The sequence below is a fragment of the Peromyscus leucopus genome, chromosome 10 (assembly GCF_004664715.2).
Source record: "Peromyscus leucopus breed LL Stock chromosome 10, UCI_PerLeu_2.1, whole genome shotgun sequence".
Lineage (NCBI taxonomy): Eukaryota > Metazoa > Chordata > Mammalia > Rodentia > Cricetidae > Peromyscus > Peromyscus leucopus.
This window is the reverse complement of record NC_051071.1, coordinates 32921416-33441529: the sequence shown is the minus strand read 5'-3', so window position 1 is coordinate 33441529 and position 520114 is coordinate 32921416. Positions and strand designations below refer to the sequence as shown.

Below are 520114 nucleotides of genomic sequence, written 5' to 3'. Positions count from 1 at the left end.
ATTTCTCAGTGCTTATCGCGTCTCAGAATAGCAACACTGTCATCATGAACTGAGCACTTCCTTTCAGAAGTTTCCCTGCTGGCTGGGAGAGTGGCTCTTTGGTCCTAGGGTATCTCACACCAGGAGTGAAACAGTTACATTACAAATACTTGCATTTCTTTTTCCTTTTGTGAATCTGACACAAGACACAGTGAAATTCACCTGCTTTCACTTTATTTTTTGTTAGTAGTAATTGCCCTTTTGAAGCTTAATTTTGTTTTAAAATCATATAAATTATTTGCTTAGTTCCAAAGTTGAATCCATGAAAAGAAGTTACAAAAACAGTTCCCCAGGGGTAACCATTTTCTTTTAATTTGTGGCTTATTCTTCATCATTTGATTCTTATGAATGTGAGTAGGTATGTGCTGCATTCATGCACCTTTACTTTAAAATAGCACACAATTCACATCACACATCGAGGTGAATGCAGGAAAAATTTGCATCTCTATAGCTTATTGAGTCTAAATCATATCTTGACTTTCTTTTGTTTAATTGTGCATTGGGGTCTAGCCAAAATATTCTTATTAGAAAACTAATTGTTGCCAGACATAGTGGCTGATGCCCATTTAATCCACTACTTGGAGACAGCAGAAACAAGAGGGATGCCCTGAGTTCAACATCAATCTAGGCTACAGAGTGAAGTCTTGTCATAAAAGAGAGAAAGAGGGTGGGGCAGGTAAAGAAAAAAAAGGAGAATAAAAGAAAAGGAAACTGTGGTGGTTTAGATGAGAAATGTCCCTCATGGGCTCAGATGTTCGATCACTTGGTCCCCAGTTGGTGGTGCTGTTTGGGGTGGTGATAAAGCCTTGCAGGAGGAAGAACGCCATTGCCTTGCTCCAACTCCAGTTCACTCTCTACTTTTTGTGTGTGGTTGGAGATAGGAGCTCTCAGCTTCCTGCCTCTGTAGCTGTACAAGCAGCTTGCCTCTATCCTCCCGGCCATGATGAACTCTTGACTCTCTATTGCCTTAAGCCAACAAAAACTCTTTCTTCCATAAATTGCTCTTGACCATGGTATTTTATCACCACAACAGAAAGCAACCAATACACTAATGGTTAAATTTACACAAAGGTATTGCCTTTTTAAAATCAAATGAATCATGTCTTTCTTTATGTGTTCTATCTGGCTCTTGTTTTAATATATGAAAACAATTGGATTTTACTGGTTTGTGTTACAATCTGTGTTTTGCTAATTTTTTAATGATTTCTTTTTCATCTCTCTTATGTTTCTAGATGTATGATTTTTTTTTTTTTTTTTTTTTTTGTGAGATAAGGTCTCACTATGTATCTCTGGTTGGCCTGGAATTTGCTATGCATACCAAGACAACATTCAACTCAACAGAGATATACCTACCTCTGCATCTTTGGTGCTAGAATTAAAAGTGCATGTCTCCATGCCCAGCTACATGCATAACTTCTTATCTTCTAAAAATTTTGTGTGCCATATATATTGTATACATAATATGTATAGTGCTTGTGGGGGAGTGTGTGTGTAGGGGTGCCTGAATGCAGAGGCTAAGGAAGACACCTGATGCCTCCATCCTGCTTTGTGAGACATGATCTCTCCTTCTGAACCCGAAATTGATCATTTCAGCTAGGCTGGCTGGCCAACAAACTCCTGGGATATGCTTGTCCTAAAGAATCAACCTTCCTCCATGTTAGGCATAAAAGCCATTTTATAGTAAAAATTTATAAATATATAGTGTTTTTAGTAATAGTAGTATTTTTAGTAGATACTATTAATTTTAGTAAATAGGTAGTAAACACACACACACATATACAAACTAGGTTTATTCATGTTTATTATTAAACCTCTATTTCTCTATGTCCCATCTGTAACCTTAACTACAAATGGTTCTGTACTGCATGTTTCAGGAATTACTATCATGTTTTTGTTTCAAAAAGTGTTTTATAATCATCTTGCAGTCCTGTTCCTGCTTTTGCTTCAAAAGGTCATATGACTACCTTGTTAGGACCACCTGTTGTTATGACTGCCCATTGTTATGACTACCTTGTTAATGCCCACCTTACAACCATGTCTTTGTGTCAGGAGCCTGTGTAGGACTAACTTGTTATGCTTATGTTCTGCTCCTGTAACCCCACCTATTTTGCCCACCAAATCCCCCATTTGGAAACCCCCTACTCCTGAACTATACAAGCCTTGTTTTTCTCACATCCAATGATGAACTTCTTGAACCTTGTCTCTGGGGAACAGAGACTAATAATCCCAAAGATGGGAGGAGAAAGACCACCAACCCAAATAATCATGCTCAAATTCATTAAAGTAAGCAATTAATTAAACAAGCTTTTTTATTCATGTACATGCACTGCCTTCCCTAAAGGCAGGATTCAAGAGGTTCAGCAAGGTATGACCACATGTGCTTTTCTATGCATAATGGAGATTTGAACTCAGTTCCTTTTGCTTTCACTGTAAGAGTTCTTACTCACTGAACCACCTCTTCAACCCTAATATTTTATTTTAGAAGTGAATTTTACTTTCCTCCAGCCATTCTTGTGTTTGGGGTTGCTTTTTCTTGCTTAATTTTGCATTCCAAAACAAGGTTAATAAATAAAACTAATTTAATCATTATGTTGGTTTGGAAATGGTAGACATAATTCTTCTTAGTCCTGACTTCAGTATGAAAGTGTCTGGCTTTGTTCTCAATATTATATGCTCATTTTTACGTATGTGCAGCCAATATATATTTCTTGTTTTAATAGAAATTCTAATAGAATTCTTACTTTAATCAATTTCTTTTTACATATATAAATATATGTATATTATAATTTCAAATAATCATGGTTTTTCTCTTTGGACCTATTCCTATAATCAATTTTATGGACCCAACTCCTCATATTTCAGTGGCTTTACATTCCTAAAACAAACACATATGGTTGTAGTCATATTTATTTCATTTATATAAATATAATATAAATTTATTAATTCATTTAATGTATTATTAGATTTCATCTACTAATATTTTATTAAAGATTTTTGCCTAAGTTTGTGTTAGTATGAATGGTCTATACTCCTCTATTTTAGTACAATTTTATCAACTTACATTCAATTTATAAAATGTACTTAGCACCGTTACTTCTTTTTTACACTGAATCCTAAATATCACTGGTGTTGGAAAACATGTTTTGGTTAAGAAGCCCTTCTGCCGCTCTATTTAACCAAGGCTGTCTGACCACCAGAAGACAGATAACGGCCCAATTCAAGGCATGAGGCTTTGACTCTGAGGGAAGTTTGAAGCTGCATATGACTGTGTGTCAGGGTCTTAGAGCTATTTTTCATTTCAGAAAATTGGATAACACATAGCAGGTGCTAAAAAATGTTGGATATTATGACCAAATGACAAAAGGAGCAGGAGTCTGCAGAAAACCATGAATCCTAAATCAAAATCAGCATGGGAGGTTTGGCAACGGGATGAAATATTTGAAACTGGGACTCGCCCTGGCAACTCCTGGGTGCACGGTGATGGCTTTTATAGACTCCCTAGTGGTTAATTGCTGTTAGCCATTTGTGTGCAGAAGTAGAGAAGAAAGACATGAAATGAACTGACACTGAGGGTACTTACTAAGTGTGGAAGTAAGTGCTGAGGGATCCTCTTTCTCAGTCCTCTCTAATCCAAAAACTGAAAAGCCTATCATGTTGGTGATTACTATCGGTGTTTCCAGCTGAAGCAATGATTACCCAGGGTAGAAGACTTTCTAGAAGACTAGGTGCCTAATTCATAAGATTCAGAACTGACAGAGAAGATACCAAGGGGAAACCAGGAGTATTCTAACTGTCATGAAAGGGATCGTTTTCCCTTCTGGGGTTATTTCCTTGAGTAGTATATTATAGAAAATAGAAACTTAGTGTGGGGGCACATGGATACTAACCTAGCATTAGGAAAGTGGATCAGGAGAATCAGGAGTTTGGGGCTAGACTGAAGAATATGAGCTATTCTCTCAAAATACCACACATGCCCCTTTGAAAAAAAAATGAAAGTTAGAAAACAGAAAAAAAATAAAATAATTGGAAAACTCTGTATTTTCAGTAAATAAGTATATCCAAATGTATATTCCCCAAGTATTATAGCCATGTTCATTCATATACAATATATATGTGAGGAAATGCATTATATTTATATATATGTATAATATTTTGGCAAGAGTGGGTTAAAAGCTATATAAAATATGGACTTCTGGTTAACTTCTTAAAACTTAATGCATATATATAAAAGATTTTATTTTTTAATTATGTACGTATGAATATATCTGTGTATGGATATACACTGCCCTTGGAGGCCAGTAGAGGGCATTGGATCCTCCCTGGAGCTGGAGTTACAAATGGTTGTGAGTGTCCAAAATAGGTGCTGAGAACCAGAGCTCAGGTCCTCTGTAAGAACACTACATGCTTTTAACTGCTTAGCTACATCTCCTGTCCTATATAAATTTAATGACAGAATTTTCCTCCAGCAAAGGAGAATGTGGGTCCATTTGCTGTGGGCTTTGGTGGCTGACCTTGGTTCTTCTCTAGATTCCTCGAAAGTTATCTATGATTTCACAAGGAAGGACCAGTGAAAGAATTGAGGAAGGATAGCTAGAGTAGTGCCTACTAAATATAGGTGATCAATAAACACTTGCTAATTGAGTTGAAGACTGATGAGTTCTGCTATTGAAACCAAATGCGATTATTTCGCCCTTTTATCAGTTTATGAAGGAATGAATGCAGAATCCTGGGGACAGGGCTATTGCTGAGGAAAGATGGTGACGTTGTCAGTACTTCTGCTTGTGAGACGATAAGGGAGTTCAGAAGTTCTTGTGTGATGAAGTGTGTTTTCGTGGCCTCTGGGTTTCTCTTCAGCTCCAAATCTTATTCAGGGAACACTCTTATAGTAGAAAACCCAGCAAGGGGCGTAAGAGTGCAAGTTCCGAATGGAAAAATATACAGAAGAGCAATTAACATGAAAGGCACTTAATTGCTTTCAGAGAAAGACCAATTATTACAGATGCCTAACTGAGAAACTATTGAAACTATGTGTCATAAGTTATTTTGTGTGTGTGGTAGTGGAAATCAAAGAGAGGGTCTCACACATCCTATACAGCACCCAACAGCTGTATGTCTCCAGCTCCCACATCAATTTTTTTAGATATTAACAAATTACGTTTCAAACCATCACAATCCTTGAACTTGTTTTTTTTTTTTTTTTTCATTTTAATGTGTATCTATACACATGCCATGGCTCACTTGTGAAAAGCAAAGGGCAACTTGCAAGAGTTGGTTCTCTCCTTCCACCATGTGGGTTCCAGGATAAACTCAAGTGCTCAGGTTGGTGGCAAGTGCCTCTACCCACTGTGCCATCTTGCCAGTTTTTCTTGAAAATTGTTCTTCGGTGATAACAGCAGCTTTCCCCCTCTTTCTGGTCAATATCAAATCTTCATGTTATTGAATACAGTAAGAAAGATAATTCATATTGACTTTAATATTCTTGGTCACCACTCTTGAATGCCTTTTCATACTCGCATTGGCTGTACTGTGTCAACCGTCTGCTTATGCGTTAGGTATCTACTGGATGCTTTTTGTATGGATTTGTGAAACTAAACATAAGGGTATCATCTATCTTCTGTCAGTTAGTTTGCAAGAATTTTTGCCAACATTCCACTTGCCTTTTAACTTAGTTGACTGTGTTTTATACACTCAGAAGCTAGACTATGGAGTCCTGGAGGAAAGAATTCAGAGAGGGGAAAAAAAAACAAGATCAGGAGGGCTGAAATCAAATGAAAGTGGGAACATTATAAGAAAAAAAAAAAAAGACTGAAGCGTTTACAGAAGTTAGCAACATCCACATGGCCTCCTTGAGCCGCCAGGTGAATAGTTGGGTTTTACTCTAAGTTAAGGAAAACAATTCAGGGTTTTAAACAAGGGTACTCTGAGGTGATAGTTACAATTTCTACTCTTGTGCCTGTCCTTCCTGAATCAGCCACCAGAGACAGAGGTGATGGGGCAAGGCAAGCACTTCCCTTTTTGTTCCCCCTCCCCTGGTGTCCTTTGCAGTAGAAAAGCTTGCTTCAGGAAGGGAAAATGTCCAGAAGGGAAATGGACTGTCTCTGATTAAAGAAAAGTAGCAGTGACTTTAACAAAATGATGGCTCCAATTAGATTCCTATAGGTAGATAGATTCCAGAGATTATTCCTGTAGCAACTGAAGAATTTTTCAAAAGAACATGTCCTGTGAATTAATCAGTAGGTGTTCAGGCAGACCTCACATGTAACAGGGCATCTGGAGAACTCTCCGTCTGTGCATGGCCTAGGCACCGGAGAGATGGATATTTTATCAGTACTTCCATGGTAACAGAAGATGCTAGCCTCCAACCAGTTTAGAAGAGACTAGCATGGACCAGATTATAGGAAATCTACCTGATAGGCAGCCTGGATGCTGTGGGACATCTTATAATTAATAATACTTGACTTCAAACCTCTTCTGTCATTGGTTTGGTGGGCAAAGCACCAATAAAAGATAACATCCAAAGAGATTCTAAAATGCTTAATGGTCTGAGGCCTGATGTTCATAGTTCAGAGAGCTACCAAGTGAACAACCAGTTCAGGGACAGCCCTTCTACTACAATGCTTGGATATGCATACCACTGTTTGCCATGGTGACTGTCTTGGCTGAAAGTGACCTGTAGCACACTGTGTAGCATCAAAGATGGTAGAATAATACAAGGGGGTTCCAGTTGTGGCTTAGCCACTTCCTAGGTGACCTTGGACAAGTGACTTAACCCTATCTGAGCCATGAAAGTGCTCACTTCCTGAATAAAGGAGTTAATACATGCAACCTTTGACATGGCTCAAGTACACACTAAAACTGTCAAATGGGAATTAGTCCTATAGTGAATGCTCACTTTGACAGAGAGGGTCCCTTTGTCCCTTTTCATATATGTTCAAGATCCTGTTTGTTTTTACTAATTTTTATCATTTAATCCCCAGTGTGCAGCCACATTCTAAATATGATAATGGGTACATCACTCCCTGCTGGGCCACATTGTGACCTACAGCATCATATAATGTCCTTCTCCTTTACTTCTCCCTATACCTCCCAAAGCAGGGAACCTCTGGCCACCACATCTGATGCACTAAACACTGTAACCTGGAACTGCAAGAATGATTCAGCTTTATCATTATCTTAATTCTCTCTTAAAGAACCATTAATTTAGGTTCCAGTAGATAAAAAGGTTGTCAGTTTGGTGGCAGGTGCCTTTACCTAGGGGACCATCTCACTTGACTAAAACGTTTGTTTTTAAAACTAGAAACATCATTGCAACAAAACTCATATATAGCGAAATGAGTTGGATGAATACCTTAGATTTGAATGTGGTAGGAGTTGAAACTAAGGGGCCAGTGTGGAGACCTCAATGGTAGAAGAATCAAGGCTTCAGCATCGGGGGCTGGGGAGAGCTTCATCCTCTCAAGAGGAAGCCAGGTAAGATCTGGGTCACTGACCATGCTGACTACTGAAGCTTGGTGCGTTGTGGAACCCTGTGACAATACTGGGGTCATTTGCATTGTTAACAAAAGAGGTGTTGCAATATTTAACTTGTCTTAGGATATATATGGCTATAATAAACATTGCAAAAGCAAAATGAGTGCTGCCTACTGGCTGAGTCAGGAGAGGTGACCCACTCACATCTTAAAGTAAACGTGGATGACAATCCCAAGTTTTACTTTAAATGGAGAAATTTCCAAATGAGTACTTTCCTGTAAAACATTGTTACTCATTTTTATGCCAAATACACACACACACACACACACACACACACACACACACACACACACACACACAAATATGTACATATAGGCTATGTGTTTCTGAAATGCAGAACTGTTTGAATGTGCCAGTTCCTATTTCAGCCATTTGGTTGCACACTGAAACATATTTTACCTTTTCACAAAGCAGCATGGGAATTCATCAATAGTGTGTGTTAGTATCATGACATAATTATAATCAGGCTTGAAAACTACCTGTCTGCACTACTGTCCCCCTGTCCTTGACCGGCCATGTGGAGCAGGAGGCAGATGACAAGTGAGACTTTTCACAGAAATCTATTACCTGGAGACCCAGAGAAAACTAATAGCAGGATGGGATGTTGTCAGGTGACTTCCAGGACAGGCTGTGGGAGAGGTGGTCTTTTTGTTCCAGTCAGCGTTATAACTGTTTGCAGGAGGCCCATTTACCTTAAAGAAGGAGTGTTAGCTCTCTGTTACTGTGGCAAATTACCTGCGACAATCAACTTTTAATGAAAAAAACTTAATTGGGGCTCATAGTTGTAGATGGCTCTATGCAGGGTTGGTTAGGCTTAATGCCTCTGGGTATGTGATGGGGTGGCTCATTATGATATGGAGTAAAGTTGAAGAATAGCTGGTTACCACATAGCTGTGACACATCACAAAGAGGAAGAAGAGAGATAGAGTCTCCAAGTACCCTTCAAAAGCATGCCTGAATGAACTAACAATGTCCCAGGACCACCTCCCAGAGATCCCACTGTATCTCAATAACACCACAGGCTGGAACCCAAGAATTCAGTACTGGGCCATTAGGAGCCATTCCACATCAAGACCTCTCACTATGGATTAGTGTCTTCCCAAACACCTTCATGTACACACCTAGAGTAATGCTTGGTCAGATATCCCAGGAACCATTGCAAAAACCCACTTCTAGAGAGCATCCATGGGGGACAATGCTGTCAGCCCAGTTGCCTTCACAGACTTCACTCTACACATTGGGTTCAGCATCGATGCAGACACAAACAATGCAGCTTGGGCAATGGGATGAATTCCTCAAAGAAAATACATTTGCATTTACTGAATTTAGGGATATGACTCAAGACGAGGATAAGACTGTCGTTCCCTCCCCCCCTTAGTTTGCAGCAGATGCACTTGCTTCTGCTTCCTCCAAGTGTACAAGTTATTGGACAACTGAAAAGTAAGGTCAAACAAAATATGAAGCTAGAGGATTCGCCTCAGGATTCTGGGCTGTCGGAAATGTAACTCTGGAATCATTGTACACTTGAGGGGCATTTTAGAAGGATGTTCAGGAACCAATAATGAGACGTAATAAGTTGGTAACAATAGCATTTGGTTCAACAACTGCAGTTATCACATTCCTTTGCACACATAGTAGGGCCTCAAACAATTAGAATGAATTATTTATAATGAAAGTAACTGATAAATGTGGGGGTGGGGTGGGGAGTCACTAGGCTCCCTGTTTGGTGAATTCAGGGCCAGAATCTCTGACTTGAACAGACCAAGGGGTCTTACTATGACAAACACTTTTCATCGTCATCTCCATACAACCTAGAATCACCCAAGAAGAGAGCTTTGGTGAGGAATTATATACACCAGGCTGGCCACTGGGAATATCTATGGAGGGTTGTATCAATTTTTGTAATTCAGATAGGAAGACCCACTTTAACATGGTGGATACCTTCTAGATAACACCCAGTCCTCTCAACTATGAAAAGTTTTGAAATAAATTGAACATAGGTCCTAATTTTTCTTTCGTTTTGTTTTGTTTTTGAGTTGAGCAATGAACCCAGGGCCTTGTACTTAGTGGGCAAGTACACTGAGCTAAATCCCTAATCCTGGTTTTTAAATTACTTTATCCCTATATTAAATCATGAATTATCAAAATAGTAAAGACTTTAAGAACCCATTATCACTAAATGTTAATTGACAATTTTAGTAAAATTGGTCCCAATTTGGGTCATTAATAAGGACTGGGGATATAGTTCAGTTTTTAGAGTGGTTTCTAATCATACAGGATGCCCTGGATTTGAGGTCCAGCACCTCATAACACTTGGCATGCGGTGGAGTGCCATTAACCTGTAATTCCAGCACTTGAGAGGCAGAGACAAAAGATCAAGAGTTCAAGGTCATCTTCAGTTACACAGTAAGTTTGATCCCAGCCTGGGATACATGAGACCCTATCTCAAAACATACAAAAAACTAAAATTATGTGATTAAATAAATCAATAAAATGACAGTTTATGTTTTTCTAATTGTTTAAAAATCACTTTTAGGGACTATTTAGAGTTCAAACCTAATGAAAAAAATACATTCTTTACTCAATTTGTTTTTCTAATAAAGGCACATGATCAAAAGATTTTATACCCCATTTCTTTTAAGTGCAATTTCAAAAAGTTGCCAACTTTTTATTTCTTCTCCTTTGGAGAATATTTATTATTCATTGTTATTTGTTACTGTGTCTCCGTCACTAAAGCGAAGACCACTTCAATACTAAAATGATAGAAAGAAAATCATGTCAGAATAAAATACAATCCTTCAAGTGGAATTCATTTGGCTTTACTTAAAACATATGTTAGTAGCCCTCACATTTTGCTATGGAGGGAATTTTGACAGCGTGCCATTGTTATGGGTTGAGTTACTTCCCTGCACAAAGGCGATGGTAAAGACTTAAACCCAGAGTATGACTTTGCTTGAAAGTCGGGCCATTGCTTGTGTGATTCTTTAAATTTAAATTTGATTACACGGGAACTGGGGAGGCTCCTAACTTAGGACATCTTGTAAGAACACAATATGAAGAACTGCAGAAATGGCTCAGCAGTTAAGAGTACTCTTTCCTAGGACCAGAGTTTGATTCCCAGTACCCACACCAGGTAGCACACATTCACCTGTAACTTTGGCTCCAGGGGATCTGATACCCTTTTCCCTGACTCCTTGGGCATTCACATGCATGTACACACACACACACACACACACAGAGAGAGAGAGAGAGAGAGAGAGAGAGAGAGAGAGAGAGAGAGAGAGAGAGAGAGAGAAATAATTTTAAAATATTTGAAAGTAAACTGATCTATGTATATACATTGGGAAAGAAAACTATAACTAAAATCACATCCAAAGAACACATCGGGCACTGCAGGCTGGGAGAGAGGCATGGAGAGGAGCTTCCTCAGAGCCCTGAGAAGCACCAGTCCAGTCACAGCCTTCATTTGGAACCCCAGAGCTCCAGAACTGTGAGATAATGAATACTGTTGATTTGAAGCCATGGAGTCTGTGGCACTTTGCCATAGCAACCCTGGGAAACCAATTCATCCATAAGCGGGGATGTTTCTGGGATCTGTGTTAGTGTTCTATTGTAGAAACTTTATGCTGATCATTTATGTCATTGACCTTGAAAGGATTCTGGGCACAAATGAGGCAGCTCAGGACTGAACTTAAATTAGATTATCTTGACGATATTCAGGTTCTAAAGCAGGGTGCCTAGAAGAGGAAGGGGATGGTCAGTCAGTAGACAAGTGCAAAGCAATATCAGAAACCCTACCATAAAGGGAAGAGACAGGCCACAGGTTAAAGACATGGTGAAGGAGGAGATTCTCTATGATTGGGTCATGATGCAAACTGTTGAACTGACTTGTGAATTAAACAATTGCTTATCAAGATTCTGTTAGACTAAAGAGAACTCCAAAATGTAATTTTTCTAGCTTTTTGAAAATTTTACATATGCTATATTTACATGATTTTTATACCTCTTTCCAGCTCCTCCCACATTTCCCCAACTTCCTCTCAAATCCATGATCTATTATTTTTTCTTATTATTGTTACATATATGCACATAACCTACTGAATCTATTTAGTGTTGATCTATGTATGTACATATGTTTAGACTGACTACTTTGGATCAGGTAACCTATCAAGTTATGGGTTCTCCCTCTCTCAGCAGCCATTACTGCCTGTAGCTCTTCATTTGGGGGTGGAGCATTGTGAAATTTTCTCCTTCCACAATGGTATTTTGACTGGTATTGCCATATGCAGGTCTTGTTTAGGAAACCACAGTGTTGACATTTTATGCATGCATCTTGCCTGTCATGTCTAGAGGACACTATCTGGTAGAGGGGAGCCTGGTCTTCTTATTCTACAGTATTTCTGCCCTTTCTTAACAGATTTTCCTTGAGCATTAGATGTAGGAATTATATTGTAGATGTGTACATATAGTTTAGATGAATTTATGCCATATATGCCAAACACACACACACACACACACGCGCGCGCGTGCGCGCACACACACACACACACACACACACACACACACAGAGAGAGAGAGAGAGAGAGAGAGAGAGAGAGAGAGAGAGAGAGAGAATTTAGATGAAATTATGCCATGAATGTTATATGTGTATTTTTAAGAAAACTTATAAAATGTTTTCCTATGGCTTTTTTCAGACATCCTTAATATTATTCATCCTTCTTCCCTCCCTCTCATTTTGCATTGATCTCCTTTTCCTTCCCCCGACTAATCCCCCCTTTCCACTGTTCCCCTTATTATCATCTGTATCCTGCTATTTCCCTCTCTGTAGCTCTTCCCCATCTCCCTTTTTTACCTCCCTGGTTTGAGTTTACTACAGGTTATATATTCCCACCTAGTGTTTCAGAGCTCAGGTCCACAGATAAGTGAGACCCCACGGTGTTTGCCTTTCTAGGCCTGGGTTCCCTCAACTAGGTGTAATATTTTCTAGTCCCATCCACTTACCCGCACATTTCGTGATTTCATTCTTCTTTGCAGCTCAATAGAATTATGCATATATGCCACATTTTCATTACCCATTCAGCAGTTGAGTGATATTAGGTTGTTTCCATTGTCTAGCTGCTGTGAAAAGAGAGGCAACAAACATGACTGAACTGTTTCTCTATAGTAGCATATCAAGTCCTCAGAGCGTACGCCCTAGAGTGATATCACTGGGTCATACAGTAGATCTACTTTTACTTTTTTGAGAATTCTCCACGCTTATTTCCATGGTGGCTGCACCAGTTTGTAATGCCAACAACAGTGAATGAGGGTCCCCCTTTTTCCCACATCCTTGCCAACATTTGTTTTAAGGATCAATTTAAGTTACTGAGAGAAGATTCCATTATATAAATAGAGCTAGAAAAGTAGGCGGGAGGGCTCCTTTAGAGTGACGATGAGCTACTGTGGCAACAGAACTACTTTCCTCTCTGTGAGTGTATGTACCAGTGTTTTCCACTAAAATACATCTGACAGTTTCCTGATTTAAGTCAGTTACCAGGGTATATGACATTTTATTCTTTATTTTTAAAAGTTACTCTCATAATTATAGATACCTGTCAAATTGAAAAAATAATTGGTAATGCTTTTCAAAATTCAGAAGATTGCTTCTAACCTTTAGAACGTACCATTCTTCATATATAGGTTCTTTTCCATGGTAGCCATGAAAACAAGCCTCTCCCATCTCTGAATGGCAGAAGATTTAGTAGCTAAAGACTCCAGCAGCTCTCTGATGCCCTGATGCCCACCATTCCTTCAGTACCAAGATGTCATCTAATGAGCTGCTCCAGCCAGTGGTTGACAGAGGAGGGAAGCTGGGAAGGAGATTCCTGATGAAAGATACAACTCCACTGACAAGCAGCTCTCGTGTGAGTACATGCTATTGGACTTCCAGAATGTTCCTAGAACCGCACTTTGGACTAAGGCCTTCTCTCCCTTGGCAGGACCCATACAGATCTGTAAAATGGTTAGGTAGCTCTGCTAGGGTCCTCCTGCCACTCTCTTTTCCTTCCTCAGGCACTTTCTCGGACAAGACTCTGACATCACTCATACTATTTTCTTGTCTTTCTCATAGGACCCAGAGAAGGTATAGCTAATGGAATGATGGAGAGACAAAGTTGAAGACTTGCAATAAGTGCTCATAATAGTACTAGTCAAAAGAGCAAAGACCCGGGAATTTCCTAAACCTCCAACTATAAAGAGATGGTTAATTCATTCAGAGTATCACATAAACTCTATTATAGTGTGGTTGTTTAAAATTTATGTTTTCAAAAATTAATGAAAAAGTAAGTGGATGATAATGTTGAGTAAAGCAGATGTAATACTATGTGTATTTTATTACCTTCATAATTCATATTAGCATAGGTATGCATAAACAGTTCCTAGAAAGAAATAGGTTAACATATTAGTACGTTTTAAGACTCAATGAATAATTAAAAAGTTACTACAACAGCTCTCTAATTGGACTTAAGACCTACTCAACAAGAAGGAAGCCATGTTTGATACTGGAAAACTCAGCTAGTGAAGTCATGGATATTGGAGGAGAACCTACATCTATTTAACTAAACAAGCACAACTCCCAACCACAATCTAAACAGTTGTCCTTATACAAAGTGTAGTCTTCACACATCATCAAGAACACTTTTCCTTGTAACAGACAGAAACCACTACAGAAAGCAGCACCCAAAAAAATGAAGTGTTGTGGAGCCCAGTCCCAGTGGCTACATCTACAAAATACTCTCATACCTAAGGCCCAGGAAACATTGTAGAAAAGGTGGTGGAAAGATTATAAGAGCCAGAAGATCTCTGTGTTATAAGATAATGTCTCATAGTAATGTCAGAAGTTATACCCATAAGTTCTCACCAACAAGGCTGCCTAAACATGAGCTGAACAAGGACAACAATGGACACATCATATCAAATGGGGCTCATTAGGCCTCAACTCTACACAAGGAATGATAGACAACTAAAGGCTGCTGAAAGCAGAAAAAATAGTCTTCCCCAAGGAAGAGCACACCAATTGGTTATCCAATACCAAATGGTCAGCCTTGAAAACATACATACAAGTGACATTACATAGACTGAGCAGATTATATTCATGAATATATACATATATGCATATACATTTATGCATATAATAACAGTTAATGAAAAAGAGGCAATAAATTTGAAAGTGAACAAGGAGAGGTATATGGAAGGTCTGGAGGGAGGAAATGGAAGAAGAAAATGTTACATTATATTATCTCAAAAATATATTGAATTTATTTCTTTGTGGAGGGGGTTGCCACAGCATTCGTGTGGAAGTAAGAAAATTAGAGTTGGCTCTCTCTCACCACCTAGGGTCCCAAGGATCAAATTTAGGTTGCTAAACTTTGCAGCAAATGCCTTCACACACTGAGTTATCTCACCAGACCCCCAAATGACTGATTTTAATCACTTCTTCATTCCTATAAATTTTCAAAACAACCTTTGAGGTCTTCTGTAATTATAATTACAATTAAAAAGTTTTACAATTTAAAAATAGGGATTGTGTCTGTAGTTTCATAAAGGCATGTATAAAGCATATGATGAATGCATCTGTGAGATGTTTCTATCTGAGTTTTGTGGGGTTGCTTGCTCATTTCTTTCTTGTATCATTTGTCTTGTGTTTGTGTAACTCTCTCAGGAAGGACATAGTCAATAAAAGAGTAATACTTTCAACCTGAAATGATTCAGAGTCTACTGACTGCCATTGGAAGCCTTCCCAGGGAATGACATAAATCCCTGTACCTCTGAAGCCCTAAACTTTTGTTCTGATTACTCCATTTCCCACTGATCATCACCTGATAGGCACATGGACTACCACTGAGCTCCTTGAGGGCTTTGTCTTTTGTCTCTCTCAATGATGAGTTCTTGAGTGTTGCCTGGATCAATGCATTGAATCATCTATCAATAATTCATCATTTTAAAATATTTTCAGCTGAAGGTATTGTCCTAGTTAGTTTCTGTTGTCAACTTAATACAACATAGAGTCAAGTGGGAGAAGGGAACTTTTGTTGAAGAACTGCCTCCATTCAGTGAGCCTGTGGGCATGTCAGAGAATGTCTTGACTGATACTTGTTGTAGGAAGACCTAGTCCATTGGGGGTGGTACCAACCCTAGGCAAATAGGCCTGCACTATATAAGAATAGCAGTTAAGCACGAGGCGAAGAGCAAAGCAGTAAGCAGCGTCTCTCCATGGTTTCTGTTCCAGCTTACCGCCTCGAGTTCCTTCAGTGATTTCCCTCAAAAGAGCATTGTCACCTGAAAGTGTAGGCCAAACAAACTCTTTCCTACCTGAGTTGCTTTTGGCCATGGTGTTCATCGAGCAAATTAATATTGCTGTCGAAATAGTATAATTATTAATAATAGTGTGTTCATACCATTCCTGTTCATAATAGAAATATGTAGGTAGTCTTACCTACTTTACTTCTTCACTTTATTTCTTCCAGTGTCATGGACTGATCTTTAGGACTTTGTGCATGCTAGGTGAGTACTCTACGATTGAGCTATATCCCCAGCCACCTCTTTGACTTCTTACTGCAGATGTGCACACAGGAAAGAATCTTACAAAAAGTGAACTATTCAGGACAATTATTCTTAACTCTCTGGTTTCATGGTTGGATCTGGTACTTAGTGCTACCTTCTCTCAGTATCAAATCTGCATTGGTTTTGCCTTCAGTAAGCACCTTAGCTGTTTGTGTATGTGTACATGGTGAGGTAACCTGGTAATTTACTCTGGAAGCATCCTGCTTATCAGTAATCCCACCTGGATTCAATTACTGAGCATAGTCACTGCTCATCTAGGGAATCTCTTGCATTCCCAGACCCCCATCCTTGCTTCTATGGAAAAACAGCCCAATTTGTCCTTGTTTTTCAGGATCAATCACTCCAGTTCACACAGGATATCTCTCTTTACTGTGTTTTCAAAAGCATAAGGAGAACCAAGTAGCAGGGGGAAGCTTTAATTTCCAGCTCAATGGAATCATTGTGTTTCCCAGAAGAAGTATTTCTCCTATGGAGCTAAAATCACTAGGGCAGTAGAGTACAAAGGTGTAGGAACTGGAAACAAATACATTGCTCATGGGTCACTGGGGGTAAAATGGATGCTGATACTCTCAGGTTTTACAATTTGATTCTTAGATATGTGATTCCTGTGTTCTGGGATTCACTGTATACTGTGTAGATTTGGAGTATATACAGATTTATTGAGAATCTTATTCCATTCCTGCAAGATATTGTCACCCAGCTGGTACTGTATCTGAGTTGTCAGAGGCCAATCAACCATTCTGTCAGGCCATCTGTTTCTGGATAGTAGAAAACAGGGCAAGAATCATGGATTCCATGTGCATAGGTCGACTGGCACAGATTTTTTTGTCTGTGATGTGTGTTTCTTAATGATAAAAAAAAATGTTGTGTGTGCTATCATGATGTTGAATAAGGCATGTTAGAAGTCTGTGGATGAGAATTCTGACAGCAGCATTGCATTCTGTATAGCAAATTCATATGCAAAGAAATTAAAATAAGAACAAAACATTGTCCATTTCTTCCATGATGGGAGTGGTCCAATGCAATCAGCATTCCATCAAATAGTTGAATTCAACCTCCAGGGGGTATTATCCATCTGAAGACTCACTGTTGATTTCTGCTGCAGGTAGATTGGGTACTCAACAGCATTTCCAACCAGGTTGACTCTGTTGAGTACAAGGCCATTCTGTTGATGTCAGGAGTAAACTCTGTCCTCAGGTCTAGAACTATTTCCTTCATGATCTCATTGAGAAATGACAGGGTAGCCTGGGGAAGGAAAATCCTTGACAGTCAGCGAATGGGTCCTTCCATCCACTCTCTCCTGCTCAGGTCATCCTTTGGTGAGCATGGCCACAAGAAAAGTATCTTCATTGTTTTGTCTATTTGGAGAAGTCAATCCACAGATTTCTTCTCCAGGTTCCCTTGTTAAGTGTTTTCTAGCCATGTTCCTTCCAAATCCCTGGTCATCTACCCAAATAATTTGCTGCAGCCCATGAATTAGCACATAATCACACAGCTAGCCATCTCTTCTTGCAGGCAAAGTGAAAAACCAGATGCACTGCTTAAAGTTTTACCCTCTGGAAGGATCTCCCTTTACCGCTGTCTTTCAGGGATGGAGCAGAAATGTTGCCCACATTCATTGGCACCTGCATACCATGGAGATCCATTTTAAAACATAACCTAACTTTGCTTCTTTTTTGTCGACTGATTGTAGGGGCTCAGCATGAGAACATGGGTAAAATCTAGGGTGAAAAAAGATAGTGTAACAAAAGTGAGGACCATTGGGCAGTTGGCTTTCTCTGATTAAGTTCTTTCTCTTAAATTTACATGTGATAATGCCATGTTTTATGGGGAACAGTGTTATATTTCAATGAATGTATGCAATGTGTAATGACAAAAAATCTGGGTAACTAGTTTCCTTAAGATTTCTTTATGTCTAGATGTCTGGAGACTGAGTTTCTTTCTTCTAGTCTATCATGAATAGGGAAGATTATTCATAAACTATAGTCCTGTGCTAAGCAGCAGAACCATAGAACTTATCACTCTTTTCTATTTTCATATCTGAACATTGTTTTATCTCCCTTTCTGTTTTCTCCTTCCTACTCTTTAGGAATTATGTCTACTCTCAAATTTTGAGATGGAATTATTTTTGCTTTCATAAATGAAAGAGAACTTAGAGTATTTATCTTTATGTGCCTAGCTTTTTCACTTAACACAATGTCTTCTATTCCCACCCCTTCCTCTTTTAAAAAATGTAACTTTTTAAAATGTAACCTTTGGAGTCTGTTCAGACCCAACCATGTATATACAACTATTTTTAATGACTGAGTGTTGCTGTGTATGCCTTCATTTTGCCTTGACAGGTCAAGCATTTGGTTGATGATGGGGAGCTCAGCTTTCGTGGTAACTTAGCAATTCAAGGTCTAACTTGTGTTAAGGCCCAGTAGAAGGCCAAAAACTGCTCCTCAAAAAGAGTAAATATCTGTAGATGGTGAAAGGCCTTGCTCTCAAATTCAAAGGCTTTGTGCTGCTGACTCACCTGTAGGGGTCAGCCTAGGACCCAAACGATATCACTACTCTAGCCTGTTTTCTGTTGCTCTGATAAAACACTCTGACCATGAGCTACTTAAGAAAGGCAAGAGTTTATTTCACTTTACAGGTCACAGTCTATTATTGACAGAAGTGACATCAGGAACTTAAGGCAGGAACTGAAGCAAAAAGAGCAGAGGAATGCTAGTGACTGGCTTATTTAATGGCTATGTTCATACAGCATTTTTATACATCACAGGACCACCTGCCTAGGGATGGTACTGCCTACAATGGGCTATGTCTGCCTACATCAATTATCAACCAAGATACTACCCCACAGAAATCCCCATAGGTCAATCCGATGGAGGCAATTCTTAATTGAGTTCTCTCTTCACTAAGGTGACTGAGTTGTATCAAATCGACAGTAAGAACTGCCAGTGCAGTTCAAGGTAGGCCTGGTATTTCTATCTTGCTTCTTGTGCACCAGTGTTTGGTACATGTTTCAAACAAACAAGTGAACAAAACCTTTCTGCCTCCTAATCTGCAGCATTTAGTGTGGAACCTTGCTTGAAAGGCCTGTATCGATAAACTTATGTTTCTTCCATATAATTCCACCTCATTTCTATACATCCTACATAGGCTCCCTTGATTTCTCTGATTTTGTAAATTAGAAAATGCAAGCACTTCTTCAGGAACATAATGCAACCCTTAATGGGTTGTCATTTGTACTTCCTCTTTGTAGGTCAGATGAGACATGAGTGCAATGATAGGGTGGTGGGTGGGTCCTGAGGAGACTAAACATTGTCTGTTTGGCATCAGCCTCAGGGAGGCCATTGCAGGTCTCTCAGGCAATATAGTGTTAATCCCCACAATCTGCTTTACTCTGAGGGCTGGAGAGATGGCTCAGAGGTTAAGAGCACTGGCTTTTCTTTCAGAGGAACTGAGTTCAATTCCCAGTACCCACATGGTGGCTCACAACCATCTATAATGAGATCTGATGCTTCCTTCTGGCCTGCAGACATACATGCAGGCAGACCACTGTATACATAATGAATAAATAAGTTTTAAAAAATCAATTTTACTCTGTCTTTCTGTTCAAATTCTAATCTCCAGAAGGACCCTCATGGGCACATCCAGAATAATGTTGACTAACCATCTTTGTATGTGACTCAGTCAAACTGACACACAAAATGAATGATCACAGACTAGGAAGGTAGTTTTATCAGTAAGTGCTTGTCACACAAGCATGAAAAACACAGTGCCTCATCCTAGTACCCATATAAAAAGTCTAGGACAGAACAGCATGCCTGTAATCCCTGCGCTAAGGAGGAAGATACAAGAGGATCTCTGAGGCTGGCTTGACAAGCAGAGCAGCTGAATAAGCCAACCCAGTTTTGTAGTGAGACCATTCTCTCAAAAATAAGGTGGAGGGGCTGGGAGAGATGGCTCAGGTGTTAAGAGTACTCCCTGCTCTTGAAGAGGACCTGAGTCTGGTCCCCAGCAACCATATGAGATGGTCTATAACCTCCTGTAACTCCAGCTCCAGGAGATTCAGTACACTCTCACTCTTCTGGATTCCACAGGAGCCCACACTCACATATGCACATGCCCCAACACAGACACACATATATACACATACTTAAAAAGTAGTTTAAAATGTGGAGAGCAGTTGAGGGAATGTCTGATATTCACCCCTGATTTCCACCTGCACCTACACATGTGTGTGTGTGCACATCTACACGGACATGAAAATACACTCATACACATTCATCATCACAGTCACCAGCACCTGCCTAGTACCTGGTGCACCATGATGCAGCAAAAGGTTGAGGAACTGAACTGAGCAGGCAAGCTACTGTGGATGTAAGTATGGATTTATTTGGAAATGAGCTTGTATCCGATAACATATTGCTCAGCATGCCATACATATTGAATTGCTTGCTAGATATCAATAAATTCATCTCAACTTAGTTTGGCATGTGGTGCTAAGTAGGAGACACCTTGTGAGTGTTTCTACCTAGAAGGCTAAGAGATTCTTGTCCAGTGAAAGAATCAAAGAAAAAGTTGTGTTCTGAATCAGAGATCAAGGAAAACCTACATAAGAAGGAAAAAAGAAAGAAGGAAAAGGAAACAAGCAAAAAAGGAGTGTGTGTGTCCTGTGCTAAAGGACGAACACCAGATACTTGTCCTAGAACTAAGAATTGTGAAAGCACAGAAGACAGACACACCATTTCATGTCCACACATGGTACTGGCTTCTGCCACCTCATAGCTGGGTGTCTTGACTGGACATTTCCCCACAGAAGGGAGATGTACTGTGAAGTCTTTCTGCTCAATGTGTGCAGCTGAGATATCCAGGTGCATTTAACATTTGCTTTGTACTGCTAAGCATTGGGCCAGTTTCCTTCAGAAGTATGTATCATATTTACCAATAGTTGAGACTGAAATACAAATTAAAGGCTGGTGGCAAGTTAGTGAGGCAACTGATTCGCAAGGCCATTTGGCAGCACAAAGCAAATGCTTTGCCTTGGCCTACCCACTGCTTGAAAATGATATTGCTTTCAGGATTCTGTTATGGGTACATGTAGATGCACAAAATGATATAAGAGTATTCACTCCAGGGTTACTCGAATTGGGGGAAAAAATGGAAACATCGAGAGGAGGGGACAGTTAAGGCAGTGAAGGTCTGTTTGTGACGGTCATTCCCACATCGCTTAAAAACGATGACTATGTTAAGGACAGACCACTCAGAACACAAATTTGTCAAAAGCAAGAAGTGGCCAGATGAAAGCAGTGGATAAATGACTTGTCCCCAGCACACAGTCATGACAGTAAGTGCCGTTTTCAGGAACAGAGCAGTGTCTCCCCTACCTCAGTCATTCGGCTCTTCAAAGGCAATGACAGGCGCCAACCTGGTCAGTTCTGGGAAGTGGACCATTACGTACGGTTATTTTTCAAAATACATTGTTTGATCTTGGATTAAGATAGGACTGCTATGAAGGAAACACACACACACACACACACACACACACACACACACACACACACACACTTCTTCAGGTGTCAGTCTGAATAATAAAGTCAGTTCCCAGCAGGCATCAGCACAAGGGCTCCTTCATTCAAAACTTGTCCAGTTCCAAGTTTGTTCTTGGTGGGATCTGGGAAACTGCACAGAGCATTATTATTCCGGGGCACATAGGATGTCTTCAGAAGCCTGAAGTCTTTCTGTGTAGCTCTGTAACAGTGCAAGGGACCCAGGAAGTGCGTGCCTGGGGCAGGTGGAGGGAATGGGAGCAGCTAAAAGTGAGGCCAGGCTATCTCCTGTGACCAGGTAGGACTTCCAGGGGAGTGGTCAAGGACATCACAAGAAAACCCACAGAAACAACTAACCTGACTCACAGGAACTTCCAGAGCTTAGACTGACAGCCAGGAAGCCTGCATGGGACTAGTCTAGGCCCTCTACATATGAGTGACAGTTATGAAGCTTGGTTTACTTTTGGGACTCCTAGCAGATGGAGCAGGGGCTGTTCCTAACACTTTAGTTGGTTCTTGGGAACCTATTCCTCATACTGGATTGCCTTGCCAAGTCTTAATACAAATCCTACCTCAACTTGATATGCCATGCTTTGTTGATACCCATGGGAGGCCTGCCCCTTTCTGAACAGAAACAGAAGAGGAGTGGATTGGGAGGGGCAGAGGGGAGGTGTGGGGAAGAAATGGGAGGAGAGGAGGGATGGGAAACTGCTGTCCGGATGTAAAATAAATAAATAAATTTAATTAATTAAAAAAAAAGAAAGAAAAGAGCATAGAAGTTTAAGAAAAAAGTGAGGCCAGGTAAAACAGAGCACAGGTAAAAGACCACACAATATGATGCTCAAGCTTATGTGTTAGAACGAAACTGGTAATGAATGGTCAGAGATGTGGAGATTTACTCAATTGTGAAATACTATCTACTGCATTCCATACAAGGACATGCATGAGTGTGCTGTTGGGGGGGTTTGAGTATCAGTTTGAGGGAAGAGAATCTACAACATTTAATTACATACACATAACCTACTTTCATGGATCTTACCTATGTGAGGACCATAGATCGTGCATGCTAGCCCTTCATGCACATCTAACTCCGCAGACTGTTAGGAGGATCCCAAGATACAATTTCACTTACGGTCTCAGACTTTACATTTGTATGGCATCTAGTAGGCAGACAGCAAAAGGTTTTTCTTAAAAGAAAAGTTCGTTAGTGTGTGTACTTACGCGTGGGTGGGCATGTCCCACAGCAAGCATGTGGATGGAGGTCAGAGAACGATTAGTAGAGTTGGTCTTCTCCTCTCCTTCAGGTCATCAGCTTGGTAGCAGGAGTCTTTGCCCATTGAGCCATCTCACCTGCCCTGCTGCTCTTATTGTTATTATTGTGCCCTTATTATTGTAGGACTAGACAATAAATAGGCAGAGTCTCAGGAACTACCTCCGGCTACGCTGCTTTGGGCTGTGAGCCTCTTAGTGCCTGGACTTCAGATTTTGCATGGACCTTCTTTCTTTTAGTAAAGTACCACGCTTTGGGTAGCTTGTTTCTTCAGAAATATGTTCTCTTGGGATGTCCTGCTGCGGCAGGGCTCCTCTGACACTCCAGGGCAGAGGTCTTCCATGGCTTTCCCTGAATTTGGTTGGGTTCCGGCAGTCCCTAGAACCCCTCAGCTAGGAGTAGCCTCACGTTAATCCTGCCTCCATCCTTCTTGCTGCATTTCTTTTTTGCACATGGACAGCAGTCATTAGATTGAGCATCCAACCTAATCCAGTGCGAACTCCTCATAGCAACATACGCACAGGCCTTTTTTATGAAGACACTCACATTCATGGGTAATGGATATAAAGTGTCTGCGTGTGGGCGAGTTGTGATTCACCTCATACTCACTTCTGTGGAAGAGGACTTGCCATTTCTGTAGGACTGTGGACATAGGAAGGCCTGGTCTGTTTTGGGCTAGAAGAGTACACATGTGACCTAGGACTGGCCACACCCTCAGCCATGGAGACTGGCTTAGATGAAGGCTATGTTGACACTAGTCAGTGAGATACCAAGCTAAGGCTTTTGTTGTAATCTACAATGAAAACCTTTCTTTCTGTGACAATCCTAGCTGTGCCCACAGTTACTGAAAGGAGAGAGGCTGCCAAGGAATAGAAAGGTCAATGATACAGCCACAGGGTCAAAGACTCTGGAACATAGTTTGGAACCCTGGATCCTCCTGTACCTGAATCCATGTGCTTATGATTTTTTTTTTCAATTATGTTAGCAAATCTTTTTACTTCTTTGTGTGTGGGACATTTAGAGCAGGATTTCTTTTACTTATAAGCAAGAGTTTTGAGTGAAACCCTGTCTTTATTCTTTTGCTACATGCTTTCTTCTCTTATGAATACGATGTGTTGTACAGCTGATAACCATGTACTTGAACAGGCCCGTTCCCTAGCAGCTCACAATTGAATGTGCGTACAAACACAGGCTGTGGGCTGTCTTGATTGACAGCAAGAAATAGAAAGGAGTCAGCCTGCCCTAGTTTACTTCTCATTCCACCCATTATTACCTGTGTAACCTCAGGCAGGTCCCCTGACCTGTCTGTGGTGATGTTTCCTAATCTTGAAAATAGAAACAGTAACTCTCTTTTTTCTTATGGGATCTTTGTAAGGATTCTGTGAGTTAATATTTATAAAGTGTGTTAGAAAAGTCTGACACTTCACAACAACTACTTATCACTATGGACCAGAAATGATTAATCGTGAGTTCTGCATTAAATGAACACTCCTATCTGTATTTTACAAAGAGATGGACTAAAGGTAACAGCAGGGACCTGACTTAACCTAATTAACACAGCAAAGAAGGGACAATACTAGTTCAAGAATGGAGAGGCTTAGGCACTGGCCATATGGTCCTCCATAGGTCAGAGAGGATTACAGAAGTCTCAGCAGCAGCTCTGCGATCTTTTGGGATCCTAAAGGATTCCCCATGGCAAACAGTGCTCCAGGGAAAGGGCTTCTGGACAGAGACCTTTTTGGAAATTTTTAATTTAACGTATGTGTGTTTAATATATGTATATAGGCACACACTATAGCACATGTACGGAAGATAGAGGACGACTTTGTGGAATCAATTCTCTCCTCCACTTTACATGGATTCCTGGGCTTTAACAAACTCATGTTGATAGGCTTACATATTAATCGCTTTTACCTAGCTTCCCACTCTCTTTATGACTCTTTTGAACTTTTTACTTATTTATTTATTTACTTACTACTTTGTGTGTGTGGGTGAACATGTGTCATGGTGTTCATGTGGAGATTAGAGGACAATTTACAGAAATGATCCTCTCCTTCCAACATGTGTGGCAATATTGTGTTCCCCAAAATATTGTGTACCCTGATAAACTTATCTAGGGTCAGAGAACAGAACAGCCACTAGATACAGAGGCCAGAAAATGGTGGCACACAAACCTTTAATCCTAGCATTCTACAGGCAGAAATCTGCCTGGATCTCTGTGAGTTCAAGGCCACGCTGGAAACAGCCAGGTGTGGTAACAAGAGCCTTTAATCCTAGGAAATGATGGCAAAAAGCAGAAAGGTATTTAAGGCGTGAGGATGAAGAACTAGAGGCTGGTTAAGCTTTTAGGCTTTTAGCAGTCATTCAGCTGAGATTCATTCTGGATGAGGACTCAGAGGCATCCAGTCTGAGGAAACAGGATCAGCTGAGGAATTGGCGAGGTGAGGTGGCTGTGGCTTGTTCTGCTTCTCTGATCTTCCAGCATTCACCCCAATACCTGGCACCGGGTTCGATTTATTAATAAGACCTTTTAAGATTTGTGCTGCAAACATGCATGGTTGAAGGACTGAACTAAGCCCCTCAGTAGGGCTTAAGACCCTGCAATAGGCAGCCCATCCACTGAGTTATCTCCTTAGGCCCGGGAAACTTTCAAGTTATCAAATTTGCTGCCATTCCTTTTTTTTTTCCTTTTTTTTTTTTTGTTCAGTCTATAACATCACACCTGACTTGTAATAAGAACCCAATGAATCTATTCTTCACAAATAAGTAAATAATTAAATAAGAGATTTTATACATCCTTGCTATATGATAGCCTGGCCCTGGATTAGGGTTGTCATTTGTTAGGTCAGCTTCTACATTTTCATTCAACTTTCAACCATTTAATGCACAAAAATATCCTGAGCATCCACACATGCCAAGCCTCATGTTGAACTTTAAGGGCACTTAGAGTATAAAGCCAACCCATCATGGGCCCATGTGGGACCTTCAGTCCACATGGCAGTGAACAAGAGCAAGGACAGATGTGAATACAATGAGTAACAATGTAGATATAGATAGGGTATGATGGAATGTGGATGAGTTATTAAGATAATTTGGCCATGGATGGCCTCTCCAAAGGGTAAATATCCTTAGTTGAGAAGAGATTAACACTTCAGAAATTTGCCTAGGTTGTGACACTTTGCACAGCTTTGGTGCAGGGGAGAGGGACTTGGATCTGTCTCAGCTGAGTGTGCCAGGCTCTGCTGACTCCCCATGGGAGACCTTGATTTGGAAAATGTAGGGATGGAGGGCTTGGGGGGGGGGACACTGGAGGATGTGGAGAGAGAAGAGGGGGGAATCTGTGGTTAGTATGTAAAGTGAATAGAAAATTCTTAATAAAAAAAATGAAAAAAAAAAGATTTCAGAAAATCTAGTCCATACCATAACCCAAGAACAGATTGATGATTTTAAAGTCTAGAGCAAAGAGTTTGATATATCCCAAACATGAAGTGGCAGAAGTATTGTGGGAAGTGGATGGGATGGGGGCGGCCCTGATGTGGCTGGAAAGGTAGGGAAAGGACAGATGTTATGGAGTCAGAGGCCCAACTAGCATACTCTTTCAAGTTATAAAGGAGAGGCACATTACAGATGTTCCACCTGTCGAAGGACAACTCTGTGTTGAATGGTCCAGGCTCTGGGCTATGGACTACCGATTCTTCAAAACTGAGCCATCTTCACTGAGGATGGCCTTCTACAGTGTTTGTTAGATTTTATTTTTATTTTTTGTGAGGAAAACATTAGAGAGCAGTAGTGACCGCCATAGAGAATCCAAATGCTTCTTCAGCTTCAGGACTGAGAGAGCTCCAAGCTCTTTGACTGTGACCTAGCAACACCCTCCTCAAGTTCCAGGTAGACTGTGCATTTCCAAGGACTGCATAGCAACCAGGGATGCTTTGCAAAAATTACTTTTAGGGTCTATAGCGCCAATGAGCCTTTTAACAGGTATCATCCAGAAGCAATGAGGAAACCCTTAAAGCCTCTATTTCATGCTCTGCAAGGGGATTTTAGTTTCTTTTCTTGATGAAATACTTTAAAAAAAAAAAAAAGCAAAAAGGCAACACAATAAATAAACAAAATCCCCAAAAAACAACTTAATGAAGATTGGTTTGCTTGGATTATAAGATAAATGCTTACATTCCTTCATGTCAGAGAAATCATAGTAGCTAGAATATAAGTTGGCTGACTGCATTGTACCTACAGCCAAGAAGGAGAGAGCGATGAATGCTGGGCTTAGGGCCTGTTCTCCTTTGACTCAGTCCAGGAATCCAACCCATGAGATGGTACCATCCAGTTTGGAGTGAATCTTTCCTTTCTACCTAATCTTTTTGGAAACACCCTCATAGACACATCCAGAAGTGTTTCCATAGTGATTGTAAACATGTGGAGCTGAGGATTAAGATTCCTTACCACAGAGAAGTTTTTGACGCATGCTGGGGATTCTGTTGGTGGATAAAATCAACTCCACAACCAGCTCAGTTCTTGAGTCTGTCTGAATTTAATCTACCCTCCATCTATAAATCAAGTTGCTTGAGAAAAATAATGGCATTGTCATTCCGGATTGTGTTGATTCGTTTAATAGCCAACTTGAGGGATTGCCTATGTCAAGTTGGCCTTTGGCATATTTGTTGAGGGGTTGACTTGATTGTCCCAATTGCTATGGGAATATCCACCCTAAATGTGAGCAGCACGTTCTGGTAGCTGGCAAAAGGAATGCTCCCCATCCTGACATCATCTTGACCTTCACTCTTGCTAATACATTCATCCACTCCATTGTTGCGGTTTCTGTTTCATTTACTGATAGGAAAATCAGCTTCTTTGGGCTTCTAGCCGAGACTGAAGACTAGTAGCTCTCCAGGAATACTCCAGGCCTCTATCTATAGACTGGGACTTCTGAGGCATGTAGCCTTACAGAATGAACAACTGCCAAGTTCTCCATCTCTCTCTGGTATGAGACAGCCATTGCTGGAGTGCCTGGACCATACTGTGGAAGTCAGTTTAACAAGGCTCCCTTTAGTAGATAATACTGCACTACTTCTGTTGGAGAACATTGACATACATGGATTATTCAGCACTTAAGTAACAATGTGCAAATCTCCTTCAATGGCATGGATGCTATTCTAACATTGGCTTCATCTCTCTCTCTCTCTCTCTCTCTCTCTCTCTCTCTCTCTCTCTCTCTCTCATCATTAGAGTATTGTTTTTATAACTTACATGCTGAGAGTTTCATAACTGAGTACTCTATTTATAACATTTCCTTGTCCCCCCTCTATTCCCACTCCCCTACCTCCCTCTCTAATTCATGATAACTTAGGATTAGATTCACCTCTTCACGGTTTCCACTTCTTCCCAGTTTCCTCTCATCTTTGATGTCAAGCATGCTTATTTGCATGGTGTCTCTTCTGCTTGCTATGATACTTCTTAGCTTTTCTGCTTTGTCCCCATGAAAGATCCTCAAGGAGGTACTTCCATTGTGACACCTTCCTTGATTTGTGTAGTTGGATGGATTCCTACTTGCTCTCATTTATAAACCTGAAGATGCATGTCATATGATGACTTTGGTGTTTTCTGTCCCATCTCTATAGCTGATGACCATTTCTCACTCCAGCCTGTTCTCTGAGCTCCATGCTGTTAATTTATCTTGATTTCTGTTATTAGTTCATTCTTGTAAACTCTTCTAATAAAATATTAATGACTACAATCATATAATGAATGCCAGATACAGTTACAATCGACTTACATTCATCAGTTTATATCATCTTGGTAAGAACTATAGAATTGTTATTGGTGCCATTTTACAGACAAAAACACTGAATCATAGAGAAATTAGGGGCTGCAGTCACACAGCTGAATGTAGGTGCCATGATTCAAGGATGTCTGGTGAAACTCCAATGTTTGTCCTTGAAAACTATTCCTGCCTACTTTTCCCCTGTAAAGATCCCAGACTTGAGAAATAAAACCTCCATGACCCCCTGGGCTTGCTGCTGGCACCCTGTTTAGTCATTAGAAAGCAGAGATTGTGTTTATAGTTCTTTCCCTTCCCACATAGTTCTGCTGCACCTTGCATGTACCAGGTAGCGTGTTGAGTTAAAGGCAGACTAAAGGTGTAAGGCCCCAGGCACAGGTCAGGAAGGGCAGAGAGGGAGCCCTGAAGAAGGGTGAGAAAATTAGCTTTCTGAAGAGCGCCGAGTAGAAGGAACTGGCAAAGCTGTCAATGAACAGTGGAAACACAAGTCAAGGAGGAAGTTGGGACCTTGGATGGTGAAGACCCTGGGGGAATGGAAGGCAGGGAAGATCCAGCTGCCATGAAGCCAGGGGCAGGGCGAAGAGCTTTCAGACATGTTGGTTTTCCATGGGAAGATGAAGATGAGAACTGGACTTGGTGAAATTCTTCACTTTTGAAGCTGCAGGGAAATATTTCCGTGGAAGGCAAAACAAGCATTCTGTGCACTAAATGTACACAATTTGTTTTAGCTTAGGTTCTGAGCTGAAGGAGCTAGGTGACTGCTTAGGGCACCTAGAATATCTGTGGGAGGATGTTTAGAATTTAGGCAATGCTCAAAATGTAAAGTAATATGTAAATAAGCATTACTTAATTGCTGTGGGCGTACAACAGTCACCTGGCCTTCTACTTGGGCATGCTTTGTTGGTAGAGAGACATCACCATGTTGAATTTTCCTATTTTCACTAAAGGGTTGATAAGCACTTTATTTCCTCTACTTGTGGGTCAGACAGAGCAGACTCAAAGTTGGTTCCTCTTGAAGCAGGCAAGGAAAGGACAAGGCAAAGGCAACCAGGAAGCAGATGTTTCAGAGTCAGCATGCAGCAGGGGCTGGAGACTGTGGACAATGAGGTGGGCAGGAAGGGCTAGACCAGACTTCAAGAGAAGGATCCAGAATGGTAAAGGGGAGCTGTGGAGAGCTGAGGGTGTACAGGATGAAGAATAAAGTCTAGGACAAGAGCCTCTTTATCCCTCTGCTTGTCTCCCCATTTCATTAGTCCATACCTCTTAAGCTCCGTCAATGGCCACTGGGTGCTCTCAGGATGAGGAAATGCTCAAGACCAAACAGGCAAAGGGTGTGTGAACCTTGTCTCTAATACTTTTCTCACTGCATGCTCTTGCAGAACTTTCTTAGTTTCCTGCAGCCTCAGTTTTCATATCTGTAATATGGGGACAGTAATCAAATCAACCCCATAGACTGATTGTGAAAATAACTGAGAATATTCTACTCGTAATCCAAGTTCTGAGTCTTCAGCACATAATCTGGTTGGAATACATTCTAACAATTGGTAGCAAGTGTCACTTTTCCTGTGGAAGTCCTCAGAGTGGAGAAGAAAGAAGAAACACAGCTGACCCAAAGGAAGATTTTTTTTTTTTTTTGATTTCTCATTGTTTGGTTTTTCAAGGCTTTCTCTGTGTAGCCCAGGATGTCCTGTAACGCCCTCTGTAGACCAGGCTGACCTTGAACTAAGAGATCTCTGCTGCCTCTCAAGTTCTGGGATTAAAAGCCTGAGCCACCATGCTCAGTTAATCTCCATTTTAATTTATTTCCTTCCCAGCATGTGCTACAACTTGAAATGATGCTCCCATTGTTGACCAGTTCTTCTCTGAGGTGTCTCCCTTATAGTCACTAGAAAGGGTAGCCTTTCTGCTCTGCCAGCTTCAGCCTGCCTGTGTTCTTTAGCCCCTAAGCTAGAAACAAGTACCCCATGATGATAACTGTGCTTGAGCACACAGGCAAAGGTTCTGATGGATCCTTAGCAGTAATCTTATGAGCTATGAACTATCCCTGTACTCACAGCAGAGGTGATAACTGAGGTAGATTTTGGAGCTCTCCTTATCCATTGTGAAAAGATAGCTGAATAACTAATGATGAATTAGAAAAGGTTAATAGATGGGACCAGTGAGTTGGTTTAGTAGGTAGGTAAAGGCACTGACCTCAGTAACCTTGAGAGATGTGCTTTTGATCCCTAGGATCTATGTAAATGTGGGAGGAGAAAGCTGGCTCCACAAAGTTGTCCTCTGACATATTTCCATATGCACCCCCCTCCCAACATACCGTAATAGTAAATACATTTTAAAAGGCTAATGCAGAAGGAAGTAATTTAACTGAGTAGAATGAGAAATGGATATTTGCAGGTAAAGAAGGGACAAAAACATAAATGTGTCACATATGAAGGAAAGATTATTTCCTTGAAAAGGATAAAAGATCTCAAATACATCGGCCTTAGTGCCATCTTCCTTGGAACTCCTGGGCCAGGAGAGCGAAGTGGAGGAAGAAGCGAATTTGCTCAGGCTGAAGCGCGAGAGGAGAAAGAGGAGGCAGGGGTCCAAGTAAACAGGGCTTGTGCACCGCGAGGCTGGAGGAGCCGAAGCAAGGGATGCTGAAGGCTGGGACTTCGGTGCAAGTTGCTGGACTGTGTGCTACTATCGCTACAAGTCTGATGGACCTGGAACATCACCATCGGCTTGCAGAGACCACCTGAGAGACTTTGTGTTCATTACAACCAAAACAGTTCCTCCGGCTCTCTGCCCTGGACTTATGGCATTCTGGACTAGTTCCGATCTCACTTGAGGCCAAGTGTAACTGGTGTACAATAAACTATCTTTCTCGCTGTCTCAGCTGAAGAATAAAAAAAAAAAAAGAAAACTCAAATAAATAAGTCATAATGGACAAATGAATGAATGAGTGAGAATGAATGAATGAATGGGAACTCAAGGTCTTCTCCAGCCCCAAATGCCAGGGTAGCATGAATATAGAGAACCTGGATATTTTTCTACTGGCAATGAGATGCTAAAAGCAAGAGCACTGGATATGGGCAATGTCTGTTTTCTGATTGGAGGAAGGATGGACTGCAAGCAAAAAGATGACTATAAATCTGTGAGCAGGAGACCAGTTTGAGGTCTCTTAAAGGTACAAGGCTGCAAATCCATAGAAGAGGAGCACATCTTGGAAAGTTGTATGTGGAGTTTTTAGATACAAATAGCAAATATTCCCAGTGAAAGCTGGGAGTGCTTTGCAACAACAACCCAGAGCAAAGTTTGCTCGAATCAGAGCACAGCTCTCCTTCTGGATGGGATTTGACCACTGCTGGACTGTACACACCTGCTTAGGAGCTCCTTTGAGCCTCATCCTGAGATGAAGAGGCAAACACAAACTCAGGCAGGCTCTGAGCTCTAGGAATGTCTTTACTGGGGGAATTTATGCACAACGAACCGTTGGCTTTTGCAATGGCCACCATACTGAAACATAAATCACGCCAAATTTGTTTAAAATCTCTTCTTTAGGAGGTCCTGTGTTTTGACAAACCTTGCAGCAAATTTGGCCCAGCTTTTGGATTTGTAATGAAACTTGAAACCCAGCATGCTGGCCTGCCTTGGGGTCTCCAGACACATGTTCTGAGCAGCCTGAGAGTAATACCTCGCCTAATCCCATCCTGGCAAGTGAAGCGAGTGTGCTGGGTTACACTGCTGGAAGTTTGGGGAGGACTCAGCAAACGTCTCTTGTAGGTGGGAGACAAGACTGACAAGATAGCAATTTGGAGACATTTTTTCCTGGGGTAAATTAACAACACCTATTCCCCTGTTGGCTAGTGACTCTAAAATACCCCAAGCCATGACTGGGGTGAAAGTTAATTAATCTGATTATTAAAAAGAAGAAATGTCTCATTTGCATACATTTGCATTCAGGTCTTTCTTGCATTTTTCTTGCCTTTTGATGGTCTTTGTCCCCCCTCCCCCCTTAATACCACTGACTTAGCTAGGTACGAACTCTGTGCATTTCTATTTTTTGTACCTGGGCTTTGTTTAAGTGTCATATATCAGGTTAACCCTAGAGCCAGCACAAGTGGGTCTTTTCTAGATCCCCCAACTCTTTTAGCTAATCTCTCCTCCCATGGGCTATCTGGGGTTTCCTCCATTTGTTCTATACCACAATTAAGATTCACAGACTTGGCCATTCTTGGGAGGCAAAGCCCTCATCCCCATAAGAGTTGGGCATGTTACTTGGGGGACAATACATTCAACCGGAAATTTCTTACTCAACTGAATTTTCCATGGTCATTTTTGTAGGAAGTTTTCTCCTTTGCTTTTTCTATCTTACTGGCAGTCTGCTTTTTTGGAATTTTTTTTTTTTCTTGTAGAAATAAAAGCCCATTGCCTCTTGGATGGATTTTAGATGGCCCCACATTCAGGTCGGGGTGATACTGTTTTTTTCCTAAGATTGTGCAGGTAACCTAAATGTAGGTCTCCTTAAAACCACCTTTAAAAGGGCTTGACTAAGCTTTGGGAGGACAGCAAGGGGGCTGGGCATATGGATAGTTTGGAAGGGGGGAGGGGAATGCTAAGACACAGCTGGCTATCTGAGGTACCGCAGGTACAGCCAAAACTCTGTAGGGAGGTGAGAGGCCAGAGGAATCTTCTTCCCAAGGGAGTGAATCACCAGCCCAACTCAGAGGGACCAGAGTGCCAGGGTTGCTGTGTTTGAGAGTCATCCTATTTCTGATACATTACCACAGTGTGGCTTGTCAGGGGCGAGAGGCTCAGGCAGTGGATGAACCCACCTCCATGCTAACAAGCTTAGCAATCAGACTGTGCAAGGTCTTGGCTAGAGGGAAAAAAATTAAAACTCAGCCTTAGACCTCTTGTCAGACTATGAGGAGAATTATATTTTTGAACTAGTCTACAGTGTGGACAGGAAATGACCTCTTCACCAACTGCTTCTTTAAAAACAAGCAGTGTGCCTCTAGCTATCCAGCTTTCTCTCTCTCTCTCTCTCTCTCTCTCTCTCTCTCTCTCTCTCTCTCTCTCTCTCTCTCTCTCAACTCCCTCTCCCCCTTCTCCCTCCTCCTTTCCTCCTTCCTTTCCTCCCTTCCTCCCTCCCAACCTCCAACCTCCGCTCTCTCCCTCTCTGAGCTCCAGCGCTCCCTCCCCTCCCGCGCTCCCTCCCTCCCTCCCTCCTCGCTCCCTCTCCTCTCTCGCTATAGAGGGCTCCCACAGCACTTCCCAGCCAGTGTGTTCAGCCTGCCTGCCTGCCTGCCTCTGTGTGTGTGTGAGCGTGTGTGCGTGCGTCTACTTTGTACTGTGAAGAACACAGCCCATGTGCTCTGCATGGACGTTCCTGATACTCTGTTAAGCTTGATTTTCGACAAGCAGGCAAGATGTCCAGCACACCACATGACCCCTTCTATTCTTCTCCTTTCGGCCCATTTTATAGGAGACATACACCATACATGGTACAGCCAGAGTACCGAATCTATGAGATGAACAAGAGACTGCAGTCTCGCACAGAGGTAAGTTCTTCAACCTTGGCGTGTGTTTGTGGATTTTTTTAAAAAAAAACTGTGCATGGGCTTTTCCTGGGGTTCTTGGCTGAATTCTATGGGAAGTGTCCCAGCAGCTACTACCATGTAGGTGGAAATAAGCGCACGAGTTTGAATGCCGGGTTTCCAGGGACAGTAACTCTTGGAGCCGGGGACAGTTTCTGCCGGAATCTTAGAATCTGGAAATAGACAAACCAGCACTTGGTTCACATGCAGGGGTCTCTAGAAATGCAGGTTGTCTAGAACTCTGATGTTTATAGGCTTAGAGATGGTCCTGTTTGTTGAGATATAAATTGCAAAAGATTTGTGAATGTTTGCATCTCGCTGTGTGTGTCTGTGTAATATAATATATACATATAATTGCAAATTCCAAAGGAAGTCTGTTTTGACCTGCACTTACTTTTTCAAAGTGACTAAAATTGAGGTAAAAGGGACAAGAGAGGAGCCCTGCCTACTTCTCAGAACTCCCTGGAGGTGGGGTGGGACACACACACACACACACACACACACACACACACACACACACACACACACACACGTTTGCCTGTTTCTGTGTTAAATTCAGAAACAGGTTGATTAAGACAGTTCTATGCTTTTCTCTCTGACGGTTGTGCCTCCCAAAGACTCTACCTTGGGACAGGAGCTGGTTCTCCATTCAAGCCAGCAACAGTTTCAGGCATTTGTGATCTCCTGAGAGAGGGAGACAGAGCCTCCCAGGCAGTGGGCCAGTCCAGGACTTCTTCAGAACTTTCCCAATGCAAAACTCCAGACTTCTTGCTCACAATTTAAATATTTAATTTTTCTCTGGGCTGGTTGAGGGGCAAAGGGTGCTGCCTTGTGCTCATCTGCCTGTAAGTTGGGACTCGGTGTTGGTGTTTATTGTAGGTGTGTCAAAGTCTCTTGAGGAAGTAGAAGTCTGGGAATTGAGTTTTCTCTGCAGAGTCCAAACACCCAGAAGAATCATGCCCCAGAGGTGTTGGGGGAATAGCTTTGGTAGGTATTTAGATTGAAGGTTGACTTTTAACTCTGGGAAAGGGTTCAAATAAGTTTATATGATAAAATAAAACACACTTGCTTTGAATTGTCTGCGGAGCCATAGAGAATTCCTGATGTTTAATGTATTGAATAGGGCTAACAAGATGTGACCTGCTTTCTGATTGGCTAACTGCTGGACAAGAGCTTGTGTTTTTTTAAAAGCCTGGTTGTCTTTATCACTGTTATTTTCTTTATATGTTAATGCACCATGGATGTTAAATATAATTGCTGGCACTGTGACTCTTTCTAGAAGCCAGAAGCTCCTGTACAGTGTAAACTCTTATGTTTAGCATGCCGAGTTCTTGGCAGTAAACAGGATTTTGTGTGTGTGTGTGTGTGTGTGTGTGTGCCTTTAGTGTGTTGCTTTGTATGTGTGTTACAGTTTGTATCTTCAATTTCCATCTTTGTAGCAGTGTGTTGGAATCTTCGGTCCCTGTCTAAGCTATCTGTTGGCAAAGGCTGCTTTCAGAATTGGGAGAATTGGGAATGTCTTACAATTGAGGCACCCAGTAATTGCAATAAAACTTGGATTAAGAAAGAACAACTTTTTGCTAAGTATGATTATTTCTAAAAAAAAAAAAAATTGAAGAGACTGTAGGCCATGATCGCTTAATTCTTGAACACAGGATTTAAAGAGAGCCTGTGTCCAGTTGACTTAGAAAGTTGTTGAGGCCTTGTGGAAAGTGTCTTTCATCCTCCTGTGGGTGAAGCATGGTAGCTATTCTTACTTCTGAGTGCCTCTGAACCCTCCCACAGCCCGAGTAGCTAGCTTTGAGCTGGAGACCTCCCTTCCACACTGGTCTCCATACAAATCCCTAAGATGGAAGATGTTTCATGTTTGAGATGTTTGGAAAGTGAGCCATTAGTAGAATGCTTTCCCAAAATGATGCATTAATCTTTCTTGAGAGCTAAACCCAGGAACTTCCAACTTTTGAATTACAGACTATGACTCTGAAAGATTTTGCTCTTAGTAGAGCTGAAGAACTGGGAAAGGCAAGCTTGCTTTGACAAATCTTTGAATTTTTAATTCATCCTGACAACAATGTGCTGCAAACTATTTTTCAGTGTGTTCTGGAACTAACCTCCATACATGTACCCTCTTATTAAGTCTTTTTAAAGTAATTATCCACAGAATTACATTGACACCTTGTCTCAGTACAAGAAATTTGTTTTCCTATCATATAAAAAAGAATAATAATCATTAATTGCTTCTAATATATATGTCTATCTAAGTATTCACATTAAATATTAAAATTTGATAATAATATGTAGTTAGAGAAAAAATAACTTTGCATAAAAAAGCTACAGATAGCTTTACCAATGGTGGTTATTTATAATTCAGTTGTCCTGCAACCTAAAGAGGAACTGGTTATAGTCACACATACTGCTAGAATGACTTGTCTGCTCACACACAAATTAAATAGATTGTTGAGTGATCACTTTTTGAATTTAGCCAGTACATACAATCATTAGCATCTCCTCTCACACTGTCTCTTGCCTCTCTCAATCTTATACGCATGGTACAGTACTATTTTATTAGCTCCTGATCTCTCTCTCTCTCTCTCTCTCTCTCTCTCTCTCTCTCTTTCTTTCTCAACTTTGTATTCTCTTTTGAACATGTACTTAGCACTCTATTAAAGTTGAGGGGAAGAAAAAGGAAATGAACTGGTGATAAACTAGTACAGAATCCTGACATTGTTCATTCCCCCTTGAGTTATTGACCCCAGAATATTCGCCTATTCGCCTGTGGACATTTCAGACACTGGGTAGTATTGGTTTAAAGAGCATTGGGTTGAGAGTTGATCCTACTTCGAGCTTGTTCCTGTCACTTAGTAACTAGCTGGCCTGGAGTCTGGATTTCCCTGCCATTTCCCTTCAATTTGAAAACTCAAAATGGTTATGCCTTAATCTGAGAAAGTCTTAAGAAACAGAGTGAAGCCTGCAGACGTCGTGTTCTGTGAGTGGTGTTTAGCTCAAACTTACAAAAAGTAGTGAAAGAATCAGCTCTTCCTGTAGAAAACTTGAAAGCCTGAGTCCTGCCAGGCTTGTAGAGCTGGCGCCGCTGGGATAGCAAGCCACTGCTGGACTAAGTAGGTCTTCAATTAACATTTGCTGACTAGCAACCTGGGCTTCCTGGAGATAAAAGAGCGGGTAGAGAGAACTCCAGAAGCTTGTCATTGAAATTACAATGACAGCTCTGTATCTGTGAGGGGCCCCGGACCCCCTGAGGAGCTATAGTTGCTGTGGGCATCTGTCTCTGCAAGGCCTCACCTCATCTCCCCCATGTTTATTCTATTATCATGGGGTCATTTAGCTCCCTAATCTTTGTGGTCAAGCAAAAGTTTAAGAAATTGGACCTAACCTCTTTGGGAGGGAATGCGAGCTCATTACAATGTAAACAACAAGTGCTCACATCTATTTTACCTGTGGATGCCTATGCTAGGAAATAAAATCTCTTGGCCACACTAACATCTTAGGAGATTTGGATAAACGTGGGAAGTCCCCGCCCCACCGCCACCCGTCAAGTTGCCTCACTCTAAAACTAAATTAAGAGAAACTTTGAGCTCTGTGTCACTGTTTTTCATGAGCAGCCGAGAAAGGGTTACATTTTCTGTTTAGCACTCTGCCATACATTGACCCCCATGTCTTTCAAAATCCATTTATTTGAATGGTTACACTGTGCAAATTTCTTTTGGAACAACACGACTGCAGAGTTATATAGTTTAACGTGGTGCAGAGACTCCAATCAGATAGGACATTAAAAATATCTCCTAAAGACTTCAGGATTCATTCTGTGAAAAGCCACAACAAAAACAAAAACAGCCATTAAAAAAAAAAATCCTGAAGTCTACACTGTGAAAGGAAAATATAGGTGTGCTGTCGAGGCTCCTAGTGAATATGAATTGGAGTAGAGACTTGGCTAACATTGGATTATTGCAGAATGTAAGTCAGTTCATCGCGCTGACTTACACAATGCCTTGTTACTGTAGGTAAGTTTTCAACGTCTTGTTCCTTCAATGCCAATGGCCAAAACTGTTTCCATTACAAAGAAGGTGTTTTGAACTCTTTTTTTTTTCATGTTGTCACTGCACGGATCTTATCCTTATGTTGTTGTTGTTGTTTTTTTTAAATCAACATCATACATCCTATTGCAAATGAGAAAACTGTGACTACAATGGAAAGCAGCTCATAAGAGGATTTTATTATAATTATAGTGTTTAGTTTTACAGGATTTAATATGAAGGCTTCCAAATGTTTGAAGACCTTGACATTCAAATCTACTATTTTTCACTCTTCCTCAGCTCAGCTCTAGGACTCCCTAGGGATTGGTGAGAGGGGAGGGGGGCATGCTTTGCCCTCTTTTATTTCAGCTACATTGGTATATACTTAGACACAGGGTTCCAGGTCGGAGGACCATGTTTATTCACAGAAAAGCTCAGTACCCTTGATGATTCTGATGGAACCTGGTCACCACAAGATTAGCTACTTTGGGTGGGTAGAAAAGAAGAAAACTGTTTAAATACTTGGGTGATCTCTCCTCCTAGGAACTCAGAGGGAAAATTTGCCAGTACCCTGAGCTATATTGTATGAAAGGTTTTCAATGTTTAGTAACAAAAGGGGACTGCCCACATTTTCTGAAGGAGGTTGCTGAGGGGTTGAGGAGGGACTGGTATTGGTGAGATCAGCCATTTTGAAAATGTTAAATGAAACCAACAGTGCAGTTTTTAAAATACGAACTTCCAAACTCCTTATTTTTCAAGCCACCTACATGGCCTCAAAACACAAACCACAGGGCTAGTTCCTTCTCCTGAGGGCCCCCACCCCACCCCACCCCATTTTCTTACTACAGGAACTGTTTTTAATTAAAAATTGCTGCAAACTAACTATTTGTAGGGAGCCAAGAAGAAGAAGAAGAAAATCTTTCTACTCCAGTCGACACAGATTCTTATCAGGTGAAATCAACACACATTTATGAAGCAGGCTTTAAACATGATGTAGATATTTGAGCACTTACTTTTTTGTGTTTTCAGAAAGAAATTAACTTAAATTGTGTGGAGAATGTTGCTGTAAGTCTCCTTTTATTGCAATCATCCCTATTAACTTATTTTTCAGAAGGAGGACAGAGCACCCCTTTGGGGAGTAAGCAAACAAAACATAAACCAAACAGCTACAACATCCCCTTTTTGTAGCTATGACATTTTCTTTTTGTTTTGCTTTTTATTTGTTTGAAACTAGAGTTTTGTTTTTGTTGTTGTTGCTTTGTTTTTCTTTTAAGACAGGGCTTCTCCGTGTAGCCTTGACTGTCCTGGAACTCACTCTGTAGACCAGGCTGGCCTCGAACTCAGAGATCCAACTGCCTCTGCCTCTGGATGCTGGTATCAAAGGCATGCACCATCATCACCTAGCGTTATTTTTTTTTTTTAATGTAAATTCTGGCAGCATCCATCAGAACATAGGCAAATCTGAATACTCAAAATTCAGTTATTCCTTCAAAGAATTCCCATATTTCAGACAGTGACAACATCAGGCTCTGGAAACACAGAGAGAATTGAGACTTTTTCTACCCTTTAGAAGCTTGTGACTGGGAGATGGAAGGAGACTTAGAGATGTACCAGCATTGTGAGGCACCATAATGGATTTGTAGGAACATGTCATGGGTGTCTATGGGCAGAAAGGGACATCCTGAAAGAAAGCTGGAAGGATTATTATTGTCATTTGTGGTGTGTTTACCCTGCTGGGGACAGTCCTTGGTGAGGTAGGTGCTAACTGCTCTATTTCCACTGAGAAGTAAACTGGGTGTTTAAACCATTTGTGTTAGGTGACCCAGGTGACTGCGCTCAGCTTCAGAGTTCCTTCCTCTCTGCCACAGCACCTCTAGAAATAAGATCTACCAGCAGGAGTCTCATTTCAGCTGCACAAACTTTTTAATGCCAATATTTTATCCCAGGATGTGTTGACTTACAGAGGTGGCTTAGGGAGTAGCTACTACATATGACATACATGACTCTGATATGAAGAACAAGATTCTAGGAAACTATCTGAAAGGTCAGGAATGGAAAATATACCTTTGTTATTGAGAAAGACTCTGAATCATATGCCCTATAGAAAAATACTTGACGAGTTCATTGTACCAGAAGGGTCTCTGAAACTGTATGGACACTCAGTAGTTTTATTTTTTATATATTTTTTTTTTTTACTTGAAATGTATCTACTTTTCTCTCTAGTGGTTGATGGTTAATGCTGATATTTGGGTTGTCTTTTTTGTTTGTACATTGTGCTTTTGGGGACAGTGTCTTAATGTGTAGCTCTGAGTGGCCTGCTACTCATTATGTAGAGTTGGGTTGACCTTGAACTTGGATCTGTTTTCCTGTTTCAGCTTCCTGAGTGCTGAGATTACAGGCATGCCCCACCAGGCCCCACTCTGGGTTAATTTAAACAGTAGAAGAATGAGAAAAGACAGGATTCCAGTTTTGATGGTTTCTCAGCTGGCAAGAGGAGCCAATATATGTATTAGGAGATTAAATTGGAATTCAAATTTGGCATAGAAAGGGCTTCCTTTGCAGATAATCAGTTCCGAATAGGAGAGGAATAAGAGCAACAACTCCTATGTTTGAGTTTCTTTTTATACTATCCAACCCATTCCAAAACTGTAGCCAGGGTGTCTCCTGCTAATGTCTATAGTTCTCTGGGGGAGAAGAGGTTTCCTTCCCAAGCTTGCAGCCCACTCTGGCCACCATAGAGACCACAGTCTGCACAGATGCCTGCCTCTGACTGGAGATAAGATAGATCTCCTCCTTTGATCCTCTCCTGTGCCTGGCATGCATGCATACTGGTTCTCCCTTAAGAGATAAGGCTGCATAAGTCCCCACAGGAACATCCTAGAATCTTGAGGGGCTGGACCTTCCGACTTCTCACATTTACACAGGCAGGTAGAGCTCTGTTCTGGCTGTGCCTACCTTGGCTGCCCACATCCTCCTAGGGGATCTGCAGCAACAGCCTGCATTTTATTACCCCATGACATTCCATCCTCCTCCTTTGAAGTGTCAGCCTTCCAATTAAAAAGAGAAAGCAGAGGATTAGAGAGTGGACAGACCCTTCTGAAGGCTGGTCTTCCTTGCCCTGGTGATGTCATGGTCTCCATGGCCACTTTTCTAGAGTCAGATAGCCTGTGTTTCCGGCTGGCTTCCACTCCAGCATACAATCCCTTCTTCATACAAAGCCCAGGTGCTATATTTGGTGTTTCCCCCCTCAGCCATCAGAGGCTTCTGAGAGCCTACTCCAGCTTTAAGACCAACCTCTCCATTCCCTTCCTTGTCCAGAGGGCCTGCTCTTTGATCTGTTAATTTGACAGTTGCTCAGGGTCTCATCTCAGCCTTTGCCCTTTGCTGGGGACTCAGCCACCACCAGCCTCCTCTAGAATAACACATCATTATGGGAAACCTAATCTAGGTTAGAATTCGCCAGTGTCCTGGTCTTCTTTACAGGAGATCAGTTTTGTATCACAAACAAACAAACAAACAAACACACGAACAGGAAGGGCAAAAGTCTCAGTGTATAGGACCTCTGATGATTAACTCAAGTGTCGCCTTCCCAGAGAGGTGTTCCTCAATTTCCCTCAAGATAGGGTCATTCTGGTCACTCTCCCTCTCACACGTTCTCTTGGTTTGCTTCACAGGAATCTTTGTAAGCAGGTATTTGCTGCTGCTTTGCTTCTGCCTCCTCTTCTTTATCATCTTCATAGTTTTATTCATTCTTTGGGAATTTCACATAATGTCTTTTGATCATATCCAATTCCTACTCTCTTCTCAACTCCTCCCACATCCATCTCCTCATTCCCCCCCCCCCTCAACTCCTGTTCCCACACTTAAACAAACCAAAAAAATGCAATCAAATTTGTGCTGATTTCATACTCCGAGGTATGAGGTTATCCAATGGATTGGTCCATCTACAGGGATACTGGTGTCTTCTTTGCATCCTCAATTTTTGCCTGTCATGAAGAGTATAAGAAGCTCTGTGAGGGCAGGGACATAGTTGTCCTGTTAGTCATCTTGCCTGTCCCCTCTGCATGTGGATGACATGTTGATGAAGGAAATTACATTGTTTTGCTACTGTTTAGGGTGACACGGCATTTGCCCATACTCTTACACAATTCGGTTGCCTGCAGTTCCAGTTGGAGACAACTCTGTGAGGCCTATCAACCAGGGAGACATTGCCGCCTGTAGAACATGACAATCTGAGAAAAGAGATCTGTCTCTGTGAGCCTGGGTGGTGTGAATCTGTCGTGAATCTTCTGACATCTGATTAAAAATAATGTTAGTGATCCTAGAGGTCTTACTTGATATGTCCGTGACTTTCTCCCAATCTCCCCCTCCCCCTCTCTTCCTCACCCTTTCTTCCTCACTTATGATCTTCCCCCCTCCTCCACTCTCCCTCTCCTCCCTCTTCCACTCTCCTCCCCTCCTTCCCCCCTTCCCCCCTCTTTCTATCTCCTTTTCTCCTCCTCTCTCAGGATCTGTCTAAGACCCATAGAGATTGCTTTTCCTACATCATTTTGCATTTGTAGAACTTTCTTCGAGGGCCACCAAAGAACTTACCTGAAGTGATTTGCACAACAGAAAATATGGATGATCACATCAGTTTATGGTGTTGTGATCTATATTAACACTATATTTGCTAACATATATATATATATATATGGTGTGTGTTTAGTGGGGATGCTTATCCTAGTCATAGTGGCGTTCAGCATTTTTGTATATGTGTAGCTTATGGTGAGGACAGCATAATAGATGAAGACGACAATGATGATGATGATAATTATTATTTTTATTTTGCCACCAGACCTTTTCCCATTTCTTGGAAAAGAGAGACTCCAACATCAATATTGCTTACAATGAAACAGATTCAGCCCCAAGCCTTGTGTCTATCTCCTACTTGGTGTGAAATCGTGGGGAAATTCCATAACTTTTCTGGGTTGTGGTTTCTTAGACTGACTTGTACACTACGAATGACAGATGTTTGTAACATGCCTCCTATGGAATAGGTGTTCAATAGAACTATGGTGATTGCAGTGACGTACCTGTTCTCTGCTCTTTCAGGAAGTTCAGTGCTGTGAGCAGTGCAAAATTCAGCTTCCTATCCTCACCTAACTTAGTGAACAGAACCTACTGTGACATCCCCCACCGCGTGTTTTTTGGTGCCCTCTATGTATGTAATTTTTCTCTTAGGGCTCTTCCTGATTGCATAGTAATGATGACACAGTAACAATCTACTGTCATGTGACAAAGTCATGAAGAGTGATGACTTGATACGGTGCCCATATCTCCCCCGAGCCCTGGATCATGATTATCCCTTAGAATAGCCATGGCTAAGTATTAAATGTTATATGAGATCATGTGCACTCCATCCCATTGGGAAAAGATTGTGGTTGGGGTTCACTTCATCTAAGAACTCAGTGGGGACAACTGAACATTGATGTGATCCTTTTCACCACTGCCTATGTGGGGCTGTCTAAGCAGCAATGCCAAGAGAGGGCTGGGGAGCCCAGTTCTGCTGGCCTCGATGGACCATTTCTTCTGAACAGGAACACCTCCCAGTATGCAGCCTATGCTGGCTACTCAAAGGAGCTAGGTCAGTACTAGGTGTCCAGAGGCACCCCTGTGTGTCTAGAATGATAATTGCTTTCCCACTAAATCATGTTCACAGTAGACATGCACATGGTACTTCAGGGATGCACCAAGCTGCTCTGTGCAGTCTCCATCTGGACAGAGGGATCAGGTTCTCTGTACTCATGGCACCTGTCCCTGCTTTCCTTTAAATCACAGCATCGTGCTTACCTGTCCCCTAGATTTCACAGTGGAGTCTCCTCAACTGTTTATAGTGAAGTCTACATGACATATATTTTCCAATACTTCATTCATCAGGCACTTGTGATTTTTTATTAAAGTTCTGTGTTAATAAATAACTGTTCATACTTTCTGTAAATATATATTGCCTAGTTAGAATATATCAAATTATTTGTAGATTACATTCTTTCGGTCTCTCTCTCTCAGTCTCTCTGTCTCTGTCTCTGTCTCTGTCTCTCTCTTGCTTGTTCACTCTCTAGAGGGGACAGATATTGTTAAAATTTCCTTGCCAATGTAGGTCACTTATTAGGACTCATGAGGATTGTATTGTGATACTGAAAAGTTGTATAGACAAGCAAAAGCTAAACCAATAAACCAGGCAGACCACTTGGCAGCACACAAAAGAAAGCATCCATTCTTCTGCCTTCTCATCTTAACCATGATTAACTTGCAGTTGGCCGGAACTTCTTACTAAGGACTGGAGTGAAGCAATTGTATATATTACCGGCGTTTAAAGGCTCTGATTTGGCAAAAACTATCGTTTTCAAGTTAGTGAATCTTGGGCTTTCTGAACCGGAATAGTTGTTAGAGGTTGTCTACTCCAAGCTTCTGATTCTGAAGTCCAGACATAGGTAGGGTTTCCCTGACGGTTTTGAGGTCAACTGAGAAGCCCTATCAGGTTTTGCAAGACCTCACCCTAGAAACTAGAATTGTCCTGCACTGAGCCTCTTGCCAGCCCCCAGTGTGTCCTGGGATCTCACAAAACCCTGGACTCACCAAGCTTCTTTTCTCTCTTTTTCTAGCTTTCCAAACACCTCAAAAGTAGTTGTGCCCCATAATATGAAGCTGTTGATGCTAAAACATGGACAAATAAGTCTCTGTGTTTTAATCTAAGATTATTTTCTTTGCCAATTTATTTTAAATGTCATTGCATGCACTTTCAAATATGTACTTTTAGATGTGAAAAGCATCCGTACGTTGTCATTGTAAAGTATTTGTAAAATACAACTATGATGATATAGTAAATACATACCCTTTTTAATTTTACCATGCAAAGATTGCTGCTAACATTTTGGCTGTTGGATTTAAAGCATCCATACATAGTCATACATATACAATTTTACTTGCTTGTGAACACATTTGAGTATTCTTTTCTTCTTTAACTTTTGTGTTAGATGTTTTGTTGATTTGTGTATATATACAGATGAATTTGTACCACACGCGCCTGTGGAGGTCAGAGGACAAATGGAGGCAGCCAGCTCTCTTTCCACCATGTGGGTCATGGGGATCGAACTCAGGTTGTCAAGCTTGCTATCAGGCATGTTTACCTGCTGAGCCATCTCACAGGCCATGAGCATCTTTTTGACTCCAACTCTTTTAGGTAAAATAATGAACATTTTTTTACCTTGTCTTTAAACTTCTAAGATGTAATTCTAGTTGTCTGAATTATTCAGGCTTCTGTTTATTGTGTTTTATAATTAAAAACACAGGGACACATGTGTACACACACACACACACACACACAATTATTTGGTCCCTTTTACTGTAGTTTGTATTCAATTAGTTCGATATTCATAGCAATCAGCATTCTCCCCAGCAATATGAAGGAATGCAAGTGTAAAGGAATTAGCTGGAAGCTGTGATTTCCAGTACCATTTAATGCTAGCCAGAGACCCTGAACCCAGGGGTTTGGTCCTTTTTAAGGCTGACTTCCCCTCCCCATTTGTGGACGGATGCTATTTCCCCCCTGCATTTCTTTCTTTTGTATTATTTCTAAGTGAAGAGGCAGACAGCCTCACACAAAGGTCCGTAAATCAAAAGACTTTCGCACGATTCATTGGAAAGAGGGAGCTGAAATTAATGTTAAGAGTCAGTGTTGATCTAGAACTGGCTAGTCTGGGTGTAGTGCGTTAATTTATGATTCTGTTTGAAGGACATCTTTTTGATTCAAGGAGAAAGAGTTGCTTCCAAATTGGGCTATGTCAGGAGGTGTATGCAGTGCTGTTTTATTGTCCTCACAGGATCGAAGGGATCCTTGGGGTCAGGTACTAGCTTATTCATGCTCCTGTTCCTCCCCACAGCAATTGATATTGGCTGTGTCCAATGCCAACCATTTTTTAAAGGCACATTTCACAGGGGCTACCATTTTGTAATTAGTTTCTGAATTATCACTGTTTTCCTGTAGGCAATATGTATGCTGTAAAGCAGCCTCAAGCTTTGTGTATCTACGACACGGAAATGGTCAGTTGTATCACACCTACCGTGGCGTTTGCATTAAGTACTTAACTTCTGAAGCCATGCCAATTTATTTCTTTGTTTAGTGGTTGAACAACCTAAGGTAAGTTAATGTAACCTCTCTTTGTCTTGATTGTCCTCGTGGGTAATAGTTAGTGATGGTAGAACTATGCCTCCAGGTTATGAAGACTGTCTGAGATAAATTTTACAAAGTATTTAGCACAACTCTTGTATCACAAAGAACATTAGCTACACTTACTGTAGTTTTCCATTTGATAGATATGCTACATATTCTCAGTGTGCTGCTCCTGGGCCAGAGATGGAGAGGGCAGTGTTCCTGTTTCATAGGAACTTAGCAGGGACACAGTAATTGTTTATCAAGAAGGAAGTTCTTGAAGGACGCAAGGGAATTTGCCAATTCAGAAAGGATGTTTCAGAGGGTGCCTTAGGTAGAAGGAACAGCAAATGCAAGGAAATTGACCCTTGAAAGGTGATGTTATGTTTGAAGAGTGGAGCTTTGGGCATAGTAGGGCTTAGGGTGTAAGTGTGTGTGTGTGTGTGTGTGTGTGTGTGTGTGTGTGTGTGTGTGTGTGTGGCAGGTGGGTTGTTGAAAGTGGTAAGAACTGATTCTGGGTAGAAAGTCAAGGGTAGAGTATAGAAGTGTTGGCATGCCCACCCAGGGCTGTTGCTGCTCTTTATGCTTTAGAAATGATAAGACGGGCTTCACTAGTAAAAGTGCAAGCAGAGCTCTGGCACTATGACTTTCCTTTGCTGTGACTTGGTTTTCCCTTCTGTAAAAGGGGCTATCAGTCATCTCCACTCTACAAGGTTGTTTTAGGACATTGCAGGAGAAAAGACCTTTTTGGTTTTTCAGCCAAACTCTGGCACATAATACGAAATCAGTCAGCACTGGCTTCTGCTGTTGGACAAAGGGAATAAATGAAGGTGTGTGGGGTCCAGAGAAAAACAATTTGCTCTATCTTCACTCAAGGTCACTGTGGTTTCTTGTGGAAAAAGGTCTCCTGTCTGTCTTGTCTCTTCCTTCAGAGGAGGGCTTTGGTGGATGGAGAGATGCACAAAAGAAAAATTCTACACATTTGCTGGCTGACTGTGCTATTTTTAGCCTTGTGTGTCTGAGGCAAAGGATAAATTTTCATGGTATTTTTTTTTTAAGATACAAAATTACTGTTGGCCATGGTTATATAATTTGTCCCGTGATGCACTGTCTTTGTGTACCACTGAGGTCCCCACTGTAGGGAAAGGAACTTCCCGCAGCTATTTTGGAGACGAGGTCCAGACTTTCCAGCCCTGCATCTTCTTCCTTATGGTAGAATTAGGACCTTTGGAGAGAAACAAGCAGGACTTGATATGGATTCTGGGGATACTTCCTCAGCTGGCAGCCAGAATGATCCAAGGACCCTGCAGTGATGTGACACTGAGTCAAGGGAGGAGAGAAACGTAGCACGCTGAGCCCGGCCACACTCAGGGGATGAACTTGAGTGCCTGTGACTCACTCTCCAAGAGAAGAACATCCCTAGTGCTGGGTGAAACAATGTAGGCAGATGACCAGGCTCAGTCTCAACAGTGTCCACTCCCTCCTTACAGGATCTTCCTTGTAAATTGCAGGCTTGCAGCCCTTGGTTCACTTGGGGATTGTCTTGAAGCTTTCTCATCCCTTCCTCTGCGTCTTAACCTAAGCTGGTGGCGGCTTTGGAAAGGCCTCTCCCTTTCCTTTGCCTGTTTCCTCCTCTGATGCCCCTGGATTAGACCTGACAGAGACTCTAAGGTTCTCGCTTCCACCCTGGAGTCTATGATGGCCCTGAGGTTGGTTTCTGTTTTGAATTTGCTGCATTGAATATGACATCAAGGTCCACAGCATGCCTTCAAGTTCCTCAGGGCCTCCTCTGCCTGTTTTTCTCCCACCTTCTTGGGTGAGAGCATCCTGCTGAGTCACAGTATGTGGAGGCTTGCTTTTCTGCCCAAACAGGCTGGAGCCGGAAGATCAAATGCACCATGCACACTGTCTTAGAACCCATGTCTAGAGGAAGGCCCAGAGATTGCTTTTTTCTGTCATCATGGAAGCAGTGCAAATGCACAGTGTTCTACAGTTATGGAGTTCAGGGGGTCCTCTAGACCATCAGATTTTTCAGAGAGGTTAAAATTCATCTGAACCGGGACTGGAAAATAAGCTTAAGTAGTGTTAGTTTATTCTGCAAAGACTGCTAATGTCTGTTGGCTAAGTGCATTAAACTGCTTTGAAATGATCTCTTATGAGTGCTGTTTTAGACACTGCTTGCTGGGAGGGTGATTTAAACCTATTTTTCCTGGACTCACAACTTTGCATTTATCTGTTGAAAAAATACTGTATTTGAAACAAATAAACATGAAAATATAGTTTATTATATTTCCAGGCGTTTGTCTGAAAGAAAAATATGTCAAGCGGTTTATAGTTAGAAACTGAAATCTCTACTTTAGTTCACTCCATTGTATTTATCAGGAACTCAACCCTATATAATATTACCCACTCTCTGGAGCCTTCATTGAAGGGATACCAGATACTTTGGGTATAATGAGAGGATGGGGGTGGGTGGGCAAAGAGTGAATGGGGAATGGTTTCTAGCCCCAATTCTACATTTCCTGTGATTTTTTTCTTTTCTTTTTTCTTTTTTTATGGAGGCAGGAGAAAGGCAGAGAAGAAAGGACTCTGCTGTTAGTTTTATTATGGCTTTGGTTTTAAAACCATTTAAGAAGTAGCAGTCTCAGTGGCACCCTGTGGTGTCTGGGATTGAACTGCACTGGTTTATTCATTCATCAGTAGCTGCTGTGTTTTCTTTATTATGTGCTCAAGGATGAAGGACCACAGGGAAGGCCTGTCCTCAGGATGCTCTCAGCCTAGAAGGGAAGACAGCTAGCTAGGCATCTAGCTATGATAAGGGGCCATGAGGGGTTTGCTGAAGCAGCATTGGGCTACTGAGACATTAAAAAACACACTCATCTGAAATTCTTTTTCATGTCATCAATTGTGATCTAAATATGTAATCTAGGGCACTGTTTACTTGCTGATGATGCTGTATATCTGATGATGTTTAGAGTAATGGAGCTCCTTAAGCAGCTACAAGGAGGGAGGTAGAGGCAGGAAGCATCAATGTCCTCCTAATCATGGCTATAACCAGATTCCTTAACCCATTGGAATCTAAACCTGGAGTGAGGGAGAGGAAAAGGGCTGTTCTTCTAAGTCTGCTTGAAAGCTAAGATGTTTCAAAATTAATCCCTTTTATTTACCTGGCCATGAGAAATTGTCTGTGAATAGGTAGAAAATTTAATCCTTAACAAGACGTTGACCATAGCCCATAGCGATTTTGTGAAGTTTCCAGCTTATTACATAGTGAATTAAAAAAAAAAATCCAAATCCCTCTCCCTTGCCTGTGGTGTATAGCTAGATGACGCTGAGAGAAATCAGGAAAAAGTAGGTTGTCCAAAGCTTTGAATGGCTAGGAGTCTATAAAACTGAGGCAGGGGATTAGCCGAGGAAAACACAAGGACAATGACAATGATTTGTTGAGTACCGGCTGTGTGCCCAGTCCTGTGCCCAGGTGCTGTTGCATTGTTGACTCTACTGAACCATATGCCTTAGATGATCCCCACCTCTCAGACCATAAAACCAAGACTGAATGGGACTGTGCCATCATGCCAGGGTTTCAGAGACAGCAAGATCTTCTGTTCCATGGCTTGATCCAGACTGCCCAAGTCCAGAGAAGAACCTTATGGCTCAACTCCATTACCTTCTAGGTCAGTGGTTCTCATCCTTCCTAATGCTGCAGCCTTTTGATACAATTTTTCATGTTGTGGTGACCCCCAACCACAAAATTATTTTCATTGCTACTTCATAACTGTAATTTTGTTATTGTTATGAGTCACATTGCTAGTACCTGTGTTTTCCAATGGTCTTAGGCAACCCCTGTGAAGGGGTTATTTGACCCCCCAAAGGGGTCTTGATCCACAGGTTGAGAACCACTGTTCTAGACAATGCCACCTTCATAGATGAAGAAATTAAAGCCTGAAGAGATCGAATGTTTCTCAGGGGCTCTCATCCTCCACCAGGAGCCTACCAAGTATACCTTGAGAAATCCATTGTGAGGGCCACACCTCTGTATATTTCTTGAGCTCAAGGACTGTATATGTGTCGTTCATACAGAATCCATGGTTAGGGGCAAACAAAACAAAAGAATCCAGAATATTCTAGATGGAATGATGACTACCAGTGGAGAAGCAGGCTCTGATGTGTAAAGACAGTGGGAACTCAGTGGTGTCCATGCAAACAGGCCCAATGTCTGTCTTTTGTGTAAGATAGAGAGATCCATCTGTGTGAGTTCTGTGAAGAGTTCCCTGAGAGTGAGCCAGCAGCCTTTCTGTGTGTGGGACTTGATGCTTGGTCTTCTGTTCTTCCTGGCCAGCGTTAGTTCCTTTGGCTTCATAGAGAGTTCTGGATTTCAGGCCCTTTCTTCTATCCCCTTGGCCTGCTGCCATTTACAGTACAGAAACTATCCAGCGGTGCAGGAGACTGCTTGTTATTTAATTCAGTAACTCAGTAAACACAGGACCTGGAGTCTAATTGATGCTTATCACATTTTGACTGAAATCACGAAGGATTTTAAGGGTGGTGGCATCTTTTGTCACTAGAATTTAGGGCATATAGGAATGAATTGTGATCCTGTGCCATGGAGATTGATGGAAATGGTCCTAGAGGGATGGTAGGATTTAGAATTGTTGGGAAGAAAAGCATGCTGGTCAGAGGGAACAGAGGCCCAAGATGCCACTGGACACACAGGTCTGGGTAAGGTTTAGTGGTGTTTGGCTGACCTCTGTACATGGGAGTCTACAGACACGAAGATTACTCTGTGCTTGAAGGCGATGCTGCCATGGTGGCCCATGCTTGGGCTCTGTGTGATCCAGTCTTCTACTGCTAGAACAAAATGTCTGAGATAAAGATAAAAAGCTCATTGGGTTCCTTGTTTAGAAGTCTTAGTCTGAGGTCATGAGGACCCATTGCTTTAAGACCCCTGGTAGGGTTCTGGAAGGCAACAGTCAGAAGCATATGTGGGGTGAGCAGCTTGCTTCATGGCAGGGTAGCAAAAAAGGAAGATGAAGGGGTCAGAGTCCTATGATTCCATTCAAAGATACATGCCCAATGACCCAAAAGCCTCTCACTAGGCCCCATGTCCTACAGGCCCTATCTCCAAATAGCATCCTCCTGGAGCAAAGCACCAATACTGGGAGTTGGGGAGATAGTCACATTTGAAGTTTTGCCTGTATCATGTTCAGAGATTGCAGTGTGAATGGAAATTGGTGCAGATGTTAATGTGGCTCCAAGTTTCTAGGAAGATGCCCTTCTCTTTACTAGGACTCTTAGTGATCAGTGGGATAATCACTGAAAAAGAGTTTAGAAGCTGTGGGGTTACATAGTTGTAGGATAGCTGGCTGGAGAGCCCAAGCATGGGGTACAATGGCATCAGCACCTTCAAGCATAGAATAATCTTCACATTTGTAGACTCCTATGTACAGAAGCCCGCCAAACACCACTAAACCTGTCCAAGACGTGTGTGTCCAGTGACATCTTGAGCCTTTGTTCTCTCCAGCTAGCATGCTCTTCTTCTCAACTAATCTAGATCTTTTACAGATGTGAAGTTTTATAAAGAACCAATGAGGACTGATAGGATACACAGTAGGGAAAGCCCTTCCCATGCAAGCCTGATGACTTGGGGTCAGCCTCTGGAACCCACATGAAAAGCCAAAACTGGTGGCATGCATCTGCATTCCTAGCAGCCCTTGGTGGGATAAGAGGAAGAGACAGGGGAATTGCCTGGATGCTTCCTGGCCAACTACTCTAAGGTACACAGCATGAAAGAAACATAGAAGGAGAAAGATTCTGCCTCTACAAAGGGTGGGCGGGGGGGTGGGTGGGTGAAGAAGACAACTGGAAGTTGTCCTCTGGCCTCCACCAGCATGCACACACATGTATGCCCAGGCTAACCAAATAAGCAAATAAACATACTTTTGAAAAAGAACACATAAGACTTAAGCAGACAAATGTGATGTAAGGTATGAAGGTGGCATTCTGAAAGAGAAGGGACGAGTGTTAAGGTCCTATGGTAGGAGGTCCAGCCATCTCTGTCTAGTTCAGACAGCAAAGATGATCTGCAGGAAGCAATGAGAAGCTGAAGATATGGTTGTGGTCAGGCCATGTTTGACTGGACAGACAGGGTTATGGGTTCAGATTGTTATTTTTCTTGAATTCCATGCTCTGGATCTATGTCCTCCTTTTGCTGAAGGTGTGAGGGAGGGTTCACAATTGGAACACCACTTTATACACATCTCTCTGGCTGCTGTATAAAGAATTGTTTGGCAGAATTTAAAAGCAGATGAAGAAAGTCAAGCTGGAAAAAGATGTTAGCTTGCCCAGGTAGAGATGACAGTGAACTCCATAAGCAATGGACTGGCCATGGCGGGTGTTGGAGACTGTGTACTCAAATGTTGCTGGGATAAGGAAAGAAGAGGTTTTCCAGGTTTCATGACCATCTGTTCTTGTCAGCAGCAGGTGCCAGTGACTTCAAGCCTCAAGCAGCTTTTGGTTTAATCATGGACACTCCACCTACTTCCTAGGGTCTGCTTGAAATGGCCATAACAGCACACCAGAAGGCCTGCCCACTCTTAAACTCCTGGGTCCTCTCTGCCTCTGCTGAGCTACCTGATGCATTGTTACCCATCCCCTTGCTCTTCCTTGTTCCTGCTTTGCTTTACCTTAGCTGACATCTTCATCATGTACCAGTTTGTTCTTGTTTTTTTGTAAAGCAGATAAAACATTCACTCTCTTCACCATTTTTAGAGACTCATTATGTCTCATGAGTTATCAGTGGCCCTATTCTCTAGTACTTCTTGTGGTTGAAAAGCTCTCATGATTCTCTTAAGCCCACTGCCACTTTGTTAGCCGGTGTTGCTTTTCTCTAGACGTCTTAAGTGTGGCATTAGAGTTTTCTTTCATCCACTATTGTCATCTTCAGATACAATAGTAGATACTTTACTATTCCAAGATTGCTAAGCAGTGTCTGGCACAATGGAGAGACTCAACAAATGTTGGATAAATCTGTCCCTCTCATTAGATGCATAGACTTTTATGTTATCACTTAGAATGTTCTTATGTATGTTTTTCTGTTTTCTATATACTTATATGTATGCATGGGGTTATCTGAATCAGGGCTCTTCACAAAAGACTCCCCAAATCACTGATTTTTTTTTTTAATGGATCTATGATGATGACACACATTTTTATCTTTGCATATCAGTTCAGGAAGCTCCTAATGATGTAGCTACTTTTAATAAGTTGGTGAATGAGGACCAGCAAGATGGTTCAGCAAGTAAAGGCACTTGTTACTAAACCTGATGAACTGAGTTCAATTCCTAAGGCCCACAATGTGGAAGGAGAGGGCTGGATCCCATAAGTTGTCCTCTGCCTTCCATAAGTATGTCAAGGCATGTGCTCCCCTTCTCCGTGGAAAATAAAATAACTTAAAAGAAATATCTGCAACAAATGTTGGCAGATAACTTTAGACGGTTTGCTCACTGGGTCCCTCTCAATTTCTGTGTCTCAGTAAGCCCAGAATAGAAAAGAGTATATGGCAGTTACAGAGTGTGTGTGTTTATCTCATGCACAGGAAACTGTGCTAGAGTCTAAAGATGCAAAGACAACTGGACCCAGGAATGAAGATGAGGAAGAGGTTGATTTGCAAGGAGCCACCGAAAGCTTAGCAGAAAGCCCAGGGATCACTCTGGGTTGGAAGTAGTCCCCAAAGTGTGGCCTTGTGCTTTCTTTCACCAAGTCTGGCTTGTTTCTCTCACCAGTTCTTTGTTAAATATAAAGGGAAACAACAGCGTTGAAGGTATTTTAAATGAATAAAAGCACTCTACTAATTCCACATTGAGAAACAGTCACTGACTCAATGGCTAAAAAAGCTGATACAATGGATAGAATGTTCATTTAATGAAAGGAGCTTTCTGAGGATCAATAGAAATAGTTGTTTCTGGAAATAGTCTGTTGTTTGCTGATTACCATTAGTTAGGATTGGTCTAATGCCTTTCCCTCTAATACACCTAGAGATTTGTGATGGAATTAGCTATGCAAATTGAATTCTTAAAAAAAAAAGCTCTACAAACCTGTATGCTATATTTATAAACTTTACATTGTACTAAAGTCAGCAAATGTCACAGAATTAAAATCAGTAAATGCAAAAGTGGAGGTTTCCATAGCAACTGTAACTAGCCCATATTGCATGTAAAATGGAATGTACATTAGGATTTACATTTAATCGTCTATTAGTAGGGGGAAAAATGTCCCATATAAAACAGGTGCAATGTGGATTTGTTAGCATGGCTTTACCAACATTTTATCTTTTAAACTTTAGGTTTCATCTTCCAAAACTCCTGTGTATATTCAAAGTTTAGGCTTCTTCAAGGAAGATGAAGTAGGGCAAACATTAGGGACAGTGTTGGGGTGGATGCATCTATCCCCAGACTTCTCTTCAGTACTCTACCACTGTCATGTAAGATAACAGTCACCTTGATAGATTTCAGGGAACAACATAGACCCAGATGCTAATTGTTTATGAAATTCACACTTAGGGTACATAAGAGCCATGTCAGTGTGGGCATAGTCACTTTATCAAAATGTTCAGTCCATCGAAAATGTGGTACTGAAAGGTGATTTGGGGACACTGCATTGCTTGTGCAAGGAACCCTGGAGTCCCAGATGTGGGTAGAGCCCCCGTCCACCAATGTTTTGCCTCTGGTGTCCCTGTTGAGGTTTTGTGTCTTGTGCAGATGTATCTGTTGCCTAAGACTGAAGGGTCTAATAACCTACCCTGGCTTCTTAGAATCAACAGGCTAGGGGCTGAAGAGGAGGATGTTGAGTCTCCAGCAGACCTTCTGAATCAGAGAGTTTAGAGAAAAGCCAAGTAATAGCAAAGAATATTAAAGTTTGTGAGGACAAAAAAAAAGAGAAGAACTTTGGTTTTACTTTAAATTGTTTTAAAAAATCAATCAACCACACTTTTGCATGAATCTCTGTGGGAACAATGGCGTTAATGTGCTGTATGCTGCTTTCTTGGGGCAAGCATCATTTTTAAAGGCTCTGATTTTGACTTGTTATGCCTGGGAAGGCCAGTCCTGCCTGTTTGCTGGCTCCTTAGAGCCACCCCTCCCTTCTGGTGCAGGCTTCTGAGTCATCCATAGCAATACTGTTCTTCCTCCTCTAGTTCAGTCCATATCAGATGACTGTATATAAAGCCTCTGCAACTGGACAGAATTTTCCATTATAAAATTGGAAGAAATTCTGCTAGTGACTAAATATATGATTCATGCAAAAATGTGGTTGATTTTTAAAAATAATTTAAAGTAAAGTCAACCCTAAGCTCTTTTTTTTTTATCCTCAGAGATTTTAATATTCTTTGCTATTACTTGGCTTCACTCTAAACTCTCTGATTCAGAAGGTCTGCAGGAGACTCTCAGACCTGCTTATTATCTAGTAACTGTGACAATTAAAATTGGTCTGATGTCAATCAATTCATTTTTATAGAGTATTAGGAATAGAATGACATTATCTGGTTACACATAGATCAACATGCTGATAGGCCAGAAGCTATGTCCTGATCCCTACCCCTTAAATGGACTGTATTTAATGAGTTCCTGGTAGTAAGTCTTTCCACATCATCTTCAGCTGTTCTAAGCTTGGCCCACTTCCCTTTTCAGTGGCTATTTGCTGGCAACTTTAAATGTGCTTGCTTTCTGGTCTATAGCTTTCATTGTTTATTTGTCCCTGTCTGGTAGCCATGGTGGTCTGTCTCACCAGCTTGCTTTTGGTTGTTCTTGATACCTTTTCTTACCACATAGAATTTTTGCTTTAAACTCTGAAAGAACCATTTTAGACTTTGCCAGACATGTTTGTTTGTTTGTTTTTTGTTATTGTTTTTTCAAAACAGGGTTTCTCTGTGTAGTTTTGGTGCCTGTCCTGGATCTCACTCTGTAGACCAGGCTGGCCTTGAACTCACAGAGATCTGCCTGCCTCTGCCTCCCCAGTTCTGGTATTAAAGGTGGTGCCACCACCACCCAGCTTTAGTCACATTTTTTGTCCAGTGCCATTCTTATGTATCCATACACATGACTATACATGAAACAAGTTGATTAAGCATCCCCAAGATTTATCATTAGCAGAATTATTTTCTGAATCAGACTTATCCAGAATTTTCCAAAAAGTATAACTTGTGTGCCATCACAAGTGTTGATGAGATACTATTTTTCAAGTAACCTATGGATGATTCTGGGCCATGAGCAGGTCCTGCTTTATACAGTCCTTTGGTTCATATTCAGTTCTGTCTTTGGGAATGTATCTTGCTGAATGCACATTCTCTCTGCCTCCTAACCTTAACTATTTAATTTTGAGAAGCCAAAAAGTGGTCCATCTCTGCTTCCCACTTTTCCCCAAGTTACTTATTCCTGTTAGGCAAATTTTGATACTTCAGTTTTTTAACATTTGCGTATGCGTAATGACCATGACATCTGGGCAGAGAAGGTAGATCAAATGTGATTGTAAAGAATACATTGAGCCATCAGACTGATATAGGGGAAAGTGCATCTTCGAAGTAGCAAAATTATACATGGGCATTTTACAGAGCTTTGCAGTCTTATCACTTTTCTTTCCTAAAATGAATTCTAAGCATTTTTCCTAAGTGTAAAATCTGGACTACAAAATCTGAATGCTTTTCAGCCTATATATTACCATGATATGTATAATCAATATCTTTTGGTATTGCCATACATTTTTATCATAAATGTTTTTCTTCAAAGATCTTGGTTTTTCATGGCTCTATCTGATTTATGGAAGGAGCTGATGTTTTATGATATTCTCACTGCTTATAATTGTCAAAAGTAAAAATCCCCCCAGTGTTTTATCTAATGGACCTTAACCATATGTAATATGTCCATACAAGAGAATCAATAACTAAGAACAGATTTTGGTACTCACTGCAGTGTGGATGAGCATCCCAAGCATGCTAATCAAAGATGCCTACCCCCAAAGGCTACATGTTAGATATTCCTGTGTTAAAAAAAAACAATAAAGATTAAAAATGAAAAATACTGTGAAGAAAAAGAAAATGAAGTCAGGGACTAGAGCTACGATAGCTGTGACTTTAAGTAATGGTGTCAGAGATACCCTCTTTGGCTACATGACATTTGAACTGTGACACATGTCAACTTGAGAAGGGTTACCTCTAATATGCTGATATATGATGTTCAACAGCCAGATCTTAAAAAAAAAAAGTGCATTGATATGCATACTTAAGTTTACTGTATGGATTTTACTGATAGAAAAATGCAATTTACAGCTTAGGAATAATAAGGAAATCCACAGTACTCTTTATTAAAAATGTTGTGTAGCCAGGAAATTCTCCCCATATTGCTCCCATTGATGTTTGCTAAACTTCAGTAGTCATAGCTAAATACTAATTTTAATTGATTAATACTCATAGATGTGACAGGGATACCGGCTGACAGTTTCTCTCACATTAATGAGCAAGGAAAAAAAAACTAAAGCTGCAGAGGTGAATTTCTGAACCCCATTCATTCATCAATGACAAGAGTTACTGTTTTTCTGCAGTAGTTTATAGTTTCCAAATATCAGAAGAATATTCCATCAAGTTTTCAGCTCTTCATAGTTAATGGCTCATAATACAACACATTTTTTCTACTTAATCTGCATTATTAACATTGTTTATTACATACATTCTTAAACCCAGACAATCAACATAACAAGATCTAAGCCCTTGGTTGCAACTGATACCAATTTCTGTGGTATAAACACAGGTGCATCTTGATTTCTGATTGAGCTATATCCCCACAAATCTATCATCAGTTGATATATACTAGAAAGAGAAAACATGCTTAATATGACTAAACTTCAGCACATCACAATGTGACCACACATTATACTTCTGGTGGTCTCAGGCCTGACTCAAAGCTGCATCTCACTGCCACCACCAGGCATCACAAGAGTATGGAATTGTATCCTGCAAGCCTCTAAGAAGATCTGAATTCAAATCCCACCTATAATTTCTCTTAAATGCATACTGTTTTCATATCATCATAAAGCTGAAACATCTTAAGTCAAGAAGTCATTATTTGGGGACCATCTATATTCTTACAAAGGCCAGCTCAAGCTACCAATCTGATTAAACAGAATATGGAATTGGGAAAGAGATATACACAGTTAAAGAATATTTTCACCATAGGTGCAGCAGACACAGATAACCACAAGAGTACTTGTAATAAAATGTAACAACACACCTGGGGAATTTTGACTGCTTATTACTTTTGTTTTCAACATAATTTGCCAATTGGCAACTGCCTCACAAATACCCTGACGTTTAACAATGTGAGAGCTGATGGGAGAGAGTTCCACCTGGAGTCTGAGGCTGATTGTGACCAGTAAATAGTTTGGCACTTTCTCCCTGGCGTCTTTGATCATTCTCCATTGCGAATGTTGAGGGGAACTCTTCTATCTCAGGCTCTGAATGTGTAAAATGATCTAGAAAGTCAAGGTGATGATCCAAAAGCATCACTGTGTGTTCCTTGTGTCTGTCTGTTTGCAGCCTTTCCTAAGGTTGTAAATCTGACCACAACAGGCAGACATTTGCGGGAAGAGCACCACCAGCACAGGAAACAGTTCGTGAAGGCCTCAGATGGGACTGCAAGGAGTCAGTGGACTGAGCACAGGGGCTGTCAGACAATGAGTAGTCTTTGCATGTGGTAGAGTGATAGGAGGGAGCGTGGCAACTCCAGATGAGGCCACCCCTATTCACCTGCTCTCCTTTCAGCAGAATTCAAATCTGCTGAGACCCAAATCAATTTTGTGATGTTTAAAAAGCCACTTGCCCTCTTGGGCATCACTTTTCTGTAAGATATGGAAGTTGGATGGACCTGATGTTTCAGTTTCCAGTTCCGACAACCTTGGAGTCTTAGTACCATTTCAAATCTTTTTGTGTCATGGATGCAGGAGCTCTGCTACCTGTGGACTCTGTCTCCATGTCTCACCCATAGCTTTTCTTCTGTTTCCTTTATACTAGAAAGGCACTGACCCCTCTGTCAGACGTAGTGAGTTCCCAGAGTCTTTGATATCTCCCAGCTTCATCTCTGAGTTGAGTGGTCCTCTCTGCCAGGAGTGGATACAAAACTCCATGTCCTGCTTTGTCCTAGAAAGCATCCGTGGAGAGTAAGGAACAGCCATGTTCACTTCCAGGGTTGTTGCTAGCTGACACCCCAACACTGTCACCCACTCACACTGGTTTGTCTCAGTCACTCTGAGCAAACTAGTCCCAGGAACGGAGATGCATGTCTTAGGAAAGGCTGCAAACAGACAGACAACGAGAGCACACAGTGGTGCCTTGGATCGCCACCTTGACTTTCTAGATGATGTACACATTGAGAACTTGAGATAGAGGAGTCCACCTCAACATTCACAATGGAGAATGATCAATGATGGCCATGGAGAAAATGCCAACTATTTTACCAGTCACAATCAGCTTCAGACTCCAGGTTTGTCCTTTGTGATGTAGGAAATTCCTAATTTAATAAAAAACATAATTTTCAGAAGCACCTGTACTCTAGTGGTTAAGAATTCAGGCCCTCATACCAGACTGCTTGACCCAGGGCAACCACTCCTCAGTCTAGTCACCTGAGTGAAGAGGAATTGGTTTCTACATTTTGAAACAGGGTGACATTTTGTCCAGGCCCTCTTGGAATCTGATGAACCAGTAATACTATTGGATGGCGCTCATTGGCATGGTGGTCAGAAGTTCCACCATACCTGTGATTTCCTTTTCTCTTGGACCACACTTCTTTCTGAAGAATGTTGTGTGTGTGTGTGTGTGTGTGTGTGTGTGTGTGTGTGTGTGCCTGTATGTGTGTATATGAAGCTACCTCCAGTTCAAAACAGTCAGCATAACAAGTCTACCTTTCCCATATATTCAGGCATTTGTGAACTATTGTTCAAAATTTTTATATTGATTTATTTTCAGTTTTAAACTATTGTTCTGTTTGTGTGTTTGGGGGAAGTTATTTAAACACTCTAGGTCTTAGCTCCTTTGCCCGATGTCAGGGATGATAATAGTAGCAACCATGGAAATAACTATGCCTACCTAATAGCGTGACTCAGAACTAAAAGAAGCAACTTTGCTGAGGCAGAGAGGCACTTATGACAAATGGGAGCAGCAGCTGTGTGATTCAGTATGATCAGTGATGTCATTATCATTGCCATCATCAATAATATCACTGTCTTCAACATCATCACCTCCATAACCATCACCCCTCCTAGCATCACCTGTTTCTTTGTCATGAAGATCAATCTCATCATTGTGTTACATGGTCTTATCGTTGCTATGCCAAATGCCTGAGAAAAACAAGAGAGGAAAGGATTTATCTGGACTTAAAATTTCACAAGTTTCAATCCACAGTCACTTGGCCATTTGCTATAGGTCTATGTTGAGATAAAGCGTCATAGCACAGTGGGTATAGTGATCTTTCCCTGCCTACCTATAATGGATAGGAGTCAGGGAAGATTAGCAGAAAGACATCAGGACCCAGGTACATCTCCAGCCTGAAGAGATGGCTCAGTAGTTAAGAGCTCTTGCTGCTCTTACATAAGACCTCAGTTCAGTTCCAAGAGCCCACATTGGGTGACTCACAACAGCTTATAACTCTAGTTCCATGGAATGAGACACCCTTTTCTGGCCTCTGCAAGGCACCTTCACAGACAAGGTGCACATTAACTCATGCAGGTACACACACACACATCACACACACACACACACACACACACACACACACACACACCCTCATAAATAAAAATTACTAAATCTAAAAAAAATCCATTTCCTCTAATAAGTTCCCTCTTATCTAAATTCTGAATCATCAGTGGGTTAAATTTTATTAGCCCAGAGCACACATGATCTAATCATCTCAGTAGATGTGCCCAGATATGTTTTACTAATTTCCTAGGAATCTGAATGTAGTCAGATTGGCAAGTAAAATTAACCATGTATTGGTTTTGCTTTGGTGGAAGACTCTGCCATCTTGCTTTGGTACCAGAGTTGGGTCATTTCCTGAAGAGACCTAGATATTGAGCCGGCCTGGCTGTGGTAAGAGTCTGTATAGATAGTAGTATTTGCTCTGCATTTTAATCAGTAAAATTTACTCAGTTAGCATGTATTGATTTGAATTCCAGCATCTTAAATGGTGCCCCTAAAACTTGAGAATCTGATTTTGAAACAATTAGTGCTTTTGAATAATGACAAATTATCACTGTTAAGATGCCCTCAGTACAGAGGTTTGTTCTTGGTAATGTATTAAAACTTGGAGATTCCAGTCAAATATGTTGTGTTTACGGGGTCTCAAATTAACCCGAAATGAAATGAGTATTACCCTGAAGAGAGAATTAGATAAGATAGCCAGTTAAGATTCAGTCAAATCATTAATATAAATAGTTTAGTGTGGCTAACAGAAAAGTGGAAAATCCATGTACCTTAGGGGACCTTAGCATGACAATCTTTCTTCATTTTGATATTTTGAGTGATAGCAAGTGGATTTCACTTCAGGTGACAACCCCAAGAAACACTAGTGGATTGTTCTTCAAGCTGTCAGAACTAGACAAGAATAGAATGCTGTCACTGGTTACTGATATCTGTCCTGTGCATAGGAATGCCCAAGGCAGGTGTTCTATCTTAGGACTACATTGTTTTAAAATGTCTTACAGCTATCTGATTACTGATTACGGTACCATCCTTCCACAAACACCTTGAAATCTTAATGCTACCAGCTTCTTCGGCATGTGAGTTACTAGTGCTTATTTTTCTATTTCCAGAGGTAGTGATTTCTATCTCTCCCCAGTAATCCCTCTTTCCCTAGAAAACACAGCACCTCTGTGTATGCCACCTGCTTTACTGGCTGCTCCCCTAGTTTCCTTAGTTCCATGCTGTCATGAAAGAACAAGTCTTTGTTTTGCTTATGAATCTGTGATTAGCTAGGACTTTGCGGGTATCGCTCAGTGATCGTGGAGGTTTTCAAAGTGGAATTAGATGAATTAGATGGGATGAAAGCTTGCTTACTCCTATGACTGGCAATGAACACTAGCCATTGGCAGCTTCTGACCTGGGTTGCCTGTTGTCCAGAACACCTGCACAACTCCTCTTTGGGCTCTGATCTTCCTCACAGCATGGTGGCTCTGTTCCAACCATTCATCAAGAGGCCATGTTGCCTCTTACAGCCTTAGGTATCACCTCTTTTAAAAAAAAAATACATATTATATTTTATTTATTTGGTCAGGGAAAGGTGGGTGGGGGGTTGTTTGTGAGTGAAGTCAGAGGACAGCTTGCATTTGTACTTGCATTAGTCAGGATCAGTGGCCAGTGCCTTTACCTGCTGATCTATCTCAGCCCTCAGGTGTCACATCTGTTAGCTTTGGTTTGGCGAGGCAGTTAAAAAAATTTCACCCAGACACTGGAAGATAGAACAGATTCACACTGTTCCATAGGAATGTCCAGATTGCCAGGTCAGAAAAGCAAATGTGGTAATTTGCATATTAGTGTGACCATCTCTGGAAAAGTTGACTTATGCCACTATATAAACCACATTCATTTCTGCTTCAAGTATTTCAGGGCTGATTGATGATTGAAACAAGAACACAAATGACCACCCTGGTGTTGTCACTGAAACATGAGAGACTTAGCATATTGTACTATTGGGTCATCAGTGAAGACTCATTTTTTTCCACCCCCAGTTCCCTTTGTGCCTTTCTCTTTGATTATACTTTGATTTCTCCTGCCTGGGAAAGCAGGAGCCTGAAGTTAAGTTCTGCTTCTTTCTGTCTCTCCATTGGCTGACCTTGAGCATGTCCTTGAGTAATTCACTCCTCATTGAGGCTTGACTTTCTTCATCTGACAAATGAGAATATCAGATAACAGTTTCCTGTTACCTTCTAATCCGTTACAAAATCCTTTGATTTAATTGATCATGTCTTTCACATTTATTTTCAGTGTTAAGTGTATTCTTAATATTAATAAAATAAGAGGAAGTAGTGTACAGGGCTTTGAAAAGCAAAGAACTGTTATAATTCCATTCTCAAATTTATTATTTTTTTGCTTTAATCATATACTTCTCATTGAGGTTGCAAGTGAAAGCGGCTTTTTGTCCTACATTTTAAAAATGTATGTATGCGTGCATGTGCGCGTGCGCGCGTGTATGTGTGTGTGTGTGTGTGTGTGTGTGTGTGTGCGCGTGTGCGCGCGCGCGCGCAGTGTACACATGTATATGCATGCATATTTGCACACATATGGCCACAATGTAGGTATGGGCACACATGTGTGTGGGTGCACATGCATATCTATGCATGTACATATGGAGGCTCAAGGTATAGTTAGGGTCTTCAGTTGCTTTTCATCTTATTCATGGAGGCATGATCCCTCTGTTAAACCTGGAACTTGTCCATAAGGCTGGTTTAGCAAGCCAGTTTACTTAAGGATTCCACTTTTGCTTTCTGTTTCCTAGAATTGCAAGTGGGCTTCCTCGGCCATCCAGAATTTTTAGAGATGCTGGAGTTCCAAACCACAGTCCTTGTGCTTGTGTGGCAAGGGCTTTACCCACCGAATCATCTCCTCGGGCCCTGTCACCGCCATTTTTATGACCCTACACGTGAACCATGTGTCTGTCCTGTTTGTTTTCTAGATTGATGCCTTTCGAGCTACTGATCACTTTCAAATGGTACTTAGGAGCAAATCTACATAATCGACTTCCCTTTCCCCAGGTCTCCAGCCCTTATCAGACAGTAGATACCATGTTGGGCTAGAGCAGTTGCTGTACTTCCATGCAGAGATAAGGCCTTTGAAGAAGAATTAAATGGTTTGGAGAGGGACTGGACTGGGGAGCTGATTTAGGAAGCCTGTCAGAGGGAACAGTGGAACAGAGACATACAGTTAGGCAAGGTATCTCACAGAGGCCTGCCAAAGAATGCCTCAGCTGGAGAAAGCAGTGAACACAAAGGCGGTGTGAGTCTGGAGTATCCATGGGTCAGTGGGAAGGCTAGCATGAATGAAAGAAAGAACAGAAAATCTTACCCCTGGGCTCTGGGAAATGATTATCCCTTCTCTTCTTTTTCCAACATGAAACTGGATCATGCCCACAGTGCCTGGTGGAGTGGAGACTGAACGTTCTCTTGTCCACTTTGTTTCTGGTATGAGGTGAGGTTGGGTTAGTTCAAAAAGTGTAAAATGGAGATTATCTCCCTTCCATTGAGAGGACTGTGGCTCCATGTGTGAGGGCATGCATCCCAGGTGAAAATCCCTTCTTGTGAAGGCTGTGACTTCTCACAGGAGCAGCCTGGGGATACTCTTGGTTGTGGTCCTGGACCTGCCATCAGACAAACCCTGAGTCCCTGTGATTCAGGTCAACTACAGAAGGAGTTCTGAGAGTATATCTGGGACCCAGGAAGTATGCAAGGATTTTCAGCCTCTGAGGGTGGAAGGAGACAGCTTCTGAGTTCTGATACTCTCGGAGTCACAGAGACATCTCAAGGCAACCGAGTGAAGCCTGAGCATGGGCCACTGTTGGAGAGGTGTCTAAAGTTCCTTGGACTTGTCTGGCTCATAAATTCTTTTGCATTTATTCCTGGTGCCTTGGGAGAGGTCTTTAACACTCTAGTGGTAACAGGCTCAGTGCAGCCTTTAATATTTACTTAAAATACGACCTGTATAGATCATCTGGCACCAAGAAAGGTAGAGATCTAAAGTTTCATTTTGGATGTGTAAGAGAAGTCCACGCAACCTGCTTTGTTTAATGGAGTCCTTATTATCACATGTGAAGGCAGAGCTGGATTTTGATAGAATGAGTCACTCTGATTTCCCCCTGTGTTTGTTCTCCAGCTTGCCTATTACAGAATTTACCTGGCATTTTCAGTATGTCTGTCCAGCAGACTTGTAAAATGGAAAAAAGAGTAAAGTGGATTTGCCAGGTTAGAGCAGCTACTACAAGAAAAACCTTCAAATCCAATTTACCTGGCATTTTCAGTATGTCTGTCCAGCAGACTTGTAAAATGGAAAAAAGAGTAAAGTGGATTTGCCAGGTTAGAGCAGCTACTACAAGAAAAACCTTCAAATCCTGCTGCCCCAGTGACAACCCAGGCTCCTTTCCCTCTTCTTCTTACTTACTGTATACGAGCTGTTGGGACCAGATCCTGGCAGTGCAAGAGTTGTGTTCTTGATACCTTGGCCCAGGGAAACCTTGGCCTTGGTATCCATACAACCTGAAAGGCATGTGAAGGGGAATGTAAGAGGGCTTCGAAGGGGTATCCATTGCATTCACCTCCTACTAGACAGAACACAGTCACATGTGCCTCCAGGCAGAAGACATGGACAGTGCCATCTAGAAGCAGCTGTGAAGTTAGACAGATATCAGCTATGCACAAAGTAGTTGACTCCCCAGTTGCTTCAGGAAGTGATGGGTGTGGGAGGCAATTAGCAAAAAAGGCCCATTCCCTAGGCCGCACCAAGAGTTAGAAAACCAGACAAAGAAGAGGATAGTCTGCTCTTTGCCCAAGCCCGCAGCCTTGGCCTTCCATGCACCGTGTTTATGGATCTGCAGCGGAGTGAGTCCAGGGTAAAAGGAGATTGAAGCAAGCATGACAAATGCTGCTCTCATTCTGCCTTTGCTACCTTTGGCACCTTTTCAAAGAGGAATTAAATTAATACCTTGTTGATTTGTAACTCTTGCCCTTTAAGCATGTAAGCACTCCTCACGCTGGATGTCAGCCTCATTAGTCAATACATCAATACTCTTAAGGAGTCTGCTCACTTTGCTAATAAAAGCCAAGGCTTGCTTGCTTTTCTCCTCATCTGTCCTTGGCTGGCAGAGCCAGGACCTTCTGTGACCAGGCTCATGTAGGCAGCCCCGGAAGCACCGGTGGTGGATATAGTTTTGCTGGGCTGTCAGTGGCCTTCTGTGAGCTCTTCCCTTTCCATGTCCTTTTCCTTTTCCTGATGACCAACCTTCGTAGGGCTTGGCATCTTTCTGCACCTTACACAAAGAATATCCAATTTGCTGGACGTCAGGGGCCAGGAGATGGTGGCTTTGTGCCCATTTCTTTTATCGTTGGCTTAATAATTCCAATTTCCTTATATTCCCGTGGGAAACTGGAAGTCTTTCAGAAACCACTGATGGATACAAACAGTGTGGGTTGCTGATAGGGCTGTTTGGAGAGAATTCACAAGGGCCGGAGCCGGAGCCAGTGGGCTCTTGGATTCACACAAGATAGGCTGTTTCTATAGTTACAGTGGGATCAACCTTAGATTCCAAATATTTAGGGGAGAAATCTAAAAGCCAAAAATGGAAAAAATAGAGCATTACTCAGGACTCATTAAAATCTTGAAGGAGTTTTTAGTTCTATTTCCATCTAACAAATATGTGAAGATATTCTAGCCCAAGGAGTGAATCTGTTCTTATAAACAATTTCCTTGGACTGGTACAAATGGAAAGTTGAAAGAAGTTGTCACTAGGCACTTACTTTGTAGCAGCCTCTTCACATCCTTTCTTTCTTACAGCAACTTTGCACGGAGTACCACTTGCCATCTCACAGAGGTGGAAGTTGAAGTCTAATGTGATGGGGTAACTTGACCAAAGTCAAGGCTTGGACCAGCTGATCAGAGAGTCAATTTAGTTCTCTACTTGTTCTTCCATGCATCAGAATGTCCACAGTCTAGCCCTACCTGTCACTAGAAGAAGGCTGTTAGAAGCCAGTGGACTCCTGGAAGACAAGAGAAGCAGCCTGAGCTAGGCTTTGACTTTCAGGAGAGTGGAAGGGCCAATGTCCCTCCTGTATTGTGTATCTTTGCTCACATGTGGGTAGGGGACACTTGGTACTTTGACTATGTTATGACTAGAGGAAAAGCTTCTTTCTAGATGCTATAGAATATACTAGATATATAAGATATACTAGATATATAGGATATACTAGAAGGATAGATAAGTAGAAGCCAGAGATGATGTTAAACATCAGACAATATATAGGACAGTCCTTCAGCAGTGAATTAGCCCACTCAGTGTCTACGGTACTGAGGTGGAAGGACCTGACTTCAGTGACTAATTGTCTCATTGACTGGGTCCTGACTGACAGCCAGTTCCCATATTCTTTTTTCATGTCTGTTATACCTTTGTGCAGTATACCTGATTTTCTTCATCTGTACAAGTGATGAAATAAGAATAGAAACAATGTAGAGGTAGGAGGTAAATTTTTATGAACATTCCAGTGATTGCATTTCATGCATATATTCTTTATAGGTTCATTGTCTAACAGGGGTATGCTCTTCACATCTTAACAAAGTCACTTGCTTTGCAGAAAGGCTTTTTCTTAACCCTGCCTGTGGTAGTAGGCGAAATAATCCTTGTGTAAAAGCCTACTAGAAAATAACTTAAAGTTTATTTTTTCAAACTGTAATGATGCTGCTTTGTCATCCAGTTTTTTTTCATTGGGCAGATATGGATTTGTGAGGTCATGAACTATACGATAGCACTAAGGCCACTGTGTCGATGGATATGGTATAAATTGCTCAACACTGACTTAGTCCTTAGATGTGGATAGCTGTCCATGTGACTTCAGCATCATCAATGTCTTACTGAACAGTCTGTCACAGAGTGTATGCTCATTGAATGAGATCATCATAGGACATTGCAGAAGAATCACAGAGCTTGTGGCTACTTTTGTTCTGCTCTTCTCTGCTTTCCTGGAAGAACTAACAACGGAGATGTTGAGTTGCCTATGATGCACAGCTGATGGGGTGGCAGCCTTAGGCCTTGGTTATGAGTGTGGATGTTTCAGAACAGACCAACACATCATACTGGGCTTGTGCATTCAGAGAGGAGAAAGTGCCATTTCCTGCCATTTGGCCAGATGCATGAATTAGACAGAGACTTCTGAATGTCACCCAGATAATCAGACAGCCAATGAGCTGAGCCATGGAAGCCACTACAGTGTTGCTACTATTACCTAGAAGACCAGGGCTCTGGATAGGGCTGAACGTGTTTCTGTGATGCATTTCTTAGAGGTCTCCATAGGATGAAATGCTTTAAGGGGTTATAGAGAACTAGCAGGAAGTGTTTGTGAAGCTGAGAGGGAAGAATCCTTACCAGAGCACCAAAAATCTATCCATTTTTTTTCTCGGTGTTTACCTCAGCAGAAGTACACAGTGAGGAAGGGACTGTGTCTTTAGAGAACTACATTCTGGTGCATTCTATATGTTTGAAGTTAAGTCTGGGCAGGCTTTTGGGTCCCATCTTTACTAATTTCTGAGAAGATTCCTCCTCTGTCCAATGAGATAAGAACTTGTCAGGAAATTAGAGACAAACAAAAAATGTTTTTGAAATGTTGTATTAAATAGTTTGCATAGCACCTAACAAGTTCAAAGACCTCAGATAATGTCAGTTGGGCTACTGTTTTATTATCAATATCTCTGGTATTTCATTATTAATTGTATAGCCCTGGCTGTCCTGGAACTCACTCTGTAGACCAGGCTGGCCTCAAACTCAGAGACCCACCTGCCTCTGCCTCCTGAGTGTACCACCGCCACCTGGCCAACATTTTGTTGTTGTTTTTAACTATAGTGATTAAACAAAGTTCCATTTGATTTCAAGCTGTAGCAGTTGGCTGGTCACACAGCAATAAGCAAAATATTTTTAAAATAATCATGTGTTACACAAATAAAACAAAGGGTAGCTGTTAAATTTGCCCCAGAAGTAGTTTTACAATTAGCAAAATCATTTAATGGATTCAGTAGAAACGTATCCTTAAGAATATGCAGTAATGTGCAATAACACAGAAAGAACCGCACATTGACGCAGTTTATGTAGTTCAATAAATACTATATCAGATCCAGGATGGAAAGAGGATGTTGCCGAAATAATTGTGATGTGATAGCTTTAAAAAAATAACAGCAACAATAGGCCAGTGTGCAGGCCAGCAGGAAGCTACAACAATACCCCCACCTTTTTCCTGTACCTTGCCTGAGTTCCTTCAGGCGACACAGATAACCGACAGGCGATAACGTCCAGGGCTGGCTTTGGTGCCCACAGAAAATAGAAGAATTAGTGTCAAACTGTTATCTGATCAGAAAGTGGACACAGCAAACGCCCTTCCCAAGCTGTGTTTAAGGAGAGTCCCTTGTGGGCACAAAGTCCTCTTTCCACCTGAGTTGTTCCCCCAACTACTCAGAGGAGGTTCCTTTTGTGCATCCATTTTGGGGTCAATTCTTGCTTGACATGCAGTGCATTATGGGAGCAGTACACATAACACATTAGTATTTGTAGATAGCAAGTTTGAGAGCACCAAACTTTGTACAAGCTTTGTCCTTCCTTATATATGCTTACTTTTTTATCCAATGAAGCCCAAAAGGCAAGTCCTATCCTTGACTGAACTCTGCAACCTGCCATAGAACCTAGAACTTGAGCAAGTAGCTTACCCTCCCACCTCAGTGCCTCAGTTTCCTCATTTGTACATGAGGTATATTGATCTTACGCTATCTCTTGGACTGTTATGAGGCTTTCAAGAAAACATGCTGGACAAGTGTTTAACCAGCCACACATGGGGTACTGTTTGCTATGTATCAGTACTCCAGAGCAATTTTCATGAGTAGCAATATTGAGAGACTGATGAACTAAGGCTGTATCAATGTATTTATTGAACAGCTCCATCCTGAATATCATTTTAGTCAGAGTGAAAAGAGATGATAAACATGCAACAAACACAAGGTGTGTGAGAAGTGACAGGAGGCATGTTTGAGTATAGGAAGATAGAGATTGTGTGTGTGTGTGTGTGTGTGATTTCCTTATTTAGTGATGTCAGAAGAAACCTCACTTGTGAGGGGATATTTGACCAGAGAGATCAGAAAATGAGTGTGACCAACATTTCAGTGTTCTGGCAGGGAGAAGAGCTATGCAAAAGCTTCACAGGTGGTGGAAATGTCTTTGTCATGGGGAATTGCAAGGACTCTGGTGTAACTGGAGCAGAGGGAGTCATGTCAGCTTGCTCTGGACACCTCTGGGAAGACATTGTAGGTCAGCAAAAGTGACTTCAAATAACATTAGTTTGGAGTCTGAAAGGGAGCAGTAAAGGTGGAACTGGCCGAGAGATCCTTGAACTGAGTAAAAATGTAAAATTACTGCCTGTTACTTCCCAATCCAGAAGTATCTTCTAATCTACATGGATAGAAGACAAAGCAAAGAAACACTAAGAAAGACCTCCTACTTTGCAAGTTCTACAGCATATGTTACCTTGGCACACATCCTTGAAGAGCCACAGACAGCTCCAATGGTAATGTGCTATGATATTAAAAAGAGGAAGGACCATCATAGACCTACACAGTCAATAAAAGCTTTAAAGAGGGATGTCTGGAAATTTGGTATAGGCAAAGATGAAAGCTGTAGTTCATTGTGGGGCATCTTTACAAAGAAATCCACCAATTCAAATGTAGAGTTTAGTGTCTCTAAAAATTTGTGTCATTTCTAGGATTTGTGCTACAAAAAATGATGCTACAGGGAATGTTCTGTTGTATGACTGTGGTTGAGCTACTCAACCTCTCTGACTTCAATTTTTTCATCTATAAAGAAAAGAAACCAGTGGTATTCACCATACAGGACCAAGGAGGAAGTGGATTAATGCAGGTAGTGATCAGAACACTGGACAGATGTGAGCATTTCTTCAGAGCCGAGTTACCCAGCTACACAACTGGAGAGTTGTTAGGCTCCAAGGCAAGTTAGTTGTGTCAAGTTGACTAAGAAGAGAACAAGGTTCTCCAAAGATGATGTGTTTGAGATTGAGCACCACACCCCAGAGCACCATGCTAAACAGAGACTCAAGGAGCCAAGGGGTTTTAAAGGTCAAAGGGCCAAAGGCCAAGGGAGACACATTCCTTGGCTACAAGATTGGACCATTGGTTGCTGGGCAGATGTCCTCCAGGGTTTTTGAGTAAGGTAACAGTTGCCTTTGTGCAAGTTTGTGTTTCTGGCTGCATCTCTTGGAGTAAATCTTGTTATTAGACATGTGTGCATGGTATCTCACCTTCACAGCCTTCTAGCTTTTTATTGATTGATTGATTGATTGATTGACTTATTTACTTACTTATTTTACATCAACATAATGAGTCCATTTTAGTTTTTTGGGTTTTTTTTTTTTTTGTAAGTCCATTTTGATTCACAAAATATATACAATTTAAATATGGACAAGCTTTTGCTGGAACATAGCCATGCCAGTGCATTTATACCTCCACTGTGACTTTTACAGTGTTCCAGTGGCAGAACTGAGTCATTACAGAATGACCCTGTAGAAGGCAAGATCTAAGTTATAGCAGTGGCCCCTTACTCAAGGGGGAGTGAGTACTTGAGTCTTGGATAGTACTAAACCCAAATTTTAATTTGTAAATTAGACAAAGCAAGAGATTGATAATAGTAAGTAGTAATAAATAGAGTGATTATAACTACAAAATTGTCAATACCCCACCCTATGCTTTGGGGTCACTATTCATAAAATTAGGGCCACTTAAACACAAGCACTGTGATATTGTGGTACTAGATCTGATAAATGAAAGGGTTACTATTAAATGATAAATGATCAGGAAGCATATACAGGGGGATACATTGTACAAAGAAATGATTTATGTCCTAGCCATGACTGGACGAGATCTTGTCACTACACTACTCAGAATAGTACACAATTCAATCTTCAACTGGACTGGGATATTGCTTGGTTAGTAGAGTACTTCCCTAGCATGCACAATGCCCTAGGTTTTGATCCTCAACACCACATAAACAGTGCATCATGGCCTATGCCTGTAATCCCAGCACCCAGGCACTTAAGAGGTGGAGAATGGAGGATTAGTTGAAGGTCATTATCCTCAACTACATAGATGTTCAAGGCCAGCCTGGACTACTTGAGACTCTATCTGAGCATGCGCACGCACGGCGCACTCATTTCTAGAAATTTCTATTTAATATGTTTGCATTGTGATTGATCATAGGAAACTGAACCTACAGAAGTCAAGCCATGAATGTAGAAATACTGTGTTCAGCGTAGCTCAGTGGTAGACCTTGTGTGTAGTGTGTGTGAGTGTGAGTTCCTGGAGTCAATCACTACCAACCCTGTTTCCCCCTGCAAAAAACCACAGCTTCGTTTTACTTCAAAGTGACTAAACCAAAGCGACATTCTCTTCAGCATTTGAAGCAGGAGTCCCATGTGTTGTCATCAAGGCTTGTTATTGTTAATTTGAAAAAGTTTATCCAAGCTGATGAATCAAAAAATGTTTTCTAAATTTAACTTCCATTTATTAAACCATAATTCCAACGCTTCTGCCATCAGGACACCACAACATTTCCTTTTAAAGGTTTGAGGACCCAAAGGCCTGTTGTTTGAGATTGTTTTGCTTGTGTGAACATAACGTTAACATTTTTTAGTGGGAAATAGATGGATTCACATATTAATTTCTATGTTCAATCTGTTGCCATGCTGTTTTTTGGGGAAAAATAGACATGTGGTTGGAAAGGGTGGAAACATACCAACAGTCCCTTGAGGTAATTACAAACATTCACCTTTGCTCCTGCACCAACTCTATCAATAGTTCCTTTAAGGTTGGGTTCAGGATGGAATCTGAAAATACATCAGTTAGGTCTTTGTGCTGTATTAGTAAAGTTCGTTATTCTGTCTCACACTTTAAACAGCTATTTTATCCACTTATGAATCTGTAATATCATGCACTGGTTATTTGGAAAACAGAAGTTCACCGAGTTTTGCATATTTCCCAAATTTGACACATTTCATTATGCAACAGCAAAAATTAAAAAAAAAAAATCACGTTCATTAGCCTCACTATGGATCTCATTAGAAAAGTCTTTAAGAACTGGGAAGCTGTCATGTTCCGAGAAGGAGATGGGAATTTTCTATAATGTAACTTTCTCAAAGTTCAAAGTCCACCATTGGCAAGAAACCCCTTGGGTGTTTTCCTTGCTGTGTTTGGCTTGCATATTCACTTGAGAGGTGTTCATAGTCACTGTGGGTGACTATGGTGACTGTAGCTCACTGGTTATTCTTTCAACTCAAACAATAGCACATGAAATGAGCTGCTGCCTGGCTTAGGAGCTTTTCAGTTCCTCCTAAGGACAGTCTCCACTTTTTTTTCCCCTCAGAGAATATTAAAAATGCATATGCTCAAGTAGAGACGCAGTACAATTTGTAATTTTTACTGCTTCATTAAGCAATTGTTTGGGACTCAAAGCACACGGCAGCCGTGAGAAAACAACCAGTCCCGTGCAGTGTGAGACCAACACCGTCGTTCGGTTAAATCTCCCCAGCTTTCCCACCATTGCTGTGTGTCAGCAATACAAATGTCAACACGGGAAAAAGGCAAATGGTGCAGATCTTGGTGAAAGCAGTTTTGCGCTCCTGTGTCCTCCGAAATCGTCTAGACACTCATGTGCTAAGTGTATCAGGGTTCCTTTTCCTCTGTCTCCTTGCTAACATTTAGCATACTTTGACATTTTTCTAATAGCCATCATAACAAGTGTGCTGGTATCTCCGAGGAGTTTTGATTCATCCTGATGCCTGGTGATGCTAATCAACTTTTTGAGTATCTGTTGATAATTTTTATGTCTTCCTGGAGGAATGTCTTTGCAGACCCTTCACCCATTTTTGGGGGGGTGGGGTGGGTAACTTTTTATCGATTCTTTGTGGATTTCACAACAGGCTTCCCGATCCCACTCATCTCTCCATCCTCTAGCCTACTTTACCTACATTTGTGACCCCCCTACAAACAAAACAAAATTTAAAAGTATAGCCCCGAAGCAAAGCAAACAAACAAAACAAAACAAGAAAAAAGAAAAAGAAAAAGAAACTCTCAGCATGGAGGCTGTAGTATGGCCCAGTGAGTTACACAGTATATCTCTTAGTCCATACATCTTTTCTTCTAAGTGTTCATTGTAATGGATTGTTGGTCTGGTTCAAGGCCTCTGGCTTCTGCTTCCCTGTGGATACTGGACCCTCATTGGGACTCCTCCTGGATATCCTGTTGTTATTCGGTGTCAAGGAGATCCTGTAGCATTGGATGTGAAGATCTGGCTCCTTCACACACTCCAACAATTCACAGAAGAGATGGATGTTGGAGTGGGCTAATGATAGCTCTGGTTCTGGGCCTGGGTGGTAGCTGGGTTGGTCAGCCCACCAGCTCTCCCTCATCGTCACCACCAGGGTGAGCTCTCCAGCACTGCCCAAGCTAGCTCACCCAATGCAGTAGGCAACAAGGAACAGGGCCACCAGTTCTGTGCCCATGCCCTTGGGTTGGCTCATCTGCACTCACACTACCTGGGTCAGCTCTACTGTTTTGTTCAGGTCTTTGTCCCTTTTTAAAGCTAAGCTGTTTGCTTTTTCTATTACTGGCCTGTATATTTTCTTTACAGTTGTATGTTAGCCACTCATCAGACACATAGTTTACAGATACCATTTTCTCAATCCATAGGCTTCCATTTCATTTTGTTGCATTAGAAATTAAAATGAATAACTAGAGGAATTATAGTAATGCATATTATTAATGCTTATTGCTCCCTATGCAAGGAAACATCTATTCCATTTGCAATAGAATAAAAGGGTAATACTTGCAGAGCTTAAAAAATATTGATACTGAGGAAAGAGGGCTTTCTTTGCTTGCTTACGACTTAGGAGCTGTGTCTACTGCTACAGAAACGGAGATGTGGGCACAAATTTTCCCGAAAGATAGAATGATCTTTCCTTGTACCATTTTCTAAATTCTGGCCAATGAGTATAAACCAATGATATTTACAGGAAATCCAGGATATAGTAACCACTGTTTCTTTAAATGTTTGGATGGCTAATTTGATTTAGATAATCCTGACTGACTTTCACTTGGTTATATTTATGCGAAGAAAATAAAGGTTTTGGCCTCAGAGGAACCAGTAAAGGAATTTAAAACAAATGTTACTCTTATATAGAAAAGTGAGTTCATAAAACCCTAAGAATAGTAGTGTCAGATTAAGAAAAGCTAGCCCAAGCTAATTTCAAAGTATTTTCTTCTGGAGTTATGCATAGTTATTTTTCCCCATAGATCCCCATAATAGTAGAATATGTAATCGGAAGTGATGGTGGACATTCATTTAGCGTCTTTTGTCCAGATGTTTCTCGAGATATTTATGAATGGATCTTTCTACGTGTAGCCATTCTTAGCTCAGCCTATGTGTGTGTGACAGTTCCTCATGTCAGCAATGCATTTCAGTGTGTGTGAGGGGGAAGAAGGAGCCATCCTGTTTACCCTCTCTTGTGCCGTGTGACATGCAGGGCTGAGGCAGCACTTCCTTCCTCGCCAGTCATAGCTAGAGCACAGGATGCCATTGTGATTTTAGTCTAAATGCCTTGGTGTTGTAAGGGTGGGATGAGGAAACCAGAATGTGCCTAGGGTGTTCTGGGGGCCGGGGACACTGTGCCTTTTGTATGTTTCTGTTCATTGCACCTCCGTAAGAACCCATCATGATGAGGCAGACTGCTGTCAGCGCCATATTAATAGCTAAGAAATGAATCTTGCTAGAGATCACAAAGCTAGAACATGCCATGATCATGATTGCTCTTGACTGTCTGTGACATCAGAACTCAATCTGCCTTGAAGTTTCTTTCACATTAGCCACAGTCACAACCCTGTAGGCAGAACATTGCCCAGAAGTCTCTTTCTTTTGCTAGCACTCTGTGAAGTTCCTGCCCACCTGGCGGCTGGCTTCCTTCTCCTTGATACTGGTGGTCCATGGTCTCACTGTTTGGGCTACTATACTTTAGTTGCTCCTGAATCTCAGATAATGCCTTATCCCTTCCTTGACCCCAAACCCAGCAAAGACACTGTTTCCATCTCCCAGTCTTTCTAAGCCAGTGCTTTCTAAGGATCACCTCCTTTCTCTTAAGCCAGCCTGAGGCCATGTCTGCTTGTACTCTGAATCTGCCTTTGAGGCTACTCACCCACATGCCAAACAGAATGATACTTGTCACGTCTGTCTTTGACCTGTGAATTCTTGTCACTAAAGAGAAAGCAGATCTCCTGGGTTTTATGGCTGTTGTCCTGGATATTTTTATTTGACCAGTTTTGTTGTTCTTGACTTTCTGCTCTTTCCTGTTCTCCCTCTTGTCAGTCTGCCTTGTGATAGATCTGGTTCACAGCTGCTTGTGAGACCCATTGACTTCTGACGGCTTTCCTGCTCAGATTGTCCTGATAGCTTGAAATTCAGGGTGGTAGGGGTATTTATGCCATAGAAATTGGCAAAGGTTAAAAATTAGTTCTGATAACCCCCAAAGCAAGTGGTTGCTAACTGTTTATCAGTACCATTCTGCTTCGCTGTACCCTGATATGTTTGGGATTTTCTAGAGGAATCATTCTGAATGAGTTTTACATTCAGTTGCTGTATTCCTCCCAAATATTTGCACCTCCTCATAACACCTAAACACAAGCGCACAGGTACCTTCTCACTGCTTGTCTATGCCATTCCTCCCAGTATCTGTCTTCAGGTCTGAAGCCACTTCAGTGCCAATGTATAGATGGCTTCTGAAAATTATACTTTAGTGCAGAGCTGATATCACAGACTTCCAAGTCCTAAACTAGACCCATTGCATTTTTTATTACTGTGATAAAACACTGTGATAAAGGCTATTTATAGATAGAAGAGTAATTTTGGGGTTATAGATCCATGGGATTGGGGTCCATAATGATATTGGTAACATGACATTAGATGGTGGACATGGAGGATGGAGCTGGAAACTGAGAGCTGAGGGCTCGTATCTTGAACCACTAACAGGGAGCAGAGAGAGCAAATTCAAATAGGACAAGTCTTTAAACTGTCAAAACTCACCCTCAGTGACATACTACCTCCAACAAAGCCACACCTCCTAAGCCTCCTCAAATTGGGTCCCCAACTGGAAACTAGGCATTCAAATGTGAGAGACTGTGGGGGGACATTTATTATCCAAACAACCACACCCATCATCTTGTTTTCTTTCTCTAACCCCTATTTCTGTGAATGGTTCCATCATCCACCTTCTACCTAATCCAGAATTTGGGATGAGCCCTGGACCCTGAGCCACGCTAGCCGCAATAAGACATCATTAAAAAAGCTTACATAGGCTGGTCCCCCAGATGGCAGCATGAAGGAGATGGGTGTCGGGGATGATTCTTTGGTTTTCTTTTTGGTTCTTAGAATGTTAAAATTTCTACACTGGCATTCCCAGAGTCTTTATGGTAAGGAAAGGGAAGAAGTAACTTCTGATAAATCATGTATCTTTTATCTAAAGTGCCAAGCTTTTTCAAGAGTTCTTCTACACATTCACGTACTGAATCTCATAGGTATTTCTGTGTGGTAGACAGAAACTGTAATTTTTCTTTTCTTCTTTCTTTCATGCCAGGAGAAAATGAGCCTCACTCAACTTAAGTTGCTTATCCAAGTACACTTATCAAGTAGGCAGGGTAAGAAATAGGACCTGGTGAGGCACATGTTTCAAAGCATCTGGTCATTTCATCAGTCTTGGGGGCCTCTGGCTTGGTATGTGCATGTGGAGGGAACATAGCCAACTGAGCATCTTCAAAGAGATCCACAGAAACCTTACCTTATGCAGGAGCTCCAGAGGCCCAGACTTAACAAACAGTATCTCTAGCATCAAGTTTACCCACTACAGACCCATGGAGCCTGCTTCCTAGTGATATAGCCAATGGATAGACAGATTCAAAACTCATTAGCATTTTTTGAAATTTTAGGTAGAAGGGACTTCACTTTCTTGGAGACCATTGCTAAAGGCATGGACGGTTTCCACAGGTGGTCTTTACTTAAATCATTGGCCTGCATGCAGATGTTCACTCTATGACTAATGGGTGCAGGAAAAGGGGTCACTAGTCAGGCCAGGAGCCTGGTGGCAGGTTCATTTAGAGGAGAAAAGATCTCTTCCATGGATGATAGGGGATAGGAAGGAAGCACGGGCAAGATCTTTCCAATACCCACCCTTCAAACAATGAGCTGTTTTTGGACAAAAATAGTCATGTCATGAAGTGTCCTTTGAAGCTTCATCCTTTGCTGTGGTGTTCCTACTTGGGGAGCTGATATTTAAACAAAGACTGGAAATGGTGGAGAAATAACAGGCAGAAGCCAGTGGTAAGAGGAGAGTGGAGAGAGAGAGAGAGAGAGAGAGAGAGAGAGAGAGAGAGAGAGAGAGAGAGAGAGAGAACAAGGAAACAGATTTCAATGTGCAGTTAGGGAGTTTATTATGGTGTCCTGAGAAAAGTTGTTTTTTTTTTTAATTATTTTAATGTGTGTGTGTGTGCTTGCACGCACGCCATGTGTATGTACATGCTCATAGAGGTTGAATATTCTGGTACTGAGTCACAGGGGTTAGGAGCCATTTCATGTGGATGGTGGGAACCTAAGTCAGATCCTCTAGGAGAGCGGCAAGTGCACTTAATGGCCAAGCCACCTCTCCGGCACCACTGAAAAGCTTTTGCAAAGCATCCAAGCAGGGAATGGTATAACCTAATTTACCGGGTGGATACATCTTTCTGTTGACAGTGCAGGGGACAAATTACAGGAAAGAGAATGGTAGTTTAGGAACCCCTTCTGTGGCCTTGGACTAGGTGATGATGTCGAGGATGGCAGGATGAATCTGAGATGTAGCTGGCGGTGTTTGGTGAAGGAGAGAGGAGATTCAAGCATCTGTCTTCAGCCACAGTGTGAATGTTGGTGTGATCTACTGAGATGGAGGAGAGAGAAAGGATAGTGAGGAAATAGCTTCTCTTTGGTTCTCCTTCCATAGACTTGTAGCCTCTGCTTGACTCCTCTCTAAGCAGGTTACCTAGGCACTGTTGGATACCCCTAAAGCTGGAGAGTTCTTCCAGATAAAAGCCTGGGCTCTGCCTTCCTGCAATGTCCATCCATGTGGACATTATTTCTCTGGAAACACATGGATTACATCCACTGTTTTCTCAGGCACTTGTGCCAAACATCTGAATACCCAAGATGTTTGGAATTGCTTTAAAACATTGAAATTTTAAATAAGCTTGGATAGAATGCCATTAATTAGATCATAATATATACACACGGGCTTTTCTACACTGAGTTTGGAACCTCTGTACTATGTAGCCTTATTTTGGTTGCGAGCCTAGCCTTGAACAGCTGAGCCATTGCTCCAGCCCTTATGCAGCCTTATTTTAACATACTTAATTTACGACTTCTATACAAGGCCTTTCGTGTAGTTCTCCTTCCTGATTTTCACTGTTATACAAGTTTTTTTTATAGAGTTTAAAAGACAGGAACAAATGCGTGGATTTAAAAAGCAGACAGATCTCAGCATTTCACTGCCCAGAGACATCAACAACTAAGTATTTGGCTTAGAACCTTTTGGTTTTCCTTCTCTCACTTTTTTTTTTTTTTTTTTTTTTGCCTTATAAGTTACGGTACTTGTAATATACATTTATTGCTTCATCTTATCACCTGCACTTTAACATATGTTTACAGAACATTACCTTAAAGGGATTCTACAGAACATTTTGCATAATTATCAACACTTGTTGAGTATTCTTTCAGTCAGTAAGATGATAGTTCCTCTCCAGAAGTTCAGTGACTTAATACTTGATGTAACATTCCGAACACTGTGATTAATGTCTTTGGTGATAAGAATTCTTTCCATAATTTGGTCAGTGTGCTTAAGGGGGCTACAAGCTGGAAGTGTGAATATTTCAAAGGGTTTTAGCACAAAGTATGGGTACCAGGAAGCTTTTCGCAGCCCTGGGCAGCTGGTCCATTAGAATAAATGGGAAGGCCAGTGGCTGCACCCTAGTCTCTGCTAAGTGGTGTCATTGGTTGCTGCTGATATTCTCCTCCACACTCAGGCTTTGCCAGGGGGAGAAATAAACATCTTTGTTTGGCTTTATATTTGTGAGTCACTAAATCTCTTCTTCAATTTATCTGCTTTTGCACTTACCTCTTTATCTTGTTTTTAAGATGCCCCCTGCCCTTCATACCCTTGTTCCCTCTCCTTCCATACTATGACATCAGGCATAGAAGTTTTTCTCATACCTTGGGAACCAACCGACTAGAACCTTAGCTCTTTACGTTTTGGGCATGTGGCACATTGAAAATCAAAGCTGCAACACGTCCTACAGAGGAGATGGATTCAAATAGGTAAAGTTTTCCTCCAATGTCGTGCACACAATCACCAAAGGAGAGTGTTGTTTGTACACATCTGAGGGATTCACACTGACAGACATCCATATGGGGACAGAGCCATGAGTGACCTTGGTATCAAGAATCCACAGAAGCTCTTGAAATAAAGGATCAGTTTGATGGCAAGGGATATTTGCCGAGTCACCTGCACTGTCCTTGCAGTTGATTTGGCTTTGCGATCTTCATACAAAGGAGGACTTCATTTCCATGTAAACGACAGGGTGGAATTAATGAGGAGATGTGGGGAGTTTATGTCTTGCAATTGAAACATCTCCTCTAGCTCCTTTCCACCGGGCTTACAGGACTGCTTTTGTATATTTTTAACATACAAATGCACCCCAAATTTGCATAGTCAGTGTTTTTATAGCTCTAGAAATACTTCCCTACCATCACAGGAAAGGAACAAAACATCCTTCAAAGGCCTGATTTCCATGCATTTAGGCCATAAAATACAGGAAGGTTCAGACCCATTGCCAATGAGTCAAACACAACTAGTTCTTAGAGTTCAAGCATTTGCAATCTGTGGCACTGGGAAGGAGAGGAATGCACTTTGTCCTCTTTTTAGAAAACAGGTGGCTACTGAGCTCACAGATGAGTGCTCAGTGTTTTAAACTATTGACTGGGTAGCACACTGAGTGTGTCAGGGAGTACGAATAATGGCAAGAACGGGCCAAAGTCTTAGGTCGTGTGGTGTATAGAGAAAGAGAGAGGAAAAACAAACAAACAAACAAACAAAAAATAAAACAAACAAAAAACTCCCGAGTGAACATGCAACCAGATCTGGCCCTAAAATTCAACCTTGCATTTTATCATTTCTTCTTATGAAAATTATTTGAATTCTCTGACAGTCTCCTCATTGAGGTTTCCATAGTTGAGGATTCTTAAGAACCTGGCCCAAAAATTGATGAATAGATGAGCTATTGTAGATGAACCAGCCAGCAGAGTGCTGGAGACACAGTGAGTATTCATAAGCCCCTATGCTATTGTCATTGATACTACTATATTGGTGCTAATGGGTATTGGTATAACTGTTGCCATTATAGATTATAGTTGGAAGAAAAACAATGGATTTGAGACAATAAATGTTACATAAAAATCGTAAGTGACTATTGCCTTTGTTATCTGAAATTACCAGAAAATGCCACACCTGTACTGAAGGTTTTTTAAAATTGATTAGAATTTCATGATCTTAGAGTTGTCTGTTGAGGATCCAGAGCCAAAATTACCTGTGTTAGGCTGCAGCACTACACTTAGTCATAGAAGAAGGTGGGGCTTATGGCACCCCTACTCTACTCAGGGCAGCTTAATGACAGTTCAGCACTTCTAGACCGTAGGAAGCCATTGTTATCAGTGATGTAGCCACTGATGTGCTGCTCTTACTCCAGGGGGATAGTGTCACATTCATGCCATTATAAGGGGCCCTGGTTAAACCAAGTGGGTCACAGAGCACAAACAAAAACAAAGAGACACGATGCACTTGATGGGCAGAAGGCTTGATAGATAAGGGAGGAAGGAGGATATGGAGTGGGGTTGAGGGAGGAATGTAACCAGAATGTATGATGTACATGTATGAAATTGTCAGAGTACATTTAAAAATATTATCTGTGCTAACTTCGCTCCCCTTGATAGCCATTAATCTCCCACCTCTGTATCTGTATTCTTTCAGTTATCAGGTAAACCTTTTTGAATGCATTAACATAGCATATCATTAGCTTCTATCAGTTCCAAAGCTAAGACTATGATTAGCTAAAAACTAAAACCATTGGGAGAGATTTTCCCACCTTGCTGCAACCTGCTTACCTGGTAGCCTCCTCACCAACAGATTTGGTAAAGGCCTCAACTTATGACTTTCTTTTGTCCTTTGAGTATAAACGTACATGTGGAACTTTTTCATTGAACAACTTCCATATGGAACCTGTCATTTGGGCCCAAATCCATGATGCTATACCATGGTTATTCATATTTAGCTCAGCATAAACTATCTCTTATTCTCTTTGGAGTAAGAGCTGTGTTTTATATTGGCATTTTGGTCTATACTCCTGTACTGGAACCCAACAGGGCAGAATAAACATCAGAATGGAGCCAATCACACTAAAACTCCATACCAGGAAGCTGAAATAGCTGAGTACTTGGCCTTCTGCGATAGGGAGAGAAACGAGATAAATGGTTAGATTTCCCAAGTGAGATATTTTCAACAGGCAAAATAATGACATTCCCTCTGTCTTCCATCCCTACACCATTTAATCCTTATTAAAAGTGTCTAGCAGTGATCCAGTGTTAGCCAATCAGTAGCTGCCTTTTATTGTATGTCTCCATCTTACAAGGAAAACACCTTAACAGATCAAATCTGCTCCTTGCAATTTTATTTCTACTTTATTTAGTCTTCATCTGCCTATAAAACCAGCCTTTTCTGTTGGGCCTAGTGGAACATACATCCTATTCCTTGGAATGACTTAGTTAACCATCTTAAGATGGAAACTAAAGCCAATTAAGATCTTTAAACTAGCATGTTATTTTGTTTGAGGAAGCCTTAGATTTTATGTGATGTATATAATAAAAGATATCTGCAACCATAACACAGAAGTCTTCTGTACTGTTATCACTGCTTCTTTGTGAAGAAAGCTGATACTGAGAGGCTGAAACCAGCCCCCGATGCTCACAGGAAATGGACTGACCATCAAAATTTTTCATGAACAAGCTAAGGATCAGCTTGATCAAACTTGATCACACTCAGGACAGCTGTGGTGATGGCTCAGGAACAGCTCAGTGTGCACCTGGGGAGCATGAGATCTGCTCAAACCCTGGCATCTTACTTCTGTCCTGCAAGACCCAGGACCTTCAGGAGACTTAGAACAAAGACTGCCAACCTTATTCAGTCCTTACTCCCCAGCTGCACCATCTGGAAGTTGAGACCTTGCCCCACCCACCCAGATCTCTAACCCAGGTCTGGGTTGAAACACTCATTCTTTGCATCTCAGCTGTTGACTCCTAAGAGCCAGAGTGAACTTTCCCCCAGTGGGCCATAGATTCTGTAGTATCTGCTTAGGAGTGTTTACTCTTGGCCTGCCATTAGCAGAAACACACGATGATGTAGTCTTCCTTCTTGTGTTTTTAAACCACAGACCACATTCTATTTGCTTTGAAAGTTTAATACTGAAGCAAGCCTGGAATCAAATGGATGCAGGCAGAAAGAACCATTAGGTGGTGTAGGTTAGGGGAAAGTGGTGTTCTGAAAGGTAGGCTAATGCTGTAAGGAAATCCAACAGTGGGAGTGGGAAAGGAGCACTTTGAATAACAGCTTAAAATAGGGTGGGGACTGGGGAATAGGTTGGGAAAAGGTGTGGGAAGTATTTTCTTGAATCCAGACTCAATCGTTACTATTTCTTGAAAATTAAACATATCTGCACCTCAAGGACTTAGAGAATTAGAGGCTTGGCTGAGGATGTCATTGAGTGGTAGAGTGTTTGTCTTGAGGGTGGCAGAGGCTTAGCAGGAAAATAACTGAAAGGGGCTTAGTATTTTTGTTATGGAGGAGGCTCCGAGGAGGTACAGAGTGGTTCACTGTTGCTTTTTGGAGTTGTAGAAAGTATAATAAAGTGTTGATGAAAAGATGGTTTTGACGGACCATGATTTTTAATGACAGGACATTATCACAAAAGAATTAGAAATGAAGCACTGTGGGAAATTGGGGGAAGTGAACCAGCCCCTTTTCTCTTCTGGACCTGTCACTTGATGTAGCACTGATCACTCTCAATAGGAAAACAAAGTTGTTTTTTTTTTTGTAAAAAAAAAAAAAATGCACACAATAACGTGACATCACTCTTATGCCATTAGATAACAACTGAAATAAAGGAAGGATAGTGTGGAAGGATAATAGGCTATATTTTTAAGCAGACAGACATAGTTCCTGACCTTAAGAAGTATATGCAGAGAAAATGTCTTCTCAGGATATATAATGCAGTGTATGGACAACCTAGACTCTCAAAAACATTTATTCTAATGTTGTTATTGGCACTGAAATTGGGAAAAAACTCCGTGCTTTAAAAACTCAGGAAATGAAGCCCGGTGGTGGTGGCACACACCTCAAGTCCCAACACCTGTGAGGCAGAGTTTGAGGTGAGCCTAGTTCACAAAGTAAGTTCTGGGACAGCCAGGGCTTCACAGAGAAATCCTCTCTCAAAAACCAAACAACAACAAAGTGTAAACACCATCATCAACAACAAAAACCCCAGGAAATGGCTACTGATATCATAAAATGAATATAGACATTGAACAAAGTATTTGTGAGGAGAGTGTGTATGCTGTTCTAAGTTGTTGTTTAAATGTGAAATGTCCCCTAAAGGCTTATGTTTTTGAATACTTGGTCCCCAGATAGGGGTGGACTTTGTAGTTTCTTAGCCTGTCTACTGTTTCTTGACTGATGAAACAATGGAAGCAGGTGCCTCATGTTTCTTCCTCGACCCCTTCCCTGCCATAATAAAGGGCCCCTTCAGATTGAAGGGAAAGAAGCCCTGCCTTCTACAAGCTGCTGTTGCCCAGGATTTTGTCAGAGCAAAGAGAAAGGCGACCTAACTAAACATTAGTGGACTGCACATTTTTGTATTAATTCATTGCTGTGAGGCTAGCAATGAGGAAGGGGAAAGAAAACCACTGCGGGATAGTGATAGCTATGCAATGGGTAGATGGCTAGGTGACTGACTGTATAGATAGATAATAATGATAGATAGATGATTGATAGGTAGACAGATGATAGATATATAAATAATAGATAGATGATTGATAGGTAGATGGTAGATTTATAGATGAGTGATGCATAGAGACATAGATAGATGATAAATAGATAAATGATAGCTGGAAATAACAGAGAGATGACAGGTATATTAGATATATTAAATAGACAGATAAATAGATACATTGATAGATGATAGATAGACAGACAGATAGATAGATAGATGATAGATTATGACTGTGTGGTGAGATCATGGTGCGCCTTACTTTTTCCTTTGCAATATTTCCTTCTCAGTCTGAGTCTAACAAAAAATTTCCTTCTCAGTAGACTTACTTTTGATTAGGCTCTGTGATAATACCCATCTCCTCATGCGATCCTTATCATACCATATTAGGGGTGAAGACAACAGAGCAACCGTTGTGGTGCACAGCTTGGATTCAAGGGTGGAAATTTCTGTTCCAGAGCCCCTCATTTCTTTGCCACATTGAGCCTTTAGAGGGTTCGATGATCTAGCTTTAAAAGCAGGAATACAAAGCAGAGATCTCCAGGGCTAGGAGCTTATGCCTTGTTCTTTAGCTGGAGGTCTTTGTGAGAGCCACCATCATGGCTTCTATGGAAAGAACACTTGTGAATTCTAGATTTTGATCTAGAGGTCAACCATGCACATTTAAAATATTTTCCAAAGTGTGTACTTTCAATCATTTTCCAGTACAACTTTTGAACAATGTGAGTATAAATTAGCTGGCCTGTGCATATTTTAAACAACTGTCTAGACCATGGAGTTTTTTTAATTGCTAGAAACTGCAAAATAAGATCTATTTTTTCAATTTGTTTCCTCTGCTGAACTGGATTGGCCTTGCTTTTTCTCTTCTTTCTTCTTTGACATTCTTAGTTGCATTTGTTGTATAGTTTTCTTGACTTTTCCTGTCATCCAATAAGTCCCACGAGGTCAGGAAATCATATTTTATATTTGGGAGGAGGTATTTGTCAGGCAAGGCTTAGGTTCCTACCCAGCAATTGGGATTTGGGGCTTGGGCTCTTCTATTCTATTTTATATCTGTTGACTATAGGTCAAAAATTACACATGGAGTAGAATTATAAAGCTGACTTAGAAGCATTTGGAAATATTATAGTTAAACTATGCTCACCAAAGCCATGGAAATAGACAAGTCCCCCAAAGGTGCCCAGCAATGGACTTTTATAGACAAGAGTACTGGAATTCTGCTTTGGTCCTCATGGCCTCTTGGAGAAGCCAGGGGAAAGGCTTTGGGTTCTAAGACTTTATGATGCTGTAGGTTGCATCTTAGCAGTTGACATTTGATTGGAAAGTGGTCTATTTAAAATGTCATCTAGTTTTCTTTTGTAGAGGCCCATTTGAAAATGGGAAGTTGGGCCCTGTGACCCACTGGCTTCCTTCTGTTTTGAAGTTTTTGTTGTTGCTTGAGTCGAGGGTAAATGCAAAGCTTAATTTTCAGCACAACTGATATTTGTGGAGGACTTTAGAATTTACAAAACATTTATCACACACCCCATCTTGTCTTAAGGAAGGGTAAAGAGGAGAAAGTCTCCATTCAGTCTAGGTGAGAATACATAATACATAACACATCTCAGTTTTTTTTTTTTTTCTACTTGGGTTAGTTGTGTTTGAGATGAAAAGTAATGTTCTCATTCAAAGGTAGCTGTGTGAGAATTAGAATCTTATTCACATGTGACAACTTCTCCAGGATTCACAAACACCTGTTAAGACGGTATCCACATGATAGATAATGACATTCAATGAGTTGTTTCACCAGGTGGGAGGATTTGAATAAGCCATGTCATCATCTAATTTAAATATGTGCTTTTTCCACTTCAGATATTCAAGAGAAAATCCTGATTGTTCTGTGAATCCACTTGTATTTCCTGTGTGCTAAAACAGACCTCAGAGCACTAACTGTGTTAGCATGCTTTCCCTGGAAACGCAAGTCTGTTCAGAAATGTCAGGGCTAGCTATGGTCATGCCTGCCCTGAATTTTAAAAACTGTAATAACCGAATCTTTTTCTGCAGGGGCTAAAAAAAAAAAAAAAAAAGTATTCTATAATTTTCCTTAGAGACTTGGGTAGATAAGGCCGGGCATATGTGGTGTACCCAATCAAAACACAATTTCACAGGTTCTGAGTTTGCATGAGATTCAGACTATCTCCTGGATCCTGGGTTTGAGTGTGCATGCACAAACAGGGAAATGCTGCTCTGACCAAGTCAATACCCTCAGATGCTCCACTGATCCAGGCTGTGTTACTGGTGCCCATCTTTTCCTAGTAGAGCCCCCTCCCTGGAACCAGCATCTGAGAACAGGGAAGCACCAGATGCCGCCATTGGAGAAGGGGGTCCCTGGTCACACTCCGGCAAGGTGAAGCATTCACCCACCTTGCCACGATCTATTGCTTTCTTATACACAGTGTTCTTTACACTGGCACTGTAATGCACTCTGTAGTCTTGGTGAATTGGGTTCTTTGCTGAGACTGAGATAGGCTAAATAAGTTAGGTCACGAAATATGTTGACACAGGACAGAGGCAGGATTTAAACATAAGTGTGTTGGACCTGAGGGTCCATCTATGCTTTAACCACTGTACTGTTCTTGGGCCACATAGTCCCAGATACCCTCAGTGTTGTAAGTGAATTACAAAAGCTACAGGGTGGGTGTGGCTTCCTCCCCCTCCCCACCTCCAGTGCTGAACTTCTCTGTTGTTTACCATGGCTTCCCAAATACAGGTTCAGTGGCTAGGCACAATGAGACTGAAAGTATTGCTATCATTCATATTTCTATCTAATTGTGTGCTTAGTTTTTGTTCGTTTGTTTATTTGGAGGGGGCAGTGTCTCACATAGTCCAAGCTGGCCTTGAGTTCACTATGTGGCCAAGAACAACCCTCAACCTTTGGTCTTCCTGCCTCCCTTGACCAAATGCTGGAATTGCAGGCATGTGCCACCATTGCTGACTGCGTCTACTTGTCTTCAGGCTCACTTGTAAAGATTTACATCGTTGTGATCATAGCACATATGCATAAGTTCATGTCCTACATTGTCATTTAAGGTCCTTTCCATGTGACCTTCTCCTGACCTAGGTGTCAGGTTTATTTCTAGTCTGGACAACTTGCATCCTGTTTGGCTCTGCTGGATTTTGAGGTTGAGTTCCTCAACTCCCAGATCCTCAGTTATTCATCTGGTAAGTGATTGCATGACTTTCTTTCTGAAGTGTGTGTGTATGTGTGTGTGTGTGTGTGTGTGTGTGTGTGTGTGTGTGTGTGTGTGTGTGTTTCACAGACCTGTTTATAAGGAGCTGGGATCATATCCAGATGGAGGTGCTTCCTTGCCTGTTTATTGAGGGTATAAACACCTCATCATTTAATTAAGGAAACACATGTGATCTCATAGCATTGTTCCTGGCACATACAAAGCTAAAACTTTGAACAACCCATCTTTTTAGTTTAAGATTTCTTACATGGCTGGGTTGGTGTGGACCTGTGTTCTAAATTAACTAGCAGCTCACCTCTGTCCACAACTAATCATGATACATAGCTTAACTTCAATTGTGAGCCATTCATTACCTTGGGAAAATGAATTAGCTTTCTCAGCCTCAGTTTCCTCATACATAGTGAAACTAATTCCCTCCAAAGTAGGTCACAATTCTGCTTACATCGGAGTTCGTACATCAAGTGCTGGAACACAAGATGCTCAGAAACACTTTGCCCCCTGCTTGTGTGAAATTCCAAGTCCCCTGTTGGCATGGAGTGTTTGCAGTCCCTTCGTGGCGGGACACACACGGGAAAGGTGATATTGATTGTGAGAATTTCTAAGCAACACAGAGCAAAACCCACCTTCCCTTCGATGCAGGGAAGAGGGCTGGAAAGGAGAGGGAAAAGCTCCTCCAGAGGTGCAGGCGCCGAGAGGCGCTTTTAGAGGAAACTCTTCCAAGACGCATGAAGTATGCTTTCACTATTTATTTTTCACTCCACATGAAAGGCTGAATCATTTACTAGCATTAATGGAAAACAGATTAATGTCCTTTTGCCCACACTGGAGCTGTGTGCTTTGCCGGGCAGGGAGACAGGTTTATAATCTCAGGGTGCTCTGGTCAGTCTATAGCAAGGTGCTTCCCCTGGTGTCTTCCTCAGGTGACAATGAACTTCAGGTGTTCTTTGGGTATACAACAAGAAGTGTGCCACGGCTCCAACAAGAGCTCCTGAACCTTCCTCCAAAGCCCTTCACTGTAGTTTTCACAAAAGTGGGTCTTTGTCTTTAAAGGCCAAAAGGAAGCCATAAGTTTGCTTGTGCAATGAAGTTTAAAAGTGGTTTTTTCCAGATGTAGAACTACGCAGTGTCAATATGGCTCAGTGCGCATGTAGAGAGACTTGAGCTGGAGCCTAGCAGAGTGGTGATGATAAGTTTGAGAGTCTGCATCTGCTGCTGGCTTATCTCCATTTCTATTTTCTTCTAATAAGAGAGAGGGTCAGCCTCTCCCAGCATTGGAGATGGAATGTGCCTCTCCCTACAAAGTTTAGATCCTGTATTTCCAAGTCAGAAAAATGCCGTGTTGGGAGAATGAATGTAGTCTGAGAAGATACCAAAGTATTTTAGCTGTTCATGTGACAAGACTGTGCTTTTCCTTAAAGGAAAATTGAGTCCAACTTCCGTGATTGGACTTCCTCTGTATCTAGACATGCTGAGATGCCCTGCAAGTAAGAAGCCTTCTTCCTACCTTCTAAGGTCTCCCCATCTCTCCTACACATTTTCCGTTTTCCAGAAAGTATGCACATATACTAAGATGAGCCAATATAATAAACATTGGAAGTTGAAAGGAGAACTACACATGTTTGCCTAATGTACCACCCCAAAGTGTGGTGGCTTGGAATAAGAGCTGTTTTATTTGCTCATAATCCTGTGCCTTACCACCTTTCTTTGTCCTGAGTCAAGTAACCTTTTTGTTCTTGTCAAATGTCACTTAGATGGCTGCTATATTTGAGGCTGGATGAGGGTATTAACCTCAGGGACATGGCCAACTCTTGGTATTACATGTTTGTTGAGTCACATGTCTCCATCAACCTAGCCCACATAAAAGTAGAATTCTAGGAAAGCAATACTAGCTTACAAATGACTTTCAAGTCTCTACGTTAATCTTGTTTTCTAATATTCTATAGACCAAAACAAGTCATGTAGTCAAACCCTTAGTGCACACAGAGAAAGACTGTGCTGAGGCATGGATAAAGAAGATGTCTAGGGGGCAATTACTTTATCAGTCAAACACAGGCTTTGACTTGAATAAAAACAATTAGCATTTATTTTAGTTTGTGTGTGCATATGATTAAAACCTAATATCTTGCCCATGCTAGGCAAGTGCTCACCATTGAGCAGAACTCCTAGCCCTTCGTTGAATTTCTTTAGGACACACTATGTGCTTAGTATAGGGCTTGGTACTTCACATGTATATCATTTTATTAACTATGCATGATAGGTCCCCAAGGTGGGTATTAGTATTTCAAATATTCTGAAGTTACTTGAATTGCTTAAATTCATACTGGGAGTAAATGGCCAAGGTTTTCAGACAAAACTGAAGAAATCCAGAGACCTGTTCTCTTCCCTGCCTTGCTACAGGTCTGAACTAGAAACCCTTTAGGAAATACAAGGTGGTGTGTGGAATTGAACTGGGCAGGCTACGGTTACATAACAGCTTTGACTATAAAAGATTGATCATCATAAGGCTAGCAGCCCAGTGAGTTCTTGAGATTTTAATTGGACATTCCTACAGAAGTGAAAGCATCTAAACTTCAGCTATAAAAAGTGATACACACACACACACACACACACACACACACACACACACACACACTGCTTGATTATTTACCTTTTATGAGCTGGAGTGACATCATTCTCCAAATGGAGCTCTTGTCCTAAGGATGTAACAATTCATGCACTAAACTCTTAGCATAGCATGGGCGCCTAGGAGGAACTCAGTGAAAGGCCTGAATGGCTCCGAGGGGAGTATGGCAAAAGGGAAGTTATTTCAGACAATGAGAACAATCTCTTTTTAAGTGAAGAAGAGGGGAGGTCTGAACATAGGGAAGACCCTTGGCTTCCATGTAAGCACTGAGAATGGCCTGTTTATGACAACGGTCAGGCAAAATAATGGCCAGCTTTGAAGGGCTTTGATACCCAGATCAAGGAAGGAGTAAACTTGGCAAGTAAAAATTCTGTGAATACGTTTTTTAAGACTCTCAGAATTTTTTTTTTTAATGGAGATTTAAGAGATCCAAGTGGGCCTTCTCCACTGTACTACATTTTTTCTATGGTCTCATTTCTTCCTCTCATTATTTTTGGTTTCATAACAGGAAATGTTGATTTCTTGTTGCAAGACTGGTTTAAAAAAGTTGGTGCTTACCCTTTTTTTTTTTTTTTTCAATTGGATAGTCAGCATGTCAGACTCAGGGTGGGGAAGGGTAAAATTTTGGCGGAAAAAAAAAAATAAAACAACCAACCAGGACCCAAACTCAATTACTTGAGGGGTGGGGAACTCACTGGATCAAAAAGTCTCTCCAAAAAGTAAAGACCAACTCAGTACTCATATTCCCCCCATCCAACTCCATTTAGGGAAGGAGGTAATTGAAAAAACTTCTGAGAGGATTCCAAAAAGGAAATGCTGGATGCAGGAGATTGGGTAGGTTTGGGCAGCCAGTGTGGTTGATTAATTCTGAAGCTGTGTGGTTGATAGCCCTTCAGTCACAGATTTCAAGTCTCAAGCAGCGTGGGCTTGGGGGGTAGGCAAGAGAGGTGGGAGGGGACAGAAGACACAAGTAATGAGGCTGGTGGCTGCCCTTTTCTCTTTCCTCTCTCTCTCAGGATCCTTTAAGGGGCCGGCCCCTGGGAGCCTGACCATAGTCCAATGAGGATATGGTCAACACAAACGGGACTTGGTGTTTTGTTTTGTTTTCTTTTGTTTGGGGGGAGGGGAGGGAGGGTGGACCTGGGAAGAATTTTTATGTGATTGGGCTCCCCTGTATGAAATTCCCAAATAATTAATAAAAACATGTTGGGGGAAAAATTTTAAATCAAATGAAATTACATTTTCCCTTCTGGCTTGAGTCTGAAATGTCCTTTATGTCCTTTACTGCTCCATGTTTTGTGGGGTTTTTTTTGGGGGGGGTGTTGGAGTTTCAAGACAAGGTTTCTTTGTGTAGCTTTGCACCTTTCCTTTCACTCTGTAGACCAGGCTGGCCTTGAACTCACAAAGATCCGCCTGCCTCTGCCTCCTGAATGCTGGGATGAAAGGCGTGTGCCACCTCCACCCGGCTACTACCCTATGTTTTAAGCATCCCATTTTATTGCACTATTTTGAAGGCTGTGTAACTGTCTTAGTTACTGTTCTATTCCTGTGAACAGACACCATGACCAGGACAATTTATAGAAGAAAGCATTTAATTAGGGCTTGCTTAGCAGTTTCAGAGGGTTACTCCATGATCATCACAGCAGGGGATATGGCGTCAGACCGGCAGGCATGGTGCTGGAGCAGTAGCTGAGAACTGACATCTGATCCACAGTAGGAGATGGCATGGGCTTTTGAAACCTCAAAGCCCACTCACTCCCAGAGACACACCTCCTCTAACAAGGCCACACCTCCTAATCCTCCTCAACGGTCCACCAAAAGGGAATCAAACTATCAAATACGTGAGCCTATGGGAGTCATTCTCATTCAAACCACTATATAAGCCTCTCAGAGATGAGGCCTAGCTAGCAGAAGCAGATAACTAGAGGTGTACCTTTGAAGGATATGTCTGGTTTTCAGAGCTCTTTGCTCTCTGGTCTGTACCATGTGAATTCACTGTATCCTCAAGCTTCTGTCCATCACTCCTTAATGAACTCTTATCATAATGAACTCAAATATCTCTGAAATTGTGAACCAAAGTAAACCTTCCTTCCTCTAACTCATTTCCGTCAGGTATTGGGCCATAGTAATGTGAAACTGGCAGCACCCTCAATTGATCGATTCTCCTGGTGAATTTTCACATGGTGTACTGGAGCTGGATCTCAAGTACCCACTGTGGACACCTCTTTTGCACTCTCTGCTAATATTGGCAGCTTAGCCTCGGCCCCAGTAGATGTATTTATACCACAGAAGTCAGGAAACACTGTACACCAGGGTTCTCTTCTTCACTGTCCATGAATGCCCCAATGGTAAACACTTCCCAGTGCATGGCTATATAATACAGATAACCTGTGCGACAATCAGGAGAACAGACGTTTAATGGAGCTTGGAGGAAGGGTTCCATCTTTGAAAAATAAGTCTATCTTTTTAATCACCCCGAATCAAAATATCGCACCTAAAGTATGACTAAAACTTTGAGAACAGGCAAGCCCATCTTTAATGGCAGTTGGGATTGGCTTGGCAAGAAGCCCGAGAAAATTTTCTAGAAAATGCTCGTGTTTTGACAAGTGTAATGGCAATGTGAGGATACACGCATTTCAAAACTCAAACTGTAAACTGATTTCTAAACCTTTCATACCACATAAGCAAGGCCTTCACTTAAAATACCAGTGCTCATATTCTAGAAAGTAGATGCCCAAAACAAGCCATCTCTCCCATTTTCTTTGTAGGATTCGAGGCAAGCAACTGGAATCAATCAGTGGGTATTTAGGTTGTATATGCAGCATATACCAGTTGGGTGACCTGGGAAAGTTGGTTTTCTGATTTGAGGAATGGTCTTCATATAATCCCTGATTGCTTCAGCTAATATTTGCGTGCACCAGTGACTGTGTTAGTAGATGTTAGAAATGAAGTAGTGAACAAGATAAGCCCTTCTCTCTTCTATCTGGTATGGAAGGGGTCATATTCCTGTACCAGTAAGGACATTAAAGGTTAGACAGGCTTCTGCTATAATGCAGAACCCATACTGTGTGAAGACATCTACCTGCACTCTGGGTCAGTCATGTTGTGCAGGTGTGATGCCATAGTCATACCTATTAGGATGTTTCTCAAGAACCTAGACATCTTTGGCCAACTCATTTACATATTTCAGACTTAGCATATTTGCTGCCCCTAGGAAGTTTATTGATTCATACAGTAACTATTAAAATTTTAGTTATTAGTATATAGGGGAGTATGCATGTGGGCATGTATGTCACAACATGTGTGTGGATGTCAGGGGACAACATTGTGAAGTTTATTCTCTCCTTCCTTTTTGTATAGACTCGAATACAGAACTCTAGGTTTCCCTAGCAAGCACCTTTATTTGCTGAGGCCTCTCACTAACACCATATGACCTTTATTTATTATTTGTTCAATTAATGTGAACCAACTGTTGAGGCAAGCTCCGGAAGTCAGCCAGCCTCCCCTCACAGAGGAGACAGAATTTTAAGTAAATGAACAAATATGTGCTAGAGTGTCAGGAAGAAAGAAATGGCATAATGGAAAGCCCATCAAAGTAAGGAGCCACATTTTAGAGAAGATGTCCAGGGAGGACCATTTTAGAAGGGGACAGCTGAGCAGATAGATGTCTTCATTCCTGAGTGAGGAATGTGTGAGTAAGAGACTCAGGGGATGTGGGTGTAGCAAATGGGACATGGGAGGAGTTGGAAGGAAGGTCCACAAGAGGAGGCTGGTGGGGGCATAGGTACTAGGGAGCCGCGAAAGACTTGAGTGAGAAGATGAGGAAGAGTGGTAGAAAGTGTGTGTGAGGGGGGGTGACAAGGTGACACCATTAGTATTAAAGGGTTCATTGCAAGTAAAGTCATCAGACACTGACAGGTGCCCAGGGAGCACACATGCAGGGAATGACTAAAAGTTAAAGGAAAATCATTGTGCAATTCTGGTCTGTGCACTGTCATATTGGTGCCTATTTCTCATTGACACCGATGATGAGAAGTGAATGGTTTTCAGCTATAAAACTGTCTCAAATAATAACAATGGTAATAATAATGCTAAGTTATAAGAAAGGTTCCATCTTCCATTGACTAGGTAGAAACCTTGTATGATTTCTAGGGAATTTTCTGAAATGTCTCATTGCCTAAGCATCATATAGATTTAACTTTTCTGATTACAATTCACAGAGCATATTTGGTTATTTCTTTTCAGATTGCTGTGCCTTGAAATTAATATAAATGTATGTTTTTCTCCCTCAAATATATATTATCCAACAGCAGATCATTGGAAGCAGAAAGGACTCAGACCTGGTTTTCCTATCACTATTTCAGTCTCATTTTGAGTAAAGCAGGGATGTCAATGAACTTCTGTGATGATGCATGCTGTACTTGTCTTAGTTACTGTTCTCTTGCTGTGACCAAAGGCCTTATAAGAAACAACCTGATGGAAGGCATGATGGTAGGGGAATCTCAAAGCTGCTGTTCAAAAGTGTGAACCTGCTTGCTCACATCTGGGCAGACCAGGGTGTAGAAAGAGGGAGAAATGCTAGTGTTCAGCTCTCCTTTTCTGTCCTTAATCCAGTCTTGGCCTCCAGTCCAGTGGATAGTACCACCTACACTCAGAGTGGTTCTTCTATCAGGGAATGCCCGTGCAGACACACCTGGAGGTAATGGCACTCTACTCTAATGCCTTAGATGGTTTTTCTTCCTTCCTTTCTTCTTCTTCTCCTCATCTTCCATTTTGTTCCTTCTCCTCTTCTTCCGCACGTGTGCAGTTAAATATGAACATGTGTGCATTCATATGGAAACCAGAGGATTATTTGGGGTGTTGTTCCTTGGGTACCACTGTGCACTTTTTTTTTTCCTTTTTAACCCACCACTTTAAGTGATGGTAGCTGGCCAGAGCACCCCAGTGATCTGACTGTCTCTACCTCCCAGCACTCGAATTACAAACTCATGCCACCATGTCCTGGCTTTTTAAAATATCAACTGTGGGGACTGAACTCGGGTTCCCAGGCTTGTACCACTGACAGAACTGAACTGAGATGTCCTCCCAGTCCCCCCAAATGGCTCTTAGTCCTTTCGGGTTAAAGATGAAGATTAACTCATAGAATTCAATGGACAGTGAAAATTTACGAGTCTCTGAATTTGCAGTTGTTTTCCAAGCCGTTGATATGCTCTGAAGGTTTGTTCTCCAGGATGGTAGTGTGTCCCACCTCATGTCTGGCTGACCCCTGTGCATTCATCTCATCATTTATCAGCAATGCTGTTGCTGCTTACTGGGGTCTGATGATCACGGAGAGTAGCCTTCCCCAGAGCACTGATGGTAGAGTGTTAAAATGCAGCTCCCAAACTCAATCTACACACTGATCTCTATTCTAATCACTTCCGAGGCTTAGGCTGTATAATTTTACTTCATTATAAAATTGGGAGTTACACTGCAAATGCAGAGCTAGTGTCACTATGCTTGACATATACAAAATTCACAAATAGGCGCTCTAAAGAAGCTGGACCGTGAAAGGCCCGGTTTGAGGACTCTGATGTGACTCCTTTATATTAGTGTCATCCTAAAAGGTAAAAATAGAATGCTACCATATAAGGAGGTCAAAGCTATTCCACTTCCCCTATAATTTCATCAGTGTGTCCTACCCTGTGTCTCATTAGTGTGTCTCCATAGTCAAATTCTAGCTGCTCCAACCCTGCCAATTATGAGCCAGACCAGTGATCATGGTCAAATCACTTGACCCGTCACTACATCAGCTTTACTTTCCATGCAGTCTGTGGTTACTTTAATACCACCATCTTGAGGTTACTATGACTAAAGGACATGGAATGTCTAACGATCTCTCTGCACTACCCAGAGCATATCAAACATTAATTACTGTCCCAATATTTATTGTTTGTATTATCCGTTGACAACCAGGACTGGGTTCAGCTGTGAGTAACAGACTACTAACCTTCCGAGCAAATTGACATTTCATTATGAAACCTGTTGAGAATGTCCATAGACGGGACTCCAAGGGGATCACCAGGCTAAGGAAGACAGAAGGTTCTATCTGAGTGCTCCAGTCTCAATACATGAGTTCTGCCCTAGAGATGGAGATAGTAGTCCAAGCTTGGGTCAAACCTGTGTTATTATACGTCCAAATTGAATGTGAGCAAAAGCAGTATGCGCGTGTATGAAGAGTGGTCAATATCTGGGACCAATCAGTATACATGTACACTGTATTTACTGACTTCCCACTTGCTAAAACCTGGACATGTGGTCATTCTTATCTTCAAGGAGAATGGAATAGACAGTGTGTGTGTGTGTGTGTGTGTGCGTTTGCGTGCCTGCTCCTGTACTCAACTAAAATTTGAGAGCTCAGTACTGGTAAAGAAGAGGAGAGAAGCAACTTTGACTGTCATATTTGTCAGCGCCAAGGCTATGCTGTTTTGTGAACTTGGCTCAGCCACTTGGGCTTCTCTGTGATTTTATTTTTCCATCTCACACTGTTTAGGAAGGGACCCTGGTTGTGCTGAATCCAACTCTTCCCACATCCACTATGGTGGATTGAATAAGAATGGCACCCATATACTCACATATTTGAATGCTTAGTCACAAGGGAGTGGCACTATTTGAAAGAATTAGAAGGATTAGGAGGTGTGGCCTTGTTGAAGTAGGTATGGCCTTGTTGGAGGAAGTTTGACACTGGGGTTGGGCTGTAAGGTTTCAAAAGTCCATGCCAAGCCCAGCCTCTCTCTCTCTCTCTCTCTCTCTCTCTCTCTCTCTCTCTCTCTCTCTCTCTCTCTCTCTCTCTGTCTCTCTCTCTCTCTGTCTCTCTCTCTCTGTCTCTCTCTCTGTCTCTCTCTCTGTCTCTCTGTCTCTCTCTCTCTCTCTCTCTCTCTCTCTCTCTCTCTCTCTCTCTGCCTGTGGACTAGAATGAAGCTCTTAGGTTCTCCTCCAGTGCTTGCCTGCATGCCGCCATGTTTCCTGACATGATGATAATGAACTTAATATCTGTACTGTACAGAAAAGTCTTTAATGATGAGACCCCTCCTTTTCAACTTTAATGATGAGGCCCTTCCTTTTCTCTTCTTTCTAATCACCCAGAATTCTTCAGTGGCAGGGGAGTGGGTGGGTGGAGAAGTGAGCCACTGGTTGGGTAAGGACTGCATCTAATCCTGTGTATGCCGAACAGAGATGATTCTGTGGGATCAGACAAAAATGTCACCTGATCCGAGAGGTCCAATGTTGACTCACAGTCAGGGTTAATCCATTTGGTCCATGAAAGGAATATCCAATTAACCTGTGCTGACCTCAGGCTTATGATGGCTTTGGCTTTCCATGGCTACAGGATTTAAGACAAGGGTTTCTGGTGGTTTCCTAGAAAGGAAGAACCTAGAGGCCATGGTTGCTTCCTGTGAAGGGCATGCAGATCTCCTGGAAAGTACCAGCAGCTTTCCTTAGAGAGGACTGGTAGCTTCTCTCCTTCCTATTGCTGGGCACCCAAGCATTCAATAAGCATTTAATTAGTGGGGCTGAAGAAATATGGAACCTGAAGTTAGACTGCCCTGGATGTGATCCTGGCTCTATTGAATCTCAGATATTGCTTTCAGCAGTTTGTCCCCAGCCCCAACCACACCCATCCCCCACTGCAAGGTTGTTTTTTCTTTGTTATGTGTACACACCATGGATGGAAGGAAACACTTTTTCTTTAACAGTGCAGGGCAAGGACTCGGGGGTGGTTCTATTGGCAAAATGCTTGCTGTGTAAGCGTGAGGACCCCAGTTCAGATCCCAACATCCATGGGAAAGATTGGGTGCACACCAGCATGTGCCTATAATCCCAGCAACAATACGGTCTCTGGGACAGGCAGACTCTTGAAGCTTCTGGGCCAGCCAGACTAACCAAATCAGTGAGCTTCGGGCCTAGCAAGGACCCTTTCACGAAAACTGAAGGTGGAGAGCAATGAGGAAAAATACTTAATGTTGACTTCTAATCTTCTAACACACACTTACACACATGCTCTCTCTCTCTCTCTCTCTCTGTCTCTCTTTCACACACACACACACACACACACACACACACACACACACACACACACCACAGCACAACACAGGACTAATATTGAGGAAGAAGGAAGTGCTGGAGAATTTTGATAAAAGCAACCTGCAGATGGAATCAGTCTTAGAGTTGAGCCAGGGCACACAGATCTCACAGGGCATAACAGTTTTACGTTTTCCTTTGAATGATGAAAGTCACTGGAGAGATTAGAAGAGAGTAGGGACAATCTACAAATGTACATTTGTACAAGTTTGTTCTGGCAGTGGGGCAGAAAAGACTAGAAACAGAAGAATTAGGCAGTCGCATGAATGACAGCTGCAATTTCTGGGACCTGCAAGAAGGTTTGGACAACCAGTCAAGGGGTGGGGCTTGTCTTAGTCAGTGTTCTATTGCTGTGAAAAGACACCATGACAAAGGAAAGTCTTACAAAACAAAAGATTTAACTGGAGGCTTGATTGGAGCCCTCAGATCAGGTGACATTTTTACCTCTGGTCCCACAGAATCATCTCTGTTCGGCATACACAGGATTAGATGCGGTCTTTTCCCAGCCAGTGGCTCACTTCTCCACCCACCCACTCCCCTGCCACTGGTGATTTCCACGCAGTGGAGACGTTTAACTTCAGGGGAGCATTTGTTTGGCAGAGTCTGAGTTCCTTTGGAATAGTGTGTAAGATACTGTCTCCGCACACATGTATGTATATGGACCCATTTTTCTAGAGAAAAGATAATATGCCAAACTTTCATTTTCCAAAATGGCAAGGACTACTGGTAATAAAAAGCCTTTTCAAATCATTTATTTAGCACAGAATATACACACTGTGTTACATCATCTCCTTTTAATTCTCAAAACAACTCTGTGAGTTAGTATATTACCATGGCAATTTCACAGTTGAAAAGCCGAGGTCAGCGTCATTTAATTACTTCCCAACATCACACATAGATTTTAACCATGAGAATAATATTTCTAGTGCAACTCTATTATACCCCCAAGAATCAGAGTGCTTTCAATATTAACTTATTTTTATCAAAACACATATAGACATGATTTTAAAAAATTAAATGGTGCTTTTTTTAAAAGAAAGAGGTTTTTCTTCCTCTGCCTCCTGAGCCATTTATTTTGTTTGTTTCTACCCTTTGTCTATTTGTGTTTATCTCTTGTGCTGCTTTGAAAACTTAGCACAAATTGAGGAATCCTTGAGCTCCCAGGAATCCATAATCAAGAGGTGCTCAGCATAAGCGTGTGTGCTTCAAAGCTGGTCCATACAAGTGGTGATTTCTGCCGTCCATGGCTAGGTGGTCAACTAGCATTGTCTTTCACCGGAGTGACCTACACGGCAGTTTGTAGAGCTTCTTTTTCCCATATCCTTTTGAACTATCTTAACAAGAACTTTCCAGCTCCTGGCTTCGTGTGCATGAGATTTTCTATGCTCAGGAGGCAGTTGGGGTTCTAGGGAGGAAGGAGGAAGTGGGCGGGAGCCCTGGCATGGAGAGACTCAGTCATTGGAGCTTCAGGTCTCAAGCACTGTCACTGGCCACTTTCTCAAGTTCTGAGCCCTTCTCGGTTCCTGTCGGGAATTGGCTGGCTACATGTTGGTGTCCTTGTCTTTGGGCTGAAGAAGTCCTGTTCTTTCCCCATTCAACAACAGTGTCCGTATGTCTCTGTTGGGTTTCCATCTTCCAAAATTCAGTTAAGGATTTCACTCACTGAATCTCTTCTGTTCCCTTGGATTCTTTAAGTTGCACCTTTTCTGTGACGTCCCTGTCCTTTCAGATGGGATTTTAATGGTACAAGTGAGCTAGGAAATACGGCTCCATGGGTAGAGTGCTTACCTAGCATGCATGGAGCCCTGGCTTCAATTCCTTGTACCACATAAAACTGCGCATGGTTACCTCAGTATGTGGGAGCTGAAAATAGGAGGATGTTCAAAGTCATCCTGTGCCTCCCAGAGAGGGAGGTTATAGATGACAGTTGGAAGAAGAGACCCTTCCTACCCTGAGTGTGCAGACAGGCACAGATTTGAAAGGGAGTGGGGGTGGGGGCATGGACCTCTCTATCAGAGTGTGAGCAAATCCCTGACAATAGAGAAGAGAGGGGACAGGAAAGACACTGAATTCACCAGCCTGGCTTCTTCAGTAAAGGAAGTATGGACGTGCAAATCCGGCAAGACGGTAGGCAGATAAGGGCTTTGACTGGAAGTTTGGATACCACACTGTCTCCAGATGATGCAAAAGAAAGTCATACCAACAGAAGATGGAAACACTGGGAGCACTGAGGTGGAACTCCTGGAAAGAGGGGACTGGGGACAGGGAACTGAGGGAGACATCCTGGAGACAGGGGAGGAAGTGAAAGTTTGAGATAGGATCCAAGTGAAATTGCTCAGTGAAGTAGTTGGTGGAGCAAGAGAAATATCCCAGAAGAAACAGGGAACACAAAACCTGTCAGCAACTCAAGAGGGGAGAACAGCTGTGCCTGTCCCTGGGTGGCAGTAGATCACAGCGTGGAAAATCACCAAAGGGTCTCTCCAGATGTGGCCCGACCAGGACATGTCATTTGGCCAGGACCCAAATGCTGACAGCTTTAGGACTTCTGCATGACTCTCTGTGCACCTGTGAAACTCTCTTTCCCCCACTGCCTACTGTCAAGGCCTGGACATATGTACCGAAGCTTGAAACAAGAAAAGCAAGACAATGCTGATTTTTCAGTTCAGACAAAAATGTAAATACTCAACTGCAAGCAGATCATTTTTGTGATCCACTCACATCCCAGATATGTGTACATGCGTATGAGAATGTTTAATTTTTTTTCTACAAATAAGGCCCCTTTGACATTGATTTGCATTTGACATTTTTTCCCCCAAGATTTCTTTCACTTATCTGTATGTGGTGTATGTGTGTGCGTGTGTGTGGGTATGTGCATATACATGAAGGTGCCTATGGAAGCATTGGATCTGCCTGGTGTTGAAGCCATAGGCAGTTGTGAGCCACCCAACACAGGTCCTGGAAACCAAACTGAGATCAGCAAAGCAGTGTGCACTGCTAACCACTGAGCCATCTCGCCAGCCTACCCTGGGCAACAAATCTAATGAACTGAATTTGAATGTCTTTGGTAGATATACCTAGCATCACTTTGTTGAAGAAAATGGATTCTCCCTTTCCCAGCAGCTGTCAACTGAAAACAGCTTCTTGGTTAGGGATAGGAAATTGTGCCCACTTCCCGTCTCCATACTGGCATTTTGTCTGGTTTGAACCTGTGCAGGTTTTATTCACGCTGTTACAGTCTCTGTGAGTTCATACATGTGCCAGTCCTGTTGTGACTGAAAAACACTGTTTCCTTGGAGTCATCCACCACCTCCGGCTCTTAGAATCTTTCCATCTCTTCTTCTGCATAGATCCTTGAGCACTTTTGTTTTTTGGTTGTTGTTTGCTAGATTTTTGTTTGTCTTTCCAAGGATGGGAGGATAATTCTGATTATATTTTAGAGCAACTTCTAAATGGCATCTTTTATATGCATCTCCATACTAATTTCCCTCACCTTTCTTAATTCCAGCTTCTGTTTAATAATCTTACCCTGCAGCCAGCTGTTCTGACTTACCTCAAATGCAGCCACCAGCCACCAGTTGCCTACATGGGCAGCCTCTCCTGAGGGATAGCAGGGCCTGCTGGGAGAGAGCTGAGGAACATAACTGATCTGGACCCTTGCGTTTTGGTGCTGGTGGCTGTGGGAAGTCTTTTTGTCTTCTGAACATTCCTTAAAGTATGGCAGAGGGCAAGGATAAATAGCAAGTGAGAAATCCCAAACAATTTCTGTGTGTCTGTTTTGTGCTTCCTTCAGGCTCCAGAATCTTATAGGGAATCTCCCACTCCATTCCTGTGTCTGAACCATGATTATGATTGAACCTCTGCACCAATCAAGCCTGGTTCAGGATTTAATCAACCTTGAATTCCCCACCTTGTCGTTGCTGTTCAGATGGTAGTCTTGATGCCTCTCTAGACTCTACCCACTTGCATTGAAAACTCCATTACTTTTGCCCTCCTCTGCCCCTCCCCTCTCCCCTACCTTCTCTCCACTTCCCTTTTCCTCTCCCCTTTACCCCTCACCTTTCTTATCTTTCTGCTTTCTTGGCTTCTTTCTTTCTTGGTCCAAAATGTTTCAATATGTTGAATATAGCATATTTTTTGGGCATTCTGAGAAAAATGACTAATATAATAAATTATAAATCAAAATTGTAGGCTTAGGAAGCTAATTTGCCCTTTTCACAGTGAATAGGAGGCACTAAGGCTTAGCAGTAGTTAGAAATACACATTGATGCATTCTGTCTTGCAGAACCCTGGGGCAGGAGGAGCCTTGCTCAGCAGAGTGAGGCAGAGGGAATTTCCATGCACCAGAGAGACAATGTCTTTTGCATAACAATCTAATTCTTCTGTTTACTGGTGAATATTCATATTGTGGGGGGAGAAGTTTCTGTATTTATGAATTTGTGGAAATGAGAAATGCAGATGAGCCTCTGGGAAGGAGAATATTGACTTCATTGTTGGACATGCCCAGCAGCTTGGAAGCCCAACTTTATTTTTGTTCTTTGGCTTTTGCTTACCCTGTAGTAAAGGCCACCTGCAAGGTTGGGGATAGGCAACTACGGCAGCTGAATATGCTCAGATGTGTTTCAGTTCTGGGATGAATGTCTAATTTAAAAAGCAGTCTTTTAAATTATCCTCTGAATGTTGTTATAGATTTTAAAGATTTTATGCTTCTTTTAAAATTATATGTATTTATCTACGACTATGTGTGAGTATGTGCACAGAAGTGTAAGTATCTGAAGAGATCAGAAGAAGGCATCAGACCCTCTAGAGCTTGAGATGAGGCCTATGAACCTAGCTTAGGTCCTCCACAAGAGCAATACAAGCTCTTAACCACTGAGCCATCTCTCTAGCCTCTATTGTTTTTTGACCTTAATGTTAGAGTTATCTATAACTATCTCTATCTTCTATCTACATATTTATATATTTAATCTATAATGCAGGTTATAATCTATAACTAATTATAGATTATATTATCTAGATTATGTATAGAGAGATTATATAGTTATATTTATTATCTAGATTAGGTAGACTGATAGAATATTAGAGTTAAATCATTATTAGTGATATTAATTATTTGCATATACATGAGATTATATGTGGTGATCTATACTGTATACATGCATGTGATTTCACATATGGAGTGCTTTTTATAAGTGATTAATAACCATTTGGGATGCTATAGTTATATTTAGACATTTTAGAGAAAATGGAAAAGTAATTGCTATTTATTAAACGTATGGGAATTGGTTACCTGTATCTAGCACCTCATATATTGTTTACTTCCCATGATGACCCCTGAATGTAGATGTGAGATGACTGAGCACTGAGGGTGAAATCTATTGCCTAGAATTGTCCAGCACAGGGCTGTATTCAGGCTTTCTGTTATACTTGAGAGGTTCTTTGGTTTGGTTTTGTTTTTCAAGACGAGGTTTCACTGTGTAGCCTTGACTGTCCTGGAACTCACTCTGTAGACAATGCCAGCCCTGAACTCATAGATAACCACCTGCCTCTGCCTCCTGAGTGCTGGAATTAAAGGCATATGCTACTACCTTGCCTTTTTTTTAATTCTGGGGTTGAGTCCAGGATTTTTGCATATGACAGAGTAGCAATCTGCCAAGAAACTTCATCCTTACCTCTTTACTTTTTTTTTGGGGGGGGGAGTGTTGCTATACAGATAAGTCTCAAACTGTGATCCTCTTGCCTCAGACTCCTCACTCGCTGGGGTTACAGGCTTGCTGTACCAAGGTCCCTCTTACTGACTGCTTTGACTGCAACAACCATTATTACCCTGAGCTCAGTAAAGAAAAAATAGCAATCAATTCATTCATAACACACCTTCATTCCCAGCCACTTAAAATAATCAATATTTTATGTGCTTGGAAAGTATCAATGAATACACAGACCAATGACTAAGCACCATCCCAAGGCAAACTAGATATTGTAGTGATGTTGCTTTACACGTGATGAATTTTGGTCCTGCCTCTCACTATGGATACAGAATCAAACCCAAAGCACACTCCATCTTTGAATCCTACAAAAAGGAGGGCTTCTATTCACCCCCAAATCTTGCAAGTGTTTTTGGGTAGCATGAATTTATTCACAGACTCGTGTGAGTCACAGATTGGATGTGGTTAATAGATGTTCTTGCTTCTGTGTTTTCCTTTTGAATGCAAGAGCAGACATTTTGTATCTCATGCTCTGGGCCACTAATCTAAATAACCGTATTTCTGTCCCCAGGTTACAATTTTTGCTATTATCTCTTTTTAGTTTATCTCCTCACTTGGTAAATGGCCTAAGCATCTTTAAACATATAAGCCATGGTGAGGAGTCATATTTAAGAAAAACAACTTTTTTTATTCTATGTCCTTAAAAAGTCTCACTATACTGTAAAATGTGTATCTACTTGTTTTCTGTAGTGTCATTCCTGAATCATCTGCCAGTTAAGTTGCACATCCTTCAAAGAATTTCACTACAGCCACCTCTTCCAGGAAGTCTGCCTTCTCTGAACTTCCTATCTGCAGTCAGGAGCACAACATTCACTTCTCTGTCATCCCGTATACCCCCCAACACACGGCACTTACCACATGTGGAGAGCCACTTCTGTACCAATAGTACCTATGACACCAAGATAGGATGGTTTCCTTATTTTCTCTCTCCTCCATGTCGCCTAAGCAAACAGAAATGCTCACTGTTTCATTTACTTTTTTTCCGAGTGCCCAGATTCACTCCTAGACATAGTTGGCACCCAGATGTCATTCACTCTCTTAAATAAAACTCCTGCTGGCCTTACATGCACAGATGAGTACCTGTGCTGTGAATAGATGCCTCAGAAACTCGATGAGTGAAGAACACATAAACTTGGCCATAGAATATGTGGACAGCGGAAGGAAAGGTGACCCACAGACTTTGGGGCTCTGACCAAACTGAGACTACACAGGTTTAGAAAGGTTTGTACTCCGCCTCTTGAATAGAGAAACTTCATACTGTCAGGTGTAACAAAAATTGTGGTGGTTATACTTAGTGTCGTGTGTATTTAATGAGACGATACTGGGATAGATGCTAGTATCCGGTATCACTGAATATTTGTCAATCATTGTGCACAGCTTACCTGAGTTTTGCAAAGCATGGACTCAACTTGCATGTGTATTATCTCATTCATTCAGCCCAGTAGCCCAGCACGTTACTTACTGTCCTCATGGCCAGGACAAAATGTCTGACAAAGTAACTCGAAGAATGCAGGTGATTTGTTTGGTTGGTTTTTGGCTCACGGTTCCGGGGTACAGTCCCTCCTGGTGGCAGGAGCTTGAGGCAGTTGGTAGCATTGCATTTGAAGTGGGAGAGCAGAGAGAGGTGAGTGCCGGTGCCTGATGTTTTCTCATGTTAGTTCAGTCTGGGAGCACAGCCCCTGGAATGGTGCTCCCTGTGGTTAGGGTGGGTCTTCTGGCCTCAATTAACCCAATCTAGAAATTCTCTCAAAGATGCGTCCAGAGGTTTATCTCCTGGGTGATTCTCAATCTTGTCAAGTAGACCATATTACCGATCCCACCTAGGAAATAACTTGGTTAATGCATGTACCTAGGTTGAGCACGGTACACTAAGTATTCCATATCTAAAAGCTAACTACGTTCAATTCAGACCATTCTGCTTTACAGGAAAGCACTCCTGGACACACACATGTACAGTTCAATCACACACAAGTATAAATACAATCAATACAATCTCTCCACTTATTCTGAGGTCATCTTTCATTTGTGTCTAAAATCAAGGGAGAATAGCATTCCTTTCCTCAGAAGGATATCCCAGAGCAGTGAGAGGCAGGGCCGTCCTTTCTACTCACTGAAATATACCTTTATTTCCAAATACGCTCGTCCCTGTGGAACTAGAGCATGGCGGCATCACTTCGCAGTCACTCATGTTGTGCTGCGCCGTGTTTAAAAATAGATGTAAATAGTTAACACTCCTTTGAAAAGGAATCAAATCCTTGCTTATAGCCTTTATCAAGCAGCTGGTTCTTGTAAGCATGTTCCCGGTCTGTGTGCAAACATTACTTTTAAGTGATCAGCTGGCATAATTAGGTAAGATTGTACACTAGAAGCACAATTCAGTTTTCTCTTCATCTCGGCTGGGAGAAGAAACAAACATCAGGAATGATGATAGGACAGGAAGTTCGGCAGCAGAGGCTTGCTCGGCAGCTGCGATACCTTGCTAATCAGCAGAGAGGCTTATTTATTTATTTGTTTTTCTTGTTTAGTTCAAAGGTGTGGCTCTGTGGAGTCCCAGTCAGAGAGGTAATTATGAAGACTGGTGCAGGCTTCATCTCTGCTCTGGATAGTAGCTCCCTGTATCTATGTTTCTAGGTTTGACTTTCTATCTAGGTGGTTTGTATTTAATCTTCCTTCTTTCCTTCTTTCTTTCTTTCCTTCTTTCTTTGCTTCCTTCCTTCCTTCTTTCCTTCCTTCCTTCCTTCCTGCCTTCCTTCCTTCCTCCCCTCCCTTCATTCTTTCCTTTCTTCCTTTTATCTTATTGTGTTTTTAAAACTCTCCTCTTATTGAAGACTTAAATCAGTTCAAGAAAAATGAATTTAAGACCTGGCTGGGGACAGATGTGGGGGCTATGATTTCAGGGAGATGTTGATGAAGAAGCAAGATGGTAAACAATAAAACAATCCCTGAAAAAAGCTTGCTTATGCATAAAAAAAAGACACCCCCATGCTTACCAGCATTGACCATTGGGCTGGTCACTAACCCTTGCCTCCCATTTCTGATCTGTAAAATGAAGGCTGGGGAATAGTCCCTACCAGACATTTTGTCCACTTGCATGTATCACACTTGGTGGCAATTGGCAGAGACATTGGAAGGATGGTGGTGATGGTACTGAATGGAGTGTGGTTCTCACCTAGTGGAGCTCAGTTGTTCAGGAAGACTCCAAGGAGGGCTTGGATTAAATGGATTGAGTCCTGGTAGGCAGTGCACATCTCCAGAGCTGTTTGCAAGGCCGCTAGATTGACAGGCTATGATATTGGCCATCCCTGACACCATTAGCTGTGTAACCCAGAGAAAAACATCATTATCTGTATGATTGGGCAGCTGTGAAGATGCAATGAGCTAGCATATGTGACATGTGTTGGTTATGGCCTGGCATATAGCATGTATTCAAAAATTCTGGTTATTAATACATGAGCATAGATGAGACCGAACCAACATGATATAGAAGGTACGTGGAGACAAAGCTCCTGAGGAGACTTTTTTTTTATTCTTCTCTTGTACATTGCATCCTGACTACAGTTTCCACTCTTTCCAGTCTTCCCCCTCATTTACCTTTCCCCCCAGATCCACTCCTCTTCTGTTTCCCTTCAGAAAAACACAGGCCTTTCAGGGATATCAACCTAACACACCATGACGAGTTACAACACTAGGCACAAACCCTCGTATCAAGGCTGGATGAGGCAACCCAGTAGGTGAAAAGGGTCCCAAGAGGAGGCAAAGGAATCAGAGACATACCCACTCCCATTGTTAGGAATCCCACAAGAATGTCCAGCTACACAACCATAATGTATATTCGGAGGACCTAGCTTAGACCCATAGTGGTGATTGTCACTTGACTCTCTGTGAGCACTTGTGAGCCCTGCTTCATTGATTCTGTGGCCTGTGTTCTCATATTTGTCCTCAACCCCTCTGGCTTATGCAATCCTTCCTTCCCTTCTTCTGCTGGGGTTCCCCTGGCTCTGCCTAGTGTTTGGCTGTGGGTCTCCATATCTGCTCCCATCAGATGCCGGATGATGCCTTGAGAGAAAATATTTAAAATGAGACCTAAAAGAAAGTTCTAGAAGGTCTTGAAGATGTATCTCACTTAAAGTACTCTCCCAGTAACCATCTGATTTGCTTTGTCTCTGGATCTGATATAAATGCTCCCCCTGAATTTTTGTTGTTTGTTTTTCTATAAGTGGATGTGCAAAGTTCACAGCCAACAGACTACGCTCCATGTACTTTAACCAATGTAACCTGCCTCCCTCAGATCAGTGACATCTCTTGTAAACTAATCATGAGTATTCAGGACACAGCAGCTCAGCTGTGCATGGACAGGTACACTCTATCCAGTTTAACCTTCCTTGTAGTACTATTCAGTGTTCCTTTGATGCTTTCTCTACAATGAGACCTCATAGTCATCAGCTACAAAGAATCCCAGCTAAGCTTCGTGTGATCTCTCTGGGGCCAACACCAACTTTTCTGAAAGCACATTGGCTGTTTCTCAGGTGAAAAACATGACCAGGAACATGCCAAGCTGAGAGAACTGATCTGAACTACAGAATTCTTTCCTCGCAGCTCACTTGGCATTTCATTATTTAGTCACAGAGGCCACAACTTCTACTGAGAAAATGAGACTCAGAGAACTTGGGTGTTTTGCCCAAGGTTTTCCCTTAGGAATTCTGGTCTGTTTTTCTTTTCTTTCTTGTGTTCATGCTGAGGATGGGATATAGCCTAATGCATGTTATGCAAGTAATCTACCACAGCGTGACACTCTCTTTGGGCCACATATTTTTAAATGTTAAAATTGTTTCCACTTTTTAGGCACCAAGGGTAAAGTTCAAATATTCCACATGAAAGACCAATGGCTTTAAAGACTGCAGTCTCTTTTTAGCTCTTTTGGAAAAGGGGTGAAAAAAAAAAGAAAGAAAGAAAAAGGAGATAAAAACAGCCCTCATGATATGGGAACATTTTCCTGAACCCCTCAGAATAACTAAATCTAACCCCTCTGCCATAATTAACCCGAACCTTCAATGTCTTCAGAAATGACCTGAACTCCACAATGCCTATGGTGGAGTGGAAACCCAGGAAGGTGCAGAGAAAGTAAAGTGTTTTGGATGACATCTCCCATTTTTCACTTTCTCTACCGACAAAAGTGTGACTTTTCCTTTTACAGCTGTAAAGCACTTGATGATTAGTGTGCACACTGAAAATCATCTTATGGAGATAAAGAAGTGAAAACAAATGCCTGTAAATATTTAGCATGTGACAAGATCACTGCAGATGGGAATTCTGCATTGGGAAAAATCAAGCTCAAGGTGGAAATGGACTGAAATCCCTTTACTAACCAATGAAAAAAATTTTTTACTAAAACATTTTGATCTGTAACTTAAATAACAAAATGTAAGGGCTGGAGAGATGGTTCAGTAAGCAAAGTGCCTGCTATACAAACTTAAGGACCCGAGTTTAGATCCCTAGCCCCATGTAGTAAAACTACTGCAGGTGCACAGGTCTGCAACTCTAGGATTTGGAGGCGAGAGGAGGATTCCAGCACTGGGTGGCAAACCAGGCTAGCCAATCAGTGAGTGCTGGGCTCATTTCAAAAAGATAAGGTGGAGCAGTGGTAGAAGATTCCTCAAGTAGACCTTTGGTTTCCATATGCATGTGCACACACACACACACACACACACACACACACACACACACACACACACACGAATACATATACACTCTACTCACAGGTCAAAAAACATAAAGAGCAGCACTATCCAGAAATTTGGGTACATATCATGTGGAAAAAACCCCATAAATTTACTTCAATTCTCCCTTTCCTTAACATTTTACACCAGAAGGAAGAGGAGCAAGCTGTTAAATGAAGGAAACACAATTCACAAGGACAGGAACGCCAGGGATGTGAAAGTCCCCATTCTGTATCTTCCCACTGCTGGTCAGAATAGGCCAGCCTGTTTCCTCTGGAGGTCTCTGCCCTCCAGGCTCCCCACAGAAAAGCTCAGCCTGCAAGTTTGCACAGGCTGACTCCTTCCTGCCATTCAGATCTCAGCTCAAATGTCACTTCCTCAGAGGTTCCCTTGACCTGTGCCACTGGAGTCACCGCTGACTGCTTTTCCCCTTGTGGCACTTATCACAATGCACAGCAGTCTCATTCCCTTGTTTGTTTGCTTGTCCTTCTTCCTCTCCAGCTAAACCGTAAACTCCAGGGAACCTCGTCTAGTTCACCACGCTAAGTAGGCAGCCAAGAAATATTTTTGAATTAATGAATTATTAAAACTTGCTTTTAGGGCTGGAGATAAAACTCAGTGGTAGAGTACTTGTCTAGTACGTGATACACTAAGTTCAGCACACACACACACACACACACACACACACACACACACACACACACACACGCACGCACACCTGCTTTTATTCATTACTATCATCATTATTATAGTTTTAGAAAAATTCTCTTATGGTCAATAATTATGCCTGATACAACATAATCAATAGTCATTTCCTTCAGGTCTCATATGGCCCAGACTAGGCTTGAAATCTATGTGTAGTTAAAGATGAGTGGCCTTGAACCCTTGAGCCCTGTGCCTCCATCTATACCGTTCTGAGATAACAGACTTGTGCCTTAATTCCTGGCCTTCTGAAAAGTGGTTTTAAAAGGCTATAGGGCCTCTATGACTGAACAAAAATCACAATCAGAAAACCTTAAAAACGATATAAGACAGTATGTGGTTACTTCATTTCTAATATTTTGAGGACATAATACATTTTCCCCAAAGGTTCATTTTTGAATTTTATTCTTTATTTGCTATTCATTTAAGTACTAATTTCTAAACATTTAGGGAATTGATGCCCTTTTTACATAAGATACCTCTGCATTTAGAGGATAAAGATGTAGATCTTCTTGGGGTTGAGGACGCAGCTTAGTTGGTAAAGGGCTTGCTGGCATGCATGAAGTACTGGGCTCTGTCTCCAGCAACGCCTAAAACTGAGCATGGTGCAACAGCCCTACAGTCCCAGCACTTGGGAGGCGGAGTCAAGATCAGCAGAAGGTCAGACTCCTTCTCAGCAGGTTATAGCTACAGAGGGAGTTGAAATCAGCCTGAACTGCATGAGACTTAGGGGTTATAGCTGGTAGGGAGGAAGTGGGGGGAAAGTCTTTCTGTTGGCTGAATGTGTACACATATATGTATCTCTCTCTCTCTCCATGTATAATGATGGAATTCTGCAAAATTTCCCCAATGCAAAGGGAACTCTAGGTTCCCTCACCACATCTAGTCCCCAAATTTATCCTGTGTCCCTAAATCACCTCTTTAGTTTTGCAGACGTTGTCCTCTGGATTCATTTCTCATTGATAGAATAGTGATCACATTTGTATTTTAAGATATGCTCTTGACAATTAATTTCTAGACATCATTACATTTAACAAAATAAGAATTGCTCATGTTACATGTCAAATTGAAAGAACAGCCACAACGCTGTCGAGGCAATAAACTTTCATTTTAAAAAATACTACTTCAAATGAATACAGAATGCCTGAACTGAGTTGAGTTGTGGGGGCATTTTCAGGCTGATTCTTTTCCCCTGAAGGCAGGAAGTTGAGGGTCAAGGAAGGTTTTCATTTGACCAAATTTATTTGTCAGTGTCAAATGTTTCCCATGATAGAATAAGAGCCTATGAGCTAATAATTAGGCAGGATACAACATAAGAGTCCTTTTCTTCTGGATCATGATTAAAGAACTGTTTTGTATGAACTTGCTGCAGAAGTCACTCTCCATCTACCAATCACATCTCTTCAGCTTGAGAAATATACACAGATAAAGTTGCCCTACCTAGTGACTTTCAGACTTTTATTTCTGCTATGATACTTACTTGTGAAGATATGCATTCTATGACACTCTTTATAAAGGCAGACATGCATGTGCACGTGAAAATGTACTGAGACCACATCTGAGATGAAGGAGTCACAGAAAGTGCTCCCCTTCTTCATGGGATGGACTCCACTGGCTCGCTTGTACTGCTCTGTTTCAAAATGTCAATCATGTCTTTGCAAATTGATTTCTAGACACAGTTTGAAGAACACTAATCTGGCCCCAGTTGCAAAGCAGGTGTCCAAGGGGGAGAGAGAGGGAGAGAGAGAGAGAGAGAGAGAGAGAGAGAGAGAGAGAGAGAGAGAGAGAGAGAGAGAGAACGAGAACTTGGCCTGGCCTGGGCTTGAATCCTTCCTGTTGCTCAGGTCTCAGCTCACATTTCCTTTCTTCAGAGATTCCTTCTCTGTGCCACTGTGGCCATCATGGTTTACTAGATTAACCATGAGTCACCAGGGGCCCATGTTAAGGGGGAGTAACTGTCTTGGAACTGCATGTGCTGATTAAATTAGTGTTACCTGTCTTCTGATCAATCCTCTATAAAATCAGAAGGAGACACTATAGTTTAGTCAAATAGAAAAAAAAAATTGTACAGGCTTCTTCTTAGGATTGATCACAACTTCTCCCGTGGAAAAGTCCCCTCACTCCTCCCAGCTTTGGTTTCTCATTGTCCATGGAGGGGCTTTCTTCCTTGCAAAGTGAGCATGGCCCAGTCGTGCGACCCCATCCTGGAGACAAGGGTCAAAATGCCCCACAGAATTTGAGATTCTGGTTCTTCTACCTTACTTTCTTTTTAAATTTTATTTTTAGTTAGTTCTTTAATTTTTATGTATTCGTATGTGTTTTTGCCTGGATGAGTTTATGTGCACCACGTGCATGCAAGGCATTCTTAAGATCAGATCCCTTGGAACAGTTGGTTGTGAATGCTGGTAACCTATAGCACAAATCTTAAAAGGTCTTATTAATAAAATCAAACATGGAGCCAGATATTGGGGTGAATGCTGGAAGATCAGAGAAGCAAACAAGCCACAGCTTCCTCACCTCGCCAATTCCTCAGCTGATTCTATTTCCTCAGACTGGAAGCTTCTGAGGCCTCATCACAATGGATCTCAGCTGAACTGCTACTCAAAAGCCTAAAAGCTTAACCAGGCTAGTTCCTAGTCCTCATGCCTTATATACCTTTCTGCTTCCTGCCATCACTTCCTTGGATTAAAGGCATGTGCCATCATGCCTGGCTGTTTCCAGTCTGGCTTTGAACTTACAGAGATCCAGACAGATCTCCGCCTTCAGAATGCTAGGATTAAAGGTGTGTGTGCCACCATTTTCTAGCCTCTATATCTAGTGGCTGTTCTGTTCTCTGACCCCAGATAAGTTTATTGGGGTGCAAAATATTTTGGGAAACACAATATTACCACAGGAACCAAACCTAAATACTCTGCAAGAGAAAAGTGGGTGTTATTAACCACTGAGGCCTGGCTCTATCTCAGAGTCTCTCAACCTGTGGGTCGGAACCCCTTGGCAGCTGCATATCAGATATTTACCTTACAATTCATGACAGTAGCAACATTATAGTTATGAAGCAGCAACAAAATAATTTTATGGTTGGGGGGTCACCACAACAAGAGGAACTGTATTAAAGGGTCTCAGCATTAGAAAGGTAGAGAGCCACTGTTCTAGCCTCTCTACCTTCATGTCTAAAAAAATAGCATCAACAATGCTAACTTTAACAACAACAACAACACACACACACACACCAAAATGAGTAGGACTCTTGGGTCCAGCAAGATGGCTCAGCGGGTTAAGGGCCTTGCCTCCAAGCCTGACCACCAGAGTTCAGTCTCTGGGACCCACATGGTGGAAGGAGATAATGAACTCTTACAAGTTGTTCTCTGCCTTCCGCACCAGAGCCATGACACTCGGACTTCGGCACACATACGCATACACACATGCCCCACCCCAAATAAGTAAATAAATGTAAGAAAAACAAGACAAAAGAAAAATAAGACCCTGTATCATGACTCTGCTACCTTCCTGAGGCTGTCATTCTCTGCAGTGCTTGATGTGGCAGAGAAGATGTGCACAGATTCCTGAGCAGTCATCCCACTTAGAGCAAGGTCTGCTTCCTTGTTTGTGTTCTGCTGGCCTGTCACTGCATGGACCATGAAGCTACTGCAAAAGGACACAGTTATCAGCCGCAGACCTGACCTTGCTTCCCTGTCAAGTTGGCTTATGCAGAGGCCCCAGGACTCTGCAGACAGAGAGAAGGTCTCAGTGGAGACCAGCCTTCCAGCTGTTCCCCATAGCAGTGAGATGTGAGTAAAGCTCACGGTGGTCAGCTGAACACTGGGATGCTTGGTAGAGCAGAAGCTCAGCATCAAGCCTCTGACACAGTCACAGAGCATGGCTGTCCCTTGTGGTGACATGTTCTGGGGAAGTTTTAAAACGAAACAGCCGAACGTCAGAGCCCTTTGATTGCTACACAGAGTTCGTGTAAGCAGATACCTAGAGGCAAAGTAGAAACCCAGATGAAAACCACTTCAGTTGATCCTTTGGCTAGTTGGTTAATCTCTTTGTGGTTTCTCCACTACAAGGAAAAGGGAATGATGATAAACATTACCACTTCTAGGATTTTAAAAAGCCGGTATCAGTGCAGGCATATGGAGAGTACTTGGAGTGGGACTTTGCGTGTAGATGGAGCTCGGGGTTGCAATTATATGGTAAGGAAATATATAGTTTTGTTTATGGACATAAATTATAAGCCCGGGGACTAATATTGGGTACAGCGCTTCACCTTGCATCATCTGGTCACTTCAAATCAGCCTTGCAAAATTAGCTTGAATTGGAATAGCCCCACAGGTCCTAAAAGACACAAAGAAAGCAAGGACAGAGAGACATGGCATTTGCTGGAATGGCATTTAGAGTGGAATGGCCACTCTCCTTTAACACTGTGATTAGCGATACAAGCAGGAGGTTGAGTAGCACATTAATCATATCCGTGGCATTCAATCATATAGGAGACAGGGGACAACAAGGATTGCATCTCTCTATCAGGAAAGAGTAGGTAGGTGAACCAAGAAGGAAATGAAATCATAAGATTAAAAGCAGTCAATTTCAAGATTTAGATTAGAGCCTTGAGTATGCCAATCCTCCTCCACCATAAAAAATTTTAAAGCCTTTTATTTGGATCAACATTTACTGAGAATTTGTTACATGCTCAAAAATGGGTACCCCTCCAGACAAATAGGCTTGTACCTCCTTAAATAGAGAACACAATCTTGTTGGCAATATACACTGACAACAAGCCATATAGACTTGGGTTACAAGAATTGGCATAATTTCAAGGCATAGATTTTAAACAACTGAGGTAGTTAATTTTACTACTAAGCATAATGTACATAACAATGACTGTGTGGATAACAAAAATGCAAGGTAGAAAAAGAATGTTGAGATTACATATATAAGAAGAAACCCTCACAAACTCTACTTACATATTGGGTATATATTTGGACATATTTGTGTATGTGTGTGCATGTGCATGTGTGAGCACAGGTGTCCATGGAATCCAGAAGGGGACATCAGATCCCCTCAAGATGGAGTTAAAGGTGGTTGTGAACCATCCAACTCGAGTGTTGGGAACCAAACTGTCATCCTGTAGCAAAGCAGTGAGTGTTTGTAACTGCTGACCCATCTCTCCAGCTGCATATTTTGTGTATTCAAAACCCATGTTTGATTGCTCTGTTTTGCTACGAAGGTCAAAAATGGAAGCTCATGAAGAATGTGAGCTAAATGTCATGCCATAACTAAAAAATCATGATCTATGTTAAAGGCATTTTTTGAAGTTGAGAAAAATGAGTGAGTTGATATCTGAAGTATGTGTGCATATGATGTGTTAGCATGTAAAATGTATTAATATTATTATTATCTCTATGTGGGACAGCCATGTGCCTAGTCATTGGAAGTAAGATTTAAATATCAAACATTAGAAAATGATTTTATTCTTTTATTTTTATTAAAGGAAGATAAAACAATTCAATAGCTACAGGCTCATGGTTCTTCTAAGGGTTTTTAGCCCAACATGGGCAATAATAATTTATCAAATAATTATGCCAAATAATAATCACAGTGTTGTCATGTTATAAAGAAAAAGTGAAGGGACCTATGAGATCGGTAACTGGAATCTACTATTGAGAACTTATGAAATGGGTTCTTTCCTGCTGTAGTGATCTTGGTGTAATTCTTGAAGAATGAGTTACAGAGGCAAGAAGAGAACAATGGGAAAGGCGGAGACTCTCTACTGTACAAACTGAGCGATAAGTGAATCTGACAAAGCAGTCCATTGAAAAAGTGGCAGTTCCATTGGAAAGCGTATTAGATTTCTATAGAGGCCATATAACCTTAGAAATGTTTTGAATTTATTCTATCTAGCTTCCTATAAGACCTCGGAGTATTCCATTGATGTTTGGTGAATGGTGTAAGGCTGAGTGAAGGTCGGAATTCACAGAGGCTCCCCTGTGTCCTGCCCTTCCCCTCCATTCTCCATCCCATGCTAATGTCACTCATCACAGCAGCAGTGTGAAGGAGAGTTTGCAATCTCAAGTGAGAGGACTGACCAGCACGGCGGTCTTAACTCTCAGCTGGAACATCCTCTTCTAAACCCAGGAGGATTTTACACAGCCATTCTGATAATAAACCTCATGACTGCAGTGAAAATGCTACTGTGTTTTGCAAAACTACAGGCACTTATTAAAGTGCATGCTCTCCAGCTCTGTGAGAATTGTCGGGGCTGATATGAACACAGGCTGAATAGCCTATTTATGTGACTGAAATATATAGAGGATAGTTCTTCAAATTCTCTTCCATTAATTGAGCATTACCTCCTCAAGTTAATTTGCTTTTGCTATTGGAGAAAGCCTTGGATCTTCATGTCAGCATTAGAGTCTGTGAGTTTTGAAAAGATGGGTTGCAACTGTGCTCATTTTTCAGGACCCAAGGAGTGCCCACGTTTTATCTCGTGCTCATCATATCACTTGAACTCTGGATGGTAGCATTTCATTGTATCTTTAAAAAAAAATTATTAAGTGCTTACTGTTTTTGTTTTGTTTTGTTTCCACCCTGATTATATTGAAAACTAAGGAAGAACTCACAGCAGTGCTGCATCAGCTTGGGCTTCTGCAAAGCTGAAAAGACCATGCAAGTTAAGGCAATTGGAGGGCTTCAGGAGGTGCGTGAGAACAAGCAGGGAAGTTGAGGCTGGAGGGAATTAAAGGAGAGCTGTTAGCTGAGAAATGACACTCCACCCCATCTCATTGGAATGCAGACACTGGACGGAAGCCGCTCCTCCTCCCAAGCTGGTTCTTGCTAGTTAAGATTCAAAGTGATTAAAGAAAGAGTTCTGCTATCTGAGTCTCTGCATCAAGATTAGTCTATCAGTGTAGGCCACCCAGAGACAGTAAAGAGCTGAAAGGGTAGCCCACAAGTTCCCTCTTCCAAAGTATCTTGGTAGACCCTCCCACCCCCCTCGCACCTTCTATGTAGCAAGTAATGTTTTTGAAGGAAAATCAAGGTGGTCTTGGGAAGGTGAAATCAATGTGGGTAGTCAATGGAATAATAAAATAAAATAGCACAAGCCAAAAAAAGTGTACATAGAAATTCATTGAAAATAGAAAGAAATTGAATCTTCTTGGTCTCTCACTTGCCAATGACCTTATGTGTATCACTTATTCTGTTTGGCCTTCCATTCTCTCAATTACTCAACTTGACAACTTCATGTTTTTACATTTATTTATTTATTTACTCATTTATTTATTTATTTATTTATTTATTTATTTATTTATTTATTTATTTATTCAGTGTATGTGTGTGTCTTACAGGATATTTGTCAAGGTCAGAGGACAACTTGCTGCAGTCAGTTGTCCCTTGCCATGGGGACTCCAGGGATTGAATTCAGGTCATCAGGATTGACAATAAGTGCCTGTACCTGTTGCGCCATGTCAATGATTCTGCTCACTTTAAGTTCTAGGCCCCACGAGGAGGTGGGAAAGCTTGCTGAGGATAGCACACATAACTAGCCTTTGGAAATAACAGGTTCTGGGTCAATCTAGAGTGCTATGTTCATGATGAGTTCAGAGTAGTCTTTTGTAGGTGTTGGGTGATTTAAAGGACCTCTGTGCACATGTTTGAAGCATGCTTGAAAGGCTCCTCCTTCCTTTGAGTGTTGAGATTCTAGAGGAAATAGGAAGGAAGCTTACTTATATCATAGTGTGTCTTGATGGTAACCATCATCATTTTGGGAATCATTTACTGAGTGTTCTCTGTGCACTGGGCTCTCTTCTAAGCCTCTTTCTAGATATAACTGGTTTAATCCTTACAGTCACCCTGCATCTTAATTGCTACATGCATTTCTATCATATACATAAGTAAACTGAGATACACACATGCATCAGAAATGCCTGTCATTAAAAACATTCTCCATGTTCTATACTTCACCATTTCCTTTTATACTGAGATTTTATTGATTGAGGATCAGAGAACAAACATTTTGTTGTTATTGTTGTTTGTTTGTTTTTTGGTTTTGATTTCCTTGGGCAGCCCTGGCTTCCTGGAATTCACTCTGTAGACCAGACTGGCCTTGAACTCAGAGATCTGCCTGCCTCTACTTCCTGAGTGCTGGGATTAAAGGCAGGCACTACCATTCACAGCTCTCATACAAAATTCTTGACTCACATTGAAAATCTTAAGACTATGTATTGTGTTCCTTTTTAATACAATTAACCCAGGACCAGTTCATTATTGGAGTGCACCTTCAATCTTAGAGACAGATTTTCCTTAAGAGGGCCCATTGATGATATTTAAACAATCGTTTTTGCTCCTTTACTTTCTTGCAAAGTTATCAAGATTAATGAAGAAATGTTGGCACAATATTTGAAAGAAAGCTTCTGGTAAATACAATTATGGTACTACATTTTCATAATAATGGGATACACTATTTTTATCCTCTTATTCTCTTTAATTAATCATTCCAAACCTAGCTTGCAATAAACTTATTTTCCTAAGCTAGTATTCAGAGCAGTTGTTACTTCTTTAATTGAAACGGAAATCTATTTATACAGTATTTGTATTTACTGTTATCTAATTATCTATCACAGCTATTGATTCCAATGTCAAGTTTTACTCTTGTTTTCTTCTTGAAGGTTAGTGCTGTAGGTGTGCAAGAGATTAAACCCTGGAGCTACAGAGATGGCTCCTTTGGTGAGGCAAAGTGCCTGCTAAACAAGCACGAGGACCTGAGTTCGAACCCCAGCACCCATACATAGGCTGGACCTGGCAGTATATGCTTGTAAGCCCATCACTGGGGAGCAGAAACACGAGCATCCATAGAGTTTACTAGTCATCCAGACTAGCTGAATCAGTGAGTACCAGGTCCCAGTAAGATATTCGGTTTCAGCAGGGCGGCGGTAGCACACGCCTTTAATCCCAGTACTCATGAAGCAGAGCCAGGTGGATCTCCATGGGTTCAAGGCCAGCCTGGTCTACAGAGCGAGATCCAGGACAGGCACCAAAACTACACAGAGAAATCCTGTCTTGAAAAAAAAAAACAAACAAACAAACAAAAATGATATTCTGTTTCAAAACAAAAATAAACTTGGCTAACTCCTGAAAAAACACACAGGATGCAGTATGTATACACACACACACACACACACACACACACACACACACACACACACGATCATGCACTCCCACCTCCAAAATGATTAAACATTGCATCAAAGAAGAAAGGACTTCCCTAGAAGGTGGAAGATCTGATGGGATATTTGGGAGAACAAACCAAGCAATCCTGTGTTAAAAAGCTAGCTAACTACCATGGTAAAGATAATGCAGTCTTTCCTATGTTAAGAGTGAAAAGAACTGAGAGGAAAGGAAGTGATCTGGAAAGAATTTCCCCTTGATATCTTGTCACTCACCCAAATGGCTGGTGATAATTGAACATTGGAAGCATTTGTAAGATCAGACAGAATGTCACTTCCGAGAGAAGCCACATCTCTGACAACGGAATGTCAGTCACAGTCTCCAGATACCCAGGCTAGGTGCTTTGCTGATGTCAACGTGCTAAACCTCAATTATCAGAAAAGATGGTGAGAAGTTATAAAAGATGGGGCTGGAAGCCTTCATCCAGAGGACAGAGCTTAAGGTGGCTTGTAGTAATTCCAAAGTTCTCTGTTAGCAAGAAAAAGATGGAGGTGTGATGGGGCAGGCCTCAGGAGGAAAATAATTCCTAAAAGTATTTAGAGCGGCTTCCAGAAGCCTGTGGAGAACCTCGCTTAATTTTATTAACTAAGAGAGTGACATCTTTGTGTCTCTATAGTGTGGCTTCCAATTTTAAGATGTTTTCAAAGATAAGTGAACGCATGCGTGCTCTCCTTTATTCTTCCTAGCCACATTTAGAAACTGGTTTTTATAGTTTCCCTCCCCAGCTGAGAACAGAAGGCTTTATGGAAACATTAGACACGGCTAACAGGTTGATATGTCCCTACTGTGATAAGAACTCACAGTTATTCTGCTAACTTCATCTAGAATGCTTAGGAGGAGAGACAATAAGCATTTATGCAAGAATAGAGGGTAGCCAAATGTGACATAATGCCAGATTATAACAGATTTTGAATGATCATTGTATAAAACCCGTTCTGGCACACACCCTTTATCTAAAGATTTATTTCAGATTTAATGAATACTCCATTGAGACTAATAGAATAGCCAATAACAATATTTGGATGTTCTATTAAAACAATATAGTGGGTTGATCTAAAGGGTGGTCCACTGGGTGGAGAGAACCCCAATCAATCTTTTCAAAAACATTAACTGGACAGCTGTGGTGAGGCACTTTCCTTGGTGGTTGGATGTGGATCAACCATGAAACATAATCATGGACCACACTTGCCTCCTGGTTAGTGCTCAGTAAATGTTTGCAGACTGAAGGGGGCGGGGGAAGGAACTCACAAATTCTGGAAGATTGTGACTTTCTTATAACAGATGCACGTGCCATGGTGAATTTGCTAAGTCATTTCACCAAATCCGTGTGCTAACAGGTTCTTTTTGTACTAACAATGGATTGATGGGAACAGGTAGGGTGGGTTCTCACTTCTAAAAGTGACGGGACTGGAATTTGAGCCTCAATTCAACTCTTGTTTGGGGAAGGCAGTAGCGTTCATGAGCTGCTTGGACCTTCTATTGTAAGGTTCCTAGAATGTATGCCAAGCTTTATTATCTCTGTCTCTTCCCCTCTCCGCCCACCCCCTCTTTCCTTTCCTGTGCTGAGGATCAAGCCCAGAACCTCTTTCACACTAGGCAAACACTCTACCACTAAAGTCATTCATCCATGTCAATGTTTATCATCCTGTCAAATATGATGCATAACCACTCAACTTATCTTTTCCTCAACTTTAAGCAATACATGTACAGTTGGAAAACAGAGCTTTAGCCATCCCATAGTAGGTAAACAGACAAATGTATCCACTCATTATAGATAAGGGGGGACTTGTTAATATAAGGAGTGATTGGAGAGCCTGAGTTGTAGCACCCCCGGGGTGCTGTGACTTGGAAGACCTCTTCTAGGAAGAGACATTTGTGGTCAGCTTTCCTGTAGGAGATTCCTGTCAGTGTGTCCTGGAGCTAGGTGCTGGCCTTGCACAGTGCCCTCTCTCTTCATCATGGTGACAGTTGACAACAAGGAAGAGTTAAGTGCCCCGGGCTGGGCTCCTCTCTGCATCTTTCCTACAAGGCTGCCCCATAAGCTACAGACTAAGAACAGCAGGGAGAACAGCCTCTGCCAGCGCTCCAGGTCTAACGGATGTCCAGCAGCTCATTTAGATCATGAACTGTTTGTCAATACTGACAATTAGTGGGCTAAAGATTGCATTGACCACATGACAAGAATCAATATGGGCAGTACTTGTTAGTTATTTACCGCCAAGTGTATTAAAGCCCGTAGATTTCTTATAAATCCTTCAAGCCATCCTGCTATGATCCTCTTGACAACACACATCGACACATCAGTAAATCCTTTTGACAAGGATGATCTGTGAAAATCAATACCAGTTTATCAGCCTTTCCCATATAGTCTTTTATTTATTTATTTATTTATTGGGGGTACAGGCCATCAGAGGTTTAAGATCATTTCCCAAAGCCAAGAACCACCATAGCTTAGGTAGAGGACATGCAGCCACGGAGCCTGGCAGCTGTGACCCTGCTTAATTAAAGTGGTTTGCTCAAAGAACCTGTGCAAATCCCAGGGGAAGGGAGAGATCCACTCCCTGAAGTGGAGGACAAGGGAAGGCACTTTAAATGGGGAGTGAAGCCCTGAAGTCAGGAGTCACTGTGCCCACCGTGCCTGCTCTCTATTTCACTCATCTTTGCCTCTGAGAAAGTTTTCCTTCCCTTTCCAGGCCAGTAAGCACTCTCTTCCTGGACCTGCTGAGCAGTGGAGCTTATGTGTGCATGTGTGTCTGTGTGTCTGAGTGTGTGTTAGACAGATGTCTTCATTCCTGAACCTGTTGAGCAGTGGAGCGTGTGTGTGGTGTGTGGTATGTGTGGTGTGTGTGTGTGTGTGTGTGTGTGTGCGCTCGCGTGTTTAGTTTTAAGCTATGTTCATCTATGAGAAACTCATGTGTTAGAATGAGTTGTAATGACATGGCCTATTATAGTGTCCATTTCTGCCATGCAAGGCTTGGTCAGCCTGTTTGTTCCTGAACACTGGATGATTTTCCTCCACAGGATACTTAGGGTTCCTCCCATTTGTAGCACTACTGTGGGCTAGGATCTCAGTGAGCTTAGACTTTCAGCCCAGGGAAGGAGGTAGGGAAGGAGGGAGAAGGTATGTGAGGAAGCCTGACTTGGAAATAAATATACACATATATTGAAGGCCTCCGTTCTTCCGTTGACAACTTGGCCCAGGGCCTTAAAATGCAAGATCTTTCCAACTCCATCTCTGTAGGTGGACAACCTTATCCAAGTGGCAATCCCCTTTTGCTATGAGGGACACAGTTGTCCACCTGAGAAGCAGACACCTGGCTGTAGGTGCCGTGAGGACCTGCTCCAGACTGCAGCACAAGGCGCACAGAGGGCAGATATGGAAGCTGGCATGGTTGTGGGGCAGAGTGGCTAGTGAATGAGTAGACAGTCCCCACGCCCCAGGCTAGCCCAATGTGTCTGTGCTGCACAATGTGTCCAGGTTTTTTTCTTCCTACTAACCCCCCCCCCCCCCCAGTAAGCCACATCATGTTGAAAACCTTTGTTTCTTCGGACTTCAGGAACCTCTGCTTTTAGTACAAACATTGTCTTACATCCTCCCCACAAGCCTGCTTCATCCCTCCCACAAAACCCATTTTCAATAGCAGTTAAAAAATCTTAAGGGCAAGGGGCAAGCAGTCTTGTAGACCCAAAGCTGCAGGATCCCCACAACACAGGGCAACAACAGGATATCCAAGAGGAGCTCCAGTGAGGACCCAGCACTGATAGTGCAGCAGAAATCAGAGGCCTCGAACCAGACCAACGACTCTTTGCAATGAACACTTGCAAGTAAAATATATAGATAAAAGGATTGAGCCCAGGACACACTGTGTCACATTACAGCTTCCACGACGAGACTGAATTTTCCTTTTTTTTTTCCTCTTAAATTTTATTTTATTTTATTTTATTTTGGTGAGGGGAGAGGAGGGTACAAGGGCAGAGGGTGGATGCAAAGGGATGGGAAACGAATAGGGATCAAGATGTATGATGTGAAAGACACAAAGAATAAATAAAAAGAAAGTTAAAAAGGGGGTGGCGGGAGATAAAAGGGTTTATAATGACCTCCTTTTTGTTCTCTGAGGAGAAAAATAGTTGCCTAGGAGGAGGTGGCTGCTCTCCACTGGGGGCTCCAGGCTTCACTTGGGTCCTCAATAAAATCTGCTCAAGGCCGTTTTCATCTCCAGGGGTCTACGATAGCTTCCTTTCCTCAAACTCTTACAGAGGTCTTCACTCAACAGCATCTGTGTTCTGCTGAAACGAATAAAATCCTATGTGTCACTCTCTTGGGGAGTGCCGTCTAGAGTCACATTTGAGATCCAGAGACAAGGAGAATTGTGGCTGGCATTTTACTGTAATTAACGATTCCAGAATTTTGTCAGCTTTTCTGACTTTTCTTTCTTTTCCTATTTTTCTCTCTTTTTTTTGCCTCTTTTTAATGACTCCATGCAGCACACCGATTGTTTAAAAGTGTGTGTGTATGTGTGTGTGTGAATTAATGTTCCCGTGCTTGCTTGTCTTCAGCCGAGAGTCTTCTGACACAGAATGAGATGGCAAAATACTTTGTAAACAGACCAACTTCATCTTTTGTATGTGAATTTAAATTTTTAAATTCAGACAGAAAAGATTCCCCTTGACAAGAGATACATTTTCCATGCAGTCTCTAAGGCAATGGTTCTCAACCTTCTTAATGCTGCGACCCAAATAACACTGTCCCTCATGTTATGAGGACCCCCAACCATAAAATTATTTTCAATACTACTTCATAACTGTAATTTTGCTGTTTTATGAATCATCATGTAAATGTGTGTTTTCTGATGGTCCTAGGCGACCTCTGTGAAAAGGTCCTGTAATTCCCAAAGGGGTCTTGACCCATAGGTTGAGAGCCACTGCTCTAGGGATTTAGTGTTTAGAAGTCTCCGGCTGTTTCTCCTGCATCATACGTGACAGATAGGTGGATAGCTAGTTAGGAGAAAACAAGGAAATCAAGACAGGGCACAGGGAAGAGGATGGTGATGGCAGGTCCCTTAGCTACCTCAGTCCTCCACACACAAGATTTACAGACTATCAGTGGTGGGGTGGGGGTGGCAGCAGCTTGTTTCTCTGTCCAGCTCACTTGGGCCCGAGAATCACAGCAAAGTCTAGTTGGAGTTTTCTGTGGTGTAGCAAATGAAGTAGTTCATTAGCTATAAGCATCCCATAATCATTCCTGATTTGCCGATAGCTGCTATTCCTCAGGGACCTGTATCGCTAGGCAAGGCTGCCACTGAAGTAAGAAGAAAGGGAGGTACAGAGGAAAGAAAAGGTGAGGGAAGGCAGGCTTCCTGTGCCCAAGGGGCGGCTCTGTAGGACACAGAGATCAGAGTGTGTCTCATTGTGTTCTACCCTGGGCTTTAGGCTATTTTTAGCATCTAGTCTTACTCCTGGTTAGAAGGATGACTTCAGTTATTACCCATGATTAATTAAAGCCATATGGCTCTTAAAATATTCTATGTGTGGCTATAATAATGATAATTATAACACCATAACTGTTTACATTTTTCAGTGAAAGATCACATTCTACTTTAACCTTGCAAAATACACAAGACAGGAATTTACAGCCCATTCTTTTGATGGGGTAAGGAAATTATACACACATGTTAGGCTTATATTCCAGGAGTAAAGACTTTAAAAAATGATGCTACAACCACAAGTCAGAGGGACTTGTCAATCTAGTTCCAGGATGGACCTGATCCAGGTCCTAAAATAATATTGTAAAAACCCATCCATGGTTTTTGCCAGCAATGAAACCTGAAATATAAAAATACTAATAAATTTCAGCCTTCAGTAATGCAAAAAGAAAAAAAGTTACCAATAGCTAACTTCTGCACAGTATTTTACTAACACTTTTCATTCCTTTAGTGAACATGCACAGAAATGCCACAAGAAAGGTCCAACATTGACATGATTTTACAGAGGAGAGCATGGGGAGAGGAAGCAGCCTTCATTTAATAGCACAGTCGGGAACACAAGGAGGCACTGGGAAGGCAGCTCAGCCTGTCTGTCTGTCTCTCTGTCTGTCTGTCCGCAGAGTCCAGGCTCCCAAGCTCTGTGTGATAGATGCCCGTATAGCATCAAACACTTCCAAAGTTTACTCGCAGGTTTCCAAAGTGTTCTGTGGTCTTGAGGACTGAAGGTACAGATTCAAGATTCATAGGTATCTGTCCTGAGTCCTAATGAGTTCCCACAGAAGTTTTCCCCCTTTAGTACCTGAAGGTGATTGGTCCTATGCCCTTCTCATTGATACCAGAATGAGAGGATGCTCACATCCCTTATATACTGTGTCATAGTATTTGCATATAACCTAGGCATATCTTTCCAAATGCACCTCGAGATTACTAACAATACTGAAGAAAATGTGTATACTGTGAAGGTTGTTTTGTACAGTTTTGTTTAGGGAACAGACACACAAAATACAAGTCTGTACATGTTGAATACAGATGTATTTGCTCCCAAATATTTTTGAGCCACAATTGAGAGAATTTCACCAATGAGAACTCACAGATAACACTGACACCATGTAGAGACAAGATCACCATGGCAGCTTCTCTGCCACTGGCTGCCCTTTAAAGAGCGGAGCTTCCTCACTGTCCAGGTCCAGCTAGCTGTTCATGTTACATAGAACTCAATCCAGCCCAATGGACATTTATTTGCTATTCATGTGCCTCTGAGCTGGGCACATGGTGAGGATAAAGATGAAGGCGCTCTGATCATTGTCCTCAAGGAGATCACAGTCTCAAGGGGAGGAAGGGACAAATGATCAGGTCATTGCAAGGTTCTCAGTGGGTACATTATTGCATTGCTCTGATGAGCCCAGGGAAGAGAGGGACGGTAGAGATCCGTATGTAGAATAATCAGGAGCCAAGACAAAACAGATGTGGGCTGAAGTCACCTTTGGGTCAACTGGCACCTTGGAGATGTGGGGAAAGTTCCATTTCTTCACAGTGGCTTAGTTTGGAGTCCTGGAGAATGAAGAGGAGAGTACCACTTCTATCACACTTGGCAATTTCACGAGCCATCTCCCTATGAAACCTATCACAGAGTACGGGGTTGGTAAATGTAATGATAACAATAATAACCATCCTGACAGCTTCCTGGGGGCCGTGAGACTTCATGACAGCGTCATGGCAAGTTGTCAGACAAAGAAGAGGGGCTGAGTGCCTGAGTGCTGAGGGCCAAAAACTCTCCCACCACAAACCAGCAAAGGCGAAATCACAGAACAATTCCCTCCCTGGCACAGTCCCCAGAACACAGGCTGGCAACTGAGTACCTTCCTGTTCCCTCCGCTGGCTTTTCCCACTGTATGTTTCCACAAACAGCCAGAGGAATCATTTTTCCGTGCAGCAATTGCCACCCTGGTATCCTTCACACTGAGAGCGGCTCCCAATTGCCTCTTGAATCAGCTTGCATCAAACTGATCACAAGTTTCAAACCTCCATGCCCCAAACAGACTATCTCCTATCTCAGCTCTTTCCCTGACCTGAATCTTTCGTTTACTCCCATCAAGGTCTGGAGTCTGCATATTGTTCTCTCCCCGCTCCCTCCAGGGAAAGCTGAACTCTTCATAAGCATTTGATCAAGTTTTCAGTGTGTGTGTGTGTGTGTGTGTGTGTGTGTGTGTGTGTGTGAAGATGTAGTAAAGCTGGTGAGCAAAAATCGTGACTCCAAGCTAAGGACTCTGGCCAACATACACGATTGCTGATAGATAGATGAATTTTATTGTTCTACCTGCATTAAAAAAAAAATATTAGCCTGGAGCGTTGATGAACTGGACCACACCCATCAATACAGTGGTGTCTTAGCCCTAATGTAACGATAACTGCCCATTGGGGGATAATTAGGGTTAAATGAAGGCAATAGCGTGGCTCTCTTGTGTCTCTATCTCTCTTTCACTCCCCGCCCCCCTTTCTGCTAATGATCACATGGGTGACACTGTGGGGACACAGGAGGAGAGCCACACTAGCAGTGACTGTGCTGGTGCCCAGCTTGGACTTCAGCCTCCAGCACTGTGAGAGGACACACTGGTTGCCTAAGCCAGAGTACTACCCAGTCTGCGGGGCCCTTTTCTGTGTGTCCTTAGCTGACAGGTGCTTAGTTTTATAGCTTCTAATTAATATAAAAACCAACCGAACAACCAAACAACCAAACAACAACAACAAAAAAAAAAACCAGTAAATGAGAAAAATCCAGAAAATTCCAGATTCTCTTCTCCAACCACCACCTGGAGGTAAGAGGAAGACGCCCTCCCCACCGAAAGCTTCACTGCACCGCAGGCCTCACTATTCCCTATTATACCCCACAGCTATCCACAGCAGGCCGTGTCTTCTGCAAGGAAAGTATAGGCATGAAGTTTTTAGTGTTGGTGTACAGCCGTCTTTTCTGCATGGAGACTGTACCTTCATTGATCACAAACCACTACCTGTATTGTGTGAACCAAGTACAACAGCTATGTCACGTTAGGAATCCCTCGACTCTGTGTCAACAGTGGGTACATAGAGCAGCTTCAGAGGCTTAATCCCACTTGTCATTTTGCATTTTGTTTACCTGGGAAGAATGCTTTACAAATGTCTGTTTCTGTCTGTTTGTCTTTGTTCCATCTTTTCTTTCTGTATATGTGTATACTTACATACATACATACATACATACACACATGTGTATATATATATATATATACACACACACTCACATATACATACACACATATGTTATATAAAATCTCATTGTAGAAAATTTATATCCATATATTCTTAATTTACACATTTGAATAGGCCAGTTAGCAAACCATCTTCAAAACTCAATCAGTAATAATATTCTAAGACTATACAATTGAATAATATAATCAATCAATTCCTCTGACTCCCATACCTTCAACAGTAGTTCTTAAAGGGAGAAGCCCAGGGATTCTGTTTTTTTTTTTTTTTTTCTTAAAATTCAGCCTATTTGGCATGTAACTCAGAATAAAAGTATATCCTACATACTATATACTGTTTTGCAAGAAGTCTAAAAACAAACAGCAAATGTAGTAGCCCCTTCTCTATAACTGTATTAACTACCTGAGACTGAGTAATATGAGAAAATAGCTTTATTTAGCTTATAATTAAAAGTGTTAAAAGTCCACAAAGTGTGATGCTGGCTCCAACGAGGACACCTGGCTGTGCTATGGAAGATGGCAGAATAATATGGAGAGAGAGAGAGAGAGAGAGAGAGAGAGAGAGAGAGAGACAGAGAGAGATTATACATCAAGACAGCCAGAATAAGAATAGAGTATCACAATAATATAACAGATTCCATCCAAAGCCATGCTCACTATTACCTGAGGACCATGCCCCTGCCCCAACCCTTTCAGGGGCTCACAATACTTATCATCATCACGCACAGAATCAGGATCAGCTTTCTACACACACTCTTTAGAGACACCATCTCTAAACCATAGCAGCAGCAAAGAGCAACATTAGAGCAGTTCCCCTGGGCTGGATACTGTGCTGAATTCAGTCTTCCTCAGGAGGTGCGGGGTTACTTCCATTTTTACAGACAAGGAAACCGAGATGAATGAGGCCAAGCAGGACTAAGAGAGAGCACAGAACAGTAGCCCGACTCTGCCTTCCTCCAGCTCAGCCCTTGTTCAGTCTTCTTCTCGTGATCCGCTGTCAAGAAATTATTGGTTGCTTGTAAAGCTAAAGTACATACATTTCCTTCAGCACCCATGTCAGCAACTTGCTTGGTTCAGATACCTACCAAAATAAGTACTTAGTTTTTATTTTTTTCTTCTGTGTGTGTGTGTGTGTGTGTGTGTGTGTGTGTGTGTGTGTGTGCACATTCCTCTGTGTAAATAAGGGTGCATGCCTATTTGGGATCCAGAAGACAACCTTTCAGAGAGAGGGCCTAGATTTCCCTCTCGTTTGAAACAGGTTTATTTATTGTTTTCTACTGCCTGTGCCAGGCTAGTGGGCATGGGGGTGGCAAGAGGCTTTTCTGTCTCCACCTCCCATGCCACCATAGAAACACTGGGGCTACAGGTATTTGCACTGTACTTGGGGCTTTTCTGTGGGGCCTGGGGATTTGAACTCAGGTCCTCACACTTCTCTGGCAAGTGCTTTTACCCCACAGAGCCATCGTACTGGCCCCATTGGATTGAGCTGAAAACTGAATTCTATTCTGTGGTTAAATCCCCCTTGATAAGTTGAACTCTGCCTCTTTTGTTCTTTGTTTTGTTTTATTTTCTGATTTTAAAAATAATTGATTCTTTGAGAATTTCAAACAATGGATTTTTATTATCTTCACTCCTCTCCCAACTCCTCCCAGACCCACCCCCTCCTCCCTATCCATCCAATTTTGTGTCTTTATTTCAATTTTATTTTTCTGAAGCCCAGTCTGTGTTTTCCATATATCCTTGGGTGTGTAGCCTTCCACTGGAGTGTGGCTTAACCAAGCAGGGGCTCCACTCCTAAAGAAAACCCACCCTCCCCTCCCAGCAGCTACCAGTTGCGACAGCCTCTCATTTTTCTGGAATAATATACATTTACACTTGTTCTTCCCCGCTCCCCCAAGAAACACTCTAGGAAAGGGTCTTATTAAAATTACAGCTATCTTAGAAAGTCAGCGCCTCCTAAGACATCAACAGTTACCATATTTACCTACCTGGATCTGAAGAAACTAATATATTGGGTAATTTGAGTCAAAAGCTTGGCATCTAGGTCTGGGGAATCTCAAGCTGAAAACGGACTAAGATATGAGCAAGTGGTGAATGAACACAACCAATTAGGGCTAGTGATTTCTGAGTCAATATGAAGCAAATAACATCAGCCCAAAGCATGATCAACCCACACTATGGCTGACACAGTCTAACAGTCCTTTGTGTGGGCTTCAACCATTGTTCCCAGGACCACAGCCTTCTGAAGGCTTTGCTCTAAACAATGGTTTGTTTCTGGAGCCAGTGATGAGGACCTTGGTACTGGATGAAGACGTCCACTGTGCTTTACCTAAGCCTCAGCAGGACTCTTGACAGAGAGATTGGGCTTCCGGTTGGTCAGGAGCTGGTGGCTGCTGTTGGAGCGCATTGCACAAACCCCAGTGGTGACGTCAAACACTGCTGCAGGGCTGGCAGTGGGTCCCCGGTTCACTTTTCTTCAGACCTGCCAATCATTGCCTGGCTGTGTGGCTTGGGGAAACGTCCTTGGGTTTGTAAGCTAATTGGTTTCTTCAGAGTATCATGGGGGAGAGAAGATAATAGAAATGCAAACCCTTGCAACTTATTTCCAAACAAATGTATCCAGTTTGCTAAGAGTTTGGGCTCTGACATTTGAGCTGGATGTGAATTCTATTGCTGCCACTATGTTGTCCTAAGACCTTGGGGAAGTCACATAACCTGTCCAAATGTCTCCTTGTTTTTCAAATGAGAACGGAACCCAGCACTGCCACCTCCAGTTTTCAGTGAACAACACAAAACAAAACCACAAAGGATTACTTAACACATCCGGCTCAGCGCCTACCCCTCTGTAAGCCTAGACTGTATTTTCGTGCTTGAATGTTTGTGTTTGTTTTTGGCCCCTTCATAGTACCTGAGCATATCTCCTTAAACAGATCTAACTTGTTTCCTGAAAAGTGAACATTTTACGGCAGCAGGAAGCCACTCTTCGCAGGGGCTTGTGCCCTAGCTTTATCTGTGGCACCCCTCGGGCCACTTGTAGCCACACCCATTCCGCGATCCCACCACACTCCGGAAGAATCAAACCCATGTCCTGACTCCGGCCAGCCTTTTCTGTCTTTTTTTTTTTTTCCCCCTGAGATTCTGTTAACAAGTTTCATTCATTTTCATGAGGTACAGGAAACAGCACTGAACAATAGAAAGGCAGGCATATAGGCCCGGCTGCTGCTGTGTGTAAGGGGCTGTCCGGTTTGGTCAGAAAAGAACAGGAAGGAGGGAGCCTTGGCACGCTTGCCTTCAGCCCACTTTCTCCACAAAGAGGAGTCCAGGCTTGTGCTCACTGCAGAGATGGGCCCCTGGTGGTGGTGGTGGGTGGGGGCAGTGGCGGTACCATCCTTAATGCTTGCTGAGACTCTGACCTCTTCCGTCAACACCATCCAACTAATTCACCCGTGTGCCACCATGAAGCCGATGACGTTCGCAAATGGAAACCACAGCCTCTGCAGTGAGCACTTTGGAAAGAGAGAACAGAAAATCAGGCTGCCTTTCGGGAATCAGGAAGCCTGATACAGGATCCTAGACCTCCATTGGGAGCTATTAAATGGGATTGAGGTTAGAGGTGGGGCGAGCATTAGGGGAGCATCCTGAATTTGCCTCTGGTCTTGAAACAGCTTTTCAGCATTAATTGCCTTCTCTCCAGGTGTGGCTGGGTAGGTGGGGTTCAAAACATACTTTGCTTTCCTACCTCTGAAATGCAGAACCTGTATATATGGAACCCTCTGCCGTTCTAGATGGTCCGATACAGTTTTATAATTCAGTTTCATAGGATGAATGTTGGAAAATGACTTTGACCAGGTCTATGTAGTTTGTTGAAGGAAACCTGAGGATACTGAGTCCATTCTTGGAGAGGCTGGTAGTTTAGGGACCTGTCCTGCAATGATTATCCTTAAGGCAGTACAGTTGCCTTTCTCGGTGGTTCTTAGACTCTGAATGTGCTCTCTTTTGCTGCTGGAGATGACTTCATATATTTCCACTTTTATTTACTCGGGCAATAGTTTTGAGGTTTCCTATAGTATTTGTGCCACCCCTTCTGCTTGCAGCTGGGAATGGATACACAGTAAATAAATCAAAGGCAATTTTAGTCCTGCCCCACCAAGGGCAGTGGAATGTAGGCTACAAACTATTAAGCAGTGGTCACAACACAAGGGGAGAGTAGTTATGTTCGAGAGCCTTTTGGGAGCCCACAGGGTAGGTATTCTTTTAAACCAGACACAGGGAAGAAGAGAGAGTTAGGGTAGGTCCTTAAAATGAGGGAGGGAGTGTATCTGGGAAGTGCAATGGCTTCGGCAGGAAACGGCCTGGGACAAGCCTTATTCCACCTACACATGCAAAGTTCGGGGGCAAAGTCCATGGGAAGGACAAATGACATGATTAGATTTGGGCTTCAGAAATGTGAATTCTGTCTCGCGACCCCTCCCTCCCTGTTTGTGTGTGTGTGTGTGTGTGTGTGTGTGTGTGTCTCGCACTCTCAAGTGTATATCACTAGAGATGGAACCCAGAGCCTGTGTGTGCTAAACATGCATTGAGCTGGATCTCCAACCGTGAATGTCTAGTCTCTTGCATCCATGACTTCCTGGCACCCCACAACACTCCAATCATCCTACTTCTTGATGCTCTTTGGGGTCACTGCAGGCACTGTCAATGGGTAAGTTTTGTCAAAGGCAAAATAATTAATCATATAATGTGAAATTATTGTGAAATCATATAATGTGAAATAATCACAAGTCAAAGACTTATTTAACCCATGATTGAGGAGAAAGTTGGTGAGATGAGGCCTATTCAAAGGAAAAACCAAACACATCATGTTTATGTACACTAAAATAAGTTTACACTAGCAACTCCTTGTTGCTAGAAGTGTACTGAACTGACACAACTGGTATGTGTCCATTGCTATGAATTTTTTCTATTTATTTGGGGGTTATTTTTACGTATTCAAATGCTTTGCCTGTATGCATTTATATGTCCTGCATGCATGCCTGTTGCATGTGGATAGCAGAAGAGGGCATTGGATCTCCTGGAGCTAGAGTTACAGGTAGTTGTGAGCCACCACGTAGGTTCAGGAAACTGCACCTCACACACAAGAGCAGCCAGTGCTGCAAATGAGCTCTAAGACCAAACTTTGAAAGCCTGGCGTTGGTGGCGCACGCTTTTAATCCCAGCACTCGGGAGGCAGCGGCAGGTGGATTTCTGTGAGTTTAAGGCTAGCCTGGTCTACAGAGTGAGTTCCAGGACACAGAGAAACCTTGTTGTGGAAAGAAAGAGAGAAAGAAAGAGAGAGAGAGAGAGAGAGAGAGAGAGAGAGAGAGAGAAAGAAAGAAAGAAAGAGCATCCCCTTGTCTTCCTTAGCTTCCCTTTCCATGAAGTTTCTTGACTGTAAGGTAGAGACACGTCTTTCTTGACTTCAGAAGCCTGAGTTTATTTTCCTGTTCTGCTACTGTTTCCTTCCTTTTTTTCACTATAATTTGTTCAAATATCAAGCATAGAAGCATAGTGCCATTTGAACAAGCAACTCACTGAAAAAAATATGTCTACAGCAGTTAAGATTAGCAGAGTTCAATAAAAAATCATAGTCACATTAGAGATTCCGACAAGCTCTAATATTTACCAGTGGCTTAAGTACACACAACTCTCAAATAGTATAGGACCTACTTATACTAAACTAACTATCCTAACTTGTAGGAAATCAAGTTTAACCAAGTATCCTAGATTTGGGAGCAAAGATTTATCCTTATTGATTTATTCATTTATAATTCTTTAAGTTAAATTTTTGTAACACAATATATTTTGATCATATTTCCTCTTCCCAAGCCCCTCTCAGATTTTTCCCACCTTCATGACTACCCAATTTTATGGTCTTTTTTCCCCTCTCTCTCTCTTTTAAAAACAAAACAAACAAACAAAAAACCTGCAAGACCCCACTCCCCTCAGAAAAGTGCCCAAACCAAACAACATGAAGCAAATAGTCCATGAAAGCATACATTGATTTATTTGTGTTGGTCAAGTACTCCTGGGCATGTGGCCTGCCCCGGAATATGGTTGATATGCCCAGTGACGCTCCATCGTAAAAAACTGATTTTTCCTTTACTTATGCATATACTTATGTGTGTGGGTATATGCACATGAGTGGCCAGAAGACAGTCTCAATTCTTCTGTAGCTGGACTTTTAGGCTCTTGTGACCTGCTCACTGCAGATGCTGGAAAACCAAGTTCACATCCTCTGCTGAGCCATCTCCCCACCCCCAGTGACCATTGTTTTATTTGAAAACCTTAGGTATATCCCAAGCTCTGAGCACACTCTGTTGACTTTTATAATAGTCCAGAAGATGTCAATTCACGAAGACTCAGGATGTTCCAAAATTCCATCCTCTAAATCTTTGCTTTTGTTTTATTTCTTTGCTCTGAAATTCTCTGTAGCTTTAAGAAGACAAATGAAGTCTCGTATGAAGCCCAGGTGTAGGTGACCCGTGAGCAGGAGCCTAAGTTTCTGAAGGAAATGTGATAAGGGGAGGCAGACACTCATAGGAGATTGTGTGAGACCATGGTGGGACTTCTTGCCAATGGGAGAGGAAGGGAACATGGGGTTGGTGCTGTGGGCATCTTTCCTCTAGCCTTTGAGAGTAGCTGCAGCCATCCTCAGCCCCAATGCACCCTGGTTACCTTGAGTTCCCCTGTGCTACATGAAGCCAGCAGGGCCTCTAGGTATCATGTTCCATCTTGGGGCACTCACAGCACCCTGTGTGAGGGGGAGACCCATTTCTGCTTCCTTCACATTTTTGTAGGATTTAATTATTCATATTGGATAGCTTTGCATTTTCTTTCATTTTTCTTTTTTTTTTTTCTCCTTAATTGTGCAGTTGGCTGACAGATGAAAAATAAAAATCCCCTCAGTTTCCTGCTGAGTAAGCAGGGAAGAATCAGTGTCAGTGAGAGGACTGCAAATGATAGAGTCCAGCTTCCCAGGCCAACGCCAGAGGAAGAGGCGAGCACTGGAAGTTTGCATAGTTTAGTCAGAAACTGAACGTTAGGAGGGCCATTTGTTTCTTACAGAGAATGCTAAACAGAGAAAGAGGCCTGAGGTCCCCATCCTTGGGAGGTATGGTGAGGGGGAGATTGGGGTCTTTGTGGCTGCGGCAGAGGTGGCCCTTCCATCATATCCTGGGAAATGATAATCACTGACCATGAAGTTGTTAATAAAACTGAAGTGTAGGCCAAGATTAATCTTGAAGCTATGTTGTGTGTTTTTGGTTTCTTCCTCTTATCTGTTGAATTCCCCCTCCTTTCTTGAATTCCATTCTGATTTATCCTCTTGTTTCTCTCCATGACTCAAAATCTTATTCTTAATTTCCTAAGATTCCCTGACCCTGTTATTCTCTGGGTATATGACCTACAGCAAGCCTTTTAAACTCCTCTTTGTCTTCGTTAGCTCAGAATTATCAAGTGTCAGGATAGCTGCATTGTAGACAAAGGACTTAGAGAACGCCCTCAAAAAGTCATGGCTGGAGAGAAGGATCAGTCACTAAGGTGCTGTGTGTAAGCATGAAGACCCCAATTCAGTCCCCAGGGCCCGTGTAAAAAGTCAGATGCTGTGACACACATTATAATCCCAGTACTGCAGAGGCAGAGGCAAGAAGATTCCAATTGCTCACTGGCTAGCCAGTCTCGCCAAATCTGATAGCTCCAAGTTCAGAACCTCTCCTGCCTCAAAAATAAAGTGGAGAATGATTGGGGAAGACATTCAGCATCAACCTCTGGCTTCAGTATGGACCCATACACCAGTACACACACACAAAGATGTACACTGTGTGTATAAGCCCCTCTCCTAAGAAGTCATAACAAAACTCATGTGCTTTGAGCAGCTGAGCAGTTCATGTATCACCTCAGAGTCTCACCACACACTAGCTGATATCTGATCCCATTTTACAGTGAAAGAAACCAAGATATACTTAAATAAAATAATTTGTCTAAGATTATATAGCTTTTAAATGATAATGGTCATATCTGAACTGGCAGGCTAGCTCATTATAAACCACGATGCCCAGAGCCACTCTAATGCATGCTAGCTAGCTACAGTCACCATTGTTCCTGCCCCTAAGTATTCTAGAGAACAGTAGGACCCAAGAGAATGTAACATCTCTTCAGCTCATTAGGCATATTAATTTGGAAAGATTTGGGATGTATCTCAGTATATTAAAATATTAGAAAAGTCAAATGGGAAAGAAATATTCTTAAAAGCAAACTTTCTCTATTATACCTTTTAGGTTTCCATAAAAGTTTTAAAAACTGTGGAGAATCCCTGTGCCCTCTGTGCCCAGTTTTCATTGTTGTTAAGAGTTCTGACATAGTAACAACCCATGAGCTGGCATGGTAATATTAGCTACAGTCCAACCTCTTCAGTTGTGTGTGTGTGTGTGTGTGTGTGTGTGTAGGATCAGGACTCCTTTCTGGGATGCCACATTATCTTTATGAGATTCTCTTGAGTGGGGCAGGTTTTTGAGATATTCCTTGAGTTTTCTAAAGATTTTATTTGTGTACATGTATCTGTGTATAAATTTAAGTGAATGTGTGTATACAAGTGAGTACACCTCTGCTCATAGCTGTGCATCATTTGAAGAGCAGAACATAGCTAAGGCATCAGGTGTTCTCCTCTATCACTCCACCTATTTCTTAGTAGCATGGCCTCCAGAACCTGGACCTCCCATTTTCTCCACTGAGTTGGAAGTCAGAAAATCCCTGCAATCTTCAGAGCTGAAGTTGCAGGTGTCCTTAGGACAATAGGGTGAGATCCAACCTCTGGTCCTCTGATTGTGCAATAAGTACTCTTAACCTTTGAGCTATCTCTCCAGTGACATTGTTTGGTTTTAGTGGCCATGATGGTTCTGAGAAGTAATGGTCTCCATACCCCTCAGTTTGGATATGTCTGTTGGGGTTCTCTTGATTTGATAGGGTCATGTGTTTGGGGAGGAAAACAAGAAAAACACCGTACCAGGGATTTTTGTATTTCGTTTTCAGAAATGGGTCTGCATAATCCTTCTGCCTGGGAGATTTCTCCCTTCACTCCCACTTAGTTATTCAACCTATTCCTCATAGCAGTGTGAATTCATGAGGATGTTTGTTATACCTTGGGCTATAATCTGTCCTTTGTTACTTATTATTCATATTGTTTTGTTGGCCATTGAGAGCTTTGGTTGGTGGTATCCTGTCTCCTTAGACACAAGTGAGAACCTGCAGGTAGGAATCATTTCAAAGCCCTTAGTAATAATTTATGAATTACTTAGCTGCAGGATCTAGGCCTTCCTGGGTCTTTTTACACCCACGAACAAAACGCTCTGCTTTTGTGTGTATGAGCAGCTAGCTGTTTACATGACAAAAACCTCTCTAACTTGAACAAAACTTCCTCATGGGCGAAGACCAAAGTCACTGGAAATAAGAAATATGAAAGGCCAACCAGAAAACAGAGCAGATGGCTTGTTGATTTGGCTCTTTGTGGAAGTTAGAGGCCTACTGAACCTTTGAGTACAATTAGATTTCAGGGACATTCGGATTTGATGTAAACTCACAGAAGCCAGGAATATAGACTTGGTACTTGAGCTCACAGATTCACCCTGCCCTGATTAGAGGGTGTTGTGATGCTGCCCCCACCTCCCTGTCATTTCCTATACTTTAAGGACCAGAGAAGGGCACAAAGGCTTGAATTAAAAGCTCGTGGATGTCACTTCTCAGGGGCTTTCCTTTTCCAGTTTTGGGGGGGGGTGGCGGTAAAAGGGGGATGGTATGGGTTATAGTTAGCACATTTGGAAGAAAGTTTCCTGGTCTGGAGAATAAAATACTTGAGCTATACAAAGAAAATAACTACCTTCCACCTTTATTTACAAAAACCTGATCCTTGTTATGGCACACCCTAACCCAAAGGCTATATGTCTTCGGAGGCCTGACTCCTCTTGCAAGGGAGGGTCTTCGAAGGGATGTGAGCTTCTGCTTCCTACTCTCAGGGGAACTGTTTTCCATCCTTGCAGTGTTTGTGGCCAATAGCTTTGGTCAGAGACATTGATGAAATGGAGTCGACATCCATAGTGGGAACCCATCCTCCTTTGTAAATCTGCATAAGGGAAATCCTCTCCTCCCAGGACTTTGGGATGTGGAGAGGCCCTTTCTCTTTGGAATCATTCATGGCTTATCTATTATGTGACAGCAACAGTAGCAGGCTTTCTTGGGAAGACAAAAAGTGTTATTTTACAGGGAAGTAGGAGCAGGGAGGAGGTGGACATTCATAAAGTAATTATATTAGATACAACACTTTAATTATCTTCTGAACTTCAAATGCACCCAATTCACTCAAAACATTCTGAAGATTTTGTTCAAAGGACAGCTAAGAGAGCATAAGGAGCGGATTCAGTGATACAGCACAGGTGGAACGGAGGTGAGATTGGAATCCTAAGCCCATGTGTTTTCCTACCAGAGTATTCTAGAAACACTGGGAAGTAACCTGATAGCAAACATAGTAACATTCCTTTTCTTCTTTTTCTTCAAGCTTCTTAAAGAGTTTTCATAATTCCTCCTCAATCCCAAAGAGCTATTTAAGTTTGGAGAGATGATAGGAAAGGATGGGGGACAAGGAGAAATGGGAAGAAGGCCAAGGTTTCGCATTTAATGTCCATTGGCAGAACAATGTTTCCAGGCTGTGTGTCTTCCTGGCAGTGATGATGCATCTCTCTAAAGCAAGAGTAAAGCTTCTCAGAGAGAACAAATAGACAAATGGCTTGTACTGAAGTCACTAAACGAGAAGCCATCATCAAATCCATGTTTCCACCTGCATTAGAACATGATGAGTATTTCTAATCAGTATCTATTTCCTTCATATAGAAAAACAGAAACTCATGACCAACACTAGAGTTAGCTCAAGCCTGAAGATGAAGCTGGGGTACAAATTGCTACCTACCTACCTTATATGGTTGTCATGGTGATTAAGTTTCATAGACCACTTTAAGTAGAGCCTAGCACAGAACAGGGATGTGTTTACTGAACAAATTCCAAGGGGCTGCCACATTGTCTTTGCTGGGTCATGAGTTCCACAGATAGCTTGTATTCCTGTTGTAGAGTAAATGACAGATAAGATGTAGTAGATAAGGGCTGTGGAGATGGCTTAGCTGGTAAAGTGTTTGCCTTTGAAGCATAAGGATCTACATCCGATCTCCAGTACTCAGTTAAAAATCCAAGTGTAATGGTATACACTTGTAATCACAGTGCTAGAGGGGTAAAGATAGTTGGATCCCTGCAGGTCACTGGCCATCCAGCCTAGGCCACGTGGTAAGTTATAGGCCAATAAGAGACCCTAGCTCAAAATAAACCTGGTAGACAGTATCTGAGGAGTGACAGCTGAAGTTGTCCTCTGGCCTCTACATACAAACACATCCCCTACACATGCACACATGAACACAGGCACACCCAAGTGCTGCACACAAAAATGTAGGGAGCTTCAAGTTGGGTCTGTGTAAGCAGATGTCCTGCCACATGGGTAGGCAATGTGCTCAGGTTGGTTGATGAGTGAATATATGATGCAGATTTTGTTCCTGCAAAGTAGGATCAAATACTTCGTGATAACCTGGGCGGTCAACTCATAATCTTTAGCACAGAGCTGAGTTCTCAGAGTGGAGCTCCCAACCCCCTTTCCTGACTGGAGAGGTGCTCCAGCAAATTACTTGATTAGCTATCTTTCAAAATTAAATTGGTTTTGATCTGGATGTTGTAAGAAAAAAAAATCTAAGGCTGGGAGAAGATTACAGTATTTATAAATCCAAAGCAGCTGCTTCTATTTGCAAGGCTTCTGTTTAAAAAAAAAAAAAAAGAAAAGAAAAGAAAAACATGATTTGACAATCCTTATTTTAAGTTTCAGTTCTCTACCAAAATGAAGAATAGGTAAGGCATTAAAACTCAAAAGAATAGGTTTTATTGTGGAAGTTTTACTATGGAAATTCTAAAACGCTCTTAACTGCAATAGTGGTATGAGTTGTTGGCTTGAGTTTCAGTAAAGAAAGCTAACCCACAGTTCATAATCACAGGTATTTACTTGAGTCTGTTCCAAGAACCAGGAAATTTGGCTTTCCTACATAATAGTAATGCCTCAGAATTAAAAGGGAGGCATTAGTACATATATGTATACATAGAGCTGCCACCTGCACGTGGGGCTGTCTCAGCTTGTCTGCTGGTGGCAATTCCTAGGAAACCCCAATCAAACAGTTTTGTAGTAAGCTCATTGATTCAGGTTCTAGCCATTTTCTGTGACTGATTCATTCTCACTAATTCTGCAAGAGCATATACCTTGACCCTGGGTTACCTGCCAGAACAGGAAATCTCAGGGTCTAGTATTTCCTGAGTGGTGGCTTCAGGATTTCACCTGTCCAGCACATTCCATCACAAGCATCTTCACTCTGCTCTACTGCTTTGCATAACTTTTCAGGGACAGCAAGAAGACTTCAGGGTTGCCCAGACTTGAGTTTGAACAGCACCTTTCCCCCTGTGTTAGGGTTCTCCAAAGGAACAGGCCATTTAGAATGAGTACATACTACGGAAGGGGGTTTATTAGATTAGCTTACACAATATGAGCTGTACCATTCAATACTGGCTATCTGCATGCTGGAGAGGCTGAGAGCCCAGTAGCTGCCCAAACCACAAGGCTGGATGCCTCAGGAGTCCCATTCTGCCGCTGAAAGTCTGGAGGAATCTTAGACAATGACTGGCCTTCAGTTGGGTTCTGATGGCAGCGTAAAGACACACTTACATGCAAGTATCTACAGCAGGCAGGCAGGCAGCATTGCTTCTTCCTCAGAACTCAATACATGGAGCCACCACTAGAAGGCGCCACCCGTTCTGGGGAGAAGGGTCTTTCCTACATAGTAATCCGCCTTTCCTACAAGCATGTGAGTTCAGTGAGTACGTTGGCTCAATTTATCCATCAACTTGATGTGACTAGAATCTGAAGAATTTCAGTGAGGGACTGTCTAGACCAGGTTGACTTGTGGGTGTGTCTGGAAGGGAGTGTCTTGATTGTTGATTGATGTAGGAAGATCCAGCCCATTGTAAGTAGCACCATTCCCTAGGCTGGGCCCTGCATTGTGGGAGTGGAGAAAGCTAGCTGAGGATAAGCACCAACAAGCAGGCAGCATGGACACACTCATTTCTGTTTCTTGACTATAGATGTGGTGTGGTGTGACCCGCTGTCTCAAGTTCCTGTCTCTATGACATCCCAGCGAGGACGGACAGCAACCTGGAATTATAAGCCAAATAAACCCTTCTCCCACCTCTGTTGCTTTCTGTTAGGATATTTGTCACAACAGTATCGATGAAAGGAGGATACCGATCGATCAAGGAACCATGTTGGCATCACTGGAGTGTCCTTTCCTTCTTTGAGATCTGATTCCTTGTAAACAATAAATACTTGCTGCATGAATGAATGAGGGCACAAGTGAGCACGTGCACTGAAGTTTTACAGAGTAAACTGTAGTAGTTTGGGTACCCATCCTTCTGGGTACCCAAACTACTCTATGGTGGCTCTCCTGTGCTGCCTGAGCCTGGGTCGTTATTTCTCTGTGTGCATCATCCTCTGGCAAGAGTCTTTCCACCTCCTGGCATCTTCACAGGCCACCTCTCCCCTGCCTCCTGCCCCTCCCCCAGTCAGTGTGTGTTCAGGGAATGCAAACTAATTTAACCAGAGCCAAACATAATTAGGAGAGTAAATCTGCTGCCACTGCTGCTGCTGGAGCGAGCAGCTGAGAAAGCCATACAGAGCATTCCAAAATGCAATCCGGTCTGGAGGCTCCTCGGGCTCCCCACTGCTACTGTAATCACTGCACTGCTGTGGGCTGCCCCCTCCAGACCAGCCCGGACAGGAAGGAGTTCATTGAACAGCAGCCTTTACTCCCTTTTCTGCCAGCCATTTGAGGAAGGTGGAGGTAGGGATGGGGACAGTTACAACACACCTCTCTGTTCCCAAGGATTTGCTCTTGACCAAAGACAATTGCAGATTCTAAGCTATCTTTTGCTTTTATTTATTTATTTATTTATTTATTTATTTATTTATTTATTTATTTGTTTGTTTGTTTATTTTTGATGTGTGTTCATCTATCCCTTCCTCCCGTTGGTCACACTCCTGTGCCTTGTCAATGGCCTCAGAGAAGAAGCTTGCCAGGACATCTACTGAGGATAATTGGTTTGGAAATGGTCTAGGATCTCAAGTGCTGTTTGGTTTCTCTTTGTTTTTATCAGACGACTGGATAATTTCACCCCCCTGAACATCTCCAGAACAGAAGGGCTTGGGATTTAAATGTTAGCATAGCAAGCAGATTCCGTTGACTTTAGATTTACTTGGGATGCTTGAGGTGGGGGAGCCTGATGACCAGGAACAAGTCCTTCCTGCAGCCACTCTGAAATCAAAGTTCAGTTATCACAATCTCCTGCCTTCCTGCTTTTCTGTAATTAGAGGTTCCAGAGAGAGAGAGAGAGAGCTGGAACTTGGCTTCTCTTGCTGTGGATCTGTGCATGAAGGGCTATTGTGGAAGCTTGGGACTTTATTTTTGCCTGTGCGTTGGGGGCTGGGGGGAGACCCATATAGCCCAGACTGGCCTCAAACTCACTTTCCTGCCTCCGCCTTCTCAGAGCTTGGATTACAAACATGTGCCACTGTGCCTGGCTCAAAAGTTTATTAATGTCAGATACTGTATAGCCATTTGGGTTCTGATGCTTAACTCCCAGCCCAGAGGCCAGACCTGGACACTCAACAGAGTGTGCGCATCCCCTCAGAGGAATAGAGATGGGATAGGTTTTACTTATACTAAAACAGTTGGGAGCAGCTCTAAATTGGAGTTCTCATGTCCCTGTTTCTAATAACAATACTTATGGTATACAGAGTGATTACAAGGGCCTCATGCTTTATTAAGCCATTTATCTACAGCTGCATGCTGAATCCTTATAGAAGTCTGGGAAAGTAGCAAAACTGTTCCCACACTCAAAACAAGATGGGACCCCCAGCCCCTCTGCTTTCCAGGGGCCAGAACTAGGGATTGACCAAGGATTTGTCCCCGCGCCGTCCCCTTAAGCACTCTAGTGAGTCTCACTCCATTATCTTTGTATGCTGCATTGATTATCGAGGGTTCTTTCTCTGTGGGTGTATACTTTCTGAGGCAGGATTGCATCTTTGTTGTACTACTACGTAATATCTTCGTGTCCTAGTTCAGTCCCTACTGCAGTGGAAGAGCTCAGTGTGTGACCACTGAATTAAAGAGGGGCCCAAGAGTGAAACAAGGAGTGGGAGTACTCTTCCAGCACCCTTGACAACATCTTCCTTGACAACAATTTTAAAAATTAAATCGCAAAGCCAGGGTGTAGTTCAATGGCAGCACATTTGCCTAGGGTTTTTATTTTTATTTTTTAACCCTTTGTTTTTCATATTGTACAAACAGAGCAAAATGAAACTCAGTCGATTTCGACGGGAAAGTTTTCTTTCCCATTTTGGGATTTACTTTATTAACTCTCACCAGTGAGTCCCCTTCCTTCCAGGCTCTCTAATCTTAGGAGAGAAGGAAACGGACCCCTGCTGGCGGCATCACAGCTTAGGACTTGGCGGAGTACCCAGCATCACGCAGTTGATGACAGCACCATGCTCACAGATCTGGGAGCAGAGGGTACAGGGCTTGGTGTGGGGAACAGAAACATGTGCCTCATGACAGATGGACCTTCCCCATACAAGAAGACTCCAGCCTTGGAGGCGAAACCAGTTCAAGACTTAAGTCAGCCAGAGTTAACAAAAGTGAAGAGACCAATGCAGGAATCTGGGGAACTGGTCCCGCCTCTTTCCTAGCCCTTAACTCTGGTGACGCTCCCGCTTGCTCTGTGGAAACAGATGTATTGGTGCACATGTCCATCCAGATAGGCTGCCTTTACAAGCCCAACCCTGTTTCTCCACACACTGGAGGTTTGTAGCCAGTAAATATGTACTAGGGCCCACTCCTAACTGACCCTGGCTGACAGGGAGCTAGGTCTAGAGAGCACAGCAGATAAATAACCTCTTCTTTCTTGGGTTCTAGTTGGGGCAAAATGGGCAACAAACAGATAAACTCACAGAAGAGCCGGGGCAGATGCTCTGAACTGTGTGGTTTGTAATGACGCTGTCAGACGGCATTTGCCGGCAGCTCTAATGAGTCTCCCTGGCAACTGGAGTGGTTGACAAGGGGATTAAGAATCCAGAAAAGTATTGTTGTGAGATTGGCTGATTTGGGATTGACAGAGTCCATGGATCGTGACGGATATGGAATTCTGTCAACTCCATTCTGCCTGGGAAGAAATTCAATTAGAATACATATGTTGAAACTTTCTTCCTAAGGTATTTGTTCCAAACATCAGCACTCCCCTTTAATGGCTGTTAGTACCAGGAAATGAATATCTGATTACATTCTTCTAAGGCAGCTCCCTTAGCAGCAGGTGGAATCTCATCTTATCATATCTCCTGCATAATTCATTTTGGGCAAAGTCCCTTGAGTTTTGCTTTGAAAACATGAGGGAAAAGTGAAACTGATTCGAGGGTCACGAGAGTCTTTAAACATTCTGGATAAGTGAAAGCATCTAATGTGATTCCAGGAACAGCCTCTGAAATGGGGACTTCTGCAGGTTTGTGCGTGCACGCGTGCGTGCGTGCGTGCATGCGTGCGTGCATGCGAACGAGTGTGCGTGGGGGTGGGGTGGGGGTGGGGTGTGCAAGTTTCCTCAGTGGGAAGCTTTGACAATCCTGTCACCTGGTGGGGATGTGTAGGTCAAGGGATAAGGGGATAACTGGTGTCCCTGGCTGAGGCTATAAGCAAGTGAGCAGCAGGTAGCATGCTTGTTTACCCACTACACATTTCCCAGAAACCATGTCCAGTACTTGGATAGAGCTGATTGTCTTAGGAATATTAAAGAGGAGGGCCAGATGCAGTGGATGGCCAGCAAAAGTAGCTGCAGTTGGTGGAAGATGCAGTGGATGGCCAGCAAAGGTAGCTGCAGTTGGTGGCAGATGCAGTGGATGACCAGCCATGATAACTGCAGTTGGTGGCAGATGCAGTGGATGGCTGGCCATGATAGCTGCAGTTGGTGGCAGATGCAGTAGATGGCCGGCCATGATAGCTGCAGTTGGTACTCCTTCTTGGTACATCTTACTCTGTGGATAGAGAGTGGGCTTCTGACTCTTTCTGTGTAAGGATGCATGTGTTATAATGACCTGACTGTCCTCACCCCAAAGTCTTTGTTTCCCTCCTCAGAGCATAGCTTAGCCTCCCAGAAAGTCAACTCATCCCTTCTGGCATGGCCTATGGAAGAACTGGGACCTGGGAAGTGGCTGGTAGTGGGTCGGCACTGCTTTGTGTTGTCTCTGGTCCCTCTTTCAGAGACTGGAGTGACTCCATGCTCAGTTGTGGGATTCTCAGAAGCTGTGTGCAATGTGCCCATAGACTTTTCTTTAGCTCTTTTTGAATTTAGCTGCCCACAGTATTTCTTCAGAGATATGCGAAAGAATTATTTCTACAAAATTGAGGTTAGCAAATACTCATACATACATGCATAAATACATATATATGTACACACACATATGTTGAGGTCATCCATTCACCAGTGCATCCTGGGAAGTCAGAGGTTTGCTGCAAAGCAGATGTCTTCTTTTCCTCCTGCTTCTTTTAAAGGGCAACAAAAACCAAACCACCTTGCCAGGCATGTCCATCATTTTGTCATTAAGTCATGACATTGTCTCCTATCAAGTTCAGGTCTAAGAACAGCACAATCAAGTTAAACATAATGGGCTAAAAATCCTCAGAGTATTTTAAATAAGTGTGTGGTTTGTGTTGAGTAACAGTCATAGCTTTCTGAGGGTACATGCAGCCCTCTGATTGCAGGTTAGACACTCCTGGTGGTGGATGTGGCAGATCTGGGGCTAACCCTATTGGGAGAAATAAGAATGGATGAGGTTGTCACACTGTTACTCAACACAACAAGAATGAGGGATAAAATCTGAAGTCATTCACCAAGAGAATATTGTGCTTAGGACCAGTCTCTGAGATCCCACAAAGAGATCATTTGTATTTTCCTCCAAAGGCTAGGGAGATGAGCATCCTAGATTCTATGACTTCTGGATGCTTCTTTAGAAACTGTGCCATCTTACATTTTTTTTCAGGTCCCAGAACCCAGATACAGGATGTGAAACAAACCAGTTGGTAAAACAATGGTTATATGAGCCTGTCTGCAGTGAACACTCTTTTGAGTTTGAGGCTTGGGCTGCTAACCAGCACTCCGTTTCCTCTTTTGTCAGACAGTACCTGTTTCATAAAACAACTGAGCAGGCTGCACTGGTCAACCTGCGGAGAGTGCTCAGCAATGGTTCTGGCCATATGTGGAAAGGTTTGGGCAATAATACCACTATCGTCACCACAAACAGCACCAGTGTTTTTTGTGTAGTACGGTTAAACATTCGTGGTACCAATCAAATCTAACGTTAGGGGGCATTTGCTAGAAAGCAGATCTCCAAACACCATGGGTATGAGCACTGGCTTATGACACAGTTTTCAGATATTTCCCTGCCCACTGACAGTCTCTGCAACTTCATATTTCAGATCACAAGATGCTTGTGGACCAAGACACAACATAATTTGGTTTTGCTGCATTGTTGTGAGGGCTGGGGACATACATGGATGAGGAGATGCTGCAGACTTACTCTGCACCTGCAGTGGCCTCTTTGGTATTATTGTAGATTGCCAGGAGGAATGAAAAATGCCAGTGGGCCACACCACCAGGCATCACGCTGTGGTTTTTATATGTACAGATGCACCAGACAGTTAAGTGTTAGAGAAAGCTTGGGGGTTAGGTCACCCAGGCAGTATTTTCAGGTCTCCACTTGATTTGTTTGTAAGATAGTCCTTGATAATACAGGCCTCAGGGAAACTGAGCACCCTTCCTCTGTCAGTGGAGTCTGCCCATATGTCTCTGCACTGCAGGGCAGAGGGTGCTCATGGGTTTAGTGAACAAATAAAGTACGGGGCCCAGGGCCCATAAAGACAGTACACAAACGTGTGTCATGTGTGAACTCCTGAGTGACTTTGAGTCTGACGCTGTTGCTACAGAATACTGAGGGGAAAGGCCCTACAGCTAATCAAGGGAGATCGGCTTTAGTCATTGTTGCCCCATTATCTATCTATAAAGGGGGACAATTCATGTTTGTCTACTTGGATTTGGGATGAATTAGATATGAGGTATACAGAGTACTTGAATGACGTGTCAGCTAGACAGTAAGTAGCTCATAGCCATTCAACATCTGGCTTTCAGGCTTATTTATCTTTATTTATTTATATTCATCACGAAGGAAGGTGATGTTTCATGAGACTGATTAGATGTGTTATCCCTCCCACTTCATGGTTAGTTAAATTAAAGAGGAAGTTACATGATGAACTGTATTAGTGACTTTTCTTATTCTGTGACCATATACCTGTCAGAAGCAACATGAGGAAGACATGCTGTTTTTGAATATGATTCCAGGGGAATACTGTCTGTTGTGACAGCAAAGACATGGCAGGCAAAGTGGTTTGGACTGTGGCAGCTGGTCCCAGCAGGCTGTAGACCGGATGCAGAGTTCAAGCTGGAAGTGGGTCTGGGCTATAACTGTGAAAGATTTCTAATGACCTACCTCTGTCAGCTGTGGCTCAGGAACCTACAGTCCACAATGTCTCAAACAGCACTGCCCTCCAGGAACCACATCTTCACACACATGTGTGAGGGAACATTTCCTATTTTTCTATAATACTTGCCCCAGATCATTAGTCATGTAAGCCTCAAAGTTGGGGTTCAAACAGAGTGGTTTGACCCTGCCCAGATCCTGCAGCCAGATCTCGCTATCATCCCACTGTCCTGTCTTCTACAGGAGGGCTGGCTAGTTCAAAGGCAGTCTGTAGTTGATTGTACAAGGCACATTGAGGGTTTCCAGGAGTGGACTGCGTATGGGAAGGGAGTCCCAGGAGAACCAACACATTATAGAGGGTCTCAAAGACTACTATTTATTTCTTTAATTAATTTTTAAATTGTATGTGTATTATGTTTTCCTACTAGTGTGTGTAGCATCTTGTGCATGCAGTACCCACGGAGGCCAGAAGAGGGAATCAAATCTCCTGGGCCTGGAGTTCATAGACTGACATGTGGGTTCTGGGAACGTAACCCTGGTGCTTTGCCAGAGCAGCAAATGCTCATAACTGCTAAGCCATATCTTCAGCCCCTTACAGTAGTCTACAGATTGCATTTTGCCCCCTATTGGTTGGAAGATACTGGTTGGGACTTTGAGCAAAGAGAAAGGATCTGCTTTTTGATTCCCTGTACTTTAATACTCCTTCCTGTCTACTTCCCAATAATGAGGACTGTCATTTACCAGGTGTTGTTACATGCATTGTTATGCTAATCTCTTCATAAGCACTTTCTTATTTGATTACTAAACCTGATTTGGGAGCTGGTAATCCAATTTCTGTTGACAGACTGGGAAACTAAGGGTTTGAAGGTTTAGTAGTTGATCAAAGTTCCTGTAGCTTAGACGCAGCAACACTGGATTCTCACCTTGTCCTATTTGGTACTGGAACCAGAGCTCTCTTCCTCTGCCATTTCTGAAGTTTCTTCTTGTGCTATAGTTTTGCTGTCCTGGCCCAGACTTGGCTCCAATTGGTCCTCCTCTGAAAGGGAGGTTACCCAAAATCAGGCTGGCGCTTTCCTTCATGACACACCAGCACCCAGGAGAGGGGCTTCTCTTAATGTGTGCGTGACATCTCACTAGGCTCCGTAGTACCAAAGGGTACAGTGGGGGATGTCCACCGAGATGAAGAATATTAAATCCTGGAAGCTCATTGGCCAGGGAATTCAAGCACCAAGCCTGACTGATGGCAGCTTTGTGATATGCTAATAGCACAAGCTGACCTTCCACACCCACTCTTACCATTAAGGGGGCTTGTGAATTTGTCCTTTCAGATCTTACATCTCTTCAGCCTGTGGGAGAGGGGGCAGAAATGTTTACTTCATTTGTTACTGTATCCTCATCACCTGATGCACAGTTTGACACATAGTCAAAGCTCAATTATTATTTGTCGAATGCAAAATAGTAATAATAACGAGCCATTATGGAGTGTTTTCTCCCTTCCAGGCACATTGCATGATCATTTAATCATCACAGCTTTCAAGTAAGAGCGGCTGTATCACTCTCACATTTCACAGGCTAGGCTGGTAGCAGAGCTCAAACATACAGCAAGGTTAGCCTGAGCATCAGTCTCCGCAGACGTGACACTAGAGAGTGGAAAAGCCTTTCGTCCAGGGCCGCCCCAGCTCGAAAGTTAGCCGAGGAGAACCCGACCCTTCCATTCCCTGCTTCTGGTTTCTCTGTATGGCAGGGTTATTTCAGGCACCCAGCTTTCCACACAGTTCTGTTTCTTCTATGTTGCCATTTCAGGGGAACAACGTGAAACTAATGCCTCAGCCTGGCTGGCTAGCTGTCGGGGGTGGAGAGCTGGAGGGTGGCATCTTAGTGCTTGGCTTTGGGGTCCTGGACTTGAACTTGGGCTGCTGCTAGCAGCTCCTGGCTGCTCCAGGAGAGTGATGGCTTTGCAATTTGCTTTCCTTCCCTAAGTGCACCACGAGATGCCCCATCTTGAAATCAGTCTCATTTGAGAATCTATGCTTTTTGAAGCAAATGTATTATCTGAAACCTTTTTATGGCTTTATAAGAAACACACAGCTCTTTCTAAGCATGCGTGGCCTGGGTTTGTCTGATGGTTGTTTTCATTCCCCCTCTGCCACCCACACGGAGATAAGACTGGGTAGCCCTACCCACCCATGCTCCACTGTGAATAGGGCAAATACCTAACTGTGTTAGGGTGGGACTAGCAACTATAGTCCTATAAGGATATCATGTAGTCCAGGTTTGGTCTCATACTCCATGCTGTTAAGTGTTGTGACCTTGAAGTTCCTCATTTCCTGGCGTCTAATTCCGAAATGTTAGGATGACAGGCATGCTCACTCCAGCACACCTCATTTTATGTGGAGGGTGAGAATTGAATGCAGAGCTTCATACATGCTAGACACTTCTCACACCACCACCATCACACTTCATTTTATGTGGGGGTGGGAATTGAACCCGGTGCTTCATTTATGCTAGACACTTGGCAGCAAGCGTCTTTTCCTACTGAGCTATCCTGCCTGCCTCAATTAAACTGTTATTAAGCACCTACTCTCTGTCAGGGATTGTGCAAAGGTTGAGCTTCATCTAATTAGCCCAGTGACTATTGCCTTTAGAAGAGGGGAAAACGGGTCAGAGTGTAGCTCAGTGATGAACACTCACCCATGCATAGCACGACGCCTTGAGTTTGAGCATTGCCAGGAGGAAGAGGAGGAAGAGGGGAGTAGAGGTAGCAGGAGGAGGTGAGAGACTCACAGAGACACATATAGGAAGACCATAACTGGTGTGAGTAGACACTGGAATGATGCATCTGGAAGGCAAGAGATGAGATGGCAAGGACATCCAGCATTGTCCAGAAGTTGGGGGAAATGTGCGGAAAAGACGCCTCCTCGAAGATCTCTGTAAGATCCAGCCCTTCTGACACTCCCATCTCTGAGTGAGAGGAGAGTCTAGACAGCAAACGATTTAGGCCCTTTACTGCAGCACCTCTAGGACACTACCTACCCAGTATTTCACAGGGAGAACCTGCACAATCCTGTGCTGCTGTCCCAACCCCAACCTAGGTAGCAGTAGCAGCAGCTTAGCCCCAGCCCCTCCTTCATAGAGCCACAGGCTTTGCCCCTGGAGCTGCTCTGCTGGGCTGCTTCCTTCCCTTCCTTTCTGTCTCCATTGTGAATGCTTTGTGGGTAGAGGACGGACTTAATTCACTGCCACAGTCTCAGATCCTGGAAAACACTTAGCACTCAACAGACTTGGAAACGTAAACAAATGAAACAGATTCTTGGCTAAGGCAGGCTTTCTAAGGCCCTAGAAACCATGAACAACCCACATGTTTATGTATTAATTCTACTGATATTATTCTTTTAAGATTAATTTTAGTTTGAGTTATGTGTATGCGCATGTCAGTGTGTGAGCATGTGCCGGCGAGTACACGTGTATATATAGTGGAGGTCAGAAGTATGGCACCCCCTGGAGCTAGAGTTAGAAGTATATGTGGGGCACCCGATGTGGGTGCTGGGAACTGAACTGGGGTCCCCTGCAAGAAGAGTTCACACTTAACCATTGAGACATCCCTCTAGTCTCCTGCTGATATTATTTTTAGTTTTTTTTTTTGCATTTTAATATTGTGTGTGTGTGTGTGTGTGTGTGTGTGTGTGTGTGTGTATGCACACGTGTACAATAGTGCACTCACCAAAGTCAGGTCTTTCTTTTTATTTATTTATTTTTCTTTTCTTAAAAAAAGATTTATTTATTATGCATACAATGTTCTGCTTGTGTGTATGCCTGCATGCCAGAAGAGGGCACCAGATCTCATTATTGATGGTTGTGAGCCACCATGTGGTTGCTGGGAATTGAAATCAGGACCTTTGGAAGAACAGCCAGTGCTCTTAACCTGTGAGCCATCTCTCCAGCACCCCAGTTCTTTCTTTTTAACATGTGGGTCCAGGGGCAAACATCTCTATCCACTAAATCATCGGGTCAGTCTACCAATATTATTTGAGTCTGCCAGAAATTGTTCAAGGAGTTGAGAATATAGTGGAAAAAACCAATGAGACCAGAGAACTTCTGCTTTCTGGGAGTCTATGGTCTAGAGCAGAGGCTGGGCCAGGGGTCAGGTTAAAGCAGCCAACATACACAAGAGTACATTAATGGTGCAGATCTCTCTGAACAGTCCTAAGCTCCTTTCAGGATGAGGGGACAGTGACTACAGCCACCTCAGTTAGATGGTGCTGAGAAAGGCTTCTTCTCAGAGATGACATGTCATCTGGAACTTAATTATTAAAGAGGACACATCTTCAAGATGTGAAGAACAAGCAAAGGACCCCCCAAAAGAAAAAGTTACCATGTGGTATTTGGAAAACAGAAAACATCCCTCTCTAGCTAGGGATGCAGGGGCTGAGGGGTATGGACTGGTGTCAGTGAGGCAGACTGGTCCTGTTCTTCATCTTCCAAAACAAATAAGTTCCAAGTCACAGGCAAGTGACTTATGTGCTTCCACTCTGAGGAATGTTGCTCATTGAAAATTACACGAGATGTTTCTGGCTGGCAGGGGGAGGGGCACAGTCTTGATCAAATCCAGCCTTAGGAATGGGGCCACATTCTCTCTCGCCAAGGCCAGAGAGAGCAAAGCCAGACCTTGCATTTTCTTCTCATTAAATCATAGAGGTCTAGAGGGGCCACCCATGGAGCCTGTCCTCACTTGGCAGCTTATGCCTGGCCTTTACTTTATTTGAAGCTTTATGTTCTTTGTGTTCTAGCAAAAAGGAGAGGCAGAGCTGACTTCTGGGGCTCCTGTCTCGCCTGATCTTAGCCATGCACCATCGGATAAGCCCTTCAGCTATTCCGTGTCCTGCGGTTTGGTGCCAGGGATATGAGAAGTGGCCTCTTGTTACAAAGTCATCATGTTTGTCCTTGGTTTTTGTGTTTTCTTGAAATCATAGATGCCTCTAATTGCTTCTATGGGCCAAAATGTTCCTCGACTGAAATTCTATAGGAAATTGAGTTTGCTTTATTAAATAGCATTTCTAAGGGGTTTGAGGGGTCTTGGGTTGTGTTTGTTTTTCTCTTTGCTTTTTTTTTTTTTTTTGAGTTTTTTAATTTGTCGCAATGTATAATCACTTGCTCCTGTGCTGGAATTACTCTCCAAGCTTCTAAAATCATGTAGTATAATTCCCTTTATGACTTGGGAATCATTTTTAGCTTTCTGTTATGATGGCTGGACAAGGAACAGATGAGGCTGACATAGCATCTCCTTTGAAAGGGGCCTCCTTCCACCATGTGGCTGGCTCCCAGGGATCCAACTCAGGTCATCTGGTTGGAAGTCCGGCTCTCTTTGCTTTCTGTCCTGTGGTTTGGGAAAGAGGCATTGCAAGCAACACATCTCTTTTCCTACATGAGTCTCACCCACCCTGGACCAGTAAGGTTTATGCAGTTGGCATTTTGCACTGAGGGGAATGGCCTCCCCTCCTAGAGAGGTGAGATCATGTATCCAAGATCATCAGTACAGTCAGGGTCAAAGCTACAGAGCCAGCCAGGCTTCTGCAACTCCCAAGTCACCCCTCTTCCTGTCTCCATCCTGTAGTATGATTTTTCTAAGGTGTAAACAAATAGGGAAAAAACGCTGCTTCTGGGATGTTGGAACAAAACAAATAACATGTAGTGAAATGTGTTAGTGAGTCCCTTGCCACACACTATTGATAATTAATGCTGCTTCTTTACCTGGAGGAAAATAGTTCTATTTTTACTTAATATAGAAAATGGTAGCATGCCAGGGCTTGGGTATATACTACAGTGTTAGGGCTCTCCAAGGAAACAGAACTCAGATAAGGGATTGACTCATACTGTTACGGAAGCTGATAAATCCCCAGATCTGCAGGTAGCTCAAGAGAGCTAGATGTCCAAGAGACACAAAGTCCAATAATGTTACGTTAGAGTACATGACCAGGGCAAGAGTGAAGTTCAAGCCCAAGCAGTCAGACAAGTAGAGATCTTTGCTTTTGTGCATGTGTATGTATATGTTCATGCATGTTGGTGTGGTATGTGTGTACATGTGTTTACTTGTGATATATATATATGCTGTTCCTTAGGTGCTGTATACCTTTTTTAAAAAATCCTTTTCTCTTTCTTGTTCTTTTCTTTCTTTCTTTTTTTTGACATGGAGTCTTTTACAGGCCTGGAGCCTGCCAAGTAGACCAGAGTGGCTAGACAGTGAGACTCCGATCCATGTTTCTGCTTCCCCAGCATCACCATACTTGGATTTAATTTTTATTTTATATTTATGAGTGTTTTGTTTGCATGTGTACCTGTGTACCATGTGCATAATTGGCACCTGTTGAGGAGACAGAGGGAGTCAGGTCACCAATAACTGGAGTTACAGATGGTTGTTAGCCACCACATGCATGCTGGGAATTGAACCTGGGTCATTTAGAAGAACAGTTAGTGCTCTTAACTGCTGAGCCATTTTCTCCATCCCCCACACCAAACATTTAAATGTGTTTGAACTCAGGACTCTGCTTAGAAAGATATGTGCTTTACCAACTAAGCTGTCTCATCCCTGATGTTACTTCTTGGACAACATTTTAGTTCTATCCAATCTTCAATTGCTTGAGTGATAACCCACTCATAGAGAGAAGGTCTACTTTGTACAGGCTACCAACTCAAGTGTTAACAACATTGAAAATGCTTTCACAGACATACTCAAAATAGCATGTACTCAAGTATCTGAGTGCCTGTGGCTCAGATGAATGGACATACAAAACTGATCATCCCAATATTGTAAACTTGAATTTTACTTTCATTCAAAGAGGCCTTAATCAAACTTCTTACCCCTTCCTGAACTTTATTTCATTTGTAAATTCTAGTGCATCTAGAAGTATTAGAAAAGCAGTGTACACTTCCCACTCCATAGAAATGATGTAGTAATTCTTACTATTGTTTTTATTTCACACCAATATGAAAACATGAAGTCCAGAGTTATGTAGGCAAAGTTTACATGTTTGTTATATGTTATTTATCATACATATTTACCATTCATAAACGTTTTTATTTTGTTAAATACAGTTTTATTCAAAATAGAAAGTACACTCATTGTAAGTTAGAAAGTTCTTATGTATTTATGATTTTAGTACTTGCTTATTGGATAATTTTGAGTGAATTATCTAACTTCCCCGAGTGTTGGATCTTTCTCACATATACAACTATTTGGTTAAATCACAAATAAAATAAAGAAGACACTGTATGAGATACTGCATCTCCAGCATTGATGCCTTTCAACAAAAACTGTTTAGGTAAAGATTGGATATTTTCTGGATACCAGCTGCTCTACCAGGGGCTGGCATCAGTGATTCAGGACCATCATATGTGGGTAAATGGGATCAGTGATAATCCAGGCATGGGGTGAGGACAGGGCAATGAAGGGTAGACCAGCCTTGTCAGTGTGGATAGTATCAGTGAACAATAACCAGGCTGTGAATAACCAACAGAGGTTTTACAGGAAGAGGAATTGTGTAGGTGTTATATAGTTTAAGATGAAACAGCACATTTGTGTTCTCTCTCTCTCTCTCTCTCTCTCTCTCTCTCTCTCTCTCTCTCTCTCTCTCACTCGTGGTGTGTGTGTGTGTGTGTGTGTGTGTGTGTGTGTGTGTGTGTGTGTGTGTGAGACATTGCTTGATGACTCTCAAAGTTAACAGTGAGTTGTTCTGGGAAAGAGTTCCAATAATAGACCTGAGAGTTCACACACAACTACTGGGCACTGAGGTACTGATCCATGTAGAAGGCAGTCAAAGATTTGCCCCTACTAAGGACGACTGACAGTGTTTTCTTACTCTCTTCTTTGGAGTCTATTAGTTACTTTGCTCATCAGGTTTTGGCTATTACAAACAATGCTGATATGAACATAGCTGAGCAAGTGCTCTTGTGGTATGATTGAGCATTCCTTGGGTATATGCCCAAGAGTGATATAGGTCGGTCTTGGGGGAGATTGATTCCCAATTTTCTAAGAAAGCACCATATTGATTTCCAAAGTGGTTGTACAAGCTTGCATTCCCACCAGCAGTGGAGCAAAGTGCTAGAGAGGCCCACAGAAATCCACAAAGATACCCCCACAATAGACTGCTGGCAATGGTCGAGAGACAGCGCGAACTGACCTACTCTGGTGATGGGATGGCCAAACACCCTAATTGTTGTGCTAGAAACCCCATCCAATGACTGAGGGATCTGGATGCAGAGATCCATGGCTCGGCCCTGGGTGGAGCTCCGGGAGTCTAATTAGCAAGAAAGAGGAGGGTTTATATGAGCGAGAATTGTTGAAACCAAGGTTGGATAAAGCACAGGGACAAATAGCCAAACGAATGGAAACATATGAACTATGAACCAAAGACTGAGGGGCCACCAACTGGATCAGGCCCTCTGAATGGGTGAGACAGTTGATTGGCTTGATCTGTTTGGGAGGCATCCAGGCAGTGGGACTGGGGTCCTGTGCTCATTGCATGAGTTGACTGTTTGAAACCTGGAGCTTATGCAGGGTCGCTTGGCTCGGCCTGGGAGGAGGGGACTGGACCTGCCTTGACTGAATCTACCAGGTTGATCTCAGTCCTGGTTTGCCCTGGAGGAGGTGGGAATGGAGGGTGGGCTGGGGGGAAGGGGAGAGGGCCGAGAGGGGAGAGAACAAGGGAATCCATGGCTGATATGTAGAACTGAATTGTATTGTAAAATAAAATAAAATAAAATAAAATAATTAAAAAAAAGATTAATTTTTCCAAGTCCTGTAGCCAAAATGAATGTTCTCTTCAGCAATGGGGTCTCACCAGGTCTCAATGCCCTTTCTGTTTTTCATCCATTTCTCATGTGTGCTTCTGCTTCTGCTGTTTTTTTTTTTTTTTTTCCCCCACCTGTCCTGGATCTAGCTCTGTAGACCAGGCTGGCCTCGAACTCATAGAGATCCGCCTGCCTCTGGCTCCCAAGTGCTGGCATTAAAGGTGTACACCACCATTGCCCAGCCCTGCTTCTTCTGTTTTGTTCTCTATTATGTCCCATCATTCTGCCTCTCCAGCCAGTCTTCTTCATTTTATATTATAATGTGCAAATACTGTAGTGGTGCTATAAGCTGCATGTAAATAATATTTTAAAGATTTCAATTTTCTTTCTAGTATCCATATAGTTTCTTGAATCATTCCTCCATGGTAGGATAAGCACGTTGTTCCTTTTTCCCCCCTATTATGAGTACTCCAGTGGTGAATAATTTTGCATATAAAGCATTTACATATTCTTGGATTATGTCCTCTGGATGGATTCCCAGGAATAAAATTACTAAGTCAAAGGGCATGAACATTTTTAATTCTTTTAATTCATGGCGTGTATTTATTTAGAAATTTCAACTGAATAAAGTTTCTGTTAAGTCCCTGGTACTCTATTATATATTTGCCTCGATCTGAACCTTGCCAAGCCTCTGTCTGTCTTGAACAGTGGGGTCTCGCCACCTTAGCCTCCTGCCTAACACTGCTCCGTTAGAACCCCTTCCCATGTGCACTCCTGCTGTTTTGTTCCCCATTCCCATTCAATCCTACCTTTCTGCCTCTTCAGCCAGTCTTCTTCACCTTACATTACAATGTACAAATGAGTTTGCAATGTTATAAGCCGTATGTAAACAGTACTTTAAATAACGCCCTGTGGAAGTTTAAAGAGAGATTAGAGCGTTCTCTTCAGTGAATTTATCCTTTTTTATTGTTCATTTTTTATTACATTTCTTGTATATTCACTTATTCAGGCAGTCATTTAGTAGGCACCCATCCTATGCTTCATAGCAAAATAAAAACAGGGTCTTATGAACCGTTTCCTCATAGACAAGACAGTAAACAATGAACCTATCAGTGAAGTGCTTCCCTGGAGGAAAACAAGCCGGTACTGTAGGGAGCTGGTTTCTACACTTTGGATGATCTGAAGAGACAAGGAACCTAGGATTAGATTGACAAGGAGCTGAGAGCTACACCAAGTTCGGGAAAGCATACACTGCATGGCTGAGTGGAAACAGGTCCAAAGTACCTGGTAGAAGGTAGAACGTGGCCTAGGACAGGAGGAAGGAGCCTGTGGCAAAACCTGAACTCTCTCAGCTGTGAAGGGAAAGCAAATGAGAACAGGCACAAGACAAAGTCCCAGGCCTGTGTCCCATGTGCTCACAAAGCAGCAGTGAGGACCACGGGGAGGCTAAGAAATGAGGGAGGGATCCAGGTCAGTGACTGTCAGATCTTTCAGGCTTCTCTAAAGAGGTTACAAGAGTGCTCAGGGGTGCAAGTGAAGATATGAAATAGAAAACCACCACACTGTCCAGGCTGGAGATATTGAGGCACAGAGAAAGAGTGGTAAAGGGTTGAAATAAACAGAGTGGGATTTCCAGGGATCCATTGGAAAGAGATCCATGGGATTGGAAGATGAATTGGAGGCATTAGGCTCAGGAAAAGAAAGGAATCAACAAATCTCAAAATGCCCACTCAAGCATCTCCAGGGTTGGGAGTGCATCAAAAGTGGGAGGAGAGAGGGCAAGATTAGAGTGGAGTTGCAGTTGGGAGGGTCTGGCTGTGGTCTTGGCTAGTCAGGGTCCACATGCAGTTAAGATGAAGGTCAGCAGGCAGCTGAAACCGCAGTCCTCTAGTCCTGGAGAAGAGCTGGGGACTGAAATACTTGGTGTCAAGTGTGTAAGACAGGTCATTCAGGCCGCCCAGTGGTAGGGCTTGCAAAGAGGATGGAAAGGAGACATTGGAATGTCACCAAGATGTGCTGAGTCTCCTCTATTTTAGTTTCCTTGTGCATAAAAATGTCTCATTTTTTCCTCCAACCCCAAAGAAAAATATCTGGGCTTTATAATGACATTCTAAGGCCTCAGTCCTGGCACAGTTCTCTAACATTTAGTGCAGATCCGAGACATGATTTTCTGTCATTTGGTCAACTATGCTGATGCATTTGGGTGGGCTAGATAAAAAAGCTGTTGCATCTTGCAAGTTTTCCCAAAAATGTTCTCATGTTCTTTGTATTTATGTTGGAGAAGAAAATGCTGCACGTGATTCTGTGGCGAGTTTTTCTCCAGATACACAAGTGACTGCCTCACCATAGGATTCTGCCATTTAGAACCTCTTATACATCAGGGTGTGATTCCATCTGAGCTATGGTGCTCCACACTCTAGAATTGTCACCCAGGAGACCTATGCACCTGATATCACACCTCACTGGATCATTTGCAAGAGAGCTTCACATAGGGTCTCCTGTATATTATTTTTTGATATGTTAAATTGCATTTTTCCATGCTTGAGTATAAAATAAGAAAATGAATTTACACAGAAAGTCCTTGAACTGGCTAGTTTTATGTGACAACTTGACACAAGCTGGAGTCATCAGAGAGGAAGAAGCCTCAGTTGAGGAAATGCCTCCATGAGATCCAGTTGTAAGGCATTTTCACAATTAGTGATCAATGGTGGTGGGCCCAGCCCATGGTGGGTGGTACCATCCCTGGGCTGGTGGCTTGGGTTCTATAAGAAGGTGGATTAAGCAAGGCATGGGAAGCAAGGCAGTAAGCAGCACCCCTTCATAGCTCTGTATCAGTTCCTGCCTCCAGGGTCCTGCCCTGTTTGAGTTCCTGTCCTGATTTCATTCAGTGATGAACAAAGTGGAAGTGTAAGCCAAGTAAACCCTTCCCTCCCTGACTTGATTGATGTTCAGGATGTTTTGTGGCAGCAACAGAAACCCTAAGACAGTCCCCCATGTTGCCACTTACTTGGCCAGAGACCTTGAGTCTTTTTCTTTTTTTATTTTTTTCCTGATTATAATATAATTTCATATTTTCTTCTCTCTCCCTTTCTCTTTCCAACCCCTCCCATTTATTACCCCTTTGTTCCCTCTCAAAACCCTCATTTATTTTTCTGTTATTGTTACATGCAGAGACACACAGACACAAATATAGACACAAAGACAGACAGACAGACAGACACACACACACTTTGCACGCCCAGTCCATTTAGTGTTACTTGCATTCATATTTTAGGACTGACCTGTTGGTATTATATAGCCAATTAGGGGGCTTATTCTTGGGAAAGTCTGTTTCCCTAGCTCTTAGCATTTCTCAGTTGGCAGCATTGCCTTGTCTATTGATGAGGCCCCATGTGATTTCTCTCTCCCGTGTTAGCAAGTCTATTGGCATTGCCCTTGTGCTGGTGTTGTGTAGGCAGCCCTGTTGTTGAGGTATCTCCAGGAGAAGCTTCTGGTCCTTTCTAGGAGACACAATCCCACAGCATATTTCCTGGTCCTCTGGCTCTTGCAATTTTTTTTTTTTTTTTTTTTTTGGCTCATCTTCCTTGATGTTCCCTGAGTCTTAGGTGCTGGAGTTGTGTTGTAGACATAGCCACTGGGGCTGGGCACTCCATACTCACTTGTTCTCTGCACTTGACCAATTGTGGTTTCTTGTAATGGTTTCTACCTGTTGCAACCAGAAGATTCTTTGAGGAGTGAGAGCCATGCTTACCTGTGGGTGGAGTGATAAATATTTTAGATGCAGTTAGCTATTGTGCTGGTTTAGTAGATTGACAGTAATAGGTTCTCCTCTCAGGTCTCTGCCCTCCCTGGCCTCCAGTAATTGGCCAAGTTTCCAGTACAAGGTGTGATGTCCTTCCTTTTGCGTGTGCCTAGGTCCAATTAGAGACTTGTTGGTGATTGACAAGATATGAGTCCCACTATTGCTCCTTAGAGTTATTGTGCCCTTCCAGGCTGAGTGTCCTTATGGTTCATAGGCATCACAGCTGGGTAGGACTATTGGTTGCTGCCCTCCTTTGGAAGCTTGCATGGCATCTTTCAGTACTATGAGGAGGCTTTCAGGTCAGATTCAGCTTGGTTCCTCTGGAGCTTGTGTATAACATGCATAGTGTCTTCAGCAATGGGGACTTACCTTGAGCCTCTGAGAAGCCGCCAAGAGCACCAGCAATAGCCTCTACTGCTTTGGGAATCTCTGGGACTCCCCTTACTAACCACTCAAAAGGGGTGTAGACGAATTTCTAAATGGTCTTATTAAATAAAAAACACGGAGCCAAATATAGGGGTGAAAGTCTTAGAGATCAGGGAAATAGGAAAAGCCTCCAGCCAACCTTATCTCACCAACTCCGTAGCTTCCAAATGCCCGTCTGTGTTTATTTGGGTCCACGTAGCTGCGGGACTGGTGGGTGAGAGAGATTGTCCTGACTGCTGGCCAGGCGAGACACAGGAAAACTTTTAGCTACAGAGGGGTTTCTCATGCCTGGTATTGGGGTGTTTGTTAGTCTATAAGCTTCTTCGGGTTTGGGTCCATTTCTAAATATCCTGGAGATGAAAATTTCTCCATGAAATTGTGATAATAAAGATACTAACCCAAGAGGGACACTGTGTGGACTAGAATGCCAAGAAGTAATTATGTTATTGTGGGTTACAGACCTGCCCTGTGTCTTGTCTGTCTGTAAAACACATAAGACTCAAGATGATAAGAAATTGACAGGAATCTAAATGTAGAAAGGAAAAAGTATCATTTGCTTCCAACTGTGATAAGTATGATGGCAAAGGGCTCATTTTGGGAGAGTAAACACACACACACACACACACACACACACACACACCACTGTTTTTGATGATCCAATGCAATATTTGTTTTTGGAATATTCATAATTAATTGTGATTTAGTGTCGGAGAAGGAAATACATGAATTCCTCGGGTATTTTCAGGGAAAAAGACACAGATCTGTGTTTCGTTGCAGAAGTGTATGATTTAGAGCCAGGGCTCTCTGTGGTTTTACCCGCCTCTTTCCCACAGCAGCATCTACTTGCACTGAATAGAATACAGCAACCCCTTTCTCCCAGCAAAGCCTTGAATTGTGAGCAAATTTCCAAGAGTCTCTAGTGACAGGGACAGTTCACTGTCATGGCAACATGCAGTTTTAAGATGTCTATTAAGCTGATAGCAAACATTTACCAGCAAATAAAATACAGTTTAGCTGAGAATAAATGAAATCAGAGTTGATAATTTGAGAAGAAAAAAAAACATGGAAGATTTTGTTTCCCTTAAAATATTACAGAGATAAATACAAAACAAAGAAAGAAAAGAAGGAAGGAAGAGGAGGGGGAAGAGGAAAAGGGTTTAAAAATTCCTGCCTGTATCTATTACATGCTTCTGCAGTTAGGAAGTAGCAAAGGAAATTGGCGCAACCTCTTTACTTTTCTTTCTGTGCCCCCACAAACTGTGGGAGCAATGAAAAGCCGTGCTCTGGGTTGTGTGTTCCAGATGGGGAAGTTACCCACATTCAGCACATTAATATTAACTGCATGTTTAAGCAAATGAGGTTATTTGGCGGGGTGGGGGAATATTTAGATACAAGTATGTAGCAATGTAGTGGTTATGAGTTCAAATGTAGGCACAGGACTCCCCCCACCTTTGCTGTGTAACTGCCCACACCAGTGTTGAGCTTCCGAGTCTTGGTTTCCTAACATCTGTGAAATGGGCTCAGTAAGGAGACTTAGTGTAAAAGTTCTGCTCTGAGGTTTTAAGAAGCCGTGCTAAGGGCAGAGTTCAGAACAGCGGCCAATACAGTGTTAAGTGATGACCCTGTTCTGAATAAACATGGCTTATTTTAAAATTCCCAAACTGGGAGAAAAGCGGGATAGAGATTACAATAGTAGAACAGTTTAGCCAGTATGGTGGCTCCTAACCTATAATCCCAATAGTTTGGGATGCTGAGGCAAGAGGATTGCTATGAGCTTGAAGCTAGCTTGAGCTACATAGAAGCCTCAGACACATAGTGAGACACTGTCCTAAAAAAATAAACCCCAAACCAAAAGGAGAATATAAAGACTTCCAGTCCAGAAAAACAGATTGCAAGTACCTCCTGAAGGTCATGGAAAGACAAGAGGCAGTATCGGGGGACTTTTCTGTCTCGTATCTCAGTATAAGGCGAAGACCAACAAAGTCGTTTAGAAATGCAAGCGTGACCCCGTTCGCTCTGTCTTCGGTTTATTCTAGGAGTTTAGCTGACTTGTGTAAATGGGAGTGACTGAAATGAAGGTAAGATACAAATTAGCATAGTGCTGCCAGTGTAGATGCACAGGACAGGGTGTCATGAGCTATTCTTACAGTCTAGACCACGAGATACTGAAGCCAGTCAACACCCTGCCCACCACCTCCCTGCTTTCAGACCCCTCCACAACACTCCCTGCTTTGACCTGTTTTAGTTTAATTAAACCACGCACACATTTTTAAGGAGTAGACGCTTTAAGTGTAGCTCATTCTTTGGAGGGGGTATATGTGCACCACGTGACGAGTGGTTGCCATGGTAATTTCTCATTATTGTTGAATTGAAAAATAATTACTCTGGCAAAAATCCCCCGTAACCTGTCAGTGCTTAAGTTAAAGATGCCGGGGGGCATCCCCAGTACCAGGATCATGTTTTTTGGTGGAGAGGGACAGAGTAGGGGTGGGAGAGAATCCGGATGGGAGGAAATGCCTCTGTGGATTTTTTTAATATAATTAAGGATCTTTTCTGCTGTTTGGCATGAGTGTGTCTCCCATCCCGATGTATGACTTGGCTGTCAGTGGGACTTGGGCTCACCTGTGAGTGAGACAAAAGGAATAAGAATTTTAATCGCTGAAATGCATATGGGGGATTATATAGGATAGAGGCACTTCGATGATATTTTTTACCTAATTAAAATATATGAGAATTGTCAACAATAGAGCCCTTGCCAGTGTTCAGGCCTAGTTAATTTTGTGTTTATTTACCTGGAAGTTACTGTATGCTGTTGTAGTTTTTAGAGTTGGGAAAGGGATCCAGTTTGTTTTCCTGTTAATATCCACTGAACGCTAAGCAGGGAGTTCAGATACAAAACAACAGCATGGACAGGAAATGCATGTTTGCTGGGAAAGGGCAGGTCCCCCAAATGGAAGCCATGTGACAGGTTCATGGATAGGAAATGCATGTGAGTTGGGGTGCTGGAACATCGGGGCTCCTTTTCTCTGGGTCACTGCAAAGGACCACAAAGAACCTGTGCCTTCTTTCTTACTACAGTGTCAAGGAGTGTCCCCCCTTTTGGGTAACAGAGCTCCTGACACACCCTTCTCCTTTAAGACAAGAATGGACAAACTTTACTTACGTAACCACTCATTGTCCTGTTCCATTGTTACTTCTTGGATGCTCAGAAGTAACTGCTCCTCCTCCTGGCAGAGCTGGTCTTGGCTTTGTAATTATGTTGCTCTCACTATTGATCCCACTTGAAAACACATCACTCAGAGGTTCTCTTTGTTTCGTCTCTACCTGTGCATCCATCCATCAAACAAGAAATCTTTAATAAAGAAGTCCAAGGTCTTCCGAATCAAAGACCCGAAGAATAGCCCAGCATGTTCCCTAAGTTCAGGCCACTTCAGGTATCTGTCCCTGAGAAATTCCTACACACTCACAGAAAGGGATGTGGCAAAGGTTCTCACTACAGCACTGCCAGTCGTGATGGCAAGGCATTAGTGGGAAAATGTTTTAATAAAGTTTAATATATTCATTTCATGTGTTAGTGCGTGGCTTATACAAGACAAGAAGAGCCCCCAGGCTATAAAGTGGATGGGTCTCTAAACAGATGGTTGACAACTGGGCATGTCGCTCAGTGAGAGAACACTTGACCCAGCACACACAAAATCCCAGGCATGATCCCCAGCAGAGCAGAACAAACTAAACAAACAAATAAAACAATTAAGGTTATGAGGCCAGCTCGATGGCTCAGCAGATAAAGGTCCTGCTGCCAAGCCTGATGACCCGAGTTCAATCCCTGATACCCACGGAGTGGAAGCAGAGAACTGACTCCCACAGGTTGTACTCTGACATTCACACATGTGGTATGGCAGGTGTGAGCCCTTTCTCTCACACAATGCACACAATAAATAAATAAATTAATGTAATGAAAAAAGAAAACAAAAATTCATGTTTAAGGAAGAATAATGTACTTTAGCATTTAAATAAAACATTAGAAACACTAGGGTTGCATATGGCTATGGTCAAATATGCATTTAAATTAGAGTTGGGCTTGCAAGATTCATATGATTTTTAAGAAACAATTGCTTCGAGGGAAAAGGAGAGAAATATACGGTATGATATGGAGACCCTGGGCACTTATTTTTATTTATCATTTAAATTCATTAGAAAGGAATCCAGCTTATCATTTGAATAGTTGTCAGTGCTGTATAATGAGCCTCAGATCTTCATCATCCTGTTCTCTGCTCTCTAGTCTTTAAAGTAAATAAAGCCTGCCTCATTTCAATATGGTCAGCAATGTGTTCTTGTACTATGAGAAATCCTACCTGAAAGGTGACTCCAGAATGGCAGTGTTGGTGAGAGGCAGGTTTTGCAAACTTCTAAGCTGTATGTCTGTGGCCCTGGCTGGTAGAAGAGAGGGAGGTTGCAATGTGGTACAAAGCCCTGGCACAAACGCTGCCTCCATCCCTGTGCTTCTGCACTCAGACTCCTCAGAGTCCTCCAGCACTCCAGGAAGAAGCTCATTAGCTGGGGTCAGGACTTCTCCTGTCCATTCCTGTTTCTTGATCCCCTCTTGGTGGCTCATTTCTAGGAAGGAATCTGGCCAGAGATGGAAAAGATAACAACGGCCAGTGCCCTTCCTTAAGGCAGCACACTGCAACAGTCAGGCATGTGCATAAGCATGCTGCAAGGCCCTGAGTCAACAGTAGTTTCCGGTGCACATCAATGGGGGCTAAATTGGCAAGCTTCCCTAGCCCAGGGGGCAGCAGAAGAGGAGAACAAGATTTGGTGCTTGCCAGATTTGCCAGGCTACAAGAATGACACCGTAACACATGACTGCTGATGTAACCAGATGGCTAAGAGCCAAGTTCCTACCAGGTTGGATTCTTAGACATTCTGCAGAAGGTTCTAATGTGGTTCAGCAGGGGCACTCTCGCTGTAATTGGTCATTTTGAGAAAGGCCTAGCTTCTTCCTTACATAGATTTATTCTACAAGATTGCTACCCCATCCCAGGAGCCATAGCAGGCAGCAAGAGAAGATGTTGGCAACAGGAAAACGTGTGTGTGGCCGAGTCAGGGGAGACCCTAATCTGTAAACGGCTGGAGGAAGAAACTTCTTGAGAAGCATCCTTGAATGCATGCCAGTTGAGTGCTAGTTCCAACTCCTGTGATCTGTTCCAAGGTGGAAAAAAAAAATCACCATTTCAGCAGAAACTGGAGGGAAGGGAGCATGTGGATTGGAATTAGATAGACCATATATAAACTTTTGCACCATTGTTTTGTCGTTTAGTTTTATTGAGTAGCTTAATGTTTTTGGATTCAGATTCCTTTTCTACAAGTGATGTAAGTGTCAAATGAGATCATAATGAATATTCAGAACAGAATTTATCAAAGAGTCATGACACGTAGCTTTCTTCTCAGTCCTCACAGACTACCAGAGTTATTAGTCCCTTACCAAAGCAAGAAACATGTAAAGGAGTTAGGTGGATTGGCGAAGGTCATTAAGCCATTAAGAGACAGGGTTTATATATTCAAGTTAGGGTAACACAGAGGTTAAGGACATAAATTCCCAAAAGGTTGCCAGCTCCACTTGTTGGAGGCAATTAGAGCAGTTATGAATACAAGGTGGTTTATTGCATGTAAAACACTTGGAAATACTGGATTATGGGTCCCGATCTTAACCTAGGGGTCTCAGTGTGTGGGCTTTCCACAGACAGCTCCCTTTATGCACAGCTGAGACAGGACTGTCCAACACTCAATAGTTAGTATTTTTTTTTTTTTGCTTTTTCTTCAAGATCCTTTCCTTCCCTACATTAATATTTATACCCTTATAACTAAAGATTAATATAAAAGTACAAGCCGGGAGGTGGTGGAGCATGCCTTTAATGCCAGCACTCGGGAGGCAGAGCCAGGCGGATCTCTGTGAGTTCGAGGCCAGCCTGGTCTCCAAAGCGAATTCCAGGAAAGGCGCAAAGCTACACAGAGAAACCCTGTCTCGAAGAAAAAAAAAGTACAAATCTTTGTGTGTGTGTGTGTGTGTGTGTGTATATATATAATATATATATGTATATATATAATATATATATATATATGCTTTTCTAACTTAAAATAGAGCTCAGAAATTTTTGATTTAAAAATTATTGTTGTTAATATTATTAGTGCATGAGTGAGTGCATGAGTGAGCGAGTACTGTGTGTGTGTGTGTGTGTGTGTGTGTGTGTGTGTGTGTGTGTGATGTGCCTATGTGAAAACAGGATTGGTCATAAGCTGGCATGCATGCAGAAGCCAAAGAACTACTCTCAGGGGTCAGGAGCCAGTCCCCTCCTTCCACTGTGAGTTCCAGGATTGAATGTAGGTTGTCAGATTTGTGTGGCAAGCACCTTCACTCACTAGGCCATCTTGCTGGCTGTAAACGTAGCAAAGAGCTATGATTGTTGAAAATCAGCCAAGAAACAAAGAATCAACAAACAGTGAAGCTCTGTGGACAGCTTTGTCCAGGGGTTTTCCCAAGTTGGGTTAAGATAAAATATGGGTTCAATAAGAAGTTTTATTAACTCAGTCAGCTAAAAACGCCAGCACTGCATGTGCTTGGCAATCTGAACTCAAACATTCCATCTTTATTTGTGGGGTGTTCTTTGAAGCTGTGTAATAACACCAATTGTTCCAGGGTGCTGCCATTGATGTGCCTTACTCCTTGCAAACCAACATGTTCTTCTGTGGTTAGTTTGGATCAAGTTACATCTCTCCTTGGGTCATATGCCTGTTGCAACTTGTGCTCACTCCCGTGGAAGCTTTTCTGAGAATACACAAGGCTATCCACAGACAGTTCTCAAACTAGTTTTAGCTCGGGCCTCTTCTTTTTCTCCCAACTATCTCATGTCAGCCTGGGCTGTTTCTTAGTTTTTGTCTTGTACTTGGTCGTTCTGCAGCTGACATCTCAAGAGACCAAGAGTCACATTGTAGGAAAATGGATGTGGTGACCTAATCCAGTCTGTGGACATCCAACTAATGGGCAAGGCAGAAAGGTGGTTTTCTAGATTCCACTCAGGTCTTTAACTAGATGCTGGGGTAAGTTTTGTGTGGGCTACAATCTGACGAAACCTGAAAAGCAGCTCGATTCATTTGCAGATTGGTTTGTAGAATTTATTTTTCGATGCAGTTCTTTTGAGCATGGACCATCTCCTGCTCCAGAAATGATGTAGAGGTGGTGGACAGCAGCAGGGAGAAGGCTTTTTCTTGATCTCACCAAACTCCACGTCTGTGGGTGCTTCACAGCCTCTAACCTAGTTCACTCGCACATCTACCCTGCCAGGTGGATATTATTTTGACTTCTTTTGTGGTTGTGGTTATTTTCAATTTTCAAAGAAGTCGGTCAGTTAAACTACCTGGGTTTTAATAGATAGGAAGCCTAGGACATAGGCTTGTCCTAGGAGAGCCTTGTCCACAGGAGCAAATTCCACCAGTGACAGAGTACCTAGCAAACCTGGGCATGAGTTCTGGCAGTAAATCTGTACTACAACAGCAGGGGTCTGGGGTGGAATGTTCTTGCTGTTTCTCCCTCCCTCTTTCTAAAACCTCATCTCCCCCCCATCCCTAACTAATACAGCTCAGGAGCTGTGGCTGATGGCCGCAGCAGAGCAGAGGTACAGAAAAAGCAGACATCCTGGGTTCTGATTCTAAGTTCCATTCCCACCTTTCGATGGCTGAGCATACCCAGTAAGTCCCATTTCCCCCTGAAGGTTTAGTTTCTGCAGTTGCAAAGTTCAGAAAACAGTACAAGCAGCTGCATTCATTCATGGGATCACTTCTATTGAGAATACCATGGGCCTGATGCCATTCTATGGGCTGGACAAGGCGGGACAGAAACGAAGCTCCTGATGTTAAGAAGCTAATCCTTGTGCTCAAGAAGAAAGAATAAAATGAAAATAAAAATAAGAGATTTGTGGATTACATTGGAAAACACAGAAAAATCAGTTAGTATAGCATTTGGCAGGCACTGAATACCATTAAGGGCTGATAGTTATCATTTATTTATTTATTTTTCTATCTATCTATCATCTATCTATCTATCTGTTATCTATCATCTATCTATCATCTATCTATCTATCTATCTATCTATCTATCTATCTATCTATCTATCCATAGCAACTTAAATTCAGATAAACTAGTGAGTTCAGCATTCCAAAATGGGATTTATTTCCCAAACTGGTTTTCTACTTCCAAACTCATAGGCTTTTCTAAATGCTCCAGAAACTTCCACAGTATCTATCTTGAATGATGGGGGTCTCAGAAATGGTCAAGGCTGTCTTTACATTGCTCATCTGATTTCCCCTAGTGGGCTTGTAAGATGGAACCCATTTTTTACTCAGATGTGTATTCTGTGGTACCAAACATAGTAAACGATCAATAAAATATTTTACAAGGGAGACCAGGGTGGGAGTTTGAATGAGAGTCTGCGCACTGTTTTGGGGGTGATTTTGTGTTTACTGTTGTGTTTTCTTAAGAAATGTACTGGCCTTGATGTGACTATTGGGTGGAATCCAGAGGAAAAAGACGGAAAAGTTCATTTGTCTGAGCTTCTTCCGTTCTGCGGGAGAGGGCGACATCAATCTCCCCAGGCTTCTTAATTGTTCTTGTAAGGAATGAAGGCTCCTTCCTGAGGTCTTCCAGTGATGACAACTTAAGGTTGTCATAAGCAGAACAGCTTACTGGTCAGCAGGGAGGCTGCAGCGTCTCCCTCCACCAGGGCCCCAGCCTTGGGGGACATAGTGAGCAGTGATTCCCCTCTGCACCCTACTCATCTGACAGGCAGCTGGGGGCCATCTTCTCTCCAGTCTGGCACCAGAGTAGACAGACAATCTCTGGAGAAAGATTTTGCTTAAGAATTTGAAGGGTAAATAACACTAAACTGGATATTGCCTCAGCCTCTGCTGTGGGCCCCTTCATCTCTTGGGGATCAGCAATTTCAAAGTCCTTCAGCTACATCCTTCCTAAAGTGTTTTCTAGATAAACAAGGGAAACACTCAAGGAAAGTCAAACAGACTGACATGGAGGCCTGCATTCTCCTGAACTTTTCTGTTTTTTCATAATTGTTTTAAAAACAAGTGAGCTGTTACTGCCTTAAAAAAATCTTCAAGAAAATCCATAAGCAGACTGTTGCTCTGCATAGGTGTGTGTGTGTGTGTGTGTGTGTGTGTGTGTGTGTGAATGATGCAATGGCTGTCTAGTTACAATGATATCATTGTATAAAAAGTGAAACTATGAATGTCCCTATTTGATCAAATCATTAAAAAATGACAATTGTTGATCTGGTTGTAATAGTGTGTTTTCCATCAATAAAAATGGACTCAAGACAGCTGACAGAAAAACAAACAAAGAAACCTACAAAAACTAAAGCCACAATCTTGAATTTATTCATATCAAATAACCACCCTTTTATGAAGATACAGCCATTGCATTTCAAAGTACATTTTAGAAATCTCTCCAAATGTGTCCTCCAGAAATAGTTTTTAGTTGGTTGAGTTGGTTTTAGCTTGCCTAGTGAACTGTAATTTGATCCTTTGATCCACATTTGAAGCAATTAATTTGAAAAGTGACCACACACTGCCCATCCCCTCTCAGAACCCCCCCCCACACACACACACACATGCTAAGGAGGGAGCCCCGGTTTTTTGTACCGTTGTTGGTGGTTTGTCTTAATGGTTATCCCAACCCCCTTTTTCTCGCCCTCTTTGACATATTTGCTGCTTTTGCATTTGCTTGTTAAATAAATGACCTACCTGTCTCTTTGCAGGACAGTGACAACCTCTGGTGGGATGCGTTTGCCACTGAATTTTTCGAAGATGATGCCACATTAACTCTTTCATTTTGTTTGGAAGACGGACCAAAGCGATACAGTAAGGAAGAAGTTTATTTTCCTAATACTCCCTTATTTTTGTGACTGTAAGACCCCACAGGGGTTTGAGCATAACACCCTGAACTGACAGCTTGATGGTAATGCCTCTCTGCCCCTGACAATGCGCTTGCTTCCCACCAAGGCACTGTCGCTAAGTGGGAGCCCAAGTCACCACTGTGAGATTTTCTTTTGAGGCTTAGACTGTTTGGACATCTGATGATTTCCAGGGTGGAACACATATGCACCAAATTGCCCAGTAAGTGGGCAGCAGAAGGATGAGGGTTTGGTATGTGTCTTGTCTGCGACCCCCTTTCATCCCTGAGGGTTCATGCTTCTGCTTGTGAAAGTTTGCTTAAAAAAAAAAAAAGTCCCTCACCATCAGAGGATCAGCCCCATCCTCAAATTCACGCTTATCTGTGATCTCAGGTATTTATTTGACAAGTGCTATCTTTTCTTGCGCACAGGGGAAGCCACAGCTGCTTTGAACATACAGTTTGGGATTAGTGTTGACAGAATTATAGTTCCTTGTCTTTCTGGCGAGTGATAGCTCTGTAAAGATCCCAAAATTACAGCCGGTGGCACCTTGGGTAACAGCTGATCTGTCCTGATTAGGTTCAGCCAACTTGTCAGGCATCAGATTTGCTGGTTGTACTATCAGACCAAGAGCCATAGATACATCAACACAAAAGCAATTAATGTCCACTTAGATCAGAGAGAGACGTGCTTTCAGAGGCAGGAGTACTCATATGGAAGCACCTGTCAGAGGGGAAAACAGCCCCATGTCACAGACCCAGAGGTGATGATGAGACGTACACATCATGAAGCAGTCTGTTCAGAGCACTTGACAACTGATAGGCAATAGGCTCCTGATAAACATGGTTCAAAACACTGATATCGGCTGATTATGTTCAAAAGTCACTAGGGACTAATGTGCCTTTGTTTTTAATATAAGGATGTTTTTAGATAAGCTAAGACTATCTGGATCTATTGCGTGGTATATTAATGTATCGTGTTAACATAGGCATGTAGTGACTTTGTGGGTTAGCAAAGGAAAGAGTCTACCATCAAGGATTTGTTCTCTGGTGGCAACTTGTTCTAGGGGCATCTATTTAGGATTTGGGTGTTATGGGCTATTTTGAAGGAGAGGCTTGGTATGCCAGCCAATGGTCTGAAGGATCTGGTGCCAGTACTGGTATTCCCACTTCACGGCGGGTCTGCCTTTCCCTTGTGAGTTCCTCAAGGCACTGCAGGCCCTAGAGCAGCATTGTAGGGAATGGAATGAGCTCAGCAGTGCACCAACTCTTCCTTCCCTGCTGCCTAGTCAATGGTGACTGATTTCTACCCCCGCAGCCACCACCCTCTGAGCTGACTTGTTTATGCATTCAGTCATTTGTTTATTTTCTGAGGCGGAGCTCAGATAACTTCAAGTTATCATGATTTTATGTTCCTGGGCTTTGCCGGTTGGAGGACCCATAAGGGCCTGCTCAGAGAATTAACTAGAATTACAGTTTTAAAGCCTGCACGGACAAAACAGATGCTTGCTCTTCTCTCTGTCTGCCCTGTACCCAGACACTCCCCGCCCCCGGGTGAGACAGACTCCTTGCTAGTGAGCAGTCATATGTCCATGCACAGGAGGAAATGCTTGACTGCGAACCATCATGGCCCAGGTCTCTTTGTTTCTCTGAGCCAAAATATTTCCCGAGTGGAGAAGAGAAACAAAGATGATTGACAGGCTGGAGCCGAGTCTCATCAGCAGCCTCGCTGACAGCCCGGTGATGTACGCACCCGGCTGATGTGGGGACCAGTGACAGCTGATTGACAGCCCAGGACTGGGATACAGAGAAGATGAAACTTGCCTAGAACATCTGACACGCTGTTTATATGGTACTCCCGAGCACTGCCACCTTAACCCATTCGGGATGCAGGCGCAGTGTGCCAGGCTGGGAAGATGCCTGCCTGTCCCTGGGCTCAAAGCTGAGGTTTTTTTCCTTGGTGACTGCCAGGGAACAGATTTCTTTGCATTTCTAATAGGAAAATAAGACTTACCTAATAGATTTTTTTTATTATTTGTAGGAAAATTTCCCCAATTATCCATGCTAAACAGTAAAAATATCCCTTGGTGATATTTTTTTTACACCTTTTTGCAGCCTTTCCTAGAAGAGCTTATTCTCATCCTCATCTATGTCCTTAGAGGGCCCTTGCAGTTATAAATGTCCTATCTGTGAGCTACCACAATGCTGGAATATGTGTTTGGTTACTTACATTTTTGTCTGCTACCTCTATTCTAATGCTAACTCCAGTGGGGTGGAGGTTTTGCAGAGTGCTGAGTTCTTAGGCTGATGCAAGAACACACATGCTATAATCAGTGTTTAGTAATAGTTTGAGTGAGTAAACAGGTGAATAGACATTTAGGGAAATGTTTAGTTCATCAAATGGAATGGGTGGCAAAACAAGCCTTAACCCAGCTCTTTAGACTTTCCAATACTGGATGAACCTGATCCACAGTCAGTGCTCTGTTGTCATTTTCAAATACTCTGGGATGTATTGAGATCCACTGTAATAGAAAAGAAAAAAAAAAAAACCAGTAGTGCAATAATTTTGACAAGTGATTGTACTTTCTGGAAGCCTCCTTCCAGAAAGCTCCTCTGTCCTGACCTTGCTGCTCAGCATACCCAATTCCCCAACCTTACTCTATCCTGGTGGGCGGGGCCACAGATGGCATGTGACTGGGCATAAGTGGTTCATGTGGAAATTGCCTGCACCTTCCTAGGAGAGTGCAGCACTTAGTGTGCAGAGACGTACGTAGAGTGGACAAATGTAGAAACTGAGCTGTATGACCCTGCATCCCAGGCTCCTGGCCTGCTGCTACACTCCTTCCGGTGCAGGTAAGAGGGTGCAGTTTCAGGGGTGTGGATCGCCCTTAGATTAAGGAGATTCTCCAGAGGGAAGCAGATTAGAGGTAGGTATTTCCTTCTTCAAGCTGAAAAGGAGGTGGGTCTTCTTTATTTTGTTTTTCAACATCATCACACAGAGCCCAGGCTGGCTTTGTACTCCCTGGGAAGTTGTGGGTTAGTGTACCTGGGTGCTGGGATTACAGGTCTGTGTTACCAAATCTATTTTTATGTGGTGCTGAGGATCAAACCTGAGGCCCCAGACACTTTACCAACTAAGCTCCATTCTCCATCCTAGCCCTAAGAATCCTTTTGATTTTGTAAGGAGAGATTATGTGGAAGTACAGCTTGGAGGGGGTGGGGTGTGGGTAGGATGAAGGGTGAAGGGGTGGGGGGTAGGTAACAGTGTCACTGGGACTCAAGTCTGTTAATTACAAACTCAATTGGTCAGTCTACTGTTTTGTCTCCTCTCTGTCTCTGTCTCTCTCTCACATACACACCCACACCCTGTCCCTACATTGCCCCATAATTAAAGGAAAAGAAATGACTTCACCAATATGCCAATTTTTAGTAACAGGTGGAAGGGTCACAAATAATTACAATGCTTTTATTAAAGATAGAGGGCCCAGGAAGTCAGTGATCCATATCCTTAAAGCCCTCTTCAAGCCTGCTTTGTGACTCTAACCCTGTGTGGTGTGCTGTTAGTCCCTTCCCTGCATAGTACATGGAGAATATCATAAGTTAGCTTGATCACCCACTGCTCAAAGTAGCTTGCTTTTCTTTGCTCCTCTTAGGTACAGAGCAGAACTGTGGTGTCTGCTCTGTTTTCTCATGACTGTCAGAATCATCTAAGTGGCATGCTGCTGGGAGCCTTCTCAGCAAACCCAGCCAGTATCAGCTACATTCTTAGGAAATATGTATATGGCTCACAATTCATTCAGGAAACATTTTCTGGGGAGTGATTCTGGAGGGAGATCCAGAGGACCATGTGGAGTACATGATAGAACCTCTGTTTCCCATGGAAAAGAACAAGCGTAATAATACCATCCTGGGTTGTGCAAAATGGGGTGGTATAACCAAAGATCCTAGGACTAGTTAGTTGTAGCACACTCACCAGCATCTATTATTATTGACAACTATGAACAGCCTTGGTTTCACCAAGCCTTTTGAGCATTCCAGAAACCTGCCTTCTGGTAGGAACTCACCAAGTGCAGTGTGTAGAGCTTGGTGCTGAGGCTCCCTGGGCAGGTAGATGCCCACAAGACCTCTCTGCTGTGCACTTCCAGGCAAAATACAGCCACAGTGAGTTTCTGCTTCTCCCTGCATCCAGCTGCCCAGTGGAGCCACTCCCACTTCTGCTGTTCCCGTAAGCCGGAAGAGGAAAGCAGAAGGAAGACTGGTTAAACATTCCGTCCTTTGGAAGTAGAGTGTTTAATTAACTTGGTTAGCTTGGTTAAAGTTGGAGAGGGGTGAAATGAATGAGAAATGTCATCTTGTTGGCCCTCTCCATAGGAAAGAGGACTTTTAGGTTGGTCCCTGAACTCAACCCAGCTGCAGGGTTTGGAATAAGCCATTTGAGAAACAGCGGTAACTTCCATGGACAAGTGAAAGTTCAGTGATATGATACATCAAAGATTCTTAGCAGCACTTCAAGCCAGTGAAAATATTTCATGAGACTTAGCCATTTCTGTTTGACTGAAAACAAATGAGTCTATTGCTCCCTCTAGATCAAAACCCTGGGCAATTTGGGTAAACTTTTGGTTGTTCCTTTAACTACTCTGTATAATTTTAATTCTAAGCTGAGGTTTCCAGTAGTTGTCCGTTGTACAAGAAGTTATCCCATCTTGATTTCACATCTGGTCTAAAATGAAGATTTGTGGAAGGCCATCTACCTTCAAGGTCATGACCAAACACTACTCTAGCTGTTAGGAGGACATTTTACTTTCCAAATAAAATAAAATAAAATAAACAAATTAAAACAATTTAGGAATGCCACCTCCACAACTACCTTCATTTTCCATACTCACCAGGTCTCATTAGGCAGCCAGAAGAATTGTGAATTGGTCCTGCTGTGAAGCAATCACCACACACCTTTTTAGATTTTCTCCCCCATCTCTGTTTTTCTTCTGAAAGCTCTGATGGCTTTGCAATATTGACTAAGTTCTTCAGGCTTGCCTTGCAATGTGTGTTTTTATGTGTTATATATTCAGACATGTTCCCCTAAGGTATCAAAATTCTCTGCAGTCCAAATAGCCTTGATCTCTCTCCTCACTGTTATTGGCTCACCTCACCCACCCTTACTTGTACTGTGGTTGTAGCACAGGAATTCTGAAATCATTTCCTTCATATTTCTCTCTCTCTCTCTCTCTCTCTCTCTCTCTCTCTCTCTCTCTCTCTCTCTCTCTCTCTCTCCTTTCTCTTTTATAGACTATTATATGATTAAAAGTATATTTCCGAGAAAATCCCTCCTTGATATCATGCACAAGGTATTTGGCCACCTACCTTAATAATTACTGTGGCAGGGATGTGGCCATGCTTTAAAGTTTCCTGGAGCAATAGCCACTGCAGCGTACTGGGTGAGGGCAATTCATGGCCACAATCTGTGCATGTGTCTTTCTATGAATAGTATTTTCACAGTGTTCTCCTGAAACCTAGAAGAGTTCATGTGGTCAGCAATTGTAGGTCCTGAGCCACCGCAAGAGGGACATAACAGCTGGTCTTGAAGATTTGGTCCTTAATGAAGTAATTTCATTTCCTGTATATTTGTCTTTCTCCCCCAAAGCGTCAGTGTCATGGTCCCAATTTACATAGAATTATTTTGTGTCTGATTGAATGCATTTAACTTCAGTTTTTTTTTTTTTTCGTCTACAAAACCAAGTTAGTAATCATGGCCACATCATGTAGTGTTATGAAATGTATATGTAGTTACTTCAATGCCGGCCTTGGTTCAAAAAGGGAGCATGACTTCATGAGTTAATGAATGGCTACATAAGTGAATGCATTCATCCTACAGCATGATAGGCATTTGGAATTAAGATAAAGGTAGGTTTTCACTATTCATTCCACCACTTGGCACAGAGCAGAAAGATGTCTGGCTTTAGTTAGTTTAAGGCATTTGGTAGCCAATTGAGAGGGAAAAAAAGTATTAATGGAAGATTAAGATCTAAACAAGCAACCCCCAAACTACTACAGTTATGACACCTGCCCATCAGGAGTGGTGGTATCCAGGTCCCATTTTGAGAAAATAAAATGCTGGTTAAAAACAACAACAAAAACAAAACAAAACAAACAAACAAACAACAACAAAACAAAAGCTATTGCCAGTAACCTGGTTGGGAACTTGCGGTTCTGCATCTCCTTTCCCAGGGAGCCAATGAAAGGAAATTGCCTTTGATTTCATTTAAAACTTCCTCTTTGAAGAAAGAACTCACTTCCTCAGAGCTGCCCATGATGGTTAATGGCAGGAATGCATCCCTGTCTGTATCTGCAGCATCTCCATTGCAGAATGACACAGATGTCATTGTCTCAGTGGCACTGGACAGTTTGAGTTACATTAAGTGGTTTTGGGTTCTCTGGTCTCTAATGTGATTTTACTGAGTTATCCTTTTCAACTGCAGAGTTCATTAAGTGTTGATAGATTTGAAGCAAATTAAGTTAGGATCAAAGAAGGTTTCCATTCAATGTTCATTTGTTACTTTACTAGTTCATTAGTTTATTCGTTCATTCATTCACTCATTAATTCATTCATTCATAACCCTGAGTTTCTGCTGTTGGAGAATGGTGGATGTCTTTTGGAAGGAATTAAGTTTTTCATAAAAATTTCTGGGTGTTTTTTGTATCATTTTATTTAAAACTTTTACCTTAAATTAGTACAATCAATGAAGATCCTCAGGCAATGTATTCTTGTGGCATTAATGGAAAGTTTCAGACTAGTCATTAAAAAATGACTTCAGAGAAAACCTGCAGTAACAGATGAACTGACAGCCTGTTGAAGGAGAAAAAATGGGCGTGTGCATCTTCCCATTCGTGGTTTCATATTGAGGTCATCACAAGTTACAGAGTGCCCATAACAATAGATGGAGGGACACATCTCTAATAAATACCACACTTATGAGCATATGAGGTAATGGACAAAAGAGTGCTTTGAATAAATTTAAAGTGCTTTCCAAATTGGAGATACAGTTGTCCCCATACTTATGACTGATCTTTTGGGTTTGGTGAGTTTTTATTTGCCCTATATATGCTATAAATCAAGCTTTCATGGAATCTTAGGTGGTGGCTGCATCTTTTCTTCATAGTGTGAAAATTGTGGAATACATAGATTTAAACAATCAGATCTCTGACTGTCTTCAACTTCTCTATTGGAAGGTCTAAATGAGGCAAAACAAGAAAACGTATGCTCTGTGTTTTCTGGAGACCGTGACCGTTGAATGCTGCTGCAAAGCATTCCTGGCCTTGGTTTTATGGAGTATTATTCTACTTTTGTATCCTCCATAAGAGCATCAATCCAAAATGACTCTACCCCATAATGATTTATAGGAAAGGCAAGGTGAACTTCCCAATTGTTACAATGACAGACGGTCCTATTGGCACTTGGTTTCTAGACAATAGGGGCTCACACCATAAACAATGTGGGAAAGAAGACACTAACCTGACCCTCTTAACCATGAACTTTTTATCCTGAAGGTAAGGGTGCCAGGTAAAATGTTAGTCTAGTAATGTCATACTTGGGTTATTATCATAAAGATGCTCCTTGGTTCACAGTGGGATTATGACCTGATAACCCCAAGTATATGCTGAAAACATCATAACTAAAAAAAAAAAAATCAAGCAAACAAAAAAAAAATGTATTGCTTAAGAGAGCCATATGTGTACCAGACTTTTTCTTTTGGGCCACTAACCAGCTCCCAAATCACGACACAGAGACTTATTATTAGTTTTGAATGCTTGGTCTTAGCTTAGCTCTTTTCTTGCTAGCTCTTATAACTTAACCTGTTTTGTACCTTTCATTCTTTCTGTATGTCTTACTTTCCTGCTGTCTCCATGGCTGGCTGGCTGGCTCCTGCCCAGCTTCTGGCTCCAAGTGTGTCTCCCTCTTTCTCCCAGCTCTCTTCTTCTCTTTTCTTTCTGCTCTTGAGCCTAGATTCCTCCTATTTATTCTCCCTGACTGCCAGTCCCACCTATTCTTCTCCTGCCTAGCTATTGGCCACTTAGCTTTTTATTAGCCCAATCAGGTGCCTTACACAGACAAAGTGAAACAAAGGCAACTCATCGTTACATAATTAAATACACATCCTTACACTTTTAAACAAATGCAGCATAAATAAATGTAACACACCTTTACACAGTTAATGTAATATTCCACAGCATGAACAAATGTAACACATCTTTACACCGTTAAAGTCATTTCCACACCACATACACCCAGGAAATTGGTTGTTCTCTCTCACGATCATATGCCTGACTGCCTACTGCAAGAGGGTACCATACCCATTTTGCTAGCCCAGGAAGCAATTAGAGTCTAGAGTTCCAATATGCTTTCTACTGGTCATCTGTCTCCATGCTTCTAAGTAAGCCAACTTAAGCCAAAGCTGAAGAGGAACTATCCTACAAAATCACCCTCTGCCCATGCAAAGATCACATTGAAGTTTGTGTCCTGCTGTGTTTCTTTGTTAAATATTGAGCCTTGAGAGAATGACCCCAGTTCATGTTTGAATAGGAAACTGTGAAGATTTAAGAGCAGCTGAATGGGACTGGAACATGAAACCTCATGTCGTATGTAATCTATTTTGACTCACTAAAGTCCTGCTTCTGTCGTGCTTAGCTAACTATGTGAGTTCCCCTTCAACAAAGGGAGCGCAAGACAGAGAGAAATCACAGTCTGCCTGAGTTGAAGCTTCAAGTCTGTATTGTGAGCTATCCACAGGTTGCTATGTTACAGCGTGGGGTATGCACTGAGCATACAAACAGGTGTGATCTCTGGCCTGCCTTAAAGGAGCCTGCAAGTTAGTAAGAGTGGTAAAGATACATGCATACTGTTAATCCCAATGTAATAGCAACAGCACTGAGAATGGGACAAGCAAGGTACTACACTACAAGGAATGAATTAAAAATAAGATTATTCAAAGGTAGGAATAAATAGGAGATAGGCATGTCTTATTTGATGCAAAACATGATGATTGCTGTTAGCTTTACACTGTTTTGTCTCAAAATTTTCCTGAGAGCAACCATTTCAGGTACATTCACAACTACAACAACAAAGGTCAATATTTAGGGAAATTGCGTTATTAATTTTCTTAACGTTTGTTTTCAGTGATATTTTTATAGCAAAACATTCTGTGTACCTTAATTATTAAACACTTTAATCATAGTATCATGCTTTAAAGGTTTCTTTTCTTTCTTATGTGTATCTTCTCCCCTTCCATCCCGCCCCCCAGATTCAATATGACATTGATGTGTATGTTGTGTTCAAAAAAATTGACTATGAGACTGGCACTCAAAAATAAAGCTTTATTCAAAAACAAACAAAAGTGTGATACTTCTTAACTCGGTCTTTGCTCGCTTCGCGCGGCGCCCCGGCCGCGCTTTGGTCTAGCACAGAGTCCCCTCGCATGGCGGGGCCCTGCTTCGGGCGGAATAAGGACACAGGTCTCTCAATAGTTAATTTTGTGGCTCCACATCACTCGAGGAGGGGGAGACTCGAACACTTTGCCAAGAGGATTCTTCCTCTTTTCTTCTTCTTCTTCTTCTTCTTCTTCTTCTTCTTCTTCTTCTTCTTCTTCTTCTTCTTCTTCTTCTTCTTCTTCTTCTCTTCCTCCTCCTCCTCCTCCTGCTCCTCCTCCTCTTCTTCTTCTTCATGTTGTTGGGGGATCATACCCAGGTCCTTGTACAAATGAGGCAAGCACTCTACCCCTAAGCTACACATCTAGCCAGCAAATATGAAGCTTTCTGTATATGCTTAAGGACTTGAATCCTCTAGCACTGTTATACAAATGCAAGTCAACATGTGGGGTAATCTAGCTGTAGGCATAGTGGCTGTAGGTACAGTGTGGCACCTATGATTTCCTCCGTGCTTTAAAATATTTGCACTAACACGATCTCAAGTTGCTGCAACTTGTCTTGTATTGGAATATAAAAAAAAAACATACAATAACTTGCAAATTTGTAGAGAGAATCAGGGCTTGAGGTTCAGATTTTAGACTTGAAACTAAAGTGGCACCCGAGGCACTAGGGCTGAGAAATTCTTTAAATGTTTTGGACCATGCACGACTGGAGTGTTTGCCTATAAAAAATGTGATTAAATCATGAAGTTGTATAAAATAAGTAGTTCTGAGCAATGAGTAAGTAAATGCTGACATCTTCTTATTGAATGGATCTCATTAGACATAATTTCAGGACAGACCTATTTATTTACTTAACCTTATTCAAGGATGGTCTATGTGTCATTTTCTGTGCCCTGGATACATAAAAATGAATGGATAAAACCTTGTTCTCAGGAGATGCTAAAGATCTAATCAAGCCATTACTTCTAAGAATTACATCTTAGCAAGTCTTAGCCATAACTTTTCTTATTTTGTGTTGTTTTGTTTTGCTTTACTTTGAGCCAGGGTCTCCCTGTATGGTTGCTCAAACTCACCAACCCTCCAGCCTCTGTCTCCTAAATGTTGGGATTGCACATATTCCCCCCCAACCCCCCCTCTGTGTCCACCAGTCACACCTTGCCCTGGAGATACATACCCCTTGTCTCTTACTATGAACCTTCCCCTTAATGCTCAGCACTATAGTGAGCATGTCAATTTGAAACATACTTTACCACACACTTGGAGTGGAATCATCATGTCCATGTCATGTTTTCAAGAATACATCTTGCATATACAGGTGCAGTGAAAGAAAGCATTCATTGAAATCAGGTTAAATTACCACAACTCCATGTGTCATATTTTGTTGATATCCATGGGAGACCTGCCCTTTTCTGAACAGAAAAGGAGGAATGGATGGGGGTGGTGAAGGGAGGTTGAGGGAGGGAATAGGAGGAGGGGGTGGAAACTATAGTTGGGATGTAAAATAAATAAATTTAATATAAAATAAAACATTGCTTTAAATAAAAATTACTATTCTTCTACAAGTGCAGTGATATTAAGATGCATTGCATTAAGGCTGTAGAAGTCCCATGAAAAAAATTACCTATCAAGATATGTTTCCTGAGTCACTGTTCAATCACAGAAGTCCTGTTAGAGTGTTTGCATTTAGGAGTTTACCGTGTTGTGCCTCCATTCCAAGAGCATCTACTTCATACAACTGTTATGCTCCACATGTTTGTCTTTATGATGGTCTATCTTCTTTCAGTGCCCACTTTAACCCAGTTTTACATGGGGACTTTTCTGTTGCAATATATATCTTTGTTTTCTTCACAAGTCAGGGAGATGTGAATTTGACAATTGACATTTATGCAAACACTTCAAAAATCTAAAGGAATAAATGAAGCCATCACAGCATGGTGTTAGAACCACTCCATTTTATGAACTAGAACACACTTATACCTAGAATCTATTCTATATGTTATCTGGAGTCCCCAGAGCATTATGTTTTCTTTCCTCTTTCTTATTCATGTTGACCTTTGAGTAATCTTGCTTTTAATGTGATCCTTGGTTTCATTTTGAAAACTATTTCATTTGGTATGTCAGGATGGGCTTGCATTGATGCTGGGAACATATACTTGCTTTCAGCATCTAAAGTTATGGTCAGCCTAGTGTGTGGTGCCTTTCCTCACTCACAGACCCACATAGCATCATCTCCATGTCACTGTCCTGTCCCTTACACAAATCACCCTTCTGAAATACTTTCCGCACAAAGACCAATTGCCCATGTATGTGCTTTCAGAATAAGTAGATGCTTGGACATATTCCACAAACTGAAGTCAGCTACCTATCCAAGAGATGCAATTGTACATCACAAATTTCCTATGAAAATATTTGTTGTGTCACATGTGTGAAGTAGTTCCAGCATTTGGTACATCCGACTACACTCAGTTCTTCTCATTTAAGGCATTTAGGACAGTTCCACTCTCAAGCTTTGAAAAAATTAAGTAATCCACTTTTTCGAGGTTGCGTGCATTAAAATATGTGAACATCCCATAGTTATCTACTGCCTTTCAATAGGTCTATAAGAGAAACGATAAACAGTATTTGACTGATTATGCAAATAAACCGCTAATTATACCCTTCATCAATCTCCACACTTAGACCCTGTACCAGATTGTAGTCACTGCAAAGGCCGAAGTACTTAGAATTCTATTTTATTTTATTTTTAAAGACAGGTCCAAAATCAGTAATTATGAGAGTTATTATTCAGGTTCCCAGCAGTGCGGCAGCTAATTTTCACATGATAATTATCCTGTTAAGCTACTATCAGGCCAGCCCTGTGCCTTATTTAAGAAAATGGCCCGTGGAGCAGGCTCAGTGGTAGAACTGTTCGGAGATGTATAAACCCAGGCTGATCTGCAGCGTTGTCTCATTGGCATTAGTTGCCGAAGTTCCAGGAAGTCTCATGTTTTTCATCAGTTGTGTGCAGCACCTTTCCCAAGGCCCCATCGCATCTCTGGACTGTTCATGGTTCCATGGTGTTCCTCTCATTCTTAGCGCTGGGCTTTGTTACCAGCCAGGGCAATGTTCAATTGGCTCACACTCTCTGTTCAGTGCCTTCAGGAGTGGGGAAGATGGTCCATTCCCAGGGAAGTAAGGAATACACGGGCTACTTTATGTTACCAGTGCTTTTTGTCTTAAAAGAGACGCAGGTATTGATGGCACCTTCAGTTCAAACTAAGGAATTCTAGCTATGATCTTATATTTTTCATAAAAATAATTAGATAATGAATTTTTTTTTTTTTTTTAGTATGAGGCAGAGTTGAGGTCTACATTAAGAAAAGGTTTCAGCATAGATTTAGACTTGAGAGAAGAGAAAAGCCTTTAAGAAAACATTGCGTACCTTTGACAGGAGTGCTGCCTTCTCAAGAGGGAGGGGGTCACTCACTGGATTCTTATCTTTGGCTGTTTGCACACAACAGCAAACTTTGTTAAGGAGTTAAGATGACAAGTGTTCTAATGATGGCTTCAAGTTTGGAAAAGCCCTGGATCAATCAGGACTGTCTGATTAGGGTGCACATGCGAGGAACTGTGTTCTGCTCCCCTCTGGAGCCTGTGTGACTGATAGTAAGTGGCGGCGGGGTGGGGGGAGACCCATTGTTAATATTTGCTGCACAGGGCTGAATGACAGTATCTCACGCCATCCTTACCACCTGTTTCAAGTAGGTGTTGCACTCAACACTTGGTGTGATGAAGACAGTGAGATTCTAGTGAATATAGGTTCTAATTCTTCTCCCCTGGAAGCCTGCTTCATGGCCCTTTCCCACTGCACTCACTGCTGGACATGGATAAACAGAGAAGCTCTTGAACTGTTGCCTGATTGGATGAGAGGGATTCCTGTTCCCATCCTAAAAAATTGTGCCCCCCCCTTCTTCCCTCACTCCTCCCAGGAACAGCACAGGTTAAGAATACTTAGTTTTCCACGGCCCATGGGTCCTCCAGCTCCCCTTTCTTTTCACAGTTCAGCGTGGACTGCTGACATCCTCCTGACATTGCTGCGGCAACGCTGACATTTGTAAGCTTTCTTCTTCCATGCAGTATGGGATCCTCCATATGTCTTCCACAATAACTCCCTATGTTTTCAGGGGATCTGAAGATTTATTTCCTTCCAAGTCCCTGTTGCTGGCACTTCCTCCAAAGCTCCCAGACTGCCAAGCGATGAACTTCAATTTGGAGGAACTGTTACATTTGTCATTGTGAATTTGCTCAACTTTAGATAAATTTGAAGATTTATGCTCACCCCCAATGGGCCCTGAGAATATCTTTGAAGCTCAGAGAGTTTGCGCCTGACTCCCTTTTCACGGTTGTGAGTGAGGGGGGTTTTCAGATGACTGCAGCTGCCCGGCCAGGGCTTGGGGTCCCTGCCATTGTCTCTTCCTGGAGAAGCTCTCCAATGTGACTCACCTCTGTGAGGGTCTCTCTGTGCCATGTGCTGTGGAAGCCCTTTACAGTTCTCACAATGAAAGCACACACTAAACTCTTACTTTCAAGGCAAATAACCCAGGGTTGTGAATCTGACAAACCTGACTTGTGATCACAGAAGCTTCAACAGTGATGATCCTGTATATTATGCCTCTTCTCTCTGAGCCTTACTATTTTCAATGAAAACTATATTTATCTATCACTAGCACTTCCTGGTATGTAAAGACAGTGAACAAATCATAGCTATAATGATTATTTGTATATAACATCCAGAAGCTGACTCGGCTCTGCCTCGTTCACAGCAACCCACCTAGTTAATTCCAAAAGCAGAACTCACATCTCCATATCTTCATTTTGTTATTGTTTTAAGACACAAGATTCTAGTTGTTACTGACTTGCAAAAACATGTCCTCTGCTCTCTTTTTCATTAGGAATAATCTAGAAGGAAGATGGGTGGTGTGGGTTATATTTTATTCCGTTTTGTTCTTCGATTCATCTTTAAAATAGTTCATAGTCCTGTGCAGTTGGAGTCATTAACAGCTTTGGATTCAGTGATGTACAGAACACTGAGATGCAACCTCTCTGGTGGCTCTTTAGTTGATGGCAGCCTACCATATTGCTGCATACTCCTGACTCATATACATTTTTTTTCCTGGGTCAGGAGCTCGGAGTAGGCAAATTGGATGCCCTGGAGGTTTAGGTTACCACAAAGCTGAAACGGTGTTAATAGAAGCTGAGGTCTAGCTGAGGCTAACAATATCTGACAGAATTCAGCTCTTTGTAATGGTTAAGGAGGAAAGCTCTTGTTTTAAAAAATTATTTTAAAGATTCTTTGAAAATTTCATACATGGATACAAAGTATTTTGACCATACCTATCCCTATTCTCCTTGCAATACCCCTGAAATCCCCCTAACACATTGTTAACCCAACTTCATGTCCTCTTTAAAATAAAGAAAAAAAAAAAAAACTTCACGGAGTCCAATTAATGCTGTCCATATGTGCACGGGTGTGGGGTCATCCCATGGGGCATGGGTGAACTACTGGTTCTTATCCTCTGTCCAAAGAAAAATGACTCTCCCTGAAGCCACCAACTGCCATTAATTAACTCCTCCTATAGGGGTGGGACTTCGTGATCCCTTCCCCGTTCCGTGGTGAAATGGAATGACTGGCTCAGTCTTGTGCAGGCAACCATGGCTGCCCTGAATCCAGGAGTGCCACAGCCATGCCATTCATGTGGCACAGAATTTCTTGCTTGAGGTTATGCCCGGGGGACTGCTGAACGCCTACTGTGTGTCCTCTACACAACACGGAAATTTGCTCCTTCAAGGCCAGCAAGGGAATTACCTCATTTCAATTCTATGACTTTAAGTGTCAAGTGCTTACACCAGGCCAACTCAAGGGGCTATCTATCTATCTATCTATCTATCTATCTATCTATCTATCATCTATCTATCTATCTATCTATCTATCTAAGCTATCTATCTCTCTATCTATCATCTCTCTCTTTCCTTTCTTTCTTCCTTCCTTCCTTCCTTCCTTCCTTCCTTCCTTCCTTCCTTCCTTTCTTTCTTTCTTTCTTTCTTTCTTTCTTTCTTTCTTTCTTCCTTTTTAAATAAGCCCCAGACATTTGATTAGGAACTTCTATTATATCAGCAAAGTTTATCCTCCACGGGAGGTAGCAGCCGTAGTGTGGTCTGCTATTGTCATAGTCACAAGTGCCTCTGTTGTCAAGGAGAAGCACATTGTGTGAGTGCATGCTTTGGCTCCCGCAGTATGAACATAGCATATGTATAACTGTATTATAACAAATGACATCCTAAGAAGCCTCACAAGACCAAGTGTCCTGTGAATCACAAGAAGATAAGCTGCCCAAGAGGTTAAAGACATGGCAGAGAGGTAGAATTCAGGTAAACAGAAGAGGTGAGCAGGGCCATGAAGAAGGCTAGAACAGGGCATCCCAAGGGAGGCATAGAGGATACTTACAGGAAATGGTTAATACTTTTGCTTGGTTGGAACTTACCTGGAAGAAGCTGCCCTGGGTTTTAATTGTTTTGGGGTTTATTTATTTTTGATTGTGTGTGTATGGCTGATTTCCCAGCTTGTGTCTGTGTTCCATGTGCATGCAGTACCTACAGAGGCCAGAAGAGGACAATAGATACTTCAGAACTGGAGTTACAGATGGTTTCGAATCACTGTGCGGATGCTGGGAACTGAACTTGCTTTCTCTAACTCATCTCTCCAGCCCTGCTCCAAGGTCTCAAACAGACTGGTATGCTTGAGCCTATGGAATCCTTAGCACGAGTGCTGGAGGCCCCAGAGCCCTGAGAGTCCTTTCATGCTTTCTCCCAGGCTGAGAAACTGGGAGATGAGGCTGGCCTGGCCACAAGCCTTTGATGTGAAACTCTGAATCTACCCTTGTGCTCACGCTTCAGACTTTTCAAAGGTCTTTTTTCCCCCTACACTTTGTGTCAGAGAATTTCAAATCTGGATGCTTGAGGGCCTTGTAAACTGCCCTTTTCTGGGAGGCTTGCCACTGAGTAGGTAGTAGAGCCGAGAAATCTGGGGAAAATGGGTCCAATGTTGTCTTTGACACATTAGGTGGATAACTGTCTCCAGTTCTGTTGTGTAAGAAATGGTCTGCTTATTCGTTTATGTGTTCTAGGTCGATCAGATTTTAAATCCTGAAGGTTAATAAGGTAAAAAGAACACAGTAATTATTAATGACTAAAGGCTATCCAGAGGAAGGGACCACTCCCAGACATTTCAGTATCCACTGCCCAGGAAGGCAGTTATCTCCTTGGACAGATCATTGCCCATTTCATGTCTCTGTGATGAGCCAGGGATTGTCCATCTGGACTCCCTTAAACTACACGTGCCTCTGAAGTTAAATGGGTTCTTGTAACAACTACTATGAGCAAAATACATGGGCTGACACACGTGGGAAGCAGGGAGATCCTTCCCCTAGTCTCTGCAGGAGACAGTTGAGGAGGGAGCAGGAGGACCTAAGGAGAAGCACACCAGAAAGATGTAGAAGGTTGGGAAATGTGCCTTGGGGATGAGACAAAAGAGATGGAGACATTGCTTGTATGTAGGCTGAGAGGGTAGAAGGGCTTGGATGTGGGGTGGCAGGATCTGCCTTGGTGTTCTATTTGTCCTTTCCAACCTTCAACCCTCATAGCCCACTTCAATCCCTAGTTCCCTCTACAAGAACCCCTCCCCCTCCCTCTGTCTGTGCCTGCCTGTGGCTGGCAACACACGTCATATCTCTCGCATGTCTTGCATTGTCCCTGGTTGCATATTTACATGCCATGTAGGTTTTGGAGATGTCTTTGTAGTCTTTGCCTCCTAACCACCAACAGATAGCATTTAAGAGCTAGTTGGAAGTAATAGCTGTAACAAGCTAATAGTCTGTGGTGCCTTAAAATATTTTTATTACATCACACACACACACACACACACACACACACACACACACACACACACACACACACACGAGGAGGAGGCCTGGTGACAACCTGCAGGGTTCAGTGCTCTCTTTTCCCCATGTGTGTCCCTGGGGTCACACCCAGGTCTTCAGGCTTGGAGGCCGGTACCTGTACACAAGCAGCCTTCTCCCTGGCCTGTCCTGAATGGAAGGTCTTCCCAGAGTATACTTTTCCCACATGAGATGATCTTAGAACAACAGCAAGCTCGGTATCCCTGGAGACATCAAAATCCTGTAATTCTGTGTATACATATGTGGATTACCAGCTAAGAAGCACCAGGCCAACTTGATTATAACCACTTATAATTACCAAATTACGTTCCTGATTGCTGCAGAGAGGTAAAGCTCAGCTTATGTCCACACTCTGGCTGACGATCTTTCTTGGCCGTTGAATGCTGGGTGGCACTGTGCATTTTGCTCTCATTATGGAAAGTTATATTTATCATCAGAAGGATAAGCCTTTGTAAAATCATAAATAAAATACACAGGTTACAGAGATATTCCAAGCAATCATTAGGGCTGAATTTCTGTCAGCCTGTCAGTGAAACTATGTGTGTACATTATAGTAAGGCATCAGGACACAGTAATTGTGTCGCTTCATATAGAAGAAAATGTATATTCATATTCATGAATAGAATGCCATCCAGGGGACAGTCCTCCAACAGGAATGAGCAACCAGAGTGGTTATGTTCAAGAAGTTCCCCAAGTTATACTAGACAAGTGTCATATTAGCACGAGACAAAACATAGGAAGCCTGTGCGGAGTGTTCCTGAGTTAGTGCCGGGCATGCTGAGTCGAGCAGCAAGAAGAGCAGAGGGTATGGAGGGACAATCAAAAGCACAGCTCACACCAGCGGAGGCCTGGTGGGATTGATCCATGGCAAAGAACAAAAGATTTGCAATGTAGCTAAGCAACTGTTACCAGAGAACTCACTGTGATAGACACCTAGGAAACCTCCAGGGCTTGCAAGTGGCACGATCAGGGCAGTGTAAAGTCAGGAATATATCTAAACGCAATGAGATGAAAGTCACATTTAACAGCTGGCTGTCGACCAGAAGACGAACGATAGAAACTGTCAGGTAGAGAATCAAAACCGGCTGAGCTCTTTAAAATGGAAGGGACCATGGCGTGTTGCTATTAAAACAAAACCAAGGCATATTTACTGGGGTCTGACAGTAAAATCTCCAGGAACTCCTTCCCATCTCCAATGCCAAGCTTCATTTTTGTCTTGCCATTAATCACATGAATTGGACTCTGTTACTAAAAATTCTTTTTGTTCTGTTCTGTTTTGTTTTGCTGCACATTTAAACCTCCCTCATTTAACTCAGGAAATAAATACACGCTTTCACGATGCATTTTGACTGTGGAGTTTTTAAAGTTGAAAGTTTGAATTCAGATATAAAACTCAATTATTCCTTAAAAATCAGTTGTTTTAAAGCCGTTAAAGATGCCCCATTTTCGAGACCCAGGGCCAAACATTGGACTGAGCTCAGGAGCCCTGCTAAGGAGAGGGAGGAGAAATTGTTGAAGCCAGAAGGGTCAGGGACATCCATGGCTAACCTGGCTCATCGGAACTCACAGAGTCTGAACCAGTGATCAGGGAGTCTGCGTGGGACTGACCTATATACATACTGCCCTATGTATATATGTGACAGTTTGTAGCTTGGCCTATTTGTGGGACTCATGGCAGTGGGAGCAGGGACTGTCCCTGGTGCTATGTCTGATTCCTGGGAACCTATTCCTCATGCTGGATTGCCTTGCCCAGCCTGAATGCAGGGGGAGGTGCTTGGTCTTATGGCAGCTTGATAGCCATGCTTTGGTGATGCCCAGGGGAGGCCTGCCCCTTTCTCAGTGAATACAGAGTCAGGGGCGGGGGGGAGTGGGGAGCAGAGGGGAGGTGGAAGGAAAGAATGGGAGGAGAGGAGGGAGGGGTTGCCACACTCGAGGTGTAAAATAAATAAATTAATTAGTTAAATTTTCAAAAGATGCCCTCTTTTCTTTCCTTGCTTTGTATTTGCTGTTCATGTCTTCAAAAAGTCTCGGCAACATGAGAATGCAGTGCAGTTAAATCACCAAAGGGAGTTTCCGAAACCAACACGGGGACCAAGACTCTGTAAAAAGACAATTTAGGCATGTATCAGAGTGTTTAGTTAAACAAAGTCCATGTAGGAGAGTTGGAAGATGCTCTCCTCCCTTTTCCTCCCTTCCCCTCCCCCTCCTCTCTCTCCCCTCCCCCTCTACCACCCCAATTGCTTTTTCTGAACTTCCATCACAAAGGTTAGGAGACAGATAATCCACATGAGAGAGACTTTCCTAAACTGTAGGAGAATGAGACCCGGAATTCAAAACTACCCCCTTTATCAAAAGACTCCAAATTCCTAGAAATATCAGCCAACCAGAACTGGGAAGATTTGCATAAAGCCTGAGTAAACAATCTAAGCTGGGAATTTATTCAATATGGGATCGCAAATGTTATTTTACCCACTCACATATTCATTTCTTCTACACTGAATGCTGCTAACAGTTGTTCATTAATTTTCCAAATGTTCTTCATCTTCTGTCACTTAATACATAAGGAAACAGGCTTTTCACTCCCTCCGTGAACACCTCTGGCAGCCTTCAGAGTCTGCGTAGGTTTTGTGAAAATCAGAAGTGTCTTTACAATTGACGCAAACCAGTATGGATTTTGTCTAGCAGAATCCAAATTAATTTTATCGATTTGAGAATGACCGTCTAAATCGTAAAGGCTAAGTGGGAGCCTCTAATCTTGGACAAGGCCATCTGCATACCGTAAGGGCCAAAGAGAAGTAATTTCCAAAGCTCAACGCTCTGGTATGTTTTAAGGGAAGCAGAGGGAGCCAGGGGACAGTGAGGACCCCTTTTGCCCAAAGCAGGTTGTAATCAGATGTCCTTAGTGTTGTAACAGTCACCACTGAAGCACAAGCTGCCGGGGGCCACTAACTGTGCTCAGAGGATTAGCGAATGTTCCTTATTTGATGTGGGCCAGCAATTCTCCTTTACAGTGTAAGAAAACTGAGCCTGAGTCGAATCTGAGCTGTGGTTTCTGTTTGCCTTCTCACTCCCAAACCCATTTTCTTTCTCCCGGGCCAGGCTGCCTCTAAAAATTTGAGTCATCTCCCTGCAGCTTCGTCTCTCCCAAACACGGAGATTTTTATCCATTATATCTGTTCCTACTAATAACAATATTTTCAAAAGATAAGCCAATATGTTGTGATAGTGTGAGAAGTAAACATGGTAATTAGGAACATCAAAATGAAGTTAATTATTGCCTTGATGGCTAGGGTGGTTTGTGTACAGTAGTAGAGGCAGCATCCAGCCTCTTATCAGAAGAGTATTTCCACATGGCCGCCAAATGACTGCAGTGCTGACTGGATGAGTGAGTGGCCCCAGTGACTGAGCCTGAATCCTTTGGTATCAGACAATCCATCTGCATCGAGTGCCATTGTTGCTCCACGACATCTCCCAGCGCTTCCCCTTGAGACAGATGGATTAAACTCCAAGTTGTTAAAGCTCCGTTGTTTAACCCAGTTATTTACCTGTTGGACCCATAGCTTGATTCCCAAAGTCTAGACTGATTTGTAGGTGGAATTGATTGGTGCCCATTGAGCTTCCAGGGGCTGAAGAAAGGGCTCAGATGTCCAGAGTACTTGCTACTCTATGTAGAGGACCTGAGTTCAGTTCCTAGCACCTATACCAGACAGCTCCTAACATCCTGTAATTCTAGCTCCAGGGGATCTGATACCCTCTTCTGGCCTCTACAAGTACCCCGCCCACCTCCCGCCCACCTCTCACATACACACAAATAAAAATAAAAATAAAAACTAAAGTAAATAAAATAAGACCTTCCAGACCTACATGAAAACCAGATGCCAAGAATATTATTCTACTTAGTATACTATTCCAGCCTATGTACTATTCTAACCTCAAACAGCCTTTTGTTAAAAAAAAAATATTTTAATGGTTGGCCATCTGTTCAAATCCATTCTAGGTATACCATATCTTCCTCATGTAGTAACTTTTTCCTCCCTCTCTCCCTCCCTCCCTCCCTCCCTCCCTCCCTCCCTCCCTCCCTCCCTCCCTCCCTCCCTCCCTTCTTTCATTCTTTCTTTCTTTCTTTCTTTCTTTCTTTCTTTCTTTCTTTCTTTCTTTCTTTCTTTCTTTCTTTCTTTCGTTTGAGACAGGGTCTTTCTACACGGCCCTGGCTGTCCTGTAACTTGCTATGTAGCACAGACTGGCTTCTAACACACAGAGACACACCTCCCTCTGCCTCTTGAGCACTGGGATTAAGGGTGTGTGCCATCATATGCAGCATGTGTTAACTTTTATATCCCTCCAGTTTACCTTGTCATTGTGAGTAAGCAGGGCAGATGTCAGGTATTCCTTCTTCGAAATCTCAGAAGTAGGAAAAGGCATCCTGGGGCTTAGGAAGCCTCACTGGATTTGCACTCCATGCTTTATGAGCCATAAATTTAATCCGAACTCTGTCCAATTTAAAAAGGGGCTTGAGTCAGATGTTACTTGGTTCACAGTTTCATTTCTTTAATAGTTTTTACAAAATTAGTTCCAACCAGGGCTGGTGCTAGTGAAATTTGAGCAAGTGATCTCTGAGTAAGTGACCTCTGCAGCCTCCCCCTGCCCCAACCTCTCTCCCTGTCCGTAAAGCCCAGCTAATGCAGAGAAACAGTACTCAGGTGCAAAATGGGTTTATTTGCATAATTTGGTTTTCTAACTCTGTAGTACTCATTTTTAACTTACACTTTGTAAGTTTTACTTTGTAGCCAAGTCTCATCTCAGGAATGAAAGCATCCCATATTGTGTCCCCCCACCTTGGACCCTCCTAGCTGATGCTTCAGATGTATGTATAGATGAGAAATCATTTCAGGCTCTCAGCTATCACCCATTAAAATAAAACTTTTTGTCCCTGGCAGTTTCTCAGTTTCCAGTTTGACTTTTCTATGGAACTATAGCTATGGATGGTAACGAGTTTGCCATGGTAATTTCAAGCTATCCATGTGATGAAGTCCTGCTCTATCAGTGCATAATAATTAAGGTTATTAATGAGGGATTAAATGAGTTTAAAACAGCGTACTGAGTGGCTGTGATTTGCTGGCTGTAGGTTAATAATCACACAGTGTATAGCATTCTCAGCTTCCTTGTGCTCGGGAATAGAAGCTAGAGTGGCAAAGAGCACTGTGATCAAACCCACACTAATGAAGAAACATTTGGAGCTCTGCAGGGGACAGCAGGCAGTGCATTGTTACTATGAGTGCAATAGCATTGTCCTTTGCCATTTTAGGGTGTGCCAAGATGCAGAACTCATAATTGTATTTGCATTTATACAAGAGAGCTCCCACCAAGCCCCAAAGCCTATGCAAAAGGCAAGGGTTGGGGTGCAACCACAAAGTTGGTGTCTAGCAACAACAGTCAGCACAGCAACAGAATGCTTCTCTCTATATGCAGCTGGTTCAAATCCATAATTAGACGGGAATCTAAGTGATTGGGATTGATGGGTGAAACTCTTTACAAACCAGCATGGAAGGCACGGATCTACTTCTCATAGCACGGACTCTGAATTCCTGTTGAGATGCTCTTAGAATTCTCCCACAGCTTTTCAAGGCCAAGTGGGTGGGGTTTGAGAAGGGATTTTGTTATGCTCCAGGTATCTTGCATTTGTAGTGTATCGCTTTCCCAAAGCACTGCTTTTGAATGGAATCAGGATAATGCTGTTGGGCAAACATTTCTCTCATGGTACAGGTTGCAGGTAGCCTAGGCAAAACCAAGAGATTTGGAGGCTAAAGCAGTTTGAGAGGAGGTCAGACTTTTCAGGAAGGTACGAGAGCACCACACACAGGTGCCTTAAGTCACAGACGTTTAGCTTGAAGTTTCAGATCAAGCTTCTGGTTAATTTGACTCAGGATAAGGACCCTCCTCCTGGCTTGGAGGAGGCTATCATGTCTCTGTGTGCTCTCGTGACTTTCCTACACATGTGTGGACAGTGAGAGCAAAGACCAGGAAAGTGGGGGGAGGGTGATCTGGTGTCTTTTATGGTTCATCAAAAAGGTCTCACCTTCTCCAATATCACATGGGACCTTAGAGATTTCACATATAGATGAGACCCGCAATCTAACTAATAATGAGTAACACAGATTGAAACAGGATGTAAGTTGAAACAGAACTGTCTGTGACAAGTGGGAAATTGGCTGTTTCCATTCCAGCCTGTTCTATTCCACTGCTCTTCCTTCCACTCCACTCCACCCTACCCCACCCCATTCTTTCCACTCTACCTTACTCTTTTCCTGTTCACTCCACCCCATTCTAGTTCTTCCTTTTTAAGCCATTTATGTCCACACCACCCCATTGCTTTCCATGCTAATCTGTGCCTTTCTGTTCTAATCCATTCCCCTGCACTACAACCCGCTCTGCCTCATTCTTTTCAACCCATTCCATTCTGGTCCCGGCAAATGTCCCCCAGTCGCCCCTGTGCATGCAGGTGGCCAGGCCGCATCCACTCCTTCATTGCCCTGCTCCTCCCCCATCCCTGTCTCACTTCTTTGGTGAACCCAGATCAGTTACACGTTTGCTGCTCCCTTCCCTTCTTTCCCTCCTCCTCTCAAATTCCAAATCCCTCAAAATCCCTCTAAGACAATGTGTCCAGGCCTCAGTCTAAAGCCAGGGCTGCATGTGATTCTATATGGACTCAGAAAAGCCATTTGAACTCTGTGGGACAAGGGTCTTGGCAGTCAGCGGGGCTCATAACAAACTCAGATTTCAGAGAACAGGGTGGCTGCCGATGGGATGCAGAATGCCTCACAGTGAGGTTACAGAAGCTTAGCGTGGGAGAGTAGACATAAGAACAATGGATAGCTCTCCACAAACTTGTTCTGATTTCATTCCACCCAGTGTGGGGAGCCGCTAAGAAAGATGACAGCCAACAGGCTCTGAAGTTGCCTGTGAGTCTAGACCTCAACTCCACCCTCAGTATGCGATTGGCTTCTCCTCAGTAACCTGCATTTCTCAGCTGTAAGAGACAGTGGATACTAGTGACCACCTAGAGATCTGGGAAGAGGAATAAATGAGAAAACGTATGCAAAGTTCTTACGTATGCAAAGTTCTTTGTATGTGGTTTTTACTATTACAGTGATTAAAAACGCAACCTGTAAGGTGGTAAGTGCCTCAAGCCTTACCATTGTTTATCTCACTGGACTTGGCTTAAAGGATTCAAAGATTGACAGTGACCTCTGTCCCAGTAGATGACACAGACTAGCGGGTATCTGCTAGTAACAATATCTACCATGGAGCAGAGATTCTTGTGGCCACAGCTGGATAAAGGGGCTCTCAGATTTGAGCTGAAGACTTACAAAGCCCCTGAACCATGAGAGGCATGCAGCTTGGGTATCTCAGAGTCCCCCTACAGTGACAGTCATTGGAAGAAAAGCGAGAGCCAAAAGGCCAGAGAGGATATATTTCTTTCTAAAATTTCTGAATGGAAGCCAGATTCATTATAAACATTAAGAAACAAAAGCAAAATAGATGGAACAGATCCCAAGTTCCTTGATGGTCCTGCAGCCAGATTGTATTCAGCAGAGGCATCCACGAGAGCAGTGTAAGGTGGTCTGGGCTATGTCCTTCTATGAAAGGGTCTCACCATTACTGTTCACTCCCACAGGGTTAAGGAAACACTTTGTGTGGCATAAAATCCCCAATCAAAACAAGCTCAGGGGCCAGTGTGTGCTCTTTAGAAAGACAATCTACTTCCCCAAGAGAAAGGAGAGGATTAGAAACAATAACCATTTTCTAAACCCAGCAGGTTGCTCATGTGTCTGGTGATGATGAGCTTTCTTCTTCCTCTTCTTTTTTATTATCAGCTTTTCATTCAGAGCTTTGATTTGTGCAGGGAGGTGTACAATATGGGAAAGCCAATGAGCTGATTTTTATAGAGTCTGCTCATAGCTTAAACAAAGATGGAGGATTTGGAGGATAAAGGCAGCCTGAAATATAGCAGATTATGCAGCTTTATTTTCCAAAGATTTGTTAATTCCCCTCCCCCTCCTGCTCTCTAGCTGAATTGTTCTCTCTCTCTCTCTCTCTCTCTCTCTCTCTCTCTCTCTCCTTTCTCTCTCTCTCTCTCTCTCTCTCTCTCTCTCTCTCTCTCTCTCTCCCTCTCTCTCTCTCTCCTTTCTCTCTCTCTCTCTCTCTCTCTCTCTCTCTCTCTCTCTCTCTCTCTCTCTCTCTCTCTCATTTCTCCCCAGTTTCTTTAAGCTTGATTTTTTTCCCCCGATTGACTTTTGTATCTGTTGGCCCAGTCACTCCTCCAGAAGTAAATATTTATTACCTTTAAACAGTGCAGTTACACGACAAATAATAGATTGAATAAAGACTGAACTTACGAAGCGTCTGTTAATATGACAAGCTTAATGCACAGTGTGAGCCGCGAAAGCTGGAGGGCTTGTGCTTTTGTTTTTAACCTGAAAGATGATGTTTGCTTTGAAATTGGAAATGGTCTGAGGCACTTCATTTTTCTAGGAGGCAGCATTCTGCCTGCTTTGTCTAATTGTGGACTTTGTCCCCGTAGTCTCCGGCTCTGGCTGATGATGACATAGGCTGTATTTCATACAGTCGAAGATCACAGATCTATGTCTAAGTCTTTCCAATAAAAATTGGATCTCATTTGATTTTTAAATGTGGCATTGATTTGATGCTGGGGTTTCATTCTTTGTATGCAAACTTCCAGGGCAAAAAGTCCTGGGGAGATTTATTTTGGAGACCCCATTTCCTCCCCTTTCTTAGTTGGTTAGATCATGACTCACCTTCAGTTAGCATTTAACAAGTAGTTTTTAAGTCACCCTTGGCCACATAGCCTTGGTTCTGATGACAGATACAAAGATATAGCTGATAGGATCTTTCCTGCCTAAACAGGCTACTCCAGGTAATCTATGAAGCCTGACCAAAGAAAATAGTTTCTTGCTGCAGTCAGCTAAGAATTATAGCATTATTAGAATACTAGGCACTTGATATGAGTTATTGGAGCATGTGATAATGAATGAAACTTAAGAGCTAAATATAATCATTAACTGTTGCTGTAATTAAATTACTCTTATAGCCCAAAACTGTAGAGTATTTTTTTTTCTTTTTCATAATTTTTGAGGACAGAAATATTTGGAGTTTGCTCTGGATTCAACAGTGAACATTTGTCATCTAAGCACTTGAGGAGCAGCAGCAGGAATCAAGGTTGTTGACTCCTTGCTGGAGTCATCATTGGTTGTATTGTGAGTTTCGGGCCAACCTGGGCTACAGGAGACCGTGCCTGAAAAACAATACCCTAACCAATCAATCCATCCATCGGTTGCAGTTTCTTTTCCACCTGATAGTTTACTATTAATTATCTCTGCATCTGTCCATCATGTATGCATACTCTACGGCTGTCTCTTTCCTCTTGTGTACTAGGATGCAAGGCTTCTGGGAAAGCTGGCTTTAAACATTTTGAGATCAGGATCCACAGTTGATGGGTCACTTGCTGCACAAAGATTTTGCTCTGCCTCACCTCCCAGATTTTCTGATGCACTTCTTCCTGATACCACATTCCTTTTCCCTCTCGCCATGTTATCTTATTTAGGCAGTTTGCTATGACTCCAGTTACCTTGAGCCGAACTGCTATGGTGGCTCCTTCAATCAGCTTGGTCTGTATTCCTTGCACAGTTTCCCAGAAAAAACTGTAAAAAATCCACTGGTGTGGTGTGCAGGGCTTTATAGCTGGCCTCTGGCACTAATGTGTCCAGTGTTTTGGATAGCAGTTTGAGCTAAACCAGATGTATTTTGGTGTGATGAGGTCACTTTTCTTTCCCTGACTATTATATGAGAACTCCTTTGATCCAAACTGTGGATATCCATGGTCTTGCTGTCAGCAAATCCTTAATATACTCCACCCTGTGAAATCCAGGACCTGCCCACCTCTTTCTTGAGTCTTATGGCATCTTCGGATAAAGTCTCATTCAGTGGGACTGGCTTATTCTGTAAGACAATCCCACCCACTTCCTCACTTCCGTAAGTGAGCATGCCCATTGCTATATCCAGATTTAAGGAACAATGCATTTTTCAGAAGTGTATTGATTGCTCAGGACTTTGCTTTGCTCAGCTTTCTTGTGGACCACAGTGGCACTCACACTGGGCTATGAGTTGGAAGGTGAGGCTCAGTCTGCCCGTGGCTAGAGGACAGCCAGGATGGAAACACTTTTGAGCTTCTATTTGGGGGTCTGTAAGACTTGAGCTGGGTGGTGACCAACATGCCTTCCCATGCTGGCCTGTGGGAAGTGTTACCATGTTATCTACCTGTGTCCACATTGTTATCATGTGTCCACCATCAAGCTATGGCCTGCCTCCACATTAACAAAGTGAAGTGAATAGAAAAGGGACATATCCAAATGCTGGAATAAGAGGGTTGAAGCAATGCCCAGGAATCACAAGGTGTTGTCTAAAAATTAGCTTGAGGTCAATGGAAGGAAATAGATGTTTATACAGAGGGCAAAAAAAAAATTTCTTTTTCAGACTTTAGGCATAAGGTACTTACTTCTCCTTAAAGGTAAAATGTCACCTATTTGTGAACACTCCAAGAGAGCAGAGCATAGAATCTTGGGAAAGATGTGCCTCTCCTTCAAGGTAAAATGTCACCTATTTGTGAACACTCCAAGGGAGCAGAGCATAGAATCTCGGGAAAGATGTGCCCCTCCTTAAAGGTAAAATGTCACCTATTTGTGAACACTGCAAGAGAGCAGAGCAGAGAATCTCAGCGAAGGTGTGCCTGGGGAAGGGTGTTCAGCAGTGTCTTAACTGCCATCTCTGCTGGGCCATCCCATTTCTTAGAGCAGGGATGTGGATGGTGCCTGACTCTGTGCTTAGGCTCCAGGCACCGCAGCAACGTGTGACCCAGCTTTGTGTCACTCTTGTCCACCTAGGTTCCCCTTGTTCTACAGGATGGACTCTCTGCCCGGTGCTTCCTCGCTACCTCCAGCTGCTTTGGGCATTTGCAGTCTCCAGGGGTTGATAAGACAGGGGTCTGTGTCCTTCCCAGCATCTCTCAAACTTACCAGTTCTACTTCTAAGTCATCAACCATGAGGGGAAGCTGGCCCCCTCACTCATCTTTTAAATGCATTTATTGACTGATTAATCTGTGCAGTTATTTATGAAGCAACCTTCCATTGAACAACCTTAAGTATGCCATTTTCTAAAACAACCTGACCTGCGTCAGTGGTTAGTGTGCATATTGTTAAAAAAATAATTATGCACACACAACGAACACACACTTGCAATTTCCATGGTCCAGATTTCTTGGTGGTAGTGTCTATTTAGAGTTTTTGAAAGAGACCCCATCTGCCGGGCGGTGGTGGCACATGCCTTTAATCCCAGCACTCGGGAGGCAGAGCCAGGCAGATCTCTGTGAGTTCGAGGCCAGGCTGGGCTACCAAGTGAGCTCCAGGAAAGGTACAAAGCTACACAGAGAAACCCTGTCTTGAAAAACCAAAAAAAAAAAAAAAAAAAAAAAAAAAAAAAAAAAAAGAAAGAGACCCCGTCTTTTCTGGAAAATGTATGAGAATAGATTGGGGATTGTTTGATCATGGGCTGAATCGCTCTTTCTCGGCTTTTAATGCTCGCCAGTCATTGAACACGGGGGAGGGGCAATGGTTTTGTGTGGTTGTGGATGGCTAGAACTGCTGCTCCCTCCTGCTTAAAGCCTTCCTTCTCCTTGGCAGGCTGAGATTCAGTGACAGTGAATTAATGAAGGTAATACAGATGAGCATTTTCTGGCTACTGCAGAGCCAACCGATGCTAGAATCTCTATTCTCATTTGAATACAAACCCACTAATTCTAGTGCTTCACACACACACACACACACACACACACACACACACACACACACACACACCGCACCCTCACTGCTTGCTGTTATTTTGCATGCATTAAAATATAAATATAGGGCTGAGGAGATGGCTCAGAAAAGAAAGCCCGCGGTTTCTGGAAGCCCAAGCTTTAAGGAGCTGAGCTAGGATTTCCTGAACCCACCTAAAGCCAGATGGTAGCAGGCACTCCTTTGTTGACATGGAGGAAGAAGAGGAATCCCTGAAAGCTTTTGGGCTGGCTAACTTGGCATTTGCAACAATGAACAAGAGGCCTTGCCTCGAACATGGTGGACGATAAAGACCAGAACCCAAGCTTGTCCCTTGACTTCCACATGTGAACTCATGGCACACACACACACACCCCTGTACTGTTACACACAGACATCATAGGACATGCACACAGAGATCATATAAACATACATATGTATATGTTGATCACCCATCTGTGCTAGGTGCATTCATAAGTATCAGTCCCTGAATTATGCCTTTACCATGACTGTGTGAATATGGGTCTGTCATCATCTTTCCAGATAGGACTCTACGAGGTTCAGAGAGGTTAGGTCATTTACCCTGGGACACACAGGATATGAGAGCTGGAGGTAAATGCAAACTGTTCATTTCACTCTGAACTCAGTGTTCGTCAACTACACAGTGCTCCTCACTAGCAGCCTGTGAAGTATTTTTAGGTTCTTAAAGAACGGATAGATTTTAAATAGGCAATTATTTGGGGGCATGTTAAAAAATCCATAGTTTTCTGTGTGAATGTTGAAACAAATCTTGAAATAAAAATTTACAAGGACTATATTTAAAGAAAAGCATTAAATAAAACAAGAAGTAGTTACATTAGATATGTATTACATATACTCTGTATGAGTAAGGCCATATAGAGAGAGACTATGTATATTATTGGCATATATTTGTACATACATAAAATAAATGAAGAACAGCCAAATGAGCAAAGCAATTTACTCAGAGATCATAGCAAGGAAGGCAGCTACTGTGAACAGAGTCAAAGTTGGGCAAGGGGCAGCAAAGCTTCCTAGCAGAAAGAGAATGCTCACGACTGCTTTCTGGAGGCTGCTGGCCTACATAGCTAGAGAAAGGCCCCTTGAGAGAGGATCCCCTGTATTGTATAGAGATACATTGCACTTTCCTCAGTTAGTTCTAAGTCGGACATGGGAACAAAACTGGAGAAGCTGTCAGCTTTTAATTAAGGCCTGACCAAAGAGAGGGCTGCTCCAAAAGTTACCGTTTATGACCTGGATTGTCACTAGAGATAGCAACCCAGGCTTCCCACACATCTGATTTACAGCAGGCTGTCTTCCTGGCTTGTTTATTGGGGCCGAGGGTTTGGCTTCCTGAGCAGGTTGATGCACTCTGTGGGTCAGGGTTCTGCTTTTATGTACAGCCCAGCTGCTATACAGCTGCATAGTCAGGCTCTTCCTCTGTGTGCACGGGCATGCTTGCCTTGTGCTCCGGGAAGTACAGCAAGAGGAGAAGGGAAAACAGGGAAAAAGGGGTGTGAGATGAGATGGGTTCATGAGTGTCAGGGAGCTGGGTCATAGGTTACTGTAATAAAGCAGCCCCTTGTCATAGGGGCTATCCACCCAAACCCCTAGTGAACACCTGAAGTCACAGACAGGAACAAGTCCTGCATACAGATGCAGCAATCCCTCAATAGTCAATCTGAGCTCCAACCCAGCCTCTCCATACCTAACCGGAAGGTAGTGTATACTGTATGGATACGTTAGGCAGATCAGTTATCCACATAGCAGAAAGGATGCTCTTAAATGAATTCCTTGTTTGGGGATTTTCCACTTTTAGACTGTGGCTGACTATAGGTAACTGAAATAGCAAAAGGCAAAGCTTCAGATAAGGGGAATGACTGGAACTTATTCTTAAATATTTCCTCTAGATTTTTTTTCCTCAATAAGGAAATGCTTCACCCATGTGCAGTTTCTTACTACTAAACATAAAAGTTTTATTTTTTTTAAATTTATGGATGTGTGTCTGTGTGTATGTCATGTGCGTGGGTACCTGAGGTGGTCAGAAAAAGGTTTCAGGGAATCACCCTGGAGGTGGGAGTTACAGGAAGTTTTATGCTCCCTAACCTGGATGCTGGGAATTGAACTCAGGTCCTCTGAGAGGGTAAGAAGTGCCTGTACTCTTTTTTTTTTTTTTTTTTTTTTTTGTTTTTTTTTGTTTTTTGTTTTGTTTTGTTTTGTTTTAAAGACAGGGTTTCTCTGTGTAGCCCTAGCTGTCCTGGAACTCACTTTGTAGACCTGGCTGTCCTGGAACTCACTTCGTAGACCAGGCTGGCCTTGAACTCACAGAGATCCACCTACCTCTGTCTCCTAAGTGCTGGGATTAAATGGATGCGCCACCACACCCTGCCATGATTGTGCTTTTAACCATGGGCTGAGATCTCTATCTAGTCCTAAATGTAGTATGTTCTAAATGCCCACCATGATACACAGTAGATACACTTTAGAGTCACATGAAGGTGATCAACTATTCTCTTGATCTCTAATATTGAGCAATCACACAGAAAAGTGCAAACTAAAGATGGCTTGTATTCCTGGTCCCAGGAAGCATGGTTAGTGCCAAAGCCATGGCTTCCATCCCCTGTCTTCTCGTGACTTACTGTCATATGTGCCCTGGGGAACATAGAGATACATTTAAACCACATCCTCAAAGCTATTTCTTCAAGGGGACATTCCTTCTGAGCCTAGCCTTTTAGACTACCCCACACAGGAACTGCAGGGCACTGAGAGAAAATCTAACTCAGTGCTCAGGTTTTTTTTAGATCAAAGGCATGGTGATTATGACTATGAATTGGACAGTTGCTCAACAGCCTCTTGCTCAGTGACCCTGTCCAGGGCAGGCTGCTCTCTGTGCCTTGACCTCCTCATCTGTGAAATGGGTTAAGTGCTAATAACATTTTTTAAAGGAAGATAATAATTGTAGAAGTGCAAAAAATGTTTTCAGAAAAGGAAACTTTGGACAAGTAGTAGCTGATGTTGAGACATCTAAACCCAGAGTTACATAAATTTGCCTATGAAGTCACAGGTAGCTATATATGCACCTGGAACCAGAACTCAGGGATGCTACTCTTTAATCCAGCACCCAGTCCTGAGTGTAGCATTTACTGAGTTGAACTAGTTCATGACATTTAAAATTTTTATTTGAACTATTTCATCCAATTTCTTTTTGGTTGTTGTTGTTGCTCATACATATGTTTATTCACCTTTAATGAGATCACTGCCCATACATACATTATTTTCCTTAACTTTTACATTAAGCCAATATCTGTCATGTAGCCATCAAAAACCTGATAGTAAATTACCCAGATTTGTAGCCCAGGTTGGACTTCAGCTTCTTAGCATCAGCCACTTTTCTGACTTGTTTTCATGAAGTCTTCCTGACAAACAAAATCATGATCCACACGAATTTCAAACACACCTGCTACAGCACAAACATTTCTCAGGTCTACTCCATTAAAGCCATCTGAAAGGTTTACATGGATATCTGAAAGGATTTATTTATGGCATGGCTCACTATATCAAACTGCAGCATCCAGGACAAGATGCTTCCTTTTCTTTTAAATTTTCTTTTCTTTTATTTTGGGGGTGGCATTGCAGGGGCAGAGGGCAGATACAAAGGGACAGGGTGCATGGAATAAAAGACACAAAGAATAAATAAAAAGAAAGATAAAAAATTTTTTTTATTTGAACTAAAGCCTCAATTAAAATCAGTCCCTCCCACTCTGCTAAGTCTTGATCCACACCTTAGGAGTCAGATACATGTGGCTTAGGCCTTATCCCTAGCACCCTAAAATTTCTGGGCAGTCCTTACAAAGGCCATTGTCTTTTAACTCAATGACCTTTTAGCTCAGACTGTCTAAATACTGGCTGCCTGAGGCTGGAGCAATGTCTCAGCAGTTACAAGTGCTTACTGCTCAATTGTGAGGACAGGACAGGAGTCTAGTTCCCAGTACATAGTTCTGCTGGCTGAAAATGCCTGTAACTCCAGCTCCAAGGGATGGCAAGCCCTTTAAAGGCCTCTCCACAGGCACCTGCGTACACATGTGTGCATATGCTAACAGACAGGCAGACAAACACCGAGAGAGAGAGAGAGAGAGAGAGAGAGAGAGAGAGAGAGAGAGAGAGAGAGAGAGAGAGAGAGAGAGAGAGAGAATATAATAAATCATTTAAAAATAAAATAAATATTGACTGCTCACAAAACAGCCTCACTGGCAGTGTCCCTGAACAATTTCAGGATCAAAAGGACACAGATCCCTCTGCTTTGGGCAGGTTTTGTGTCAGCTTCCTCTATCGAGCAAAGCACAGTTGTTAACAAAGACAGGGGCTAGTGCCGCTCTGGTCTATGTACTATGAGAGCATTTGCGAGCGCTCACTTTGTCTTATTCTAACTCAGATTCTCGCTTGAATAGTCTGAACTTTAGAGAGTCCAGAGGAAAATTAAACAGAAAAAAATTGATGCTAATTCTGATTGACTCCATTTAATTAAGAACATAATACATTTAATGTAGAGATTTTTATTTAAAGGAAGAGGGACCAGAATTTTATTTAAGGAGTAGACACATTTTAAGTCATGATTACCCTCCTCACAAAGAAGGTGGGTCACAGAATTCAAAGCTGTTGACAAAAATATGCTGGCCGGGCAACACATGGCAGCATGTGCTTTTAGGTACAGTATTCAGGAGGCACGGACAGGCAGTTTGGGTGAGCTTGAGGCCACCCTGGTCTTCATAACAAGTTCCAGGCCCTTCAGGGTACATAGTGAGTCCCTGTTTCAAGGAAAAACAAACAAATAAGCAAATGTGCTGGTCCTTTGCTGCTTTCCATTGGTTCCAAACTTCGATATGGATAGTTGAAAACTGACTTTGATTTAACTTGCTTGCATTATGTGCTTCTTTTATCTTATGTACGCTTGAGGAAGGCTAAAAACAAAACAAAAAAAAAGGAAACAGTTTTGTTGGCTTTTTTATGATTTTGCAAAAGGTCCAAGTGTGAACAGATTCAGGCATTTGAGGACAGTCTTATCAGCAACTTAGAATATGATGAAAAATGAATGCAAATTGCCAGAGAACATGATTTTGGAATAAGGGAGTTTAGGTTTTGTCATCTTGAGTTCACATCCAACTGAATTCTAACTTCCCTATCAAGAGACTCGAACTTGGGCTTCCGTAGCCTGACAGATGGAGAGCCTTCCATCTATTGGATGAGCCCATTCTATCTTTAGACTTCTCTTGTGCTCAGAGAACTCTTCCTTGCACCAGGAAGAATCTTACCTCTTTATGAATTGTACCTATTGAATAAAATAGTGATGTTTAAGATCTTGGTCCTTTGCTGGGACCAGGAAAGGCTCACAGTGTTGTTATCAGTGTCTGGAAAAGAGCAAATGAAAGGCAGAGCCGGATAAATACAAGCATATCTTTGTACTGGCTGGTTTTGTGTGTCAAGTTGAAGAAATGCCTCCATGAGAGTCAGTTGCAAGGCATTTTCTCAATTAGTGGTTATTGGGGGAGGGCCCAGTTCATGCTGGGTAATGCCATCCCAGGGCTGGTGGTCCTGGGTTCTATAAGAAAGCAGGCTGAGCAAGCTATGGGGAGCAAGCCAGTAAGAAATACTCCTTCATGGCATCTGCATCAGCTCCTGCCTCCAGGATCCCACTTTGTTTGAGTTCCTGTCCTGACTTCCTTCAGTATGAACAGCAATGTGGAAGTCTGAATAAACCCTTCTCTCTCCAACTTGCTTTATGGTCATGGTGTTTCATCACAGCAATAGAAACCCTAACTAAGACATCTTGTTTATGAATTCATGGGGGATATGGCTGAAGCTGCTAAGTTAAGTCTATGAGGCTCTGACAAAGCTAAGATCTAATAACCTGAGTTATGGCATTGATGGCTGCCATGATAGTAGTAACACAGAGATGGACTATGTCTCTTAACACAGAGATTGGAGCATAACTGAAGAAATGGGACTAGTAGGAGATACATATCAGGACATCTTAGTCAAGGAATTGATGTCTATGATATGAAAGCTTAATGGGAAAATCAGGAAGCTATGGAGTGGGTTTATGGTGGAGTCAGGCTTGCAGTCCTATGAGGGAGATAAATGTAAGTCCTATGGAGGAGGAGGAGGGGAAGGAGCAGGAGGAGGAGGAAGAAGAGGAGGAGCAGGAGGAGGAGGGAGAAGGAGGAAGAGGAGAAGCAGGAGGAAGAAGAGAGCAGAAGGAGGAGGTTGGGCACTCCCATGGGAGAAGTTCTCCAATACAGGGAAGGAGTTTGCTCTTGGTCACAGGTGGATTTGTTTTCAGTCTGAGGGAAACCACAGGCTTGCTCTTACAACCTGTTGACTGAGCAGGCTTGTGAAGGCTTCTAGAAAATTTTTTTCTTAAGGTCTATTGATTATGGATTTCAATCACAACCAGAAAGTACCTTTCCAGAAATATCTAGATCTACATTTGAATTATTTACTGGGGGATTAGGATCACATTAACACCAAAACTATCACAGCAGCATGCTGTTGACCCTCCAGAGCTTAGTTAGTTCTCATCAGTGAAAAGCAGATTATAATAGTTGGGGTTTAATAAATTATGTGACGATAGATATTTATGACTAGGAGTAGGTAGAGTATTAGCTCAGCATGTACAAGGCTCTTGGTTTGATCCCTATCATTTCCTTCTCAAGATGTTTAAACTGTATTTTGATGGTTCTTAAAAATCATACTTAGAATGGTTGTGTGACTTTTGCCAAAAGTTACTCAGTAACATTTAATTTCAGTTTCTTTGTCTGTAGAACAGAACAATAATCCTTGTCCCATTGTGTTATTGAAGATTGGGTGATGATGGGAGACTGGCTTGAAAATTCCCCAAAAATTACCCTTAGTGAATATTTACTGGGATCTGACACCACCATAAGTATATTCCTTGAATTATCTTCTTTAAGAGCTATGGTAAAGGTTACCCACAGAAGTAGTTACAGGTGTGACCATTTCAGTGGAGAAGTCCTGCAAAGCCTATGATAGGACAGGAATGAGAAAAGTGGTGTTCTGAATATATCCTCTGAAAGGATTGGTGGGGTGGATTCTGGATAGTGGAGAACTTTGAAAGTAAGTTTGGGTACCACAGAATCTCAAATAACAGCAAGTGTCATAGAGATGCTCATTCTCTGAGGAATTAACATAGTTGAAATAACATTATTTGGGTTATATCATTAATCCTATGAACCTATTCTCTCAGGCCAGCGTACTCTGCAAGACCCTTTGTAGCACCTTCTAAGCTACATTTTGACTGATCATGTTTCCGGGTGAATTACTTTATTCTTCTCTAAAGGAATGCCCTGCAACTTGAAGGTAATAAAGTGATGGGCTGGTGATGTGGCTCAGTGGGAAAAGGAGTTTGTTGCCAAGCCTGATGCCCTGAGTTTCATCCTCAGGACCCACATGGCGGAAAGATAAAATGACTCCTGAAAATTGTACTCTGATTCCCACTCCTTTTAATGTATACATATATATGTACATATACATATATGTATATCCTTGTGAATATATACATAAATATTATATATCCCTGTGAGTAGATACATAAATAGATGCTATTAAAAACAATGATCATAGGTGATCATAGGAAAATTATTTTAGGGTGGGTGTGTGCCTCAATAATAGAACACTTTACTAATATGTGAAAGGCCCTGGCTTGATTCCACAGCACAGCAAAAGCAAAATGCCATTCAAAGCATCATATTTGTGTGGAGAAGAAAGGATGCAGAAAACCCAACAGTTCCTCCAGATTAAACAGCAGCCCACTGTGTGTAAAACTGGTCATTTACTCGTTTTCTTTTCTTGTGCATTTGGTTATACGTTTTTTAAGCTATTATCATTTGATATTATAAGTTATTCCTCTGGTGTTACTTCTTACTCTAATTTCAGTGTGCAGTTTGCATCAATATACAAACAACTTATTCTGAGAATATATAAATGGAGTACAAAATTTGAACATTTGCCAGGAGTCACTGGAGTCAGATATAGGACTAGGACTCCACAGATACATTTGGAGAGCTATAGATACATGTTATCTACTGCTTCCGCCTTCCTAAGACGACATTTTGGGTCCCTAGATTATACACACAAAATTCCATCCATGATAAAGTAAGTCTGACTGTATTCCATGAGTGAAATTAGAGCATTCTTTGCAGAACTTCACAGAGGCCCGTGGGAAGTTTTTTCATCGTCTCTGGTAGTAGTCTCTAGAGCAGAGGAAGTTCAGTGATTCCCAGTTGGTGACCCTGTCACAGTGGGAGCAGAATCATGTTGTAATCCCCAGCCCATCACAAGGATCATAAATGCCATGTTTTTCCTAACCAGAGACAAAGCAAAATAAAAGCATCATAGATTTATGTCAAAGTTCTCTCTCACATTGAACCCTTCAGAAATGGAGACTGAAAATTATAGGGAACTGATTTTATGCTTAGGTGTGATGAAGAATGGATAGCTGTGGGAAATATGACTGGACAAAAGGGGTGTGTTCTAACGGTGATGGATCAATGAGGGAAACCTATGAAGGCCTGGGTGTATCCAATTTCCTAGCCTTTCTGGATAGCATTCGTTCCATCCAGGAAGGGAGAAGGATCCTTCAGGAAGGGCTCTATAGGCCTATCTGACAATGTAGGTGAGATAATTTTTTTATGACTATCTCCCATGAAGAAAGACATGGGAAGGTGTCTCAGTTACTGTCCTATTGCTGTGACAAAACACAATAACCAAGGCAACTCATAAAATAAAACATTTGACTGGGGGCTTGCTTAATGTTTCAGAGGATTGGTCCATGATTATCTTTCTGGGAAGCATGGTGGCAGGCAGTCAGACATGAGGCTGAAGCAGTAGAGTCAAGAGCTTACGTCTCATCTGGAGACAGAGAAAGCAAGACTGGGTCTGACGTGGGCTTTTGAACCCTCAAGCCTATGCCCCAGTGACACACCTCCTCCAACAAGACTACACCTCCTCAACAGTCCAAAAACTGGGAACCAAACATTCAAATATATTAGCCTATCTGGGCTATTCTCACTCAAACCAGCAGAGAAAGGTAGATACATTTGTAAGTGTCATGGCTCGCCTCAGGGAAGAGGGAGTCTAGTTTTGGTGACCTGCCTTAAAGGAGAAGGATTTGGTTGCTGTGACCTAACTAAAGTTGGACAAAGGAGTACATGAGACAGGAGTGCAAGAGAAGGGCAGGAAGGGAGATTTCTTCAGAAGCCTGAACATTCTCTTCAATTTAAAGGACTCAGGATACCAAGGCCATACTTTGGGGTGTCTTTTTTCTGAACCCCCCCCCCCAATCTCTCTGCTTTGATTTTTGTAGGAATTTCTCAAAGGATGAAGCAATTCCAAACACCCTTCGAGAAGTAAAAGGGCAATCCGCCCATTGCTCGGTGGCTGCAGGGCTATCGAATGCCTTTCCCAATTTGCAGATCTGAGTAAAAGTTGCCAGAGGAGCACTTTGGGTAAAGCCGTTAAAAACTCAGGCTTGGTCTAAACTTGAAAAATTCTTTTAAACTATTTTCACTTTTATTCCACTGTACTCAGTATATTAAAAAGCCTGCTGAATGTATGTCTATATAATTATACGCTACATATATGTAATTATATATCACATTTTCCCCCTTCTAAATTGGCAGTTCCTCAAAGACAGAAACCATGTGTTATTTGCCTATATTTCCACAGTATCTGGTACAATGCCAGGCACCCAGTAGAAGCTGAATAAATCATTCTTTGGTGGATAAATGAATATGCAGTCCTAGAAGCACCCCACCCTCCACCAAAACAACTCCTCTTCATTTGCATTAGAACTTACTTACGTGGGTATCTTTTATTTCTCATCCCCTGGATTCTGTATTTTGACAGATTTTTTGTCTATCAAGCTGCATTTATTAAATAATAAACTCCCCCCCCCCCCGACATTGACTAAGAGGAGCCAGAGTCTTTGAATGTTGAGCTATGTGCTGGTTTCCCACAGCCTTTCTAAAATTCTTGCCCCCAAAGCAAGAGCACTTACTATCTTAGTTAACGCTGCCAACATTATTTTGCGGAAAGGGATGATGTATTTTAAGAAATTTGAACTTGGAAAGCCCCATAATATACTTTCAGAAATACTTAAAGGACACGAATACACATGGGACACATGAGATGTCACTGGCACAATGATTTGGGCCAAAACAGAGCAAAACAATCCTTACAACCAAGTGAAATTGTTCAGCTAATGAGAGATTTTAATGCAATGAAAGGCACCAACGCGTGGATGTAAAAAGACAGGATAGATTCTATCTTCACTGGCGTGTCTGTGGGGAGATACATGTCAATACACGAGGAATTCAAAAGACTTTTTGATAGGATTATTAAAATTCTTAAAGGATGGGTTTTAATTGTACTTTTCGATCATATTCCCGTCTGGGAAAACTTCCCAGGTGGTGTAAGTAACTCCATGCACAGCTGTTCTCACGACCCCCAGATTCACTGGAATGCATCATAGGGGACTGACTGTGCTTTGCATTCATGATAGTAATCCATTTTTTCTCCAGCAAATACCCAGTTAACTAGGCCTGCTTTTTCTGACTTGAAAAATCCCCAGAACTCCGGTTTTCTCTGTTGAGTCACCCCTTGCTTGCTTCTTTCCAGTCCCCCTGGACAGTGGAAGAGAGGGAACTGAGCAGGCTTGGCTGAGACTAATTAGCATCCTTGTTTGCCACCAGTCTTTGCCAAGAAGTAACCAGAGCTCCTACTTACCTAAGGGTTGGTTCATCCTTAAGCCTCTTTCTTTACATCCTCCATTAATGATCCGTTGTTTTGGATGAGCCATTGAGAAGCATGTTAGTCTTTTTTGATCTTTACATTTTCAGATTAATCTAAGACTTACACTTTTTCTGCTTAGCTGCGGTCTAAACTACCCTGTCCATAAAGTTGTGGCTCTGATAGATTCATCCATATATTGACAGATTCATCAATAAATGCATATTTAAATTTAGTATAGTTATTGTCTTTGGCTATAACCACTGTCTTAGTTTCTTTTCATATTGCTGATACAATACTCTGACTAAGCTATTTAAGAAAGGAAGGGTTGAAGTTTTAGCTCAGTGCCGGAGTGCTTGCCTAGCAAGAGCAAGGCCTTGGGTTTGGTCCTCAGCTCCAGGGATGGGGGTTAGAGTTGGGGAGGAGAAGAGAGGAAGGGTTTATTTGGCTCATAGTTGAGGGCTATAGTTCATTATGGCAGGGAAGTCATAGCTGTGAAAATATGAGGCAGTTGGTCACAGTATGCCCACAGTCCAAAGAAAAGGGTTGTAAATACATGTGTGTTGTGGGGTGGAGGGTATGCAAGGATCTGCCCATGTTCTGAGAAATCTTGGGACATAAGGTGCTTAGGAGAGGTGGCTGCCACCAGTTTCCACTCTCAGCTTCACATCTTTCCCTGTTGACTCAACATATTACTGGGACAGATGGTTCAGGACCAATTAACAGTGGACTTGGAAAAAAAGAGTGCGGGGGGTGGGGGTGGGGAACCTAAACAAAGACCACTCTTTGCTGAGTCCTAAAGCTCAGTGGTAGTTTGCTCAGGGAGGAGCTGCTGAGGCTTATGCTCCTATGCAAATCTCATTCCTGTCTTGAGAAGGAAGTATTTTGTTTTCTTTTTTGCTTTCTTCCTTAAGTAAATCCTTCTGCTAACATTACTTCCATAGGTTGCTTTCCACTTAGGGAATCCATTGTAATGGCTAATGTCTGCCTTGTAACCATTTTTGAGGGGTCCTACCTACAAATAAGTGGGTCCAGTTTCCCCAGGAAGCATGGATTGTTCACACTGTTTGTTACTAACAAGGTAATCTCAGGATGATTGTCGGAGACTGGAAGCCAACGCAGTCATTTCTCTTTTTAAACTTGGCAGTTGGTTTACTGTCAAACAAGGGTGTGTGTGTGTGTGTGTGTGTGTGTGTGTGTGTGTGTGTGTGTGTGTTGTGTATTCTACAAGATTCTTGTCTTCCTCATAGGCCAACAAACATGTGGCAGGCAGACTCTTTATTATTACTAAGAATTACTATTATTAAGAATGTATTGCTATTTCTTTAATTGAGGTTATAATTACGTCATTCCCTCCTTTCCTTTCCTATACCTTTCATAAACCCCTCCTTGTTCTCCTTCAAATTCAAGGACTGTTTTGTCATTAATCATTGTTACATGTATGTGTGTGTGTGTGTGTATGTATGTATGTATGTATGTATATTCCTAAACACATAAACACAGGCTGCGTAGCCTGTATAATGTTACATGTATGTATATATTTTCAGGGCTGGCTCTTTGGTATTGGATAACCAGTTGGTGTGTGTGTAAAGCTCCTGAGGCCACAGCCCCACACAAAGATGCATAGGCAACTCGGAAATGCCGAGGGCAGGCATTTAACCACACTGTAACCCTTTATGCACACCGGGCTGTCATCAGCATGCCTGGACCATTTCAAGAGAATTTTTATATAATCTCCTTTTTCCCTTTGTTCTTCTTTTTAAAACAGACTTATTTATTTTATTGTATGTGTGTAAGTGCTCGGCTTACATGTATGTCTGAGTACTACACATGGGCTTGGAGCCTGCAGAGGTCAGAAGAGGACCTTATATCCTTTGGAATTGGAGTTATGGATGGTTTTGAACTGCCATGTGGGTGCTGGTTATTGAACCTTGGTCCTTTCAAGAATATCGTGTTCTTAACCACCCAGTCACACCTTCATATTCTATTTGCTTTTCTTTTTTTCCTGTTTTTTTCCTTAAAACAAGAAAATACTTTATTCTAAACCATATGAGTGAATATGTTCAGGGAATACAAACTCAAGTTACCTTGGACAATGTGGCTCTACTCTAAAATAGGTCACAAGAGCTCTTTGGGGGAGGGTACACACTTTTTTAAGTTCACTTTAAGATTAGTTTTTTGAAATTACAGTACAATTATATCATTTCTCCCTTCCCTCTCCTCCCTCCATGTCCTCCATTTCTCTCTCTCTCTGTAAAATTCATGGCTGCTCTTTCTTTAATTGCTATTGTTACAGATATAAATGAGTAAGTATAAATATAACCTGTTCAGTCTGTTGAGTGCTACTTGTATGATTTCTGGAATGACCACTAGGTTAGCATGCAAAATGTTAAGTCACTCTATTTCATACTTGTATATCATTATACATGAGCAATTTCCCTAAACATAGGAATTTTTTTGGTTGTTTATTTTTTTCACACCATCTTATACTTAGTTTTGTTTTTAAATACAATGGTCACCTAAGCTACAAGTCGTTTAGAATGTCAGTGTGGTTTAGGCTCCTAATCTGAACTGATCTCCCTTTGCTTCTTCTTAAACATTCTTGAACAGGTCGGGGCCCCTATCTATACTATGTGTGGGCTTTACTCTCTCAGCCATCTGGCTATTCCTTTCCCATTCTGTTCCTGCAGTTCCATCGCTTTCTCATAAAGGAAAAAGAAGATTTTATTTATTTCATTTTATGTGTATGAGTGGTTGCCTGCCTGCATGTATGTATATATGCCCTGTGCATGCCCAGTATGCATGGATTCCAGAAGCAGGAGCTGGATCCCCTAGTAGTGTGTGAGCTGGGGAAAGAATTGAAGTGGATAGGACACTTAGTGTTCTGGCTAAGGGGTAAATGAGAAGCAGGTGCTGGGGTAGCCTGACCACAGCGTGCAGGAGACTTAGTTTCGCATTGCTTCGATCAGTCAAGATGAAATCATTATTTCTGTCAGTCAAGATGGGTGAGCCTCTTACTGAACATGGAGTTCCCACCAATGAAGAAGCAGTAAAAGAGCAGACTATCTAAATTCAACAAACTCACGTTGTTAAGAATAAATGTTAACAGAGCAATGTGGGTCACAGTATGTCAGGCCAAACACTGGAAATGGCTCATTTGAAGTGTACAGCCAAATTGGCACCACTGTTCTCTACGTTTGCATGTAGAGTGCCTTGCTGCCCAGCTTTGAGGTCTGTGGGACTCTACAGGCCACTCTATAATGAAACACATCTTTCCTGATGGCATGTGTCACCAGGTATTTTTCTACCCAAGATTTCTAAAAATCAGTCAATTTTTTTTTTTTTGTGCAGAGGCTGAGCAGTGGGATGTTTGAATCTGCCATCCAACTGTTCACCCATTCCTAACCTTTAAGTGTTTTGAGAGGAAAATTAAAAAAAAAGTCTGTTGAAAATAATTTAGTAACCCATGAAATTAATTTTGTTTAATTTATGCTAATCATTGCACATTGGTATACTGGCAGATAAAAATAAAGGCAATGGAGAAGAGTGCATTGAATAAAAGATAATAATTAACCCTTGAAATGATCATGAAATGAGTTTTGCTTTTTACTGAAAATAGCAGTCCCAAACAACTGTCTTAACTAGTGATGCTTAAAAAGCTGATTAAATCCCAGGGTTTATTTTACATTATTTCCAGCTCCATCTGGTCACTTTGTGTAATATTGTAATTACAGAGAATTTTCTTCTTCCTAAAAGGTGAGAGCCCCAAATCAGAATTGTATTTCATTATTATGCTTAGTTATCTGACATAAAGTATGCAATGGGAAGAGAATAGGCAGAGGTGTGTGTGTGTGTGTGTGTGTGAGAGAGAGAGAGAGAGAGAGAGAGAGAGAGAGAGAGAGAGAGAGAGAGAGAGAGAGAGAGAGAGAAAGAGAGGAGGGGAGGGAGGAAGGGAGGGAGGGGGTTATGTGTATGTAAAGTGTATGTGGCATGTGGCTTTGGACACATTCGTACAGTGATTCACATGTAGAGGTCAAAGGACAACTTTCCTTAGTCGGCTCTTACCTTGCACCTTGTTGAGGCAGAATCTCACTTACTATTTCTGCCATTAGCCTGAGCCCTCAGGGATAACTGAGCCATGAGCTTCCAGTTGAGACGCTTCCCTGTCTCTTCCTCCCATATCTCCATAGGATCACCAGAGTAGCAAATGTATGCTACCATACCCAGCTTTTTCATGAGGTTGCCTGGGATCCAAACTCAGGCCATCATGCTTGCACTGCAAACGCTGTCCTCCCATGAGCCATCACCTTGGCCCCTAGTTGATGGACTGTAGCTTCTGTCTCCCAGTTCAAGTGCACGGAGAACAAATACATTGAAATCGCAAGTGTTGTGTTCAAAGGCACCCCAGCTTTGCCTAACCGTGGAGTCTGTGTCTTGAATGAAAGCCTGAGGGATCTTGAGAAGACAGAATCATGGTCAGTGAGGGTAGACTAAAGTTTTGTTCCTGACTGGAACTGGAACAGTGACTGGCTCTTTACTATTTGAGACTTTGCTTTGGCCCTGTCTGCTGTGAGGACTGAGGAGATTTGCAGCAATACCTTAACTTAAAAAAAATTTTTTTAGTTAGCTTACTGAATTATTATTTTTCTCCACATTTTATTACTCATACAGATGTCTGCTATTCATAATAAAATAAACCATCACCTGCTCAACAAAGAATTCCTTAATTTCTCCCAGGTCTGAGGTAGATATTTCTTCATTTCCTACAGGAAGAATGCTTTTCCTATCTACCCAAGTGCTCATCACTAAACTGCAGGCAGATGCCGGTGAGATTACATCTGCACAACTGAGTCCACAAATACATAAGACAAAGGACCATAATCTTGATTCCTTGTATTTCATATATCCGGGTTGATATTATGAATGCTATAGTCAGAGTGACTTATCAACAATAGGCATGGATTTCTCATATTTCTGGGGGTTTGGGAACCCAAGATCCCACAAGTCCTTTTTTAGGTCTAGTTTATGAAGGACCTCACTCATGAAGGCTCACACCATAAAGCCTCATCTTCTACTGACATTGCTTTGGAGGTTAAGATTTCAATGTATGAATTGTCCCTGGGAGCGAAAATGGTCTGTCAACAGCACCATATCTCAGAGATTGAACGTGGGCCTTAGTCCGAAGCACAATCACAGGTTTGTTGAATGAATAAGAGAATACATCAATTTGGAATTGTTTCATCACTACTTTCTCTAATTCTGTACCTTGAAACAGTGCATATTCTGTAATGTTTTAAAGGTGGCATCTGAACTGTTGCCTAAAAGAGTTTTCTATGCATTCTGTTCACTTAAAAAGGAGAACTTCTGGTGTGTGTGTGTGTGTGTGTGTGTGTGTGTGTGTGTGTGTGTGTGTGTGTTGTGGGTATTTCTCTAAGATAAGACTACTTAATTATTCATAAATTCATATCTTGTTGGAGAGAAAAAAATGGGATTTACATGGCCATTAAATATTATTCATCATAAAATGTTCTAGAAGGTGGGAAAAGGTGGGGGCCTTTGCTCAATAGTAGAGTGTTTGTCTAGTACATATGAGGCTCTGGGTTCAATCCCCAGTCAGTACTGTACAGAAAATAAATGTGGAGAAATAACAACGGACTTCACTGACCTCTACTCTGACTTTGTAGTACTTGTATCTGCCCAATTGAACACTGTAAGTATAAACAGTCATCTATGGGATCGTCTGCACAACAGCATATGTGATATTAGACCAAGAACTGCTATCTTACTGTCCCTGTGTCTTGGTCTATTCAGGCTGTTGTCATAAGATGCCATAGTCAATGATTAATCAAGGATGTGAAATTGTCTCCATATATCTGCATCAGCAAACAGGTTTTTCTTTCTTCATCACAGCTGTGATGATTTGGGGCAGTTCTGTGCCAAGCTACAGGTTTGCTGCTTTGGCTCGAGGCCTTGGGTGAACTTGAAGTGTTTCATTATCCTTAGAAAAGCTTCTTTGGATTGCATTCTTGTCATAACAAATTGTTGGAGGAGGAAAGAGACTGGATGCTCTATACTGTCTGAGATATCAGCTCAGAAAACAGGTACTCCATCATGTCTGCCAACTTCCCATTGGTCAGAACATGCCACGTGGTCATATCCAAGTTCAAATGGCAGGAAAATATGTGCTGTCCCACCCTCACTGGAGATGTGGCAAAGCCAGCTGCCACACAATGTGTGTCCAGCACAGGAAGGCTCAAGGAATTGTATAAACTGGTCCATTCTTAGGTGCCGAGGTACAGAGTACACAACTTGTCTTAGTCTCCACGATTTTGTAAATTATATGTGATGACACTTATAAGCTGTGAAAGGAACATAGGCAATTATTATTTCATAACAGAAATCATTTAAAGAACATTAAAGAAGTGGCTATCTTGAGCAAGTCGAATATTATAATACAAGTAGATAAGTCAATGGTCTTCATGCATGCTCTAAATAATCAATGAAAAATCAACAGAATCATACAATCAAAGACTTACAGGAAAAGTACAGGACCCTGTCGAGCCCTCAGGAATGTCACCTCTTCGTTGTTATTTTCTACCTTTTTGCTTTCCTGTTCCATTAGAATCAACCTTGAGAATGGAGCTCATGGATCCTACATGTGAAGGCACAAAGTGAATTCTGAAGCAGCGTTGACAGAGAGCCCGCCTCCCAGGCACTGTTCTCTACTACTAATAGGGCAGAAACTTTCTGTATCCGACCACATCACTGACCCGAGAGTAGACACAAAACCAAAGCCCAATCGCCCATCATCTTTAGCTGTAGACAGGATCTAGCCTTTAACTGAAAATCATGCATCTTATGTAGTAGTTGTGTAGGAAAGTAGCTGGAATTGGCTTGGGAAAGGAAATGGAAAGTTTATATGGTTTGCTTTTTTTAAAATAAAATATAACTACATAATTTTCTCCTTTACCTTTCCTCTTTCCAAGTACCCTCCTTGATGGGCTCTTTTAATTGTTGATATGTATGTATGTATGTATGTATATGTATATGTATATTTTATATGTATATAAAATACACACACATACATACACACACACACACATATATATATATTCCTTGTTTGCTTTTGACATCTTTATCTACCATTAATTTAGGCAGAAAGTGTTTGTGGGCAGTTTATACCACCACATCATCAATAATAAAAATGAACAATAATATTTACAGTTAAATTATTCTTTCTGAGAATGAATGTGAATATCACCATCTGGATTGATTATAGTTTTGGTAGCAAGAGAAAGAAAATAACTTGGCTAGTTTAAACAAAAGGAAGTCTATTGGGAAGCTATCACGATCTTCTAGAATTAATAGAAATAAATAAACAAGTTCCATTGGGCCACCAGTTTCTTCAGTTTTGGAGGCCAGAATGAGAAGGAGTCACAGTAATAGTCAGTATAGGAAGAAGTATTTTAGGCACCATAGATGAAGTAAATGAATCCTCCTTCTTTTCAGTCTTGATCCAGTTCAGAGTTCAGATGCCAAGGAAGACTCCTCTGCTTGATTCAGCTGAAAGCTGGGCAACTTGGCTGGAAAAAAGAGGGGCACTGAACTTAGAGTCTTAGAGATCTATTCTCAAGGAGAAAGCCCTTATTTAAAGGAATGGTCATGAGTCGGGGATAAGAAGGAAACATCCACTACACTACATAGTAGGTTTGTAATAAATGTTGCTTACTGATTATAAATTGTATATCATTCCAAACAATCTGTGCAGTTGGTACTTACAAACAAATGAGTCACAATAGCAGCGATAATGCATGGACCATAAACTGTCAAGCATTCACTTGGCATACAGGAAAAAAATTAGCTTCATAAAAGTTAAATATGTTTTTGCACATTAGCAAAAATATGATTATCTGACTGACTCTAAGGCCTATTAATACGATCACGTGCTGTGGTCAGAGTCATTAAAACACTTGCCTAAGGCCACACAGCCAATGAGTGGTAGAGACAGCTGCCTTATGCTAAATCTCTTTTCTCATGTGCATTTATTTGCTCTCTGCACATATGATACCCATTGAATGAGACCTGGCCATGACAGCAAGTTGGCTAAAATGCCAGCGTACTTCAAGTTTCTCCCCTGGAAAGCTTTCTGCCCATCCAAACACCAAGCTCATCCCTGCCTTCCCATCTTTGTGTAGTTCCATCTACCTGGAATGTTCTGTCCTGCTCCTTCCATAGGTGGCTGTGAAAATGCCACCGACATAACGAGTTTTTCCTCTTGAAGAGGAGCCTGGCCTCGAAGCTGTCAGAGTGGAGGTTTCAGGTCTTCTCTCCACTGGTCCCTTTCACCAGCCTCCGTCAAGGAAGTTCTTTCCTCTTAGGGGAACCCTGGTTTCCCAATTTCACAAAGCTACCCCCTCCTGCCTTCATTAGCCCTTGAATTGGTCTTATCTGTAATACCATTTTTCCCATGTCCACGCATTCATCACATTCTCTGCTGCCTAGAGCAAGGTCTGCATATACATAGGAGATGTTGAATAAATAGGACTATAAAGAAACATGTGGGAAGGAAAGCAAAACCCCATTTGGATCATGGGTTTTGTGTGCTGTATTGGATAATGTGCTCCAACCTAGCCATTCAGAATGAGCAGAGATTGGTGGAAGGGGAACCGTGTTCCATGGCACAGAGAACAGAAAAATGAATACACTGTGCACTCTAGGACTGGAAGTAATGTCATATGGCTTTGTAGGAGAGATAGGGCATTCTGGGCTGGTGATAATGGGGCCACATAGGCTGATTTATCCTCATATAGAACAAGAAGATGTGTGGACCTCAGCCATCATTTCCATCTCCCTTAGTCGTGAGGAAGGAGAGCGAAGATGTGCCCGTCACAGAGTGTGCAGGAGAGAAGCACCCAGGCAAAGCCGCAGGCCCATCTCTTCTGCCTTCGGTTGTTTCTTCCTTATTGACCCTGTGATGTCACCTTGGAAGAACAGAGGAAGGAAGGGGCCAGGCAGGGCTTCATGCTGCCATTGAAAACCATGCATGTGAAGAACCTCGGGATGGACCCAGACTGTCACAGTAAAGAGGGCCATAGGGGACATGCAGGGCCACAGAATTTGGATCTTTCGTGTCATGGATCCATTTTAGGAAATATATTGATAGGTAAAACAGTTTTTCACAGGCCACATGTTGATTCTTGATTATCCCAAACCAAATGGGAGCCAAATATCTGGAATGTCAAGATTAGATGTCTCAGGTCGTTCCTTCTTTGGGTCTTTCCCCCCAACCTTCCTCAAGGAAGTTCTTTTTTCCTGAATGAACTCCGGCCTTTGCTTCCTCTCCTTCAGTCCACCTCCGGGGTTCTAGAATGTTAATAATTACAGACCATTTGCACAATAAATTCTCCCTTTTATGGCAGAGCTGATGAGCCGAGACAAGACTGGTGCAAACAGTAGCAACAGCAGCCATGCAGTCCGAACAGCAATAGCAGTAGCCATAGCAACGGCCACTGTACTCGCAGTGGCCACCCTGACAGTGCTAGGCCAGTTCTGTTAGTGCTCACTGTCCCAGGCAACGTTCTAGTCACCTTATCTATACTGTCTTCAACTCTATTTATGTCTGTTGTAATCAAGGCCCCTCCTACAGAAAAAAAGGAACCTGTGGCACAAAGAGATAGTATAATGTCACCAGTGTTAGTTAACAGGATCAGACTGACCCAAAGCTGGACACCATAAACCATGCACTCAGCTCCAGCTGCCCCAGGGAAGAGGGCTAGTTTCAAGGGGTGGTGGGTTGAATAAGAAATGCCCCCTATATTCTCAAGCATTTGAGTATTTCATTCCCAGTTGGTGACATTGTTTGGCGTGATTTAAGAGGTGTGAGCTTGCAGGAGAAAGTAAGTCTCTGGGGGTAGGCTTTGAGAGCTTAAAAATTCACTCTGCTGTTAGTTCATTGTTTTTCTGCTTCAAGAGTAAGTTAATGATAGAATCTCTCAGCTTCCTACTCTACCACCATACCCGCTGCTTGTTACAATGCTGCCCTGCCATGATGGATTCGTGTCCCTGGAACCATATCCCAAATCGTCTCCTTCTTTTATAAGTTGTCTTGGTCAGGATGCTTTATTGCAGCCACGGAAGAGTAACCAATACACAAGGCAATGCCTTACTTGGCTTATTTGCTGTGTGACTCTGGAAGGTTCTCTTCCAGAGAAGGTTTGCTTCTCTGTTTCTTCAAGTAGAAGTGAGTACAAGCTCTGGGCTTCTGTTCACACTGTGGCAGATGCCCTGTGTTCCTCAGTGTCTGGCACTGAGCTTTGGGCAGAGTAGCGCTCTCCTTGGCTGATGCTGTCACCTTTCTAGACCATTTCCAGAAGGAGCCCAGTACCACACTGAAGCTCATGGCCATCCAAAGTCGTGTGTCTGCCAGGTAGGTCCTGGGCACTCTGCTCACTCTACTATATTTCAACCCACCTTGCCTTACTTCAGGAAGAAAGATGGAAGGTGAGGCTGTCAATGGACCAAGACCATGTTTAGTTCAGGATGAGCCTTTAGGTCTTTGTGGTGAAGGCTTTGGAGAACACTAACGAGTCTGGTAGAATCAGAATGACTGTTGAGCAAAATGTAATTTGTCTTTTCCTTGTCAGATAATCTGGGGGACAAAAGGCACCTGAGATTGGAAGCATCCTGTCATATTCCCTGGGTTGGTTTGAATTCCATCTATGACACTTTGTGTGTCATAGCCTTGGATCATTATTTAACCTTTCTCTGCTTCGGGGATATCAGCATTAAAATCAAGGCTTGTCCCTCCCAGGACTGTTGAGAGTAACAAAGGAGTTAATATGTGTAAAAACACACCAAATGCAAAATGAGAGCTATTTCTATCAGTCAGGTTCTATGTAGGCTGTGGGCTTCTCATTTATATCTCCCTTCCCTTGTGTTAACTGATGAGAACTTTATTCTATCAATTCAGTAGGGGGCTTTAACTGGTTTTATGAAGTCATTACCTAAACTGTTTTCATATTCAAAGTAGCCCAGGAGGGGTCGGGAGTGATGGCACACACTCACAGGCCAATGAGATGATAATTTCCCTCTAGTCTCCCCACTTCGTGTGTTTAAAGGGGACACTGCAAGAAGACACCATGGGAGCCACTGCACAGCAGCCTAGCTTTGGCTCTGCATAGCTGGTCTCACTCTCCTTCAAGCCTGTCTATGCAGGTCCAGTGTGACTGAACATTTATTCATAGAATAAACGCAGGCTTCCCATCAAAATCCAACTGAAAGTTTCCAAAGAGGCAAACCAGTAGTATTTGTTTCCAAGGCCAGAATGTGTTTATGTGTGTGTGAAATACATGGTTGGCTCCCCCTGCCCCCCGCAAGATATCTGAAACCTCTCAGGATAAGGTTATCTTCTTACATGACAAGCAAGTGTATCTAGCATGTAGCACAAAAACCTTGTGTATTTGGTGTTACCTCAAAGACCACCTTTTATGGAATGAGGGACTTCTGAATGAAAACGGGAAGTAGGACATTCATTAAATCTGACACACAGACTGCAGGACAATTGTGAGACATGTGAGACATGCTTGCACTAATAATTACCCTTCATAGCCCATCTAAAATGCAAGTTTAACTGGTGACTCTGAATTTCCATTAGTCAAAACTGAAACCCCTACAATCCATGTGCTCTAAGTAGATGCAGGATCAATCATATGGGGGACAGAGTGCATCATGGGAATTGTAGTTTCTCTCCAATCTTCCCTAGGGTGGAGCAATGTGAACAAATGAAATGCTGAACATATCCTTTGGGGGTAACTTGTCTTGAGCTACAAATGTGTCTTTGGCCTTTTCTCCCCTTTTCCTCTCCTTTAGGTTTTTGTTTCCATGGGTTAGAGTCACTGCCTGGTTTCTTTATATTTCTAGATACTTCATATACAGAGCTCTCTATCTCAAATACTGGCCAAGGGAACAGATCTATTTGCATAACAGATGATGATAACAGGCCATCATAGGCCTAATAACACAATAAAAGTCAGTGGGAAGTGATACTGATATACAGAACTTATTTCGAAGTCAGACTCGAAGTACATCCTCTCCCCACAAACTTGAAAGAGATGTTTATTACTTGGCAATATCATCAGGGGATGAAGTCTGTAATGGAATTTATTACACAATTATTCAGTGACAATGCTTATCAGTTCCTGATGGTTTGATTTTTGTTACAAGATCAAAATGAGCCAGGGCAGGATCTTTTCATTCAAATATACTCACATTGTCACTAAGTCTACAGAGCACACTGGGATATAGTTTGGGAACCCTGGATTAAGAGCACCCTCCCATTGTGAAAAGCAAAGATCATCATTTTCTGATAGTGTTGTTTAGTCCTGCTCTTGACCTCTACTCTCTGCACAGACCACAGTTCCTCTACTGCTTGTTTGAACAAATGAATACAAAACTATTTAATGAAGAAAAGATTGCCTCTTCAAACAGGCAACTCAATTCCTAGGAGGCCGAAGGAAAAAGCTGCTATCATCAGAGCTAACGTGGAAGTGAGTTGCCATCATTCCATGAGGTTTCACTGGTTTTTGTCCCTTCCTTGCTTTGAGTTTGGAATTCCTTACTCTGTATAATTGTGTTCTTGATAAGATGATGAAAATGCTTATTACATGAGTAATAAATATGGCCCGGGAACCACAAAAGAAAATAATGTTTGCATTTGTACAAATTAAAAACTCTCCTGTATAGTGACTAAAATACACTAATAAATAAATATGAAGTAGATAAATGAAATGAAAACAAACAAACTGGAAAGAAATACTTTTAATACGACTCATAAAGCAAATTTCTTCAATTTACAAAGACACCACAGAAAATAATGAAAAAAAAAAGATGATCAACCTGATACAATAAAGGAGGACTGTCATGAAAGATAGCTCAGAGAGGAATGCAAATGACCAATAAATATATGAAAAATGTTTTAACTCATAATTAATGAAATGCAAATCAAATCCAGTAAGAAGAAACTTACCAGACTGACAAATTAAAAGTTTGTTAGTATTGGCCAGTGTGAGGAGTTGGAAAGCATGCTATCAGACAGACACTTCTGGCTGACACTGTTCTGTTTTAGGATTTAGTTTTACTTTTAATTCTGTTGATATTCCTTTGGACTAATCATTCTACCCTCAGGAATTTTCTTCTGTAATGTGATGCTCAGGAGATAAAGACGTTTTGAGTTCAAGAATGTTCAGTGAAATATTTGTAATCAAAACAAAACTTGAAACTATCCTACCAACAGGAATAAATAAATATAAATACTAACATTTATTATTAATAAATAATAACAGGGGTAAATAAAAATAAACTATGTGCGCCGTTCAGCTGGATGAAAACAGTAGCAAACTGGGTTTGCCTGGGCTAAGGCAAGGCAGAAACTTTAAAAAGATAATGTTATCAACTGACGAAAGCAAATTAACAATCAACAGAGAATGGATTGTGATTAACTTGGCTTAAACGTTAACAGGACATTCTCTCTCTCTCTCTCTCTCTCTCTCTCTCTCTCTCTCTCTCTCTCTCTCTCTCTCTCTCTCTCTCTCCTTTCTTTTACTAACCCTTGTTGATGGCTCAAGCATCTTTGTAGGGACTGACATTTTGTATTAGTTGTTTTTGTTCATTGCTACAACAAAGCACCCTGACAATAACAACCAAAGGAAGGGGTGGGGTTTGCTGTTTCCCAGCTGAAGGGGGCCGGCTCCTGTAGTGAGGAAGTCATGGCCACAGGAGCTTGAGGCCAGCTCATCACACTATACCCACAGCCAGAAAGCACACAGACTGATGAAAACGCATTGCGATTCCTTTCTTCTTTCTGTTCAGTTACTGTGGATCTTCCTACCTCTCTTCTAGTCTAGAAAATCCCTCACAGAGCCCACCAAGCTAAAGATCAACATAAACCACATCACCCTGTGACTGCAAACAAATTTCTATGACATCATGTAATTTCAACTTTGCCGGTGTCTGAGTCCATCTTGTTTATGTCTCTGTATTCTGTGGTTTCTGTCACCTTTGCCCCACCACAGTGTCAACTTGATAAGGAGAGGAACCTTATCTTGCCTACTGCACTTGTCCCAACGCGAGCACAATCAGAAACCTTCCCACTGGAAGTTTACAGAGTCTAGGATGGGAGGAGAGGTATAGGCAGAGGGAAGGCAAGAATAAAGTCCTCAGGACAAGAATGGAGTAATGGGTAACAGAGGGAACATTTGAGGGGCTGGAGAGATGGCTCTGAGGTTAAGAACACTGCAGAGAGCCTGGGTTCAGTTCCCAGCACCCACATGGCAGCTCACTATCATCTGTACCTCAAGTTCCATAGGATCCTCCATATGTGTGTCATTCACATACATACATGCAGGTAAAACATTCATACACATACACATAAAAAATTAAAAATTTTTAAGTAAACAATAACTTGGATTTTTCAGTTTGTTTAGTTCACCACTACAATCTCTAGCTGAGTTGCCGAAATAATGCCTGATGCAGCTCTCTCTAAAACAAACACCAGACAAGGCTGATCTAGGTGCCTTGGGTTCTGAGCCATTTCTGAGCAGCTTACCATACATGGATCCCATCACTCACCTACATCACTGGCTTCTCAGTGCAAGGCTAATGGTGATGGTTAGTGCAGAACATTGGTTTACATGCCCCACACCTCAGGGCTGCTGATTTGGGGAGCAGACCACCAGTGACCACTCAGCCCTGTAAGGAAGAAGAGAAACCCCTTGTCTCTAGGCTGGCCCCACTGTCTTTCTCTGTTCTCCCCTGTCACCCATTGCTCCGACTGATATTTAATACCAAAGGCATCTCATATAGGAGGTATTCCTGTCCATAGTGTTACTTTATCAAAGCACCCACAGCTAGAGTCTGGAGCCAAACCAAGGCCAGCTCCTCTTTGAATACAACCTGCAATCCAGGAAGGGATGCTACATTTTAGTTACTTGAAGAAAAACTCAGGAAAATATTTCATGACAGGCAAAAGCCTTATGAAACTCCAATTTCAATATCCATGAATAAAATTTCCTTTGGAACACAGGCACACCCCTTCATTCATATATTGTCTTTTCTGCACCTGCTCAAGCTCCACAAAGGCCCATATGAAAAGTCTTCACAGGGATGTTTTAGCCTACAAAGAGTAAAACATTTCATATTTGATCTTTACAGAAAAAAATGTGAGAACCCTTAACTTGATCCACTCTGGTCAGATGGTTACCCGTACTGAAATACATTCAGATACATTTGAAAACATTGTGGGCTTTTATATTATTTCTTTTGACCATCTTTCACAAAACTTTCCATTTTAAAAGGCACTGCTCATTTTTTTTTTCTTGCTAAACCTAATGTCCTTTCATCTCCCTTCCTAATACATCTGGATTTCTGTCACAGTCTGGGCTCCCAGCAAAGAGGTGGGTAGAAGGTAGGAAAACAAAACTATGCTAAAGCTAAGCACCGCTACACTGTGACACATCCCCTGCCCTGTCCCCAAATATGAACTCAGCATTTCCCATGAAGACATGGTTTCTATGCACAAGGCATGGGTTCCAATGCTGATACAAACAAAATGTGGAGCAGCAACAGGGGCAGCCTGAAGTGCTTTTCTTTCTTGCCTGGGGGGCAAAGAAGGATTGAATTGTGGGGGGCAAACTCACCTACTTCCATACACCTCTGAAAAGCAGTCAGCCCGTAAACTTGTGAGTTACATGTTGTGGCCAGTCTTGGCTGGTCACAGCATTCAGACTCACGGTGAGAACTACAGTGTCATGAGTAGCCCCGGCAGCCAGGGCTTTGCTGCCAGCTTCTACTTTATTCTACTGGGAAGCTGCAGAGCTTAGCTTCAAGTATCCCTCTTCAGGCATGATTCGGCCCATACATTTGGGAAAGCCTACTGGGAAGACTTGAACGAATTCTTGACCCTGATGGTGCTTGTGGAAACAGTAGTTTGCAGACCGGTTGCAATATTTAATTGTGCTTTGTACTTCCCTCTGATTTTGAAGAGAAACTCAGAGGAGAGAGCTTCTGATCAAGGCCTCCTCGCCATCTTTGTGCCCCCCCCCCCCCGTGTGTGTGTGTGTGTGTGTGTGTGTGTGTGTGTGTGTGTGTTGAGAGGCAGAACAGTGACCCATCCCAGCTGGAGCCGGAACATTCACTGAAGGAAAACTTAAGGTACACTATGGATGTGTGCCTGTAGTTCTTGTTTACTGTAGTGAAGGCTCTCCCTGGGAAGCAGACACAGCTGACTAGCTGAGGCAGCCATGTTCTGCATATCTGGGGAAGTCTGCCAGACACTCATAGGATAGAGATTTCCAGTGAAGGGCATGCTGCAGGCTCCAATGAACAAACAAAGCCCTACATGAAAGCCAACAGGAGAGCTAATTCTGTGTGCATAGCTCCATGCTCTCTGTGCCTCATTGGCCATGTATATAACTAGTATAGCATGCATGAATTAAAGTTTCGTTCAGTTACAAACTGTACCAAAAACAATGACTCCATAAGATCACACTCCTAGTGATACCATAGCCATGCTGCCTTGGGTCATAGCCACTGAAAGCACCTAGCTGTTTACAGTGGTGATATCCTCCACAGTTCATATCTCAGACAGTGTCTCTATCATTAAATTACTCAGGTCTGGATCTAGCCTCCAGGTGAGTTATGGGTTTGAAGTTATATTATGGCCAATACCCTAAGGATGATGCCAGATATATAATTGGTTATACATGATATTTGCTGGAGTTATGATGATAATTATGATAGTCTTATCAATGCAGGAAGCACATGGCTTCTAGGTATGGGGAAGAATGGGAAAAACAAGAATTCTTTGTGTCTAATTTTCTTGTTTGTCTTCTCATATTTATTCATTCAATTTACTTAGTTCTGCAAGTGTTACTGGTAGACACCTTCCTTATTTTATAGGTATCATCTAACAATTTCATAGCTCAAGCACCGAGCCAAGGACCCTCCAGAGGCATCTTGCATGATCTGAAAGTACTCTGAACATGTTTCCAATTTTTAAGCTGTATTTGCACGTCTTTCTAGTGACAGTGTCAGTTTGTCCAAGCCGTCCCACACTCAAAGCATGACTATCATTCCTTGCTCTGGGGAATGGGTAGCTCACAGCACAGAGGCACTAATGTGTCAGTAGCTCTCAGTGGAGCAACAACTGCCTGGATCTTCCCCCCTCAAGGTTCTCAGGGACCAAAATTCTTGAGACTCAAATAAAAATTTGATTCACACATACGAAGGGCTTTGATTTCAATTTTATTATTCTCTGGGACTTACTCCTCAAGTCTCAGGACATGGTGGCCTCACTGCCAATATCCTGTCTGAAGCCAAGACAAGACCCCTGAAACTCATTTTATTTGCTTGCTTTTTTTATGAGAATTACAGGGGGCCTGGTCCAGATAATTACCTGATTCTCACTCTAAAAATAATCAGGGCATGTATAGAGTGTAAATATTTTCATGATGACTCCCAGCTGAAGAAAATAAGAGTTAATGTGGAAGGTCACAGTGGAGGATTGGACTGCACTGAGTTTTGATGGTAGGCATGAGTCCCATTGATGTGTGTGATTCACTTGTATGTGTGGGTCACTTGTGTATCCTAAGAATTGCAAAATCGCATAGGCATCATCAGTAGTGTAGCTCAGATTAAACCTGCCTCATGGGCTGAATAGTTTCTGAAACTCAAATCACTGAAGGAATCACCAAGACAAATCATTGAACATGCATCTTGCTTCCTGGATGGCTCTCTCCCGCTCTTCTCTCCTCACTAGCCTGGCAAAGGGAATGGAAACATCCAAACTAAGTTGTTTTGGTTTTTTTGTTGGTTTCTTTCAATTTCTTGTGCCACAATGTTGACTTTTACCAAAATAGAGGGCTAGGGAGAGGAATATTCTCTCCTTATATAACAAAGAAGAAAAAATTGAATTCTGTGGCTTGTAAATATTACATACCCAGGGCATTGGCACCTGTGTATTCCCAGGAAAGGTTGGATAACTCTTTTACTCCTACTGTCTGATTTCAGGCTAGATACAACCCTAAGGGTGAGGTCATACCTAACTCTTTATTAGTCTATTTTAGCAAGAAACTTGATAACAAAACACCAACTGTATGTATTTTCAAGATCTCAGAAATTAATTGAAGATGATTTTCTACTTCCTAGTCTGTTGGCATGACTCAGTTTACCTCTCTCCCTGTCCTGTTTTCTGATAGCCAACTACATATGCAGCTCTATTTTGATGTCTTTGAGCTTTCCAGTGGCTTCTTCCTATGTATGATTTCTCCTTTCACATACTGTATGTACATGTTTGTGTCTCTTCTGATGAATCCGAATATGTTACATCTCTTCCACATCTATGAAGCCTCAATACCATGGCTCTCAGAATGCCACTGTTGCCAGGGATTCAGAACAATAAATGTCAGAGAAGAAGCCATGTCCTCAACTTTGCATAGCCAAGGTCAGCTTTGCAAAGAAGCAGAGCATAAATAAAATTCAGGATTAAAAGCAGCTTCTCCTAGGACCATTAATTTAAGCAGAGAGAGGTTCCTAGCAGAGGCAATGAAAGTCGATGTATTTTCAGATCCTGCATCCCTTTTAGTGATCATCTTTATGGAAAGAAAATAGGTCAAGTTCTTTTTGCTTTTATAGAGGGAGTAAATGGTAAAAATCAGAGTTTTGTAGATGTGGAGTTGCCTTGGTTCTCAGAAGGACACCAAGACCAGAGTTGCCAAAGCTGATCCCAATCAGCTGAATTGAGATTGCACTCAGACACTGGTCAGAGCTCACTCTTAGAATTAGACATGATTATGGTCACCTCATGGAGGAGGAGGTGATATTTGCTTGTTCCTCTATCTCAATGCTGTCTCCTCATCTCTGCCTTGGTTCTAGCCCTGTGTTTAATTAGTGCATGCTGCTCCCCCAGATCTCCATCTCATGACTTGCATCATATAGATGCCTCTATGAGCATACAGCCCTCATTCACATCATAACCACTTTCCCTTAGGAACACAGACCTTTATAGTTCCTGTACATATCTATCTTGCAAAGCTGCTCTGCCTTGTGTTTATTCTTTGGACTTCAGTACCTAGCAAAGTTCCATGTACACAATAAGACCTCATTAGCTTTTTGATGAACGCATACATGAATAGGTAAGTGATATTCTCTGGAGACTAGAAACATGGTCCAGCTGAGAGGAAATAATCTTAGGGGCTTCCAAATAAATATGCTTGCGTTAGAATCAAAAGACTGTTTGACCTTTGCCCGTCTACTCCACGTGTCTCATCTGGACTTTCTTATCTCTAAGATCTGAATAATGAAGCAAATCCTGTAGTTGTGGAACTACACAACCAATAGGTATTTGTTTTTAAGAGGTAGAAGGGACTTTCTTCAAACCAAAAGGTAAACTGTCCATCTGGCTCACACATATTTTTTTTTTCTTTTTGGACTGTTGAAGAGTAATTTAATCTGTAGCTGTATTGAAAATATTTCAAGAATCCAGTAGACAACAGAATTAATTTTAAGCTTCAGGATGCTTAGTTCACTAGGACCTACGTTATTGAAGCATAATTTTGACATTTTTCCCCATCAGTTTCTCACATTTCAACCCTCAGGTTGAAGGCTCTAATCAAGCTTGGCTAATAGGATTTACTTAAAAAAACTTCTTTTGGAGAATTTTATGTATGAATACTGTATTTAAATTATTCTCCCCTTCCCTCTCCTCCCTCCAATTCCTTCCATGTCATTCCCACTTCTTCTCAGACACACTACTTTTAATTCTTCAATCATAATTATCACATGTGTATGTATACAAATATACGAATATAGATGGCTATGATCATTCTTTGTTGCTCATATGTGTTTAGGGCTGACCTCTTGGTATTGGTTAACCTATCACCAGGCTCATCCCTATAGAAGACTGATTCTTCCCCTTCCAGATACCATCATTTGCTTATAGTTCCTCTAGGAGTGGCGTCCCATGAGAATTCTTTCATCCTCGTTGGCATGCCAATTGGTGTGGTCATTGATTAGGTCTTGTTATGGCTTTTTGCAATGGTCTCTGTCTGCATGAGAAGCTTCTTTGGTGAGAGGTAGGAACTACACTTCTCTGTAGGCAAAGGTATAAGTGTTAGAATTCAGAGAAGAAGTAAGATTTACATTTTGTATCTTGTTTTCCCTGAGCTTGAAGGAAACTCAACTCTCCAGAAGTACCAATCTCAGCTCCCACAATTATCAGAAAAGTCTCACAACTCTTTCCCCGTAACTCACAGTGCTTCACTGGAATGTCTTGGCAGTTGCCGGTGTGGCACTTTATTCTACACACCCACACCAGTGACAGATGCTGTTCCTGGAGGGCTTCCCTCCAGCTTCCACCAAGCCCCACAGTCCCACAATCCACGTATAAAATAATCACTCAGACGCTTATATCACTTATAAACTGTATGGCCGTGGCAGACTTCTTGCTAACTGTTCTTCTATCTTAAATTAACCCATTTTTATAAATCTATACCTTGCCACGTGGCTGGTGGCTTACCGGCGTCTTTACGTGCTGCTTCTCCTGGTGGTGGCTGCAGTGTCTCTCCTCTCAGCCTTCCGCTTCCCAGAATTCTCCTCTCTCCTTGTCCCACCTACTTCCTGCCTGGCAACCTACTTCCTGCCTGGTCACTGGCCATCAGTGTTTTATTTATATAGAGCAATATCCACAGCAGGATGCCCTTTTAGGAAAAGAGTGAGGATAGCAGGGGGTTTTTGTTTGTTTGTTTGTTTTTTGGAACAATGTGGCCAGTGGAAATGGCCCAGACCATCTATGTTTACTTGGTTGGTTAGCTCAAGTTGATTGAATACATACAGGAAACTCACCCTGAGCTGGCCTGCCCTTCCCATTGCCCTTCTGAAGCTGCTTTCCACTGGGGGTTCCTTGTGAAAGATGGCATTGAAGGAAGTAGAGCTCTGAAAATAGACTTCTTTACATTGTCAGTTTCAAGGTCTGACTATTCTTAGAAATTTCTAACGTGACACAGGCAATCCCATTAGATTATATAGCAGTATACACTGGGTAATTTAGGGAAATGAGCAAATAGAAGCCGTTAGTGCTCCCAAAAGCATCATAATTCTCCTGCAATCTGAGCAGGATTATACTATAAGAAAAGCTCCTGTTACTACGCTCAGGTGCTAAAGTACTATCTCTTTTCACCTCCATTTCTGTCTCTGGTGGGTTAATGGTATCTTCACCATCCCAAAGATGAGAAAACTAGCAGGGTGAAAGAATGTAACAGGAGTCGGACACTTTGTGTGGGAATGGGGACAGGCCCCATCACCCGGAGTATACACCTCCCTGAGATTCAGTGATTGTAAACAAAGAAACAAGAAGCCCTCAGCTCTAGACCAGGTCTCTTGGATAAGTCAGTCAAGGCTCCACAAGATAAGTAAAACCACATTACAATTTTTTAAATTGTCAGACAACCTGTGGCAACCTAATGCTCTGACAGAGATCATAGACACAGAGCAAATGCTTTTTAAGGAAAATGCAATGTAAAGTGTATTAGTTCCTTTGCATGTTTCCGGGATGAAATACTCAACACAAGCAACTTACAGAAGGAAGGGTTCATTTGGACTCAGTGTGAGGTTGTAGTCCATCATGGAAAGACCATCACAGAGGCAGGAACTTGACATGGCTGGTCCCAGTGCCTCTGCAGTCAGGAAACAGAGAGATGCTATAGCACCCCACCCTTGGAACACTTCCCTCACTTTCAGGGTGGGTCTTCTCTCTACAATAAACCTAATGTAAAACTCCCTCACTGATCCGGGCGGTGGTGGCACACGCCTTTAACCCCAGCACTTGGGATGCAGAGGCAGGCGGAGTTCTGTGAGTTTATGGAAGAGAGTTGCAGGACAGCCAGGGCTGTTACACAGAGAACCCCTGTCTTGGTAAAAAAGAAAAACAAGACAAACAAAAAGCCTCCCGCACAGCCATACATATGGGGTGGGGTGTCCTGGGTGCAGCTAGATCCTGTCCCATCGACAACTGCTATTAACCCTCACATAAAGGAAGGAGAGCTTACCAGCATTTTCTGTCTGGTTTGCTGGTGCTGGTAGCAGCTCGAACGGCCTCTGCCATTCTGCTGTTTCAGTGACTTTGGACACATGCCTGACCTCAAGATCAAATGTTGTCCCATCAGTTGTATGGATGTTAGGGCAGCTTTGCAACTGCCTTGTGAATGATGGAGAAGCATGGCTTCCTTTCTGCCCAGAAGGAACTGAAACTGACTTGCTTCCTCTTATGGACCCAGGGGATTCTCTTTCTTCAGGAAGTCCCCAGATGACATCAGTCCTTACTCTGTTCTTCTCTGTATGTTTGTCTCTCTTCTTCCACAAAGAATGTCCCACCCCGTGCCATCCTCCTCCAGTTCCTCAGGAGGCTGGTAGAGAGTGGTCTGGGCAGTGTGGCAAGAACTGGGACCAGCACACATATCCTCACCAGCCGCAGGAGTGGGTATGTACACTTAACACCAAAGGCTTTTCTTTCAACTCAGAACTTTATGGGCACAGGAAGAATTGGTAGAGAAAGGCTTATTAATGTATCAGTTTAATGTCCGTTTCTATATATTTATTTATAGTCTATAAAAAGCCAAAGGAGAGCCCACAAAAATGACATGTGCATCAACTACCCATCCTTTCTGCCCAGTAAAATTGCTGCAGCATGTCCTTCTCTCTGCACCCTTGCTGGTACCTCATTCTTCTCTTCTCGCAGGGTTCCTTCCATATCCTGCCCTGCCCCATAGCTCATGGTGAATTTTTCTCTGGAAAGTTACACATACATCTGTGTCTGGGTTGATATGCAAATTGCACATGGTTATCAGATTCCAGTATGCAGTGCATCGTTCTTTTTATGAATGAGGAGATTATAGATTAAGCTTTTAGCACAAAGCAAAGCTGCGCTCCAATTCCAGCTCTGCTACCAATCAAACTGTGATCCTTAGGAAAGTTATCCTCTTAAGCATCCATTTTCTCATGTATTAACAATAAATAAATGAATGAGAATGGTAAAACCCCCTCAAAGGGTTATACAGATTAAATGGAATCACTCATGTAAAATGCTTAGCAAGACACATCAGGACTGACCCACAGAAAGTATCCAATACAGCTGCTGCTGCTGCTGTTGCTGGGCTGCAGATAGATATTAAGAAACAGGTAAGTCCATCAGTCATGTGCGGGATTCCTCAGAATCCCACAATTACATTTTACTCCACATGACTCAGCTTCCAGCATGGGTGAGGAAGGCAGCTGATGTGCCAGCCTGAACTTGGCAGGAGGAGGGAGGCCAGAAACCATATTCACTTTACTCCAGCATTATTTAGTTCATGGAGATTTCCTTTGTCTTTTCACAATGTTCTTGCTTGCCTTTGGTGCTGAATCACTCCTCCCCTGCTGTGTGGAGGCCATTTATGTATACACAGTGCTTGCAAAAGCAGGAAAAACTTCAGAACCCAGCAAATTTGAGTTCAAATCCTCATTCTTTTACTTCCATGCCTTGTAATTCAGAATAATTTACTTAAATCTTTGTGTTTCATTTTCTTTATGTGACTCATAAAGTTGACAAGAAGCTCGTGTGTGTGTGTGTGTGTGTGTGTGTGTGTGTGTGTGTTTAAAACATGTTGCACTCTGTATCCTGAAAACCTTTGAAATAGTTTCTGGAATCATTTTGTTCTATTAATACTTTTCCTGAACTGTTTTGCTCATGTAGGAGACATGTACAGAAGAAATAGAGGGGAGAGAATTCCCTGAGTGCCTGAGTGCACATTAATTGATGGGAGGGGCTCTTCCCAATAGATGTGGTATTATTTGGTTTCCAAAGCAATCACTCCTCTCTCTGTTTTGATAATTGTCATCATTGAAAGCTAGGGTTCTTGTAAGCAGACAATGAACTCTCACCATGCCAAGGCTGGGGAGTAGCAGATCAAGGTTCCTGAAGCCATGGCATCTGATGAGAGCTTGCTCCATGGTTATGGAAAGCTTTATGTTCTTCCCTTGTGTGGCAGAGATCAAGAGACAGATGGAGAGAGCATAAGGTTAAGAGTACCTTCTTGTCAGAGCACCAATCCCCTTGATGATGTTGGAGACCCTGGGACCTAATCACCTCCAAGAGGTCTCTCCTCTTAATGCCAGCACAGCGAGAGTGATAGGACTTTAAAAGACGAATTGGGAGGAGGAGGTTTGGGACACAATATGTCAATCCTTCATAGTTCTTAACAAGAAGCATGAGTTCATTGCATCAATGAACTCAAGTGAATAACTGATTTTCTTTTCAAGTTTACAGAGGGAAACTTTAACAATCGAATCATGTAAAAATAAAGAAATAAATAAAAATCCCACTCTTCTGGTATTTGGCTGATTTAAAAAAAACACTCATTTTTTTTTTCAGAAGGCACAAGAGATGAAGGTAGAGGAGGAAATACAAGCGAAGTTGAGTACAATGGCAGAGAAAGTAGGAAACGAAACCTGGAAAGAACGAATGCTGGATGAATGTTGGATGAACAAGAAGGACATTTGTAGTTTGTGGCAAGAGCACAAGCAGGCGAAATCAAACAGGCCAGTGGCCAGTTTTATTTTTGGACTGGTACAGCACTACCAAATAATGTCAACAATCCTTCCTTCCTTCATGCATTCGTTCAAAAGCGAGCAAACTTCACCTACAGTGCCACTGCAGGCTCTGTCCCAGTGCCAAGAACAAGCTGGTATGACTTAGATTCCCATGGTTTCCCAGCAACATCTACCCCCTGGCAGGCCTCCGGTTTGGGGAAAGCAGCCCCTGATGTAGGGGTTCACTGGGAAGGTTGGTTTCAGATTCTTTGTGTCAGCCGTCAGCATAGCTGCTCAAAAGTGAGCATGATTTCTCACACACAGGAGTGAAATCTTATTGTTGTGTCCCCATGTTTTGTCTTTGTGTGAGCCTTGGAGCCTCTCCACCACTAAGAGTGAGAATTTAGTGTCAAGAGACAGAAACAATGTTCAGTGACAGCACAAAAGCAATAAACTGTTTTTTCCAACCCATCATTCTTCAGCCATCTCTTTGGGTGAATGCTGTTGGCTTTGTCTGTGAGGAAGGAACTACTACAATGAAGAGAGAAGTTGGAATATAATTTAGTGATTTCCAAAAGGGGGTCAGATTCCTGGCCTCTTTCTTCTTGGAGCTTTCTTTGGTAGAAGATGTAGTTTTGATACTATGGTCAATCAGCTGTGCTCTGCAATGCTTGTATATCTTGCCTTATTTTGATCTGATTCTATGGTCACTTGCTAAAGAATGCTTCCTGTTTCTCAGAAACCTGAATGGCTCTGGTGATGCTACATTCTAAAGAAGGGTCCTTCAAATTAGTTAGAGTCACCTTTAACCTGGATTGTTGTCTAGCATGCTCCTTTCCCTGCTGCTCCCCACCCCCACCCCCCACCCCCACCCCCCAACCCTCGCGCAAAAACAAACAAACAAACAAACAAACATAGTTTTGTTTAATTCTTTCAGTAGGAATTATCAGACCTACTCAACAGAGGGAGCCCTGGGGGGTTTTAGCAATTCAGCTACAGGAACATATTCAACAAGTTGGCAGTGTGTTCTCTAAGTCCAATGTAAAGTTGTTGCTTTTTCCCAGGCCAGCTTAAAAAGAGCTTGAGAGATGTAAAGGATGTTTGACGTAATCCCAGCTAACTCCCTGATTTCAGAGAAGCAGAAACAAAGGCCTAATGAAGTTAAATGAGGCAAGCAAGGACCACATCTTCTGTACCAGCAGAGTCAGGATTGGACCCCAGTCTCCTGGGTCTCAAACACTTCTCATTAGCAGCCGGTCAACATCCTTTCTTTTCATCACCTACTTATAATAGCAACAGGGTTTGTCTTTTACAGGAAGTCCCAACGAACTTGGAAGAGTGATCTCTAAGCTGGGAGAGGAAAATTAAGATTGTCTTCCAGGCCCTGGTGAAAGAAATTTCCATTTTGGGTTTGCTGCCCTTTTGTCTCTAGTTTAGGAATTGATAAAATGTAGCTTGTCGGTCACACTCAACTTGTCCCATATTATAAATAGCATTTTATTGGAGCCCTGCCAGGTTCACTCATTCCCATATCACAAAGGACTGTCTTCCCTTTCTTCTTCTGTCTATAAAGCTGAAGTTCAGAAGTGCTTTGGTAGTACTGACAGTAGTCATAGCAGAGAATATAATCTCCTAAAATATAACAGCCTATCCACTAAAAAATAAAATAGCCTCTATTTGACCATTTGCAAAAAATATTTTTCAACCACTGCTTTTGTTGATACTTAGGTTGGCCCAGAGTACTGACTATATTTTTTTAGGAAAGTTTTCTTTTTCTCCACTTCATAAATGCTAACGGATGGCAGAAATGTTACCAAATCCAGATCCAAAGGTCCAAGTGTTTCCCCTGGGCTGAAGTCAGAACACACTCCATCTCTGTCTTCAAGAACAAATTAAAAATAAGCTTCAGCTCTCCAGAAAATAATCCACTGTTTTCTACATGCTGATTCCACCCCTCCCCCGCTACACACACACACAAAATAAGAAATAGAACTGTGTCAGCTGCTCAATAAGCCAAAATATGATGAATGAGCAATCAAGGGCTATATACATATTTTGTAGAATATTCTTGATGAGTTGAATTCTACCTAAATCCAGCCATGCTTCATGTGTTAGTTTTTATTACAATTGGGCAGAAATCACTGTGGCCGTTGTCTGCTCTTGGACCCATCTGGCTTGTATTTCTGCTTGTACTGGCTAACAACAACAACAAAACAAAAGGAGCACAGAACAAAATCCACACCGGGGCCAGCTGAGGTCTGCTTGTTTTAGCCACACTGGTGGTATTTTCTCTGGCACATTTAAGGTACATATTTCAAACCAGATAAGCCAGAAATGTACTTGCTAATATAAAAGTTGCAATAGAAAAAGCCGGGTGGTGGTGGCACATGCCTTTAATCCCAGCACTTGGAAAGAAGAGGCAGGTGGATCTCTCTGAGTTTGAGGCTAGCCTAAGCTACAGAGTAAGTTCCAGGAAAGATGCCAAAGCTACACAGAGAAACCCTATCTCAGAACAACATCAACAAAACAAACAAACAAACAAAAAGAAAGCAAAGAGGGAGCTTGCATCTGTAAGATGTGTATTTAATTAACTGTACTAACTATGAGCATCACTGTCCAAAGATTGATTCCCATTTTCCACGGAGGACTTTTGATGCTGCCCAGTATTTGCTCAGCCAGTAGCTGTAGTTCCAATTCCCTCTTTTGTGCTCACAAGATCTTGTGATGCATTGCTACTAACAAAATGTGAGAAAAAAGATGGATATTGTTTTGAAGCTGTAAGATTCAGGTATCAGGTGGTCCTTCTTCACTCTGTTTACTCCCCCAAGTGGATTAGGGCTGAGGATGATGGGGCTATAAGAAGGAAGGAACTGAGTCATGTGTCTGAATCACTCACTATACAGTTGGTACATCTCCCATTCATGGGGCAGACAAACAAGAAACATGTGTCTATCTCATTAAGACACTCTATCTAGGGTTTTGTAGGTTGCGGCATCTGAAATAAATTGATACGATATTATCATATATCAATATGTTAATAATTCACTTTTCAATGTTTTACTTACTTTTGTTTTTTTGACAGCCTCCTCTAAGGCCAATGGTTCACCATCTGTGGGTCGTGACCCCTTTGCTTTGATCGACCCTTTCATAGGGCTTGTTTAAGACCATCCATTAGAAAATACAGATATTTGCATTAAGATTTGTAAAAGTAGCAAAACTACAGTCGTGAAGTAACAATGAAAATGATTTTATATTTGGGGGTTGCCATAACATGAAGAACTGAATTAAAGGGTTGCAGCAGCAGTGAGGTTGGGAAGCACTGCTCTAAGTGCGATTTTCTTTAGCGATAGTATGTCCCTACGGGTAGAGTAATGATCCTCAGAACAGGTGCTCATGCACATTTCTAAGCAGTTCTTAGGCTTCTGTCTTCTTTGTGAATTGGTATTTGGACCTGTACAATTCCAGACCATGTCCTGGCAAGACTAAGAGATTCCGTTTCAGGCATGTGATAATAAGCCATCCGATCCAGTTCCTGTTGCAAGTCAATGATGGTGCTAAGTCTAGAACTCAGGTGTTTTAATCCTCCAACTTCCTTTGTGTATGTGTGTGCGTGTGTGTGTGTGTGTGTGTGTGTGTGTGTGTGTGTGTGTGAGAGAGAGAGAGAGAGAGAGAGAGAGAGAGAGAGAGAGAGAGAGAGAGAGATACATTTTGGACCATGTTTATACTTGATGTTATTTTAGCTCTTAGTTGCAGGAAACATTGTGAGTAGACCTCAGCTAGTGCCCTGTCTCCCAGTCCAACTGTTTTCTACTAGAGGATTCTTTCAAACAAGAATACATTGGGAGATAAATACAGTTTTTGTTCTGTAATGAATTATTTAAAGTGACATACTATTTTCTGGACCTCATAAACATTTATGAAAGTTCACTTTCCATTTATCTGTGGGAGAGAGCGCTCCCTGATGAGATGGGTATGTATAGTTTTAAAAAAGAAAACCAACATTAATGCAATTTATCAGAACAATAGATATATAAATGAGAAGGGATATCTGCCAAGGGGTATGTCCTACAGTCGTAGGTAGGGTAGATTTTGGAAACTGAGTCGTGTACACCAAAGTGAATTACAGGTGAGTTACACTTTCTTGATAGATGTTCTTGGGGACTCAAAAGGAACCCAGTAACCAGTGCTGTTTCTCACCTTAATTCTGAACACTAGTGATGTAAAAAGTAGCATTAAAATGGAAAAAAAAAAAGTCATTTTTTTCCACCAAAAGTCCAGGCTGGTGGCCTCTACTTCATGTGCTTTTCATTGTGAACCTTAGAACTGAACCCTTGTAGAGCTTCCCAGGCACAAGACTCCCCACAGGAGCTGAGCTGCCCACCCTCCAAACATCTGTCTGTCTAGAGGTGGAAGCAAGGTGCCTGTCAACATCTTAAATTAGTTGAGCTGTACTCGTATAAAGAAAACCTATGGGATGAGCAAGCAGGAAACATTGCCAGCTAATGGGTGTGTATCCCTGGGCACTAGAATGAATAGATATTGGAAGTCTACCATGCCTGTCATTGGCCTGAGTGCTCTGAAAGGCAACACAGGACTCTTCACGGACACCTTGTGTTGAAGGTCAATGGGTCTTCCAGAAGCAGCATTTTCACTTCATGTGTGCAGAGGTCCTCTGGCAGTGCCTGATCCTTTTTGCCTTCCTGGAGACACGGTTGTATTCATTTGTCCCTCTTGTCCCCTCCTACTAAGAGACTTCAAGATTTTTTTATGGAGCTGGCCGAACTGAAATTGGAACCTTTTATTCTTTTGACTAGTTACTTTCAGCTTGTTTCTAAGACTTTGCTTCGTTTCCCCAACAGATTAAAATAATTACAGTATGGGAGCACACACTTGACTTTTGAAGACTCACCTTCCATCAGCTGCCTTATACAGTTGTCTCTTTTTTCTTCATCTATGCAAACATGGTGATGAACAATGCTCAAAATGACCTTTTTTTTTAAAAAAAAATGGTACATGCTCACCTTGGAAAGTCACGTTTGCCTATTACTAGAAATCTTCATTGATAAAGAGGGCTCCCATCTCACGGATCTCCTTATTCCACTAAAACTGTTAGAAACTGAGTACACAGAACTGGGGTGCATATACCTTGTTAAAAGGCAAAGTGGTGTGTTTCAATAGTTCGCCTTGTCACAATAAAATTCTTTGATTGGTTCTCATTGCACGTGACAATTTAGAATAGACCCAATGTCTGCCTCTGACATTCATGTGTCACTTCTCAGTTTGGCAGCTCAGGAGCTGAGGTGGGCTCAACTGCATTCTCCGCTGAGTCCTCACACTACAGTTTGATCACGGTGCTGTCGTCTCACTGAGGTCTTCTCTGGGAAGAATTCACCCGCCAGTTCATTCAGGCTGATGACGGAACTCAATTTCTTAGGACTGTAAAACTCAAAGGTCTCCATCTGCTTGTCGGCTGTCAGCTAGGGTCACCTCCTGGATGGGAAAGGTCGTTCATGCTCCCCTCATTTCAGTAGGAAAAGTCTCCAGTCTCCCACTGAATCTCTCTGTTTTTAAAGGGCTCAGTTGATCAGGTCCTTCAGTCACCCATCTTGATTAATTCCACTGCTTACTTACATCCATGAAGTCACTTTAAAATAGCAGCTATACTTTCTATATTACACTGAACAGTCGGGTCCCAATAAAGCTGCAGTGTCTCCTTATAATTCTGCCAACCACAATTCTGTGTCTTAAGGGTTTTCATCTTAATGGCAAATTTTCAGAGGTGCTGGTTATTCAAACTGTGCTGTTCTTTGTACCTTTCTTCAGTTATGGAAGAGTCCATGGCTGTTGCTTCTAAACAGTGAGGAAAGAGACTGCAGCTTTTATGCATCAAACTAGTCACTTTAACTTTCATTTCCACTCATCTTTTATCTCCAGGCCATGTAAGTGAGCATTTGTCAGAGCAAAAACCTCCCAGCGGGAATAAGAAACTACCAGAACACCCCAAACATTTGCAACAATATATTTGATCTGGAGCTGAATGTAACCAAAGAGAATCTCAGATTAATAAGCTATAAGATCCTTACCAAAGGAGAGGCCTTCCTTATCTCCTGGGAACATGGCACAGCCAGGCTGCTGGGCCAAAGCTCTGGGCTTGGTTTGTAACCCAGTCCTTCTCCTCATGAGTTTTCTGTGGCCCTGGAAGGCTGCTCTGCCTGACTCAGCATCCTTCTATCCATTATCTGCCTGCTTCCGAGCCTTTCTCCTCTCTGATCTGTTGGTTCTGTATGCATTTTTAATTCCTTAGCATGTCTCATGCACATAGACTTAGCTGATTTGTTTCACTTAGATTGATTCCAAGACCCTTGAAAGCTTGGGAGTTGGAAGAAGCTCAAGTCTTCTAAGCCTGAAGCCACACTAGACCCTATTCACTCTTCTGCTATTCACTCTCCTACTCCCACATAGGACCCCAAGGCAATTTTCCTCCAACATTTACCATCTATGTTAAATGCTTCACAGGTATTGATATATGCGGCTGTAACACATAGGCACTATCCTGTCCTGAGGATATGGAACTGAGATTCATGAAGGTTGAAAATGTCTTCAGGCTCAATGCTATTAAGCAAGAGGCAAATAATCAAAGCTCAGAGGTGAATTGGGCAATCACCATCTGACTCTTGGTTCTACCCACCCCTCCTTTTGACCTACAATTCCATCCATGAGAACCTTACAAGCTTTCAGTTTCTAAACTCATCCTCTACTATAGACCAGAGTCCTTCCTGCACTTGGCTCTCATTTCCTCTTTTCATCTCTGTATTTCTACAGTAGTTATAACATACATTATTTATTTTATTCCATTGACTTTAAATCAAGTATCATGTCTATTATGTCTTTTTAATAGTGGGGACTGAATTTGCACCTAGGCACGTGATCTACACACTGTTGCATCCTTAGCCCACACCATTCTCATATTTTCTTTTGATTCTGAGTCCTAACTTACCATCTAAGTTATACATGAGTGAGGTACTTTCTTAGAGTGATCTACATATTTGGACCTTCACATTATGCATGTAGCAGGTGAATACATTTTCTGCTTCTGTATAAATTGCCACCTAACAATGTGTCTCATGAAGAACAGAATTTCCAGTTTGTGCTCTAATCCAAACTGGGTCACTTGTGTGTGATGGGACCTTGTGCTAGAGCCTTCCTTTCATATGCCCCAGCCTCTTCAGTCCCAGCACAAGAACTAGCAATAATGGAGATGGAATAGAGAAGGAGAACTTTTAGTCCTCTTCTTCTGTTGCTTCTTCTTCTATCATCCAGGTTTTTTCATTTCTGGAACAATACATGTGAACACTCTCTAAGAGACACTGAATAAGTCTTTGCAAAAGAGTAAACAGTGCACTTGAGTTCAATTGGAGGTGAAGTAATGAAAGAATCTCTCTCTTCCTCCTTCTATTCTTCCCATCTTCTTTCCCTCCCTCTCTCCCTCCCTCCCTTCCTCCCTCCCCTAAGCTCATGGCCTGTCAATGTGAACCTGTGTCACATATTCAGTTTTTCTTTGGCTTCTCCAGGAGATAGTTTGCAATAGAGGCTTTCATTGGATTATAAAATACATTTCTTCAATGTGTTTGTGTAAGTCCAACTAACACCTACCTATATGCTTCAATTTCCTTTTTGTCTGATAAGCATTTTTGTTTGACCAAGCACAGACAAAATACATGTAAGTTTATAAGAATTATGTATAAGAAACATGGGAATCTATGCATGAGTAAGTCAAATCTGGAACTGATTTAGTTAAATGTGACATATTGAATTGAACTATTGTAGTGAGAAGAGATACAAGACAATGTATAGGTACCATACTGAGATATTATCAGAGCTAATGCTTTCAAATACTAAACATTAGTTACATGATCCATATTAAAATATTAAGACATTATATTGTTAACGGCACAATCCACATTGAGATCAAAACCAATGTAATGAATAACAAACATATAAATTAATTCATCTTGATTTTTTTTTTTTTTTGTAACTAACTGGAAGACTTCTTTCAGTTTGGTCTTGCTTTGCCAAGTAGACCATAAGTTCTATAATAGCACACTGTTTTCTTTTTCTTTTCTTCATGTTTTTTTCTCTCTCTCTCTCTCTCTCTCTCTCTCTCTCTCTCTCTCTCTCTCTTTCCTTTTTGTACAAAAGTTGCTAATATAGAAATGACCATGAATTGATGAACCATTATTCATTGGAAATAGACCTTAGTATTGTTTCATACTGAGACTATGCAGAGTCTTTATCATGCCACCAAATAAGGATCTTTATCAGTTCACATGACAAAATCGTATAGAATAAAACACACATATGATGCACACATACACATGTGGGGCATGTATGCATACAATACCAATGACAACAGTAACTAAAAATGACAATAAAAAGGGGTCCCTTCAAGCCGGGTGGTGGTGGTGGTGGCGGCGGCGGCGGCGGCGGCGGCGGCGGCGGCGGCGGCGGCGGCGCACGCCTTTAATCCCAGCACTCGGGAGGCAGAGGCAGGCAGATCTCTGTGAGTTCGAGGCCAGCCTGGTCTACCAAGTGAGTTCCAGGAAAGGCGCAAAGCTACACAGAGAAACCCTGTCTCAAAAACCAAAAAAAAAAAAAAAAAAAGGGGGGGGATCCCTTCAATACCTTCCATAAACCATTTGAGTAAGGTGGGTGGACTGTGTTGAATGTCAAAGCTACAAGTGGTTATAAATCACCTGGTATGGATGTTGGGAAATTACTCAGGTCCTCTGCAAGATGAGGACATGCTCTTAACTGTTGAGCTGTCTCTCCATCTCTGTGTAGTTTCCATGTATGTAAATATAAAAACATATCATCAGAACATAGAGGCAGATCAATTTTTGGTTTGCAGATGGGAAAACAGATATTTTGTTACAATGAACTGATTAAGGGCAGAAGCTAAGTATACTCCCTTAATATTGACATGGAATTAACCAAAGAAGGGTGTGTGTGTGTGTGTGTGTGTGTGTGTGTGTGTGTGTATCTGTCTGTCTGTCTATGAGTGTGTCCTTTCAATAGACGAAGGTTTTTTCTTTCATTGTTTTTCTCTTTAGTAATGACAAATAACAAGAGAGTATTAGTTAATTTTCTTGATGTCACTGACTAAATATCTGGCAGAAATAACTTCGGATGATGCAAAGGTTTTGACTCAGGCTTCCAGAGGATCTGACCATTATGATGAAGAAGAGTCTAGTGGAAGAGAGCAGCTGATATCATGGTGTCCAGCACTTGGAGAAAGGGAATGCTGCTACTCTTTGGGCTTTCTTCTTCTTCTCATTCTGTCCAGGAACCCACACCATGGAACTCCTAGAGTAACTCGTCTCCTTTGTTAGAAGTTTTTGGAAAATCTTCACAGACACAACCAGAATTGTGCTTCACCAGTTGCTATGGTGTTTCAAAATTCAGTCCCCTTGACATGAAAACCAATCATAGCAATAGTCTATTCAGTAACTCCTTTGTGCTAGACTTCATAAGTTCACAGCTCTCAACTGATGTAATGTATGGATTGGAGACAGAGAGAACAGAGCTCAGACCAGAGCCCCATGTGCCCCCTGTGTGCTTTGAGGTAGTTGTATAACTTCTCAGGTTCCTTATCCGGTATGGTGGTTTGAATGAGACACAGCTCTCGTATGCTCATGTATTTGAATACACCGTCCCCAGGTGGCGCTACTGTTTGGGAATGTGGTGTATCCTTGCTGAATGAATTTTTTTGTGGGTGGTGAGTTCTGTGAGTTTGTATCTTCGCTCTACTTTTAGTTCAATCTCTCTGTTTCATGTTTGGTGCTGAAGATGTGATCTTTCAGTTCTCTGCTTTAGCCATCTAAAGCTAAGCCTTCTGGCTATTCTTTACTCTTCCTCTGGAACCATAAACCAAAATACAGCCCCCATCCCCCACCCCTCCACTAAGTTGCTTCTAGTCATAGATTTTTATCGAAGCAACAGAAAATTAACAAATAACACCCAGCAAATACAGGTACACAGTCATCTTATCTTTTCACAAACACAGAGCTCAGAAATCAGCGTTAAGCAATCAGACACCCACCCTAGGCCAGAAGGAACCCAATACAGGGACACTCATGTAACAGGTGCTCATGAGTTTTTGCTGGGAAGAGCATGAACTCCTCTGGCAACTGCAGAGACAAAGAACAGTGGGGGTCCTAGCAGAGGCTGACAAAAAGTACAGCCCTGAGATTCGTAACCACATGCCTATGATGGATTATTACAATTTCCTATCGTGTAATTGCTTTTCTGTTTGACCAAAGGTACCTCGTTTAATCTATTTCTAATTTGTTTTAAACCGTTAATTCTGGAAATGCATAAAATAGGGAAATATTCTTAGGGAAATCTTTCTAACCTCCTTCCCCAGTGCAGATCCAGTTGAGTTAATGTGGGGAAGACACTTGATAAACAATAAAACAATACACAAATGTGGGTTGTTACTGTTATTGTGAGTATTGATCCTTGATCTCATTTCCCTTCAGGCTCCCTCAGCATTTTGGGCACAGATATCCCACAGAGTGTAATGGCACTTGTGAAAGTGGAGAAGAAATGTAAGAAATAGATAGATAGATAGATAGATAGATAGATAGATAGATAGATAGTCTCATTTGGGTATTCGCATTTCCCATCTTTTCCAACAAGAATTTCTAAGCTGGACATACAGTATCTGCTGACTTTTCACTAGAGCTGTGCATTGTGGGTGTTTAGCAGCCAACTGGCAACCCAATCATTGTAGAGGAGGAGCACACATGAACGTAGGCATTAATTACTACAGTAGCAGCAAAGAGAAACAGTGCAATCAGTAAGAAGGACCCCCGCATCTAATTTTTACATACAATCAACACATATCTGTAGATAGAGGGACTACAGAAACACAGTGGGAAGACTCACACCATCTTAAGGTGACCATGATCCCTGATCCCAGGTCAAAGTCAGGGCCAGCAGGGCTCATTTTGACCATGGAGTTCTTGTTCTTCAGATGTCATTTACTCAGTAATTATTTAATACCCACAAGTATTTTCAGCTGTGTCCCAGTAAAAGCTACATGAGCTAATGATCTGGAAAATCTAGAATACTGTAAATAATGAAAATCATATATATCTAGATTTTAAGTGAAGCTTTTCCTGAAGCAGCTTCTGAAAAGGGTGAATAAATGTAAGCAAATATACTAAACTCACACACATTGAATTACAAACCCAAACTTTTGGCCACAAACCGTAATCCTCAGTAATGATCTGGGAAAAGGAGAAAGTGGGGAAAAAAGGAGAGAGGAGGAAGTGACAGACCAGAGGAGGAAGGGGAGGAAAGAGACAGGAGGCAAGGAAGGTAGAAGAAGGGAGCAGGGAGGGAAGGGGAGAGGGAAGAAAAGGAGGAAAGGAAGAGAGAAATTCTCTTCTCCACTTGAAGGAAGCATTGTTTCCTCCAGGGACAGGAGGAAGGGTCGCTTGCTGCTTGCTGTGGTCTCACTGACTCTGGAAGCAGCAGCACTGTGTGTAATTAGGATCTGCAGGTCCATTGGCAACAGGACTTCAAACTCCGCCTCCCCTGATGTTAGAGGCTGAGAGGAGCTTGGCTCTCCACTGCCCGCCATCTATTTATCTGCTTTTGTGCTGTAGCTGCTGCCTAAACAGATTTTCTGTTTTTAATAAGGAGCAGGCAAGTCTTACAACCCTTCCCTGAAGTGTAGTTTAAAAAAGAAACCAGAGCACCGTAAATAAGGGCTTCCTTTCCAGTTAACCCTTTCCTGTCCTGTCTCCTAGACACACCACAGACCTGCCTAAGCACCCTTGAACTCCTGGGCAGAATCTCTGGACTCCCCTCCTTTCTGCCTTTCTCTCTTGCATGACCTAGTCAACAATCCTAGTGTTGCAGACAGTTTCACCCTGGAAATGGGCAAAGCTGGGGCCACGCTTGCAGGCTCTGTCTGAGTCCAGACTGAATGTTCTACTTTGTCTCTTCTACTCACAGCTGTGTCTCTTCAAACTAATGGGTTGATGTTCCCGACCCTTGCTTTTCTCTGCTGTGAAAGTGGGAATGCGGATGGCGACGTCCCTGCATCGTTGTGGTTTTGTTTTTAAAGGATCCTGGTTAGAGTAGAAAAACTATGGTTGATGTCTACAGGGGGGCTCCAACACAGAAGGCGTGTTCTCCATAGCCTGGCCAGAGGGCCAACGGGGGATCTGGAACCTGCACACCCGTGGACTCCAGGCAGCACTCGTTTTTTTTTTTTGTTGTTGTTGTTTTTGCTTTGTTTTGCTTTTGTTTTTGTTTTATCAGAGAGACCAAGAAGATGCTGAATTACTAAATCAAAGCTAGGAAAAGAATCCAGATGGGAGGAGGGAGAGAAAAGGGGGGCTAGGGGCTAGGGAAGGAGGGGGGACAGAAGTTCTTCTGACCCTTGGAGCCCACTTTTGTCCCATGTAGGAAGCCGCTCCGTCTCTCCTACCCTGTGCTTCTTGTTTGGGGTCTGCCTCAATCTCCGGTCTCCTTGTTGAAAGGCTTGGACAGATGGTCTATTGTGGCATCATATTCCAGTGCCAGTTCCCCAAGGCTCTTGCACAGTTCTAAATAGCACGGACCCAGCCTGCAGTGAGGAAAGGATTGGACTCAGATTCTCCCACTGGATCCCTTCTCACCCAGGGAAGCCTGACCGTCTGCTGCCGGTGTTCACAGATGCGGCTGCTATCTGGTGCTCTCCAATTTGCTTTTCTTGAGTTCAAAATTATGTTTCTCCTTCTGATAAGGGAATTCTGAGCACGGGGTTTAATCATGGATTTGTCTTACATGCCGGACTGCAGTGAGTTTGAGCTCTGCCCATGAAGGGAGTCTGGAAATTGATGAGCAGCGGACGGGTGCCTGTAAGCCATGTAGCCAGGCCGGGGGAGTGAAGCGGAGTTTTGTATGCACCGTCTCCTTTACCTTTACCGCAAACAACCTAGGGACTCACTTTAACCAGAGAAGAAAGTCAAAACGAACCAAAGGGGCCATGTAATGTGAAGTGCCCCAAAACAGAGATTTGCAAGAACATTTCTTCCAGGACACACCTGGCACATGACGTTCACATGGCCAAATTCTCTCAAAGACATACCTAGGTTTTAATAACTATCCCCATGCCAAGTTTTAAGAAGAAATTGGAGACAGTGAGATTAAACTCCAAGCTCATGCCTTTGTGCATGTTTTTTTTTTTTTTAAATATTTTCCCCAAGCACTTAAGTGATGATGTCATCCAGCTAAAGGTCTATTTCTGAATATGGCACAGATAAAGCAGGCTGTGGGTTCTACACAGTTCCCTACATACCAGCTGTAACCAATTTCTTTTCTCATATAGAAGCCTATCATAAATCATAAGTTGGTGGCAGGGTTGCAGGTTCAAGATAATCTATGAACACTCTTAACATACAGCTTCATGTTAGGGACACTCAATAAATAACAATCATATATTGAATATTACTACATGCTGAGCATTCTCTTATGGAACACAAATATAAGTTTATTTGATCACAACATAGTTGTTCAGATAAGTGCTATTATTAAGTCCATTTTGCAACAGAGAATATTATGGCACGAAATAGTTAAGGGAATTTGCCCAAGGCTATGCAGTTATAATAAACTGAGACCAGCTGGATTTAGGCTGAGGTTCACAATCCTTGACTGTTTCTATATTTTATGTCATGTTGCACTGTGAACTTGAATTGACTCTGGTCTTTTATTCAATAGAAAGTTAGCCTTAAACTAAAGGACTTGAACTATTGCTATTAGTAAGTTAATCATGGCAGCTTCACATATCACTTTGAGGCTAATCACTGTGATAACGCCCTGTAGAATTGTTCTAAATGATATTCAGCAAGTACAGTAGAGGGCACTAAATATGTGTGGTGTAGTAAACATGACCACCAATCCCTGATACAGGATGTTCACAAAAGTGAAAAAAGAAATCTCCAAAGCCAAAAAAGGTAGTAGATAACAGGAAATAGCTTGCACATGAATGGGGAGAACCTATTGTTGAATGGACTCCCAGGCTACACCTTTGCTTGGAGAATCTTGTATCTTTGAACTGCACCGGACAAGGATTAACTACAAGACCTGACAAAGATTTACAATGATGGGGGCAACACAGCAGATTTCTGACTGGGTCTAGCTCATCATCAGTAGCTTAACCAAGAGCATGCCAAGGCTTGCCTGGAAAGGACCAGGTAGTAAATAATTCAAGATTTGTCGATCTGTATGATTCTGCCGTAAGTCTTCAACTTCAGCATTGTAATACACAGGAAGCCATAGACAATTCTTAACTCAATGTGCAAGAAGGTGTTCCATTTTAAATTTTCATAAGAACAGGTGAGGGGCCAGAACAATGAATGAAACCTCCTGGCCCAATTTATTGCTCTCTGATGCCAATCACAGGCAGAGTTAGTACACTGGTAACATAAAATGCCTGAGGAAGAGAGTTGAGTAAAACATAAATATGGGTGGGTGGGAGAGGTGAGTTGGGTTAGAATCTGTAGTCTGTCACTCGGGGTAACCTTAGACAAGTTATTCAAGTCAGTTAACCCTTTTGAATCTCACACATGTGTCCTGTAAATACCAGACTTTTCTGGGTGTTCATGAAAAGGCCAAAGATATATTTATCAACATCTACAAAATTATTTTAAGCACAAAAAATGAATATATATATATATATCTTCTCATGTGAATAAGGATCAGCAGGGGTGTTTACTGAAAGAAACTGATGTATAGCTGGATCCAGATTTTAGTTGACTTAACTCTGAGACAAAGAAGCCCTGTGTGTGGTCCAGGTCTTCCAAAGGCAGCTGTGAATGTGTGCAGCAACTAAGAATGGATCTGAGATGAGGGGACAGGGTAACACCAGACCAGTGCATCCTGTGAGGACAGGCAGGGCAGAAAGCTTGGAGGAAAACTGGGGATAAGCATAAGGCTTCCCTTGTGTGCATCACCACCTGGAGGCTAGAATTCAAACCACAAAACAGAGGAATTTCTGAGAAAGAATCCCTCAACAGGAGGGCAGCAGGCAGTTTCAGAGGAATACCTGTGTCCATTGCAGCAGGGTCTTCCTGGCACTGTTTTACTGGACTGTTTTCAAGCCAATTTTGAACATTATCCACATCAATGAACATATTTTACCTGCACCTCGATGCATGACTATACAAGAGCATGTAAAAAATAATTTAATTTTTCATAAGACTACCATTCTACCACGTGATATACATTTTGGTAACTTTTCCCTTTTTTTTTTTTTTTTTTGATTTTTTTTCAAGATGCTGGGCATGACCCAGAAATTTGATTTTATTGATCTAGTTGAATTCTAACGGTGTTGGAAACACATTGTTATAAAGGATTGTGTTGTCCCAGGTGGGAGGTTCTGATGGGGTTATGGTGATAGAGCCGACGGTGGTGGTGGTGGTGCTATTATTAAATTGGTGAGTTGCTATATGAGAGAGTCCACTCCAAGTTTCATACTCAGAGTATTTCAAAACTTCTCTGATCCTATATTATCTAACTGTTTTTAGCTGCTTGATAGTTGTAGCCACATTGCAGAATCACCTTCAAAAAATTGCTATATCCTTATGCACAGATGCTTTCTTTTTGTAAGGCTACATATTGCTGGTGGCCAAATATGTAACTGTATATTTGCAGTGATACTCAGGAGAGAAGAAAAATGGTAATAAGGGTGCACAGCCTGGATCTCCCTGACCCCAGGAAGTGAAAGCCCTTCAACCACTGTTGGAAAAGCCAATCAGGAGATTAGGAGGAGAGATCTCAGTCCCAGTTGCCACAATGACTTGCTGTGTAACATGAACAATTCACTCTTTTTATATTTCCTCATGCCCTCCTCTAAGAACTGAGCAGGGGACAAAGCATCTGCTAAGGATTAGACCAGCAATGAGCTTCTAGAGAGGATATCAGTTCAGAATGCAGAAACGGAGCCCAGCTCTCTGCATCCTCAGCAGCTTCCCAATCGAAGAACCTGTATTGCCTTTTCCTTCCACTTTGCTTTATGCACGAGAGAAACAATATCTACGTGTGGCTTCATTCCTAAGTCCACATCTAATTGCTGATATCATGTCTCCTGGGACTGTTGGCTTGGTCATTTCCACCTCTTCCAATAAGGAGCTCTGGTCCATTAGTATGGCTTATATGTGACTGTGAACTTGAAGGGAGAATTCTAATTTTTCTTTCTTCTTTTTTTCATCTTTCCCCTACCTCTATTCATCTCTTTTTGTCCTTCCTGCCTTCCTTCCTTCCTCATTGATTGATAGTTTTTATTGAGATATGGTCTTAATTCTATTGCCCAGGCTGGGCTGGAACTCCTTTGTAATTCAGGCTGGCCTCATATTAACAGCAATTCTTCTGCCTCAACCTCTTGAGTCCTTTGCTTACAGGCATGGTCCACCATGGCTAGATCTAATTTCTACTGTTCAAAAGAATAATAAAAGTCATTGTTTACTTGTTCTGTAAACTGCTCAGAATTTCTTCTTCATAGTCATCCTCATTTCATCATTGAGGAAAGTGAGAGTCAGTAATAGAAAAAAAAAACCACACCCAAAACAAAATTATAAATACAAGGGGTTTTGCAGATTGTTGAGCATAGAGTAGGTGCTGAAAAATGACAATTTCTTTCTCAATCTACAAAATAAGGAATGTATAGATGGAGTGGCCACCACTAACATCCCCTTTGATGGACAAAGCAAGCAAGCTCACAGAGGTCAGAAGACATGCCCCCTTTTATGCTCATAAATTTTAAAAGGGATAAAATTCATTTCCATGTCTTTCTGAGTACAGAGTTCTGTCTGCTTATCATTTTATATAAACCCATAAGTAGGAAGCCTGAAATAAATATGAATATGAGGAATATCCTATGACAGACAGCACATGCCAGGTTGTCAGATGTAAGGGATGAGGTGAAGAGTAAGGTGATATTATGAATGCCATGGAGTGTTTAGACACCTTTAGGGATGGGTGGAATGGAGGACAGCAGGAGGTGAAGAGGGGAAGTTAAGGACAATTCACTTCAGGGTGCTAGTTCTTAGGCAAGTGGGAGGGAAAGTCTCTCCTGGCTATGTCTGTACTGATGGATGTGCCCTAGGCTGATGAACTAATTTTCTTCCTTCCCTCTACCAATATTCTGAAATCTCATCCTCCAGGGAGGCTAGATTGTACAAAAGCAGAGGCTCAGAGTGAACTCCTGATCTCCCACCTCCTGCCATCACTTGAGTGTTCTGTAGAAGGTACACAAAAGATGCAGCCTATGAAGCCTCTGGGGAAGTGGAGGAACCCATTTTCCTTAACCCAAGAGAAGCAGACATTGCCAATAAACCCCAGCACTCTTATCTACAGATTTTAATGTGGTCTTGTGTCCTTCTTAGCCTCTCTCCCTAGACAGTTTTGTTTCCAGAGGAGAACCCTATCTTCCATTCATGAGTCAAGTCATTGTGGGGTTTCCTATGGTTGAAATCTGTACATTTCCCTTCTCCCCTTGCCTGCTCCAGTGATGCAGTAGGCAGAAGTGGAGTACTGTCCACAGAGACCCAGTAGGGCACTGAAAAGTCCCAGGACTGCTAGGAACTCGTCCAGAGGTCCCACCCCTCTCCCTCAGTTTCTTCAGTCCTAAAATGGTCATAATAATGTCTGTTATCCAATAGCTTCTCAAGAGGATCATGTAGCTTCTCTCACATCTGGAAGCATGTAGCCTAAGGTCTGGTGCCTGGCAAGAGATCTGCTCATGTTGATTTCCCTCCTTTTCCTTGCCCAGAGCTGCAGCAGCCCTGGGAAAGCCATGGGTGTGATGCACAGGCATTTCAGATCTCCTAAGAACACCCATTAGGGACAAGCCTAGAGCTGGAAGAGTTCTGAGCTATGACACAGTGTTCTCCCTGTTTCTGGGTATCATTTGACAAATCTGTCACCCTCTCTGTGTTTCCCTTGTACCTTGACATTCACAGTTGCTATGTAGTGACAATCCTCACCCAGCAGACAGACAAGGTGTTCAGGAGATTAACTCAGTGTTCATGGGGCTTCTATATGCCTTCTCTCCATCTCTTCCTTGCATCTGAAAGGGTGTTCCCCAGCCACACAATGTGGATGGAACAAGGTCCTTTTCTTTGCCTTAACACCACCACATTGAAAGAAAGAAAGAAAGAAAGAAAGAAAGAAAGAAAGAAAGAAAGAAAGAAAGAAAGAAAGAAAGGAAGGAAGGAAGGAAGGAAGGAAGGAAGGAAGGAAGGAAGGAAGGAAGGAAGGAAGGAAAGAAGGAAGGAAGGAAGGAAAGAAGGAAGGAAGGAAGGAAAGAAGGAAGGAAGGAAGGAAGAAAGGAAGGAAAGAAGGAAGGAAGGAAGGAAGAAAGGAAGAAAGAAAAAGAAGGAAGGAAAGAAGAAGGAAGGGAGGGAGGGAAGAAGAAGGGAGGGAGGGAGACAGACAGAAACAATGAAGTTCCTTAAGAACACAACAGCTGCCTGTTCTTTCTGATTCAAGTGAGGGAGGGATGCCAGTAGAGCTGTTGGGCTGGCCTGGGTCCAGGTTTTTGCTCTTCGAGTGCCCTGGAGCTCTCCATGTTTTGGATTTTGCAAAACATTGTAGATTTTCTCTCCAAGGGCCTGTCTCCGTAAAACAGTCCCCTAACAGTAGGTAACGGGAGGCGAGCCACAGACGGCATGGAGCCAACACTTCGGAGGGCATCCATGAAGTCAGGAGACCCCAGATTCTTGATTTTCTCTGAACAGGAGGCAAGGCTCAGAAAATCAGCGGAGAAGGACTTCTTGAAATGGCAGGAAGCCACTCACATTTACATTTCTTCCGTCTGCAACAGCAGCCTGGCTCTTCCCAGAGGCAGGAAAAAAATCGGAGCAGGGGCTGAGAGTCACTGTCGTATTGCGACTGTAGCTAGAAGGAGAGCTAGGGGCACTGGAGGCTACCTGTCTTCTCCGCGCTGCTCCTGTTACTTCTGGCTCTCCCCTGAGCAGCATCCCAGGCCACAGCTGGGCTTAGTGAAGTTTCAGTGCCTCATTATTTCTCCATGTGAGCCAGAACAAGCAAAGTAGAAACACCTGTAAGCTACTGTGCAGCACGGGCTCCTTGTGAGGATTGTGATAAAATGCTATCTCCACGTTTACATGGCTTGTTTTCTTTATGGCGGATGCTAAAACATATTACCAAAAACTTTGTTGCCCCAAGTCAAAGGAATGAACTCTCTTTCAATTTTAGGGGCCAAAAGATTAAAAGCAAGATGTCAAAAGAATAGGTTCAGTCCTTTCCAGGTTCTGAGGAAAACTCAGCCCCTTGCCTCCCTGCTGGGTTCAGATGGCAGGATGCTGACAGACTTGGGTATGCCTTGGTCTGTTGTATCATGTGACCACTGCCTCTGTCTTCACATGATCCCCTTCCTTGGCTCTGCTTTCCTTTCTTTCCATTTATAAGGATGTTCTATAAATTTAGGACTTACCTTATTCCAAAATAATGTCATATTGGGACCCTTAGTTAAATCTGTCATACCCACTTTGTCAGTATGACTTTACACTTGAAAGCTCCAGGTAGATATATCATTAATGGGGCTATTATGATAACCCAGAGCCCCTCCTACCACACTTAAGTGCCTGAATAATGCTACCCACATCTATTTTCCCACTCTTAAGCAGCCTTCAGCCTCAGCAATTTCCAACATGGTCTTGGTGTAGTTACTAGGATATCTGCTGCTATAGTACAGCCAGAGTCTGAACTTGAGTTAGCTCCAGCCTCCTGTATAACCCAGGTCCAACTCAGGATGGAGGCTGTATAGCCAAAGAAAGTTCTGTTCTCCCTACTCTTTTTGGCTCACCTCCTTCCTACCCCACTTCCACAATATAGCTACTGTTTACTTTGCCAGAGCCTAAGTGGTGAGTTGGGAATGACAGGCTAGACCATGTTTGGCTGGGTGCCTGGGAAATATTTGAAGTGGAGACTCGGTTGAGGTCTCAACAGTGAGCATGCTTGGTTCTTCCTCTCACAGGGAAATTTGGAGGTCCCTGTCCACAATCTGGGTTCCTCTTCTTTCCCCTGTAGTTTCCTTGGCCCAAGAGTGATGCCTCTGGTTCCTAGTCCCTGGCATCCCCTAGCTTTCTGCTCTCTCTCTTTCCTTTTCTGGTTCTCAGGATCCATGGAACCCATCCTGGCCACACAATCGATCAGCTGCAGGCTCTGATTAGAGGAATTCCTCTAGTTCCCTGTATCTTCTAACTACTAAAAGTATACTTCAATAACCTCTGTGTCGTGTTAAAACCTTCATTGAAAAGTGCAAGATTAAAAACCATGGATATCGTGTTGGAAAAGATGGTGAAGCTCATGAAGACAATACCCACCATCCTTCATCCCCTGTCCCTACACTTACATCATCCTTATCTGGTTGTTCTAGTTGCTTTATCTTTCTGCAGGAAGCTATGTCCTGCCATCTCTCTGTGGTTGCAGTGATTTTGTGTCACCTCCTAAAGCTCCTGTTGAAACTCAGGTGTTACTTAGAGGGATCATGTGGTCGAGCCTTTAAGTGATGAGCTCATGAGAGCCCATTGGCTACTTTTCTGTGGCTATGACACAAAGCAACTGAAGGAAGGAAGGGTTTATTTTGGTTTATTCCTGGGAATAACAGCAGGGAAGGTGTATTGCTGTGGCATGGTCTGTATATTGCTCTGATTGGTCAAGAAATAAAACACTGATTGGCCAGTGGCCAGGCAGGAAGTATAGGCGGGACTAACAGAAGAGAATTTAGAGAACAGGAAGGCAGAGGGAGACACTCCCAGCCGCTGCCATGACAAGCAGCATGTGAAGATGCCAGTAAGCCACGAGCCATGTGGCAAGGTATAGATTTATAGAAATGGGTTAATTTAAGATATAAGAACAGTTATCAAGAAGCCTGCCATGGCCATACAGTTTGTAAATAATATAAGCATCTGTGTGTTTATTTTATAAGTGGGCTGTCGGACTGCCAGGACTTGGCAAGCCCGTAGAGAAAACTCTCCAGCTACAGTGTATCACAGTGTGACCACCAGCAGCAGGAAACAGGCTAGTCACATTCTCATCCACACAGAGGAAACAGAACCCTAAGTGGGGCAAGCTTATAAACTCTCAAAGCCTGTATCCAATGATAAACTCTGTCCAACAAGGATCTGACTCCTAAAGGACCTATTACCTCCCCAAACAGGGCCACCAACTGGAGACCAAGTGTTCAGTGTTATGAGCCTAGGGTGGGGGAGGGATTTTCTCATTCAAAGCACTCCAGGAACACAGCCATTATGATAGTTCAAAGCCAGCTTGATTACAGGATAATGTCACTCTAGTGATGGTGAGAGGCAGGGGAGCAATTGGAGGCATCAATTATAAGAGTGCCAATCCTGATCATGAGAGCTCCATACCCTTATATGAACCATGGTTGAGAGTGGGCGCAGACACTCAGACCATAAGGTATAACTTCTCCAACTCCCATCTTCTCTCTCTCTTTATAAAAATCTGTTGTTGCTAGCTCTCCACCAAGCATGTTGGGAGGAAATTGCTCAAGAGTTCAATTCTATCAACCTGATACTCTGGGAGGTTTCGTTATTTTATTAAAACTAAATTCCATAAATCAAGACATAGCTAATTTGGCATGTTTGGTGGTTAAGCTTGACTGTCAACTTGATTAGATTTAGAATCACCATGGAAACAAATTTCTTGGCACATCTCTGAGGAAGAATCTTAGATATGTTGAGGTGGGAAGCTCCAGTCTAAATGTAGGAGGTACCATTGGATGGGCTTGAGTCTCAAACTGAATAAAAAAGAAAGTGAGCTGAATGCAGAACTTCATCACTCTCTGCTTCTTAACTGTGGACCCAATGTGAGCAGAGGTTTCATCTTCCTGCTGCTATGACTTCTCCATCACAGTGAACTTCCTGCTACCATGACTTCTCCATTTGAATGGACTGTGACCCTTAGAACTGTGAGCCAAAGTAAACCCTTCCTTCTTTTAGTTGCTTTACAGGATATTTTGTCATAGCAACGAGACAAGAAACTAATACAGTGTGATAATGAGGGGGGGTTGCTAGTCTACACATATGCATATATATATAGATATATAGACATATCTTCTTAAAAGCAGCTACTTTTTGACCAGAGCTACTTGTGCTAACTTTAAATGTTAGGGATACTAAGATGAATGAGGAGTTACTACTCTTCCCACAAAAACCTTCACGTTATAGGCACTATCTTTGAAAGACACCAGTACCACATATTACATATAGTCATGGTACAAAGGTAGTATTAGAGGTGAGAGTCACTGTCCATTCATGTCTGTGATGGACTGGATGGGAGAATCAGACTATAGTGTACTGGAGCCAGCTGCTAACATTCAGGAGTGACAGCTGAGACCTGCTATTCATGGCTGTACTCAGTGACAGCATAGTGAAATTCTTGAAATCAGCATGATTGGAGTATTTATACCACATGGATTGGTGAGCAATACAAAAGCAGGGTGGTTTTGTTCCAAAGAGGCAGTTGTTGAGCACATACCAGCACGCTACCAAAATCACAATAGTGATTTCTTCTTCTAACTTCCATTTTGGCTGCTAATTCGCTTTAGAGTAAGCCATTTAGTATCTCCACCCTTCTATGGAAGAGTCCACATGTTTTTAAGGGAAGCTGTGGGAAGCAGGAAAGCACACAAAAGGAAACCCTTGGAGCTTGCTACACAAAAAGCTTTCCTTTCTGTATTCTTTGACCCCAGAAAGCAAATACTAAGAGGGTTCCATGACTCTTTCAGGCTCTAGCTAGAATCAGTAACAGGTCTCACAGGGAGGCATCCTCTTCTCTGTTTGAAATCGTAATGCTCCAAATGATCTGTTTATCAAGGAAAATAAAACCATATAACATATAAAGTGTCACCTGCCTTGCTGTTTGTTCTAACTGGATGATACATTTTCACCTACTTTTCCAAGAGCAGCAAGAAGAGGAACAAGGTCTCCAACATTTACTATTAGTATTTTTTGTGCCTCCTTTTGCACAAAGCTTTGTTTCTATTATTTGGTCTTTTATCAAAGCCTTACTGAACATCTTCTCTAGTGGGATTGTGGCAAACCTCTCTAAGGTACCATTTCCCAGGGCTGAGGCTGAGTGTGGTGAAGGGTCTGGGTCCACTGTGTTTTCTGAAGGAGTGTGCACAACTGGGGAATGGCCTGGGTGAAGTGACAGCAAAGCTATTCTGGGATAAACTGGATGGAGATCATTTAGAAGAAAAATTTGCATAGAATTAGTCCAGCATTTTCTATATGTCAGCCTGTTCCTTTCTGCTTTTGCCCTTTAAGAAGGATAAATAAACGATTAAGAAATGGGAATGGAACGCAAAGTTTATTACTGACTTCCTTTGGCTCAAAGCTAGATTCTGTGCAGATACCTTGCATGAATAAGTGTTACCCGCACCTTTACAGGTCTCAGAGAAGAGGCTTCTGGGAACTCAGCGACCTGTGAAGTCCATGTGCTACTGCTGGTTTTACAGGTTCACCCAAATCCTCTGACTCTCAGTTTCTTCATTGAGTTCTCATTTCACAAAAGCCATTCACTTTTTCTTTGGTCACTGATGAAGGGCTTACTACGTGCTGAATCAGTCATCCTCAACCTTGTAAAGAAGTTTTGTTTTTTAACCCAACACCTGGGCTCTTACTTCCTTGAGAGTAACAAACTCTATTTAAGCCAGGGCCAAGGGCACCTGTAGTGGTAATAGTGATGATGATATTATGAAAATGGCTAGAGGCATAAGTGTCTAATGCTACTTGTTTTCATATATGACCTCATTGACTCATTGCAACAAACCGGTGGTATAATAGAGAATTTTATCATCCCCAGTGAAAAGGAGAAAGTGAAACCCTACAGAGGATAGCAAATTGCTCAAGATTCATATATAGTAAGCAACTGATATGGGAAAGTTCCCATTTTTACCACTATTACATACCCACCATATTTCTGCAATTTCTGGAAGGTTGCTCTTTATTTCTAAAGTTGTGTCTATCTGGCATATCTTAGAAGATGATTGGTTCTCCAAAACCATCTAACTCTTCCCTTCTATTTCTGTATTTTGCTGTCCAATAAGATATATAAATTTTATATATATATATATATATATATATATATATATATATATATATATAATTGTATATATTAAACAAGCATATATACAAACACTAGGAATGCGAAATTGTAGGGTGGTGAGGGGTAGCAGTTTTCCAGGGAAAAGACAGAGTGTTTTTAGTTCTCTAGAAGTCCACTCATTAAATCCTCAAGGGAACCATGTTGAAATCTCATAGGTTCTTCGTACCTGTGAGGGCATTCCTCATTAGCCTGGGTAGGAAAATGGGTACTCCTGGATGGATGAGTCAGTCACAGGATCAGACACCATTTAATTTCAGCTGAAGTGTTCATTCCTTTTTCTAACCCTGCTCAACATGTTCCCAGGCATTGCTGATCACCATGTGTTCTTCTTATCTGGAGTCACTACTCATAAAGGGTACTCTGAAATATAAAATCCAAAAACTGCCAATATTACCTCACCCAAATCATTTTTTCTTGTTCAGTCTAGTGATCATAAGATAAGGAAACTGGGCATGGACCTATAATCTGAGCACCCAGTGGGGGGTGGTTGTTGCAGCAATGGAATTATGAATTTGAAGCCATCCTGGGCTACACGGTAAGATTCTGTCTCAAAAAAAAAAAAAAAACCAACAACAACCAAAACAGACACAACAACAATAAAGGTGGGGGAGAGTAGAATTGATTTATTAAGAGTATAAGGTCTTGGTGTCTTGCTCATGTTTGTTACCCCAGAACCCATAGGGTGATTAGCATATATATTTGTACAGTTGGCTGTACAATAGGTCTTTATTGAAGAAGTGAGTGGACACAATAGGAAGCTCTGTCACTTTCACATGGGCATTTTCAACCCCTTGGATAAGATGTAGTGATGATGGTTATGGCAAGCTGCTTTGACTCCCAGTGTCCATTGTACTGTGGGCTGAGCCACTACCTGTGAAGTCAGATATGCTCATTTATAAGTAAAGACAGTCAACCGAAGTAAGCTTAGGGGTCTTGCTTAAGGACATTTGGTGGCTGATACACAACTTAGCTCTTGAGATTTGCCTGCTAAATTCTGTATCTTTTCCTGTAGGAATGGGAGATATTACCAATGCTCAACCCCAAAACAAAAGGCAGGATATGAGCACCCGTGTTCTGTGTGAGAGGGCTGCTCAACCATTCTATTTTCAGACTGTCATCTGTCATCCTTTCTTTCTTCCTCGTGGTATGCCTGTCATACTTTCCTCTACCCACTAAAATCACGGCAACCAAAAGCATCTTCCAAGACTTTGTTAATTGCACTCTGAGAAGCGAAATTGTTACTTGCAAGATCTATGGGTCCAAAGATTCTGTGCAAACAATAAAATGTTATTGAGTTTTGATGACTTGTTTTTAATGAGAGTACTGAACACAGAAAAGTCTGGTAAGGATTATAGAGCAAAAGGTTCAGGGGCAGAAGACAAAGTCAGGCAAATGCAGTCATTGCTGCAGTCTAGCTAAAAATTCCAGTAAACGTTCCTATTTTCTTCATTGTCTTGAGCCTCTACTTTCTGTCTACTTAAGTTTTTCATAAGGTGTATTATATTATGGTTTGTTTGTGTGTATGCAACACACACACACACACACACACACACACACACACACACACACACACAAGATCTTTCCTTTAGGAATGTTTAAAACTTCCCCTTTCCTGCTTAAAATCAAAATGAGCAGAATAACTTAATTAAAAACAAATTAAAGTTAGGCTACTTTGGTCTTTGACTCACAAGTAACATTCATTTTCTAGCCAACAGATGAACATTTAAATTCAGGGAAAGTAGGGGATTAAAGCCTAATAAAATGTTATATAAACTCTTAAGTCATGTTGACTTCAATGGTGAGATCATGCCAAGAAAGTTAATGGAGCCAGCTCCAGGGACGACGACCCTGGTGATTTATCCACCTCTGTGCACTTCTAAGCAGAAACACATGTCTGGAAAATGAGCCTTTGCAAACCAAAGAGAAAGATCAAACTGCCAAGTTGTATGGCAGGCCTCCTCTTTGCGTATGACTTTTATACTGAAGGGCAGTCTTCCTTACATGGCTGCAAGAGCATTCCACTGGAAGGCGGAAAGCCTAACGCGTGCAGGAATGTGTCTCTGTGCAGAGAGTATTTCCCAGTGCTGCTGTTCACATTTCAAAGGGACCCCTTGCATCAGGGTCCATTTTAGGATCGCTCAGTGAAAGAACTGTTTTGTTTGTTGTTATTGGATTGTTTGTTTCCTGTTAAAGAATTAGTCCAGAATATGCAACAGGAAGACATCTCAATGTGTTGTGAAAATAAATTGCTTTGACATTTAGTCATTACCTTGCTGGCTATCTGGGTTTGTGGCCCCAAGAATCTGTTTAACCATTCTTATGCTTATTCTTCTTCCCTACAAATGGGGTTACATGCCCCCACCATCTTTGGAGGCCAGGAAGATGTAGAGAAATGGTGGTGCCTCCTCTGTGGAAGGCTGGATTAGCAGCTAGGTCAGAATCTTGTTACCTGGGAGGCCAAATGTAGTTAGTACCCATGGTTTGCTCTGCACAATGTTTTCAGACACTGTGAGTTAACTGCCAATACTTCAAACTTGAAGGTTTCAAATAAAGACCTACACATTAGCCTTTAGGGAAAACCAGCCAGTTCCATCAATATTGGGCTCTTGTAGTTACAGAGTTCTTCCCATCCTCCAACGTGCGTTATTCCTGATGTATATGTCTGGCTTGTCTTGCTCATTCATGTTATTCATCTGATAAGTCTAGAACTGAAGGTTTGGGCCATATTGCACAAAATAGTTACGGAAACTGGTATACTTGAAGATGTAAGGATGCTAAGGCCTAGTGGTATCCACTCTGCCTCCAATAAATTCACTGTCTTATTAAGGGCTTATTGCAAGTGATGATTTCAATTTAGGAGGAATTTATTGAATTCCTCCTGTAGACCTGGCACTGAAGGAACAAACTTAATGAGATCTATCCCCTGCCCAAGAGGAACCAGCCCTGCTGACCTCTTCAATCCTATTGATTGGATTGGAGTTTCTCTATTTCTGTTTCTAGCCCAAGTTGAAACTCATAATATCATTAACTTTATATATTCTGTTTATGATACCATCTAGTTGAGCCCTAGTTTTTTGTTTTGTCTTGTTTTCAATGTACTTATAGCACAAAATAGTTGCAATAACTTTGCTGATGATAAATTCCATTTTTCTGTAACTGTAGAAAAGACAAACAGAAAATAGATTGCATTTTATTTCCTATGGAGAGGGTTTTTTTTTTTCCTTCTTCCTCTTAAATATAAGGCTTCTCAGTGCTTAGCCAAGTACCTGTCATCATGGAGATCAAGTAAGAGATGTCTACTGAAGTTGATGGAGGAATGAATAACATCAGATGAAATTCAAAAATCAAATTTGACTCACCTCTATCCCCACACTCTTCCATTCAGATACTCACCTAACACATATTTAATGGGGAAAAGAGTTGTAGATCGAGAGAATGGTTTCAAAGCCCTGATGTGGGAATCGCCTTGGCATATTTCAAGAAATAGAAGGGAAGCCAGGGTGGATGGTTTCCATCTTGAGAAATTCATAAAGAACGGATGGCCAGGAGGTAAGAGTAAACTTAACTTAACTCCCGTCAAACAGAGCAAGCGGGAAGTGATGGGCAATGGCCATAGAGTAACTGGCAGTTGATGGGGATTCCAGATGGATTTAGAAGTTTGAGCATCTGTTGGCACCATGACAACAGCCAACAGATACGTAATGCCAACCACATGTACAGTTTCAAATTTTCTAGCAATCCCATTCTAGGAACCACATTTTCTAGTAGCAACATGTTTGTTTTTAGTGTTGAAAAGAAATGTCTATTCCAAATTACTGTGTATTTTCTAAAATATCTCTTTATATTGTCTACTTTATTACTTTAACATCTTTTTTTTAACACAACAAACAGCTTTGTTTTGTTATGTTGCAGAAAATTGCAATTGACATTCCTCCTAAATCTGTGATATTTCTTCTAATCTTTTCAATTAAGTTTTCCTGTGGTAGAACTGGCTGCTGGTTCTACATCTGTGCTACCCAAGATTTCTTAATCTGTCTACAATTATTTCAGTAGAAATCAATTTAATAATTCATTTTATTTTTAATCTACATTTATTTATTTATGCGTAGGTGTGTGTGTGAACACACATGTACACATGCCTCACATGCCACAAGGCTCAAGTATGAATGTCAGAGGACAACCTTCTGGAGTAAATTCTTTCCCTGTACCATATGGATCCAAGGGATCAAACCCAGTTCATCATGTTTGGCAGCAAGTAGGTTTTGCTGATAAGCCATTGAGCCCTTCCACATTTAATAATTTACAATTAAAATCATAATTTCCATTTAGTTGTTAATTGTGGCTTATATAGGTCTTCCTGTAAATTGTGCTATCTATATGAAATGTTTAAGTAATCACATTGCAGTAATGTATAGCACAAAGTAATGAAACACTTTAAGTTCAATAAATATCTGATGACAGACGTGTGCCAAGATGTGCACAAATGACTCATGTAGCCAACATGTTCACTAAATATATCAGTTAAATATATAGCTGTGACCGTAATACTTGAAAGAATGACTTAAAAGAGAAAAGGCTGTTTTGTCTCATGGCTTCGGGGGCTTTTAGTCTCTCATGGCCAGAAAGACGTGGCTGAGTTCCCACCAGTGTGACCTCTCAGAAACTCTTCAGGTTACAGCAAACCAGCAAGCAGAGTGAGCTCAAGGAACCAGAGATAGAGTGTAACCATCAAAGCCACATCCCCAGGTGACCTGCTCTTCCAGCTAGATCCTACCTGCTAAGAGCTCCATGCCTTCCAATACAGCACCACCAGCTAGACCTCACATACTCAAAGGCCCATAGAGGACATTTCAGATCAAACTATAGAACTCATACAATACCACCTTGTGCTATGTAGCAGTTCAATGTAAACTAAAGCTAAAATGAAGGTGAATTTGTGTTTTGAGCTGCTTCAGCTTTTAAATCCATTTTATAAGGATTAAAATGAACTAAGATTTGAAATTCAGTTCCTCTGTGTTATTAAGCTACATGGTCAATGCTCTATGCTAGGGTGGAGCTGACGACTGCTTCACCGGACAGTGCAGCTCTGGTGGAATTTAACATGGAGCTTCTCTGCCTGGGACTCTCCTAGCCAATTCCAACCAGTGTGAGGGAGTTTGGGATGAGTTCTAAATACTCTCCTGTCCTTCCTCCTCCTTGCTCTTACATTCTGGCCTATTTAAAACTAAAATGATCTTAAAACTGTCAGTGAATAAATCAGTCATTATGAAGTCCAGCCCTTTGAAAGCCAGACTCCATTTTTTAAAACATGTTTCCTTGAAGAACAGCCAACATTTTCTTTAAGAAAAAGGAAACAATCCATTTGACACAGAAAAATTAATTCATCTACACATGTGACTTTTTAAGCTCCTAGGCTTTAAATATGCATGCCCATAAAGCCAGCAGTACTGAGAAGGCCAAGGCTGGCTGCCAGCCATTGCCATTGCATTATGGCACTGAGACGATACCGCCACGGGTTGGCTTAATTTGTTCATTTTTATGTAAAATGCCCTAATATGGTACTGTTTGACAATGGTTGTTTCTGCCATTAAACAAATAATCCCAATAAAAGCTTTTGAAATTTGGTAGACCTGAGAGCTTCCTGGAGCACATGAAGCAAATGGCCCTGGTTTTAAAACCTGTGTGCTTGTGGAGTGACACTCACTAATGTACTGTGTGATGGTGGAGTAGGTGCTGGCTGTCACATACATTCTGCTGTCTCCATGTGCATCTGTGCACATCCATGAAATGTTTTGTTCACCAGCCACTTTGGGCTGCTTAAACTCTGATCCCTCCAGTTACCCTAATGGGTGGCCAGACCTTCCATCAATGCCCCTTGTCCTTGGGTAGCACTTTGAAGCAAGAGCAGACCCCTTCATGTCTGTGAGACTCTGGGCTTCAAGAAAGATCAACCTTGACTTCCCACTGCTCGTGGAAGACCCTCTTTGCCCCTTTGTCCCCCATGGCTAGAGTCACAAATATTAATGCTACACTTCCACATGCTGGGCTCAGAATGGTCCCTTTTAATTAAAATATGGATCTAGTTTTTCAAATGCATTTTCAGATTTCTGCATGGGGAGAAGGGCTGCTCCTGCCGAGTGCAATTTCAGTTTGTGCAAAATAGGTGCAGATTTCATTCGGTTCTCTTTGAAGTTGTGGAACGTCCTGAAACCCTGGGATGATTTTTTTGCTGCTTTTATATTCTCAATGGTTTCCTGGATATTAGGGGAGAGCTTTCATGTATTCACAACTTGGGGATTCTGAAACATTTTTTTGGATAAATATTAAGGGGAGCCAAATTGAATCAAAGTTAAAGTGAATCAAATAGGCCCTAAATAAGAATTTTAAAGTAACCTTTAATATTTATTGTTATTAGCCAAGATTACTCTACCATGGTTCTCATACCAATAAGCCAAAAGTTTCTTGTAGAGAAATGACCTCTATGCACATCAATGTAGCTGCATGGAAAGAGAGCCCTAACTTTCCCTGTGAAGACAGCTAGAAACAGGTCCTGGTGAAGGAATTCTCCTTGCATGAATTTTTCTCACTTTTAAAGTGGGTCATGGCTTCCTTGGATCTCACACTATCTCCCTGGGCTTCATTTGGGCGTGAGTGTTGGTATCTATGTCCTTCTTTATACTGTCTCCTCAGGCATACACCTGCTTCTTCCACAGAATGATTGTATCCTACAAGTCTGCAACAGTGCTGGGTGCTGGTATTGCCCAGTGTGTCCCTAGTGCCCTCTGTCCTCACTCCCTTCATTTTATCTTCTGCCGCACTCTGCATTCATCATGGGGTGTGGTGCTTAGAGTTCTGCATAAATAGACAAAGCAGGCGTTTGGAGGTTTGAAAATGCTAATAACCAATTCTAATATTATTTTAATAATGTGGAGACTCAGCTCCCCTGGTCGTCTGCTGCTTCTGTTGTCCACAATGCCCTCCTCCTGCCTGATCCCTTACGTTCTCATGCTCACATATTCACCAAAACTAAACTTTACACAGGGGCTTTGGTTTCAACTTTGGTCCTTTGAAAAATAGATTGCTTATAGATTTCAACCTTTGCATCTATGATCAACTTATAAAGACCAATGTGTTTCCTATGCCTTCTTTTAAAACAGAGTCATGATGGTTGGGTTCTGTGTCATGTCTAGATTTATCTGTAATTCGTACTGAGAAGTGAAGGAAGAGAGCTCAGTTCCATTGTCTGTTATTGAATAAGTTGTCCCAATAAAGTAGACCATAGCAGATCTATGAGGATTACCCACAGCCCATTGCAGTAGCCCAGCTCAAAGGCCCTTCACCCTACCCTGACCAACCATATTTCCACAAGCCATCCTCTTAGCCTCATTTCATTTTGTGATTTGGTTTTGTTTGTTTTCCTATCTGCCTGCTCTACCAGCCCCCTTTCTCCGAACATCTTCCCCTTCTCTATCATCTGAACTGCCTGGCTAATCTCTCCCCTTTCTTGATACACTGTTGGAAACTGGGCTTCAGTCCTTGCAAAGATGCCAAAGTTTCAAAGACAGATAAGGCTAGTGAGCTTGCTGCCACATCTAATGATTTGAGTCCGATCTCGCCAGGGGTCCACATGGTGGAAGGAGACTCTTGCAAGTTATCTTCTAATCTCCATATGTGTGCCCCCGCAAATGAATAAGTCAGTATAAAAAATAATGATTATAGATAGATAAGACCTACAGAAGTCTTGAAACATTGACATGTTGCTTTTGCCATTTTATGTTCTCAGAGCTTTGCTTACAGGGAATAATTCCTAGTCATTGATTGTCATTGCTATTGTTTGGAAATCTGAAGACAACTGCTGTCAGGACAATACTGCCGCATATAAAACTCAGCCTGGCTCACCCTCTGCACCCAGCAGAGCATCTTGGACAGTGGGCTCTCGACAACAATAAGCAGAAAGCAAAACAAAACAAAGAGACCCGGAGCAGGAAGCGAGAGGTGGTATCTCACTGAATTCTCTCTAGCTAGAAAGCTGGGGCAGCCTCTGATATGCCTCAGGGGCCTGGGACAAGTTGTTCAAGCTGTGTCTCACAGCCACTCACAACAGTTAACTTCAGGCACATTTTCACACTGTTTGGCTCAAGCTCCTGGCAGCGTTCCTAAACACTCTGAGGAAATAATTCCACAAAGTGGCATAAATTAATGTGACTAATTAACATGATGTTAATTATTTGTAAATTGTATGTTTGGATACACATTACTTGAGAGGCATATGTTATATTCAATGTTTACTGAAACAAATGACTGCTGATAGCTCCTCCTGAGTGTTCCCTTCCCAACAGTCAGCGAGTGGAGGTTTCTCTAAAAATAAAAACCGTGTCCTCAGGGGAGCTGCATGAATGACTGAATATAATCAGCTGCCACCAAAGTAGCCCCGGTCCCTTAAAATGTGCAAGTAACTGAAGCATTCCACCTCAGTCCTGCTGTGTTTTAGCGATGGCTTCATTAGACCAGTTCTTCTCTATGAAAACTCACAAACTGATGGAGCTTTAGGGGTGCTTCTGAAGTCTAGCTGCTAGAGTAAGGGCTTCCCATAAGTGACTTATAATCTAAAGAGAGGCAACTGCATCCTTACCATACACATGGGGCAATAGGGGTCCGTGAAGACCAGGGAGATGAGATACATATAGGGCTGGCCATTGGATTTCGGAATTGTGTGTTTTGTTTGTTTCAAGCTTCCTAGGATCCTAAATATATTATTCTGCTATATATATAATGGAAGTTTGGGCTAAGGACATAGTTCCCTTGATAGAGTGCTTGTCTGGAATGCAGAAAGCCCTAGGTCCGAGCTCTAGCACTCCACAAACCCATACCTATAATCACCCCCATTTAGAGGTGGAGACAGGGGGATCTTAATTCAAGATCATCATCAGCTACAAGATGAGTTTAAGGCCAGCCTGAGCTAGATATGACCCTGTTTCATACAAATAAAATTTAAGACAGAGTTAGGAAACTCTCCTTTATGCTGACAACTTCTCATGAACACCAGAATCCAGGGGTAGTTCTCAGTCCTGTCTATATGACACTACATCCTGTACATACTCACACAGACAATACATTTTTCTTTCTTGCTTAAGAAATCACCACTCACCATAGCCACTAGCTTTTATGGTTTCAGGAAAATCTTCACAATTAAACAGATAGAAAATTGTTCATACCACGGATCTCAGCAGCCCTGTTATCTGATTTTGTATCCTTTCTTTATGAAGTTACAAATTTTCTCCTCTTCCAGGGAAAGCATACTGTGGCTTGTCTTTGGCATGTCCTCTATGCCCAGCATCACTACTCTTTCATTTTGGGACCGTTATGAAGTAAGCTAAGGGCCACTTGAACACAAGTGCTAATGTGCTGCAACAGTCATTCTGATACACAAACTTCTAGGTGGCTATTAGGCTGGTAACATATACAGCCTAGACTCACTGAGCAAAGTGATGGTTTATGTTCTGCATGGGATAGTGCAGGAGCTAGAGTCAATCCTGCTTTCTTAGAATGGTGTACAACTTAAACTTTATAAATGGCCTATTTCAAGAATCTTCTCTTAATATTTTGAGGGTGGTGTTGACCACGGCTAACTGAAACAGAGGAAAGCAAAGCTAAGAATAAGAATATGAAGCCTTTATGATATTCTCAGGAGTTGGTGTTTAACAAGAGTTTTAGAGCACCAAGTATCCTAGCAACACATCTGTGATTATTCCATGCTGCTACATGAGTAAAATCATGAGCTTGTTGAAATCCATTGTCAAGACTGAGTGGCCATGTGCATCAGGGTAAATAATGGTGATCCTTCTTCCATGACAGAATGAAAACAAGACCATGGTTCTACTTGCTCATGGGAAAGCCAAGGGAAGAATGAACACATCCCTATTCCAAATGTCACTGCTTAGGGGCAATCCCTCCAGATTCCAGACTTTATTATGTGCATAGATATTAAGGAAAGGTTAAAGCAATGAAAAGACAGAATGAAGACTAGCTCTTGGTCCAAGGAACCAACTGAGAAGAGGTTCCTGTGCTCATTTCAGAAGCAGGTGCAGTATCTTCTGTAGAACAGTTGTCTAGAAGGTGTGTCTCAGTGAGACATGTAGAAGTATTGCTGACAGTCCACGATATTTTCTCATATTCATGGGATCTATTCCTGAAGCTAAAGCAAGGAGCAGTGCATCTCTTCAGGACAAAGAAAAATTCCTTACCTATCAGGCCATGCATATAGATAGAAGAGATAAATATTCCTTACAGGTCAGTTTCAGCCATGAGTTGTAGTAATGCCTTAAAATATTGTTTGGAATAATCATGATTTGGCAGGTTTAGATGGAATGATATTAATTATTAGTTTATCTGTAGGTATGTGTGTGAATCTGTAAACTCTCATAACAATAATAAAGCTGATATTAGTCCAGAGCTTCTGCAGGCAAGGACTGCTGTGAGCCTTCCAGTAGACATGAAGTTGGCATCCTAGACTTGCAAATGAGGAAACAGGTTAAGAGTTTGTATATGGCACTGATGGGATTCAGAGGGTCTGGATCTGCTCCAGCTTTCAGAATACCTGGGATGTCTTAATGAGTACATCAAGAATCGTGTAGGTTAATTTCCCCAAATGTATTAGAGGCAGCATGATGTTGCTATGTAAGAAGAGTTTGGCACTTGGATCTAATGTTCTCTCTGTCTCTCTTGCTTACACACACACACACACACACACACACACACACACACACACACACATGCATGTGCACATGGATGCACATAGTTTTTATGGCAACAGGTCTATATTCAAAAACCCAAGGAGGATCTGGAGTGATGGTTCAGTGCTTAAGAGCACTTGCTACTCTTGCAGAGGACCCGAGTTTTGTTCCAAGCACACGGCATCCACATGGCATCATACAATCATCCATAACTCTAGTTCTAGAAAATCTATCACCCTCTTCTGATCTCCGTGGGTACTAGGCATGCACGCAGTGCTAGCATACATGCAGGCAAATAACTCATGCACAGAAAATAAAAATAACAAATGTTCTAAAAATAGCAAGGAAAGTAAAATCTTACAATTATGTTTTATTTAAATTAAATAATTAAAAATTCTTTTATTAAAATTTAAACATTAAAATAAAAAATACACTGAACAATTAGACTTATAGAATATGTTTGCAGGGACCATTAACAAACTTACACTTCACCACAGGGGATAATCTAGCTAAAGTGCAATTGTTATTTTAGCTTGTCAAATAATGTTGTCAGTTTTTGACAGCAGGAGTTCTGAGTAACCTTCCTCATAGGGTTGTGCCCAAAGAAGCTAGGCATAAAGTTTTAAGTTGAGATCTGGTATCTTACCACAGTCTACTTAACATAGGATTAATATTTTCCTTTTCTACATAAAAATGTAGTTTTCTAAGGGATCATAAATTTTTCAACAGCAACTGTCTGATTCTGACTGTAAAAAAAAAAGTCAAATTATTGGCTTGAGCTAACATTTTTAAACTCTGCCCTGCTTTGTACTTACTTAAAACATCCCAACTTCAGAGCCCTTCCTCTGTGAATTAATCATGTGCAGAGTACACGGCATTGGAATTTAGCTATAAATATAAATGAAATGGCTCCAGCTATGGCTGGCTTCAAAAAAGCTAGAGCGATTTGCAGTTTTCAGGGGAAAAATAAGAAAGAGAGAAATTTTAAAGAAAAAAAGGGGGAGTTGAGAGGAGTGATTAAATATAATAGAGTCTTTTGCATTCAAATGTCAGACTTGTGTTGAATATCAACTTTATTCCAGATACTCAGCAAATCAGTTTATAAGTTCTACTGTCAAAATAAAAAGAGTTGAATGGTCTTTACTAGGCTCTTTCATTTCCTTCCCACTTCATCTATGGACCGGACAGTGAGAAAGGAACCTACCCATTTGGATCATTTGGCCAGATAAGCACATGGCTGATGTGGGGTCTGTCTGGTACCATCAGTCTAGTGGGTGTGTCAAGCTAAAGAGCTTTGCAAACAAGATGGGAAGGGACTGAAATGAATACATGGTATCTACAAGGCCAAGGACATATACTTTATACTAGATAATCCTTCCAGAAAAACACCTTGAATGAGTTTCTAGAAAGTACTTTCAGTTACATGGAGTCTGTCTTCAGATCTGGTTGATGTCTTCACCTCTGCTCATGCATGTAGAACTGGAATTTGAAATTGGGGACCACACTGAGTTATGGTTCAAGTTGTTACACTGGTTAGTTAGTAGAGGAGGTGGCGCAAAAACTATGCTATGTAGCCCTTGACTTAATCACTTAACTGTTCTGTGGATGCAATGAGAACATCTATCTGCTTTTTGAGATCAGTGAGAAAAGCATCCAGGATCAGCTGTCCGTGTTCCAGACACGCGGCTTATATGTCATGATTCTGGTTAGGGACACAGAATGCATGCTGTTGGTATATTTATTCCACTCCAGAAATCCTAGGAACTCAGACTAGTAAGCAATGTTGAACACACTGCACAAAGTAAAATGATGGAAGTTATGTTGAGAGTACTGTGGCAGCAAAGGAGAGAGCTGAAAGTGCCTGTAAAGTATGCCAAGGGTATGAGTTACTTTTCTGCTATTGCGATAAAACACCACAACCAAAAGCCATTTAAAGAGGAGAGGGTTTATTTTGGCTTATGGTTCTATATGGATAAGAATCCATATGGTAAGAAGGTATGAGGGCAAGCACAGGCATGGTGTCAGGATCAGGAAGCTGACAGTCCACATCCTCTGTAAGCACAAAGCAAAGAGAATGAACCATAAGTAGGTTAAGGCCATATACTCTCAAAGCCCAGCACTAACTACTTACTTCATCCCACAAGGCCCCCAAACAAAACCATGAACTGGGAACGGAGTATGTTATTCCCCAAGCCTATGGGAGGGTATTTCTCATTTAAAACACCGTGCAAATATTAACTAATTAACAAATACACTAAATGAAGAGGACATAGAAGCAAGAGAAACTCCAGAAGTGATTCTGGTGGGAACTAGAATTTGAATAGCAATTCACATATCTGGGTTCCAGAAGGAGGGAGGGCGACAGTGAGGAAGGACTGACTGGTGTTGGTGAGCCAAAGTTTGGGGCCTCATCAGGTTCTGAAACTCATCCAGGGGACCCTGAGCTGGTGGAAGTAGATCTGATATGAGTTTCAGAGACAGGCGAGCATCGAGCCTTGTGCCCTCTGCTCTGCCAAGGAAATCCTTCCTTCACTGGAGGCTGATGGTCACTTACCACACTGCTTAAATGTCTCGATTCAATCATTCCTACCACATTCATCTACCATGCAGCTATTGCTGTAAGCAGTTTTTAAATATCACATTATCCTCCCCCAGAGAGACTCTATACTTACTATAGCAGTCACAGTTTTGACTCTCCTCCCAGCCCTTGGCAAACACTCTCCTATTTTCTATCTATAGGTTTTCCTGTTCTGGACATTTCACAGAAATGGAATCATAGTATATATGTGCTCTCTTTCAACTTAGCATCCTTAGCATGCGTTCATGGTTCATGTCCCTGTTGTAGTAACTATTTCTTCTTCATTTTCTTTTATGAGCAAATATTTCTTTGTAAGGATGTAACACCAAGCATCCACTCACCTGATTGACAGGTGTCTGGGTGCTTTTTGCTTTGGGGCTATTCTGAATACTGTGCCTAGCTATGCACTTTTTTTAATGTGGTTATTTGCATTCATTTCTCTTGTGCGTTCACTTAGCCGTGATACTGTATGGTAATTCTCTTAATGCCTGTTTTTAATCACTGTGAACCTCATAGATCTCTAAGGACACCTAGTGATTATGTCAGGCTCTTTGATGAAGGTATGCACTTCTGGTATTTAATCTTCTTTCTTCGAAGAAGCACTTGGCACATGGGGATGTCAAAACACAAGTGCCACCATTTCTTTCTCAACCCTGTTTGGCATTCTATAGTCAAAGAAATGTTGTCAGAACTGGAGCTTGCTCCTCCCATGTATTCCTCAAGTCCTATGGGGGCACAAAGCATCTTCCAAAGCAGCTACTGGATTTAATTGTACTCAGCACAGTGAATTCCTCTGTACACTGTAGACAGCTGTGCAATGAAGGTGTTTGTAAACACTGAGCAAGTGACAAGTTGGCAAAATATGGTCAGAAAAAAACTCAAGAAGCAGTGAGCGAAAAGACCTGCTTCTCATAGGAGTCACCATTAAAACTGAGAAAGAGTGTTTTAAGTACTATGTTTGCCCTTGCTCCAAAGAATTGGTTCTCCAAATGCATCTCTAGATTTGATCTATAAGGAAAACAAGTCCATAAATAAATTGACATTCTATACTGCAACAAGTCTTCTCATACCCTTATTTGTATAGTACACTTACTTATACTTTATATAAGCCTTGAACAAAGAGATCGTTAATTAATTACCCACCACTAAAGACAAAAATATGCTTATTCTAAGATGTCTATCTGCAGATATGCAGAGCAGACAATAGTTTGAAATTATTAGTTTGAAATAACTCTAAGGATTCTCAAGAATGATTTGTGTGATTTGCATACTTTTTCTTTTGAGAATAATCTGCCCTCTTGGTTTGAAAGGTAGAAAGCTATATGGTTGTGGTAGTTTGAATGAAAATGGTCCCGTAGGCTCCCATAGGGTGTGGCCCTATTGGGAGGTGTGGCCTGGTTATAGTAGGTGTGATGTTGCTGGACCAAGTGTGTTACTCAGGGCAGGCACGGAGGCCTCAGCAACTCAAGCCAGGCCTTGTGTGTCTCTATTCCCTTCATGCTGCCTGAGGATCAAGATGTAGAACTCCCATCTCCTCTCCAGCATCATGTCTGCCTGTACTCTGCATGTTTCCTGCCATGATGACAATGGACTAAACCTCTGAACTGTAAGCCAGCCCCCAGCTAAATGTTTTCCTTTATACGAGTTGCCATGACCATGGTGTCTCTTCACAGCAATAGAAACCCTAACTTAGACAATGGGTCATGGGACCACTTAAATAAGAATAGTACTATCATGATAGTAAATTATTCTTCAGCGTTCTTTTCTGCCAGTTTGTCACACTGAATATTTTGCTTGCATTGTCTTAATGACATTTTGATACTGCTCTGAGGAAGGAACTACTATCAACCCTACTTTGTAGATGACGAACTTAATGTCCAGAGCAGATACATCCCATCTCCAGGATCCTGAAACTGAGAACTAAGAGAATTAGAACTGGAACAGAAGTATGCTGTGCTTCAAGCACTGCACATGTAGAGCCTCCATGGAATTAGGAGGGAAGTGCCCATCCCTCTGAATACCTATTCTCCATGTGTTGGAAAATTGTTGTGATAATCTCACTCAATAGACCAAGACAAATTACTGCCATTTCCTGGAAAGCCATCATAATGAATGTGCCAATCTCTCGTGCCCAGAATATGACAGACATCACTGCAGGGCATTGAGTAGGTAACCTACTCTAAGGCACAGGTGTTTAACCAACTTTGCCATTCAGCCAGAAGAACATCATCACCAACAACAAAAAATAAATTTTTCTTTCTGTCAAACCCAGTATTTTCTTTTTATTCAACTCGACCCCAATGGTACATTGTTTTCATTTTGATGGCAATTAGCTGTTTTTTTTATCCACGAGACATTATGAAAGATTTACTCCCACCTATGGGTGGTAACAGGAATCCATTCCCCATGTCTACTTCCAAGAGCTTAGCATAAGATATAGGCTAAGTAAACAGTTAATGAACACATAATTATAACGATAGTGTGTGGGCTTCCTTGGAAGAGCCAGTCACAAATAGTTTATGGCAGCCACCTAGAGGAGAGTCATGGACACTGGGCAGAAACTGGACCCAGAATTTGGACCCTTGGAAAAGAAGGCCCAGGAGTGATACTGAAACAATAGTAATTTTCTTTTAGTCCTTAATATCCTTTGTTAGATTCTCTGGTTATGTTTTCTTCATTTATCTCTCTGACACTTTATCATCTTGTTACTGGGCATTTAATTTGTTGACATCATTTTCTTACCAAGATCTGAATCATGAAATTCCTATGGAGCATTTTTTCCACTTATTTTTTCTTAGAAATGGGCTTATCTACTACATTATCTTTCCTTTTTGTTTGCTTTTTTCTTTTTCTTTTTTGTTTTTTTCTTTCTTTCTTCCTCTTCCTCCTCCTCCTCACCCTCCTCCTTTTTTAAGACAAAAATATCACTCTAGCGCTGTAGCCTGTATTGGCTTCAAACTTAAGGCATTCTTCCCGCCTCAGTGCTAGGATTACAGGCACATGCTATCACACCCAGATATTTTCTTTAAAACAAACAACAACAACTAAAAAAAAAAAAAAGAAAAAGAAAATATTCCTTTTCTTTTATCTTATTCTCATTCCAAGGTGGTTAAGACTTCCTTCATGACATGATGCTATGAGCATGACCATCCACTCTACTGTAAGGGCGACTAGGATTTCAGTCAAACAATTGACTTCTCCAAGGCAGTTGGCTTTGGAAAGGAAGACCAAGTTTGAAACTGATACTTTTGCATGCTCAAACCCCATAAATATCTGTTTCCTTCTTAGTTACCTGATCTTAAATTTCATCGCACTACAGGTGGCCCCGTTACATCTTTGGTTATCCCATTCATCACTTTGTTGTTGTTTTCCTTTCTGATTAGTGACATTTGGTATTAAGATATCTGTCCCTAACTCACTGAATTCTTTCTTCTTTTTCCTCTGTGGTACTTCAACTTCGGTTTGCTCCTTTTAGTCCTAAACTATTTGCTTTTTCAGCACAGCCACCCATGGTTCTGTACTCTCAATCACAAGCTTCCGTCTTTCCTTCTCTCTCATTTCCCAATCCATTCACAAGGAAGACCACATTGTCTGTCACAGACACTCCTCATACATCCTGCCATCTCCTGAAATGAAGTATGCTCTTCTTGAAATGTCCTTCATGATTTTTTCCTAAAATACTGTCCACTCATCAAATAATTAACATCTCCCTCTTCTCCTCCTTCCATCTTAAAATCAAATCTAAATGGAAAGAAAATGCCCCTCTGTTTCCAACTTGTCTCCTGCATGGGTTTTTCTTGTCCGTATAGCTTTCGACTTCCCATCCTGATTTGGAGCAGTTATTTTTTTGCCTTACATGTATAATCATAGAGTAGAAAACTCTCTCCCTCCCTCTCTCCATTCCCCTTCCTCTCATATATGCACATACTCTTTCTTTCGTACACACACCCTCTCTCATACTCTCTCTTGCATACATATACACACACATACTCTTACACATATACACACTCTCATATACAGGCTCACACACTCTTTCTTATGTACACGCATACTCTTATACACACATTTTCTCTCAATGTTCTCACCTGCTCACACATATATACTCTCTTTTTCTTACACATACATTCTCTCTTCCTCCCACTCCTAACCCCCCCCCCCGCCACAAAGGCTGTTCATGCAGAACTCGTTGTAGGAGAGAACTTCAGCAATCAATATATTTGACTCTCTTGTCTATCCACTACCAGCTCTAAGACCTGCCTGCTGCTTCATCTCTAGAGTTCAGTGTCCTGATTTATAAATCAGGAATAACCATGCACCATCTAATTTGTAGATCCTGTTATGAGGACCGTATCTTATGACACAATAAATGGATATAATAGTGTCTGTGCTTGGCAGTTTTCTATCATTATAACAAACATGAGATAATTTGTATAAAATATTTATTTTGGAGATTCCAGTCCACTTTTCGTATTGCTTTGGGGACACTTACAAGTCAGCACATCATGACAGGAACATGTAGTGACCCATAACTGCTCATCACTCAAGACCATAAGGAAAGACAGTGTGAGAGAACTCCAGGGACACAATCCCTTCCAGAGGTGTGTCCAGAATAATCTACAGGCTTCCCACTAGGCCCCTCCTCTTTACGGCTCTATACTTTACAATAGCACCACTCTGAAAAGCTATCACTTGTCCATATGGAACTTTGAGGGATATTCCATAACCAAGCTTTATCAATGCCTGGAAAATGGCTAGTCATAATTGGTCAAAGCCTGAATACACTTATTGTGCTTCATCCAACAGACCTGGGTAACAACCACAAAGACAGTTGACAAAAATGGCTGGCTTCTCCTCCTTAAAAACTTAAGGCCTTATCTGTAGCTGCCCTAAATAGGCCAACATGCTAGAGCATCTTTCATATGCCAGTTAACCAAAAACTACTTAAAAGTCTTCAATTATGGTAACAGCTGACATCATAGTTGTCTATTTCCCCACTACATTATTAGCTCATATGTTTGCTACAAATATTTTTGCACATCCCCAAGAAATAATACTTGCTCTCCTATTCCTAGTAGCATATCATGATCTTGAGAGACGCAACAGATCAACAGATGATCATAGTGATGGGTATATATATATATATGTATATATATAATATTATAAATGACAATGTGCTACAAAGGAGAAGTCTATCACACATACACACACACCACAGAGTATGTATTTGTATGTATATTCAGCTACAATATGCAATATATACATATATACACATATATGTATATGTGTATACATATATATAATGGAGTAACATAAAATTGGTGTTTAACAAGAAGTGGCATCAGTGGATAGGATAGATGATATTTGTGTAACCACCCAACAAATTGGGAATAACATTAAGTCACTGAGAAACAAGTAGACAGCCTGTCCTGTTTGTCATCTTTGTTTTATACAATGCTTGTCACACCTGCATGGCATGTTGTATTTGTTCCTTGCCTTTAGGTCTTCTACTATTAGGGCAATACCAGGTTTTCTGGTTACTTACTTGTCAAGGAAATAAATTTAATATGAAATGAGTACTTCATCTCAACATTTAAAAAATAAAACAATTCCTTTTGTCCCAGTACCTTCTGTATTTATTTTCTCTCACTGTAATTGGTATCCCTTTCTCATTAAATAATATCTGTTGCCAGTTTGGTATTTGGAATATTACACCTGTCTTTGACTTTTATTTCAGAGTTCCCTCTGAAGCCAAGTTACATCCATGCCAAATTTCGATAGATCCAATTTAACGTAATTAGCTTTAAATTATACTGCATGGCAACAGAAATTTTGAAGCCATTTTTTTTTCCTGCAGACAATGTTGGAAACACTCTAGTCAGAATAAATTCTCTATGTCATTACTGAGAGGGAGAAATATAAAGCCAAACCAGTAGGATTCTTATTTATCTTCCTCCTTGAGCAAACATTATCAAGCTTCTTTGCAGATCTCTAAAGCTGCTTTGGAATTTTATTTCAAAGCGAAAGATCCTAGAATGAATTCATGGTTGTTTTGCATTATATGGATACCATGCATCACAGCAACATCTGACAAATTCCAAGGTGGAGGACGTTTACCTGTGCAAGTCCCTGTGACTGTGGCTACAACAGAGCATACTGTGCTAAACACACTACATGAATATATTGCCCTGTTTGTAGAGAGGGCAGGCCAATCGACCCTGTGCATGTACGCAGAGTGGGCTGCCTACTTTTGTGTGCTGGAGCCCAGAATTGTGCTCTCCAAGCAAAAGTAATTCACTAGATAATGCTTGTTAAGTTGAATGGACCAGTGGAAAAGACTCGGCCTGTGATCATGCAGTGTGAAATGTTTAGGAAGGTTTAAGAAGACACAGATATAGTAAAAGTTAACTTGAACAAGAGAGGAAAGAGTTGACACTTTGTATGATTAGAGCTGGCTCATCTAGTTTGTTTGTTTGTTTGTTTGTTTTTGTTTTCCATTTAGTGAGTTCTTTTTGTTTTTTTGAGACAGGGTTTCTCTGTGTAGCTTTTAAGTTTTCTCTTTTCCAGAGATTACCTACTGTCTTAGCTAACTGTGGCTGGGTTTGTCTGGGTTTGTCTGGGTGAGGCTGACCCTTCTGCTCTGTAGTCATGAGGACAAGATTGAGGTTCACTTAGACACTGTTTCTAGGGAGACACATGCTTCTCTTGTTTGCACCCCTACTTCTTTAGTCACATAGCACCCTCCCTCTGTTAGTGATGCCATCACCGTTTGTCCCTCTGGGGTACAGACTCCCTATTATGTGTGTTCAGTCACAAAGCCCTGCTTTGTCCAGGGACTGTTCTAACCTGCATCAGTTCATTTAATCCTCATATCCACTTAGTCCCATAAGGAAGATTCTGTTAATATCTCATTGCAAATATAAGAAAATGAAGCACAGAGAAATGCACACATTGGTATCCAGACTGTCAAACTGCTGGGTGACAGAGCCAGCTCGGAAGCCTGGGCTTGAGTTCACTCATCCCCTTCTCTTTTGAGGTGGGATGTGCTTCATTCAACTTTGCTTTACAAGCGTCTGCCATCACAACCTCTTTGCAGACTCTCTATGGAAGAACAGGGCAAGAAATGGCCATGGTTAAGATAATGAAGAATAATCCATCCCCATGCTATTGTCCTATGTTTTTCATTAGTCTGTTTGGGCACCCCTTTGTACTTAAGCGTCCTTATCATGCTCTCGGAGCACCCAGGGTTTCTCTGGGGAGCTTTGACCACAGCATATTATTATACATGATTTGTGAAGCACCTGATTATTGAATAGGTTTTCAACTCCAAGAGGATCGATGGGGATCACTGGTTGGCCTGGTCATCCCCGCACCTGGCCCAGAGGAAGCACTCTGTCAACATTTGTGAAGTTAATGCATCAGACATCCTTAACTTACAAGTGGCCACATTATGGCTTTTATACATTCATATAAATGCTTATATAACTGACAGCTCTCTTTCATCCACCCTGGGGAAAAAAAGCGATTGAAAACAACGTCAAGGCAGGCAAAGACTTCCATGAAAGATTTCCATGGAGCATTTGGCTCCTTAGGAGAGAAAAGGAAAGCACCCCCAGGTTCTGTGACGGAAACCTCATTCTCTGAGACTCCACCAAAACAGACTCTGCGAATATTTAATCCAGCCTGAGCTGGATGGAAGTGTGTCCCCAAAGGCAATGGTTTATAAAAACAGGACTTTTATTTTTCCCAGAGCCAAGCAGCTCTGAGGAATTGCAGTGCCTACATTGCTGGGGATCAGATCGGGACTTCTGATTTCAATTAAAGTGTGTCCAAATGGACTCCTAGCAAGAATTTTGTGGTTCTTGTTCTTGCTATCACAGAGTACAAATTGCAGAGTAAACTTCAATACAGTGCATCTTTCACTGCAAGCCAAGCACACAGCTTTGCCTGCGAAGCAGCTTCTCACCTGTCCTTTTGGCAAATCCTACTTGAACTGCTCTGACTCTCAGCAGCTGCAAAGCTTTGCATTCTGCTTGTTGTAGCGCCTAGATAAATTTTAAAATTTATATCATCTCTCTACAATCATTATAATGTTCTGGTTCCTGGCTGATTCAACCCCCATCCCGGTCTTGCCCATCCCTCTCTCCTCTCTTACGAAGGTAAGAGGATTTACTGTAATGAAATGATTTGTATTATTAACCTCAGATAAAGACGCGGTGTTGGAAACAAAAATACATAAATGTACGTTTTTGTGCAGTCCAAAGGGTCTTCAGGTAAGTTAAAGAATCTTATTGTCTGGAGATCAGCGTATCTACTAAATGCCCAGTGTTGCATCAGAAATATCACACATTTAACCTGCTCAGTTAAGAATAGCGTTGAGGTGGGATTCTAGAGCCTGCTGCTTATGAAGCATCATCTCTGAGATGATCCATTTCCGGTTGCTCTGTCTTGGTGAGATTGGGAGAAGAGAAGAACTGTTGGCAAGAGAAACAAAGGATGGTTTAGGCTTCCTTGCACGTGTGTGGAATTTCTGGTAGACTTCAGTAGAGTGTCTGAACCTCAGTGATCCTAGCTGTAAAGTCGGGACCACATAGTCATGATATACAGGATTTGAGCCTTGATGTAACTCAGCTGGAACGTTAGTCTTTTGTGGTGGAATGTTAAATGGCATGTGCCTTCAATCCTAATCTCTGCAAGGACTCAAGGTGTGTCACTATCTGTATTACCGGGGCTCTTGTACTCATTAAACGCCACTTGAGACAAGCCTCTATTTCCTAGGAACACTCTTGATGTATGGTGACTGAGAGAGTAAAGCTTGGGCTTCCAAAGTAGGAATAGGAAACTCCACATAGCACAAACTCTTGCAGAGAATCGAGTGACGCCATCCATGTTGCTGGATCCCACTGAAGGCTTTGGGACCATGAGGGAATGCCAGAGAATGCCAGGGCTCCTTAGAATAGACAAAATACTCGCAAACAACATTTTGATGAGTCAAGTTGGAGGAATGCATCCCATATGTTTCATATTTGCCTAGAGCTTACATGGAAGTATTTAAAACCTAAAGAAAGAAGTGCTAGCAGGGTATACTGTCCCATTCCACTAACCCAAAACTATTTGGAACAGAGCCTAGTTCCTCTTTCTCTGTGCTCGTCCAGAGCTCAGGGTCTTTGTGGCCCATTGGTAAGCTTTTCTAACCTGCTACAGAGATTAGAATGGGGTCTTTACTGGCTTATGTACAATGAAGAAGCAGAGTTCAACACAAAAACCATGTATGTGTGTTCATTTGACATCAGCGTCTTGTCTGCTTATGTCGCTTCTGGGGATCCAGACTGTTTTCATAAGTCAGTATGTAAGATGAATTGCTAAAGTCTTATTAATAAAATATCTGGAGCCAGATAGTGGGGTGAAAGCTGAAAGATCAGAGAAGCAGAAAGAAGCCAGCCTTCTTCTTCTTCTTCTTCTTCTTCTTCTTCTTCTTCTTCTTCTTCTTCTTCTTCTTCTTCTTCTTCTTCTTCTTCTTCTTCTTCTTGGTTTTTTGAGACAGGGTTTCTCTGTGTAGCTTTGCGCCTTTCCTAGAACTCGCTTTGTAGACCAGGCTGGACTCGAACTCACAGAGATCTGCCTGCCTCTGCCTCCCGAGTGCTGGGATTAAGGGTGTATGCCACCATGTCCCCTGCCAGACATGTTCTTACCAAGAGGGAATCCTCAGCCCAAGAGACAGCTGCTTCCTGTATACTCACGTCTATATACCTTTCTGTGCCCTGCCATCTTACTTCCTCTCTCTGCCCAGCTACATCACTTCTTCTTTCTTCCTAGCTCTATCACTTCCTATCTTTCTGCACAGACCTCCAGATCTCTATGGTTAACTAGTGCTGGGATTAAAGGTGTGTGCCACCATGCCTGGTTCTGCTCCCAGTGTAGCCTTGAACTCACAGAGATCAGGATGAAGCCTAGCCTTCCAAATGCTAGGATTAAAGGTGTGTACTACCACTGCCTGACCTCTGTGTTTAATATAATGGCTGGCTTTTTCCTCAGATCCCCAGACAAGCTTTATTTGTTAGAGCACAAATAAAATACCACCACATCAGCAGACTGTGCTCCCTACTAAACTATATCTTAAGAAATCAAGGGTCTGGAGCATTATGTCCCCTGTGTATTTGAGTACCTCTTATGTGCACTTGATACAGAAATAAATGCTATTGGCCTTGCATAACAGGACTCTCGACTGATACAGAAGAAAGACCTAAATGCAGATGAGCATAATAGAAGCAATGCAGAGGATGGAACAACAGATATTCCCAGTTACTTGGGGAGCCCAGATGGCTCCTCTAACCTGGTCTGGAATACTGAGGTGGAACAGGTCTCAAGAAACCATTCAAGTTTTCTTGGAAGAAATGATGTGTGAGTGGAGTTTTGAAGGATGTGCAGGAATCTGTGAGAAATGTGGAGATTGTGGAAGGAAATGGGGGTGGTGTGGTTAGGGGAAGATGTCCACTCTGGTGGATGCTACAAGGCTCTGAAGCTAAGGAAGAAAGGGATTCTTGGTGGTATTAGAGGCAAGTGCAGCTGGTTAGATCCCATAGAACTCCATTGTACCACACTGAGACAATGAGACAAATTCTCTGGGATCTAACTAGCTGGTGGGATCTATTACATGAAGAACCCAAGAGTCTTGAGCTGAAGGGATGTGGATCAAGACTCTGTAGTGATGAAACCACATTGAAGATGTAGGGGATACCAGCACCACACTACTGTCCTCTGTCTAGTTTTGGAAGTGGGTCTGTCATTATCATCCATTGCCCAAATATATACATCCCTAGTGACTTTCCCCACACCCAAGCCACTAAGGTACACAGCCAGTCTCCCAGGCTTCCCTATTCAGGAAACTCTGCCTCTGAAGGAATCATAGCACAGATATTTAAAAGACAACAAAGTTATCTGGATGTGTTGGTCCATGCCTACAATCCTAGTACTCAAGAGGTAGAGGCATAAGATCATTATGACTCTGAGGACTTGGGCAGCCCATTGAGTTCCAGGCCTACCTGGGCTACAGTGTGATCCCTGGGAGGATTTAACACAATACAACCAATCAAGAATTCAGAGCTGCCATGACTCTGAGCTGTGGGGGGAAGAGGTTACACAGGTGACTCAGTCTCACTTAAAGACTATCATGTTCAGTCTGAGTGCCCAACATTGATTCACACCCTTCAGGTGACCCTGAAGGGATACAATTCATTTTTCCTTTTAACTTCCTGTAATATCTGCAGATTTGAAGCCACCAACATTTTTTTTTCTTTTCTAGAAAAATGACCCTGCTTTTCTACTAGCTGTCATCATTAGCATCTTTGAGATTTTTTTTTGCCTGGGATTTTCCCCAAGACTTTAACCAATGTATGCAAATGGAAAATACAAGAGAAACCCAATTGAATGATGGGGGTCATGTTCACAGTGTTGCCATAATCAGGACTATCCCTGGGTTTTGTAAAGCCTGTCCTAGTCGGCTCGTGATTATGGTGAAGTAACATGCGTATCATTGTAAGCCTATTTGTGAGTTAGAAGGGGCTCCCTTTGAGCAGATGTAGCTTATTTCAACCCACAGCTGGCCTTTATATCCTGGTACTTTTGTGCAGTGTTACCCTGGCTACAATCTAGCTGAAAAGGCCTGCTTTCATACTAACTGGACCCATTGCTTCACAATTCATGTGTTGTGTTCCTCTGGGGTTCTCCTAAAGTATAAAGTCAAACCATTAAAGAGTTTCCTAACAAAATCTCTTCCATGTTTTTCTTTTCCACAACCCTCAGGATTGTTGCAATGTTTCCCATTGAGGAACATCACTGGCATGAGGTTAGAAGTGAGAACCTAGCACATTAACTTGCAGCATCATGAAGTAAATAACTGTAATATGATATTTTACTAATTCTTTGAGAATTTAATACAGTGTATTTTTTTCATATTCACCCCACACTCTTAATGCTTCCCAGATTTATTCCTCCACATTCTCATCTGTCCTTGTTTCATGTCCTCCTTCAATAACCTAACCCACTAAATCCAATTTGTGGTGCCCATATACTCACTGATATGAGGCCTTCTATTGGAACATGGTTCACTTTGCACAGACTACACTCTTAAAAAAAACTGACTCTCTCTCTTTCCTGAAGCCATTAGCTGTCAATAGCCCTCAGTCAGGGATAAGGGCATATAAAGTACCCCCATCCTCCATGCCAGAATGTTGACTGGCCTTATCTTATACAATGCTTGTGCAGGCAGCCATAGTTACTATAAATCCATGAGTGTGGTGGTCATGTCATGTCCAGAAACCAGTTTCACTCCAATCCTTCCTGACCACTGGCTCTTTCAGCCATTCCAAGCCCCATTCCATGATGGTCCCTAAGGTATTTTGCAGGGAGGGGATGATAGAGATGTGACACTGGTGGCTGAGCAATGCAATGACATTTATTCTCTCTACTTTGATTAATTATGAATGTCTGTGTTAACTTACCATTGTACACTGCAAAAAAAAAAAAGAAAGAAAGAAAAGAAAAGAAAAGAAAAAAATGGGGGTAAAAAAGCTTCTCTGATAATGACTGAGAGCTTTACTAAGCTCCAGACACAGAAATAGTGATTTAGGGGCAGCATTGTACTATATCAATTTAGTAAGTAATAGTAGTAAGTTTACTGTTGAAACCTTTGAGCTCCTCAACTGTGGGTTCTAGGCCAAATTTAATGCATCGGGCATATATTTCCTCCTATGTGAGCCTTAAATCTAATGAGAAATCAGTTGGTTATCTCCATAACTTCCATGCCACTATTGCACTCATGGTCATATCTTGCCATATGAGTCATTATTATAGTTCACATTTTCACAATTGGTTAAGACTGTTGATGACAATTTGCCCAGAAGACTGCATAACACCTTCCAATACAACAAATGTTAGTCAGCAGGGTAGAAGCTTCTTGGTCAGTACCAACTGGATTTCTCTACATCCTGTGACCAGAGTATATTCTGCCTTCAGCAATAGGGCCATTGAATTTCTGTGGGCAATCAAGAGCAGTGGCAATAGCTTGTATTGTTCTGGAAGGTCTCTGAAACATTCCTAAGCAATAATTTGAGGTGAGTTATCTCATGTCTGGCATCAGACTTCTCATTTAGCAGCCTTTGGCTTCTGGGGGAATCTTTAAATAAATAAGTTCACACACTGGTTTTAATTTATGATTTCTGTGGTTTATGAATCCAGGAATATTGTTCTTGAGGGCCTCTGGATCAGTAGTTCTTACAAATATATAATCAAGATTTCATTGGGGACTCCATTCATCTTGACTCAACTAGGGGATCTGCTTCTAGGGTCACATGCATGATTATTAGCAGACCTGGGTCTTTGTTATCAATGAACCAGAAAGCCAAGATCCATGGTACAATTCATTACACTACAACTGGCTTTCTCTGATTGAGTGAGCCACAGTCATTTTATACTCTAATCTTGAAAGTGTTGACCAGTCACCTCTGCATATTCTGTTCTATTGCTAGATGAGATTCACTAAACCATTCCCAAATAGAAGGGATTACTGCAGGGTGTGAATACCTGAGCCACTGAGGTGGTTAACTCCCATACTAGGAATCTCATTATTTGTCACTTAATGTTTAAATTAACTTGAACAAGTAGTCTAGTCTTTGTGAGCCTTTATTTCTTCACCTGTAAAAAATATACTATGAGTGTAAGAGACCTGATACATGACAAATAGCAACTAAATATTATGATAATGATGATTGTCCCAGTTAACATTAACTTTGTCAACTTGACATAGTCTATAATCACCTGGAAAATAAGTTTCAATCAAATAATTATCTTCATCAGTTTGGTCTGTGGACTTGTCTTTGAGGGATCATCTTGATTATTAATTGACACATGAGGATCCATCCCAATGTAGGCAGCATTATCCGAAGGTATGAGTTCTTCGTCTCTAAAAGATAGCTAGCTAGGCATGAGCCTATGAGAAAGCCAGAGAGCAAGCTACCAAGCAGCACTCCTCCATGGTTTCTGCTTCAGGCTCCTGCCTTGAGCTACTGTCCTGATTTCCCTCAATGATGGATTGCAACCTGTATTTGTAAGCCAATAAATTCATTCTTCCCTTTCACTTATTATCCCACTGCTGTGTGAAAACACCATGACCAAGGCAACTTACAGAACTAAGAGCTTATTGGCTACAGTTTCAGAGGAATGAGTCTGTCATGGCAGGGAAGTGAGGCAGCCACCAGGAGGCATGGCAGCAAGACTGGGAAGCTCAGAATTCACATCGCAACCACAAGCACAAAGCAGAGAGGGAAATACTGAAGTGACACAGAATCTTCAAACTCTCCAAATCTACCCCCAGTGGCATGTTTCCTCCAATAAGGCTGCACCTTCTAAACATCCTTAAACAGCACCACTAAATGAGAACTAAGTGTTCAAATATCTGAGCCAATAGGGTACATCCACATTTAAGCCACTACACCTCCCTAAATTGCTTTTGGTCAGAATGTTTTTTTAATACATCGATAGGAAATTAGCCAGAATAGTTGATTAACAGGACGATCGCCATGATCACAGTGATATATGAGTGTTATCTCTCCTTTCCGCCCTTCTATAAAGCAAACTAGGATCTCCATGATCTAGAACAGACAGTTATACAGAAGGGTAGACAGGGCAAGTCTACTGTTAACATCGTCGTGTGTTCTTGTCCTGGAGAACAGAAGCACACTGCTTCTCGTGGCACAAACCACCCATATATTTCTAATGTCTTCAAATATTTTTTTTTTACTTTCCTTGCACATTAAACTCAAATGTACAGAAGGGAAAATGGAATTATGGACATAATAGGGATGACACTGGAGGGAATAATATTTCCATCTCTGACCTTCCAAAGTGACTCATGATTAGTGCCTCACAGTCAAGAAGCTTTGGCTATGAATATGCAGTATCATGGAAGGAGGTGTAGAGAGAGGGCGCTCCAGGCATCCTCCCAGGAGAATTCCTTAAATAGCAGCAGCTGCTGCCTTGTGCAGAACTGAGATACAACTCCCTGTGTTAGATTCTGAGTGTCTGCAGACTAGTCCACCTATAGTCTGGGTCTCCCTTTATAGCCATCCAGATAGGTCTGTTTTCTGTACCATTCCCCTCCAGGTACCAACATGCCTTCACAGTGGAGAATGTCTACTGAGGCTTTTATTTCCAAAACAAGAGAAGTGGTCCTTCACCGAGAGTCACTCTTATGATGGTATTACCTGCTACTTGTGGTCGGACCGTCACAATTTTCTTTTTTAAATGAGGAAACAGATATGCAGTGAGATTAAGGAATTTTCTTGTTTGCCACTTAGTGTTTGTGTGAACTTGGGCCAGGAATCTTTTCATAAGTAGCCTCATTTTCTTTCTCTAGGAAGGTTTTGTACCAGTAAATGTAAGATATTGGTAATGATGTGAGATAAAAGAGAAGCTGTGAGAGTTGACTCCCAGAAATAGGGGTGGGGGTTGCACCTGCCTGTTTTCTCCCTGGGATCCTGGCTGGTTTTCAAGTGTATGGAACTGAAGTGTGTAGCCAGTGAGACATAGAAAATCTGAGACATATACATATATATATTTTGATGGTAATGAGGTGTTTGAGCACACCGGGTAAAGAAAAAACACCAGCTTCTCCAGTAGTGTAAGACTTTATATTAGTTACTTCTAAAACGTGCTTGCCAGCTCTCTCTTTTACACAAATGAGTTAGTCATAGTCCAACCTCATGGGGTTAAGATGTCGATAAAATACTACAATGCACACAAACTTAGTCTGCATCTACAGTGTGCTACCAAGTAGACTTTCAGGATTCCAGTTTCCCATCCCTTCACAAACAAGAGTTTGAGAAAGAATTGTCTGTCTCCAAAGTCTTCCCACAAGGATATTTTACAGTTCTCAGACTGAAAGGGAATGGGGTTCCATGTATATGTGGTGGGCAGTAGGACTGATTGACTGCCCCAAGGATCTTTAGGACATTTTACAGTGGTGGATTCTGTAGTTTAAACAAATGCCATGGTCAAGACTCCCTTCCTATCAAAAGAAGTGAATTTTCAGACTTTGCTTAAGTTTGTAGGTATTTTCTGTGAAGCTCAAACTGCTTCCCTTAAAAAATCTCTTCCTAGGAGTCAGAACACTGCACTATGTGCAGGACTGCTTTTGTGGTCTGCCCTTTTGGCAAGCTGCTGTCCTCATAGGTGAGTTCCCAGCAGGCCGCAAAGTGCCCCTCATTCATATAGCAAATATGAATCCAGTGCATTCTGTCCCTGATACTGTAAGGATAATGTAGTGAATCAGAGGTGTAGTTCAGCCAGCCTGTGATCTTCTGGAGTGCACCAAAAGATAAACAGCTCGATGCAGACTGGTTCTACTGAACAAAAAGAATGGAAGAAACTGCTAAGGGAGGTGCTCTCCAAATTCCTCTGAGAGGTTTAAAGGGAGAATTAACATTCCACGTAGAGAAAACATCAGTAACTAAAACTCAGAAGCAAGAGAGATCTAGAGAGCACAGTGGACCTTGAAAAAGTTCTGTGCTGCAAAAACCAAGAGTGCATGTCATCCTCAGATGTGAGGAAGGCTGAAGAGGCACAGAGAGAAGCACGGCAGCACAAAGAGAAACTGTAGGACAGAGGAGTCTGGGAAGATGGCCTAGGTGCTATACCATTTGCTGTGCAACAGTGAGGACAAGACTTTGATCTCTAGCACTGTGTACATACCTAGTGGGTGCAGTGGCCAACCTATAATCCCAGTGTTCAAGGAGCAGAGATAGGGATCCCTGGAGCAGAGTGTCCAGCTAGACTAGCCAACTTAGGGAGTCTGGGATCAAATGAGAGACCCTGCCTCGATATAGAAAGTGGAGAGTGACTGAAGAAGACACTTAATGTCAACCTCAGGCCTATACACACACACACACACACACACACACACACACACACACACACACACACACACACAAACACACACATATTGTGCATACATATGTATGAATAAAAAGATGATTAAGAATGAAAATAAAAAGGAAATGGTGGGGCCAGGTGTGAAAGATCCTTGCAAGGAGTGAAGACCATGGGAGCCACAGGAAGATGCTTCCCACAGCTGGGTAAATGTGGTTTATTCTTTGAACCATCCCAAAGAAAGGCTTGTTTGTCCTTGAAATGCTACCCTGAGAAGTAAACTCTTCAATATTTAAGTAGTAACCAGTTGCCTTTTGTAGCCTTAATTCACAAAAGGGTATGAATCTAGCAGCACTTTTACTGCTTACTGCTGATGACAAATGATCACATTGGAGGGGAGAGGTTCCAGTGTGCTCATAGGTCAGCCAAAATGCAAACGTTTCATGACAATCTTACCTGCACAACAGAAGAGGTAGCTCAAGATGTGTGATGAATTGACTGCATCATTTTGGAATCTAATGTTCATATGTATCTTTAAGACTCACTTTTCTCATAAAATTTGTATAATAACATCTTCTGGGTGAAATCGCTGAGAATATTGGAGGAGACAGATTGACCACAACACTAAATCCAATGAATGGCACATACCAGGAAATGCTGTCAGTTGCTAACATTATTTTCATTTATTCATTTACATACATTAAAATCAGTTTTATACTCTGTACCTGAGGCTTATAACATGACATCATATGATGCATATAGACAGTAGAAATGGCTCCTGATATCCACTGAAGCATATCAACTTACGAGCTCACAAATTTCTTTGTAGGGAAATGTTGTTATGTTTATTTACTTGTGTGCATGTGTTTGTATGTGTATATGCAGATGTGCCACTGCATGATCGTGGAAGCCAGAAGACAACTTCCATGAATTAGTTCTCTCTTTCTGCCGTGAGGGTCTCAGGGATTGAACTCAGGTCGTCAGGCTTGGTGGCAAGCACCTTTACCCACTGAGCCAACTCACCAGGCCCTTAGATGATTACCTTTTATGTGTTCATGAGAGCAGCTAAAGTCTATTCACCAAACAAAATCTTCTTTATGAACATCATTTTTAATTTCACTGGAGATATTGGTGCATCTGTGAAGCTAAAACAAGCAGGAAGGAGTGTAACGGGGTGGCAATGAACTGTAAGCTGGTGTTGCTGTTACACTGCTAGTTAGAAGAAAAACTCTGTATAAAGTGCAGAAACTTGGTAGTTTAGTTTAGTATAGTATGAAATTATTTTCTCTGTGGGACTGGACCATAATATTTTACAGATGCATACTGGAAATTCTGATAGTGGCAGAGGTGAATTGGAGGTAGGTATTAAGTCCCTATAAAATATACATAATGCTTTAAGCAACTTTCAAAGCATGTATGTTGCACACTGATTCCTTGGCCACCCTATTTCCTTCTTCAGCAACCTCTTAGTATCATTTACATTAGCAGCTCCCTGATAGTAATTTATTTTAAGCAATTAAAGGTGTATCTTTGCAGAATAATTTGTCTTTTTAACTTAGAATATCTTATTTCTTCCTCATCTTTTCCCCAGTTACTCTTCATGAGATGTATTCATTACTATCATCATTTATTTATTATTCAGCAAATATTTATGGAGTTCCAATTCTGTGCCAGAAACAAGATGACAGGGGAGATTCAGGGGTGAACAAGTAAACAAAGGCAGTTCTTCTTGGATCTTGAATTCTGTTCATAGATTTGGCTTTAGAATATAGCAGTAGTAATGGTTGGGGCTGGTTAAGTGTGCATAGATGGGTACAGAAAAATAAACATAATGAAGTCAGTTACTGACAGTTCTTTAGTTAATCAAAACTCATCATTATAGAACATCACATACTTTGGGACAGTGGGAATTATATGTCAATATTTTGGTATAATTTTGAGTCTCCAAAATTACCAGAGATTGATTTTTTTTCTTCACTAACAAATGCTCCTACTCCATACCAGGATCATAAAATTCCTTCTAACTTTCATCATGACTAGGTATGAATATTGACAGAGAAGATTAAACACAACTAGACTGTTAAAAAAAATTTAGAAATGTAAATTCTGGCACATTTCAATCTATTTCTATTCCTGCCTGCTTCAAACCAATTAATAGTTTCTGTCTTCGATGAATGATTGAACTCCACATGAATCTGGCCAGTAGTGGTTGTTATAGACATCTTGTTCTTAATTCCCGAGGCCTTCTGACAAGTCCGAAGAGTTTGGATGCTGAAGGGAAATGTTGGCACCACTGGGTCCCATGACTCTAACCACTGTGCTACCCATGACCTGTAACAAACTTGTGTTTCTTTTTAAAAACATGTATCTGTTTCATGTACCTCATTTAACCAATAGTTAATGAAAGTTTCCTAGGCACCAGACATTGCACAGTTTTCATTTTATTGTTATCTCTAGGAAGGTGTAGTTCAATTTGTGGATCCTCTGTTTCTAAATACACCTCTGCTATTGGTTATCGAAGTATGGCCTGGCCTATTCAAGAAAACCCAAGTAGCTCTCTCTGCCACCAGCAGTGGTTGTATGGTTACACTGACTCTCTGAGCTAAGAAGTTTCATGGGAAAATGGAGCACGAGGCTCTTTGAGTAGATTTGTAATCAACCTGCCTAGTTATGTCATTTGTCTTTACTTCAAAACCTCTTTTCTTTAATGTTAACGTGAGATTAATAATTATCCTGGTGAGTTATTGTTGTCGATTTGACCCAACCTAGAGCTACCTGGGAAGAGGGAACCACAACCAAGGAGTTGCCAAGGCCAGTTTGGCTTGTGACCATGTATGTGATGGACTGTCTTGACTGATGATTGATGGGAAGGTCCCATCTCATCAAGGGCTGTGTGATACCTAGGTCAGTGGCCCTGGGTTTTATAAGAAAGCTAACTGAACACAGGCTCGGGAGTAGGCAGTATTTTCCCATGGTTTCTGCTTCAAGTTCCTTTCTTGAGTTCCTGCCCTGACATTCTCAGTGGTGGAATGTGATCTTCAAGTATAAATAGAATAAACTCTTTTCTCCCCTCAAGCTTCTTTTTGTTGGAATGTTTCACCACTGTAACAGAGGTCAAACTAGAACAGTAATCTAGGAAAATCCTTAGGATATTATCTTGGAAATCCTTCAAATTTTCATAACTTATTTAGGAATATGACTGTGAAAGCTTAAGTCCTCTCTATTCCACTGCTATTCTCACTTAAGACAAGGAGGATTATTATGCTCTTCTAAATACACATCTTCCTACATGCCTTAATTATTCCTCTAATTCACCCTCTGTAAAGAGACACCATGATCAAGGCAGCTTACAAAAGAAAGCATTTTAGAGGGGGCTTACTGTTTCAGAGGGTGAGTCCATGACCATCATAGCAAGGAACATGTTAGCAGGCAGGCAAGCATGGCACTGGAGCAGTAGCTGAGAGCTCAAATGTTGAGAAAACAACCACTAGACAGAGACAGCCAACTGGAGTGGCATAGACTTTTGTATCTTCAAAGTCTAACCCAATGGCACACCTCTTCCAGCAAGGCTATGCCTCTTAATCCTTCTCAAACAGTTCCACCAACTAGGGACCACACATTCAAACATCTCAGATTATGGGGGCCATTCTCATTAAAAACCACCATACTGTGTCCTAAAGGATTCACCCATCTTTCCATCCATCTATTCATCTAGGCAGCCATCCAATCATGATGTCTGAGGATATGCCTTGTTCTGAAGACTGAGACCAAGATCAATACCAGAGCAAAGTTCTTATCTTCAACACACAGATGCCCCCCTGTCTTGGGTATAGAATATTATGTGTGTACCCCATTCTGCCCTTAAAATCTTCTCTTGATTGATGCTATAGTCACTCTGAAACATTGGATCATTCTATACACACAGTAGGACTGTAAAAAGTATTTGTGGAATAGAACAAGTTAAAATTTCTTTGATCCCTCAGAATTATTTGGTAGTAAATTCAGATTCCCAATAATTCTGGGGCAATTTTTTCAATCCATAGGATCCAAACCAATTAAAAAATAAGACAATGAAGACAATAAATATAAAAGATACTATGTATAATTATGTTATAAGCAGTTACTGGAAAAGCAGACTAAGTCCTTTCCCAACACTGAATCATAGAATAGGCAGCCAAACACTGAGCCACTACTACAACCTGATTTTTGCTGCCTGGGGAAACCAGGCAGTGCAAACATTCCCTGTAGAGCTTGTATGCAAGAATAATAAAATAAAGAAAGGGCCATTCCCCACACGCCCATTTTTTCTTAAAGCATTAAACTCTCTGATAAGATTCCGCCAGTCTTTCCCCTCACTATTTCCCCACATGAAGAGAATGCAGCCAGAGGGACAGGGAAGAACCCTACAGAGTCAGGAAACCCTACTTCTTAGCCATACAGTGTTGCCATGGACACATGCTCCTTATTTTTCTCAACTTGCCTCCTTTGTACTCATCTTAACTTGCTATTGATTCTCCTCTAAGTGGTCTGAATCTTGTAATTCCAGCTGCTCTGAACTTACCTCTTATCTAATTTCTCTTGCTTGAGTCTCCATGGGATAGGTCCCTTTTCCAGAACCTTCTCTGACCATTTTGTCTCCAAGCCCACTCAATCTTCCAATGTGAGGAAGTCAGTGTGAGAAATGAATATATTAATTATTTGGTCACAGTGCCAGGTACTTCTTTGAACATTTAAGATGTAATGTTGATTGGGAAAGATATGGCCCTTTCCCTCCTCAAACTTTTGGACAACCAGGGTCCAGAGAGGTCGATCAAATAATTGTACTCTAACCCTGATAAATATTTGGTCAGAGAAATAATATATTTTATATATGCATGATACACACAATCTTGACTATAGATTTTAAATTATACATTGAAAATATTTTCCATGATGTTTAAAGTACTGGTGATATGTCTTAACATGCTTTCCATGTTTTTACATGCTAACTTTTATTTTTTCCTTTTTAACTTTTCTTTAACACAAACTTCTCTTACAGAAGAATAAAACTCTTCCAAATCCCCCATGAAACCAAGAAAAAAATATCAAAGATGTTCACGAGCAATTTGCAAAACCAAGAGGGAGCTCTGGGGGATAAAAGCACATGCATGACAACTGATATTATCTGCCAGTGAGATACTGTTCGTATCTCAAGAAGCTGAAGTTATACAAATGATCACCCTGCTCATCAACTCATACATGCTCACAATGGCCTGGTCACTCCAAGAATTACCTCCTTGGATTGCTGCAAATCCCCCCTCTCCAGCCCATTCATCACCTGAAGACCCCACTCTAATGAGCCTTGGGTAAAGTGCAGAACTTGTTAGGTGGAGTTTGGTATGTTAGAAAGGAGAGTACCTTTTAGAACTGCTTCCCCAACCACTCTCACAGTGATGCCCCCTCTATCTCCTGCTGTGTAAAGTAGAAATGTTCATCCTCTCCACAGAGGTGTTAACCACAGGAGGTTCTGGTGACTCAAGTCCCTTGCTCAGTGTGTGCACCTGACACCTTCAGTAGGGTGGGCCCTGAGGACTTCCTGGCTGGATGAGGCCAGTCAGCATGCCGCCTATTGTTGTTAACAGTCAGACCTTTTTATGTTTATTTTTTTTGCTGAGATCCCATCCCTTCTCCCAGCAAATTATCAATGGATATCAACTTGAAGCTGCAGATACTTACCCAGCATTCCAGACTGTGATCAGCAGTGGTCTTGTCTCTGCTGAGCAGACTCTGTAGCCTGCCAAATACAACATGGCATGTACATTTAATAACTGTGTGTACATGTTTATGTATATCCACATAGATATGCACATACATGTACTCATGTGCACCATATATAACTCACATGGGTAAATATATACTGATGCACAGATATACATTCATTGGATATGCTCTGATAAATAAACCCCATGAAGGTAACTATGAATAAGGCAGATCAAGTGCTCATAATTATCAACCAACATACTTAAAAGCCCTAAAGACAATACAAACTAAGCAGAGTGATACTGACTATCCTGTAAGCCCTGAACCCAAAGCACTGGAGACACTTACTTATAGCATCAGACTCTGGTCATACCACCAACCCTCTTGAACCAGATACTACTTGGGACAAGATCTGTGTATCATATCTCAACATCTCCCCAGATGTAATCTAAGCTTGAGAACCACAGCAGGAAATGTAAGATGTTCACAGAGACTCACAGAGGTAAACCTTGCCAGTCTGGCCTGTATGAATGAGAAGGGACCATGGAGGAAGTAGTTACCACATTAGTAGTCAAAAGAAGTCATTGTCCAGAAAAAATAAAGAGTATCCAAAAAGAATATCCAGTAGAGGAAATACCCAGTAGAGAGACTGCAAGAAGGATCTCTCAAAACCTATGAGTTGTGGTCACCAAGGACTTCAACAAGCAGCCATGCTTCTTTAATTTCAGATGGTTTTTACTTAATAGGAGAGGTTTTGCTGTGATTGGCATTCTCACCAGCCGCATGTATTAGTTAGTTATACTTCCTTTCCCATGACATTACAGGAACTTGAACTGGTGTTTGTGTACAGTGCAGGATCCAACTTCAGCTCCAAAAATTTCCATTGATAATTCTCAGGGCTATTGAATACTTCTCACCTTATGCTGTGCTCTGTGTCCTTGGTGGCTTCATCCAAAGGGATGGATGATCACATAGTTCCTACACAAAACAAAGGTACGTCTTAGGAGAGTGGAACTTCAACACATACGTGTACACTGGCAGTTCATTTCTTCACTGGGTGTAACTGCTGCTTAATTTTATGTTTGCTCAGGATCCAGCTTACTGGGTCAATTAAAGTCCGGGGGAGATGTCTGCTTGATTTAGTAAAATTAGATTCTTTGTCTGCCTTGGGTTTATCTCCTTGGGCTGGACTGTCATTTGAATTTTATGTTTTTGTCCTTATTTCTTCTGACCATTTTTTTTTCTAGTGAGTTTTTTCAGTGTTCTGCTCACCCTATCTGCTTGCAAGGAAGGTGTTTGTTTCTATAAAGTGCCTGTCCTGTCCGATCTCCATCATCTTTATGGTCTTGCATTCTGTCACTGTGGCTCATGTCTGGCTGCGGTTTGTTATGTTTTGACAGGAGTTTGTTATAAAGCTGAAGATCACGTCTGGCTTTGCCTTTCAAACTTTCTTCTTTACGGTAGCCATAAACCTATGCTGCTAAAATGTTCCCACTGGAGAGAATGAAATTCTGATAACAAAAGCCTTGGAATAAAAGAAACAGGGTGGGTGTGGGTAGAGGAGAATTTTAAAGAACTATTATTAAAGCAGCAAGGTATGTCCTAGCCATCATTCAAATGCAGATGATGCAAAGAATACTGAAGGTTTCCAAAAACTTGAGGAAATAACAGCAAATGAACTGCAGAGTGTACCTTCATTGTCTTGTTTTCTTGTCTTTTAATCTTTGGGATCTTGGACAAGTTGGGAGACAAGTGAACAAATTTAGTCCCAGGGTTGCCTGGAAGACAGAAATCAGGGCGTGTGCATATGTGTGTCTCTCAGAAGCTCCTAACAGAAGCAAGTTCATCTATGAAAAATACTGAAAATTACATTGTTCTTCATCAGCATGTGGAAGAAGAATGGGGGTTGGGTTTATGTAATTCCTGTTTGTTATGACATATTTATTTCAAGTTGTGTGTTTTCCTTCAGCAAGCATAAGTTGAGTTCATGCCATACAGAAGGTCCAGCATTCTGGCTGGTGCTATTTACCTGTCCAGCACCGCTGTGTCCTGGAATTGTGGCTTAGGGCAAATACTAGAATGTGGTTGACTTACCAGGGACCACACCCTTAAAACCAACTCACTGTCCCCAGCAGCTTTCAACTGCCAATAGCTCCTCAGCAAGGGATAGGGTGTGCGACCCCTTACTCCCTCCATGCTGAGATCTTGCCTGACTTGAGCTTAAACAGGTCTTGTTTATGCTGCCACAATGGCTATGAGTTCATATGGTCAACTTCTCTGTTGTGTCCAGAAAACACTTTTTTAAATGTAGTCATACACAACCTCTGGCTCCTGCAATCATAAGTTTTAAAATGCACTCTTCTCTGAATTACATAGTGACATCACACATATTCATTTCATGATGGCGTCGGTTATCAGATGGTCTCGCTATAACACTGCTTGTGTCAAGTGACCCTGCATGGTACTCTAACACTGTCACAATGCAAGTATCATTCATCTCACTTTTTCTCATCATATAGACACTGGATGATATCATATTACAAGAAGGCTGAACAAAATGAGTTATTTTTAGAGAGATAAATCATAGCTACACAATTTTTGAGGACATTGTTGCTATATTAATAGCCCTTTATTGTTCCTAATTTATAAATTATGTTTAGTCACAGGTGTGCATATAGATGGAAAAGATATATACAGAAACCAGTGCTAGTATCCATGCTTTCAGACATCCATGGGTAATCTTGGAATGCATTTGCCACAGATCAGGAGTACTCCTGCACACTCTCAGTGTCCCTGTGAAGATGATGCTATTTCCATATCTATTTAGTTAGAGGAAAAGTATAGGCTGGAATAACTCCAGAATCACACAGCCACTATAAGGTAAAGTTGGGACTGCCATGCAGGCAGGGTGGGTCCTGGTTAACATTGATTGACTCCAGGCCCACGCCAAGGAGGAGGTCAGGCCAAGTGAATCCTGGAGTAGGTAAGTCCAGGAGTCTCCCTGCACCTTCATAATAGTCTTAACATAATCAGAAGAGGAAGAGGGGAGTCAGAGAAGATATCAGAGCTATGCCTACCCTGGGTTAGCTTCCCTGTTCTCAGTTCCTGATGTTTGTTTTGTCTCTGCCCCCCTTATCTCTTCATCAGAAAGTTCTCTATCTTCCCAAAGGCAATAGAGTGTAATCCCAAAGTCTCATTTCATTTTATGAATTGAGCCACAGCACTGTCACTGAATGGAAAAGGGAGCTTTAAGCAATGGATTAAACAGTGGTGGGAATTTGAGGCACATATGATATTTAGCCCATGAGTGATATCAATGAATGTGCACAAGCACCAGCCACTTGATGCTGAGTCTTTGCCCACTGGATACCAAGTGGTACCTTTTCTTTCCTGCATCCCTGGGCTTCACCAAAAACTCGTACACAGAATGTCAGCCCCGGCAGCTGGTGCCTGTACAGTTTTGTCAGGTGGGTGGATACAGTCAGCCATTGTGTCCTGCTGCCAGGAAGCCTATGCAACATTTAATTCTGTCAGAATAGCCGTTCTTCTCCTTGTCGACACCATCTAAGGGTCAGAAGCACAGGCCCCTGCGGACTGCTGTGGAATGTGAACCCGACCTTCTTTTACTGCTCTTTATTTCCAAAGACTTTAGCTTCCTTGTAAAATGTCTCTGGAATGCTGACTTGGACTCTTTTAGCTAAGCAGTGTGCTTTCCATATGGAGTTTGGATGTCTGGGAATTGTATACATCAATGTGAGACAGAAGCCCTACCCACCCTAAGAAGTCTTAGATGGGAGGCATCGTTTCTTTTTGCAAAATTCAACCTCAGCTTTAGTCTTTCAAAATGGTTAGTCTCTAAATCATGATTTTTTTTTTTTTGTACTTGAGCAATGAAATGTGAGGATTCCAAATCGGAGCCCTTAAAACTCTGGCTTTGGTGCTGGATTGATGGTCTAGCAGTTAAGAGTTCTCTGCTCTTGTAGACAGCCAGAGTTCAGGTCCCAGCACTCATGTCTGACAGTTCACAATCAGCTCCAGGAGATCTGATGCCCTCTTCTTGTGCACATATATACACAGGTACACATACATACACATAAATAAAGAAGTTAAATTAAAATATTTTTGAAAAACAAAATAAATTCTTGTTGTTCTCCTCTCACTGTCTTAGTTCCTAGCCCTGAATTGAAAGTGGCCTGACCTCTCTGCACAGGAAATCCATACAGACAGCCCAAGTCTACATTCGTTTGCCAAATATCTCCTAAGTAACTATTGACACGACCAATGTGCTATGATACTTAAATGTTTCAGGAATGTTGTCCGGGAGTTACACTTGAAAGACAATAGAATTAGCAAGTACAGCTCAACACTGAGTCCCAAAGTCTGTGCATGGAGAAGGTAGGGATGTAAAACTAAATCAGTGTGAATTTAGCCAACATGGGCTCTGTGCTGCCACCTTATGCATGTGTGGTGTTAGTACATGTAACTTCTCACTGCATTGGTCATTGCTATCCTACTGGCCAGATGAAGAAACTGGAGTTGAAAGGACAAAGATCACTGGGCGGTGGTGGCGCACACCTTTAATCCCAGCACTCAGGAGGCAGAGCCAGGCGGATCTCTGTGAGTTTGAGGCCAGCCTGGGCTACAGAGTGAGTTCCAGGAGAAGCACCAAAATGACACAGAGAAACCCTGTCTTGAAAAACAAAAAAAGAAAGGGCAAAGATCATATTCAAGGTCACAACATGTCTAAGGGGCGCAGCCAGCATATGAATGAAGACCCATCAATGGCCAGCTTGTGTAAGCTTACAGTTGCTTTCAGAGCACAAAGGAGACATTGGAAAATAAAATGGGAAAAGGGCACTACTCCCCTAAAGGGTGCAGGGCTACAATGGGATTTGATGGGAGAGAAAGGTTTCCCATGACATCAAATATGCCATCAATGCTGAGGAAGGACACAGGACTCTGACACTTTAGTTTTGAATCAGAAAGACTTCTGTGACTTCAGACCCTTCTGACAAGCGTTAAGTAGAAGAGTCTATCTTAGTGACCACTTAGCACCTTTGAAGGATTGTTGGATATGCTATCCAGCCCTCCAGAGGGCCAAGTTTTACCTGCCTGCCCTCCCTCAGCAGAAACAAGCCTGCCTCCTCGCCACTCTTGGAATTGCTAAGCCCATTGCTTCCTGGCCTGGACTCAGTTGAAAATCACAAACACACGTCTGCTTTTTTGTCAGCCAGACAAAATGTGCTGATATTAAAATGTGAAATGGAATGACTCGGGTCGTCTCCCCCAGGCTGAGTTTGGGACAGCCCAGTAAAGCATGCTGAAATGATTTCATGAGAATTTCTGAAGTTTGAGAATAAAGGAAAGATTTTTTTGTTTAACTTCTCAAGTCTGCAGCATTGTTTTCTTTTTAGCAATGCCAGTGGGTTGGAATGAAATGCTGGAGACCCTGGGAGGCAGTCAGTGGGGATGGTTCATCTGCAGCAGCGACCTAGCCAGCTGATGCCCGTGCCTACTGTTATCATCACAGACACATGATTGCTGACATGGGCACAGGCACACCCTGTGACATAAATGGCAGAGTTTTAAAATTTGACAGTAGTAAGTGGGAATGAATTAGTAGCAACAACTCAAAGGGTAACTGTTGATTTCTAGTGAAATAAAAATGTGTGTTTCCCTTCTTGTTGTCTACACTGTTGTTGAAAAAATATGAAAGTTTTCTCTATGTCCTTCGATATGAAAGCCATACTTGGGTGGTGCCTAAAAAAAACCTATGAGATGGCTTAGGAGCTAAAAGCATTTTCCGTGAATGCCAGGCAACCTGAGTTCCATCCCAAGAACCCAAGTAAAAAGCCAGATGTGATGCAAAGTAGAGATGGGATGTGGATGCAGAGAATTTGCTCAGATGCTAATGAGTCAGCTAGCCCGGAATATCATGTTGACAACTAAAGCTAACCACCATATACATAGATACACACATCTATCTAGATGTCATGTGTCTATACATATAATATCTAGAAGGCTATGTGACATATTAAAATCAAAGATGATCTGAGAGCAGGTGAAGGTACTGATGGATATTGTTACTGACAGTATTGGTGGATATAGTGTGGCCAGGGCACTTGAGACTTACTCATGACTGTGATAGGATCAGATTTTGAAACAAAAAAGCCTTCCTATTTCAGTAGCACAAAACCATAGAAAGGTTTTTTGTTTTTTTATTCCAAAGTCCAAATTCATTTTCTTCAGATGTAACAACTCCCCTCATGTCACTCTGAGGCCCTAGGGGCACAAGCCAAGGCCCTTCCATCCAAACCATGAGGGAAGAGGAAGACTATGGTACCTCCTGCTGGGTGTCCAGCATCAAGTCGTCATGGGTGGAGATAGGGCACAGTTACACATAGCCTGATTTTTATTGCCCGTGTCTAAAGACAAATCTCCTATCCGGATGTTGATTCTGTTGAAATATTGACAACAACAGCAATGTTCTTTGAACTCTGCTGCAAAGCAGTCCCCAATAGAAAATAAGGTCCAGCTCCATGTCTACAGATTGGTCAGGTCTAGTGAACAGACCTAGCAAGTGCCTCTGGTGTTGCTAGGTTATTACGTGACTAAAATGTAACAACTTGGGTGAGAAGCAGGGTGCTTCTCTGTCATGCATAAGGCCTCAGATTTAATCCCTGGGATCACAGCAAGGGAGAAGGATCACAGGATCTCATCCCCAGGAAAAGAAGTATAAGCAACTGGTAAATGCTGAGAGTGGGAGAAATGACCTTCCCCAGGGAAAATCATATCAACTGGCTATGTAATACCAAGTGCTCAGCCCTGAGATCCTGTACCTGTAAGTAACATTATATGGACTGAGCAGGTTATATTTAGATATTTAGGAGTGTGTGTGTCTCTGTGTGTATAACAAAAATTAAAGTAAAAGAGGTCATAGATTTGAAAGAAAGTGAAGAGGTGCTTGGGAGAGTTTAGAGGGAGGAAAGGAAAGGAGAGAGATGATATAATTTCAGAAAATAAAAATTATTATTAAAAATTAAAAATGGTATATTAATAATTCTACATATGCTAAGCACTTACATGGTTTTACTTTCCTGGGCATCAGATTGCTGACCTTTGAAATGAGAGTGTCAAATATAATTATGGATAACTTAATTATATTTATTAAATAGTTGTTAGTATTTTATATTATATTTTCCACATATGTTAAATTCCATTCATAATCATTAATCAGAAACTAATCAGTGCTGCTCTGAGTGGAGATCTTTCCTATTCAAACGAGAGAAACACATCAAACATTTCAATATGGAAGCAGCTGTAGGTATGTTTAACACTCCAGAAACCTTAGGAAATGTTTCTGGGAACCACTGGAATTAACTATATTTCTTTTCTGATCTTGCCACTGTAATTTAGTTCCCAGTACAATGGCTCATGTAGAGTTCTATTTTCACTAACATATGCTGAAGAATAAATAAATTTTTATATTAATTTGTATAACAATTTCAGCTATGGATTCATATGCATATGAACAAATAGTAAAATTTGTTCCTAAGTAGATGAAGGTTGTTCAACACTTGAAAATATATTAGTAATTTTTCTAAAAAAAACTGAGTAGTATTGAAAAGATGTTTGATCAGATTAAATACATATCAGGATTCAAGAGCAAAACATAATGAATATCAAGACTAGAGAAAATTTTCTTTCCCCAACCAGTAATATCTCAAGACAACATGTAGAACCCCCCAATCTTAGAGTCAGTTCGTAAGCATGGTAAGGGGTTAGGGAGAATGTCCACTCACTCAACATTTCTGCTTCTTCCTGGAGCCTCTCCCAAAGCTGCTGCAGTAAGACAAGAAAGGCACCAAGAAATTGGAAAGGAGAAATGGAGCAAATTTCTCAATATTTTTGATGTTTTACATATGTTGATTGGCGCTGTGATTTTTTAACCATATTTCTAATCAAAACATATATTTAATTGAGTGCTTCTATATTAATAGAGTTTTGGACTGAAGACAAAAACTCAACACTTAGTCTAAAAACTATATTAATAGAAGAATTCAGATATAGGCTTTGGTTAGAAATATGGTTTAAAAATCACAACACCTGGGGCTGGAGAGATGGCTCAGAGGTTAAGAGCACTGGCTGTTCTACCAGAGGTCCTGAGTTCAATTCCCAGCAACCACATGGTGGCTCACAACCATCTATAATGAGATCTGGTGCCCTCTTCTGGCCTGCAGGCCTACATGCAGACAGAACACTGTATATGTAACAGCTAAATAAATAATATAAATAAATAAATAAATACATAAATAAAAAAATCACAACACCATTCAACATATGTAAAATATTTAAATGTATCTAAGAAACAAAGGTATTCCTACCCATAACACTCTGTAGAGATCTATAGAAATCTTTTAAGACAAAAATAGTTAAATTAATGGGCATGGGTCTCATAATCCTGTATGGGAAGATTTAAAAGATGCCTTTCTTCCTAAATTAAATTGAACCAATGTCCCTCTTATTTCTTTGAACTTAACAAAAGACTCTTAAGGTTAATTTTTTTCAAATGTATTGTTATAAAAAATTTGACGTAAAAATGTAAAGAATGCAGAAATAAATTTATGAGATATAAAGTATGACAAAGTTTCAATATCTAAGAAATAGCACTGTGGTCAATAGTGAGTGAGCTCTGCACAGCAGAGGAACTCATGCCAGATGAAGCCATGACAATCATCTCCTTGTCTTTAATTAATGGATTCAGTGGCAGAAAAAAAAATACCTAATCATACTTCTCAGCATATTAAAAAAAAAAATCTGTATGGAATTTGGGGACTGTGTTGGCCAGTGGCTACTATATGCAGGAAGAACAGAGTTGGTTCATCACAAGATGTCATTGGCGAAAACCTTTTAGTGTCATGTTGTAGAACAAAGGGTGATTCCCTTGCTCAGCCTTTTCCTGATTCTGTCTCTGACTTCACCTATCAGCTTGTTCTCTTGAATAGTGCACCTACCACATTGTGGTTTTCTTGGTGACATCATAATCCATCAAGCACATTTGATCCAAACTCATGCCTGTCCTAGGTCCAGAGTTACTGCTGAGCCCTAGACCTTGCCCTCTCCAATCACAGATCTTCATGTGACCTTTTCAATTAAAACTCAGCTCCACCTCCTCACAGTCATGCTCCTGGCTACCCAGCCTACACTACTTGCTAACACCCTAAATCCTCTGCCTGAATACTTTCAGAACAATGTCTCACCCATAGCATGTATTTAATACGTGTGGATAAAATGAATGAGTCTTTGAAGAAGCAAGAGATATCATTAGAGAGAAGATATTTAAATCAAATTGCCTTGATAGAGAAAATAAATCAAAGCCATCTTAGAACGAAAACTACAACAGTCTGCAGCCACAAGTTAGCTTGACTTGCTTCCCCTCTCTCAAGAACAAGGGAATCTGGCTCAAATCATACCACCTCAGTCAAAGTCTTGTGTTTTATTTGCATTGTTTTGACTATTTATAATGGTTACTTTCTCTGTGTGAAATCATAAGTTTTGTTTTTATCACTCCTAGAAGCACTTTCATTTACATGTTAGCATAATACAGTCACAGATTTATGAATACAAATGAGTCTAAAATTTAATGAATCTCCACTTATTACCTAATGTTACCACTGTACTGCAGGAGAATTTCCACGTGCGTTCGTGAAACACAGCAGACGTCACAGAGTGGTCCAAGCAACCAGGGTACAGATAACCAATTTACTCATTAACGTGTTTAGAAAAACTGTAAATATCATTAGATAATCAATGACTTTAATATAATTAATGTTGTCTATCAGGAAACATTGATGTGTAGTTGTGTAATTCTCTCTTAGATGTTGGAAAATCATTGATAACTAGCCTCTAAGTGTTAAGTCACCCTGGAACACTGTTAGCCCCAAATCTTCCTCTCATTCCCCACTTTCATCAGATTTCAATCTCTTTCAGTTTTCATAATTGAGTTGCCTTTGAAACACAGAAAGTAACAGTATGCAACTTAGTAACTAATGGACCCCCAAATCAAGAGATCTTACATCATACAATAGTTTCTTGATGGACTCAAAGAACTCCAAAACAAATAACATGTGGACTTTCAGAATTGTAGTTTGAAGAGGGAACCTAGCAAGGCTGAGTCACACCTAGCAAACTTAAATGAGTTGAGGAATTCAAGATAAGGAGCAATTCTCAACACCCACTTTTCTAAAAGTATTTGCATATGCTATTTCATTACAACCTCACAAGGATTTTATTTAATATTTTAATTTTGTACTTTGATTACCAATGTGAATATTTTCCCCTGTGGTTATTTCTGTGTATGATCTTATCATGTCAATTTGTGAATATTTTCCCCTGTGGTTATTTCTGTGTATGATCTTATCATGTCAATTACCTATAAACATCATTAAGAGTTGAGAAAAGGGCCTGGAGAGATGGCTCAGAGGTTAAGAGCTATGGCTGCCCTTCCAGAGGACCTGGGTTCAATTCCCAGCACCCACAGGGCTGTTCACAACTGTCTGTAACTACAGTTCCAGGGGATCTGACACCCTCACACAGAGTATATGCAGGCAAAAAAAAGTGCACATTAAATAAATAAATCTTTTTGTAAAAAGTACTTAAAAAAAGAGTTGAGAAAAGTTTTTCATAATCAATATTAGGGATAGAATGTCCTATAAGGTGGGGTTTCTGTTTGGAAAAGAATGCCTTAATGGGTTTTATTTTCTCATTGAGTTCCCCACTAGTTTTATTTTGTTTGAGAGGAGGTGCATGTGCCTCTGTGGGCTCATGCTCAGGAAGGCCAGTGGTCAACCCTGGGTGTTGATCCTCAGGACTAGCATTTACCTGAGTGTGTCTGGGGAGTCACCCACGTAGGCTGGCTGCCCAGCAAGCCCTCCAGGAGCCCTCCTGTCTCTGTCTCCCAGTGCACCCCAGGACTTTCACGTGGGTTCTAGAGATCATATTCAGGTCCTCATGCTGGTACTTCAAGTCCTTTACTAGCTGGATTACTTCCCAAAGCCACACCATTTGGATTCTAAATGTGTCTGCTGCTATCTCCAAGAAACTCTATATGAATAGAAGCTGGGTTCTGCTCCACATGCACCTACCAACTTCCTCATGGAGAACTTCTAGCAGTTGGGTATAAGTGGGAACAGGAAGGAAAAACAATAGAAACTTTACAAAGAACTTGAGTCCAGGTCTCAACATCCAAAACAGCTATGAATAAATTTTTAGCTATTCCCAGACTAAGTATATTTACCTACAAAGTAGAGTATTTGAACTTTCTTTGTAAACATTTCAGTCCATGAATAATTTAATATGCGATTTCCTTTTCTCTTTCATGAACATATACATAAATAATATATAGTATATTTCAATTACCTAACATAACAGAAAATCTTCCTGTGTTCATGACTCTCAACCCATTGATGCTTTCTAACTTGAGGGTCTTTGATCTAAATATGTTAGGAAAATAGAATGCTTTTTATTATCTGCTATAATCTTTGTCTCACTCAAAGAATATTTAAAGCATTTTCGTAGGAATATGGCATAGATTTATGCATATTGATGTTAAAACTATTTCAATTACGGGAATTAAAACATAGGTTTAAAGGGTAAGTTTAGCATATGCTTGTGAACCTAAGTCAGAACTGACATGGCTGATGAGTTAAGAGATGACCGAATCTCTGAAATGTTCCCAGATCTTCAAAGTAGTTCATTAGATTGTACTATATGGTTGCATGGTTTTACACATTAATAGAAAGTGCTAACTTTGGTGCTTCCACAGTGTAAAATTGTGCACTGGACTTGGGATTCAGAAAATATTGGTGAACAGTTCAAAATCACAAATCCAACTTGAAGCATTATGAATTATAGCACTGCGTTATGAACACTTAGATATTTGTTAACTCTCCTGATAGAAATGAATCTGAGAAATGGGATGAAGGTCTGTGTTCATGCTTCTAGCACCACCATGGAGCTCTACACCTACCTGCTCCAAGCTCAGAGAATGCTCACAAAGCAAATGCATGGCTATGCAGTGGGTTGATGGTGAACGCGTGGATTTTGCTCTGGTGAACTGAATCAATTTGTTTATTCATTTATTGAAGAAAGAGCATCACTCTGTAGTCTAGCCTGGCCTCAACTTATGGCACATCTCCTTTTTCACTTTCCTGAAGGTGGGGATTATAAATGTGAGCTACCACATCTAACTACACACACAATTTATATATTGCAGTGTGCGTGCGTGCCTGCGCACATACGTGTGTTATTATCATTGTCTCCTTTATGGAATATCTGCCCTTTTCAAGCATTATCTCTATGATAAGCAGGATAATGACCCTCCAGAGATATCTATATCCTAAATTTGTTGTACCCATGAATGCCCCTTCATATGGCCAAAGCATCCTTCCTGTCTGATCAGTAAGGACTTTGGGATGGGGAGATTATCATGGATTGTTTATGTGGGTCCAGTGTAAATGGTTAGAGACCAAACATGGGATATAGAGACCAGGGGGAAAAAAAAAGAAACCTTACAAAAGCCCCACCTGCTGCTGCTGGGTTTACAGATGAGAAAAAAAAAAAAAAACATAAAGAATATAGGCGGCCTGTAGTTGCTGAGAAGAACAAAACAAGAAAACAACTTCCCCAGAGCCTCCAGAAGGGAAGTCACAGCTGCTGACACCGTTTCATTAGCTGAGCCAGACCTGTGTTTGACCGTTGGCTCTCTGAGATGATAATATGTTTGTGAGGTTTTAAGCCACTGTGTTTGTGGTGATTTGTTACAGCAGCAGTGGGAAACTAATACAGTTTCTGACATCCCCTTTCATCTCCTGCAGCTCTGCACAGCGTGTGTGCAAATAGAGACTCCATTAACTCTTGTCTTTGGTCCCCTCTGTCACTTCTTTTCATCCGTGTCAGCTACTATTTCCATGTTGGAACAGGACACATTAATGACGCTTTCTCTTTTTGCAAACAACTGAAGTTTAACGTAACTATCTTGAGACCAAAAGGAAAGGAAGAAAAATAATGGAGAAGGAAGAAGAACAAGAAAGAAGAGGAAGAGGGAGAGAACCAGGAGGGCATGTGGTCCATAAATGGACTTCCAGCCTAGATAAGGACTCAAATCAGTCCACTGACAATATGCGGCCTTGCTTTCTCTTTGTGTGCAGACTTCCATATCCCATGATTTACAAGTTCTTAGTGGGAAAACTACCTGTTTGTTGCAGGAAAGATTCTGAAATGCAACTATTTCTTTTCATTAATCATTCTGCAAGGAAGTAGCTTGTTGGGAGCGTCTCATTTCTGCTCCCTATGACAACATCTTTAAGTAGTTCTGAGATGGTCTCACTCCTGAAAACTAGTGCTGGGTGGTGGATGGAGGACTCTCTTCTTCAGGTGACCGCTCCACATTTGCTGGCTGGGTTTCTCATGGTAGAATGATCTTAGCATAGCTGGGCAGAGTCCCGAAGACTAAGGTAGAACTTCGTAGTTCTTCCTAAGGTGTCACTTAAACTGACCCTTGGTAGCTGTGCCACATTCTATTAACTGAGGCAGATCACAAGGACCAGAGGAACCAAACGAGGGAAGTCAAAGTATAACAGGCACAGACAGCATTGCCATGGTTCACCTGGGTCACCTGAGTGGCAGCCCCCACTCTGAATAAAGGGGGCTATGTGCATAATTCCCAATCAGACCTGGGAAACAGAATAAGGCAGTCTCATGAAGGAAGTAGGCCTGGCAGCACATGCCACTCTCCAGTTTTTTCCTAAGGTATTAGAAACTGTTCAATGCACAGAGCCATGGTTCATTCTAAGTACGTTTCCATATGGCTTGGGCGTTATCTGGGATTGAGGAAGTCATTACAAATTTAAGGTTAAAGTTAAGGAATTGCAATTTTTTTCTCATTCATTTTTTCTTAGACTGTGAATAAAACTGTGTTAACATATAGCAAAGTATGTCATAGAGCAATTAAAGTGTATATGATTTATAGAGAATAAACTACAATGTGATGAGTCCACTGGCCATTATTTGCTGTAATCTTTTTTAATGTGACAATTCCCTGGATGTTATAGTGAAATATTTCACCCTTCAGCTTCACTTTTATGGTGTGTATTTATTCTTAATAGTACAGATTCCAAATTGTCAAAATACTTGAGCTGATTTATGGTAATTAGCTTTAAGTTAGAACATTTGAAGTATATTCAATTAATTTTATCTGTCTGGTGAAGTACAATGAGGTCTCCAGCTCCGTAAAGTTTTCTTTCTAATATTAGCTATGCATTTGCTGGGGGATGTGCTGGGCTCAAATGAGTCTCATTTGAATTTGAAATTCAGAGAAGGAACATGCAATATTCGGGATTAGTCAGTATTTAGGAAATGTATATCTAAGGATTATTTGGGATAGCATCACCAAGATCCTGGACCACTCGCTTATCACATGCTTGTTGATTGATCTTACCTGCTGCAAATAGGAAGCAATAACAATGGAATAAATTATTCAAAGATTTGTCATCTGGATGCAAGTTCTTTAAGGATCATATCACAAAACAGCTGGGCAGATAATTCTCTTTATACTTATTTCTTCCAAGTTCGTGTACAAAAGAGGTATAGATCCATATGGACTGGATTAACAGTGATGCTTTTAAAATGAAATTAAATATTCTAAACTGTCAGGAAATAATATGTGATCTTTCCTAGCTAAAGCTTTCATTGGTAGTTTATTCTAAATATTATTTTTGTCTTTGAGAGGTATTATATAGTAGATGTGAGAGATTTATTTTAAAAAAACAAACAAACTTTGGATTGCTTGAGATTGATTTTAGGACTTTGCCTTTAACATCTGCACATAAGCAAAATTCCTGATATTATGAGTTGGGGTTTCCACTGTAAGAGGATTTAAAATCACTACTGAAGTGACTGCTGGTCTTGAGTTGGGAAGCATCATATATCAGAAAGACCCAGCTACTCAAATTGCTCAAACTCTAATGGAATGGAGGAGAACAATTTAGAGCAAGCAGAAGTATCAGGTTCTCTAATACTGGGCCCTTTAGTGCAGTGATATATTTTATGTAGCACAAAAGCAGTTAAAAATCAGAATCCATGTGGTTATGATGCCTGGTTGGAATGAGGTTACTTATCAGAGATTCCCCATTTTTCAGATCAGCTTGAGACACACTATTGGAAAAGGCAAGTTTGTTGATGTTTGCATATGCGAATCTCAAGACTATTTACAAGTCCTGGGACTTTGAATCCTTCATACCAATTTTTTTTTTCACAGTTACCTTTTTGGGTCTTAATTAGTTATTTCCTGTTTTCTTTTGTGTTTTCTGAAAATCCGAAGAGAAAATACCAATATATTTCACAAACTAAAAGGCAACATGATATTAAAATTTATGCTCTTGCTGCTTATAAAAACAAACCACATAGCTGGGTAATTAAGATGTAAATAGCACATTGGACAAGCCAGGCAGGTTGTCTGGCTTTTGTTTTTCATAAAATATGTCCACTCAAAAGTGTATATGAGGCCCCGAGTATAAGTGCATTGTCCCCATTATTTTCCAACTATTAACTCTTATTTTATGGTTTTCAATGGACATAAACCTCAGGAAGATGGTGGTCCCATTTTTCCCAAATAGTCAGGGATTATAGTTTATTACTTGCAACCCAGATGGGTCATGGCTGTTTAGAAAGAGAAATGGCTCCTGGCACAGTTTTGAAAGATGACTGGATCCAGCTGGCCACAGTGTGGGTGGGGGTTCATGGTATTGGTTGGATATGTGTGTTCACAGCTTGCTCTTCTGTGTTTCTCTTGCAGCTATCGGCAGGACCCTCATCCCTCGTTATTTTAGCACCGTGTTTGAAGGAGGGGTGACCGACCTGTATTACATCCTCAAACACTCAAAGGAGTCTTACCACAACTCATCCATCACGGTAGACTGCGACCAGTGTGCCATGGTCACGCAGCATGGGAAGCCCATGTTCACCAAGGTAGGGGCCGGGCTCCAGTACAACCATACCAAAAAGGAAAAGAGTTCAGCTGCTTCTTTTCTTTAGCAGCTAACACGGAGTTTTTGTTTCTTATGCAAATAAGCCTTTGATAGCTGAAGGAATACACACACAGTATCTGTGCTTGGTTATTTTGAAAGCGTTAAGAAATTTCAAATGTGAACAAACAAAGGGGACATTTCACTAATTACACTTTAACTATTATCTGGAAGTCATCTGCAAACAAAAGGCATGTACAGGGCTAGGTTGCTTCATCATGGTCTCAGAGACTCTAGGATTGCGAAGTGTGTCACCCAAGCAACTCAGCAATGGCCACAGCAGAAATGGAAACGGGTTATAAAACTAAGAGTCAAAGAAGAGGGGGAGGGCCAGACAACAGAATGTTTGAGGCCAAGTTCAGAGCCTGTGAAGGATACGAAATGTAAAACAGAAGCAGCATTGACTCAGCATCATCCTATTTTGCACCAGTAATCTGTCATGGCTGGAATATCAGCATATGGATCATCCCCCTCACTGAGAACCACTGGGTAGTATTAGCTCAAGATCACTGTATGTCCCCTTCCAAGTGGGAAAAACATAGTAATAACCAAATAGTCACAGGATCTAGTAAATGGCAGCTTATTGTTTAGTTATTTTTGGTGTGCTGAGGCTCACACTCAGGGCCTTGCATATGCTAAACGCATGCTTTGCCAGTGAGCTGTGCTTCAGCCCCACAGAATTTTGCTTTAATGAGAACTTACTCATTTAATATGGACTAAAATTCTGCATGAATCTATTTTGTGATATTAATGATAGCAGCTATCTCTTTTAGAACAAAGCACAGATATCTGACAGCCCTTTCTAGTTGAAAGGTGTTGGATTATCAGGGTTAATTACCAAAAATCAAACTGTAAAACTGGAAATGTGAAGCTTGTGCAATTTTTCTTCAAGAATAATAATTCAATGTTTCATATTAGTGTCATCCACCACACTAGTGTATTTCAGTCTTTCTCGGTGCCCATGATGGTGGATGAAACCAAAGGCATAGGATATGGTTATTCAATGCAAAGACAAGCCATAGAATACCATTGACTCCATGGCATCTTGGTTTTGACAAGAGGCATTTTTAATAGGGCAAGGACTGGGGCTTTTCTCTTCCTAACACTGAAACAGAGTGGAAAGGAATCTTTCGGAGAAGTGCTTCATGAGAATGCTGAAGTCTGTGCTGGAAAGAGTTTCGCTTATGGAAGGAAATGGCCATTGAGATTAAGCTCTAATCTGCCCATGACTTACCTCATTTAGAAGATATCGGACATTTTCATAACCAGGCAGATAAGATGAACACACCCCCATTCCCTTCTATGGTTGCAAAGTCTGAGTACTGCAGAACGAGGCCCCTCCCCTCTCAAGTGTTAATGCTTTTAGCTGAGTCATATAAAACATACTACATCATATACACAAGAGAAACAAAATATGATAATTAAATAAAACTTTTCCAACATTCAGAAACTGGGCTTAATGTCTTCAGCCATTGAATTTTTAAAAAGCATCTTGTAGCAGCCTTTTTGATATATTTAGTCAATATCTTTCTTTCCCAGGTCAGGTTATAACACACAAATGAACACAGTGAGATGCTCTGATGCTGTGGTATAGAATATTTCAGACTTGGGTTAGACCAATCTTCCTCTTCTGAGGAATCCATGAAGCCCCACAAAGTGCTATTTTCATTCTAGTTAAGACACTGAGGTTTTCCTCTTGGCTGCATTCTTTTTCTGGAATGTACCCTCTGTTCCCCAGGAGTTCAGTGGGTTTTGTTTCTTTCCAGGAAAACAAGGCAATCACTAGAAAGACCTGAACACAACTCCTTGGCTCTGAGAGCATCAATTACTTGGACCACCCATGTCATTCTGCTCCAGGGCAGGCAGTATTATTTGCCTATTCCTGTAATGAATATTTCAGTACTCTGATGAAATACATCTCTTTCTAGGACATGCAGTTTCATTATAGGGGCTTAATCCAGATGCTAATTATGCACATTTATTTTTAGGAAATTTGATGTGATTCAAAGGATTCATTTTTCTTCTCTCTCTTTCCCTCCGTCCATCCCTTCCTTCCTCTCTCCCCCTCCCTCCCTCCACCCCTTGATGTTTGCTATACTACTCTAAGAACCTTCCTAATTTTCCTTCTGTTAATTAAAAATAATTCCGTTTCGGGTAATAAAACACTATGGCTATTTTAAACAAACAATGGCTTCTTGGTACCACAGAGAAAGGGGATTCTAAAACCACTGCTGACATTTGGGTCTTAGTCCTGGTATTACTGAGCACATTATGTGTCGGCAGCTCACATTGTTCTAATTTAGACTATCACATAACCATTTCTCCCCAAATAGCATTGACCCGATGGCACTGAGTTGCTTTTATGAAAATTTGGTCAACTAGTGAATCAGGAATCAGCCACAGTCCTAATCAACACAGATATTAACTATCCCTCAGGGGTACAGTGAGCATTTTGTAATTTCCTGATACCAGGAACATTATAGATTAAGGATAAATATGTAATTGGAATTTTTAAATGCACATAATAAAGCCTTTCTTTTATGTTTTCAATTTCAAATCAAATAGAAAACAAGGCTTAATAATCAGAAGAACATGCCGGGAGCCTTTTGGAGTCAAAGACTCTTGAGTTATATTCAAGGATGTGAAGAGGATGCTGAGAAAGGCACTGTAAATGCTACATTCCTGGGCTTTGCAAATTAAAACAATAGTTATAGACACTACTGGATACCTTCCTCACTTCTGCAATCATGGGTTTATGGATTTTTTCTCTTCTAAATTATTTATTATGAAGTTATTTACTACCAAGTATAACCTGGAAGGACATTAGATAAGTTTCCTCTAATCAAACGCTACTCACTTGGATTTTTGACAATTGTTTCCCCATTCTTACCTTGTGTATCACATTATAGTATATAATATCTCCTCTCCGTGTTAAGGATCATATCTCCTTCATACACTTTTTTATATATGATATCTCTAGGTAAAATTCAAAATTTTTTTAAAATAGTATTCTAAATTCTCTATTCCACCCATGCCATTTACATGTAAAGATAGAAAACTAAACATTATCACCTTTAAGAAAAAATGCACACGTTGTCTCAAAGAAGCTTTGTGGGAACCGTTGAATCATACAACAGCACAGTCAATATTACTTCATTAGTGAAAGCCAGCAAAGGGTTAAAAAGCTACCGGGTAGTTTGAGAAATGTTCTTTTTTACTTTTCTTGTTCCTGGCCTAGTCTCAAGCTAGCACGTGATCAACTGAATGCCTGCCAGCCTCTTTCTTGTTGATCCTCCGGAGACCATCTGTGCTGGGGGCATTGATTAGAGTGTGTCTGCTGGGATTACATCTTTTCTGTTGCCATGCCAACTAATCAGCTGATTTTGGTTACCACAGAAACAAAATGTCAGAGCTCACAGTACGGTAACATGAATTCAGCACAACAGAAAATGTTTTCTTAATTGGGGACCCTTTTGATTTTTGGATTCCAACAGAAAGGCAGGTTTGTTTTTTTTTTTTTTTTTTTTAAGGCCAATGTTAGATAAAAGCTGCATTAACTGTATTCATTAATAAGAATATACAGATTTTTTTGAAGTGAGAAAAACATTACTTCCATTTTATTAGCTATGCTCATTTTTTATATTTCCTAACAAAGGAGACATACATTCCTTCATATGCACCTCTGTTATGTTTCCTGATGATTGCATGGAAAACAATCCTCGAAACCTATGGTTTCATTTAGCTTCCATCAGGGAAGGGGAGGGGGTCTCCAAGTCTTAGGATGGTGCTGTATGTATTAACACTTCGAAAAAAAAAGAGCAATGTCCAAAATTCTCCTCTGTCTTTCATTTTTGGAAGTCATTTAGTTCCCTTTAATAAAAATCTGTCATAGTGAACTGAGATACAGTTTTAAGGGCTCGCACTTTACCCATAGTGTGCCCTGGATAAAGTGAACCCATTTGACTACAAAGGGAGCCCAAGACTTGTGGCAATTTTCCATTTTGTAGGCCTGAGACAGTTTGTCTGCAAAAGAAGACCCAACTAGTTTGCTACATCAGAGTGAACAGAAGACACAGCTGACCTGCAGATGCTCCAATTAAGCAGTCCATCGGGACTCTAAGTTTATCTTGTCATCATGAAACTTGGTTCTGGTAGAAGCAAACCAGAGCCTTCATCTGCCCTGACCCTGTGCTTTGCAGACAGAAAATAGATTAGATGTCTTATTAATATTAATAACAACAGTAATAACAACGACAACAATACTAATAATAACCCAGACATTTAAATGGGTTAATATTTGTTTGACCATCCAAAAATACCATCTCTTTAAAAAAGAGTATAGCCCATAAATATGTGTTTTCCCATTGATAGTTGACTCTCACAACCTCCCTTCTGTGAAAGTTGTCACTGCAGGTTACCTATATAAAATTAACACCCTGATGGTGGGGGTAAAGAGTTTTTGGTTTAATCTTCATGATACTTGTTTGAAAACCTTGATAAATTAATTCTAGTGCTTAAGATGTGCTTGGAAGAATGATTTGGGAACATTGACAATATCTCCATTTCTACTCATATAACACTCATAGCTAAGATGCCAGGCTCAGCAGACAAGCCCTCTCTGAGTTTTAGGGCAGGGTGCCCACATGTCGGAAATTACTCACAAGTTCTGCTAATTGGATCTGAGGTAGAGGTCTTCACCCAGATTATCAATAATTATCTCACTGTTTCCCAGAGATCTTTGATAAAATGAACATGGCAAATGCATCTCTTTTGAGCAATGCCCTATTGAACTCTCCATGGTATTTCTCCCAGACAAGTTTTGGTTTGTATAAGGAAAGTATCTCCTCCAATCAGAGTACATGGAAAGCCCCCAACCATTGCCTGTGATGGTCAGAACTTCCAAAATTGTATTATTCCAAGAGGAGAGTGATTAGCCATATCTCATGAAAGCTTGATATAAACTATTAACCACATCTTCCTGGACCATAGATTTACAGATTACTTTTTACATATTTTTTCAGAAGTTTGCATATTTGTGTTACCTAGGAAATCTTTCCCCCAGAAAGTCTGAGTAGAAACTCAGCAAAAGGAGAGAATGGATGGAGTCTAAAAGCTCGGTCCCCATGAATTCCCAACAAATCCCTAGAGATACTTCTTATGATCTACAACTCAGGATGTACAGCCTGGCGACCAGGATTGAATTCTCTGTTCTCTTTGGTTCTGTTTATGTTATTTGCTCAGATGCATCTTACCACCATTTACACTTGTACCAGGCACAGTAGCCAGGACTCTACATATAGAATTCCCTGAAATGTGTTTTCTCAATAACTCTTTCTAATGATGTTACTGCCTCTGTTCTGTTGATAAGGAAACTGGATGGTGTGGGGCACATTTGATTTTCCCTGAGTTCCAGAATGAGAAAAGTAGAGTCAAAATTCAAATCTAGTAACATCTGTTTTCAAAGCCTCCACGCACTATGTTACTCCTTCCCCAAAACTAATATGGGTTTATTAACTAGTTGTAACTATTTGTGTTATCCCCCACTTACAGTCTCATAGTTGAAACAGGACAATAGTGTGTGTTGCTTTGTATTATTTTCTTCTCTTCAAAGTCATTGTGCTAAGAACCATATGAATATGAAAAGTTAAAAATGCCTTTGTCATTGATTGTAAGGGAAGAGAGACACTCTAGCATTCTGTTATGTTTTATTAATCACATGTGTTCTTAGGAAGGTGAGAGACTAGCCATCCATTCATGTAATATAAAAAAAGGACTTGCCATTGTTGATGTGTATAGTGTATTTTCTTAAACAACCCTATATTTTCTATGTATCGGTGACTGGTACAGGTGCATTGTGTTGCATACTAACGCTTGGAGTTCCTCTTTAGAAAGGAAGATGTACTCTTGATGGGTAACTCTGTAGTAACTCACGCTTGAGCATGAGTTATCTTAAGGGAAACTTTCTCCCAAATTAGGGCAACCAAGGATTTGGGGGATATATCTAGGTCAGGTTGAAACCTAATGCAAGGGAAACTCCCATGAATCTATAAGGAAGACCCCAGTTAATAAATAGGATATGTAGCCTGAACTAGCCATCTCCTATGATCAGATTGGTGACTATCTCAATTGTCATCAGAGCTTTCATCCAGTAACTGATGGAAACAGATGCAGAGATCCATGGCCAAATATTAGGCTGAGTTTGGGGAGTCCTGCTGAAGAGAGGCAGGAAGGATTGTAGGATCCAGAGGGGTCAAGGACATCACAAGAAAACCCACAGAATCAACTAACCTGGACTCATAGGAACTCACAGAGTCTGAACCAGCAACCAGGGAGCCTGCATGGGGCTGACCTAGGCCATCTACATATATGTGACAGTTGCATAATTTGGTCTACTTGTGGAACTCCTAGCAGTGGGAGCAGGGGCTGTCCCCAATGCTTTGACTGGCTCTTGGTTGCCTTGCCAGTCTTAATACAAAGGAGAGATGCTTAGTCTTTCTGCAACTTGATATGACATGCTTTGTGATACCCATGGGAGGCCTGCCCCTTTCTGAACAAAAACAGAGGAGTGGATTGGGGGGCACAATGAAAGGTGGTGAGAAAACCAAACTGTGTACTAGTTGGTTTTGAACTAATGTCACTAGAAGATGGATTTAGGCCCCATGTTTCCAGATGAAAAATCAGAAGCATGTAAAGTTTCATTGGTGTCTGGTACTTGTGGCTAGCAAGGAACTGAACAATCTCCTGAACCTGTTTATTCTAACCCTAGAGCTGATACTTGTCCCTGTGTACCATGGAGACACTGCCCAAGGACCTCAACAGACACTATATTGAGTTGTTGATGGATGCAAGCTACAAACCATTGCTTGTATGAATTGCATAGCAAATGAGTGTGTTGTTTGTCACCCCCAGGTATGCACAGAAGGCAGGCTGATCTTGGAGTTCACGTTTGATGACCTCATGAGAATAAAAACATGGCACTTTACCATTAGACAGTACAGGGAGCTGGTCCCCAGAAGCATACTAGCCATGCACGTAAGTAATATCATTTCTATTTTATCTCCTTCCTTCTTATTCCCACTGCATCTTACTCAGCAAGGAAACCCAGTTCTGTCTGAACAAAGTCCTGCCATTATTACACAATTAGTTCTAAGTATTGAGTCTTCCTCTCAACCATTTGAATGCACAAGCTCTTATTTGCCTTCGTTGTTTCCATTTGTAAGAGGTTTTTATATGTTAGTGGGGTTCCCCTGATGAATGGTTTCTATTTTCTTCAGTTGCAGTAGCTCTATACAAGATACTTTTCTACCTGGGTGTATGAACCTGTTACCTGTAATGAGAATGTGAACTAAAACAGGAAGGAGAGCAGCTTCCAGTTCTGATTAGAACCATCTTACCGGAAGTGAGGCCCCTATACTCTGGATCTATCGGCTCTTCCTAACTATGATGCTTGGATGGAATGGGGGGAGCAGGATGCAACAGAATCAGACTTCATGAGCCTGATTTATTCTTGGCCCTGAGAAATCAAAAGTGAACAAAATAACTTCAGATACCATTTATAGAATTTACCAAACCAGGACTTGTGCTGAAAATTTAATTTATAACTGTCACTCAAGGGTTGACTTATTATTATTTTTATTTCCAAAGTATGGAAGGAAAAAGCCCAGTGTGTCTTTCAATCCAAATATGGCAAAATAAGATTGTGACCTACCTGGTTCTGAGTTCAAAACTCTGTCACCCAGCCTTTGGACCTCATGCTGTCTCTCTAGACCTCTGATCTCACCTTCTCTTTCCTCCTATATACCCTGTCTCTGCCCTTTCTGGTGACCCCAAGCCTTCTGCTGTAGCACACCTATTTCCACTTCTTTGGATTTACCATGTTTCAAGTCCTTTAGAACTTTCAAAGCCAGTTTCACACCTTCCACTATTCTGGAAGAAGTCTGGTTTATCCATTATTTTTTTCTCAAAATACACCAAAAGGCATCAGAAGTGTGTGGATGAGAGCTGAGGCCATATATTGAGAACTCAAGATTATATTCCTGTTCATGAGTGCCTTTGGACAATTGGTATGATATCTCTGGACTTCTAGTCCCTCATCTATACACTGGTGTGGTTGTGAGTGTGCCTTGGAAAATCAGCTTGAGAATCAAGAATTAATGACTGAAAAGCACTCAGAATGATGCTTGGATCATAATAGGACTTCAGTCGGTGTTGGTGATCTGTTCTCAGCAGCAGCAGAAATGGTGGAAAAGCATTCTTCCATCATTGGTTGCTGTCCAATTACAATGCAAGCTGCTTGTTGTTAGCCATGACACAACTTAGTGGGTCTACATAGGGCCAGATCTTCCCACCGAGGCTCATTGTCCATAAAGACTCTATTTCAAAATTGACTGGAAACTGTTACTGCATGGTCATTTTCATCTATATTTTTATCCATGATTACAAATAAGAATGAGACTATCACTGAATAAAAAACACAGACAAAACTAAGGTTCTGTTAGTTATACCTGATGTGGTTTCATGAGCACAGACATGGAGAAAAGGCTCCCTATGCATGGCACCAATTTGATGAGATAGAAGCAGAATGAGGAGGATCAACCGAGTAACTCACTTTCAAATGCAGTGCAGAAGGAATTTTTTTTTTTTGTTGGGGCCCTGGCCAAATATAACATTTGGGGTGATCTGGGCCATTTTACATCCCATGATACTTTGATAAATGTGATCATCCTATAGGATGAAAAGCATTGAGGACATTGATTTTAACCGAGTGGGAAAGAAAGCTAAAGTTCTTTCTCCACACACAAGAGTGGAGAGAGACTCTACACACACACACACACACACACACACACACACACACACACACACACACTGGATTTTGGCATGATATATTATTATATCATATATTTTTGTGGTAGCTGCAGGTTTTTGAATGGGTCCTACACCCTGTCTCAGCAGGGAGCAAGCATAGCTTTGCCAAGTTCGGAGGCATCTCTTCCTCTGGTTCTGACTAGAGTCCTTCCAGCAGAGCTCAGTGACTTCCCATCTGAAGACATAGGGCCAGGGTCTCTCACATAGAAAGCAACATCTTTTTCCCCTGGATCCAATGCACATCTGAGGCAGTTTGGCTTCCTAATCTTGCAGAAATGATCTCAAAGAGTTCTTGAGGACTAGATGCAAGTGACTTCCAAAAGTAAATTAAATTGTCTCCAGCAATCTGTCCCTCCAAAAAAATATCAACGGTGTCAAGAGTGCATGTCTCAGCAGCAGCAACATATTCTAATGTTTTCATGAGACCATCTCATAGGAGTGAAATATGTCATTTCCCTCTCCCCCATCCTCTATTTAGGCACAAGATCCTCAGGTCCTGGATCAGCTGTCCAAAAATATCACCAGGATGGGTCTAACAAACTTCACCCTCAACTACCTCAGGGTAAGACTGATTGAATGATTCTATTACTTTGTTGAATTTGGGAAAAGAATTGGAGCTTTTTGTGTGTGTTTGTTTGTTGTTTAATGTATCCTAAACCAAAGGGTTAAATGAAGTATAAGCCAAGCTGGGTAACACAGGCCATAATCCCAGCTACTTAGGAGGCAGAGGTAGGAGGATGGTAAGTTCAAGGCTGCGTGGGCTATAGAGAAAGCTCAAGGCTGTCCTTGGGAACTTAATGATATTCTATCTCAAATTAAAATAAAAATCATAGTAAAAGACCTGTGTGTATTGTTCAATGGTAGAGTGTTTTACTAGCATATGAGGGGTCCTGGATTCAATTTCAAGTGCTAATAATTAGTTAGTTAATTAATTAATTAGTAAAGCCAGGTATACATAGCACAGATGTATATTCTGTGCTCCCCCCATCTCTGTGATGTGTTTGAGTGTGTGTGTGTGTGTGTGTGTGTGTGTGTGTGTGTGTGTAGTAGTAGTAGTAGTAGTAGTAGTAGTAGTAGAAGAAGAAGAAGAAAAAGGAGGAGGAGGAGAAGGAGAAGGAGGAGAAGAAGGAGAAGGAGAAGGAGAAGGAGAAGGAGAAGGAGAAGGAGGAGAAGGAGAAGAAGAAGAAGAAGAAGAAGAAGAAGAAGAAGAAGAAGAAGAAGAAGAAGAAGAAGAAGAAGAAGAAGAAGAAGAAGAAGAAGAAGAAGAAATTGTGGCTTAACTAATAATACTTCACAAAGCATCAAACCTGCACTTAGATAGGGTTGAGTTTGCTCACACAGTTGTAACTCTTAGAGTTAATAACTCAAAGGAAGCCATGTCCTTATCCCTTAATGTTCGGGCAGTACTCAGTCTGCACATGCGTCCACTTTCTAAGGTGGCATTGTTTGAGTTCACTGCTTCTGTGTGTTCACCCTGGACTCAACTCCTCCTAAGAGAGTCAGTGTGCCACTTGAGGCAAATAGCCATGGCTATAAAGTCATCTGGAGAAATTCAACTCAGTGCTGTAATGCAGGTCTTACAAATTCTCTATTTAAAGTGGCGTGTGTTCGGGTATTGTTTTTGTTGTAATATAAATTGTTTTTATTTTTAAATGTTAAGTGTTTTAGACAACATGTCTTACCTATACAATACTAAGAGCCTCCATATTTGTCCTGAAAGAGTTACAGCGTTCACACCAGTTTAATATAGAATTCCAACAGTCAAGTCACTGGCACCATATCTGGTTTCATTCACAAAATGAGCATTGTACTCCAGAATCCTGAGAAAGTGGTGGCCACTTTGCCCCTGATACATTATCTCCTCACCAGGGTTCCCTTCCCAGCACTGAGTTGATGCTTTGGACTCTCTAGCTGCCAATGTACTCCAGGCCCATGGGTTCTGTTTTGTATCCACCATGCTTTGTGTACAAGCCTTGCACCTGCTGAAATACAATAGGTTTTGGCCAGGCTCACTCTTCTATGTGGTGGAGCGGTGTTCCATTTCACTCACACATTTCTAGACACCGAAAATACAAAGAAAAAGCCAATCCTCTGCCACTAAGAAATTCATCCCTAAGGGGTGAGACTCATAAAAAGAAGACACTGCAGAGTGATAAATACTATGATGCAAGTTTCCAGAAGAAAGCCAAAATACCTTAGGGAGAGAAATCATTCAGAAGAAGGCTTTGTGTGAAAGTTGATCCATGAGTAGATTAGGCAAAGATGGAAACAAGAAAATCAAAGGCAAGGGCAGAAGTTTCCACTACACAGAAAACAGAACTTACACCAGAAGATGGGACATAGGGAAGCCATCTGAGCATTTAGCAGGTTTCATGGTCACCATTCCCAGTGAGGAGCCAGGATAGGTGAGACAGTGGGTCTTTTCCAACCTGGCTGCTGGGCTGGGAGAACTATTTAGTGATGAGAAGTTCTGGCAGAATCCTGGTTCTGGATTGAAAGAGAATATCCACTTCATAGCCTAGAGGACCTGGAACCAAAACCAGACCTGGCAAAGGCCAGAATCAACTGGGCTCTCCACCAACTCATCCATCACCCTCAGAGTCATAACAGTCATGAAACACTGTGTCTGCTCAGAGGAAACCCAAAATCTGCCCAGAAAGGTAGGAAGCATGTGTGTACGCAGCCAGAGCACCTGGAGCTGTATCCCAAAACCTTTGAACTCTGCATTCAGAACCAGCTCTACTTGAGTTCCGCAGGCTCTATGATGGGTAGCTGTACCTGTGGACTGTGGGTTTGATATAGTGCTATGCACAGACCCCACATAGCTGCCCTTCACCACTGCATTATCTCTCATCAGGGACCAGAAGAAGCTATAGATGCCCCCTCTCAGAAAGACTGCATTCCATGCCATGTCCTCAGCTGGCCTGCATGGGGATCAGGGACTCTGGAGCCTATTCCAGACTCTGTGACTAATCCTTTGGTGAGATCTCAGACAGACTCTTGGTGACATCTGTTAGCTGCTTTGGATATAGATTAACAAAGGCCAAAATTCCCTTCTAACTCTCCTCCCCTACCTCTCCCAATTATATGGAAATGATTTAACGTCCACTGTGTAGTCAAGCCCCTCCAAGTCACTACATTCTACGGTCCTGCATTTTTAGCCTATGAAGACTGTGAAGGTAGAAGAGGGGCTAACCATCTTTCCTGACTGCGAATGCAAGAACACTTGGGGGTGGGGGGTGCCCTCAAGTTACCACTTCAGTGTGGTGCTGGCTGTGTACCAGATCCTGTGCCACAGAGCTCCCAACCTAGAAGTCTAGATGTCTCACAAGAGCCCTGTCCATGGTCACCATCCTCAGGAGAAAATGAGCTGTGGACAGGATACGTAAGTGAAGTAGTCACCCAGCTTTGCATACCAAATGGCCGAACTAGGAAGTTGAACTGAGGCAGCCCGCTGGAGCATCTGAGTGTTTCATGGCACAGCTCTGCCACTGTGCAGGTAGGAATGGACAATGGTACTGATGGGAAGAGAGATGCTGCCAGCCGCTGGAGCAGGGAAGCCACCAGAATTTTCAACAAATTGGTCATGCTTTCTTCTTTCCGGGCCTCTACACAGTCTGGCTCACTAGCTGTCACACAATTTCTGCCCTGCTCTCCCCGTCTAAGTCTCCCAGGCCAGATCCTTCTCTTCTTTCAGGATGTATTCTTCCATCACTTCCCATGAGGCTCTCTCCCTTGGCATTCCTGGAGTCCCCAGCACATGGTCCCTTGCTGGATTCTTGGCAGGCCCCATTACAAAGCACCGCTTTACTCTTTTATCTCTTGCTCCATGGTGTAAGTAATGTGAAAATTCCCAAGTTCCAAGGAAATGTCACTTGAGTGAATGGTTGGAAGACAGTTTGTTAAATGATAGATTTGATTTTTCAATGACACCAAAAAAACCCCAAAAACCTGTATATTAATTTTCAAAGTCACTCCTAGATTTTCACCATGGAAACTGAGCAGCAGAGGAGTGGGGTATATTTTATTGAAAAAATAAAAGGAACCTCTAGCTCTCTCTAATGTGCAAAATTCCCATTTAGAGACCGACTCTGAATTTTCCATGTCAAATCTTTATTCACTAGAATTTCTGTTTGCTCTTTCTCATTATAAATTTTTATACTAAATATCATCTCCCCCACCCTTTAATTATTTTGCAAATGCATTCTTTCCACTCTGAAGAACAGATTTTTTTAAAGTGAGTAATTATTTTCTCTATTTCCTTTAGCCTGGTTTTCTTAGCAGCTATGATACACATTTTGTGTTTTCAATATTATACTTGATAGGATGTTTGGGCAATTATTATCCTGAATCTTAACTAAGGTATATTCCTTTTGTATATTTTCTGACTCTGGGTGCATTCCTATGCATAATTTCTGCTTTCATGCAATAAGGTTGCATACGACTTCCTTTTAAAAAAGATTTATATTTTAGTTTTTATTTTTAATTATAAATGTATGTGTCTGTGTTGGGCTATGTGAAAGTGAGGGTAGGTGCCTATGGAGGCCAGAGGTGCCAGATGTCCCCAAAGCTGTAGTTACAGGTCGTTGTGGATGCTGGAAACTGAATTGAGATTGTCTGCAAGAGTAGCACATGCTCTTGAGCGATGAGCCATCTCTCCAACCCCAACATGTGGTTTCTTAGTGTTATTTGGTGAGCAGTGGCATCATATTAACCATTTATAATAGCCACAGACACTCCAGTATGGATGGTGACAATGTTTATTTAATTATCTAATGTCAAAGGTGAAGTCATCTTCAAGTTGCTACTGTCATTAATGCTTTCCCTCTGAACCTATTTACACATGCTATTCTTGACTGTGTTTCCTGACAGAGGGTTAGACTTTGCCAACTCCTCACTCATCTATATGGTCTTGAGCAAGCTACCTAAGTTCCCTGAACCTCAGTTGCCTCCTCTGACAATTAGGAGTGAGATGTCTCACAAGATTGCCACGAGGGCTGGTGAACTTCACTTCATAAATACCCTGGCATACAGAGGAGGATGAGAAGTACCAGACACACACTGTACAGCAGATCAGAGTCCAACTTCCACCACTGCTGTTGATTTTTTTTTGTGTGTGTGATATTATCAAGTGCCTTAACTTCTCAGAACCCTGCCCTCTGCATGCGAGAATGGATGTGCCCATAATGTATCACAGCATCTGTGCCAAGGTGAGGGTTACAGTAATAAAGTATGTGGAGAGTACTTTCCCAACTCTGAATTAGTACTCCAGGAAGCCAAGTAAGCTTTGTTGCATTTGTTGCCCTCTTTAGACTGGTCATGACTTTGAATTCTTTTCCGAGGTTCTAAAACCTTATGGAAAACCAGAAGAAATAGAAAGGAGAGAGGGGGAAGGGATTGAAGAGTGACATGAGGTACAGGAGAGAGCCCAAGACGTGTGTCCTGTATTTTGCCCCTCTTGTTAGTGGTCTGAATGTGGGATGTCCCCTGTAGCCTCATGTGTTTGCTACTTGATCTCCAGCTGGGACGCTGCATTTAAAGTTGTAGAAGCTTGGGGAGGTGGAGACTTTCTGAAGGAAGTCAGTTGCTGAAGGAAGGCCTTGAGATTTGATAGCCCACCCCCCCCACTTCCTCTCTGCACCCTGCTTCCTAGCTACACATACAACATGACTGGCCACTTCCACCTGCCATGCCTTCTCCTCTATGATAAACTATAAGTCAAAATAAACCCTTAGTCAAAACAATGAGAAAAGTAACCAACACACTTGCTGAATGCAGTTATGATTGCAAATGTACAGTCATTGTTTTGGGAGATTTTTAATATTATCTACAGGCTTTATTCTACTGTTGTTTTAAAATAAGCTTGAGCTTACCTTTCCAAATGAGTAATAGCAAGTAGGAGTGGGCAGGAAAGCCTGTAAGATTCAGAGTCGTGTGTTTGGGGTTGTGGTGGCTTGTTTTGTTGGGATCCTGTACCTTCGATTTCCCCCAGAAATGAAGAATTTTGCTGCTGTTGTTGTTGTCATGCCTTAAAGAGCACTGCTCCCTGCAAGTCGTCTCTACTGACAGCAAAGGGAGTACAGCCCAAGCCTAGACGTATTGGGCAATTAACTTTGGAAAATGACCCCCAACAGAAGGACATGAAGTAGCCTCCAGGAGACTGAGTGTGGCTGGAGTCAGCACTGGAATCCTGCCGATGTGTTTTCTTGTTTCCTATTTCTGTAAGACTTTGACTCCTGGCCATATATTTCCCTTGATCATATAAGTGGAGGAGGCATTTCCACCTAAATGCCACAACAAGCCTAAGGATGGAGCAGGTACCCCACACGGGGACTAAGATGGACCAACAGAGTGGACTGTAATGCTGGCTGCCCTTTTCTTGTTTCATGCATTCAGACAGAGCAGCAGCAAAGCCTTGACATTCTGGGAAAGCAAAACCCACCCAGGCCAATCTCCCATGCCTTGTGCAGTGCCTGGCATATTATAGGTCCCCAGAGGACTAAAGCATGTTATTCAGAATTTGATCCATAGGTCATGGCAGGCTTGCAGCTATTTGTTATGGAGTTAGGCTATGGCCAGAAAATGAGAACTTTAAAACTACCATAGCAACTTGGCATTTTTGATACAAACAAATGTGTGACCCTGGCACTCATCCTATTGATTGAAATATACATCCACCCAAGGGTTATCATACTCACATGATGAATGGCTGCTGGTCAAAGGCTAGAATACCACGTGCCATAGGAGATTGGCAAGCACTGGCATGGGATGAATCTGGTTCAGAGACCCACTCTGCCTTTCTCAAGGACTGTCTATGATTTACCAGTCTGTTAATTATTGAGAAACCTGTATAAGCCCCCAATAAACACTGAAATGGATATCCTTCCTATTTTAAAGTTGCAAATCCAACAGAGCAAACCAGGTCATTTCACCATCAAGAATTTAGAGCTACAAGGCTCTGCTCTGATTCTCTGTAAGCAGGAGGACTCAGGTTCTAGAGCCAGCCCTGTACAGAGGTTTTGAAAGCCCAAGGACCCAGCCTCTGAAACCTCAGTCTGACTGATCTTCCCCACTTCCTCCTCAGCCTCCTCCTTTCTCTCCTCCTCTTCTTCTTCTTCCTGCTGCTTTTCTATCTCATCCTCCCCTCCCTTTCTCCACCTCCTCCCCCTTTTTGTCCTCCTCTCCTCCCTTTCTTCTTCTGCCCCTGCTGTTTCTCCACTTCCTCCCCCTTCTCCTCTTCAGAGAAAAGCCCCAAATGAGAGAAGGCTGAGGAGACCCCCTCGGAGACACAGGGATGCTGCACACAGAGAATGATTAAAACCTTGAATACCCAAAGGGCACTTTTAATTGCATTTAGAGATAGAAAAGCGGTACATGTGACTACATGGCAAAGAAATACAAGCAATTAACCCTTGAAGAAGTGAAGTAATCATAACTTACATACATCATGGCATCTAGCAAGCAATGATCTCCAAAGTCAGGCTTGAAGGAACAGCGATAAAGTCCCTTATATAGAAATACATGCATAAAATATATAATAATAAACAACGTAAATTTTATATATATATATATATATATATATATATATATATATATATCCCCAAACAATGAAACAAAAACAGTATGTTAGCTGAGTAATCTTTACTGAAAACAATTTCAGAGCCATGGGTGATTGGCCATAAAAGTACAAATGGGGCCTGGATTAAAGAAAGCAATTTCCCAGTTTCAGACACAGAAAAAGAGGAGAAAATTGTTAAACAAGACACTGAAAATCAAGGCACATGGCAAGGTGGGAAATTGCCAGTTAGTCTAAGGAAAGGTTGGGGATTGTGAAGTTAAGTGCAAGATGGAAGCCTGAGTTGACTCTCAGAAAACAGTCCTTTCCAATTTTCTGGAATTATCTGAGGAGCAGGGAACATGTGTAAAAAAAAAAAAAAAAAAAAAAAAACCTAGGAGGAGAAGGAAACAAAGGGAGAGATTTTGAGCTTTTTGAACTGAAGTTGAGGGAAGAAACAGGGTAGCTGGATGAAGCAGGAAGAGGAGCCTGGGCTCACAGGCTACCCACTTAGAAGACTCAAGGTCTCTGTGTGGGTAACTTCTGGTTATATTTCCACTCTGCTGGGCACCATCTTCCTGTTCTCCTGAAAGTCCAGCTCCTTCATACCCATGACTGTTGGGACTCTGGAGCCGTGTCCTCCATCTTTCGTAGAGTTCAGAGAACAGAGAGATAACAAGCAGTGTATGAATGCAGAAGCTCAGGCAAGGCTAGTGCTCTGTTCTTCATCTAGGCAGGAAGGTTGGGGATGGTGTAGCTTTGTAATTAATATAAAAGAAGTAAAATCTGGAAGGTTCACAACTCGGTAGTGAGGGAGAAGTCTGGCCAATAGACCAGTGTCACTGAACCCTGCTGCCAGGAAGAGTCAGACCTGGTGTGTGTTAATCACCACAATAGTTTTGGGGCGGGGGCTAATCTTAGTGGTTCCTTTTAAAGGAGAAAAGCCTTGACCAGGACCTGGCACTGGCTTCATGCAGATGGCTAATCACAAGGTGGATTGGAATCTCATGTTAACTAGCATCCCACCACTCTATCAGACAGCAAGGATCTTCTTATGAGCACTGGACTGGAGGCCTGGATGAGCCCAGGCATTTCCTCTGAGACACGCAGAGTGTTTGAATTCTCGAGTTGTCAACAGATACAATGGAGGACATTGGAAAGTGCCCAGAGAATAAAGCATGATGGGGCCAGAACTAGGACTTAATTTATCCCAGTATGCCTCAAGTCTCTGTTTATCTCTGACTTCCCATAACCCCCAGCTTTGAGACCTTCTGTCATCATTCAGACAGTTGTCTCTATGCTGGCCGGGGTCTGCACATGTATTCTAAAAACAAAAAAAAATCAAAATCAAACCATCCCTGGGGGAGACCTTAAAACCATCTGTCTAAAGCCTTCCAGTGACAACATAGTGCACGCGCGCGCACACACACACACACACACACACACACACACACACACACACACACAGGGGCCTGCAAGGCCATATAGATTCTAACCTCTCCCACTTTAGTAATTGCAATCTGTAGTACCCCTAAACTAAAATTCTGCTACTCTATTGTGGTTTGAATGTGAAATAGCCTGTGTTTGAAGAAGGTCCCCAGCCACAGTACTGTTTCAGGACATTGTTAAACCTTTGGAAGATAAAACCTTGCCAGAGGAAAAGTGGGTCACTAAAGCAGGCCTTGACGTTTTTATGGCCTGGGCCCACTTCCTGTCCACTCTCTGCTTCCTGTGCGTGCTCAGCCACCTCATCCACCTGCTGCCAAGCCTTCCCCTGAGTGATGTACTATGTCCTTTCACAAACTGTGAGGCAAACTGGGCCCTTCCTCTCTTAAGTTGCTTCCACTCAGGTATTTGTCACAGCAATAAGAAAAATAAGCAATACACCATCACACCAAGTCCCTTCTCAAAGCAGGCCCTTTACGCTCTACCTGCTCTATTCACTGGTGGTAGTACCTTGGACAGGAGGCTACTTTTTCTGTGCCTCTGTGTTTCCTAATGACCTCTTACTTCAAGACTAGCTGACAGCGTTGAATGACAGGTGACGAAGCTGAAAATAAAGAGGGAAAGTCAGGCAGTCTTGAGTGGCAACAATGAGTGGGAGACAGAATGGGGCTCGGCACTGCATCTTGCTGCTGCCTCTAGACCCAGCATCCAGTCTGACACCGCACGGGCTGTGCATGGAGCTGTGAATGTCATGTCTCCAGCATCGAACCTGAAGCAACAAAGAGTGGGCATGAGCTCTAAGTTAAGTATGCATCCTGAGCAGAGCGGGGCTATAAGATGCCCAGTGTGACCTTCAGGATATGTCCGGATGCAGCTGTGGGACTTGTAATCATTGGGACAAAGCAGACCCTGGGTTCTGATTTGGGTGGATGTATCAATTCAAAGGGCCATTTGCTACACCTTGATGAACCGAGGTAATCAGAATTTTATTGTCTGCATCAGGAGGCCAAATCAGGATTTTAGCAGGACCAAGCCTGGAACCTTCCCTTGTCTCTTCCAGCTTCTGGTGATCCCTTGACTGGTGGTAGCCTAACTCTCCTGGTTGTTGTTTGTATGTTTGTTTTGCTGTTTAATGTTTTTTGTTTTTATCTTTTTTTTTTTTTTGTCAACTAGACTTAAGTTATCGTTATCTGAGAAAAAAAAGAACCAAAATTGAGAAACTGCCTCTGTTATATCAGGGTAAAGTCAAACCTGTGGGGCATTTTCCTATTTAGTGACCTACATGGAAGGGACCACCCCATTGTCGGTGGTATCATCCCTGGTCCTGGGATTTATACAAAAGCAGGCTGAACAAACCATGGGGGAACAAGCCAGTAAATAGCCCTCCCGCATGGCCTCTGTATGAGTTCCTACCTCCAGGTTCCAGCCTTGAGTTCCTGCCCTGACTTCTTCCGATAATGAATTGCAATGGGGAAATCAAGACAAATCAAACCTCCCCTGCACAAACTGGTTTGGGTCAGTGCATTATCACAGCAATATAAAGGGAACTAAGGTATGTTTGGGTTTTCTCCATCACAGGCTCTATCCACAAGCATGTGCCAATCACATACTATATGACTGTGCACAGTTTGGTATCTATGGAGCACATTTTCCATATGGCTGGACATATGCCTTCCTCACGAGAAGCATGCACAGTTTCCCACCTCCTTCAAGACTTAACTACTGGGTTAATTGTAGCCTAATACTGAAAGTCTCTAATTCCCCTACCTTCCTTCTAGCTCAGCTTCCATTATTTAGGAGACAGGGGAGGAGAGAGTGTTTCCTTGGGTCATCCTAGGAACATTTAGCATAAGACCAGACTTCAACTCCAGAAGCCCAAAGGAGGCAGATTTTAGCAGGAGGAATCAGTCAAGTTTTATTTCCCTTTTCTTTCACTTTGCCTTTGGCTTCTTCCTGTCTTACCTACAGAAGAAATCTGCAACCACCTCCCATATTGCCGAACAGTCTTATCATGAGTGGAAAGTATAGATAGACAACGAATGTTTCCCCAAGGCTGATAAACAGAATTTATAAACATGCAAGCCGGGTGATGGTGGCAGCGGCGCACACCTTTAATCCCAGCACTCGGGAGGCAGAGCCAGGCAGATCTCTGTGAGTTCGAGGCCAGCCTGGGCTACCAAGTGAGTTCCAGGAAAGGCGCAAAGCAACACAGAGAAACCATGTCTCGAAAAATCAAAAAAAAAAAAAAAAAAAAAAAACCAAAAAAAAAAAAAACATGCAAAATGGCAGAGACCAGGACACCCTTCAGAGCTTTGTGCATCTCTCTGACAGTGGAAAGTCAAGAAGGAAAGTGCTTGCTTTGGAGACAATGCTGAGCAGCAGAACCTGGCAATGATCAACACTAACTATACTGTATCTATCAGCTATGACTTGTGAAGAAAAACAGATATGTTTGCTATCCTGTAAAGTGGCATGGAAGAGGTTGCATGTCGTCCACCTCCCCAGGCTATAGAATAAACAACGGTATACACACTGACATGCTTAGTAAACTGGGTGATTCTCTAGAAATGAGTCTCTCTCCCTCACTGCCTTAACCCCTGCTGCCCAAACTCTTGCTGTCTTAACTCACAAATCAGTGAGCTTTGAACAAGGGCCCAAGTAAATCTTCTGCAATTCCATTCAAGCAAGCTCCTCACTATTCAAAACATGTGACCCAAGTTGATTCATGCCTGTCAGCATCCCCATTATTCCAACTCACTCTCCCCATCAACACACTAGGTAGAGTCCGACGACAAGGAATAATCAAAGTGACAGCCAGCATTCTCATCACTATCACTTCCAAACTAATTTGCACAAATGAAAATAATACTGAACTGAATTGATGATATTGCCATTTTTACAGGTCAAATACGTTAACTGTTGGCTATTTCATTTGGTTTACACTAATATTTAAGGGAGAAGGATAACAGGCAGATAGAAAAACTCCAGGCTTCATGATTTCCCACTGCCCACCACTGTCCACCTACCTCCTGTTCAATGTCAGAATGGGACACGAAATTTACCAAAAGCTATTTACCAAAAGACAACTCTGTGCAAATTGTTGCCAATAATTTAACTGTCTCTCTATTATTTTTTTTAAAAAAAACTCAATGATGCATATTTTGAACAGATCATTTCTTCATGTAGCACAAAATTTAAATTGTACAAAAGTCTTACATCTTGCACCCAGTCCCTCCCTAGAGACATCCACAACTGTCAGATCTGTGGCTTTTTTTTCCTTCCAGCATAATTTGTGTATCTTCCGCCCTGCATTGTTTCCAATACACACACACACACACACACACACACACACACACACACACACGCACGCACGCACGCACGCACGCACGCACGCACGCGCACACATCTCATACACACTGGAACCTGCAATGCTGTGTTATCTTTGTATCTCAGAGAAGGATGTCATTCTGGTACTGTATACTAATTCATGTTAGCCCTACTAGATTGATGGGCACTCAGGTAGTTTCTGATCTCCTTCTGTTTTTAACAGTGATGTACAAATGGCCTTTCAAATTAGACTTTTGCACAGAAACAAATAAAAGAACTAAATCTGTAGGGGAAATAATCCAGGGAGTCAATTTGCCAGATAGAAAGATGTGCGTTGTAGTTTTGATGGATGTTGCCAAGTTCTTCAGCATAGTGAGTGGACCAAGTTTCTACTCTACCTGTGGAGTATGAAAATGCCTATTTGGGTCCAGTGAGGGTATTAGTAAGTGATGCCTCTTGCCACACAAGGATGGGGACCCAAGCGTAATCCTTAGAACACACACAAATGCAGAAGGAGAGAACCAACTCCACAAAAGTTTTCTGACCTCCCCATGAGGACCTTGGCATGTGTGCCTACACATGTCATATATGCACACATATAATAAATTTTAAAAAATTAATTACATATTTTTCCACACTATTCAACAGTTGCTGGGTTTTTCTTATAAATTCTAGTATTATAAGTAATCTCTTTTTCATATTCATATGCACTTCTCTTATTACAAAAGAAATTCATCATCCTCTAATATGTTTAATTTGTGGGGGTAGGAGAGATGGCACAGCATTAAGGGTACTTGCTGCTTAAGTAAGTGCCCTTACTTAAGTACCAAGGGACCCGAGTTCATTTCCCACCACGAACATTAGGTGACTCACAATCCTCTGTAACTCCAGCTCCAGAGGCTCTCACACCTCTTCTGGACCCCACTAGCACTTGCCCACATGGACCATACATCCACAGACACATGCACATAAGCAAAGATAATCTTAAAACAGAGCTGTTTGCATTTCCTTTCACATGAATTTGTGTGTCCTTTACCTATTTTTCTATTCGACTCCTGTCCTTTCTCTTATATGTGTATATGCAAGGCATGTGCTCTGCTACTGAGTTATATACCCCTGGCTACATTAGACATGTACACATAAAGAGGGGTTTATATTTTACATAAGTAATTTAGTTGTAATATAATTGATACTACAAATTTAAAGTTTTAAAATTTCTTTTGTTTTATCCACTGAAGGAAATACACACAGAGACTATTTGCACATAGTGTATATAATATTATTTATATAGTATGTTATATATGAATATATATTTATATATGACATAGCATTTCCCCCATGTCTTCTGTTTTCTGTTTGGTAGTAGTCCTCTTTGAGGCAATGATAAAATAAAAACTTCCTCTGTGTCTTCTCAGGCCCCCTTGTAAGTTGAGGAGCTGTTTTTTATACTAGTAATCAATCTTCCTGAAATGGGAAGAGTGATGAAGTGTGAGGAATCTTTTTAGCTCCTGAGTTATCTACACACCACTTATTGATTAATACACGCTCTTCTCCTGGGTTTGAAATGCTGCTTCTAGCATATTCTAAAGTACACTGGGTACTGGAGTCCATTTCTGGACTTCAGTACATATTGTGTTAGTCTGGCTTTCCATTCTTAATCTGACACTGCATTTCTAAGAGTATTGTCACTTTATCACGTTTTGTATCTAGTAGACTATAATTTTATTTTTATTTTAGGATTCTTAGGGAATGTTTATTTTTCATCTAAACTAAAATTTAAAAACTATTTTAGTAATGGTTATGTGTTAAGTTGAACTGCTAGGGCATCCCAGCTAAATTATTATAACATTTGCCAGTGATGATTTTTACCAAGCCCCTTCCCATTCTTGTATTTTTTTTCTCTGTCTTTGGTCTAGTTATATTGGCTAACACCATTAGAAAGTGTTAAATGACAGCCAGTGTAATTAACGTACTCACTCAGTGTCTGACTTTAATAGGAATGCTCTGGGCCTTTTCATTACCAGGACGGTAGCTTATGATGTGAGATAGACACATTTCTCATAGTCAGGTAATATCTTGCTTTTCTCTATAAAGAGCTATTTAAAAGTTTTTTTTTTAATAGGATTAAATTTTATTAGATGTATTTTTTCTGTTGTGACTAAACATGATAATAACAATGCTTATTTGATGAGCTTGATATTCAAGGTAACATTGTAATTTCTTTGGATGCATTAACTCATTTAGTCATTGCGTAAGCTAAAATTATCTATTATTACCTTGATTACTACACCTTAAGAAACTTGTTTTCCCAGAGGTTAGAAAACTTGGAAAAGATCACAGAATGTGGGCTATTTTCCTACTGTAAAATACTAGGCAATATTTCATCTTGCTTTCTTGATGGTAAATCAACATCCCATTCTGGAGCAAATCTTGCTTGTCCAGTGTGTAGCTTCCTGTTAATTGGCCACATTCAATATTAAATACTGCTTAATATTTACCGTTTCCATATCAATATTCAAAGGAAATATTTTAATAAAATTATTTCTTCTCTTGCCCAGAGACTTCCGGCATTCTCATGAATAGTCATGGACATTTTAGAAACATTTATTCTTCCTTTTTCCAGAAAAATTTGAATGACATTGAAGTTATCCCTTTTTTAAAGGATTTGTAGACTTTCACTTTTATGTTATATGTATTTAATCCAGTGAAACCATCTGATACTGGGGCTTTTGGAGAGAAGAATGATTTCCTGGCAGTTTTTTTTTTAGGCTATACCTTCAATATACTTTAATGTGAACAGGAGTTTCCTACACAGAATGAATAAAATTCTTATTGTTAAAAAAATGTATCATAAGCAATAGAAAGCCTTGAAGGGGTGACCATTCATTAAGATGCCTCTGAAATATTTGGGGAGAGAAAAGTTAATTCACTTTAGTGATTGAATTTACAAGGAATGTAAGAAAGGAGATGTCACCTCTGTCCCTCATTTTCATCCTGTAGAGCAGTTTGGATTTTGACTGTCTTCACTAAGTAAGAATAAAAAAGAAGCCTCATTTGTGGGAGTGTGGGGTCATGGAATGCATGGTGCAGGGAAGGCATAGTTCTTCTATTTATTATTCAACTTGTTGGATTTGGAGATACTTATGACATTCAGAGTTGTTTTCAAAAGGTGATCAGATAAAGCCTTCTGAAACATTTGAATTTCTGCAAGTAAAACCATGGAGATCACTGTGGATCAAGGCCAGGAAAAAAAAGTAAGAGAGTGGGGGGAAAGCCACTGACCTGTACACAGTGCTCAGAGTGATATCACTTATTCTAATTTGCTCCCTATTGAGAATTTCTGGAGCCATAATTATGTGAATCCACTCTAACGATCTTTAAACACTAGGGATCATATCTTCTGAAATAACAGCCCAAATCAGGACCTCATAGACATCTCTGCTAAAAAAGATATTTGCCATCTAAATATCTGGATAGATCGTTGGAAATGGTTTTAACATTATGGCTTGTAATTTGTACCATAAACCCAAAAAGCCTCTTGAATCATAATGTAGATTTTTTTTTAAGTACAAAAGAAAACATTCTAAGGACTGGAGTCATATCCACTAGAAACCAGTGCTGGAGTCCTGAGGGAGGATAGTCAGCTGGTGAAAATTTTGCAATTTTAGGAAAGTATAGTCACAGTTTTAACACAATTCCCTATAATAATTTTAAGGTATTATGATTCTGATGCACAGTATGACTGGTGAAAAACCTAGTTTATACAAATCATTTTAGTTTTCCTGACCATGAACTTCCACAAAACTCTAGAATATACCTTTCCCAATAGTAGAGTGCAAGTAATGTTCTGAGATACATTTTACTTCTTAAAAATGTTAGGTTGATACACTTCACTCTGTAAGTTGGTACAAGAATGACTCACTTAAATAAAAATAGTGGCAATTGCATTTCCCCATTGCTATATTTACATGTAGTTGATTCAACTTTTAACTACAAATGTTCGGTTAGGTTTTTCTCTTATTAGAGGTCTTTCACCCTTCTCAAAACCATTATTTCCTTGTTAATTTCCCAGTGGCTTTAGGCAATTTTTCGCTGTTCCAGTGGCTATGTGAATAAACAGTCTTTATTGTTCATGGGTTTATGAAGGAGATAAGATGTTTTTGATATACTTTAAGAGCTGATTATGAGATGAAGCCCAAGGAATAGTCTTTAGCTTTGATAATACACAAACCAATCTTGTGGAGAGCTCCTTAGCAGCCAAAGCATGGGGATTGTAAAAACAAAGGTTTGTTGCCTGAGTTCAATAGACACAGCAGTAATATAATGAGGTGAATAACCAAGTACTTACTGTGTGCTGGGCACTCATTCATTAATTCTCATTTTCAAATGTTCAAAGGATGTGGGCTGGAAACCAGGTGTGATGGTGGATGCTGGAAGTACAGTGATGGGCAAGAAAAATCATGCCCCTGCTCTCATGTGTCTGTGGCCAGGTCCAGAGAGATGGCATGTAATATCACCAAAATGTGTATATGAGTTCAGAATAAGAGAGAAACATAGTTTCGTGAGTATAACGAATGGAAACTGGCCTTCAGTGTAGGAGAGAGCTCAGAAGGCATCCACAGAAAGGTGCTACCTGAACTGAGATCTTAGGATTAGTTGGTTTTAATGACAGGAGAGAGTGGAAGAGATGGAGGGCACAAAGAAATGTATCCTGGCAAAATTTCCATGGCAGAAAGAGAATGGAGAAGGACAATGACTGGGGTGCAGAGTCAGGCCAAAGAGTACTGAGCTTTTGAACTGGTGACAGTGCAGTGTCAGATGGCTGGGAGCACATGATGTGTTTCAGAGCAGCGTGGAAGTTAATGCTTCTGTATCATCAGGAGGGTTGCTGCAGAAACACCCCTGGGGTGCTCTGTGAGCCCAGAGAAAACCTCCCTGGCAGACAGACTTTCAATGAATTTTGAAAATAGGTGAAAGCTAAGTAGTCAAGGAAGAGAGGAAGAGTGTTCCAGGCAGAAGAAACAGAATGGACAAAGACGTGGAAATAGAAAACAATACCTTATATTCTAAAGATATAAGCTAACTTGCTTAGTGTGCGAGCACATGTGTCAATATATGTACACATATGCAAAGGAGTTAAGGTAAGAAGTCTTAGAAGACATATTTAGAAATTCAGGTGGAGCATTGAACAAGCTGGCTAAGCTTGCTAATTCTATGCTACAGAATTTCCCACCACTTAGGAAGGTTGCTTAGCAGATGAGATGCCATATCTGGACTTTTTTTCCATTTAAAGTAATGTATCTCTTAACTCTACTGAATATCAGAATCATTTCACAGGTATGTGGGAGGTAAGACACTCAGACCAGATCCAAACCATTTTAATCAGAATCTCTGTAGGTGGATCCAGACCTCAGTGTTTTTTTTTTTTTCCACCTTCATTGATAGCTGATAGGAAATTGACCAGACAGTATGGAAATTGCCCATATTTGCACACACAACCTCCTCCACATCATCCCTTCAAGAGTATCTATTTGTTACAGTCAGTGAACCCACACTGGCACATCATACTCAGCCAAGCCCCTGGTTTATAATAGGATTCACTCTTGCTTGGGTACTTTTGATAAGCCTTGGCAAATGTACAATGGTATGAATCCACTCTTACAGTAGGATGCAGTTTTACCATCTTAACCATCTTCAGCTGTATCTGGTCATCCTATATTCTCTCCAGTTCCTGGCTTGGGGAAAGAAGAAAGTTGACTCCTAATTAGTTGAGGAGTTGAACACAAAGAAAGACATGAAGCTTGGGTATGTTTAGCTGATTGGTTTTAGTATGAGTAAATGTTTGTCAATAATATGATTGAGAGCATTAAGAGTTGGAGAAATTCTCAATGAGTTAAAATTCAAAGACATTGGAAAACTAGACCATGGCTGTCCTAGTTAGCTACAGTTGTCAACTTGGCACAGACCAGAATACCTTGAGAGGCAGGACTTGACTGAGGAACTGTCCAGATCAGATCAGCTATCACATGTCTGTAAAGGACTATTTTTATTATTAATTGATGTGAGTGGTACCATCCTGTGCAGGCAGTCCTAGGCTTTCTAAAATAGCTAACTAAGCATGAGGCTGAGAGTGAGCCAGCCAGCAGAGTGTCCATCGTTTTTGCTTGAGTTCCTATCCTGACTTCCTCAGTAACGGACTATGACTTAGAAATGGAAGCCAAAAAAAAAAAAAAAAAAAAAAAAAAAAGGTTTTGCTTTCAATCAGAGTGTTTTATCATAGCAACAAAAATCAAACCAGAGCGATGGCATTCTTAATGCTCTGAGCACATTCCTAGGAAACCATCATCTCAAATGCATGGATTAATGCATCAACATATCCCATGAGGATTCATATTTACCAAGCCCTTGTTACTCATCAAGCACAAATAATAGCAAACATTCTCCATCACTAGCTACAGGAACTGGAGCAGATATAACTCTAATGTTATCTCAAAGGACACCGGCCAAGTCAAATGGAAGATTTCTCTCTCAATGATCTATCCCCAGGAGCAGAATGACAGTGTGTAACCAGTAAAGGTTGCTTCCACATATGTGCTAAATGACTAAGTGAATGAGTGAATGAAACACATGTGACTTGTAAACCAACGACAAATATTTAGGGGGCTTGCCTAGTGTACCTGAGATTGTGGAAACTATTATAAAACTTTTGGTTAACGAATGCCTACTCTTTATTTTATACTCTTCATTGTTTTAAAAGTCTTGTGTTTTAACCCATTTGTCCACTCCTGAATTTATTCAGGAGTAGAAGCATGGATAGAATGATGTCCATCTGCAGTGTCATTTCCTGCAGGTTTGTGTCCATTTGCACTCCTCAAGTTCAGAGAAGTTCCCATCCCACCACCCTTATCACCAGTATTTGGTGTTTGATGATTTTTTTTTACCACTCTGCGTAATATCAAATCATTTTTTATGATTGTTTTCCTTCATACTGTAGCGTTTCCTTCTACTTTAGTGCCCTGATATGACTTACCATAACAAAGGTTTCCATATCTTGGAAAATAAAATTATGAGACATTTATGAGACACACCTTGTTTGCGCCTGGGAATTCATTTGTTCATTCATTCAACAAACAGTACCAAATTAGGGACTGAGGATAAAAAGATGAATGAGATATGTTCCTTACTATCCAGGAACTCACTTGTAATATTGAGAAGAAGCGTGACATTCAGAACAATTAAAAGTGAAAAAATAACTGCACTGGTGATTTGTTGGTGGTAGAGAAGGAAATTCCAGGAACGGGGAGCTGAATTCTATGAAGCAGATCCTATGGAGAGGAATATCCCAACAGAATTCAAGATAAGTGAATACAATTCAGGATAAAAGGATGCAGTTTCCTAAAGGACACATTATTGTCCAATTGTACAGGTGAAAAAAAGATTCAGGGAGCGTATCTAACTTACCTGAAAAAGCAAGTGAGCCAAGAAAAGAAAGGATTTGAACTGGAGTCTTCTCTCCAAAACCAGCACACATATCTGGAAGGTTACCCCCTTATCTAAGAAATCCTGAGTGTCAACTGGAATAAAATATATCTGACAAGAACATGATTGAAGGGGGTGGCTTCCCATGCAACTCAAATATCATTTGCATTTTCGGTTGATTTGAACACTTCTAACTATAAAGGATTTGGTGACTATTGCAGAGAAAGTGATGGAGTTGCAAGGATCTGCCATACCCCTGCTTCTGATTTGAGCTTAATGCCACAGATGTGGTGGGAAAGCAACTTCTGATTTCCCCCAGGTGCCAAGGACAGAAGACACTGTTCACCACTAAGGGCACTTAGGGTCTGACCCTGGCTGAGTGTGATTCAGAAGACCATGGCTGCTATATGGAACAGACAAATAGAAGGTAGCTAAGGGTGGAAACAGAAACAGTCAGGAGGTGCTTATAACCATCTAGACAATCTTGTGGAGTCTGCACCAAGGTGACTGCAGTGGGGACCATTGTCCTCAATCTATTTAAAATGTTAACTCATCAGGACTTGCTAGCAGACTGAAGATGAGGTTTGAGAAGAGTTGAGTCTCCTCCTTTGTTCCCATTCACTCCTTAGACTTCCAATTGGAGCCAACAGGGCTCTTCTGATGAGGAGACATGTGATAACTACGTCTGAGGTTCTGGCTTTGCCTTCCACTGCCACTTCTTTACCAACACTAAAACCCTGAGCTGCCCTAGAACCTACAGACTGGGCATTCTTGAAATGATGCAGATGTTGAAAATGCTCTTTGAACAAGAACAGTGTCTTTGTTGGCTCCGTGGCAGCTAGAGAATGTTCTGAGCAGAATGGCAGATATCAAATTCCTGTGTGGGTTCTAGGTCCCACGTGAATAAAGCTGGCTTCAGAAATGACAAAGACCTTGATATTCTCATATGTCTTCATCAGGTAAAATGTCACACTTCCATTTTCTCATTTGCTTAGGGTTTCACTCACTGCCCTTGATTTTCTGGAAATCCTATTCCTTGTCGTTAATCTCCCTGGCATCTCCTCTGCTGCTGGCATGCTCTGCTGTTTCCTTGTGAAATATGTGCTGCCTGTAATCCGTCAGCAGACTGTAGGGTGTTGTGCTTTGTTGAAATCTAAACAGTGAGCAACTATCATATATCCCACAAGTCTTGCCGCTAATAGTGGGGGAGGGGACTATCATTTGGTACTTAAGATCCATTTTTAGTCTTCTCTGTCGTTAGGTTCCAGAAGGGATGTAGAAGATGCTAAAAGGCCACACACAAAAAGTTACTCATTTCAAAGAGGTTCCTTGCATCACCCACTGTATGCAGACTGTGAACACTGTATGCAGACTGTGAACACCTTATGCAACACTTTAAGGTGCAGACAGGAGGAAAACATAATCCCTTCTTTGAAGAGCTGACAGCCTCCTCAAGGGATAATATACAGATCATCACACTCCAACTTAAAGGAAGACCTGGAAAGGGTGTGGAAAAAGTTGTATCACACTAGTGCAATGGTATGAAGATGAGAAGACACAGGAAAGGGAAAGACCATGCCAGATGAGGTGGGTGAGGGGTCAGAGACAGAGACAAATCATATCAGAGGAAGGCAGAGAGTCCACAATGTGAGATGGATTGCAGAGGACTGGCTTATATGGACACTTGCTTTCCAGAGCCACCTAGGTAATGGCTGTGTTTTACTTCCTGGACGATGCTGCTGTCTCGCTGTCCTCAAGTTTGGGTCAAGAAGCAGGATAGTTCTAAATGGTTCTAAAATTGCTCATCTTATTTAAAAGAAGTTTAAAACGGAGCTTTGTAGACACTGGAGAGTGTTCTAAACCCTGTAGAAGGAGTAATGAATCTCTGCTTCACATCTCACAGGGACTAAGAATGATTGTCAGCCTATATGATAGGTCGAGAGACTGAATAGCAGGAGCAGCAGGCCTGAGTGGGAACAATGAGTAGGAAGTAGAATTGGGCAAGGTGCTGTATCTTGCTGCTGTCTCTCAAATCAGCATCCATTTAGACACTGTAAAGAGACATGACTAGGAATGTGAATGCCAAGTCTCTAGCATCGATGCCAAAGCATCCAGTAGTCGTGAGCTCTAGGTATGGTACACATCCTGAAAAGAAGTCTATATGATGCCCAGTGTGACATTCAGAAGGTATTTGGCTGGAGCTGTGTTACTGGGAGCCACTGGGACAAAGAGACTCTGGGGTCTGATTTTGCTGGATGTATCTGTTAGATCAACACTGATCAAGGCAACATAAAAATAAAAGAAAGAGGAGACAGACCTTTACAGAAGAGGATTGCCCTTTAATCAGAACAGTGGAGGGCAGCAATCTCTCCAAAGCAGTGGGAACTGTGTGCCAAGGTGCAGAAAGGGGTAGATTTCACAGGACAGGTAAAGAAACTTTGGGGATGGAAGACGGATTTGTAGGTCTGGTTCCCAGCCCTCTCAATGCTGTAGATACCAACAAAAGTTGGTATGTGGTCTTCTTGGGTTCATCCCAGCTCCTAACTGCCTGCAGAGGATGTTACCAATGTGTCAACTTTCCCGTGCAGAGTATCTCAGCTCACCTGGGACATGGGGGGTTATTACCCATTTAGTATTAATTTCAAAAGGGCTGCTGTGGCAGTTTTCCACACATGGAAGAAGTAAAGCAATCAGAATTTTACTGTGTCAACACCAGGAGACAAAAATTGTGATGCTAGCAAAGCCAAGCCCTCTCTGAAGGGCTAGCCTGTGACTTTCCCTTGTCTCTTCCAGCTTTCAGTGATCCAGGACTTTCCAGGTCATTCTTTATCTGGTGCCGACCTAACTCCAGGCTGCCTCCATCTTTACTTGGCTACTTTTTCTGATTGTTTTGGTTGGTTGGTTGGTTGATGGATGGTTGGTGGATTGGTTAGTTGGTTGGTTGCTTGATTTTTGTCAACTTAACACAAAGCTAGAGTTATCTGAGGTAAAGAAAGCACAATTGAGAAAATGCCTCCATAAGATTGGCAAGCCTATCAACTGTCTTACCTATTCAGAGGGCCTGATCCAGTTGGGGGCCCCTCAGCCTTTGGTTCATAGTTCATGTGTTTCCATTCTTTGGCTATTTGTCCCCATGCTTTATTCAACCTTGGTTTCAACAATTCTCACTCATATAAACCCTCCTCTTTCTGGCTTGATCTGTTTGGGAGGCATCTAGGCAGTGGTACCAAGTCCTGTGCTCATTGCATAAGTTAGCTGTTTGAAACCTGGGACTTATGCAGGGACGCTTGGCTCAATCTGGGAGGAGGGAACTGGACCTGCCTAGACTGAGTCTACCAGGTTGATCTCAGTCCTCGGGGGAGGCTTTGCCCTGGAGGAGGTGGGAACGGGGGGTGAGCTGGGGGGAAGGGGAGGGGGGCAGGAAGGGAATCTGTGACTGTTATGCAGAACTGAATGATATTGTAAAATAAAATAAAAGGAAAAAAATAAAAATAAAAAGATTGGCAAGCCTGTGGGCACTTTTTACACAGTGATCAATGTGAGAGGCCAAGCACATGGTGTGCCACCCACAGACAGGTAGTCCTGGGTTCTATAAAAAAGCAGACTGAGCAAGCCTTGACAAACAAGTCAGTAGGACTTCTTCATGGCCTCTGCTTCAGTTCCTGCCTCCAGGTTCCTGCCTTGAGTTCCTGCCTTGACTTCCCTCAGAGGTGGACTTGTGACCTGAGATTTGTAGAATGAAATGAGCCTATTTATTCTTTAGTTGACTTTGGTCAGGGTGTTTTTATCACAGAACTAGAACCCTAACTAAGGCACTATTGTTACTCTGTGTACATCTGTCCTCTTCTTGGTTTTGTTTGGTTTTAAAATAATCTACCCCTACTACCTCCCTCTAACTCTCTCCTGAGGCCTCAAAAATCCATCCTCTTCCTGATTTCATGTTCTTTTTGTTATTGTTATTATTAATAGCTCCCTGAGTGCAATTAGTACTGACCATATGCACATGGTTTTGAGGCCATCCACTGAGGCTTTGGGCACTCATGCCCCCACAGAGAAGTGACTTTCCTTCCTCTTCAGCCATCATCTGCAAAATAGCCCCTTAGCTAGCAGTCAGGCCTTGGAATCTCCTCCCCATCAAGGCTGGAATTTTGGCTGACTTGTCTTGTACACATCTTGTGCAGGCAACCACACCTTCTGTAAGCTGATTCCTGCACCAGCCAGCTCCCATTTGACAGAAGGCTCTCCTCCCCCATCCTCTGGCTCTTGCATTTTTTCTGCCTGTTCTTCCCAGATGTTCCTTGAGTCCAGGAGTGGGGACCCACATATGGCTGAACACTTACAATAACTGATTTCCAGCATTTTGACCAGTTATGAATCCCTGCCTTGACCACTACCACTGCAAAAGAATCTTCTCTACCCAAGGCTGAGAGAAGCATGAATCTGTGGGTATAAACATAAATATTAAAGTTGCTTAATAACAGAGTCATTTAGTGAAACAAAACTACTAGGTTCTCCACTGGACTTATAACCTCCCCAGTCATGGCTTTTAACCAGATTTACAGTACCAAACAGGATAAATCTCCTGCGAAGCAGGCCTCAGATCGAATCAGAGGGGGTTGATTACCCCCATGTCTGCTGTGCTGCTATTGCAGTAGTAGGCAAAAAGTGACTGGCAGGTTGATATTATAGCATGCAGGGCCCTGTCCTTGGAAGACCATTGATGTCTTTTCTGTCCCAGCAATCTGCATAATAAACACCTTCCAGCACTGTGACAGTGAGACTGTCTGAGGTTGACTTTACAGTATGCACTAAACACAGTTTGACCCCATCTTAGAAGCTACCTTAATTACATCAGGAAGGGCCTTGTTTTCAAACTCCTTGCATTCGTAGGCTATAGAAGTCAGGGCTTGGGTAGACCACTTAGCTTATCGAGGCTTCAACTCAACATGTTCTCACCACAGTTTTGTCCCAGAGTAAGAATGCAGGTGAATTTGAGGCAGAATGGTGGAGAGGACCAATATTGAGAGAACAAACAAATGACCCCTGAGAGAAGATCAAAGAGAAGCCATCAGAGGAGAGAAGGAACTTAGGGAAAGATCTAGAAACTGTAGAAGCAGGAGGGAGTGCTGTTTATAACAAGCAGGAATGTGAGACAATGTTGGATACCACAGAGACATGTAGAACTCACGGGGAGGCTTCTGGTGATCTTGGCATGGATCTATCTTTTCATCTGGACAGAACTGATAGGACAAGAGAGCTACATGGAGAAGGAATTTCTGCTGGTCAGTCCCGCCACAACACTTGGAAGCTTTTAAATTCCATTACATACATCAGGAGCCTCAGGAACCCATTGAAGACATTCTCATATTTTCCCATATTCTTACATTGCTGGACCCTCTGATGCATACATGAGAGTGTTTTCATATCAATTCTCTCACATAATACAGCAAAGTGGCAGATAAATGAATGACTGTGTCTATATAAGGTAATTATTTCAGATGACAATATTTTGACTTTCCATTTCCTTTAAATTAGTTTTCCATGGTAGGGGGCCAATTCACATTTTCAAATTCGTGCAGAAGCTATTTTAATTGTGGCTTCAAACACAGCCACTCATGTTTTGTAAATGTTGAAATGCGGCCTTATTCTGATGGAAATGATGTCTCTTCTATTGGCATTGTGTTGGTAAGTATGTTTTCACAGACACCAGTTGTGAAATAGTGTAACGTGCCCAACCCAAGGAGTGTTAGATGCTTTAAAAAAAATTACCTTCTTTTATCTGCTAGCAGGAAATAATGTGACTTTCCTTACGGTTACCAGAGTTCATTTCAATTAAATGTTAATGAGGAAAAATGAGACAAATGGGTTTGTGAGCGTTACTGCTCAGACCTTTTAATTTTTATAAATTCACTTGCTGAGTTCAACTTAGCCTGGTATGATGATTTCATTTGGCACTTAGAAATTCCACCCAAATTTCATACGATGGGTGCCAGAGGCAATCATCAGCTCCAGGGCCTAACTCTTGTAGTCACGTTATCCATCTAAATCTATACTCGGAGAAGGAGCATGCTAGCAAGGTGAGAAGTATCATTTGTCATGGCGTTCTTGCATAAAGATGGCTGGGGCTTTGGGAATAAGGCGGTGGGCTAGTTTTTCTTCTCATTAGTTGCTTTATTTGTAACTGCAGGGGCTGTCAGAAGCAGGGACTTAATAACCTTCAAGTTTTTGTGCATTCATATAAAAATGGTTGCATGAATTTTTGCCAAATCATTTTCCCCAGGAGGGTTATCAGGAATACTTTTGCTGGTGAATACAGAATAACCCTTCTTTGGGGAGCTCTCAGCTGAATTAAATATATAATTGAAGTAGATTCATCCAGAATGAGACATTTATGCTGATCGTGTACAGGTTTTGTGATGATTCTGAGCCTTTACTTGGAGTGTCTTTTCAATTCTCCACCAGGGAAAGTGGGAAGGAAAGTATGAGGCCTGCTGATAATACAACCCCAGAGTGCAAGGCTTGCATTTGTAGTTAGAGACCATTATCTCTTTATCTGCTGGGTCTTCACATGCATTGTGGGGAGTCAAGAGGAAACCCAGGGCCCTGGATTCTGTGAAGACCTTCAGAAACATCTGTTCTGCACCCTGAACTAACTGGAGACTAGAGGATACAGGGAGGGAAAGAGAGGGGATGGAAAACAAAGGCTTTGCTGTGGTTCTGATTACTTCTCAAAATGACCCTCTTTGACTCACAGACATTGTGTTCCTTTGTTTCTCTGGGCCACCTGGTGCTTTTCCCTAATTCCTGACCACAATGCGCCAGTAAAATGATGCTCCCCCTCTCTCTGGTGTGTGTGTGTGTGTGTGTGTGTGTGTGTGTGTGTGTGTGTGTGTGTATACAAAGATGTGGATGTTTGTTGAAAGGTAACTTATAGGAGTTGTGTCTCTCCTTCTACTGTGTGTCTCAGGGCCCAAACTCAAGCCATCACTTGGCACAACAGATAGCTTTACCTGCTGAGCTCTGCATCTGGGCTTTTTGAGACAAAGTCTCTCATTTGGCTAGACAGACTGACATCAACTCTCCAGATCCAATTGCCTCTGGTTCTCCAGCCCTGGGATCAGGTGTGTGGCCAAGCTCAGCTTTTTACATATTGATGGGGATCCCATCTCAGGACCTCATGCTTATCCTCATCGTCTGGTACAATCTCTCAATTGTTAGCTCTTTGACTGCTCAGGCCCATCTCTCCTGGGAAGTTCAGCTCCCCATCCCACTGGTGTAGTGGGTAGCCATTCCAGCTTGGATCTGGAAGTTCCAACCCCCATTGAGACTCTGGCAACTGTCACGCCTACGAGGCAGGGCTAGGGGAGGCGCCTGGAGACCCGAAAGCTGGATGGGCCAGCTCTCTCTCTGTGCGTTCTCTCTGTGCCGGGACGCTGAACGGTGAAGGTGGACTGTGCAGAGCTCCAGAGAACACCGCTGGACTGCGATACACCTTCCCTAGACGCTGCGACCTACCTATTACTTAATTTGTGAGTTACGCCATTAAATAAATATCCTTTTAACTACGTAGAGTGGCCAAAATAATTTCTCCAATAAAGTGTATTAACAGCAAAGATGCCCTCTAGATTGAAACCTTGGTTTGCTTTCCCCATCACTGCCTTCTGATGGCTCCGGGTATATGATAGGTGTCAGCTTGTTATTTGCTTAATGAATGAGGAATTGAACTATCAGCGCTCTCCTACCATCTACTCATGTGATCACAGTTGAGAACTGTTCATGGATCTGCCGCTGAGTACACACCATGAACTGGTCAGCTAGAGAACAGAGAAACTGACAGCAGCATTCTTGACAGGAAATTCAATAACTACAAAAGTGTAACAAAACGGTTGGGCAGAGAGGCTCTCACTGTCATTGCAAGCCAGATTGGACAAATCCTAATTTCTTGGGACCAACCTAAATAGAGGCTTCCAAGCATCAGGTCTCAGCAGGCATGCATCAACTTTGAGTGGTACCACCAGCAATAGCCCAATGGTCATTGGCCTTTTATCCTGCAGCTCAGGTGAGATTTCACATCATTCTTGTGGATTCTGACCTGCTTTCTTGTGGGGCCCAGGGACAAAGTGACAACTGGCATGCTATGCATTATAAATATCATACAGTTAGGGTGACATGCACTTGACTGTAGTCCAGAGAGTTAGGGCCCTGTCATGGTGTTAGCCAGACATTCCCAGCTCCATGCCAAAACCTAACTACATAAACACTCTGGTTCTCAACTTATAGGAAGCATATGTCTGAAGTTATAAATCCTCATGCTATCCACTGGGCAGTAATTGATATTGTGTGCTCTGTAGCTTGTCTGAACTCCCATTATAAAATACAGTCCTTGTGTGAAATAAATGTAAAACTCTTTTAGGTAAACTTTTAATTTTCACACTTTGATATAAAGGTATAAAAAAGTACCAAAGACTGAAAATCAAAGTCAGAGAATCATCAGCTATTAAATGATATAAAGCTAAAATCAGCTCACTTGTCTGTGATGGAGATAACTTGCCTCAGATGGGGCCAACTAAAAATGCCCCCCAAAAGACAATCCTTTCTCATATTTTTTTCAGTGAAGTTCAGTCTTATGCACGTTTCTGTCATACTACACTCTGCCTGTGAATACTCTCTCCTTCCAAATGGTTCTCACCACATTGACTTCAGGGGACTTATAAATAGGCAGGGGAAGAGAAGACCACCAGCAAATAATTCTCAAAAGATAAAATCAAGGGACTCCCAGAGGTCAAGTCAAATACACCTCAGGGAGAACAGGTAGTCCAGGCATAGTGCTGGAGTCAACACATGACCTACAGTCCCAGTTGACATAATCAGCGAAGATTTCTTACTTTGTAATGCTAAGCTTGAGTTGGCTCCCCTCCTCCATTGTCTAGAAAATGTGATGACTACAGTTGCTAGGTGAGGGAAAATCAATGGGGGGAGGAGCAGTAAGGACTTTCGCCTCAGGCTCACTACCAGCCCATTGGTCAAATCTTGTCATATGATTCAAAGTGAACCACCAGGGAGACAGAGAGGTTTAGAGAACTGAGTGGGTATTTGGTGTATGCTAATTCTTCCAGCCATGTGAACATTTAGTGAATTTGTTCTTTTTATCTTTTTCTTACTGGATAAAAGGAATACCAGTGGACTCTCAGACTCCAAATGTAAAGAATCCCGGCTTAACCGCTGTCTTGTGGGGCTTCTCAATAGATTTGGCATCAGTCCATATAAGCAATGAAAGCTAACTCTCTTTTGTACAGCTTACCTTGGCAGGGGATTTCCTTGCCCTGCATGACCTACTTCCCAGGATCAAGTGACATACTGTAAAATGTGTGGATGTGTTTCATAAACCGCCGGGTGTTGTGCAAATCTATTCTGTTCCCATCTTGACCACTATCATCTCCATGGCTACCAAAGTGGAGAGGGCTGGAGACTGCCTCAGTCTGTGTCTGTGAGCAGAGAGAAGCACTGCACTATGCATCCTTCTAACTGCCTCGTGCCTCAGAGTGCCACAGTCTCCAACCTTGCTGAGTGAGTTTCCCAGGCATGTCTGATGCTTCCTGGCCTATGTGACTCCCTCTCACACTGCCTGAGTGTCTTCTGTGTCCTGCTGCCAGCTTCTTTATCCAGAAGACAGCCATGTGTCTATCAAGATTGATGTAAAATCAGCTCCCCAGACAGCTTTCCTCATCCCCAGTTTCAAGAGAGCTGGAGGACAGAGCTTGAAACTAAAATGTCCCCTGAGTCCTGTAAGTTGAAGACTTAGTCTCCAAATGCAACAGTCTTTAGAGATGGGCTGTTTTGGAAGTGAATGGATCTTGAGATCTCTGACCATATTGACAGATAACACATTGATCGATTGCTAATTTGATAAGACTTTGGGAACTGAAGGACATTTAGGAGCTGTGTCCTAGCTGTGAAGGATGTAAATACTTGGTGGCTCTCTCTCTCTCTCTCTCTCTCTCTCTCTCTCTCTCTCTCTCTCTCTCTCTCTCTCTCTCTCTCTCAACCCCTTTTGGCCATCATGAAGCAAGCAGCAAGTTCTACCACATTCTCACTGCTATCCTCTGGTGCCTTGCAATGGAACCATCCAGCTCATAGGCTGAAAACCTCTGAAACTGAGTCAAAATAAACTTCCCTTTGCGAGACCAGTTCTGAGTGATCCCAAGCATACAACTCTAGCTCATGGACTATACTTCGCTCAGACATCCCTCAGTTACAGAACTCTTTCTGGTGGATTCAGAGTATAAAATCACAAAAGATCCACTTTTAGTTGCTAGCTTTGTACAGTATGGGGCAGGGGTGCCATGGGTTCAAATCATTGTTTATACATACCTATGTTCATTTTTCTCCCACAATGAATTGTAGTGGGAATTTTGACACACCCATTTCCCCACTGGGTTTTGAGCTCTTCGAAGTTTAGGAAACAGAAGCTCACATGCATTTCCGTGACCTCAGAAGTCAGCCTAATGTTCACACATTAGCTAAGAGAGGCAGAAAAGCCCTGGTTTTGACTTAAAGCATTTGCATGGATTTGCTATAAGTAATAAGAAAACAATTAAACACTAAGTTCAAGTGGGCAGTGCCCATGCCACGGGAATTAGACTATGGAACCAAGAGAAGAATGGGTGCTGGGAAGGCCCAGGGGGGAAAGTGTAGCACAAACAAGGGGCCAGGGGGCCATCCACAGTCCCTAATCCATCCTGGTCTAATGCCCTCCTCCTTGCTGGGATCTCAGCCAAGTTATGCTCCTCTGAGTTCACCTCGGATAATGAAAACAATGTCTTCTCATTCATCATCTATCAAATGGGTAGCCACATCTAACATGACAACAGACTGTGTGTGTGTGTGTGTGTGTGTGTGTGTGTGTGTGTGTGTGTGTGTGAAGGTATGTGAAGTCAGAAGCCCCTGGCAGCTGCTTGCAGAACAGAAATTGGTACATGTATGCCTCCATCCCTTGTTTTCATCACCCGAGACTGTTTAGTACTCTAGCAAAACCATCAGTGAGAAACATGCTTTTCCCTTTGGCCAATGCTAAAAAGATTCCTGTGAAGACACATGGGAGTGTGAAGGTGGGTAGATGATACAAACTCTGGAACAACCCCACACTGAGATAAGATTGACTTCTTAAGACCCTCCTTAGGGTGTCTTCTCCATTGACACAAAAGTATCACACTGACCCTTGGGGTGCAAATGGAGACTGTGATTGAATAAGCCCTTCAAGGACATTAATCATCTTTTGCCACACACAGGATTTGGGAGTCTAGCCAAATCCACTCAAGCTTGGACTTTAAAACTGTCATCCCCACAGGTGCTGTGGACAGGGCACTCATTGTTATTTAATGGTCCCCAGGCAGATATGAACTGTGTACTCAGCTTGATTTTCCGCTAGGCTCCCCACCCCTGGATTTATACTCATTTACCTTAAGAGTTGAAATTACAGTGTGGTGTTCTATTCAAAGTCCACACTGGAGTGATTAATAATGCAGAGCCCTCACATGCTGTATGATATGAAGTGTGTTGCTAATTGTATGATTATGAATGTGGTTTGAAATATTATTAATGCAGGAAGTATCAATACTGAGACACTTCACCCACAGTGAGGTTTGCTTTTCATCAAGCTTGAGCCTCCAGTGAAGCCTGGACCTTGTTTAGAGATATCTTCTGCATTCCCTTTGAATCCATTTAATTAAGATTTTCAAAGAATTGTGGTTTTCGTGTGATCCCTACTGGAATGTTGTGAAGCCTGTGTGTGTTCATCTTAAATGACCACTTACAAACAGGGTGTCTGGCATGACTGGTCCAGAGATGATGAGGGAGCGGGCCTTCCCTCTCTTGCTGTCTTGGGAGAAGTTTCAGTCTTATGGACTAGAATAAACCCATGCTCAGAGTCATAGAGAGGAGTGTACCAGGAGGGTATGCTTTGTTAGTTTCACCTAACATCAACACTTTCAGTTATAGGTTGTCATTGTTGTAATTAACTTAAGAAACCGGAACACATTGACCATATACATTCACAGTACATTGTGATAACCTGACCTATGTACACAGTCTGCAATGACCAAACCAAAGTACTCATCATTTCTCTCCTCTCCTTGAACACTGACTCTTTTGTGTTTAGAGCCTTCAAGCTCATCTTCTATAAATCAATGGGCCAACACTGAGCTTGAGGAGAAGCACATCACTGTAGGCCTGAACTGGGCTTTGAATCTGAGTCTGAATCCAAAATCCGGGCCCTCTCCTGGCCTGCTGCAGGCACAACCTAGTAACTCTTCCCTCTGGGGTAACTAACGCACCCTTTGAAAGCACCTTGGGACCTTCTTCAGATCTGGGAGTCAGAGTCTGGGACAGTTCTGGGAAAACTGGAAGATGATGGCCACCCTAATTTCATCACATAATTCCTTCTCTTCCTCCTTCTTCTGAGATACTTGAGATTGTGAGTTCGTCCATAAAAGGAACACAAGTCTACTGACTGGCTCCCAACATCCTAACTGCTAGGAAATAGTTCCCATCTAAGTGATGCCAAAATGACACAGGGAGATCAGTTTGTCCTAGAGAAGGATGGCAGTTCCTCAAACCAAAGAGGACCTAAGAAACCACACTGAACAGCCTAAGGATCCAAGGCTGCTGGAAGCTAGTATCACATCTGAAGAAGATTCCCACAACTCTGGGTTTGAGGAAGCCTCATGGATATTGTTCCATAGAAAGTCTCATAGAGACAAATAACCAGACATCATCCATTAGAGCAGTGGTTCTCAACCTTCCTACTGCGGTGACCCTTTCATACAGTTCCTTATGTTGTGGTGACCCTCAACCATAAAATTATTTTTGTTGCTACTTCATAACTGTAATTTTGCTACTGTTATGAATCATAATGTGAATACTTGTGTTTTCCAATGGTCTCATGTGACCCCTGTGACAGGGTCATTCAACCCCCAAAGAGGTCATAACCCACAAACTGAGAACCACCACATTAGAGAGACAGTGGAAGAACAACATCTGTCCAGTGTTCACCTCTTCAAATTATTTACAGCTGATTTAAGAATCTCACCACGAACCCACCTAGGAGTTGCAGACTCCAAGACTTTACCAATAAAGTTCAAAATATGCTAGTATTAATAAAGCTGGAACCAGAATGGGGACTAAATGCCTGGAAGTTTGTCAGCTGATTAATCATTCCTTTGTAAGCACTGTTTTTACTTTCGCTGTTGAAACATCAATCTGCAGTACACTGGCTAAAGGCCAATCTGGCCTTCGCCTTGGCATAGGACCATGTACTGTGGCTCTCTGCTTCTTGTCCATTTATTAATGCTGCAGACTTCCTATAATTCAGTCTAAAAATAGCATTCTGTGAAAAACACTGCATTTGTGATGGAGGCCCAGTAAAGAGCCACTCAAGTGTATGTATGTCCCTAGAGAGAGCATTGTGAGACCCCAAACCCATCATTTGTTATGCTCCTCCAAAACCTTAATTTTTATCAAAATATAAAGTAAAAGAAAAAAAGGAGGAAAGTGGGAAAAGAAGGGTAAAGAGAAATGGTGATTTTTCCCCTCACCCTGCTACCCCTCCAAAAAAAATTTCAGTCTAAATTGTCTCTATTTTTAATGCTCAAGACGATGTGCTGAGAGAGATTGAAACCACAGAAAAAAAGCTTTTATTAGAGGCTTTATTTCCAAATGGAACTCTGTTGCGCTCATCTCAGATTTTATTCTGCATTTCCTCATTAGTTTGAACTGCAAAGTCTTCACGAAAAGCTGTGGGTTGGGCTGTTTCTTCATCTGATATCTTGCAGCATCCTCTCCTCTGAGTGTTTTTAGGCAAAAACCATTTTGATTGTAGGCTCTCCTAGACCACATCCCTGATTTGAAGTGTCTGTCCCTCTGCTTAGCTACGCTAATCCTCAACTATGGGTGATGATTCTCTAAATCTATGATTGATTTTGGGACCCAGAAGAACTTGAACAAGACAAATGATGTTTGGGAAGCTGTGGGAGATGCCAAGGACACCGGTAAAGAATGGCAAAGGATGCGTTTCAATCATCACAATGAAAACCAGCCAGGGCGATATGATCTCACATTGTATGAGGAGATGTGAGTTGTGTGTGCAGCTGGCATCTGGAGTCAGGAGCTGACGCAGAACTCCCAAGGAATACATTGTTTGCCTTTCAGAGAAATTGAGGGAAAGGAAATCTCACTCTACAGCTTCACACCTGACCGCAAAGAGAAGCGAGGAAATGACTGCTTCCTAAGCTGTTTCCGAAAGATATAGTTGGGAGCCAGGGTTACAGGGAGGTAACAGAAACCAGGAAGGTCCAAAGCTGGCTGGAGAAGACAGGGCTTGGTCACCTGCTTCTCAATCAGCTTGGAGGAGATAACAACGCCCTGGCAGCAAAGGGAAGTGGAAAGAACTGGGACTTTGGAATAACCCATTTGTTCCACAGGTAATTATCCAACACCTGCTGTTTCCTGAGCACTGCTCTGCCTGTGGACCAAAGGAGCTGGGCACACACTGACTCCATGACTGCCTAGCTAATAGTCTGGGGACAAGGCACTTAAGGCACTTAACATCTCTAAAAACAAAACAAAGAAATGGGGCGGGGGGGGGCCGGGGGGACGACGATCCAGATCCATAACCATTGTCACGAAGGTGGGATGAGACAATTTATGAATGGAGATAGAATAAGATCATTTATGAATGGAGAGCCACCTCCATCTCTCTAAGCTTGATTGCTCAGCTTTTAAGAATAGACAGTAAGGTCTGTCTCACAGCACCATCCCAATGTTTAGATGAAGGGAAAGGTAGATAAAGCCTCCCCAAACCCACACACACACTAAAATAGTAGGTAGCACTTTGGGGATTCCTTATGTTGGCACACGCAAAATTAAGTGAAGTTAAACTTTAAGAGCATCTTACTGAGGATAAATAAATCATTTAGAGAAAGGTGCCAGAAGCCAGGTGGTGGTGGTGCACACCTTTAATCCCAGCACACAGGAGGCAGAGCCAGGTGGATCTATGTGAGTTCAAGGCCAGCCTGGACCACCAAGTGAGTTGCAGGAAAGGCGCAAAGCTGCAGAGAAACCCTGTCTCGAAAAACCAAAAAAAAAAAAAAAAAAAGATTTTCGGGGTTGGGGATTTAGCTCAGTGGTAGAGCGCTTGCCTAGCAAGCGTGAGGCCCTGGGTTCGGTCCTAAGCTCTGTTAAAAAAAAAAAAAAAAGAAAGAAAGAAAAAAAAGATTTTCAGCTATAATTGAACAGGTTCCTGTTAGGCCTTAGACTACTGGGTTCTGCTTCAGGTCACAAAGGACACAGCAGAAGAGCTGGCTCCTTGTGAGCCTCTGGGAGCTTCCTCTGTACCCATAGGCAAACCCCACTCACTGCATCACAAAACATAAAGCTCCAAAGCTGCAGAGAGTCCCCTACTGCAAGTGTTTCCTAAAAATTAGCAACAAAGATCCCATCTTCCCGAAAGTGAGTGCCTGATTTGAAAAGAGAAAAACTTTACCACACCCCCCAGCATGGTGGAGAGGACAGGACCTAAAATAGGGAGAGAGATGACCGTGGTGCCGGGACTGACCCTCACAGGTCATAGAGAGAGTAGGCTGCCACCCAAACCCCATGTGTTCTGTTCTCACTGCTGAAAAGGCCTGAGCATGTTCAGGCTTTGAGGTTCTTGTAATTGTTGGGATCTGATCATCTGTGGTTGCTGGTTTTCAAATAATTTGAGATTCTGAAACTCCATCGGAACACAGCAGCTTAGAATGAGTGGACTACAGGTGCATTGCCCCACCCTTCTAGCTAGAAGACACCTGAAACATCTGAATATCTCCAGCCAATACACTCAACCCTGGTCCTTCTCAGGGGCCCTGAGAAGCCCTGCTTTCTATTCTATGAATCCAACGCCAGGAGTTGACTTAATTAGACAGGTATTGACTGTAAAGCTGTGTGTGTGTGTGTGTGTGTGTGTGTGTGTGTGTGTGTGTGTGTGTGTGTGAAGAAGCCCCAGTGAACTGGACCCATGGGCTGGCTTGAACAGGGAAGAGTTCAACATTATCTCCAGATCTTCTGGAAAGGACCCAGTGACCATGATGCCTCATGCAAGAGAAATGATGAGAGAATGTGGAGAAATGCAAGACTAAAGATCTCCCACGGGGAGCAGGACGGACACAGATGCAGAAAAGAACACAGCTGTAACCCCTCCGGAGGATTATAATACTTGGGGGGAGGGTCTATGCATGAGATTAGAAGTGACAGTGACGCATGTTTCCAAATGACAGTTGGGCAGAGGGACAAAGATGGTGACCTCGCTGTTCCTGTACCCTGGCCCCAACAGTATTTTATGCTGAGATACCTACAGACAAAGTCAGAAACGAGGGCTGGAATGGTGGCTCAGAAAGTGAAGTGGTTGCTATGCAAGCTTGGGGACTTGAGTTCAATCCCCAGAACCCCCGTTCAAGAAACTAGGTGTGATAGCATTCACTTGTAGTCCCAGAACTGAGGAAGTGGAGACAGGTTTTTCCCTGGCCCTTGCTGGACAGCCAACCTGCCTGAGTAAGTGTGCTCTACGTTCAGTGACAGAGCCTGTTTCAAAAATGAAAGTGGATAGCAACTGAGGAGGACACCTGAGATAGATCTCTAGCCTCTATATGCAAGCACACACATATACAAGTATACAATAACCCCCCACACACAGCCTCAGTCAGAAAGAACTTGTCTATTTTTCATTCTCTCCTTCTCCACTCCCTTCTACATTAGTTTGTTTTTGTTGTTTTGTTTTTGCTTTTTTTTTAAAACTGGCTTTCTATGTGCCCATTTCTGGTGATATAAGGCTGATCAGCTGCCCTTGCATCTGGGACCCCAACACCGCTGGGGAAACAGCTCATTATAATACAGGGCACTAGAGATCCATTCACAAGCAAGTGCATGAAAATGAAAGGGGGAACTAATTTGATCTCCTTGAAAGTTATGCAACTACAGTTTGGGCTTCCCAGGCACACATTGATGGAGCAGCCAGGAGCAATCCAGGAACTGAGTGTCAAATTACTGAGAAATCGTTCCTTTGCTCTGTGTGTCAGCACAGCACGTTGCTGGAGGGTTGTTGCTTGATGTAAATCCCGGAGAAGGCGGGCCAACACAGCAAAGGTAGCTGCACTCTGGGCAAGAGTGCCAAGAAAGCCAAAGCCACATCCTACCAGCAACTACCCAGAGAGTCCTTCCAAACAGTAGCCTTGGGAATGCCAGTCGAAGCCCCAGAACACAAAGCTGTCTTAGCTAGTCTTGTGGGTATTTGCACTGGGAAGGAGGCAGACATAACCACTCCATTAGCTTTCAGGGGGGATTACGACTGTTCACACAAGATAGCCATGTTCCTTGGAAACTGTCACCAACAGCTCCCAAGGACAATTCCCAATTCCCTTACTTGCGGTATTAAGATTATAAGGCCCCATTTATAAATGTTAGTGTTTAATGCTCTGCCATTGCAAACACGCAGTCTCTGAGCTCCCTGGGAAATATAACCCACATACTAGAAAAGATACCTCTGTCTACTAAGGGAGGTTTAGAGGGATACTACTGTTTTCCATGCTGTGCCAATGTCTCCCCAGGGGGGTTGGGCTCCCCTGCTCAGAGACTGAAGCAGCCAGTATTTGTCTTTTAGGATGTTTGATGCTTTTGTTTCACTAAAAAAACATTCAAATGCTAATTGGTGATGTTTCCCACGCCTTGCAACTGTGATGGAAGGAAACCATCTACCAGTCATATTCTGATTAAGCATTCATTCCTATGGAGGTTTGCAATGTTATCTGGACCTGTCGCCTCTTCTCGGAGACAAACTATGGCCTTGATTGCCCTGACCCCTGCCCTTCTGCCCATTGCAGCTCCTCCCATCAGGCCTTCCCTTGGAGCTGCTGGGACCCCAGTGTGGCAGTTTCCAGCACCAGGTTTGATGTGGCCTTCTAAAATGTATCCTTCAGCCTGAGATCTCTTCCAAGCTTGTTCTGGGCACCTTCTCATTTACCTGTTTCCACTTAAATACCAATTCTTTCTGATGGCCCTTCCTCATCCCTTCATCCTTTTAGACTATGTAGTGGTCTTAGTTCCTTTTCAATTGCTTTGATAAAAGCACCATGACCAAGGCATCTTGCAAAAGAAAGAGTTGATTTGGGCTAATGGTTCCAGAGGGTTGGAATCCATCAGGGCAGGGAGGAGGGTGGGGTCAGGCAGCAGGAATGGTGACTGGAGCAGAAGCTGAGAGCTTACATCTTGAATCAAAAACACAAAGCAAGACACTAAACTGGGAATGGCAGGTGACTTTGAAACCTCAAAGCCCACCCCTAGTGACATACTTCCTCCCACAAGGCCACACTTCCTACACTTTCCAAACACCATCAACTGGGGCCAAAGTGTTTCAGTAACCAAGACTATGGGGAACATTTATCACTCAAGCCACCTAGCGGTCCATTTGGAAAGGCACGGATCCCCTGTGTCTCCCTCTAACACAGAGTAACTGAGTCCTCTGTGGTCACCATCAGGTTCCTAGTGCTCCTCTTTCAGAGCACACAGAGAGCCTCAAAAAATCCATGAGATGCATGCTGGATTTAGCTCAAGTCACTATGGTTATGATGTGGATGGTGTGGATCTAGGCCATTTTGATGGTGAGCTCCTTATTTGTTTTTTTTTTTTTTTTTTCTTTGACATGGTGTCATAATCATGTGCAAGTATTGGTTCATTTCCCTCCATGAACAGATTGCTTAGTGCTCAGAGATATAAAAGAAAAACCTAAGTAAAGATGAGGCCACAGGCCAGTGGTCTAGTATTTTACATTATAGTAAGGGAGTCTATCACAGTTCAGTGCTATCAGCGTTGTGTGTCATCTCAGCCAGGCTGTTGGTGTTGCTGTGAAGGTATCTTGTAGATGTGGTTCACCCATTCAGTTTAAGTGAAGCTGATTACCCTCCATTAGATGGATGAGCCTCATTCACTGAAGACTTTAGGAATGAGAAGAAAGGCTTCCCAGAGAAGAGAGCATTCTGTCTCAAGACCACACTCATACATCCATACATCCTCTGTTTCTCTTTAGAACCCTAATTCAGTGACAACCCATGAGTGAGTGTCTGCTAGAGTAAACATAGCTTTCATTGTCAGACCCCTGACTCAACAGAAGCCACAGCAACTGATCAAGAAGAACTGTTGGATCGCACCTGAAAGTTGCGCGTGCCCCTGTAGACCCAGACAACACTGCTTGGGAGTCGGTCGATGATAGAGCAGAGGCTTCTTTTCCATTTTGGAAACATCTAGACACCATGCTGAGAACCCAGATGCTGCTAGAGCAACTAGATGACGTCAGAACACACTGTATAAAGGGCAGACATATTGGCAACCATTCTATCATTAAAATCTAACTTTCAGGGTGTGTGTGTGTGTGCGCGTGTGTGCGTGTGTTCGTGTGTGTGTATGTGTGTGTGTGTGTGTGTGTGTGTGTGTGTAAATATACACAGGCATATGTACATACACACATTTACATGTAAGGCAAGAAATATCTGTAAAATTTTAACAGATATGTCCTGACAGGTTTGAACTGTACTCTGTGAAAATATGGGCATCCTGATGTGGTTATTCCTCAGCCATAGTAAGTACTTTCCATATGCTAGGACTTGGTCGAGTACATTGTTGCTTTTTTTAAACTTATGTAGTTGGTGAGGTTCCAGTGCTCTACCAGCTTTGACAGTGGAGAAACCACAACACCAAGAGACTCAGGACTTTCCTCAAGGTCACCCATTTATTAGGTGCTGGAATTTAAAAGCAAGGCAATGCATCACCACACCATACACATGAAGCTCCAAACACCCGCTAAGTCATCCCTTACTCTTTTGCATATTGCTGAATGTCTTATAAACCATGTAGGTGAAGCAAAGTCCACCCAGGAAAAATCAAAATTCATAGTGGGCAATTTACTAGAGAGATTTTATATGGAAAGTTGATTATAATAATACTAGCCTACACAAGCAGCCAGAGGAAGGTGAGCCAGCCCTAGGACTGCCAATGTCACTCCTGGACTACAGGCACAAAGGCAGGCAATGCTGCTGTCAGACTGATGAATAGAAGCTGGACGTATAGATCATGGTCCTGGGTGCTGAGAGCTGCTGCAGAAGTGACCTGTGCTTCAGACAGCCTGTTCACTTATACTTAGTTTTTAAAGGACATAATAGAGTCCTTCAAATTTTCGAGTTCACCTGGAAATTTAGAACATGATCCCGGGAACAGGATCTTTGCAGATGCAATGAAAGGATCTCAACATAAAATTATGCTGGATTTCAGATGTACCCTCAACCCAATGACGGGTGGCCTTCTAACATGAGGAGATGACGCAGAGTCACACACGGTGAAAGGGCATACGGTGAGCAGGGGCAGAGGCTGGGAAGGCAGAGTGACAAGACAGGAGCACCAAAGATGCTGGCGTTATCATTATCATGAAAGCACAAGGGTTCTTCGCCAGTGCTTGGAAGAGCAAAGCCCTGCTTGCCCCTGGCTCCCAGACTTCCAGCCTCCAGCCCTGAGAGAATATATCTCAGTAATAGTAAGCCCATGGTCTGCACACCTCAGACCCAAAGTCCTAGGAACGGACCTCGCTTTGATCCCCAATAGACCAAACCTTACTGGAAGCCACTTGGGAAATAACACCCAGGATCTGCCTCCCTGACGCAGGGCTGGAAGAGAAAGCACTAAACCATGTAGAAAGGTGACCTGAACATTACAGAGGATGTCCATGCCAAAAGATCCCACAGATAAATTATGACCATGGGAAGGGAAAGAAAGGGGATCTTGATTCTCCCTCCTTTTCCCCCCCATGCTTCATGGGTCTAAGGGATGCAGCATCTTCAGGGGCTGCCTAGGTTCAGCAAAGCAGCCAGACCACACCTCTTCTGGGTGAATTGGAGGCTCTATCAGTAGCCTCAGTGGTCAAGTGGTAGCAGCCTTCAAAGTGAGATCAAGAATAGATATTGAAATATTCAGTCGGGTGACTCTGGGGGGAAAAAAAAGGTCCCTTTAAGGCCAGAGTGGCAGCTGCTGTCTTGTGAAGCAGCCACTACTACCACCTCCCCTCCCTAATAGCAGCAGCCCCCAGTATGAAGGGCCCATTGGATAAGATAACTTGCATGAATAATCAATTGAAAAAACAATTGAAAAAAGGCAAAGCCTCTCCTGGTTGAAGCTTCAGATAAAAAGGAGGATATTTTGAATTTGACAACCAATCTACCTTTAATCCTATCAGGAAATAAACTCAAATCATAATCTGATGTTTGGAATTGCATAGCTTGGGAGGCGAAGTTATTTCCTCTGCTGGCTGTTTTTCCTCTCTAGGCAGTGTGGGTGTGGGGACCAGTGTCTGTGACTCATTCTCATCTGCTGCTGGTGGGCAACTGTTTGCTTTTTCTTAGCTTTGTTTTGCCTCTTTTTTATTCTTTTAAATTCCATACATTATCTTTTTCTAACGTGTTTTTAAATAATGTATTTCACAATTAGGAGCAACTCGTTGAAGAATATTTTGTAATGACTCCCTACACCTTCCTAATAGACCTTTCTAGTTGCACTTGAGCAAGAGGATGAGTCCCTAGGGAAAAGAACTGGGGTTTGTGGACTTCAGCCTCCTGTATCTATGCCTGAATTCTCCACTGGGCCGATTTTCAGACCTTGGTTAGTAAAATGTCAAGCACTGATTAACACCCCCTTGGGATTAATACACAAAGACCTTCTAAGTCCCTGAGAGACCATGTGATTAGCTTCACAGAGTAGCTTACCAACACCAGGGTGTATCATTCCCCTGGCTCCAAAGGGACATCTGCAAAGAGAATTCTTCATAACAGCAATGTCCATCTTTTGAGTACTTGACTTGTCCCCCCACTCTGCAACAAGAGCTTGGCATAGCTCCTTCAAGCCATCTAATATGAGTAGCATGTTTTCCCAGTTGCAGATGAGGAAACAGATTCAAGGAGTCTAAAATTCTTGGGCAAGAACACACAATTAGTAAATGGCAGATGTGGGGGATTTGACCTAGGTCAATCTGAGTCTAAGGCCTGAGTCCATTCCAACATCTGTCCACTTTATACAGATTCATGCCACATGCAAAGAGCTAGAGATGGGTGATGAAAGACTTTGGATTCTGTACTTACCAGCAATATAAGCCATTCATGTTCATGTTCCTGTTTACAGGTAAACAGAACATCAGTTAAAAGTTAATAGGGCAGTGATGGAGCCAGACAAACTCAGCCGAATCTTTCTCTTATCCTTCAGAAAGCTCTTACCTTAGCAGCATGCACATAGTCAAAGCCATCATTATTAGCTCTGGATGACTTACTGGCTCTGGGTCTGAATTTCCTCACCTGGAAAAGCAGCCCAAGAGGTGACAAAGGTTAATGATAAAATCAGCATGTGTAAGGTACATACTCCAGGGAGAGACTTAGACCAGGTACTCCAAAGCTATCACTAATTTATGACTCAACAAATATTTACTGTGTTAAATAAGAAGAAAAGTAAAGTATACCTTGCCATAGAGACAAACACGAACAACTCCACGAGAAAAAGAAAATCCCCATGCCCATGTAAATATTGGAATTATAGAAAATAATAATAGTAAGTGTCATCGGGGCAAAGAAGAATCTTGCAGCGGGGTTGCTCAGAGACAGCATGGGATTTGAGTTGGACCTGCAATGATATTGGAGGTGCAGGCTAGTGTGAGTCAGGTGTGGTTTGCAGAGCAGAGCTAGGGTCAACAGCAAAGCCCTACTGGTGCACAGGAAGATAAAGAGATTTTTTTCATTGCAAATCAACTGTGTTACTAAGAGCCTTGTCTAGTTCATCTAACTTTTTTTTGTTTATAAAAGCAAATCATTCTCAATGAAAGAAACAGTGAATTGGGTGGTGATCTGCTTCTGCTCCTGCACTGCCATGGAGAGGTGACAAGTCAATCTTGCCTCCTTAGGATAGTAGTGTTCAGAGTAAGAGCCAACAAACTTTCTCGAAGTGGCAAGAAAATTAATGGTTTTGTGCTTGTGCACCATATGGACTTGGTCCAACTGTTCATCTTTGTTATAGTACACAATCTTTGTTATAGTACACAAGAGCTAGAGAATAAAGAATGGCCAGATATGGCACATTGTTTCTCAACATCTGTTTTTCATGACTGGAAAGAAGGGAGGAAGGTTTATAGGTAAGAAAAAAGCCTACACAGAGGCCTGAGGAAGATGTCCACCTAGCATCCTTGCGAAGACCTGGATATAGAGTAGGTAGAAACTAGGGTGCTGGCTCAGTGGGTAACTCACTTGACACACAAATGAAAGGACATAAGTTTGAATCCCCAGCACCACATAAAAGAGCTCAATGTGGGACCAGTGAGATAACTTAATGGACAAAGTTGTTTGCCACCAAGACTAATGACCCAGAATACAGATGATAAAAGGAGAGAACTAACCTCCACAAGTTGTCTTTGGATCTCCACCCAAGTTCAGTGGCTCACAACATACATAGTGCTCTTATGATAAAATAGGAGGCAGGCTTATGAACCAGCTGGCATGCCATATGCAACAACCAACAACAGAGAGAGAGATCAATCATGCTTCAAACAAAACTGGAAGGTGAGAACCTATACCTGAGGTTGTCCTCTGTCCTCTACACATGGGCCACAGCACATTGCAAATACACCTGCACTCACACAAATACATTCATACATACATACATACATACATACATACATACATACATACACACACATACACACAGGGAAATATTATTTTAAGGTGTGTTACTTTTGTTTATGTTGCATTGTTTAACTCTGTGAAGCTGTGTTACTTTGCCTGTCTAAACACCTAGTGGTCAATAAAGAATTGAATGGCCAATAGCAAGGCAAGAGAAAGGATAGGCAGGGCTGGCGTCAGAGAGAAGATAGAGAAGGAGAAATCTGGGAGGAAGGAAGTAGCCAGAGAAGGAGGAGAACATCAGGGGACAGCCACCCATCTATACAGCAAGCCACAGAGTAAGAAATAATGAAAGACATGGAGAAAGGTAAAAGCCCAAAGGCAAAAGGGAGATGGGATAACTTAAAGTTAAGAAAAGCTGGCAGGAAACAAGCCAAGCTAAGGCTGGGCATTCATAATTAAGAATAAAGCCTCCATGTGTGACTTATTTTGAAGCTGGGTTGTGGGCCCCCCAAAAGAGCAAAAACAGCCAACAACATTTTGGCATTGCAACGTAGAGCTAGAGTAAAAGAAAATCTAACACACACACACACACACACACACACACACACACACACACACACGCGCACGCGCGCGCGTATGTATGTATATATATATATGTATGTATATATATGTGTGTGCATGTGTGTGTGTATATATATATACATATATATCTCCCAAAAATAGATTTAAAAAAAGAATAGATGGTTCACAACCAAGTGTTATTCAAAAAGGATAAGATTCAAATGTTGGTGGTAGTACCAATCACGTACTGACTCCAGGACACCAGCTTCATTGTAGCTCAAGGCCAACACCGACAAGTGCCACTTGCTTCCTCAACTCTGTAGAGGAATTGCACCAGATGAGCGTGAGTGTGCAGCTGAAGATAATCAGAATCCTCTGGGAGAGCCATCAGATGAAGAAGAAACAAAGTAAAATAACACACTATCCACCTTTGCTAGGCTCGGAATCTTGAGACTTACCCAAGTCCCCCCATGCCCAGCCAGCACAGACATATGCATTTGGGTCGGGCATTCTGCACTGAAGAGGCAATCAGTCATTTATTGGATGAATAGATTGATTACTTCTAAGCCCACAGGACTGTGCCTGATTTGTCTGCTACTGACAAATGACTCCTTGCTGTTAATCTGGCCTCAGTATCTAGCCCATCCATCCATGCATCCATTCTTTCAGCAATTCCCCCACATCAGAATCCCACAAAGTCAGAAGAGAAGCGTGCAGAGCAAGCCTAGCTTACACTCTCACTAAATCTATAAACTGGCATCCTTTGGGCTTTTTGAGGAATATGCAGTGACTTTCTCTAGGTTCCTAACTGGCCTAATCAGCCTCACATGTTGAAAGCCTTCATATTCAAACATATTCAAAGCCTGGTCTCCTCTTGAGCCTTGACGGTCCAACCCTTTCCACAGCTGCCTAAGATTGCAGGAAGTAGGGTATAGTACCACTGTAGGAGACAAAATTAAGCTATAGCCCTGCATGCTGCTGCAGATGTTGCTACAGACATGTTGGTTGTTACCTTTCTTTTCATGCACTGGGAACTTGGTAGCAGGTGCAACTTTGCTCTAAAATTGTTCTTCCAAATCAATGATATTGTATTATTATGCTAAGTTCAATCTATTTGTGTGTGTGTGTGTGTGTGTGTGTGTGTGTGTGTGTGTGTGTGTGTACATGCAGCATAGGAAAAACAAGCCATTGTGGTCTGGCTCATACTTTAAAAAGAAGAATGTTCGTTCACCTAGAGTCAGTGGGTGAGACTATGGTCAATTCAACAACTTTCAAACCAGATTCTCAAGATGTTCTAAAACATCCAAAAGAGCATGGATCACAACTCCAAGAATTGGTTAGGTCCAACAGATACCTACTTCCCCAACCATCTTCCTGATCTTATATTGTAACAGTCACAGGGCTTTATGCTGCTGGGATGTGATGCCTTGCTGCTGAGGAGATGAGCTCTTATCTGAGGTAGCTCTGCCACCTACAGCACACAGCCCTGCAAAGCCACTGTCAGCATAGCAGACAGGATGGCTTATCTACATACATGAGAAAGGGGTGGGCCTGCTTTTCCAGCCCAGGACCTCTCCACTGTTAAGAGAGGGCTGTGAGGATTCTTGATTAGCATGCAGAGATACAAGCTTTGTTGGGGTGGGTTTCAGTGATAGAAAGATATTGTCACATTAAAGTGGAAGAGAGAGATTTTAAGGATTAGCTTCTGAAAAAAAAAATATCTCCCAATATCCAGAGGAGAGGCACTGTAAAAAAAAAAAAAAAAAAAAAAAAAAAAAAAAAAAAAAAAAAAAAACTGTGTTCACAGTTCTTATGGTAAGTGTAGCTCTCCCAATCCATACCCTGGTTGATGCTGGTCACCCTTTCTGGTCATCTTTCCCATCTAGCCTGTCATGTAATGAAAAATAGTTTTGTCAAAAGGAGGTGATTTCCTGAGACACTTGAACTGTGAACCCAGGGTAGATTTCTTAATCTGTTTAAATCATGTCTAAGGGAACAATACATTCTTGAAGGACAGAAGGTTATTCTCATCTTTTGTGTGTGTGTGTCCCCAACACAAGAGCCTAGCTCCTGACAGCCGAGTGAGAAGCTCAATGAATGTGTGTTGATGTCAAGAAATGAAGTGTGGTGTGCTTCCTAACAATCATGTCATAATACTCGCAGCACTGAACGCTTGTGTGTGAGACACATTACCTCAAATTCTCACAGTACAAGGCGGGTATCTGTTTTGCAGATGGAATGGAAACCCAGAGCTATCCAGCAGCATGTCAAGGATAGACACCTAACAACAGTCAGATTCCATAGTGAGACTTCCCAGTTTGTTCTGCTCCCCTGTATCTTTTATAATCATCATGATTGCATGTGTAACAAAAAGAAATGAATTAAAGGAAAATAATCTGAAAAGCTTTCCTCTTTTATTTCTTTTTGTTTGAAAACAAAACAAAACAAAACAAAAACTGTTTTCCAGTCTCTGAGATTTCTCTGAAAGATTTTCTTGCCAAAATCATGACTGCAAATGCCTCTGAGTCTGCCTGAATGTGACCTGGCTCTGCTCTGAGGGGTGACTGGCTCTCAGATCTGCAAGTAGAGACCATTGCAACATCTTTCCAAGAATGCATTCTGCATATCCTTCAAATCCCAAGAAAGAATTCTTAATAGGAAAATGCACACATGCAGCCTGATGTTGGAACAGAGTTAATTGCAAGAGAATTCTGTCACTTTTACTGATTTCTCTTTACTGGCATTTTAGATTTCAAAGGGGACCTAAATTAAGTATGAAGGTGTGCTAGACTGAAGATCTAACAAGAAAATCAGGCTCATATAACTTTGGAGATCTATAATGTTGTTTACCCAAGAGCCAGGAGGGAGACTTTGTCATTTCTATGCTAGACACTGTGTGTATGTTGCTCAGGCTTCAAAATCTCCTTTCTTGGGGCTGGAGAGATAGCTCGGTGGTTAAGAGCCCTGGCTGCTCTTTCAAAGGACCCAGGTTTGATTCCCATTACCCACATGGCAACTCATAACTAACTGCAACTCCAGTTCCAGGGGATCAGACCCCTTCACACAGACATACATGCAGACAAAACATCAATGTACATTAAATAAATATGTTTTTAAAAAAATTATAAAAAATACCCCTTCTTCCAAAGAAACTGGAAGATGTTTACAGGAGACCCTTAAATGGGGTTAGTGAATTTAGCAAATTTGTCATTAACAAGTCAGATCTCTCCAGGTAAAGTTCATCTTGATCCTACTTAGACTTGCAGAGGGAACTCTGAAAGGTGGAGGAAGTGAGGAAGGAATGGACAGAAACTGTAAGCAGGGCAGAGCAGTGTGTTCACTTGGGAAGCCCAGACTCTGTGGGGCAGACGACCTGGAACTCTAGTAGGAAGTTATTGACTTATATGCAAGTAAGCAGTTTTACAATGTGTACTCAGGACCACACAGGCAGACTCTGCGAGGAGAAAGGATTGAGCATCAAAGTCTGTGTTCTCAGTAGTCGGACCTTGTGGTTCTGATGGAAGCATTCCTTAGACTGTTCTTTGGGCCTGGAACTTTCTTGTGGTCTTTCTAAGAATTACTCTATAGATGCACCTGTTCCTTGGAGCCAAAGCTGGGACACAGAGATAAAAAGCAAAATGTCAGCATTCCAAGAATCTGTGACCTAGTGGGAAGGAGGCTTGGAAGCAGAGGGCTGCGAAGGCAGCATAATCCTGTGAAGCAAAAAGTGCTGGATGCAATGGGAGAGTCAGAGGAACACTGCAGCTTACATAGGGAGATGGGGGCGCGGGGCAGGTAACAAACACCTTCTCTACATCTTTAAGGGTGGGGCAGGCGTTAGCCAGAAGTCTCGGAACAGAAAGCCTTTTAATGGGGGAGATGCTGAAGGTGAGGGCTGATGTAAGGCAAGAGGTGGTAAGGAAAGCAAACAGAAACCAAGGGCTGCAAGTATGCCTTTCCTAAGGCAACCATGACTAGCACTGGGGCAGGCATATGCTGATATTTGCATCACTGTAGCCCCCAACTGTGATGGATAGTTCATTCCAAGTCACAGGCTTTGTCCTAGTAGGTTCTCAGGGCCGGGCTGTTCTGACATGCCTACAATCAAAGGAATCTGAAAAAGTCTGCGGTCATCCGAACTGATTTTGTCTTTTTGTTTCATTCAATCTTTGTCATCAGATGCTTTGGACCAAAATAAAGCTGAAAAACTAGATAAAGGAGGTGACAGGGTGACTAAATGTTGAGTCAAGGTAAATTCTCCTACATAAAGCGGCTACAAACATGTCACTCACACGATCTTCATGGGTAAAATAGAAATAAAAATGAGCACATGAATAAAATCACACACAGTATTCGTTATCTGCCCTTATGAGAATAGGCATCAAGAAGCGTCACCTTGTTCTGCAAAGTTCAAGAGATGCATTTCCCACCGGATAACCTGTATTAACCAGCGCTGGAATGCCCAGAGTGAGGTTATGCAAACAAGAAGAGCAGCCAGAAGCCAAGCTGAAGTCAGAGCAGTGCGATCCACGGAAGAGACTTTTCCTTTACCCAGGGAGAGGCCTCTGCATTCATTACAGAGCTGTAATGCGTCCAACCCCAAGTCTGTACAGGAGTGTGTGTGTGTGTGTGTGTGTGTGTGTGTGTGTGTGTGTGTGTGTGTGTGTAAATCACATTCAGCTGTAATACCATGTTATAAATGATACTACATTAAGTGGGCATAATCAAGTGTGGGTAATATTTCTTTCCCTTCAAATGTACATAGAGAAAATCAAAACCAGGGGAAAAAAGAAAAAAGAACCCTTAAGCTGTCTAATGGGTTCCAGCTGTTGGAATTATTATTGCAATTAATATGATTAAGTGGCAGAACATGGGTGACTTTGAATTCCTTGCAGTTGTGTGTAATACTGGAGCCAATGCAGGAACTGATGTCGAGACACAAAACCTACAACCTCAGTCCCAGAGACTGCCTGAAGACCTGCCTGTTTCAGAAGTGGCAGCGGATGGTGGCCCCGCCAGGTATGCGTTCGTTCCTCACTGTCTTTGTAAATATGCTCTCAGAGGGTCTGGGGCTGAAAGGCTACCAGAAGGAAGAAGATGATGATGATACATTCGTCAGGGAGGGTTGGTTGCCAAGAGTATCCCAAGCATGATTTGGGGTATAAGTATGTAAAACTCTCTAAAGATACATTTATTATGTGTATATGGATGTGTCAGCATGGTACAGCATTGGATATATCTTAATACAGAACAAAGAGATAACAAGGAAATGAATAATCCCTACCACACATCACCATGGATCACATTTCCCCAGTAAATAGTTGTCCCATTCAAACCCCAAATATCTTTCACTATTTGAATATGCCTTTCTTGAAGAAGCCTAGTTTCCCTCATTTTCTTGTTACACCATACTGAAACATTCTTTCTAAGAATCTTGAAGTTAATAGGCAGCGTTTATTAAAGACCAGAGTCCAAACCATGGGGTGTTCCTACACACCCGAGAAGCCCCAATCTCACCAAGGCTGAGGCAACCAAGAATATCAAGGTATAAGAGACAGGTCACTATGAGACAGGGATACAGTAGGGTGAGTGTTGCACACAGCTTTGACAGCCACTGGCTGCAGTTAATACTTTGCTGACACCTTGCATCTTCTGAGGTACCTAGGGGTCCTTGCTTCCTTTGTTACAAAGAGAAAAAGTAGGCTAGCTCATAACTTTTCTACTGGTAAAAATATTTCATATTCAATTATGAAAGTAGTACCTGTAGCTTGCTCCTACAGTACTATTAGTGAATTACAGATACATAATTAGGCTGAACAATTAAATGAAAATCATGTCATAGCTATGTGCAGAAGAAAAGAGTTTCACCAATTTTGTGTTAGAAATAAATCAACCATTTTCTTTTATTGTTATTTTTAGATTACTCAAAAATGGGGACATTTTAAATAGCTCTCTTTTCAATGTGTAAAAAGGGCACCATTGGGCGGACAGCATGCTTAGGGTTGCCTCATATTCTTGCCCTGGAGCCCATCCCTCTTCCCCTTTCCCTCTTACAGCAGAACCCACAAGGCAACCAACCACCAAACGGAGAAAAAGAAAAAACTCCACGAGCAGCACTTCGAACAGCAGTGCCGGGAATACCACCAACAGTGCCGGCAGCAAGAAGAAGACCCCAGCCGCGAGCCTGAGCCTGTCCAGTCAGGTACCTGTAAGTCTCACTTTGCTTTTAGGCCTAGAGCCTTGCCTTTTCTCTTCACCCAACTCAGGGGGCTGGGATTCCTCTCTGCAACTGAGAAAAAGAAAAAGAAAAAAAAAAAGAAGGGTTCTGGGTAGTTTGGCGGTGGGGGAAGGAGCACGGCAGAGACAGGGTGGGACAGGTCAAGAGGTACGAATCCTGCCATGGTAACATCCCCTGCGAACGAGGAATTAGGAGGGAATATTAAGAGTCCATGCTGTGATGGGACCTGAATTAAAAAGCCATCAGAGTCACTGACAGGAGATATGGCACTCAAGGTTTAATTAAAGCATCACTTAGCAGCATGCCTTGTGGCGTATTAAGACCTCTCAGCTGCAGCCTTGGAGACTCAATATGCCCCTGGAAACTGGTCCCCTGAGCTCGGGCCCCATACTGTAATTTGCCTGGGTCATCCCAGCATGGGCCTCCCTCATATTTAAGAGCCAGGCAATTAGCTTGCAGCCACTAGACGTGTAGCTCAGTAAACTCTTGTGTGGCACATCACCAGCTCAGGTAGAGCCAGTTCCCGGTTTGATCTCACCTCCTTTGACCCCTGACCTCTTCCTTTCATTTCTGGGGGGCAGGGGTTGGATGAAACCTTGAAACTGAGCATTGAAGGTAGGGTCAGAAGAGAGTAGACTTCAAGGCTTTCTTCATCGCTGGTTGACTCTTCTCAAACTGACATGGCCTTTCCTGACCCCAAATTCTCATTGCAATATTAGACTGTCACTTTCAAATACTCCCACTCTCACAAACACCTGCTGCCACCACTTGCCAGGGTTCCTTATGGGTTCTCTACCCATGCTCATGACTGTCACCAGGCATTTGACTCTGTTGAATCCTGACCCTTCCTTGACACTGTGACTCTGGAGGTATGCCTCTCCCATGTTGTAGCTTCCTTACTCTTTCCACTCACTCTCTATCTGTTGTCCTCGCCAGCCTCTTTCTGATCCTGCTTCATCTCTTTCCATAAGAGTAAACTTTTGTCCGGAAATTCCCCACTTGCAAATGTGCCTCTCTAATCTGACCCTCACCCACTTCTGATTGGTCAGTTCTCTTTAGACAAACCCAGAGCTCAAGGACCACCTGAGTCTCCGGAATTCTTCCTGTCTTCCACAAACTGGAGCATGGTTTGCATGTTCACTGCCTTAGAGAGAAGGGGTTAGTAGAAATGACAGCCACCAGACATAGAGGGATCGTTTGAATTATTATCCTCAAGTAATACAATGAGTTTCCAAGCAGTCCTTTATTTTCTGAATAGACCTTTGCAGTCACCATATCTGATGGTCAGAGAGAAAATGTCAGCAGAGAAAAATCCATGCTTTTGTATTAAGGCACCAAAGAGCTGTACCTGCTCCTTGTTACTCCTGAATGTGCCTGGAGAATAGAGAAAACGCCCCCATCTAAATAAATGGACTGAAAATGTCCACATACGTAGCCCACGTATTCCTCTAGTCCTGGGTTTAGAAATTAACATCCATTAGGTTCCTCTAGCAAACAAAGAAAATGGGCTTCAGAGAATTCTGGAACCATGGTGTTGCTACTGAAAAGTATGGATACTGAAGGAATTTAGCTCGGCTCAACAAGCATTCTCTAAGATCCTACTATATGCGATACTATGCAGGGTAATAACAACCCTGAGATTAAAAAGCATTTGAAAACAAAGCCAAGGAAGCCCTGTCATAAAGGAGCTCATTACTTAACTTGGGCTTGACCAAGAAGTTCCCTCTTTCATGCCAGCACACAGAGCACCATGCTGAGAAGGATTCTGGCAGGTAGTGTTTGGTAGGCCATCCATTAGTGATGTCTGCCATGAGTGTGAAAATGGAGAGTAAAAGCATACCTTATGTATTTTGTCATACCTGGTCTGGGTGGAATCATTTCAACTTTAACAAGTCCGTAAGTTTTTCTATTCCACAATCCTCCTATCCTCTAAGCCAAGAACTGCATTTAGGTAGAGGATCTCTACATTTGGGAGTTTCCATGAGTGTGAATTTTGTGTGAGCAAGGCACCACTAAATAGAAAGATGAATATCAGTAGTGTCCCTGTACCATGCATTTTAAGGTGTTTTCATTAAATGGAACTTGCAGACGACTGAGAGAAGCAAGGAAGAGAATCAGGTTTTGAAAATGTGCAGACCCTTAAGTGTCTTCAAGTTCAATGCATTTTAAACAAGAGTGACCACATCTTTTTAACCGCTTGCTATTGAATCAACATCATCTTATTGTTTGAATAGAAATGATCTGCAGGCATCAGCTGCCTGGTCCAAAGACCACAACTCTGGCCTGCAGAGATTCTGCACCAACAGTGTATGTGTGCGAGTGTGTGTGTGGCCAGGGCTAGGGTTTAATCCTTGGATTCTGCTTCTCACTTCATGAGCAGGGGCTAGGAGCCATCCCGAACTGCAGCCTCAACCCTGGGAGGGATGGAGACCTGTGTCATTCAACAGCAGTGACCCCTTCTGGCCAATTTAAGGAGAAGCATTGAGGGGCCCTGAAAGGAGTCACTTCCAGTCCTCCTCAGAGGTTGGTGGTCCTTGCACGGGGGATTAGTGAGAAGTTGTGAAATGGGCAAAAGCTGGTGGCACCTCCGCACTCCCAGCTCAGGAGCAGAGGTCAGCCTCATGGGGAACCAAGGGTATGTGGGCTACTCTCAGATGGATTCCTGTGCCCCCAGGGGGTCACAAAGGCTGGAGATGGGAAGGAAATTCACTCTCACTACTGAAGTGGGATTTTCAGGACATGGGGGTGGGGATTTGCATTTCACATTCACCCTAGCTAGCAGCAGCCTGGAATGTACAACATATCTCCACTTACTTTGTATGACAAGTAGAGACAGCCGGAGCAGAGCAGCACTGTACTTTCGTAAAGGTTTGAAAGGAACTAAATAGAAACGTTCATATAACTCTATAAGTGGCCCCAAGCATCATGTGCATATGAAGCCTAAAGTTCTTTTTATAGGTAACCACCTGTCAGTCAACTAAGTCACACACACACACACACACACACACACACACACACACACACACACACCAGTTATGCTTCTAATTAAGAATACTTTTAGAATAGCCAATAAAGCCAATGTAGAAGCTCCCTGAAACTCAGAGGTTTACAAACACCTGTGCCTGGGCATCTTTTCCAGCTATTTCTAGTGTGTGTGGGTGAAGTGGGGCTCTCCCCATATGACAAGCCTACGCTAGAGCCCCACTGGAGTGACTCAAACCACTACGTGCCTATTGTTTTTTCTTGCATGAATGTCATTTTCTAATGCAGAGAACACATCTGCAATGCGGGGGACTTTCCTTCTGAAGTCACACTTAAGTCGGCCACTCCTCCCATTTCCCCTCTGCTTTTCCAAGCACCTGTCACTTCTTCATACTCTTTCAGCTTCTCCCCATGGCCTTGGAATCACAGTACTAACCCAGACCCACGCGGTTGGTTCTATGGCCCTGTCCTGCTCGGTGACACGCAATGCATGTTCCCTCCGTCCTTCTAAGTGTGTTCATTAATCTTCATGCTATGCTCTGCCAGTCTTTCCCTCCCTATTCTTTCAATCTCCCTTTTGTTCTTCATCATAAGTACAGCCTCCTAATTGCCTGTACCTAAGTGACACTTTTTTATCCTCAGACTCCTGTGAGTGAAATGGTAGCCTCTCAGCTAACTGAATAATTTTCACAAGTCTGTGCGGTGTCTACATTCCATCTAAAACCACGTGGTCCCTCTTCCCAGTCAGAAAGGCAGTGTCTATTTTGCATCTCATCTTAAGAGTCCTCATGAGTCTCCTTACATGTCAGTGTCATTTCTGGCTCTCCATTGCCTAGTCAACACTTTCTTGGAAGCACCCAGTTCAGAATCTAGCCAGTACCCTTAGCAGCAGCAGCATTGCTGAGTTAACCAAGCTCACATTTTATGTATTTATTCCACCTGGGCCATTTCTCCTTAAAACCTACCAGTTCACAAGAATGACTAGTCAGAAAACACAGTGTGGGACCTGTTTATCATCTCATCCAAATAAAGAAAGGGGCAGAGAAGAAATAAACAAAACAGGGTTTTCCATCCCAGAGTAGACGAAGTACAAATTAAGGAGTTTGTTCAATGGACAGCTTCTTAGTTCTAGATGGTATCAGAAAATGTTGCGCCCTTCTCCAGAGTCTAGGCAAAGATCCCCAGGGTTAAAAAAAAATGCCCAGTGGTGAAACATTTTACTGAACTAACTTCCCCGTGAAAAGCTGCACACCAACACTACAAGACAGCTAGCCTAGTGAGACTTTTGGCTGCTTCCTAGAGGCTGAGAGCAACTCACCCTCCTCAAGCCCTGAACCTTTAAGTAAATGCTGCTCAGATCCTCCCCCAGAAGAATCTACCTGACAAATAGCCTGTCCCACACCTGGGTCATCACCCGCTTTGAACAAAGAAGCTGGAGCTGTGTCTTGTGTGTATTCCTACCCCTACCCTGGGCCCGGGCTTTTCCAGCTGTGGCTTCTACAGGAGCTCCCAGCTACAGTAGGTGGCTTTCTTGTTTGCATGGAAGGACAATTTGTACTTAAAGGAGTGATTACTCGGATTCTTCTTGCACACCCCCATCCCTGATGACTACCAGCTCCATTGGTGTAATTATAATTAGCTTGCTCTTCATCTTTCTTTTATGGTACCAGCTGGACAGACTGGTTCTCTTTACTGCCCAGATTGGTAGCAGGGTTGCCTGTGTGGAGATAGGTGACAGGCACCATGAAATAACAGATGGTAAATTCAGGGCTTGTTGGCAATCAGCAGGTTTTTGCTAATGACTTAATTAGCTATGCAAATTGTCAAATCAGTGTGAACATTGTTTTTATCGAAAACTTTACCTAAATTAATTACCATAATTAAGTAGCAGAATGTCAAGGATATTGGCTGCATAAAAGGACCTGGCAGAGTAGAGAAGAGAGGGATTCTGTCTTCAATTAAAATGTATATCATCCTGGGGACAGAGTAAATACCATTTGGAATGAGTTGTGCGGGTATTTCAGAAAGGTACCTCACCTGCCCATGTGTCCCAGCTCTCTACAAGTTGACAGGGCCACTCACACGCCCTCAGTGAAGGTGGCAATTTTTGGAAGTATTGTCAAGAAGGTTCTATTGCCCTCTCAAAAGTACCCCGGGTCAGCAAGTTCAAAGCGTGGATTTTTTTAATTTTGAAAAATCCATTTTTTTATTTCTGCAGATTGCTAGCATTGCTCGTTCTCCGGTGTCAGGCTGCGCACTAAGGACATAAACTCGCGTGGTTGTTACACATCAGGAGGCGATGTTTATTTCCTGTAGAAATCCAATATGCGTCTCGGCCCCCCGACATTGAGACTTGACCCGGTTGTACAGCGCACACAAGTGTGTCTGTCCTAGGTCCCCCAAGCTCCTCCCACTGTTGTTTTAAGCTGAGCTTCTCTCCCCTAAGGTTTCCCTGTAATAATGTCAGCTGCTGTTCACAGGATGTGATGGTGGTAGGAGAGCCAACTCTGATGGGAGGTGAGTTTGGGGACGAGGACGAAAGGCTAATCACTAGATTAGAAAACACGCAATATGATGCGGCCAACGGCATGGACGACGAGGAAGACTTCAACAATTCACCTGCCCTGGGGAACAACAGCCCGTGGAACAGTAAACCTCCCGCCACGCAAGAGACCAAATCAGAAAACCCCCCACCCCAGGCTTCCCAATAAGATGGGCCACCGGCACCTGATTCCACTGCCCATAGGCCCAGTGGGGTAGAATTCCAGTTGCAAATCTCTACTATCAGGAGAGGAAAGAGGTGAAATTTAAAACACACAAACAAAACGTTTCCATGCAGACATCTATTTCTAAACATAATGACCTGATTTTCTTTCTTGCAATTTTCCCCCCCTTTTTTTTTTAATTGAGAGGATCGTTTCAAATGAGCCTGCGTGGCCTCTCCTTGGAGGCCTTCGCAAGAAGTACAGACACTGTCCCTGGCGTTAATTAGAAGCAGCAGAGGCTAACGCACCTCCTGGCACGGTCTCGCCTCCCTCTTTGTGTTGAACTTCCTGTCCATGCACCCAATGAAGGCCATGCTGTCCGAACGTGCTCAGGATCACAGTAACATGCCGACCCCCAACTACAGATGACTTTTTAATATTGTAAAATATTTTCTGCTTTTTGACTTGCATTTGAGAGTTTCTTGTTTCAGTAAAAAAGAAAAAGAAAAGAAAAAATCTGTTTTGGAAAAGTAATTTAAATGTACCTTTTCCCCCTCTTCACCTTCCATTGGTTTTCCATGTGGCAAGAGCCCAAGAAGACACAGCTAGGTGACTTTCTAGCAAGCTGATCCTAATTGGTTCTCGAGTCTGAGTTGTCTCAGTTTAGGCCAAGTACTGAAACAAGGAATCGTCAAAGATATATGGGTAGATTTTATTATGTAAACAAAGACAAATGGACCCTGGGAAATGTATGCATTTGTAAACTTGCTGTGGGTCCAAATATTTTCAAGCCATGTAATCCATTAATTTTGTGGAAAGCTTAATAAATCTGAAACTTTTTGTATTCCTTTTTTTTTAAATTGTATCTGAGTTGATTGAGTTTTGGTGTTTTTTTTTTTTTCATGCTATATTTCCTGTATAATATTTTGTAAATCTTTCACCTGGTTCTTTCATGGGGACTTTTCTTTTGGGGCAAGTTCAGTGTATTTATGTGAAACTTTATAAGAGAACTAATTTTCCATTTGCATATTAATATGTTCCCCCTATACATGTAAAGACACAGTGGCTCCGTGTGTCAGAAAACAGCTGTATTTTATGTATGCTTTACTGGTAAGTGTGCCAATAATAAACTGTGTTAATGACCAAAGTACCTGAATCTGGCTGTTGGTGTGAGTACCTGTGAATCCATCTGCTCACAATTATGAGAAGTGTCAAGACTGGATTTAGTATCCAGACACCAAATGGAGTGGTATTACGATACTCGTGTGAAAGCAGGCTCAATGCCCACCGACTTCTCTGAGATGGAGTACACTCACAGGCAGCAAGTCGCATAAAATGGACTGGTTACCCACAGATGGGCAGCCAGAAAAAATGAGAGGCTAAGTCAGATCAGCTGATCAACCTAGGCTCAGGAATGCTGCCCAGGGCAGGCAGAGTATTGAGTGTACATGCCACTGACATATCCTGGAAAGCACACCCCTGCTCCCCTTCTACACCCGGGGTCCCTGAAAACACTGGGCCAAAGTGCAGAAGGGTATCTTTATCTGTTTTGTGTTGCTAAAACAGAATACCACAGCGTGAATGATTTATAAAGAGAAAACATTTTCTTATCAACCCTGAGGCTTGGAAGTCTGATACCAAGGTGCCATGGCTTGGCAAGAGCCTTCCTGTATCTCCCCAAGGCAGAAGGGGAAATAGTAAGGAAGGGAGAAGAAGGAGAAGCCTGCTCCCAGGATGGCTAGGCCACTCTTGTGATAATATCCTATATCATTCATGGGAGCCAAACTCTAATAACATTGTCACTTACTTTTAACATCATATTTTCATTCTTTGAGGATGTCATGAAATACATTTTGATCCTACTTACCCCCAACTCCTCCCAGGTCCACTCCCTCAACTTGTCACCCCCTCCCCATTCCATATCCTCTCTTTTCACTTTAATAACCCACTAAGTTCAGTTGGTGCTGTTTACATACTTCTAAATGTGGGTCCATCCTCAGAAGTAAGGTCCGGGCACCAGGGACCACACCCTTAAAAAACTAACTCTCCCTCTCTGAGAAGCTATCAGCTGTCAGTAGGCCCTGAGGGGTGAGGCTGCTATGAATCTGCCTACTTCCTGCTAGGATGCTGATTGGCTTAATCTTGGGCACACAGACCTAGATGCTGAGTTGATGAGTGCCGTTGACCTTGTCACATCTTAAGGGCCCCACCTCTCAACACACTACATTACTGATTAAGCTTCTAACATGTGGAGTTTGGGAGACCCATTGAAACTGCAGCAAAGGGTACCTTGTTGCAGGGGCAGTAGGCTAGGACAGAGCATGGAGCCTCTAGTCTATCTCTGCCTGGCTCAGATGTTATATGTGTTTCTAACATCTTCTATTCTTCAGATCTACAGGTGAGAAGTAGGATAAGCACAGGCTAGTATATACCCAGTGCTGAAGACATATACAGGCTAGCCTGTAGCCTCGGCAACTTTTTGAAGTTTGGTTCTTTTGCAAAAGGAATCTGTACATTATGGTTTTTGCAGTTGATGTATAATGTCCTCTCTACTGAACTCCATTCTGAAGACAGCCTGGGAAAGTGGAAATTGATTCAAGCTTGTCACCAAATAGAGAGGCAGTGGGTCCCCCTACTGAGGGTTTCTTCTAGAGAACTCACCGATGTCACTGGCACAGCTCTCAATTACTCCATATATAAGCATGAGCATTAATAGCCCCACTTTTTAAGTCAGTGTCCTTCAACTACTTTTATTGTCTTCATATACTGAGTATAGAAAATTCACTTGAGTACCTTTTTTGTTTAAAGAAATTCCTCACATTTTTCCCACTTTAGGGCAATAAGGAGAGGAGCACTGTTACCATTTGTTGAGTGTGTTTGATACACTTGTGCTAGACAGTTTCAGCTCCTCATCTCAGCACAGTGTGGACCTCAAAAAAGAATCTAAAAGAAAGTATGTGTCTTAAGCTAGGGTTCCCAGAAGCAGAGTCTGAGACTGGAATTTGAGGAGATGGGATTTATGAGGGTGATTTCATTTGAAGATCAACCACTCAGGAAATGGGAAATGCAGGCTAAGTAAGAAAGTGCAGCCAGCAAAAGCTGTGAACCTCTGAAGTCTATAATCATGGGCTGTTCTACAAGAGGAGAATCTGAGCACAGGTGACTCCTCTTGGGCTAGACGTCAATGTTTGTACACCTATATCAATCCATCACCAGCTGAGGACCGTGCCCAAGGTGAGTGAGGGTACCAGGACCTTCAAGGCAAGATGGCTTCCACCAGTTGAGGGCAAGATCTATGGGGAAGGAGCTAATTGGATGGCAGGAGTCAGGGCATCTTGAGTTTTGTAAAGGACATCTGGGCAGACACACAGTCTTTTAAGTGAACTGGTCCTGTTGGTGTGCAACATAGATGAGAGTTGAAATTTGAGTCTGCATGCTCCTATGCCATAAAATTTGGGTGTTTTCTAGAATTCCACATTGCTTTTCAATAAGGAAACTGTAAGTACAACAGCAAAAGAACCCCCCCCCAAAGGATCCAGAAACAATTGCTTTATTGGCTCGCCATTGGTGAGCTATTGAAAGAAAGACCTCCAATTTCTTCTCTAGCCCTGCATTTTAGGTTTCCATTCATCAGTTCTAGAAAATCATTCATATGTGTAGTCTTTATATAGTCTTTGCTGATGATGCCTCAGAAAATTTGACTCTCAAGTTATCCATTGTTGCATCAGAAGTCCATAGAAGACTCGGTAGGTGACTCAAGAGAATAATTTATTATAATACTTTACCCCTTGGAGAAGAGGGCTCTACAAAGTTTGCACTTAAGAGTGGTAGGTGCCTACTGAAGTCAAAGCCATCACAGGTTTGGCTAGCCTCGGCATCTACAATGGAGCACTCCGTGGTGGGATCAGGTAGAAGATCAACCGGAGTTGTTAACTTTGTATACCATCTCCATGGGACAAGGTCCTTGTTGAGACATACAGAGGGGGGTAAGTCAGTTTACTCCAGTGGGGCTGAGAGAACAAGTAGAGGTTTGGGGTTTCTCTGGGTGACCTGGCTGAGCCAGAAGGATTCATGTTTCCAACAAGGGGTACACATCTCAAGCCAGAGTGGTGGACCTCACACTGGAGAAGCCACTGGTCAATATATCCATCCTCATCCACAAAACCCTTCTTGAAACATTGTAGCATGCACTTCAACTGGGTCTTTGAACTGTTTACTTTCCCTAACCCCCATTTTAGAACTGGTTCTCCAATCAAAGGAACGGACAGAAACAGAGAGAGACACACAGACAGGCAGTAACAAAAACAACCTGGGGTAGCCATCACACAGACTGAGACTAGAGATCTGGTGGCATCTCATGTGAATCCTGGTCTGCTTCCAGCTTTTTCTAAGTGTCCTATGCAGGAGGTTATATAAGCAGACTTAGACTCCACTCTGGAGGGGATAGATCAGGCAACTTTCTGTTGTTTCCTATTTATGGTGGAGATGTCAGGAGCCTCTGGGTCAACAGGAACAGAGGCGGGAGAAGTTCTTCAGGTGCTAGAGTCTCTCAGAGTGAGCACCCTCTAGAAGCTGCCTGTTTGCCCACACTATCAGCCCAGGAGATCTGAGGTTCTTGGTGTCCTGCTGTCTCAATCTCTGGAAATCTTATAGGGGCTTCCAGAACATTGTGAGATAACTTCACCAGAGAATATACATGGTGTGGTGATATTTTATTTGTGCTCTGACAAATAAAGATTGCCTGGGGATCAGAGGAAAAAGCCAGCCACTATATTAAATATAGAAGTCAGGTAGTGGTGGCATGGTGGCACAGGCCTTTAATCCCTGTAGCTGAAGTTTTTCTGGTCCCGCCCAGCTCCTGCAGTCCCACAGTCACTCAAACCCAAGTAAACATACAGAGTCTTATATTAATTAAAACTGCTCAACCATTAGCTCAGGCTAACTACTGACTGGCTCTTATACTTAAACAGCCCATCTCTGTTAATCTACACGTCGCCACTTTTTCTGTGTCTTTACCTGTGTTTACATGCTTCTCCCTAGACAGCAGGCTGGCGTCTACTGACTCAGTCTTCCACTTCCCATAATTCTCCTTGTCTGTTTATCCCGCCTATACTTTCTGCCTGGCTACTGGGCAATCATTGTTTTATTTATCAACCAATCAGAGCAACACATTCACAACATACAGAAAGACATTCCCCAGCACTAGTTAACCATAGAGTTCTGGAGGTCTGTACAGACAGACAGAATGGGATAGAGCTGGGCAGAAAGAGGAAGCGATGTAGCTGGGCAAAGAGAGGAAGTAAGAAGGCAGGGGGCACAGAAAAATATAGAGATGTGAATGTACAGGAAGTAGCCCTCTCTTGGCTTGAGGAGTTCTTAGAAGTAAGATGTGGCTGGCTTGCTCTCTGATCTTTCAGCTTTCACCCGATACTTAGCTCTGGGTTTTGTTTTGTTTTATTAATAAGGCCATTTAGCAATTTGTGTTACAACATGGACTTTTTTTTTTTTTTTTGAGATAGGGTTTCTCTGTGTAGCTTTGTGCCTTTCCTGGAACTCACTTTGTAGACCAGGCTGGCCTCGAACTTACAGAGATCCTCCTGCCTCTGCCTCCTGAGGCAGATTAAAGGCGTGTGCCACCACCACCCGGCCAGACATTCTTAAAGTCACATAGGTATATTGCTGGCTGGCAGCTGCATGGGGAACTCGCCCAAATCATGCAACCCTGAGCCTCACCATTCTTTCTTTTATGCACAAAAAACCCACATCCTGGTGGATACACTTCAGTTAGTAAGAACAGTTAGCAAGAAGCTAAACTATAGAAGCCAGAAAGCAAGAATAATATATTTAGGGACTGTCCAGAATCCTGGAACTGTGGATGAGGTGTTTGATGGATTAGATCTTTGTTCCTGTTACAGCAAGTATTGGGGTCTATATGCTGGGTTCTAAGGTCAGAATGGTGCCTCAAACATGGTGTCAGTTGTGCTAAGGTATGAAGACCTGTTACAGTTCCACCTCCCTGATATAACCATTAGCAATACTTCAATGAATAACCTTATAGCTTTTTCTTCTTGGCTCAAATGCATTACAGTACTGGCCAGATAGAAAATTAACAGTCACATGTCCTGTGCTTTGTAGTATATAATATTATCATGAATCAGCTCATTAAGAATTCTTTCAAAGCTGGGTATGGTCATCCACACCTTTAATCCCAGCACTCTGGAGGCAGAAGCAAGCAGCTCTTTGTGAGTTCGAGGCCAGCCTGGTGTACAAAGAGAGTTCTAGGACAGCCAGGGCTACACAAAGAAACCCTCTCTCAAAAAAACAATCAAACAACTGTAGTGGGTAGCCATTCCAGCTTTTATCTGGAAATTCCAACCCCCATTGAGACTTCAGCAACTGTCATGCCTACAAGGAGGGGCCATGGGAGGTGCCTGGAGACCCGAGATCTGGATGGGCCAGTGCTCTCTCTGTTCCGGGATGGGTAGAGCATGAGACTCTTAATCTCAGGGTTGTGGGTTCGTGCCCCATGTTGGGCACCAGATATTGATGAAATTATTAAGGCCACTCCACGTAGTTAAAAGGAGATTTATTTAATGGCGTAACTTACAAATTAAGGGATAGGTAGGTTGTGGGATCTGGGGAAGGTGTATCGCAATCCAGCGGTGTTCTCTGGAGCTCTGCTTGGTCCACCTCCACCGTTCAGGGTCCTGGAACAGAAAGAGCGTTGGCCCATCCAGATCTCAGGTCTCCAGGTGCCTCCCTTGGCCCCACCTTGTAGGTGTGACAGTTGCCAAAGTCTCAATAAGGGTTGGAACTTCCAGATCAAAGCTGGAATGGTTACCCACTACAAACAACAACAACAACAACAAAAAAAAAAAATCTTTCAATACACAGTTTCAGTTTGTGTATAATGTTCCACTCCTGAAATATGTCATAGTTTATTACCTATTTATTTTTAGTTGGTCAACTCCTGTCTTAGTTAGAGTTTCTATTGCTGTGATGAAACACCATGACCAAACAGCAAATTGGGGAGGAAAGAGTTTATTTGGTTTATACTTCCAGATCATAGTCTATCATTAGAGGAAGTCAGAACAAGAACTCAAGCAGGGCTGGAACCTGGAGACAGGAGCTGATGAAGAGGCCATGGAGGGGAGTTGCTTACTGGCTTGCTTCCCACGGCTAGTTCAGCCCACCTTCTTATAGAACCCAGGACCAGCAGCCCAGGGATGGCACCACCCACCATGGACTGGGCCCTCCCTCCCCCATTGACCGCTAATTGTGAAAATGCCTTACAGCTGGATCCCATCGAGGCGGCATTTTCTCAACTGAGACTCCTTCCTCTGATGACTAGCACACAAAACCAGCCAGTACAACTCCCCTTTTAATACCCTATTAGAATTACATACTCACTAATAAGCTGGTAAAGTGTTGCTAGGAGTTTTTCCATCAAAATTCATTTATTGGGCAGACACTTGATAGGATCCAGAATCATAGGTAAGCTTAAAAGACATTCTTGTACCTGGTGTCTACACCTAAGATATCTGTAAATTCTTTTGGGATAAAGAACAAGTAATGGGCAGCAAAACACAGAAAATGAAAGCTATCATAGCTTAGAGGTAAGGCATTCTTAAGCAGTGTTCCCCTATCGAGGTGTGCTTTACATCTCATTCCTTCTTCGCCAGACCAGGAAGGAGGCCAGTGCTTTCTTTATGAAGTACAGAGAGGTCAGGCAGGTAGAAAACATCAATGTCAAGCTTGAACCAGTCCAGAGAAAATTCCAATGTCCCGTTTGCTCTACTAAGCTGCAGGAAAATGTTGAGGTAAAGGCAAGCACCATGCTGGTGTGTTTTGTGAGGTGGGCAGAGGAATCCCATTCTGCTACTCAGGCATATTGGAGATTCTGCGTGCTTACCCAGACTCATTGTCTGTTCTCACCTGTTCTCCATCAGCCGTGTCAAGGTGCTACTTAAGGTCCTAAAGGGGGTTAAGTACTGAAGAAAACCTAATGCATACAGTAAGTGATGTTTAGATGAACATGCTTTGCAAACTTGATGCTGACAAGTTGTAAAAGGCACTGAAATGTTATTAAAACTATAAATAAGGAAATTGGAGAAACACTTTCATAGGCCCCGTCCCCCACCCACATTTCTTGTTGGTTTCTGTTCATTCTAGAACTTTACCACCCTGGACAGGGAAAACCTCCTCCTCTCTCCTTCCCTCGCCTTTCTCTCTCCTTCCTTCTCCCTTCCCATTTCCTCCCTCCCTTGCTCCCTCCCTCCTTCTGCTAACCTTCAGAGAATTTTCTGAAAATGTCTATTGCTCATTTAAGCACCTTTGTTCATGGCAAAGTGGATTGTGTCTTCCCGAGCCCACATGCTGTACCCTAGGCCCTTTTCTTTGAGCATGGATTTAGGCCATTGTGATAAGAATCCATTCTCTCCCTTTTGAAATTGTCCTTTGTTCAAAGTAGTTGTTCACTCTTTGGGGGGGGGTGTGGCAGATTCTTCTGTCATGTTGGAATGAAAGTATGGATGCCTTAAAAGAGATCCACCAAAATTCAGAAATGAGTGTGAAATTGTTTTAATGCAAGAGACATTTCAGGTCCAGCTTAGACAGCATTGTCACAAAATGAACACTTTCATTTTATAGCGAAAATTGTGGGAAACTTAGGCTCTATAGGTCTTCTCCCCTGCCAACTGTATTAACAGGACCAGGAAACTTGCAAGCTTCTGCTGAAAGCTTCTGCCAGCTTAGGAGAGAGGAAGGCTCAGCCCTCGGCAGAGCAGTCTTGCTGAAGGAGCATGGCAGAGGGAAGGAATTCCTTTCACTCCCCTCATGAAATTATAAGCTCATTCACCATAAGAATGAGGTGGCCCTACCACCACATTTTCCTTAGACCCAGATTAGCACTGATCATTCCCAGCTTTTAGAAGCACCCAGGTTTCAAGCAAGCTTGTCCAGGCACATAGCAAAATCAGCTGGTGCATAATCATAACAGCTCCCAGTATGAAGCTTCTCTTTGGATCCCAAATGCTTTGCACACATTGATTCTAATCCTCACACTTGCCCAGGGGAAGGAAGGCATGAATCGCATTGTTGAACTGGTAAGAAACAAAAAAGATAAAGAGACAGACATTCAGGAAGATGCCCAATGACATCAGGTTGATGAGTAGCAGAGTAGATGCCTGAACCTGGGAGTGCGACTCCCTATGAGCCTGTGTTCTCTCTGTTGCACCAACAGCTTTGAGCTGCCATTCTAAATAAGATCCCCAGATAAAACTGAAGGACAGAGAATTCATTGCTCCTTCATCACAGGACACCACCACTTCCTCGGTGGCATGTGTGGAGAAAAAGCCACTGCATATTGTTCAAGTGGGAATGCGCCACAGGCATCCAAGGATTTGTTCATCTGGCCCAACAGAAAACTCCCTTATCTTGGAAATGGAAACCAGGCAATTATAAGAGAGCATTTAGAAACAGTGGTGGACATTTGCACTTTGGGACAGTCAAGTCTGGGTCTGAGGGTCTTGCATTTGCCCCAAGTACCTAGAGAGGTTTTTGGTTGTTTTTGTTTTGTTTTGTTTACAAATAAAGAAGTATGTCAGTGTCTCAGTAAGAGAAACCTCCAAGATGGGTGTTTCTCACCGAATCAACTGGTCCCCATACCCATCAATAGCCACAGATGTGAGACTTTCATTATCCTTTCACCCCCACCCCCCAGAATCAAAACATAACATCACAGACTGCTAGTTTAAAAAAATAACATAGTATTTCTTTTTTAAAAAAAAAATAATAAGGTCATGGAGCTGGAGAGTTAGCTCAGTGGTTAGGGTCTCTTGCCACTCTTCCAGAGGATCTGAGTGTGGTTCCTAGCACCCACATGGGATGGCTCACAACCACCTGTTCCTTGGTTGATTTTCTATTGTGATAAAGCACTATGACCAACTTTGGGAGGAAACTTTATTTTGCATTAAAACTTGTAGTTCATCATCCAAGGAATTCAGGGCAGCAACTTGGGCTGGACAGGAACCTGGAGATAGGAATTAATGCAGAAGTCATTGAGGAATACTGCTTATTGGCTTGATTGCCCATGGCTTTCTTGGTTTACTTTCTTATAACTCCCAGGACCACCACCAGCCCAGGGGTAGCACCATCCACAGTGAACTGGACCCTTCCACATAATTCATCAGTCAAGAATATGCACCACAGAGTTGCCCACAGGCCAGTCTGGTAGGGGCATTTTTCTCAATTGAGGTTCCTGCTTCCCAAATGACTCTAGCTTGTGTCAAGTTGACATAAAACTAGCAGGCACAATTTGTATCTCTAAGTCCAGGGGTTCTGACTCCTCTTCTGGCCTCCTCAGACGCCTGTATGTAACAGGAATCTTAACAGTTCTTATTAATAAAATCAAACCTGAGGCCAGTTATTGGGGTCAATGCTGTTAGATCAGATAGACAGAACAAGCCACAGCTATCTCACCTTGCCAATTCCTCAGCTGATCTTGTTTCCTCAGACTGGAAGCTTCTGTGTCCTCATCCCAATGCCTCTCAGCTGAACTGCTGCTAGAAGCCTGAAAGCTTAACCAGCCAAAATGCCTAACCAGGCCAAATACTTCTAGTTTCTGGTCCTCACGTCTTATATATCTTTCTGCTTTCTACCATCACTCCCTGGGATTAAAGGCTTGCTTTCTGGCATTAAAGGCGTGAGTCACCATGCATGGCCATATCCTTGAACACATGGATTTCTGCCTAGTTCTGCCTCCCCAGTACTGGGATTAAAGGTGTGTGCTACCACTGCCTATCCTCTACGTTTAATATTGTGGCTGTTCTGTCTCTGACCCCAGATAAGTTTATTAGGGTGCACAATATTTTGGGGAACACAATACCACCACACCTGTACATACACATAAATAGAAATAAAGTAAGTGGTAAAATAAATTAATAAAAACAGAAGAGAGTAAATTGTCTTGATTAATAAAATTGGCATCTCTGCTCCTGACAACATAGACTCCCTCCCTCCCTCCCTCCCTCCCTCTGTTCCTTCCTTCCTTCCTTCCTTCCTTCCTTCCTTCCTTCCTTCCTCCCTTTCTTCCATCCTTTCTTCTTTCTTTTCCTTCCTTTCAAATGCATGCTGCAATTGATGGAGGTTCATGCTGCATTTGATGAAGATGATGAGCCGACTCCATCTGTGAAGTACCAGGTGACTTGTTTTGTGTTCTCAATAGAGTGAATCATGGATTTCCTCTGGTTTTGAAATCTCTGAAAAGAGGACAGTTGGTGTCACCATCACACACACACACACACAGAGAGAGAGAGAGAGAGAGAGAGAGAGAGAGAGAGAGAGAGAGAGAGAGAGAGAGAGAACTCACATTTTAAAAATTAACAGAAATTTAAGCAAAATCTTTTTAACCACTTCACATTTCAAGATGTTCCACTAAGTAACTATCCCATCAGAGAAAACCATAGTTAATGTACGCATGCTGTTTGGGGGGTGAAGCTGTTGTTCATAAAACTGATAGATTCTTTCTGTACATTGATATCTTAATAGGACAGCTTTGTGGCTTTTCTAATTAATTTTGATAGTTTCTTACTGGACTCCCCTGAACTGTTTAAAAATGTAGATAACCAATCCTTCTGTAAACACTAATGATTCCTTTTCTTCCCATACATTTGCCTTTGTTTCCATTTCTTGTCTAATGCACTCACCAAAACTTAAACTGTGGTGACTAGTGGTGACAGCAGACACTTTGAATTACCCCTGGCTTTAATGAAATCGGTTCCATGGTTTCCTCCTTTACTGCGATGTTGTCAACTCTGTAATGTCTTAAAGGAAGTCTCCTGGTGTTTGCTAAGGTATTAAATGTAATTACTAGTGGAAATTAAATTTCAGCAAATGCCACTTTGTCCACCAAACAGATAATACAATGTACCTTTCCCTTTTATACTACTAACAAGAATTATTCTGTTAATTCACTTCCTAATGCTATCAGGCTCATGTCTACTTTATCATCATTAATTGTTTAACAGTTTTAAACACCTACAACAAATCTTAATTTTTAAAAGTATAAAATCTATATGAGCAAAACAACATAATTTACGAAGGCATAAGATAAGTCATTGGGAGGTGGGATCGTCCACACATGCACAGTAAAGCCAGAGGTGGTACCTTCTGCACATGTGCAGAGAGAAGCCAGGCCTGAGAATAAGTGCAGCCTCTTCCTCTACACAGTTCTGGTTTTTGGAAACCAAGTCATTTCTTTTGACCTCATGTATCCAATGAATATTATAATTCCTATTCCCTAAGTTTATTTTAAATTAAAATATCCTCTGATCACCACATGTGTCACACACACACACACACACATACACACACACACACACTTAATGAAATAAAAAATAATTAGATTAGGTAATGTTTCTGTAGCTCTTCAGAATATCAAAATTATTCCATGAATACCATCTACTATATTATGTTTCTACAGAGATGTGTATTCATCTCAGATTAAAATGTCAATCAAAATCCCAGAGTGTTTTTGCCATGGTGATATGGGGTATGAACAGCACAAACTAGCATGGCAGGTTAGAACCTACCATCTGTTGCTTACTCCGGCTACAACCCTGGGTTACAGCCAGCTGGTTGTGATGGGCACGGTCACCACTATCACAAAACTAAGAATGGTACTTGAGTACCACTGAAGCTCAGTAGGCCCCAGTTCAGGATTCATTAAAGTACACCTTCTTAAACTGTGGGTCACAACCATGTGACTGAATGTGGGAGTCATGACAATCTGAGGAAGAGAAAAAGGCAGCGAAAAATTAATTCAAAATCAAAACTGCCATTATCCTGAGGTCCTCCAGGCAGCACCCCCAGATTTTGTGGACTCTCCCACAGCAGTCTTGGTTCTGAGCATATAGCACATGCCCTCTGTATTGCACATGCCATGTGACATCAGTGAGTACTGCCTGGAGCATCTCAATTCAGATCAAAGGCCACAGTCTGTTATGAACTGCAATGTTAGTACAGTTAGTCTTCTGCTCTAGGGAAATGCACAGGTTTAAGTACAGAAAACCACGGCTTGCGATATTTTGCTACCTTCCTTCCTCATTGTGGAAATATTAAGTAAGAATACCTTTGGATTTGATTGTCTGGAATAGTGGGCTTTCACCTCAGCTGCTGTTTGATTTGCTGACTTAAGTTTCACAAAGAATCATTCCATGCATTTGGGCTTGGAATTGGGACAGGGTTTCCAACAATGTCTGAACTGGCCCTAAACTTACTTTTTCCGTTTTGTCTTCTGTATTTAGGTAAAACAACACTCTGAGCACTGACAAATAAAAAAATCAAAGTATCAACCAACTCTGAAAAATATTGAAGATACTCTGTGTTATGAAGTCTCATATATTCAGCCAAAGTTTACTTCTTCATGTAAAAATAAATGACACCTTCCTCATTAGTATGCAAATTTTTAGCAACTAGTAAAATGATACGTATACCAGATTTATTTTAAAACAAATTTCCTTATGATTTATTACAAGGGAATGTTTGATTTATATATCTATTTTATAGATCTATCTGACAAGGATCATATGAAAATCTCTTAGGAAAAAAAGAAGAAATAAGTGGGGTGTAGGGGACTGTGGGAGTCCAGCTTCCACCTTTTCCCACCTATTCTAGGGTTCTTAGGAGGAGGAGAGCGAGAAAAAAAATATGAGATAGAAAGAGAGACCTAGCCTATGAGAAGAAAGACAGAAACACAGGATAGATTTGGGAGTGCCTAGATCAATACCCAAGAGCCCTTTCGGTTTACTCAAAAGGGTTTTTTATAACAATGCCAAGGGGCAAGACAAAAGACCTTCCACTTGCAAGATCAAAGCACACCACACAGACCTGATAACCATGTCCATCAAATCATCCCCTTATGCAGCCCTGCTGGGTAAAGCAAGCTCAGATTCTCAGACCCTGAGTAAGTTCTCATTAGGAAACCTCTGTGAGTCTCCACAGTGGGGAAAAAGTTTAAGAAATTGTGCTTTAAATGACAAGATGGAGAATTCATGGAACCCAATGGGTTTATGTGTGATAGGTGCACTATATGCATCAGGAAAGTGTTTGGAGGCATAACCTTGACCACCCCCCTCCTGCCTGTATTCTCTAACTGCACCTCCTAATTTGTTGCAAGAATTCATATCTTTCCTACACAATCACTATTTGTACTGTATTGTTCTGAAAGAAATGAATGATTGTCTATTCTGAGTATTAATTCTTCAGCTGTTTCCATGGATACCCAGTTCACATAGAAAGGGAGCAAGGGAAAATAAGGCACTCAGAGGCCAGAGAATCTTTATTTGCTTCCTCACGGATGGAAAGCAGAGACTGGGCCTGGGGAGGTTGAAGACCTCCTCAGAGTGAGCACGAGTTGGTGAAATAATAAAGTTCCAGTTGCTGTGTTTGGGAAAGTGAGAAGCATGCTTCATCATTTTTACAGGCCATGCAATTGGGCCTGTGTTTGTGTCCAGTGCAGGAATCCATTTTCAGATCATATCTTAATCAAAGGGCAGTTCTGCTCTTACTGCTGAGCAGAGAGGGGTGGGTATGCAGTGCTGAACAGATTAAAAATGGAAAAAGGCAGGTGTGCACCCCTCTCAGAGGGAAAATAATGGAGCTATCCAAAATTAGAGGGTACTCCCCTCTGCCTGCAGCCACACATTTTCAGATACGCTTTTCATAAAATATGACTTTCTATAAATATATGTACCTGTATCTCTTCTGGTTTGAGTTGTTATGATACTTATTATTCCTATATATTACCCTTGAGACAACATAAATGTATATTTAGTGAATAATTATGAATTGTGAAAATTAAATTAAAAATAAAATCTGATTGTCAATGATAGTATTCAGACACCCATCACCTTACATTATATCAATAATCAGTAAAAGAAGTTCATTGAGCTGTATAGACTTTGGGTCTGGTGTGTGATGTTTTATTCATTTGCAATACTTTTTATGATAAAGTTTATAAACTTTGAAAAAAAGAAATCAAGGTGGTGCTGTAGCACTGAGAGGTTTCTAGGAAGACCTGCTTCTTCACATGATGGAAGGCTAAGTAGGAACTGGACATGCAGCCTTCACTGGAGCAAGAAGGGAAAGGATGCACTTAGCTTCACTTCTCAAACTCACCCCACTAGTAAGACATTCCACCGCAGGGAGGAGAGTACAGAGAGCCCAGGAGACTCCTCTATAGGATTCCAACACCCTGATGGGGTCCAAAATCAGTCTCTCAAGAAATCCATCTTTCTAGATGCGCATCAGATTTGAATTCCCAGTACTATGATGTGAACATTGACTTCAAAGCAATCTACTCTGTGCTAATTAATCTTGGTTGTCAACTTAATTAGATATGGAATCAACTAACAAGACTTGAGCATGTCTGTGAGGGTATTTCCTGAAAGAATTAATGTTATGGAATATTTGTTTAACTATGTAAAGATGTGTTGCTGTTTTATCTTGCCTGCCTAAGACACATGATTGGCCTAATAAAAAGTTGAACAACCAGTAGCAAGAGAGGAGGTATAGGAGGAACTTTCAGGCAGGGAGATTAAGTAGGAGGAGGAATTTAGCCTTGCTTCACACTCCAGAGCCCAGCTTGCAACACTGTCTGATTTCAAAGACAGGCTGCCCCTGTGTAGTAGTCCTGAGCAAGGACTATGAGGCAAACGGCCTGGGTTAGGCTTTTAATCTACAAAGTCTACAAAGTTCTAGCCTCAGAACAAAACCCTTAACTTAGTCTCTGTGCTCACATCTAAAGAAGTGGGTGGGCATGCTGAGTGTTAACTGTATTGGGTTAGTATGAAGAATCAAGACCATGGTGGTTTGATCATTATCACTGTCTGGCCTGACTAGACCAGTAAAGTATGGTCCATTTTTAATGAAGTGTATATAGAGCACATCAGAAAAATCATAAAGAAGAGACACTGGGCCTTTTCTTCCCTAGCTGGAAGCTGGTGCCTATTTGTCTGGGCATTCTCAGTTCATCCCAGAGCTGAAAATTATAGGCAGTCCGCTATATAACTGAATCCATGATCAGGAAAATAGGGACTCTTAAACCTCAGAATAAACACTAGATAAGGCTTTGCCAGAAACAATGGAGTGGGGAATTTGGGGGCAGAAGGCTATAACAGAAGAATGCAAAGATTGTAACTCTCGGAGTGCCAGCCTATGGGAAAACGGGGCAGAAATTTTTCATGATCAGGGACTTTAGAAACCACTGTTTCATACCAAATCAGTGTCAGCCAATTTTTGCTAGACTGACTAGATTTCTGTATAATTGTAAAACAAAAGCTGCTTTGCTTTCACTGAATTTTTCATAACTGAGTGAGTCTCTTGTTTCTCACAAGAGGAGGGAGGAGTCTAACTTTGAACAAAGTAGACTTCAAATCCAAAGCACTACTTCACTCTTGGTGCTTCCAGTTTCCAGCTGTGTTACCTTAGGAAAAAAAACTCACTGTTGCCACCAACAACATTACAATGATTAATGTATTAATCATAACCACCATTTTTTAATCTTTCCTCGTAATGAATACTAATAAGAAAAAATACTCCACTTAGAGTCACTGTTGGTGAACTGGAGAGCCTAAACAAATAAGTATGTTGTTTCTACTAAATCATATAGCATTATCCATCCAAGTAATTCAACTTCTCTCCATCAGTAAACCATGAGACCCAAGTTAAAATCCCATTTTCTAGCTTGAAAATATTTTATCCTCTAAGTCTATAGACATTTCCATGAATTATCAGATAAGTTACAAATGTCCAAGAAGTTTATAGATGAGACAGACTGTCAGGAGAAACAGTTTAGGTGGTAGAACAAGAAAAGAAGGCAGGGTTAGAGTATGGAGGGGTAGGTGAGTGGGTAGATAGATGGATGAATGGAATGGTGGGTCGATAGATAGATAGATGATAGATAGGTAGATAGATAGATAGATAGATAGATAGATAGATAGATAGATAAATGAATGCAGCATGTTCAAATGTCATCTGGGAACCACAGAAACTTGGGAAGAAGTTTTCACAAATGAACCAGAAGGGAATTGTGGTGGAATATTAGTTTAAGATGTGTTACATTCATTGATGCTGTAGAATACTTGTTTAATGATGCAAAGATGTGTTGCATTTATTTAACTCTGTGAAGCTGTGTTGCTTTGCCTGCCTAAAACACCTGATTGGTCTAATAAAGAGCTGAATGGCCAATAGCTAGGTGGGAGAGAGGGATAGGTGAGGCTGGCATGCAGAGAGAGAATAAATAGCAGGATAAATCTAAAGGAGAGAGGGAGGAGCCAAAAAAGGAGAAGGCAAGGAGGACATCAGGGGCCAGCCACCCAACCACACAGCCAGCACCCCCCAAAGTAAGATGAAAAGAAAGATATATAGAATCAAGAAGATAAAAATCCCAGTGGCAAATGTAGTTAAAGAAAAGCAGGATAATTTAGTTAGAAAACCTGGCTAGAAACAAACCAAGCTAAGGCCAGGCATTCATAAGAATAGGTCTCTGTGTGTTTATTTGGAAGCTATTAGGTGGCAGGTCCCCAAATAGTTAAAAAAAAATCAACTATAGGTAATGGCAAGCTTATCAGGTGCCTAAATCACAGGTCAATCTGAAGCTTTTATTTTATTTTAGTCACCATCATACACTTGAATCCCAGAGACAAAATATCCAAAGTCACAGCACTTTTATGTAGAAGAAACTGGCTTTTGACCAAGGACCATTGACCTCTGATGCTCAGGGTGGACTTCCAAACAGCTGAGTCTGCCCATTCAGGTGGACCTGGATAAAAGGGGGTCTCAGAACTGAATCCTTAATTGGAAAAGCAGAGACAGGAAAAGGAATGGCGCTCAGTTAATTTCATACGAAACTTTTTCCCTTCCAAGTATGGGCAAAACGGACTGAAATCAAACTGTCATCTTGAAAATAAAATCTTCTCCCTGCAGCCAGCTGAGTCTATGTGCAATTTGCTGTTAGGCTCTTTGGAGATGGAAGCTGGGTCAGGCAGTACTGACCTCCTCAGTCAATTTTAAATCCAGGCAATATTTAAAACATTTAACTCTGGTAAAAAAAATAATAATAATCTTCCTTATAAAGCAATTAAGGAAGCTGAACAAGAAATAGGAAGCCTTTTCTAGGAATAAAAGATGGAATTGCTTGTCTGGCATTTTCATTGCTTGTTTACTCAAGGTTTCCCACGACAAACAGAGTTCATACTGCAGAGAATTCTCTAGCATCCAAGTTAATCAACTGCATGCTCCACGGAAAGCCATGTCAACTCAAGCTAATCCTCTCATCAGCTAGACAAATACTGTCTTAGCCTTCTTTCTAGAGGTCCAATTGCCTTTGTTATTAGTATAAGCTTGCTAGTTTGTTGCTACTGTTGTATCATGTGATATACAGATCAAGTCCCAGGAAAAGCCCACCTGACTAAGGTTAGAAAGTCCTGAGTGAGGAAAGATGTCAATGTACCCAGGGAGATAGTGCTGTTGGTAAAGTTTTTGCAGCCTGAGCATGGATTCAACTTCTAGCACCTAAGTAAAAGACATCCCAGAGAGCAGCATGCATTGTAAACTCAACACTGGGGTGAGACAAGAGGATACCTAGATCTCCTTGGCCAGGCAACCAATCAGCAAACTCCAGATTCAGTGAGATAGATACTCTGTCCCATAAAAAAATGTGAAGGACTCCTAAGGATTGACACTTGTGTTGACATCTGACCTCCAGATGTGCACACAAACATATGTCACATACATTTTTTTTAATGTCAATGGAAATTCAAATGGCTGGTCCTGTGCATCTAACTATATAACAAAGGTAGGTTGTAAGGGATGTCGATGTAAAATAAGTGGAGAGAGGTTCTACAGTGAGAATGAATTGATTCAAGAATGCACATTGTAGTGGGAGCTTGCATGCAGTAGCAAAATGAGTACATTCAGACAGGCAACTGAAGACAAGCTCTATTAAAGGTGAAATGGACAGGTTTGTGTAAGTTGTAAAACAACTATCCTTGACCACGTGGAGCAATAACAAGATGGCATCAGTCCCAAGCTAGACAGGCTGTTGCTGGGCAGATGTCCTTGTGGAAGTATGCTAATTATTTAAGACTTCGGTGATGCTTGTGCTTAGTTATGGTTCTCGAAAAGTCTCTTGTGCTCCTTCCTTCTTGGTATCAGACATAGGCCTATGAGTGCTCTCCTTTCTAATCTTCTGACTCTATTGTTTTGTTAGAGTTTAGCACAAGTGAATCCGTTTTCACTCTAACAACTTTCACAGGGCCTAATTAAAATTGTTCACTGACTGTTGAAGACTGAGAACAAAGTAAGGAAGGGGCTGCCAGTCATATCGTCTTCTGGGTGGGTGGCAGTATCCATGACAGTCTATGACAGTGTCATGGTCCAGTGTTCCACCTTTGAATCCCCACTTCTTCAAGCTATGTGTGATCTTCCCTCAACATATGAACTGACATGCCTTATGGGTTTTCACTCTCCAGAGCACTTGCTCTCTATACATAACAATGTATGCTGTGCCATGCTGATGACCAAGAGAGATGGCTATTGCTACGGGTTGAATCATATTCTCCATAAAGGTACTGGAGTCCTCATTCCCAGCACCCATGAACGTGACTGTGTTTGTTATTCTTCTGGTTGTTGTGACAAAGTACTCTATATTAGTTACTCCTCTATTACTGTGTAAAATACCATGACTAAGGGAACATATAAAAGAAGACTTAATTTGGGCTTACAGTTTCAGTGGGTTGAGAAGAACACATAAATCCAGTGCCAAGTGGCCAGCCCCAAAAACATAATACAGGTAGATTATAAGGACTGAACAGGTTACATTTGGGAATATATATGTCTGTGCACATCCTTGCATTCACCCAATAACAGAAAAAAAAAGAAGAGGCCATGGGTTTGAAGGAGAGTGGGAAGGGATATATGGAGAATGAAGAGTTGAAGGGAGGAACAGGGAGAAAAATGCTGTAATCAAATTATAATCTCAAATCAAAAATAAATAAAAAGAATCTACCATGGCAGGAAGCAACAGGCATGGTGCTGGAGTAGGAAACTGAGTGTACTCATCCTCAACTTCAAGTGTGAAGCAGAGGGAGCAAACAGGAAGTGTGTGTGGGGTGATATAAACCCCCAAAGCCCACTCCCAGTAACTTGCTTCCTCCAGTAAAGCCAAATCTTCCCAAACAGCACTACCAATTAGGGACCGAGTGTTTAAATGCCTGAGTTTGGGGGGGACATTTCTCATTTAAACTACCATATCCACAGACAAAAGCCACTGAAGAAACACTTTTGTTGGGCTCATAGTTCAGTGGATAGTCTATCATAGCGAGGAAGTCACTGAGTCAGGAATTCGAGGTGGCCATTCACATGGCATCCACAGTCAGGAAGCAGTGAGGAGTGAATGCTGTTGCCCAGCTCCTTTCCTCTTCCCATCAGGGACTTCAGCCCATGAAGTAATGCTATGTACAGTTAAGGTGTGTCTTTCCGCCTCAATTGGCCTACTAGATAATCCCTCACAGCTTTGGCTGAGAGGTTTGTCTCCTAGGTGATTTTTAGATCCTGTCAAGTTAACATGATTGACCATCACATGACCTCATGTAGAAACAGGGCTAAAAGCAAAGTATTTCCTTTTAACACTTTTAATACAAATTTGATGATTTTTCTATACCAAGAAATTCCCTGCAGACACAAATTAGGGGCCTTATGATTTAATTTGATTCTAACACCAAGTAGCCAGAGTTAGCACATAACCTACAGGTTGAAAGCTAATCATCACAAGACTTCCCCCAATTTTAGGTAGCAGTCAAACTTGGACACAAACCTAAAGTCCCCAGGACTCTCATTTCAGTGTGGGCTCACAGCATTCAGGGGAAATACTTAACTAAATAAATAACTAGTATTTCTAGTTATTATAAAGGAAAAGAACGAATTAAAGATGAAAAGCCCAGAGGGCAAAATGCAGAAGGGTCTCTCAAGCACAAAGAGTTATGCCCGTAAATAGATGTGTTTACCAACCCAGAGGCTCTTGGAACCTCATCGTTAGTTATTAAGGAGGTTTTGTAGTATTATGGAGGTTTTGATTGATTAACTCATTAGCCATTGGTGATTAATTTGGTCCCCAGCCCGTCTCCCCTCTTAGAAGGTAAGGAGGAAGCTGAGAGTGAAATCTTCTGGTTATGTTGTTCAAGTTTGAATCTTGAGCATCCTTCAAAGGCTCGTGTGTCTACAGGCTTGCTTCTTCATTGATGGCCCTTTAGGGAGATGGTGGAGACTTTGGGAGGTGAGTTCTAGTTGAAGGAAGCAAGTGATTGAGCACATGACTTTGAAGGGACTATTTGGATTTCAGCCCCTTCCCCACCTCTCTCTCTACTTCCCTGACATCATGAATTGACCAGCTTTTCAGGCAAGGGACTGTTGACCGAAAGTGAAAAGCAAAATCAGATTCCCTTCCTTTAATCTTCTCAGATATTTGGCACAGTGTTGAAAGGTGAGCCAGTCTCCTTTTTGTTGCTATGATAAAATACTCCAACCAAAATCAATTTAGGGGAGAAAGGGATTTTTTTGGCTTATGCTTCTAAGCCATGGTTCACCAGTGAGGGAAATCAGGGCAGGACTTGAAGCAGAGACCACAGAGCAATCCTGCTTTTAGGCTTGCCCACAGGCTCATACTTAACTATCGTTCTTGTATAGCCAACACCTCCTGCCTGCAGAAAAGTATTCCTAGAGTAGGCTGGGCCCTCTGCATCAATCAATAATCAAAACAACCCTCACAAACATCCCACAGGCCAAGAGAGAATTCCTAAATTCCTCCATTGAGGTTTTCCTCTTTAGGTGATTCTGGCTTGAGAGAAAAAGACACCATGAGACCATGGCTGTGTCAAGTTGACAGTTAACGCTAACTAGGGCAATGACTAACACAAATGCCTTGGTCTGATGACCAAGCTCCATCCTGAAGCTGTCTTGGGACCCCTAATCACCATTCATTTCAGTAGCCAACAGAGCTGCTTCCACTTCAGAAATTCCAAGGGTTTTACAAACTAGTTTTATAACAGCCCCCCAAACTTACAACATCTACAGCATTTTATAGTTGAGCAAAATCAAGTCCAGACTTTTAGTTTTCGCAGTTGGAAGTAAATGTAATTAAATCTAGTAATAAGATCTGGCACAAAGATGTGTTTGATGATATTGAAAAGAATGACTGAAAGCTTTTCACATTACTGTCAATGGCCCCAACTTATCCACATAAGTTTCTCTACACTGTCTCTGGTGAAGATCCATGTCTTTCTACATGTTTTGCAAGGCTCTCAAGTTGTGGTGTGTCTGCCTTTCATCAATCACGTCCTGGGCCCCAGACCTAACACATAGGTACTAGCCTAGGATTTTCCAAAATATATGTACCACCTAAGATTGCACTTGGCTACAGCTAACAAGTATCCTCCCCTTCATCTTTGCCAAAAATAGAGCCTGGTCCTCAGTAGCTGTAAGCAGGACCACAGGAACAAGCTCCTTCTAGATTTGTGCTGTGTTATCTATCCTTAGTATATACTCTCTTCATCCCGGTAAACCCAAGGCAGCTACTCTGCTTCAGGTACTAAACCATGCTCCAGAAGGGGGAAAAAAGGAAATAGAAAGCAAAGGGGTACCTTCTGGTCAAATCTTTTTGAATCAGAAAAAAATAAAAGACTTTCTGAAAGTACTACCCAGTGAACTTGACATTTCTACATTTCAATGGCCAAGATATACAGACAGCCAGGAAACATCTGCAGAGGAGGCTGGAGGAAGGGCATTTTAAACTGTGCACAGTAGTTCCTCACATTGTGGTTCTGTTGCCAACAAAGCAAAAAAGAAGGAATATTCCAGAGATGACTAGTGGTGTCAATGACAAAGAGCACATAACGTTGGTAGCATGTAGAAAATTAGTTTTTAAACTTTTAGTACCTAAAAGTTTACTTTCATATTTTAGAAAAAAATTATCCAGATATCAACCTTGAGTGAGACTTCATTAGCATGCATCTTTGTGATGATACTCAGAAGTGCAAGACAAAAAGATAAGTAGAGACGGTAAGTCAGAGAGTGCCACTGCTTTTCAGAAACTTCGCATGATACTTACATTGCCACAGTCTGAGAAACACTAGAATTGATTCATGGGATTTCCCAAAACATGCTTGACTCCACCCTTGGAGCTTTTGACAATGCATATTTCACTCTGAAATTATCTTCCAATACCTTTCTGCCTAGATGAATCTTAAATGCTCCCCAAACTCTTTCTAAAGTCACCTCCTCTATGATGCATTCCTAACATGGTCTCATTGTGTGTTGTTTCCTATGATTCTTTCAGCATTGGATGTAGGCAGTTGTATCCTCCACCATTTTCTTGTATTGGTCAGATCTGTATATAACAATGATGTACAAAAATGTTCAAGGGTTATGGACAAATATCTGTTTTCTGCTCATATGGGAGCTATAGTGTTAATTCTATGGCTATGCCAGGCTGCAGTTGCATTAGGGTTGAACGTGCATGCCTTCTTGATTTAAGTATCCAAGCTAAAGTTCCTGCCCATGGAAAATAAAATTCTCCTGCTAAAGAAGGGAAACATGAGAAAAATCTAAGCTACCTCTTAAAAAACCTTTGCATCTGCCAAATCCTCATTTCCATACACAGTCTCTTAGACTAAATCAGGTCATGTCACCATGTTTAATGTCACACAGATGGCTACAAGAGTAAATATTTGTTCAATATTAGAAGCTTCAATAGTCCTGGCATTGTACCAATTTATTCACACTCTTGTCATCACTAAATTGATTTGTGGAAATCAAGAACAAGGTCCAGTAGATATTTATCATGGTTTTTGATAAAACGCAGACACTCACTTTAAAACCCACTTGAAACTCAGAAAACCGTGTTTCTCAATTCCCTTGTAGCTAGAACATCTAGGTGTTTGAACTAATCTCCAATCAGATGACCTCATGGGAGACTTAAGATGATGCTGTATCTCAAAGAGATGAGAGTCACATGGAATAAATTCCAACAAGATAAACATCTAGCTAGCTTTCAGCAATGGCTACAGGCTGAGAAGCCTCTTCTCATTGGCAGCAGAAGATGCACTGTGGTAGATACTAGCATTATGGCTTCTAGTCCTGACCAACAACTGGCCTTCCTAAGGTTCCATTAACAACCAGGTATCTTTTTAAAAAACATATTATTCTACTGCTAAATTTACTGAAACAGATCCAGTGAGTTCAACAGGAAGCCTAACCAGTAGATTTTATCTTATCACAATCCATAATACATAGTAGGTACTTCAGGCTTCCTTAGAGAAAGCACTTAGCCAGATTTGAGACTAGCAAGTTCATTGAGAACTAACTGTAGGCTACATTCTGAGATATTTAAATTAACTTTCTCATCTGCTCCTTTGAACAACCTCTTGAGATAGAATTATTCCTATTCTTCAGATCAGGACACCATAGCCTAGAGAGATGAACAATGCCTAACTATCAAGTCATCTAAAGATGAGCCACAGCTCCTCTGGGAGACATCACCTGTCATGTACTGCTTTAATTAATGTGGACCTCAAAACTTTGTGGCTATCTGGCCAATTCCAAATGCCCCCTCCAGTCTTGAATGACTGTGTAGATTCTCATGGTGTCGTTTTTCTTTCAACCTATGTCAGAGACATTTAGCAGAGTCTCTATTTGATACAGTCATTTAACACTTCTTATCACATCCTCCTCCAGCTCTCATTTCATCAGATAAAGTTTTATTCTTCTCCTTGAATGATCTCTTGGGGGTTGAAGGCCTGAAAAAGCTTTTAAGAACATTGTTTCAGTAGTTCTGCCAGGCTCTTTAAGCAAATGGCTCTGAAATAACTCAGGTGTTATTTTTAATCATTGCTTAGTGAATTAACCCTTTGACTACCTTCAGAGAGTGATATCGGCTCTATTTTGCTAACCTGCAAAGTTAGAGTGAATTCTGCTGCACCCTGGAAGATGGGCACATAGAGGAACCATTTTACAGGATCTTGAAAATATACGGTATATATAGATGTAGGGTAGATTTCATCAGGAAAAAATGAAATATAGGTAGTTCATAATCAACACACATATACATAGAGAACTAAAGTAAATAAATCTTTAGAAAAAGAAAAAACCTAAGCGATGAAAATTCTTGAAAACTCAAAGCAATGAGGTAAAAGTTTGAACCAGCTATAGACTGGCCTTCCCCAGACATCTCGCAGCTGAGGTGTGAAAACTTCTTAGGCCACATGTAAGACTCATCCTACATGAACTTTGAGCTTCTCTTTTGATGAGTGTCTGTCCTCATCACCAGCTGTGGCATGGACCTGGGTACCCCTTGGAGACTATGAAGATACAGTTATTAAACTCAAACATGACTCCATGTGGTTTCAACCTATACCATGATGAAGGAACTGCCTTCATCATACCACTCCAACGTCCAGCGACAGAGGATGGGTAAGGACTTCATTTGCTAAGGGAGTAGGAGAGGGCATGAAGCCCAAGAGTTTGCTCTGAACTCAGTGTAGGGGTGGTGTAGCTAGAGTTTTCCTGCCTGGCCCACGGTTAGTACAAATCTCTCTCACCGCCAGTCCCACAGCCGCTCAGACCCAACCAAGTAAACCCACAGAGACGTATATTGCTTACAAACTGTATGGCCATGGCAGGCTTCTTGCTAATTGTTTTTATATCTTAAATTAACCCATTTCTATTAATCTATAAGTTACCACATAGCTCGTGGCTTACCAGTATCTTAACATCTGCTTCTTATGGCAGCAGCTGGCAGCATCTCCTGACTCAGCCTTCCTATTCCCAGAATTCTCCTTTTTCCTTGTCCCACCTATACTTCTGTCTGGCTACTGGACAATCAATATTTTATTTATCAACCAATCAGAGCAACACACTTAACATACAAAACATCCCACAACAGTTAGTGGTATAAACTAACACTTAGTGTTTACTACTTTTCCTGGAGAGATGTACAGAAATGCCTATTTACCCCAGATAGGGCACTGATAAAACAGAGAAACCATTCCACACAAACTCAGCTTGTTGAACCAATGAGTTTATTTGGAGCTACTTGCATCACCAAAAAGCACCACTCTCACATGAGTGATAACTTAGGAAAGATGCAGTGCTGGAATCCTAAACCCAGTCAACTTTCTGTGTCCTATATACTACTGGCATCCCAAACATGTGCAGCTAGGGCAGGATGCTACACATTTCAAGAAGAATTGATATGGGGGAGGAAGTAGTTGGAAGCTCAGATGAGGGTCTAAAGACCCTTCCTGCCCTTCCTACTCTCCTAGGATGGAATTGATAGGCCTGATCTTATGAGGATTTTTTGCAGGTGAGGACAAGTACTCTGACTCAAGATGGTAAAGATAGTGTCCAACAAGGAGGAAGCAACTTCATAACAATTGAGCACATCACAATAGCCCTCAATCCTAAGCTAAGACCCATGAAGCCTCCGAAATAACCCAAATACTAGGCAGAGACACACAGACCTATTTCTTTTTTCTTTTTTCCTTCTTAATAACACTTTAATTTGTATATAATTATTGAACATAGCATAGGATTTCAGATAGACATTTTTGTACAAGTATAAAGGACACATTGAAAATACTCTACCCCATATGTCCCCTCCCTTTTTTTCCATGTCCCTGTGGTTAGTTCTCTTCATTCCCTAGAGAGTTTCACTTCTACCTTCGTGTCATATATACATATGTGGTAGGATTAACTTAGAGTCTTTCAGTAGATACCCAGGAATGGGATAGATGTACTGTATGCTAGATCTATTTTGAATTTTTTAAGGAAGCTTCCAACTAACTTCCATAGTGCCTGAACTAGCATGCATTCCCACTCTGACTTAGTATTTGTTCATATTCTTACCAGGATTCATTGTTATGTATTTCTTAGTTATAGCCATTCTGACTGAGGTGAAATGAAATCTCATTTCATTTGCATTTCTCTGATGACCAGTAAGGTCGAATACTTATTCACTATTAATGTGGGGGTGGGTGGGCATGTCTACAGACCCATTTCTATTTGAATGTTATTCTGCCTGGTGACGGTGACCTTGAGCCAAGAGTCCATGTCAGCAGAAGATAGCCCACAGCAGTGTGGGTCTTAACACTACTCCAGTTTTTCACTAGTCTTGGAGGGCTGTGGGGTCTGCTGTGTGACACACTGCATTGTGGTACTGGCCACAAGGAACAACTATTCCATTCTTCCTCCAAGAAAAAACAGCAGATGAATAAAGAAATTATCTGCTTGGGGGTGGGGATAGGAAATCTTTAAGTAAATAAAAGTTGCAACCCTCCCAATTATCTATCTCAATTCAAGAACATACATTTGACTTGAAATAAAATGTATGTTTTTACCTCTGTCAGTTTTCCTCCAGTAATTTCACAGAATCTTTAACCTATTTTTAGTCTGATGAAAAACGACTTCACAGTCATTCTTACAAAGGTGGGTACCATGTTCATTAAGGTGTTGGCTTCATTGTTGTTATGTTTCTTGTTTGGTTTGGGTGTCAACTTACTGTTTATCTTGCTGAATGAAACTGGTATACACACACACACACACACACACACACACACACACACACACGCCTGAATGTATTCGTGTGTACCATATATGTGTGTAGCTGGAGAGTTTCTTTCCAGCTCCTGCCAAGCCCTGCCAGTCCGGGAGCCCACTTATAAAATAAACATACCGACTCTTATATTATTTAAACTGCTGGGCCATTAGCTCAGGCCTACCATTGTCTAACTCTTACTCTTATACTAAGCCCAATTTTGTTAATCCATATGTCACCACGTGTTCTGTGGCTTTACCTGTTGCTTCTACATGATGCTCCCTGGATGGCAGCTGGTGTCTCTCCCTACTGCCTTCCTGTCCTTTCCTTTTTCCTCTCTCTAGTCCTGCCTATACGTCCTGCCTGGCTACTGGCCAGTCAGTGTTTTATTTATCAAACAATCATCCACAGCACTTCCCCTTTTTCTTTCTTTCTTTCTTTTTTTTTTTAAAGGAAGGTTTTAACTTTAACATATGTGCATGTGCCAGGGGAGGCATGCAGCAGGCAATGGATCCCCCTGGAACTGGAGTTACAGGCAGTTGTGCACCTCTGATGGATGTAGGAGCTGGGAACTGAAACTACCTTTTCTGCAAGAGCAGCAAGTGTTCTTAACTACCTTCTCCAGCCCCCATTAATAACATTCTTGTATAAAGCAGAGATTTCACCCATCAATTGAGACTTCTCTATCAATGCCAAAACAATCCATGCTTCTTCTGGAAGCATAAATTAAATGTTTAACTGTTTATATAATTAGCAATCTCCAAAGTAATTAGTTTTCAAAAATTTACCTCAAATGATGAGTTTCTTTTTTTCAAAAAAAAAAAATTTTTCTTACCGACTCATAGGTTTCTAATTACTATGTTCAAATTCTTGTGACATGTTATGATACATCTTAAGCTGGCTCCCTGGTCTGTTTAATATGGTACTCTGAAACTTTGAAAGGTTTCTTGCTTTTTTGGCATAAATTGGCTCTAGTTTGTCTTTTATCACCTCCAATCTATCCCACCCCACCACCATATTTTGACATCAAATGATAAATTTGCCTTTTTCCACATAATCTCTTTTGACTGTGGACATTAATGTCTATGCTTTACAAGATAAGGGTTCTCATTGTTTCTGTATCTATGGCTAGAGTAGGAAAAAAAATCTCTGTCTTTGTCTGTCTGTCTGTCTGTCTGTCTGTCTCTCTCTCTCTCTCTCTCTCTCTCTCTGTGTGTGTGTGTGTATGTGTGTGTGTGTATGTGTTATCTGTGTGGACATGTGCATATAAATAGTCACACATCACTTATCGGTAGGGATGCATTCTGAGAAGGACATCTCTGTGATTTCTCATTACACAATTGTCACAGAGTAAATGAATGTCTGCAAATCTAGATGGTCTATGGCAATCAATTGATGTGGCCACTTGATGGAAATAAAAGACATGACAGCACTTGTTGAGGCTGCTCCTAGTATCATGGAAGACTTCTTTTTACTTAGTAGAAGGAATATATGTAAAACTAATGCTTAGAAAGTAAAATCCAATATGCAGAATACAGCTGTGTGCTCTCTGCTCTCCTGGGCTGGCAGCACAGCCAGCGTGTTTACACTAGAACCACTATAAACACATGGGTGTTGTGTTAGTGCCAGGACCTTACAATGGAGGTGCCAATAGGATGTTTCTTTACCTTCTTTTAAATAGGACAAGGGTTTTATTCAACCTATATATGAAACAACAGTCAAGACAGTATTTATTTATGCTATTTAATAAAGTGTTGATTTATTTAGTGTTTACGCATGTTCCAGTGTTTGCAGGTGCATATTTATGTGTTATTTCATATGTGCATTTACACACAAATATGGAAGCCAACAGCAATTTATAGTATCCTTCCTCAGGAGATGTCCACCTGTTTTTTTTTTTGTTATTGTTGTTGTTCTTAACAATTTCATACATATATACAATGAAATACCATATCACCCACTATTTCCCCTCTCTTACTCTCCCAATATCTCTCCTAACACAGCTCTTCCCAACTTCATGTTTTGTTTTGGATAAGTTAATAAGCTCAGTTAGTCTTGCTCGTATGTGCATGAAGTCAGGCCCACCCCCTAGAGTTAAGAATCCTGTCAGTGGCCACGCCCTCAAAAATAATTCTCTCTCTCTCTCTCTCTCTCTCTCTCTCTCTCTCTCTCTCTCTCAGCAGCTATCAAGAGCTAATAGCCCCTCAGGAAGGGGTGGGGGCTGGGGAACACCACCCTCATCTATGTCAGAATTCTGGCTGTCTCGATCTTGTACAGGTATCCACAGCTGCCGGGAGTTCCTGAGTGGGCTCACCATGCCATATCCAGAAGCCTGCATCTCACATCTCTCTTTTCCATCCTCCAGGTTAGACTTCAGCTCTGTTATACTCTTAAAGACCTACCATCATATCTGGTTTTTGTGTGGCTAGGCTGTCAGTTTGACATAGAATTCATTTCTTTTCTCTGTTTTCAATTTTAAAAAAGCTTTAAAATGGTACTGTACAGAAGGGAGCTGGTCCAGTGCTCCAGAGCACTTGCTGCTCTTCCAGAAGACCTGAGTTTCATTCCCAGCACCCACATCAGGCAGCTCACAACCATCTATAACTCTAGCTCCAGGGTATTGGATGCCTCTGACCTCCATGGACACCTGCAGTAAAATACACACAGAGACACATAATTTAAAATATTAAAAACAATGGGAAAGTATACCAAAGGAATTTTGTTTCTTCTCCTTATCCCCCCAGCCTCTTCCCACATCACAATTCACCAATGTCTACTAGTTTAGATTGTTTTCCAGTATAGTGATTACCAGTTACTAAGGGGTAAATTTTGTTGCCCCAAACAATTTTAAGCTGTCATGGGATTCTCAGGTGTCTGGAAAGATTCCTAAAAAATAACAGCTAGTCCTCACAGCCTGAAATAAGTCGCCAAACATGCATCTATCTCTACCTGTATTATCTATGTTCCATTTATAGATGGAGTGGTGGCTGTTAACCTTATTTTTTGGACTATTCCGTTTTTCCTTTCCTCCTTCTTTCATTCATGTTTTTCTTGTTCTTTTTTTGTGACAGGAGCCTTTTCACTAAAATTCTTCCTTCCCTGGCTCAGTTTTTAGTCTTTCTTTTTGTCTTTTTCTTTCTGAGACAGGGCCTCCTGTAGCCCAGGCTAGCTTCAAACTGACTATGTAAGGAACAATGTGACCTCGAATTTCTGATTGTCCACCCATCACCTCCCTGCTGTGAGGATTACAGACGTGTACTCCCTAGCCCCATGTATGCAGTGCTGGATATTAAACCCAGTACTAGACATGTTAGTCAAGCCCCTAGCCCATCTTCTGTAACACTTTTCTAAGCATGACCTTGTGGGGACACTTTAACTTGGGAGTCTAAAGGGATCTCATTCTGACTCTAAATCAGAACTTAGTTCTTGGAGCCTTAATCTCCTCATTTATGAATTGGAGACTCACAAAACCATGTGGCCTCAGTATAATGTGGACAAGATTTGATTGATAGCACATATGAATGCTCAAATGTTGTCAGATGCTTTTCATAGTACTTAACCCAGATGAACTAAGTGGAGAGAATTACTTTCATTTTTTTTTTTCAAATTGAGAAGGACACATTGAAAGTAGAAAATGTCCCCAAACCCACATGGCTAGCAAGTGGTGGAACCCTCAGACTATCTACCACTAGGGGCTATCCTCTGCTAAGCCCTTGTTCTCTACAGTATAAAAAGTGCCACCCCTGTGGCTTCCAGAGACACTCTGAAATGCCTTTAACATTCCCACAACAATGGACTCCATGGTTGTTCACCTTAAAAGACCAATGTCTTTGTCTGACTAGTGGTTAAATAATCTCAATACTGAAGAAGGCAGATTCTTTATTAGTCATATATATGTGTGTGTGTATAGAGATATATGTATGGATACATATATCTATGCATTATTTAAAAGAGGGACCTGGCTCAGAGACTTTAAATAAGTTGCATGAATCATGAGAGAGCCAAGGCTAGGAATCACACTCAGATTGATGTTCGAGTTGTTTGGGAAGGAGATGGAAACCATCATCATTTCCACGAGTTCTTGGGCCAGAGGCTCATTTCAGTCAGTAAATGCCTAACTGTCCAATTTTAGAAAAGGCTTTGACTGCAAGGCTGTCCTAAATCAGAGCTGTAATATCAGTCACCAGCATTTGGCTTATTTCTGGGATCCTGGGGCTGGCATGGAGATTTAATCATTTACCACACTTATTGCTGATTTAACAAAGAACTGTGTTGCCTTAGGATGAAATTGGATGAAGTCATGACTCAAGTCTGGCATTGTGGCAAGGATTAAATGAGATGGTATGTAGCACCCGGTATGGTGCCTGGCATGCAGTCTGTGCTGAGGAAGTACTACCTACTTCATTATTGCCCTAAGAGACAGCACAAGAGAAAGGAAGCCTGGGAAACAAACATGCTTTAGAACTGAAGGCTGGCATTGAATCACCTTGAGCAGATCATCCATCAGTGTTCAGTCTTTGACTGCTGTGCGGGTCAACTGAGCCATCACAGGAAGTGGGTTGAACACTGCCGACACTTAGACACTCGGTGTATGGTAGCAGGCATGGCTCTGGGCTTGCCTGTGTACGTAAAGGACAGAACCAGGTGATTGCAGAAACGTGCTTTTGATCTTATCTGAGTAAGAGAGCCAGGTTATGGCTCTTCTGCATTCCTGTCTCCTCCTCTGTTAAATGGGCAGATGAGAGTCTGTGTTGCCTTCTGAGCTCTAGTGAGCCAGTGTTCTTTGGCACATTGTGTTGGTCTCCCCACCAGTGCATATCATCAAGCATGATCCCCACCTCACAGCACCTCACAGACGAGAAGACTGTAGCAGTCTGCTCAGGACACTAAGGACCCTTATAGAATGCCCAGTCTTCTGATTCGCAGGCTCTTCCTTCATACCCCTCTCTCCATCCTTCCCCTTGTGAATGGGTTGGCACTCGGGAGGACTGGTCCTTGTTTTGAGACACAGATGAGACAGCAGGGAAAGTGATGTCCCTTAGTAGCTGTGGTCCTCAAAGGGGCTCTGCTGTTACACACAGGTTCAGGATGTTGAAGATCAGGAAATGTCCACTGTGAGGATTCAGGAGCCTGGTGTAAGCATCCTTGCCCTGTCCTTGCCTTCCTGTAGATGATGTTATTCTGTCTCATCTGCCCCAACTCCTTCTGTGTTCATCCCAATCCTCCAGGTCGTTTTAGAAATATCAAACCTGCCTGGTATCCTTTTCCTAAATCTGTTAACTAACCCTATCCTAATCCATGTGCTGACCATAACTAAGCATGGTGTGTGTTCCATACCAACACTTATCTCTAACTGTACTTTTTCAAATGTCCTGTTGTTTTTAAGGTACCACAAATATCTTATTATCAATGAAAGGACTCAGGGAATTAAGTCAGTTGTAATATCATCTACCCTTTATCAAATAAAAGGATACATTGTGGTGATTGTGTTCCCCAATATGTTATGCACCTTAATAAACTTATCTGGGGTCAGAGAACAGAACAGCCACTAGACAGACATAGAGGCCAGAAAATGGTCACACACACACACACACACACACACACACACACACACACACACACCTTTAGTCCTAGCATTCCAGAGGCAGAGATCCATCTGGATCTCTGTGAGTTCAAAGCCACACTGGAAACAGCCAGGCATAATGACACATGCCTTTAATCCCAGGAAGTGATGGCAGGAAGCAGAAAGGTATATAAAGCATGAGGACCAGGAACTAGAGCCTGGTTAAGCTTTTAGGCTTTTGAGCAGCAGTTCAGCTAAGATTCATTCTGGACGAGGACTGAGAGGCTTCCAGTTTGAGGAAACAGGATTGGCTGAGAAGTTGGTGAGGTGAGGTTAGCTGTGGCCTGTTCTGTCTCTCTGATCTTTCAGCATTCACCCCAACAACCTGGCTCTGGGTTTGTTTTTATTAATAAGACCTTCTAACAATTCGTGTTACAATACATGGCAGGATCAGAGTGGAAAGAACACAGATCCAGAAGAATCCAGAGTGAAGATTCCCATGCTCTCTCTCTCCCCAGGGGATGGTTATGTAGAATGTGTTCCTTTCTCCAGCAAGGAAATGGAACACGTACAGTGTTCTACTCAATAAGCACACTAAAGACTCAGATGCCAAGGTTTTCATGAAGGGCTGGTCACCCAGGTATCTGGTCTCCTCAACATATAGTCTTCAACACTCACATTATTTGCATAAGCCATCATGACAAGCGAGCTCAGCAGAGCTGAATACTTTTGGCACATCCAGCAATCCTTTCAGTTAGTAACATGGAGGACTTCTCCAAGCCAAGCTGCTGGATGCTGGCTAACAGTCAATCCCAAAGCCACCATACTTAACTAGCAACCTCAACGTGCTCTGTAAACTCTTTCCTTCATATTATCAGCCATGCCCAGTTGGAACAAATGTAAAAATCCAGCATACCTATTCAGTTTTTGAATGAGGAACACACTACGATTGCACTGAGACTAAGCTCAGCGCATGCTCATGGAGAGTTGGACATTACAGCACCTCCCTATGACACATTTGGGGGTCATTGATATAATACATCTGCTACCACCCCATAGTCACACCTAGGTTTTGAGACTATATCTTTCAAATTTCACCAGGCTGGTTGTCAATCATGTCTGCATCTAAGAGTCATCAAGAGAGATTTTAAGACAAATGGAGCCCAGGCCCCACCCCTTAGCAATTCAGACCAAATTGATCTGAGGTACAGATTGGCCTTTGAATTGTTAAAGCTCCCCTATGTGACCCTAAGATGCAAGTAAAGTTATGACCCCTCCCTAAGACCTGTGTTCTCAATGTAAAACCTGAACAAACAGCATCAATTTCATTTGGAAGTATTAGAAATGAAGACCTCAGTCCCCACCCCTAACCCCAGGGCCTGCTGATGAGAAGTTCTGATGAGGCCAGGATTCTGTTTTGATGCACTGTTCTGAGGGTTATGATGTGTTGTCAAAGCTGAAACTCTCATCATTAACCTGAACGGGAGTTTTCCACCAGCATCACTTGGTCAAGATCACTGCAAACACAGGAAGCCCTAAGTCGTCTGCAAACAAAGGCATCTTCCCTGCTCAAGGCAGCTCTGCAAGCCTCTCTGGAAACTGGATGAAACATGGCATAGAGATGTGTAAAAAGCTGACAAAGACTCTGGTTGTTGTAGATGCAGGCCTGTGCACAGTAGTGTTGTGTGTCTCCTGGAGAACTCATCCACCCAATCTGCCATGATCTATGTGTACCAAGCACACACTAAAGGTTGTTTGGAAAAGGAAAAGGCCTGCCCATTTCTCATGTATTCACAGAAGTCCTTTGGTATTTCGACCTATCCCCTCTCCAGTTTAGTAAAACTATTCATGCAGACTAAAGTGAGACAGTCTTCCAGTGATGTTCCCAAGAGACCCTGGAAAGGGTAGAAGAGGAAGAGAAAGAAACCAACATTATCACTATGGCGCTTTTTCTGTACCCTTGGCCTTTCATCTTCTACTGTTGAGCATGTAGTGTTTTCACTGTTTTCCTTTAACAGATTAAATAGAAGTTCAGGGTTAAGACATTGACCACAGCTGCACAGGTAGCTGGGAGCAGGGATGACATGACTGGGGCGGGGGGGGGGGGGGGGTCAGTATCAGCAGCACACTCTTCAGACTGGCCATTGGCTAAGGAGGCCCAGGAAGAAGAATCACAGAGCAGTGAGCAGTAGGTTCAAAGTAGGATGCCTGCAGGTTACTCAGCTGCCAGCCCCAGAGATGGGAGCCAGAGGAGCTGAGAGGAGGAACTGGGTGCTCAGCATGAGGGATTTTGGAACAATTGCCTACCTGTGATCTGTGCAAGCAAAAGCAAAAACGGAAACAAAGCCCACAAATGTTCCCCGAGGAGATGGTTTTGAGCGGTGAAACAAGGCAGAGAGTTAACCAAAGACGTCCATCATGCCCTGAAGCACTGCCCTGAGGCCGTGTAGAACTCCTCCAATGGTGAGCGACATCTCTAACACATACTTGTTGGTCCTCACACTTCCCAGTGTTGCTACCAAAAGTCTATTTCTAACAAGTTCACCCCAGGGAGTAAAAGAGTTTCCCCCAGTGAAACCTCATTGCCCACAGTTACAGATTACTCACCAAGCCTGCTGGTTCTATCCATCTGACTCCCACCCGCACCTGCTGAAACCTTCCTTTGGTACTAGAGTCAAGGGAAAACGTAAGTTGACCCTCTGGCTCCTTTTGCTTTTAGTTGCGTCTCCCACTGACTTTGCTGTAGACAATACCCCTGCCCTGTGAGTTAGGTGACAACGGGGGCCCAGGACAGTTTTCAGGGTTCATTCTTTCTGAAAACCCCAACTTTTCTCTTGGGCCTGAGGGTACCCCTTGCATTACTGCAGTGGGATGAAAATGTTCGGCATCTCTGCCTTCATATCGTATCTGTCGACCTCGCTGTCTTGAACTTTGGGGCAGATTTCTGTCCCGTCTTTCATGTAGACATAGTAATCATTTAAAGAATACTTTGACTGGCACTGTAATACAAGGTGGATTTGAGCAGAGCTCACCAAAGCACTCTCTTCTCCTTCAAGGATGACTAACAAGGCAAGTGGAGCATGCTGTCATTCTTAAGCATGTAGAGGCTGGAGGATTGCAGCAAGTTCAAGGAGAACCTCCTCTACGTAGTGGGATCCTCTTTCAAAAAGGATCAAAAATAGGGAAACTAAGCTAGTGACCCATTCCGGGTCCCCGGAGCTGTGCTTAGAGGTCTCCAGTCATGGGTCCTTCCAGCCACGCCCACCCCTGCTATTGTCCTTCCCTATAAAAGCCCTCAACATGCCCCGAGATGGGCTTTCCCATCTTCTTTGGCTTGCTTGTTTTCCAAGTAAGTCTTTTTCCTTGTCCCATCATTTTGTCCTTAAGTAACTGGCCTGTTCAAGTGGGGAGTAAATGTGTTAGTGAAGCACGTCCAGACTACATTATCCTGACTGCAATGTAAGTAGCATTATAATAATAGCTTAACACACACACACACAGAGAGAGAGAGAGAGAGAGAGAGAGAGAGAGAGACAGACAGACAGACAGACAGACAGACAGACAGATACACAGACACACAGAGATAGAAAGTCACATAAATACAATCTCCTACACACACAGTGACATAGTCACACACACAGAATTACACGGAGCTATAGTCACACACATACAATCACACACCCATATACACAGTCACACAGTTACACACAGCCACAAAGTCACACAGTCACACACAGCCACACAGTCACACACGGTCACACATAACCACACATAGTCACACACATACACACATAGATCGGCGTACTCCTAATAAGGAAGTGGGTGCTACCAGCACAGAGCTTCACTCTGTGCTTTGAGGCAAGGAAAACCTCAGGGTGGTGTCCTCAGTGTGGGAAACTGCTTGTAATTCTCCTCTAACTTCTGCAACAGCCTGAAGAAAGGTTCATTGCCACACTGTTTTTTTTTTTTTTTTTTTTTTTTTTTTTTTTTTGAAACATGTGCAAGCTAAAATGCACCTGATTTGGTTTGGGGAAAAAGGAGAAAATTGAAACAATATTTTACATATTGACAAGGACGGATGGTAACACAGATACATATCCATTACATGCAATTTCATTTTTACTTCCAAAGTCAAGCTAAGGCTATGACCAGAAGCCTCCCTTCCTCCTTCAGAATGGGAGAGAAATCTGGGATTCTGAAAGATGAAAAGATCTGCTTGAAATTACACATCTACAAGCCAGATATAAGCCGGTTTGCTCATACTACGCAAGTGTGTGCATATTTGAGTGAGTGTGTGTGCTCATATATGTGTGCACTCTCCACAGGTTCTATTTATTACATCGAGTGGTAAAGACCCATTTCAGTACAAAGACAGACACACAGCTCCAGGACACAAAGTGTTAACAAAATACTAAAAAGCATCAGGAGAAAAACATTTCCATTTTTACAACCATTTCCATCCATTTAAAATCTCTTTTCTTTTAGGTCCTAGCCTTTTGGCCCTTCTCTTTGTTAATGTAATGATTGGAGAAACTTGATTGTTTAATTAGAAAATATAGCACCATTATTCAAAGAGTTGTCATTACCTAAGCTGTAATGGTCAAAGGACAGCCTTTAAAACTGTGCTTGACACGTCTATCTAATTTAATTGTATTTATTTCTGTATTTCTAAAAATACTTTCCCCAAACAGCTTCTGGGCACAAATTCAAAACTATCTATCAGTCTTGCCAACAGTCCCCCACTCAGCTTGCACATTCAGGAAGACCCACAAGTGACTTCTTGATGGCTCCAGCCTTTCCTATTTCCAATGTCCGGTTGGTACCTGGAATGGTAAGAGTCTAAGGAGCACTTGCTCTGACCCCAGCAGGGAGAGGTCTGAGATTCTCAGAAGACCCACTCACAGTCCCTACTCCCAAGAAACCATGGCTTAGGACTGTGCTTCCCACTCCAAATGCCACCTTAGACCCATCCCACCATCACTAATGATGACTGAACTGCAAGAGTCCTGGTGTGGGGAAAGGAAGAGAAAGTGCCCAGATTGTCTCTTGGGGACCTGTTGGCCATTGACCTCATCACAGAGGCTGTTCAATGAACATAACTCATCTCTTCTTTACAACATTTCTTTGCATTTTATCTCCAGTGGCAACACAAAAGTATGGTTACTAGGAAATGGAAAAAAAGAAAGAAAAGAAAAGAAAAAAGGAAAAGAAAAGGATTCCTGGGGCTGGAGGGGGTGGGGATTTGGAAACAAGATTCCAGAGCTGAGTCCTAAACAATGAGGAGTGTTGCCAGGCAACAGAGAGGCAGAAGGATCCAGGCTGAGGTGATGAGAGTAACAGGGGGAAAAGCTGCATGCCAATAAATCTATTTGAGTCCTCTTTATTAGTCCAGGGGATAGAGAATAAAAAGCCCAGACTGGGGCAGGAGAGTAGAAAAAGAGACACAGCGATAAGAGGTACGGAAGGAAACAAACAAACAGCCAGATGGGATTGACTGGATGTACAGGAGCCAGCACTTCTGAAGGAATACAGGGTGGCCTGAAGCACCACCCCTGCAATAAGAATGCACTGGAAAAGAGGAGGAGGAGAAGGTGGAGATGGAGCAGGAGGAAGGGAACTGGCTGGGGCACTGAATCGGCTGTGCCGGTTTGACATCCTAGAGAAGTCTTAGGCTGTTAGCGATTTGAACTGGAAGTTGGGAGACATCTGGAGGCTAGAGCTTAGGGATGGGCAGATGGCAAGCAGGCAGTGGGTGCTGACCTTATTAGTAAAGCAACCTCCCAAATCTTAATGAGCCCACAAATCATTTGGAGATCATGTTAGGAGTAGGTATAGCATTTCAGTCACAGCAAGGTGGGACATGAGATTTCTAATATGTTTCCAGATGATGCTGAGACAGTTGGTCTGTAAATCACATTTTGGACGTAGATAGCAGACTCTTCAAGGTACCTGAGGAAGACTACCTAAAGGAAAAGTGTCTTGGAAATATAGAGGGCTGAGAGCCAGCCCACAAAGACACAGATGAAATGGTCAGACATGTAATACTATGAAATTTGAACATTGTCATATGGACTCACATGTGAAGAGGTTAGAGGAAATCACAGTAAGAAGCCGACCACTTACAAGCCAAGGAGAGGGGCCTCAAGAGACTGTAGCCTTGTAGAGACATTAATCTAGGATTTCTACCATCCAGAACTGTATGGCAGTAAGTATGTCTACCTACCATTCAAGCTGTCCCATTTGAGGTAATTATTATAGCATCCCTAGCAAACCCACATAAGGTGTTAAATAATGCATCTTTAAAATGACACCATATTGTTGCAGAGTTGGGCTCCCATCTTTCTTTCTCTGACAGAAATAGGAGCCTCTTCACACATCCATGTCTCTCACCCTTCTATGACCCCACTGATTCCCACAAAAGGGATTTGGCCAAGGTACAGAAATGCAAGCAGCCACAGCAGAGTTGCAAGAGAAAAATAGGAAATCCAGCTAGAAGGGACCATTCTTCAGATGGTATGTTCCTCCTAGGTACACAGTGTCTGAGAAGTCTTAAGACAGAAAGGACCCTGGGCCTGAGACTTTCTACCCCAGAAAACTGGCATCTTCATTAAGGAGCAGTATCATTTCTTATGAGTCTTGTTGATTTATGTACAACCAAGTGGCAACTGATTACTGTTATGGAGTAATATAAAAGGAACATCTACAAGCTAAATAATCACTACCTGATCTGTATTTCTAAAACTAAGAACTTGAAGTATGTGGTTCTCTTACAACAGTATCCTGTATAACACCCAAAATTTCCAACACTCATCTAAACAAGTATAACTTCTTGGATATTAATGCTCGAATACCATTAGAACAAATTCAAAAACCACTTAGGCCAATCTGCCCAAAAAAATTCCCATATAGTTTTTTCTCAAGGGTGTAGAACTCTAGAATGGGGATGTTCTTGAATTGTTTTGAGGTTCCTGGTGTTGTTACAATATGACTGGCACCTAGCAGGGCTTTTTTCTAAGAAGGCACAGCACAATACCCCCAAATGCCTGTATGCCCGATATGTATGGAGAAAGTCTAAAACACAGAAGGATTTTAGCGGTTAGATCCTGGCCTCAAAGAGAAATGAAGAGGTCCATTTTATCTCATGGGTTTCTGACTCTGAAGCATCAAAATTTATACTATCCAAACCTTCTGTTGAAAAGTTCTTCCATCACCCATGGTTACTTGTGATGGTATTTTTACATAGATTCACCCAAACAATGTGTTTCCCACAGATGAATCTATCCAGATGCCAACAGCCTATCTGCAACCAGTAGAGTAAGTGAGCTTTCGATGAACCTGGGACCGGAGTCGTCCTAACAGGTCCCTAAATTCAATTCGAAGAAGACCATTGCCTTAGACCTCAGTTTTTCATTCTACAATCACTTCAAATGGCCTTTCTGTGTACCTGAAAATGTCAGGGAGAAACTTGGCCCTTGGTAAATGTTGTCTCCGTGATCAAAGCTAATCGTCAGTCAGCCTGGTGAACAAGAAGCTGCACACTCACAGGTGGACTGCCTTCCCAAACTGCACAAGGATTGCCAGGACTGAAAATACCACTGAGCTCAAGAAATATCTAAAATATCTGCAATATCTAAATGGCCTCTTTTTAACAGGCTTCTTAGGAAGCCTCCAAGAGAAGCAATCTAAGTCTCACAATGCTAAGAAATGACAGTAAACAGTGTGATTTCACAAGTCAACATCCCTTAATAGCCTCTAACCTGCTAATTGGCCTCAGAAATCTTAAGGGCCCACTGCATGACCCACTGTAGAAAGGGGAAAATGGAGGGAGGATGAGGAGGGAAATCAAGGAGATGGAAAAGATGGCCCAGGCCTTTGAGAACCTTCCATGATCTCCTCAGCCCCATTTACGAACAGGAGCTCTAGGATACACCCAGTCAGATTTAATGAATTTTTTCTTTGGCTAGCACAGCGAGCATAATACACCCCTTGTCTCTCAGGAGCACACACAAAACAACAGCCCAAGATGTAAGACTTAGCTTCTATGCAGGCAGAGCATTGCCCATGCGAGCTAAGAAGCATTCTGAGGTGACAAGTTGTAAGGTATCAAGGGTAGAGAAGGAGGAGACAAGACCAAGCCAGATGTTTCTTCCAAGGACATCAGGCAACTAGGCATTTGTATGGTATAAAACAAGCTGTCACAGCTACCAGGACAGTAACAGCCTTTGGGGATATATTGATAGAACATGTTGGACAGAGGTCTCAAAAGACGGTCAAATATAAGATCTCTGAAACTTGGCTTCTGCGTAGATCTGGGGACAATATCAGGCAAGAGAACTCCACCAGTGGAAACTGCTCATTTGAAGTGAAACAGAAAGATGAGAACAACCTTGGACCTGAGACTTCTCAGGCTGCTGGCCTGATGTTATACTTAATAGGACGCCGCCAGAAGGCTTTGCAAATAAGCTTCCCTGGCTGGGAGAATTCATTAGATTATCACACAGGTGCCTTGGTTATGCAGCATCTGCCTCTTCTATGGACATCAAAATGATCTAGGTCTTATCCAGCAAGCCTGCACAGGAAATAGAAAACTGTGATGGAGAAGGCATGTGTTGACTTGAAAACTAGGAAAGAAAATGGATTCAAATCTCAGAGACCGTACATAATATATAAGCTTGTTATGGGCCTGGGAAGGACAGGTGATGGGTGGGCAGCTGGTGTTCTGCCTCTGTACTGTGCACAGAACCTCACCCCTCATCTTTGTCTCATTGATTATGGTGTTAACATCAGTATAACATGGTTGAGTGTATAGGCCATGAAGAGTTCTGCAGAAATCATTTACATATCTTCAAAACAGGTGCTATTTGCTATGTCGGTGTTTCAGATGAAGAAACAAAGCTTTTCAGAATAAAGGAGCAGCCCAAGTCCATAGTACAGTAACAGAGTCAGGATGTAAATTCAGGTTATTCCTGGCTATATGGGCTGGGTTTGGAAACTCTACCCTTGTCAAGCAGGACTGCCAAGGAATCCCTATGAATTTACATAGAAAGAGTAAAGGACCACCCACGTAATGAATAAATAGGTGAAAAATACCTTCATCAAGGAATGGCCCAAGTTTTTATACTGTCCTGAGCCTTTGGATTATAATATTCTTCCATATAAGAATCAATATGTAAATTATGGGGCCCATGCCTATCATTCCTACACTCAAGAGGCTGAATCAAGAAGATGGGAATTCACAACCAGTGAGGGAACTGAACGGGTCTGAAACCAGCCTGAACTACAAAGATCCTGCCTCCCCTCAAAAAAAGAGTAAGATTTGTGTGAGAAAAGAAATAGCTTCTGTATATTAACACTTGATGGCAAACAAATACATTGTTAATTTAAAAATAAAATATTAAGTATAATTCAGGAGGGGGTGGGAGTGGGGGTGTAGGTGTGTGCGTGTGTGTGTGTGTGTGTGTGTGTGTGTGTGTGTGTGTGTGTGTGTGTGTGTGTGTGGTCTATCAGAACCAGGACTGCATAATGCAGAACTTTTAATTGCAAATAACAAAACTATTCTTATTTTTTTCTTTTCAGTTTTTCAAGACAAGGTTTCTCTGTAGCCCTGGCTGTCCTGGAACTCACTCTGTAGATCAGGCTGGCCTCAGACTCACAGAGATCTATCTGCCTCTGCCTCCCAAGTGCTGGGATTTCAGGTGTCCACCCATCTAGCAACAAAACTATTATCATCATGCAATACAGCAACAGGCCAAAGGTGCAAAAACTATGTCATTTGAAGAAATGGTACAACAACGCTTTATGAAATTCACAACCCTTTTTTTCTTTTAAAAATGTAAGCAGGAATATAAGAAAACCTGCTTAGCATGAAAACAAGGTACATTTTATGCTAATAGTTGGCAGCCACTTAGAGAAAAAAATAAAATCAAGAATCGAGACAGCAAGTTATTGTCTTGTTTTTTGTTTTGCTGGTCTTGAGCTCCAAGTCTTCCTGCCTATTTCTATCCAAGTTCTGGGATCAGAATAATTAGCTGCTTGTCTAGTCAAATGCACATTTTTTTGTAATAGGGACTTGGAATTTTGAAATTACTAATAATATGTAGTTGGCTTAAAAAGAGAATCAGCGTGCAACTGTTTTCTGTTTTTGTTTGTTTTTTTTTTTTAAACAAATACAATCATGGAAGAGACTTTTTGTCTTTTTCATGTGACGGATCTTAGAAAAGGCAGTGGCTTTCATGACTTTTACTGTATCTGTTGGTTAGAAGGGCTACAGGTGCCACCTTCAAGGAGGCAGAATGAACTGTTTTAGAGATTGATTATGCAAGGATGTGACTCACTGGGAGGTCACCTTAGGATATTGTCTGCTACAAATGAAAAGAAAGAAGAAAAAAACAAGCTTTTCGTCAATAAATTTAGCATTGCTTGAGAAATCCTAAGCAAAGGAAAATGATGTAAAGTGAAAAGATCAACATTTAATAGAAAATTATCTTTATATGCCATGTACTTAAATTCCTTTAAAAAAAATACAAATACACATGTGTAAATGGTTGGAATCTATTAACATTAATGAATTTGGATGTAAGATAAATAAGATTATCAAAAGCAATGTATAAAAGAGATTTTCATTGCTTACTTTTACATATATTTGTAGATGTCTGTGCGTCTATATGTGCACCATGTGCACTCAGTGCCTAAGGAGGCCAGAAGGGAGCATCAGATCCTCTGACAGGGGGTGGCTACAGACGGTTAGGAACAGCCTGATGTGGCTACTGAGAACCAAACAGGTCACCTGCAAAAGCAGCAAGTACTCTTAACCACTGAACCCTCCTTCCTGCCCCATAAGAGAGTTTTTAAAATTCTTATTTCCAGCAGCAACAATCCTGAAATGATTCTAAAACAAACTGTGACCTACATAAAGCTGCAAGACACCAAGAAGAGGGATAAAAGCCTTATACGACAAGAGAGAAGCCACATGGCAGAGCTGAGTATCACTAAAGCTTAAATTAATGTGTGGCTTGGTGTTAAACTATTTTTAAGAATCCCAACCTGCCGTTAACAAAACGAATCTCCAATTTACCTCCAAAACTAAAAGAATACTCATGAATTTTAAATGAGGAAGTCTAATGTATTTTATAACACCGTATTAGTTAAATAATGTGACATTTCTGCACAAAAAGCATCAAGGACAATAACCCAGAAAAATATGCCTCATTTTATAATTTATGGTAAAGACTTTATCACAAACCAATTCCTAGACAAGCTAAGGCTAGCCAATAAGTGAGGCTAGGACAGTCAGCCAACAATGTGGAACAAGATATATTTAAATAATTATATCATTCCACATACCAGATGAATTTCTGATGAAGAATATATACAAATAAAAACTAAAAGCAGGCTCAATTCAATTCCCTTCTTTTAAGAGAGAAAAATATTTTTTTTCAGGAATGACAGAATTTCACAATGGAAAACACAAGCAGACAGACCATGGATAAACAGGCAGACAGACCATGGATTCACAGACAGACAGACTAGGGAAACACAGACAGACAGACCACGGAAACACAGACAGACAGACCACGGAAGCATAGGCAGACAGACCAGGGAAGCATAGGCAGAAAGACCAGGGAAGCATAGGCAAGCAGACCTCATGCACAAGCATAGCCCTTCTGATAGATTCGTGTTTGTACAAAATCAATTCGCATTTTGAAAAGAACCCTTCCAAAATATCACATACCAATTAGAGTGTTTGCAGGATAGAAAGAAAATAATGATAGTGATAAACCAGCAGACTAGGGAGAATAAGTGGGAAATGAGAAGAACTGACAAGAAAACCACGAAGTCTTTTGTACATCAGTCAGCAATGGAAAGAAACAAAGTTTGCCAAAATAAAATGCTTATTAATTAAAATATGAGAACATATTCAACTTCAGTGTGTATTACAAGGTACCACATTTTTCTAATCAGTTATTTTTTATCTTAAAAAATATTATCAAGAATGAATCGAGGAGCAACGTGACAGATGGTACTGGAACAATGGCTCAGCAGTTAAGAGCACTGGTTCCTCTTCCAGAGGACCCGGGTTCAATCTTCAGTAACCACAAGGTGGCTTACAACTGTCCATAACTCTGGTCGCAGGAGTCCAAGGCCTTCTGACCCCATCAGGCATGCACATAGTGTGCATACATGTGGGTAAAACACTCATGACATAATAAAATAATTGCTTAAAAAAGGAATTGAGACAGACATGCAGAGGATGCAGTGCAGTGATGCAGGCAGAGACTGCAAGATGTGCTTACAAGCCAAAGGATGCTAGAGGTGGCCAGCTGTACCAGAAGCACAAGACAAACCTCGCTGTGCCCATCCTGTAGAGCCTCTAAACAGAATATGGCTCTCCTGGTACCGTGAACTTGGCTTTTAGCTCCTGCAGCTATAAGAATGCATGCCTGCTCATGTAAGCCCTGGGTTTAGTGTATTTTATTTATTTATTTATTTATTTATTTATTTATTTATTTATTTATTTATTTATTCATTTTTGGGGGGACAGAGATTCACTGTTTAATAGCCTTGGCTGCCTTGGAACTTGTTCTGTAGACCAGGCTGGCCTCATACTCACAGAGATCCACCTGACTCTGCCTCCCAACTGCTGAGATTAAAAGTGTATGCCACCACAGCCCTACTGGTTTACTGTTTTTTGTTTTGTTTTATTTTGGAACCATGGAAAACATATAAATGGTAACTTGTTCATGTTAGTCAAAAAACAAATTCCTTAATGAAATATGAAGCTAGTGAAAAGCAATTAAGAGTAATAGATTAGAAAAAATATTATTATGTATTTCAAATAGGCAAGGTCCAGGGGTCTAGGGCATTATAAATACTATGTGCCCAAACAATCCACCTGGCACAGGAAAATCACCAGAAGTGATCTCAACAACAAACTGAGAGTGCTTGCATTTGTTGAACAAAATATGAGCATGCTTTTCTTTCCCTTGAGTTCTGTTTTCTTTAGGAATACTTTCATAACCATTAGATTCAACTGAAATGTACTATTGTGGAGTATTAGTTTAAAATGTGTTGACACTTTGTTATTCTGTGGAATATTTGTCTAATGATGCAAATATGTGTTGCATTCTTTTATGTTGCATTTGTTTAACTCTGTAAAGCTGTGTTACTTTGCTGGTCTAAAACACCTGATGGTCTAATAAAGAGCTGAACGGCCAATAGCAAGGCAGGGGAGATGAATAGGTGGGACTAGCATGCAGAAAAAAAAATAAGTAGGAGGAGAAATCTAGGAAGAAGAGGGGAGGAGAGAGAAAAGGAGAAGGAGAAGAGGATGCCAGGAGCCAGCCACACAGCCACACAGCCACACAGCCACACAGCCACACAGCCACACAGCCACACAGCCACACAGCCACACAGCCAGCCATAGAGTAAGAAGGAAAGAAAGATATATAGAATAAAGAAAGTTAAAAAGCCCAGAGGCAAACATAGTTAAAGAGAAATGAGATAATTTAAGTAAGAAAAGCTAGCTAAAAACAAGCCAAGCTAAGGTTGGACATCATAAGTAAGAATAAGTCTCCATGTATTTATTTGGGAGCTGAATAGTGGGCCCCTAAGAGGGAAAAAAAAACAACTATAGTGTACCAAAACTCAAACCTCAAACTAGACCTTGGCTGCTTCCTAGAAGGTTCTTGACCCTGAAGTTGATGGGTCTGAACAACAAGAAAGAGAACAGGACACTAGACAGGCAACAAAACATTTCTTGAACCATGTTGTAGTACACTTAGTCTACTATAAGAGAATTCTAAAGACATAATGGCTTATAAACAAAAAAAAAAGGTTATTTCTCATAATTCTAGAGAATGGGAAGGCCAATATCAAAGGCCCAGCAGATTTGATATCTAGTGAGGGTCCACTTCCTCATGCATTAATCTTTTCAGTATCCTCTCACATGGTAGGAGTTGTCTCTTCTCTACGAATGGCACTGATTGCAGTCATGAGGGAGCCACTAATCATGTTCTAAAAGCCCTTACACCTCATATGACCATATTGGAGTTTAGAATTTTGACACATGAATCTGCAGACATGCAACCCCTTGCTATGTGGAATGCCATGCTCTTGCTCTCAGCATCCTTAAGTTTGTGATAGACACCATGAACAGGAAGACAATGGAGGTATTTTCATTAACGGGGGCGGGGGATCCCTAGCTTGTTTCTACTGAGATGAACATTGACTCACTGATAAAGCTCAACATAAGGACCACACAAATCAGTTACAGAAGAACTCACCTTAGGTTCATGGACAAATTAACTTTCATGAAACCAAACCCTAGAAAATTCCCTACAGTTCTTTCTGTAGCTATGTGGCATATATTCTCAGAACAGTTGAGTTAGCCTGGTATTTAAATAGCAATTCTTCCATATTTCTTGAAAAGCAATTTTGTGCCCAATATGAGGTTGTTAGGTGCTGGACAAAAAGTGTCACAAATATGACCCTCGAGTATCTTCTACTCCCTAGAGAAAGAGGCATTGAGGAAGACACACACACAATATTTAACTTTCATTGTGAGTAAGTGATGTAATAAAGAATCAACAGGTGTCATGGGAGTGGGTCATGAAGAAGGCGGATTCCAGCTTGGGAGGATGGAGACATGACAAGATAAATTTGAGATCAGGTTAATTGCTCAGAAGAAAGGAATTTGCAAGCAAATCAGAAGCAGGGAAGAGCTTCAAGTGTCCCAAAGGGAAGAAGTAACTCTTGCCACAGTTTTAAGTCTGGAGACATTCTGCTCGGCTTGAGGGGCCCACTGAAGGTAATGATGTGAAAAGTGATGAGGTGAGGTTCCAGTTTCTCAACATATGGAGGCTTTTGGACAATGACACAAATTTGGGGTTCAGCCCTTGAGTGATGAGTGAATGCAACAGGAACCTAGTCAAGTGATTCGAAAATAAACAAGTGATTTGTGCGGTAACTATCTCCCTGGCTCTAACACTGAGCAAGGATTGTGGAGGGGCAGAAGTGGGTGAAGGGCAGCCAGTCATGTGAGCCTTGCAAGGGACAGAGAAAGGAAGGCATAAAGATTGTACCTGACATTCAGATATAATTTAGCAAGTCTCACAACACTGAAGCACTGTGCAGGTGGAAGATTTGGAGATGCTGGGATGCATGCTCTTGTAGGTTCCACTTTGATTTGTTCACTCAGACTCCTATCCAACACTCACCTATGATGTGCCAATTCTATATTCCAGCTCACCAGGCCCTTGTTAGCTGCACTCACCCTTCAGATGGGGGGATCTCGACTGAATTTCCCATTTCTACAACTGCTGTTCTCATTTCCAAAATCTCCAATTGTATTTGCTCTCTGCTTCATTACTCTGTACCACAGTCCGTTCTAAAATCATTCCATTCCCTTCTTTCTCAATATTAAATCATTTTAAAGTTTAATTTAGAATATTCTTTATTATCCACCCTGTTTCCTCACACACACACACACACACACACACACACACACACACACACACACACACACACACATTCTTCCCGTTTCCAGGTTTGCAGTCTCTTTCCCCATCTTCCACCAGCTGTTTAATGAGCCACCATTTCTCCCCCGTGAGTGTCAAACATCATTTATAGCTGTCATGCTCTGTGGCATTACACACTGTTCACCATGGAGGTTAGGAGTCACTAAATAATTACTTCTCCTTCTCATAACCCCCAGGGAATGAACGTGAACACTGGGCTTTTGATGGACCTGGTCAGGTGACTTGCATCAGCCAATGAGGTGTTATAAACCTAATCTGGGCAGTGGCTGTCTGGCACAATTCATTGTGTCTTCTTAAATGCGCCCAAGAGAAGAACATGCCTTGAACAATTACTGCTCCCTGGAGAATGAGAAACCTGTGGAAAAGATCTGAACCAAAGCTGCCTGGAGCCAACAAAGACCAGGCTCCATTTAGATCAGCCATGTCCCCGATAACTCCTTTCCATTCACTGGAAGCCATGCTACCCAACCAATCTTCAGACTTGTACATGATCAGTGAATGTTGATTACAGAATGACATGGAGACTTTTGTGGCTGGTTGTTATACAGTCATAATGATTGGCATGCAGCCCAGCCTTTCTTCTAAGGATGGCTTACCCAACCCAGGAAGTGTTTATCTCATTTTCAAGTGCGGTAACTTTTTACCCTTAACTTTTTCTATCATTCCTAGCAAGGATACTGAAGGAATACATTTCAAAGGGCTTTCCAGCTGCCATCTTGGAATCAGAAAGAGTGCAATGCTGAATCAGTTGTAGCATTATTTTAAGTGGCTTAATTGGAAAAGCTCTAGAAACTTTCTGGCAAGCCAGGGAGTAGCACTTGGCAACTATAAATCAGGAATAACTACCAAGTTATAATGAAGGACTACTCCGTGGGTAACACCATTGCCGCCACTTTTTGACACACATGCCAGGCCATGCTTCTAATGTGGGATGGTGCCATGGATAGGCCTGTCACTGGACCGATGTGCCTGTCACTGATTTCTGCAGGATGGATTCTGCCCCGGCCCTGCCTCTTTGGTGCTCTAGCTCCTGACTTGAAATCTCCCAAAACCACATGTGATCCAGAGCCAAGTCACAGTCCCCTCCAGCCCTGCGGAGGAACAATCCTGTAGCGTGTGTAGGGAGGTCCTCTGATATCCAGAGCAGCTAAGAGGCTGACAGAGTGCTCTACGATTACCGCTTTGTTTTATTGGAAATGAAGACAAAATTTAAACAATACATGAGGTATTGCAGGCTTCATTCAGCTCTCGATTCCAATTAACTGAAATAACATGCACGTCAACAATAGTCTGATAATGTTTTTTAAAAAAGGCCAAAGCTATTCAGTGAATCCAACTCCTCTTCTATTCTAGACTTTCAGACTGTTAATTTGCTGAAGTCGCTGTCCCTTTATCATCTCCATCTTCCAGGGCAATGGTTTCATTTGCAATGCTCACTTTCCAGAACTCTGCCAGCACATCTACTTGTATCCTACACCTCCTGGTCCACTGGATAAGTCCCTTCTGAAAAGAGTCCACTCGAGGTAGCTGGTCTGGATTAAGAATTTAAAGAGACAGGCACATCAGTAGACCAGTGACCTTCAAAACTGTCACTGAAGAGGCATGTACATGTAAGGAGGAGAAGTCTCTAGCATGCCAAAACTGGCATACTAAAGTTTCTTCTCCTTTCATGTTCCTTTAAACAGGTGAAGCAAGGTTTAGAGCACATCAAACATAAGATAATGATTTTGCTATGAAAATCAACAGGGAAGAAAACAGTTTTCTGAATATTCTAATGATAAACATTTCACTTTATGTTTTTGGTAGACTGGGCCATGTGAATTAGCCCACGCTGTTTCATTTTGTATTTATTAATTTATTTGTGTGTATACATGTTATTATATGCATATGTGTATGTGTATTCACATATGTGTGAGTACATGTGAGTGGGGAACACATGTACATGTGCTTACATGCATGTGTGCCTCTGTGTGTGTGTGTGTGTGTGTGTGTGTGTCTGTCTGTCTGTCTGTCTGTCTGTGTAGAGGTCCGAAGTTGACGTTGTATCTTCCTCAGTTTTTCTCTGCCTTGTTTACTGAGACAGGGTCTCTTGTTGATTGGCAGATCACCAATTCCTTCCAGTCTAGCTAGCCATTTTACAGCCCATCACCACACCTGACTCTCTTTTCTGTGGGTCCTGGGGATCCAAACTCTGGCCCTCACTCCTATATGGCAAGCACTTTACCCACTTAGCCCTCTTTCCAGCCCCTCAGACTGTCTTAAGCATGTGTTACAATGCAGTGGTCATGTGACAGACTGGGCTGGCCGTGGGATGTGAAGGAAGAAACACACCGGGATGCTGCTACAATCGTTCCAGCTAAGCCTTCCAGTCGGGTGACTCTTGATAAGATTGCAACATTTCTTTGCCTAAGAAAGCAAATCAACATCACTGTGTGAAAAGGAAAATAATCAGGAAGAATGGAGGAACTAAGGAGAAAGAGATTAGTGGGGAGGAGAGAAAGGGCAGGAACAGGGAGAGAAGGAAGGAAGGAATACAAGATCTCCATTGGAACTTGGGGGGCAGAAGCATCTAGCAAAAGCGCACTCAAACATTTCTAGTTCTGACATGCTGGATCATCAAAGGATGCCCTTGTCAGTGTTCTATCTGATTTTCAGGGGACCCTAGGAAATAGGCAATGTGTGAGCTATACTATTGTGCCTAAAAATGAGCTCTGCCACCACAAAATAGACCTGAAATACAGACTCGGTTGCTTGAGCAAGTTATGTAATATCTTGTGCCTAAGTCTTTTTGTCTGTAGAATGTTGACAAGTGCAGCACACACACACATCCCTTTTTTGTGAGGAGGAGGAGGAGGAGGTACGTTAGTATCTGCAGGGTGCTTGTACTGGGCCTGGCACACAGTTAATCAGCTGTTATAAAATGTCTGTTCTCACGAATGCGCTTAATGCTGGACAGGTTTCCCCTGCCTTCCGGTCCATAAATCAGGAGATGTGTGCACATTTGCAGAATCACTTTGAAACCCTGCACAGTAAGAACCTCAAGCAGAATTGGACCAAAACAAGGCCACAGAGGAGCCAGCAGAGCAGAAAACAGCCAGGGAGGGTTGGAGTGGAGGGGTGGGGCTCAGCTGGGAAAGTGTGTTTGAGCAAAGGCACACTGCACTGATCAGCCGCTTCTCGTGGGACGTTCTCCCTGCACCGTTTCTCTGAAATTCAGAAATCTCCATTCTAGGCTGGGTGCCAGCTTTTCCATCCCTGGGCCTGATGAGAGAGTGCTCCCTTCTCTCAGGCCATTGACGGAGAAAATGTAGCCAAGATTCTATTTTAGCCCAAATGCTCCACGTTTACAAAAATGCGCTTGGATAGTTCACAAAGAATGCACATCTTTTGCTCCCACCAAGAGGTTTTGAGAGCTCTGGGGTTTTCTTCAAGCTGTTCATCCTCTGCCTTCTGTAAAATGACAAACAAGGTTCATCTCCCTCATACCTTAGGACTCCTTCATTCTACAAGGTCTAAGACACCACAAACATTTAAACAACAACAGAATAGGAGGATCCCTCTCTGAAGCCCTGGAGGCTTATTTAGCACCACTAGGAAAAGGAAGTCATTTAGGGGACAAGTCTGTAGTGAGACACCAGGCTGGGAGTGAGAATGGAGAGCTCACATGCATAGTGTGGGGAAGCAGTGACCCTGCGGGCTTCACAGCCTTCGACCTCAAAAGAAGAGAGGGCCAGGGAAGCAGAGCAAGCACAATGTGGTACTTTCAAGCCTTCCTGAGCATTGGAGAAGTGTATATTAGATCATTGTCAAATGTGCGCGTCTTCACTTATTAGATGGATGCACGGCTTCTTTTCTGTTGGCGGGGGACCTGGAAGGCAGACAGAAAATTCAGCTGACCCTGGGCTTGCTTTTGCAGCTTACCCTCTCATTACAGCTCTGATCCCATCTACCCCAGTGTGTGTGGCTCTCTTGCCTGTCTTCGGACCTCAATACAGATTCCATTTTACATTCCGAGCCCCAAATACAAAATGGAACCACTCTTCCTTTGCTGTGTTACAGCAAGGAGACAAGAAGCCATCTCACTTCCTGCCTCTATATTTGCCTCTCGGCTCTCTCGTGAACATGTTCACAATCCAGATCCGGTCCATACATCCCAGCCAAAGAATTTCCCCCACTCTTTCTCTTGAAGGACGACCAAGCGTGTTCTGAGAACTATAGAGAATGTTCTAGATAACATCCTTCTCAGCAACAGATCTTTCTCTTCTCCCCACTCACCCTAGTTGTGAGGCTTAGTTTTAACTGGCACCTTGACATAACCTAGAATCACTCAGGAAGAGCTTTTCAATAAGGGATCCTCTATCTTGCAGGGGCCTGTGACTACATCAATGGGGGAATTATCTTAAGTTAATTGTGTGGGGAAACCCAACCCACTGTGGGTGGCACCATTCCCTAGGCAGGGGTCCTGAACTTCGTAATAGTGGAGAAATCATGCTGAACAAAACGAGGAAGAAAACAACATGCATCCGTTCATTTCTCTGCTCTTGACTACGACGAATGTGATGTGACCGGCTGTCTCAAGCTACTGCTCCTGACTTCCCTGCAGAAATAGACTACAACATGGAACTGTGAGATAAACTAATCCCTTTCTTTGGTCATGGTGTTTTAGCACAGCAACTATGGGGGTTTGAATGAGAATGGCTCCCTCAGAGTCATGTGTTTTCACACGTGGTCTCCAGTTGGTGAAACTCTTTTAAGATGAAGAGGCATGACCTGTTGAAGCCAGGGCATCACTGGGGGCCAGCATTGAGACTTCAAGAGACTTGTGGGATTTCCAGCACTTGTTTCTCTCTCTTTCTTTCTCTCCCTCTCCCTCTCCCTCTCTTTCTCTCTGCCTCATCATAGATCAAGATATGTGCTCTCAGCTCTTCCTTTAGTCATGGACTCTAACCCTCTGAAGCCATAAGTCAAGTAAACACTTTCTTATATATTCCCTTGGTCATGGTGTTTTATCACAGCAACAGAAATATAACTAATAAAGCAACAGAAATGAAGTTGGGACATGGACCCTTTTCTTTCCCATCAGCATAGCATCAGCTTTCCTCATCTCTCCATCTCTACTATTTTCTGTTCTTCCAACTTAGTTCTTTTGTAAAAGATTGTGTGTGTGTGTGTGTGTGTGTGTCACCTGGACCCCTATTATATGTCACTCGTGTGAACACGTGTTTCCTGTGTCTGCATAGCTCTCTACTATGGGTGAAGAGGTAAAGAGGGCAGGTGAGGCCCTTGCAGGGAACACAAACAGGATGTTTGTGCTGGTTGTGGAACATAATCTTCAAATAATAGCAAGTCATAGGAGGCTTAGAGAGATCAGTTACCAGCCTGGGGACGTGCATGTGCCATCTGCCTCTTCAGAGCACAACTCCAGGTCATTCACTTCTCCCCAAAGCTTCTCAGTCCTTGGTCTCCTCACCTGTAAAACAGGTGTGGTAATGAAGTATTTACAAGATTGTGGGAAGGGTCAGAGGAGAGTCCTAACTAAAACACAACTTTTAGAAATTAACTATTGAAGAGCCAGATTGATCTCTGTGAGTTCAAGGCCAACCTGGGCTATAGAGTGAGTTCCAGGAAAGGCACAAAGCTACACAGAGAAACAAAAAATCAAAAAAAATAAAAAAGAAAGAAAAGAAAAGACATTAACTATTGAACACTGAGGCAAGTATTTTTAAATTCCTTTCCCACCAGAAAAGCACTGAGCCTTACAGACCAGTTGACATAGACACTGTGTTAGTTACCTTTCTCATGGCTATCACCAGATACCCAACAAGCCGTTTAAAAGAACAAAGGTTCATTTGTGGCTCATGGTTCTTGGGATGGAGTCCACGTGGTGTAAAGGCAGGATGGCAGAAGTGTGACTGACTGGTGACATGGCAGCTAGAGTCAGGAAGCTCAGAGATAAATGCTAGAATTCATGCTTTCTCTTTTTTTTCTTTTCTCTCTATCTCTCTCTCTCTCTCTCTCTCTCTCTCTCTCTCTCTCTCTCTCTCTCTCTCTCTCTCTCTCTCTCTTTTTAGTCTGAGGCCTCACATTCAGAGTGGCTTTTTCCTCCTCAGGAATACCTCTCTGGAAACATTCTCACAGACAGACCCAAAGATAATGTCCTGGACATTTCTTAACCATCAAAATTACTTTTCACAGGTACTAAACATCAGAAGCAGGCTTAATGTTCAATCCATTAATGGCAACAACTTTGCTTCCCTACCCTGTCATGATACTTAGCATGCCACCAGACATCACACCATCATTGCCATTACCCAGGCAGTGGCATATAAGGGCCTTGCCGTCTGCTTTTCTGAGTATCTGTGCTGGCTAGTTTTATGTCAACTTAAGAAAATACCTTCCTAAGATCCTAATGAAGTAAGCCTAAAGGACATTTTCTTTTACTTTTTCTTTCTTTCTTTTTTTTTTTTTTCATTTTTCAAGATAGGGTTTCTCTGCATAGCTTTGCACCTTTCCTGGAGTTCACTTGGTAGCCCAGGCTGGCCTCGAACTCACAGAGATCCGCCTGGCTCTGCCTCCCGAGTGCTGGGATTAAAGGAGTGTACCACCACCACCCAGCGACAAGGACATTTTCTTAATTAGTAATTGATGTTGGAGGATCCAGCCCATCATAGGTGGGACTATCCCTGGGCTGCTGGTCCTGGGTTCTGTAAGAAAGAAAACTGAGAAAGCCATGAAGTGCAAGCCAGCAAGCAGTATATCTCCGTGGCTTCTGGATCAGCTACTGCCTCAGGTTCCTGCCCTGTTTGCTTTCCTGCCCTGATTGCTTTCAATCATGGACTATGATAAGGAAGTATAATCCAAATAAACCCTCTCCTCCTCAACTAAATTTTTTGTCATGGTGTTTCATCATAGCAATAGTAACCCTTACTAGGACAGTACCCAATGACTGTATGTTTTAGTACCCACTAACCCATTAGTTTCCTTTGTCCATTTATCACCTACTGAACAAACCCTACAGATTTCACAAAAGCCACAGAGATAAAATAAAATATGTTATTGTCAGTGATTCTGCTCCAAATAGGTGAAGATATATCAGCACCTAGAACACAGAGTATATCTTGAAACGTCTTTGGAAGCAAGGAAACTTACTCCAGAATGATCAGCAACCCTAGTGATGACCATAGGGCCTGCAAAAAAACCAAAACAAAAGGGGCTGTGGTATTGGGATTTCTTTCCACATTCAGCTAGCACCCAAGAAGCAACCATATGTTCAGCAGTCATTGCCCAGGAGCTAGTTGGACATATTGATCTCTGGGAAATTGTGTCTCTACATAGCCTATATTGCTGAGTAAGCATCAGAGCCCTCTTCCACTGGTCCTCCATCAATTTCACTTTTTTTCTGATACTAACCTATGCTCAATACTGAGCTGCAGTTCATGATAAATAAGCATGAAGCAATCTCTACATTCCAGGCACTTAGATATTACCAAAGTGGATTAAACAATAAGGTCATTAGCAGCGTACTTACCTGAAGTACAGGTAAAGGGATATAGGAGCTTAAAGAGACAATAAGGTTCTGTTGGTAAAGATCTCATGGAGATAATGAAATAGATGCAGGAATTCACTTACTCACCTCTTGCCCAAAGGCATGACCTTCAAAAGAAATATGTTCTAGCATTAACCATATACTGGACCCAGAATATGCACATAAGCAAATCCATCTCCCCTCCTGGGGGTTGATCTCAGAGACCACCACAGCCAGGAGAGTAATGATTCCATGAGAGGCAAGACAGCAGTTCGGTTCAATATGACTAGCTGGTATTGATTCAAACTTTGGGAGTCTGACCCCTAGTAGTTTGTTTTAGGCATATTTAAGCACAGCACAATTTGGTGAAATTTTTCCTGGTGATAACTCAGTCCCATGTATACAATAAAGCTTGAAATTTGTCTATATGAAAACTATTTGTCAAAGTACATGTGACATCTTCCATAAAGATAGGTTCTTTAGATTGGCAAGCTCACAATAAGGGTCTGGCAGAGGATCTGGTGTGATCTTGTGTACACAAATAGCACAGTGGTCACCAGGCCATTAACTATATCTGCCCCCAGCCTTCTGGGCAGATAATGGTTAAGTATCCTTCCCTTTGAAGGAACAGCCCTGGTTCTCTTAGTATGCTTATCTGGAAACAAAAGAAACTCCATGCCTCCTACACTCTCCCACACTGCTATGTACCCTTACTAAAGGCAGACCCTAGGAACTGCCCCAAATAAATACAACAAACTTCCATATATTTTCCAAGGTATGAATATTTCAGTCTAAATGACACCTAAAGATTCCGGGTGTCATAGTTGATTTTATGTGCCATCTTGATTAGGGCACATGATGCCCAATTATCTACTACTGAAGCATTATCTTTGGATGCTTCCAAAAATGAATGGCATTTGAATTAGTGGACTCAAATCAGTGAAGCCAACAACCTTCTGCAATGTGTGTGGGCACCAGCATGGCTATGAAGAGCCTGAACAGAACAATAGAGTGGAAGAAAGTTAAATTCACTCTGTTTCGATCACCGAAGCTGATACTTCCAGCCCCTCTCCCCCTGATTGTTCCTGATTCTAAGACCTCTTAGACTCTGAGCAGAATTTGTATACTGCTTCTCCAGCTCCCAGGCATTCAACTCTTACCCCTGGCTTTCCTGGTTCTGCAGACCAAGCTAATCAATGGAAATTATGTCCTTGGGAAAAATAGTTCTCCTTTTTCTTTCAGGTAAGTTAAGATGAAGATCTACCCAAGTTACTCTCATAAATGGTACACTGAATGCCTTGAAACATATAAGTTACCCTCATAAACAGAATGCTGATGTCTTGTCATCCAGCTGGTTTATGGCTAATTCAATCTTTTTTCTTGTTTCTTTTACCTTCCCAATATCTCATACCCACTTGCCCTAGCTCAGCTTCCTGCCCCCTGAACAGGACACAGTATAGAAAAGCCAAGCACAAGTATCCCTGCTCTCACCAACTTTCCTATGTGTTTGCGTGCCCTGGTTTCTCCATGGTAGGCATGGCTCTGGCCTGTGCGTTGCACTCAGAGGGAGCAAGAGAATAGTTTATCAGGCAGATAACTTATAGACCTATAATAAAATTTCGCCTGCCACTTATGATGTAGACCTTGTCTTGGGGGAGCTCGGCCCTCTGAGTATGACATGGATAATGCAGTCTTGACATTAGAGTGTCTGTGCTCACCTAAGTAGGACCCTTATAAGATTGATCCCATTCACATTTCCTCATGGAAAGTGGGGGAGAGCTCATGAGGTGCACAAGGCCTCTCCCCTCCGCACTGACATGTGAACAGTTAACAGTAACTGGGAGTAGAGACTCAGTCATGGAGCTGCCCATAGGTTACCTATTCTCCTGCATGTAACTTCTCACCAATGTTCTTATAAATAACCTCAATTGAATTTATTTGTTCACCAAGACAGATTTGGATGGAGTTGTTTCTCTGGTCCATCTTTCCCCTCTACATCAGGTACAAATTGAGACAGGACCCCCCCTACCCCCCCCCACCCCCCCACCCCCCGCCAAGGAAAAGGCATGCAACTGCTTCTCACTTAGATCATAATGTCTCTGTATGTTCTGTTCTCCTTGAGAGCTCACTGCTCACTGTCTCCCTGATGAGAACAGTCAGTATTTAAGTTAGTCAGCCTCCTTTTGCTGCAACAAATATCTGAGGTGGTCAACTATTGCAGAGAAAGAAGTGGTTAGGCCATTGTTTCGGAAATGTCAGTTCATGGCCAGCTGCTTGCTTCTGCCTACAGGCAGTATATGAAGGCATGGGGGGCAGGGTAGAAGAAAGATAATGAACTACCTCAGCACCACATCTGGAGAGGCAGGAAGAGAGCACTGTCCCTGTCACCTTCAAGAGCATTTCCCCCAATGGACTTGTCTCCTTCAAGACCCCACTTCTTAAAGTTTCAGTCGTCTCCATGTTGAGTGCAAATCTTTATCACATGGGCCTTCAGGGGTTGGGGGACACTGAGGATTTAACTACAGTAATGTTAGAGAATGCCATCTCAGACCTAGACTGAACTGTATCCCAAAGGGTTCACACTCCGTGTTATATTCTTGCTCAAATAGATACCTTTATTTTCTCAATGTATTTTCATCGTTCATAATAAAATTTACTCTTAAATCTTGTCTGGTCCTGCACAGTATCTATGCTATCACAGACCTAGCTTTGCAGATCTGTACTTTAATACAGATTGAAATAAATACATAATTATTACATTAGAAATACACTTACTGCTCCACCACTTAGGATCAACTGGTTTACCATCTATGATGTGTACCGACCACAGCTAGGGATCTGTGATGCTATGGATATGTGTTCACCATAGAGAAGGTCTCACTCTAAAAGTGGAAGGGAGAGGGGATGCTACCTGAGTGAGCAGAAGATGTAGCAATATAGGGAGATGTTTCTGATAATGTGGGAGAAGAGTGGGAGGCATAAATTCATGGGTTATAAACACACACACACACACACACACACACACACACACACACACACACACACACGCCTAATTCCTGTAGAGGCATAAGAGTGCACTCTCAGTGTGTTAGTTCATTCTGTAGGTTAAGTTATTTGTGTTTTCTTTGGTTTTTTCTTTGTTTGTTTGTTTGTTTGTTTGTTTGTTTGTGTATGTTGTTATTCTGTTTCCTAGAGACAGGGTCTTTAAGCCAGGCTGTCCTGAAACTTACAACAGTCCTCCAGGCCCACCCTCCTGTGTGCCAGGGTTATAAGACCTCCTTCCCGAGTAGTTTGTCTCTATTTGGATAGGTGTGTTCATTCCTTTCATTTCCACCCATATGTTTTTATTTGTAGTTTGGGGATTATAGCTAAAAAGAACTTGTGGAATCCTGTTATTCAAGACTGAATGAACAAGGATGGCATAGCTTTTCTTATAACCTGAGTCTCTGTATCATAATGTTCATGAAATGCTATTTAAAAGGCTGAACTCTGAATTCTTTCTACTTGTGAAAGAGTCAAAATCTTTTGTAGCTTCTGTTGTTTGTATTTTTCTTTATTCTTGAGATTTTTATACGTTTGAACAATGAAATGTGATCATATTTGTGGAGAATGTAAAAGAAATGCACCGTTTTTTTTCTGTCAAAGGGTTAAATAAGAAAACATCACTCTAAAAGAAAGTATAAAGAAGCCACATGGCAGAAATTCAAATTCCTCCAGGGTCAGCATTTCTTGAAATCAAAATATGTGCTCAAGGTTTCACTCAGAGCATAAAATTGCATACTGCTTATCAATGGCATTACTTTAAATCAGCCAATAATGTAGGAATGTGAGGCTGAGCTCCGACCCTCAGAGTCAGCCACAGGGCCCCTTTGTGTTAGGAATTTAAAAACCAGAGAAAGTCCTGATGGGTGTGTTCACCTGTTTCATTGGGCATGACTATACACCCTTCTGCAGAAATAGAACTTTTTGCCTTGCCAAAATGCTTTGGGTTCTGTGGTCATTTTCTTGTGACTCCAGACCAGTTTCTCACATAGCCACTCACCCTCCATATGTTCCCTATCCCAGCAGTGTGTCCCACTTTCAACAATTTTATCATCATGTCCTCCTCCTCCTCTTCCTCTTCATCATCTTCTATAATGTACTAAGTTCAGTTAGTGCTGTCTATGTGTGCATGGGTACAGGGCCACCCGTAGCAGCATTGGATACCTACACGTGGCTATGTACTAAAAAGAAAAAAATAGTTCTCCCTCCCACCAGCAGCTATCAACTGTCAGTAGCTCCTCAGTAAGACACTGATCCTGGAGAACATGTACTCCACATGCTGGAGTTTGGACTGGCTTACTCTTGCTCAGATAAACACAGCTGCTGTGAATCTGTAAGTACAATAGCCATGTCATGTCCCAGAGACTATTTTTTCAGCACTCCTTACATTCCTTCTACTCTCCTTTTGTGCCATGCTCAAGGCGGAGGGGTTGAAAATCATCCCACTTGGGCCAAGAAGCAAAGACTTAAGTGAAGAGGTTGAAGCATGTTCAGCTTAGTCATTTAAGGTAGAAAGGGCATCTTCTCAAAGTACTTCAGTAGACCATCAACCTTCCTCAGAAGAGCATTCAGGCTGTAAGATTTGATGCTTCCCATATCATAAAGGAAGGATTAGTGATGAAGAAAAGTGTAGACTAGGACAATGGTTATTTTCAGCTATCCATTTCTGCTTTTTAGTGCCTTTTCCCTTCTGAAACACTGTCTCTAACCTTCATGATATCATTATGAATTTTATGTTTCCAGTAAACTTTCCCCCATCATCTTGACAGAGGGGTTCACAGGACAGGGTCTGACATCCACCGAGAGTGATTGCTAGGACTCTTTTCCCCAGATGCACCAGCTAGCTCTGCCCTTGCAGGAAGGGTGTGATGAACGGATGAGTCTGACCTGTTGGAAAGTCATATCTTTGCAATAAAACAAGCTGAGTTCAAATCCCATGTTAGACCCAGTGAGCTGTTTGTCTTGAGGGAAGTTAACGTTCCCTAAGCACAACCTATTTCTCTGGTATGCTCTGTAGGAACTCAAGCACTGAATGTTTATAAACAGCCACAGCCCCAGGCTTCCCTGAGTATCTCCCCACCATCCTACCATCCTACCACTTGCCTGGGAGCTCCAGGACCACAGCCAAGATGCCCCTAACAGGCTTTCCCTGTGCTTTCTCAATGCTGAACATTTCAGCTACCTTGCTTGCTCTCGAACCGCTGCATTCTAATCTGTACAGTAGAGTAGTTTTACCCCCACCCAGTGATAATTATGATGATTTCAAAAGTAAACAAAAATGTTTGACTTTGAGTAAATCATTTTAAAATGCTGTCTTTGATCTATATGTGAAGGAAATTCAAGAGTCATTGTAAACAAGTGTTAGCAAGTCTCAAACTCAAAGACACCCTCTCAGGCCCTCTTTGTCTGTCTGTCTGTCTGTCTCTCTCTCTCTCTCTCTCTCTCTCTCTCTCTCTCTCTCTCACACACACACACACACACACACACACACACACACACACACACACACACACACACTCATACTCAGAGGCCCTGCTGACTTCACAGCCTCTGGTGTTCGGCAAACATGTCAAATCATTGAACTGCAGAATTCTGTGCTCTGGCGAGTCTGGATCTCTCTTGTGCTCCCCTCTTGCCTGTATACTGTCTTCTTTGGGCTGTCAGATCAATTTTACAGTGTGTTTGGGAAGCTGATGAGGACCTGTGGGGCAGCCCCAGCTCTGGGCTGGACTAATGATCCCAGTCTGAGTGCTGCTGCACATGGAGGTGGGGGAGTATGTTTTTCTAGCTTAAAATGCATGTGGGGGGGGGACTCTCACCCAGTTCTGCATGATTTCTTTAATATCCCCCAATCAAGTCCCCAGATATAATTCTGAGCTTTTGTCTGACATGTATTTTGTTCAACATATTTTAATTGCATAAGTGGCCACCTTTGTCTTGAAGGAAAATATAATATACAGCTCACTGGGAAAGCGTGCTGCCTTGATTGGTGTAATTAAGACTTTCTGTTCAAATGAGACACAGATCAGAAGCCAGACAGGGCTTCTTCCTTCCATTACCTCAAAAACTTAAAGGGCCCTCACCTCAGTTGTACCCATCTGCTTTTATAATTTAACACACACACACACACACACACACACACACACACACACACACTCACACACACACACACAAAAGAAGAAGAAGAAGAAGAAGAAGAAGAAGAAGAAGAAGAAGAAGAAGAAGAAGAAGAAGAAGCAGCAAAAGCAAGCCCATTTACACTGACGTCATCATGTATCTCTGAATTCTAAAGGGGATGCCAGTGTTCCCCATGTATTACTATAATATAGGTACCAAGGGGAAAGCTCTGGAGGGTGATGTGGTAGTATCCTATTTCTCAGAGACCAATACTGCCAGGGGAATTCTATAGGCATTCTGGAACACTCAGAACTGCCATTGGTTCAGACAGATCTTAATGGCTTACATTTCATACATTAAAAATGTTTGGACATTTTTTTATAGCAGGGCTAACAAATAACTACTGATTGGTAGAAAAACATTGCAAACTATTCATCTGACAAATGAATCCAAAATATACAAGGAATTCAAGCAACTCAACAGAAACCCAAATATTACAATTAAAAGTGGGCAAATAACCTGAACAGATATTTTCAGAAGAAGAGATACAAATATCCCAGCATATGAAATGGTCAACATCAGAGAAATGCAATTCAAAGCCAGAATGAGGTACCACTGCACCACAGTCTAGATGACTGTTATTTTTTTTAAATAACAAATATGCAAAGGGAACATTCATATGCTGCAGGTGGGGGTGTAAGTGAGTACAGCCATGATATAGAACATCTCCGATTCCTCAAAAAAGCTTAAAAGTAAGTGCACTATATATGATCTCACTAACCTACTCCTGGATATATATGGAAAAGAAATGAAGTCAGTAGATACTATAACTGTAATTCTTGCTTGATAACTGTTTTGTTTTATGTAATTTTAATAGGTTAAAGTTAAAACCTTCCTTTTGTTTAGAAAGAAAAGGGGAAGTGATGGGGAAATGTCTTTCTGTGTGCTGCAAATATGTGTTGCTCTGATTGATTGATAAATAAAGCCATTTGGCCTATGGCAAGGCAGCTTAGAGGCAGGCGGGAAATTCAAAGAGATAGAGACAGGAAGAAGGGGTGGGGGGAGGACTAATGAAAGTGATTGCCAATGTTCCACTGCCAGGGGTGAGACTTCATGCCGAACCCTCTCTCTACGCTGGGATTTGGTCTGGATTTGGCTCGCACAGCTCTTATGTACGCTGTCACAACCGCTGAGTTCCTCAGTGCGGCTTCTCTGCTGTGTTCTGAAGACACTATTTCCTTGTCATCCTTTATCTACTTCCTTAAAAAATCTATCCCTTTTCGCCTTCTTTGGTAACCCCAAGGCCCCTAACACTGCTCTACCTTTTCTGTCTTGTTTTTTGAGGCACTAATCACTTCTAGCATGACAGCATGTAATTTATACTTCACATTTATTGCTGAGTATCTTTCTTTGCCCCCTGGAACAAAAACACAACAGACTGGAATTGCAATCGCTATTGCTTAATGATGCGTGCCAAGTGTCTAGAATGTTACTTGGCACACGAACATTCCCACAAAATAATTGTTGAATAAAAAGGCACATCATAGATTTCAGTGCGGTGATGGGGGGCCCCCAGAGAAATAGAATAGCATACCATATACATAGAGAGATCAGTTTCAAAGAACTGTTTCATGTAATCACAGAGGCTGGAAAGCCTGAAAGATGGCCCAGCTGGATGAAGAGTCACACAAAAAGTCCATGTTGCTCAAATTCAATCCTATCAGCTACAGAATTCCCTCTTGCTTGAAGGAGTCCAAAGGCTTTTTGCTGCAAAAAAATCCTGCTTGCTCAGCCTTTTGTGCTGTTCCAGCCTCAACTGATTGGATAATGAAGGAAATGTACTTTACTCAAAATCTGCCAATTTAAATGTTAATCTCATGCAAATACACCTTCAGAGAAACATCTAGTATAATGTTTGACCACATATCTAGGCACCATGACCCAGGCAAGTCCATACACAAAAACAACCATCACAATCAGTATTGTACAGACTCAAGTGAAGCGAGGCTCCCGGAAACTGTAGGTAGGGTTAGTCAGCCCTTCACTTAATGGCCATATGCTATTGTGCTTTTTACTGTGAGTAATTTGCATCTCCCTGTTTACCAGCGGGCTGGTAACGACTGTGTTTTGCAGCAATGCTTAGAGCAACCTCAGAATTTTCTGTAATTTTCTACTTTTAGTATTTATAGATTTCAACACAAGGCAGGTACTTTTGTTACATGAATGCAGAAAAAGTAAACAGGTTCTTAGGGCAGGGCGAAAGATGTGAATAAAGTATAGGAAGCATGGTGTTTAGCCTTGTCTGGGAGGTCAGAACCCATTTCCCTTCTGTTTTGGTTCTCGTCCACAATCTTAAAAATAAAACTCTTCTTGTAAAAAAGGGTGGGTCTGAAATGTGAAGAGGAATTCAAAGCTGCCTGCTTAGAATTAGCTGTGTTGGGCCCAGGATGGTTTTTATCCAAGGCTGATTCCACAAATTTCAAGTGAAGAAAGAGAAACTGAGGCAGTGGAAGGAGAAAAATGGTAATGAATGGATTCGGGGGTGAATCTATAGATTAAACAGATCTAAAGCCACTGATGACGCTCCTAAGAAGCATGTGTATACCCTCAGCACTGTCCCCCTGGGGTGGGGACGCTATATAATTTTCCACTATCTTTGCCTCTTTTGTCAGTTTTCTCATTTTCAGGTTGTTTCTGACATCTAGAGAGCCAAGTCCTGAGATGCTGAGAAGGTTCTCAGGAGTTAAAATGAGAGAAGATGCTGATGTGGAAGTGGTCCATGTAAGAACTCTGGAGACAGGACTAGAGGACGGGTCCCGACAATACCCACAGTTTCTAATGCAGACAGACTTCTCTCCATAAGTCATTCAAAACGAGAAGGCAGAGACCAAACCAGTCTTTCCATTTCTAAGGAGAGGGATTCTGATTAAATGTCATCTTAAATCATCTAACCTACCATTACATTTCAAGATTATTTATGAAAGCAAGTTGTGAGAAAGTTTGTGCTTACATTTTAGTAGGATGAAAACCAGTCATGTGGCTCATTACCGTTTGAACCTAAAATGTCACCCACAGGCTCATTGTTTGAATACCTGGCCCCAGCTGCTGGTGGTGTTTGGGAGCTTGTAGGACCTGACTAGGTAGGCTTTGGGGGGCTATTTATATCCCAGCCCCGCTTCCAGTCTTGCTCTCTACTTTCTGATCCACCAAGATGTGAACATGCTCTAGTGCCAATCCCCATCACCACCTCCCGGGCTGCTCTGGCCACCATACCTCCTCTACCATGATGGACTGCAGCCCCTGAGACTGTGAGCCCAAATCTAGCACTCCTCCAGGAGTCAGTTGTTGTGTCCCAACAATTAAATCCATCGATTCATTACTAAGTAGTCTTCAAGGTCATTCATCTTTCTGGGTGCTTCTCTAGAACAAGTTTTCAATTTATTCTTCAACCCCCCCCCCACACACACACAGCTTTCATGTGTAGCTGGAGAATTTCTCTCCAGCTCCCAAGTCCCACCAGTCCCGGCACCCACTTATAAAATAAAGACACAGACTCTTACATAATTTAAACTGCTTGGCCATTAGCTCAGGCCTATCATTGTCTAGCTCTCACTCTTATATTTAGCCCTTTTCTACTAATCTATACTTTGCCACGTGGCTCGGCTTACTGGTACCTTACATCTTGCTTGTCCTGGCGGCGGCTCCAGGCAGTCTCCCTTCTCCTTCCTCCTACCTCAATTTTCCTCTCTGTTAGTCCCGCCTATACTTCCTGTCTGGCTATCGGCCAATCAGATTTATTTACATATAGCAATATCCACAGCATTCATGAACAGAAAAGAACTTGTATATTAAAGATGAGTTTGACAAGAACAAAATTAAAATGAGCAGAAATGGAAATGTAACACACAAGGCAATGTAAAAAAAATCTCACTGCTGTGCTACAGGGCACCGGATTCTCCAGTGGAGGAAAGGGAATTAATATCAGCCTAGGAGTTATACCTAGTGTGAGGTATTTTATAAAAATTACCTCAATTCGTCCCCAGAACACCATGTAGAGGAAGAAGTGTTGGTCTACTTTATACAAGTTAAACAAGGCTTAGCAAAGGGCTTCCCCCAGGATCACCCAGGAAAATGGTCATCAGTTACATATTATCCAGCCACCCTCAACATCTATGTGCCCCAGAATCACCCATACCAGCCCTGCTCCAGAACTATGAACTCACCATCTCTGAAAATGGTCCAGAACCTTCTATTGTAAATATTCCTAAAACAATTCTCACCAGTCACATTTATAAAATTTTGTTCCTAATACCTTTCCACCATTCCTGGATATTTATGAAGCCAAATGACATAATTGACAAAAAAAAAATCACTATAAAAATCCAATGTCAATTCAGTCAACAAGTGCTTGGCATGAAGGTTAGTGGTGAGCACTTATCTGGTTTGTATGAAAGCCCAGGTTCAATCCCCAGCACTGACAAACAAAACAAAATCATCCAACAATATAGGAACAGCCAAGTCCAGTAAAAAGAAAACATGTTTTAATGCAGAAATAGGCAAAAATATTCTATATAAGATACAAATTAAATATTTCAGTCCATGTCAACACTCACTTCTACCACTTGTGACCACACCACACATCAAGAAATGAGAATAACTATATTCCCCAAAAAACTGTATGTATAAAAGCAGACAATAGACTGAATTTGGGTATGACTATTGGCTTGCTGACCCTAGCTCTAATGGTTTCTGGGAGTTGTACTTGGTAAATGGACATCCTCTAACTATAAAATACAACTTCAAAAGGATTTTTTCCTTATTCAAGTTCATGGTTGCCAGGTGGGATTTGCATTTATGGAAACCAATATACCAAGACATAGATTATCTGAAGATCTTGATTGACTTGCTATTTGATGTGAATCATGTGTAATCAAATATTTAATAGTAGTAGCTATGGAAACCATTGATTGGATGAATGAACAGTGTCAGTGGGAAGAATGGCTCTCCCACTCTAACTGCAGAGGCATGAGTGCCACAGGTAGAAGATCTACTTACATGGAGCATAATACACTTCAGGACACGGGAGATTGAAGAGGCAGAGAAAAGTTCCAGGTGGCCATGAGCAAACAGTCCTCTGGGCCTCCCTTCTCTCACTGAATCAAGCAGCCTTCAACAAGCATGGTGGTTAGTTTGAATTGCTACCTTGACACAATCTTGAATCACCTGGCAAGACAGTCTAAATGAGGAACTGTTTGGATCAGGTTGACCTGTGAGCATCTCTATGAGGGATTGTCTTGTTGACTTTAATTGAAGAGGGAAGACATGCCCACTGTGGTAAGCACCATTCTCAAGCAGGGACTCCTGGACCACACATGTGTAGGCTGAATACAAGTAAGTGTGCATGGATCCATCCTCCCTCTGCTTGGGACTGTGGGTGTGACTGTCTTCACTTTCCTACATGAGGGACTGAAATCAGTAATTCTAAGTGGCAGAAACCATTTCTCCCTTCAAGTTTCTTTTGTCAAGGTCTTTTTTTTTCCTTTTCTTTTTTTAATCACAGCACCTGTAAGATGACTGCATTGACTACTAGAGTGTGGTAAAGAGGAATCCACACAGTAAGTGATCTGAACTTGAGTAATTCATCTAAAGGGCTCCAGTTGACTCATCTGCAGCTTTATTTCCTCTATTGAAACCTCTCCCTTCAGTAGATCCATGATCCAGAAGAGCATCCACAGACAATTAGACTCAAGTCTGAGCTGGGAAACACCAAAAGGCAAAACTGCAGAGAACTCATGGTTCACAAGCTTGCTAAGGAGTCAAGAGCTGGTTATGCAAATAAAAAAAAGATCAATCATTTTTTAAATTTTTATTTTCATTTTACTTGTGTCTGTGTGTGCACATGAAGGCACAAGTGTGTATGCATGTGAGCACAGCTACCCAGAGGCCAGAAGACAACATTAGATCCTTGGAGGTGGATCCAAGCTGCCCCTTGGGAGTGCTAGGAACCAAATTTGGGCCCTCTGGAAGAACAACACACACTCGTAGCTACTGAGGCATCTCTCTATCCCCTGACAGAATCATTCTTGTATCCCAGGAGTTCTGATAGGAGAGAATTATAGTATAATAGTAAACACTACATTCTAGAGTAATGTATACCCTGTAAGATTGCATTCTATTAGACACACACACACACACACACACACACACACACACACACACACACACCTGTATATAAATATGGTCTGTATATGTGTGTGTATACAACAGTGTGATACAATTGATTCTAAGTGGAGCAGTCAACAATCGGAGCCTGGGAAGTCTACAAAGCATTTTAGCCCTTCTCTAATCCCAGCCTGTGATTTTAAAGCCATTAGTGAGTGACACTGAATTCCAAATGCTCATCAGAGTCACATGGGCTAACTTGTTAGAATGTCAGAAGCTCTGGTTTTCTTTTGCATAACTTTAGTCACCAGGGCACTGACATCCCAGAAGTTCACTTTTTTGAACTTTATCAAGCAAACTCTAAATCTCCATTTTTTTTTTTCTCTCTAAATGCTCATCTCTCAAACTGACACTCATTCATGTGACCAAACTTTCCTTGAGGCTACTTCATAGAGCAATGCTTACATTCTTTGGGTTCTGGAGACAGCTGACTTCCAAGCTGGAACTTGAAGGACTGTGTATAGAACACTGGACCCTGGAGCTTCCTTGTGTGATGCCCTGTCATTCCCCATCTCCTTCCCCAATGCTCCTTGCTTCATTCTGCCCCTTCTATCCCAAGAAATGAAATCATGTTTTTAAAGAGGTTGGTTTCAATGCTCATACTGAGGTTCATGAAATGGGTTAGCACCTTGGTTTCCAGATCGCATAGAATCATCTTTGTGTAGTCGGTTATCATCAGGACACTGCCCTTCTCCCTCCTCCTCTAGCTCCCAGCACATCTCAAGTAATCTAGAATAGTCACAGGAAATATAACCTTCTCTTCACAAGCCATGAGATGTTCATCATCTGAGGTCTCAGGACTCCCACAGGTGGGTCCCCTGTAGCTTCAGCAGCAGCCTTGAGTTCTGGGCTTCACAGATGTGCACCTTCTCCATTTTCTGGAAGAAGTCAACGTTGGAAGACAAACAGCATTCTCCCATAATGCACAATAGATCCTTCTTAATTTTGCTAATTTTAAACTTGCCTTCCCTCTAGGAATTCTCTCTCTCTCTCTCTCTCTCTCTCTCTCTCTCTCTCTCTCTCTCTCTCTCTCTCCCTCCTCTGTTCACTCCTCCAGTATAACAGATAGCAATGTTTGATATATTCAGTATTCAATGTTTATTTGATTAAGTTTATAAAAATATTGGGCAGTGTTCCTTGACTGGCCCTAGTTGGACTTTTTTATTTCCTCAAGTAAATGATTGCCGTATATTTAACAAGCATCATTTTCAATGTGTCTTATCTTAGTTAGGGTTTCTGTTGCTGTGAAGAGACATTATGACCATGGCAACTCTTATAAAGAAAACATTTAATTGAGTGATGGCTTACAGTTTCAGAGATTAGTCCACTATCATCATGGCGGGGAGCATGGTGGCATGCAGGCAGTTGTGGTGCTGGCCACAACTTAATCAGAAGGCAACAGGAAGTGGTCTGTGACACTGAGCAAAGTTTAAGCAAAAGAGACCTCAAAGCCTGCCCCCACCACAGACACACTTCCTTCAACAAGGCCACACCTACTTCACCAAAGTCATATCAACCAATAGTACCACTCCCTATGAGCTTACGGGAGTCAATTACATTCAAACTACCACATATCCATTACAATTCTTTTCCAAGCCCCCTTAACATAATACAATGTAACATAGTGGAGTTTATGGAGTTCATCAGTCTGAGACTCTCTTCCAAGTGTTCTGTCCTTCAGCTCCAGTCCGATTAGGTGCTACCAAGAACTGCTGGGAAGCAAGCGATCCTCCCCAAATGTCTCTCCATCCTTCTATGAACCTCCTCCTTTCTCTACTGAGTTCACTGACTCTTTCCAGAATCCCATATGCCCAACCTTGTATTTTATTCAATTTTGATAAAGGTGTATGAATAGTAAGGTGATTTTTGTTTGTTTGTTTATTTGTTTGGGTTTTTTTTCTGTGCTTTTGTTTTTGTTTTTGACCTTGAATGCCTGAAAACATCTTGATTCTAGTGCCAAAATTGAATAACCATGTGCTGGATACAAAGTCTGGAACAGAAATCATGTTCCCTATGAATAATAAGTAGCTGCTTTGTCACCAAGACTCAAGTGTTACCACTAAGGAGTCAGAGGCCATTGTTCTGGTTCCTATGCTCTGGTGTGCAATGCTTTCTTCATTCAGAAAAATTTAAGAGTCCTGTTCTGTCATTGACTTCTGAAATATCGATTCAATATGTCTTGCTTGATAAATGGGTTTTGGGGAGGGGTCTGGGGAGATGCCATAGTAGTTTAAAAGCATCTGCTGATCTTACAGAGGAGCCGAGTTCAATTTCCAGCACCCACATGGCAGATCACATCCATCTGTAACTCCACTTCCAGGGGGATCTGGTGCCCTCTTCTGGTCTCCACAGACACTGCATATGTGTGTGTGCACAGACTTCAAAACACCCATATGACATTTGGAAACAATTTAAAGGTGGAGGCTTCAGAGGTTTTTATTTTTAATTCTTTGTGGTGGCGGGGACCATTTAAAGCCAGGAAATTTTTTCTTATATCATTTCCTCCTCCTTTTTTTTCTTTCCCCTCTTTCTGAAATGCCTTTGCCCTTTATCTACCTTTGTGTCTGTTCTACTTTCTCAGAGGTGTCTTCAGTTCAACCTGCCAGAGGTTTTGTTGAACTTTTAACATTTCTGCCCTATATTTATTTTTATAAATTCTTTAAAAAATTTCTGAACAGTCCCTTAAAGATTTTCATGGATATAATACCTTGGCTTGCTTCTTTGAAACTATTATTAATCGTGCTATTTTCCTTTCTGCTTGGGTGTATTTTGGTCACTGTCTCTTCTATTAACCTGGTTTATGTGGAAGTCTGGTGATCCCTGCTTGGCTGGTCTTACTTGAGAATCAGACATTCAAAAGCCAGTATCAGGGTCTGCAGTTTCCTTTTGGACATGCTGGGTTCTACCCAGGCAATTTGGCTACCTCCTGTCTGGGGCCATCAACTTGTTGGCTAGCAGTCCTAGCATAGTTATGAAAGGAGGTTTATTAGCCAGGGATCTCTAGAGAAAAAAAATCTGATAAAGTGTATGTGTGTGTGTGTGTGTGTGTGTGTGTGTGTGTGTGTGTGATGAAGCAGGACTCACTAAATTGGCTTATACAGTAAGGGCTACCTAGTCTGAACAGAGTTATTTGAACACTGAGAGGCTGAGGAATTAACTGCTCAGCCTACAAAGCTGGGTACCTCAACAGTTCCTGGAGAGTTACGGGTCTCTGTCCACACTGAAAGGCCAGAGAAACTGGAGTCTGGTGTCAGTGAAGGATGGAGGCAGCAGCAATAGGTTTGCTTACTCACCAGCAAGAAGCAAAGGCAGGCCTAGACAGGCAGATCCCTGAAGCTCAGTGGCCTGCCAGCCTGGCTGAACTGATGAGTTCCACGTTTACCGACAGACCCTGGCTCAAAAGATATAAGGTGGAAAGTGATTGAGGAAGATACCAGACATCCACCTCTGATCTCCTCAGGCTCTTGCGCGCACACACACACACACACACACACACACACACACACAGAGAGAGAGAGAGAGAGAGAGAGAGAGAGAGAGAGAGAGAGAGAGAGAGACTCAAATGAAGACACACACATATGTACCAAAATACATACCAAATATGTACCAAAATTATTGGTGTCACTATAAGACTATAAGACCCCAACATACAGGCAACAAAAGCTCCCCCTGCCCACCCCCCAAAAAAAACTCCTAGGACTGTATCAAGCCAATAAGCTTCTGCATAGCAAAAGAAGAAGGCAATGGGGTAGAGGAGGGCAGGCAGGAACTAAGTCTTCTGTGAGTCTCTAAATACATGGCCACCTATTGGAAGATACTGCCCTCTCTAGGTAAAGGTTATTTCCCATCAGTTAATCCTGTCTAGAATAACCTTACACATCCACCCAAAGTAGTGTCCTTCACTTGTTTCTAGCTCTCATCAAGTTCACAATCAGAATTCATCACCACAGATGCTAAAACATTCAGTTCTGCACATGGGCACCTACTCAGACACCATTTCCCCCTTCACCGTGGCACTATTACAATATGTTGACAGTTCCCAAGCCTGGAATCTGCTTTCACCTCTGCTGAGGGTAAAACCCCAGTCTTCTACCCGGGTGGGCAGGAAATTGCCTAGTTGGGAAGCATAAGGCTCAAAGTCCAGCTTTCTCTGCCATATAACTCAGTTATCAACCATAAACCTACTTTCCAGTATCTGGTACTGTATTCTTGTCTCTAGTCTGTTTTTATCTGCTCTCTTGCTCTCCTTAAACTTTGTTTCTAGATATTTTTAAAATAAATCCCTTAGCTATCACTTTAGAGACACTGAGAGAAGAAACATTGTGTGTATATGTGTATGTATGTGTGTTCAATTATATATGTATAATAGAAGCCTCCACAATAAACATCATTTTTAGTGGTTTTGTAAACATCATTTTAATGGCTTCCTAGTATTTATCAGTAGACACCTCATGCTTCTCTAACCTCTGTCCAGTTGTTGGATAGTCCAGTGGCTGCTCCTTTTATTTTATATCACTCATAATGATATAGCAGTGACTATCATTATGCACAAACTTCTGTCAACTCAATTATGTTTCTATACAATGTATTTCTAAAACTTTACTTAGAGGCAAAGGTTTTTCCCAATTCCTTCGTGGAGAAGTTCTGTCACCAAACAGGTCCACACACAAAGTTATTTAACTCTTTACAGGTTTATGAAAATGAACTTGCTAATTGTTCTTTCAATTTTGAACTAAGACCCGTGTGTGTGTGTGTGTGTGTGTGTGTACTTGCATGTGTGCACACACGCATAAGTGTAATGCCTGAAGAAGATAGAAGGTGTCTGCTCCCCTGGAGCTGGAGTTAGCAGGCAGTTATGAGCCACCCATGGTTACTAGAACCAAACTGGGTCCTCAGGGAGAGCAGTGCTCAGTCTTAACCACTGAGCCATCTCTCCAGCCCCAAATGATTTATCTGTTTCTAAAATTTTTCTGACTATAAGCTAATATCCTAAAGGAAGAATATTTTGTCTCTCCTCTCTTCTGCTGAAAATTATACTCAGATGCTTTACAAATTGAAAGACACTGTGTCTGTCCAGGTTCTGTTTTGAGGTGATATTGTGTTCCCCAATATATTGTGCACCCTAATAAACTTATCTGGGGGTCAGAGAACAGAACAGTCACTAGATATAGGGGCCAGAAAATGGTGGCACTCATGCCTTTAATCCTAACATTCCAAAGGTAGAGATCCATCTGGATCTCTGTGTGTTCAAAGCCACACTGGAAACAGCCAGGCAGGGTGACACACATCTTTAATTCCAGGAAGTGATGGCAGGAAGCAGAAAGGTATATAAAGTGTGAGGACCAGAAACTAGAGCCTGGTTAAGCTTTTAGGCTTTTGAGCAGCAGTTCAGCTGAGATTCATTCTGGATGAGGACTCAGAAGCTTCCAGTCTGAGGAAACAGGATCAGCTGAGGAATTGGCGAGCTTAGCTGTGGCTTGTTCTGTTTCTCTCATCATTCAGCACTCACCCCAATACCTGGATTTGTTTTTATTAATAAGACTTTTTTAAGATTCGTGCTACACTGTTCCCAGCCATTGTGCATCAGCGAGTTTCTGGTTTATTTTCCTATACGCCATGAAGACAGCACCAACACACAATACAATAGCAAGACTATTCCTCTCAGTAGCTTAGGAAGCCCTGGGCCCGTGTGCCAACACGTTGTTAAAAGCTAGAACTAACAAGACTTTGGTCAGATGTGGCTTTAAAACTTGCTATTAAATTTCAAGTGAGTTATTTTAAAAGTAAACTATAAATCCACTGTGCCGGAGAATGCAGTATTTTATCAGAAGGCCTCTGTGGATACCTGATCACCAAGCACAGTGAGGAAAGCCTGACATATATATGGTCAGATTAGATACTAACACATCCATAAAGAGAATGGTACCTTCCCATGGCTTGAATGCTGTGGGAGGCCAGGGGTTAACAGAAACGAATGTGAAGGAATTATTGAAGAAGTCAGTTTTCATGAGGAAGAAAGACATCGAGTCACTCCGGGCAGATGATGTAATAGATAAAACGATTGCAAGATTCTCACAGCTAATCCTGGGATAGTGGTCTCCTATGAACTTCCCTGACTGTGGTCTACTTAAAAGTGAATAATTTATTCTTCAAAATTATATATATGTATATATATATATATATATATATAATACTAATTTATATAGTGCTATATCTCCTATAGAGATTTCCTGATCTAAAAGTGAGCATAAAATAGACAATGGAGAAGTTGTTTCATCAAATGGAGAATGTGTGGCCCACTCCAACTCTTTATTCCCCACCCTACCCTCTGTACCAGGAAAAACTCCTTAGGAAGGAGTCATGTAAAGTTTTCCATCTTGGTTTAGCTCAATTCATATATTCATGGGGATTCTTTCTCAATGGACATCAAGTGTGAATTTCTACATACAGCCTTAAGATAAAGGAGAGAGTAAGAGGAGAAGGGAAGGAGAGGGTGGGGACGAAACTTTGTCCAATCACATACAACCTGGTAACTGGGAGTTTCTGCCTGGTTCCCTCAGATTCTAGAATCTTGATGAAGCTGAACCCTTTGTTTTGTCGCATGACTGTGTTCAGGGACACATATACCAGCGTATATGCGTGCAGGGCCTGGCAGATAGTCTCGGGGTATAATTCCTCCTCAAGCAGTGTCCACGTTGATTTTTAGACATCACTTCACTGTCCCGGAGCTTGTACACCCAGAAATCTCTGCCACTATTTTTAGTAAAAACTGGGGCCAGTTGCATCCTTGTGGCTGTCTTTGTTCTCAGGTTCTACTTCTGCTGAAACTGGTCTGTGTCATCTTGATACAGAGGGACTCAAGTCTCCCCTTAGCTCCAACAAAATTACAAGGGCATAGGAATCATCTCTCTTGGGGCTCTGTGAGGTATGTGAGTATGGTGTGCTATCTTGTGTATTTGGAGGGGACCCTGGGAAGATGGAGGGTGAGTTGATATTATGGAAACACAAACAGTCTTCAACTGTACATTCCAACATTTTTGTGTGTGGAATGCCCTTTGGCCACTCCAGCTCTCTGGAATTTACTTAGCTCTGCCTCACCCCCTGCTGAGATGCTAGCAGACTTTTCTTTTTTGTTTTCTTCCCCTGGCTCCCTTCCTTCCCATACTTGGCTTTTTTTTTTTTTTTTTTTTTTTTTAATTCTTTCTCTGAGGAACATGGTCATAATGCTGTCTCCATTCCTGACTTTCAAAATCAACTCCAGGCAAATTTTACACACTAAAACAACAACAACAACAAAAACCATCATGTGAAACACAATTATCACTTTATTGAAGGGCAGATATCCTACAGAACATGATCTTTATAGCTAAGCAAGGAGTCTGGCCTGGCTGGCTAGCATCCAGTCTCAGCAAAGCAAAGCGAGATAAGCCACACATAAAAGATACTTGGAAGTTCATATGCAGTGTCAATGGCGCGGAGCAGATTCTCACAAGTTGAACTCCCAGGCCAGAGAGGTAGTTCAGTCCATAGAGCGCTTGCTCTGCAAGCATGAAAGCCTGAGTTCCAATCCTTTGACCAGCTGGGGGGGCAGGCAGCCAGGCAGGGGTGCATACACTTAGAATCTCTGCTGGGGAGGCTGAGGCAGGCAGATCCTTGGAGCTTGGTGGCAGCCAGTTTAGCCTAGCCAGCAAGCCTTGGGCCAGTGAAACTCCATTTCACAGAAAAGGTGAATAGCACAAGGCAGAATGATATCGGAGATTACTCACTGGCCTCCATGTGCATACCCCCACACACGTGTGCACAGGCACATACTCGTGTACCTCCACACTCATGAACAGACACATAAAATAATAAAAATAATATGTAATGAGCAACCATGATTATGAGATAACTAAGGACTGTCAGAGCTTCATCTGCCTTCCAGTGTTTACTCATCCTGTTGTCTTAGATGTAATTCTTGAAGATGTGCTCAAAGTGAATGGGCTGATACAGGGAGAGCCATCTTCTGAACCGGACCATTCTGTGGTGGGTTCTCCACTCTAGCCAGCACCAAAGAGGGTTCAGAACCCAGGTCTCCTCCTGGACCTCCTAGACTGTGCTGGCAGTGAGGAACAACTGAGGTGAGCTGGACTGTTCCTCGAGTTTGATTGCAGTCTGAAAAAGCACCTTGGGCTATTTGCAAGACCTCTGTTGTCGCTTGCAGATAAGCCCAAGGAGAAAACTGGACTCCAGTCTTCAGGAAAGTCCACTAAGAAATACAAACCTCTTTCTAGAGCTGCTAATGCAGCAAAGCAGTGTGATCCTCAGGGGAGAGAGAGGCAGAAGAAACCAGCTCTGTAAGGGGAGCACACCCGGAATGTAGCTGGATCTTACGTCTTTCAGCATCCCTGTGTTCCCTGAAGACTCTCACAACCTTTCCACATGAGCTGGTCTGTATTTGATTAAAAGAAAGGCGCCCACCCTCCTAAGGAGAAGCGGTTCCCATTGCTGAATGCAGCTGGTGCCTTGACAGAGGCTCAGTGCCTAGCCTCCCCTTGGGGAGCTCTCTCGTGAGGGCAGAGGTGATGTGACGGCACAGGAATGTGACTGGGGCTCTTTTGTGCCTTCTTTTCTAGCTTGTCTTGTCTCACGAGGGTGGAAAACATGGAAAATAGCTACAGCAATGAATTAAACAAATAAAGGAAAATATCATCACCACAAAATCTTGCCTTTTCTTTTTATTATTACCGTATGTGTGTGTGTGAGAGAGTGTGTGAGTGTGAATGTGAGTGTGTGTGTGTGTGAATGTGAGTGTGTGTGTGTGAATGTGAGTGTGTGTGTGTGTGTGTGTGTGTGAAGCTCAGAGGACAGCTTGCAAGAGTCAGTGCCCTCCTTCAACCATGTGCTTCCCAAAGACTGTATTCAGATTTGCAGGCTTGGCAGTGAGCATCTTTACCTGCTGAGCTAGCTCACTGGCCCCTAGAATAGTTTTTACATCAATAACTAAAGATGGAATGCCAGAAGAAATATAAATGACAGCCTTTTAAGAGGAAGGGTGAGGCTGAACTCACATCATGGGCCATAAATCATAGTCACTCAAGCAAACATGCTGATGTTTGGGTGGTGTGATGCTCCATCCCCTGGCACAGTTTCCTGCCCGTCTCCAGTCTCCACCTCCCTCTGAGAGACTAGATGGATGCTGTGGCGTGTTGCAGAAACGAGGATGCTCCTCCTTCTTGTCAGTCACTAAACCTTTGGGTAAGTTTCTTGTCCTCTCTGGCTTTCAACCTCTCATTTTATCACTCAGACAGAAGATCAAGAATAAGAGAAGCTACCAGGGTACAACTTATTAGTCCTGTTCTCTGTGTTAAGCCCAAGATGTAAAGTGGGAGGGATTCTTCCTTCTTCACCCACATCATTCAAGAGGTAGTCCTAATACAAGCCCCTAGCCTAGGCTTCTGGGGAGCTGGGGAAGAACACAGAGTTAACGTTCACTTGTGCACCTGGGCTGATGGGTAGCAGTGAGCAGTCCACTCTGCTCACCTTCTCCCTAGCCTGGATTTTATTCAAAGGTCAACAGCAAGATACTGGACCTCCTGCATCCTGCCCAACAGATATAGAGTATGAATTTTAAATTGTCTAGTAAATACTTGAGATGGTGGACTGGAATAGGTAAAGCTAATTTTAATATGTGTATTTAATCCGGGGTTAATAGCTCAAATATTATTTGAACATAAAACTATTGAAAATAATCATTACTGGCATACTCTGTATTTCTTTTGTGTCAAGTCTTCAGAATGTGGTCTGTACTTTTCCATAGCATGTCACAGTGTGGATGAGACTCATTGTAGGTGCTCACAGAATAGCCACATCTATGGGGAAAAGAGCAGAGAAGAAAGGGGGAAGGTCAGCCTAGAGAGCTGGATGCCTACAGCCGACAGCCTGTGCACTGCAGTGAATTTGACCAATGACAGCTATGCATGTAGCCCAACTCAAAACTGTAACTTTATTTAAAACATTATATTTTTGTTTGCAATTTTTAATTCCTTTCAGGGTGAACTTTGTATGGTGATGCTGTGTTGCAAGGTCAAAAGTTTGGACACATACCTACTTCCACCAGAGAACAGAGTGTTAGGGGATTCATCAGGAGTGGAAGCTAAGATCCATTGCCAGACATTACCTCTAGATGGGACCTTGGATAGAGGTTGTGTAAGGCCCATAGAGACAGCCTGGCACTCAGTACCGTGACCACAAGGGCCCAAAGCACGGCATTAATCTAGTATGGAAGCTGTTATGCTGTGGACCATCTCTAGGCCTGCTAGAGCAGCGATGCTGGATGAATGTTTGAAGAAGTCTGAGACTGCTTTATCCATCAGAATGATGGCTCCCAGACTCCACTCTCATGTCATGGTATGTGAAGCCTGGGGGAGTCAATGAGGCCCATCAAATGACTATATGTGGATTACTTCCACATGGGTGAGCAGGAACCCTGAACCACAGTTGATTTTATTTGGAAGGGGAGGACTTTCAAATATTGCAGAAATATTTTTACCTGTTGTGTCCGTACTTTCTCCCCGTTTCCTTTGGAATCCATAAAACATGAATTCTGGTGCTGAGAACATACGAGCTACAGGAGGATCAGACTAGAGATGGTTGGAACCTTCTGAGACAAGTGTGTTATGAGTCAGAAATAGAAATCTCACCTTCCAGAATCACCATGTAGATGAGGGTGTGCCTCTGGGTAGATGGCTATAAATAAATGGTCAGAAATAAAGGGAACTTCATGTAGAAAGTTGCATCATATTGTAGACTTGTACAGAACAGGATAGGTGAACTTCCTCTCGCCTTCACACTTAAGAAGTTTTGCTCTAACTCATAGGCTATTTGGTCACAGATGTAAAGCACATCTGACACCATAAATTGGTGTCACTTTATCTTCCTAGCAGAGGGAATAGGATAGGAGCAAGAACTCCAGCCTATGGTCATTGGCTCCAAGCCTTGGATGCTCATTTAAACTGCCCAACAGCCAACACAAGAAGAAATTCTGAAGGTGGAGAAAAGACCACCAAACAAAGATATGTGCCTAGCAAGGCAATTGGGAAAGACCTGAGCTTCTCTGTGGTCTCCAGTTCCAATGCCTTGCAGGAATATCTTTGTGGGCAGTGGGCTGGATGCTTTCTGAACCTAGTCATTTAAGTTTTTATGAAGACGTTATTACACAGACACTATCATCTAAATCATTGTCTATTGGTGATACACTTAGCCTGCGCCTAATTCCTGGAAGTTGTAAAAGAGGGGAGAGCTGAAAGTATGTACTCCTTACCTATGTCCTGGTGTTTCCTAAGACCAGACCCCATCCTAAAGCCAACCAGAAGGCCCCAAACACCATCCTTCCCATTAGATGTAGGATATTCTTATCACTGCAAAAAGAGATTTCAAGGATTTCAAGAGCTGTGAGTTGAGATCAGGGGCAGAGACCAAATACACATTTCTCATGATATCACAGTGTCACAGCACTGAGTTGTTTTGTTCCTGTGGCTTTTGGGATGAACTAGAAGGTTCATCACAGAGGATACAGTCAATGGAAAGGGAACCTAGAACAGCACACGGTTCTGAGTAGCACAGATTGGAAGCACTACACAATAAACTACCTTCCCAGACCAGTTTTTATTTTTCACTTTGAGGCAGGTTCTCATTAAGTTGGATATGAACTCACTTTGAACCCAGGCAGGCATTAAACTTCAGATTCTCCTGTCTCAGCCTCCCAAATAACTAAGATTATAAATCTCCGTATCTGCCCAGTGTCCATTTTAATCACCAATAAGATTAAACAATACAGAAAAATCCAGGCCTGGTGGTGGTCCATGCCTATAATCCCACACTTGGAAGGTAGAGGCAGAAAGATCTGGAATTCAAAGTCAGCTGTGGGTTACATAGTTTGTTCAAAGTCAATTTGAACTATATAGTGAGACTCTATCTCAAAAAAGAAAAAAGTAAATAAAATGGGGAGATAGTTGGATTTTAAAAATGAATTAATCCTGTCAACTTTATATCATGCCCTCTCCTGCTTCTGTGGCCCACATATCACCTGCTTAGCTTTACCCTAAGGGGGGAAAGTCTTCATAATATTTTTATTAATTATTTGGCAAGTTCACATCATAAACCCTGATCATACTCACTTCCTAAGTCTCCCAGGTCCACCCATCACCCTTATCACCACCCCCAAAAAAAGGAGGAGGAGGAGAAATAGTCCAATTTGTGTTGCCCATATGCTCACTCAAGCATGGCCAAACTCTGGGTAGCTATCCCCTTAAAGAAAACTGAGTCCTTCTCCACTAACTCCCCTGCCGGAAGCCATCACTTGTGGACCATGTACCATGGATCGTGGGTTATTAGTAAATTTGGGTTGAATTTACTACTGATTCAAATTGATCATCCCCTTTTCAGCAACAAGAAATTATGTCTTATTCAGTTTGTGAGTAAGACTAGTGTTCAGTGATGAGCCACAGCACCAACAGTAATTATCAAGGAAAATTGATTTATAAAGTGGGCATACTAATTACATATATATATGGAAATTTTCACAGTTTACCTTGCCAATTATACTGAAAAATAAGCAAAGCACAGACCATGGACAAGCAAGCCTAGTTAATCTGTCAACTTACCTTCCTTCTTCCCAAAGAAACACGCAGCCTGGTAATGCAGTTGTAGCCCTGACATGCCACCAAAACAGGCTCTGAAAAGACAGCCTGGAAGAGCAGATCTCAAAGGAGTCTAAAGGTGGCCCTCAGCAGAGCAATAGGAGGAAGATGGTGGTTACAGAAAGAGGAAGTCATAGTCTCTGTCCCTCCTGTCTGAACACTGCAAAGGATGTGTCTTTGGGAGGTGTCACACGGGAGGACTTGTTTAATCAAATATTCATTCATTCAACAAATATTTACTGAGCACCTCTGCTAGGGTAAACACTGGGGTTAAAGTGTGATTGCATTTGTGAGCTTACAGCTTAGTGTTGAGAAGTCGGGCTTTATCCATAAAAATGCTTAAATGGGAGAAAAGGGCAGTTGGCTAGGAGAGGAGCTCAGTGGGCTGAGTAATTTAGATCAGTGGCAACAGTCAGAGAAAGTCTTTTAGAGACAGTAGCTTAACCTGCAACCTGTGGACTTAGGGAGGCAGAGAGGAGAATCCAAATGACATCGAGAAAGAGCTTTGCCCTGGGGGGAGGGGTGAAAGATGATCTCGCAGGTAGGTAGTAATTGGCCTCTGACACCTGAGCAGGCAGGTCTGGAACGACCCACCCGTGACAACAGTGTGTTCTCTATACTCCCCAAAGCAATGTGGCTATTTTGTACCTAAAAAGGAGGCTGGTGCAGTTGCGAAACTGAACTTTTCAATTTAATTAAACTTTAAATTTTAATTAATTTAAATAGTGCTGTGCGCTGAGAGGCCATAGTGCAAACCAGAAGTCTTACAGGTCCTCAACATGTATTCTGGGAGCAATAGAAACCATTGAAGATTTTATAAACCCAGGGTGCTACCATTGCATATATTTTTCAAAAAATCTGACTCACTCACAAGATGGCTAACTGTTTGGGGAAATAGAACTGGAGTTCACCTGTCAATCAGAGTATCATATCACACTATGTGCTTATTGATTAACTTTGTCAATGGTACTGATAAGGAGTAAATCTGCTTTATGTCCACTACTGGACTATGGGTAATCAATCCTAAATTCAGATCCTAACCAAACACAAGTAAAGAAATTAAGCTGTTTGATTGTGATATCCTTGGTCATGGCCTTTTAGCCAGGGACAAAAGGTGATAATGCCTCTGACACTATTCCAACATGTCATCCTGAAGAGTGAAGAACTGTGCATAGCCTGGGTTTGCATGCTTGAGGCCATAGCTACAATGGTATGAAAGACCAAAGAGATACTTGATTTTCTTCACAGGTTCATCCCATACCAAACTTGACCTTGACCAAAAAGATTGACAATGTCCTAGAGTTGAAGTTCAGATTACCTGGGATTGCATCCTTCTGAATTTAAATAGGAGCAGTATCAGTGGGATCCATTAGCAAGGAGCTGAGCTAAAAGACAAAGACATTTGCATGGGCCACATCACAAGCCTTGTGATGAGGAGACACACACATGTGAGGTAACAGCCCAAGCCCCCTCTCTTGGAAAACCACTCCTCACACTTGGCTCAGTTCATAACTAGTAAACTAGCAGGCTTGCCTAACACCTACTTTGTATCAATCACTAGGCACTGTCTTTGCAACAGGGATAGTAACTTTATGAGCACTGTGATACTGAGATAACTAATAAACACGTAGATCATATGATGCATACGTATATACAAATATACACACTTAATTCTCAGTGTCTAATGTCTATATAAGTATTATCTTCACTTCAGACCTAGTTTGCTCTCTGTCGCTGATACAACACTCTAATCCAAAGAAGTTTAAGGAGATAGGGGGATTATTTCAGCTTCTAGGTTACAGTACATCATTGAGAGAAGTCAGGGAAGGGACCTGAAGCTGAAATCATGGAGGAATACTGCTAACTAACTGGTATCCAGGCTCATACTTAGCTGGATTTCTTATGCAGCCCAGGATTACCAGCTCAGGAAATGATACCACACTCAGTGGGATGGGCCCTCCTATTGCAATTAACAATCAAGTTAGTCCTCCATAGACATACTCATAAGCCAATCTGATCTAGGTAGTTGACTCAGATGACTCTAGGCTGTGTTAAGTTGACAGTCAAAGCTAACTAGGACAGTGATTTTGAGTATGAAAAATGAATAGGCTCTGTGTACCTATACTATATGTTTTCTCCAAAAGATGTTGCAAATGAGAAGTACATATATTTATTACACTGGACCCAATAACTGGTCTAAGAAAAGATCTCCAACCTATTTTGAGTCAGTAATTGCACCTCAGCCCATGGCCATTAATCAGTCCAGATTAAATGACTGTCACTCAAGTTTTGTCCAGTCATAGTATTTCCTGAATGGTTTTTCTCTGGAGGCCAAGATGAGAAAAGGAACAGCAAAGGTATGAAGACATGATATCAGCTTTGTGTAAAACACAGTGCAAGAAAATGATGTCCCATAACAGAGGTTCTTGGGCTAACTCCAATTGTGTTCAAGTGATTGCAAGCAATGGTTGCTCATTAAGGAAGAGAACTAACTGGAAGAGGTTAGTGTAGGTTTTCATTATAAAACAGGTGGTTCCCATAGGCCCACAGAGTGAGGCAGAGTTCTGGGAGGCGGTAATTATGTCAAAAACACTTTCCCTACTGAGAGACAGTAATACAATGCAAGAACTGTTCACTCAGCAGTTTCAGAACTCTTGGATGTTACCTGAAATTGGTGAATCTCTGCCACAGTATTTAATTCCATCAATGTCATCTAACACACCCAGTAGAAGGTGGAAGCTATAGCCACATCTGCTTCTCATTAGCTGTCTATCAGACTGCATTTTCCCCATGCACTCATTGTCCTTTGGACATTTCTCCAATAAGCATTACTTTTAATTTTCTGGTAATGGCGTTTCTATGGTTTAGAAGATATAAATCATCTGGAAAAGCAAAGAGCAAAGTTGGCTATGTAGACAGAGAATAAAGTGAGGTGAACCATGTATGGGTTTTTTGCATTTGAGGTCATCTTCTAACCAAATTATATTGTAATGTTATTATAATTTGGTCATTCAACCAATTTTTCCTGATTACTCTTTACACTTTAGAAGCTACTAAGCATCAAGAGTACAACATAAGAAAGAAGCAATATGCTGGGCAAGACAGCACATGTTTTTAATCTCTGCACTGGGAAGGGAAAGGGAATTGGACCTCTGTGAATTCAAAGCCAACCTGGTCTACACAGGGAGCTCCAGGCCATTCAGGACTACATTGTGAGACCCCGTCTCTAAAGGTTAATCTGATGATGGACTCAAGCATAATAAAAGACATAGTGTCCTCAGCATTTATAATCTTCATCATAATGACTCCAACTAACCATCCAGGTATCTTGTCCTGTGCTGTTGATGGGCCCAAGATAAGCTAATTCCTGACCTGAGTACTGGCCATGATAGTTCTAACAGGAGTCCTCCTAGCCTCATCCATGAATGACCAGTGCAGTGGCCCATGATAAGCAAATAGAGACACATAATTTCTTTGACCCTCAGAATAAAGCAGGCGTTGTCATTAGAAAATTTAAGCATTATCATAAATTCACCAATCTGGCAGCAATAGGGTCAGGTTTGAACTCTGGTCATTCCATTCTAAAGGGACAATCTCAGTGGTAGAGCACCTCAAGGAGTGACTAGAGAGGCAGACTTGTGAAGATAGTTAATCCTTCTAAGGATTCTGTAGAATTCTGTTTCTTTACATCCTAATGTTAATAACAACACTCACCTCATTCTGAGAGTCAAACAAAGCAATGTATCTAATCATCTTTAACCCAACACCTCACATACCAAATAAACATTACGCAAATGACAGCCATTAAATATACATCAACTAGAAAAGAAAAATCCCTAAATACTAAACCTAGAGAGAGCATAGAGGTTTGTAAATGAAGAATTGAGGAACAGAGAAGAGATGGACAGGGAACTCTCATTTCCCCAATCTAACTGAGAAGAGTCCATGGGAAACAGAAACTACAATGTATAAACAGTTAGCTTTGTGATCATAAAACAAATGAATCAGGGGAATTATTCTTCCTTTCAGAGGTTGTAGACTAAAGAGCAATGGCCTGAAACTATAGAAGGGGAAGTTTGGGTTAGATACAGATGACTAGAAATGTTCTTAACAGAGAAAGTAATTGGGAAATTAAACAGGCTCCCTAAGGTTGGAATAGAAGAAGCTTGCCTGGAAGTTGTCAGGAAGAAATGAGGTGAATAAGCCAGGCATCAAGGGTTGCAAAAACACTCATCAATTAGAAAGGACAGCAAAATGGTTAGTATCATCCTTTTAGAGCATACCCCAGGCAAGCAATTAGCAGGATTTACAACCAGAAAGCAGCACTGTGTAGTCAGTGAGGTCTTAGGATGGTTGTAGGAATCAGATGCTGACCCCAGGGAATATTTAATGACCATGGGATTAAATAATAATTAAATAATAAATTAATTAATTAAATAATTAATTTAAAAAATTAAACAGATGCTATTTTGATGGAGTCAAGAGGCAAAATAACAATAGGAACCCTTTATACAAAAGAGGAAAATGGGGGGATGCAGTATGCAAGTTAAGGTTGATATCTAATTAATTTTAAAAAATGACTGAAAGGAGAATCAGAGTAGATTTGAAGAGTCGAAGATACACACATAGGATGAGTTGGGATTGAAGTTAGACCTTGTCCTGGGTTGTGATGGCTTGAAGAGAGTGGAGTCTGGGAGATAGATTGATTGGCAAGTAAATGCCAGTGTCTTCTAATCATGAAGACACAAATTGATCACCAGCATCCACCTAAAATGCCAGGTACGGTGGCATGCACCCCTCACTGTCTAATGGGGAAACTCTGTCTCAAAAAAATAAAGTAGATGGCTCCTGAGGAACACCAACCAAGGTTGACCTCTGAAGTCCATGTACATGCACATATACCCACACACACAAGAATGTGCACACAAAAAGGTGGTGGAGTGCTGTCCTTGGCTACCTCTTCCACCTCAATGTTAGCCCAATAGTCAGTCAACATAATTCTGCCTAATTCTTAACAGCTTGCAGGTTCTGCTGAACAAGGCTGGGCTAAACTTCTGCATCTATGGTCCACAGGCATGTGGGATATTGGCTGGTAAACAATGAAATCAGTGTTGATGATTTATAGTTTCTCATTCTCCTGCAAGCTTGTCCTTACAGCCGAGACAAAATTCCAGAGGACCATGGGCATATGAGGTTCAAAACTCAGAATACTTTCTCATCATCCACATGGCTTCCTGTTGCAGGAGGAAGAACTCTAATTCAGTTCACTCCTAGCTTGTCTTTGCCTAGCTCAATTCAGATAATGAAAGGAAGAGAATGATTTTTTTCATTTTTCTTTATTAAGAAATTTTCTACTCACTCTACATACCACCCACAGATTCACCCTCCTCCCTCATCCTACCCCCAACCCTCCCTTGCTGTGGATATTGCTCTATATAAATAAAACACTGATGGCCAGTGACCAGGCAGGAAGTAGGTGGGACAAGGAGAGAGGAGAATTCTGGGAAGCGGAAGGCTGAGGGGAGAGACACTGCAGCCACCGCCAGGAAAAGCAACATGTAAAGACGCCGGTAAGCCACCAGCCACATGGCAAGGTATAGATTTATAAAAATGGGTTAATTTAAGATATAAGAACAGTTAGCAAGAAGCCTGCCACGGCCATACAGTTTATAAGTATTATAAGCGTCTGAGTGATTATTTTATACGTGGATTGTGGGACTGCAGGGCTTGGTGGAAGCTGGAGAGAAGCCCTCCAGCAACACTCCCTCCCTAGACACCCCCTATCCCCCCATCCCCCAAATCAAGGTCTCCCATGGGGAGTCAGCAGAGCCCAGCACACTGAGCCTAGGCAGGTACAAGCCCCTTCCCACTGCACCAAGGCTGCACAAGGTATCACACCACAGGCACCGGGCTCCCAAAAGCCTGCCTATGTATGAGGGAAGAATCCCAATCACCCTGCCTGGGTGCCCCCAAACAGTTTAAGCCAGACAACTGGGAAGAGAATGATTTTGATTGGCATGATAAAGAGCTAAGTAGAAAGCCAGGTAGGAAGGCATGCACTTGTGGTCCCAGTTATAGGGTGGTAGAGACAGGGGGATTCCTGGAATCAAAATTTTAGGGCAGTGAAAGATCCTGTTTCAAAGAAAAAGCAGGTAGAGCCTAAGGAACTGCATCTGAGAATGACCTCTGACCCATACACGACAGAGAGAGAGAAAGAGAGAGAGAGAGAGAGAGAGAGAGAGAGAGAGACTTAAAAATAAAAATAACTTGGACAAAAAGAGAAAAGAAAGGAAATGTGGCCACTCCAGTCAGAGAAAGACTCATGGAGAATTTAGAGAGAGGCATGATTGGATAGAGGTAAGACAAGGCTGCAAATTTTAAGTCTTGCTGTAACACTGAATTCCTCCCGAGTGTTCTTGGAGAGGCTTCAGATGGCTTGGCTTCATGATTGGCTTCAGACAGGCCCTGCTTTCAGTGCAGCCCAGCAAGGTTGGATGAGTGGACAGGACAGGTCAAGCCCATGGGGAGCTCGGACACCATCAGTCTCATGCTTGGCCTCACAGACACCACACACACGCCTTTGCTTTCAGGTGACTGTGTGGCACTGAACCATGGGGATAAATCAATCCCAACTCTAAACGACAGCCGCAAATGAAACAGTCTCCAGAAGAGAGGGCCAGTTCGAATGACTGCTCATAAATTTTGCCTTCATTTGAAATTGGAAGAAATCTTGCAGTTCCTTCTGCCTGATGAAGAATATCATAAATCTCAGAAATCAGAGGGATAAACAAACTTTCTCTGGCCTTTAAAGCTGAGTGACTCCATTGCCAGAGCAGGTTAGCCCACTCATAGACTCCTGTATAGTTTTGTTCTGTGATCTCAGAAAAAATCACACTTTTCTAATACATAAATGTTTTGAAGCTATCTATGAAACCTCCTCCTTCTCCGGAGACTCAATTTTCTTTGTGTTCATTACACACAGGTGTATCTAGAGCACAGAAGCATTGTATATTTATTTTCTAACATTGAAAAGAAAATTACTCAGCAATGCTGGGTTAACAAAAGGCTTTACTCTGGGCCTTCATGATAAGTGTAATGACAACCACAGGGAGATTTTGCAGTGAGAGAGAAATGGAGCTCACTCCGAATACAATGTGAGCATGCAAAATAGTATAGCCAGAGAGTAGGAGGGATATCAGTGGATAGAAATACCTAAGGAACATCAGTAGAGGAGCCTGGTCAGTCCCACCTAACCAGATGCTTGGTCAAGGCAGACCTAGGTGCCCAGACCTCCCCTGAAGAAGTAAGGAGTGGGGGTAAGAATCCTGATCATACACAGTGGAAGTTCCTGTCAGGTTGATTCAGCAGGGTTCTCTGCCAAAGCTAAAATTTACAAAGCGGTACACAGATTGTCTAGAAGTTTCAGGATATGGACTCACTCAGAGTGGTCAAGTAAAAAAATCTTTGGCACCAATCACAAAAAGAAAATCTTACTTCCCAAATCTGTTACCCATGTGAACACCTGAAAGACAAGGCTGGTCCATCCATCAATTCTCCCCTGTCCTCACCATGAGGGTGAGCTCTCCAGCACTGCCCCAGTTAATTCACATCTTGCAGCAATGAGCAAGGTGTGGGGCCAGTTCACCTGCTTTCAAACCCTCAGGTTTGACTCTCTCACATCTCCATCATCAGGACCAGCTCTATTGTGTTGTCCAGGTGAGGTAGAGAGGCCACTCTCACAAGTGCTGCAGCTGGTGAAGGGCAGGTACAGCCCTCCTGCTCTTATGACCTCAGGGTCAGCTCCTCTATCTGTCTCAGGTGTTGATGAGTGGGAGACAGAGTGTGTGGGGGGGTCCTCTCCTCCACCCATGCCACCACATGTCAGATGAGTAATGGGAACAGCTTTCCCTTGCTCACAATGTCAGGGCTGGGTCACCCTCACCTTTGACCACAGGGCAGCTCTGCTGTGCTGCCTAGGCAAGAGGCAGGGCCTGCTTTCCTGAGAGCTGCTTCTGATAAGGGGGAAGGTCAGCTCTCTTGTCTGTTGCAGGTGGTAAGGGATGAGGTGAAAGGGGGCATCTCTCCTTCTCCACACTGCTGCATGACAGATGAATAGTGGGGACAGCTCTCCCATGCTTCCTACTTTGGGGCTGGCTCACCCACACCTCCATCAACAAGGTTGGCTCCATCGTGTTACCCAGGTGAGGTGCAGGGCCTGCTCTCCCAAGTGTTTCAGCTGGTGGGAGTCAGGGACAGCTCTTCCACTCTTGTGACCTCAGGGCCAGTTCTCACACCTGCCTCAGGCATTGATGGGGGGCAACTTTCCCAGCCCGTGCCAACAGGACAGATGGGTGATGAGAACAGTATTCCCCTGCCTTCTACGTCCAGGTTGGCTCACCACACCTCCAACAACAGGGCTGGCTTCATTGTGTTGCCTAGGCAAGGTGCAGTGCCTGTTCTCCCAAGTGTTGCAGCGGGTGGGGATCAAGGCCAGCTCTCCCGTTCTTATGATCACAGGGCCAGTTCTCCCACCTGTCTCAGGGTGGAAATGGGAAGTTATCTTTCCCCAACCCATGCTGCTACAAGACAGATGGGTAATGGAGACAGATCTTCCATGCTCACAACTTCAGGGCTGGCTCATCCACATCTCCGCTAACAGGGTTGGCTCTACAGTGCTGCCCTGATGAGGTGCAGGGCCTGCTTTCCTGTGTGTTGTAGCTGGTGGGGGTCAGGGTCAGCTCTCCCGTTCTTATGACCACAGGGTCAGCTCTCCCACCTGCCTCAGACATTGATGGGGAGGGGGCATCTCACCCCAATGGATGCCACCACATGGCAGATGAGGGGTGAGGCTAGGTCTCCCACACCCACTACTTCAAAAATGGCTCATCCACACCTCCACCATCAGGATTGGCTCTATTATGTTGCCCAGGTGAGGTGCATGGCCTGCTCTATGGAGTGTTGCAGCTGGTGGGGACAGGGACAGTGCTTTCACTCTTGTGACCTCAGGGACAGTTCTCCTACCTATCTCAGGCATCAGTAGGTAAGAGGGGGAGGGTATCTTTCCCCCACCCATGCTTCCACAAGACAGATGGGTAATGGGGACAGCTCTCCCCATGCTCACAACTTTGGGGCTGGGTCACCCACACCTGTGCCATCAGGGTTGGCTCTATTGTGCTGCCCAGGTGAGGTCCAAGGCCTGCTCTACAGAGTGTTGCAACTTGTTGGGGGAAGGCAGGGACATGTCTCCCACTCTTGTTACTTCAGGGTCAACTCTCCCACCTGCCTTAAGCATTGATGGGCGGGGGTGAGGGAAGGGCATCTCTTCCCAGCCCATGCCATCATATGGCAGATGAGGGGTGAGGCTAGGCCTCCCTCCCATGCTCATGTTTTCAGGGTTGGCTCACCTATGCTGTGGTCAACGTGGTCAGCTCTGCTGTGCTGCCCAAAAGAAGCACACAGCTCCCTTTCCCCGTCTGTTGCCTCTAGTCAAGGGGTCAGTTCCCTCACCATTTGGAGGTGATAAGGAAAAGGGAGAAGGGGATCTTTGCCTTGTCTCCAACACCTCACTGTAGACAAGGAAGGTGGTATCAGCCATGCCCCTCTGACACTCTCAGGGCTTGGTCTTCTGCACCCATTTACAGTGTCAGTTCTACTTTGCTGCCCAGGTGAGGCCCATGGCCTGTTCTACTGAGTGTTGTGGCTGGTAAGGGGTTTGAGTCAGGTCCCCCACCTACTGCTAGTGGTGAGGAGTGAAAGGAGGGGGGCATCTTTCCCTCACCTACATCGCCACATGGGATATGAGAGGGAAGCGATCTGCTCTCCTACTCCCACACCCTCAGGGCCATCTTGCCCATGCCTCTGCACACAGAGTCAGCTCTATTTTGCTGCCCGGGTGAGGTGTAGAAACCTCTCTTCTGATTGCTTCAGTCATTGAGGGGAGGGGATCAATTCTCCCAAGAGTTGCAGCCAGTTGGAGGTGGGACCAACTCTGTACAGTCCTGTCCTCTCGGCTTTTGTTGGTATCAGGGATCAGGGACGTTAACAGAGACCACAGCTGTGTCAAGCCAGGAACCCAGATGTAGGTCCCAGCAACAGCCCAGGCCCAGACATCACCTTGGCTCTAGCTGGCAATGAAGCCACTCATCTCAGGCAGCTCCCTTCCTCTCTAGTCGCTGCAGATATGCCTCAGTCCACGGGACATGAATTATTCTGTCTCTCTCTCTTCCATACCACCTCATACCTCTGCTCACTCTAATAGTGTCCATCTGGCTGGTACTGCAAGACACGATGTGGGCCCGTGTTTTCTCCTTAGAGCCTGGGGCAGATAACCCCAGGCCTGTGTGTGAGTTTCCTTGTCCCACTCAGTTTGCCATGACGCTGGGATGGGTCATTCTTCCTCATCTCAAAGAGATCATTATAGTGCCCAACAACCCAGTGCCATAGGTGCCGCACAGACTCCTGGTTGTTGCATTTAGCTGAGTTCTGCCCACCCCAGCCAGCCGCATGACGTGGGGTAGGAGCATTGCTGGAGTCCAGTGGTGGGTGGGGTTAGACTCCCCGAGGTTTTTCTTAAATCATATCACCAAAGCCAAAGAATCACTGTGTAGATTTCTGTTGTTGTTTCTGACTCTCCATAGTTTTGTACCATGCCTGGCATGTAATTCAATCAATGAATGAGCAAGGGAATGAATGAATGAGTGAATGAGCAAATCCACCAATATTTGAGGACAAACTGACAGCATTTCCTATTTCCTTTGGCTGGAGCAGAATGGCAGCCACCTTCCACTGCTGTGTGCCCTGTCATCTCAATGGTTAATCAAGAAGGAGAAGGAAAAGATTCCAGAAGTATTCAATCAAATCCCCCAAGCTTGCCCTGAAAGCCTTGGAGCCTGAGCATTTAGAAGAGGCTTTCTCCTAATAGTAACTCACGGATCCTTGGCTCTGGTGGGATCAACACCTAAGCCTGTGTCAAGGATGGGAGCTTATCTGCTACCCACGTGACCCTACCACCTGACAGAGGCTTTCCTCTGGGTTTGGTGTGGGAGGAGACATAAGGTCTCCCTGAAGAAAGATCAAACTGTCAGTCAGTTACATGATCTTTACTGATGCAGGGGGGCAGAAGGGAGGGCCTCTAAGCCAGCTCAGAAATATGTGAACACAGGTATCTCAAGTGCAACAAGCTGGATCCCAGTACAAGACTAGCCTGATTATTTCATTTATCATCATGTTTTCTCTCCTTGCTCCCTCGTTTCCCTATTTCTTTGGGAGCAGAGAAGGCTTTGTGAATTCATTTCAATAGTCTTCTGGAATCCTGGACTGAGCCTTAAGACAAGAGCCTACAACCCCTTGTGTTTGGGGACACTGTCCGGGAAGGCAAATCACAAAGTACTCATCCCCCCAAATACTCTAATTCTGGCTCCAGGAATATTCAGACTGCTATAAGATTGCAGAGGGTCTTGCAGAGAGGCCCTGGACTAATGGGGTACACTTGCAAGTATTTCATGGAGGGAGCCTTAACCATTAACCCACCCACATTCTACATTTAATCTGAACCTGGGGGGCCCAAATAACATAATCTAGTAAGAATCTCTATCTTATCAGTATTTAATAAAAACTGTACAACATCCAATATGTAATAAAGCCTATATATGTGTATATATATATATATATATATATATATATATATATATATATATCCCTTATCCAATTAAAGCCTGTAGTAATAATCTATAACCTGTATGTTATACATAATATACTCTATAATATGCTATAATAATAAACCATATCTGGTAAAAGTCAAGGTATTATATATAGTGAACCTGCTATTTAATGATACTATAAAACTATAGGCTCTTGGCCTTCTTTTACAAGTAGATTAATGGCCCTCGTCTACTGTTATAAAAAGGTACTGGAATCACCATTGCCAAGGGCAAAGAGGAGCTGAAAATAAGGGACTTGGAGGACCCTCCTAAAGCCATTTCAGACTTTGACATCTATACACAACTTCATTTGAACAATGGGCTTCTGTCAGTCAAGGTTGAAAACAGAAACTAGAGACTATGTACACATACCCAGAATATGTGTACATGTGGATTTATAGGATTGACTTACCCAGATGGAGACTAGTTTGCCCCAAATCTGTCTGCACACTGAAGAAGAAGAGAACCTAGTAACTACCCAGTTCAAGAGCTAGATCAATAATGCAGCTCCAGTCTGAGGCTTAAGACCTAAAAGTTCCCTAGAGAGCAGGAATCCATGTTTAAAATGTAATGAAGCTGGAGTTTGATATATGCAGCTGGGCAAGGAATCACCAACAGGCACTCTTGTTCAGGAAGTACGGAGTTTACTCAAGGTAGAAGATTCCTTCTCTCAACTCTTGGGTTCCTCCAACCCCCCAGCTTGTGCTGTTCGTTTCTGTCCACACACCAGTCGTTTCTAGAAATGCTCTCGCAGATACAACCAGAAGTGTGCCTTATCAATCTCCTAGATGTCTTTCAATGCAGACAAGTTGACAGTCAAGATTAACTATCACGCAGTTAGGTATTGCTGATCTCAACTGCCCAAAGAACACTACACATAACCAGGATATAGGAATCCTTAAATCACAACACTGCTGAGAAAGAGAACTGGCAGTGACTCAGGATTCATCAGTTGGCCAGCAGGAAGGATGGAGTATCTCTTGCTAATGTCACCATTTGTAAAGTTTGCATAGTCGAGAAGCATAACATAACCCTTGTTCAAATGGACAGCCTGTATCAAGTATCATCTACCCTTCAAATATAATGTCAGAGAATAAATGACAAGAGAAAGTTTAATGTCTCAGATTCCACATTTACTAAACAGAGATAATACCTCCAGAAAAAATGTCCATAGAAAATGAAAGGGCCTAGCATATTATTTTGCATGCAGGAGACTCGCCATTTTAAATTTTCTGATAAGAAAATGAAAGTTATTTTGCTCCATCCTCAATTTCTTTGATTTAACATGGAACTGTGCTCTCTGTACACTTCTGTTTCTAAAAGGGGTGAATATTCGCTAAGATTATGTGTAAATGAGCTGAACACCGTACAGTGTTTTGCAAAGTTTAGCCTATGATTTAGTGGCACAGCATCAATAATCAAAAGCTAATCATATGATCAGTGTGCAAAATGTCATCAGAATGACAGAATGTGACAATTAAGAAAAGTAATTTATCATGGAAGCGTGTCGAAGATTCTAAAGCTGTAGGTAAAAGGACCATTCTGTTACTGAGATCTTTTTCACTGGTAAAGTTACAACAATCAAATGTCATGAGTTCATTGTCATTAGGTATAATGAGATCATCCAGCTCAACTGATATGGAGCATCTGTCAGGATGACCTTATGACATGCTCCTGCTGGTGATGTCACAGAGCTTGCTGATTTATGCCTCCTCAAGGGCACCAGAGGTCATGATCAAACAAAGTAGCTGTGAAGCCCACTTCTCAGACACTATGTAAACAGAATTATTTTTCTAAAGAGTTTTCACACAAATATACACTCTAAATGCCTCTCATCCTTTTGGAATATTAAAAGGGAAAAGGGGACTGGGGAGGTAAACAGGAAGGGAAGAACAAGTTCCATGATCCTTTATGTTTGACAGTTAAGCAGTATGTGTTGTAAGACATCCTGGAGCCCTTGAAAAGTCCCTCTGAGTTATGATTTTCCAAGGGCAGGTCTGGATGCCTAGCATTAAGTACTCTATTTGTGCAGCATAGCAGAAAGACTTATATCCCACCGTGATCGCTCAGGGGAGTGCTGGGTAAAATATTGTCGCTCTGCTTACTCCTCTCACCAAATGTACTTCCATCATTGCGCTTCCGTACAGCTTCAGAAAAGTTCTCCTATCTTGTCTTAGTCTGTCTGAGCTGCTACAACAAAATATCAAAGATTAAAGCGATTAAAGTAACAGGATATTATTCCGGGCAGTTCTGGAGACTAAGAAAGCCAAGATCAAGGCGACTGATGATAAGACACCTCATGGTTCATAGATACCAGCTCTGTGCTGTCTTCATGAGAACAAGGCAGTTTCAGGGGTCTCTTTATGAAGCTACAAAGCCTGTTGGTAAGAGCTATGTTGCCTGAAGTGATACGTCTTTAGTTAATAGGGATTTTAAGAAATAAAGTTGTTGACAAAAAAAAAAACTGTTACCATTAGTGATGGACTTAGAAAATATTAAAGTGAACAAAAATATCTTATTTGGGGCCCAATGCATTCACTTAACAGAAAATTTTACAACACTAGCAACACAGAATTGTTCTATGCCAGGTGTATGGCATCTTGATTAAAAGGAGGCAACAAATATCTTGCATTCCCTCTTTGAGGCTTTAGGGGTTTTTACATTCCAGAACAATGCACTTGAGTGAGAGAAGGCAAGGATCTGATTTTACAGGATGAGGTAATGCAAAGGGGAGAAGAAAAGGGAACCCACACGATGCTTTTATACAGCATAGGCTTCTGTGCTGAGCTGCTGTAGCAAAGACCACATCTGAATACTTGAGAGCTAAACCTTAATGCAGCCCCTGAGGAGAAATGTACGTGAAGTTCTAGGTAATATGCATCCTACAGTCTGAAGACCAGTGTCAAATGATGTGTGCTTATGAGAACAATAGAGTAACGAGAGTTCTACATCTTCAGCTTCATCATGGGTTGTTAGGTTGTTTTCCAAAGTGACTGTCTGCACAATGCTCCTCCCCATCCTTGGTGTAGAAGTGTTCCTATGACTACACATCCATCCTGAAAAGTAGGATTTTATGGTGGTTTGAATAGGAATAGCCCCCATAGGCTTATAAATTTGAATGCTTGGTCATTAGGGAGTGGAGCTATTTGACAGGGATTAGGAGGTGTGGCAGTCTTGGAGTAGGTGTGGCCTTGTTGGAACAGGTATGGACTTGTTGAAAAAAAAAGTGTCACTGAGGGTGGGCTTGGAGTTTTGAAATTCTCAAGCCAGGCTGAGTGTCTCTCTCTTCCTGCTGCCTGCTGATCCAGGTGTAGAACTTTCAGCTACCTCTCCAGCACCATGTCTGCCTGCGTACCTCCATGCTTCCATGACAATAATGAACTAAACCTCTGAATGTAAGCAAGCCTCAATTAAATGTTTTCTTTTTTAAGAGTTGCCATGGTCATGGTGTCTCTTCACAGCAATAGAACATTGACTAAGACAAATGTGTTGTCTGGTTATTGTTTGTTCATTCTAATTGTTGTAAGATGTTGATCCCTGTTTTAATTGGCAATTATTTCATTACCAATGAGATTGAGCTTCTTTCCTGTTCTTTATTAGCCATTTAATGCTTGCTATTTGTGAAATTCCTGTTCTAGTGCATATGTTATTGGCATCATTCCAGCTTTCCCTTGTTGGTAAGAAAAACATCTTCCAAAGTTGTTTGATTAAAGCCTTAAGGAATCATATTATTTTATATTTACCATGCAATGCTCCCACAAGAGCCATAGTCTGCCTATCAAAAGCCCCATGACCAGACATGAGAAACCTCCTTTAGAGGTGTTAGGCATGGTAGTTCAAGTAACTCCCAAAGCAATATAGATTATTGCTGCTCCCCTTGGTTGCCTCTCAGAGACTGCAGGTAAGTCCTTATTGCTGAAAACACTGCACACACAGGATACAGGAGTGGGATGAATTGAGCTGGATCTGCCCTAAAAACTTCCTTCCTGTAGTCTAGCTCCCACAGTACCAGCAAGCACTATGTAAACTGCCAAGTGAGGGAACTAATCAACAGTTCTATCCAGCTGTGATACCTATGAGCTACAACAGTGATCAACATGGCAAGATATCCCATAAGAAGCAATAAAGACACCAATATCTTGGCAATAACTGATAGCTCACTAACTAAACTTAAGGCTCACTCAACATGAAAGGAAATAATGCCTGGGATTAGAAAGCTAATCAATTACCCAGGGCTAGTAAGGTCATGGATCTTAGAAGAGACCCTACTACTACTACTTCACTAGACTAGCATAATTCCTAACTACATTCTAAAACTTATACTCAGAGATAAGTGTAGTTCTTACCCTTTATCAAAGAAATGTCTCTTTACAATAAATGGAGACCATTACAAAAAAACTACAACTGAATATAATGCAGAAATCAATGGGTTCTGTGCAACCCAGCCCCAGCAGATGCATCTTTACCACAACTCCTGCACCTGAACATCATAGAAAAGGGAACAGGAAGACAGTAGAAACCAAAGAAGCAGGAAATCTGCTATACCTCTTGGATATGGCTGCCTCAACAGTACCAGAACAATGGCATCATCAGTAGACATGCTAATGTAGAATAGGGAAGTCTCACTAGGTCTCAGCCCTAGATAAAGGACTACAGGCAGCTAGTGATGGCTGAGAGAAGGAGAATTAGACATCACAGGGATGAGGCCTCCAATTGGTTACCCATTACAATGCAATCAGTCCTGAAATCACATACACAGGAGCAAAATGAACTCAGTAGGTTGTATTTATATACATGTGTGTGTGTGTATAACAGTAATAATAAAAAAAAGAAATCATCAGTTTGAAGGGGGAAATGGAAAGAGTTGGGCAATGGAGACGTAGGAGGAGATAGAGGGAGGAAAGAAAAGGAAGGAAGAAAATACATTGAATTAACTTTTTTAAAGAAAAGAAAGATGTCTCCCATTGGATATTTATCTTCTAGAACCAGAAGGTGGACATTGATGAAGAGAAGGTACCATCCCTATTTTAAAGAACTACAGCATCTTAGAGAGGTTCAACTAACCAGCCTTGGCAAGTATCCACTGAAAAGGTCAAGCCTTTGATCCTGACATTTAGTGTGAATATGTCTGACAAGCTGTTCATGAGAACAGTAATCACAGGATTCCTCTGAGTCCACTGTGCCTACAGAAATGATCCATTCTGGTTTTGGAGGGCAGAGTATCCCTTATTTGAAAAGTATACAGATGTCTAAAAATGAGTAGGTGGTTTATAATATAATGTTTCAGCTCATGAAAATATTTCTATTTAGTCTGCTGGCCTGAAGACTCCTAACTAGAATAAAACCTTAGTTGTAAATGATTAAAGTAGTATCTATATTGTATAACAATAGCTCTCAACCTGTGAGTGCAATCTCTTTGGGTTCAAAATGACCCTTTCACAGGGGTCACCTAAGACTATCAGAAAACACAGATATTTACATTACAATTCATAACAGTAGCAAAAATACAGTTATGAAGTAGCAAGGAAAATAATTTTATGATTAGGGGGTCACCACAACATGAGGAACTGTATTAAAGGGTCACAGCATTAGGAAGGCTGAGAACCACTGCTGGAGAGCAAAGACACTGATTGCATGCGCAATATCTGCAGGACCATGGTGGCTCACAATGTCAGAAATGAAAGCACATGACTCAGATGGCCCCTGTACACTGTGGAGCAAGTTAAAGAATATAAAGCCAGATAGCTTGTTGACATGGATGTTCTGATATTTCCTACCCAACCCAAGCCCCAAGTGATGGATCTTGTTGTGGTAACTTTTCAGAATACCTAAAAGGTAACTGGACAGGTTGTATGAAGGAAACATGCAGGAATGATCTCAGAAAACTAGGCAGAAAGGAGTCATGAACATCAGAGAAGTAGAGATGCTAGAATATGTGTGGTATATTTCTGTGGTCAGAAAATATACTAACTCAACATGTTCTTGGAAGAGCTCAAAAAACAGAACACTGGTGTGAGAGTGACATGCAGTGCAAAACTAAACAGTAATTGTCCTCTGGAACTCAGTAATAACAGAAGGTATTATTTAAAAAGTCCCATTCCCCAATATAAGTGAGTATAATAAGAAACTAGAATAGAAGGGGTCAGGACAGTACTCAACAGTCAGAAATATAACGACCCTTGCTACTGTTTTGGAAAGCAAGAGTGAGATGGTGGACAGCAACCTGGCCCATGGGGATCCTGGAAATGTTTGTAGAGCTAAATCTTGATGTTTGTAGAGCCAAATTACATGGCTATCCAGAAAGCAGACCACTTAAAACACACAATCAAAAGGGACAGGTGACCATCCAACAACTGAGGAAACCGGATGCAGAGATCCACAACTAGGCCCCGGGTGGAGCTCCAGGAGTCTAATTAGTGAGAAAGAGGAGGGTTTATATGAGTGAGAATTGTTGAAACCAAGGTTGGATAAAGCACAGGGACAAATAGCCAAATGAATAGAAACACATGAACTATTAACCAAAGGCTGAAGGGCCCCCAACTGGATCAGGCCCTCTGAATAGGTGAGACAGTTGATTGGCTTGATCTGTTTGGGAGTCATCCAGGTAGTGGGACTGGGTCCGGTGCTCATTGCATGAGTTGGTTGTTTGAAACCTGGGGCTTATGCAGGGATGCTTGGCTCAGTCTGGGAGGAGGGGACTGGAACTGCCTGGACTGAGTCTACCAGGTTGATCTCAGTCCTCGGGGGAGGCTTTGCCCTGGAGAAGGTGGGAAATGGGGGTGGGCTGGGGGGAAGGAGAGGGGGGCAGGAAGGGGGAGAACAAGGGAATCTGTGGCTGATATGTAGAACTGAATGGTATTGTAAAATAAAATAAAAGGGGAACAGGTGAATGCTAAGATCTACTGTCCCAGTGAAAAGTCCTGATTGCCCAAATTCCAGACCTAAAGAGTTCTCCGATGCAGAGCCCATGAATTGGAGGAGAGACCAGATGTCCAGGAGAAAGAAAAAAAAATCTTGTAACACCACAAGATTGGTTCCCAACCTCCCCCTGTGCCAAGAAAACAACTGCAACAAACAGATAAGAAGAGCTGGCTGAACCACACACTACAGATCAGGGATGCTAAAATCTATCAATGGCTGTAAGACAGAGTTTGACTGGACACTCACCCAGGAACTCAAGATGTCAGTTTCCATGTTAGAGTAATGTCCATGGAGGCAAGTAACAGTGCGGCTCTATCTCACAGGTCTCTTGAGTCTGCAGATTTACACACAATTATTTCCCTGATATAGTCAAAGTTTCCATGCTTAGCAGTTGGTAAATGTTCACACTGATTGCGGGGCAAGAGCTACAGGATCAGGAAGGCCGTATGGAAGCCCTGAAACTGCTCTCTTTGCAGACAGTAAATCAAGAACAAGATGTCATCCTAAAGTGTATGGCAGATACTAATGCCACCCTGGAGTACTTAAGGAAAGATAGCGGTAATTGACTCTGTCATATTCCAGGCGCTCTTTGAGTTTTAAAACTGGATGGGACCTGATAAATGTTGGTGAGTCATCACAGAATTAGCCAAGTGTAGACTCATTTGCAGCCAACCTGTCAGATAGGGTGCCTTGCCTAGAGAAGACTAACATGTGCAGTATGTGGTATATGACATGTGGCTGCTACCCCAAGGAATGTACTCTTTTCCACGGCCGAAAGAAGCAGATTGTATTCTCAGTGTTGCTCTTGAGCTAATGTGATAGTCGATACTGACCATCAACTTGACAGGATCTAGAATCACACAGGGGACAAACCTCTGGGACTGGCAGATTTGGGATTTCTAGATTGAGTTAAGATGGGAAGACCTACTCTAAATGTGAGTGACACAATTTTATGGACTGAGCTACCAGGCTGAATAAAAATGAGAAGGAACTGAGCACTGGCATTCATCTCCCTCTCTCCCTACCGGCTCCCTCTCTTTGCTTCCTAACTGGATACAATGTGACTACCTACCACAAGCTCCTGCTACCGTGATTGACTTTGTCTTTGAAAAAACCCTTCATTTTTAAAATTGCTTTCCCCCAGTATTTTCCACAAAAAGAAGAGTAATTTCTGTCAGAAAATAGTCCAGATGATAATAATGGTCTTAAAAACCTGAAGATGCATGAATATATGATCCATTTCTCCTATTATATAGCAAATCTTCCAATAGCTTTTGCCCAAGTAAGTGATTGAACAATCTTCTAAAGGTGGAATCAGATTGGCAATGATTCCCTTTGAGGACATAAAGCTATAATTTATGTTGCTATAAACATAAATCATATATATATGGTCATTCTACAGTTACATGTATCCTATGGACAGGAAGTGGTATGAGACACTTAGCCTGGGTAGATATGAAGACCCTGGTCTCCAGAGAAGAGGATGTGTGCACAAAGGGATGTGGTTATGAGCATCATCTGGCCATATGGGAATCCCAAAGCAAGTAGACCACCAGCCATAAGAAGCAGACATTATGCCAGCAGTGATAATAGACCCTAAGCCTCATGAGATAGAGAACGCTGCCTCATAATGAGGACCAGAAAAAAAAAAATGAGCTTAGCCAGGGTTTGTACTTCCATAGAGTCCATTGTAAGTTCTGTGTCCTATAAATGAGCAAGTACAGTCACAGACCCACGGGACTCTAGCCTCAGCCAGTGGCTGATAGACATAATTCCAAAGCCCAGCATTCCTTGGAACAAACCGAAGGAAGAACTAGTTCTGTTATTTGTGCTTCAGAACTCCCTGTGGGATGAGGCTAGACTCACATGAAGCCATTTTCTCACACAGCTTTTTCCCACTCCTGCCCTGCTTCCATTATTTCATCCCCTGTGAGTATTTCTGTCATAAATCACTCAAACAAACATACCTATTTCAAGCTCTGCTGTAGTGTGGGAATTTGCGATACTTTTGATGTACCCATGTCTCTAGAAAAAATGTATAGCACACAATCAGCAAAATGTAAGCCTTATCAAAAGGATTTGTCATACAGATTAACCCACCATATTTGCCTATTTAATAACATAATTCATTTACGTAGCCTTTTATCTAGCATTTCCTTGTGTCCTAGGTTTCATGTTGGTGATACAGTATGGCGTAAGTCAGTCAGCATCCCCGTCATGAGGCACTATCAGGCTTACCATGTGGACCCTCAATAAGCCAGTTCTCCTCAATAAACCCAAGGAGAGTGTAAAATAATGGAATTGTGTCCCCTCCAACATGCATCAACTGGAGTTCTTACCCCAAATATAATGGTTCCCTCCTCTTTCTCTCCCTCTTCCCCTCTCCTTCTTTCTCCCCTCCTCTTTTTCCATATACACAAAGGTTCAAGCTTATGAGGACCCAGCAAGGAAGTACTCACCAGCCACTCAAAGAAAGAGGCTTCATCAGAAACCAAACCCTGCAGGAGCTTGGAGCTTGGACTTCTAGACTCTGGAACACTGAAAAAAAAATTACGTTGCTTAAACCAATCAGACTTTGGTGTTTGTGAGGTGGCCTAAGAAAGCTCACACAGAGAGGCTGAATCCACCCCATCTTTAGTTGCAAAGAGTACTTTAGCATGTGCCTCATGAATGGCTAATCTAGTTACACGAAGAGCAGAGGCATGTGGGATGTACATCTGGTCAATGTCCAGATGCTTCCAGGAGAGGATTTTGAGTAAGGACATTTCTCACTACAGCACTAGGCAGCATACAGTCCGTGTTTCTCCATGGAGATTTTTCTCATGTCGTTTGATGCCAAGAAGTTTGAGCAGCTGAGTCCACAATGGAGAAAATCTGAGAACTCTTCCGCTGAAGAAGAAAAGCAGGCAAAAGGAAACAGTTATGTAAACTCTTTATTGATGTTTATGCTTTGGAAGCACAGAGAAAAGCTGGAGAGATGTCTACCAGCAATGGGGAAAGCTCATGGCATCTGTGGTTATGAGGGATCCTACAAGCATTGGAGGATTTGGTTTTGTTAACTTTACTTACCATGGCTGAGGTTGATGTTGTCAAGGCTTCAAGAAATATTAAGGCCAAAACATACCATATATATAGAGAGAAAAACTTGAGGTGTGACTGGGAAGAACTTACTTGTTGGTGGAATTATAGGAGATAGTGGGGTGGAAGGCTGGCAAGATAGCTCTGCAGTTAAGAGCAGTTGTTGCTCTTGCGAAGAAGCTACGTTCAGTTCCCAACACTCACATGATGGCTCACAACCATTCACAACTCTAGTTTCTGGGGATCCAATATACTCTACTGACCTCTGCAGGCACTCTACACACAGCACACATACATGCAGACAAGCTCTCATACACAGTAGATAGGGAGAGAGAGAGAGAGAGAGAGAGAGAGAGAGAGAGAGAGAGAGAGAGAGAGAGAGAGAGAGAGAGAGAGAAGGCATGGATAAATAGATTAGATAGACAGAGATAGGTAGATGATGGATGGATGGATGGATGGATGGATGGATGGATGGATGGATGGATGGGCAAACAAAGAAACAAATAAATGAATGGATAGATAAATAAATAAACAAGTTAAAAGAAGATACTGAGAATAGCCTTAGAGATTACTTTAAAAAATATGTGATACACATAGAGCATACACTCTTAATCTCAGCATTCAGAAGGCAGAGGCAGACAGATCCCTGTGAGTTCAAGCCCAGCCTGGTCTATACAGCTAGCTCCAAGACAGCTGGAGCTACACTAAAAAACCCTGTCTCAAAAAAAAAAAGAAGGAAAGAAAGAAAGAGAGAAAGAAAGAAAGAAAGAAAGAAAGAAAGAAAGAAAGAAAGAAAGAAAGAAAACCCTGTGCCATCTGAAAGTAGTTCTTGTTAGTGTCTTTATGTATGAAGCACTCTGTGATAAAAATCAAATGCTTTCTCATAAGGCAAAAACTCCATTTAGTGCAGATTCTCAATAAACTAATTACAAAAATGAGTGCTGTTTATAATAACTAACATTAGATCAGCTAAGAATAATACATCATGTTTTCACTTAGAATTTGTGAGTAGATGCATTAAGGCTCCGTTTTATGTCCACATTTTCAAAAACAAACGTATGTGTATTTGTTTTTACATTTATATATAGCAAAAAAAAAAAACCCACCCTGGTGGTAAGTGGTAGCAACAATGACAGTAGCATCCAACTTCCAGCTGAGCAGTAGTTGCAGTAAGAAGCACTATCTGAGTCCAGTCCTACAATGGAAACACCTTGGTAACCCATTGCCAAGCTTTCTCTCAGCAAGGTGCCATGACGTATTTCATATGATTTTATTTAGGTGTTTTACTTCCAAGTTAACTGACTCATCCACAGATGCAGATTGTTTTTTTCCTTTAAAAAAATTCCATAAGTCAGAGATGTTAATTCTAGGGCAAGACGCCCCAGCCTTTCTTCTACCTTTCTCTTCCTTCTTGGGGTCTTCTCCCAACAGCCAGGATCCTTGAAGACCAAAGGTCAAAAGCCTGTCATCACTAAATATAAATGTAAGTAAGCAGACATTGAGATAATAAATTCCATGGATAGAAACACAGGGAAGGAACTCTTCATTACAGAGGACTAGGCCGCAAATAGGCCATCTTCAACACGTGATCACAAAAAGTTTTTGATGGTTCCAGACATAATCAGAAAGAATACTTCAAATCAAAAGTGGAGAGAGGAAACAGTTTCCTGCCACCTTGACCCTGAATCACATTGCACATTTGGCTTTGAAGGTTAGAAGTTCTAACCCTTAACCAAACTGAGGGACCTTATAAAGATGAAATTCTTAAAGGACACAGGACATGAGTGACAGGAGATGTCCAGCCATTGCTCTCGTCCAAGGACTTGGGAAGGAAAAACTAAGTGAAAGAAGACGGGGAAATTGTCCCCAGAATATGCATGATGTCCCAGGCTGGGAGCAGTGAAAATCCTTTCCTTCCTTCCCCCCCTCTCAATAGATTCTTTAGGTGCCAGATCTGAGCTTCCAGGATCTGCAGCCAACATGAATGGAGATGCAGGCATCTGTGTACAAACGTGAGCTGTATATCATGTTAGCGTGAAGTGACAGGGCTCCTGACTGTGATCTGACTCACAAAAGCTGACATTTCTGATGTTTTCCTGACAATTCAGGTAAATATGCTAAAAGCAATATGTTCAGTCAGGTGCTAAGCAAATTTAGGCTAGCGTGGGAACCGGGCTGCCCAAATCTGTGTCCCCAGATGGAAGCATGGAGTTACAAATTAGTGCAATTCAAACAGAAGAGGGACAGCTAAAGAAGGGCTTGAAGAGATCAAAGGAGAAGTCCTCTCTCTCCTCTCTCTCTCTCTCTCTCTCTCTCTCTCTCTCTCTCTCTCTCTCTCTCTCTCTGTGTGTGTGTGTGTGTCTGTCTCTGTGTGTGTGTGTATCTCTGTCTGTCTCTGTCTCTCTCTCTGTCTCTGTCTCTCTGTCTCTCTCTCTCTCTCACACACACACACACATACACACGCACGCACGCACGCACGCACGCACGCACGCACGCATGCAGACATAAAATCAGTCTGCTGCTCACATTGTTCCAGTGTGCCCCTAAACTTCCCCAAAATATCCAGAAACTCTGTGCAGCATGATGTGTTAAATGCTCAGGAACACTGCTCTCTCATCATTTCTGCAAGACAAGAGATAAAACTCTAAAGAAGAACGTTATTATTATTATCATTATTATTATTATTATTATTATTATTATTATTTCTATCGTTATCATTATTATCATTATTATTGGTTTGGGTTTTTTCTTTTTTTAAAAAATTTTCATTTATTTATTTTTTTCTTTTTTTATTTTATTTTACAATACCATTCAGTTCTACATATCAGTCACGCATTCCCTTGTTCTCCCCCATCCTGCCCCCTCCCCTTCCCCCCAGCCCACCCCCCTTTCCCACCTCCTCCAGGGCAAAGCCTCCCCCAAGGACTGAGATCATCCTGGTAGACTCAGTCCAGGCAGGTCCAGTCCCCTCCTCCTAGACTGAGCCAAGCATCCCTGCATAAGCCCCAGGTTTCAAACAGCCAACTCATGCACTGAGCACAGGACCCGGTCCCACTGCCTGGATGCCTTCCAAACAGATCAAGCCAATCAACTGTCTCACCTATTCAGAGGGCCTGATTGTGTTATGGATCCTAAGATACCTTGAAACTACCTTAGCCTCCTAAATACTGGGATTAGAGGCACATGCCAATATTCCCAGCCAAAACCTTGTTTTTAGTTGAGGGGGAGAGGGGAAGAGGGGGGCTGGATGAGGGCATGCATGGATGCATGAGCTTCTGTGTATATGTGTGGAGGACACTGGATGTCTTATTCTATCACATTCTTACTACCTTGAGAAAGGGCCTCTCCGTGAACATGGAGCTGGGAAGATTGCTCAGTTGGTAAAATGTTTGCCCTCCAAGTATAAAGATCTAAGTTTGGTCTTTAGCCCCCAAGAAAAAAGCCAGACATGGTGTTGCACACTTGTATTCCCAGAGTTTCAGAGGTAGAGATGGGAGAATCCCTTGCACCAGCTGGTCTGCAATAGTGAACCCTAAGACTCAGTAAAAGACTCTGCCTCAAAAACAAGCTGAATAATTCCTGGGAAATGACACAAAAGGTTGACCCCTAACCCACTCACACACACACGACACAAGTGCATCCACCCATGTGAATACACACAAATAAATACTTAAGTATACATATCAAGTAAACATAGTTTTGCAGTATTCATCACCTCTCTATATTCCATCTATTTACTATTTCACTGAAACAATAAAACTGTTTTAAATTACAATTCACTACTGCACCAACTACTTTTTCTTTATGACCATATTACATCATTTATCTCTCTGTGTATAATCATGGAATATCATGATTTAGAAGCTTATCTCCAAGGTTGATGATCTTTCTCAGATACAGAATGGTGCTTATTTTTTAAAGAATTGGAATCAGGCACATTGCCGTTCGTGTTGTTGACTGTAACCTATATAGAAAGGATAAAAAGAGACAAGAATGCTAAAACACATGTCCCTAAGACTTAGCTTGTCACCAAATATCATGATTATAATTCCCCTTGAAGTGGAGCTCTAGGACAGGAGAGGGGTACAGCACAAGATGTTTATCACAAAGCATGAACACAACATTGGCACTTTTGAGCTTGTCGCTCAGAGTAAGAATCAATGTAGAATAATAAAAGGAGCCTACAGATTTTACATAGAATTTTAACAGACCAATATGACAGATGACTTGGGCTACTGTTCTGGACTGTGTGGTTGTAGAAGAGTCTCTCTCTGAAAGGGTGATATTTAAGCTGAGAAAGTGAAGAGTGGGTTGGGGAATTAGCCCAGTGGTAGAACACTTACCTAACAAGTTCAAGGCCCTAGGTTTGGCTCCCAGCTCTGGTGGGGAGAGACAAAAAAAAAAAGAAGAAAAAAAAAGGAAAGACAAAAATTAAGAAAGTGAAGAGTATGGTCTACATATTGACCAACAATGTGCAATGCCTGTTCTAAGGACCTACCAATTTTAAAGTTGTTGAAACATTCCCATTATTTCTATACCCATTCATAAATGTGGAAAGTGAGGCAAAGAAGGTTAAGTGATAGGTTTTGAATGTAAACTCTCCCCCATGGACTCACATCCTTGAAATTTTGGTCCTCCACTGATGATGCCATTTGGGAAGAAACTAAAAGAACCTTTAGGAGGTGGAGCCACACTAGGGAAAGTGGGTCACTGAGGCAGGCCTTAAGAGCATATAGCCTTGCCCCACTTCCTGTTCATTCTGTTTTCTGATTGACAACGGAATATGACCAGCTGCCCTCCTGCCCCAGCTGCCATGCCTTGCCTGCCTGAAGCCATGTCTTCCTAGATGTGAAGAAATGATCCCTTCTAGCCATGAGTCAAAATCAGCCTTTTCTCCTTTGAAAGATGTAGTCAGGTTATTTTTATCCTGGCCACAGAAACAGTACCTTAAGCAAGTAAGTTGTGAAATATCTGTTGGGAGACATATTAGATTTTAACTCAGGAAGCTCAACTCTGAATCCTTTGGTGCTATCTGTTGTGCTAATTAGCAGACAGTATTTGAATTAAAAGTGATAGGAATTTTTAGAAAGAGGAAATTATGATAAGTGATGGAGACAGAAAGTTTCAGACAGAGGAAACAGCAAGAAAGGATGAAAAGTTACAGAGATCTGAACAACAGTGGGAGGGAGAATGAATGCAAAATCTCATGAGGTGGGGGAGAGGGCACGGTGCTCTGGAAGCCATGTTGGGTTGAGTTCTAATGGCCTGGGAGCAAAGCTTCCTTCCTTCCTTCCTTCCTTCCTTCCTTCCTTTCTTTCCTTCTTTCTTTTGTTCTTTCTTTCTTTCTTCTTCTCTCTCTCCCTTCCTTCCTTTTCTTTCTCTCCTTCCTTCCTTTTCTTTCTTTCCTTCCTTCTTTCTTTCTTCCTTCCTTCCTTCCTTTTTCTTTCTTTCTTTCTTTCTTTTTTTCTTTCTTTCTTTCTTTCTTTCTTTCTTTCTTTCTTTCTTTTCCAATCTATTCATTTTACATATGGGCTGCAGTCTCCCACCATCCTCCCCTACCAGTCCCTCCCCTCATCCTCCCCCACAAGTTCCCACCCCCCAATTACCACCTGCTCCTCCATCTTCATCCAGGAAAGGGCAAGTCTCCCATGAGTATCAACAAAACATGGCATATCAAGTAAGACTAAGCACCTCCCCGTGGATTAAAGTTGGGCAAAGAGACCCAGTATGAGGAGTAAAGTTCCAAAAGCCAGTAAAAGAGTCAGAGATAGTCCTTGCTCACACTGGTAGGAGTCCCACAAGAAGATCAAGCTACACAACTGTAACATATATGCAGTGGGCCTAGGTCAGTCCCATGCAGGCTCCCTAGTTGTCTGTTCAGTCTCTGTGAGCCTCTATGAGCCCACAAAGCCTCCTTTCTTTATTTTCACAGGTTCCAGAAGGAGGAGCACAAGAACTTCATTCATGCTGGATTTAGATGACAGAACTTAAAACTTTTAAGTAGATAACATTTAGATGAGTGTGTGTGTGTACATGTGTATGTGTGTTTACTCTGTAGATTTGGAGACATTAAAATGAAATTACTGTATTTTTCATATGAGTTAGACAGGAACCTTTGAGGCCAAAGAGTATACTGTAGCAGGTAGAAAATTCCTCATCCTGAAATATTCATGTTCTGATCCCCAAACCCTGTGAAATTTATGCTACATATAACATTAAGGCTACCAGTGTACTGAAGATTGTTAGCCACACATCATTCATAAATTCATCACAGCTTAAGTAAAGACTTTTATGTCAAATAATAACTATAAAATCTTGTAAAAGACTGAAAAGAATACCTACTTTATGATTAACAAATTCTTTTTCTTTTTCTTTCTTTCTTTCTTTCTTTCTTTTTTTTTTTTTTTTTTTTTTTGAGTCAGGGTTTCTCTGTGTAGTCCTGGCTGTCCTGGAACTCACTCTATAGACCAGACTGGCCTCAAACTCATAAAGATACATCTGCCTCTGCCTCCTGAGTGCTGGGATTAAAGACACGCATGTCCATAGCCTAGCATGGCACTGACAAATTCTTAAACATAAAATAAAATCCCCAAACCCTAATGAAAGAAACTAATGAATCCAACTACAGTGATCCTTGATGTATGCTGTTTTGTTTTGTTTTTTCTAGATTTAACCCTATCAGAAGTTGAGAAATATCTGAATTTACAATAGTTTCACTTACCTTTTTTTTTTGCACTTTACAATGGATAAGTCTGGGTATCAAGTGTATTTTTAATATTTTTTACTTAATATGTGCTTGCTAAGGCATACTTATCATAAAATGGGGAGCATTAATACCCTAAAATTAGAATTCCTATTTGTTTAAAAGCAAAAGTAAGAATAAAAAGATGAGGATGAAAAACATTTTCCAGATATACTGACAAAGAATTAATATCAAGGACTATATAAAGAAACAGAAGAAATCAATAATGCACTGGAAAATGGCACAGTATATCAATAGGCATTTTATGGAGGAGGAAACACATATACCCAGTAAGTCTGAAAATATATCCACTCCCATTACAAATCAAGAAAACACAGGGATGTGTCTTCTTTCCCTAACCGCAAGGTTGAGCTTGAACAATATCTCAGAGGAGAGAAACGCCAGGCCCCTCCCAGAACTAACTCCATATATACTGCATGTCCCTCTCTGACCACAGAGGATCTTCGAGCTCTTTTATTGGCTTCTCCCTGTCCTGTCCTGTTTCCTTTACTTCTGAGTCCATTCCCCAGTAAGCTACTTGAACAAGGATCCCTATCCTGGTGGTATTTCTAGAGAACTCAGTCTTAAAAAAAAATAAACTAACAAAAAATACAGAGAAAACTGAAATATAGCAACAACGATAATAATGATGTTACAGAAAGCAAGAAAGAAGATAGGTTGACCATAAGAAAAGTAAAACAAATAAAAATCAAGTGGTAAAATGGTAGATCTTGACCCAAACATATGGGTAATAACATGAAATCGCAAATGAAGTATTCTCACTAAAAGACAAAGATTGATATATTAGACTCCTTTAAAGAGAAAAATCTATGCTACTTTCAAGAAATATTGGTTAAATATTAGGATGTAGAAAGGTAAAAGAATGGAAGATATAAAATATGCAACCAATATGAAGCAATATAGACTTTAAGGCAAGGAGTATTACTAGAGATAAAAACAAATATTTAGTAATAATGAAAAAGTCAATCTACCAGAAAAAATATTTTAATCTAAATTTACATATACAAAGTAACAGAGCTTTGCAGTATATAAAGAAAAAGATGACTACACTCTAAGGATAAATATATGAAGCCATAACCTTAGTGGGAGATTTTAATATAACTTCTCTCAGTAACTGATAGAATATACTATCAGGAAAACACTAAGGAAATGTAAGGTTTTTAACACACATGGAATAAATCTAAATGTTTATACTTGGAACATTAATGGAATAATTTAAATTTAAAGATAATAAAAATGCAAGATGTCAAAATTGAGGTTTTGAGATAAAACAATGCACACAGGAGAATGTACAGTCTAAATTAAATATGTCAGATAAGAAGAAATGCCAAGCACCAGAGATAAAGGTCAAGAAATAAATAGTGAAATAAAATTTAAGTTAATAGACTACCACATAAATGTACACTAGAGACCATCAATAAATCTAAATGTTTATGCTTGGAAAGTTAAATGAATCAATAAATATATTAGAAAACACATGCCCTGTGGTACATGCTTACCTACACACATACAAATACACAAATAGTTTTTTGGAGGTTTTTTTAATGTCTTATTTAAAAAAAAAACTACCATGATGGTATGCACTTATAAAACCAAAACTGAGAGGTAAAGACGGGGGAACCCTGTGACTCTCTGGCCACCTAGCCTACCACAGGAGTTCCTGACAAACAAGATGCCCTGTCCCTAAAACCAAAGTGATGGGGTAGGCAAAGTTGTTTTTTGTTTATTGTTTTTTTTTTTTAAGTTCACATAAACACCGCCAGTCATCCAGAGGAAGATTGATCCATTGGGCTACCTTTGAATTAAAAATGCATGCTCTTCCAAAGGCACAAATCAAAGAGTGAAAAGGTGAGTCAGAGTGGGGGATGATGTCACTACCAAGGGACTCAAGCTCAGAATCTACCCTAGGAATCAATCAAGAGAAGGTTAGCAGACAATTTATCTTGGGTGAGCGACCCAGGAAAGCTGGGTAAATATATGAAATATATTAAAAAGATGTTCAACCTCATTAATCATTAGGAATATGCAAATTAAAACTGTGGCATGGAATGATTGTTGTGAAAGGGGCAGAGAAAGTGCTGAGAAGACGCACACCAAAGGCAAGGCAGCCTGCCCATAGGCAGGTGATCCAATCAGCATTCACTGTGGGCCTTTGCTCCTTTGGGTGGTTGGGTAGCTCAGAGGCATAGCACTTGCCGGACATTCTTGCTTGATCCCAAGCAAAGGAAGAGGGGACTCTGAAAATGCCCAACACAGGGCATGTGAAGGAGCAGCAATTTACAGAAATGCTAGCCTTGCAAGATGGAGCATTCCAGAAAACTATTGTCTGGCCGAAAGCTGTATGTCTGATCAAATAAATTATTGGTCTTCATTTCTCATTTCTTTGTATTAGGATTATCACACACTAACAAACCTGTCATGGTAGGTGCAAAAACATATTTTAAGATTCATTCTTATTAATGTGTGTGTCTGCTTGTGTGAATGAATACCATGAACGTGAATATGTCTAGGGAGACCAGAAAGAGGGTGCTGTATCCCTCCCAGAGTCGGAGTTACAGGTCATTTTGAGCTATGTGACGTGAGTGTTGCAAACTGAACTTGGGTCTTCTGGAAGCACGTCAAGCAGTCTTAACCACTGATCCATTCCTCCAGCCATCAGTAAAAAAATATTGTTTCCCTATTTCTTGAGTTTGACCAACTGCCTTGAACAATCCAACAGAATATTAGTGCAATAGTGAGAACAGAGAGCTTGACATGTGTTTTTGCAGTGAAGCACACCATCTTGGCTCTAGCCACTTGCTGTGAGGGAAAAAATGTGCCTTGAAGAGCTACTGACTCAACAAGGCTGAAAGGCATGACACACAACTGAATACAGTGCCCAGCCTGGCTGAGTCATACTTAAATCAAAGTCCCAGCCAAGCCACGGATGGGTAATTGAACTAATGGTCATGGTTGCACTTTGCCCATCTTGATGCAATTGCTTAAATGTCATTATTGCAACCACTGTTGATTACTATGTGTTCTACTTTCCTGGGCAACTCTTTTAAGCAGAGAGGTAAACAGCTAAAAAAAAAAAGCAGCTCCCTGAAATCTATCAGATTCACCAGGCCCCTCCCTGCCAGAGCAAGCAGAGCCTAACTATAAAGATTTGCAGACATGCTAAGCTGCCAAGAAAAGCAGCAATGCAGACTCTGAGACCGGTTGCCTGGAGGAAGCAGAAACCAGCTGAGGCAGCTGGAAAGGACACTCTCCAACCTGTTGAGCTGCCTGTATGCTGTGCAGTGTGTTCCAGATTCCCAGTTGTGTTAAAAAAAAAAAAAAAAAAGGAATAACAGTGGCCTTGGCAAATGGAGCCAAGGGGCACGGCAGAAAATCACACTATGCACACAACGCTCATGTACAGGATTTTATTGTGGGGAAGGGAGAGAAGGGAGCAGAGGAGAAAAGAGGAAGAAGAGAAGAAGAGAAAAAGAGGAAAGGCAGGAGAGAAGGGTGCAGACTCAACCTCGTGGAGATAGCGAAAAAGCAGTGGGCACCCGCCCTTTTATGAGGGGACATCGCACATGCGCAGGGAGACCACATAGCAATGCGCACATGACGTTGTCAGGACCCTGACGGGGCCAAGGTATTAGCTACGTGTTAGCCAGGTCCCCAAGGGGCAGGTCTGAATGCTAACACCAGCTTTGTGAGCCGTCATCCATGCTGGGGTGGGATTTGATGACACAGCTGTCTTTGAGTGTTTTCTGCTTCCTATTAGTAACCCCTGGCCCATATTTCTATAAGTAACCCCAGCAAAAATCATTGGTTCACCAAGTTGAGTTTTGGTGGAATCCATACTTTGGTCTGTCCATACTTTATCCATAATTTGACCTGTCATGGGATCCCTATCTGGGGTGAGTAGACATGTATTTTATGCCTCCCCAGGAAAAGTCTTGTCACCCAACAGATAGAAACACACACTATGATAGCATTCTACTGATAACTGCAACATCATAATAGTCAAACACTGATTGATACTGGATAAAGGGGCATGCTCAAACCATATAATACAACAAAAATAAGTGAACAATCACTATACCCAACAATACAGATAAAATCTTCAGCAAAAACAATGCAGTCACAAAATAATTCATATTGTGTGATTTCCTATGTACAAAGTTCAAAAGTAAAGCCAATCTGCAGAGTCGGAAGTCAGATAAGAGGTTATTTGGGGAAGGAGGAAGCACATAGAGACACAGGGAAGGCGCTACAGAATGGTCACGTGGGTGGGCACTTAATCAGTTGAGGAACATTCGTGAAGGTGGGAACTGACAATATGTACAGTTTTCTGAACATGTTATATTAAAATAAAGTGAAAATTGGGAATGTTTACTTCCTTATACTTGTCAGAGAACAAAAACATTAGGAAATTATTAGACTCAGTTTGAGTCCTGTCCCTTCCAGGAATTCCATGTCCTCTCATGTGAAATGTGCTGTCAGTCTTTGGCACAGAAGAAGACAATACTAGGAAAGTTATTTCAGTGTTTCTCCTTAAACATAATAGGAGTTTTATTAAGATCAGACAAACAGACTGACACGACCCTCCTTTGGTCCTAAGTCAGGTGGTCACAAGCCACAAAAGTTTCAGAGTGTCCCCTCATAGACATGTTCAGTTAGCTGAGAAACTGACATACCTTTCTTCATACAGTCCTTCCTGATGGCACGTTAACATGTACCCAATTATGGAGATGAGCATTTTGTTGTCCAGTTTTAACCAGACCAATAATCACAAATTGGAGAATTGATTAATATCTCTGCACAACCAATAGAGTACTAATGGGAGAAAAACAAGAAAACAGCAATATCAAACCTCTCTAAATAGGTGGAAATAATGAAGTTAGTGAAAATCGTATTTTCATACAAGTTCAATCATAGTATACATCCATGTTAATAATGAACTTTATCTAAGTGTGCATAGTGTGGCTCTGGAAATCAGAATTCGTGGATGATGGTAACTTTGATTGTCAATTAGACAGGATTTAGACTTGCCTAGAAAGCAAAACTCTAGGTGTATCTATGATGGTTTTTTTTATATATAACCCATTCAATCACAGCAGTATTTAGTGTTCCCATGTTCTAGATGGGAAAAGAAAGTCAGGTATGTAAATAATACTCAAGCAAAACAATAGTCTCAGATGGTGACCCTGTGGAGCAGCTGTGAATTTTCCACCAAGATCTGACTGACTGCTGACTTCAGTCTCCTCCTTGGCATCAGCATCCTGAAGCAAAGCATGAAATTTATGTTTAGGTTTTTATATGACTTTTATGTATTTTTATAGGAAATATTCTATGTGCTTTCTTTTATAGATGTCAGAGGTCTTACCAATTATCACTGTTAAATTCTATACCCAAGTGTCTAGTACACTACCAGTACTTGGGACAACCTGCAAATATTTGGAGAAAAATATGAGCAAGTGAATGAATGAATGGATGAATGAATGAATGACAAGTTGTAACATTCCATGCCAACTAAAAAGTTACTCTTTTGTTCACACAGAAGTTCTACTCTGAATTTTTATTTAGTCATAAAAAAATAAATCCAATATCAGCTTTCCTTCAGATGCATATTGCACTGGATACAGAACCAAAACATGCATTTAAATCACTTATATCTAACTTTTTATGATGCCACTGGGAATGGTGTTCTTTTTACATTTGCAGTTAAAGAGTAGAACAGATGGTAGAAGTTTAGTTTCAAGAGATAGGACCATTAAAATAGCTTATGCTGTTGAGTGATTGTTCACTCCAAAGGCTCCATTCATTATGTCTGAGTTTGCACACTTCAGAATACTTAGGAAGAAAGCTGGACCCCAGGAAAGGTTTACTGTGTAGGGAGATGTTTCTGCAACAGGAGTAAGGACCTACAAACTCTATCCCTTAACAACAAAAGGAACTGAGGCTTCACTGAGTAGGATGTTTGCTGGATGTAGCATCTGCCCTGGTAAAGATTTGTGAGATGAGACCTTGGATGAGGTAAAGAGAAGCAGAAGAATGAGGTTTGAGTTCCAGCGAACCATATTCCTTTTCCTCTTTTCTTCCTTCTGTGAGAGTGGGTTCAACTAGAGAATTTAGTAATGAAAAAATTTAAGGAAGTAAACCATGAAACCATGAGCTATTGGTTCTGAGGTACATAGAGAAGAATAACCTTCCACAGATGTCCACAGCAGTATCTCTGGAACCTGGGAACACTTCTTAATGTGAAGTTAAAAAATACTGAGATGGGAGATACTCTTGGGCTGTATATGTGGGCCCAATGTCATGATAAGGGTTTTAATCAGAAAAGGAGAAAAAGAAGGATTAGGCTTGGAGAAGGATTGAAAGACACCACAATTATGCCTTTGAGAGGGAGACTATCAAAATACATTGTATGAAATTCTACAAGAACTAATTAAATTTTTGAATGGAGACAGGGACAGGAGTCAAGGAAATCTAGTAGCCTCAGGACACTAGAACAGGAGAGGGAACCGAGTCTCACTTCTGATGTCCAGATGGAATGCTATCCTGACGATGACTTGACTTTATTACAGAGAATCCCATGTTGGATTTCTGAGTTATAGAACTGTCAGAAAACATACTTGTGTTGTTCTGGCATACTAAATGTGAAGTAATTTGTTATAGCAGCAATAAGAGACTATTAGAGTGTATATAAGTGTGCAGAAAGGTCTAAAGTGTTTCTACCAAGAGTTAACAGTGGTGACTTCTGGGTAGAGGAAGGGTCTTGGGATATACATATCAAAGAAAAGTCTAATTTAATCACAATATTTCAGTGCACAATACAAGAATGAAATAAACTCTGTCAGCATGATCTGGAAAAATCAAAATAGAAATTTTCTTTAGTACATGTGGATATATGTAAAGGTTAAGAAAGAAAGAAAAACTCAGTCATGAATCTCTCCAGAAATCACCCCAGTCACCTTGGTAGTGTGAAGAAGTACCAAGGGCAATGTCTAATGTGAACTTTGGCCTATAAACATGTGTATTTACACATTTATTGTATAAATAATCAGAAGTCAAATATTTGCTAAAAAAAATTTTAATAGAGAAGAAAATGGCCTCAATACAAACCCATGAGTATTATTAATTTTTAATGCCCCCAAAATAGAAGAGGAATGGACAAGAGAACTGCACAGAACAGAAGGGAAGAAAGAACACGTCTGTTACAGCTATGTTAACAGCTGCCACAATATAGAAACTATGATAAAGGCCAAAGTGTTTCATTGGGTTTAGTTTAAAATACACACACATATATATATAGTTATATACATATATATAGTTTTATATATACATATATAGTTATATATACATATATAGTTATACACACACACACACACACACACACACACACACACACACACATATATATACTGAAGAGTCTACAGACACACAGAAATAGTAGAAAGGCTAGCTACATCCTAGTTGAGTGATGACAAGAAAGGAACAACTTTGATGAGCCAGAAAGAACCAAAGGATAGCTTTCTAAGACAGCAGCAGTTTGGACAAATTTGGATACTGAAAAGATGCAGACAGGTGAGGAAAGAAGCAGGAAGAAAATAAATATGACCAGGCATGGTGGAACACATCTGTTATCACAGTACTTGGGAGGCTGAGGCAGGACGACAACCAATTCCAGAAGAGTCTGACTACATAACAAGAATTTTGATGAAAAACCAAGTTGGGTAAAAATCTGATGGATAGCATGAAATGACAGAGGGAGTGTGGACCAGATCTGATGCACAGAGGGGCCATGCTTGCAATCCAGCATAGGGCACTCTTCACTACACCTACATACAAGACTGTGGAGATGTATTGCCATGGAGGAGATGAGGAGGTAGCAAACATCAACTTATTTGGTTATTCCCAATTGTTCTTAGCAAATGAAGAAAACAGATCCATGAACCAAAAAAGAAAAGAAAAGATGATAAATCAGTAGCAATTTAATGGAGAGTAGAGGGATGAAAAACAGTGCAGCAAAGTGTAGAAAGATGACTCAGAAATGCCCCAGACAATGCAGACCTGGGTGAGCACAAAAAGCATGGACTCCAACAGCCCAGAGACACATGGATGGTGAGGGCTTTGTACAGTAGTGGACAGATGGACATTCAGAGGACACTGGTCACACAGCTGTGGGGATGGCACTGTATGGTTTTTCACTCCAAGAATGACATAAGGCCCCTCCTGCTCCTGTAGACCCTGCTATTCCTAATCCTCAAATTCTGTTCAATGCAATCTCTACAGCATCTACTTCTCTCCATGCATGAAACCTTCTCCTCCTCCATTTAATGTCATAGTACACCTGATTATTGCAAGCCCTGTCTGCAGCCCCACTGATCTAAATCAACCTTTTTATGTGTGCACAGTGAATTTTTCTTATCCAAAATGCTTGGACCCAGAATTGTTTACTTTCTTAGATTTGGAAGTGTTATTGACATAATAGGATATTTGAGGGATAGGACACAAATCTACATATTAAATTGATTTGTGTTTCATATGTCCATTATGGTAGTTTGAATGAAAATGGCCCACATAGGCTCATAGGGAGTGACATTATTTGAAAGGATTAGTATGTGTAGCCTTGTTGGAGTAGTCTGGCCTTGTTGGAGGAAGTGTCACTAGAAGTGAGCTTGGAGGTTTTCAGATGCTCAAGATAGGCCCAGTTTCTCTCTCTCTCTCTCCTCCTGCTGCTGCCTCCTGATCCAGATGTAGAACTCTCATGTCTTTCTCCAGCACCATGTTTACCTGTGTACTGCCATGCTTCCCATCATGACAATAATAGACTAAACCTCTGAACCTGTAAGCCAGCTCAAATAAATGCTTTCTTTTATATAAAAAAAAATTGCCATGGTTATGGTGTTTCATCACAGCAATAGTAACCCTAAGACACCCACAAAGAGAAATGCTGTGATATTTGTAGTCTGTCTGCTTTTTTACTGCAACCTATCATATGCAGTCAGGCACAGAGTTTTCCCCTTGTGGCTCCATGAACATACTCATAAAGCTTTAAAGTTTGTCTGGGAATATAGGAGTCATTATACCTAGTTCATTTTCTATCCTAACTTGCATTACCAACCCAAAACTACCTTTTTATGTCTCTCAATCTTATATACTTTACACTTCTTTTCTGAGTTCTTTTTCTGAATTTGTTAACAAGAAAAACTATGACTATAACTATCTAGTCTTCAACTCCATAGAGACCTGAGAAGGATATAAAATTACCTGAATAAACAGGAAGTACAGCACAAGCAACTTCCAAAACTAAGAAATGATAGAAACAGCTGGTTTCCTGGATAGTCACTCAAGGTTCCTCTGTAACATTGGGGCATCTATCTTCAGCCTGCAGTCCTAGAATATCTGACAGACTTTTCTGTGAAACAGGGTTTTTGAAGGACTGTTCCATCTTGTTTTGGCAAAGTTCAGCAGTCATTTTCTTTTGTGTTCTGCTTGTCCAGTTTGGACAGCAACTGACAGCAATTGAGGCAAGGGCAGTTTCTTACCTAGTGGTTAACTTTTGCCACAAAGAAAGCAAACTCTATAAGGAGTTTCTTTAATGCCCATCAGCTTCTCTGAAGTAGATTGGTGCTGCCAGGAGCAGACATGTTTCATTTTCATAAAAAAAAAAATTAAAAAAAAAACTTGTTACTAAAACATAAAGAAAACATTTAATGTCTTCTAGCCTCCATGTGCACCTACAGACACAGACATACACACTCACACATACACAAACTACCATTCCTCAGATTTGTTTTTTAAAAAATTCAGGCTCCAAATTTCTACCTATGTCAAGTGATCTACAGTTTCCCAAAGATGTCTTTTATGTCCTCTGGTCCTTTGCCTGGTCCCTGTCTGAGCTCTTAACTGCATGAGTACTTGCTTGTCTTTCAGGGCCATAGGAGACTTCATTTCTGTGTGTCATCTCAGGCTTCCAAATCTGAACAGATCCTGTTCTACATGCTCTTATTATCACTCTGATTTTCCCATCATGACTATTCTATAATACCATAATTTCAAATATCCTGTCTCTTACCACCACAGTTTGAGCACTATAAAATTGTTGCCATGTCCTATTTGCCACTGGGTCCCCAGAACTTCATGCATGCCTGGAACTCGGTCAATAAATATTGATTGAAAAGTATTGAAAATCAAACCTCTAAGTCCTGAGTTTTTCTCATTACACTCTCATATCCATAACACAAAAAGGTTAAACAATGACATGTGTATATTTCAGTGGGGGATTTATTCATTACAAGTTAATGAGCAGCTACTAAGTATCATTAAACAGGCAGCATTTGCCCATATGGCTTGAAAAGACTTGATTTTGATGAAGTTGATGAGAAACTGCCAAGTTTCTCAACATCAATGCCATGTGTGTTCTTAATTAGGTCACAGGTACTATTGATAAAAGTCTAAAGCTACTGTACATGAGAGTGTGGGTGGGAGAACTGTTTCCTTCAGGATTTTAAAAGTACTGTGCAGCTAGCTCGCCATCCAGGTCATCTCTGGGCAAGGTTTGTGTAGAGTCTAATCAGCAGGTGATCACATCCATTGTACTTTTCATTCCTTGCATTTCAATTCTCATCTCCAGAATGCTGAGTTGACTCTTCAAATTCTCTTTTATGCTTCTGTTTAACATACAAATCCATTCCTTTAGCTTTTTCAAGATGTGGGATGGGATACACATATAATAACTTACAAGGCTTTTTCAACTCATCCAATCACCTCTGTTATATCCAGGTCAATGTCTCCTGGTGACTCTCCTTATTTTCTGGCCTGTTTGCAGACTTGATAATATCTGAATGGAGACCATAAAGGGTTAACAATCCCTATTTTCAAGTCAATACTTTAATTATAAATGTCTTATGGTTTATGAGTTCTTGCTGCTTGGCTATTAGGAACAACTACTAGTCCCACTCCCCAGGAAGTGCTAGACATCCTCATTTGCTGGCTGGTTTTATTCCGTAGTCTTGAAAAGTTTTCTCTGAGGCATGCATTGTGACATAGACCTGCACCAATACACAACTACAATTCACATGCCAAAAACAGCTTTGTCTCATGGACCACATCTGCAATTGTGGTCCCACAAGTTGATAATGGAGAACTGAAAAGCTCCTATTGCCTAATAACACTGCAACCATCATAATAAAATAGTGTTTTGTGACAATCTTGATATAAACAAAATACTACTTAGCCAATCTATGGGAAAGCATAGTATATACCATTAGGCATGGTACATAAACTTGATAATAATAATAATAAATGACAGTTGCTGGTTTATTAATTTACTATATTATATTTTTATCATTATTGTGATACAACTTACTAAAAATAAAAATTCTCTGTAAGACACAGTATCACGTTATGCCACCATGAGACTCATACATCCTGTGTTTAAACACAGTACAATTGCATCAAAGGGTCCAATTTAGTGATTGACCTGTGCAGCCTAGGCTTTATGGCACTCATGCAGCAGTAGATTCTACTACCAATGATTTCTCAGAAACAGATGCTTCCCTTTAGTAAGTCTCAGACATACTTTGCACTTTGACTATATGATTTAACTCCATCTCTGTCCTGTCAACTCTTAGGATCTACTGGCTGACTTGGACTCCAGTTCTGTCTCTTCAACTGATTTTCCAAAACACACAGTGTGCCGGGAAACATGAACACACATTGGTGACTCTCCAGGGCTACTAAAATACACACTGCTGACTCCAGGACAGCTTGATCTCTCACTAGCTCTCTGAGGGACTTTGTGTTCCTGACATTCATTTTCCAGTCCCTCTGCCATATTTTACTCTCTTGTTTTGCTGAAGTACATCTTCCAACAGCTTTGTAAGAACAGTTATACAGGAGACAAAACTCAAGTCTCTTGGAAAATGGCTTCAGTTTATTCTCAAATTTGATTGCAGTGTGGCTTGTTGAAGACTGATATGTTGGCAATCAAGTTTCCTCAGACTTATAAAGGCATTTCTCCATTTTCTGGCATCCAATGTGTCTACTGTGACTTCTCATTTATTTTCTTTCCCTTGCAATGGATACTCATGATGCATCTCATTTTCATGAACAACCTAAAATTTCTATAGGTCAATTTGAGTCACTACTCTGGGGATTGGGAAAGTGGCTCAAGTCAAAAGAAACGTCCCTGTCTTTAGAGAAACTCCACTGGACTATTTCTTTGATGACTTCCTTCCCATTTTCATTCTCTCAGTTCTAGGTGGAATTTTTGGGTTTTTTCCTTTGTTTGTTTGTTTGGTTTTTGGGGGGATTGGGGGTTTCATTTCTTTGGTTTTTGGTTTTTTGAGACAGGGTTTCTCTGTGTAGCCGTGACTGTCCTGGAACTCACTCTGTAAACCAGGCTGATCTTGAACTCATAAAGACCCTCTTGCCTTTGCTTCCCAAATGCTAGGATTAAAAGCTTGTGGCACCCCCGCCCAGGAATCTATGTGGAATTATTGTTTATACCATTTTAGACTTCATGGCTTATGCTCTCATTTTCACTTCTATCATAATGTTCACCTCTTTGATTTTTGTTCTAGATTCGAAAAGCTTTTCTTTGCATTTTTAGCAGTCTTTCTAATTTTCATTTCAGTCATTAAATTTTTATATAAATGTTTTATATCTATGGGTTCTTTGCCTGAATGAATGTCTATGCACTAATGCCTGAGTGCCCTTAGAGGCCAAAATTAGATCCCCTGGGATTAGAGTTATATAGACTGTTGTGAGCCACCAAGTGGGTGCTGGAAATTGAACCCTGGGGCCTGTAGCAGAGCAGCCAGTGCTTGTAACCATTGAGCCATCTCTCCAGCCCCATTTATTATTTTTTAATTTAAGAGTGATTTCTCTTTGTCTCCTTTTTATTCCTCTGTTAGATTCTCTCCTTCTTTTAACATTGTTTCATGTTGACATATCCTAACAATATTAGCAGCAACATTTTAAAATCTCCTGCTCTCTCTACTGTGTTTGTTTCCTCTGGGTTCTTTTCTCTGTTGACCTTTTTTTCATGATGGTCTATTTCTCACATTGCTTTTCATGTATATAATGTTTCTGCATGTTTGAGATTGGAACACTAAGACTCCCATGAGTAAAAGCTGGGAGCGTCAATGGAGGACTCTTTAGATAAAGGGTGTTTTTCAATGTGGAAACTTCTACATGGTTCAGGGTCTGTAACTATAGTAATTGTCTCCTAAGCAATTCCCTTTCTAGAAAGACAAATATTCTGATTTACCATACACGTTGGAGGAAAGAATACAAAATACCCCTGGGCTTAAAAAGCTCTGAAAGCATCCATAGTAAAGATTGGTGTGTTAGTTGGTGATGGAGGATTGCTCCCTAAACTGTACAGACCTTAACTGACCTTCCACCTCCACCCCCAGCCTCCTTCCTCCTCTCCATCCTTTCTGTTCTCCAGTCTTCAGACTGAGCCTAGGAACCTGTTGGTCAGAGGACAAAGGCTATCTTCTGGCAATAAGAAATGTGCTGAGTCTTGTTCTTCCAGGATTTCGAGTAAATCTTACGTTTTGGGTGGGACCACCACTTCATCCTCTGGTTCTGAATGTTAAAAAAGTACTGCCCATTTCTGGAGTCTTAGAGTATCTCAGGCACGCTTCACTCAATGTTCTCTGCTCCTGCCTCCTCTAGACTGTTGATTCACTCGGTCTTCCAAAATCACGTTGACTTCTATTGTATGTTGCCATTTTATCTGTAATCTTTTCTCTCACACACCTTTCTTTTATTCTTTTTTCTTCCCTCACTTCCTCCTCCTCTTCCTTCTCTTCTTTGTCACTTGAGACAGAGATAATAGAAGTTGATGTAAGAATTCCAACCTGTGTCTCTTATGTGGTGTTAACCACAATTCTAAGATAGTTGATAATTTTCCCATGTTATAGATAGGGAAAGTGAGATTCAAAGTTTCGAAGAGACTTTCCTAAGATCACATGGTCATTAAGTGGCAGAGCCAAGATTTGTGACTGCTCAGTCTCCAAAGACAGTGAGGGAGATTAGCCTTACATAATACTGTGCTAATTTGAAAGGTGTGAAGCCATTCAAACTAATTTAATTGCTCCTATTTATTATTGGCTCCCTCATGCAACTGCACCTGGATTACCAAATCTCTGTGGTCCATGAGCATATAATTTGATGAAGCTTGACCTCTCCTGTTCTGCATTCCTGGGACATAAAACTTCTCCAACACACTCCACAAGGCCCTTCATTCTTCCTGCTGAGTTCCTTCATCTGGTACTTCACCTTGGATGGCTTCACATGCTTCTTATTAGGGAAAGATATTTTTCTGTGCAGCAAACAGAAGTGACTTGCAGAGTATGCACTGGTCAGGGAGAGAGACTCCAGAAATAACACAATAGAAGGGACCTATTGGGCTAATCAGAAAGAATCTGCTTGAGTTTGGCTTTCACTGAAGAGATGGTGTTTATGCTAACACCAGCAGAGTGCAGCTGTTGCTTCTTTCAATGGGTATTTAATGAGCATTTATCATATACCAACAAGGACAAAGAAAAATACACACTGATGAGGGGATTCCCAAGTGCCCTGCTCTGGTTCAGCTACTTGATATACATTAACTCATTTTATTCACCCAGACCCATGAAGCAGATTATCTTTGCCCAGTTTTACAGAGAATAAAAAGAAGGCACAGTAAGATAAAACTGGTAGATAGAAGAAGGGACAGTGGGACACCATCATCATACACTGAACTATATATAAAGCAGACTTTGTAGGGGGAAAACTCACATGTAGGACCCAGCACCTAATCTTCCCAGCACTGGTACCCCAAAGACATGGTTAGACTGAGCCCAACGGAAAGAGGAGCACACACCCACCGCATAGGTTCTAAAAATACAAAGGATGGAGGATCAAGATACTCTATATTGCTCTTTTTTTGTTCAGTTCAGCAGGGGGGTGGGGTGGAAGAAGAAAGACAGTGTTTTGGAGAAAGGTAACCATGCCTCTGGAAATTGAAAGGGGGATTGGAGGTCAAAGTTGGATAACCCACAAATATGTGCACATGGGCTGTGAAATTGGAGGAGACTAAGTGGTATTGGATAAAGGAACCTTGGAATTCATGCTGCCCACTGATAAGTAGTGCATATATAGCCAGTGGAGAAGCCTGGATGAGAGGCAGTGGATTAGTGTCGTGGGGAGAGGGAGAGTACAGAAGGGGGTGCCTGGGTGGAATGTAAGCACCATATTTTGCAAGGCTGGCTCCAGTATCTCAACAGGCGTGGTTTTCAAGACCCTGAAGATCTGACTGCTATTTTAGAAACTCCTATAATGGCTACTAGAAGGTTGGCTATGAAAGGGCATTAAGGGAAGCAGACCAACTGGGATGCAAACAAAATGTCTGTGACATGAGGTAACAGTCCAGGAGCAGAGAAGGGAAGATGTACTCAGATTAGCCACATGTTTTAGAGAGAGGGTTGACAGGAGTTGCCAACAGGCAGAATAAGGAGTTTGAAGGAACAGAAGCAAAAGAACTGATGTCTAGGTTTCTGTTTGGGCTAGCTGAGGATGTAAGGAGCCATTTGATTGAGTGAGTCCCAGCTGGCTGAATGGCAGTGGAAGGGAAGCAGACGCAGGGCTTCAACTCATGCAGATCCACCGCACAGCTAGGACCGAGAAAAGCTGGTGCGGAAGCTTTCCACTCCACATTCAGTGCACAGTGAGACCCCTAAACCAAAGCCTCTGTGAACTCTAATGGGCTAGAAACCAGTGAGGTCTCAAGGAACAGATACTCCAGGCTCCTCCGGTCACAGAGCAATCACCCGCCCTGCAGTAGGACCATTTTCTTCATTTTTTAATGTCGTTTCCAGAGTACCTTATATTTCAGTTCAGAGATGCCATTTTATCAGGCCAGATTCTTTTCAGTTCAACCCAATTTTAACCCCAATGTTCAAGTTATTTTTTTCCCATTATTCCCATAAATGGAAGCAAATCGTGCCATCGTATATAAATGCAGCTGTTTTTCCTCTCTTCTCTTTTCTCATTTGAGATGAAACTCTTCTCTCTTGTCTTTTCTATTAACAGCACCTCTCCCCACCCCCATCCCTGCAGAAAACCTCACCATCAGCTGTCTGTGTTCCTGGTCTCCCACGATCCTTCCTGCCTCTTCAGGGAGCCCCTGCAGCGACGTTGCCTTATATAATCAAAGTATAGGTCAAATTCATCAAAGGGATGGCACACAGGTACATTTCTTACACACATTTAAACTAATGAAATAAGTAATACATTCCTGTTTATGTGGAGCATTGGTAAATAACGTGGTTCTTTGGGGGATGGAGATGAAGTAAGAAATGTAGCTGATATGATACCTAAGTTCCCCCTTAAACTATATTGTTGTACAAAATAGATCTGCACCCCACCACTTATGATGGCCATGTATAGGCATATTATATCATAAAAATATTTTTTTTTAATTTTTTTATTATATATATATATATATATTATTTTATAATACCATTCAGTTCTACATATCAGCCATGGGTTCCCCTATTCTCCCCCCTCCCACACCCTCCCCTTACCCCCAGTCTACCCCCCATTCCCACTTCCTCCAGGACAAGTCCTCCCCCGAGGACTGCGATCAACCTGGTAGACTCAGTCCAGGCAGGTCCAGTCCCTTCCTCCCAGACTGAGCCAAGTGTCCCTGCATAAGCTCCGGGTTTCAAACAGCCAACTCATGCAATGAGCACAGGACTTGGTCCCACTGCCTAGTTGCCTCCCAAACTGATCAAGCCAATCAACTGTCTCACCTATTCAGAGGGCCTGATCCAGCTGGGGGCCCCTCAGCCTTTGGTTAATAGTTCATGTGTTTCCATTCATTTGGCTATTTTTTTTTCAATAATTGAGTAAAACTGAGGGTTACTGGGAATTGAACTCAGGACCTCTGGAAGAGCAGCCAGTGCTCTTAACCACTGAGCCATCTCTCCAGCCCCTCATAAAAATATTTTTATTTATTGACTTTATACATTACATTAGACATTAGTTTTTTAAATTAGCCTTTACAATGTGAGTTGTAAATGTTTTTTTTTTCCTCAATGTGTTCTGTGCTTGCCTAGAACCCATGAAGTTCTAGATTACCACAATAAAAAAAATATTGTACACTCTGGAGTTGCTTAGCAACTTCCTTTGTGCTTTGTCTCTACAAAGGGCACAGAGTTAGGTAAACCATCACTGACACTGCCAAATTCTGGGTTGTACACCATTAATTAAATATCCTTTTAACTATGTGGAGTGGCCAAAATAATTTCTCCAATACTGGGTAAACACTGATGGGCACTTAAGATTTTACCAGGAAAGCCCCTATATGTCTACACATCGTGTAGTACAAATAAATGCCATCCAATTATGTGTTAGGTTTGTGTTCATCAAAAATAAAAAAATTTTAACCTCTGAGCCATCTCTCCAGCCCCATGGAAGCACAGGATCTATGAACCAAAGGTTGAGGGGCCCCCAACTGGATCAGGCCCCCTGAACGGGTGAGACAGTCATTTGGCTTGATCTGTTTGGGAGGCAGCCGTGTGTTGGTGCCGGGTCCTGGGCTTGTTGCTTGAGTTGGCTGTTTGAATCCTGGGACCTATGCAGGGACACTTGGCTCGGTCTGGGAGTGGGGGACTGGACCTGGCTGGACTGAGACTACCAGGTCGATCCCGGTCCTCGGGGGAGACCTTGATCTGGAGGAGGTGGGAATGGGGGGTGGGGTGGGGGGAGGGGGGGGGGGGGCGAGAGTGGGAGAACAGGGGAATCTGTGGCTATTATGTTGAACTAAATGATGTTGTAAAATAAATTTACTTAAAAAAAAATAAAATAAAAAATAAAAAAATTTGCCTTGAGAAATTACTTGCTTTCGAGGGTACAGTTTATAGGTTTTCCTAAGGTCTACACATGTTCTCTGATAGTTCATTATATTTTTCTTTTAAAACACCAAGAAAAGACACTAATGTTTTTGATCATTATTTCATAAAGTTTGCCTGTGATGTTTGCCATAATGGTTAGACCATGTGTCTTCCATTTCAGGATCCAACATTAAAGAAGTTAATGAAGTTTGTGAGGGGGCATTTGAAAAATGAAATGTCTGGCAACTCCATGGTGTTTACTGAGAATGGCAGATGATTTGGATAAATCCAATACTTGTAATTTAAAATCCATCCTGGCGTAAGCTTGTAGTGCATCATTCTAAAAATCTGTTTATGAGGAGCACCCCTGAGTGCTTTGAAGTTGCAGGAGGCTGTGACTAGAAACTTTCCTACTGCACTGCAGGCCACATGGTGAGTATGCAAGAAATGCTTGTTGATTGGCTGGGACCCTTTGCAATACTGACTCATATACTTTACAATACATAGATAACAGTTTCTAAGAAGAGAAAAGTTTCTCTGAGAGTAAAGAAAATAGCTAATTCTTGACCTAAGGTATTACGATGAGACTGGCCCTTATGGAATCTTAGCTTCTTCCCTTCACTCATTGGCGCAATGGACAACTCATTATTTGCCACAAGGAACTCATGAGCTCTTCCAGTGACTTCTCTTTTGAATATGGTCCTTGAGCCTTCCATCCCAACTGCTTTCCAACAGCTCAAGGACAGCAGAGTGAGCTGCCTGCACACCGTATTCAGCCCATCTCCTGGATCTTAAGCCTTCCCACCTGGCCTAAGCCAGAAAGGCTTATGTCAGATTAACAAGCAGCAAAGACCATTACACCACCCTACCTCTCATATTTCTAAAGTTTGTGTGATTGAGACATTAAGCTTTAGCACATCCAAGTACTCATGAGTAGAGGATAATTTTTAAAGAGGTTAAAAAAAAATCCACTTTTGGCAGAGAGACGGCTCAGCAGTTAAGAGCTCTGGTTGCTCTTCCAGGGCAATTCATTAGATTCCCAGCACCTTCATGGTGGCTCCCAACTGTCTGTAACTCCAGTCCCAGGGAATCGCATGCCCTCTTTTGGCCTCCACAGGTGCTGCATGTAGATGGTGGGCAGACATACATGCAGGCAAAACACTCATACACATAAAATAAAGGTTAAAATGTTTTTAAATAGTCACTTAGTGTAATGTGCATACTGAAGCAGGCATCCTTCAGGTTGTGAGCTCTAGCAGTGAATAAGACGCTGATGGGGAGATGGGAAATAAATAGGTTGAAAAAATAGAGCCAATCAGGGAGGCAAGATGACTTCGTCAAATGATGTAGAAAGGCCTCTTTGTGGAGGTAGCTTTTAAGCTAGGTGTTTTATAGAGAGAAGATGAACACTCATTAAGAAACATGGGGTGCGACGGCCAATCATGGAGAAGTGGGTGTAGGTTAGAGGTCGTGCAGAAGTTCTCTCAGCTTCCGGCCGCCGGCTTGGAAAAGAGTAGTGGCTAAACATCATCCGATTTGATTTTCTGCCGCAAGCAGGCTGGTGTAGCTATCGGAAGACTGAGTGAAAAATGTGATGGCAAATGTGTGATCTGTGATTCCTATGTGCGACCATGCACCCTGGTTCGTATATGTGATGAGTGTAACTATGGGTCTTACCAGGGCCGGTGTGTGATCTGTGGAGGTCCCGGAGTCTCGGATGCCTACTATTGTAAAGAGTGCACCATTCAGGAGAAGGATAGAGATGGTTGCCCAAAGATTGTCAATTTGGGGAGCTCTAAAACAGACCTGTTCTATGAACGAAAAAAATAACGGCTTCAAGAAGAGGTGATGGGTGGGCGGCTCCTTCCTCCCACATCACGCTGTTGCAGCTGCCAGAAAAGACACCCACTACCACCAGCAGAGAGACTGGAGGCCAGCATGTCACCAGAACAGCCCACTAGAGCTAGTGTCCTGACCCCTGACCCCTGCCTTTCCTCACCATGCTGGTGGGGATGAAAGAGGGGTCTTGACAGAGCGCTCTAGCAGACTGAAGACAAATTGCTAGGTTAGTTCGTAGTTTGTTTTGTTCTAGTTGGAGAAGCAAGGCTCTGCTCTCTACTTTGATAGATTCTCTCCACACCAAAAACTTCAAAACAAGTCTTCTGTCTGCGACCTTGACAACGAAGCCGCTGCAGGCAAAGCATGGCCTTGCAGCAGCTGTGATGGTGGTGGTCTTCTGTGACCCTCAGTGCGGCCAGGAGCCATCAGAACAGTAATGTGATATAACACTTCCCGGTGGCACTGGTTTCATGTTTTTTTCCTACTTAGAAATTGGAAGTTTCTGTTGTTCTAATAAAGTTGGTGTGTATTTTCTGGTAAAAAGAAAGAAAGAAAGAAAGAAAGAAAGAAAGAAAGAAAGAAAGAAAGAAAGAAAGAAAGAAAGAAAGAAAGAAAGAAAGAAAGAAAGAAAGAAAGAAACATGGGGTGCAATAGTTCAGAAGAAACAACTATGAGGGCAAACCCTTAACACGAGTGGACTTAATGAAAGGGTCAAAGAGCGAAGGAGAGAGTTTCTAATGTATTGTATCTTACCACCACCGAGCCATCCTCAATATCCCCTTGTGCAGATGGGAAAGCTGGGCAAAGCCCACCTGCCTTCAACAGCATGATTAAAAATGGCCTCCAGGAACACAAATTAGTCAGTGATTCTTAAACTACAGCAACTTTTACATGCTCCCATGTGTCCAACGTGAAACTTTCATAGATGTTTAAAATCTGTGCAATGGTTAATCAAATGACTTATCTATAGAGTTAAAGGTTGCTGGAGAAAAAAAAAAAACTAAAATACACATTAATGCTTTTTCTTTAGAGAAATACCCAGGACATCAGAGATCTTAATGTTACTAAATGTTACTAAAATCTAAAGATATTTTTTTTTAATTTCCATTAAAAAATCTTAAAAGACCAGTACAAAAATGAATGATGGATAATATATGATGGCTGTAGAATGAATGGTTGATTGAACTTTATCAAAACCAGGTTGGATTTCAAGAGAGGCTTATATTTATATAAATATGTAGAAGGCTATTGCAATGCCCAGCACAATCAGGACGGCCAGCTGGTGTGGTTCATTAATAGGAAATGTAGTCTCACTGGCAGCTGAAGAGAAGCCAGGTATGGCATAACTTTGCTGTTCCCAGTAGGTAGGTGCAGCACAAATCTTAAAAAGTTCTTATTAATAAAAACAAACCCGGAGCCAGGTATTGGGGTGAACACTGAAGGATCAGAGAAACAGAACAAGCCACAGCTAACCTCACCTCGCCAACTTCTCAGCTGATCTTGTTTCCTCAAACTGGAAGCCTCTGAGTCCTCGTCCGAATGGATCACACCTGAACTGTTGCTAAAAGCCTCAAAGCTTCGAAACCTCTAGTCCTCAGGCCTTATATACCTTTCTGCTTCCTGCCATCACTTCCTGGGATTAAAGGCGTGTGTATTTCCCAAGCAAGACATGATCTCAAGTGCTGGGATTAAAGGTGTGTGCCACCTTGTCTGGCTCTATTTCCAGTGTGGCCTTTAACTCACAGAGATCCACACAGATCTCTGCCTCCCAAGTGATAGGATTAAAGGTGTGTGTGTCAGCATTTTCTGGCCTCTATGTCTATCAGTGGTTGTTCTGTTCTCTGACCCCAGATAATTTTATTAGGGTGCACAATATATTGAGGAACACAATATCACCACAGGTGGGTTTTCTATCCACATATCCTCAAAACTCATGCACACCAATCAATGACTAATCAAGTCATCTCTCAGAGCCCTGGGCTCACACTGTCTGAATCAACAGTGGTCAAAGCAAAGCCCTACCGTCCATAGGGTGTGAGATGACTCTTGGGGTCACCCAGAGCTTTTGGAGCATTTTGAAGAAGAAGACACATTTTGGTATATATTTATATTATAATCCCTCATGAAATATCTTGAATGTGTTCTATTAGAAGGCATTCTCTCCTCTCCTTGTAGGTGAGAGCTAAAAGGAGGGAATGCTTGGATGGAAATGACAAGCAAACCCCACCCTGCCCTATGTTCATCCTCCCCTCTGGGTGGCAATGGGAAGCTGTACCCTTAGGCCTTTATCCTTCAGCTCTATCCATTGCTTCAGCTTTGGTTTCTTTCCAGAATTTTCTTTCAGCTTGTATGTATGAAGGAGGTCTATTCATACTTAGGATTCAGCTGCTGTGGATCAGTTCATCACCTGGATTTGGGAGAAAGATTGAGACTATGCCAGAATCCAAGACTGTTGACCTTAGCCAATTCTCTGAAATCAGTACACCTCTCCCACTCTGGTATGGAACCAGCGTTTTTCTCCACCTAGGACAAGTTAAACAGAAAAGCAAAAGGAGATACAAGCCATAACCAGAGAGTATAAACTGTGGAGTCTCTGTTTTAACTCACATTCTACACTTTGGGAATAAAGCTTCTTATATTTTAGAGGCTGAATTATTCCAGCTCTACCCTTGAAGTTTCAATGGTGGCCTTGGGCTCTAAAACCCTGACCTTGAAAGGAAACATTTACTTAGTAAATGCACTACCAGCATGAAGACTGTCCCATGGCAAAGCAGCCAACAAAGCCCAGTTCAAAAGCAGCCTTTCCCTTTCTTCCGAGAGGCCTAATCCACCGGCTTTCACAGTGACAAAAACAGACTCTTAACGGTAATTGTGTGTGGGTCCCTGCATAAAATCTCAAGTTCACATGAGCAATCCTGTTGTGGGGATTTTCCCACTGATCCTCAGGAAACAGCTTCTAGAGACGCTGTGCACACAGCACAGGCCCTTCAGCAAGTGAACTAGAGAGAAAATTCGTCCAAAGTCCTTTCTTCAGCCTGAACACACAGCTTCAGGCTGCGACAGGTACATCCATGCTCCACAAGCTTCTGATGTGGAGAAAAGAGTCCGCTTTCACTTTGCGGGTGTACAGTCTGTCTCTGGCCTGACCCCACTACACTCTTGGGGTTCTAGAGTCAGGCTGGAATGGGGAAGCGCTGACTCCGGTGCCTGCTGGGATGTCAGGCAGAAGAAGGCACTTGGTTCATTCTGAGCAGCAGGCAAAGAGGTGAGAGTGGAAGAAAGAGATAAGAGACATCTTATAATCCACTCTGGGGCATCATTTCAAGTCCTTGCCACTGTCTGGTGTGAGAAGGAGCCAGGTCCCAGTGGTTGTTACTGAAGATGGCTAAGGAGCTTACACACTGGTGTCATGGGACTGCGGGGAATTTTCTTGTAAGGACAGATGGGTGCATGCTGACCTGCCTCAGTGGGACAATTTGGGAAATGGGTGGAATGGGTGGATGGAGGTGAAACTCTCTCTGGAGTCTGGCATCTTGAGAATTTTCCCTGTGTGCCAGGGCTGTTCCACGTGCATTCATTTTTGTTAACTCACTGGGACAGTATACCAGCCCCATCATAAAGAAGTTGACGCTCCTATCCTGCCCTTACAGATGAGTGAGCCACGTTACAGAAGACACCTAACTTTCTCTAGCACCTTGGTGCCCATCTCCACTCCCCACCATCTTAAACTATAGCATTCTGCCTCAGAACACCCTCCTCAGGGTGGTAGATGGTTTTCCTGTGGCCCCTCTATCTGAATTCTCTGCCCTCCTTACCAAGAGCTATTCACTGATTAGCCTCTTTTGCTAGCCATTAGGCATTGGGTAACTGGAACACCCACACCTGCACACACACACACACACACACACACACACACACACACACACACTTCCTTTCTCTACATGGACAATGAAATCCCCAGCTACAAATTTTGTTCATAGTAGGCCTTGAGGTCATTTTATTTTTCAACTACGCCTCCCACCATATTCCCTGTATCCAGTGAGTGCTCAAAGCTGACAGAAGGAATGAGTTGATGACAGCGAACACTCACGTGATCACAGTGCAATTGCAATGGGTATGATCAAAGCGGAAGGAAGTAATGGTAAAGCAAATATACAGAATGCATTGCTTTTGCTCCTTAGAATTTTGTGTGCAATTCTCGGCACAGTCTGAAGACAAAGAGACTATTATTAAGTTAACAGCTGCTACTTGCACAGTGTTATGTGCCAGGCTCCCTCTTAAACTCTTTCCTCACAGTAAGAACTTTAAACCTCATGAAAATCCTATGGTAGCGCCTCATTTTATCCCCATTTTAAAGAGGAGGAAACCAGAGCATAAAGCACTTAAGCTTCACTGCCTGAACCAGTAACCCAACTAGTACGCACTGTGAGTGAGGAAGGGAGCCTATACCAAGTCATTTGGAGGAGGTTCAGGAAGTATACTAATACAATAGACAGCACAAAAGTAAGATGGAGTTCGAAATGGGAAACAAATCAACAGATATAATCAAAGGCTGCTACTGGGTTTCCAGTTAATGTATCTTGTTAAAAAATGGGAGAAAGAGCTGGAGAGATGTCTCATTAAGAGCTCTTCTCGTATTTCCAGAACCTTAGTACTGTTTCCAGCACCCAAGTGGGGTAACTTAAAACCACCTGTAACTCCTACTCTGGGGAAACCGAAGTTCCCTCTAGTCTCTGCAGGCACACACTCCCATGCACATGCACGTATGTGCACACACACACACACACAGAGAGAGAGAGAGAGAGAGAGAGAGAGAGAGAGAGAGAGAGAGAGAGGGAGGGAGGGAGGGAGGGAGGGAGGGAGGGAGGGAGAGAGAATGCACTCACACAGACACTCATGCATTTGAAAAAACAAAAGAAAAAAAACACTGGAATTGGAAAGTTGCCTCCAGGTAAAGAGCACTTGGTGCTTTTGCTGAGGTTCTGAGTTCAATTCCCAGCATCGTTATGATGACTCAAAACCACCTGTAATTCCATTTCCTCGGAATTCAAACCCTCTTCTGGTCTATGCAGGAAGAAGACACACCCATGGTGCACATACATATGCAGGCAAACATTCATAGACACAGATTTTTAAGAATTACAAATCTTTGAAAATGGAAGGTCCCGCCTGTGTACATTTGTTCCATCTGTTTCCTATGTTTGGAAAGCCTTTGCATGTCCCCCCATGAGGTCTCAGCTGTGAATGCCTTTTCTCCTTGGCACGTGTCCCCATTCTGACACTGTTCCTGGGGATGTTGCCTGTTTCATAAGGTTCTTGACCCTCAGCCATATACTGCCACATGTTGGGTTTCTTGTGGCTAAAGACACAGCATAATGAAGAGCAGATTAGTTGGCATCACATTGAGCCTTGTCTTAATTACCTCTCTCTCTCTCTCTCTCTCTCTCTCTCTCTCTCTCTCTCTCTCTCTCTCTCTCTCCCTATCTCTCTCTCCTCCCTCCCTTCCTCCCTCTCTCTGTCTCATTGTGTGTGTGCATGTATGTGTGTATGTGTGTGTAAGCTCCTATATGTTAATGCACTTACAATTTGTGCACTTGTGAATATGCACATGTAGAAGCTAGAAAAATAATCTCAGATGTCATTCCTCAGGAGCACCATTCACTTGTGTTTTGAGACAGGGTCTCCCAGTGGCCTAGAACTTGCAGCATCAGCTAGACTGACTCACTGGCCAGCAATCCTAAGGGATCCCCCTATCTCTGCCTCCCAAGCACTGGAATTCCAAGTGTGTGCCATCATCACCAGCTTTTCTTCAGTGGATGCTGGAGTTTAAAGTCAGAGCCTCATGCTTGCAAAGGAAGCACTTTACCAAACTGGCTCCCCAGCCTCCTGCATTACTTTAGGATTACTTTTAACCTAATCTTCTTGATAACTTGTTTTAAGGGAGTTGAAGAGTTACTTAAAGGAAATTTATAGAGATGATACCAAAATCTCCCATATGCCCCAGACTTAATTTTCCCTATTATTAACATCTTATCTAGGTATGGTATTTTTGTCATAATTAACAAACCAATGTTGATATGGCATTATTAATTGAACTTTATAAATGTATTCCATCTTCCTTAACTTTTATCAACATCCTCCTTTCTGTTTCTTGAACTTAGCTAGAATCTGACAGCATCTAGTCTTCTTGTCTCCCTAGGGTTTCCTTTGGTTGTGATGTTGAAGACTTTTTTTTTTTAATGAACCCAACACTTTTGAGAAATGCTGATAAGATATTCAGAAAATGCCCTTCAATTAAGATTTTCTGACTATCAGAATAAAGCTTCATGGAGAAAAAGAAGAAAAAACAATTGCATTGCATCATGTCAAGGCCATATGCCATTCACATGTATAAGTCTATTGATACTGATGTCTGCATTAGTTGCTTCCTCTGTTGCTGTGATCAATACTGTGACAAGAGTACCCTGAGGGAGAGAGGGCTTGTTTGGGCTCACAGCTTGAGGGTACAGTCCATTGTGGCAGAGAAGTCATAGCAGCAAGAGTTTGCAGTGACTGGTCACATTGCACCTGCAGTCAGGAAGCCTACAGGGATGAGCTCTGGTGCTCAGATCACTCTCTGCTGTATTCAGTCTGGAACAAGAGCCTATGCAATGGAGCCACTCACAATTAAAATGAGATTAACCTAATCTAAATAATCTCTCAGAGGCTTATCTTCTTAATGATTCTAGGTACCATCAAATTGACAATGAATACAGACCATCACAACTTCAATTATTACCAAGCTAGAATATATATGTCAGACCCATCCACCATGACAATACTCCTTACCCTTTCAAAGGAAATAGCTATGCACAGCTTGTACTTTAAAAGTAAGGGGTTGTTCCCTACCTCTTTAAGGGCTATACATAAATTTTTAGAATTCTACCTGAGAGATATATTTATTCTCACAGCCCCACATCTTTTACTTTATTTTATTTATTTTACAATACCATTCAGTTCTACATAACAGCCACAGATTCCCTTGTTCTCCCCCTTCCTGTTCCCCTCCCCTTCCCCCAGCACACCCCCCATTCTCACCTCCTCCAGGACAAAGCCTCCCCGAGGACTGAGATCGACCTGATAGACTCAGTCCAGGCAGGTCCAGTCCCCTCTTCCCAGACTGAGCCAAGCGTCCCTTCATAAGTCCCAGGTTTCAAACAGCTAACTCATGCAATGAGCCCAGGACCTGGTACCACTGCCTAGATGCCTCCCAAACAGATCAAGCCAATCAACTGTCTCACAATACCATTCAGTTCTACATAACAGCCACAGATTCCCTTGTTCTCCCCCTTCCTGTCCCCCTCCCCTTCCCCCCAGCACACCCCCCATTCCCACCTCCTCCAGGGCAAAGCCTCCCCCCGAGGACTGAGATTGACCTGATAGACTCAGTCCAGGCAGAGGGCCTGATTCAGTTGGGGGTCCCTCAGCCTTTGGTTCATAGTTCATGTGTTTCCATTCGTTTGGCTATTTGTCCCTGTGCTTTATCCAACCTTGGTTACAGCCTACAGAATGGGAAAAGATCTTCACCAACCCCACATCTGATATCCAGAATATAAAAGGAACTCAAGAAATTAGACATCAAAACAACCAACAGTCCAATTAAGAAATGGGCTATAGAACTAAACAGAGAATTCTCAACAGAGGAAACTCAAATGTCTGAAAGACATTTAAGGAATTGCTCAACATCCCTAATCATCAGGGAAATGCAAATCAAAACAACTCTGAGATACCACCTTACGCCTGTCAGAATGGCTAAGATCCAAAACACTGAAGACACTTTATTCTGGAGAGGATGTGGAACTAGGGGAACTCTCCTCCACTGCTGGTGGGAATGCAAGCTTTTACAACCACTTTGGAAATCAATATGGCGCTTTCTTAGAAAATTGGAAATCAATCTCCCCCAAGATCCAGTTATCCCACTCTTGGGCATATACCCAAGAAATGCTCAATCATACCACAAGAGCACTTGTTCAGCTATGTTCATATCAGCATTGTTTGTAATAGCCAAAACCTGGAAACAACCTAGATGCCCTTCAACTGAAGAATGGATAAATAAATTGTGGCACATATACACAATGGAATACTACTCAGCAGAGAAAAACAATGACATCATGAGGTTTGCAGGCAAATGGATGGATCTAGAAAAAAAATCATTCTGAGTGAGGTAACCCAGACTTAGAAAGACAAATATGGTATGTACTCACTCATAGGAGGATACTAGATGTGGAACAAGGATGACTGGACTGCTACTCACATCACTAGTGAGGCTACCTGGAAAACAGGACCCGAAGAAACACACAAGGATCACCCAATGATGGAGAAATGGCTGAGATCTACATGAACAACCTGGACATAAGTGGGAGCAATGAAGGGCAAGGGTCGAGGGAAAGAGAGCGGGAGATCCCAGCTGGATCAGGAACAGAGAGGGAGAACAAGGAATAGGAGAACATGGTAAATGAAGACCACATGAGAAAAGGAAGAAACAAAGTGCTAAAGAGGCCCACAGAAATCCACAAAGATACCCCCACAAAATACTGCTAGCAATGGTCGAGAGACAGCGGGGACTGACCTACTCTGGTGATGGGATGGCCAAACACCCTAATAGTTGTGCCAGAAACCCCATCCAAGGACTGAGGAATCTGGATGCAGACATCCACAGCTAGGCCCTGGGTGGAGCACCAGGAGTCTATTTATCGAGAAAGAGGAGGGTTTATATGACCCACATCTTTTTTTAATTAAAAATTTTTTTAATCATTTTGCATACCAATCAAAGATTCCCCTCTTCCCTCCTCCCACCCCTCCAGCCTCCTCCTCCCAATCCACCCCCCATTCCCTCCTACAAGAAGGTAAGACCTCCCATGGGGAGGTACATTTAGTAAAGGCAGGTCCAAGCCCCTCCTCCTGCCTCAAGGCTCTGCAAGGTGTCCCACTATAGGTAGTGGGCTCCAAAGAGCCTGCTCATGCACCAGGGATGGATTCTGATCCTACTGCCAGGGGGAACCTTAAGCGGATCAAGCTACACAACTGTCTCACTATGCAGAGGGCCTAGACCAGTCACACACAGGCTCACAGCTGTTGAACTAAATTTCATGAGTTCCCACTGGTTTGGTTTGGTTGTGTCTATAGGTTTCCCCTTCATGACCTGTAGAAGAATTTCTAAACAGTCTTAGTAAATAAGAAACACAGAGCCAAATACAGAGGTAAATAGCCAAAGAGATCAGAGAGTCACGACTACCTTATCTTACCACCTCAGCGCAGTCACTTCCCCAGAGAGAGTTTCTCCCTGCCTGACTTGTGTTTTTATTGGCTTTCTGTTCTGCCTTCTCATTGGCTCTAAACCCAACCACATGACTTCCTCATCATTATACAGACCTCCAGGTCTCTATGGTTGGTACTGGGATTAAAGGCTCATGTCACCACACTTGGCTGTATCCTTGACCACACAGAGACTCTGCCTGCCATGTGACTGGGTTAAAGGCATGGGCTACCACCACCTAATTGCTGTTTCTGGCTCTTTATGACCTCTACTCTCCAGGCAAACTTTATTTATTAGCATACAAATAAAACCACATTTCAGCACAAATAAAATATCACCATATGACTTGGATGCCCTTGCTCATAGAATCCCTCTTCTCTCTCCTCAACTGGTCTCCTAGAGCTTGGCTTAGTGTTTGACTGTGGATCTCTGTATCTGCTTCCATCAGTTACTGGAGAAACAGCTCTACATTTTACTTCCATATTTCTATTATGTAGAGAAGTTTGGGGCATATAATAGGCACTTTAGTTGGAATAATCTCAATAATAGATTATCTTCATAGTAAATCCTATGTCTTTCTTTGTCTCCCTACTCTGTTGTACCCTGTGCATCTTCAGTCTCAAACAAGTTCTTTCTATTCATCAAGGAAAGCACGTGGTTTCCTCCCCTTTCACCATGTCTTCATGAAGTCTAATGGGATCTCTAAGTACCTATCCTTGGTAGAGTCTGTGGCAAAGACAGTGGCACTCTGAAATAACCCATCTGAAGCTCACAGAGTAGAAAAGAGGCAACTCTCAGCAGAGGGAGAGGAGGCTGAGATGCTCACAAAGGTACACTCCAGCGGGGACTCATTAGATGGGCATTAGTCTAGATAATGAACCACGAGAATTTCACAGCCATTACCTAATCAGTTTCTTACAGAAAAAGATTTCCTTGGAGTTGGGTCCCATCAGCTAATTAGCAAAGCCAGTTCCACATTGTGAGACAAGATTGTTCCTAGTCTGTCTAAGGATCTATGAGTTAACTGGTTATCTAAACAAAGACTGTGACTGGAAAAGGTGGAAGACAAATTAGAACGTCAGACAGGGCCTTGGATTCCAAGCTGGTTTTTATCCCATAGACTACAGATGGCAAATATGGAGCTGACTTGTCAACACTTACTGATCCGATCTGATACCTCTGCGTTCTTTAAGCACATGCACAGTGCGCACACACATGCTTAAAAATTATAAAAATAAATCTTACTCAAAAGTCATAAAGATCTCAAATAAAACTAACAATGTATCTGAAGGTCTTAGAAAACCAAAAGCAACCCAAGCCCAGAAAGTGATCATGAATAATAAAGATAAGAGCAGAAATTAATGAAATGGACACTAAAATAACTGATCAAAGAGCTAGTTCTTTGAAATAATATATAAGATTGTCAAACACCCAGGCAAGCTGAACAAAAGAAAGATCCAAATTGACAAAATTAGAGATTCAAATGTTGCTGTGGGTTCCAATAAATTACAGAGGATCATTCAGGGTTACTTTGCTACTTGGAGAACTTACATTAAAAAAAAATAACTGAGAACGCTAAAAGAAATTGACAAATTTCTAGACATATATAACCTACTAGAATTAAATCTGAACTATATAAACTAAACAACTTAATAGAAACATAACAACCAATGATATTGGATAAGCGATAATAATAATAAAAACCTCCCAGCTAAGAAACCAGGACCAGATGGATTCACTTCTGAATTTTATGGAACCATTAAAGAAAGGCTAACAATATCTCTATTCTATGAAACCAGCCAATGCCTGATACCAAAACTAGAGAAGGACACAACAAAAAAGTATATATAGAACAATTTCATGATAGACATAGACATAAAAGCGCTCAATAAAATTCTCACCAATCCAATTCCAGAACACCTACACCATGACCAGAGATATAAGGTTAGCTCAATATATGTAAATCAATAAGTGTAAGTCAGCACGTAAGTCAGGTGCCCACTCTCCACACCTGTCCAATATTGTCTTCAAATTCTTAGCTATAACAATAAGGCAAGAGAATGAAATTAAAAAGACACACATAAGACAAGGGGGAAAATCAATTTAACACCATTTGCTGATGATATGATCCTATGCTTTAAAAAACACAAAATACCTAGGGATAAACCTGACCAAGGACATGAAAGACCACTGAAATATAAACTTTAAAAAGGTGATGGAAGAAACTGAGGAAGACACTAGAAAATCTAAAAACATCCCAAGCTCATAGATTGCCCAAATTAATATGTGAAGATGGCCCACTCTGCCTATGGATTAGGATATAGCTCTCAGCGACTGCTCCAGCACCTGCCTGCATGCTGCCATGCTCCCCGCTATGATGACAATTATACTAAACCTCTGAAACAGGGAGTGTGAAATGACTCCATCAAGAAATGAGATCTGAAGTACACAAAAAAAGGTAACACAAGATGGCAGCAGCCATTGGCACCCCCAAGACCAAAGAGCAGCCCAGAGGAGCCTGAGGGCCCCATGGAGGCTCTGAAGGGAGACAAGGCAGCAGAGGAGTCTACAGAGCTGGAAGTCCCTCCAGAGCAACGTTAAAAAGGCAAGTCTTATGGGAAGAGGCTTTTAAAAATGTGGACTCGTGGTAGCACAGGAGTGGAATGTGGGCTGTGGAGAGAGGCAGAACTGGAAATGTGATAGAAGTGATAGGTGTGAGAGAAGGCTGAGATTGACATGTCACTGGTGTCCAGTAGGTTGGCTGGGTGGTGTTCAGCAGCCCGGAGCTTACACAGACACAGACTTAGCACCCAAAAATACCACCTGGCTGCAGAATCGCCCTGGCTCTGGGCAACATTGGAGGCCAGAGATGAGGAATGGCTCACTTTCTAGGTTAGACCTCCTCTCAGGACCACCATGGTCCTTGATGCCACTGGAGGCCATGTTGGTGTCTGTGGTCCATGCAGCTGTCCCAGGCCATGATGAAGCTCAAGATCCATGTGGACATACTTGGTCTGTGCTGCTGACTGAAGCCTTGGTGATGTCCTCAGGCTTTGCT

At 42.0% G+C, this 520114-nt stretch overlaps 2 protein-coding genes and 1 pseudogene across 13 annotated transcripts; all 3 read left to right on the top strand.

Moving 5' to 3' along the window:
- The first annotated feature begins 33935 nt into the window (after window positions 1-33935).
- On the top strand, window positions 33936-379410 carry Ldb2 (LIM domain binding 2). Of its 12 annotated transcripts, none has more exons than XM_028865858.2 (9): window positions 33936-34308; window positions 172231-172333; window positions 313142-313314; window positions 320280-320402; window positions 322714-322797; window positions 371225-371348; window positions 372386-372531; window positions 374948-375090; window positions 378030-379410. In XM_028865858.2, exons 1-8 carry the CDS (start codon window positions 34177-34179, stop codon window positions 375050-375052), a joined length of 990 nt encoding a protein of 329 aa, XP_028721691.1. In that variant the 5' UTR covers window positions 33936-34176; the 3' UTR covers window positions 375053-375090; window positions 378030-379410. The 12 variants fall into 12 exon arrangements, with proteins under 12 accessions (XP_028721691.1, XP_028721688.1, XP_028721685.1 ...); XM_028865855.2 differs by having other exon boundaries at window positions 372386-372537; XM_028865856.2 differs by having other exon boundaries at window positions 33986-34308; window positions 372389-372537; window positions 377768-378109.
- LOC119088645 lies at window positions 234421-237964 on the top strand. Its single transcript, XM_037209016.1, has 2 exons — window positions 234421-235021; window positions 236951-237964. Exons 1-2 carry the CDS (start codon window positions 234716-234718, stop codon window positions 237272-237274), a joined length of 630 nt encoding a protein of 209 aa, XP_037064911.1. The 5' UTR covers window positions 234421-234715; the 3' UTR covers window positions 237275-237964.
- A 126778-nt stretch (window positions 379411-506188) lies between the features above and the next one.
- Window positions 506189-507809, top strand: LOC114690916 (annotated as a pseudogene).
- The last annotated feature ends 12305 nt before the right edge of the window (window positions 507810-520114 follow it).

Bases quoted from the DNA above. Each gene is read 5' to 3' on its own strand.
- LOC119088645 (XM_037209016.1), top strand. From the start codon at position 234,716: ATGTTAGGGCAGCTTTGCAACTGCCTTGTGAATGATGGAGAAGCATGG. The intron at 235,022-236,950 runs GTATGTACACTT...TTTTTTTTTCAG, and splicing joins CTCACCAGCCGCAGGAGTGG to AAGGCACAAGAGATGAAGGT.
- Ldb2 (XM_028865849.2), top strand. From the start codon at position 34,177: ATGTCCAGCACACCACATGACCCCTTCTATTCTTCTCCTTTCGGCCCA. The intron at 172,334-313,141 runs GTAAGGAAGAAG...TTTCTCTTGCAG, and splicing joins AGACGGACCAAAGCGATACA to CTATCGGCAGGACCCTCATC. The intron at 320,403-322,713 runs GTAAGTAATATC...TCCTCTATTTAG, and splicing joins GAAGCATACTAGCCATGCAC to GCACAAGATCCTCAGGTCCT.